The sequence below is a fragment of the Phaethon aethereus genome (genome assembly GCF_964289735.1).
Source record: "Phaethon aethereus genome assembly, chromosome: 1".
Lineage (NCBI taxonomy): Eukaryota > Metazoa > Chordata > Aves > Phaethontiformes > Phaethontidae > Phaethon > Phaethon aethereus.
In genome coordinates this window covers 6,254,554-6,794,951 of record NC_138575.1, presented here as the reverse complement: position 1 = coordinate 6,794,951, position 540,398 = coordinate 6,254,554, and the positions used below count along the sequence as shown (strand labels likewise).

General features: G+C 41.2%; 1 protein-coding gene across 14 annotated transcripts; it reads right to left on the bottom strand.

Moving 5' to 3' along the window:
* Positions 1 to 66,475: 66,475 nt before the first annotated feature.
* Positions 66,476 to 438,537, bottom strand: CELF2 (CUGBP Elav-like family member 2; the record flags this gene model as incomplete). Of its 14 annotated transcripts, none has more annotated exons than XM_082009660.1 (14): positions 66,476 to 66,603; positions 72,518 to 72,661; positions 75,486 to 75,665; positions 81,442 to 81,573; positions 104,063 to 104,197; positions 114,300 to 114,363; positions 115,757 to 115,915; positions 120,795 to 120,874; positions 131,404 to 131,538; positions 140,248 to 140,296; positions 163,525 to 163,607; positions 195,452 to 195,648; positions 372,875 to 372,910; positions 438,121 to 438,537. In XM_082009660.1, 14 exons carry the CDS (start codon positions 438,171 to 438,173, stop codon positions 66,476 to 66,478), a joined length of 1,575 nt encoding a protein of 524 aa, XP_081865786.1. The 14 variants fall into 14 exon arrangements, with proteins under 14 accessions (XP_081865786.1, XP_081865784.1, XP_081865775.1 ...); XM_082009658.1 differs by having other exon boundaries at positions 75,486 to 75,683; positions 81,454 to 81,573; XM_082009649.1 differs by having other exon boundaries at positions 81,454 to 81,573.
* Between the last annotated feature and the right edge of the window lie 101,861 nt (positions 438,538 to 540,398).

Genomic DNA, 540,398 nt, shown 5'->3' with positions numbered 1-540,398 from the left:
ATTAATGCACTGTATAGACGCGTGTGTGTGCGCGTGTGTGAGCGTGCACTTATAATACACAAACGCATATGGAAGAGCTAAAGAGTTTAAATGTAAATGCATTTAACTTTGGGCAAAGCTTGTGAAGTACTTTTATTTCATATTAATTTTTCGTTGTAATTTATTTGAGAAGCCATTCATTTTGAATGGGAATTTCTGTCATTTTTATACAGCTGCCTCAGCATCCCAGTATCTATTCTGGGCAGGAGAGATGCTTTGGGATTATTAATTTAATCTTATGTGAGAGTTATTTTCCTCTCCTTTGACTACTGTTTGTCATTTTCCTCAGCAAGAAGGAGCCAGGCAGGCAAAAGCAGAAAGCCAAAAATGTCTCTCTAATCCGGCTAAGAAATGGTGCTTAAAATTCAGGGCAGTGTTTAGTTTTTGAAATGCATCGAAAGTGGAGAATTTTTACCTTCTCACCCAAATCTACCTTCAGAATGTTGTCCTATATGCAAAATATTGGAGCACAGTGAGAATAATGCCAGATACAGAAATGGTGCTGCACCCTTCCCTTTTTGCCGTGCTGTGCTGTCAAGCTAAACAAACTGGTTGCAGGGCCAAATCTCACCAGTGTCAGGGAGTGACCAGCTCCTTGACACTCTTGTGAACTACACGCAGGAGTCTGAGATTTGGTCAAGGCTTGATATTCCCTGAGCTGTGCGAGTATGCAGTATCCCTTCTCTTAAGCTTTATCATGTCACTTCCATTTTGTTTTGCCCTTTTTTACCCCGAAGAGCCGGTAGGTTTGTGTCTGTGATTGGGCACGTGCTGCTGGGCTATCAGGCTGCTGAGAGGCTGTGTGGTGTTAATAGGAAACTTAGACTCCTGGTAATCTAAGTATTTTTAATTAGTGTTTGCAGCCTTTTCTACTTTGTGTTTTCCTTTCCTTGACTGTGAATTGGGGGTGGGGAAAAAAAAAAAAAAAGCAGGTTAAGCGGCACATGTAGGATACAGTCCTGCGAGCTGCTGGGTGCCGCGTAGTAAGTGCTGAACGCACTGACCTCTCGCTGAAACCGATGGGAGTTGAGGCGGATGAGGGTCTCGCTAGAGGAGGTCCTTGGAGTGCTTAACAGAGAGATTTTTCTAATACATAAATACCAAACGTTGGCGTCAACACCAGTTTTGGGTGGTTTGGAAGGTTGTCCTGTTATCTTTTGCTTTGTAAGATTTGTTAACTGAAAACATAGAAATGGATTATTTTTTTCCTTTGAAGAATGAGCTTTAGTGCCTATAATTGCTGCAGGTTGGCTCTGTAAGTTTTAAGGTACAGAAGTAAAGCAATTTTTACAAATGGAAGTAACATTTACTTAGTATATTTCAAAAACTTTTTTTGTGTATATAACGTGTCTGATGTAATTTTTAATGAACTGGGCAATTTTATATTTTAAAAATTGCAAACTGCAGCAAAGTAACAGTAGCAAAGCACTACACTGAAACTCTAAACTAAAATTGTGAAGATAAATATGACTTGGGCTTACCTTAGTTCTGATTGCTTACAGCAGCTTAGAAATGTATGTATATAATATTGTGGCTAAGTGTAATAATCTGTGTTTAACGATGGTTCTGTAATTCATAACAAAGCTGTACAATTTATTTGTGCAAGCAACACAAGGCTCCAAAATATGTATCAGCATTAGTAAATACTGTAGATTTTTATATATAAAATATATACACACTATTTTCTTATGTCATCTGCAACAGTTTTATAACTGTGTATCATATTTTGATGTGACTGTATTTTTAACATGTTAAAATAATAATAATTAAGCTTATGTTGCTTTGTCGTTATTTTTAATTATCTGATTAGCTCAGAACTGGACTTTTGCTCTTCTCAGCACAAATAATTGCTTTTCGTAAGTGAATCATGCATGTATATATATGATGTATGTCCTATTTAATTTGTACTTGTTTATTTTTAGACTAAGCAATATGGATACAATCTGTATAGTGCTTTTGCATTATTCTAGAAGCGGCAAGATTATTGATTGTAGCTTACTACACTGCTAAACCTTAACCTATCATTTGCAAAAGCTAGGAGTATAAACTGTGATCATAATTTCCTGGTTTTGTTCTAATAATCTCATCTGATACCAATTAAGAGAGGAGAATTATTGGCATGAGAGACTTGCAAAGTTGCATTGATCAAAGTGCGAAATAATAGTCTGCCTGTGGCTGCTGTGTGTCTTTCACAAGTTTAGAGGATGGTGTAGAGCTTTTTTTTTTTTAAAAAAAAAAAAGCCTTGTGCCATCTGTAGTGCGAAATACACTTTTATCTTCATTTAACTGGCCAAACCAAACTAAAGGTACTGCCAAATTCAAGCCTGTCATTCATACCAGTAACAAAAAACGCAGAATAAAGTGAGAGACAGCTGTGCCAGTATCTTGCTGGTAGAGGGAATCATCTCAGCGTAATGGGTTAGATATCCTTGTAAGAGCTTTTCTGTCACTGTTTTCTTTGATCTGAAAACAGTCAAGCTGTAAGCATCAACATAAAGTACTTGAGACCTTTTCTTCCCATGGTTTCATAGTTTTCCAAAATTTGCCTGCCTGGAGCTGTACCAACGGTAGGTTTCTTGTTCAAGTTAGCTGTCGTGGCTCTCCTTGTGGTTACTGAGACAAGTTCAAGGTAGGGTTTTGGAGAGTGATTAATGCCATACTCTCTCCACTAACACAGAACAACACCAAAGACTAAGGAAGATGTCTAGCTTCTGTACGGCAAAAATCAGTGAAATTAAACTAATTAGAATTTAAGAGGAAAAGCAAATTGCTCTAGTTGCATGCTGTAGTCTTCTGTGGTTGCTTTTCCTTTCACCCTGATGCCATGCTGGATTAAATCTAAAGACTTCAGTGCTGGACTGAAGCATTTCAGTCTCTGCAGTACAAATCGTTGTGGCCATGGAAAAAAGACAGGAAGGATCCGCGGTATCACTGGCACTCCTAACCTTTTTGATGAGTGGGCTGTGATTACACAATCAAATTGCTTATCTCTGTAATCAAGCCATGTTACACACTACAAGTGAAGACAGAAGCCATCCCTGCTCCTTCCGCATCTCACCCGGGAGAAGATTCTTTTCCGACATCAGATTTGGTCATGAATTTGAATCTAAGCATCTACGCACTCGGGCATCTAAGGAAGAGGACCCGACCTCAGGAAATCGTCTTGCCCTTTTCCTCTCCCCAGCTCCAGTTGCGCCCTGTCTAATGCTTCAGGGAAGGTGACACAAGAAAGAGAAAACCCATTTAAACCAGAAGTCTGTTAGGGAGAGTATTCCCTCCTAATCCCTGCTGATGAGTACCAAAAGCCTTAAAGCACGATATTGTTTGCAGTTGTTTGAGAATGATCAGACCAATGTGGGAAATCCTGTTTTTCCCAGGGCCGCAAAGGAAGGTCCTTCACACATGTAAATGTCGGTTACCTTCATAATACCCGACAGCAGGATTAATCCCTTGTTGTAAAAGTAACTGCTAACTCACTACCAATAAAAGTTTCAAGACGAATCATAAGGGATTTTTAGAAATCTTGGAGGTTGCAAAAGAGAAATACCTTGTTAGTCAAAGATACACCTTTGTAATAAACCACTCAATAATTCCAAAATTAGATGCAAAGAGTAAACAGCATTGAAATGTCAGAAGACAGAACAGCCTTCCAGTGTGGGGAAGCAAATCCAAAGCTTCCCTGAGGTACATACACATTTTCCAGGGAGATTTCTCTCAAGAATCCTATCCTGAATTTCACATCATCCTCAATATGACTTTGAAATGGACTTGCAAATTACAGACTTTTTTTTTTTTAAATCTCCCCCTTGGGTGGCATTACACTGCATGCACAAAGAGGAATACTATTTAAAATATGCCATCAAACGCCCACCGTTTCATTTCCAGCAGAGTACATTCTGCTTTCAATATTTCAGTGAGAGGAAAATATAATCTTTTTTTTGTAGTCCTTTAAATACTGCACTTCTGTAAAGCTCTGTAAACGTGGCACAGTTACAGTTTAACAGTTACTTAACCAAGTACAGTTTAGGCTCTTTAAATGGCATAAAGCTACTGCATAGTTTGCTGCAGTTGTTTTTTTTTTTTTTCTCTTTTCTTTTGGGAAGTATTAAGATAATCCAAATGCTTTTAACAGTGGAGTTGCAGTGAGGAGATGACTGGCCAGCAATTGGAAATATAATTGCAGTTGTTTCAGGATAGCCTTTAAGTGGTTGCCAAATCTGGTCAACTGGGGAAAGATGCCATTTTCTGGCTGCTTTGTGCCAAGGGGACTTCTTACTGCAACGGGAGCACGTAGGTCCCTCTCCCGAGTGATTTGATTCTCTCTGCCAACACCAACTGCCTTTTGCTTATGGAGCTAATATGTTGGTAGAAAATCAGTGGTGTTTTTAGAAGATCCAAACCCACGTGTTCTGAATAATCTGAAAGTGAACGTGATCTTGTTCTGGCTTTTCTTTCTTCCTTTTTTTTTATTTTTTAGCATGTTTATTTCACTGATGATTTTATTGTCAGCCTTGTCAAGATCAGCTGTGCTTGATTCTTCTGTCTCCTAACTCTGATAATGTGCCAGTTCGTGTTTTTCAGAGGTTTTGTGATGCCTTTTTGCTGCTGTTTCTGCTGTTTGTTGGGAACATGATAAAGCAGTTAATATCAGAGGTTACTGTTTGCCTCTCTTTTCCTCTCTCCAGACAATGTGCAAATTAAAAACCATTTATGTTTTCAATATTACAGTTGGTCAGAAATTCTCCGGAAAGGTTTTTTTCCCTGACAGAAAGCAATTTAATTTAGCGGTTGGTGAAGGACGCTGTAGTGTGGAGGCACTTGTACAGTCTCTGCAGTCCAAAGTCATAGGTTGCTTCTGCTCGGTATCGAGCAACAAAAGCTGTATTACACGCAGGACCAGTCAAGCATTTTTTGCAAAGTGCTGTATCGTGCCACAGAAACGTGCCAGCTCAGACTGGCAGTAGGTCAGATGTAGCTACAACATGCTTGATTTGGTTAGGTAAATACCCCCTTCGTTTCCTGATAATACGTCGCTTTTGTCAGATTTTCTGCTCGAAATGAGATGAGGCAGAGAACTGAAGCCTGTGCTTTGAACTAGGACGCCTGTGCTCCTCTCCTTGCTTAGGAGGCCTAGAGCTGTTTTCTGGTTCAACCCATCTGCTTTGAGTGTTGCGTTTGCAAGTCCAACAGCATCTTCTAGAATCATTTGCAGTATTGCCCCTTAGTAAAATACAGGTCTCGCTTGTTTTTTATAGCAAGGAGCTCTGTTAGGTGATTTGTCCAATCTGTGCCTTCTTTTTAAGCTTACCTGTTCCCAGACTTTTACCCCAAAAATATCTTGGTTGACAGGGTGGGCTTGGTGTCACTCTCAGTGACACCAAAGGATAGTAAGTGATCTCCAGGACTACCATCAGGTAGGTTGGATGGTGTTTTCAGACAAGTTGTCACCCAGCTATCGAAATTGGGTTTTTGCAATATGGGTAAGTGGAGAAGCTTTACTGGCTGAAGACTCTACTTGAACCCAGCAGTAATGTGTGGTTTTTATAGTAAAACTCACAAAGCTTAAAAGCAAAGGGCTGGATTTTCAAAGGTGGTGGTGCTTAGCTGCCTTAATGGTTGGGGATGGAGTTGGAGTTCAGTATAAAGCCTGTTTCTAGTAACCCCCAGGGATTTCTTCCTCTGAAAGTTGAGCAGTACCCTGGCTGAAGCATCACAAAGATCCCATACCCTCAGAAAACAAGGAGTTGGGTCCATTCTGCAAGTCAACAGGTTTCAAATTACTGGACACATGCTCTGTAAAGGTGAGCTAGAACGAACCGGCTATCATTGTATTTTTTTTTTAAGTGGTTTTAAAACAGTCCTCTGGCCTCAGTCTTCCTTAGAGGCAACTCACCAATCAACCTTTCACTCTTCAAAGAAAGTGTTAGAAGATCTTTATTTGATGTCAACTAATGCTCTGGGCAATGGGCATTGGACATCCTTCATTTTTTCAAACTTTGTGTCTGAAACTCCCGATACCCTTCACAGCTCTGTCCTCTTCTGTTCCCCAGGTTTTACTGTGTCAGATTGTTTCCCTCGGAGTTATTTCAGTTCCAGTAGAGATGTCCACCTGTTTGCTACTCCACTGAATGAGTTTCCTTTCCAATTCTTATGTCACCTTGACATGGGCTGCCGGCTCCATATCAATTCATTGTCTGTCCTCAAGTTGCAGCACTGTCACTTTGTTTTGGAGAAATCACTGAAAAAGGATAAAAGTATATGATTTTGAGACTATAAACCAGAAAACGGTACATACGAGTATAAAAGCCAATCACAAACACTTTAGAAAGGCCTGTCTGGTGGCTGTGCTGTGCTTTGCAGTATACGGCACCTATATCATGAAAAGTGATATAGGTGCTTGTATATTTAGTTAATTGGAAGGACTGGGACGATAAGTGGCTTGCTGAGTTGTTTTCCCTTGGCCATACCTTGCTTGAGTTGGAGGTCGTGCCCGTTGTTTGAGATCTTAATGTTGGCCAGCATGAAGGAGCAAGCCAGCCTTCACCAGGTGGCTGGGCGCAGTGCTCTTTGTAAATATGTAATCACGTATACTGCTAAAGAAAGAATAGTTTTTCCTAGCCATAGCTAGCTCTCAGCTCTAGAAAGTCATTTGTAGCTGCTGGAGTTCATCCATTGTGCAGAGCTATACCTCAACATTTTTGATGCTGTAAATTGTAATTTTGCTACGTAAAGTGTAAAAATGTAGCATTAACCTCAGGTGTTCTCTTTGCTGTGCAGTTGTGCCGGTAAGTTGGCAGCATACGTCCTCCCTGCGGCAGTTGTTTTACTGAGCACACCTAGTCTCACAGTGAAAGAAATAAGCTCCTTGTCTCCTCTTAAGTATACATGAGTCCTCCTGGGTGTTGGTTGTGGGATTTTTTTGTTTGTTTATCTGTTCTATGACAAAACTCAAGGACTTACTCAATTTTCACAACATCTTCCTCTCCTGGTCCTCTGTGCTCTGTCCAAATCATGCCAAGCACTAATGGAGAGGGAAAGATCATAAATTCTTCTTGGCTTGAACATCTGCGGAGTCGACCTCCTGGAAGTTGTGCAGCTCTGCTCCCCACAGAGAAAAGTTCTGATGGCAAAACTTCGGGCAAGGAAGAAAATAGTTTTGCTCTTTAAATTCCATTATAAAAACCAGATTATTTTAGTGAATGGGTGGAGTGTCACACTGTGCGTGCATTTTTCATTGTAAATGTTATGTCTGAAAGGCTTTGAAATGCTTTCAGAACTTGCAATTTTGGGTACTGAAGCAGATCACTTTTATTATAACCCTCTTGTTATACTCAGTAGGGTTGGTCAAATGGTGGTTTTCCCTGTTGATTTAAGTGATTTCTTACAGAGGCCTTCAAGTTCCAGAATAACATTTTGTGCAACCTTGATAATTACTTTATTATTAACTCTAAGGATAGACTCCCTTGTCTACCTCCTCTTTCAGAAGTGAATCATGTTCTGATATTTAGAATGACCCTAAGCTGAGATCTCAGATTTCCTTTCCAGCTGGACTTGTAGGCGGGAAGCCAAAACTTCCATGATTTCTAAGTATCATCAGATTAGATTAATAAAGGAAAACTACTTAACTACCAATGTAAAAACGGAGAGTTAGCTATACCTTTGAAAAGACTTGTCAGCTACTAACAAGGTAGTTGAACTGGACTTGCTTATTTTTTAGGTTACCTTTGGTATATCGTCCTCTGAGTACCGTATGCAGAACGATTCGTCCTTGTGCACACCGTTTGCTGGAGGGGGTTCAGCAAAATCTTAGCTGACAAGTTGGCCACCTCAGTAGATGTCTCCGGAGGTAAACCAAAGACTCTGTTTCCATCTGTGAGCCTAAGCCACAAGCTGTGGAGGTCACTGAGTGTCTCTAAGTAATTTTTAAGGGTTTTATAGTCAGAATAAGGAAGGTGAACTGCCTGAACTCCTGTCTTGCAATTCTTTTCTCTTTCTCTTTAGGCAATACAGTAGCAGTCAGTGGCCATGGGGTTGGAATTGTTTCCAGCCACAAAGCAAACACTCAACGTTTCTGCAGCACTGCGAGCACTCTCCATGACAGTACTCCTGTGAGGGAGTTGAGTCTAATTATTTTAAATGACTGAAGCGGGTCAAAGAGCTTGTGTCCAACTTTTCAAGTGACTTAGCAGCCACTATTCTTCATAGAATTTGAGGAGCCAATGTCCAAACTGCTTACAAAGGCGAGGAAGATATCCTGTCTCTATATCCTTGGCATTTAACAGATGCTCAGTTCTACCGCTCGCCCATAGCTTTATAAAAGCTCCCAGCCTGCATATTCTGTCTGATGCTTCTTTTCTTGTGTTGTTTATAACAAAAACCTGCAGTCTTTTTATTTATAACTCCATGTGTTAATGATGGGAACTCTCGGGGAGAAATTCCCTCTTTGCTTTTCTGCCTTTGCTGGGGAAAAGTAATAAATGCTTGTCAGCCTAACAAGATGTAAGGTGTCTCCCATGTTTTGCAACATTTAATTCCTATGGTATCTTTATAACTGCACTTTGTTCTGCTAACCAGAATTTCTCAAGTATCTTTATCTGATCATTTTGTGATATGTCTTGTCTAACCTTTCAGACTCGTTTTTTGGCTTGAGGCATTGTTTTTTGGTCATTAGCTGCTTTGTTTCTCTACCAGCTAGGCACTGAATTAGATCTAGAGGATGCTGTTGGTGCTTTGAGGTGGGTGTACCTGAACCTCTCGCTGCAGCAAGCTTACAAAAGAAAATGAGGATGGCTTTTTGAATTCAAAAAGCTTTATTAGAATGTCAGCTAGAATACTTAATTATCTTAATTAGAATTCAAAGCAATGAAGAGAATTCTTAAATATTTAAGCGCTCTCTGCCCTTGCCCATTAAGTTTTCCCGTGCGGGTCTTTTCCTCCAGGACTTAAGTCAACCCAGCTGTGTTTTGATGGACTGTTGCAAGCTCTGAGCAGTCCCCTCTCATCCACGGAGAGCTGTCGCCATGGGAAGTCTGCTCACTGCCCTTCTCCGCAGTTTTTTTTGCCTCTCTGCAACCCCGCCTAGTCTTTCCTTGCCAAGTTTTCGCTCTCGGCCCCTTCTGCTGCCAGCCCACCCTCCACTTGTGAAGCTCTCTTCTCTGTAAGCTCGGTCACAGGCAGCCCAGGAACCGTCATCCTTTGCTGCGCTGCGCCCTGCCCACCCTGATCACTCTCCTCTTAACCGTGCCAGCCGAGGAACCGCCAGTCGCAGAGGCCCAGCAAAGGTTGGTGCAGGTTTGTACGGCTCTTCTCGCCTGACACCCGCCCAAGCTTTCCTGCTTAGCTTGTGCTTGCTTGGGGCTGGAGAAGCCTTTCTGTCCCAGAGAGGAAAGCCTGCCACAGCAGAAGTTCAGTCCTCCAGGACTAAATATAGAGTGCACGAGCCCTCTGAGCTCAACAGAGCAGGAATATTTCTGTAGGAGAGAATTTTTCATAAGCAAGGTGAAAAATCCATCAGTCTTTGCAGGTTTGGTGCCCGAGATTAAAAATATTACTAACACCTCTTAGTAATGAGTTTCATGCAGGGTTGGCACTGTACAAACAACTCTTTCCGTGTCTGGTTTCCTTTTTTCTTTTAAATTACATTTCTTTAAGTTCATTCAGGTTTTAGGGTGGTTTTTTTTTTTTTGCATATGCAGATATGGAATGATGCTTTTATGTCTGTTCAGAAGTACTGAACTCAGTGTTGGTTCTCTCTGAGTTTCTGTGCATGATACCAAATATTTTTGTCTCCAAGTTAGACGAACCTGTCGCTCTACAACAAGTGTATTAATTCACCTTGAAAAACAGGCTTTATTTTTTATGGGATTTTTTTAATTCTGTAAAGATGTTGTTTAAAAGCATGTATTGGAAATGAGATTTTTATTGTAACTGCTCCAGGAGGCTCAAAAACCTCATAGCCTTGACATCTGGAGTCTTCCAGAAGAAGCCAAGTGGGCTCTGTGTTTGAAGTGGCAGTACAATGCAAAGATGTAGCAAAAGGGAAATGAATTGTATTAATTCTAACAAACTTCAAGAAACTTATTATATCTCTGAAAGTCTTTACAGCTTTGGTTCAGAGGTGTCAGATATAAAGGAGCATTGAAATCAAGGACAAAGATGCCAACAAAGGCTTGTGGAAGATGTAGGACCCAGACCTCCTATGAAAGTGAGACTTCTTCACTCAGGCTTCTTTCAGAGAAATAACAATAATAATAATAAAAAAGCACTTGGCAACATCTCTGAACACAAAGGCTGAACAAGTCTCTGGCCTCTGAGACTGAAAGGATTTTTTTTTTTTTTCGTTGAGAATTAAATGTAGTCATGGACAGTTGTCATACGAGGTGTTTCTGACTTTGGTCGCCTCGTAGGGTCACCGCTTGCCACTAGCCAGGCAGGACCTGGCTGCGTGTACCCATTATATATGCATACATAGAAATTATTGACCTGCCTTTCCTACGAGTTTTTGCAGAAGTATTTGATGGGATTCTTATGGACAATGAAAACATTCAAGAACATATCTATTATTTGGCTGTAAAATGGGAACAAATCAAGGGAACTTAGACATCTTCCAGTTCTCTGCTTCTAGTTGACTCATCTTAAAACTTAACAGCTGTAGTGCTCAAATGTTGTCTCGAATAAATTTCCAGAGTAGAGAGTGGATTTACCACTAACTTCCAAAGAGCCGTTCCCCACATGCAGGTAAGTATACAGTGGCTTATTCTTTCTTTAAAGCAGAGGAACAGAAAAGTGGTATCTTTTCACTGTGGAGTTAATGAGTTTACTCCTTTTAGTTATGTGGTTTGCAAAATTGAGGGTATGCATGTACTTCTTATACTGGTGTGTAAATGTTTTGGAAGAGAGTAAACTGTTAATCTGCCTTGGGAGTGCCATGCAGAGCTCCTCGGGAGCAGCTCTGGGCAGACCGCCAGGCTGCTTTTGACGTAGATGAGCCCTTACTTGTCCTTGACCTTGGACATTTGCTGTCCTATATCTGCAAACTACTTTGGAAATGTAATTAATGGCTGTTAGACTGGTGAGTTTGTGCTACATATTACAGGTCTTCAGTATTTTTTTTTTTTTTTAATCCCAAACTCAAATCCTTTGGCTCAGTAAGAGTGTTAATATGAAGGACTCATGAAACTAAACTCTTGTTCCTCAAGCAAAGATCAGTTGAACTGAGACCCCTATGACAGAAGAGAATTGATAATTCTTTGGCTTCTAATTCTTTGTTGATAGAATCCCAAAGTCACCCTTCCTGGCTCCCAGAAGGATTTCCTTGTGTTTGGTTATGCTTGTATTGTGATCCTTCAAAAAACCCCAACCTATAAACCAACCCCAAACCAGTTTATTTTGTAAAACTAGGTTCTGATCATTTGCTACCATCCCATTGATTTGTGAGCTACAGAGATTTTTACATGAACATCTAGAACATTAATAAAATATTAAATAATATTGAGCCAAGACTTTGTCCCTGGGGCAATCTGCTGGAAAAAGCCTCACTAACGTGATTACTTAAAGTTGCCTTTTTATATCAGTGTTTACAATTTTAACATTAACATCTAACAATAAAGCTGTACCTGACACTTGGGATTTCTTTGTTTCAAGTTGCCTTCTTTATTATGCTTAATTCTTGAAGTTTATAAAGTTTTCATTGAATTCTGCAGTCTCTGTTATTACTTGTCTGTATTTTCAACCCGGCTGAAACTCTTTGCCATTTCCTGCTCTTCTTTTTATCATTTTTCTTTATTGAATTATTTGTTCCTTTTAACTAGATGGATGTTTTGCAGAGCATAACTTTTTACGTGTCTGCTGGGGTTTTCTTTTTGCTGTCAGGTGGAAGACCTTGAACAATTTACTGTTTATGTATCTCCCACTCAAAATGTAATGTTCCCAGTTAGGTATGCCAACAATTCCCTTATGCTCTGAAAAATTTCCCCTTTAAAAGTTCCCAATAAGCTTGTGTCGACCGCATGTCTGGCTACGCACAGTGAATCGCACCACGTCCCAATTCCCGGCACTGAGGCCAATGCTAATTTCTTGATAAATTATTTACTCCTGGGAATTTAAGCTAACCAAGCTGTCCCTTGATTTTGCAGCTGTGAAACTTTTTTTTTCCCTCTCCAGAAACTCTAAATTTTGTTAAGTAGCCACAGGCTATGTCCAGCAATGCTTGGTTGTGATAGATTAGCTTTCCTTTCTCTACATTATAGACCAATTTTTAAAAAAAAATTCACTCTGTTGTCTCATGACGTTTGGTTGTGTGTCACAGATGCCAGTCTTGCACGGCTTGTAACCGCTGACTATTCAAATGCCCAGGCGTCTGAATGTCAGCGGGCCTAGCCATAGGGTGGACACTTGCCCATGAGGACCTGAATTAAAACTTGATGATTTTGAGAGGCCAACAGTATTAAAAAAATTTCCTACCTACCCAGGATTGTGAACGTGGGTAGAAGGTGACTTCTGGCTGGTAGAGTAGTGCTTGAAAGCCTTATATATGATATTAGGAAAAAAAGAAAAAATCTGTAAATATTTTTAAAACAGTAGGTGCATATATGGCTCAACTAGCATTTATCTGAATCATTTTGCATGATAATTGCTGGGCTTATTTACATCCTCTTCCAGAGCTGTGAAAGCACTTGTAGACAATGGTGTTTGAAGCAACCACGCATGAAAGCACGCTGTGTTTCTGTACTAGGGGTGATGGCATGTGTGAGGACCTATAACCCTAATCAGTGTTTCAATGCAAACTACAGCCGTCGGTGCGTTGTCCGGCTGCGTCTCTAGACCCTCTACAGTGTTCATTCCTCTAGGTGGGCACGGCTGAAAGCACTTATTCACCACTTTTCGCTGCTGCGGTTGCCCTTCTGTGCTTGGATGTAGGCACTCGTTCTTCCTTCTTCGGCTGGTTCTGGGAACAATCCCCTCAGCGTTTCCACCGAGTGGGTTGTGAGTGCTTGACCTTTCCACATTGTCACAGAAACGCCCTGCGTTACATTTTGGGATTTTCCCTTTCTCTAAAACCCTTTCTATAAAAGGTTTCATTGTATTTGCTAACCAGAGCTGTCTCAGCTTGCCATTGTAATGCACAGGCAGAGTTAACGGTATTTGTACCGGGAAGCTTTTCTTATCCTCCTCGTATTGCCAAAGGATTTATTATCTCTTACAGTCAATAGTTCGTAGACTTCTATTATGAATGTTTGTTGTTTAGAATTTGTCACCGAGGAAAGGCTAATTCCAGGCGTGGCACTGTAGATTTGCTATGTTGTGCAAAGCATAAATTATTTTTCATAATTATTAATATTGCTTTGGCGACAGCCCAAAGGCGAGTTGTATCTGCTCATCTCCAAATGACCCTGTGAAGATGAGCAAGATTTGTAATGGCTTTGGTCAGTAGCTGCTTAACTGCTTTAAGCCATTTCAGAGCCCAGCCAAGGGATTTACATTTCCATAAACAGCTCCCACCTTCAGAAAGCATCTGAGCATGAGGGGTCAGGAAGAACTGGGTGTCCCCACTGGCGTGTCCAGAGTTTCCAGCCCTGTTGCCAGCACAGGAATCAGTACAGCCTGGCTGGGAGCAGGGAAAGCACCCCAGGTGGTCACGTATGAAAAGGACACAAAGCATTCTCACTCCTTCTAGAAGACGTATTTCTCCTGGTAGTGTTGGGTCATACATTATAAATAATTCGTGGTTTTAAAAACAGCAACAGTTTTTGGTCAGAAGTTTTTCTGAAGTAATTTTGTTGGATATATTTGGCTGGAGAATTGAAAAAAAAAAAAATTGTAAAGCCACAAAAGCAAGCTCCTTTTTTTTTTTTTTAAATGGACTTTTTTTTTTCTTTCTTTCTTTTGGTCAGAGTTAGTGGAGGGTTGTTTTTTGTTTTAATTTTTAACTTTAACCTTAAATACTACCAAACTCAAGAAAGCCTTCTGTCATGGTTTAGCCTAAGCACCACGCAGCCGCTCACTCACTCCCCCTCCTGCAGTGGGATGGAGGAGAGAATTGGAAAAAAACCTGTGGGTTGAGATAAAAACAGTTTAATAGGACAGCAAGACAGAAAGAAACAACAACGATAACAACACTAATAATACCGACAAAGGAATGTACAAGAACGAGTGGTGCCCAATACAGCAATTGCTCACCACCCGGCCATCGACAGCCCGTCCCCGAGCAGCGATTCCCGCCCCCCGGCCAACTCCAGTTTATGTACTGGGCATGATGTTATATGGTATGGAATATCCCTCTGGCCAGTCTGGGTCAGCTGTCCCGGCTGTGTCCCCTCCCAGCTCCCCGTGCACCCCCAGCCTTCTTGCTGGCAGCCCAGCACGAGAAGCTGGACTGTCCTTGACTACTTAGCAACAACTCAAAACATCAGCACCTTACCAACAGTTCCTCATCCCAAATCCAAAACACAGCCTCACACTGGCTTCTGTGAAGAAAACCAGCTCTATCCTGGCTGAAACCAGGACACCTTCTAAATGAGGATTGCAGAACTGGAATACGGTTCGTAGACCTGCAGCTGAGCAGCCTTCACCTTTGCTGATGGGAACAACTGCGGCTTGTTCCTGCTCCTGAATGAACTCTGAAAGGTAACTATTTCCATGGGACAGTCCAAATAAAGAGATTTTTTTTGAGAGAGAGAGATCATGTCTAGATGCTCTTTTAGGAAGACTGGGTGATAATTTGGCTACTGGGAAATGAAACCATTAGGAATGATAGCAACCACCTTTGGAGAGCAGACTGCATTGCGTTGACTTGACGTACACACTTCACCTTTTCGCCATTGCATGTCTTTGGAAGTACCTGGTAGACAGCCCAGGTCCCAGAGATCCTGAAGAGGGGAGCAGATGGAGAATGTGTGGCATTTATGGCATAGGAGGAAAAGCAGGTGTTGCTGCAGGTCTTATGGTGGGAAATGTACCTGGAAGAACATTTTCCAAGTGTCCCAGGGATGCCAGATGTCCTGTATAAATTAGTTGGAGGTTGGAGAATACCATATGGTTGAGGAAGAATGGCTTGTTTTGGAGATTACAAAACATTTAAAGCTTCACACTACCCCAGGAGAAAGTCCTGGGAAGAATATGCTTTAATACTGCCAAAGCAGGGGAAGATACCTCGGCAGTTGCTTTCAGGATCCGTCCCCAGAGACAAGCCACGTGGTTAGGGTAGTTAGCAATGCAAGTCCTCTCCTGTGCCAGCAGGATGACAGAGATCCCCAGGAGTCTAAGACTGGTTCTGGCTTTCCGGTGGGGAGGAATAGGAATATTTGCAGTCCGTCCGCTTACACATGCAGCAAAACCGAAGTGACTCAGTGGAGCTGTGTTACATACCACAAGCTGCTCGTAAGGCGCGCTGCTCGGAGAAAGCACCTTCCCAGCAAGTATAGCAGCACCATCACTCCTTCAGGAGCTAGAGGAAAGCAAAAGCTGGTAGGACTAAAACCACCTGCCCAATAAATAGAAGGAGGAATCTTGCACTGGGTCTGATGGACAGCCCAGGAAAGGGGGAGGCTGTAATTGCTCTGGCCCACCTGGTTTGGTTTTTCAGACCTTTGAAAGGAGTTTCCTTTGGAGACATTGACCCTAACGTTTATATATGTTATCATCTGGTGTTCTGGCTTATAATCGTTCCCAGTAACTCAAGGATGACTCCAGCATGGCCCCCGGGTGCGTGGTCGCACCCCTCTGGAGAAGCCCTGCGGCTGAAGGCAGGTTTGCAGCTCTCGGGGAGCTCAGTGTGCTCCTTCATAGCAACCCACCCGAGGCCCAGGTGCTTTCTGTTCTTCCCCGCGTCACCGCGGATTTGAGGACATGGTTTATTTTCCCTGGTGAAATAGATTGACCATGTTTGACATTTAAATTGTCATCCAGAATTAACCTGCCACTGAGATAACGGGAGAAGGACGGAGCAGCTTTCTCTTCCAGCTGTTTTCCCCACTCTGGGTTTTCCTCCAGAGACCTCGGTTTCCTCTCTGTACCCTTCTCCCTCTCCAACTTTGCATCAAGCTGCACCGCAAGAGCAGCAGTTCCTATATGAACATTCAATTAGTCCCATGTTTAAATCTTGCCGCTGTGACCTGGTGAATTATGCAAGGGGCTGGATACCAGAAATCAATTGAGCTCTAATTCCCAGCCCTGGCATCGGCGCTCTCTGCACATTGCTGTGGGCAAGTGACTTCAGCACGTTCTTTCTCTCTCCATTTCTTGCCTATAAATTGCACTTGCTAACATTAGGTGACGCAGCAACATCACAGATGTAGTGAGATATTTGGGTAAAAATGTGAAGAATTACAGCAGCATAGCCTGCTTTAACACTGTGTGCTGGGATCTTCGAATAAGATGTTTATTTTAAAATGCATCCGTAGCAAAACATTTACCAAACTTACGGGATGATTCAGGCTTTGTCTAACTTGTATCAAAGATAGAAGGTCTAGGGAAAATATTTCAAATTACCATACGAAAGACAGTTTAAGATGAAGAAAAGGTTACAAGACAGTCAAATACACAGTGATTTTCTATCCCAAAATGCTAGCGCTAAATTATCGCTCACATGCAGTCCAGCACAGTGGCAATTCAGAACCACAGGGGTCCTTATCTCCCATGGCTCATGCAGAAATTATTGCATATGTTGTCGTCAAGAACAGACCGAATCCAGTCCGAGAGACTGCGCTCGTCTGCATCAATGAGAAGGGTGCCATCGCATGCAGGGCCTTACGATTTTTGTTAGGTTTCTTTTTGACCTTGTACGAAATGTTTTTGAGAATGGCTTTGTAAAAACCCGGCACCCGGTCTACCATGCTCTTTAGCAATGAATTTGTAATGCGAAGCAATTTTAAGTATGATGGAGGAAAAAATAAGTATTGTAACAGTTTACAAGCCTTTCAGGTTGGTTTATTAGAAACATTGGCTGAATGCTTTGTCTCCTATTGCTACCTCTTGCTACCAACCTGGTGCTTCCCATCACACCGTGCTTCAAGTTAATCATTACGCTTTGGAGTTATTATCCACTAATGGATGAACACAAGCAATTTGTGGTGGGAATATTTATTTTATTTTATTTAGAAGGCTACTGGAAAAATCTAATTGGAATCAGTGTTTCCTGAATGGTTTACAGTATCATCCGAGGCAAATTTCTCTTCAGCTGTTCTCCAGCATGGTGTTTTCATGGTGCAACATTTGTACCGTGTGGGAGAGTTAAAATGTGAGCTCATGAAAGGCAAAGTCTTCAAGCTGTTTAGGTGGCTGCATAAAACATCCTGAAAAAAGTACAGGGCAAGGAGGGAAGAATTAATTAGGTGGCTTAGATACCCTTAATTTTAATTAAAGAGGGTAGCACTGAAATTGGAAATGTATTTCACCTGATAGCTTCCCTCTAACGAAGCATCCTTGGCGTGGCTTCTGGGGATCTGAGTTTGCTGCCTACTTGGCTGAAATCAACAGTTTATTATTGACTTCAACAACATTTGGCCTCTTAATGCTACCTTGGTTAAGTCAAGCTGTTTGCACATCCTTTCCCTTCAGCCCTTAGTGGAAACTTTGCTTTATGCGAACGTAAAATCGTTCGCCATGAGGTGATTCATTGGGTAGGATATATAACGCTCTCTTTGGTCTCTGAATGTTTCAGCCAACGGATAAATAATCAAGAACCTTGAATGTTCCTTTCTGTCTGTCTTTCTCCTCGGAGCGCTTTGTTTGACTAGCAGTAATTTATTGGTGAGTGCATTAAAAGCCAATCACTGTAATGTCATGAACATGAATTACCGCAGTACGGTCTGTCACTTGGTGGCTTTTTCAATGCCAGGCATCAGACTAATCCCAGGGTGGAGTGTGTTTGTGTTTTTTTGTTGTTGTCGTTTCGCTCCTCGGGATTTTTAAGTGTCTTAATTAAATAATGAGACTGAAAAATGAAAGTTTTAAACCTTTTTCCAAAATTTAAGTGCCATTCATGATGAGGGCATTTTGGGTTGTTGTTGGGCGGGGGCAATAGCCCCTTTTTTCTTTCCTCGACCTTATAAGCTTAAGTCCAAACTTTTCAACCTTGATACCTTTATTATAATTATTTTCTGTTTGCTTAGGTGAAGGTGAATGCAATGAATGTCTGTGGAGTCAGGTCCTTGAAGGATAGCTCTGCAAACTGGGATTTTCTCTTGGAAGGTCAGAGTCGCAGAATCTCTGCCTAGGTTGGCCTCCCCTCCTTTTCCCTCCTGGCAACGACTGCATGTCAAATGATTGCACTCTTGAACCGTGAACTCCAAGGCCTGTGTTCCCACTGCTGCCTGGCAGGAAGAAGTGATTTTTTGTATGGAATTAAATAGCCTCCTCTCTTCCTCTGATTTTAAAAGTATTTTTTAAAAGACTTTTCCACCCCACATCTTCTGAAGCTAGCACTACTCCCTGCAAGGCTGGCAGCCTCTGAAAACAATTAGAAAGGGACCCTCGAAGGCAGGATCTTGAACAGTCTTGCAAGAGACATAATTTTAATCTCGTAGAAAGACTTGGCACAGTGGATAAAAACAGGCTTTGTCCCTGGGATGAAAAATGATGGGTTTAAAGCCAAATTCTATCTTACAGCGATTATGGAACAGGCTAAAGTGCAACGGAAGGCACGCCTAAATTGGCTGTCTTAATCCATGGCCTAATAGGCTCTAAAATGCTGGGGACAGGAGAAATCCTCCATTTGAGCGTCATCTGCATGCATGTCCTGACCACCTTGACCTGGCTTACATTTTTGCAGGATCAAAGCTGGGAACTGGAGGTCTCCATGGCTCAGCTCCCCAGTAGCCTCTCCTTCCTCCCGCTTTCCCTTGGCCCGTGGCCCTTCCTGGTACCCGTGGATGTCCAGCACATGCAAACACGCATCTTCACCACCCACTTGCTTCTAAGCCTCTCCCTTTTGGAGGCAGATGTCTTTAGGTAGGACATCTCATCCTCCCGTCTCCCCACGGTCTGCATGTTTGTGCGGGGTTTGCGTGGCCAGGTTTTGGTAACAGGGGCTGCAGGGGTGGCTGCTGTGAGAAGCTGCCAGAAGCTTCCCCCGTGTCCGACAGAGCCAACGCCAGCCGGCTCCAAGATGGACCCGCCGCTGGCCAAGGCCGCCCCATCGGCGATGGTGGCAGCGCCGCTGGGGGACAGAGTTGAGAAGGGGAAAACACCCGGGCAACTGCAGCCGGAGAGAGGAGCGAGACCGTGTGCGAGGGGCAGCCCTGCAGCCCCCGGCCCGGGGCGGGAGGGGCAGGAGGTCTCCAGGCACCGGAGCAGAGGGTCCCCGGCAGCCCCCGGGGAAGCCCCCAGGGAGGCCGGCTGTGCCCCTGCGGCCATGGAGCTCCACGGGGGAGCAGATCTGCACCCGCACCCGGGGAGGGCCCCACACCGGAGCAGGGGGATGCCCGAAGGAGGCCGTGACCCCGTGGGCAGCCCGCGCTGGGGCCGGCTCCTGGCAGGGCCTGTGGCCCCGTGGGGAGAGAGAGGAGCCCCGGCTGGAGCAGGTTTGCTGGCAGGACCTGGGACCCCGCGGGGCCCTAAACAGTAATGCCACTCCCTCCATTCCACCCAATCCTCCTTACACACTGGACTATATGTATACCATTGTACAGTAATTTTAACCTCTGCTTAATTTCTGCCATGCTTTGTTCGAGCTGGCCAACCCCCAGAGAGGAGATGCTGGGACCCTACCAGCCCTGTGAAAAGCATGAGGTTTCACACGGGGATCACGCTTTGTTTCTAAGGTGTGCAGTAAAGTGTGTTGCTGTCGGTTTTCATCAGACGGTTGGCCAAAAATGTAGAGTTTTGCAAAGCTGAGTCAGGAGAGAAACCCCAGGAGATCATTGGCTTCGATGGTACTGCATTTATTTACATAATAAGTGTAGAGTCGATTCCTAGATGCCCAGGAAGAACCAAACACAAGAAATTTCCCTGATGAAAGCTCCAGACCTCTTCCATCAGCACCCCAACTTCATCTTGCTTCGTTTGCTGTCTTCAGCACCCTGACACCGGGGATGCTTTCGCTCAGGTTTTGTCCACCCTGTCCTGCAAAAGTACTCCCAAGCCCCCCGAAACCCCCTCTGTCTGCTGTCCTTCAGCCCCAGGAAGACTCAAACGTGCCTCCATTTCAGGTGGAGATGTGTGCCTTTGTGTTGGCTGCAGGTTTCTGTTTGGACTTCAGTAATGAGCGCACACAAATCTGGGCAGTGTGGAGTGTTTGATGTGCTCTATAAAACCATAAAACAATTAAAAAAAGGGGATGAGGGAACTGTTTTCCTAGGGGAGGGCTCTGCTGGCACTCCTGGGTGGTAGTCTCTGCCTGCGGTCTATCATTCAGCCCAAAGCCATCTCTGCTGCACCGTTGACTCTGTAGACGAGGGGGTGAAGTGGGGAGCATGAGCCAGGCAGGGGTACCACTGGGCGTTCAATACAAGCCAATGACTTGGATTTAGTGCAAATTTTGCATGTGTGGGGTTTTTTTTCAGCTGTTGTTTTGCTTTTGGTTGGGGTTTTTTTAAGATCGCTCACACTAGTTCTTTGTCATTGAGATCTGTAACAGTAACTACATGGGGATAAACACAGTTCAGAGCTTTGCTGTTGTGGCTAGACCAATTTAATCTTGTCTAGTACCTTCATTTAGGAGCTGTTTTTGCTTTGAAGTGACTTCGCAAGCAGCGAGTTAGTTTTCCTCGTTGTTGCATACATCCAGCGGTGCCAAAGACGAGGGTGCGGGTGAGGGAGAGATGTTGCACTGAGATAAGGAGAAGCTTTTAATTCATTTCATATGTATGTGACCTAAATTCAGGCCCTGCGGCCATCGTGTCAATCCCATGGTCTTGTCTGCTAGATTACTGACGTAAGTAATGGTGACATGTGTCGGTATCGAATGTCCTCTGTGGCTTCAGGAAGGACATCTCGGGGGGGGAAAAAAGTTACTTGGAGATTTAATGATGCTCGTCATCGGTTCTGTTTTCCAAAGCCATGAACTCTGGTTTATCCCAGTGTTGAGAGAGCGTATGACAGTGCACATCACAAAAATATAATGTATTTATCCTACGAGGGCATCTTATGTTGTAGGAAATCAGACATGTCTTCTACTGCTGAGGCAGCAAATGTGCAGAACTGGTGTATGACTTACTGAAAATAATGCAAAATGCAGACGTGGTTCCTGTAGAAGAAAGTGGAAAGCTCAAGTCCATTGTGCAGGATCGGAGCTTTTATCAGTGGGCTGCACAATTTTGTTCTCTCTCTCTCTCTCGCTTTGGATTTTCTCCCGTGCTGAGCTAGTTTTGGGAGGGGAAGTGGTGCTCTTCCACTCTGAAAGAGGTATCCAAGCGTCTGGGTCGTGAGAGAAAATCTGTGCAACACATCCTCCCCTGTGCTTCATACCTAAGAAAATTCCGAGACTGCCTGGGGAACTTAAGTACAGAAAAGACGTAATTTGCAGATCCCAACAGGCATGTGCATGACATAGATGCTAAACCACACAGTCCTGCTGAGATGACAGCATTTCTGAGTGCAGTAGCAAAACTCCAGACAGCTGGGTAATTACAGTGGCAAAAATTAGGTGTTTATGGCCCTTCGGGAGCCTCAGGTGATAAATGTTTTGTGGATTGCACTTCTACATTTGAATGCCCAAACTCTGTCCAGGTCTCCTGCAGTTCCTCATCCCTCAGTGGCACCTTGGGCATGGTATGTGCAGGCTGCTTTAGTTTTGAATTAACTTCTCTGAAGTAATCCCAGTTTTCCTGTATCCTTTTCACAGGTCGGCCCAAGCTCAGTGTGATGGGAGTGCTGTAAGCAGTGACTCAGCAGCACACCTGCCCTCGAGTACGTGGCTGAACATCTCATGCTGTGTGTTTCATCTCCAGCGTTGCTGCTTCCTAAAGTTAGCAGCAAATAAAAGTCATGCTTCATGGAAAATAAACCTTTATAATTTAGGTCTCCAGCACCACCTGGTCTTCCATCTTTTTCCTAACCTCTTACTGGATAACATTTCCCATGCTGATTGTATTAGTGTAGCACGGAGTGAAGTACAGTCAAAGGCTAATCTTTTTGTGATTGAATATTAGATTCTTCATTTTAAGAGGCTCTTACAAACAGCTTTTTGTCAGACTGATGGAAGATGGCAGGGGTGGAAGAGAACTTGAGGGAAAAGTATGTGTCTCTTCTTCCCAAAGGTTTTATTCTCTTTTTCTTCATAGCTTTTACGTTATGGCAAACGGTATAATTTAGGGTTGTAATTTCAAGAAAGATGTTCATGACTGAGAAGGCAGCTTGACTAAATCTTCCTCAGAAGGCGATTAATTGACTATGTTTAGGACTGACAAGACACCTGAGATGGATCACCAGCAACTCAGCCTTTGAGCAGACAGAAAGGAAAGAATTGGAGCTGCAGGATCTAAAAGGGAGTAAACATGCAACTGGATAATACTGATCCTGTGCCTCTTGTGCCATCTTTAAAAGTATGTAACATTACATGTTGGAAGCCATTTATTGCTATTTTTTGCAGGATGAAGACCTAGGGCAAATACTGTTGCTCCTCAGGCAAAGCCAAAACCTTTACTCCTTATGCAGAAGGTGGTAACTTTCCAAGGGACTGGTCCTACACTACTATATGAGCTATTGCAGGACCTGAAAACCCAGTCAGGCCCCAGTACTTCTCATTCCTTTCTCAAGACAACCTTCTGCCGTTTCTTCTCTTGACCACTTTTAAAAGTCTCTACGAATTGCTCTCCTCTACCTGCCCCCAAAAGAAAACGGATGGAACCAGACGTTAGCTATGTTTGCATGCAAGGCAGTAACGGTGGTGTCCAGAAGGGACCTTGCAGTTAAAGTGAAATGTGATGCTGAAGCAAGTAAAGTATATTACAACAACACATAATACCTATCGCCAACCACCACCCAATTCTGGAGGCTCTTACTTTGATTATGTGTCTCCTTGCCTTACTTCAGTCCTCTATACCTACAGGTTTGCTGCTGTTCAGTCTCACCAATGATGCTTTCTTATGTTGAGTAAAAGCATGAAAAGCTACAATATCTGAAGCCCTGGTTACTCTTGTTTGTCATGGGATGGAGGATTAAAGACAAAGGTAAATCCTTTGGGTTATCCAGTCCGGTAGCGGTTCTCAGAGCAAACCTAATAGGCGGTGAAAAGATTTGGCTGCTCAAAGAAAGTAGTGGGGTCACCCTTTCTGAAAACATGGAAGTGTATACCAGTGTGGTTCACATCCCTCATCTTTAAGGGGTTCAGGTCTTCCTCTGCCATCTCCTGGAAGAGGAGCGTGGTTTTGTTTGAGCTGCTGTCTAGAAAATAATGTGGGATTTGGGATGTTCATGGGAATATTGAGCCAAACAGTCAGCTTAGCAAAGGGTCTTTGTTTTGTCACCTCTCAGTTAAAGCTCTTGCTGGGAATTTGGGAGGTGAAGGAGTGAGTGACCAAAAAGGCTTCCTCTGTTGTTTGTGTGCAGGTTGTGTTTGTGTTTAACATAGGTTTTAATATTGACATTCAGGAGAGAAGGAAGATTCAGTCGAAAGACCCTGAGGAGATGGAGCTGCTTCCCTGCAAGCCTGGGTGAGAAGCCTCCAAGGGGGATGAGATTGCAGATGTGTCCCTGTGTGCTGCATCTTCTATGAGACCTTCTGCTCTGTGGGGGTGAGGGGGAGCCTGGGAGGGGTCAGGTCTATTTCCCATTCCCTCTCTGGAGTGCCCTGATCTCTCCCTGTCTGTTGGAGGCAAGACAGCTTCTGGATTCACTCCCTGTGGTACAGAAGTCTCAAAACAAAACACCAATGTCACCCAATTGTGAGAGCTGAAATTATTTATGGACCTGGCCTTTGGAGTCAGAGCCTCAAACTTCTTTAATTACCTTTGGGGATCTGTGCACAGGATACCATGGTGATGAGAATAATATTTGGAATTCAAGTCTAGTCTACTATGCTTTAGCAGCTGGAATGGGCAAGCAGCTGATTATGACCATAACAGAAATCATGCCAAAAACCTACATACGCACAGTTTGGAGTGTTGGCTTTTTAATCAGACGTATAAAACTCTTGTTATCTTTCTTAAGCCCTGCTGCAAACAAAATCTGGAAGGAGAGCTCCTGTTCAATATTCAATGTCCCTGTGCAATCTGAATCTTTACCTATAAAGCTGCCTTTCAGAAAAAGTCCTCACCAAATGACGAAAGACTCAAATGTAAATTATTTTCTTGATACTGCTACCCAGAAACAAAAACTGAAAATGCAAATTATTCCCACTACAGACCCATACCAACATTGCTGGCATTAAGCTGAATCTGCCATTGTTTGATTCAGACTTCATAAAATAAGAGCTCTGGGGACAACTTAAAAGTTTAATGTGATTTTTTTTCTCAAAGGAAACCATCCAGGTTCATTAGCAGACCATGGCAATTGTCAGCACACTACTGTTACAGCAGCACTGATGATATGTGGGGACAGTCTCTGCTTTTCAAACTTGCCTCTAAGGACCCACCAAGGCACAGCTACACTGGCTCGCTGCAGACCACTGACTGGTGTTGCCATTGTTCCAAGAGGAACAAGAGGTCTGGAGGCTCCTGAAAACATCTCATAGCTGGTCTGCTCTTAAAATGCAAAGGGCCAGATTTCCCAAAGGGAGGGTGGAAGATTTCCAAAGAGAATCAAAGTGTTTAGAAGAAGTGATCAAACTTCCAGCTGATGAATACTGAACTGGGCAGGAAGGGGGCTGGAAGAAGTGGCTTCTAGTCCTACATTCATCATGTTTCCAGGATGACTTTGGGCAAGTTGCTTTTGCGTTTGCTGTTTCTTTTGCTTCCCGTGGCCCTTCCTGTTAATACAGCAACACTGAAGCAGTGATGGTTTCTTTACTGCATTGAAGGTATGTGAATGAATAGGTATATATAGAGCTGATTTCCTCCACCTACTTTTTTAGCTGGCCAGATGCAAGATAGCTGTGGTACTGGTGGTATATCATTGAATTAGTGCATAACTACCCAAGCTAATATATCCACTCACAGGACTTTCTGTAGGATGATGTAAGACTTGGGACCAGATATAGTTCACGTTCAGCCAGATTGTAGCACAAGTCTACCAGCCCCGGCCACGTGGGATTCATCTGAGCAAATAAACTGGTTGTCTGGTCTTGCTTTGGCACCGCAGGGAAATTGGCACATTCAAGGCATGATTCATCTTGCCCTAAAGCCGATATCTAAAATAGGTCAGCTGAGCGTGCTGTAAAAGTGCCTGTTTCTCTTCGCAGTTACAAAGGATGGGAGGCTCAGTAAGACACAGATGTCTCCAGCGTGGATGTTTTGAGTTAGGCAAGACGAATCCTGTCTATGCTGTATTTTTAAAAAATGCCTTGTGTGATGGATACTCAGGTCTCATATTGGAAGTACAAGTCCAATTAAAAAGTACAGTGTCCTCAAGGGCCCTCAAAGAAATGTGTTCGTGCTGAGCTCAAGTCTGACCCAAAGCCCTGACGTAATTTTTCCTAATATTTAGTGGCTATAAGTTGCCAGACAGTTCAGTGTTTGGTCCTCTCTATCACTTTTGTTTACTGACCGAATTCAAAGATTTAATGGATATTTTTAGAGATTTCTCCCATAACTTTAAAATTATTTGTATCGGGTAGCATACACGTTTCCCCCTTCCTCTGTGAAGAGCTATAGGGTTTGTAACAATGAAAATGTGACTTTGCCCCAAATTGCTATTTTCTTCCTTTTATTTTTTCCTTTGTCTTCTATCAATCCATAACGCTGTGATCGTGCCACAGCTGAGAGGAGAAGATTTTTTGAGCAGCTATGGAAACCAATATAACAAGCCAGACTTTTTCTGTCTCCTTCTCTTTCTTGCATTTGAGAAAATAAATCTGAACAGCCACATAAGTAAGTCTTGTATAATTACTCTTCCATTTGTATTTCTAGACTTGTCAATCTGGCAAGCATCACAGAGTGGGATTAAAAGGTTTCTCCTTTTCTCTCAATCAGAGATTTCCTTTGCTTCCGAGTTTTACAGTAAATATGATCAGTTCAGCAGGAGATGGTTTTGTTCTCTGCAGTGCTGTCGTCCTCGTCAAGGGAGTTCTTATTAGCAGCCCGGACAGGAGGTCAGTTGACACGAGCCCCCCACGCGGAGTGCCTTTACTGCCGCGGGCAGAGCGCTTCGGGCTGGAGTCCCTGTGGGGCGCCTGGAAATGTGTCTGCCCAGCAGGAAACCCAAGAACCTCTACTCCTCCTTTACTGGTTGGGGTTTAAGGGACTCCAAACACGAGTCAAACTCTACCACCCTCCAGCTGGGAGCAGGACAATGCCGTAAGTGAGCTGGGTGGTGGCTGGGCCAAGGGCAGACCATGCAGATCAGCCTTAACTCCCTTTTTGTTCTAAACATGAGGTCTCTGGGAAGTTCCTCCAACCAGACATGGTCCACAGCCAGGGACACAGAGAGTCCTTCATCTTTTGCCCTGGGTTTGGCCCCAGTTTGGTGGGAAGGGGGGGTGCTGGAGCATGGCAAGGCTTGGCAGCGGGGTGGCAGGGGCCATACTTGGTGGGGGCTTGGACTGAGGGCCCACCAGTGAAGATGCGAATGGTTTGGCACACTGTAGAGGAGAGGAATAAAGGAATTTTTGATTAATGAAGAATTATACTTCAGGCACTTAGATATCTCTAAGTTTAGACAGCAGCAGAACAGGGAGTTTTAAGTATTGCTTTCTGTGCATTTAAGCACCTGAATTCCACTTGCACCTCGTTTCATTTGTCTTTGTCCTTTTTTTCACCCTGGCTTGCAGGCTCTGTGCCTCAATTTCCAACACATAAACACAATACAGAATACAATAAAAAGAAATTGGAAACACTTTGGTTAAGCGTTGATGACAGCTGGTATGTAAATGCAAAGACTTATACTGTCTTTCAGTACAGAGCAACCCTCAGCGCTTCACTGTTTATAAGTTTTGCATGGTCAGACCCACAGACATGCCAATGCTTCTGTGCTTTCACTGATTGCCCTGTTTCCCAATTCTGTATAGGAATTCAAGAGAGATGTCACGTTTCGTGCAGTGTCAGTCAGTCCTTTGCCAACCCTTCATTAAACAAAAAGCAAACTTGCCCCTAAGCCCCAAGGATGTTTTTTCCCCATATCTTTCCCAACATGTTTAATCACTTTATGAGGACAAATTGTAAATTTTTTACCTACTGACTTTGCAAAAGTCAACCAAAGAGTTGATATTTCTATTCTTTCATGTTGTCGCCAAGAATAAATATTCTGTGGTGGGGCCTGAGCTGACAGTTGCGACAATGAGACGGGGTGGAACAGAAATACCCGATCTTACGTGGCTGTGCTGACAGCTGGTGTGAACTGGCACGGCTCCAGTGGAGATCTGGCCCCCGATCCTGAATTTGTGCAGGGAATCTGTCTGTGAAGGCAGAAGCCATTTTACAGCCTGCATTTATCCGTAGCCTGATGGGTTTTAATAGCTGATATCAGGGTGCTGTTGCATCCTGCAAGGTACTGCAGAAACTCATAATTAAAAGCAGCCCTGCTGCATAAAGCTCTTGATTTAAGCGGAAAACAGAGAAAACGGACAGGAGAGGATGCAATGCACGGAAAAGCAAACTGGTTTTCGAAGCAGGTGAGTTTTTTAGCATTACGCTGCTGGTATTCGAAGGAGAAAAGCTAGCAGTTAAAGCGGAGACCTCGGGAGCACTCGTCTCGTCTCCTGAAAAGCACGGAGAGGCTGCCGAGCCAGCCCGGCAGCGAGCATCCCGCCCGGCAGCGAGCATCCCGCCCGGTAGCCAGCATCCCGCCCGGCGAGGCGCGCAGGCTGTTGCGCAGCCCCGCACCGGCCGAGGGCGGAGCGCGCCGAGGCGCCGGCCCGGCAGCCGAGCGGCGGTGCGGCCGCCGCTTTCGGGCTCGGCGAGCTTGGCGACCGCGGCGAGCTTGGCGACCGCGGCCGGCGCCCGGCCAGCCGTGCCCCTCGGGCGCGCGTGGCGGCAGCAGCGCTTCTGAAGCAGAGAGATAAAGAGGTTGTACGGGGACCGCGTCCCACGCAGCAATTAACAGGAAGAGACGGCACCGAGCGGGTATTTCAGTTGCGTGTACAGGAGGTGCCAATATGTTTCGCCGTTCTGTGACCGTGTTCTGCAGGCGCCAGCAGGCCTGTTACAGCGAAGGGTCTGTTCACTTGGCATTTCCCCCGTAAACCTAATTTTTGAAAGTGTTATAATTCGCCCATTTTTAATTAACAAGGGGATTGAACTTGGCACACGGGTACTCAAGGGCTGTTTGTTGCTGGTTTAATTTATTTTTTTAATCCAACCTGTTAGGCCCACCTCAAAGAATATTCTTTGTTTCCTCTTGCTGGGGTTGTCTCTATTTCTCTATGCGTATATGTGTTTTTATACCTACGTATAAGAGAAATGAGATTTATCGAGGTGAAGAACTGTATCGGAGTAGGTGAGCAGGTTGCTGAAAGATCCCACATTCCCAAGGCCACCGTAACTCATACCAACTATGTGCTGAAACAGGGTATGTAGAAGCAGTTGCAAATTTTTTGCTGAATCCCAGAGCAAAATTTTGTCCACTTGGGACATGCAGAAAGTTTTTTGCAGACTTAGGCGTCATTCTTGTATACAATATTTTGATAAATAAATATTAGTAGCTCACGGCTTCAAAAAGAACCAGGTAGCTTGCTAGTAAGTCACTATTAGACTATGTAAAACCTTGGAAATAATATGACACTGTAAATACTTATGTATCGTAGACTGCATTTTTCTAAAACCCAGAAGTTATAGAGCCATAAACCTCTCTATTTCTTACGCAGCCTTTCCTTATACAAGTTTCCAATTTTTGTCTCTGCACCATGTTTAAAAGCAAGCTTTCAAAAGAGCATGTACAATTTGTAACAGGTATTTACACTGACTTACAGAATTGTAGTGCCGGAAGGGATGAAAGAGTACCAGCTATGCCAGTAGCACTCCTGAGAGCTGCTTTTTTCTTGACTTGTTTTAAAAATTTGTTTAAAACCTGCTTTTAACAATGTAGAGTCCACCTTGTCAGAAAAATTTATTCTCTATTATCCCAGCCACTGGAAAGTTTTTCTTCATATCTAAACTGAATCTCCCTTTTCTTAACTTAGTCCCATTAATTATTGTCCTATATGCCTCAGACATGGAAAGCAGATTGTCCCTTGCCTTTTCGCAGCATGTGCCAGAAGGCTGTTGCCTTGTCTCTTGGTAGTTTTTGCTTCTTCGGGTTTTCCAGCTTTCCCAACACACTCTATTTTCAAGGCCATGTCTTATCTCTTTCTAACTGGTCCAGCCTTCCTGGGAGTGCTGAAGGTTTTGGGTGGTGTTTCAGCAGTGTCCTTGCTGCTGCCCCTTCGAGCTCAGCAATATTGCACCTCCCAGGCCCTCTGCTCTTTCATGGATGGTTTCTTAAGCATCATCTACACATGAACACAATACATAGAGTACGCAACTTGGACTCATCAGGAAGAATGACAGCATCTCTGGTTTTGTACAAGTGCTTCGTAACTCTACTGGCAAACACCCAACCGGAAGCATTTCCAAAACAACTGTATTTGAACCCTTGAGCTGGTGACCCATGGGTCAGTTGCTGGTGAGACCAGAGCTCTGTGGCGAGCAGAGGTATGAGAGTGAAGTGCAAATCCCTCAAGCTCTATATTGCTCTAGCAAAAAGCCTGCGTGCCACGCAAACCACTTGCACACTTCACAGGGCCCATTCTTCACAACAGAGGCATTCTTTTATCCACCAAAAATCATGTCCTGGACTGGCAAGCCTACAGCTTTTTCTCAGCTTTGGCCGTAGTCTCTGGGCAGCTTCAGGAGTCGCTGAGCTGGTGTGGTAATCACCATGAACAATTTCCACCTGTCTGTGATTCCTGTCAGTTTGCTGGACTGTGGCCATCTCAGCTGATGTCTGTCTTCATCCTATGGCTGCTCTCCCATCTTTGGGGATGGGCAAAATGGAAATCTGCAATAAAGCAGATAGGTGACAAAGGATGTGTTGTCCTTTATGTCAGGATGGGATTCAGCCTAAAGTGACACCTACATTAGGTCTCTATGTGTATGATTAAGTCTTTAAGTTCCTGCTATTTTCAATGGAGGTGAAGTCAATCTAGAAAGCAGCACAGCAGACCAGGCAGTCAGAGCTTGATTTGTTAGATCAAACACAGATGTCAATACAGAAGAGCAGAGGTCTTCCTTAGGTCCTGTGTCATATCTGCCAGCATCGTGCCCCAAGCCCAACTTTCAGTGGAGGTGCCTTGCTTTGTGGGCTCTGCTGGCTCTGACGGGAGCCCAGGCACCAAAATCACACAGTGTAACTTAAATCTGGTATCTCAGACCTGAGCTCTTCATAGACCCACCACCCTCTTTGTTTTTCAAATAAAAGGCTCCAAGTGTGTGGGGCTTGGAGGATGCTTTGATTAAATCCACAGTGAAAACATTTTAGGTACAATGTAGATGCTATTTCACATTGATTTGACAAAATCACATAGATTTCCAGTGATTTTTATAGCCCTGCTCTCCCTGCAGCCCCTCTGCCTTGACATTCAACCAGGCGTGTTTCCAGACTCAGCTTTTGGCTAGCTGTTGGGCCAGTACAAGGGAAAATCTACAGAGGTGGGTGAAGAAATCTGTGTATTTTGCTTGAGTCCCTGCACTGTCCCTGGCTGTGCTGTGAGCAATGAAGTCACCACAGCAACTACGATTACTTTTGGCAATACAGACTCCCTCTTGACTCGATTCACTCAGTTCAGAGGTGACACAACATCCACAAGTCCAGAGGACTGATATTGGCTGCCTTCTGCTCTCTGGATGGAAAAAATCCTCAGGGTGGGGTTTGGTTCCTCTCTCCTGGTGGCAATTGTGTGGAGGCAAAGGGCAAGAGCATGATGTTCCCCTTCCTGGGAAGGCTGAGATCTTATTCCTGGTTTTGGGATTTGAGGAAGGGTATTGTTGCAGGAAGCGTAGCAGTTTGCATGGGCTGGGGGCTGTTTTGAACTGCTTTGCCCTGTAGCGGTGAGGATGGTTCGAAGGGTGCAGCAATCACTGTTCCCCGGTGTGATGGCTTTTTCATCTGTGGTAGTGCTGCTCCTGGGGTATCTGTGTTTGTCAGTTGAAAATTTTCTGCAATTCTTGACAGGAGCAGTGAGTGACACACATTTCCTCGGGAGATATTTCCATGTTTTTACTATTCTTCAGGCTTCTGTGACATTTCCCAAGTCCAGTTTTTGGAGCCTCAGGTTCAAGCATCTACACTGCCCTGGATCGCATCCCGGCAGGGATAATCTGGCCCTTCAGCAGTGAATACATTGACTTCTGCAACTCATGGTATGCACAGTTTGGGGGTGGGTTTCTCATGTAAAACCTTAAAACCCCCAGTGGAAACCTCTGTCATTGAGTGCTCAGTGGCACCAGGTCCAGCATAATTTTTCATTCCTGTAAATCCCAATACCTTAAAAATGAAGATTAAAAAGAAAAGTGCTTTTGCTTTCTTTTTAGGTAAAGAAACATACGGGACTGAAAATTTCAAGCTTTCAGGAATACATAAAATACATGCATACAACTCCAGGAGTGTCGGCTATTAGGGAAAGCACCACTTACTATGAATTTCTTGGTAAAATCATGGCAGCTGACAGCACTGAGCAGCAAACGCAAGCTACATAAAGCCAGCTGCTTTTCTGAGTGTGTTAACACTTGCTGGCACTTCTCTGGGCTGAATATTGATGTCTCTTTCCAAAATCTCTGGTCAGCTCTGAAAATTTAGACAATGAAACTCTTGCTGTCCCTGGTCACTGATGACCCTTGCTGAGAGTGAGTGCTGTTGATGGGCAAACCATGGAGTCACCTCCATCTTCATCACAGTGAAAAGAGACTAGATATTAGGAAAAATTTCTTTATGGAGAGAGTGGTCAAACATTGGAACAGGCTGCCCAGGGAGGCGAGGGAGTCACCATCACTGGAAGTGTTCAAAAAACGTGTGGATGTGGTGCTTCAGGACCCAGGGAACTGGGGTTGTTCAGTCTGGAGAAGAGGAGGCTGAGGGGAGACCTTATTGCTCTCTACCAACTACCTGAAAGGGGGTTGTGGTGAGGTGGGTGTTGGTCTCTTCTCCCAAGTAACCAGTGATAGGACGAGAGGAAATGGCCTCAAGTTGCGCCAGGGGAGGTTTAGATTGGATATCAGGAAAAATTTCTTCACCGAGAGGGTGGTCAGGCATTGGAACAGGCTGCCCAGGGAGGTGGTGGAGTCGCCATCTCCGGAAGTGTTCAAAAACCGTGTGGATGTGGCACTTCAGGACATGGTTTAGGGGACGTGGTGGCACTGGATTAATGGTTGGACTTGATGATCTTGAAGGTCCTTTCCAACCTTAGTGATTCTGTGATTCTGCTTCTAGCCAAAGGAAGAGGGACTCATATCAGGTACTTGAGATCTGTCATCAACCGCTGTGGAAAAAGGGAAACCTATCATATCTATTATTGTTGTTGTTGTGGGTGGTTGTGGTGGTGGTGGTTGTTGTTGTTATTATTATTATTATATTTATAACCCACCTATGCCCTCTCATTACGTTGTTGAAGTCAACGTTTTCCCCATGCACAGCATTCTTCGACCTGGGAAAGAGAAATAATTTTTGATAAAGATATGCTGATAATGTTGCTAATTAGTTTCTCATCTTTAAAAATATGGCTTCAGGCAAGTGGAGCAATCTCTTTGTTGCAGGACGTTGTAGGCTGAAATTTATAGACGCTTGATTTCCTCTGCAGGGATCTCACAATATGCTAATTTGTCCTTGCAGCAGGGTTCATTTTTTTAGGTCTTTACCACTCTATTTTGCAAATCCATTATGTCAAAATACAATCAGTTATACGTGCACAAGATGCAGGCCTACACCAACATATATAGATATGTGTATGCGTGTTCACACACATATACATAATTTAAAAAATAAAACCACAGGTATGTGTGTATTCATATATTTATGTACACGTGTGGATATATTTATATTATTTTTTATTATTTAATGAAATCTAATGTTTAATGAAGTCAAATGTTAATTTTTTATAATTATGTATAATATGTGCATACACGTGCATACACTTACATATGAAATTTGACATCTATTTAGGAACTCAGCATATGAATGGCTAATTGAACTCATAGGCCTTAGCTCTCCTAGGGAACATTTCACTCTCATTTCACTAAAATATGTAGTTTATAGTCTCTATTCAACACATACAGTTTGCAAGCGTAAGTTGTATGCTTGTCTATGCTTTTTCCTAACACTTCCATCTGAACTCTCATTATAATTTACTTTCAACAGCTATCATCTGTCATTTTTAAAAGTTGCATAATAATGTGGTTAGTTCATATGAAAAATGATGTTTCCTCTAAATTTGCCTATGATTGTGACATTGCTGTTAATACTTTTGCAAGCTTGGTACCCACAAGCTTAAAAGACAGGTGGTAAGTTTATTTTTTAAACTTCCTTTTCAACCACCTTCCCCCTAATTAAAAACCAAAAAGTCACACAGAAAATTTTCAACAATTCACTGGGCTTTCTATGTTCAGTTCCAGCAAAATTTCACAGAGGCAAAGGAGGAAGACTGACATTTCTACTCCTTCTGATTAAAAGAATTGCAGGTTTCAGGTGCTGAGAATGAAAAATATTCCTTACCCAATGAAAACCATCAGCTGAGATACTATGCTCATGCCCTCTCCTCCACCAGCACTATCTTCTGCATGGAGCATAAAAAGGCACCGAAGAACATACTTCTCCATTTTCAAGCTTTCTTAAAGAGGAAAAAAAATAGGGAGGAAAGGCCAATTCTTGGAGTTTGGGAGAGAACGGTAGCAACTGGCCCGTTGCCGGAAGACGTGGGATCAGCTTAAGTTGGTTCATGGCAATGCTGTGGTAGAGCCAGCTCCATCCTCCCAGCTCCTGGCGATGTCCCAGCTCCTTCTCTGTGCTGGGCCTGTAAATTATTGTCCAATATAATTTTTTTCCCTTTCTCCTTCTCTGGGTGCTGTTACTGTCGGAGCAAAGCACCAAAAGGGGCTCGTGGAGTTGCAGCTTTGCGTGGCTGAGAAATGGGAACGACTTGTCCCAAGCAGCGCCCTGCGGCTCACAGAGCTGCCAGGAGCGAGAAGCTAAATGTCCCAAACATGGACTTTTGTGGCAAAAATCCCAAACACGGAGCTTTTTGGAAAATTGCATACCTCTTGAAATGGCTGAACTGGGTGGTTTCCTTCTCCACCTTTTTGAATTTTGAAAACAATACTTGGGAATAAAAGTAGTTTCTAGTGATTGAAGTGGAATTTTTGTTTTTAGAGCATTTTCAAGAACACAATTTGGAAAAGCAGCCATGACATCTTTCATTAAAAAAACCAGAACAACTATTTTGGCAACTTCAAAATTCAGTTCAAGTGTCCTTTCCCTGTGCTACTTTTGCCTTGGTTACTCTCCTGACGAACCAGCTGTGGCAGAAGGAGAAGTTTTGCATATCTTTTCCTTCTTGTTATCCAAAAAACTTCTAAAGTGGTTGTGAATCACACTGAAAAAGATTCTCAGTTTTCAGTAACTGAGTTGGGCCAAACCAAACAATAATTCTAAATTACATTCTTTCTAGGTCTCTCCTGAGCAAGAACAAACAAGCTTTCCTAACTAGACCAGTTCAGTCGCTGCTCAAAACTAGTTTGAGATCACACGGAAGCTTTTTTATCGTCCCAAAGGTCTTGCTTCTATTTAGAGTCTTAACATTTCATATGACAGCAGAAAATTAGGAAATCTCAGAAAAGGAGATATTAAACATTTTGTGAGCTTTGGGGGAGATTCTTTTTCTGCCCTTTTTTTTTTTTCTTTTCTTTTCCGATTCCAAACTATTTACTGGATCCTACTCAAAACTGCAAAGTGTTGTTTCACCTGTTGCTGCTCTTTTCAGGGAGCAAACAACTGTCCCTTGCCAAGCTCGTGGGCTGGTGGTGGGAAAGGCAGGAGGGTTGTGTGGGCAGGGTTTAGGGCTGGCGGGGGGGTCGTTTCTGTGGGGCCAGCGTGAGTTCAGCAAAGGTTGGCTGTGACCTAGAGCAGTTGCCAGCTCATCTGTCACAGCTGTACAAAGAGTTGGTGGTGACATTTTTCATTTGTCAGGAAACACGGTAACCCAAATGTCACAGGTCTTTTTTTTTTATTATTTTCATTTTTTCACTAGCTCTTCCCCGTTTGCTGTTGTAAGGGATAGGGATAACGAAGCTCTTGTGCTGTGCACGCCTGCCCTCTGACCCAAGAGGAGCCGTGCAGGCCATGCAGGTCCCGTGCACATATCGCTCGCACCGAACTGGCTTGGGTTGGTGGTGCCCAGGGAGGGAGCCCAAGGACCCCCCAGGCAACCTTCTGGAGACCACCGCAGGCCTGTCCCAGGCTACATGGGCAAGAGTTGCCTTTAGCTTTTTCTTCTGTTTCTTCCGTTTCTTCCCTCGGCAGGAAGAGAAAATCAAGTCTTCCCGCTGTGCTTCAGCTCTCGGTCTTTCTGCACCCAATGGAAATGGTGTGGTTACTCCAAATAAATGCACATTCAGCTAAAATAACCTCCTCTTCACAAGCAGTTGCTTTTTCTCAGAGCCTGAACCTCCCTGAACGCGTGGTAGCTGCAGGAACATATCCCTTAGTCAGTGGTACATTTACATCGGCAGCTTCTTAGTGATGTGATGGGTGGTGCTCTGGACTTGCCTCTGCATCACCGAGTAGCATGGTGGGGAAAAACACAGGAGCGTGTGGGTTGTCTTGGGATGGGGATGGGACACAGCTATTTGGATGCGGGATGGACCGGGGAGGCTGTGAGTGACTGGTGATGGAAGGATGACTTGAGAGAGGGAGGGGTTAGATAACAAATGATGAGGCTGCCAGTGGCAAAGGCAAAAGTGGATTCTGGATGAAAAGGCAATTATTTGATCAAAGGGGAAAGGCAATAAATACCAGGGGAAATGACAGACACTAGTCTCTGGAGTTGCCTCCCTCTGGCCACTGGGACCATGGCCACCTGCCCTGCCTGTCAGCCGCTGTCTCATACCACCTTCCCTGCTGCCTCCGCTGCCTGATTGCTCCTGCTTTTATTTTACCCAGCAGTTCTTTTGGTTGACTGCTTGGTTGTCTGTTCTTCAAACCACCTTCTTCATCAGTTCCTACCCACCGGTTTTCTTGTGGGCACATTTGTTATTTCAATCCCCACCACCTCTCCCGCCATTCTCCTGAGACGTTTCACCAGCCCTGGTTGGCCCTGGATTGCCAAATCATGACTCTGCTTTCCCCAGAGAACCACATTTAATGTCTTTACTTAATCATGCCCCATCCTGACATCCCCTATGGTTGAGGATGGGCGGGGAAGCACCGAAGGCCACCCTGGGTCCCAAAGGCATGGGGAGGCTGGCTGGGCCAGGGGCAGGGACATATTGGTTTGCTTTCACCATGTGTGCATGTAGAGGTGAAATCCATCCCAACTGTTCATCCTGCCTCTTCATTTTGACTCTAATACAGCTACAAGAAGAAACCAACATCTCTTGGCCTCCATGAGCCAGGATGGCCTCTCCTCTGCGACTCCTGAGGGCCAGTCTTTGCACCTGAAAGCCAATTCAATATAAAAGCCTTAGATGTCTAAAACCATAATTAAACTTTAACTAAGCACTTCTCTTCCCTCCCCTCCCAGTCTCCCTGACCTGGTTGCTGAGCCTACCTTCCCTCCAGGACAGAGGACACGGGCATCTTCATAACGGTGGGAAGTCTACCGCAAATCACAGCAAAGCTCTTTTAACAGTCACTTGCATTTTTGTCAGATGTGAACACACCGCCATGTGCTCTCAGGGAGCCCACCAGCCCCGTGCCTCAAGGAGAAGGCAACTGTCTCCCTCACCATGGCCACTGCACCGCTGTGGGGGTGTTTCCTGTGCTGGGCTGGGTGCCCCAGCATGGCTGCACACCCGCTTGGGCTCAGCTGAAGAAGGTGATGGGAATGTTATTTTTGCCTCTTGTTGAGGAGGCTCTTTTAGCTCTAACTAGTTCCCTTTTGCAGGAGGTTTTGTACGTGAGGCTTCATCAGAGGATAAAAATCAAGATGTGCCTTCTAGCACGTCTCCTGCGCACGCACTCGACAGCTGACAGCTTCATTGCTGGGTGATGTGGCAGAGAGCCTGGACAGCACAGAAGAGACCTTCCCAGGGACGGGGGCCACCCTGGGCACCCTGCAGCCACCGCCAGCAGCTCAGGATCTCGTGTGCACAGAGGAGGACGTGTCCCAGGAAAGGACTATTGCTTATTGATTGTGCAGAGCAGGTTTTTTTTTGCATATCTGCTCAACAGCTAGAGGAAGGGCAGGATAAGATGGTTTTATCACTTCAGTGATGTGCTGTTTCTCCAGAGGGTTCGCTTGTGCTACATGCAGAAGTTCAGGGTTGGCAGGTGGGTATGTATTGCCTCCTCAGGAGCCCAGGGTGGGACGTTCAGAGATCCTAGAAATCCTGACTGAAGGGCTTAAGCTGTGATGTTCAGTTAGGAGGGATCTTAGCATATTTAAAACTGATCCTGCCACGCACACTTTTCACAGACAAGAGGTCTTTTCCCTTGGCAATGAGTCCAGGGGGTGGTTGGGTATTGCCCGGGTCACTAAAGGTGTTTTTGTACAACTGCTTTCAGGCAGCGTGAGCTCTGCCATGTTGGCTAAAAGCTAAAAGCCTAGCGAAGGATGTCTTTAATCTGTGCCACACTATCCATGGCCACGGGGCTTTCTTTTTTCCAGGGCATGGGCGCATGCTATCAGGGCAGCCCACAGAGCCATGCACTTGGTGGAGCCGGCTGTATCTGCGAGGCTGAAGGAGAAACGAGCGTGCGGAGTCCTTCACAAGTGAAAGCATGGAAATACCGTGAGAAGGTGGGTTTCAATGACAGAGGCACCAGAGTGGGATTTGGGAGGCCTGGGTTAGCTGCTGGCCTCCTGCAGCCTGTGGGAAAAATCGGGCCAACCTGGTCTTTGCCATCTCTTTCCACTTTTTGCCTGATTCATCATTTTGGACTCCAAGTTCTTTGGGATGTGGGATACCTCTTCCCATCCATCTGCAGAGTGTCTGGGGGATAATCTCTGTGCTGCTAGCGTCATAAGCAGCATTTTCACTGCACTGAAAACACTGCAAGTCCAATAGTATTTTCTGAAATGGATCAAATCTAAAACCAAATGGCATCATTTCCCAGTAAATACCCTCCTTAAATGTTTAATTTCAGCTTGGTGAAAACATTTTGTTTTGAACTGTTCCTAACTCAAAGAGGTCAATCCTTTTAAAATTTCTTTTAATATTTTTATTTAAAATTTTACATAAAAATAATTTTCAGGTTAGGGAAATTTCTTTTGTTGAATGTCAACAGCATTTTGCTGCCGTTTCTGTTGCATTGCAACCCTGAAACAGCCATCTCTGAACTGCTTTTCCCTGTGGCTGGGTGACACTTGCATTCTCATCCTACAAGTGGCTGAATTTTAGTAGCGGAGTGAGAGATTCCCAGTAGCCATTAAAGTCAATGTTCATCAGCAGTTACTTTATTCTAGTGGCTTAGAGAGTGCAATTTTCATTTCTTGAAGAAGAAACCGCTCTAATCCTATGTCTCCTCTATCATATGAGAGTATGCTGGAGCTTCCGTTAATCACTATAAGATGCTGAGAGATCATAGGCAGAAAAGCACTTGAAAGAGCAAAATACCCTAAATGTTACAAACTTAAAGAAGAAAAACTCAAAATCACTGTAAAAATCAACTTCAGAATTGCAAGTCGTAATTATTTTATGCTGCTTGTGACTGGGATCTCACAGATGAAAAAGAAGAGCAGATTCAGGCTCTGTTGGCTCACTGTATGTGCTTGATTGCCCTCTCTTAGCTCAAGTCAATGTCATCCAAGACATACCATCAAGAAGACATCAAAGGTTGCATTCTGGTCAAAAGTGACCAATTCCAAATCAAAAAATCACATCTGAATTCACATTTTCAGCTCTGGGCAGCAGTACTGCAAAATGCCATGGTTAGGGGACTTTGAAAATCCCTGCTGATGCTCTGTTTTCTGGCTGGAAAAGAATTTTTAGAAGTTTCATTTGCATATTGAAAAGAAGGGACGGGGGGAAAAAATCTGAGTTTGCCTAAATTGCCTAAGAATCCTTACTTGGGATTATTTCTCCTTCGGCATGTGCTTTCTAGTTCCAGAACAGCAACAGGTGGTAGGGAAAGCAATAGGATAATGGGAAACAGTACTATAGAAACTTTATAAACCCTTTATAACTCGCATAAAGAAATCCTTTACGCTGCGATGTCCCTGGGAGGGGGACATGTCATGCCTGTTATTTATCTACCTCACCAGGACACTAACCTTTTTATTACAAGAGGCATTTTCAAATTGTCCCAAAGAAGACAGGAGACTGTAGGCAGCATGGGAACCGCTGATCTGAGTGGTCTTTTTCCCAGAATAAAACTGAGGATAATAGCGGGAGGCTTAGTGCCTGCTTTCAAGACCACGTAGCCAAAATTCATGACCGTTTGTGAAATTCATGCAAAATCCCAATGGGAGCAGGTGGGTAAATTTTTTTTTTTTAATTGCTTACCCCTTGCTTATGAGCTGATCCTCATTTAAGCACATTTGTTATTCTGAAGAATCTGCTAAACGGGTCTGTGAAAAAAACCCCTTGGATTCAGCTCTTGTGGTGTTGCTGAATGCCAGGCACCAAGCTCAACGTACAGCATTTGTGCTGTGTCATCAGCTTCCTCTCTTGCTGGGTATTATTGCTTCTCCATGGCTGGTTGCTTCTATCTTTTAAAGCTGAACAATCAGGAATAAAGAATGTCAAATGAGAAATGAAGTATGAAGGACAAATATTTCCATTTCTGCACCAACAACCTGTCCTTGTTAGCCTTGGATGATGGTCTGTGTGCAAAAAAAGGAAAAAAAAAAGCCATTATCCAAGTACCTGGATGAGCAAAACACCGATTGCATGTCTGTTTATGGAAAATAAAGGCAATTCTTGGCTTGCAAGCCCAGAAAGGATCATTGTCTTTTCTAATTTGCACTCCTCTGTAGGAAGCCCATTGTTTCCACCCTGTTTCCTGTTTGAGGCTTTGTCAGGTTTCAACTTCCCGTCATGGCTGGTTCAACCATGCAAACGAATTCCTACAACCCTGCATGACATACCAGTTAATACAGATTACGCTGGCAGGTCAGAAGAACTTGAAAGGTTGTGTTTGTGCCAGGGTATGAGCCCGAGCACAGGTCCTGTGTGGTCAGCTTGGTGGAAGTGGCCTGTCCTGTAAGGATCGAAGCCTTTTCAAAGGTTGCAGGTTAGTCATCCCTGATCACTGAGAACATTAAAAGTCTTTGCCTCCATGCTTCGGAGAGACTGATGACAGTTCAGTACAGGAGTTAAACAGATCTGTCTTGGAGCTCTGACTAATTAAAATTTTACCGCTGCATCTTACGCACCACCAAGTGCCGATGACGATGAACAACGTGGTTAGTTTGTGACATTGTTTTTCCTTGTCATATATGAATAGCCAGAAATAAGCTTTAAAAAAAAGCAGCAATGATGCTGGCAATAATTAAGTAACACTGATCTAGAAGCTGGTAGCTACATGACACTGTTTCTGCTGGACTGGGCTTGGTGGTTTATGATTTGTAAATGCAAGTACTGCTGACTCTCGTAATCATTTGTAAAGAGACCTATTGCTTTTACTTTTGTCACTGAAAGAATGATACAGATACATTCGGAACAACTGGACTAAAACAGTTTTACCTGGCTCCAAGGCACAGGATGATGCTTCTGAATGCTGTGCTACAGACTCACATTTGAATGAAGCTATTGTCTGGAAACAGAACAAACTAATTTCTGGTTTCTACATTTATTAGCCAACAGTATGAAACCGTTTTTCATGTTTTAATTCACTCGGCATTAACAGGGTGTTCATATTTCTAACCCTCAGGCCACATTCTTCCTTACTGCTTTCAGCTCTTCAAAGAAATAAGTATGAGTAAAACCTACTGCTACTCTGAAAATGGTGGTCACAGAAAAGGCATGTTCTCACCCATGTAAGCCTGGATGCTTTTTGTGTGTTGAGAGTTATGTTTTCTGGCTGGAAAAGAGCATGGCAGTTTTTACTACCACCAGCCCTGGTGGACTAGCAGAACTCAGGAACTGGAACCTTTTCTTTCTGCATCATCTGAAAGAATTGATCATTAATTTCTAATTGTAGGACACATGGTGTAATCCCACCACCATCAGACTGTGCTCTTGCTTACCCATGTGTAACCTCCAGGAGACACTTTATTACTCTTGATGGATGAGCCTGGAAGAGTTCATCTTGACTTTCAGATCCTAGGCTGCATTTACAGCCCTGGAATATAAGAATCTGGAGGAGAAACATTTTGCTAGTAAACAGAGTAAATGAACATACAATAAACCTCTGAGACACAGTAATCCCAGAAACCCATGACACCATTAATAATGGGTCCTTTTCAAAATGAAAACACACTTCATGCCCTAAAGCCTCCTGAATTATGTTTGGGTAAACTGCAGACATCACACTCCTTGAAGGGCAATAGCTTGTATCTTCCATTTCTCTGATGCCGCCTATTTTTTTTCCCTTTATCGGAGATGGATACAGTTCCCTTAAGAATCCTCATTTAAGTAGCTTCAATCTTTTTCCACTTTACACTTATTGATCTTCTGGGCAGAATAGGTATTCTGGTTAGTGGAAAATTTTAGGGTTTTGCAGTTAGTTTTTATTCTCAGGAAGGATGAAAGGAGGAATTCCCTGCTCACTGCAGGGGATTTGGACTAGATGACCTTTAAAGGTCCCTTCCAACCCAAACTATTCCATGATTCTATTCTATGAATTTTGACCTGTTGATAGAGAGGGTGTGAGTGTCTTTACATGTAAATGCACATATTCCACTTCCTACCTATACTAGTTTTGTATATGGTGGATAACAGAGACAGTTATCTGTGTGGAAGAAAAAAACTCAACAACCGTGCTGGTTCCAGATTTGAGCCCGAGAGAAGATCTGAGCTGCCACAATATCACTTGTCTGGGCTTATTGTCTCTGTTATTTCTCCCAGTCCTCATCTTCCCAACTTGAGAATATTTCCTGAAACAGAAGTTTTTATCAGCCATCTCTGTGTGTTGCTGAGTGTGGCTGTAGGCAACGACTCCACGCTCTTGGACAGCTCATGTTTGCGTGGAGCCCTGTGTAGGTTTCCTCCACAATTTGTTAAATCAAAGTACGAAACTGCCACAGAACCTCAAAAGTAATTAGACGCCTTATGCCTCCTTAAACACCTCATTTGCGTGTCAGTTGACAAAATGACCGCTGAATACGTAAATGTTTACCAGTGGCTGTGATTAAAGCTCCTGGTACCCAAAATTCATTAGGAGAAGGCTTGCAGGTCCACCCTGGCAAGTGCAGCCTCTTCCCCTGCCCCCTGCAGATCCTGAGACCAGTCAGGAGATTTGCGGCCAGTGTAAAACACTTTTCTTCCATCACAGATGGAGCTCTGCCCAAGTCCTTGTGGATGGGGACCCAAGGTAGCACACGTGTGTTCAAGCTCCTGGCTTTAATGACCAATGCAGAGTTTTGAGCTGGGTCTATGACGTCCGTGGAAGTGCTCTTTTACCACGTTGGGGAGCTGCCTATCTGCAATGAGTTTTCCCCCAGTCTGAGCTTAGGAACCAAATCCTAGCTCAACAGTCACAGCTCAGGTTCAGAAAGCACAAGAGGTGCCTCCTCCCCATCCAGACAAGGCTGCACCCAGGGGCTGCATTGTCCTTCCTTGGCAGGAGGCACATCAGCACCGAGGAATTAATCACAGAAATTAATCCCCACATTTGGTATTGCAATGCCCACGTCCCTTCTGAGGGAGTGGAGAAGATCTACTGCTGCTGCTGAGCCGCCTGCCCGGAGTTTACAGCTGGGACACAGGGCTACTGCTGCAGCTATCAGTCTGGCAGTTTTCAGCGCTTTGATAGACTGTATTTCTGAAAATTGGCCTTCCTGCTTTACAAGTGTTAGTGATTATAATGTGAGTTGTATTGCAGCTGGAACTGTAATAGACTCATAAAGGATTTATTTTTTATTTTTATTTTTTTAACCAGACTTGGGGGTTAAGTGGATGCTACATTATGCCATTATTATAGCTCCAATATTATTATTTTTCTTTAACTGGGATTGTTTATTATGCATGTGTTGAAGCACAAATGTGGAACAAATGAACCTGATATCAAATTAATGCTGTGATCAGGTTTCCCCCCCTTCCCTCTTTAGTTGCCATAACAATCTGTGATCTTGAAGCAACAATAAAATTAGAATTGCATTAAAGGTGTTTACATCATGTACACTCTGTCTCCCATTATTATTTTTCACTGTAATGAAAGCATTGAGTGTTTGCTTTGGAAGAGAACACCGTTAGAGCTCTTGCCTTGCCCACATCTCACGTTGCTGTTCGCAGCAAAAAGTTGTTTGTTTTGAGAAGAGGGAAGAGTATTCTGGGCTGGAACTTGGAGAAGGGGTGATTTTGCTTATGTTTTTTAAGATAATGTTTGTCTTTTACTTGTAGGATGCAATTTTGGGTGTGCTACCTTTGAATTTCAGAGCTTCAAAGAAATGCTTCTCTGCTTTTAAGTGTGTTGCAAATCTCCCCCCTACTGTTGAGGAAAGTACATCTTCTAGCTCTTCCCCTTACTGACAAAAAGCAAAATAAAGCAATGTGTGCCAGGAGAAGGTTTCATCGGCATGTACGTGTGCATGTGCGTGGGTGCATACAAATGTGTGCGTACAAATGTATGTATATGATGTAATTAACTCTCCCTCCCCATGACTGCGCAAGCTTCTGCCCCTGGGGACAGGATGAAAGGAAAAAACACGATAGATGTTAGTCATATTGCCTAGTGCATGACTTGAAAATGCTCTGGTAGTTCAGCAATAAATGTTATGGAAAAACATTTATGGAACAAAGAGGCCGTTATCTCAGTATCTCGACTGTGCCGGGCATCACGGAGCCCCTGTACTGCTGCTCCTATCCAGTCTGGCACATTATTCCTTGCTGTGACATCTTTCTGTGTAGCCTTTGTAGATAATCCTTGTGATAAAGCTCCCTTCAGGAAAATGGGAGTTTTTCATTTTTAAATACATAACGTGATCACCTTATGCTGAGGCTGGACTTGAATAGAAATACCATGAGAAGATTTTCCTTCTCCATCCGCTAAGCCTGCTGCTCTTAGGCGCAAACCACCCTTTGATTTTTTTTTTTTGCAAGTTTAGCCTCTGTTAGGAGCACAGGATCCATCTATTTATGAACTTTGTGTGCGATTATTTCCCTGATTTATCTGAACATAAGATGTACAGCAACAAGCTAATTCTAAAGCCTTTCCCGGTGGTGCTAGCACATCTTTGAATTCATTATTTCAGATTCTGTACAACACAGAGGAGAATTGCTACACCGGGCACAGGGATTTTGGGGGGGTGGGCAGGATAAAAGAAAATAAAATGCCATGTAGGCTGAGTGAGGAATGTAGTTAGCTCTCATAAATCTCTGGAGACAAGATCTCTCCAGAGCTGGGTTCATCTAGTGATCCCCTCACCGACTCCGGTCCTGAAGGTCAAAGAGCGCTGGATTAAGCAGCACGTATTCTGCAGTGACGTGCTGCTGGGGATTAGCTAGGTAGGAATCACCTAACGAAAAGATCACAGCATCATGGTACAATTTTGACTGGAAGGGATCTCGGGACGTCCTAGTCCAACCCGCTGTTCAGGGCTGGGCCAACTTCAATGTTAGATCAGGTTGTTCAGGGCCATGCCTAGTCGAATTTTGAATGTCTCCAAGGATGTGAATCCCACCTCTCAGGACCTCTGTTCCAGTGCTTAACTGCATTCATGGTGAACTTTTCCTTCCTTATATCTAATTGAAGTTGCCCTTGCTGCAAATTCTTATGCCCATGCCCGTCCATGTAGCTTTTTGTTCTTCTTTGTTGTATGCTCCTGAGAAACATCTGACTCCATCTTCTTTATAGCCACCCGTTAGGTTGTTGAAGACAGTTATAAGATCCCACCCCTCTCCTCTTCCCCTGAAGCTATCCCCCAGGATGAACAAACTGGCTGCCTCAATCTCACCTCATACACCATGTGCTCTGGCTCCCTCATCATCTTGGACTGTCCCAAACTGGACTCACTCCAGTTGGCTGATCACTCTCTTGGTGGCCCCAAACTGGCCACAGTACTCTGTATGTGGTCTCACAAGAACCGAATAAAAGTGAATAATCAGTTCCCTTGTCTCGCTTATGGAGCAAAGGAGATGCGCCGGGATACCACTGATACTGATACTGCAGAGCATGTTGAAGCTGCCACGAGCTGTCAGTGCCAGTGACCTGTATAAATGCTGGCCTTAGGCCTGTTCTCGCTGTATAAAATTCACATTGATCCAGGAAAAAAATCACCAGTTGTCTCAAAAGTGGTCCAAAGACTAAGTGATGTTGGGTGGTGGCTTTTACTCTTGATTGTGACCTGTCAGGATGAGAGCGAAGTAATTTCGGGGCAGCTGGGAGTCTCCTGCTGCCAGTGACACTTCTTGCCCTGTTATGGTTACGCTCATTCCCCCATGCTACGAGCATGCTAGCAGGCTGCAGGGGCTGCTTCGGGAGTAAGTCAGCTAAGTCACTTGGAGCAGGCTCTTGGGCATAGCTGCCACGATAAATCAGTGTAGGCTCCGGAAGCAAGACCAGGCCAGCTCTCTAACATGTTCCTACCAGACTTTGCACCCTCAGACATCTCCTCATGCCCTGGTGTGGGGCACTGAACTCACCCTCAGCATCACGCTGAAAGATACAACAGGAACAGCTTGTGAAATATGAACTGGGGCGGCCCTCCTGGGGAAGGTGTCCCCCCCAAATGTTGGAGAGCCATAAAGCATGGGAAACCTAAGTCAAGCTGCTGACTAATGTGCACACTGGCCCACCTGCTCTCCCCAGTCAGTTTGGATATAAGGCAGTCTGCCTCAGCTGCTCTTGGTGAGGGAAGTGAAATGAGGTGGCTTCTCTATGCCCAACAATGTAGTAGTATGGCCAAGAGAATTACTTTTGAGTCTTACTTGGTGCTAATGTGTCTGCTTAAATTTCTTAGCAGATGTTGTCTTCAAGCATTTCTTGTGATTGGTACTGGTGACTAGAAAGAGCCTACAGGGGCTAGAAAAAGGAGGGAAGAAAGCAGAGGATATCTTATGCTGGGTCTTGGTTTGTAACCATAGAAAAGATGCACTCATGCTGTGTAGTACAATGGAGATACCCTCATGTTAGCTCCAAGATTACACAGTGTAGCCATGTCAGTATAGCTCTGTGCCCAAGAAAAATCTTATCAATCAATCAGCTTTGTTTTGGAGAATGGAGATCCTTGCAGATGCACCTATACTGTCTCCAAGACCTGAAATTTTCATCCTTGCATGGTGGATCCAACTCCTTGGAGGTAATATGGTGGGTCACCAGGCCACCTCCCAGTGTATGGCAGAGACATGCATGACTACCAGACTTCTAAGCTTCTACCTTTTAGAGTAATTGCTTTACACCATGAGCATTTGCTGTTCTGAGAAACCAAACAAAATCCTGAGAACTTGATTACCTTGTTCTTCTGATGACCCAAATCACAAGGTTTGCTGCAACACTTTCACACACTCGCTGCTGTACTTGTGCTTTCTTTTGGGTGACTTAATGCTACGCAGAGCGGCTCTGAGGGTACTCCAGTGATCTATAACATGCTTTCTAGTTGAGGGCATGTATTTACCATGTTACAACAAACGAATGATTAATAGTTGCCATAGTGATAATGAGAACTTGAAGTCTTGAAGCACTATAGAGTCAAATGGAAGCCTTGGCACATCTTCGCTGCAAAGCAATTGTGGTGGGGGCTTAAAAATAGAGGCTCAGGAACCAGCGTCACTTAGTAACACTTTAACACTCTATGGGGAAACATTTCTAAATAATCATACGCTTACTTAGAAATGTGAAAAAAACAAATGGGAAAGACTCAATTCATGTTTTTCACTGTAAGAAGACTTAAATATTTTCCCAGAATCTACTTCTTTTTTAATGCAATTGAAAAGTGCTGCTTTTTACTGCTAACCTTCCCCCTCTTCTTTCCCCTGGCACAACTTTGCTCACTGAAATGTTATATGGACAAAATCTCAGCTTTCCAAGGTCCTGCCAATGCTTCTCTTTAATCCAAGGCACATAATAATTTCTGCTCAGGTTTGCTTACCAACCATCAATAAGAAGTCTTTGCAGGGATGCATGGATTTTCCCATCATTATTCCTTGATACTCTGTGAAGGAAAATGTCATTCAGACATCTGTGGGGACAGTAGGGTGTATGGGTAGTTTGCTGAAGCTTATAGCTGTTTGTTCAAGACCAGTTTGGTCACAAGTCCCTCTATATTCAACAGCCTGTGCTGCACATTGCAGTGGTCAAAGAGGAGCTAATTAGAGATGGGGAAACCTGGACCCAGTATCTGGCAAAATTAATTTGGGTGACGTGTCCTAACAATCGCAAACTGTTCCTCAAAAAATGACAGTGTGCAGGAAAAACTGACTCGGTTATCGTCCATTGGTGTCAGCTGGCTGCAACATTTAGCCTGGAAATGAAGATTCAGCAAAAATATAAATGAAGTGTTGAGAGCCAGAGTGGCAAAGCCCTCTTCTTCTACCTGATGCCTCCTGAGTTCATTTGTAAATGAGATTCTCATAACCCACAGGGAGAAATAGAGAGCAGACTTAGTAGCCATTAACTACTACAAGAACTAATTAAATGAGAGGGAAGGAATCTGAAACCGCTGGGACATGCACAAGCTTTGTCTTGCTTACCGGTACACTGAGAAATGTCAGCGGAGGATCTGGAAGATGGGTTGACTGGTTTATCCAGGAGATCAGATAAAGAGCACGGCAGCAGGTATTGTGCCAAAGTAAAGAACATGCACAATATTGCTTGGCATCAGTGTGCAGCTAATATCCTCCGGGAGGAATGAAAAGTGATGAGAAACCTCCCCTTTGTGTTACTTCTGTATTTCCCCCCTCCCTTGAGGCTTTTCTTGTGAACAGCTCTGAAGCATCAGGATCCTGTACTGCAAAATTGATGTAAAATGATTTTTCTTTCTTCCTCAGCCTATGTTTGTGGGAATCTCAAATCTTTGGAGAGCTGGAGGTTTGAGGACACAGCCTCTGCCTGAGGATACCAGGCAGTCCTCACCTCAACAGCAATGTGATAGTTGAGGAAAAATTAAGATAAGTTGTTTTGGTGTTACCAGCAAGTTATAAAGCATTAATTGTTAGCCAGTACTGCTCTGCAAGCAAACATTGATTGGAGGTTCAGTGCTAGCAGTTACCTCCCATCGGCTCACACAGCCATCAGGCACCCAAAAAGCTTCAAGGCCTGTGAGTCCCCATTGCCAGGTGTTGCCACACACGTGCTTCTACTTGGCCAAACGGCTTAAGGTTGCACCAACGTCAGCACGCGGCTCAGTCGCTATGAACTCATCAGACCCGCGTGTGTAGGAGCCACCGTCCGCAGGCTACGTGTGCTACACACAATGCATACGGGCGGATCTGGAGTGTTGGCTTTGCCGCGTGAGATGATCTTGCGCTCTGCCTCTCTAATTAGGTCAAGAGGAACACGATGCTGCAGCAGCTTTAAGGGCTTGGGGTAACGAATTCAGCACTAGGGTGGGAATTGCTCCAGAGGCAATCTGTGTCCCACAGATATATTTCAAGCGTTGAGCACAGCTAATGAAGCTGTTAAGAGGCAGAAAAATTTTAGCCATTTCAGTGAACCAGCTAAGTTGCAATGCACTCAGACAGGCTGGAATGGATGTCTGTGGCACTAAAATGTCACACTGGTGTATGTGACAAAATTGTCCACTAACGATGGGCTTCAGCCAAGCCAACATTTGTGCACTCACAGTTTCCTTGGGCTGCCCACACCCACAGCCTCGCCTGGCTGAAGGTACCACTTTGTCGCTAGCCAGAATGGGATTTGTGAGTTGCCAAAATAATCCTGAGACCTCACATAAGCAACAAGTTTGTGTGCCACTTCTGAGCTGTAAAATTTTCCAAAAAAGGCAAAACGATCACTTCAATGAGAAGGTTTTTGAACAAGTTTTTTTTCAGTTAGCGCAACTTGATTTATTGCTAGGTGAGACCTCAAACAGCCTGTAATTACAGACCCACAGCCTCAGAGCAGGAAGATTATGAAGGTTAAAGATATCAAGTCTTTGCATGAGAAGGAAGTGATCAATAAAACAAAAGAAGTAGAGTTAATGAGAGATAAAAGGATTCAAGAGCGTGACAGGTAGGTTCGTGCTAGGACACGCTGTAATGAAAGTAGACAGCACAGCAAATGAAAGCAGAAAACCCTAATATTGCTCAGAGTACTATTAGAAATCTTAGATGTAGTCTTCACAAATAACTCTCATTTTAAGGGCTAGTGCACTTTCTTTTCAGTCTCAAATCTACCTGCTGTGCTAATGCAGTGTCCTCTCAAATTCATTGTTGAAAATTAATTACTTAATAAGGATATATATAAAAAATCTTCAAACAGGTTATAAAAAGAGTTGTTTGCACTGAAGGGAAGTTGCCCACCGCATTTTAAGTTTGTGGCATGAATTTGTGTTCTAGTTTCAGTGCTTTCTCACACACTGTGTCCCACCATTGTGCTAGAAGGGAGAGACAAACGCAGTCTTTGGGCTAGCTAACGTTGTCCCGGCAGGATCACTCTTAAAGACCATTTTCTGCTCTTTGCAATCTTAAATCCCATGGGAGGAGAAACTTCCTGTGCTGCCCCAGAGGTAGGCTTGCCCTCTATTATATTTCACTTTAAGGAAATATTTTCCTGATCTTCAGCCTTTATGCCTCACTTGCTTAATTCCTTCCCACTGCACCTAGTTAGATTCCCGTGTACAATCCTAAATAATTAATCACATCCTTCATTCATTTCGAACACTTGTTGAATACAGAGCAGAGAAGAAGAATTACTCATAGGAAGAAAAGGAATGGGAACTGGATGAGAGAGGACCAGTTGAGAGGTGAGGAATGGGGAAAGGGTGATGCTCCAAGCATAAAATCCAAGCTGCTGGTAAAAGGGATACGGGAGCTCTGCAGTGCCTCGTGGCTGATTCATGCTGCTTACTTTTGCATATTAATTTGGGAAGGCAAAACATCGTTCCTCATGGGGCCTTGAAGTGCTCTGCTCAGAAGAAGAAGGTAACCTTTGATGCCTGTCAGTCCAAAAGAGCAGCAGCATACAGGCAGTTCCCCAGGCATGGCTGGGCAACCAAATGTAAAACGGGAGTGGTGGTGAGCGCACCATGAACACAACCCCTGCAGCCATTTAGATGCCCTGCAAGCCTTCAGCACGTGAAAGCTGCTCAGGGGAAGACAGTTCTGTGTATATGCAGAAGCAGGACTCAAGAGTTTCCAGCACTGATAGTAATGCTCCTCACAAGCTTGCTCTCGCAAGGGCATGGGTGGACTTTGCTGCAGAAAATCTATTTTGAAAGGCTTTTGTTTTGTTTGTTTTGTTTTGGTTTGGTTTTTTTTCTGTGTAATTTGTTTCCTTAGACCTTGAAGGCTGAAGTTCTTAAATTTCTTTCCTGGCAGAAGGCACACCCCAGTGCACTGTGTCCAGCTACCATGAGCTGAGCACCCAATCAGGACGCTAAAGGCAGGTCTCTGCACCAGGATCCCTTCCTCACTTTCCTTCAGCGGAGGATAAGCAGTTTCTTCAGACACATAATAGGTCAAGCTAAGGTCTGACCTACATCTGGCAATACGTCTCTAGCACTCCCAATAGGTGTTACAGGTTTCCCAGAGAGGTGGTCGATGCTCCATCCCTGGAAACATCCCAGGTCAGGCTGGACGGGGCTCTGAGCAACCTGGTCTAGTTGCAGGTGTCCCTGCTCATGGCAGGGGATTGGACTAGATGGCCTTTGAAGGTCCCTTCCAACCCAAACGATTCTCTGATTCTGCAGGGATGTTTAAACAACTGAACACCTTGGTCAACTGAGCCCAAGCGCTGGCCACACAAAAGCTCTTACATCTAAGTAGGCAACCTGGCACCAGTTACCGGATTGAGCTCCAGGGCCCTGGGGACAGTAGGTAAGAAACACTTCAGTACTTTGCCAAGGAAGAGAGGGTAGTCAGCAAGCAGGGAGATGGCTAACTGTTAATCAAAACCAGTAAGGCTAAAAGAGCTGAAGAAAATGAGGCTGGAGGAGAAGGGGAGACTGTGAACGCCTCCTGTTAAACCTGTTTGCCCTCCATGCAAAGTTACAATCCAGCTGCTTGGTGTTGTTGCCGAGTCGTGCACTTTTTATTTATTCACACCCGGGAACATGACCTCCCATCCAGGAGCATTGTTCCACAGCGAGTAAATTTATGGCTGTCATCTGCTCCTGCACCAGGCACACGGAGGTGATTTATGGTAAAGCAATTGCATTCTGACCCAGTGACAAGCCGTTTTGCCGAGATGTTGAAAATATAAACAGCCGGGCTGTGGCATAAGCATGGGTACGATTTAGTAGTTGTGAAAATGCTTACACCTCCCAGTCCACCCCACAGCCCCACTGCTGTTGTTCAGAAGTTCGATGCAGCCATAACTCTTTTGTGAGGTAGCAGGAACACTAAAAGGGAGGCACATGGGCAGGGATGGGATGGTTTTCTTTCTCTTGGGAAATAATTTTGGCACAAATGAGAGCCGTCTGGTAAGGAAGCATCCCCAGTCATGAAGTAGGTGATTGGAAGGGGACACAGAAGTGGGGCATCTCACGTGGAAATTTGTGGTAGCGCTTGACCGCGTAAGGCCTATGAAGATGACCATGGGATCTGCTGGCTTGGCCGATGGTGTTTGCAAAAAAAAAAAAAAATTAACTGAAAGCAGACCTGCCTATGCAACCTCATTTGCTGGGCTTTTTTGTCCTCGATGTGTGTACGGCCATGGTTTGAGACAGCAACCTGGCATATGGGAAGGGGAGGAGAAACAACCCTTCATGACCTCTTCCTCTCCCTGCCCATATGCTGGTCAAGGTCTTCATGTCTTTCTATCAGCATGTTCTCAATCCTTAACTGAGTGGTGGTAGTATAATTTTCCCTTACCCTACCCACGAGATTGCTGGAAAACTGAGGTTTGCTGAAAGTGTGGGGACAAAGGTGAGCTGCAAAAAAAGCTGGGATGATAACAGGAGAGCAGGAGGCCCTAAACTTTGTGCCACAAGTTGTGCTCATGTCTGTGGAAAGAAAGAACGGAGGCAGCAGGCTGACGCCTGGTTAACAAGGAAATGGGTGGGTGGAAGGATTCCTGTCAACTGCACGCAGAAGGATCTTGGCCATCCTGGAAGTGCTGCAGCCATAGCTTTGAGTTTGTCACTACTGATGGCACACATACACAGTAGTAGCTGTTTGGACCAGTGAAAGCGTTGCCCAGGAGTGTGCTTCACAGCATGGTGGTGAGCAGAAATCTTTGTCCTCCCTCCCAGGGTGCACTCCAGAAGTGCTGTGTGCCTAGTTACAATGACTCTGCTAGACAAGCTCGGTTTCCTTTACTAGCACCTTCTGGAGTTTCCTCTTCTTTTAATTTATTCTCATTTTGGCATGAAGAGGAGAGAGGAGTGGGTGAGATACCATAATGTGCTATCATCTCCTCAGCCTGGACTTGCATTGGATTCAGCCACCTGCAGAAGGACAAGTGTGACCCAAGGCAAGTACAAGTGCAACATCCAATTTCACAGCGCTTCGTATCCCGTCCCGTCAAGTTTGTAGATGACACCAAATTGATGGGGGGACCTCCAGTGTGTGGCATGATTACACCAGGATCGGAGATCAAGGTTGTTGTGGCACAGATCATGTGATACTTTGGCCACATCCACAAGAAAGATTGTTTCCTAGGGATCCTCAGCACCAAAATTTGAATAGGGTGGAACTAATGCCCGAGGTGCTCTATAAATCATGTACGTACAACTCCTTGGGGGTCCGGCTGTTCCGTCATGGGGATACTCTGCATACACCCATTCTCTAGAAAGCAGTCACGTTGCAGTTGGTGTTTTTTCAGCACAATTCCCACTTAGGGCCTGTGGGATGTCACCTGGGGCTCACTTGTTAACAATAGGATTCACGGAATTTCACCTTCAGCTGTCTACAAATTAGACCCCTAGAGCTCAATATTTTTTTTTTTATAAATGCAGGCATCAATGCCACTTGAGTTGCCCTGGGGTATCTAATGTGGCCCAGGTTTCAGAAAGCGAATAAAGCCCTTGAATTGGGATTCAGCTCACAGACTTATACTTCAAAGCTTAGGAATTCTTATCCGGGTATCTGGATGCACCAGACTTGTACGCTTATGTTATTTAGAGCCCTTGAAACGGCCTAGGATATCCCATGTTGGAGGTCACAGATGTGCTATTCATCCTGCATCACATCTATAGAGCCTTCATGGATGGTTTGGAGACTCCAGGACATCTCAAGCAGCACTAGATGCCTATAGCTGGCAAACAAATTGAGCCATACTTGCTTACCTCAGGGCAAGCAGAACAACTCTTCTGACCGATTTACTGTTGCCCAGCATGGGAGCTAAGACTCTTGGGGCACCTGGAAACACCTCAACCTGAGTTGGCTAAGCTAGTCAGTCATCCAGATTGAATTGCCTAAACAGAGGTGCCCAGTGCCATCTGAGATACCTAGTCTGAGACACCCACATGGGGCTGGCAGATATGACAAAGGACCTGGAGGAGACTCGTGCCCTTCTGTTGCAGTGGTTGCAGCTACTGGTTAAGCAGGGTATATACTGGGAACAATACTTGATGTCTCTACTAAGAAAACCGAATTCTGCTCCTGTTCTCCTCTCACAGTCAATGGAAGGTCAGCAACACCTCCAGACAGCTCCTCCCCTCCTGCCTGGTTTTAGGCATACTGCTTCAGGTGGGAATAATTGTCTCCAAGATGTGTTTATGTTACCCTGACTAGCAGAGGTGTCTACAGGGTTAAGCAGTGGCATGTGTCTGCTTGAGGTTGAGCTGAGATTGAGCTGAGGTTGAGCTGACCAACCAGCTGTGGTTGATACATGGGTATCTCAGCACCTATATGGTCTGTGCCCAAGAGACCTGATCATGGACCTATATGGTATCACTGTAGTTTCAAAGAGCACTTATGCCTATGCTGTTACATAACACAACACATTGCCTTCCTCCATTATTGCTGCTGCTTATCCATTTTTATCTGTAATGACACTGGTGTTGGGTCACTTTGACTGACTTAGGTTTCTTCTGATTTCCAAATGACGTCTCTTCTCTAATAGGTCCTGTGTGTCCAGATATCCCCCGTTCCCCAGGTGATACTGACTCTTCTCCACTGTCAGAGCCACAGGGCTTTAACTCACATGTGCATCACTGTGAAGCAACTGTATCTATTCAGAGAAGGATGACTAAATGAAAAAGTATTTTACCTTCACCCATGCTTCCTATTGACCTACTTACAAATAAATATGCATTATCCCATGGTTCCCCACTACATTGTCAACTCTATCTGCGTGAGAAGGGCAGGACAACAATTTCTTTAAGTATGTTCATTTTAGCATTGAACTTAGGCTTATGGAGATGAAAAAAACTATTAGTCACGAGGCAGAAAAAGAGGAAATGTCAAACATTCTCTTCTTTCACATACCTAAATGTCAGGAAAAGGATAAAATGGTTTCTGGTCCAACTCCATAACAGTCTACTTAGCTACCATTGCTATTAAATAGACAATATTTCCAAGCAGGTAGCCCCAGGTAGCTTGGACTGAGAATGGGACAGAGAGCTCTGATTCATTGATAAGAACCTTTAAGACTCTTCAAGCACACCAGCAGCATCCCAGACAATGGGGAACGTGCCGTTGTCACGCTTACATTCATAAAAGACTAGCAGAATGACCCAGCTCATGGTAGGCTTGTTTGATATTACTTTGGCAAAATAATGGAAATACTGATATGGGTATAAAGGAGTAGAAGACGTTAAAGAAGAGGTAAACAATGCCAATCACCATGCTTTTTAGGGAGGAAAGGTTGTCAAACTTGATTTCATTCTTTAATGTGGTCGTCGGTTTTGGCTGATAAAAGTAATTGCAAAGATGGAATATACTCTGCATTTTGTATGTTTGACAGTGCAGCAGATCCTGATTAAAAAATTAGCATTCTACCCTATCAATAGAAGGCACAAAAAATGGATTAAGAACTGGCTGACATGTCAACAAAGAAGTTGTCAATGGGGAATCACTGTAGGAGAGTACTTTTTTAGAGGGGTTCTGCAGGGATCAGTAATAAGTCTGAATGCTATTGAATATTTTCACTAATGACTTGGAAATAAATATTAAAGCTGCTGATACCATTGAAAAATAATGAAGAGGACTAGGAGTTATACAAAAGTGCTCTTGGTACAGTTGTAAGCAAGCTTTTGAGTCTAAGAACAGGCAAGCAGACCACACACGCAGGAATCTAGAGCACAACACATCTGAGAGGGATTTAGACATACTGAAGAAGCACCCCGAAATAATTCTGCCAATATGGTGTTTTGTGGCTTTTGCATGTTGTTCTTTGCAATGACTGATGCAATCCCTGCCTGTGTAATTCAGAGGAGTAGAATAGGGATGAAATTTTTAACTTCTGCATGTTGCATCTAGACTTGATGTTGAAATAATGCATCTGGCTCTGGAACCCAAAGTTTAGAAAGGATGTCAGGGAAAAAAAAAGAAGGTTGCAGAAATAAACCACAAAAATTATTCAGAGACCAAACCCCCACTTTTATATGTAGATACTTCAAGAGCATGATATATTTATTTTATGAAAAAAAGGATGATATGCAACTTGAGACCTGCCTTTGCAGGAAAATGGTAGATATAAAAGGGCTCTTTAATGTCGCAGAACTGAGCAGAGCCAGAACAAACAGTGAAAACATCTGCAGAAGCACGGGCAAGGATTCAGCGGATCGTGCACCTCTGGGAAGTGGTGGACTTTCACCCCAGTGGCTTCGGATTACGACCGAAACCTTTTGTTGCACATTTATTAACTCGATCAAGCACGGGGTAAGGGGGAAAATATGTTGTCCTACATGGTGAAGGGTGAGACTTGGTGATTTATTGGTCCCCTCTAACTTGCTACTTAAAAGCACAGAGCTGTGTAACCTACAGTCCAGGGAGCTGTCAAACCAACTGCTTGCTTTCCCACAGGACTTCATCTCTAGTCTTCTGCCCCTTTCCAAAATCCCTCCCTCCAACACCTCTGTGGTCTCCACCCAGTGGCATCACGCAACATGGATGAGCCAAGAGCAAAATTTTTCACGCCGTTGGTCGGTGGGACGCGAGATAATGCTGAAAATGTTGCCTGGTGTATTCTCAGGCATGTTTTTCAGAAAGGAAAACATCAGTAAAACTTTGTACCAGAAGTTAGCCCACTTTCCAAACCGATGCTGTCTTCTTTCTCTGGGAACTCAACAATTTATGCATCTCCTGTGACCGAGACATCCCCAGAGCAGCCCAGGGAGGCTGAGACATCGCTCCCTGAAGTACTGTCTTCAGGGAACAACTCTCTCAGAAAGATTCAAATGCTTCTTTGTTTATGAAATAAAGTCCACCCGACCTATCGCCAATTGTTTATGCTAAAGAGCACACTCCCATTAATGCTAATGGTGCTTTGGAGCATAAATCCTTGCTAATTGATATAGGAATGTATCCCAGAAGAGTTTACTTTACTGCTGATTTAGCTGATAGATATAAATGTGTGAGGGAAATATTAGCATTCATGTAAAACAATTAGGTTATCAACAGGGGCGAATTATTCAGAAAATGACTGCAACTTTCCAGCTCCCTTTAATGGCAAAAAAGAAAGCCTGCCACTTCTGAGGAAAATCAGAGGGAATACAAATATGAACTCGTCGTTGCTTTTACTTAATATTCGTGTTACATCAGCAGCCCCTGAAAACCAGGGCTGGGTCCTCACCTGAGCTCTGTGAAGATGCGGGATGGACAGGACCATCCTGCTGCCCACCAAGGTCAGTCCTCTCCATGGTCTCCCTGGGGGAGAGTATTTTGGGCTTATAAGTCTAACAAACCTGGCCACTGGGTGTCGAGATCAGTAACGTTTGCTAAATATGTATGAATAGAGGAGAATGATACAAGCAGCGGATTGATTTTCACAATTTAATTTTTTTTTTGTTTGTTTTCAGATAATATAATGGCATATGAAAAGTGAGGCAGTAATGCAGTTCAAAAGAAAAAAAGAAAGCAACCCCCACCACTCTCCTGGATCTTTCTGCCAGAGGCTGACATTACCGAAAGTTTGCTAAATACAAGAAGTACGGGTATTTCCATAAAAATCTGTTCAAAACCTACAATTTTGTGCCAGATGTACAGCCATCGAAGGAATAAAGCTTTCAGTGCACTCAACAGTTTTAGCTATTTGACTCCCATTTAATTCATGGGTTTTGGTGTGAAAATGTTTTCCTAAGAGAAGGCTCAGACACAGGAAACGTACAGTAAGCCACACGTCTTCCGCAAAAAGATGCTTTGACCTCAAGTGTTGAATCTGTGACTTTGAGCATACGGGGTTCCGTTTTTTATTCTAAACCTATCTAGAATCAGGAGGAAAAAAAGTCACATATCAAAAAGAAGTATAGTATAGTTTGTGGAAGGAGTACGGTATTGTTCCATTTTCTGACTCACATATTTTAGCTATTTCTTCATTTTAGTGCAAAAGCAGGCATGTTTGCTTTTCCAATACAGAAAGAGATAGGAATTTCTTCGTTTTAGTCTCTTTTGCTGCGAGTCACTGAATGGTAAGACTTTTTCTCCCCACACACTTCAGTAAGCCCAATTGTCAAGGTCTCTGTTCTTAATGAAATAGCAAGCGAATTACATAACATTTGCCTGGGCACGGTTAAAGACCGTGTACCCAGTAAGATTTCATATAACAAAAAGCGCCCAACCCTAGAAACATGATTTTTTTTCCATTTAATGCTCATAAAATTTTACAGACAACAGAATCCTTTCTTAAGCTTTATTTAAGAAATCGAATACTATTATAGTTCAATATATATAAGACACATCCAGTATTGTGTTCCTGATAGCAAGTGCATAGATTTTGTTAAGATATCATTTTTATATTTTAATTTTTTTTTTTATTTGTTACTCAGTAGCATGTTTCATGATCACACGAAGGGATATTCCCAGTGATTTTGCTAAGAGCATGAGAGAAAAAACAGAACACAGCAAAGTAGTGAAACTACAACAGAGATGAGGAACAAAAACAATCAGGCAAACTATCAGTACAGTCGATTCCTGATAAGTGAATAATCTGATTGCTTGGTCACAATGCTTTATTCACTTATCAGGAATGATTCACACTACATTTTGTTAAACTGTTTTCCTTAGCCTAATACCTAAGAGTCACACTGGGCAAAGGCACACACACTCTGGCAGGCTATTCTTTAATCAGCAAGTCTTGTGACAGTTTGGTAATTTCCCATGGCGATACACATATAGCTCACAAAGAGACATTTTGCTAACACTGCAAGGTGCCTTACATAATTGAAATTAAAAGCGTGCATTTAAGCAGGACAAACTGTTCAGCTGCATTGCTTTAAGGAACTCATTTTTCCCCATTGTTGAAATAAAATAAAAAAAAAAAAGAAAAAGAAAACCCTGTATCTTTCAGCCCTGAGTATTTAAAAGAAATGCAACTGCAGTATAAGTCTTTTTTTTTTTTTTTTCCCAGTTGTATTTTTGGAAGAAAAGACCCTTCACAAAGCTCTAGTTTCTTTCCTAAGACCAAGTTTTGGGGAAAAAAAAAAAAAAAAGAAAACATCCACAGCACCTTAAAAAACCCAGAGACCAATTCTGATTTATCATTCATGCAAGTCAAGACTTACTCAACTGAATCCACTGGTGTCAAAATTATCCGAATCGGGATCATAAAGTCTAGAGGTGTAAAAGACCCAGGATATAGTCTGACCATCAGTTTCTGCTCTCCTGTCTGGGCTGCCCACTACAGACTTTCGTGGTTTTAGATTAAACTTAGAGTTACATGGAAGGCGTTTGCTTGGACCCCTGACCCCTGACAACAGACCCTGCAAGACGATACTTGAGCTCGTTTGGGACTCCAGACTCGTCACTTATTTGCCTTTCATGGAAACAGAAAAGTGAAAAAAGCAAAAAAAAAAAAAAAAAAAAAAAAGTTAAAAAATATAGATATTGAGCAATAACAACCAGGCCAACTCATGAGCCATCAGAAAATTTCAAAACTCTTCCACATGCAGGAGCCAACGTCGCTGCTGCCACCACACGGAAACACCCAGTGCGCCGTGACCTCATAAGACACTACTTGACGGGGGGGGTGTGTGTGTGTGTGTGTGTGTGTGTGAGCCAAAGCCAGAGTGCCAGAAAGACCAGGGGAGAGGAGACAGGAGGGAGGAGTGTCGTTTGGGTCTCATAAGAGCACTTTTAAGTGGTCTTCGATTCCTGAGCATCACAGAAAGTGGGACAAAGGAAGGGGACGGGGGCCTATGGCTTGAATTCCAGAGAGCACTTGCCAGTGCTTCTCTCTCCTCCTTGGGTTGGGTTTGGTTTGGCTGGTTTTGCTTATTTTTTCCCCCTCTCCAAATTGTAAGGTTTGTATCTGTGATCAGATGAGAGAAGAGAGACTTTTTGTAAACCAGGACAACACAGATTTTTCTTTTGCAGCTTTTATTTCATCATGGTAGACACCGGTTGGGGGAGAGCAGAGATTCTTGTGAAGAGGAAAAAATTATAGGAAAATGAAAGAATAAAAAAAGCTAAAAGCCAACTGTAAAAAATAATGAGAAAAAAAAATGCTATGGTATTTCTTTCGACCCTTTGAGATTTGTGTAACACTATTATTAGCCGATGCTGAGAACGATCTGCTTTGTAAGCCCACAGCAAAATATCACCCGTTTGGACAACAGGGGATCTTCTTCATCTCTTTCTTTTTTTTTTTTTAACTTCCACTGGCTTTAATAGAAAGTCTTCCTGTGCTCACTTGGATTTTATTTTATTAATTATTATAGGTATAACTGCACATCACAAGCTCGATCACCTGGTAGGCTTTTGCAGGCTCTCGCAGCCCTAGTTAAGATGTGATTAGTTTCTAAGGAGAGTTTGACTAACACCATATGCCATCAGATTACTGTGCAGTTTGGAAGAAATCCCAAGGCTACATCCTCCTTTTCTTGAATGTTTCATATGCTTCTGCAAAGTAGTGGCAGAGTAATTTTTTTTTTTTAACGACTAGGAAGAATTGATCTCCATAATCCACGTTTTCCAGCCTGACTGAAATGTTACAGCAAAAAAAAAAAAAAAAATCTTTTCATGTGGCTTCTGTGTGTTTGTGTGCAGCAGCTTTTGCAGTTGGAAGGCTAACAAAAGCTACCTTCAATATGACTTTGCAGGAAACTCATTTAAAATGCTTCCTGCTCAGATAGATTCTCCAAGTGATAAGGCAAGACTAGGGGAGGGAAGAGAGGAAGAAAAAAAATCAAAGAAACCATAACATGTCTAAAATGTACAAATCCTCTTTTGCCCCCCAATCAGATATTCACTTAGGTGGAATCGACTGTATCTTTTGTACACAACCAACAAATAGAGAAAAAAAAAAACAGGCACGTGAAACAGTGAGGTGTGTAGATGTATTACCAACACAGAATGACCACCAACAATACAACACACAAAGTAGAGAGACAAGTATTAGGAAAATGGTTTAATATTGGAGACAGAAGCAAAAAACTGCATCACACAATAACATACGTTACAAAAATAAGTCTGACTGTTTCAACTACACGGTTATGTTCACAATGAGGACAGAAGAATCAGAAAAAACTCTGATCTAAACAGCAAAAAAGCAAACCCCTAACGTTTTAACTAATACATTTATCCACGCAAAGTGACCGAGTACTCCTAATTCTAATTACCTTATTGTGTAACTGCACGATACAGAATAAAAAGTGAAACTTACCGCTTTTGTTAAGACAAAATTCTAAACACTAGATATAAGCAAAGGGAAAAAAAGAAATCAAGCCAAAGTTTTGAATTCTCTAAACAAAACCAACTCTCTTTCTACCGTCCAGAAATCAAACTTGAAAATCACTCATGATCGAGGGGGCCCACGAGAGTAAGCCACAAAAATTTCCATTTGTTTTTTAATCTCCAGTATAAAAAGTTCCACTGGTACAAAATGCATAAGTACAATCAAGTTGTAGAAATAGGAAAGCCTGCTTTTTTTTTTTTCCTTTTTTGTTCTTTTTTTTTTTTTGGCTCAAATTCCATCAAACAACAAAATCCAAATGCATCAATAAAACAGAAACAATACTCAAATGGTCTTACAGTTTCCACTAGGTTGCATTAACTTTGGCTTTTCTCAGACAATACTTAAAAACTAGTTTGTAATTCTAAACAAAATGATAGTATTATTAATCTACAAACAACAATTCTCACAGCACAAAAAAAACACAAATACATAGGTTTGTTTTTTTTTTTTTTGTATGACATTATCCAAAAAGGTAATGAAACTACAGGATATTTTTTTCCTTTTGTTAATTAGCACTTAAGATAATAAAAACAGAAACAGTAAAATGATTCCAGAGTAGCACAAGCCAAGGAACTGTAACCCCTATGGTGAAAGAAAGATGAACTTGTTACTCCTTTGAGGACTGCCATTTCATCGCAATTAGCTAATTTGTTTGAAAAAACAACTAGTCTAGTCTTTTGATTAGAATTTTGTAAAGCAATTTCCCTTGTTTTTCTTCCTCTCTTATTAGGCCCTTGCACCCTTGCAGCTTTTTCCTTTCAATATTTTAAAAGAGAACTGGTAGATAATTCGTCTCCAAGGAGGCGTATGTTTGGGTTTCTGTGTTCGATTTTTATTTTTTTAAATTTTAGTTCAAGACGGACACTTTTCTCAGCAATGACCCATCTCAGTTGCCTGGGAGTACAGCAAAATTCCTCCTCTCCCACTGCTAAGCCAACGTCCCGTGTAGCACAATTCGGGGCAGCCCGATGCCCAGTTACACCGCCTGAGGACCAAAGGCATCACCGCTCTAACTGCACTGGCAAACCCACGGGACGCGCTCGGGCGTCTAAAAAAGCTTTGGAATTTCATACGGTGGGTACAATGAGAAAAATTAGTGAAACAGTCTAAACAATCCAAATGATGATCTCATATTATATATACATGTACATATATATAATATCACGTACGTGAGATGATACTTTGAATATGCAAAATTGCTGCAAGTAGTACAAAATAGCCCTCAAAGGGTGTAGGAAGGCCCCAGCAGTAGTAAAAACATGTGAGAAAAGTATAGATCATTTATTTATAAGTGCATGTGCTATAAGAAGGAAACTTTTTTGCATCACTAGAGGCTAGTCCTTTCCATCCCAGGGCTCTACATAAAGAAGCATTTAAGTTGGGGATGAGAGACAAAGAGTGCACCAGCTGATGTTGTTCGTATAGGGCTTCGTTTTTAATTTTAGGTGGCTTCGAATATAATCGGATAGAAATAGGACGTGGAAGGAGGTATGGCACTTTACCATCAGAAGCAGGTACTGCTGCTCACACGCATTGGATTGGCAATGAATTCTCTATACCGGTAACAAAAACCCAAATTTGTTTGTTGTTCGCTACTTGTGCGGCAGAAACGCGATCTAATCAGACTTACAAGGCAGTGAAAAGGGCTACCAGCATCTCTTTTCTGGTTCCTTACACAGAGCTTCCTCCAGCAAACACCCACACCAGTCACATATATATTCCCATGGACTACTTGCACGAGTAAAGTTACTCCTCTCTATACGAGTGTCTGCAGGAGTAAGCCAATATATTGCCGTTAAAAATAATGGCAGATAACACCAAACATTACAGTGTATGTAAACTTTATCCATAAAAAGTAGTTTAACTGCAGTGCACACTGAATTTTCACCCAGGAAGATCTAGTGCATCTGATTTAAGCAAAAGTTCATTTATTTAAATTACAAAAATATTTTTTTTTTTTTTCTCTCCTCAAGGTTTTCAAATGGTGGATTTACCACTCCTCTCTGGGAGCGGCTCACACAATAGATAATTAAAGAATTGTTTTCTTTTTCTTTCATTTTATTAATACTGAATAGCATATTCCAGCAGCATATTAAAAGCTATTTAAGAAAAGACAAAATCCCCAAAATCTAAAAAGGAAAACCACAAGTTAATTACGGTTTTAAATAATTTTAGTTATAGATACAGAAGAAATTTAGACAGCAGTAAAATATTTTTGTCCTTCAGATCTGCCCTGTGCATTGTTCTGATTTCAACCATGTATTAAATAAACCACAAAAAACTAAGTATATATATATTTATAGATATAGATATATATATAAAAATAAACAGCAAAATGGTGAATGTATAAAAGGTATTAACACTCAAGACAGCTCTGGGTGGAAAGGGTTAAAAGTTCAAAACTTTCTCACCTTAGAGGTTTCCATACAATATGAAGAAAATACATAGTGAGGTTTGCTTTCACAGCATTGATGTGTGCAGAGTGGTTAAAAAAGTGAAACATGGGCACTTATACAATGTTTTACAAAAAACATCAAAGAGAAATAACAAACAATAACAATTTCAGGCAACAAGACCACAGGATAGCAAGTTAACAAACTTTTTAACCTCTTTTTTCTTTAAATATTAGGGATTTATACAAAACACATAATAAAATACCCATGTTATCAAATTACTTCACACAAGAAACACACTGAAGCTCTAGGAAGAAAGTACCTTTGGAATTTGGCACTATAGTTTCACTGATTTTTTTTTCTTTAAAAGAAAAACCGATCACATTTTGCTGAACACAAACACATCTAAATTGTTCACAATAAAAAAATGACATCAATGCGTCACAAGCCAACACAAACTTATTCTGGAATATTTTTTCATTTTTCACATGAAATTTTTTTTTTAAGCAAACAACTTTTTTTTTGTGGTTTTTTTTTGAACCTTGTTTTTGTTCTTGTTGTTCAAGTAAACCAATTTTAAACTCGCCTTTTATAAACATAGAACACTTAAGACCATAAGACTCATGATGAAACCACAACTTAATTCACAGAAGCACCAACGTAACACATTTTACAGTAACCTTTCTTCTGTACATTGAAACAGTATAAAATATAGGTAATTTCATGTGCATTAAACCATGGATTGTCTAACTGTGAGTCAGTTCAGCAAAAGGTGACACAAGTAGGTAGCATTTGCCCTAAAACAGGGTAAATATTTTCTTATACTAATCTACAAAAAGTGGTTCTATATATATACTTTAATGAGAAAGTGAGCCACCTAAAATGGCCTTATCAAAAAACTTTACACTGCCTGAAAAATGTAAAAACTATTACAGACCTCTAGAGACTTAAAATCAGACAGTTTTATTTCTCAAACTGTTTTGGAAGTAGTCTGTTAGAAACCAACATTCTGTGCCTCTGGACACATATTGCTATTGTCACCAGTGACCAGGCAGAATGCCAATCCCTGTATAATACTTTCAAGTCTGGTTTTTTTTTTTTATTTTTTTTTTTACGAAATGAAAAGAAAAACCAAACAAAACAAAACCAAAAAACCCAAAGAAAAAAACCCAAAGGAAAAAAGAAAAACAAACCCAAAAAAAAAAAAAAAAAGGAAAGAAAGAAAAAACATTTTGCCACAGGTTGTTTTTAAATCCTATCATTAATTTATCTAATAATAAATTTCAGTCTTGCATGAATGCAGCAATGTTTTTTCACATTGACTTCCCAGAATTCATAGCTAGATGAGGTCACATGCAAATTTCAAAGGTCAAACTAGATCAAAGGTCAGTAGGAGAACCAAATATGATGTGAGGTCAGAAAGACATCAGAAACAATGACGGGACGATGAAACTTTTTTTTTTTTGAGACGCCACAGGGACATGCTAGGCAAACGATGGGCTAACGGGCATGGAGATGTCTAGGGAAAAAACAAGGAAGAGGAAAAAAGTTACATAGAATCTATGCAGCACAAACAAAATCACTTTTATGGGTGCAGGAGAAAACTAATGCAAATCTTTTATCAGAAGAGTCTACGAGCCGTTCACATAATTTGCATTAACTTACAATACTTGTCAACAAGAGCACAATGGAACCCCGAAAGAATCCATCTGAAAGGAGTCAGAGGGATGGATTCCTCTTTGGGGAGAAAGGAGAGGAAAGAACCAGTTTCTACAAATGTAACAGAAAGGTACGGGGAGGGGGGAAAAAACGGTCAGACAACTGAACTTTAAACTAGGTAATGGAAACTACGAACAAAATAACCAGACAAATACAAACAAGAGGATAAAAGCATGAACTGTGTAAAGGGTGTAGGGTTCAACAGTGAAAAAGCGCCCATTCTTGGCACAATTACTCTAGAGACTACTTCAAAGGATCTAGCTAGCATAGAGAGCTGCTCTTTAGGTATCCAATAAGTTAACAATAGGCAATAAATAACTTCCATTATTTCTGAGGCAGTAAAAATTTTGTATAAAAATAGAAATGCTTTTTACAAATAAAATTTACAGGCCTGTGGCTTTCTTTTTTTATTATTATTAAATTTATCTCTCAAGAAACATCAAGTATTGTCACTCATTTTATTTTATTTTTTTTTATTTTAAACCCTGTAGCTTTAGAAACAGATCTCTAAATCTTTTTTACATTAATCCTTTCCAAAAAAAACCGAGAACTTAAAAAAAAAGTGAAATATAAAGACGACCAGTGTAAAATCAGACTAATATATAACAATACGTTGATCTGAACCGAAAAAAAAATCAAATCTTCTCAAAAAACAAGTTGATGTAGTGGAAAGACTTGTTTCAATTTTTGTTGCAAAATAAGTGCTTCAACTGGCATGAGGCCATTTTGTTTAACCTATAAACTGCTGGTGCCACCCTGGTAAAATATGATCCATCCATAGAAAACAACTTTTATTGTGTGCTAATGGCACCAGGGTTCACAGAGTTAAATTGCACATTTTTGTGTGTGTGTGTGTTGCTTTGAATTTCAAGACGTTTATTTTTGTTTTAAAAAGGAGATAAATTATGCTGCAAAACAAAATACAGTAACACAACTCAGTAATTACTTGGCAAGGAAATGGGAGCCAAGTGTAATAAGGACAAGTGGGGAAATGGAAGTGGTAACTGTAAAAATAACTGTCTCTTGGTGAAGGTTGGCTCTATGTTCTTTCTTAACCCCCCTGCAGAGGACAGGTTTGCTCATGGGACTTACCCTAAGAAAGCTAAAATAAGAGCAGTAAGCATCTGGGGTTAAGATCAGTAAGGTTTGCTGTCATTTTTGGAGCGTTTCAGCTGAACCTTCAAGCGTTTCATGCCAATCTGAAAGCCGTTCATTGCCTGGATAGCAGCTTGTGCAGAGACTGGATTGTCATAGCTAACAAAACCTACGAGACACAGAACGGAGGCGGGAGAGAAAGCGAACTATAGGTTAGAACAAATGTCAGAAGGCGTTTTGTTAGGATTTTATTATTACTATTTATTCGACACATTCACCTCACTTTCAGTTAGTTCTTTGGTCACACTCCGTATCCCATTTCCTCTCCCGTTGCCTTTGCCTTCCCCTTTACCTTCATAATATTCCTTTACTAGCCGGGATGCTTCGGCCGGTTTTGGTGCAATGCAGTGTCCAATCTGTTATTTACCTACCTACCTTAGAGACTGAAGATACCTATTACTGTGACACTTTTCAGAGTAATATCTACATACCTCCCAGGCTATTAGGAAGTACTATTAGGCCAGTCTGAAGATGCGAAGCTGAAACAGAAAGCCTGGTTACAGAAACAAACCCCAAACTTCGATCCCTACGCGCATTTGCACACCCGAATGTGCGTTCGTGTGCGCTGGTCCCGAGCACTATGAAACACTCGTCTCCTTGGGCTTCGCCTAGGACAGTTGCAATATTAATATTCTGTATTTTTACAGCTCCTTCCAGTTCAAGGTCTCAAGGTACATTAAATGTTAATTAATTCAGCCTCTTGGTCCCCAAAGGGGTAGGCAAGCATCAAAATTAGGCAGCGTCGTGAAGTTGACGGCAGGGCTTGACGAGAGCTCCAGAACTGCTCCTCGGCTGCAAGCACTAACTAAGGGGATAAAGCTTGCGCGGGTACTTCCGAACGGCTGGCCTGGCCCAGCCTTCTTTTCCCTGGGAGACTAGAAATGCTCTGTTCATAATGGACTCAAAGCTCCCCGATTCTGGGAGCTCAAAATTCATTTTCATATCTGGGCCTCCCACTTGCAATTGCAGCTCGCCTAACTGCTGCTCTGCCTCAGCCTGGCTAATTACTACTGTACTCAGCTGCTATTATGCATCTGCTTTGAAATGCTCCCTCTTCTTTCCACTTGAATTTGCCTTAACACATATCCCTTCAGTCTGCTGAAGCATGGCTCCCACACACTCTGCTTTCAGTCCTAACACACAGGCTTCTCAGCGTGCCTCTCTTCTACAGCGTTCTTCAACTGTGCTTAGTGCCTGCGTATTTTCTGATTCGTAACCTCTTTTTGCCATCGTTTTAACCTGCTCTTTTATGGCTCTTGCTTACCTTGCACTGCTGCCCCCTTCCATCTTCAGTGTCAGAATATTACACTTTCCCCATTGTAAAGAAAAAAACCCTCTTATCAAGTCATCTGGTCCTTGCCCAGCTGCCCTCCTTCATAGACCATCCCTATGGTTTCACCATAAATCAACTTCAGCAAACTATTTAATTTAAGACTCTTCTCACAATTCAGGCTAACTTCTGTTCCTTCCACTCAAAACCACCTCTCACTTAAACCTCTGCAGACCTTCTCCTGGCCAAAGCCAATATGCCCTGTTCATATTGTTCCGTGGTTGATTATTTGTTATGTCCTTAAGGGATAATAAATGTTCCTCCATACTTTAGTTGGTTTTCTAACTCGTGTCACTTCCTCATTTTCTCCACCAGAACATTTCCTCTTAATATTATTGCCATATCCTGAGGATCCTCCTCATTTTCTTCCTTTCTTCCTTCCCCCTGTTTTCTTCCAGCAGATCTGTTCATGATGTTCACATGACTCCAATCATTGTCTTAGCACTGCACTCCTGTGTCTACTTTCATCAGCTCAGAGCTCAACCTTGACCTAGTCGTCTAGTGATTATGGGAGAAGAAAATACAAATGTCTTCTGCAAATGACTGGAACATACTGACTTAACAGAATGATACATCTGTCTAAAACAGAGGGTGCTAAATGCCTGTGAACCAGGATTTTGCCTGGTTAATGCAACATGCCGTTCAAATGGGAATGTTTAATTGTGGTTAAAATAAACAGGTGCCTTGGGCTGGTCCATTAGGTTGTTGGCCTTCCTTTTTATTTGTTAACAGTATTTTAAGCCCTTCTAGAATGGACTGTAAGTTGAAGCTAGGATATGTGTTTTCATGAGTGGGACCTAGGACTCTACTCCTCCTTGCCATCTTGGAGTTTATACAAAGAAAGTTGTCTTGCTGTCAGACAGAAACATGAGAACTGAGTCCTCTCCTCAACACTGTAGATAACATTACATAACGTAAGTACGGGCTGAACATGCCTCAGGGACATGCTGTCCCTGCCTCAGGGACAGAAAAGACATCTACCCTGAGTTGGAAGGCAACCGTAGCATCTTCCAGGGAGGTGCTCCGCAACTGAGATGTAGCTACTCTTACCTACCTTGACAATTCAGCTTTCCCTTTACAGCTTTCCGGACCTTTGCTTTGTTCTAAGTGCATTCAGAGCAGAAGTCTGATGCACTTCTCATCACCTTAGTTCCTTTTCTTCTCAGCTAGTTTTAGCCACCCGAAAGTTAAGCAGCTGATCTCAACTAGTCTCTTCAATGGCATCTATGAATGGTGAATGAAGAGAACCAGAGGTGGTTCTTCCACCCGCCATTCATGTCACCAATTTAGACACCACCACTCATGACAGATGAACAGTTAGGCTATGTTTAGGCTATGCTTACCTCCCAGCGGGATGAGACAATTTACCTCATTCTATGTCTCTTTATTAGCTTCCTTGACTCAGCCACAAATTCAAGCATACAAACTCCGTGCTTCATTGGAACGAACAATTTATCGTTCGGTTGTTATTCTGATTCACAATTTGTCTCTTTACACAGAATGCTATATCTACATTAGCCTGTTACCCTTTCATTTTCTCCCTTATTGAGAACCTTAATTTATACAGTTTACAGGGGAATCTGGCATTCTCTTCCTTTATTTGTCTTTTTCTGATTGCACCCATTCGACATTTTTTGTCTGAATTTTAAAACATGGGTTACATCAGGATGGGATGATGTTTCTTACCAACTTTCAAAGGCCCTGTCATGACGATTCTGATTTTTATTTTAAATCTTTAGGTATCTCTATAATCAGGATAAATATTTTTAACCATTCAAGTAGCAATTTTACTATGAAGCAGACTGCATTTACGCACTGATGTCATTGGGTCCCCCCTCCCCGTCTTACTTTTACATCTCTCATTTCTGTTATTTATATAAGGTTCATGAAAGGTGAGAGATAAGCTTGAAGAGTGAAAACCTTTGCCTGCTGAATCAACTAGGGCTCGTGTGAACTCATGGAAGAGCACTTCCAGGTGCAAATGGACTGTCCTGTCATCCTTATCACCATTTAATCTTTTGATCATTCATTTGAGGTGGACAAGAAAGCAACTAATGCCAAAGTCCATTTTCCGCAAAGAAAAGTAATTTTTTATTTTGAGAAGTAGTGTTACATAAAAGTTCATCACTGTATATTGCTACCCTGCAACTCACTTGGAATGCACATTCCTTTCCAAATTCTGCCAGTGGACAGCCTTGGACAATCTCTTCACCTTTCTGGTGTTCAGCCTATCCTCATTTGTAATTTGGTTTCCTCCTCCTTTGGACAGGAGATTGGAAACTCCAGAGTAGAAAGCACCAAGCATGTGCAAAACATTATTACTATTACTCCTCCTCCTCCTCCTCCTCCTCCTATTATTATTAACAAGGTAAAAAAAGACCAAACCAAACCAACAAAAAAACCAAACCAAAACTGTACCAAGAGCAATGACCGTTAATGATACAGGAGAGAAATGGGTTTTTCAGATGCACTATTTTCCTAGGTTTTTTGGGGGAGGACAGAGAAAAAATATAGCTTTTAAAAACACAAATATGGGACCAAAACAACAAATAGACAATTCTTACTAAAAAAGCTGAGGAGGTACATACAGTGTATGCTAGTATGTTAAACTAGCAGGATTAATTCGGGTTTTGCCTGTGATTAGCAGCATCACCAAGTAGTCACCTACTAAATCAGAAAATCTCAACTTCCTCTGCCACTGCAGTACTTTTTGTTTTTAAAGCAGAACTCTCTCACTGGTGGCAGAATATCTGGGGAGGAAGAATGAGAAATTGAAATGTTAGTGAAAGCTGACTAATGCCAAAAAGACAGAGGAATCCTCCATCTGTTGGGTGTTGACCCCTCCATTTTCCCTCAAATAAGACAACATCGGTGCATCACTCTAAGTTAGGTAATCGTGTCCCATAAATCCAGACAAATGTGTAAGTAGGTAATCAAAGAGTGAAAGGAAACCCAGAAAAAGCAAGTGTGGGAAGCGAGCTGATGAATTGAGCCGCCTGCACAAACTAATCTACATTCTTTCAGCAGTCACCACAATTGCTGCATTTCAATTAATGTAGCTTGATCTGACATTTCATCACGATTCCTGGAGACCTCAACAATGATTTTGTCACCCCAACATACTAACTGAACTGGCTCCAGATCAATAGGGAGTCCATTTCTAGTCTACTTTTCAAATTTGCTACAGCCTCAGGGACTGTTTTAACCCATTGCAGAAACATGCTGGACTATATTAGTCTAGATATGAACAATTTTTTGTCAAGCTTAAAGAGGTGAATGCTTCAAAAACAAACTGAAAGACTATGGAAAAATGTAGCAAGAATGTCACACCCTTTCTTTGAACCGAATTAACTTTCCAACTGAAAGTTGGAAAGTGAAAAACTGAACCTGTTTTTCACTCAGGTGAAAAACACTCAGATTGTGGCAAGGTTTGAATTTCAGTGCAGTAGGTATTTCTGAGTAACTTGATGAATTCTCTTCACGTTTGGGTACTGCCTGTTTAGACAAATTCAAACCCTTTCAAGATGGGTTTAAGCCCAGTAGCTGTGGGGCCCTTGAATGGCCCTGGTGGAGACAAATTCTTAGACAGACACTTTAACAAAACCTAAATTTTAAAAAAGTAATGACATGCAAGCTAAGAAACGTGTATTATGGTTAATGGGGACACTTCAGAATTAAGAGATGGTGGTGGGCAAAGAACAACATTGTTGGTACAGATGAGTTTTGGAAACTAGTGGGTTGTCTGGACTGGTTACTCTTTTGTTATACATACAGCTGTGTTCCTTTACTCTGGGAAAGAATGGTCACTTTTATGGAAGCTCCAGAATTTTAGATCAAACCTTATTTTTAAGAGATTCTTTCCTCCTCCTAGAACCTCGTCATGTCTTGCATAAGACCACAATTATTAGACTAAAGCTCTAACAGATTGCCACTCGCTTATGTTCTGTACTCCACACCATCAAAGCACTGAACTGGTGCACCTATGCTGTTCAAAAGACACCAGCCCACTTAATCAAACCTAGAACTTGCCTTATATACCAACATATCGTCTTCTCCTCTGTTGTGATCTAATCCTCTGGCAGCTCAAAGTGTTCTCTGGGAAACTTAACACTGATCTTGTGAGGCTCCCTTCATCCCTGCCCTAAGGTAAGGGGAGATGCTACCTTCCATAATACACTGGAGCCCGCCCACAACAGCTGGAGCTGCATCTCTAGACATCAACTGAGTGCAAAGCATTCTGAACTACACGTACACAACATTCAATCACTAATTGCAAAATCTTGTCCTTAATTCAGAAGAAAGAAATTCCTGTAATGTAGAAGTAATGGGTTAAGCATAGAGCATTTTTAAGTGGCTCAGCTATACAATAGAAAATAATTAGGTATCCAGAATAAGGCACTTTAATAGTATACTAAATGACATTCCCCCACATAGGGTGTAATTAGTTTCATGTACTTGACACATTCATGCGAGATGTCAGACTGGAAGATTATTATTGTTTTTTCATATCCAATTTTTGGTTAGAACTAGTTTGTCTGTGCACCTTCCTGCTCATTTGAGGATTAACAGTCCATTATTTTTGGAATGAGATTCCAGTATGACATTTCTCACATTGCTGTTAATTTTATTTCCTGGCCCTTTTTCAGTACAGTGCATGTGGTTTTTACTATTCGATTTATTAAATTTGACATACCAAAGCACTTGCTCAGATTGGTCTGTTTGTCAATGAAGACTTTAGCAGAGATAACATTTCCAAAAGGCATGAACATCTGTAGAATGTCCTGGTCTCCAAACTCCTGGGGGAGGTGGTAAATAAAGAGGTTTGCCCCTTCTGGACCTTTAGGAAAACAAACAAAAAAAGAGTATGAAAACAGCTATTACAAGTGCTATATTTAATCAATTTTTCCATAATACTTACTGAAGGTGACGGTCAGAAAGCATTTCACTTGCCAACTTTGAAGGAACAAAAGCAAGTGGATCATCAAAGGAACGGAGCTGAAATGCAGCTCTTTAGAGCATCCTATCTTGAAAAGTGTTTACTTGATAACTCTACTACAGAAGTTAAACTGCAGCCTCTTTATTCAATTTATATGAGTGTCTTTTAGTATGATTAAGGTTAGGAGAACAGGTACACAACATATTACTCTCTCACAGTACCCCAAGAACTGCACAAGGAGTCCTCTGCTGCCTCAACCACCTGCATGGGTTCGTCAGTTTAATTGTAGTTGTGGGAATTTATGGAAATGCAGTGAGCTGAGCTCAGATTTGAGTATCACAGCTGTAAACTCAAAGGGCAGGAAACTGGTGGGGCTGGGAATAAAAAGGATAAGACAAAGCAAATCTTGTGACTTGGAAATCAGGGAAGTCAGGGAGAGAAAGTTATCCAGAATTAAATTTGTACCGGCTCATTTCAAAATGACAGCTTTTTAAAAAATACAAATTCCCCATGCAAAGCTCTGTCTCCTGGAATAAAGTTCATAAAGTCAGTCTTTTAAAAAAGCTTAAGGTAAAGTAATTGGGTTGAAATTAAAATGGCTTTAGACAAAGTTGAGTTTGCAAAGAAAGATGCAAACTCAAAGGTGCTTTGAATATTTTTCTTACAGCCAAAATTTGAGACACACATTATTAGTGCTGTTGGTTTAAACACTCATCCTATTTTTTTTCCCTAGCTCAGCTTCTCCTTTGCAACAACATACTGGAAATGAGCAATGGATGCCTGGAAGAACATGATATATGACGGAGCCAGACGTGGCCTTCCCATGCAGAAACCAGAAGCATAAGTGGTAGACAAAGGGAACAAACATTTCTGGTAAAAACACATCTACAGTAACCTGTTTAAGTATTCCCTTGCTTAATGGAACCTAAGTGTGCCTCAGATGTGATGTCCTTGGTTTTCTGGAGAGGAAGAGGAAAGTGTGCATCAGGTTTATGGAGTACCTTCCGCAACAGAGTCACAAAGACCCACCTCTCCCGCACAGCAGAGCCAGGCTGGCTGCCCTCTCTCAGCCTGAAGGAAGAGGTAATGTTCGCCCAAAAGAAGGGGATAAATGGATTAGAAAAAAAATGTTTTTATAAAGAAAAACATTTTTGGGAGATGAAAAAATAAGCTATGAAAAATATTGGCCACCTGGGACTTACTTCTTCTTACTGCAAGTAAACCATCCTATCCAGAAAATAATATTTTTTAAAAAAATACTAAGAAAAGACCTATAAACAATAGTTTAGAGCATATGCATGAGGCAATTCACTGTACTTCAGCATTTAATATTTATATAGCATTTTCCTCTGGTACTTGTTTATCCTCAGCCACTGCAGACTCTTCGCCATTCCATCAGAAATCATGTTAAGAGACAAAACACAGTTGTCAGTATTCAATGATGGAATTTACTCACTTGAGCTTAACGCCTTACTAAGAGAAACAAGACATATAACAAAAAGACTGTATTTTAAAAGGGACAATTTGTAATAATAAAAAGTAAGCCTACACTTGAGAGGAATGCTCATAAACAGAAAAAAACTAAAATAGTTAGGAAAAAATCAAACTGTCCTCCAATATGTATCTTACAATGACACTGAATTCACAATTTCTTTCTGCTGTCAAATAGTCTGTTATCAGTGACCAAAGTGAGCAAGATGAAAGATAAATGCAGAGAACAGGAATAAAAGAGGAAAAAAAAAATTAAAAAAAATTTCATCTTAAATAATCCAAGCTGTTTGCAGTAAATGAAGTAAAGAATTCAGAGAAAATATACATTTTAACTCCAGTGTCCCTATACAATAGTCAGCTAGGGAAATGCCAAATTTGTCTTCCTAGGAAAGACTTCCCATAGCAGTACAAGATACTATTTTAAAAGAGGATAAAAAAATTTCTCTTGAGGATATTATACTAGGTTTGTTGCCAAAGCTTAGTCCTGGCGAGAACAGTAGTGACAATGTACGTACAGTCTTGGAAAGCATGCTATATTTTCCTGTCCTTCTAGAAATTAGGAAATTAGGATGAGAGAAAGCAATGAAAACAGAAACAAACCCCCAAAATGCCTGGGAAGTGTGCAGGGGAACAGGAGAGGGGAAAAGGGTAACCTCATTTTCCCAAACATCTTGTAATTAGTATTCATTTATTCTTAGCAGCAACTTCCTGAGGTTTATTTGCTGTTGGCGCGCGGAGCGGGGGCAATCATTCACTTAGTCGCTTCCCCGCAAGACCCGCAATTAAGCAAAGAACCACTCAAAGCGAAAACGGATCTTGTCATTAACTCAAAACCTTAAACCTAATCAGATTAACTCCATTATCGCAGAAAATGGAAAACAGGAGAATGGCACCCATAAAGGGATGATTTTTGTTACCGGTGCCTTTTTATGCGGTAGTTGGTAAATAAGAGGAGATGGTCAGTGAAGTATAACTTGAAGGCCAGATGAAATGAATTACAGTAGAGGTTAAAGAAAGTTACAATACTAATAATACTAGCAATAATACTAATAATACTAACAATACTAACAATACTAACAATACTAAACAGGAGAAAACTGGGGGGGAAAAAAAAAATCAAAGATTAGGCACTCAAGGTCCTTTGTTAAGCCTTTGTGAAGAAACGAGCCCAGGACACGGGGTTGTGTGCGGTTCGCTCGGCGCGGGCTTTGCTCCGCCGGCAGCGGGCGCTTACCTTCCTTCTGGCTGCCCGCAGCGCTTTGCTGCTGCAGCAAGCTCTGGCTGTACAACGTCGGCAGCGCGGCGGCAGCGTACTGCTGGATTCCTGAGTAGGCCTGGGTGAGCGCGTCCATCGTGCCGGCCGTACCGTTCGTCAAGCCTGTTGCGCCGAGTCCTCCGTTCAGGGCCGCCATACCTGAGAGCATTTGAGCAACTTTACAAAAAACCCAACAATAGAGAAAAGAAATTGCACTTGTTCATTAGTGCTTTCCGAAAGTCATTGGTATTATACGACACTGACAACGACAGCAGTGCATGCAGCTCGGCACTTCACCAAATGGGACTGAAAACAAAGAAACACGACTTTGGCGTCAGGCTCACTTTAGCACAAGGGTTGCACAGTCAAACGGACGCGCATGCAGCCTGCTACTGGCAAGTACTACCGCTCGCTGCTCCTGAAAGCCTCCCTGCCCAGCCTCCTCCACACCCCTCCTTCTGCTGAGGGGATCTGAAGCTGGGGGAGCGGGACCCGTTTGACCTGCGTCCTTGCAAGCTGGCCACTGGGAACAAGCAGTCTGCGAGGAAACCCACTCTTTCTGAGCAGGGTCTTTAGCATCAAGCCATGACCACACCGTATCAGAAGTGTTTTGCTTATACACAGTTAGCAGAGAACAGTGACTGACAGCATTTCGAAACAACCCTCCGTACAATTACGGGCTTCGTCCCTCAGGTTTGTGGTAGGAAGATGGACTGCGATGCTCTGCGCTTCCACCCTCCTCCTCCAGTTGCTCCAGTTACTCCAGAAGAGGTGAACAGCAGCATGTCTAGAGTGACTAAAAGTGCTTCATCCAGACTAGACATCTTTCACCAAGAAACAACGGCATTTGGTTCTAGCAACGTCTGTCTTCTCACTGGAAGCAGAGTTGCTTAGTATTTTTCTTTAAAGCAATTCTGCATCCCAATAAATAACAGATTAACTGAACTGGGAAGACTGCCGAAGAGGAGATTTCAGACTGGATTGCTAGCTGTGCAGAAAATGGCATCCCTCACCCGTGCAAACAGTGCAGTCTGCAAAAGAAGTTTTACTACTGACTTGATGGTGGGTACAGTACAAACTCCTGCGCTACAGCCTCTCTCTCTCCATTTTTTCTATTCCTCATCATAGTTCCTAAATGAGCCATGTTGAAGTCAACAGTGTTAACACTTACTTTTTTCAGAAATTCCAGAAAAAGTGAGTTTTCTGTTAGAGCTATGGTCTCTTCGGCAGTTGAAGGCTTGGCAGAGTTCGGAGCCCTGCTCTTCACCTAGGCCTCTGACTTGAGTCAACTGAAGCAGTAAGTGCTCATCAGGACTGAGAGTTAGGGCAAGTTTTCCACACAACTAGCTATCCTGTGCTCCCCAGTTCTTAGGTGAACAGCTCACAAACAACTTAAAAGGGCTTAATCAGGCCACTCAAGGTACAGTAGATCAGTAAGAAGTGGGACACCCAGAACCACCAGCGACCATTTCTTAGACGTTGACTGTGTAGTGTTTCGGTTGGCAAAATGATGGGTGAAGAGGTGACTGGTGGAGGCATAACAAGACCGGAAAGCTAAGGGTATTGAAGAGAAGGAGAGGGCTTAATTTCAGAGCAATAATAAGGGGTGATATGTAAATCGGAGAAAAGTGAGGAAATTAAGCAGAGGACACTTTGTAGTGAATTAACAATGAAATCTATTAGACTGGGAAACAATCTTCAAGGAAAGTAGCATAAACCTTATCATATGAGTAATTTAGAGATAGAAAGAACATTGCAAGGAATTATGCTGCATTGACAGAGGAGGATAAAGATGCTGACCTACTAGTTCTCTTCCATCTCTTATGTAAATTTGAAAAGTATATTCCTATGAGTCTCTGATAATCAGGACAATTGCTCAAGTGGCACCTTTCTGGCTCCACCAGAGTCCGTGCCAATTAAGAGAACTGTACTGCATAAATTATACCTTTTGATATTACTGTAATTTGTGTGACTAAACACTTGACAGAGATGTGATATTCTTAGCCTTTCCTTAATAAAATGTCTCGCACTTTGAAGATTTCTCTTTCCCCTCCACCCCACCTCGGAGCATCGCTGTATCCTGATAGGAGGTACTGGCTGCCACTACTTTGAACAAAAACCTCTGTCAGAGCACAAGAGCGCCAGGTATTTGTTGTATAATGGCTCCATTTATAAAACAAAAACTTGCAAACCAAGATAGCTTGTGAAGCATCTTATATGTAAAAGACAGGATATTTGGAAAATTAAGAGGAGGAGGAGGAGGAATAGTAGTAGTAGTAGTAGTAGTAGTAGTAGTAGTAGTAGTAGTAGTAATAATAATAATAATAATAATAATAATAATAATAATAATATCAACAACAATAACAACAACAATAATAATCATCATTATTTTTTGATCCAGAGCTTGATCTGAACCTGTTCTGGTGTTTTTGTACTTAGGTTTGTGTCACTGCTTGCACAGGTGTATACACACCACTGGTCAAAGTAAAAGCTCCTGATAAAGCAGCTTGTAGCTTTCCTTTTATTATAGTGTTGAAATAACTTGATAATAGAGGAAGCATTAGGATAACATGTTATCTTTCTTGAGTCATCAGCCTATTAGATAAACATGCTTTGTGTTGCAGTGGGCAGCATCCTCCCCCTTTCTTTCACCTAGAATCAACAGCCCCTTCCCACCAAATGATTTCAGATTAGCAAACAGCCAGCAGATTAGCAAACCGCACTGCTCCTGGGAAGGGCACGGCTGCTGCTGCCGCAGCGCACGTGTCTAAATACACTTCCCTCCTGAGCAAAACAGATCTGCAGCAAGCTCTCGACATTTTTTCTGTTCTCCTTTTTTACATTTTTATGAAATCTACAAGGTCCAGCTGAAGTTACACATCTCTGCCATCTCTTTATTATCTCTACCAATGCACCTCGGTCTGATATTGAACTCTGGTCCCCTCCTCGCTTCTGTGAAATAACCTTCTGGAGTCTCTCATCTATGGCCTTCTACTTTTTTGAGTTACTCTACATAATACAGAAGTGACAATGCTTGGCAAGTCCAAAGGTGGCTCAAAGTGCTTTCCAAGCACCTTCAAATCTGTCACGAATAGTTTTATCTCCATTTTACAGATGTAAATATGGGGGCAAGAAGGCTAAGTGACTGCCCTGGGTTCACACACAAACATTGTGTTATAGGTGTCCAGTATCCTAAATCCATGGTGTTCTTTCTTAATTGCAAAGAATCTCATCCTCTCTCTTTATTAATTTTTTCTCAGTATTCATAGTTCTTTTTGTTAGTTACATTATTTAAATTTATGTGCCCAAAGGAGACAACCTCATGTTTTGTCATTTAAGTTTTTAGATGCTTCAAGCACAGCTGAGGGAAGACTGGGTGAATTCCCAAATGTACGTACAACTGTTGCCAAACCCTTGGAGACAACCCATACTCCACCTTCTTTAATTTTTAAGGCCTCCAGATATCTTTTTACAAGGCTTCTCTCTACAATGAGAGCGCTATGAGTCCCCACAGCCCAGCTTCTTTTTCATGGACCCAGCCAGGATCCAGAAAACAGATAAAAGTCTTCTAGTGAGCTCAGTCTGGACGACATCCTCTTTGTGATTCTCACATACAGAGCAGGACATGGCTTTAACAGAAGCGTATCTTTTCCAGCGCCGCTGTGTAAATCAATGCCCAAGCCCAGTGCCACTTTCTGATTCATTTTTTGGTTAAGCTCTGCTTGACTTGTGCTTTGGACCACGCTTGTCTCTAATTCCCCAATTAGAAGCATGTCACTCAACTCCAACTTCTCTGCACAATTACTTCAAGAACCTCCATGACCAAATGATGTTTGAATGTTTTTACTGGAGTGCTTATGACCATGACATAGAGTGAAAAATCAGACTCACTGAACTTGAGGTTTCCCAAAGGCAAAGTCCTAGTTTCAGTGTGAATGATTGGATCACACATGGTCACTATGAAAAGTACTGGCTCGTCAGTAAAATAGACAGAGGAGGTTGTAATTTGAACAACGCTTTGCTATCATTAGCATCACAATTACCAGAAACTGATAATCAGCATCACCTTTTTGAGAGAAATGGTGCCACAACACTGTGTTGTGTTGTGGGAAGCATCTTCCCCACTTTAGATCTTTCTCATATATGTATATACATAGACAGACACATCCACACACATTTTGTAAGTGCTACACACATACAGATATTCTAAGCACATACACTCTCTGTCCATAAAAACATCCATGAAGAAGATTTGGGACTGAAGCCACTGTTGTACAAGTCCATGGAAGTAACGGTGGCTTAAAACAAGCTGAAATTTGGTACTAGGTTGTGAATATGTCATTAACACTTCAAATGACACACGCAGATAAGTTTGCACACACATCATCTCAAAATACTTGCTGAGAAAACGTAACCTCTTTGCTTGTAGCCTAGCAAGAAGTGTTAAAAGGAGTGTAACAGAAGGGGTCCCACAAAGTCAAGAGCTCACAGGTGATTCATTTTTGCTTGGTCTTGATGAAGGGGACGTTATCTTGGAGTGCTCCAACGTGCCTGGGTTCTTAGTACTTGTGGGAGGGAAGGAGCAGGAACCCATACTCCACTGTTGATCTTGTGACTTTTGTAGACCAAGTAAAGCACAATGACTGTTCATCCGGAAAGATATTTAATCTTACTTATGACAGGGTAGCTCTCTTACTAAGAGAGCTCACAAGAAGAGACTAAGTTAGCTTTTCATGCATGCCATTTGTAGTGGCTTCCTTTAATACTATTGTAATAATAAGAAAGGAAACTAACAGCTGCCATTTTGGGATCTAATACTTACTTTTCTTAAGTTGTTCTTGAGTCATACTTACTATGAGGTTGTTTGTGTGAAATACGCATGTCCTTGCCAGAAGCAAGACCTGTTTTACACAAGACCCCATGCAACCACTCAACATTGCTACATGGACATCCATTAGCCCCCTTCCTTCCCAACTCCCAACAATGACAACCAGAGATCACGGAACAAAAAGATTGGGTGAGCAGCCAAGTAACAGTGACGAAAAGGGCATCATGCAGAGCATCAGAGTGAGCAAGAGATACTGAGGAGGACATCCATTCCTGGGGGTACATTATGATGGGTCATGGACTGGCAATGACCAAATAGATTCCTTGCATTGCAAAAGCAAATGCAAGGAGCAACAGCAGCTAAAAAAAAAGGGGAGGGGGAAAATGCAGCTGGACAAATCTCTTCCATTGCAGGCAAAGGTGAAGTCATCATAGCAGAAACAATAAAAAAAAAAAATCCTTCTTCTTCAGGAAAATCTTGACCAAGGCTAAGAACAAGAAAGAATATTCTAACAATTACTGGCATCTACATAGCTGGAGATGCCAGGGTTTGTTCAAGATGTCATAGGATAGATGTGCATGCTCTGGTATTACAGGTGACTGACTGCATCATTCTCTTATACTTGCCAATTAAAAGCCAAAGACTTGCCTTCATTTTTAAAGTATGTTGCTCTCAAGTCCGTTTGATAAATCCTACAGACATTTTAAAAGGACTGCCTCCGTTGCAGACATCTTTCTAATCACTATGTTTCTGAGTGAGGTTTTGTACATCGGGGTGATATACCTGTTGTCAGACTCTCTAAATGAAAAAGGAGCCTCTCCTATAACCTAGATAACCCAAAGCCCTGGTGACGTTTCTTTGACCTTCCATACACCCTGCAAGAAAAGGAGTCTTTGTGCAGGGACCCAAGGGACTCCACTTTGCAGAGCAAACTATGTGAAACTAAAAGACTTCAGAACTGCATATGTACCACAAATGGAACTAGATCAGCTCAACCCCCTTATTTTGTATATAGATCAAAAATAATCATATCATCACTTTACAACTGATAGTTTTTTGTGGCATGATTATTGGGGAAGGCTGTCCACCACAGCAATAAATACTCACTGCTTACGGTACCTGCTAGTGCATTAATATTATTCAGTCCAACAGTGGCTCCAGCCAGTCCTTGGAGAGTACCCAGAGAAGTCAAAGAATTCATGGCCGCACCAGCTGTGGAATTAGCAGTTGATGCAGCCACTGAAAGGAAAAAAAGGCAAGGCAAAATTAAGGCCATATTTTGCTTATTTCACAGAATCACAGAATCACAGAATCACTAAGGTTGGAAAGGACCTTCAAGATCATCAAGTCCAACCAATAATCCAGCACCACCATGTCCCCTAAACCATGTCCTGAAGCGCCACATCCACACGTTTTTTGAACACTTCCAGAGATGGCGACTCCACCACCTCCCTGGGCAGCCTGTTCCAATGCCTGACCACCCTCTCAGTGAAGAAATTTTTTGTAATATCCAATCTAAACCTCCCCTGGCGCAACTTGAGGCCATTTCCTCTCATCCTATCGCTGGTTACTTGGGAGAAGAGACCAGCGCCCTTGTTGCCACAACCCTCTTTCAGGTAGTTGTAGAGAGCGATAAGGTCTCCCCTCAGCCTCCTCTTCTCCAGACTGAACAACCCCAGTTCTCTCAGTCACTCCTCATAAGACTTGTGCTCCAGACCCCTCACCAGCTTTGTTGCCCTTCTCTGGACATGCTCCAGCACCTCAATGTCCTTCTTGTAGTGAGGGGCTGTCCTGGTTTCAGCCAGGGTAGAGTTAATTTTCTTCATAGAAGCTAGCGTGAGGCTATGTTTTGGATTTGCGATGAGAAAATGTTGATAAGGTGCTGATGTTTTGAGTTGTTGCTAAGTAGTCAAGGACAGTCCAGCTTCTCGTGCTGGCCTGCAGCGAGCAGGCTGGGGGTGCACGGGGAGCTGGGAGGGGACACAGCCGGGACAGCTGACCCAGGCTGGCCAAAGAGATATTCCATACCATATAACGTCATGCTCAGTATATAAAGCTGGGACAAAGAAGAAGGAAGGGGTGGAGGGACGTTCGGAGTTATGGCGTCTGTCTTCCCAAGAAACCATTACGCGTGACGGAGCCCTGCTTCCCTGGAGATGGCTGAACCTCTGCCTGCCCATGGGGAGTGGTGAACAAATTCCTTGTTTTGCTTTGCTTGCGTGCGCGGCTTTTGCTTTACTTATTAAACTGTTTTTATCTCAAACCATGAGTTTCCTCACTTTTACTCTTCCAATTCTCTCCCCCGTGCCACCATGGGGGAGTGAGCGAGCGGCTGCGTGGTGCTTAGTTGCTGGCTGGGGCTAAACCACGACAGGGGCCCAAAACTGAACACAGGATTCAAGATGCAGCTTCACCAGTGCCGAGTACAGGGGCACGATCACTTCCCTACTCCTGCTGGCCACACTATTGCTGATACAGGCCAGGACGCTGTTGGCCTTCTTGGCCACCTGGGCACACTGCTGGCTCATGTTCAGCCGGCTGTCAACCAGCACCCCCAGGTCCTTTTCTGCCGGGCAGCTCTCCAGCCACTCCTCCCCAAGCCTGGAGCGTTGCATGGGGTTGTTGTGGCCGAAGTGCAGGACCCGGTACTTGGCCTTATTAAATCTCACACAGCTGACCTCTGCCCATTGATCCAGCCTGTCCAGATCCCTCTGCAGAGCCCTCCTACCCTCCAGCAGATCAACACTTGCACCCAACTTAGTTGATCACAAAACAGCTTACAGTAATGTTGAGCTCAACAACAGGGCCACTTGCAAGAAAAAAAAAAAAAAAAGAAAATGAGATCAATAGATCAACCTTGTTCAAGATATTACTAGTATGTTGTTCATGGAAAGTGTTGATAAGCCTTGAACTGCAAAGTCTGGATCACAAAATTTAGCCTTGTGCTATTATTTGCAAACATAATACAGAAACCGTGAGTATGGGATCTGTCATTTTCTCAAAAGTTTGTCAATCGACCTAGCATCCCAGGCTGATCAGCTAATCAGGCTACTGAGATTTTGCCACATTTTAAACTCTATCGTTGACAAAAAATAGAATTGCACATTGTAATTTTGTCATATAACAGCTTTCTTTTCTGGGCCCCAAGTGTTCTAAGAGAAATTTTAATTATTCTAATGAGACATTATGTCATTATGGCTCTACTCTAGGACACTGTATGAACATAATTTAAAGCCTTGAAGTTTACAAAGAGAAGAATGGCCATCCAAATACAAAATATAACTACTATCCATTTTATTGTAGGCTTTTAGCCTGGCCTTTGTATATAACCAGTCATGTATATGTACCCCATAAATGATACTATATGCATCCCCAAAAGTTCTGCCAGAGGGGAAGATGAGGCTCAGGTGGAGAAAAGGTCCTTGCTCCTACAATGCCAAGGGAATGATGAAGGTTGATGAAGATGAACCCATCTAAACTGTTAGGAAGAGAGACTCACTCTCTTGTCATATGAAAGTAATAAAGCACCTTAGAAAGAGCTATCATTTAGGATAGGTTGAATGAATTAGAAATACATGTCTCTCATAGAAGGGCCTTGAACAACCAGTGTAGATTAAACACTTAACTTACAGGTAGGTAAAGTTATACTGGATGAATCACACTCATAAAAGCTGCGAAAGCAATTAGGTTTTTAGCTTGTCCCCTGAGCCCTACTTTAGTGCATCAATCATAAAGACTTTCTTTTCCTTTAAAATGTTGTATTATCTTCTGAAAAGTGAACATTTAAAGTGAGAGTTTTGTTGATGGTTTACCAGGGGCACATCATGTCTACACCATGCTTTTTTGTTCGTGTTCGTTACCTAGCTGTGAAATGGTTAAGATCACTTTTATCTTAATGCTCTTCTGAGCTGTCAAACACATCAGATTACTAAGTGAACCCTCAAGAAAGTGAAGTCTCTACAGTTGGCAGGATCCAGTAAGGAAAGTAGGAGGCAACTTTTTCATTCTGTGGGTAAACCTCAAAGCTCTACAATACCTACAAATAACCCAGCTTTACAACCTTAAGACCCACCAAACCCAAGCTTTTACACTCATGGGGCCCCAAAGTATAAAAGACTCTTCTGGTGTGGGTGAGAAGAGATTTCCAGACTCCGTGAGGCATTCCTTGTCCTCACTTCCCTACCATCTGCAATGTTAACTTGCATAATTTTATACGTTGCAGATAGAAGCAGCTTTGATTATTCAATCTCTCTCCACAAAGCAATAAGAAGCCAATAAAGTCTTTGATTAAAAAAAAGTAATCAAAAAACTAAGTAAAACCCCACTTTTGTCAGATAATATAGGCACCAACAGAGAAGAGAAAAAAATCAGCGTGAATGAATGTCAGTGAATTCCCTGTGACCAACACTACTCCGTGTTTCTGCTCATGTTCATTAGCAGATCATTTAAATGAAGTACAAAAACCTCAAATCTGAAGGATCCGATTGGTTTTGACTGGGCTGAATTCCATCCATTTCAGAGGATTATTACCCTTTTCTCTTGAGGAAACACAAATATTTAGGAAATGAGAGAAATGGGGGCTAGGAAACTGCCTGAAAATTACATTAAAGCTCTTGGGGGCAAATAACTCCTGTGAATGAGAGCCATACACTTATGGATTGTCAACACATCTATTGATGAAATAGGCAGAAAAACCTGATTAAAATCCTTCCCTCTTGTGCAGCCCACAGAGTGTGTTGATAGCTTTTACCATCATCTCACTGCTCAAACACTTTATTCGGGGATGGTCAGTATGTGGGGCCAACATCTCTTTTCCTCTTTTATTCATATCAAGCTTCTCTATTCCATCAGACAAACACAGAGCAGGTGACACAGTGATTCTTCCATTTCTAGTTTGCCTAAATAATGACTTGGCATATAATGTAAAATACTAGTCGGAGCACTGAAGCACCTCAGAAATCAATGTTTTGTTGTTGTGGCTATTTCTTCTTAGCAGTGATCTCACAGATCCACTGGGACAATGGCTTTTCCTCTTTGGCTTATTGTTTCTTTGAGGAGAAAGAAACTGAAAAAATTGTGTGGTTTCCATTATCTTATTGGACATGGGGTGAACAGAAATGAAGGGAGCGCCTTTTGTTAGGGCACTTGTAAAGGACAGATCCAGCACCTTGCTGGGTGAGGTTTCCTGAGAGACTCCACACTGGTTATGTCCTTCTCTTTGACTGAGACTTGCATGTATGAAATGAAGATGAAGATAGTGATGAGGTAAAATTCTATCATAAAGGGGCCGTAAAAGTTCCAAGATATTAAGAGGTGAAAAATTCCCACAAAATGCTGCTTAAAACCAACAGATGAAGCAATGGTTTTCCTTATCCCCCGCAAACTCACAGGGAGATGGAACAGAAGTTAAAAGATCCTACAAGACACATGTGGAGGCTTAGGCAGATCAAAGTTTTTACCTCATATACTCCCAGAAAATGTTGAAATCCATCTAAAGACAAGGACTATGCTTCACCTGTCCTTTGCCCTTTTCTAGTTTCTTTCAACCAAAAAATTATAACATATATTGAACCAAAGGGAAAAAAGAAAAATCACATGCCTTGTGGTAACGGTAGATGACTGCACTACTTTGGGGGAACCTGTATAACTCTCTCGTGTCAGCAAAGCTCTTGGGCTCCACAACTGCTCAGAGTAATGGCAAAGGAAGTATAATTCACTGCTGGAATAGCGTTATTCTATATTTATGGCTTTTAGTTGTCCAGATGACAAAAATAGATTGGATACCTACTGAATTTATAAATTGGTTTTTCCCAGGTTCCCCTGCCACCAAATAAATGAAAAGAAAACATTTCACAACTCACTTCATCCTCCAGACCAGAACATTGCTGCTCTGAATCGAATCACTTCATGGTGCTGCTTAATAAACAGTAGGCATCTGTCTCCAGGTACTTAGCTTGACGTACGGCGCTGTAGTGCCACTAAGATTTGCCTTCTTTGCGCTACTGGTGCACCAGAATTTGGTGCAACAGTCAGGAAAATCAACACACACAAAAAAATGTGCAAATTACTTGGTTTTCTGGTGTCACTCTGTATGGCACACCCTCTATCCACAACTTTTGGTGTATTATTTTTCTCTTTATGCTGGAAATTTTATCCTTGCCTCCTTAAAACCTACATATGTCAGGACTCAAGATGTTTCTGGGGCAGCATTGAGTGAGCTAATACTGAAGCTAGGGGATAGATTCCGCAGCCAGCCTGGAGCTGGCTGAGTATAGAACAGTTGGTGAGGAACTAAGCTGCTTTTTACCAGCTGCACTGATCATTCCCTCACAGTGTTAAGCCCTGGATAAACATCAGAACATGACAGATAAGAGTTTGTCTACGCAAAGGAACTTTTTCCTCTCTAACATCAGTCATTGGAATAAGCCAACAACTTTCTCAGAGGCTGTCGCTCAATCAGACTATTGGCAGGAGTTATGAGGTTGAATCCTTTGGCTGTTGTTGCAAGAGTCCAGACAAGTTGTTCATCATATTCCCCACTGACCTTAAAAATCTATTAACACGTGAAAATAACATCACAGTGTTGGATAAAGAGGTCAGTTTAGACTTGTAAGAACAGAGTTGTCCAGTAGCCTGTAGAAAAATCTGCTCTTTTTCCTGCAGATATGCTGCATGCTGGTCACCTGTTGCCTTCTCCACCCAGGCCACATGCAGAGACTTTACAGAACATTTTAGCATCTTCAACCATAAAAGGTGAGAAGGTTAAAAATATTTATTTTACTACTAGAGACCTTACTGCTTCTTCTTCATTGACCCTTCTATTCCCACATTTCTGTGTCACTCTCACAGCCTTCCTCTTTTCTTCCAAACTCAACTCCACTTTAATAAACATCCAGAAAACTTCAATTAATACAAATAATATTATTAAGAAGCTGTGAAATGGAGAAGGGCATGGCTGCAGCTTTCCCCCAACACCCCCCCAAGTTGCTCCCAACCCCAGCCATTTGACCTTACTGTGCTTTCTCTATTTAATTGATGAAAATTTTGCTATCAGCTTCATTACGAATAGAAAGACTTGGCCTTTGGTTAATATATTCTTTAACAGAGCTCTCTTTGATACAGAGAACACATTTTCATTTGGAGAGGATGCTCTACACAGTATAGATATTTGTATTTAACTGGCACTGTTGCATTCATAGAGATTTTTAAGGCTGAAAGGAGCTGGCATTTTCCACTATTCGCCCCAACTTTCATTTCTGCCTGTAAAAGGTTATAGCAACTTTTAGGTCAGCGACTTTTTAAATAGAAGTCTAAACTAGCAACGAGCCATTTCCCTTTTAATTTAAATAGCGTTTCAACACAATTCCCCAGAACTATGCCAACCTAGAAGAACAACTGGTATTAGCATAGAAACCTTTGGCCATTCTTTTGGCTAGCTTATGTCCATAGAGTCATGATGATTTACATCATCTGGATTTACATCAGCTGGAAAACTAGATTCAGGATAACAGCATCTAGGAAAGGCAATGATGTGTAAATATTTCTTTGGCTTTGCTGTGAACACTGTGGATAGGACTGATTTCCCCACCTTTGGCAGCCTCATCGTTAGTTTAAGCTAGTCTAGTCAAAAATATTCTTTTGGGATGTCTCTGAGGTTAAGAGACCTCCAACTCAAACACCCTACCTTTACATTTCTATCTTAGGATGGGCTGAAGTGCTCTCTGGAAGTACCCCCCTGTTTCACTGATTGAGATGGTGAATTCAAAGGAAACGCAGACCATTCGGAGAGGAAATGCGTTGTGGGACGGATCCTGCCCTTCCTGTCGGCCACATGTTGCGTTACAAGCCAGTGATTTGAAAGCGAGGGATCTGCAGGGACTCGGTGGTGTTACAGAACAGGTCATATGCAGAGGATGGCCTCACGCCAGCGCATGCAGGATGAGCTAAACTACCAGATGCTGTTGATGCCTCTCCCAGTTCTGCCTCAAACTTCTTGTGCTGCCCTGTATAAAGCACTTGCTATGTATTTTTGCTGCAAGACAGGGCTAATTCTGCTTCTTCTCAGCTGCTGGCTTGTCTCTTACAAAGCCATATCTTAGAGGCACAGGCACATTTTTGTCGTGGCTATTTCCTTCCTACACTGAAGATCAAGGAGTGCCCCTGATAGGGCTTCCAGGCATACTGAAATAAGAAAGCCACAGGCCTATGTTCGTCTGCGGTACAACCTTGGGCAAATCCCACCCTTCTCATCTCTCAGGGCCAGTTTGTAAAATGGATCCTCTTCCCCAACAGAGGAGGTCACATGGAGGGTCCGGAAGCTGCCTGAGCACTTGGTGATGAAACAAAGTACTAGATAAACACTCCCTCTCACTGTTGCTCTGAATAAAATGACCTATTCAAGTCACACAGGTACCATTATGATTTAGCAGAGAGATGGTTTGTAGTGTGCAGTCAACCCCATTCTTTCCTTGTATTTTTTTGGTAAATGTCTAAGTAATAAAGAACTCTAACAACTTCTCAGCAAAGTCATATACCACAGAAAAAAGCGGTCTCTTGGAAACTCCGTACTATATATGCTAACTTGGCATCGTTTTATGGGTGGTGATACAAAGGCTGTGCACTCTCTCCATTCCTCTTTGCCTTGTCCTGGCCCCTTCCTCCTCTTCCAACACTGGCATGCTGTCTGGAAATGGTACACAGTCACACTGCAGATCTGGGACTAAGGTACTAAGAATATCAAAGAGGCATTTCAAAGCTTTTCATGTGAAGTTTCTTTTTGGAAATATTATTTTGGTTTTAGGACAAAAATAGGAGAGATGGGGCAAAGAAAAGCAAGGAGAGCTTCCTCTCCTTGCCTGCATGGAGGGCTGCTGCAGACCTTCACCCACTCCATCCATGTGAAGAGAGCAGCTAATGTTTCTGGAGCAGAACCAGCTTTCTGGTGCTACAGGGCTTCAGGGCAGCTCCAAGACTGGCTTAACTATGCTGGGACTGTCCACACAGAGATCCAGAAGGGCAGCTGCGTTGGCCGGGCTGGCAGCTTTCCTTCAGGCAGCTTTCAGTTACACTCTGCAGTTGCCTGTCACCGCCTGACGCACGGCGCAACAGGAAGCTCAGCGCTTGCTTTGATAGCAGCTACCTGCTTATCTGTGTTCCGGTCACATCCTGCTTCGTCAGTCGTAGAGGATGTGCATATGTTAAAAAGCAAACGGCACCGCTCTGCTGCGAACCACAACTTTGTTCTTGTTGTTTTACTTAATGGGGAGTTTAAATAACTCACTGTTCAAAGTACTTATTTTGCTCCAGTTAAGACAATACAGTAGTGCACCAGGGATCAATATTACCCACAAATTTCAGATTCAGTATCTCTATGACTTTAAGCATGAGAAGTTGCAGAGAAAACATGTTCTCTTTTGGGAGAGACTCCTGTCAAATCTGTATTGGCAGTTGTCTGAATACAGAATCCTCTTTCTTGTACTGAATTTGGGTGTATTTCTGATTTTCTGCTGCCTTGCGGAGCTCACTGACTCCAAGGACTAGATAAAATACATCTGACTTAAGCTGCTCCTGACTAAATGGCTGCTATTCAGAGGGACGCAGACAGGCTGAGTTGGCCAGCAGGAACCCTATGAAATTTAACAAGGACAGATGCAAAGTCCTGCACCTGGGAAGGAAGAATCCCTTTCAGTAACACAAGCTGGGGATGGATGGGTTGGGGAGCAGCTCTGCTGAAAAGGATCTGGGGTGGTCCTGGTGGGACGCAACCATGAGCCAGCATCACACCCTGGCAGCAAAGCAAGCCAACAGCGTCCTGGGCTGTTGGAACAGGTGAAGAGCCAGGAGATTCAGGTGATTTTTCTTCTTTACTCAGCACTTGTTAGATCACATATAAATACTACATCCAGATTTGGGCTCTACATCCAGATTTGGGCTCCTCAATGCAAGGAAAACATTGATCAGCTGGAGGGAGTTCGATGGAAGACCAGTGAGATGGTCAGGAGCTGGAGCACCCATCCTGTAACAAGCTGGGCTTGTTCAGGCTGGAGAAGATATGGCTTCAGGTCGACCTAAAGCAGCCTCCCAGTACTTATGAGGAGGTTATCAGCTAGACAAGAGCAGTAGTGCACGTGGGTGGGAGGATGAGAGGTAAATTGAAACAAGAGAGGTTCAGTCCAGATGTATGTAAAAACATTTGTACCGTGAGGATTGTCAAGCATTGAAACAGATTACCCAGACTGCCCAGTCCATGGCCTTGGAGGTTTTCAAGACTTGACTGGATCAGGCCCTGAGGAACTTGATCTCACCTCACGCCTGACCCTGCTTTGAGAGGAGGTTGGACTACAGACCTCCTGAGGGACCTTCCAACCTCAATTATTCTACGAACCTATGAAAAGTAGAACAGCGTATCGGAAAAGTAGAAAAAGTCAAGTAACACTGAAGCAGAAAGAAAGCAAGCTGAAGAGTGAAAATCTGTTGGCAGAAAACTGAACAGGAGCTCTGGCTTCTGTTCTTGTGTCTGTTTACAGGAATAGAGGTTCATACTGAATATGGCACTTAACTCCTGGTTGTGCTTCTGATTCTAGTCTGCCACAACTACTTCGTGTGTAAAATTTCCAGAGCTAGATCTACATCTAACAAAAGGAGGTCCTGCCCTTGGACGACTCCTTGAGATTTTAGATTCCTCTTAGTTTCCTTTAGATTTAGTAATGTTCAACAGCAAATAAAATCATAGTAGAAGAACAGAAAGAAAGGATATAAAGAAATTATGCAAAGACAGTGAATGCAGTAAGAAAAGAAAATCAAAATTATTTTAATACTTCTAACATCTCCCCAGTCAGTGACATAGAAAAAAAATTGTAAGGGTTAGGGACAAAATGAAAAGAAATATTAAACCCAAAGTAGAAATCTCTAATTTTAGCAAGTTGAATTTAAAATCTTTGTTTACTACTCAAAATCTCTTGGGTAAACAGAATATTCCATTGTCCCTTTGTTAGTATAAGAGGGATAGTAAAGCTAAGGGACAACACTGGATTTGATGATAATCAGATTAAAACTGCGTCCTCTGTTTTCTTTCTAATCTCTAGTTGCAAAACCTAACAATGTTTGGAACAATGTCTTGCAAACTGTATCTAAACAAGATGAACAACTGCTGGCTGCGAAAGTTTAGCTGCATTGGACGAAGTCTATGCAAAGCTTCCAACTTTGGTCTGATTTACAACATCTTATTTTGGTTGTGGTACTCTCATAAACAGAGAAGAAAGGCACCCAACTGTAGGATGTTCTTATGTAATGGGGAATCTGGACCACCAGTCTGGTGTTAGGTGGGATTCTGGCCAGAACTGATCTTACATGTTTAAGATCAGTTGATTAAGGTGTATCTTCCTTATGTAGCACTAACAACAACTGGTTGCTTTAAAGAGATGGAGGCCAAAAACTTTTCTCTTAAACACATGAATTAAATGTCTCCTAGGGAAAAGAGGAGCGATTCATATATAGTAATGATGGAGTTTATGAAATGGGGATTATAAACATGGGCGTGGGGGAGAAGTGGGCAAGTCAATCACACCGCCCATGTGACACTGCTCTCAGGAATTTGCAGTTGTGTTTCTGTCTGAAATGAGCACACTCTACGGGCTCTGACTGCATAAGGAACATTTTAAAGGAGAAGAATAATTAAGCGATGACAGAGGCATCATCATTATTAGATAATCACAACCCAGGGGCATTAACAAATGTTGAGTGTCTCTAATCCCACGGGGTCTAATTATTCTGTGATAATAACCACACCTCCAAGTTTTAATTTATTCTTGTGGAGAACCTGGGGGGAGTAGGTGGGAGAAAAGGGGGCATTTTAATGTTTTTGCTGAAAGAAGATGCAGCTGGCCTTTCAAAAGGGCTCATCAGTATTCTAACCTAGCTAGCATGTGTGATTGGCATTAAATTGTCTGCCCTTTACGGTGATCTCCAGCCAAACCGAGTATTCACCCTTGCACAAACCGGTGGTCTCCCAGTCACTAACATAGCACCAGCATGCACCAGTTCTATTTCTTGGGGCAATTTTTGGCAAAGGAGAGGTGGATTTTCCTAGTCTGGGGAGATTAATTCTCTGTATGGTCCTCTGACAAACACATTACCGTTTGTGGGGAGAGAGCAGTAAAATCTTGCTCATTTTCTGGTATCTTGAAGTGCTGTCTGACATGTCAAAAAGGAAGATTCCAGTAAGTTTAAGTGCTCTGCCTGTGCTTGGATAGAATAAAATAAAAGTGACAGACGCACTCCAGGGAAAGAGCACCAGAAAAGCAAGAGAGCAAGAAAGAGTCAGGGGGAAACAAGAATGACAATATAGAGAGACGTATACTAATATCACAGCTTTTCTCAAATAATTCAGTGTCTTTCTACTTCTTCATTACACACAGGTGAACAATTCCTATGAAAGATTGTCCATATCTTCTCAGGGTTCAGAAAAGAGAAGCACCAGTGAGGAAAGGAGGAAGGCGGAGCAGCATACGCTCAACATCTGGTCGCTTCTGTGTGCATGCACGTGCAAATGAGAGTAAGCAAGCCATGGGAGAGGGAGAGGAGGAGAGGAGTCTTTCCCCATGGCGATCCTTTTGGCTGAAGCTGGCTTTCTGAAAACGGCTTTATATCTTACAAAGTCCTTTGAGTACAATCACTTATACAAGAAAAAAAAGAAAATGGGAAGGTGAACCAATTCATTCAAATTCTTTGCAAATTCAGAAGAAGCCAAGGTCTTCAAGAACCGGAGATGAACTTTAGACTCACACACTTCCATACTCTTTTTTAGTGCATGGGTCTTTGAGACTAAGGAGGCTCTGTGAACTTGGGACAAGTGAAAATCAGGGTCACTTATCTTAATCACTTATGTCATTTACGTTAAAGCCTAACTTGACGTTTCTTGAAATTACAGTGTCTACACTGAGGACCTTCCACAGCAGTGCAAAGAAGGGAGGAGAAAACAGAGCATACAAAGGTATCACATGTATGGCAGACAAACCTATTAGCTGGCTATTTTTGTACTTTTCTAGTCTTACATTCCGTAAGTTTCCTCCAAACCTATCCCAACAGAATGTATTTTAGGAAACAAAGATTTATTGATTGGGCATATCTTTGTGAATCTAGGTTATTGTGTTTAAGGGTACATTTTCCTGTGAGATTATAAAGATGGAGAGAGAGTAAAAAGCAAGTTAATATTCTGGGCCAATTCTATACCAATGCTTCTGTTTTGTTGATATGTATTGCTCAGTGAAGACCATCCACCTCTAGTGCAAACTACAAGTCACACATCCTTTTTCATCACTGTGCCTGCAACAAGCATTCTTCCCAGCAAACGACAATGATAAACCGCTTTTGGTTTTGGGTGAGACGTTCTTTAAAGAGAGGCTGGGGAAGAGAATAATAGGGCAGAGTAGACAGGCTTGGTTTAAACTTCATAGCTGCCCATTAGATATTTCCAACCGTAACTCAAACTGAAATCAAACCAAATTGAAATGCCACAATATGAAGAAAACAAAGAACGGTTACTGAGCATTTATGACTCTGTTTTCCTCAGTGGGGCCAAGGGCTGTAGCCTGTGTTCATCAAAGCACCACTGAGTTCACATCAAAACCAGAGCATTACCATTTTTACAAGGAACTTCCAGCTGTGCTCTCATGTTTATTACTGCTACCTTACACAATTTGGAGTTCAGGGACTCATGCCCCGATGCTGAAATGACCTCCATGTGGAGCCACTTCAGCACACAACCACTTCTAAATCACTTTCCAAAGCATTTCTGATCTAGAATCAATAAGGCTCTACTTGAGGCCAGGATCTCCTGCCTGGAGTACAGGTTCCTTCACACTGCCCCCCATGTGCCTGCAACATCTTCGACATACTTTCACCACAAAGCAGTAACAAACAACAAGCACTAGCATCTCTCCCTAAAAAAAGTGTCAGTAGAGTCCAAGCCTATAGCTCTAAACTGTAGTGCTGATCACATGCATATATGGCAATTCAAATTCTAGTACATGGCAGAGGATGGCCTGATTCATCTTCATTTTCACTGCTCTAATAAATCTGTCTTAAGATCAGGTAAATAGTCCTTAGAAGGTGGTTGTCTTTCTATTGCTGCAAGGTGTGCCAAAAAGATTTGTTTACTTCAGACACTTATCCATGGTATTTCAGAATAGAGATGGGATAAACTATATATTGAAAATTTAAGTCTGTAGGTAAAGAAGTTACCTCCTTTAGTCCAGAAAGTGCATGAATAATAATTTCCATGGAAGAAGGGATTTTTAATGGGGTGTGCAAGCACAACCTCATTGTAATAGCACACCGCAAGGTATAGTCATTCACCTCTGTAAGCTACAGAACTCGAGGATTATCTTGTCTCATGTAAAATTACTCCTTTGCAGACCATTTGTAAAGTCATATGTAGTTCAGTGTGGCACCGGTTCTTTTCATTCATGTTGCACATTTTTGTTCTGCGAACAGCAAAGGCAGTCAAGGGCTCATTTTATTTGGTTTTAAGCTCATGCAGTTGTTTGAGATATTTTTATAAAATAAATCAGCAGCCCCATATTCAAACAATCAGCTCAGACCGATTTTCAGACAACACCGAAACAATTGATTAAAGACATTCATAAACTCTAATCCCATTATGTTCCACAACTTCTCCTGCCTTAGGAAAACAGCCTATGAGTACCCATGGTCGAAGGAGAAGTGCTGGAAGTAGTAAACATTAAACAGTCGAAAGCTCCTTCAGGTGCATGAGTTTTGCTAAGATTTACATTATTTCTTGAATATTATGAACTCTGGCATTTTTTGGGCTTGGAACTTCTTGTAAGATATATAGCATATAAGCTCCTCCATATAAGATATATATACACCTACCTGTGTAGCCAAGCTGATAGTATCATGTTTCTTTAGTAGAAAACAACCCTGAATGAACTTGAAATAGTACTTCCAACAGAAGGAAAAATAGCTTTTTTTACAAACCGGGATTCTTGTGGCTTGAAATAGAGATTAAAAGTGGGGTAAAGAGACACTTACAAAATATGATGTATTATAAAGTGTTATTTGTATATTGCAAGCAAAGTAAATCCTGAAATGTGCCAAGGCAGTGGGTTTAATACCTTAGGAAGATGATAATGTACTAATGTTTAAAAAACAAACATGTCTCCTGTTGAATTAGATGCTACTAATCCATGGTTTAGTGCTGTACACTGTTTCCTAAAAAAACCCCGAAGAATTAACTAGCATAATACTTCACTGAAAAATATGCACGTATTTCTGTCCTTCAGCATACAACTTCTGTATTTATCCAATTCCGAGGAAACAGTGGGAGATTTCTGTGCCAAAAATTCATAAATTGATAACGTTGATTCTAAGAAAGAGGCAAGGAGCTTTTGCAAAAAGACTCTTCCTACAGTTGTTGGGCAGCTTCACAGAACCTATCTTCACTGCCAGGCTCTGCGCACCCTAAGCCCAGTCATTCGGTAGCTGAACTTCCCCAAGTCCCTTTAGGCTGAATTGATAAACCTGTTCAGAAACCAATTTGCTAGGAGAATATACAAAGACCTGTTACATTTTAAGGGACAAACATGCAAACAGGTCATTCCAGGTAATTGATGGCCTGTCTGCTGCCACCAGCATCCTTCAGGTTCCTGCTGGCTTGGTTTTCCAAATGAGGAGACCGGGGAGAGACAGCGCTGTTCCAGGGAGGCTCCACGGGAATTCACCACCCTTCACCTCTCCTTCTACTGTACTGGGACTCTGGGAGATTTTTATCCACAATTCCTACTCTTTTCTTCTTTAGTCATTTAAGACATTTTGAAGCTTTATTAAAAATACAAATATAGGTCAAAAATGCATGCCCAGTTTCCTATTTTTGGCTCCAACCTGTGTTTGGATGCCAAGGGTGACCTAATTATCAGATGGGCTTAGTACCAACGTATCTCTCCAAGAAGCAGCATAATCTCTGGGCACTAAAAGCAGTCAAAATCAATTCACTTATTTAGGAGCCTAACCATAGACTCAGAAACTTAACACTACGTGGGTAAGCCCAGTTGAGACACAGCACTTCTGAAATATACTTCTCCCATCACAAATCTCCTGGAACGATGCAGTCAAGTGACAGGCACTGGGCAGTGAGCGTGCTAAAGCGAGATTTTCTTCCATGGCTGCCTTGCAAACACATACTTTTAAAAAATTGGTGCCGAGATCAGGGTTAAGGCATTGGACTGCTCTGTGCTCTGAGCACTAAGATAATGGTGCTAATAATATAAAATTGAAAATCATACACTTGGGTTGTTTAAGCATCCATCTCGGGTATGTGTACTGTATGTATACTGTACAAATAAACCTTTATTTAAGATATGTATTATATTTATCAACTGTATCTTTATCCTAAACATAATGAACATTACACTAGGGAAGTTTTCTATGTACGGCAAAATTAATAAAGCTTATTTTAAATGATTTTATAATAACGGTACCTTATTTTAAATGGTTTTATAATAATGGAACCTGCAGTAATCCCACATGAAATGGTACAAAAATAATCAATTTATACTACCTATGAAGAGTGCCATTCTGCATTTTAAACCAATCTTTTCCAACGTGAAACATCTACTTCAATTCATTCTTTAGCAAACTGTCAGACCTTCCTACACACCTACTGGTAGGGTTATTTTTGGATCATCCTGGAAGCAAATCACAGCTATCTCAGTGGGTGTACTGGCCTCTAGCAAAATGTCACGGTGGCAGACTTGCACCGCTGATTGGAGAAAAACGTATTGTACTGAAGTGAACAAAGAGAGAATCTTCTAGGAATGATTATTTGAACATTCTTCACTGTTTCTCAGCTGAAGCATCTTGTATATTCTATAAAATCTCTACCATTTCAACAGTTGTGTTCACAACACGACTACCTTCAACTAACAAAGACAATCATCTTCATGCTATAAAAGGGGGTAGAGAAAATAATGATCCACAGATGCTAACTGTAACTTATAATTCTCTGCTTTTGAGAGGGGAAAGGATGAATTAATTCTTACAGGACAGACACTGTAACCAGTTTTTTTTTCTCTTTTTTCTGTTTATTCTACACTTCACAAACTTCAGGTTTTGGGGCTGTTATTCTTCAATGTCAGCATCTGTCTGAAAATGAGTATTTTTAGACTTTTGTGCTTAGAATCATAGAATACTTTGGGTTGGAAGGGACCTTTCAAGGTCATCTAGTCCAATCCCCCAGCAACAAGCAGGGACATCTGCAACTAGATCAGATAGCTCAGAGCCCCGTCCAACCTGACCTGGAATGTTTCCAGGGATGGGGCATCTACCACCTCTCTGGGAAACCTTCACCACCCTCACTGTCAAAAATTTCTTCCTTATATCCCATTTAAATCTCCCCTCTTTTAGTTTAAAGCCGTTACCCCTTGTCCTATGGCAACAGGCCCTGCTAAAAAGTCTGTCCCCATCTTTCTCACAAGCCCCTTTCAGCCCTGGCAGCTGCAGTAAGGTCTCCCCGGAGCCTTCTCTGCTCCAGGCTGAACCCCCCAGCTCTCCCAGCCTGTCCTCCCAGCAGAGCTGTTCCAGCCCTCGGAGCATTGCTGGGGCCTCCTCTGGCCCCGCTCCAGCAGGTCCATGTCTCTCCTGTGCCGAGGGCTCCAGAGCTGGACGCAGCACTGCAGGGGGGTCTCCCCAGAGCGGGGCAGAGGGGCAGAATCCCCTCCCTCGCCCTGCTGGCCACGCGGCTTTGGGTGCAGCCCAGGACAGGGTTGGCTTCTGGGCTGTGAGCGCACATTGCCGGCTCATGTCCAGCTTTTCCTCCACCAGTACCTCCAAGTCCTTCTCGGCAGGGCTGCTCTCCATCCCTTCATCCCCAGCCTGTGCTGATACCAGGGGTTGCCCCGACCCACGTGCAGGACCCTGCACTTGACCTTGTTGGACCTCATGAGGTTCACATGGGCCCATTCCTCGAGCTGTCCAGGTCCCTCTGGGTGGCATCTCGTCCCTCAGGTGTGTCAACCACACCACTCAGATTGGTGTCATCTGTGAACTTGCTGAGGGTGCACTTGATCCCACTTTTTTTTCAACATGAGTTAATGCTTGAATTCTGATATAACATGGCAAAAGCTGGCCTGGATTTTAAGAAGTTGTTAAGGAAAAAAGATTTACTTTCTACACTGACAGTGTTTTTTTGCAGAAAGATTTCCTCTTAGGTTTACACAGCAGATAAACCTGAAGAGCTTTATTACAGAAGCATGAATAGCTAGTCCAGCTCTGTGAATAAATAATAGAGAATCAAATAATCATGAAAATGTCATGAAAAATCAAGACTCTTGGGTCTGAAACTGAATTAGCTTCTGGTTTAGGAATTCTATCCCTCCACAGCTCAGAAGTTATATTGTGTATGTTTATGCAGATAATTTTGGATGTATAATTAGATGTTTCATCTCTTCATTTGCACATAGAAGGGCTTTCCTACTGGCTACTAAAAAAAACATTTATGCATGAGTTTTAAGAAAGAAAATTGAAATGAGCTCACAGAGGCTGTGGAATCTCCATCCTTGGAGATATTGAAACCTTGACTGGACATGGCTTTCACCAACCAGCTCTGAGTGGTCCTGCTGCGAGCAGGAGCCTGGAGTAGAGACCTTGGGCAGTGTCTATTTGATCCTGTGAGTCTAATGTTATGGCATTAAACAATAAAAAGACATGCAGTGATGGAGAAGGTGATAACAAAGTAAGGTGGTGTCTGAAACCCAACTTACATATTCTTCCTGTGAGTACAAACATTTTTCTGCTGTTGCTTAACATCAGTTGGCAAAAAGATCAGAAGCTTCATAGCTCCTGGTATCAGGAAATGTTTTACACTGCTGTATCAACCTTGTACCACCCAGGACAGTCAGAATGAACATTATTGTCCTTGGGAAAATTAGGGTAGCAGGTCAACTGAGGCAAATTGAGCGTCAGACAGTGTTAGAGGCAGATAGATACTCTAATCCTGAGCTTGCAGCTCCCTCCTTCACATTCATCTCCAGGCCTTTCCACCACAGTGAATTAAACAGAAATCCCTGCAAAGTCTGGCATAGCAGCCTCCCTGTGAGCTCTTTCTGAGTAGATCCGTTTGCCGGACATGTCAAGGACAGTCTCTGGACGAGAGGACAAGGTTCCTGACACTCAGCTGAGATTCATCCTGCCTAAACTGAGAAATTTACAGTGTTGAACCCTACACCTGAGGTAGTCCCTCCAAAATCCCTTCCCAGTTAATGGGGAATGCAAACTTCCAGGACCCAACCAAAAGGGAGTTGAGACAACCTGGCTCAGACAACCTGCAGTCAGGTAAAAGCTACCCCAGCCCAAATCCTTACCTTATGAAATACTACAGGTACCTGTCTCTGAAACAGGAAAGTATTCTAAGCGAGTGAAACGAAAAGTAACTGAAGAATTAATTAACTAAATAGAGGTGATTAAAGTAAATAAAAGAAACAATTATCATATCAAAATAAAAGACAAGAAAGATGATTAAATGAGTCTTCAAAAGACCCATGAGAAACTCATAAAAGACATAATATGCATTTACCTGGTTTTTATTCTTTCATGATTTCATTTTCATTTTTATTCACTGCCATCTGATAATTGCAAGAAACAGTTACTTTAACCATGGGCAATTTAAACCATTTTAATTTTTTTTTCCAGGGCCAAGATACAAAGGAACCTATTTATTGCCTGAGGGGATTTTTACTAAAATGAAAGCTTAATCTTTCATGTTTTTTTAAGCAAAGGCTTTTAAAAAATCATTTCTAACAATGCTGTAGGGAGACACTTCCATGGGTATGCAAAATTGAAATTATAAATTTACAATTATAAAAAAATTAATAGTTTGGGGGATTGCATTGTCTCTGTTCTTTCTGACTGACTACTGTTTCAAGCTTAAGAGAAAGTATTTAGCACATGGAGGACAAAGAATGTCCTTAGACTCTCTTGCGGTCAAAGCTATTTAGTAAGAATGCATGAAAGATCATCGGAGTTTAATTTGGAAATATGTGATTGTATGAACCTTGAAGAAGTTTTATACAGCTTGAACAGTCATTATTAGATGCTGAATATTTTTCTCTTCTTTTTGAATATATTACAATTAGAAGCCAGCAGAAAAACTTGACATCCTCAAATATCAGATGCCCTGTTGGCTCCTCACTTCCTGGCCTGTTTTTCTGTGTTGCCAATGCATCAAAGTTGGCCTCACCACCATCCCCTCCGTAATAGTTTGATGCACTGAAGGTTGCTAAATCTTATTTATGTAAAATTAAGCTGCAAGATGAATTTTAACTGAAGTAACCACCTTTTGGTGTTCTTATGACACATATCTACCAAGAACAGAACAAGAGCTCTCGGTCAAAGATTGATTCAGGAGAGATATAGTTACATATATTTATAGTTATATATGTATATATAGTTATATATGGGTAGAAACATGGATATGATTTATGTGGCTGCCGTGGTTTAAGGCATATTAGAAGTACATACTCATGCCCATCCCTGTTCCGTGCAGTATTTTGGCTTTAACAGCATCAAAAAAAGGATTAAATTTAAGCATGTACATTTGCACTCTCCTAAATTTGGGCAGTTTTCTGAACTGAGAAATAGTAATTTAATGCATTATCTGGAGAGACACAAACATTCCTTCCTGGGCTGAGTGCAGGCTTTGAAATCAGACAAAATAATTTACACTTATGAAACACAACAAACTCAAGTGTTCTATTAAAAGAAAACTACACCAAAAAAATACCCTCAAGGGCTCCAAATACCCACACATTGAAAGGCATATTTAAATGTTTTCTGCCAACATATTTCAAGTTTTAATGGAAATACTTTGAGCTACTATGAAAAGCTTTATCAAACTAAATTAATTTTCCATAGAGCAGAGAAGAATCATTGAAGATATTATTCAGGTTTACAAAATATTTAATAGGGCAGAGAATGTGGAACCGTATAAGAAAGGTTAACTGAAGGATATTTTAACAAGGCTTGATTTTAGGTTGGTTGTGCAATGGACCTACTAGATATAGACTTTCTCTGACACACCAAGGTGTTTAATACTAGAAACACTTGTGTACAGCTACTATCTATAAAACTTTCAAAAGCCATTGTCATTCTGAATACACTATTTCAAAGGCTAAATGTCCAGAATTTTTTGAAAATAACACATCTTCAATGTGCTAGTCAAAATCATTCATGTCTTTGGAAAAACCTTGGTATCTTCTCTACAATACCACCCTGAGCAATAATAAGCTCTAGTTGTCCCAAAGAAGTATCTGCCCAACCCAGCTGAAGCACTTTTCTAACCACATGCCTCTGCAGACTCAGACAGGAGATGAAACCACCTTCCAGGTACTCAAGGAGCCTCCAGACCAGGTTAAAAGAGGGAACAGCAAGTCAGCCAGGATGGATAAGAAGTTGGAAAGAGAGATCGGAAAATGTGGACCTTAAGGATGAATCTGAGTCCCGTGCTAACATGGCAAGACAAAGAGCATGACAGGAACATGCTGCTGCCTGAGGTTCTGGTGCCACTTTACTGCAGAGCAGCAACGATAAGGCAAGCTCACTTCCAGCCCCTCTGCACCTCAGTGCAGTACGTTGAGTTGCCCTGAGAAGTTTGGTCTGTATGGCTCAAGAAATGCTGAACATGCTTTGGGAGAACAGGCTACTCGGACATTTAACAGCTAAACTGCAGAGATATTACAGAGCATGCATGAAATGCAACATTTCCGCTTCTATAAATGGGTGACATTTAGACAGGAGTACTGCAGAAATGTTGACACTGAGATTAGCCTTTTGCAAAGCCTTAAGCCCCAGCTCCAGGACAGAGGGAAGAGATTGCTCAGGTTTAAAAAAAAATATATCAGCAAACCAAAAGTATTTTCACCCAACCTGCTTCTCAGAGATGTTGCAAACAGGAAAATGCTGCACAAACTTAGTATTAGCCAAGCTGCCTTCCATGTAACCTCTCCCCAAACCAAACAAAACTGTAAGATAACGGGAAGCGCTGGCCAGCTTTAACACCCGGCACCACACTCGGTCCCAGTTCTGTTGTGCAGTGAAAACTGTTTTCCTTACTCATGAGCTCAAATTGTCTGCCATGAATTACTTTTTCATGGGGAATAAATACACACTTAAACAAGATTAAACACAAATGTTCTTTAGTGGTGTCTAAAATAATATGAATGTTTTTTAGAACAGCAATAAACACACTTCATGATGCAAATAATTACACCCTGCAGCCTTTATGTAAAGATAAGTGGCCGGATTCTTGGCTCACCTACATCACTGTAAATCCAGAGTAACTACACTGAACCAACATCTCTGTAGATTCCGGAGATGCTGAAGCGTTGCTGAACTCTGGCTTTTCCCTGATTTCTCTCTAGGATTTTGCAGACATGGGATATGCATAGCTGAAAATCTACATGGCGGCCATCGAGGCACCACCACCTCTTATCCTGTCCCTTATTCTCCCATAAATCTGTCTTTTGCTTAGTGTAATGAAGTCAGAATCTGGCTGTGTATTCCTTGTGCATCTGATATCACTTCTGTAAGTGTATTCTCAGGTAGGACCAGAAGAAAGCTCAACAGATACTATAGCAAGAAAAGGAGAAGGAAAAAGAGAGAGAAGGACTCTACAAAAATTCATAGAATCACAGAATCATCAAGATTGGAAAAGACCTTTAAGATCATCAAGTCTAACCATCAACACAACACCACCATGTCCACTAAACCATGTCCCAAAGTGCCACATCCACATGTTTTTTGAACACTTCCAGTGATGGTGACTCCACCACCTCCCTGGGCACCCTGACCACTCTCTCGGTAAAGAAATTTTTCCTAATATTCAAGCTAAACTTCCCCTGGCACAACTTGAGGCCAATTCGTCTCGTTCTATTGCTACTTACTTGGGAGAAGAGATGAACACCCACCTCACCACAACCCCCTTTCAGGTAGTTGTAGAGAGCGATAAGGTCTCCCCTCAGCCTCCTCTTCTCCAGACCGAACCAGCTCAGTTCCCTCTGCCGCTCCTCAGAAGACTTGTGCTCCAGACCCCTCACCAGCTTCGTTGCCCTTCTCTGGACACGCTCCAGCACCTCAACATCCTTCTTGTAGTGAGGGGCACAAAACTGAACACAGGATTCGAGGTGCGGCCTCACCAGTGCCCAGCACAGGTGCACGATCACTTCCCTACTCCTGCTGGCCACACTAGTGCTGATGCAGGACAGTATGGCTGTCACTTCATGATGGGTGAAGGCAATATGGCATGAGGTTCTGGGAATCAAAGATCTGTCTCTCGGGGATTAAAAAGAACCACCTCGGTTGATCTTTCTGTAGGATGGGAAGGATTGGCTCATGTTCTGAATTCTTTATGAAAAGTATAATTTAGCTTAAGTTTCCCGTGTGATTGTATAACTTTCAGGTAGAGTTTGTAAGACGGATCCATTAGGCTTTAATGGCCCCTAAAATGAGTCTGGAAAGGGGAACATGTCCACACTGGACCACTTGAAAAATTAGTTATTTGCTTAAAAATAACAGCAACAAAAATGTATTCGGCTATTCAAGGAGTCTTCAGAATTTATATGAGCACAGAACTTAGACACAAAATGGAATCAATGTTTTAACTATCACCTAGCCATTTATTCTCATGTTTGTATTTTGAAAGCAAGCACTCTGCTCTTACCGGGACTTGTGAGGGCTCCCAGAGCACCAGTCGTTGTGGAGAGAGGATTTGCATTGGTGGTGGTAGCTGAGGTTTGGGCGGCGGCTGCTGCGGCTGCTAAAGTTGCCAAATTCTGTAATTGTAAAGCGTTCATGCCTGCGTGGAGAAGCAATAGGGTTAATTAAAACATGTAATTAAAAAAAAAAAAAAGCTATTTTCAATGGACACGGAGCATGGGATGTACCTTGCCAAGAGATTAAATTCTTCTTTTCACTCCCAAGACATCTGTAATCTGGGAATCACCTCTTACAGTCCCCAAATAGCATCTCTCACCTCTCTACCTTGGAGTTGAGAGAATATAGCAAAGGCACTAGCCTATAGTTCAGGAAAATTAAACCTGGTTTGTGCTTCTTCTGTAATGGAAGTGTAGAATTAAAAGTCATTTAAACTCTGTGTGAAGCCCAGGCACAATACTATTTCCTGACACAACAGGGGGTGTAAAGAGGATAACTAATGTTTAAAACACATTCAGGGCAGGGTCATATAATCGGGATGAATACAGTTCGTTTCCTGTGTCTCCCCTGAATGCATCTACTAAGGCTACGCCATGCAGTAGCCAATAATTGTGCTGATTTTCCTTTTGATGGCTCATTTCTAAAAACACATATGAACTAATAATCAGTCTGATCACAGAGCCATCACTGAGGCAGGGACTTTCAGGCCATAAGCTCTGGACTGTGATATCAAGTCACTTTGTTATTTTAGAAGCTATGGGGAAAATATACCTGCATTTCAATGACGACCTTCAAGAAATGGATGCATTTAAATAACAAAGGCTTTTATTTAGATGACAAGTAAAAAGGGACAAACAATAAATAGAATTGATGTGAAATGGAAAAGAAGATGATTAAGGAACAGCAAATGGCATTCATTTGACTTAAATCAGAGGGACAGGAGTCTGTCTCTCCAGAGGCCTTCAGAAGTACCTACCTTTTAATTAGGACTAGACAAAGTACTTGGGCACTTAATCTAAAGGCGAACTGCTTCAGTAAGAGACTGTAGTGCAGATACAAGTTACGTGCTAGCATTAACCAGACTGGATCCTCCTCAGGATCCTCTGAATAAGATACAACTGTCCACAGGCACAATGTTCAGACTGAGTGTCTACATATGGACGTGAGCGACATTCTTTGGATGGCAGTGAGAGATCATCCTTTTTGGTTTGGACACATGAAGGAGATCTGTGCATGCTGCTTGAGCCCTCAGTAGAATTGGCAAAGTTGGCATAAAACCAAAATACTGAAAGATTTTTATTATGTTCCTGTAGTCCTGGTTAAGTACACCTGAAAGGTTAGGTGGTGGGAAGAGCAATACCTTATTTAGACCAAGTGATAGATATGGGACGACTGCATGAATTTTTGGGCAATACCCAAAGAAGAGCTTGAGTGCCTGGACACTTGTCCAATTTTCTCTGAATGTTAGTTTGTCTAACAAGGATATTACTTCTCCCTGCACACTTTGTTTCTCAAACTAGGGGTACTTAATAACAACCTGGAGAAGATGAAAAAATATGAGGGTAAACATAATACTTGGCAAATATGTTGGAGAAGAAAAAAAAATGCAATGAAGGAGAGGTATTTTCTAGGAACTGAGAACTCCTGCAGTAGTGGAGGGTGATATTACTTTCAAAAGCATCTGTTGCAGACTCAGGTTGGTACAATCAATGAGCCCTGTAAAGAGGTATTCTTGCTGTCCCAGCATTAGGAACTGTGAGGTGAACCTTGATATAAACATCTATTTGTGAATAAACCCCAAATTTAAATACAGCATATTCCAACAGGCAGGTCAGGGGTCAGCTGAGTACCTAGCCTGGTGGCGGCTCTAACTTCTGTGCCTCAGTCGAATGCCCAAAGTCAGCTCAGATATTGGTGCTTTTGAAAATGTGACACAATGACATGTTAGGACTAAGGTTTTAGTTGATCCAAGATCCACCACTTTGTAGTCTGGGATCTGCACAACACACTTGGAGGAATTACGTGACCAAAAAAGCTCTTTCAGGTTTCTTTTGGAGGGTAATGACTATCTTAAAAAATAAAGAATAAAGAATGTCCAGCAAACATTGGTGGTCTTCACCGAGGTCACATTTCATGCCATTCTGTAACAGAGATTTGGGAAAGCAGTGCGTTGCTGTCCACCATGGCAGCATGGTTTTCTATCACCCACTGGTTAGTTATTCATCAGAAGGATCAGTCATAATCAGCTTATATTTTTTCTGTGGGGAGGTTTCCACCTCGGACCTTTAAACAGCACGCACGGCAGGATTAAATAACAGCGAACAAATGCAGAACGGTACTAGAGGAGAGACTGCAAAATAGCTTCCCCTAGATGGAATCTCACGTTTCTGGAAAATGCATGGACTTTTCCCCAAACCTCAATTTAGACACAAACGGATTTTGAAGCAATTTAGTACTGCTTTTTCTATTGCATGTTATGTGCACGGCTTTGCCCATGCATGCAAGGCTGCAGAAGGCTGTGAGCACAGAGGGCTGTGAAGCTGGAAGGCAGCGTTCGCGCACTGTACGGTGCTCGAGGAAGAGCACAGCAGGCAAGACAAGGTCAACAGGCAGTGGAACAAACAACTGCTCTCTCTGGGCTCATGAACCACTGTCACGTCTGTGTGGATGCAAAATAAACACCAGCATTGCCTCATCCCACAAAAACTTTTTTTTTATAGGGGGTTATTTCCTGTGGAAGCACAAGAGGAACCCATCAACTCGACGAAAGAGTTTCAATGCCAAAAGAAGATTAACAAACAAGAGCGAGGCGGTGACGAAGTTGTCTCCCCACCCAGTCTGTTTTACTGTAGAGGTGACTAAAAGACACTGGCCACAAACCAGCGCTGCAGATGTTATAGGGTGTCAGCTTCAGTGCCTTCAGGAAAAAACTGCTTGCCACAAAAGACTGTTGTCACACATGCGTAAGAGAAAGACAGCAAAGAGTCCCACTGAATTGAGCACCCAAATGTGACTGTCAGCAAGGGCTCATGGCGCATGCCATCATCCAGCATACTCTAGAGATGATTGTGTCAACAGGTTTATCACTTAATATGCATCCTCTGTCTGCTCAAACATACAAAAAAGAAGTCCTGTCATCACTGTTTCCTGTTCCCCAGGCATTTTACCATCTCTGCTCCCTCTTTATTGGTTTCTCCCATCAACTTGTCAAGTGCGTCAACATCGCACTTGCTAGGACAAACTTGGAGGAGGGAAACCAACTGCGCTCAAGCCCCAGACCCAAAAAGTACTTTGCTTTCAAATGGGGATTTCTGGTTCAATTGAACTTCAGCCAAGGTATAGTTCTGGGACTAATCTGCTCTCTCATTCCCTCCCCTTCACTGTCTTCACACACTTCACATCCTACAGCTTTTTCAAAATGGTCCCAAATCCCGCAACAGAGCTGGACTGCAAATGGGTAGATGGTTTTTATTTGAAAGTGCTGCTCACTCAGCAAATGCACCTCTCTCTGAAGAAACGCAAATTGCTTAACATTGAAGAACAGCCTCATAGGCAGAGCTGCACATGAAAAATGAAAATCCCCCTGCAGAGGGAAAAAAAAAAAACTTCTGGGTAAGGAATAACTCTGATCTTCATGATGGAGACGATGTTGGGAATTAAAGGGAAATGATTAAAAAAAACAGAATCACAATACAGTTTGATTCCATTTTTAATAACATGTATTTACCGATGCACTATCAGCTTGGCAAATACTCAAGATTGCAAGGAAACTCAACTTTCATTTTGTTATTTGGCAGATTAAAAAAACAATTAAATTATGTACAAAACAGATGCACAGTATGCCTTGCTTGAAACTTAAGATTTTAAAAAAATTATTTATAAGGATAGGGGCATGAAAATTTAATTTAATGTTCACCTTAGGTAATTTTGTGTCTTATTGTTCACAGCAATTACCATAAATCTACATATCAATAAGCGAGAACAGATGTCAGTTGTTACAAGTGCTTGCCAATCAGGCCTGTTAAAAAGTGACAGATGGATGGTGATAGAACATTCTCATAAGGCCTATTAGCACATTCACAGGAAATTTTTGTAGTGCTGCACAGTCACAGATGCAGTTCTGTGAAAACACGGGGAAATTTGAGAGCATGAGATTTACATTTTACAACTTCTTGTGCTGCCTCCGACACAAACTTTCGTACAGTGAAGCAATTTGCCTCATTTCAGTCACCACAGCTTTTCTCCTCTGATAACTGTAAATTCAGAATTACTGGGCATTTGTAGAGGAGGCAACAGAGACACGAGCCGTTCCTGAAGACTTCTTAGGCCTCATCAGCTCCTGGGTTTCCAAAACCATAATGAAAAATCGTATTAGGAAATGGCTGAGATTCGCCTGCTGAACAAATTCCTAATAAAGGAAGGTACCGGCTACATTTTAGTAATGACATATGCACGGAGAGTTTCAAAGTCAGTGGTGATGATCAGAGACAAATCTGGACAGCTCATAAGCAGCTCCCACTAACTTGACTTCCTTTTCTTCAAAAATTTTATCCTTCCCAATTATTAGGATTTTTTCCATCTGAATTAAATCCTGGCTGCAGCTTAAAAATTGTGGATTAAGGTAAAATTTATCATCTCCAGGCCAAAAAGCAACTATTTGCTAACACCGACATCAGTCATTTTGGATGCTAAATGATGTTAAAAATGGGGGTAGAAGGCTTCACAGTCTGTGTCTGAAATAGTGTGATGTTATTCCAGCAATATTCTAAGAACTAAAATAGACAGGAGCCCATAGCACTACCTCCATCAAACCATATATACTCTGTGCCTACCTTCAGAAAAGCTGCTTATCTGAGCAGTGCTTAAGGTGCCCTGACCATTTAGTGTTTGATTTAGCAATGCCCTTAAAACAACTTTTAAGTCGACATTTGATTCTGCCCTGTTTTTTAAGAGTATATGCTTAAATCCAACGGAAAGCTAGAGTTACTAGTTGACTCACATAGGATTTCATCACATTTTCAAGTTAGGCATGCTCTACACACATGCCTGGCAAGAAATGTGCTTTACTCAGATTCATCTGATCCTAAAATAGATAGATCAACCCCAGCCCTTGGTAGGATGAATTGCAGTCTGTGAGCGATGCCTCTTCACTGCATCGCAGGGAGACCGGACGCCTAATTTCCACACTGCTGAGGTTCAGTGGGACGAATTCCACCGGCAGAGGAGCCAAGGCAATAAAAAGTCCCTCTCCCTCCTTTCGCCATCCATCCAGAGCTGCGGATCTTGTGCCCAGACTCAGCCCAACCTCCGCGTCATGCCTTTTACTGCCTGAATAAGCACGTCTCGTAAACTGCCGAGCGTTGGTTTTCCTCTCAAGGTGCCTCTCCTTCTCCCGTGAGCAGGAGCAACACACGGATTGAGAACAGCCTCGGTTGCTTCAAACTCTGTCTCTCCAAAAAATACTAAGAGTTGTTTAATTTATTAGCTAACAAAAAAAAAAAAAAAAAAAAGGCTAATTCTATGGGTTAAATTAAGTAGGACTTTCAATGGAATTAGTGTTACAAAAGCTCAATGTTTTTGGTCCCGGTGGTCAACATTTTCAAAACTGGTAGTTATCTTTAAGAAACAGCCATCTCCCTTGAGCTGGAAACAGTTTCTCAGTGACCTTTACTTTTAATATGATATCCCTAAAGAGGTCATAGCAGGAGAAACCCTCCTTCAGTATGGCTTTGCTGGAATGAAGCCACCAAAGAGTCAGAGGATATAAAGGATCCTTGGGCCAATGCAAAAGTATAGAGCTTTTGCGCAGATGGTCCTGGCTTCCAACCGGTCCCTCCAGATCCACTGAGCCAATCCAACAATTAGAGGGAAATATTCAGAAAGCAGAATCTCGCAGAGTTTCTCTTGTCCATCTGCTCCTACAGACTCTGCACCAGGAGGAAATCTGGCTTGGGTAACAGAAGAAGGGTGAAATGGATTGAACAGGGCTCATAAAAGGCCAGAAGTTCAACCCAAAATGCAACCAAACCGTGAGAGAGTTTGGAAAGGACTGGGAAAAAAACATACATCGGAAAAATATAAAAAGTCCCAGCTGTAGACTGAAAAGCCGAAGCAAGAAAAGCCAAAAGCTCGGTTTCTTCTGCATGACTTCAGAAAGCAAAATGCACGGCCTGTTCAATGAAATGAAGAGAGTCCCTTTGTGTCTTTTATGAGTAATGTACATGTTTATGTGTCCTGAATGGTCACACATATAGAAATATTTCTGTATGAGCAAGTATTTACTCCTGCCAAAACATTTTACATTAATGAACAATAGAAAATTTTCATAGAACTTACATTTTTTGAACATTTCCATTTTCTACAATCACCCTATGTAATATAAAACCTCCCTGTTTACACTGTCTGTATAGTACTTTCCAGGTTCTTCTTAAACAGGCAGCTTAGCTTAAATACCTGCAGCTTTTAGGATGTGATCCAGTGCCAGCCAAATTCAACGCAAACTTTCAAGCGACGTCCACCTCCTTTAAACTAAGCCTTCCATGTAATTTGTATACATCTGAAGGAGGAATCTTGTTTTGCTTGAAAGTTCGCTAGTGCTTAATGTAGCTTGCATTCTCTTTTTAAAGAAAGACAATCAAATCACATAATGTAATTCATCTACATTATCAGCCTTCCCCAAAGACAAAGCACAGGCTAGACTCTGGGGCTTGAGAGGCATGTGCGAGAAAATGTTGCCTTTAAATTAGCATTAGCAGATATGAGAGGAGGGGAGGAAAAGTGAGGAAATGTTCACTATAAAATATATACTTGATGGTGGTATGTGCTTGTATGTTTTACAAAGGAGAGTGAAGCAAAGTTTGGCAAGGTAGGGTTAGCTCCTGTAATCAAGACCAAGGGATTACTGTAATACCAAAGGCAGCATTGCCAACTCTCCCAACTTTATTACCAGTCTCGACATATTATGCTGTTTTCTTTGGCTTGGCTCTGGAAATAAAACAATTTCATTAAAATCTCATTTTTTAATAAAAATGAGAAAGCCTAAACTGGAGAACCAAGCGTGCAACCTTAGAGCTTGGAAAGCTAGATGGCAAACCGCTACTTTTCATCTCTCAAATGTTACTATTTCACAAATTTTAGGTGAGCCAGTTTCATGATTTGCTTGGACTTTGGTTATGGTTTATGAACATACGGCAACGGCGATACTGAACATACACTAGTGCCAGTGGGCTGCTACAGCAAGAACAGTATTCACTTTTGGACCTGGTGCTCTGTGTGTTTCGTGTCTGTATGTTAATAAGTTCTTAAGAAAAATCTCCGTTTTCCTTTGGATTGGATCCCCAGCTCCCAAACAAACAAACTCCAATTCTCTTCAATCAGAAATGCCTAGAAACCCCACTCCTTTCAGCAAAACCAAAGAATCCGTTTTCCTTTTGCCACATAGAAACTACTTTAACGAGACTGATACATGATACTAGGGGAAGGGAGTTTAAAACTTCACACTGAAGATCAGGGTCTTTGCTCTGCTAGCAAAGAAAACGCTGAGGTCTGCATGGCAAATCTTTCTCCACATGTGCAGCAAGGAGTGTGCTGTGTCCTTTCTGCTCAGTACAGAGACAACACAAGCTTTAGCAGTATAAATAAAATAACTGCAGATCCAAATGTCCCTAATTTTGGACAAGAGGGTGGCTGTATTAGAAGTCCTAATTTAGCAAACCGTGACTTCATCACGACTTAAGCACAAAAGAGGTGCTAGAGAGCCCTGATACGTAAGTAAGGGTGGCATTTCAATGGCTCATGTGGCTTTTCATCAAATTTTTAGTGTCTGAATTCAGTGGTAAGCACACCCATTGACTTAAAAAATAAAAGTTGGACCCCTGAAACACAAAGTTCAAAGAACTTGTAAGCTACAATGATGGATTTTCTTTAGCACCTTACTCAATTGTGTCTAGCTTTTATTCCTCACCTTGAAATATGATATTAATAGGCAAGATGTATGCAACACGGGAATACATACAAGACTCATTTTTGTAAAAGGAACACATACAGGTTAAGTTAAAAAACTCTAGGCCTTTACAAACATTCAAGGATGGCTTCAGCAGGTAATGCAAGATCTTGCTGCAGTCACAGGAGTGTTTTCTATTCCTTTCACAAAACATAATATACAATATACAATATACATAGTATACATCTATACTAGATGCACTGCATGACACAGTACTGCATGATTTCTGAGGAGAGGACATGAACTCTCAGTCCTAAGACTGAAATCGCACTTTAGTCTTTGGCACTTTTATGTAGAGTTGCACCTCGGAGAGAAATTTAGTATCACCAATTTTACCTTGAACATAAAGGTTTGAGAGTTACATGTTTTGTGAAAGAAAGGAGTAAACTTCAAGCTGTTTTGATAACATGAGTATAAGATATTTTCCATGAGAGGCGGTCAGTCATTAAATTATCCCATAGGTGAATGCATTAGCAAGCTAATCTGTAGTCAAGAGGGTATATCCCTCAAGTAACAGCGGTGTACCACTGCGATTTCTTAAGATGACTTTCTGCTAGTCTCAAGACCATATGATTTTCAGAGAATAAATCACATCCTGGATTGCGAGTCCATCCTGAAATTACTGGACTAAAATTCTTAGTTTCAACACGGTTCTTGAAGACAAAGCTGAATCCACTCTAACAGTGAGAAACAGGCAACAGGAAACTTCTAAGGTGCACATAATGCAATGGATATCGCATTATCTTTCCTCGGTGTCTCAATTCTTTCATTTTGTAGACCTAACCAAATACGAAAACATTAAAACACAATCTCTGAGCTCAAAGCCACTTCCAAAATTGCCAAGTATAAAACTGTTACTGAACCGCTCTGTTCTGTTTATCATATTAAGATACATTTTTTTGATGAAAAAATGCTAGATTGCAAGTGTAACATAATAGAACCAGCAGCACTGCCAGCAGGTCTGAGGAAGAGAGAATAATTCAGAGATATTGTCATCTGTAGTCCAATTTATATTGTCAGAGAGCAGGTTCACATTAGTCTCTGATGTCACTGCAATAATGGCATAATATAACGATTGAGCAAAGAATACCTGTGGGGTATAGCTATACGGTACGGTATATCTATACTTGTTAAAGTATTTCAGGATTCATTCAAAGCAGAACCAGAAGAAGCAAAAGACCAGGATTAAAAGAAGAGTGAGAAAACGGTGTTCATAAAGACTTCTGAATATTTTAGTCCTTGTTTTGTAATGATGGAGCAAGCAGAATGTAGTATTTCATTGATTCAGTGGGTTCATGATTAAAATAAACTAATGTAGCAATTTAGGGGGGTTGTGTTTCCTTTTTTTTTTTGTTTTTTGTCTAACAAGGAAAAAAGCTTTTAACAATTTCTCGCGGCAGGCATAATGTGCATCTGTGCTCTGATTTACTGCACATGCTGCCTTCTCTAGCATCATGTTAAGTTAGGGTATCAGCATGGTAGGTCACACAGTGGGAGTGACCTTTTGCTAATCACTACACATCAGTTACTACTGGCACACAGCTCATTACTAAGAAACCCTCCAACTAGCTGGCTTTCAGATCTGTTCACACTTTGATTTTTTTTTCCCCTTTTTCTTTCTTTCTTTTTTCCTCCAGACTAAAGATTATACTTTTACATAAAAGGTTCTGTTGTGTAATTTTGTCAACTAGGGTTCCAAAGTCAAAAAGGCACCCGGTTAATTTTCCATGATTATAAAAGGAGCCTGAAAATTCATACTGAAGGTAGGCCTGTAATCTTGGGTTTCATTAAAAAGGTCAGAACGTTTTTACTCACCACCTATTATTAAAATGTTCGAGGGCTGCCATTAATTTGATTTTTCAGGACACAGAAATCTCACTGGAAATTAGAATGTAATCCTGCTGTTGCTTTACTGACACTTTTCATAGGGTAGGAAATGGCTGCGGGGACTCAGAGCTCTCCTGCAATTTACAATTGGTTACTTTGGACAAATGGCAGGTGACTAATGCAAGACAAACTGTTTGCACAACCTGGGAGCATTGGGTTTAATTTCGGTTTCTGAAAGAGGAGAGAAAGTGTTTCTATTGACGTTGAACCGCGAGCTGTCCCCTGCCAATACATCTGCCACATTTAATACACAACACGCCCCCACCCCCGACAACGCGATTATTAGAGGTACAGAATTCAATAGCTTAAGAATACAAAACACAGCTAGAGCAAAACGAAATGGTTTTTAACTTACCGGCCATTTGCTGAATGCCGCTGAAGGCACCCAAGTTACTGGAGGAAGTTGCTTGCTGCAGGAGCTGCAAATTAACAACACAACGCAGCAATCTATCTGACATTAATGTAACAAATGAAGATAAAACTAAAATGAGCTATCATTTCACATTTTGAGTATTTATGCTTTCCTTTACATTTATATAGTCTCTTGCTTCTGTCTGTTGTTGGAATGAACATCCCTAGAGTCAATGCTGTAAATCCATATTAATGTCTAATCTCTATTAAGAAACAGAGAGACACAAGGGAAACTCAATAACATTGCTGCTTTAAAACAATTAATCAATTTATGCTTTTTAACAACCAGGTGTTAAATCTATTTAAACCAACATAGCGTGACTAATTACAACCCTCTGTTGTCTAGTAGTTACCATAACTCATCTCTGTCAATCACGGTCCATTCTCCCCCATCTCCTTGAATCCAGTTTTTTCTTTATTAACTTTATGAATCAAGCACACAGATACTCATTAGACTGGTATTTGTATATAGCAATTTACACTACCTCAGTACTAATATATATTTTTAATTGCCAGGTAAATTGCTGTTTATAATTATATCACTATACCAAAGCATTTTATGCATACAAATTATGTCTTTATGTGTACACGGCACGTATATATGGACACATTTATTTGTCTAGCTCGGAACCACCAGGAACTCTCTGAGTTATCCAAAAGCTACTCATCCAGACCTCTCAACTCCAGAGCCACAGGAGGCAGAGGCTCCCTGTCAGCTGTGCTGCAGAGGAGTCTCTCTTGCCCACCCAGGACATGTGCGCCTGTGGATTTCAGATTTCTCCAACGGGGCAGCAGCTAACGTCTCTTTCTCATCTTACAAATGGACCAAGGAAAATACCATTTTAAATTTATGAGAAACAAATTGCTTTCCCCTGCCATCTTCACTTTCTGTGCAAGGTAGTATGAACCACGCATGTTTAGCATTGACACAGGATCACACATTAAAATGAAAGCCATTTCCAAATGAAGAGGTGGAAAATTAGAGGATTGACCCACATCATTCTAGTTTAGAGGCTGCACCATATAGATATGGCCCCTACAGTGTTGAGCTGCCTATCTGTCCTCCCCTAAGGAAGAGCTCAAATTTTATTCCAGCTATAAAAAACAAACTCTAATATTTGAAAGAACAATAAAACTAATGGAATAAAATTTTATTTTGCAGAATAAGTAAACTTTAAATGCTTGCCTTGGACACTACTGACACATCTTGAAAAGCTTATTCAAATTCTCTTCCTTGTTATTTATTTTTAGACCACATGATAAGCACACAGAATTTTTTATATAGAAGGCATGCTATGTATTCTGGAGGACTTAGCAATTTATTGCAGGGAGTTTACTATAGCTGATTTACCATGGTTCTAAAATAAATACATATAGCCCCCACCTCTGAAATGAACTTACAGCTAGGTATTGTGGCGTGAGTCCTCCAAGACCTGTGAGGTTTCCCCAAGTGGCAGTATTGAGCTGTTGCATCTGCTGTGCCAACTGCTGCTGCAAACGCCGCTGCTCCTTGTCCTTTTGGGTATCGGCAAACTTCACCACGATTGGCGAAGAGCAGCCCTGTGGTTAGACAGATTGGGAAAGACAGAAGCGTTAAATCACACCGAGTCACCCTCGCACTGTGAGCTCAGCCGTGTCCCATAGGGCCACGGGCAATGGCATGACCTGATCGCTCACCCTCTCTCTGTGATTGGCATATGTGGGACCTCAAGGACTAAGATTTCAGTTTCTTAGGAAAAGAGGTTATTAAGAAATTATTGATTCCCCAGTTCTTTTCATAAAGCACCTTTCCTCAGGCTCTCTTTTCCTTCTAGCTATCAAAATTGCTGCCAGAGACAGCGAAGTGTACCAGTCCTCTTTAATTAAGCTTCACAGCTGATGAGATGGACGTGATGCTTCATCTGCAGTCTGTTTTCAAGGCATCGCCAAAAGGAGAGGTGTCCAACCTCCCTGCTGCCAGGGACCACACAGCCAACACCGCCCTGCCACCACGGTCCGGCTGTGCGGTCACGCTCGGTGCAGCTGGCTTGTGTACCCTACGTAAACAGACTGTCAGCAACCGATTTACTGCAGTGCCCATCATCAGTGGGTCACTGGTCCTTTGCATATCAAGGACCCCCAGTCCCAAGTGAGCACAAAGGGCGATGCTGCTAGGACAATTCACCCACCTGCGGTCTGCTCCCAAGCACGCTTTGTATCAAGCACCCTTGAGATGGGAACACAGGGCAGGATGCAGACCAAAAGTGACTAGTTCTGGTGATAGCAGCCCATTCTGGATTGCCACCACTTCTACTGCTTCTATGAGTCTCTTGGTACATGATATGGGAGGGTTGTAAGACACCTTAAGAAACAAGGAGGCTCTAAGAAAGAACTAGAGATCTGGTCTGCAGCCTACTCCTCACCCATGTCTGAGGGACCCTTGAGAAGAAGCAGGAGGTCATTGACCAGATGGACTTTTGAGGTAAGCTAGATATTTCCCTTGGATTTCCAGTTGTGTACTCCTGGGCAAAGTCACTGAGAGAATGAGATGTGAATATGAAGGATGTCTCTGTTGCTCTTGCTCTATTGTTTTTTTTCTCCGTTAACAAATGTTTTCATATTTTACCCTTTCAAGTCTTCATTTTTTCAGATCAAGGGAGCAAACTATATACTGCAGTGATTCAGTTCTTCAAATTAATTCAAGCATTTTGTGAGTCATAGAAACTGTCAATCCATTTTGTACTGTTTTCCAACTTCATTGGATCCAATGAATAACTTCCCTCCACCCGCCATGCTTTGTTCTACTAATTTCTTGTCTAACTTCAATCTGAACACAATGACAGGAGTGAAAGGTGACTCAAGTCCAAAAAACAAAGCAGCACTTTAGCCGAAGTGTATAGCATGGGATGCAGAGTGGGGTTATACTTAACCTAACTCTTGCCATGGCTGCTCTCACAACACTGTGAACATCTTCAGAAAAGTTCCTGTCCTCTATTATTTACCAAAAGCAGCCGGGTACCTTTTCTCTGAAGAACCTCACACCAGGACAAATGATAAGAATTTTCACAATCAACAGCCAAAATGATGAAATAAACCACAATAACAGTATCTCTTGTATGAAGATCTCCCATCAATACTGTTCCTTTAGAATGATCTTAGAAAATCACTTGTGATTTATTATTCCACCTTCAACTCCTTTCCTGTGCATTTCATTGTAAAAATGTCTTTCAGTGTTTCAGTGAGGAAAAAAGGAGATACATACCATTCCAGCAATCAAATAAAGATTATGAAGGAATCAGCTTGTTACACAATTACCTCTCTCTAGTGATTTTTATACTAATATTAAAAACAAGACCCCTTAAAAAAAAGAAATAAAAAAGAGCTGGGGGGTGGAGGGTGTGAGAGTTTTTTCTGGTTTTGCTAATAAAAAAAGCAAGCTGTTTTTATTTAACATGAGGTTTGGTAGCACTGGGCTAAGAACAACCAGGACTTACTGCCTTCGACCTAGATGTACGGGAGAATCAAGTCTATTTCCAAATAAATAGAAATGAATTTCAAAGGATGAAATATTATATGGCTATTTCAGTTCTCAGTTCAGCAGCTCAGCACTCAACACTACAGCTGACATCATATTTATGAATGCTTAAATGTCAGTAAATTGTATAAAAACAATATCTCTGCAATTTACGAATCTATAATTCATTTTTTCACTGTTTGCTCTATATTTCATCACTTCATCATTTTCAAGAGAGCAAACATTCTGAAGACTGAAATTATATGTAGCAAGTGCCTCTATATGAGAAAAGGGTTGTTATTGTTGCATCAAATTCACTCCATGATAACAAATTAGTGTCTTCTACTGGTGCTGCATTTGAATGCCTTAAACAAACAAACAAAAAACCCCACAGAAATGAGATAGAAGAGCAAAAACTCTAGAGCAGCAATTATGTTTTTAAAATCAGTTGATTAAACCAGGTCAGAAAGTCAGGTGGAAAGAGTAGTAAGAGAATTCATTATTCTAGGAGACAGGTTCATCTAGACATTAACATCCCCATTGTTCGTTCTTAGCCCACTTTGAAAATTCATCTTGGTCAATGATATGTGCCAAAGAACTGAAAATAATGAAATCAGAAAAAAAATTCTGCAGTAATTGCGTTAAAATGTAATTGTGTACTACATATTGTCCCCCAAGCCCACCTTTGTTTGCAAAAAACCATGAAAGAAACGTGTCCCAAGGATCACTGTTTCAGGCTGAGAGTTGAGATTTAACACTATCTAACCCAAGTTAACTTTTTACTAGATGATTATTGTCAAAAGCAAGGAAATTTTTTTTTGCTTAAAGGGTGATTTCTGTTTTATGCTCTTCCATTTTCTATCTTGAGAGGAAGCTCCCAGCACATACAAAAGGTGCATCTCCCTTCCTCACTCAATGACCTCCACGCCATTTAGTGCCATTTTCTTCCCAACAGCTGGTTCTGCCTTCATATTTTTCTTTGTGTTGTCAAGACAGTAGGTACAGACTCCTCACCCACGGAGCTGGAGGGTGTGCTGCTTCTCTCCAAGAAGAGACTCTCAGCCTGAGCTCAACTGGCACGAAGACCCAGATGTTCAAAGTGCAAAATATTTGGAATTGCCTTGCCGATTTGGGGATCTTATTGATGACGTCTCTAAAGGAGTTGAGAAGTATTTTGATCCAAGAATAACTATTCTATAAAACTAATGTCAACAGGAGTACCACATTAAAATGCAGCCTCTTGTGGAGTACTGCATAAAACAGAAGAATGGGAGAATTTGTCTGAGAGGTATTATCTCTTTAATTTTACCATCTTCTGAAGTAGAGCTGTGTAAGATTCATTTTGCTAGACAGAAAAATACATTAAAACACATGGAAAAATATAGGTAAAACACAGTATTACCAATAAACATTTCCTTTTTACTTGGAATCTAACCCAGCAAAACATATAGGTCTGAATTAATGGAGCAGTGCATGGCAGACAAATTACTATGAGTATTATTTCAGAGACTCAAAGTGGCAGTTTTTTCACAATATACTGTCAGACTGCATATATTGTATAACAGCAGTTTCTTGTAAAGATCATTTCAATTACTCTCATCTCATTGGCAGTTTCTCATCTAAAACTGTATACTCAGGGTCTAAAAATGCATTGCACTGAAAAGAAAACACATCAATTATAAAAGAAGCTCAACCAAATTCACACGTGATGTTTGGAAAGACAATAGCTTTGCAATGCCGATATCATTACTTGTAGTATACAGGAAACAGTTAGTGACATTTTCATGCACTGGCTTGGTTTTTATCTTCTCCTTCTGCTCCTCTCTCCACCCTCCCACCCCTGGTCTCCCCCCTTGGCTCATTACACAAAGCAGCTCAACGACATGACGCAATAATGATTGTTCAGCACCCAGCATGCTTTGGGAGACTAGAGCATTGCAAAGAAAAATCATTGAGAAAAAAAAATAAATTGAAAGGTCCTGGTGGAAAAATAAATAAAAAAGAAACAAGTGCACATAACATTAATGCCACCTCTGAGAAAAATCATCACTACACAAAGATACAGTATACATAATACAGTATAACATGCACTCTCCAATGATAAGCTAGAAGATCCAGAGTAAGTAAAGACTTCATACTTGTGCGGTTTTTTGTGCAAAATTCTGAAAGACCATGACAAAAATCACAGACTGAAAAAAAGTTTTAGGATTGCCAGACAAGCAGTGGCATTCAATAACCACTCCAATGAACATACCGTTAGCCTGCAGCTATATTCACGTGAAGTGAACGGGCTTAAAGTTTTGTGTTGCTCATCGTGATAAAATACGAGGCCGTAGAGGCAGTTTGGGAGGAAATAAAGAGTGTTGCTTGTGAGGGGCCAGCCATGACACTGCTCTGCGGGAGGTGTCACGCTTCGATATGTTCTGTCATCATTAGCATTTTTATTGGCTAGATGACGAAGGAGAAATTATATTAACTTAAAAAGAGATTCTATTTGCAGAAAAACACATGAACTAGGAACTCAGCGTGGCCTGGTTAAACCTCTTGAGCTTTTTCTCAGAGCAGCACAAACCACAACACTTAAAAATCTACGTAAAAGAAACTAAGATTTTTCTTGGGGGGGTATGTGTTAGAATTAAAGGTAATTTACTCATCAGATTTACTCTGAGTATGACTGAGGAGCGGTATTCACAGCATTTTTATTTTCTGCTGAATGCCACTGAAAACAGGATCAAGAGCCGTGTTTGGATACCACACGGCAACCTCATTGTGCGCTTTCAGGTCAGTAAGAAAAATAAGCTTCACAAAGAGAGGTAGAGTGAGCCAGTAAAAAGTTTAAATCTGTGATTGTCATGTGTCTGATCTGGTCCGGGAGAGCATGGCTTTACCATTCGCAATCATTTGCACAAAGAAAACAAAGAAAGGGCAAATGATACAGTACTGTACCTCCATGGTCTGAGACTGGTGCATGGCTTTGATTGCATTCTGTGCCATTGCCCTTGTAGAAAATGTGACAAACGCACAGCCTGTGGGAACAAGGGGACAGGGAGCAGGAAAGACAAAAAACAACAAGACAAAAGGGTTGGACGCTTGTTAAACCAACACAGTCTACGAGAACGGCCACAAGACGACACTGTTCTCAGTAGTACATAAAAATAAACAACTTCTCTAGTTTATTTATCGACAGTGCTGACTTGCTAATCTGACCATAGATGAAAGAAAAAAATTAGGTGGGGATGGGTGAGGAGAAAGGGGGGTTTCCTTTAATTTTTTTTCTTTTTCCTTTTTTTGTTTTGTTTTGTTTTTGTTCTTTAGCCACAGGGTTTGAAATTAGTAAGGCTCTTATGTAGACTTTGGATTGCATAATTTAATCTATTCAGGCCATGTATTAACAATTGCTTGCTATGGCTTTTGTGCAGGTAAATTGTGGATAGTGAATAAATGAGTGGCATCACTGGCAGCTGAACTGGGAATTTGAAGGAGTCCATAAAGTCACATATTTCCGTGATGCACCAAGAACAACCATGCAAATAAGAATGAGAAAAACTGCACTGTGTAGCCTGTGACTAAGTGTGAAAAGACTCAGACAAAATTCAGTAATGTAGGTGGTATCTCAACATTTAAGAAAATAACATATTAAAAGTAAAATCTTTACAGTTTTTGTTTCTCCAAGTCCTAGATACAAGTATAATTCCTTGATCTACGAAAGCTACCACCAACTTGAACAATCCTGAAGCTGTGTGCATGAATAACTGAAAAATCACTTTTTTCCCTCCACAGCCTTTTAAATCATAGTGAAAAGCCAGCAGGCTAATGCCTGGGCTGTTTTTCCACCCTTTAACTATTGTCAGTCATACCTACACCAGGCATGGTACAGGTCAACCTTTTTAGTACATGACTCACTGCCCTTTTGACTAATAAAAACATTGCCTTCTGAGATTTACATTTTATTCTTCATGCACCCTTGGGCATCTTAAAGAAAAAGACTGTGAAATTAATGCAGATTCAGGCTGATTTTGTAATAATACCATGGCACACTAAAAGCTTAGCTAAAGCAACACAGACTTATTTCACTTGTGATCTCTAATGACTTTAAAAGTGCATTGATTTTCAGCTCCCTTAGCCTTGCACAGTTTGAACTTAGGTTTCAGAGAATAATTTAGTGTTCCACTCAATTTCCTCAAAACATTATTATTATTACTACTTAAAAGATTTCCAAATGAAGCAAATCTAAGCACTGAGAGGGTAAAGCATATTGTCATTTTAGAGCTAACGCATGAAAGCTACATTCTGGCATCAAAAATACAATATTGTTGCCCCTGTGGCCAATGGGCAAAATAAACCATTTTGCAATCCAACAAGCAACAGATTGTTTGGTTTATGCAAATCAATTTGAGGCATAAAATACCTTTTCTTTTTTTGCTCCGTATGTACCTGGTAAGATTATCAAGTCAAGACTGTATTCACATTTTAATCAAACAACAGTAAGAGAAAGCAATGCCTGATCATTACCCAAAAGCACTACATCTAGTCATGAAAATAAAGTCAATGCATTTTTGCATCATGCGGTATTTTTTTCTTTCTTTACTGTAAAGGCCCTTGATACAAGAGAACCTAAGCTGGCTTATGTACCTCTGACTGAGAAGTGAGCATAATAAAATCAGAAGTCAGAATTCTTTTACGCGAACTTCACGGCAGCGTTGTGACTTTACGTATTTCTCAGGTAACATAACAGCTGATGATGTCTTACTGCTGTTTAGCCACACTACGCGTTGCTAGACTATTCTTATTCAGCAACAAATTTCTGTCAAAGAAAATGATGTAACAAAACAACTTTCTGTATGGCAATCTAGACAGTAGAAGGGTAAATAAACTACAGCACCGCCGCTAGATTCCATAGTGCTGCTGTGCACTAAAATTAGAGAGGCCCAAATTTACTATCAGTCTCAAAGTAATCTCTCTTAAAAACAGTTCTGTTATTAGCATTAACAGAGGAAATAACACCAAGGGTTTTCGTTTATCGTCTGGCAAATTCAATGGGGGATGAGTACAAATAGAGATATACTGGAGGGCAGGCAAGAAACCCCATACAGAGCCTTGAATAATATTGTTTATAATGGTCAAGAAACTGCTTCATTCACTTCTTCTGCTCTCATTATCCAGGAGTGTGTACCATAGTGACAATTACTGAATGGAGGTTTAGAATGCATAAGAAGCATGTAAAATGTCAACAAAAATCAATAAGACACAGTTTATGCATTTATCACAATTTCTACCCAGCAGTACTGCTGTAAGTAACTTACTGAGAGATGTTGCAATTAGCAGGTCTCAAAAGAAATGTGAATCGGCAGAGAAATAAAGCTGCACTCCTCTCAAGATAAAGCAGACTCTCTCTTCCCTCCCTTAAGCTTTTTCTCTTTTTTAACCACAAAGCTCAGCTGCTGGGGACTTTCAGCGCCCAACGCTACTGCAAAATGTCCCTCCTCATTCCTCAGCCCAAGCCCTTGTGGCCTTTGTCGCCGAGTGAAAAGACCTTCGTAGCAGATCTCTGTAACGGGCCATATAGCAAGCTACCAATTTAAAAGAAACTTGTTCTCCGGGCAAGGGGAATGCCTGATGAATGAGGTTATGCAGCTTGAATACGAGCGTTTGGAAACAGCATTCCACAGAGAAGACAGGACTGCATTTTAATTACGGTTTGCCAGCCAGAGGCTACAAGGTTAGGTCCCCTTGTTATCTCCAGCCGGCAGGCCATTTCCCACCGATGGACAGTGGCCATTTGCACAGTAAATACCCAATTTGCCTCAATAACCATGGTAAAAATTCAGTAGACAACCTTATTTCTAAACTATTTGAAAACCTAGACCTTCAGTTGTTACCATCAAGCACCCCAATTAAATGCTAGCTAATTTAACAATCTTTCCAGATGTTGCTACGTGTATTCACATTCAAGGGTTATTTTTTCAGCTACCAAACCTGGACACTCACGCACAAAATTTGTATATTTATTATGTGTGCACATATATTTTATTATGTGCGAAACACGGGATCCTATATATTTTATTATGTGTGAACCATGGGATCCTTTTCTTCACGACCAGACCGCCACACTGGAGGGGAGCTAAGGCTGTACCACAGGCTTCAGCCCACTGAACCACTGAACTTGCATATGTAATTTAGGTATTCAGGAAAGCTGTTCTTCTGAGATGCTCGTATTCTCTGCCACAGTCAATGGCGGTACCTTTATTTTCCTATATGGGGTACACACACGCTTTAGGAGGATGGTTTTGTTGGGCACCTAGAATTGAATCAGAAGCTGGTGTCTAAGGACACTGGATTTCACTTTTTAAGCCAGAGGAGCTCTGAGGGGCTGGGAGAAGCCTTTTCAGCGTGCTCTCACTCGCTCTCTCTCACGGATACAGGGGTCTGTTGGGAACATACTGCCGGCTTTAGGACGCGAGTCACAGCTGTAAGAGGACAAGGCTAATCAGATTTCATGCCTCGTGGTGCAAGGAAACAAGAAAGATTTCCGTGGCCTCTTACCTCATCCTGTGAAACACTGCGTTGACTGTAGTGCTGTGGGCCGAGGTCTTCCGGACCAACAGCTACAAGCCAACTATTTCTGTCCTACCATACTGTGTCCCGATACTTCAATTACTCCCTTCTTATTGGAGCTATGGAGCTCTCTGGGAGAGAAAACATGGAGAGAGGGATATTTCTGTAGCTAACGCTTTGAAATTCCTTCGCTTTGTACCACCAGCTCCCTAGCCACAAAAAAAAAAAAAAAAAAAAAGTCCTTTTGTAAATACAGCCAACCTGCAAATTACTTCTCACCTCTGGTTTCAAAATGTTGGGGGTCACTAACAGAAACAAAAGGGGAGGGAGAAAGGAGGTCTGAGAGTTTTAGTCGCTTCTCCAAAGCTGCCGTCTCACCGCCTGCGCCAGGGAAATGGCTGACGGGGGAAGCGCTGCTTGCAGTGATTTCCTCCTGCAGGCAGAATCGGAGGGACGCACCCAGCCCTGTCCCAGAAGATATTTTGGAGCACATTGTCACATTTGCCACCTCGGCTGAGAGAACATCTATACTCACAGGGTTGGTCCTTACCCCGCTCCCAGCCCAAACTGAAAGAGAATTTTGAAGAGACTGTGAAATTTGATCAGCTTCCTCCTCGACCCGTGCCATCCCTCCAAACCTAGGGCTTGCTGCTCGAGCGATTGAATTATTTGAAATATTCTAAAAAGCTCAGCACTGCCCCATTCCAGCTCCTGCTTCCCTCGATTCTTCTCATCTCAGGCTTTCATAGACTGTTTTAAAACATTCAGTCAGCAGTTCATGCACAGTCTAACATAACATCAATACTTGCGAGCTGTAAGTGGAGTAGAGCACTTTTAAGTACGGAAGCCTCAAGGTAAGGAGTCTGATTTCACACCTACGCAAGAAACCTCCCACATAAAACTACTGTGGTCTACCAGAGGTTTTAAAGCCCCCAAACCCTCAGTGAAGCCAAAGGGAGATGCAAAGCCCCTAGACCTTTCGGAATCAGGCCTAGAGTTAAAAATGGAAGTTTAAAAACCATGGCTTTAAAGTTCTGGAGATGAAAGAAAGGCAGCTGTAATCAATTTTTACAAAAAATACAGTGACCCCTCTGACACAGAAGTAGTTCAAGAGATTTTCAAAGTCATCTGAGCAATTGCAGAGCTACGTATGGTGGCCACGCAGCTGGTAGTGTAATGGTTGCACTACAGCTTCCGAGTTCAGCATAAACAAGATTTTTCTTCAATTCCTCTGAAGAAACAATAGTGAAAAGCAGCCAAAATACTCCTGGAAGAAGGATTTGGGATCCTCTGAGATGAAAGCCTCTATTTAAAGAAAAAGATAAGGCTCAAATAAAAAGCTATGGAAATTGAAGCGTGATAAAAATAAGCTCTAGTTGTGTTAAAATATTTCTAGCTGAGATTGTAAAGTAGAATTTCCCTTTTTTACACTGTGCTAATATAGCACAGTCTAAAGAAACGAACAGCCTGGGAAACAGGCTTCTAATGAAGACATCACGCAAAAATCTCAGTGGTTAATATAAATTTCAGCTACAAATTTAGACATCGAATTGTATGGACATTTGGTCATTAGGTATTTTTTGCTTAAGACACACAACGACATGTCTGAGACCAAGTGCAACAACTCAGCCCAAAGTAAAGCGGTTTGAAAAAGTCGCAGTGAAGCTATTTAGTTTATGCATATCAGGCACACAAAGGTAATAACAGGCACATCCTATAAACATGCCTTATCTCTTTGGCTTCACTGACTTCTCTTGACTATCGACCAGATGACAAATTCTAGATTTTGAATTTCCTGAAGTTCATGGTTCACTTGAAGCGTTTCTAATTGGACAAAAAATTAACCACCTTGCAAAGTACAGACTTCAGTAACTGGAATTTACACAAAACCAGAATCGAACGGGCACTAAAGACCCACTCTAACAGTGCCTCGATGACCCTCTTGTTGGAAAGAAACTCTTGTAAACGATTTTCGTTTCAGACTTCCCTCTGGGGAGGGATTGCTGCGAAGATGCAGTAATGGAGATCTGAGATGTAGCGTTACTGGCTAAAGGCCAGCAGAGACACTGGTCACTTGGATGTGTTCATCCCTTCCCAGCTTTGAAAGAGTTTCACCCGGGGAAAAAAGACTATTAAATGTGCCATAATGATTGGAAAAAAATAAAGTGTTACCATATTACAGCAGAAGAAACAGGGCACGGAGGCGCTTCTGAAGAGCAACTAAAAATACAGCATTTCCACCATGGTCATCTCCCATCACCAATACACAAGTCAGAAGGTGGCCCCTAATCCAGGCTGCTCCCATGGCTCGCACTTTTATGTTACCTTGGCTCATGAAGGAGCAGTAAATATCCATAAGGAAAAACAAACAGGCAGAAAATCTCCTCACCTACCCTTCACTGCAATTAACTATGATGCAAATACTAATTTTCTTTTACCAATTCATCAAGAAAACCCCATAATCTCAAAGTTATGAATGGCTTTTCATGAAATTAAATTGCCCGACCACGGTATAACTCTCCATGTCACTTCTAACCTGCTCTTAAAGTAAAGAAAGAACGAAAAAAAATCCTTGTAAGCAATGTCTGGAGAAATGTTCACTTGTCCCATGTGCCTGGCAAGATTTTGCTAAAGAATCATACAATGAAGAGTGTAGAAGATGTAGGATATGCATTTGGAGCTTTTCCACAATTTTCATGGTATATCCAACTGCCTGTATATGTTATTAGCAGCTCTTTTCAGTGCATACTATTAACCCAGTTGACTTCTTTCTGGTATCTGCTATATAAATCGGCATATAGTAATACAGCAGAATAATTTGCTGTGTGGTGCTCCTGTGATAAGCATAAGAGGATTTTTTTAACCATCATTACAGATGGTAATAATTCCTAAAGCGATACAGGGATATTGATCCACTGATCTAAAAAAAGCATTTTACTTTAAAAGGTAGAGGAGCATCGCTATCCTTATTTTAAGAAATGGGATAACGGAGAGATGATGAGAGACCGACTCACGTAGGGTCAACACAGCACATCAGTGGTACAGCTACAAATCAAACCTGGGTGTTTCTGGCTATTTTGGCACACTCCAGCTATCATTGCATGGCTGCCTGTGTTGGCATCTGTGGTCATGTAGACACTACATAGTGCTAGGAGTCAGGAGGTCTGAAAGTTTCCTTAAGCCGTTTACAATAAGTGATTTAAAATCTTAATCATCTGAGGCAGTTCACTTCTGCTTTTTCATGATAATGAAGCTTAGCACATGATATCACAATCATGAATTTTTGTAAAGCATACTTAGCTCTTCAGAAAAAGTGCTGGATTAAACAACCCTGCAGGCTGAATCCTTCTCTTTGAATAATGAATATAGTACAGGCAGTGGCAAGCTTCTTTAGATAGTCCCATGAACACTGCTAAAGCGAAGGCCAGCCTCCATGTCTGTTGAGTCTCTGGTTCCTTTATCTCTACAGCCAACAGGCTATTTTTATTTTTTAATACTTTTCACAGCTAGGAATTACTCTCTGACAGCCAACTAATTTCACAGGGACTATCCCAGAGTCTTTGGAAGGCAATGCCTTTTGGTTGCTGCCTATTTCTTGCAGCTTGACGGAATATAACAAGTTATAGATATAAACAATTATTTCTGAGATGGAGGAGCAAACAACAGTGGGAGAAAAAAATGACTCAAGGAAAAAAAATCTCAGTTTCTTTAAAATATACAGGAGCTTTGTATCATTATTTTAGTCTCTTTTTACAGATGAATTTCAAACAGCTGACAATAGGAATTTGGAGTGGAAATGTTGATGGTCCGTTATCAGTAGTGACAGCAATGGGTGCGACTTTATTAAAGTTCTGTCAACTCCTGGCTAGAAACTACGATAGAAACAACCAGTTCCATCTCTCTCCCTCTCTCTCTTTATCTTAGCACTTATATCACACTCATCACAAAGTGTTACATTTTCCCTTGATGCCACAGGATAGGTTTTCGTCTTGCTACCGGAGCCATGTGGCACACTACAACCCTACATCCCGCCTAGGGGTTGACAACAGACTCTTACCGTGCTGGTCATACGGTTGCTGTTGTAGTGTAGACATGGCCTAAGCCGACGGAAAGCTTTTTACTCTGTATTAAGAAAGAAAAAAGCAGCACAAACCAAAACTGTTCTCCTGAGCAGTGTAACCTGGAGCTACCCCTTGCAGCTATCTGCTGGTAATAAAGATTATTTGCCTGAACCCTTTAACAAAGCTCGAAAGTTGGCATAAATACCAACGAATATACTTCTCTAGCTCTTTTTGTCTGAGATACTATGATGTACACTTGTTATGCAGTTGACAAGAGATGCCAAACAGAGTTTATTGGACCATATTTCCATCCCACTGCTGTGAGCACTGTGAGTTCCTGGAGGCTCTGGCATGGTGAGGACAGTGTTTTCCTAAGACAGTGACTATTTTTCATTCACCCCTCTGTGTCTGGGAGGGAAGCACATCCGGATGGGTGCTGGGAAACAAATACTGTTTGTGCAAACAGAATTAGCATCTTGGAAACGGTAACATGAATTAAAACTCATTAAGTATTGGAACTCGTTACAAAGATTTAACTGTATAAATTCTCCCTCTTTCCTCAGTGGTGCAGCTTTTCACCCTGTGCTTTTTCAGCCAAGCTCCCCCTACTGCAAATCTCCCTTAGCACTTTTCATTTCAACTGCAATACCAACCATTTTCCCAACACTTTGCCTTCTCCCATGGAGTGGTGGTTTTGCGAAGCTGATAAAAATCTGCCTGAGAACCTGGCTGGCACAGCTGAGCTCATTTTCAAGTGTGAACATCGGTGTGTAGAAAGCAATTCAAGTTTAACAAGGCATGATGCATGAGGGCATGATAGAATACCAGTCATGATTGTGACTGAAATAAACCTGGCAGAGAGGATACAGTTCTGCTACGACTACTGGTGTGTGACCTACCTGGACTGAGATCTTCAGCCTCCAGCAGAAGAGAGCAGCACATTAACTCCATGGCTCTGCTGGCTGGCAGATGACAATGCCCTGCCTGATATGTTGGTGACATGGCTTAAAAATCTCAGCTTCTGATTATCGTGAGATTGCTATTTATGACAAAACAAAACTACCCCCCATCATTACTTCCTCTGTGGATTTCATAATTAACTTTTTTATGCTTGTACTATGCCCAATGTCTGTTGAATAAAAGCAAGTATGCAGTGGGATTTTTATGGACCCCAGAAAAGATCCATTTCTTTGTTGGGTGATGCTGAGGAGTCAATTAAATCGTTTTGGGGCTCAAAACATCTTCTTATTTCAGCAGTTACTTCGCTCCTTTCCACTTGTGTCTTCCATCACCCCTTCCCTGTGCTACTTAAAAAGTGAAATCAGTGAAAATCAGAAATATTTGTTTTGCTTCAATGTTGGGTCTAGACAGATAATGACAGCACTCTACTCCATCATTTAACATTCATTACTGAGTGGGAACCAGCCTCAGGCCTTTCCCCTGGTCTTCTCCAAGGCACGATCCTGAGGCTCTCCTTGCCTGAAGGGACTGCTGCATCCCAGCCCCCAAAATTTTGGGATCACAGACTAAGCATGCGGACTAAGACACATAAATGTAAGTGTGTAATTTCTTGGGGCTCCCTATTTATTGACAGAGTATCTTTTCAACACGTCCTTATTATTCAGAAGCAGTATAGCAAGTGCTTTCAAGCAGCACCATGAAATATAGGAATATCTGCAACTTCCTCTGCTGAAATTTATAGGCATTTTGAAGAAGCTGGACTGCACACAAAACAAAACACCCCATGCACAAATTGCTGCACAGAATACTGCAGATCATAGAGTCTACTGGAAACAAGGAGATCCAGAAGTAAAGAAAAATATCTATACTTATACCTATATCTATATGCAAAATGGGTACTATTATTTTTTCTGTGCCTTTTGAAAATGTAATAAAATGCATAAACTGTGCTTTCTATGCTTGGTTGTTTTTTTTTTTTAATTTCTATACAAACAGAAGTGATGTTCTTCACAGCTCCACACTTAAAATTACTTTACTCCCCATGCTGTTAAATGGCCATGGCTAGTACCACAGCATCCTTCCCCACTGACCGATGGGACTATCACTATTTTCTTTTCCACTCAGCACCACCTGGCACTGACTTTTTGAGAAGGTTCACGCTCCAAGAATGATTGCGGGTCCATATACCAAGGAGTTAATATGCAGGCTGGGTCATCAATATACATTTATTTTTCTCTCCAATATGTTTTCAGAGGGCCTTTGCCCAAAAGGCAGTTTTGCATTCAAAAGGGATCACCAGCAATAGCTTCAATAGAAGCCTGTGCTGCACTTCATTTCCAAAGTTCAGGTCGGACGCTTGACCACTCTCGGTGGTGCTGCTTAACACCTCTGCCCTGTTTTTTGGGTTGTGATACAGGCACAAGATTTAAAAGCGCTTTTTACAAAGTTTTGTCCAGGCAAAGCTCTCAGGTTCAGGCTAACCTCTTTGTTTCTGAGTTAACGGCAGACCTATGTTTTGCATATAGTTATAGAAAACACAGGAACGGAGGAGATGATGGTGCTACGGTGAGGGCCAGTTCCCATGACTCTGTATGACTTCAAGCAGTCACCTACACCCCTTCTTTTTTGTTTGTTTTGTTTTTGGCCTTACACTACAAAGCAGAAAGGGGTCAGGGAAGGATCTTTGATTTTGTAAGAGCAGAAAACTGAGGGTGTTTTCTCAGGGTGCAGAGGAACCTTTCCAGCTGACAAACAGGGCGATAACGCAAGTTAATCTGTTGGCACCGAGACCTTTCTGACACTGGAAATAAAAGGCGATAATTTCAGTCACTGTGAAAAGTTCACGTGGATACCTTCATCACGTGGGATGTATTGCAGAGTAACCTCTAGCTAGAGACAGCGGCTATGCCTACCCTGGCTGTGACACAGAGCTCCCAATTAGCACTTCAGGAAAGAGACTTTACAGACTGCAGACTCACCTCTGCTCAGCCCATCCGGTCCCCGAAGGATTCGGCATTCTTCTATCTGGCCAAACGGAGAAAACATCACCCTGATATCATTCTCATTACACTTCTTCGAAACCATTCCTATGAACAATTTTCTGTCTTCCACAGCTAGAAGATAAAAATAATGAATGAGCAAAGGCCATTTCATCTTTTTCCTGTGATCAATGCTTCATTACCACATCAAACCAAGCTCCAGTCATGTGAGTCTGGCTCTGTAACTGAAGACAAGTCCTAAGGCAAACACTTTATACTTACAACCTCCCTTCCCCCTTCTTCCCCCACCCCAAATCTCTCATTTTTCTTTCTTTCTCTCCTTTTTCCAGTGGTGCTTGCTGTTTATAGAACACATTAATTGGCTGCCTTAGTCATCCTGCATATGCCTCCCCATCACGGCTTCTAAGAGAAAAGCATCCTCTGTTAGAGAGACTTTTAAAGATATCCTTGCATAGATTTTAATTCAGATAAATTCCCTCACCTCCCTCATGTGTGAAAGAAATCATGAGGGGGTGAGGGTGAATATGGGATTGTACGCGTAATGATATGAGCTAATGAAAAATATTCCTGAGACATGTTTTGAGAGAGCGGCTCCTATCTGAGCTTTCAATTTCAGCCAACTTAATGCATGGCACTCGAAAGGCAGATGTGTAATGACTGCTCGGGAAAAAGAATGCATTAAATGTTCCTGCTTTTTTTTTCAGACAGTCACAGCCCTCTCCCCTTCAGGGGGACACGAGGCACGTTCCAGGGCATCACTTGAACAGGGGGGCTGCAGAATGCTCTCCCAGAGCCAAACCCTTTGATATGTAATCGTGCTGAGTTTGCAAAAAAAAAAAAAGAAAAAGGTGCTTTACTTGAATTATTGGTAGAATATTCCCTGCCTGCATTGTCACCCAAATCGGCAACAGCTAAACTGCTGTAGCAGGACACACACAGTCCTGTTAGTCAAACTCAAATTTACAGGTCTAAAGCTGTGGACTCTTGTCAAAAATGAAACAGGTCATCAAAACTTAATTCACCCTGGATGACTTAAAAATGTTAATGCGCCCTCCCATCTATCTTAAACATCTAAGTGCTTATTATCCAGTGTATACAGCAGTGCTTTCTTCTTCTCTTAAAATGGCATGTAAATCCAATTCGCTGTTAATGAGCAGACTGTCAGAGTTTGCGGGGAAGCAAAGAGAGAAGGAAAGCTTTACTCCAGAGAGTCTGCAGTGCACTTACTTATTTCTATTATTGTGCAAATTATTTTTGTAATGAAGTATTTTCATTTCTGAGCTTACAAAAAAAATAATGAATCTTCCCTTGCTCGCTCTCTCCTGTATTAGTACAAGTTTGTCAAATGGAATAAATTGCAGCTGAGGAAGACGAAACTGCATCTATTTTCATAGGATTCTATCTGTGTTATACTTCAACGCTTTAAGTGCATTTAATAATTTCAACAATAGAAAGAAGAGGTTCATGTTTATTGAGCATGAGAGGTGTTTGAAGTAATTTTTTCCTTAGAATCGCTGAGTTTAAAAAGTATTTGTAGCTTTTATACAAGCAAGCACCAAGACTCTTCATTTTTCAGAATCCAAAACAGAGACCAGTCCTTACAGACCCAGCTTCTCACTCCACAAACTTGCAAGAAAATTGGTGTAAATTTAACATGCAGGAGAAATTTTTCTCAGCAGAGATTCCTTAAGACTCAATATTTTCATTCACACCTTATATTGCAGGTTAACCCTCCAGAAAGGGTTAAAAAATGATGAATGCATGGGATGAGCCAGTTATGTACAGATCAGGAGCGGAATACGTGTGATTGCAAATAAGACCTGCAAGTTGGGATTTTATATATATGTGTATATATATACATTTGTAAGTATATTTATGTCTTACAGTGAAACTTTACGTCTGATTCGTAATATGTAACTGGCCTTGATGCTGCTAATAATTATTTTAAGGGTAGTAAAACTGAATTGCTTTGCTCACAGCCACAAGGGGAGTCTAGATATTCACTTTTGCTGGTGAAAGGATGCCTGTAACTTGGCTGTTTACAATTCCTATATTGCCTTGAGTAGTCTCTTTGAGGAAGGTGCCCGGCCAGCCTGTCCCCTCGACAACAGCCACACACTATGGCCAGGGTGCAGGAAAGGGTAAGAGGCGAGGCGGGGAGCTGAGATGCTTTTTGAGCACAAACCGAGGTCAGGCTGGGGGAAGCCTTGGTGCCACGTACGAGTTCCAAGCATTGCCTTCTGCTCTGTGTTATAAACCTCTATCTTCTACCTGTGTGTCAGCTAGTACCAGTCAGTTAAAATTTGGGTTGCTTTTAGGCTTGAAATACAGTGTGTAGGTCTACCCTAAGGGTGACTAGATCCCAGCTCTCAAAAATAGCTGCTGGTTGAGCTGGACAAATGCCTGCCACTCTGCCCCAAAGCAGGTCCCTTGGGACCTGCTTAGGTGCAAGGACAAAGACTCAAACCAAAGAGTTTCACACAGAGATTCAAAAGAAATGAGATGCAAATAGGAAGGCTTTGTTTTAATTTTGCAAAGAGTAGCAAACTCCCCACCGGCTCCTTCAGCTTCGCTAGTAAACCTATAAATATGCCATTTAACTAACATGATTTGCAGGTTTTCAGCTTGAGGGTGATTTTATAGTAAATTAAACATCCAGCTCCCATGTACTGTACATCTTAAAAATGCAGATTTCTTGAAGAATGCTCAGAGTACAGAAAACATATTGATAAGATGACGTGCTCTGCATTCAGTGCTATTAGTCAGTGCTGATCAGTGTTGAAGCTTAAGAAAATGGCTATTTTTTTTTGGCTAGGGGCCCAGCATAAAATACATTTAAAGGGACAATTGTCAGGATCAAAATGACATGTTTTGACTCCATCTTATAGAAAATCTGATATTATTAGGCTGAAAGAATTTCTAACAATATATTCTCATGTAGAGAAAGGAATGCTTTTTCACCTCTGTAAGACTGTCTAGATTTGTTTTTGCATTTTTGGTCAGCCACTTCTTTCTTTCTTTCTAAGATGAATTCTTACATGCCATGCAGGTATGGTTTGAGAATCAAATAGAAAACGGACTGCAAGAAGTATGGGTCAAACATATTTAGAGCTTAGCAAACTTCCCTTTTGATCAGCCAAGTCTGCTGATTTGCCTGTGCATGTTGGGTTGCTCCCGTAGACTGTAAAATGAGGAACCCAACGTTAAACACACGTGACTGAACAAAGCGTTGAGTTTAGTGAAGATGTTACCTGCTGCTGGTTGGAGAAAGGATCGCAGTCTAAAGCCATCTAGCTTAATTTCAGCCATCTACAGTTTAGATGTCCAGTCTTAGTCTCAGATAAAATGTTGGCTGTTGTCAATGCCAAGAGATCAGCTCCTCCAAAGAGTGGCTGATCTCACCTCTCCCAGCAAGATGGGTTGGCTTGTTTTATGGGAGTCTCTCCCTCACCTTTGACAATAGATAGGGCTGTTACCTTCCAGCCAACTCCCAAAACTTGGTCATCATGATAACACATAGATGTCCTGAGATCTAGCTGCAGGGACGGGAGGAGTAAGTGAGCTCTGAGGGACTGGACAAAGCCTGGGAGTTGGGAGTGCTTTGGGCAACGAAAGCAGGCAGGAGAAGGCTGGGGGGAAAGGATAAAAGTGCCCAAGGGTCGCCACTTGTGTGCACATAGCTCATAAGCATTTCGCTGCTGCTTGATAATTGTCTCCCACACTAGGGGTAGGTTTCAATAATTCAAAATCCAGAAAATTAATGAAAATTTTTTGGCAAGTGTTTGATATCATTATTTCTGGACTTTGCTCATAGCCTAGTTGTACTTCCTGGCTGTTTTCACAGAATCACAGAATCACTAGGTTGGAAAGGACTTTCAAGATCATCAGGTCCAACCATTAATCCAGCGCCACCATGTCCCCTAAACCATGTCCTGAAGCGCCACATCCACACGTTTTTTGAACACTTCCAGAGATGGCGACTCCACCACCTCCCTGGGCAGCCTGTGCCAATGCCTGACCACTCTCTCAGTGAAGAAATTTTTCCTAATATCCAATCTAAACCTCCCCTGGCGCAACTTGAGGCCATTTCCTCTTGTGCTATCACTAGTTACTTGGGAGAAGAGACCAACACCCTCGTCGCCACAAGCCCCTCTGGGGACATGAAGTGGATACAACCATCCATAAGCAGCTAGTAGGATGGGGTGGCTGGGTGCTCCACATGGACGAAGTAGAAGCAGCCAGAAGGTCACAGTGAATAAGGCCTGAAGTTCTAGTTACATGAAGGAAGGTGTGAAACTGTATCTCAATTAAATAATTATGGGATTCACCTCTAATCTAACCAAACATATTACAAACACAAGTCAGCTATGTTGCCTGGGAAGCTAATGTGACGCACCCAGTGCTAAGCCTGCTGGATTTGGGGTCGGAATCTTTTGCCCGAATGCAGGCATGACGAAGTGCAGATATCTGTTTTAAGATGAGGTGAGTTGTTCTCGTAACTCCATCAAGACTAGCTCTGCAATCACTAGCACGGGTGGCTCGCTATCGTGTTTGAAGCCGGAGAGCTATGTTAGCCATCAAAAGCTATCTGAGATGTTATCTGCCTCTGCTGAGGGGGGCTTCTTTCAAACCGGACCCTCCTGCCTTCTGACAGCACTACATCCAGGTTGCAGAATAACATCCTGAAGGCTCTAATTTTTTAGCTTTACTCAATTTGTTTCAGCAATGAGCATTTCTTGCAGGCTGTATTAGATTGCTTGTGTTAACCCAGGAGAATAAAGGAGTAGAGATTATTTCCTGTACGCTACAAAAGAATTAAACCCTGTAATAATAATGGGAAATCTCCCTGAAGATTCAACAAACTTTCCTTTTCTCTCTTCTAAATCCCCAAAATTCTTTCTTGAAAAATGACGGTTATATCCTTTTATTATACTTTTTAAGGAGTCTGGTCATTTAAAGCATGTATTTTCCACCCAGAAGCTGCCTTTTCTTTCGAGCAAATCAAGAAATAGTTAATTATGTATAATTATTTTTTTTTCATCCAGAGGGGAAGGGGGGAAAACAGACTTTTTATCCCTATTTGTGAGCCTGTGAAAAACCCTTGCATACAATCTGTCAAAGTCACACCTGGAGCTGGAGCTGCCTGCATTAATTATCAACTTTTCTATGTGTTAGTGCTAACATATGGCATTTAATTACTCCCTCCAAAACGGCAAAGTTGTGCCAGTTAGAATTTCAAAATTATTTCTTCAAGTTTTCACTAATAAAATAAATAAAAATAAATTATAAGATCACTCGTCTACCCTCCTCCCCTTTGTTTTTTTTTATATATAATATGGAATTTTGTCATTTTCCCTGAAGTAGTGATGCTTTGTTCCATTTAAGAGCATACTCTCCTCAGGATACGTGCCTAAAAGTATTGATTGTATTCAAATCCTGCTCCAAGAAATACTTACTTATTTGCTAGATTGTAGCATGTTAATGGCCATAGACAAGTAAGAGTCAAGCATGTGTTTATGTGCTTTTTGGCACTAGAGTGCAGGAACCCCCTTTGTTTGAAAACAGGAAAATATCCTTAAATACTCTGAGTGATTAACAGTTGAGATGAATCTAGCAATGGTGGAGCCTTCAAAGTCTTGAAACCATGCTTTTCTGGCAGGTAATCCTTAACCAAAACTTTGTAGACAGGTTAAAATAACCACTTAGCAATATAAAGGTGGTCAGACTAGACCTAACGGGTGATCGGAAATGGACGCACTACAAAATTCATCAGCTGAACATCTTTCAGGGATGTTACATTTCTCAGCAATAAAAATCTTTTCAGAACCCTCCCAGGTAAACAAATTAATTAGATCTAAAGGCAAGTCTTTCCCCATCAGCTCTAGCTTCTAAAAGTTTGGTGGAAGAAATTAAGCTTTGTTCCATCTGCACGAGCAGAGAGATGACTCAGACACATGAACTATTGTACGCAGGGAAGGAATGGAGATGATTACACAGATCCATCAGCCACCCACTTCCTATCCAGAAGAAAACAGATCGTCAGGTTGCTAATAAAGTCGTAATCCTGCCGAAGTGCCTAGGCACTTAGTCAAACGTGTGCAGGAGGTGCCTCTTCCATACCCGTCTCCCAGTTTCTACGAGGCAAGCTTGGCCTTTTGTGCCAAGAGATAGGCTTCTGAAGTGACGCCTACATCTAAAGACAGGGACAGTGATGGGGAAGGAGGAGCATTTCACCCTGGTACTCCTGGGCTTGGATGCTCATTCAAACCTTTTTGCAAGGGACTCAAGATGGGGAGGAGACATCTCACAGCAAATACTGTTCTTTGAACACCTCGGTAAGATGAATGAGGGGACGTCTTCTTCCTCCCTGTGGAACTTGAACAGGTCTCTCAAGCCTTCACAGACATGTGCAAGCTCAGAAGAACTGTAATGCGTGTTCAGCCTCTCCTGCGTATCTTTCTACAAGCTATGTGGAAAGCTGGACCAAGAGAATTTCTTTAACCTCTTTGAAATTTGAGAAACACTACTTTGCCTATAAAATGTAGTGGGATCCTCCCACTACTCAGAAATCAAAGGGTTTTAAGCATTCCTCAAAAGCTCAAACACCACAAAATATGAAAACCAAGATGCCTTGGCACGTTTGCTTTCTTGAACTTTGAACTTACCAATCTGGCTGAAGAGGTACAGTTTACAATTTGCTGTTGGCACAGATGGATAGCCTGCAGCAATGGGAAACATGTGCCAAACAGGCCTCTGCATCCCCCGTGCTGCTGTTCTTTCTCTTTTTGGCTTTCCAAGCTGCTTGCAAACTCTCACCTCCTCCATGGATCCCATGCCTACACTGTGTCTTTCCAAGGAGCTGTACCATTGTTACCGTCATCACGGTTATTAGCTCACCTTCTGTTTCCGCAGTCATTAGAAAAGAAGAGTTCACCACCCCCAGAACATGCCTACCAGAAGTACCTACACCCTTCAGGAGCCTAAATTTAAAAAGGCATTTAATTTGACAATTAAATTATCTTTAACCTCTGATCTGTCAATGTTTTCTCCCCAAAATACACAGGCAGGCAAGAAAACAAAGCAAACAAAAGCCAATCCCTCAAAATTTTCATGATGGAGAGAGGTGCAAGAGAGTACTCTGAAGATTAGGAGTATTCCCACAGTGCACACAGATGTACCATGCAGATAATCCTGGTCTAATAGGAGGAACTCACCTACTCTGCTTTCCAAGCAGGTGCTATTTGCAGAGCAAGACAGAATTTGCACAATTCCCCATAGTGCTTTGCCAATATGATCAACCTCAAGAAAAACTTCAGGCAATGAACAAGTAACTCATTGGGAGTCTATTTTGGCCCATTGCCGCTTATTTTTCTAATTTGCCAAGGAACTTGAGGTGAAATTTATCTTTGAAAGAAGAACCCATAGAGGCTCTACTTGGTTCAGAGGGCCCAGGCCAATGTTCCTGTAGGTAAGGGAAAATTTTGCCCGCTGCAAGCACAATAAAAACTAGGGAACGGAGTTTGGATTCCAACAGCAAAATTCTCCTTGACTACAGTGGTGCTTGAAAAGTCTGGTCCTCCTGCCCGTGCAGGTGCCTTGGCCTATCTTCTGAGCATTCAAAGCAAGCAACAAATCACAGCTAACACACAAGCCAAGAGAGAGAACGCCACTGCCTTACAAATGGGTGATGTCTCAAATTTCCTGTGCTGTGGCCAGTTTTGTTTTGAAAGTTGTCATAATAGGACAGCTAGCATAATGTGAAGTTTTAATTTCCTTCCAAACTTTATAATCCTTGGAGAAGCCTGAAAATGGGATGCACTACAATTAGCAAAAAAGAAGCCTTAAAAAAGCCTTGTGGAGAGATTTAGAGCCCAATCATAATTTACATTTGCAGGTATGTAGATCTCTAAGTGCACGGCTTCTGCCCTGATTACTAATTAATGAGGTGCAAAGATGCCTGTTGGAGGAACCAGCTCTGATTATGTGGGCCTTATGGGAAAATGAAGCTCTTGCAATCTAAGAAGGCAGATGATATCTTTAACATATATTTTAGAAAATTACAGGAACAAATCAAGGGGCAAAACATACACATGTATATATTTTTAAAGAATCACAAACAGCCAGGCTGCGTTACCATCCGATTATCTTATTTCCTTGAATATACAAACCTGGCATGTTTAATAGATCTAGCATGCCGTCTATTTTGCATGTCATATACATCCACTTAGGCAGTAACCTAGTATTCTGAATGGATATTACTGTCATTATGGCATTCATTTTACAATCGTTGAGAGGAATAAGTATACAGAGAGCTGCAAGGTGGATTTCCCAGTTCAGAACCAAGCATATGATTAAAACCTAAATTTGTGTCAGATTCAGAACAGCATCATTCTATAAAAAGCAAGTTTAGGCAAATGTTTAAGGCCCATCAGCTGCTTACATAGTTTGTTAACACAGGGATGTATTTTGTTTCTTTTCTTTTGCATTTTCAACATGAACATTTCAGCTCCATTTTATCGATACCAGGTGCTCCTGCATCCCCTCGCTGGTAGAACACAAGGGAAAGATGGACGTAGTGAGGTAGGCTGTGACACACAGCAGGTACAAGGAAGACCATTTTTCAGAACATTTCCTTCCTTCTTTAAAGCAGAGGATAAATGGGAGTTCACAGCGTGGTCAACATCTTCCCCAGCATGTCAGGTGTAGGGAAACTACCTCATATCATTTTCACCACACAAGGAGTAAGGCAAAAACTCTGAGAGTGTTGTGTTTGCTTTAGTTTAGAGAGAGTCACAATTAAGTAAAAATAAATTAAACACATACCATTTGACTTTTCACTGTCTGCAGGTTTCATCTGAATAGGATGATGCATCTAAAAACAAAAATTAAAAAGAGTAAGGCAGGTTGGATAGTCATAAAAAAACAAGAATCATGTTTTTAATGAAGGGCTAAAAAGATACATGATTAATATTAAACATGTTGAAATGATATAAATTCAAAATAATGCTATATTACAGGCTTTTAAGAAAAAATAAAATGGTAAAGGAGCATTTTATAACCAGGAAGATTAAAAAAAAATAGATCATTGGGCCCACAGGACTCATATAAAACTTTAATTTGCTGTCTCTAGTTTCTGAAGACCTCTAAAATTACAGTCCTCATTAGTTTATGGCATGGTTGGTTTCTGTTTTACCAACTTTTTTTCCTTGAGCTCAACCACTGCCAAAACTGAGATGCAATTTTCAAGTAATTTAAGAGCTAGCAAGCATCTCAAACATACTCAGAGGACTGAGTTTGACAAATGAACTTTGCTTGTAATTAAAAAAACATGTGCTGATTCTTTCAGGACTGAAGAGGAAGAGACTTGTGCTTCCTATAACTGTTTAGTATCTCATCTTTTTTTTCTTCAGCATACATTATGCATTCATTCATAAAGCTTCCATCACAACACAGCACAACTCTGTCTTCCAGAAAAACTCCTCATACTTTTTCCTTTTCAATGTCTTCCTCCATTCATGTCCCTCTTGCTGCAAAAGCAGCCAACCTCTGTGTGCACCATGCTATGCTGAACGTTGCGCGGCATCTGACCTTGGCACGCGTGTCCTCAGCTTTCATTAATGCTGATGCTCCCCCCGCATTGAAGGGTGGAGAACTCCAACAAAACTTTTACAAACGGTGTTTTCTGTTGTTTCAGGAGTAGCAACTCCACAACAGCTGAGCTCCCTCTGATCAGAGCCTGTGGCTTTTCCACTGGACGCTGGTTATAGACAGCTTTTGTGTCATTTTTCAGTGCAGCAGAGACAAGTATTGCCTGAAAATGTCAGAGGCAATTTTTTTTTTTTTTTAATAAAAAACTATTATGGCAAACTTTGGGAAACAAAAACAGCTGAGCAGGAGCATCCATGCGCTCATATCAAATGTGCTTTCAGAACAGCACAGAAAACCAAATCTGCATTGCTTTTGGTGGAGTCACTCAACCTCCAGGGACACAGTTGCTAGATGCTTTAGAAAATATAAAGTATCGCTGTGAATGTTTCTGTAAGATTTACTCAAAGTCCAGAACGCTCCCTGGCCCTGCAAATCAATGCAGTCCTTGTACTGCTTGCGAAACTCCCCACACTGCCCGAAGGAAAAGGCAAAGCCACAAGGTGGATGTAGTCACCAGGATGCATAAATTTGCTTCACTTTTAACAATTCTGTTCTCTTTGAATCATTTTTTTCCCAAATGGACTTTAATAGCCCAGCACTTGTCTGCCACCACTCTTATTCGATCTAATTTATAGAAAAAAGGGAACTTCTATTGTACTCTATCTTCTTTAACTAGCGCTTAACATTTATCCTGGCATCAACAATACATTGGGCACTGCAGGAGACTTTAAATTCATGGGAATGTGATGCAGCATGTCCACTCAGCAAGCGAAAAGTGAAAGAGGAAAAAAGGTGTAACTTGCTCCATGAGCCTGTTGCAGGTATTGATGTCTCTGAGGAGCAATGGAGCGGTGAGAAAATAGAGGAAAGAAAAGTGAGTATTGTAAATTTGGCAATATGTAGGTTCTAAGAAGAAAAACCCAACCCAAATCCAGACCTTTCATAGGCAGAGAATCTATCACTCTTTCTAGCTGCATTTCTAGCCCCTAAGTGGAGATATTTTCAATAAAGGCAATTCTAACAATGTTGAAAACTTTTCACTCCTCAAACTGCCTGAACCAGAGAAGCCAACTTTAGACCAAATTCATGTGAAGAAGTTATTTTTGCAGCCCCACAGTCACAACATAAAGATCAGTGTCACCTGACAAACACAGTCACCACATCGGAAATCACCCTCTTCTGTTATACGCAATTACCCCAAGTTCATTAAGTCAGTAATCCGTTACGTTCACAAAGCAAGACGCAAGATTTAACAAGATGCTTCAACCGCGTTTTGACTTGATTTCAAAGGTTCCTGCTAAAAACCTGTGGTCCAAGTTCTCTTCGCACCGGCAAGCCGAAGTCAGCAGTGATGCCGTTGTGCTTAGCAAAATTGTATCGGTGCAAAACTAATAAAAGATTCAGATCAGGCCTGGAGAGTTTGAACCGCACAATACCCATGGTAAAATGGATGCGATACACAAACATGGCTTCAGCGAAGAGGAGGGTGGAAAAATACGTTACTGACAGTTTCCTAACATGAGAGGGCTCGTGTTGAAGCTTGTTTAACCCTGACCATCACCAATTGATACGTTAACAACCTTTAACACTAGATTCAATAAAACATGCCATTTATAACCTGAAATGGGTTTTACAGAGTCACTGGTTCGCATCTCATTATTAAACTCATTGCTGACCTCTAGAGACAACTGCCGTGACAATACATATTATAAGCTCTCTACCCATAAAATATTTAAAAGTAAGCGTAGAAACGAAAAGAAAAGAATGACTCTCAAAGAAGTGTGCAGTGAATAAGAAAAGTAAAGGGGCCGAGACAAAGGCTAAATAGGTCCTAGCCTTTCACTCTACAATAAGCAAAAGAGAAAATAATCTGCGAGTTTTATATCTTGCTTGTATAACTGCAGGCTATAAAATAATAAAATAGCTGTGCTTTCCGAGGCCCTCCAAAAGATTATAGATGATATAAACCTGTTTCAAATTAGATGCCACCCACTAGAATCATGTCATCTACTGAAATGAAGGATTTCATGTCTTATCAGAGAGCTGTTATTGTAGCTATACATCACAAAGCCATACACTTATGGATCTCAAGGTAAGTGATTTCTCAGTATGTCATATTGTCACAGAGAAAAACAGGAAACATTTTCTTCTGTGCTTGAAGAAAGCTTTGCTTATAAAAATACAGTATTTATGAATGCACAGTTGCAATTAATAAATAGGCAGGAGTGAGAAAAGTAACTGCAGTAAATAATTTATAGGCATTAACATCATCCTGTGTTCAGACCCTGCAGTAAAAGAGACCACCACAGCTCTCAGGCAAGTTCTTTCTGAGTGTGGGCAACTGCACTCTGCAAGCAAGTGCCTGGGGATATCAGAATCAAACAGGGATGGGCTGTGAGGAACAGCCTCTCTTCGGCAGCATTTCAGAGAGCTCTACCAAGCGCAGTTGTGCAGCCAGTAACGGCACGACCTACCCTTCCCGTAAGCCCCCTCTATCCATAGGTCTCCAAACACACCATCACCGCTGTTTTACAACCGACAGCAGGCAAATGCCTGGTGCCCAAGGTTGCGTGGTGCCTTGCGGCAGCGCTGGCAACGGAGCGCGGGCTCCATCCGCTGCCTGCGCGGTCACGGAGGCTACCCAGAGCCTGAGCCCCAGGACGTCACCGCTTCTCCTTGGGCGCATCCCAAGCAGGGGTGCTGATGTGGTGCACGGCAACCACAAAGGAAAAGACACAGTTATCAAACACGCAATACTGAAAATCCCCCTGAAATCAATGGGACTGGCTGTTGGCTATGTCAAGGGCAGCGGGACGGAGCCGTGGCCTAGAATTACAATTGACTAGTTACATCTTTTTTCCCCCCTCTTTTTCCTGAGTACATCCCACAGTATGTAAATATAACTTCATTAGAGAAAAAACCACAGCAGAGCAAACCAAAAACCTCTCAAAGGCACGCATCCGCTCCAGCTTTACAGCCTCAAAGTCATCTTTTCGACAATAATAACACTACCTATTTACATTCTTGTCGAAGCCATGTGACATCTGCATGGGAGAAAACAAGCCGGCTAAGAGTCTATTTCTGGCAAAAATATTGCAAGGAAATTAGATTAACCTGGGTGGAATTCTATCTGGGAATTTGGAGTCTGTCGTGGTGATTAAGTCATCATTTCTGTCAGATTACTCTAATCGGCTGTCAAATACGATTCCACAACCCCATCTGTAACTTGGCATCCTCGTTATTCAGTCGATGTTACCTTCTGTATACAAAACAAACACCAAACAAGGAGGTGTGTGCAGCCTAGCATTCAGCGGAGTCATTAGCTGTGATTACTATTGTGTGCTTGCACATTGCACGACGCGGGGATCAGCTTATGGCTTGTTCTATTTAGTCAGGGGATGCTTCAAATCAGGTGTAATCTCAAGCCTGGAGCGCTAGAGGTGAATGGTGAAGAACTGTCTCCAGGCACGGCCAAGCATGGGATTGCCACGCTCCGAGTCACCTCCTCGATTGCTTAGATCTCATTTCAGAGTTGTCAGCGTATTTGGTGGAAAGGCTTTTTGGGCACCTGTTGTCCAATCATTTTCTGAAGGGAAATGGGCACTTAGATGTTCTAGGTAGGCTAAAGACTTCCTGCAAGGAGCAATTTCTGCAAATGAAGGAAGGTTTGTAGGTCGAGGCAGTCGACACTCTAAATGATCTGTATCAGTTGGTTTAGTAAGAGGTATTTTGTTATATATGTGAGCATGTTTGTCTTACAGAGAACTTTGGTGATTAAAAAGCAGGCAATGTCTTTCAGTGAAGATGAAGGAGCTGATGGGCTCAATTTGCTACAGCAGTGTTGAGTCTGTGCAATTCGGGTGCCCTCAGCACCTCCAAAACTCTGGCCATGTAATTATACTATGAAAAATCATTATTTTATGGTCCATTGCAAAAACACCTTCATATACGATTACTACATCTATTAGCAGCTTTTATTCTCCATTTCTGTCACTGTAGACTGCACTGTCATTCCTCATGCCTTGAGAAAGAAAACCACTCGTCAAGAAAAGACCCTGGATGCATGTAGACTTGCCCATGTGTTCACCCAGCTCAGTATGTCAGCCGAAGATCACCTCCTAGAAGTCTTCTAAAGTTAAGCACAGTGTGACTTTATGCCATGGGAGTTTAGGTGTGTGTGGAGGACGTTATCCATGACTCCTCACTCCTTACCATTCCCCTCATCTTTCTACAACCATTTAAAGCCATTAGCAGATTTCTAGGGCTCTTAGCCCTCTTTAGACCTGTCCCCTTCCTCTCTTCCCTGTCATCTGCCACAGTTATAAGTTTCTAGCTGTGCCCCAGCTCAGTTTGTCCCTTACCTGTCACCCTCGCAGACTGCATCGTGAGGAAACACAACACAAAATTGAGCTAAACCTTCCCCCAAGCAAAGGGTAAATTTGAACAACTTGGGTTACTCGGGTAACATCCAAACTAAACAAACTGCAGTAGGATTAAATGATGACAGCTTGCATGTATCTTGTCATTTCTAGCACTTTGGGACTTCCTTCTTGCTAGCATCAATCATTGTTGAAGCCAAAGGGGACTTCCTTCACATTTTGTACATCTCAGAATTGTAAAGGACAGAACGTGGGAGAGAGAAGAAGAGATGTCAGACCTTAATGAAACTTTAATATTCTTCTTGTGGGAAGAATTATAAATCCATAGACTTTTTCGAACCAATAGGAAAACCAAAGAGGAAGAAAATATTAAAGAGCAGCAGGGACGGGCTAAGGGCATGGGAGAAAGAAAGTACCTAAAGAGGCATCAGCATGAAAAACGGTGGGAAAAATTTACATTCTTTGCCTAACCCTGGTCTGGGAATGAATTTAAAGTTTCCTCCAAGCTCCTGATCCAATTAGTGAGTGCAGCTTAATTAGACCAGCAGTCCAAGGAAAAGAAGAAACCAAATCTCTACTTCCCAGGTTCCTGAACACCCTCACTGAGTCTGGAAGTCAAGAAGGAAAGTATTGACCTATCAAAAGACTGAGGGAAAAACGGAAAATGGTCCACAAGCACCAGAGAATTAAATGATTTTCACTGTCTTCAGAGATCATTGTTTTTCTGGATTATTTTGTGCAGAGACCTCTACACACACCCTCCAGCCCCTCATTTCAGCTCTTAGCTCCCAAGTTTTTCAGTAGGATCCTTTTGGAGGAGCTCTTGAACATATTTCTCAACTCACTTCAAAGCCAACCAATTTTGCTTTTTTAAACCCTTGTGACTCACAAGTAATACAAGTTTCCCAGAAGTGAAAGAAGTGTATTTTCCTATCGAAGAGAACTGTTTAGAACAACTTCTCTAGGGTCAAACTAACTTGAATTACACAGTCAATATCTAGCTACAGCTTCAGGGAACTTCTCCGGGAACTGGGGACAGTCCCTGAGGCCAAATAAATACTAGTGAATAAAAGAGGCAAGGGACCTCTCTCTGGCTCTTAAGAGAAGTGGCATGGCACAGCTTGCATTTACACTGCTATACTTCTCTTTCCTCCCAGAACATGATGCCCTTGTCCATATTGCCTAGTGGGAACAGTGTTTAGGTCATGTTATTCCCCCAAATACACCCACAGACCGGGCAAGAAAATGCTAACCGGCATTGAGACCAATGCCATCGTCCTTCTTGCTTTACCAGCACAGGCAAAGCTTTGGATTCCCAGTATTGGTTTAAGTCATTTACCTTAGTTTATTCATGGGTAAAAGGGGGACAAATATGCATCCATCACATAGACTCTCACAAATAAATGCAAAGTAGTAGCTGCAACTGCCTGAGTGATGGCATAGCCAGAAGATTGTTTGCTGTCATCCTTGCATAAATCCCAATTTAAGGGATTTAAACTGTGTTAGGTGTTCATATAATTTTAGTAGTAGGAGAATGTGGTCTGTTACTTGGGCTCCTAGATTACCGTCAGCAATATATATATGCTTATTTTGGAGAGAGAGCAAGAGGGAGAGCCGGAGCGAGGGAAAGAGGAAGGGAGAGAAGCAGGAGAAAATGAATATTGCTGGTGTGTGCCAAATATAGTTCATGTGGTAATGCATAACATCATTATTTTCTATTTAGAGCACAGAAACAAGCATATAGCTTGCTTAAAACAAGTTGTTTCTTTTACCGGAGAACACTAAAACTGCTGAAACTCAATGACTTTTGGAAGCTTTCCAACTCAGTCATTTGCAATCCACTACACTCTGTGTTTTAAATTCAAGTGAAATTGAACATTAGCTCAAGTGACTAAAAACAATGATGTGCTTTAAAATAATAATAATAATAATCATCATCATCATCAACATCATCTAGCAGTTCGCAGCCACCCTCACATCCTGCTGTTCCTCCTGTATATTTACTAATTAGGCTATAAGACTCAGTCTCCTTTAAAAGTTGTGCCCTCATATAGAAACAAAAAAGTTGGTGGTCTTAGAAGTGACAGCTTCACTTCCTAATGTACAAATAACTACTGTTGCTCTGTTAGCAGTTCTACTCCATTTATTTAATTCCTTCATTTCTTGCCACCCACACAAATGGCAACAACTCCCGGACACATGCAAGCCAAACGGAGTGGAGATAACGAAGGGGAGGTATGACCAAAATTTGTCTCTTCAAAATCACATGGAAACCAAAGTGATTAACTATCTTTTCTTCAAACAAATGAGCCTTTACAGAACCTATTCAATCCTAAAAATAGACATTAAGTGGGATTCTATATCTTGTTGGGAATAATGCCTTGGGGATATTTTGTATCATCCATGCTTAAAAAGCAAACCCATTAGACATCTGAGCAAAACACCAGATATTATTTTAACAGCAAGAGTTATCCATCTCATCTGCAGTGGCAATAACTTTTGTTGACATTTTGCCAATTGAAGTTTGCATGCCAGTGCAAGGATTTTTTTTCCCTCTGCATTAAAATGATAAGGCACAGAAAGACAACAAAAATCTCTCTGGGACATTAATTGACTGAGTTTTAACACCCATTCAAGGTAACTGCGAGGAGCAAAAATTACTGCCCACGTTTCTGAGAGGAAAACGAAGTGCAGTGAAGCGGCGAGCTGCCCAGCGTCACGCGGGGAGGCACTGCATGGCCCCGGATGACTATATGAAGGGAGGCAGCCGCGCTGTCCGCACCGCAGCATAGCCTGAGCTCCTCACGCTCTAATTGATTTCTCCTCCTAACACCATTGCGAGGTGCTTACGGCTGCTATCTCTTTTTAGCAGAAAGGAAGACGATGGGGGAAAAAAGGCACAGAGGCTATAGGTGATTCATCTGGAGCTATTCCACAACTGAAGCCAAGTCTCTTAAGCCAAAATCTCGTAGTTTTATCACCACGCATTGGTAAGGCAGTAATGACTGGTTGTATTCCACAGAAGCATTTTTTTTTACAGTCCTACTCTCTAGATACCCTACTCAAGATGTAATGTAAGAACCTGAAGCGGTGAGGCAGGATAGCTGGAGGAACCAAATGCCAGCCAAACTGTCATGGGCTTGGGATCTCAGCTAATAACTAATGCAGCCTTGCGCTGCATTGGGTGGATTTGCCCAGCATGACCTAAGATGCCAGCACTCAATTCCCAGCATGACACAAGCCTTACAGTCAATGTCTCACTGGACATGACTCAAGTGTTCTGAAGCCGTACTTTCTTCCATCTCCCCAGTCGGGCGTTGGCTTCCAGAAGTCAACAGGAGGTTGAGACATAAAAAGGAGTGCTTTTCCTTCAAGTCTAAGAGCACCACTTCTCTCCACCCCACCGTATTAACATTTGGAAAACAGAACCAAAGCAAGGCCAAAACACACTACCTATTATCTCATCTTCTATTAAAAGTCTTCCCACCTCCCATGGGAATGAAACAGAGGCCCCTTAACCATCCCAGAAGGGGAAGGCAGCACAGCAGACGCTTCTGCTTACTTGAGTGGTCTGCAGAGGTGTATTTCACACTTCTTCTCCTAGCAAAAGTCAAATCGCCTGCTTAGGAAGCACTGACTCCTGATGGCACGCTCAGGGAAGTTGGCCTTTCTCATTTATGACTTCAGGATCTTTGAATCTTTAACCCATGTTAAAAAAAACCCTCTCCTGCTGCCAAATGGAAACTTTCAAGTAGCTCAGGCTGTGGGCACCATTTAAGAGTGCTAATGTTTGAGCCTGGTCCACATGAAACCCCTCCCTTTCAACATAAATCCCTCTGATTCCACATCAACATCTAGGAAGATTTTTAGAAACTTGTGAAGAAAACAAAGCAATCCTCTACCCCCTTCCCCTCCTCCCCCAAAAACACAGTCCCAAACAAAAATAACATAAATTCTCTTTTAGGCTGCCAATGACTGTGAAGAACTTTAGTTTAAATGAACGGTTTTTAAAAACATGCAGTTGGCTTTTGGAATGCAAAACACAAACTCGGCTGTGACTGCGGGCACGGCTACCAGGATATTAAATGCTTGTTTTGCAGAAGTTTTATTTTAAGATTTATACTGTTCTGTGCTTGCATGTACCGTCTCTTCTGTGAACTATGCTCTTGGAAAACACCATGTGATTATGCTCAGCAATATCATCTACCTTTGCCAAGCTGAAATTCAGGAAATAACCCTTTAAAGGGAATGACCAGCGACAACAACATTTCAGAAAGGCAAGAAAGCATAGTCAGGGGCTCCTCTGTGTCTTTCACAATGCTGTCTCATCTACACTTATCTTCTCCATGTTTGTCTTTCATTCAGTAAGAGAGAAACCAGCCTCAACCACTCCCTCAGTTTCTCATCACAGATTTTCTGTTAATTTACTAAGTGGATCTTCTGCCTGACTCTTTCTGCAGCATGGAAGGTCACCTTGATCCAACGACGTACTTGGTCTGCTCTTCTGATGGAAACTAGAGTCTATTATTTGGTACAAGACTCAAATTCTAGGCTATAGGATTTTAAATTTTTTTTTATGTAAAGCTTTTTAAAAGTTCTTGTTCGAAAACTTTCATATTTGCATTACAATGTGCCAGCAAGAACATCTTATAGCTAAAAAGTGTGATTGAGGTAAGTCTAAAATAAGCCCAAAAAGCATCCAAATTATAACTTCCATTGAAATTCTACCTTTTAAATTAGAGCAAACGGTACAATTTATAGAAAGAGTTGGCACCGATGATGTGGGGCTGCTGCTGTTTTCACTTAGCAAAGGTGCAGAGCAGTTCCGAGTCCAGAATACATGTCTTGATTCACAATTCCCACCTCTCCCGAAGTCAGTCAGGCAGTTAAATTCCTCCCTGTTACCAAACACAGACTACTCCAGATTTCTTCAAAGGTCAGATATGAGGCCCAAACTACTTGTCAACATGCATGCCTTTTTAAATATTGCAGGGAATAGACAAAGCATTCAGGTAGAAAAGGGGTTTTGAATGAAGATGTCAAAAATCCTTCTCTCTCGACTGAGATCAGCTGGGGTAAGTAGTACAGTTTTATTGTTTAACCAGCAGAGCCATAATATTTTACGCCAAATGAGGATATGGCTCATAAATTCTATTTAAGCTCTCCATTGAGCTGAAGTTACAGGAATTTTCCACAACTATCCAGTATCAGCATCCAAATAAAAGCTCTCAGTGTTATGCCAATACTCTGCAGTGGCGAAATAATCTGGCTGTGGAGAGAAAATGAAAAAAGATAGCTCGGTATTTGATCCATCTACGAAAACAGAATGTTACTGCAGTCTCCATCCACAAGCAGACATAAACACACACATGAAAACATGAACATCTAGTTGTGTACACAGTTACAAACAGCAGTAAGAATCACATTAAGTAGCCATGTAATTTTTAACCACCCTTTGTACGAACTCATTCTCTCTAATTTTTTAGCCTCTCTCTAGCTAATGCACTTTGCCAGTGCTGTCTTTGGGATAAGGAAAGTATTTTTTACTCATCCTAAACATGCAGTATACATTTATACTGCTAATACTAAGGAATTCTAATGTATTTAAATATTTCCCTCGATAGGTGCTTGGGAAGTTAAACAAACAAAAAAACAAATGGGCAACATTAGCATTAACATATATTTTTGAAGAATGAGTCAGTTCCAGCTGGCTCTGGTATTTGGACTGAGCTGTGATTAAGCTTTCAGTAGTCCAAGGGACAGTATCAGGAACAGTAAGGCCAAAATCAGCCTGCCTCCACCCATCTGCACAGCTCTGAACTAGCACCTGACCCTGAATATGAACCTTAACGCATTTTCCCAGAGACTGGGCCCCTCGATTCCCTTGAAAAAAGCGCCAACATGCTTCCTTTAGTGACTATAAATGCCAGAATATGAACAGCCATCTTCTCTTACTTATTCTTTATATCACTATTCTACTCAATTAGAAGTTTTCTCTGTGTTGTGCCCCGTGAGTAACACCTTTATGAGCGACTTGCCTAAAGGTCAGAGAAATCTCTTTGCAGAGATGGCTTCAGGTGGAACAGCTGGAGGCCACAGAGAGCTAGCAGGAAGGTCCTCTGATAAAACCACCTGAGCTCAAAGCTCTTGCATCATTCACCCTACCTGCTCCAAAGGTAGCATTTGGAGCTTCTGGGAAGTCTTGAACTCCCGGTTTCTTGGCGTATGCTATCTTTTCCGAGCAGAGCTAACGCAGCCTGAGGGCTGTTGCAGCTTCAGTGAAGCTAGCGGAGGGCGATGGAAGCACAGGGGAAGGCGGCCTGGGTGCAGAAAAGACATTTTCACCAAGTCACACCCTCTATATTTGGCTCTCAGGTCGACAGGGAGGAAGACAATTGCCAGACATGAGAGCTGTTAGCTCTCAGGCTACTTTTAAACTGGGATAAATCCATGTCATTCTTTGCAGAATGAATAGGGTCACAAGAAGCAAGGGACATGCCTGTCTGAGCAACTCTTGGAGCCCTCCAGACACAAGCATATAAGCACAGCATTTAAACTGACTGTAGCTCTTACTGACCAACATCTTTCTTTTTGGTTAATCCTATATTTTTGTACAAATAGGAGGATTCTATATTCACAGAAGCATAGCCAGTTCTTTCATTTCTTAGCAATTGCAGAAATGAGAAATGAAAAAATCCAGTAGCTCATCTCAAATGACTTAATGCCAATACAGGATTACTGCCTATGATATATTTTCTAATTCTTTCCTACCCCAAATGTCCCTAAGGATTGGGATTTGTTTCTTTTAGAAGATTATTCTAATTGGACGGATACTGTTTTTTCCCCGATACTTGATCTAGGTTTTATTTCACCTCTTACAATGGTAAATCCTCAGTTCTGTGTACAATCAAAAATAATTCCCATTTATCACTGGCATTTGGCAAGTATTCGGCCCTGGAGGAAATAAATGCACCATCTACATCCATGCTTTTGTGGATGCTTGGCGAGGTACTTCCACAACAGCGTTTATCCTCTCTGCATTCCTCACAATATTTGAAACGAACTTACTGTATAATAATGGAGCACATTTTCTTCCAAGGTATTGTCATAAATTGGTCACAAAATAATATCAGTCACTGTCTAGTGGATGCTTGCTCAAGTGTTGGTCTAGAACACAAACTCTGTTCAGTCATTTGAGCCATTCACAGTTGGATGGAAATACAAAGGTATCGCGTACCTCATATCTCTGCGTGAGGCTGTAATCCCATTGAGGGATCCTGGCAGCCGTAAGGAACACCAGGGTGTTTTGTTTATTTTCATGGTGGAATTATAGGCTTCACTTATGGAGGTACCTGATTTTCAGTTCTCAGTTTATAACTAATCTTACCCTCTAATCAGCTTCTCATTTTCCACAATATTATTTTCTCCAACCCAGAATCCTATGTTCTCTATCCTGAAATCAATGATAACACTCTAGTCATACTTTCTTAAAGATTGTTACAGACTTCCAATTATTCCTTTTAGAAATTAGCTTCTTTTTTTCTTTCTTTCTCTGTTTTTTTCCCTATATTTCTCCTTCAGAAGAGAAAATTTCCACTTGCTGCAACTTGTAATGGTTGCACATGGGATCGGTGAGCGTTCCTAGCATGAATGACAGAAGCAATGTATTCATGAGATTCCCTGATACATTGAAAATTCAATTTGCAAAGAAGCAAAGTTGCTTATTCTAACCTCTGCTTGCGTACCCCCCCTTCCTGCGACAGGAGATAGCCCATCTCTAAGTTACAATAGGGCGAGAGCTGGGATTGACTGCAGACTGCTTTAATGCCACTCTTAATGACAACTTGTGAAGATTAGGAAGTTGTCAGAATCAGATATCAGCAAAAGCTCCAGCTTGCTTTGTGAAGTCAGTCTGAATTAATTAATGGGTAGCTTTCCTTTGATATTGCTTTGATATTTGGCTGCAGCTGGATAAAAATCAACCACAAAGGAAGCTACATTTTGTTTACCACCGCTTAAGACTCTCTTTAGTTCAATGTTTTTTTTCTTTTGCAGTTTTTGCTTTTTTAACTTCCTTGGCACAAGACAATAGAGACAGGCTTTCGTTAATAAATGGAGTTATGGTGGCCTGTTTTGCAATGACTGCTTCTCTCCACTCCTGGAGATACTCAGGCTACGTTCTGGGAGCAAAGCCATCACTGATTTCAGCAAAGCTGCAAGTGAAAAGATGGATGGTTCCAAAAGAAAGACAAATATTAGCCTTGCCCACTCTGATACTGCTTTTCCGGTTAAAAGGTATTTAACGCTTTAATGATATTTGCTCTCTGTTTTAGAGGGTGCTGACCACTTACTCCATGCACTCGCAGCCTGAAATATAAGCTCTGCAAGCAGGGGTCTTCCTTAACTTTTCAGAGTGGGAATTCATAGCCCATTTCAGTGTCTCTAAAGGTTTTGGATGTCTACCATAACAATCAGATGAACACGTCTATACCCCAAAGAGGTGCCTGCACCCGGATGAATCCCTGGGTATTTCTAGCAGCCCCAGTGACCTTGCTGGCAAGAGGAGAAAAAGGTTTGCTCTGCACACCACACGGCAGAGCAAAGAAGTGGCTCTTCCAACCAAGTGGATGAAGATGCTAATTTCTTCAGGAGAACGAGCAAAAAATCAATCATCTCTCTAGGTCTGCAAAGAGTATTTTTAATTAGGCAAAATATAATTGCCCAAAGTGTGTTACTAGAGCAGGAGGCTCAATCAAGCCACCCAGCTTCAGCTGGTTTTCCAGGACATATGATGGGGTTTCTAATGACCACAGAGAAGACAGAACTTACGTGTTCTCTCTCATCACCTACAGCATGGTGCGTGTTGTCACACACAACAGCATGGTGCATCTAAACAGCGTGGTTCGTTACCCGACTGAGATAGGAGAAAGCTAGCTAGCGATGCCTCAGCTTCCCGCACCACCATGGGAGTACAACCACCAAATGAGACAACTTTGCATCCCTTCGACAGCAATGCACAGAGCCACAGACCACACAGCAGAGCTCTTTGAAAGAAGCAGGACAGCTCTCAGGGTTGGACACAATGGCAGAAGGATGCTGAACAAACAATCTCTCTTTAGTCATAACATAACTCTGATCCATGGGTGCCAAACATTGCTATCGAGGCGGGTGAAGGGCATGCAAGGGCACCTCTAATGATGTTACTTCCTGATGCCTGCAACACTGTTTATGATTTGCCTTTCTAATTTCACTATTGTAGGAGCAGTCAGACAGCTAGGAAGGCTCCCTGAACTAGTTTTTCATTATGAAGACAATTTTAATAGCTTGTGTCATGGTGCTAATGAGGCCGACTGAAGCACCTGCACTTTCTGTTCTGGATAACAGAAAACAGCTAACAGCAGCAGGGGGATAAATAGCTGTTTAGGAGAGTGCCTGGGCTATTATCCTTGCCTAAGCATCCCACCTAAATCTTGGTGAGCTTTGCGATACCCTAAGTACTCCAGTGATGGCTTCTCAATTTTGTTCAGAGTTTTCCATTCTGAAGTGCCAGCAAAAGGTTCTCCTGTCAGTGATTTTTGGGTACCCAGCTTGAAAAGCGTATCCTGTAAACAGATCCTCCAGCCTCACTGAAGAAGATGTTCTAAGTTGGACATTAAATTCTGGAGCCATTTTCCAAAGTGATGACCTCAGCTGTCCAGAGTGATGGAAGTCAGAGGCAAAGCCCAGTGTCACATGCCAGAACAGTTTGGTCTTTTGGGGATGGGCTTCAAATTAGGGAATTTTTCTGAGATTAAGCCAGTATTATGCGTTGCCTAGTTTCCATCCCAATATTATTACACTGCAAAGCTGCACAAAAATCCTCCTGAACTACTCCAAAAGAGCTATCTAAAACAGCTAGCATGCATCTAACTGCATTCGCAGCTGGGCTAATGTGCTCTTGCTTCTAAGCAGATCTGCTACACCGGGGAAAAGCAACAGTCTGATATGAATGTTTAGGATCTGAAAGAGCTCACTGATGCCCATACCCTGTGCAGCTCTGGGGTACCCCAGGGGTTAGGCTGGGGCATCACCTCCCTGAGTAAGGCAGATTAAGGTTTAGCCTCCTTCTCCCAGTGCTTCAGGTCAGTGGATCTTCCTGCACTTCCCTATTCTTAGAGAGTATCTTCCAAATGTTTGAAGCTTTTCCAAATAATAAAAATACTTATTAGAGCATGGAATCATATCCAGATTATCACAATTCTTGAGTCACTGCCCTCAGTACTAGGCAACAAAGTGCTTTTACTTGCTTTCTCTCAACCCCATGAGAGTTTAATATTTTCATATGCAGTGGAACAGCCTCAAGAGAAGATACGGTGACCTCCAATCTCAGCTAAGTCCAGTGGTGAAGGCTCTGTTAGGTCAATTCAAGTTAAATCCTGACAACAAACAAGCCTGAGAGGATATGAACTACATTCTCCTGCGTGCCAGAAAGCTATCCTAATGATCAGCCTGTACTGGAAGGTGAATCTGGCCCCCATCCTTCACTGAGAAAAAGGGGTTATATAATTATGAATTAAATGTTTTGCTCAATTTAGATAAGTTATTTTCACTTAGTCAATATTCCCCTCTCCCCACTCCTGCACAACACCCATCATTCTGCTATTAAGCTGCAAGTTCACCTACTTACCGGGATTTCGTTGGGCTTCTAGGTAATTTTTTACCAGTTTATGAATTCAGGGCTGAATTGTAGGTTTCACAGTAATGGTAAGTGCAAACCCAACTTTTCTACTAAGGTACCTGAATTTAGTGCAAATACTCATTTTTTATTCAAGTGGCAAAGTCAGTGCAACTTTTTTGAGGGGCAGAGGTATAAGTGGTGTATTTGCATAATAAAAAATCACTTCTTCTGAGCAGGACAAAATGTATCATTAAGAGGTCCCATTTGCGTAGTATTTTAAAGGAAGAAATGGGCCAGATTCACTTTCTCGTCATCATTCAATGTCTTATAGCTCAGTTCCTAGGAATAGGTGCTCCCTGGGAATTCTCTGCTTTCCCATCTGGTTATTTTTATCATTTAAACAGTTGTAGACTTTTTGGATCCTTCATTAAACAGCATTTGGCCATGCTATATGGGTACTGAATTCGTTTAATTTGTCACCATAAATCAATCACTCCAATCCCTTAACTAACTTAATTGCTCCTTGAATTCCCTTTCTGTTTGTCAAAATCTCTCAAAGTCACTGATATCTCATATTCAGGCTATTATTCAAGTCATATTGGATGATTACCTTTTTATTACAGGTAATTTTTACATAATGTTCATATAGTACTGACAACTCAGAAGGCCTAAAGCAGAGAAGGGAAATAGCTATTAAAACACCACTCCAGGAAGGAGCGTGCCAGGATATTCATTAGAAACGAACTCATGATGTAAAGTGAAAATTAGAAATATATTTGGGTTTTTTGCTTTTTGTTGGACAAACGGTATTTTACCAGAAAGTGAATGTGGATTCATAGTAAGTCATCACAGACACTTGCATTTTGAAACAGATTATTCTGAAGCTTAAATAACCCGCTAAACCACGCCAGCACAGTGCCGAGATCTCCCTCCCACGTTACAACCCCGTGCCCCCATGGCGCGGCCACGCCGATACCTGTGACACCGACACCATGGCGGGCAGCAAGACCAAGTGTGTTTTACTCAACGTGAAACCTCAGCCGGTCTGCAGGGTAACAGGGGCTGCAGGGGTGGCTGCTGTGAGAAGCTGCCAGAAGCTTCCCCCGTGTCCGACAGAGCCAACGCCAGCCGGCTCCAAGATGGACCCGCCGCTGGCCAAGGCCGAGCCCATCGGCGATGGTGGCAGCGCCGCTGGGGGACAGAGTTGAGAAGGGGAAAACACCCGGGCAACTGCAGCCGGAGAGAGGAGCGAGACCGTGTGCGAGGGGCAGCCCTGCAGCCCCCGGCCCGGGGCAGGAGGGGCAGGAGGGCTCCAGGCGCCGGAGCAGAGGGTCCCCGGCAGCCCCTGGGGAAGCCCCCGGGGAGGCCGGCTGTGCCCCTGTGGCCATGGAGCTCCACGGGGGAGCAGATCTGCACCCGCACCCGGGGAGGGCCCCACGCCGGAGCAGGGGGATGCCCGAAGGAGGCCGTGACCCCGTGGGCAGCCCGCGCTGGGCCGGCTCCTGGCAGGGCCTGTGGCCCCGTGGGGAGAGAGAGGAGCCCCGGCTGGAGCAGGTTTGCTGGCAGGACCTGGGACCCCGCGGGGGCCAGGCTGGAGCAGCCTGTTCCTGAAGGACAGCACCCATGGGGGACCCAGGCTGGAGCAGCCTGTTCCTGAAGGACGGCACCCGTGGGGGACCCAGGCTGGAGCAGCCTGTTCCTGAAGGACGGCACCAGTGGGGGACCCAGGCTGGAGCAGCTCGTGAAGAACTGCAGCCCATGGGAAGGACCCACGCTGGAGAAGTCCGTGGAGGACGGTCTCCCGTGGGAGGGACCCCAGGCTGGAGCAGGGCAGAGGGTGAGGAGCCTCCCCCTGAGGAGGAAGGAGCAGCAGAGACCAGGTGTGATGAACTGACCACAACCCCCATTCCCCGTCCCCCTGCGCCGCTTGGGGGGAGCAGGGAGAGAAATCGGGAGGGAAGTTGATCCTGGGAAGAAAGGAGGGGTGGGAGGCAGGTGTTTTTTAAGTTTTGGTTTTATTTCTCATTATGCTACTCTGATTTGATTGGCAATAAATTAAACTAATTTTCCCCAAGTCAAGTCTGTTTTGGCTGTGACGGTAATTGCCGAGTGACCTCCCTGCCCTTATCCCGACCCAGGAGCCTTTCGTTATATTCTCCCTCCCCTGTCCGGCTGGGCGGGGGGTGACAGAGCAGCTTTGGTGGGCACCTGGGGTCCAGCCAGGGTCAACCCACCACAATTCTACACCCCTAGATGAACCCTGAGGTTTCCTTACAGCCAGCACAGAACACTTACGGAAAAGTTCCCTCTAAGGCAGTCCTGTTTCCCTATCATGTAAAAGGCATTTAATAAAACCAGTGGTGATTCTTATAATGGATAAACTGAAAAATCTTTCCCTCAACAACATCTGGCAGAAAGAGAAGCCATTAATATTTTACAAGACAGTTAGATCCTACAAACTCCACCTTGCTGTTAAAATTTTAAGAGCTTTCTCAAAACTGTATTTCTCTGTTGTTAAACCCTTAATTAAATTGATTCATACAGCTAATGTCCTAATTTCATGCCAGAACTTCAATACAAAGGGTTTGCTGCTACTTGGAATATGTACATCCCACTTGAAATAAGCACCACGTAAACCATTAGTCTGTCGAATGCAAAGGAGTGCTGAGACCTAAATCAGTGCGGGCTGTTAATTATTTCTGTGACAGCCTTAGCTACGAGGATATATGCAAAAATATACATATAGGCAACAAATAATCATTGCCATGTCAGATCAATCTAACTCGAAATACAGAACAATGACTCCAAAGAGTTTTAGGTGTAGATTTTACAAATGGATTCCCATCGATTCCTGACTTAAATAGCTTCTGCATGAGATTAACGGTGTATTTATTCAGTTACGGGGCTCCAAGAATGCAACCAACATATAGTGCTCTTGTGTTACCAATCTGCACTTAACTCTTGCCAGGAAATCCTACCAGATTCACGTGTTAGTGAAACAGAGCACAAGATGTTTTAAAACTAATGCATGTTAAAACTAAAACAAATAAGAAAACTCATTGCCACAAAGGTGGCTAAAGCAGTCCCTGCGTACGGCTCTTCGAGGTTTGCCCTCTGTACAGAAGCCAATTTTGACTAAGTGACAAATTAGAGCACGGGGGACTAAGATTATTACGTCTAACTGAAGGTGCAGAATAAATTTAGATGAGTGGAATTTATTGGATTATTTTGTTTAGGGAATAGAAGTTAAACAAGTCTAACAAAGCCATGAGATTCTTAATGAAGACGAGACTAGTTAAGGCCTCAGTTCTACATCTCATCTCAGAGAAGCACGTTTCTAAGATCATTATTACATTCAAATTAAGATTTTCCCTCTTCCTCCCTTCTGCCTTAAAAGGGAGAAAAATCCAAACCAACTTTCCAAGAAAACCTGACTGTAACTTGAACACAAACCGCATCCCCATGAGCTAGGATATGAGCAATGCGCTTGCATGTTATATTTGAAAAGACACATCTGGAAATTCATGTTACTCATTTACAAGATATAAAAGCTACTTGTGATGCCAGCACCAACTAAACAGAAGAGAACTGTCCCTATTTCATTGATATGTATCGTATATATCAATATGCCTGTATTTCTCAAACACTGTGTATCTTCTTCTCTGTCTAGTAGCAATGCTACCATAACAAGTGATATCTAAATACTTTTTTGGGGGAAAGATAAAAGCTCCATTACATGACAAGGAATATTATGACTAACAGAGACATTATACTAATCATGAGTAAAAAGATGATGTTTGATCCTACTTATGGTAAAAGTTTTAAAAAAATTTAAAAAGCTTTTAAATACATTTTATCCTCAGGAAAATGATTAAAACCAGAAAAGCCTTGAGATGTCAGCTGGTAACATCTTTTTCTTCTTTACCTTTCTTTTTTGTTGTTGCTGTGAAAAAAAATCCGAGAGAATACAGCAAAGTGCATCATTAACTTCTTATTAATTTTATAATACAAAGGCAATTCAGTTAAAATAGAGGTGCTGCAACTTTAAATTACAGAACTAGCTTGGTATTTAATGAGAGATTTAGCACAGTGGGGTTTCTGTTAAATTAAGTTGTGCCTTCACATCACAGTGGGAAAACAGGTGTATATTGGTTTAGAATTATGGAAATGTTGACTAATTCCAAGGCTTGTAATCAAACAGCAAAGCACCCTGCAATATTTTCTTCCAAGATTCTGCATTAATCATTTATGTCTGGTCTTACCTTCTTCATGTCCACTAAAAGGGTGCAACTCAAAGGAGCAGATAAAGGGCTCGTGTTTTCATGTTTCTGTTAAGGATGAAGCCAAGGCAAAAAGTAGATGTAGAAGCAGAGCACTGCAGGCTTTGCTCAAATATCTACCGAAATTAAACTGAACATGCAGTCTTGGAAGAGGGATAAATTTCAAACTAAACCCCCTTTCTTGGCTTCACCAGTGCTGATCCAAAACCTGTTCACCAAGCCACATGGAGCAGGTCTGCATTTAAGAAATGAAGAGGCTAAGCCCAGAAATAATCTGGCCTCTATCATTTAATGAACACAGAGGCATTTCCCTCCACGTTTCTGCAGCAGTACAGGCTATACTTGCGCGCAGGTAAAACGCAGGCGGGTTCCCTGCAGCCCCCTGCTCCCGCGTCTGCCGTCGTTCCTTACCTTACACTAGTAAATCACCTGCCTTTCCCTCGGGTTTTCTTCCTGGGCTCTTGAAGGCTGCCTCTTACCTGACACATGGTGGTGTTACAGGAAAAGTGGAAGGCACGGGTTCTTTTGTTTCTAGGAGACACCTTATTCTCGAACCTCCTACATACCATCTCTCGTTTACTGGAAGCAAGCTGAGACTTGATACCCAAATGAACCTGATCCAGATTCATCCCTTATTGTAACTCTGCCAGAAGATTGCTTCCATTTGCTCAGAGACTGTTTCGCACAGGGACCTATCCACTGCCGATTCCTGCTCGTTCAGCGAAAGCCGCTTAGCGGGCAAGAGCTAACAACATGGAAATTGCTGAAATTCATGTAAGGAGAATCTTGCTAACCTGAAGTGCTTTCAGCACGTGTGTCACAACTTTAAAGCACGCTTAAATTAAATTATTTTGGGAATACACAGATGCAGTGTAACAGCATCCCCAAATACGCTGAATGTCATCATACAGCACGTGCAAAATATAGAATCTGTTATATAATATATGCTGAATGATTCTCAAAGAGAAGCAACAGATCTGTATTCGAGTAGTTTCTCTTTATTAGAGGTGTCTCTTTAAGAAATATGTATAACAACTTATCTCAAAGTAAAATCTTAACATCTCGGGCAGTATCAGGCGTATTTTTAAAGCCCAAGCCCCAGAGTCATGGGAATGCAATTTTCACGTTTCCTTAAAAGAAAAGTTTGTAACCTCACAGTCATGACACAAAAACACAGCTTGAAAAGATAAGTTTTAAATGACAAAGAGCTAGAGGTAGCACTGGAAAAAAATATAGTATTTTTGAGCTTTATTTAAAAAAAAAATCAAAAGGTACAGTAGTCTCTTTAACTGCTGCATGCTCATTAGCTGTGCAAAAGCAGAGGAGAAAATGATGCCCTGCTATGTAAGATGCGATGTAGAGCACAGCCAGCTTTGCCACCTGTACGCGGAAGGTCAGGGAAGGAGTCTGCCCCTCCGAGTCACCCGCTGGGATAACGAAGATCTCTCAAAACACATCAGCCAGCTCGTGGGGCTCGGGGAAGAAGAGAGGAACAAATGAAAGAACCCTCTCTGCTTCTAAGGGGAGTGATGTATAGATCTCATGGTAGAGCTTCGGGGTAGGGTCCCACACCCTACCTGGACCCAGGGAGGGGGGCCGGGCAGAGTGCTGCTCCAGCAGCTCGGGACCACCTCTGCTGACCTGTCCATCCCACCCAGCCAGCCAGCACAGCTGCCTGACTCAAAGCGTGTTGGAGAGCAATTATACAAGTTGGGTTAACTGCAACATTAGGAGAGTTGGGTTAGACAGCATTCGTCCAAGGGCTTGGCATTTTCTGGCAGTGGGGATGAGAACCAACAACTGGGGTTGCAGAGCCAGAACATGCTGTGAATTGTCCCTCAGAGCCTTCCTTTCTCTCTGAGGAGGGCACATCCCTCCTCTACATCCTCGAAAGCTAAGCTTGCCATTGGGAGGCTTGTAAGGTCCAGTTGCAAGGTCCAGCTGATGGAATAAATCCCTTGACTCTGAAGTGGCACAATTTTTATCTTCCTGTAGCTGGCCTAACTCTGAGGATTTCCTACCACCCCTTCCAGCATTTTCAGTTGCAAATGACAGAGGACTCCGATTTTACCTCGATGAATTAGCAGGACTCATGTGTAACTATCTGACATACTTCTCTATGTTGGTCACGTCCCTGACAGATGAGGTGGCTTTCCTAACAGGAGTTGCATAAAGTGAGCTGGCCAGATATGAATTTTTCAAATGCCTCATGTCCAGTTTCACATGCAGCATGCAGGAACTGAAGGAGATATTGTCCATGCAACTGTCAGTCCAATCAATGTTCTATTTATTTATACAGTGTTGTATACAATTATTTATTTTTGTGTCTTATCCATACACTCCAACCATATACTTGAACACTTCTGCTACATCATCCCCACCCTTTATATTTTTCCTTTCCAATCCCCAAAGTATTTGGCCACACCCAGTAGAAGAAATTAATACATTCAAACAAGATTTGGAGTTAAGTCAGTCATCCAATTACCATCTCTAGCCCTGTAACTTAATTCTGAACTACTGTAGGATAATGCAAGCTACAATTCATACAACAACCACAACCACAACTGTTTCAACCACCGGTGTGAGGTATCAGTGAGAACAGATTGCTGAGGAGAGATGGTGGCAGGGAACAGGGTGACACTGCAAGCAGCTATGTGGTACCCCGCTGTGTGGTACCCCGATGTGCAGCCACCACACCAATGCAGTCAGGTTGTTTAGAAACCACGTGGATAAAGGTGGCATTTAACAAGGTTGGCTGTATTTTGTCTTTTACTCTTCTCTCCCTTTTCAAACTAGAAGCCCCAGTGGTGCAGTGTTCTTCTGCCGTATGTCTTTCTCCCCTTCCTCCCCCTTCAATAATAAAAAAAAAAATTAAATCTACTTCTTGCACTTCAGTAACTGCCTCTAGTCAGCAGGAATCAGCACTGTTTCCAGCCGAGGGCCTTTCTACAGAAGAGCAACTGCCTTTTGAGATGATGCCATTGCTATACGACTGGCACCATTACAGGACAGACCATCAGGTTAGCCACCCTCCCTTGAAGAGATCAAGGTCGTTTGGGGCCCCAACAGCATGTTAAGCAAAAGGACTATTTTTCTGGCGACAAAATAATTAGGATCAAAAAGTAAATGTACTCACCCCAGGTAAAGTTTTAATATTGTGCAGTGCATTCTGTGCCTCAAGAGCAGCTTTTCTTGTATAAAATGTTACGAAACAACAACCTATAGAGAGAAATGAAAAGCTTTCAGAAATTAGTGAGTATGATTTGTGAGAGTACAATAGGGAGGGAGAAAAAACAGTGGTTGAACAACACATTATGAAAGCTGGAAATGTGAATTATCATGAGGCTGCCTGAATGACATGAATAAAACAAAGCTTGTATGGTTTAAAAGAAAAAGTCACCCCCTGTGCATTGCATCTATAGCACACCTACATTGTTAGTGAACAGTAATCACGTAGAAATTAAGTTAACCAAAATTCAATTGGCTTTGTACAGTATAAATAAGGTTATATGTTTCTGAAGGCTCCCCATTATACTTTGAATATAAGTAACATGGCAAGCTCAAGCAGCAGGAATTCATTGTTACATCCCAGGTGGAAAATCAGGTGGAAGAAGGACCTTATTTAAAGGGCCTTATATGTAAGCGCTAAAGGTTTGCTCCCCACCATTTGAAACTAGGCAGACGGAAGGTAGGACTCTCATCTCAGTTGCAAGAAGGAAGATAAGCTACAGGAGCATTCGCCACTGGTGGGACAGTGGAGGCTGCTGATGGCTGGCAGCACCAAGTGAGGTTGCATCTGTCTAACCTTCAGTAAATCAGACAGTTTGCCTTAATCCCTTGTTTATCTCTCTGGCTGGTCCCACTGAGTGGTCTGTGGGACCAAACACAGGTTGTTGCCACTTTCTCCATTGCAAACATGGAAAGTAACTTCTGGCAGCTCAATACCCGCCCCAGGGTGAGGTCAGGGCTCACAGGTGCACCCTCAGGGGACAGCTAGGACATGACAGGCATGGGACAATGAAACAAGGACCAAGATTTGACTTGCTGCAATCTGTAATGTCCCGCAGCAATGAAGTCCGCTCCCAGGGACGCATGGGGCATGTGCAAAGAGCTTACTGCGGGAGAGCTTGCACCCACGTGGGATGCTCAACACCATACCCCAGCTTGTGGCTTCAACTTTACTTCCAGCGGGAAGAGCATCACTCGTGCACTTATGAGCGTAACACAGGTACAGACACAAGGAAAATTCACACTTAAGTAGCTCCCCCTCCAGCACAGTAAATCAGTGATGTAGGCAGATCCTTAGAGCCTAATCTGTTGCTACTCTGTCCTTGGGGACATAGGGTGGGGCTGAATGCAGCCCTCGTCCTGTGGACATGGGCAGCCCCTGATTCGGAGCCATGTCACATTAAGAAGACAGCCCCAAACTCCTGTGGACCTCTGTGGCTGCAGACTGGGCCCTCGGTGACCCAGCCGCTACGAGGAGAGGGAAAACACGCTGGGTGATGCTGGCAGAAGTGGCTACTTCTAGGCAAAAACCTACTTTGTACCAAACAAGATGATGCAGATTTTACTCATGACTCAGAAAACAATCCTATTCTCTTAATTACAGGCAGAGAGTTGTTGCAGCTCCACAGAAATGTCAAAACCAAACAGTAAATAGAAGAAACACCGGCTCTCAAGCCTTGGTGTTCCCTCAGAGCGTGACACGGCTATAATAACCTGTCCTTCGGGCAGGGAGCAGAGATGTTGCTTGCACCAGCTCCCTAACGTTGACCAAGGCGAAACACCACGTCCCACCTGATCTGCCCGCGTTTGTTCTACCTCGCAACATCCTCGTACCAGCAAAGGAGAGCTAGGAGAAAGCACGCGCAGGACAACGCAGCTAGCAAAAATGCGAAGGCACTGTGTGGAGGTGGCCCGCAGCACACCTCGGAAGGAAGGGCTGAATCCAGAACTGCTCCCTGCTGCCTCTCGCTTGGCTCGAGCTGTGCGTTGCACTGCAAACGCGCCCTCCGGCTTTGCAGCTGGGCCAGCAACGACCGTTACCTTTATAACAAGCAAAGGTAATCGTGTATTCCCAGCTGGAATACGGCGAGTTTATCCATAACGCAGAAAAGCACTTGCAGGAAATACAATACACAGGCAGGCAGGTAATGCAGACAATGCAGTTAGGAGAAACACTTTTCATATTGCCAAGAAGTTCCTTAAAATTTCAGAGTTTACAATGGAGACGGTTTAATAATTATTTCAGAGAGCCGAACATTGTTTGGCAGGGATGAGTATTAGAGACAGCCACAGACTGCTAAGATTTGTGCTTCCTGTGCGCATTTCTAAATCTTCTATTTCACTGGAAAATTCTGAAAGTTTAAATTATTTTATCCTGGAATTAAAATGGGAAACAAATCCATGTTAGTGAAATTTAATAGCATGACTTTGAGAAACCATTGCAATGTTTTTCTATCCTGACAGCCAGCTCCTAAGTCTATCTTCCATTGTTTCTTCATTTGGTTTATTAGCTTTTTAATACAAAGCTTTTTCACTGAGAGAGAGGATTCAGAGGGGAAAATATCAAGCAGTAGTCATGAATTTGCAATTGCGATGTCCTTTACCATGTGTCTAAAGAGTTTCATTTTAGATTTCAGCTCTGTGGGTTTACTCCGATAAGAAGTTTGAAATCTATTGGTTCATCAGTCTTGGCAGTACTTGAAAGAACTTCACTTGAAAGATGAATATGCTATGAAATACCTTTTAACTAGTCATTTTTGGGAAGTAATAGCGCAGGAGAGAAAAATGTCACCGTGATGAGGACTGGGAGAAAGCAGTAGCTTAATAGGAAATGTGCAGATGTTTCAGGCAGGTCATCGGACCCTGACAAAAACGGAGCCTTCCAAGCTCACAGACCAACACATCTGAAAATGCACACGAATAAAACCTTTCTCTGGACTAATGTTGTGCACATCTTCTTAAAAAAGTGCAACAAAACAAGAGATGGTTTGCTGTGGTTTGAAGAGAGCATGGGCACCGGTTGTGGACACAAGATTTTGATATTATCTGCTACAGAGGTCAGGGCTGGACTAAAGAAAAACAGAAAAGGCAAAAGTGCACACAGTCCCGAAGGAAATGCTATAGCTCAGCCTATGGATTTTATGGATGTGATTGCTGCCAAGTTATGCAAACCGCTGCAGCTCTAAGGTCGGCTTTGAAGATGCCTCCAGTGTAAAATCCTTTGGCTCAATATTACATCCTGTAGGAGAAAATACCAAATTCAGCCTTTCCTGCAGAAATATTGGAAACGAAGACGCCACTGGGCTAATTTGTGCTTTAGGACTGGTAGCTGGCCCCTGCTGAAAGACAGCTAGGAGACAACTTTCCTTCCTCCATTTTCCCTAAGAAAATGTAATACCGCCAAAGACAAATCAGTGACACCACTGGGAAAGAAAAAGTATGTTTCCTACTAAGAAAAAAGAAAAAAAAAACCCCAAGCCTCCTCTCTCCAGCCCCCTGCACACATAATCTTGGCTTATCACCAACAAACTTGACAGCAGCCTGAACCACAACTAAACTTCTCTGACATCCAAATAACTCAAAGCCTGACAGTGAGAAGCCTCTCCCCTCCTAGTCAGGACAACTTAAAAGGTAAATTGGGTTGTGGACATGGTTCTGCCAATCCTCAACAGCCTGAAATACAGCCCAGTTTAACTCCGTCTGGGCTAGTATCTTCTTGACCAAAGGGAAAGGAGCTTGTGCTGCCAGTTGGTGCAAATCTCCTGTCTTTTGGTACGCTGGCTGTGCTCTACTAGGAACCGTGTTTACTACAGCACAAGACATCTCTTCTTTGTACCTAGAAAAAATACTGAATGAATCATGTGGATCCCTCTGGTCCCTTAAGGACATCAGCAACAACTTCATGGCTATCCTGCCAGATGCTTGAACAGACTGAATAAAACCTGCCACCCCGTGCTGCACAGCGTCTAACAGCAACAAATGGGAAGCCTGAGAAACAAAGGCAGAAACCAGCCCTACTTCTCGCAGCATCTGACGAGAAAACGCTGCAGTGTGTACACTACAATGCTCAACTTCAACACCTCATTAAAAAAAGGGAAAAGATCTCTTATTTCAGCTTGTTTTCTCTCTCTTTTTTTTTTTTCCTTTTTTTCCAAAGGAAATTTAGTGCCAGAAAAAGACCTCAAGGTCCCAGCCATTGGGAGAGTTGACACATTCAATTCTCCATGACACATTCAATTCACAAGCCCCTGCTCAGGCTGCCAAAGGCACCAATTAGCACCAGTGGTGGAGATTTTATTTATTTAATTTCCACAGAAACCTGTTTAGCAAGACACCGACAGGAGCAAACAGCCTTGTGTATGGCTAGAAACAGCTTTACTTGAGTCGCTGTCAAAGATGGCAGCAAGATTACATGGGGATCATGCAGCCATGGCTTCACTAAAGCAACCATTTAGAAGCTAGGGATGGGCAATAAAAGAGCAAGCGGTGAGGACTGTCACACCATGAATTTCTGCCGACAGCAAGCCTGGGTTTCTGGAGTACATTTGTGTGCACTGTGGAATTACAACAAATTGTAGTTTTCACCATGAAACTTCAAAAAATGCCACTTCTATGAGCAGGAGGATTTTTTGTTAGTGACCTGCAATGGGACTTCTCCTCCCGTGCGACTTCTGCTTTACAACCCAATGTGAAACCCTTGCCCCCATCCTCTCAGCAGAGCAGACACAGCTTTGTTAGGCTGTAAGATACAGCCGTATGACATCACTAGGAGCTCCATCATGTCATTATTTTTATCACTTTCTCCCAGTTCAAGCACAGACCAATTACTCCGTGAGAGCTGTTTATATTCCTAATTTTGAACAACTAACAAAAGGAAGCTTTCCTCCACTCGGAGATGTGTCTTACACGGTCCTGGCATTTAACGGCACTGGGATCTGTGTAAGAGGCTTAATCTCTCAGCCAGGATTTCATGCTTGAATGAATACAGCAACCTCCATCTTGCTCCGGGTGCGAAAAAGTCTCTTACAGCTCCCTAAGCTGAATATACGATTCCTAGGTTAAAGTTACCAAGAATTACACACTTGCATCAATATGAGAAAATAATCCTTAGATGTGGACGGGAATTAAAACACGTTGTTCTACAAGATGCTGTAAGGTTTTGATTTGCTTGAAGAAAAACGTGCTGAAATTTCCCAGGCCTGAAAATTTACCTTTTGGGAATTAAAAAAGAAAAGATACAGGAAAAAAACCCCTCATGTTCGTTGGTCTGATTTATGAGTTTCTATAGTTTTCAACTGTCAAAATTTGTCAGTTTGCATCTCGCCTGCGTTGTGCATATTATCACCCGCTGCCAGTATCTGAACCCTAACCATAGGGTATAGAAACACAAGAGCTTATCAGTGCGCCTGCAAAGCCTGCAACAACTTAAAAGTATGAAATTTGCTTTACCTTCTAGACTAATAAAATAAACACTTCAAAACAGCTATAATGATTATCTGATGATTGAACTCTGTATTCTTTTAGCAAGTAATGGAATCCTGGCAGACAAATTCAATTCAAAATACATTCACATTCAGGACATCAACAAAGTCATCATGTTGTGAATTGAAAATTCCTTTAAAGGCTGTGTTTGAATTCTAAGGGGCTGACAGATCAAGGGACTGGAGGCCCTGGAAGGCTAAATGAGTGAAGTCCCGCTATGTTTCTTTTTTTCTGTGAATGAAGCTCACTTTTGTGTGTGCATTTGCAAGCAGAACAGGTGCTGGCTTCATACAAGTTTGGAATCTCAATGGGGACAGTAGCTTCTTGTCAATCCAGCACAGTTCAAGCTAGTTTATGGTAAGGAGGATTTATTTTTCTTTTTTTTTTTCCCCTCCAAATGTTCCTCTCCTTATTTCCACATTCACTCTTCCACTACCACAATTTAAACATTACATGGCGATTCAACGGGGCTGCCTTTTAAAAGGGTCTATTCCAGCTGTTCACCCGAATGCTAAAATATGTGCTCCATAAATCATAAACAGCTGCCTGAAGAGTGTGATTTGCAACCAAACGCACCCTAATCTATGCTGTCATTTTCCAAAAGGCAATGAAGATGTCAAAAATTCTCTTCCAGTAAAGCCATGGAAAGACCTATTGCCACAGGAGTTGAAAAGTGTGGTTGCGCTACAAGCTTTTTCACGTTCCTTGAATTTGGGGCAGTGCAATTGGACCTTTGCCTGGCATTTCTTCTGTATTACAGATTTTAGTGCAATTAGCCAACCTGCATGCAAGACACCAGCCTAGTATTAGGAGATGCACTTCAAGCCTTAGAGACTTTGGTCGGGTGACCCTGTACAAAAACAGAGAAAAACATGAACTGCAGAATAGCAAATACTGAATAGCAAATTCCAGACAAAGGGAAGAAAAAACGTTTCCAAAAGTAAAAATCCAACTATTTCTGTAACTGTGCTGAACAGAAAAAGAAGGCGGCTAAGGCAGGGATGCATTTTGATTCCTACCTGCACCATCCTCTTGCTCTGTTGTATATGGAGTCACTCGAGAGTATGATGGCAATGATTCACTCCCGAAGCAATCCCTGATAGAACTGCCATATACTGCAGAAATCAACCTTTAACGATGCCGCCTCCCAATTAGCTCAGGTTTGCTAATAGTTTGATATAATTGGCACCCTGATGGAAACCGTATTACCAATCCTGTCACCAGCCAGGAAACCGCATCGCCACTCTAATGACAGCACACATTATAGCGATGCCACTTCTAATATTAATACATTAGCTGAAGGTAGGCAGGGGCTCGTATGCAAGAAGATTCATAACCGGGACGTGCCAAATTCCACCCTGTGCTCTATTTTTCCTCCTGGTTATAACATGCAGGGCGGCAATGCACCAGCCCCGGCGTGCCCCGAACCGCCCCTCCCGCATTAACGCACCAACGCTCCGGGCCGGTAACAGCCCTGTAAATGGCCGGTGAAAAATGATCCCATGGAGCTCAATTTTTTCTCTCCATGCCTCGCAAGTTATGACGGCCTTTCTGTTAATTGGCCACAAGTCCTAGTTTGCTGTCAGCCTTCAGCTGCACCGGGGAGCTCTTTTGGAGGAGTCGCACTCTGTCATTCCCATACCCTTGTGAATACAAATGCTCTCTATAAATGTCCTCTGCCTACAAAATGGAAGTGTTTTTTTTTTTCTTTTTCCTTTTTTTTTTTGACCTAGATTAAATCTGCTGCATATTCAAGCCTTTTGGGAAAGCAACTAAGAACTAATATGCACCGGTTTGTGTGCCACAACACTTCCCTACCCATTATTATGTAAATTTTGACTAAAGTGCGACACAGATAGAAAAGATATCAAGGGCAAAATTGCCAGACTCTGCTTTTCTTGCTCTCTGAAATAAGCCACTTATATTAAACAGTTTTAAATGGCTAATAGCTGTAAAAGTATCCCAAGAATTCAAATGTATATTTTTTCATACAGGACAACGACAGCTTTTAGCAAATTCCTGAACTCTCCCGCTGCCTGTGCAACGACTGGGAAGTGAACGGCCAGCACGCTGGTACGGTGTGTCGGGGCTTTCTGGTTTACTTTTGAAGAAAGGGGCCAACTTCCACAGCTGCAGCTTGGTCATACTCATTCAATATTTGCACCAGATGGTGACAAAGGCAAAAAAAAAAAAAAGCAGATGCAGAATTGGGTTATATACGTGGTGGCCGGGTAAGTAAATACATACAAATCAGGTTTATAGCAACACGGCAGTTTCATGTCGTTACTGACTAATCTGTCCCTAAAGAAACCGTCGCCGTATGAGCTGAGCTGCAGTAGACTGGGCTGGCTAGCGGGTGAGAGATGTCCAAACGTAAACTCAGAAAGTGCTGTGGAGATAGCGAGGAGCATCGGACCCGCAGGTCAACACCACGTCAACACCCCAAGTCTGTGAGGGGTCTCCCATGGGAAGTCACTGTACTTCCCACCTGTAAAGTATAGAAAAGAATATACACAAAATACAGGAGAAACAAGAAATTATTTTTTTTAATTGGAAATCATTCTAAACAAGGCCTGTCACTATGTATATACACTGTATCATGAAGAAATCTTTAATCTTAGGGGGACATACAAAGCTACAACACAAATAATCGCTTATTTCTTATGCTGCCTTCTCCTCATTTCCCCTTTACCTTTTCTTTTCTTGTTTTCCTTCTTATTCTCACATTAGTTTTGCTTAATCTATAATTCACTTTCTCCTCCCCTCATACAAATCCTTACTCTTTTCTTCCGAGCAGCTGCTCATTGTTTCCTTTTTGCCTTGGCCAGATGAAGATTACTGGTTGAGTTTACTGGCTTTGAAATGCATTAACATGCCCTCTGTGAAAGTTAACTCCTCGCTTTGTCCATCTACTAAACCCGTCTTTGGATACAGTAGAGAAAGAGGGTTTAGAGCACAGATGCTAAAAAAATGGAAACGAAAAATTAAGATGTCCTCTGTTATTAATCCATTCTTACAGCAGAAAACTAGTGTGACACTGTATTTCAATTCAAGAAGATTCTACAAAAATCATGTTTACATAAATTAATGTAGTCAGGGACACATCTTTCCCTAACGACATTTCAAAAACCCTACAGTCCCCAACCCTGACACTCACTAGTAGCAAATCAGACACAAGCACACACTTCTTACAGTCCTGGATTTCCTTCGATGTTTTCTTTCACTTGAGTGCTCAAGAAAGATCACTGAAGACTGGTTCTCCCTGATAAGACTTCCAGACCACTGCTCTGAGGAAACCTCTAATTGCACTGTAACTCCTGAGAAGCCACTCAAGTCCTAGTTCAACTAGGAGGCAACTCCATAGTGAAAAATACTAAGAATAGCATAGCTTTACCATAAAATTATCCTTTTAAAATCTTAAAACCTTTGACTTTGAGAGTTAATTGCAATTTATAATCCTACACTGTCACTATGAAAAACCTGTGTTCTGTATTGGAAATTATTTTCCCTGGTTAAATGCCAATGACATTCTGGGCTGCATCAGGTAGAGCACTGCCAGCAGGTCCATGGAGGTGATCCTTGCCCTCTGCTCAGCCCTGCTAAGACACATGTGTGGTGCTGGGTCCTGTTCTGGGCTCCCCAGTACAAGAGAGTTGTGGACACACTGGAGGGAGTCCAGGGAACAGCCATGAAGGTGATGAAGGGACTGGAGCATCTCTAGTATGAGGAGAGGCCAAGAGACCTGGGACTGTTCAGTGGATAAATACCTGATGAGGAGGATGTAGACGATGGAGCCTTCTCAGTGGTGTCCTGTGACAGGACAAAAGGCCAACAACACAAATTAAAATAGAGAGAATTCTATTTAAACAGAAGGAAAAACATTTTTACTGTAAGGGTGCTGGCATGGTTTGCCCAGAGAGGTTGTGGACTCTCCATCCCTGAAGATACTCAAATGCTACCCCGACACAGCAACCTGTTGTAGGTGACTTTGCTCTGAGCTGGGGTTGGGTGAGACAAATCCTAGAGGTCCCTTCCAACCTCAGCCAACCTGTGATTCTGTGAAATGGCAATGAAGGAACTGAAGTGGCTTTCCTGCAAAATGCCTGCTAACACAGTTTAACTTCTTCCAGAAATATACTGCAAGCTTATTTAACTTTAGCAGACAACATCAGTTAAATTACTGTTCTATTGTTGTACCCACCAGTTGGGAACCCGCTCTCATTCACTAGCAAATTTCACACACAAGACGAGTTCTTTCATAGCAAGAACACCGGAATCAATCTTTTTTTTATTTAGAAACAGAACCAGAGACATTAAAATCTCAGCATGGCCCACATTGCCACAGACATGCAAGACAATAAGAATGTCTTGTGTCACACCTTGTTTTCAGAAATCTAGCAAGAATTTTATGAATTCAAAAGCTGGTATTACGATGCATATTTTTTAAGTTACAGCTTATCCAGTCCTGTGGTATGTGATATGATGAAGCTTTGTTTAAATGCCACACATTCCTTTAGTATTACAAGACCACCTATCCACCCACAGCCCTGACAGCTCTAAAACTGAGCTTGTGTCTTCTAAAGACAGTATGGAAAAAGCCCGATCTAGCAGTACAAAGAGACAAAAGAGGAAGAGGTCTAGGGAGAATGAGTTATAAAAGAAGGCAAAGGGTGGAAAGATTGCCGTTGCTGACACTTAATGAAAACGCATTCAAAAAAAGAACAAAACCCCAATCCTGTGCCTTACCCAGGAACTTGGTAAGAAGATGGTGTATGGGTTGGTTTCAACACTTGACTGGACCTGGAAGACTTGGATATCATTTTTGCAAGAGAATCTAAATCTGACCTTGGATAATTCATTTCTAGGAATAGACTGTTGAAGTTCTTCTGAAAATAACGTTCAATGCCCATCTGAATCTTTAGATGCCTCAATGCTTTTGAACAATCTGGCCTTTAATCTCCCTGTGCCTCAGCTTCTCCTTGTAAAAGGGAAAGAATAAAATGTCCTGAGCAAAAAAGGAATACTGTGAAGAAACCATAAAAATAAAAGTGAGGTAAAAAGATACTGCAATAATAGTGACGTGAGTAACAGCAGAGCACTACTTTCAAGTGCTGCTTCCATCTAACCAACTACAGCCTGGCACGCGTCCTCCAAAAGTTTGCTTATAGGAAACAGAAAAAATCAATACAAGCTGGCTCAAGGGGCACTTAAGCAGCATGGGAAGAAATTCTAGGTGAAATATTGCCTCAAAGTGCCCTGAGCTTCAGTCTATGAAGACCTATTTTCCCCCAATGCCCAACCCCATATTTTACTGCTTTTGGGCAAGCCACCTAACAGGGGCTCCATTCTCTGCTGGTTGAAGACCTGAAGAAGCCTCCACTCGGAGTCATGTTTTGTTACAATATACACACTATTTTCAGGGAGCAAATTTTCATCTAATTGGAAACTTTTTTTTCTTAGAAACATGTTACCTTTCTCCATCTTTAAAACTCGGGTATAAATCCATTGACTGAATACGTCGTACTCCTAGGTCTCTTTGCCCAAGATGCAGTCGAACACTTTCAATTCTTTCTTGACTTCAACTTTATAAACCCTTACATATCTTGTATTGATTTCTAGGCATTCAGAGTTTCACTCTCACAGGGTCACAGCACATGTCAAATCTTTCCTGCACTGTGTACACCTTCAAGCAGTGTTTCATCTATGGAGCTTCACTTTCCCTGAACTTGTTAGCAGTGACGCATTTATTCACCAATTAAACTTTTTTAATAATAATAAGAAGAAAGAAATAGAATAAATTCCTGGCAATTCTTCTGTCTTTCTAGTTGGTTGAAAAAATTTTATGCAGATGAAAATGCAGCTCCACAGAGCCTTTGAACTTTAAGCATCGTCTTTACTTGGCTTTGAACTCTCAACAGGGCCCATGATCTTTCAAAGCAATACACTATGCCTGTGGAAGCTTCAAACAAGGGGAAAAAGGCATGGTTAGAAAAAAATGCAAAAGATTTTTTTTAAAATGCTTGGTGCTCCTGGAAATAAAAAAACCCAACTGAGTGGTATCTGAAGAAGTGTATTCAGCACTCAAGTGTTTCCCTAATTAATTGTTTAGATGAGTGCTAAAATAAATGCAGCAGCAGCAAAGATAAACAAACCACTTTAGTAATAAAGCCATATATTTGTGCAGACAGACAAAAATAAATGGCAGCGCTTAATGAGCACAAGCAATGAGAATGAGGAACACACGTTGTGTGTGGGATCCATGCTCAGAACGCTCAAGCTCGAAGATATTTGAGAGGTATCTCACAACAGCCTCCCAGCCTGACTCACATTTGCCCCTTGTACAGCACCTCGATTTGCGCAGGATAGCAGTGTAAAAGCCAAAAGCGTCCTGATGAAGAATTTCAGCTCATGTTTCACCCAGCCTGGGCAGCTTCATAGGAGCAAGGAAAATACTTGTGGTAAGAGACTGTTATCTCACTTTATTCTCTTCTTCTTTATTTTTGTCTGATGATTAACTAATGTAAAATCAATGAAGGGGGATCCAGAACACATGTGTAACACATGTACTTCCAGAATGAGAGAGAGAGAAGCTGAGATGATTCATACAGTCTTCTCTTTGTGACTGGAAAATGAACTAATGAAGTATAAATACTGGGGAAAAGCGTTATCTTACAAATCTAGGAAAATAGTTTTAATGGAATTATAAAACTGCTAGAGACAGGAAAATTCAGCTCAGCTCCCCTCCCGTTCCACATGTAATTCTTCCAAAGTTTTATCTGGTCCTATCTGTACATTTCCCAGAATCAGGCTTCCCATAATTTCCCCAGAAAACTATTTTGCAATCTCACAAACATTAACTTTAAAGATACTTTTCATGGTAAACACTTTCATCTTTGCTTAGTTTTTGATTATTATTTATTTCTTGAAAACCTTCCTAAATAACACTACTGCTTTGCAATCTTTGTATAAATGATTCGCTAACCAGAGTAAAAGAGTAAAAACCCATATGTCATACAAGTAAATATGTCATTCACCCCAGAAGTCTTCATACAATTGATGGTTTCTTTCTTGATACTATCAGCCATGTATGACTTGGAAAACTGGTTAAAAAATCTATTCACCAATATTTAAAATCTATTAAGGGAAGGGAATATCATAGAATCAAGTAGAATAGTTTGGGTAGAAAAGGAAGAGACCTTTAAAGGCCATCCAGTCCAACCCCCTGCCATGAGCAGGGACATCTGCAACTAGAGCAGGTTGCTCAGAGCCCCGTCCAGCCTGACCTGGGATGTTTCCAGGGATGGGGCATCTCCCACCTCTCTGGGCAACCTGGGCCGGGGTTTCACCACCCTCATTGTGACATATTTCTTCCTTATATCCGATCTAAATCTGTCCTCTTTTAGTTTAAAACCATCACCCCTTGTCCTATGGCAACAGGCCCTGCTAAAAAGTCTGGCCCCATCTTTCTCACAAGCCCCTTTCAGCCCTGGCAGCTGCAGTAAGGTCTCCCCGGAGCCTTCTCTGCTCCAGGCTGAACCCCCCCAGCTCTCCCAGCCTGTCCTCCCAGCAGAGCTGTTCCAGCCCTCGGAGCATTGCTGGGGCCTCCTCTGGCCCCGCTCCAGCAGGTCCATGTCTCTCCTGTGCCGAGGGCTCCAGAGCTGCAGGGGGGGTCTCCCCAGAGCGGGGCAGAGGGGCAGAATCCCCTCCCTTGCCCTGCTGGCCACGCGGCTTTGGGGGCAGCCCAGGAGACGGCTGGTCTTCTGGGCTCATGGGCTCATGAGCCTGGCACATTGCCGGCTCCTGTCTAGCTTTTCCTCCAGCAGTACCCCCAAGTCCTTCTCCATGGGGCTGCTCTCCATCCCTTCACCCCCAGCCTGTACTGACACCGGGGGTTGCCCTGACCCAGGTGCAGGACCCTGCCCTTGGCCTTGTTGAACCTCATGAGGTTCACATGGGCCCATTCCTCGAGCTTGTCCAGGTCCCTCTGGGTGGCATCTCGTGCCTCAGGCGTGTCAACCGCATCACTCAGATTGGTGTCATCTGTGAACGTGCTGAGGGTGCACTCGATCCCACTGTCTATGTCACTGATGAAGATATTAGACAGCACTGATATTGAGAGCGTGTTGGATGACCCATGGGGCATGTCTCAAGTCCTTTAATTAACACCAGTTCAGAGTAGTCCAAACAAGATAGTACCATGCTATATAGGCCCTATGGCTCTCTAAAGATCAAGATGTGGCATTTAATCAGATCAAGATTTAACATAAATTGCCAGCAGCCTGTTTCCAAGTTATGACAAGAGCAATACTTGGCTAGAAAGACATAGCCTGTATGAAATGATTGGCAACTTATCAAGACAAGAAGAGAAAGAAACTGGATGATTGGCAACTTAATCAGGGGGAGAAGGAAAAATAGAGGAAAGGAACAAAACGAGTGCCTAAACAGTTTTGTGTTGGCTCCTGCGGCTGTCAAAGGTGGCCTTGAGCAGGCAGTGGCAGGAGGGCTTACACTGAAGCTTGTCTGCAAAGCAGATGAAACTGTTCAGTGTTCCTTGGCATCAATAGTGTGTGGATCCTGAATGTGTCTAATCACGTCTGGAGTAGCATGATTCTGTACAGCGTTCTCCACAGGTCACCATGGCAGCCACAGGAACATGTCCAACAAAATATCACAGATTTGCAGCTTAACAGTGCTTCACTACCGAAAAATTCATAGAGCTTTAGAACAAAGTCCCCAGTCTTATCTGAAAACTAAGAAAAACCCAAAAAACAACCAAACCCCAGACCAAAATGAAATAAATAAAGAAAACCAAAGGGTCCTTGTACAGTATTTCATCTTCAGCCTCTGCTCCTCTGGCAAAAGGTTCTTTCTTTTAATCAGTGTTCATTTCGCATGAAGACCAACCTGAACAATCATAATATTTTGGTAGCAGGATCCTTTAGATAGTGTTCCCTCATCTTCTATTCAACATGTTATTATCACTTAAAATATCTATTTTAAGGAAAAACTACGCAAACTTTTTCTGAAGGAGAACTGAGGAATCGTGGGTTAGAGGTTAGACTGTCAAATGAGCTTTGCAACCACCAGTTCTTACCGGGAACAAGCATTGCTTGGTCTTTTCACAAAAAAAACCCTATTCATAGATGACTTGTATTTCTCCATAAAGTGCAGTGGGTCAACAGAGAACCTGCAAAATTATGTCCTAAAAATGTGAAATTTCTTTTCTGACTTGAGATGGGGGACAGGGGAATAAGGATGTGCTTGGAGGGAAGTTCTGGTAAGACTGGGACCCACATCTTGCACAGTATTTTGGCTGCTGTTAAGCCTTATTAGGGCAAATATAAAGATATTTCCAAGCAATTAGAAATCCTCTATCAGACTGCAGCATTACTCACTCTTGCATTTTGTATGCAAGAAAGATAAACCTTAAAGTATAGCAAAATTATTTCTGGAACTACATATTGCACGTTTTCACTTTAATGCATATCATAAGCTTTGACACAGAGATAACTAAGCGATTACTTGTCAACCTCCTCTCATTCCATCAGTCTTAAAAGATAGGATAAAAAAAGCTTTTCATGTGCAACAGCAGGCTTCAGATTAGTCCTGCAGAGTTATCAAAAATGTGGAACTAAATATCAGACAAGCCCAATTTAAAATGATGAAATACTTCTGAATTCTAAAACAATTAGGCTGATTTACAACACATGGCCTGATACGATATAGGTTTGAATCCTCTTTTTGCTTTTTAAAAGGGGACACATTTTTTCATGCTAGTCATAAATTAGTACAATCAAGGTTTATTTCTTTTTTTTCCCTGCTACTAATACTCAAGAACAACTCGTACACCTTTCAAAGAGATTTGCGGAAGCTTCATATTTCACCGGGGGAGACAGACACAGAAGTGAAAGACCTAGGGAAGGCAGTCCATGATTACAGCTGAAGAACAGCATCATTTCCTTCTTCTGTGGCTTTTCAGTGATGCTGTGCTGCACATTTACTCAGTTTCCACTGCTAGTCCCTCATTTCTGCTTGTAAAGCAAGGATTCTGGGGTGCTATGAAGATTAATCAGGTGAGGCTTGCAGTTTTCTCCTCTACTCTTCATGATGGTTGCTCCCAGAAAACACATGCATCTCGAGCATTTCTGATCCCCCTGGGGCTGAGATTTAAACAAACACTGACATTGGCAATGCAACTCTGCTTGATCATGGTACTAAAAAGTCATTATCTGTGTTTCAATATCCGTTTAATTAGTACCTGTGTTTAAAAAGAAACAGAAGACTAGAGAAACTCTCAGTTACCACAAGATGATGCTAGTGATGGCAGCAACATTGCTCAAAACCTACTCTGAAGAACATTTTGGCTCCTTTACTACAGAATACTGGAATTTACAAGACAAAACATCAGATGAAAGGTACGGGGCACTCACAACACTTTTTTAAGGCTTTCACTTTTGCAACACACATGGACAATGGATTTTGAATGAAAGTTCTGTTTCTCCATACTTAGGGGTATTAATATTTTAGTATGACTGCATCTGTGAATGAAGACATTCAAAAAGCCATTATGTTTTCAACTTAGGTTAATAATAAGGCTATTTTTCCACCCACTCTCTGGCACAGCTGTAATGTTCTTGGCCTCAAGTGGGAGGCAATGTGGAACGAGGATTAGCAAGATGGATGATATACAACATACAGTGCCAGTTCATATAAAATATTACTAGATTGGAAATGACTGTTTACTGTCTCAGTGATTAGATGACCACTTTTTTTCCTTCCAAAGAGCATACAGTATGTGGTGCTCCTCTATGCCAAGAAAGCTTAGTGCATAGCACCTGGGTAATGACAAATTAATATTTGAGCTAAGCCTGATGAGGGGGTCAGCCAAAATCTTAGGCAGAGTTTATCCCCAGTACTATTTTACATGTCAGAAAATGCATCCCTCCCATTCATCAGTATTAACACAGAACAGGGATTATACAACCGAAAATAAATAAAGTGGGAGGACCAAAATGCCATAAAAGTATTAGGACCGTGTGTGTTTACAGTATAATAATAAAACATTTAATCTTGGAAGAGGGGGGGAGTTGGAAACAGCATCCCGTGGTCCACTTCCAGATAAAACTGGACAAAGCATTTAGGAATGCACTGAACAGAACAAGCGTGGATTTGGCAGACAACAGGTTGGATCAACTTGCAGGTCTTTTTTCAGTTAAGTAAGACTTCCAAAGCTGAGATCTTTGCATCCTGGAACATGAGATCTCTTGCCTGATGTAGTGACTCACCTCTCTTGACCAAGGCCACAGAGGCTCTGCCATGAGTAGCCAGGGATGCTGAGCCCTGGCTCCCAGCACGTTCAGGTACCATCGTACCTCAAACCCAGAAAACCACGTGTGTCCAAGTTCCATGTCCTGTCCAGGCGTGAAATTTCTTTTACCACAAAGTCAACACAAGTTGTTTAAATTCTGAGTGCTCAGCAGTTCCCATCACTCAGGCTACTGGCCACAGCCGCTGCCAAAATATCAGCAACACTTCAGAGCTGAAAAATGTTTTCTTTAACAACTTTGGTGAGAGAGCACTTTCACGTGGAAGAGAAACAGAAGTGTTTTGAAATGGCAAAATAATTTCTCGTCCCTAAACAAAGTTCCTCTGAATGAGCTATTTGCACGATCCAGACACCTCCATTTTCATGTAAATAGTTTATTGATTTAAGAAAACATATAAACAGGCTTATATCATTATTCTACCCGCTGCAGATGATCTATATTCACTGAGCAATCTATTCCCACAAAAATATTTTCATTGAAATTAATCTTAATGTTCACTCCTCCTTCTCCCACAAGCTAACATCTAGGCACTTTGAAACGCACATTAGCTACTTCAATAAGATGAGCAATTCTTGGTTTTCTTAGCCACACAGGGCGTAAGTGGATGATCTCTTTACACGCCCTGGACGATGAAAAAGATATGAAGTATTAGAGTTTTTCCTGTTTGAGTAGCCCAGTGAGAGCAAGTTTGCAGGCTTGCTCCCGTTGTCATTCCCAGAGTGTCAGAGTTTCCATGAGCAGTGCCTCCCGGAGTCAGGTCATCAAAGCCTCAGCCCTGCACGCCCAGCCTTTTTTTTTGGAGCGTTGTTCCAATACTGTGAGAAGCTACCCAAAGTTTGAAAGTCTGCTCCTTTGACACGCCAGATTTGGCTAGTGTAGGAGAAATGCTGTTAGATGAGAAGAAAAAAAGAAGAAAAAAAAGGAGAAGTAGGCACATTCCCTCTCCTACACACTCTCTAATGCTCTTTGTGCTATTTTCCTTTAAATCTTATTTAAAATTTCAGCCCTTTACAGTAAGATCAGCAAGAACAGATCTTTGCTTTAACAAAGATGCACAAAGCCCTGTTTGTTGAGGACATGCGTCCAAAACTGCGGTGTCTGGGCCGTGCAGCTTTCGGTGCAGGCACGCTTTCGATCCTTCTCGCTCATCTACGCCACCAGTGTTTCAGGACAAAGATCATTTTACCAATCTGTTTGTACAGCATATTGTACAATCTGTTATGTGCATCTGCGATACAAATGGCAAATGATACTAAGAGCACGTGGACAAGACCGGAGCCCCAGATTTTGGGTCCCTTTGTTATCTGTGGTGCACAGACCCTGATCCACAGCGTGGGCGGCTGCGCTTCTGACTTGGTGCGTGCAGACAACGTACCACGGGCACTCTCCATCAAACCTAAATACTGTATATCCCCTATTAAAAAACCCCAAATGGTGGTTTTTTTCCCCTTCCTCTTGTTTCAAGGGAGTCATACAAAAGTTAAATCCATGACCATACCAACGGGAATGAGACATCAAATTACCTTTTGTAGTATCCTCCTGAAACACAAAACAAAGCCATGAAACCTGGGGAGAAGGAGGAACAGTTTGTGCCAGATGCTACCTAATGAATGTTCCATCATAAATGCTACATTCAAATATATGAAAAAAATTCCCTACTTTTAAACAGATTGCTACCCAAAATCACATCTGACTGCAAGAGTAATAATGTTTCTCATCCTTACTAAATATTTGGGCTTTTAATTTTTTTAAGATAGCAAGCACTTCTGACGTTTGCTGCACAGAGCATCGCACTCTCCTTGCAGCACAGATTGCTGGTCTGCTGCTTTACACGCCGATTTCTCCTTTGTGCACGGAGACCTTGAATATTTTCACAGGGGAAAAGCAGATCAATGATTTTTTAAGAGAGCTAAACCATTCCCTGTAATGAACCTCAGTTGACATGGGCAATTACTCTTTCTTTTTCCCCCAAAAAACAGAAACACGAAAACAAAGAGGAGATTGTAACTCCTCCGAATGGCATGTGCCTTACTGACTGTACCAGAATATCAGCTGGCTGCATAAACACGGGTGGGTGAAGTGCAGGAGTGACATGTGGATCATTAACATGTAAGATGCGTAGGTGAATAAAAAGTTCTGCCATTTGATTCGGCCAACAATAAAGTTGCTGTAGAAACTATTCCGCTGTTTCCCAGTTTCCATAAAAGAGAGGTTCAAAACCTTTTTTTGTTGTTGCTGAATGGAGAATGAAAGAATTTTTTGCTAGATTTCATGTATTCGCTTTTTAAAGAATGCATATGAAAGGAAAAGAAAATAATATCAAACATAAAGGAGACGTATACTTCAATGGCATTTTTGACATTCAAAAATATTCTGCAAAAACATCCGACATATCACATTTTCTCCTTAATGGCTAAAACATAAGAGCAGAGTAGGGAAACTGTGGATATCTTTATCACTGGCTTGAAGCATGTCCCTGGCTGTGTTACTGTGTTTCCATGCGTCTGAATTTTCCATTTATATAATGTGAATATGTTAATGTAGCTGATTTGCATTTCAGCTTTTACGTAGCAAGTCACACAAAATACCTTCCTGGATCTCATTGTGGCGTCTCCGTATAATGCGAGAATCCTGCATTAATAACAGCATTAAAAATACCACCAGGATTATTCAATGAAATGCCTCTGCCGCCACGATCGGTTCCTGCTCTTATTAGGGGAGGGCTCCGAAGCCCCAGCGCGGATCACCCCGACACCCCTCCCGTTGTGCACCCAGACTCGTGCCGGCTGCTCGTCTCCATGGCTGGTGCAGCAATTATCCACGACAGCTACCCTCCAACGGGGAAGGACACTTATGCCAAAATCGCACCTGCGTTAGACACTGGGAAAACCATCTGAAAGAGGAATCGCCATAAACTTCCTTCCTAAAGGGCTCGGTGGCGACACATCGTGTGCGATGCCGGTTCTTAGCTTGAAGCCTGCTCCTATTCCGCCAAGCAGTGAAGAACATGCTTTAACTTTAGTCGCTTGCTGAAGTCATCAGGACCGTGTGCTTAGTTGAACGGAGGTCTTTATGAGCCAAATATTTTTCTTAGTAATAAGGAGACCTGGCAATACGCTAGATGGAGCATTTGATAGTAAGTAACATTAATTCAATTAAATCCTCTTACAGCATACACTCTCTGGCTAATGTAGTTTACAGTGAAATTTTCTCTGGCACTCATTTAAATATAATTGCTGCACTTATCTTGTCATGAGGAAATTTCTGAAGGTTACTTATACTGTGCATGTGTAAGCCTACAAGCTACGCTGACCTTTAGTTGTATGATTTTCTTGAACTACTTAAACTGCAGCATCTAAATAGTAGTAGTAGTAGTAGTAGTAGTAGTAGTAGTAGTAGCAATAATAATAATAATAATAATAATAATAATAATAATAATAATAATAATAATAATAATAATAATAATAATAATAACCTACTTTCACACAGCACCTTTTAACTCAATATATACCCAAGCAAGAACTAGCAAGCAACAAAGAACGGAAGGGCACTGCATGCTTATAGCTCAGGACTGGAAAGGAAATCTAATACTACTGGGAACCTAAAGGCTGGGAGATGACACACTGTGAAAACAAAATTTTGATAGAGTGTTTTGCTCAATTCTTCTGAAAAATGTAAAAGGGTATTCTATGCAGACAATTTCCTATTTACCTTTCGTACACAAGCTGCCATTATTAATAGCTACAGGGCACTCCAGCATCATGCTGCGGTATCGTCTTCTGTCTGAATCAGAAAAGAAGTTCACACCTATTAACCCAACTGACTGGTTTTGGTGACATTCCCAGGTGTGTGCCTACAGGTAGCCCAGTGATACACTGGAAAGCAGCATAAGTCATTTGCAAAACTGGAAACTGGGAGGTGTCAGTCAAAAAAACCCCAACCCCAAAGTAAAACTTCAGTGTCCACAACTATAGATAAATCTAATGTCTTCAGAGTTCAATGAAATATTGGAAGGACAAGTATGGAGATAGGAAGAGCAACCTGCTGAGCATGATGGCAACAAGCGTTTTGGAAAGCATCACCTAAACACAGTGGACATTTCAGGCCTTTGTCTATGGTAAACCTTCCTCTACAACTCTATCATAGCTCTTTTTCTTCTCTTTCTCACAACAACGAGGAGCACCCTCAAATTAAAGTTTTTTCCCTTTAGACACAGGGAAGAAACAGTGCATTTTGGGTTACTCGGGCAGCAGGCACCAAGCAGAGCTAACCAAGCAATCCACACCTAAGTGCCGACGGCCACCGGAGGTGAGAAATGCCAAGTTTAAAGGGGAAAAAACAACGTCTCAGGCAACTCAACCTCTGCCCTGGACTCAGCACTGCGAAAGGAAACCCTGCTTAGTTTTTACTTCTCTGTACGCGTGGCCATGTGGATGTTTGTAAGGGTGAGAAACATGTGACAACATTATGTCTATTTGGCCGTCAAGGCTCCCCAAGGCTTTATTTTTTTTTTCAGTATTAAGTAAAAAGAGGAAACCAAGGATCTCGCTCTCCCCGTTTCCATCCTCCTGCTCAAACTCAGATACCTGTTGCATTAAGGAACATCAAGCGATTTTATTCAGCTCTTACGGCACAACAATAGCAAGGGAGAACATGGGACCGCGAAGCATTATAAAACTCTTAAACAAAATGTGGGCTACAGGAGGCTCTCATTCAGAAGTAACATTTTCCCTTCCGCAGAGAGTTCCCCCCCCGCTCCCGCGAAGTGAATTAAAACTGACACTGAGAAAAATCTAATTGAGCCAGAGACAACACAACACTTTGCACTATAGAAACTGAGCCCCGGCGGAATTACTTGGGTTAATACAGTCCATTTTAAATCTACAATGATTTTTATATCCTATGATCTGCAAATAATATAGGAAGCCTGTTGTTTAATACTCATTGTTTTAATTAGGGGGGCCATAGGAAGAGTGGGAGCCGGTGCCTATGGGTCTGCTCCACACTCGTTTTCTAAGTGAAGTCCTCATCAGATCCAATTAATATGTGAACAAACTAACGCAGATCTCACCTGGGCAGTGTTAACATAACAAAATCTTTGTGTCAACCAGCTCAGGGATTCAAGCACTGAGAATGAAGGGAGCGGATTTGATATAGGTGACACAACAACGGCACAAGCAGAATGTTATTCTCTACCTGCTCAAAGTGACTTGAAAATTTTGGGAAAAGTCTCCCCAGGCATCCGTATCTCACTTTTTTGGGCTGGTAAAAATTGAGTGATGGTATTTGTCTCCCTTTGCAAAACACTTGGAGGTCTACAGCTGAGGCAGCAGTGCTGCTCCTATGGTGCCACGCTCACCCTTGCAGCTAAAAAGTTTCATGCGTTACATTATATTAATCTACTCCATATTGAGGTACGGCTCCCTCAAATTGCGATTGAACGCGTGACATCTTGAGCTACTAGGACAGTTAAATTATTGTTTGAAACATAAATTTTCCGAATTCAGTTAGGCAAAGAAGAGACGTGGCTTGTTAGAAAACATCTTCCACCCCTTTACAGTTCACCCTATTCTTCTAAAAGAATGCATGACTCCGATGTAGTAGTTATTTTAAATTAAAACCACAAGGTAGTAGACACTGAAGTTTTTTCCTCCACAAATAATAATGAATTTATGCACCACAGAGTTTAATCTGCAGAGTGAAAGTCTAACATCCCACTTAAAACTGCATACTCACGGGCATAGATTAGACAGTAATTAGGCTCAATGAAAACCTGAAAAGATCCACCAATTTAATTTATTCACTGTCTTGTCTCAGAGTGTTTTTATAAGCAATTAGAAAGACACATATTCCTGAAAATGCTTTCTTCCCTGAGATAGATGGACCAGGAGATTTATACAGCATACGCAGCCTTCCACCCATAGCTCACTGGCTTGAGTTAAGCTCAAACCAGGCTTAGAAGCCACTACCAGACCTCATCCTTAGGGAGTTATTTGCTATTCTTTTGAAATATGCTGATGGTTACAGCGCCCTATGGGACTGATGTCTAAAAAAAAAAGTAATACTGCAACTGGCACAGCACATCCTTTCCTGGCATCTGTGTCACCAAGTCTGAGCAGGTTCTGGGTCCTACCAGACCCAAAGCATGCCCAGTACCGGCCTCTTGCTACCCTGCTCCAGCAGAAAATACAGGATGACAAGGTCTGGTGCAGGGAAGATGGAAGTAATAAATGAGTAATTAATTTACTCTGCAAATCCTACAGAGATATCCATTTTGTAACATATTTCAAAATGATAAAGAATGACCGACAGCCTTTCAAGGCTTTCCTGGGGTTTAAATTTCACATTAAGAACTAGCAAAATTGATGACATATTTACATGAAAACATTTTATGTGGTCTTTAGCTTTTTATTGTGACCCATCATTGTAATATTTACGTGTCTCTCACATCATCTCAGCAGTGACAGGTAAATTCTTACGGCCTTAGAGTCCCTCCTTCTACTTTTAATAAGCAAAACTTCTCGCGCTGTGGGGTTTAATTTTAGGCTTTTATTTATTTGTGCATATGCGTGCACATGCACTTGTGTGTGATTTTAGTGGGGTGACAGGAGCAGAAGATGAAAGCAATAAAACACCATTCTTGCGGTGGAAATGACAGACTTGGAAGCTGCAGCGCAGCTGAAATACATGCTCATAAGGCTACTCCCCAATTACACTTGCTCAGTTGTCAAATGTTTCCTTCCTTTGAGCTCCATGCCAAAGTGTGTGAAGATTTCAGACCAGTTCTCAAATCCTTTGCAAAATCTCCTCCTATGTTACGAACAAATAGTTCAAACATTAGAACTGAACAGAATTGGGAACACTATTTAGTAAGAGAAGGGTTGTTTTCTTTTTTTTTAAGCCACTGTTCTTTTACAAACACACGCATCATTTTTTATGTGGCAAGCAGATAAATATTGTATGTTTATTCATTTAATACAAAATTGGATGAGGAAAGAATTTCAGTGCCACAACGTCATAAAAAGATCGACACTCATTGATGTGAGCTTTAATATGCAGCTGAAGAAACTGGATACCATAAATCTCAAACTGACAGTATCTGGCACTATTACACTATATAGAGGTATATATTTTAAATGTAGGCACCAATCTTGAGAATACTTAAACATGCATGTGATTTTATGTCTGAGTATTATATCCATTGATTAATTCCCGTGTGCAAGTGCATGCATGACTTGACTTAGATTTTTCCATGCATTAAAAATTTTGCCTTTGAGATTATATATTTGAGAGACCAAGGTTTGGCATATTATTCAGATTCAACAATGAAATTTGATTAGCTGTTTTTTTCAATTTTATTGGAAGTTCAGGCTGGTTTAACTGCCTGCCTATGTGTGTTTTCTGATGTAATGATGGCATTATGAAAAACAGATTACCCATTTATATTTTAAGAACATTTGGGTTTTTTGTGTAAAGTTGTTCTCAAATATTCTATAGGCAAATGCTGGATGGTGTGCTGAAGAAGTCCACATTATGGCAAAGAATTGCCTGCCTTTTTTAACTATTGTGCAAAATATTCTTTTCCAGCATTGTCTTGACAAAATCCCACTATTGTTTAAGCCCCCTAATTCTCAATCATTAGCCTTCAATTGTTTTTTCAATATAGCTAGAAAAAAAAAAGACAGACATATCAGTTCCTTTTTTGTTTTCTTGTTGTTCCTGAACTGTCAGGAAAAGTGAACCCATATTTTCATCTCCATTCCTGGAGTCGTTGAATGTACCTGGAAAGTGCTTGGATTTATTTCATGCCTGAACTGAAGCTCAAACATCCTTTTACGTAACTTGTCTTTTCCTCAAATGTTTATCAGACATGAACATTAGAGATCGATTAAGAAAACCACAAGTGGAATATGAAGTCTTACTTTTCTAATGGCTGGTCTGCACATGAGCTTTCTATCAATTTAACTAATCAAGTCATGTAGTTAAAGTTTATGCACTTTTTCAGCATAGATGTAATTTGTAACGTGCTTATACAGTTTTAGCTTAATTTTGAAAATTTATATACAGTTGTAAATCACAGTTAAGCTGCTATAAAACTGTCCAACCAAGAAGCCCCAAAGCGATCTACTTTAATCCCTTAGAAATGTGTTATTTTTATTAATTTCTTACAGCAACACCTAGAGTCCTCACTTCTGGACCAAGGCTCCACTGTGATAAATACTATAAAAACATGGAGCAAAAAGATGCCTAAAAAAAAGCTTAATTCTGCTACAGCTCCAGTCATTCACATGTCGCATATAGGAACTTCAGAAACAAGACTAAGGAAGGTTTTATGTGCTATCTCCCTTTGTAAATACCACAACCAAAAACCACGCTGTACCCAACCCTCGCAACGTCTTCTTCTCTTCCTCTTCACAACCAAAACCCCCACCCCTGTTCAGGATCTTCCCAAAGATCTTCCACTACTTCACTGGAGGTGTTCAAAAAACATGTAGACGTGGCACTTCAGGACATGGTTTAGTGGGCATCTTGGTGTTGGGTTGATGGTTGGACTTGATGATCTGAAAGGTCTTTTCCAACCTTAATGATTCTGTGATTCTGCACAGTCTGATGGGGTGGGGTGTGCTATGATACTTTTTCGGAACTAAAGGGGCTGACCTTCTTGCCGTGGTTAATGAGGGGAATATACAGTGAGAGTGATTTATGTGGGCAACAGGTTTGCAGTCAAGTACACAATGGGACGTTATCCTCATCTGCTCCCTCTTTTCAAAGCAATGCAAAAGTATCAGGGGTCATCAGAAACCTCAGACCCTCTTCATGCTGGACACAGAGAAGCCCCTGTCAGCTGTGTCCACCGCAGCCCTGCACCCCATCCTGCTGACGGGGTGAAACGGTACTGGGACGTGGGGAGCAGTCGTGTCACACACTGCTCCAGACGCAGTATTTCAGAATACTAAGTGGAAGCAAGCAAGAGAAAAGTTTCTTCAGGAACTTTTCTTACTGCTACTTCTGGAAGACCATTCTCTGCTCTGCAAGCGGAGGAAGAAAGTTTGAGTTAAGAAGTTGGGGGTTTCTTCTGTTGGCCTGCTGCTTCTCAGTCTTAAGTCTATGCTGTGCAGTCCCTGAGTTTAATATTAATTGAAAGAGCTTATCTACTCCTGCTTCCAGCACGCACTTCAACATAGTGCAGAAACTTCAATTGTATCCCCTTGTAACTTTTTCTTTCCAAACCCAGGTACAGTCCTGTATTCTTCCTCAGCTTTTCCCCTTTCAGCTTTCTTGCAAGTCAATGCTTGAAGCCCTTTACAAGTTAACCTTCTTAGACCTTTTACCATGGCTTAACCCTTCCTGACTTCATACAAAATCATGCTGCTCTGCTCTGGACCTCTGCCCTTTTCTATAGAATAGTACTAAATATTGGCAACTGTAGTTTAAACATGATCAAAAAAATCCTTCTTTAAGTGGTACAGTATTTCCTTGAAAGCTATATTCAATGCTTCCATTTATACAGCTTTGCGTTTTCTGTGCCTTTTTGACCACACGGATACAAAACATCATGTCAGTCCTTTTATGATATGTGCGCTCTTCAAATCCTTTTCTGCTCTCGAATCTTTGAAAAATATACTCATTCAACACACGCGTTCACTCAAAACTCAAATTTACTCTTCTTGCTCACGGTTCATTTTACCCAGCCGAATCTCTTTGTATTGGATTGTTTTCTCCAGGTTGTCAGGTGGCTTCGCCCCATGCAGTCCCTTCTGCACGATCCAAAAAGTTGGATAACAAGTTGGTGGTTCATTCTGTCAAAGCCATTTACATAGAGAGTGAAAAAGTATCGATCTCCAATAACAGTCCCCGGTGCTCTCCAGTCACCATCCCCTCCCTTCCCTTGGCCCGTAACCTCTCCCCATTCTAATCTGCCCTCGATCATCTAACCAGCTCCCTTCTCCATTTGAAAACGGGCCCTTCTCTGCTTCACCAGCAGCCGTATGTATTCGTCTCCTGTGTGACGCTGTGTGAAATACCCCTGGGAAATCCAGCTTGATTAGATACACAATTTCACACCTGTCCACTTTCAGAGAAACCTCTTGAAAAACTCCAGCAGATTTGTCGAATAAGGATTACCTTTTATAAAAATCAGCTCACATCTAATATATAATTTACAATGATACTTATAACCCATACAGAATTATAGAATTATATTTGCCCCTGTACTCGGCACTGGTGAGGCCGCACCTTGACTCCTGTGTTCAGTTTTGGGCCCCTCACTACAAGAAGGATGTTGAGGTGCTGGAGCGTGTCCAGAGAAGGGCAACGAAGCTGGTGAGGGGTCTGGAGCACAAGTCTTATGAGGAGCGGCTGAGGGAACTGGGGTTGTTCAGTCTGGAGAAGAGGAGGCTGAGGGGAGACCTTATCGCTCTCTACAACTACCTGAAAGGTGGGGGTTGGTCTCTTCTCCCAAGTAACTAGTGATAGGACAAGAGGAAATGGCCTCAAGTTGCGCCAGGGGAGGTTTAGATTGGATATTAGGAAAAATTTCTTCACCGAGAGGGTGGTCAGGCATTGGAACAGGCTGCCCAGGGAGGTGGTGGAGTCGCCATCCCTGGAAGTGTTCAAAAAACGTTTGGATGTGGCGCTTCAGGACATGGTTTAGGGGACATGGTGGTTCTGGATTAATGGTTGGACTTGATGATCTTAAAGGTCCTTTCCAACCTAGTGATTCTGTGATTCTGTGATTCTGTGAATTAAGGTTCTTTAAGGTTTAAATTTAAACACCCTGAAGTCAGGAACTGAAAGTTGAAAACTCAGCTTTACCATTTATCGCTCTCCCTCCCCGTTGTAGTCAAATCTAATGGCAACATCTGGCTTTGACCAGTCTTTGTCGTGTGAAACTTCACACAGTACGCATGCACCTGCTAAAAAAAATGTGCAAAGCACGTTTTAAGTCAGTGCACGAAAGATTTCACGTCTGCGATTGTAAGAGAAGATCACTAAAACGTAGTTTAAAACACACGTGTGTAATGGCAGCGGTCCCGAGTCCTGCAGTTTTGAGGGCATACGTGTTCGTGACGCAACTCATGGGATCTCAAAAGCTAAACAATGTTTGTGTGGACCCGTGAGAGCATTCGAAACACAAAGTAAGTCAAAACGCATGGAGAAACCCTGACTCGCCTCACGTCTGCCTGCCGCGTGCTGTAGGTGAAGGTCTCGTTACCAGATTCCTCTGCCTGCTTCCCCGCAGACTTAAACTACCATGGCAAATAGGACGATCCTAAACGCCGGCCTTCAGCTACTGCACATCCTTGTTCGCTCAGCAGCCTCCCTCTCATCTGATAAAGGGTCTGCAGGAGGCTACAAGGAGCCGGTTGTTGCGCGGGAGCCGCTCCCCTGCTCTCTGCAGCGCGATTCCCGCGGCAGCGCTCACAAAGCTGGGTTAGGGGACCCCGACCCCCGCAAAGAATTAACAGGTATCGAGACAGGGGCAAGGTGCCCAAAGGACATGGTGGATCCGGCCTGAGACTCTCCTGCTGCATTTCAGAAGGCAAAAGCAGCCCCGTGCCATCTGCTTGCTTCAGCACTCGGGCTCCGAAACAAAAGCAGCTAAGGAAATCTTTCCGGCTTAGGAGGATGGGGGCGGGAAGAGCGATCTCGGTGCCGGCGTATGCTGCCTTCACATAGAGCTCGCTGTATCTGAGGTATTACAGAAGCTCTCTTTAGCAACTGCTCCGAAAAAAAGACATCTATCCACCCAGAATAAATTAAATAAAGGCAGCAAGCTGGACTGGGAACAGAGAGGGCTGATCTGCCTAGACTTTTAATCCCTTAGCCCCCAGAAGCTGAAAGTGCCATTTATTTCCATTTATTTTGGTGTTACAGGATTTCCTGCCTTTTTTTCCCCCCCTTTTTTTTGTGTGTGTTTAGTTTACCTAATCCCCCGGATTTCTCTTGTTGCAGAAAGAGGAAAAAGCCTTACAAAACAACAGGGGATAAACACAAAGTCAAATTATCTTGCTGAACTCTTTCACACATCCAAAAAGAACCGGAGAACTGCAAATTCTGGAAGGCACGAGGAGTCTCCTACCGACCCAGGACGTTCCAACCATCGCCCGCCGAAACGCAGCCACCCCTGCGGTTCCCAGTTAACAAAGCCAGGCTTCAACAGCTGCGCTAGCAGCAATGTTAGATGTTTCCCGCTAGTTTTCCAAAGTGAGTAAAACTTGGCTTTCTACCTGTCTTCCTCCTCTTCCTCCAGCTTCAGCTTTGCAGAGCTGGTAGGCAATACCAAAAAGGAGGAAAGACAAGAACTAGGCCGTCTGTCGTTGGAGGGGATGCAAGATGGTCTTAATGACAGCGGGAGAGGGAGAAGCAGCCTATGGTTATTTTTGACAGAATTGGGAGAGACTCAGATTGCCGCTTCATAAACAGTTCATCAGAGAAAAATTCTGTCCAAATTGGAGAAGCCCCTTTGGCCAAGCTAACAGAAACACACAGCCCTTGTCTAGTAAGAGAGAAATCTTTTGAAAATCAAAACGCCTTTCTTCAAAGAACAAAACCAAACCACCACCCCACCCTCCCCGCATGGGCAGCAACAGTAACTTGCATTTTTGTCGTTGCAATTCTGCAGTGGCTTGCAGAATATTCAGAGGGAAATTTCTGGGTGATACCAGTCTGTGAATGTTCTGCACGACATACAGCCACGAGCATGCAATGAAATGAAAAATGGACTTTCTCCAGCATTACCCGACCACCAGGTCCCCTTGATGCGGGTGATGCTGAGAGGCAGTGGGCAGGAAAATGCCTGGCATTACCCCAATCCACCCAGCTCAAATAAAATAAAAATGTTTGCTTCATGTGGGTGTTTACACAGAAGGAGAGCACGGAATTCAACAACACCCCCAGACAACAAGTCAAAACTCAGCTTCGTTATTAAATGCCAGTTAGATAGCCCAGGTGAAGTGTTTCTCATGCATCACGATGCCACAAGACTATCAGACATTTTTCAGGGTGATTTTTTTTGTTTATTTGTTTCTAACATTCTTAGCAACCTCTCACACAGCAGCCTTTGTGCTACTGGATGAAGAAAATCAAGATAATTCCTAGTCAAGAGATATTCACAAGAAACTCAAGAGGCTTCTATATCTTGCGACCTTGCTAGCAGACTCAGCCAGGAGGAAGCACAGAGCTGGCACGGAGACACGCTCCTCCAAAGCTTCCAAGGGAAGACTGACCACCAGAGGAGCTTGCTGCTGTGTCAGGAAAATATAAGCCTGAAGGTCTTTCTTGAGGATTAATTTAATTTACTCATTAAAACATATAATGCCTGAAGTGACATAAAAGCATCATCTCTGCACGGCTGAAAAGAGTCCAAGCAAAAATAAACCCCAAAACCAACCACCTTTCAAAAAGAATATTGAGTATGGGGACTACAAGCCTTCATAATTAGTCTACAATGATTTGCATGACCTGTGCTTAATCCTTATGCCTTCCAGCTGCCTGACAGACAGGTACAGTATAATGGAAAACACTACAGAAACGGGAATCAATGGCTTTCTTCTGTCTCACCACAAGATCATTCTCACTTCATTTACTGCTTAGTGGGAAGGCATTTCTGTGGCCTGGGAATCAGCTCTTTCTAAATGGACGAGTCTCAAAGTTCAGCATTTTAGTGGTTTAAACTAAGTAGGGGTTTGCTCATCCATAGCAGCCTGGACTGCAGAAAATCCAGTTGCTTGACCTCTTACTGCTGTCTTCTATCCAGCATGACAAGAAAACAGACCCTTGGTGAGGGCTGTGTGCTAACACAGCCGGGGCTGCATGCGATCGTGCTGCAGCCCCGAGGAACGGAGCTGGAAGCAGAACCACACCGAAGCACTCCAACCAAAAATACCTTCTGCTTCTGAAGGGAACGAACAATCCAGCACGGGGACCTGATTAGCAGCAAGGGATGGTGAGACGAACCCCCTCCCTGACATTGGTGTCACACCAAGGCACCGAGGCTTTTAACCAGAAGTGATCCACGCAAGCAATCTGCAATGAACTAGTAGCTCTCAAAGCACAAGACTGCTTAAATCGGGGCAGCAAAGAAGAGGCCACTGAGATGACCCTCTGCCCCGTACCAGGGCAAGGAGGAAACGCTGAGCCTTGGCAGTGCTTTGCCCAAAAGCACAGGAGCACCCAAATTTGTGCTGTGTGCCGCGCGCAATAGCAGTCACCTCTCGCTGAACTGGGAGTCCCAAGTGAGTGCTGTTTTGCACTGTTAGTTAGCTGCTAGCCCACAAAATCACTTTATGATATTCTCTATCACATGTGCACTTTAAGGGTTTTTAGAAGCAGCGGCTTGAGTGCAGTAAGAATGAATAACTATCCAGTAACCGTACAGCCAGGCACACGTGCATATCTAGTTATGCCTCTGAGCTGCACTAATTATTTGTAATGCTAGCAACACTTTCATGTATGAAACCTGAAGTGTAAATGAAAGTATACAGCTATTTGGGGACAAAAATGCATTCTGTGAAACAAAATATTCACTTTCAGTCTACATGTAAGTATACGTTATACTTACAGAGCTATAATACACAGAATTCTCATGTGCCTAAATATGCATAGATATACAGCGAAAGAAAGCAGTAGAGTTAAGGACAAATACTTTACATGTGTATAGAAAAAGATGCAGGAAAGAAAACCAACCCTTTCCTTTAGAAATTACCAGTGCCAAAAATCAATCCTTTAACATGACTGCAGAAAAGAAATTGGATTTTGGAAAAAGGGCAGGGCGACACGATTTTGTAATTTTTATTGCCTCTGGAGCAATGACGTAGCACGAGCCCCTGCTGTCATTTCTCCCCTTTTGTATCCTTAAAATTATTCCCACCTGGGGTGCAAAGAGAGGAAACGAAAGGAAGTAGAAAATTATATTTTTCATGAGCTAATCCTGGGAAAGTGACCGCTCAGGTTTCCATGTTTCTTGGCAATAATAATTTAAACAAGGACGGCAATCTTTTGTTATTTTTTGCACAGTTGGAATGCACGCTTCCAGATAACAGACATTTAAACTGCAGTATAAGAAGAGGAAGAAAACCGTAATCAATAGGTATTCAGGAGTCCTCTCTTAGGACTGCTGCATAGCTCAACACCGAATGCTTCCAAACAGGCAGCCCAGATGCAAACCTCTTTGGAAATCCTGAAGGCAAGCAAGATCATCGGAGAAAAACCTAATTGAAAGCAAAGAAAGCACAACTACTGTACCTTTACTTTGGGGAGGGTTCTGACTTCTGTCTCGGAGAACATTAATCTGGTAGACAGCTCCGTAAGGCTCAAAAAGTTCTTTTAACTCTTTTTCCGACCATGAACGGGGAATCTGTCCAACAAACATCTTAATGGCATCTGGGTCTGGTTGGTCTGAATGATCCAAAGCTCCATTCATCTTGTTAGTTGTGCCGTTACTAGAAAGTAGAAAAGGAGATTAAAAAGAGAAGGCAAGTTAGGAGACTACGCAGTTTTAATGTGCGCTAGATGCAGAAGATGATGTCAATTGGCACAAAGGAGGAAAAAAAATCAGCATTTAATTAATAGCATAAGTATTAGGAACAAAAAACAATGCGATTACATTTTTCATTGAGTCTGGTTTTCTCTGCAGACTGCTGCTTAATGTCATTACATAAGAAGAGACTGGGACTTTTGCATTTTAAAGCCGAGGATAGTTGCAAATAAGTGCAGATTTCTCTCCATGGCTGTTGTAAACAGAACTGCAGTGAATTCTCACTTAACTGGCTACTGGCAGAAATCAGGCAGTGTGTGTGTGCGTTTTGTAATAAAGTCACATGAAAGGAATATGAAACACTTGGCAATCTGTCAGATGACTAATGCAAGATGCCAGCGATGAATTTGCAGATTGTGTGAAGCATCCATGTGTGCATCAAATTAGTATGATATTGCCTAGAATGGAAAACACTCCAGCTATGTGGCTGGTCGCTGCCGATTAGTTGCCTACGCTCTTTAAAAAGGAAAAGCAGTCTGGAAAGCTCCAGTTTAAAGCACATTTTTTATTGCACCCTGGCATTAAAAAAAGCACAATTCAAAAAGAGAAGGCAGTGGCAAAATTGTCTACTTTGTCGCGAAAATTAAAATGCTGCTTCCAAAAGTTTTTCTCCCTGCAAAAGGACATCAAATTTTTGAAATTTTTCACACCCTGTAAATTGTTACTCTATCTGATCTCCAGATGTACGTCTAAGTTCAAAACAACCACACACTTTTGCAGGGGAAAAGAACTTAGTAACAAAGCATAACCTACTCTGTGAGACAAAAGAATATTATGGTTTAGGAAGAGTTGTGCTCTTATAAAGAAAACAAATAATTTTAAACACTGAACAGAAGTAAAAATGCAAAAAAAACCCCTCATGTCGTTATTGATAATTAAGGACAGCAATTTCAACTAATTACTTGGCTAGAGATTCCATAAGTGATGGATGCTCCGACTTCAAGAAAGAACACTAATGAGACGCGACTTTTAGAGCATTCCCCCCTCATTCCACCCGGGAAAGGGGGAAATGACCTGTGTTCAGCAATGGCGAAAGTTGATCATCGCAGAATTCAGGCATTGCACAGCCACCTGCCACTTCCAAAAACTTGGCTTTAATTACAGTTTCTCTGATTGAAGATTGTTCAGGAGAACATAGGAGAACATTGTTCAGCCCATAGGAGGACTTGGAAGAGCTCAAAATCCACACAACCAGACAAAAATCGTATTTTACATGTGGGAAAAAAAAAATCTAAGAATGGCAAGAAAAAAACAACCCTGTGTAATTCCCCATCTCACAGCTATACCCTGTGCAAAGACAAATTATTTAGTTTCATGTGTTTCATCGCCTTGAAAGCATACTTCACCTGAACACATTGATATGCCCATATTAACTTTAGCACTTCCCTGCTTATGGCAGGAAGGAGAAAGTTGTATTAAAGGCCCATTTTAAATGAAGAACAAGAAGTTTGATCATCATGTGTGAAGTGTCTTTAGCACCGATCAGCAGACAACAGGATTTATCGCACTCATTAGACAAAATTCCTACTGACTCTACTGGGAGTCTTGCCTAAGAGACTGAAAGATTTGGTCCAACCTTTTATATCACGTTTCATGCACAAATACCCTCTCTTGTCTTACATATGTTCTTCATTTTGAAGATGTTCCACAGGTCACAAGCACACCTGGAGAAATCATGATTTCTCCAGCCCCTAGAAACTGCATTTTCCATACATACGTAACACTTAAGCCAAACTAAACCAACAAACCAAAGAACCACTCCCCCAAAATCTCAAAGAAACAGAAAAACCCTGACTGACTCACTTGAATGATACTCCATGGGAACAACTTTCACGACTTCCATGGAGCAGTAGGCACCTACATGACACATACACCTCTACAAAATCACTCCATTATGTCTTTCCAGTTCCTATTCCTGTACGTAAAACCCCATCTGTTAAACAACCTCCCCAGTAGGGAGGTTGAAAAAACCCTGGCCCATAGCTTACAATAACTAAGGAAAATGCTTACGTGTCATTTTGGACCTGCAAAGACAAGAAAAGGTAGAAGCTTAGCTGTGCAGCCCCCAGCTTTGCCGTGGATTCAGTCAACTATTTTCTTTCAGAAATCGGCTTCACTTTTCGCTTCATTTATTCTCTATGTTGTTTACATTAAAAAATGAATTGAGTTCATTTTTAAATTATGCCCTCCATCTAGTCTCTCTGTTGGATCCTTTCCTTAAGAAATCCATACACAATTGCTACTTTAGCCCAAAATTACAGCAAAGGTCATATTTAATAAAGAATAACAAGTTTATTCCTTTGCTTTTTTCTTTACCCAACCACCTTTACCACCAAGACACCACAATTTCCATTGCTAACAAGCCAATTTTTAGGAAACCACAAAACCGAATACTTCTAACTGTTTTCTCAGGTTAATGACTCCATTAGCATCAAGTTAGTGCTTTGGGCTAAAGGTTTATGCACAGGCCAAGGTCTCTTCTAATTCCACAAAATGCTTAAGCCTTTTCTTTACTTTGGTGGAACTGAAGGCCAATTACATTGATCATATTCCTTAAATGCTTTATTAGATAAAGAGGGTTAAAGGCGTAGGCTACCGTACGCTGTGATGCAAAGCTCCAGGGGACAGGTTTTGTAACTTGCTGCCTGAATTAACGTGGGTAAGTTAAACTTCTGTGGACTAAATTCCACTGTCCACTGACAGCTCTACCAATCCACTGACTCCTGCAGATTTAGAAAAAACCAAGCGTAACTTAGACTTTTCTGTATAATTCTTTTCTGCCACAAAGGTAGCGGTTTCACTGAGATGCCAACATTTTGGGGGGTTGATAGGCAAGTTCAGTCCACAGAGAGGGCACTCATTTCTACAAGCACAGTTGGGCTCCTTTCTAAATTGCATCTCCTTTGCTTTCCAGTGCAAACTAAGGCTCTCGAGGCTGTCGGAGGAGGGATCCCACTCTCACCGTCGGGGTTTTGAGGAGCACACGAGCACTGTTGCAGCAATGGCACTTGCAGTAGCATCCACACCCAGCTTCGGCAAGTAGCCGCAGGACTATGGCCAATGGAGACAAACCGAACAAGCGAATAAAACAACAGAAAGTTCCCAATGGAAAAAAAAAAAAAAATTTTATAGATTCTATGGATCTGATCCCTGCAGTGTACTGGAAGGTTCCACTGAGGAACACAACTATACAGCACACCTATCTGGCAGTTCAGTTGTCACAGAGCTTGTTGGGTCAATACAAAATACAGTGAAATATTCTTGATCCCTCACAAATAATCTCTGCTAAAAATGAATTCCCTCATCCGCTCCCAGCCTTTATCTTCACCCAATGGACATTACTGCTCTGCGCTAAGACCTCTTAGTCGCCAACAGCTGCAGGGTTTTTTGTCACTTCTCTTTGCCAACACAATGGCTCTCAGAGGATGTGGCTCCTTCCTTCCCCATCTTCCCCTCCTGCTGTACCCAAGAAATAACAAGTCAAAAGAGAAACCACGCACGAAACCTTCCAAAAGGAGGCATAGCAATCCTTGTGAGAGCTCAGGACTATTTCCTGAAAGCATCTGCGTACAGAGATAGCTGTGTCTAGGGGACACTAATGAGAACGGGATCCCTTGACAATTACTGTCAGTACCCAAATGATGACATACATTAAAATAAAATAAAAAAAAAATTAGATTATGTGGCTTGCTGTCTCTACACCACAGCAATCCTTCCCTCCATGGTCAATTTAGCCCACTGGACTCAAGGGTGACCCAGCACATCATCTTCACTGACAAGGTGTCATCTATATTGTAGAGAGCAGCCCGAGGGCAGAGATTAAGCCACTGAGTCGCTGGCTGCTTGTGGATGCTGCCAGAACATCCTCTCTCTCAATTTGTGCCAATTTTCCTTCTAATAACCTAACTACCATTCCATCATTTCAGCAAGTTGACAGGGCCACTCTTTGAGGAGCTAGAGATTGTTTTAATATCACCACTGCTTAAGCAGGAGCACTGGAAAACCCTAGTAGACGCCTTCTCTGTCTCTCCCATTCAGATCTGTAATTACAGCAAGACTGCTAAAAGTCAACTGACCACTAAGGAGAGAGAGGTGGACTTCAGCAACAAAGTCTGGATCAAAAAGGACTCTCTCTTACATTCAGCACTGTTCAGAGCTTTGGCGTTAATCCACGTTCATTTCCACTAATGAACCAGGCGTCAAGCCAGGTGCTGAAAAACAGCTGTTAATGGGGACCAAACGGGTTTACATGAGACCTGCTTTTCAAATCCGTTTTTAACCCTGCCCAGAACCCTTCTCACTGTTCTGTTCTGGTTAATTCACGTCTCAACCCTCACCCTATTTTAGTGGTTTTACCATTTTGCGGGGGATTTGCCTTTGTCATGTTCTATGGTACAAGTCTTCTGTAGGAGAACATGGAACTCCCTCGAAGAACCAACATAACAACAAGAACATAATAACGAACGGGTTCCAAGAGTAAAGACTACTAAATCCACCCCAGCACAGAGGCATTTACAGGCATCAGGGTTTTACAGTAATAAATATTTATATCCAAGCTGTGGAGTCACTGCCAGGATATCACACAAGCTGACAAAAGACACAACACCCATTTGAAGGACTCCAACTGCTGTCAAGAGAGACAAAAAAGCATCACCTTACCATACTCGAAAGATCATAATTGCTGGTTTACGAGTAAATTTTATCTGGAAGGACCCAAAAGGGCTTTATAAACTCGTTGTTTAGAGAGGAATGACTTCATCGTAAGGTGACAGACAGCAGCTGTTTAATGACATGGAGCATTATCGCACAACAATTTCAGCCAGGAAGGGTAGAACAATACCATACCCAATTGAAAACTGCAGGGGGTTGCGATTTATAGACACAGAATGTAATTACCTAAATTGGATTTTGGCCAGCAAAATAAGGGCCAGAACCTCTGACAAACAGAATAAGAAGCCGTTCCATATTTTTAAGCCGTAAATGACCAGGTCTCTGTGTTTTTGGGGAAAAAAAAAGGCATCTCCAGAAGCTTTCTGGCCCATCAGCATTTTCACAGTGCAGTTGCTCAAAAGTAGCCGAAAGATGATGTTTCAAAAATCATTAACCACTCCTGCTGTAGTGCCTTGTACAGTTTTTGGCAGAACTATTAAATGCTAATAATACTAATAATTATTATTAAGTAACACATAGCCCTAACAGCAGTTGCTAAATGAACCTGACATCATGCCCGAGGAACCAAGCAGCATACAGCGGGATGTTTGGTCCCATTCGTGCCACAATGTCTACAAAATAATTGTCTCCAGGCTTCCCTGCACCCAGCCGACAACTGAGTAGCTACAAGACCTGCAAAGCTGCCATTCTGCTACACTCGAAGGCCAACTGCAACTGCAGGAGGGATACCGAAACCCTGAGCTCGCGAACACTCTCCCTTACTCCATTTTACAGACCCATAAAGCCTTTAACAAAGAGCTGAGCAATTCTGCGTCCATCCAGCAGAGAGCAACCACACTTGCGCTCACACTAAGTGCCTGAGCAGTTCTGATGGCTTTTAATACCTGACATCCAATGCTCAGATTTTATTCTTCTCAGCAGCTAAGAATACTGAAGTGCTCATGTAAGAACTGAATGGTAAATGCAAAGATTGTTTTTTTTTTGTGTTGCCTCCACGTTGGCAGAAATTATCTGTAAAAGCTTAATGTTTCTTAAGACAATGGAGTTCTGATAATTTAAAATGCACAGTCATTTTTCTGGTGAAACCAGTGATTTAGCTGTAGCTCAGCTTTGCTAACTCTCTCCATATATTAGATCATACAAACGTGGCAAACCATCGTTACTAGAGGGGATACTTGTTTTCTGATTAATTCCAAATTTAGTACATGTGATCACTTTAATGACTTAAATGCAAATTTTAGCTAAGGTAAGGAGGTAGCATCCTGTCACAGGGGAAAAAACATCTGAAAATCCGGGGAAAACAGCTTTTCTTACCTTGAAAAATGCTTTGGTGGGGAATAAATTTGGGCTGGGAGAAGAAAGGGACCTACGGTTTCAAGCAGGTAGGTCAGATTGCATGATACGACGGGCAATATGAATTGGAAAAATTACTGAACAAAATACATACTAGAGAAACATCAGAAGAGAGCTGAGCATGCCTGAGAGAAAACACATTATTTTTTAGAGGTATAGATGCAGATTCCTCATTAGTATCACAGGAAGAAATCAAGGATACAAAGGGAAATCGGAATAAGAGCTTTGTTAAAACAAATTACCTTTCCCGCTCGCGGTGCCCATTGGAGTACGTACGCTCCTTTGTGCTAAGGCTTCTTGACTTCCTAAAATTAGCCCTCAGAGTTCCGCTCACCAGAGCACATGAGAGAGGGTCTGTCCCTGCTTGGCTGCAACCTCCCCCGTGCTCATTGCTACACATTCACCCCTAGAGGCTGGTGGCTCTTCGGGTGCTCAGTCTCTGTGATGCTGCACCACCTCCATTACAAAGTTTGATTTAAGGCTGGGGTTTCAACATAAACCCTGGATATCCCTTGTATACATGTTTAAAACTACCAAATTATGTTATTTTAATGACCTGCTTTTGGTAATGCTTCCTAGAACTACAGAGTCAAGCAACAGTAACTCTGCAAAAGCTTTGTACATCTTGTACATCACATCTTAAAAACACTCTTACACTCAAATACGTATTTAAAAAAAAAAAAAAGATGTCCAATGTCAGACTGTCCCAACTCAACTCTGGTGTATGGACCTATTTTTTATCAAGCAAATTATTTTTTAGAACACACAGTAGTGCTTAATGATGTGTACGTGCTGTATACAGACACGAATGGAGTAACTCATACAAATTAAAATACATGTAAAGAAGAGAATGAATGAGTGCATAAGTGAAGGCAAACAGGGAGAGGAAGAGGTTTGTTTTTTCCAAGTCCTCTATTTTGGAAACCAATGAAGTATCATTGCTAGTTCATCCAATAGTGGAAGCAAACAATTTAACACACCATCTGTACAGGTCTGAACTGGGTGGCATCTTTTGGTTTATGCTGATAAAACTTATAATGGTCTATTTTCAGTATCTTTAACGATTTGCCTAAACTGGCCTGTAGGTTTTACTACACTGAAACTAGTAGGAGCTCAACAGACACCTGCCCTTTAAAAGCTAAAGAAAGCCAAACCCACCCAACTCCAACCCTTACTGTCTTGACTTTGTTTCCCTCCTTGTTCAAGTATAGATGAGGATCACAGAATTCTAGGGATACATGATAGGAATGACTAAAATAAGTGCTTGGAGGTCTAAACTAAGAGGCTACGTATTAACCATCAGCCTTGTTCTTCCAGGCTCTCCGTAGGCTTTGGGAACTAATTAGTTCAAGGCTAGATGAGGTCTGCCAAGCAATAATGTTCTGCAATATAAAGCTCAGCTTAGGCAACCACCCAATAAGTCATTTTTGCTTTCTGGGCAGAATTTGTTCTGTACATTAAAGCCTCAAACAAGATTGGGTCTGTCTTCATCAGATGTAAGGTAGGTGCATTTCTAACTCTACACAGCAGGAGAAAAGCACCACAGGAGTTAAGTTTTTTCCGATAAATACCTAGGTCATAAATTTTAAATATCTGTTTTCTGTTGGCCCACACCCAGATGAGCATCTGCACATCTGGTTTTGACCTGAAGAGTTTAGCATTAACAAAGGTTTCTAATTTATAATTTTTCTGTCGCTAACCTAATTGCCGTTATGGCAGGAAGAGAACCCTGGCAGATGACCACAACCATGATGCTCCCAAGCAACGACTGCAACTTACCGCTCCACTCTTCTGATGCTCCTCACCAACGTTTTCCTTTGTAGTCTCTTTGGGGCAGAGGCTGTCCTTTTGCGTAAATATCTGTGCTATGTCTAAATGGGACTCAAATTGCAAAGGGTTCTCTCTGCATTACTGTAACCTGGACTGTAACGCAAGTAATGTGCTTGCACAATTATATTATAGTTTTGGAGCACTGATTGATAGAATTTTTTGCATGAAGTTGAGTCTGAAGTAGCTAACTGCTCAGTATTAATAGTGTGGATTATTAATGCCTTGCTTTACTGATTACACACATTTGCAATGAAGCATACGTCTTTCTGTGTGGCAGGAAACATTTATCGGTATTACTTAAAAAAAAAAAAAAGGATTTGATTACACTTATATATTTGTGACATGTCAACAACCGAATTAGAATAGTATCAGGCTTTTAAAATTCAGGACATGTAGGACTATCTGTTTTCTTGTCAACCGCTTCAGTCTCTCTCCACATTCCAAACACTGCTCCAAATTTACAAAGTTGTTACTCAATTCACTTCTTCCTTTGCCCCCCAAAAAACTTCAAAGGCAATAACGAAGGCTTCAAAGAATATTTTTTTTACTTGATAACTAATGTCGTGACTATTTCAGCAAGTTTTATTTTCAGGCTGGCAGTTTTCTGTGAGTTCTTATGAGGTTTGCAAGGACTTATCTAGTTTATGGCAAACTGCATCCTGGAGTTGAGGTTGGGGGGATGGAGGGCATGGGAGAAGTGTCCTCCAAACATTTGTTTTGAAACCCAGCCGCTTCTGTGTGCTAAAGTCGACCAATTATTGCAAGAATTAATTCACAGTCCAACGTATTTTAAGACTGGCACCCACGTGTGTACACACGCGCTCCGACCCGCTCCCGCAAGCACAGGGAGCTGCTTTCCCAGGGCCCAGAAGCGTATGTCCAGAGAGAGGGAGGGCAACGGTTCCCGCCTGACATGGCTGCTTTACCTAAATAGCTTCCTTAAAGAGGGAACGGAAGATCACAGCGCTGCTCGAATTAAGGGCACAACCAATTTCGTTTAGCTGCGCTTATTTATGTGAGATCTCAAATAGACAATTAAAGCAAGCTGTGACATTCAATTTTCTTACTTAAAACAAAATATCCTATCAAGATCACTCATGCTCCCCTCTTTTACAAATCTGAATATAGGAAAAGATTATTGTCCAAAGTGTGATGAAATCTTGATTTTAACAAGTTGAGCATCATTATAGCAAAATCCCCCTCAGCTTATTTTTTTTTTAAACCATTTCTTCATTTTTTTGACACCACATCTGGCATATAGAATACAGATGATCATTTGTTTATATATCTGTCTAAATTCCTTTTCCAAACACAGCCAGATGGAGCCTTTCAAAATCAAATTAATTTCAGATTAATTCACTCTGGACCCACTCCAGTTTCATGACTCTATGCTTTGAGGCACCATCTAAATTGATTTAGAGTCACGAACTTAGAGAGCTCAAGTCCTTAGGTGTAGAAAAAAAAAGACCCTTCTTGCATACTGAAAGAGTCAGCAAATCAGAAGAGTCCGTGATCGTAAGTTTTGGCTGCTTCAAAAAAACCCCAAACCAACCTAAGAATACATCAGCCTATATAGTGCCAAAATTGTATATGAAAACCTTCATATTTCAACCTGGAAAAATCACTCTAGAATTTACATCTGCAATGCCTCCCTTGCCGAGTCCAATAAAATTTATTGCTCTAATTAAAAAGCAAAATAAAAAAGTGTTGTTCTAAACCTTGCAATAAGCAGCAGTCATAGACAGATAGGAAACAGGTAATAAAAATCTCCACTGCAGTGGATTTATCTAAGGAACTATAAACAAATGTAGCCTGCAAACATTGTGGGCTTGCATACTGTCAATCCTCTCTGGATGCCTTTATTATCTCACTTGTTTCAATTGCAATTTGCGTTTCCATGGAGATGTAACAGTCAACTCTGGAAAATTATAAGATAAATGTCAGGCAGTGATAACGGTGTTAATGAAGCTTCATTGACAAGCAGAACTATGCTTCAAATAATAGGCATATTTCTATTAGCATATGTATAACCTGTCCAGAAAAAGAAAGAAAAAAAATCCCAACAACAGGGAGAGACAATATTAAAAAATTAAAATGAAATTGTGTATATGGAAGACACAAGACACACAACGAAATGTTGCATCTACGTGAAACGATGAATTCCTAGCAAACAGAAGAGATGTGGGTTTGAAATTTAATTGTCTTGATTCCTTTTGAAATTTTTGCACTCAGCTATCACGCTGAAAAGGCACTTTGCTGACACGCGCAGACACGCTTGCGCGTGGCGTGACTCTTGTTCCCTTGCAACGCGAGGCTGGAAGGATCTGCTTCACAAGGCGCTTTAAAGCATGCTGGTTTATAACGCACAAACGCAGCTGCAGCGAGCTGTTCGAAAGATGCAGACCTCAGTGGAAACACCAACAGCGTTCACACAAACACAGCACACGCTATGAGAGCTCTCAGATTTGGGTGGCCGCTTCAGCACATCTTGGTACACGATGGGTTTAACGTGATACTGCTGAGGCGACAACTGTGAGCGCTTCAGACCACAGCACGGTGTGGTCTTGACCGCCTCTGCGCTAACCCACCCTGTAGACAGCATGGAGAAGCTGCCAGTCATCTGGGAAGGGCTCCAGCCAAATTTTACTTTCTACACATGGAAGGGTTTTGGTGAACTGGAGGTCAAAGAGGCGACAAAGGTGATTTCTGCAGCACAGAGGAAAACACAGACCATCACGCTTTATTTCAACGAATGGAGCATTTTAGTTTGGGCAGGGAGGACTTCCACCAGCAGCCAGGGGAAGGGGAAGGACTTCGGCTATGCCAGTATTTGAGGGTTCATTTTGGCAATCTATCAGAAGACAGAAGGAGTAGGGCAGGAGTGGGACAACCCCACCTCAGAGGACGACAGGGCAATTTTTGCGGGTGGATAAAATGTGCTAAGATATTCAGTGCCTCTTCATTAGGTGGTATTGCCTCTGGCTGGAGAACCAAGAGGTGCTAGAGGTTGTTCCCATCTCTTCTCACCCCACTATGTGGCCTTGGGAAATTTAGTCCCTTGCCTGCCTTTGTAAGTCTTTCGGGTAGAGTCAATGCTCCTGTACAGTGCCTTGGAAAACAGGGTTCTGGTATTAGCCGAGTGTCAGAGAGGCTGCAGATAAAATAATAAAACTGAAAATCAGCATCAGGCTTCGTTTTAGTGGCAGAGGAGGGAGAAATCTTAAACATACAAGCAAATGAAGAAGAAAATCTTTATCCTTCCCAAGGCTTGAGGGTAAAGCATGTGTGCAGGCAAAACTTTGGGAATTGTGGCAAAGCTCTCAAATGTTACTGGGGTGAATAATCTTATCAAACTGTAGCTCAACTGAACATCTGCATGAGGGGCAGGAGACTAGCTGACTTTTCAAATTAAATGGAAAATACAGCAGGGGTGTGGGGCTGGGGACAGCGTTTTTTTGCTTTGTTTCCCCTCGGTTTTGCAGAACACGCCTGTTCCTCCTACCTGTTCTAAATTCTGCCTGTTTAGTAATGGGAAACATGAATGTTGTCTAGGAAATACTTCCCAGTTCTTCAGAGAGGAGTTATCTTTGTCCAGCCAGGTTTTTGGGGGCAGAAAAGGGAGTTGGAAAGGTGCCCAGTCTTTCTGTAGAGCAGACCTCAGCTCTGATCAGATTGCTGGACAACAACAAAATCAATAGAGGGGTTTTTTTCCAAGTTGTATTACAGGGAAGCTTAAAAAAGAATCCAAAAGTTTCCCTTTTCTGAATCTTTTCTAACGAATCCTCAATATAACATACTAGAAAAATCTAAGTGCCTCATTAGAATGCTACTAAAATGTCGATAGTTAGAAAGTGATTTTCCCCAGTGACTTTCAACATACTTATAACTCCCTCTAGTGCTTTTGGGGGGTGGGGGAAGACCCCCAAGACCTAATATTAATGATAGTTGATTCTATGTTACAGCGTGAGTACTTCTACCGGCGTCATGGAAGACAGAATAACGGGTTAAGATGGAGCCTGCCTTCAACTTCAGCAAGTCTTACATGCTACTGCTAGCGTCAAATGGTGGCAGAACCAGGTCTCCCCAGATGTACCACTATCAACACATGCAACCGCATATATTACAGAAGAGAAACTGGCTGCGAAGCCAGAATACTAAGCAATTTTTAATGAAAAAAACACTACGCATGCTAGATGGAAAGCATTGCTCTGTACGCACGGCGAAACGGGCCACACGGTCTCCATTTCGCACTTGTTGAAACCTCTAAATCCCAGTGCGATGTGTGTTCTAAGCTCTTCAAAGAAGGCTTCATTTTCCTTTGTACTTTTGAGTTATGCACAGTTATACTTTTACATCTGAAGAGAGAGCAGTTATATAAAAGGGTAAGCAGCACTAGCACACAAGTAGTCAACAACAAATCTGAGTCTTTAAAGTAAACTCTCATCATCGTACAAGATTTTATTGAGTTTCTTATTTTTACCCTATTATTGCAAATAAGTTATTTTGCTCTGCTAGTTACACTCTTCTTTTAAGGCTCACAAGAAAATAAACAACTACATATAATTACGAAAGAAGCAACTCCCCCTTTAAAGGGATCATTCAAAGAAGCAAAAAAACCCTCAGAAAAACTGGTTTAAATTTTCCTAATAAACATACCATGAAAAATCCTGACAAAACCACACCCTAACACACACACTTCCCAAGTCATATGGCAGTCATTTATGGGGACACTTCTGACTTCAAAGATAGACCTCCGTCTTCTACTTGCGAGTTTCCAGGGCTCTCTGCGCAAATGAAGCATTGGGAAAACAGCAGAACGCTGCCATTTGGAACTGGTTTGCCAAATCAACAGGAAAATACATCTTGAAAAGTTGTCAAAAACTGTGTTTTTAAGGTCACAGTAAATACTTGCAGCAGGAGAAATTTAAAAGGATGAGATAACTTCCTAATTATACATTTTGGACAAGAATTTATCTTAGTGGGTTATTATTTGCTCTGGAGGTTTTACTCACAAGCAAAAATGAACCCAGGTCTTGGGGACTTGCTGGCACTTTTCCAGAATAAATGGGAATGAAGAAGACGGGAAAAAATGGGAAAACCATCCACATCTCTTTGACCATCCTATGATGTACAAAGCCTCTTAACTTCAAAAGCCTCGCACAACAGAAAAGGTAGTTAAACACTTGTGGATGTATTTTTAAGCTCCCTGTAACGTACTTGACCTGTGGAAACTTGGCCAGCTCAGGTTTGGCTGGCTGTCAGCAGCAGTGTGAAACGCAGTGTGATTTATTGAAATCTCTGTCATCACACCACAGGGTTAATTTCTTTCCTTCTTTTTTCTCTTTCCCTCCTCCCTCTGAAAGTGGAAAACTCTTATTTGTGATGACAAGTCTTTGGAAAGCTGGAGGATTAGTAACACCATGTGGTTCCCTAAGATCTCTAGCCCTCTTCCAACTGTTTTTCCATACAACCCCTCTTTGTATGGTCATCAGCACCTTCACTCAGCAGATGGCAAAAGGGAAGAAACCTGTCCCAGGGCAGGTGGAGGAACCTGGATACTGCTGATGGGAGAATATAGACTTGAAGCTCACAGGTCTCAAGTGCTTGATACAGGAAACAGAGAGGAATCCATCAAATATGGGATTTTAATAATGTGAACATTTATTTTAATGGTTTGAAGGCTGAACCTGCTGAGCTTGTCACTGTAAGTGAAAGATATGGAGAAAAAACACAAAACCCGGGATCGCATTCTGACTTGCCGACACTGGAGAACTGTGGACTCGTGCTCGTTTTGGTTTAATGAAGGGAAGGTTATCTGGACTTTGTGCCCACACAATCACGCACGATAGACTTCATCTAGCTGGGCAGCAGGTCACCTATGAACACCAAACGTGGAGCTTTACTCGAGCAATTTCAAATTCATTGAGAGGGGTATTACTTACAGATTATTTTAAGGCACATCAGTTTTCTTGCTATAACCATCCATCAGAGAAGACAAAATCCGACAGAAGAACAAAACTGGGAAGTGTTTCTAACGGTAAAGAGCAGAAGGCTGTGCAACAAAGAAACCTGTTTCTCAGCCACGCTCTTTCATAAGTCTCTTCCCTTTGCTGTGCTTATCTCCCTCACCTTTGAGTCGGTGTTTATGATGTTCCCATCCCAATGAAGTACTGTGAAACACTCAGAGGAAAGCACTATACATATGTTCAACCATTATGTTATTAAACACAAAAAAAACCTTTCATGATGCACTTTTTCTTTGAACTTCATGCAATTCTACTCTTTTAAAAGCAGTATTTGAAAATTATGCAACACAGCAGAAGTAAAGCGGCTTTCCAAAGCCACTATTATTATTTGCATCACAGGAACATCTCTGAGGCCCCAAACAATGCTGCCTGCTATTTAAGTAGCAGACTTAATTTTATTAGTAAGCCCAGATGTTTTCCTACTATTTTCATATGTTAGGAAACACGACATACTCCCAGAGTATTTGAATAGGTGGTTAAGAAAAAAAGGGGAGAAGGGGACACGGCATGTCTAAGTTCACTTCTCCTACAAAGTCAGACATTTTTAATCTACTGTTTTCTACCAAGTATCTTCATCACGTGAAGCTTGAATGCTTCTTTACTTTTCTGTGCTTCCACTTTTCATTGGATTGAATGTCAACAGAGTTGACTGAAATAGTTAATGCTTTTCAAAGCAGGTCAGAGAATCTGGGGCTTAACATCAAGAGTTTCCTGGACAGAACGGGAACATATTCCCTGAAGTTTCAAGGTAGAAGGGAAAGCAAATCTGATGCACCAGCTCACATCTCACATTATTCCATATTTTCCAGTCACTTACCCAGTACACCCTCTGCTATCCTTTCTTATTTTATTTGATGATGCATGCTGGGACAGAGTTGCATTAGGCTGAGATGCTAATTAAAACTACCTTGAAACGTTAGCAGCTATATAACATTTGATTGGTAGAAGAAAAATAGTTGTGATATAAAAATTAGTATTAGCTTTTACATAAAATAAATCATTATTTAATTAATTCTAATTGCCATAGGCATTTTTTGTGAACAACAGGGATTAACAAATATAATGTATACAATTCATTTGTACATGTAACAAAGAGAAAAATCAAGCCCGACAGCATGCTTTTGCTTTCAGAGCTCACATGGAAAAGGAAACAGATTAGAAGAAGCTTTCCCTTAGCCTTACGGAGCTGTAAGAAGCTCAGAGTCAGTGAAGGCAGCGCGCTTACGACTGCAGTGTACGCACCCCTGACAATTAAATCAAAACTATACATCCTCGAGGAGCCATTTAGTCGAAATCAGAGCTCGCGATTTCTCGTCTTCACATGGTCAATGGGTCTGCATTTCTTAAAAATGGGAATATCGGTAGAGTTAGGATTGCGACTTCAGGAGGACTGGTTTGCTAGCTCTGTTCTACAAGTGCTGCAGAAATGTACACAAAGCTTTACAAATGACCTCATTTTTACCAGGAAAGGACAGCTCAGCGATGTTCTATATTTTCCTGAACTGAAAGGAAGGCCCCACAGCCAAACTGTCATCTCTAATCATTGTGTGGCTGGAGAGTGTTTAAAACAAACAACTTTTTTCTTTTTTTGTTTAATAAAAAGCCATGGAGCAATTGTAGTGTTTTGAGGGAGTGGGAGCTGCGTTTGCTATCACGTAAGCGAGCACTGGAATAGTGGTTTTGCCCAGTTTGATGAATAAGCCTTATAAGGTTAAATTTTCACCTCATTAATGATCTCAGCTGATTATTCCCTCCCCCCACTTTTCCTTTTAGGTCATGGATCAACTGTGACCCACTTTCCTTGAATGCTTTCCCACCATCTATTTTTCCCATTAGAGCAAGAGAGCCAGTTGCTAAGGACCCATTACAAAGCAACCATGCAGCCACTGAATACCTGCCCCCCAAACACACACACGCACTTTTCTTCTCCCTCGCCTTTACGATATTTCCCCCTCTCTCAGCATCTATTCCGAACAAGATGCTGCTTTACATTCACGAAAGCCAACAACAGAACTGCTTCTAAGGACAAGCTTAGCACGAGAACAGGATTTTCTAATGATTACAGAGACTCCTGGGGCCCTTCATATTTAAAAAAATATAAAGGCAGCAGCCTTGATTTTTAATTACTCCTAATTCTAAATCTCATGGCCTTAAACACAATAGCTCTTTCAACTCGGAAAAAAAATGACACTAATCAGTAACAGAGTCCCCTGCGCAACCTGCTAGTCCTCTGATGGCATTGCAGTGTTTGCACTGTTATGATTTTTCAAGGTTGACCAATGAGTCAGCAAAGCCAAGATGACTTAAAAGCATTAAATCATGCAACTGAAGTGGCTTTTTCACACGCAGCACTGGATGGATTGCAATTAGCAAGGGGAATCCGCACAAGGCAAATATTGTAAGAGCAGAGAGAGACAAATGGGGAATTAAAGGAGATGGTGTTCATTTTGGAACAAATGAGCCCCAGATGTTAAGGTATTTGTGGTTTAATACAGCCCCTCTCACCAGCCAGGTAAAGAACGGAATTAAAAAGCATTAAAGTTCAGTTGGTGAGGCTCAACAGAAACAAAATGAAGTTTTAATTCATCCGCTCTACCTCCCCCTGAGCAGCTTACTAATATTCCTACTTGGTGCAAAGTCCTGTGAAATGGAAGACTTGTGTCATTCTGCAAAGCTTTCTACAAACCCCCTTCTCCTTGGCATTTGTAAAAAAGATGTCATTCCAAGTGTCTCATTGAAAGATTAAACATGAGTATGTAACACTGCAGCTACTCGCACCTCCCTGACCATTTCAGCTTTCCATGCCATTTATTACACTTCGTGGTAGTATTGCACAACACCTTGGTGTTGCTTTCTATAACCAATACCTCAGTTCCTCTAGCAATTACAGGTACACCATATGGTTAAACGTTTCATGTATACAGATTCACATTTAAATCACCGTTACAGAGTGGACAAGAGTGAGGGTTTGATCACAACCAGCATTCTACCTCATACCACCCACTCTTTTTCCACACTACATCCACAACATACGTTCTCCTAACTCTTGTACAGATGACAGAAATCGTATCTGCAATAAGATTTTCCAGCTAGCAGGACGGTGAACCCGTACATCAGACCTGAACTGCACCGCCGACACTATGGAAAGATTAGAGTCACCAGCACCCAAACAAAATGAACTGTAAATAAAATTACTGTTGAACTATCAATGAGCAAAGCGTGGGTTTCTAGCAGTGGTGGCCTAAATAACAGCCTCCTGAAAAAAAGAATAAAATCCTGTTGATTGTAGAAGTCACTGAATTCAGACACAAAATATCCAGTTTTGGATTACAGGAATAATGCCATTAGCTTTCACTGAAAAAAAAGACTTTTACTCTCAATATCAACTGAGCTGCCCACAAGAAAGAGGATCCTGACATATGGCCAAGGCTTCCAGGCACCCTGAAGAGAAAGTCCATCGAGCTCCTTAGATGTGTACTGAAAGCATGGATGGGGTCCCTGGAAGGAATTCAAGTGAAAAGGCATTTGTCCATCTGGAGCAGGCAACCAAACCTGTTTTCTGGACATTCAAAAAACTTTCTATAAGCTTGACCACATTTTCTTCTTTACACTACCCCCTATTCCTCTGCTTCCCTTTGTATTCATAGTTTTTTTCCTACCGCTCCTCTTTTCAGTTTTCCTTAATACAACTTTTGCTTATGTTTAGTGTATTTGCTCTTCATTAAACTGATGATTCCATCAAAAATACACCAAATATATAAAAATAAGGAGGCAACCATGGTAGCTGGCCCTCATTACTGCTTCATTCCTGGACACTATTCCAAAAGCAGAGTAAGTGACAGCAACTTCAAAGCGTTTGAACACAGAGGTCCTCACACCATGTTCTATTGTTTTTGAACATTGTTTGGATTCCCAACAGCTCTCTTCCAGTCTGAATAACTATTCCATTAAAATAAATGTGCTGTACACTGTTGATCTCTTTTTCTCTTTACTTTTTTTGTCAAATTGCTTTCAAGCACCTGCGATATTCTCCAGCTACCACTGTTTGTTGCTCCTTTGCTTAACTTCCTAAGAAGAAACACACAAGTCAGTTGCAGGAAAGTCATCTTATCCTTCAGTTCTTCCAGTAGCCAAGGCAGGACTGTCCTCTGGAGTGGACTGGTTACCTGCTCACCGGATGAATTCTGAAGGACACTCCACTTCCACTTCCCCCAGCCCCCAACAGTGGCTGAGCTCCCTCCCGAGATCCTGTGCAAATTGAAATAAGGACAGCTAGGCATGAATTTTCCCACTCCGTTCTATTCTAGGAAAGAGATGTCAAGCAGCAGCATTCAGCTGCTCCGTTTTGCTGTTTAATGCCTTGCATCATCATTCCAGTGGTATATACCAGCAGGGAGCGTTTTCCAAAGGCAGACATGGAGAGCCAGGTTACAATGCGATGAAGAATACCCATTACTGTAAATTAAAATCCTTAAACAAATCACCAACAGTGAGACAATCCCTGCTTCAATTACGTGGTTAGCTAGCACATCGAGTCTTTTCTTGCTTTGGCCAGAAATACTGAAGCCGTGATTGATCTAATCTGCAATCATGTTGTTTATTTCAAATTAGAGAAAATATAAAAAGCATAACAGTGTGTATGTATATATTCATAGTACCACTGCAGACATCCAAAAGGAACCCTATTTTATCTTCGTTGCTTTGCATTTTAGCCTCGTTTCTTCCCTCTTACAGTCTACAGTAAATACAATATTTGCTTTTAGAGTTCTGACTCTCCAGGGATTATAAAGGAAAAGTACTTAACACAGAGATTATCTTTCTGATGTTGCACTGTACGAATGAAAACTGTTACATTAATAGCCCTATACAGTCATATTCAAACACCATTAAGTACCTCTCCAGAAAACCGAAGGAAAGGGAGTGATGAACTCCAGCATAGTTCTGTTTGGACTTGCAAGCACATTTGTGTCTCTCCCTCCCTCACCATGCAAAGGATTCTCTGGAAAGGCATTTCCAGCCTTTCTTGTCTTTCATTAGCACTTTATAGCCTGTGTTAAGAGTAGCAAGGAATGTAAATACTAAACAAGTGAGGAACAGACACAACAGTCAATTCTCTGAGTTTGCAAGGTCTACACAATTGGTACAAAATCTTCCACTGAAATTCTATCCAAATACGGATTTACATCATCAGCTCAAATCAGAACCCAATTTCACACGTACAAACCCTAATCCTGGATGGGTCTGCTTTGGGTCTAAAAGCATGCAACAAAATGCCTTCCAACAGACCGAGACTCATGACTTTGTTCTGTTATACATTCCTCTTCCTTCATGGGTTTAGGACTTTTTAGCTGCTTTAAATCAGTATAGGTCAGATGTACATCTGCTAATGAGTATTGGTAATTAAGGTTTCAAACCACACACCAACAGTCCAACACTTTCATGTTGCTGATCTCTCTCTAAATTTGTGTATGTTTTCAGAGCAATTTCTGAGAGTCCTATTTATTTAATTCCATTAAGTTCTTCAAGGCTGAAGTTACTGGTGAGAGCTCAAAATATCACTAAGCATAGATTTTTCATGTCAGATCTTTGTCTATTTTATTCTTTTAAAACCTTTGCAACTGTTCTTTATATTAGACTGTCACTTATCACAAAAATTTAGAAATGTATGTCCTGAATTTATAACTTCCAGGATTTTATATTTTGCCATGCATTAAAAAATAGAGAACATAAAAGCTGAACAACAACAACAGTAGTAATAGTTATTATTTATTAATTGATTGCTTAAAAATACTGCAGCAAGAACATTTACCTGTGCTGAGTAAGGTTGATTAGAAAGCTTGGCAAAACTTCTTACTGTAAAAGCAGTAATCATAGCTCAGTTATTTTTGGGAAACATTTTAGGCAAACTCAGCATATTTCATTTTTCCCTCCTATAAATTGGAGGTACCCATCTACCTTTGTCAAGTGCTTTATAAGAGCATGAGAGAAAACTAGTTTTACATGTACAGAAAATGTGAAGGAATGTAGCAAGAAATTCATTCCTTTCCCATAGATTTCAATTTAAGTCGTTCATGGGAATCAGACAGGCCTCCACGAGTAGGTCTGTTCAAACATAATTTCATTTGTATGTGTCTGTTCTCTCCTGCACAGCGTAAAAAATAAAGAAGAAAGGAAAGAAAGCCTCAGCATGATCTCGAAATTAATTTTCATGATAGGAGCAATTGAGTCCATCTACTAAGGTACTTATAATTACATTACACTATTACTTGGAAGAAATACGGCCAGCTATATTCTAAGAAAATATTAACCCCATCAGTCCAATCACAAATCACTACGTTTAATGTATTCTTCCTTTTATTAAGGCCCACAAGGTGCCCATTAGAGGCACCTTCACTTCTATCCTAAATCACTTCTAATTATCAGACTAGCAAAAACACGACGGAAATGTTAGTTCACGTCTTCAAATGAAAGGCTCTTTGCTGTCCAAAAGACGTGTCAGCACTGGATGATTTAGTCCATGATTTTGTTTACTGCCTTCAACTTTCATTAGTGTTAAAAGCGCGAAGATTGTTTCCCTGACTGCTGAGATTTCCTAGGAGAGAAAAACCACACAGATACTGAACTCTCCTCTGCCTGCAACGGGGCAGAGAAGCAAAAAGGTCCTGGGGTGAGCGGCAGGGTGCAATCAGCCGTGCCTTTGCTGTTTGGGGCTGTGTTATCACAGCACTGGCTCTCTGGAAGGGAGGAGGAGAGGGACAGGAGCTGCGCCTGGTTGCCCACGCACCACACGCAGAGCTTGCCACGTCTTACTCCTGCCTTGCCACCTCACCCGTCTCCCGAGTCAGGCTTGGTTCAGACTCAAGGCTTTTCATCTGTCCCACATTCCTGCCATCCCACAGCAAATAAGTGGCAAATTTAAACACATTAAGTGCCTGAACCAGTTATCGCGCTCCTCGTGCTGCCTCATTGAGGTTTTTGTGTTCTAAAAAACGCCTGAAATCAACACTTGATACATTTTTAGTAAAACATAAATTGTTCCCTGATCGTAGGTCTAAGCTTTTGACTAAGCTTTCAAAAATATTAGAAGCATTTCACAGGAGTAAAACCTCTAGCTGAAGAAAACAACGATTTCCTAGAACACCAGTCACCACAAGGCTTATATATGTTTAATCCCATTCAGACACATATTAATATCCTCTCAAACTAAAATGAAGAAGCAAAGTATGACAACAACATATTACTAAGAAGAGGGAATTAAAATAATTAATAGGGTGTTTTGAATTTTTGTGTGCAAGGGCATGACAAGCCCCTGAGCATCCCGACCTCATCGTATCTGCTTCAGGTTAGGGGTTGGAACAGATGACCCCAGAAGTCCAAACTTATATTACTCTATGGTCTAGACATCAGCACCCAGAAGTAAATTTGCTGGAACTGGAGGAAACACTTTAGGAAATAAAGTATATTTCCTTGGAGGAAATGGATTTTTTTTTTCAATAGAACTTGATATAAATTTTTATTTGTACTATCATTTATTCCCTGGAGATGACATTACACATAAGTGAAGCCTGACCCTACAACCCAGAAAAGGTGGTACAGAGAATGTTCCCTCCATCCTCCCAAAATGCTTCAAACCTCCAGCACTTTGCATTTCGACTCTGTGACCGCTGCTTACTCAGTACATGCATACTGCAATTTGCCCAGTGATCAGGGAGCCCATGATACCCATTCAATCATGGGAAGCAAGAGCTGGAGTTTCTGGGGATGGTAACAATTTTCTTAGACTTTGGATGAATCATAACCATTCTGTTTCTCAAACTATCTATCCGTATCACAGATGTGACATACACCTTCTGTTTAGAAGCTCTGTACTTGAATCATTACCATGATACAGATAAAGAAGAGATTTTATGGATTTATTTTACAGGAATTGTACTATGGTACTATCTTTTACTAGAGAAAATGCAAACATTGTTCTGCTAAAAATTTCTCTGTGCCATTCCGCAATGTTGTTATTAACATGCACACACAACAATAAAAACTTATGGGCATTCACAAGCAGTTGTTATATCATTTATGAGACAATGATAAAGCTGTACATTATAATCGTAATTTGTCAAAATAGGAAAAAGGGTACGAATTAAACCAATATCAATTATTTAAACTATGATGAGGTACAAAAAAGAAGTAGTTTTCTATTAAAATGATGCGACCGATGCACATGGAAATCCTGAAATCAAAAAGCCAAACACCGAAGTCCAGACCATCAATCTGCACCTCCTCAGCCTACGTTGGAATGAATGAGTAAAAGCTTATATTTGAGCTGAAGTATTACAAAACCAAGTATATGAAAAATATTGTAGTGCTTCCCAGTCTTGCTGCCCTGAAATTGGTAGGTCAGAAAAAGAAGGAATCCAGATTCCCAAAGCCTCTCATTTTGATTGCAAACCAAAAACTTGACTTTCACAACCTCCTTTTAGCTTTTGGTCACTTGTCAATACTTCACAAGAAATGATAAATGTTTTCTAGACTGAAACCGTTCCTTGAAGCCAGCAAGTAACAACCTATGCAGTTTAGAAACTCTCTTTCACCTCCATTTCTCCAGGGCTGGCCTTGAGCAGGGAAAAACCAAGCTGCCAGAGAATCGCCTCCTCTGGAGCCTGTGCAGTACATGCAATTCGTGGGCCAGCCGATGCTCCAGTCCAGAAACAGCACCGTAAGGGAATACATTCCCTGGCCTGATCTTCTGTTTGAGCAGCTTGGGAGCCAGGAAAACCATCACACTGGCTGTATTCCTTCTGCACACAAAATGGACACCTCTTATGTATATATAAACAAAAGAAGGGGTTATAAAAAGGGTTTTCCAAATATGATTTTGGAGTCTGGTTCCACTTAGAATATACAGTACACTCCAAAAGTGACAGGATGTACCTAATTTTTCAAAAATGAAAGGCGGTGATAACTATTTGCATTTAATCTGTTTGCATATATTTTAGAAACCTAGTTTTAGCATGATATCCAAATAAATATTCATCATTGTAGTAAACCTTCCCCATGTTGTTGGTTAGACCGTAAACAATACCTTAGAAAGATCTAAACGATAAACGAGCATCTCAGCAGTTTACTATGCACGGAAGCAAGTCAAGCAAAAACCAACACGAGCATCTCGCATATGAACAAAAAGCTGGTGCAATTCACTTTCAACACGCTTCTCTCTTGGCTTCTGAAACACCACTTTGCTGTTCTCCTCTTGGTCCCTAGTTGCCTCTTTGCCAACTGTAACACATATTTATAAGAGGTTAAAAAAAGAAACAAAACACTACCGACAACCAACCAAACAACCCAACGCTGAGTAAGGGGGAGGACAAATGATGGAGTTAGATGTAGCAGCTTGCTTTTATGGTCTTCTTTGCTCTTGGGAAAATGCAATAGTGGCTTCTGAATATTAATTGAATAAGGAGCCGTGCAAATTCCAGCTGTTGCCCATGCCATTGGGTCTGGAAGAAGGGTGTTTTCTCAGCCCTCGGTTTCATTTCTGGACTTCCAGAAACTCTGCACATATGTAGCCCTGCAAGTTGCACAATTTAATTCTGTAATCCATCTGTGAAACTCCAGCTTCTCTGACTCCAGTGGCACATCAACATTATGGAAACTGTAACTAGAATAAGAAACATATTTAAGGAGGCTCTCCTCCAGATATTGTGGTTACATACGGCACTGAAGGGACCAGGTTGCCAACGGAACATATGGTGCAAACCCCATTTTTTTGGGATATGTTTAGCCAGGTTGAAAGGCCATCAGGCAAGTTTACTGGACAAGCGTGCTGCCCCTGATTTTCATGGTGTTTGCTACCGGGTTACTTAAACACGTGCTACACACTTCAATGCAAATCATCACCGTAGACGACAGTCCTGTACTACCAGCACCCTGGAGCAGTGGTGTCCAGCATAAAGGTTCACCTGGAAGGACAGGGAAGGTCATCACAACCGGGGACCACTTATACCCAAGCTCAGCTTGCAGGTGTCAAACCTGAAGGAGCACGAACATGGAAGTGCTCACCGCCTGTTTAACGGAAAGAGTTAAAAAAAAAAGTCAAACGGGTCCTTTTAGGTGCCCACACTGAGTCCTTGCATCATTGACCAGTTTTGACCTTAAAGGGCATGTGGAAGTATCAATAAGTGCAATCAGAGAGATCTTTAAAAAGATTTTTTGAATGACTAGGGTCTTTATCCTGTCACATTTTCTGGGGACTAGTACAATTTAATTTGATTTTAAACTGTACTGTTTGATGAAATGTCCTGTTCTTTAGTTCAGTGAAGTCAAGACACAATAAATGGATTTTTAATGGACAAAAGTTCAATTTCTCTGGCAGCAGAGGCACATGAGGAAAAGAGACACAATGTACAAATGATGCACTCCGTGATGACTTTCGACCCCGACCATTTCATGACAGGTATAAAAATGAAATACTGCAGGGGGAGGAGAGAGAAGAAAAAGGAGAGAGCTTTGACTGGCAGCAATGCTAATAGCCAAACAGCACACAAACCATTTAGAAACAGAGGTTGGTTTTGGGGTATGCCAACAGTACAGCCAAAACCCAGCTAAAAACATTCTTTTTGTTTTCTTAATCTTCTTTTTACATATTAGCTACTATTTCTGTTCAACGTTTGGCTTTCTACTGTAGGGTGTGTGGCTTAGTAAAGTCAAGTCAAGTGTTTGGAGGGGGTGATACAAAATCACTAAATATAGTGATATCACTAAATATAGCAATATTAATCTCTGTATTACGTGGTGGAATCCTTAGTAGAATACATGCAAATAATGCTATTCTTCAGTGTATTTATTCAGCAGGAAATGAGTTCACCATTAGAGACACAGTTCAAGGTGGTGTTTCCTCAGTCCAGTTGGAGAAATGAATCAGGAAACAAAAATAGCTCTGATGGTGCCCATATTTATCAGGACTTGACTGAGCCACATTAATTAAATAACGATCCGTTAATTGAAAATATTGTCCTATATCTAAAGCTCTGAAAGATCATTACGAATTATTTGGAAGTTCCAAAAATACTTCAAAAATCAATTAAACGATATTAAAATTGAATACAAATTAAAGACCAAAGCACCACTGCTGTATATTTACCTCGGCTAGTTCAATGATCTCCAACTTCAAAATCTCTACTTGTCTGCCAGCTACAGATTGCAGTTTTTAACATAAAATGTCAATAGATTGCAACTGCTTACTTCTGTTCAGTGGCTCTGGGCAAAAAAATGCTATTTTCAGTGTCTTCCCAGAGAGGAGGAAAGCATCAACATTTAAAGATATCTCCACAAATGTTTATATTTGAAGCACTGTTGCTAGATCTGCCAGCAGAGGACTTCACATGGTCTCACCTACTTATTACAAGGCAATATTTATCTCCCAGCTTCACCTGGGAGGAGATACTCTGCCATTTCTGGCTTTGGACAGCACTTGTCAGGTTGATGAACGAATTTCCTTACCACCCGTTGCTCCAGCCTGCCACTCTGCCAGATGCCCCTGACCCCAGCTGCTCCTTTTGATTTCAATGGTTGTGGGGTTTTGGGTGTGGGTTTTTCCAGCTCAGCAGCATTACACATAGTCAGTGCTGCTTCTGTCCCTCAAACACGGCTAATTTGTTCTCATCAGACAAGACACAGGGCATACCCACCCTTGGAAAAGCCAACTGGGGGGCTGGTTTTGGCCTCTCGTTGGCCATGTGGGAGGTGGTGGTGTCTCTTGCCCTCTCCCATGGGTGCTGATGGCTTTTAAGGCACCTTTTCATCAAAACTTCTTGATGGGGGAGCAAATTTTCTGCTGTTTGATGGTGTTGTGGATATCAGATCTGGAACAAACCGAGACTTTCTACAATATCAACAGCACAAAAACAATTTTGGATGCTCTTCTCATTGCCTTATAATCCCTTGAATATGCAAGATCTTGAGGCTGTACATGCCCCCCAAAGAGTACCCAATGTTCCTGTAATTCCTATTTGTTTAGGGGCCTGTTTTCACTACTTGATTAAAATATTTTCAGCTTTTTCAGCAAAAGAGTCATATTTAGCCTTAAACTTTCATTTCCCGAGTAACAACTCCTTCCAATACATATTGCATTTGACTACAGTAAGCCCATAAATATAACGTCCTGTTTTCAGATGCATTCATTTCATCTGGCATTAAATGGTTTATAATGGAGCCATATCATTCAAATGTTAACTGAAAATTATAATTCTTAATTATCTCACACCTTTATAAATTTTTCAGGTCACTTCTCTTCTACTATGAAATGTAATCTGAATGCCTTGATTTTATTTGTAACCAACAAGGAGCAGAAAAGTTATGCATAAGCTCAGTCAATATTTTCATGAGGCTTGGCATCTCCCCTTAGAGAAATTACCGAAGCTCTTTTAATGTTTACAACTAACTTCTTCACAGAAACGGTAATGTCTTTTCCCCAGCAGTCACAGCCAACAGCAACCTTTAAATTGCTGAGGGAAAGACATTTTGAGGTCTGAGAAACATTGTGCAGAAGGCACAAATTGCTGCCATCCTTAGAATAGCTTAGTGTACCCCAACCACAGGGAGTTTAATCCTGAATTACTGCAAAAATATTATTCCAGGGGCCCCCTCTGAAACTCTAGCCTAAAAATAAGTATTGATCTTGTAACGTGTACCTAAGAGCTCACAAAACAGGGGTGCTGTAAGTGTCTGCAGCAATGGTGATTCAGAAAGATGTTCTAGCAGTGTTACAGTATCTCTGCTTCCAGGCAGAAATAGAGAGCTACATGAAATGAAATAGAATCATTAGCCTAAATTATGCAGCAGGTCCTAAGGCTGTTGTAGCCAGTATCGTGCAAACCAGCAGTATTTCATAACAGTAACAAGTCTGAAGAGATCCAATGAATCCCCACTTCTCAGCGAGCACAAAGATAAGCGTGAGACAACAGAGCACTCAGGTGAGCCGCCGTATTAACGAGAGTGGAAACCCTCCATTTCTGCTTCAGTGCAGCAGTAGTAAGAGCTCTGAACTTGCACAAGCTTATTATCGGGGGCTAAGGGCAGACAGATGAAACCCATGGACATCAGAGGAGACCAGTTTCTTAGAGGACTACCAGTCTTTGCTGTCATCCCTGATAAGGTATCCCTGAGGATCAGCTGGGAGAAACACTGAGTAGCTCCCCAAAATATGGACTTTCTCATATGTTTAGTTCAGACAAAGACTGTAGTAGAGTCTTGCTTCACTATTACTTTGCTGCGCCGTTTCAGTTGAAAGATGATGGGCATCCATAGCACTTAATTTTAGAAAGGGGAAAAGTGTAACATCGTGTACTAAATATTTCATCACCTTTAAAAATAAATAGATGAAAGAAAACCTGCACATCATTACTTTGGACTTAAATGACAAACAATTCCTGAAGAGCTTTAAACATCTTCTGTAATGGCATTATGTTTTCCTTAAACTTTCCCACTCTGAGAGGAGCGCGGGAATTGCATATCCAGGAAAAAGTAAAAGGAATAATGTACATAAATTCCACAATTGGATTCAGTCCTTCCCTTTTCTTTTAAGTGGAGATGTGTTACCCTTAACATTAGCAAAACCAGCAAATTCTACAGAAATTCTGCCAATGAGTACATTCCCTGCTCCAAGAAAAAAGGAAATATTGATGAACTTAAAGTGTATTTTTCTCCTAGTTAAAGGCTGCATGTGTTCAGATCTTTAACATCTGCATTTCCCAAAGGGACTAATTTTCTCAGGACCATCAGATTTTGGTTGCATGTTGTTCCATCTAAAACATTCAAAGCACGGTAGTGTGTATATATATATATTCCACCACTGGGTTCTCCATGAAATCAGATATAGTTCAGACTTATATTCTCCCAATTTTAAATGGAGACAGTATTGATGTGGCTAACTACTGGAAACATAACCTCAGATCCCAATCCCAGTAGTCTTCAGAGCAAATAAAGAACAAGTTAAACTGGCATCCTTGTCATGGACCAGACAGTGATAAAAATTAATCTTACGATTTCTGTCCAGATTCATTCTAAACCTTGCTAGACATAGCTGTCTATTGAAATATGCATCCAAGAAAAGAAATTAAATACTAAGGTCTGCTCCAAGCTGAAACTCAATGCCTATCCTAAATCAAATCTAGATCTGAATTTTGCCCAGTTGTCTTACTCTTGGCTCTAACATTTAATCTCCAAAGGTAGCTGAGTTAGTCCCCCCATTGCCCAGATATTGCATCTCAGAACGCAAGTTGACAGCCTTCCATGCATGAAAAATATTAAATGTTTTAGCTCAGGAGGTGAAGTATGGAGCTTCTTAGAAGCCCTGAAAACTGGATTCGCAGCTGCTACCAGGAAGATGATGGAAAAGCAGGTATGAGTAGGAACCTTGATAAAGTCATAGAATCCAAACCCATCTGTGGTGGGTTGACCCTGGTTGGACACCAGGTGCCCACAAAAGCTGCTCTGTCACCCCCCACCCAGAGGAGAGACAATATAACAAGAAGCTCGTGGGTTGAGACAAGGGCAGGGAGGTCACTCAGCAATTACCATCACGGCCAAAACAGGCTTGACTTGGGGGAAAAAAACTTCAATTTATTACCAATCAAATCAGAGTAGCGTAATGAGAAATAAAACCAAATCTTAAAAAACACCTGCCCCCCACCCCTCCCTTCTTCCTGGGCTCAACTTCCCTCCCGATTTCTCTCCCTGCTCCCCCCGAGCGGCGCAGGGGGACGGGGAATGGGGGTTGTGGTCAGTTCATCACACCTGGTCTCTGCTGCTCCTTCCTTCTCAGGGGGAGGCTCCTCACCCTCTGCCCTGCTCCAGCATGGGGTCCCTCCCACAGGAGACCGTCCTCCACGGACTTCTCCAGCGTGGGTCCTTCCCACGGGCTGCAGTTCTTCACGAGCTGGTCCAGCCTGGGACCCCCCACGGGTGCCGTCCTTCAGGAACAGGCTGCTCCAGCCTGGGTCCCCCATGGGTGCCGTCCTTCAGGAACAGGCTGCTCCAGGCTGGCCCCCGTGGGGTCCCAGGTCCTGCCAGCAAACCTGCTCCAGCCGGGGCTCCTCTCTCTCCCCACGGGGCTCCTCTCTCTCCCCACGGGGTCACGGCCTCCTTCGGGCATCCCCCTGCTCCGGCATGGGGCCCTCCCCGGGTGCGGGTGCAGATCTGCTCCCCCGTGGAGCTCCATGGCCGCAGGGGCACAGCCGGCCTCCCCGGGGGCTTCCCTGGGGCTGCCGGGGACCCTCTGCTCCGGCGCCTGGAGACCTCCTGCCCCTCCTGCCCCGGGCCGGGGGCTGCAGGGCTGCCCCTCGCACACGGTCTCGCTCCTCTCTCCGGCTGCAGTTGCCCGGGTGTTTTCCCCTTCTCAACTCTGTCCCCCAGCGGCGCTGCCACCATCGCCGATGGGCTCGGCCTTGGCCAGCGGCGGGTTCATCTTGGAGCCGGCTGGCGTTGGCTCTGTCGGACACGGGGGAAGCTTCTGGCAGCTTCTCACAGCAGCCACCCCTGCAGCCCCTGTTACCAAAACCTGGCCACGCAAACCCCGCACACCATCAAATTCGGGATGCCGTGAATCCCAGACTCCCTCTCTTTCTGCTGCGGTGCAGGGTAGGACCGAGCGGAGCGGAGGCAACACCTAACCCATGGTAAACCCACATGCACAGCCATCCGCTTCAAAAAGCCAAGTGAGCACAGGCAAGTGCCCTTCGGGATTACCATAGTGGAGACTGTGACTGAGGACATATTGTCCCAGCACAACTTCTGCCAACAACTTACTGAGATTCGAAACTCGTTGGAAAGAAATTTATGGAGGAATTACTTTCTGGAGTCATCTTGAATTAATAAATAATAGGTAGCTTTCTGAGATAGCTGTTGTAGAGCCGCGTACAGCTGGATTAAAACTAGCACTATGGTCCAATTTATTTACCATTAGTTTCTTTCTCTCTCTCTCTTTCTTTTTAAAATCTAACAATTTCAGACTACTGTGAAAACCTCCTTAATTTGCTTCTGTATTGTGTAAAGCAGATGTCCTGCCTTTGCAAACTGATTAGTAAATGGTTTATATTATTCCAGTGGTTGTCATTATTACCGCAGAAATGTTGAGTGAGGCCGCTGTAGGCTGCTTTTGAAAATGTCTGGAATGACAGACTGTCTGTTTCAGAAGTGATACAGGTGTGCAAAACACACTTTTCTGAAAAAAACAGACCAAATAATATTCCACAAAATAGCACGTTGTGTTTCAGGTAGAAGGGTATCTTCAGGATCACAGTAAATAAGAGTATAAAAATAACACAGGCACTGGACCGTCACTTAGCAGGCCTGGGTCTTGTTCCAGGGCCCAGGACAGGACTAGAAATTTGGTCTTTGACAAGTCGGGATAAATCTGAGATATGTTATCCTAGTAGCATCAAAAACATTTGAGGCAGTCTTCTGCAGCACCCACTCTTTTTCCAGTGGCTGTAAAAGGCTCATAGCGTATGAACGCTTAAGACAGCTACAGTTAAGTGGGGTGGATCTTGTCAAGAGCTGCACAGGCAGCTTAACATTTAAATTAATTGTTTTTGTTAGAGAGGGTGAAGCAAAGTCTGCCTCTCTTGCATGTTTGTTCATCTAGCGACTGACCTTGATTGAGCTCTCTGAATACTACTGCAATAGAAATTAATGCTAATTATAGCTTTAAAAGATTAGATATGTTAAATCTGCTCCTAGATGTCCTGACAGTCTTAAAACCAGAAAGAAAAGTGGGCATTTAGTTGATTCTGAAGTCATACTTCACCACTGGCTCATCTCATTCCTTATAGGATCCAAGCAATTCTTCCTTTTCCATATCCAACTCTCCAAAGAAATTAGAGTGCAATGGAGGTGACTACAAAAATATATTTGCTGCAAGAACCATGAATTACTGCTGCAATCATTGCAAAAACATAGCCATGTGGTTTCCGCTTCTGCAGAATGTAACACAAAAAGTTCTAACTTGCCCACTCTTGGTCACAAACTGTGCAAAACTCACAACTGATAAACAAGGGCTTTTTTGTTTGTTTGTTTAACTTCACACAAATACTTCTTTAAGCAGGAGGAACTGACCTCTTCCCTTTTGTCAGCATTAAAATTTCATGACTACATTGTTAAACAGAGAGAGCCTGTGTCAGCATAGACTCACAGAGTAATTTTGGTTGGAAGAGACATCTTGAGGTCACCTGGTCAAGCCACCCTCAGCGCAAGGCCAACTAGATCAGGTTGCTCAGGGCTGTGCTGATATTTCAGTACCTCCAAGGGCAGTTCGTCCAAGGGCAGTCCCTCTGGGTGCCTGTTACAGTGTTTGCCCACCACCATGATAAAAATCTTTTTCTTTCTGTCTAATCAACATTTGTATTTCTATTCTAACAACTCGTGCCTCCTGTCCTATGTACTCTGTGCACCTCTGGAAAAAAAGACTTGCTCTGTTGTCTTTGAAACTTCACAGAATCACAGAATCACAGCATGTTAGGGGTTGGAAGGGACCTCTGAAGATCATCTGGTCCAACCCCCCTGCCAAGGCAGGGTCACCTAGGGCAGGTTGCACAGGAATGCATCCAGTCAGGTTTGGAAGGTCTGCAGAGAAGGAGACTCCACAACCTCTCTGGGCAGCCTGTTCCAGTGCTCCATCACCCTCACAATAAAGAAGTTTCTCCTCATCTTGAGGTGCTGCAGTTTGTGCCCATTGCCCCTCGTCCTACCACTGGGCACTACTGAAAAGAGACGGGCTCCATCCTCCTGTCAGCCACCCTTCAGATATTTATAGGCATTGATGAGGTCCCCTCTCAGCCTTCTCTTCTCCAGACTAAGCAGCCCCAGGTCTCTCAGCCTTTCCTCATACGAGAGATGTTCCAGTCCCTTAAACATGCTCGTAGCCCTCCGTTGGACTCTCTCCAAAGGTTCCCTGTCTCTCTTGAGCTGGGGAGCCCTACTCCTCAATGAGTAGTTGAGAACAGTTATAAGATTTCCCCTTCATCTTCTCTTGGAAGATAATAAAGCAGCTCTTTGAGCCCCTCCTTGCACATCACATGTTCCAGACCCCTGATCATCTTGGTGGCCCTCCACAAAATTCCTCCCAGTATGCCAGTGTCTTGTACTGGGGAGCCCAAAACTGGCCGCAGTGTCTAGATTTGGATTCAGAGTTACCAAATGGAGAAATAACCACCTCTCATGGCCTGTTGCCTACCCTTTTCTTAGAACACCCCAGTATGGGGTTGCCTTTACGTGCTGCAAGGGTGCAATGCTGACTCGTACAGACTTGCTGTCCAGCTAGACCCTCCCCCAGGGCCTGTTCTGCAAAGCAAATGGTACTTAAGTCCCACAGAAAGACATACGTGCGCAAAAGGTTAGACTGCTTGCAATCACTGCTAGAATCAAAATAAACCTAGAAGCACTGTAGCTAGATGGCTGTATGATGAGACCAAGGGCAGAGGATGCCAAGCCATAGCAAAGTGTGGCAATCTGTACCAAGGCTCTAGATCATTAAAAGAATGTCTAAAAAAAAAAAAATCTGGACAATTTTTGCACTAAATACTCCACCATTACACACAAAAGACACAGCTAATTTGACTCAGAAATATATAAACTCTACTTTTTCAGAACTATATAAACTCTATTTTTTCCAATTCAGTTGAGGAGAATAGTGTCAGGACAAATTATTCTTTCTTTAAGACAAAGCAAAAGACACTCTCCATCTTACACAGAAGTGAATCAAAGGCTCAGATTCTGACATACTCTCCGTCTTTGCAGACTTTCAAAGCCAAGCCCAGCTTTTACAATCAGTCACTCATACTCAGCAAACAGTTTGTAGAATTTTTAGCTTGAAGACTTTCAGAAGTATCTTAAAAAAAGACAAAGTATTTTCTAAAATACTTCAACAGAATTTTTAGCTCAGGACTCCAAGAAAGATTCATGATGTAAAATCTCAATTTTTCTACTGCTACAGCTGAATTTCTTCCCCATTTTAAAGACAAACAAGCTTTCCAGTTACAGACAAAGGCAAGAGTAATTCTAGTTGCTAAATCAAATTTCTGATCAATAGGAAAATAATCTTCAAGACGTCTCAAAGTGAACCAAATGAATGGACTCCTGCCTGCGGACCACTAGAAATCTTCAAGAGCACTGTTGTTTACTTCAGCTTACTAACTTTCTTTAGAAAATTATTTTTTCAGTGAGAATATGAAACTTTCCATCTACTAATGAATCCAATAAGCGTAAATACATATTTTGAAACATTCCTTTCTCAATTGAAATTTTAGTGGGTTGGGGTTTTTTTGGTACTTTGGCACGTATTACAAAATTAAATTCATGAAGCATTTCTGCTTTTCACTTCTGTTGTTAGCAGCTAACCTGAGCTAAGTCTCAGGACTGACAACAGAAAGCCGCTCCTAATACTTTTCTTAATATAATTTGTTTCAAGATCAGTCTGCCTGCAGATGAACATATGCACGTGTGTATACATTTTATAAAATATACACGAAGAGCCATTTCCACAAAGAGCATATGCCTTCTTGGCAGCCAAAATTCTGACCCTTTTCATTTAGGACTAGCAGAAAGCAGCTTTTCTCTAGACATCCTTCCACTTTCAAACATCATACCTTTAATATAAAAACCCCCTGAAATTTAAAGACTACTATAAAAAATTTCAACATTTTCATTACCCTTTTGTTCCAAAAAGCACAAGTACTCAGACCAGGCATTTCAGTGCAGCCATTAAAGCAGAATGCCTTTTGAGGCAGAATTCTATGAATGCACTCTGGCTTATAAAAAATGTATTAGATGATAGCTCTGAAAAAGGCTCTGAGGCGTAACATGGTCTATCATGTTGTGCATGCATGAGTTAGCTTTTACAAGATCAGAACCAGAAGCAAAGATGAATGCTATTCATTGTAAGCCCAAAGCTTTGGAAGTTCAGTATCGCAGTGCTTGGGGGTCAGTACGAGAGCTATAAAAAAAAAAGTACATTCTTTAAAGAATCGTCCATTTTTTAAATGTTTGGCACACCTGCCCACCCTGGGTTCTCCGTTGTGTGGAACCAGGGCTGCAGCAGAACAGGCAGAAGACAACTGCCCGCAGCCCGGTTCTACCGCTCACCCAGCCCCACTCAGCGCCGACTGAATTCGTTAGGAGAAGGTCAGCGGTGTTCTCGTTACTGGGTTTTAAAAAGTCAAATATCACTTGATGGAAAAAAAGCACTGACTTCACACCGGACGTAAAGAGGAACAATTCTGGCAAGGACTCATCCACTTACTGTCAAAGAAAATTACATACAATTTACTATTTTGACATCCTGGAGTGTTTGACCCATTATTAGGATTTGGAGGTCTTTAAGAGAAGCAATTCAAATGAGCATTAAACTAAATGGATTTTCTTTGATGAAATAATGATAAATAATAACACAGATGACTTTGGTTGTTTGCAAAATAGCTTATTCATAGTCAGTTGCCCACATTATTTTGAAAATATCTTGAAGCTCGGGACAAACCTTTTTTCAACTGCTAGATGCTTTATGGAGCTAACAAAGAGTTGTTATTCTTATTATTCAAACTATTACATACGTTATGTGAAAACATGCCTGAGCAATATTGCACTGAATCCTGAGTAAACATACATTTCAGGAATTATCTTTGCATTTTGCTGCTGACTCCAAGTAACACAACACCGCTGCTGACGAAGAGTCCCAACGTGGCAGTGTCCCCACAAATGTACCCTCCTCGGACGTCTCCTCTGTGTTTTCCCTTCTAAACCAATTGCTCTTCCTTGCCACCAACCTGAAGTGTCAGCTGTGACGTTCTGAGTGGCTCTGAGTAATGGGATCAGCTAATGTTCGGCACATGGAGAAATTCCGTATCATTCTCTAAAAATACCGCTGGCTGCCGCTAGAGCCGCTCCGCGGTGATGAATAGCTAAAGGGACAAGCAGTTCTCTAAATTTACTTCATATCTGACAGTCCTTCAAGCAGATACGGGTAATGGATCCTACTTACTCCAAACTACTGTACACTGCAAGGCACTTTCCCACCGTGTGAATATATATGCTCAGTATGGGCTTCTTAATGATCACGATTTTTTTCTTCCCCATTAAGTCAAGCTGATTACACATTAAAAAGCTGTTAGTAAATTTTGAAACATGTTACTAATTCAAGCAAAAAAGGCATGTTTGGTCTTCAAATGCACCTCCAAGCCTCTATCAGAGAAGGTCTCAATTGACTTCTAGGGATTTGCCTCGAGTGTTGAAAGTATGCGCAGCTTATAAATGCACACAGCTAATTTTCTTCAACGACTTCAGCTGATTCGCTCATTTAATACACGGGTATGTCTTTTCTGGGTATACAGCATTATAGGATTTTATCTCCTGAAGGTCATTTGATGACTTTATGCAATTTTTTTGTGTGTGTGCATTTTTAATAAGGTCCCATTTCTGATTCAAGGAAAAGAGACAAAGGATATTTACTGCATATCTAGGGATCTCCAGATTGGCAATTATATAATAATTGTTTTTAAATTCTAAAAAAGGGGGTGGAACGGGGAGGTAAGAGATAATTAAGTCACATGAACAGGACCCAAATTGCATTTGCTCTCAGTTTTGTTGTGCACAATATCAGTTTAATTGAATCATCTGTAATTCTTCTCACTTTTTTTTCCCCCCAGCCTGCAGGAACGCACACAAGACATTATGAATGAGAGCCCGGCTGGGAAATTTCTTGAGAACTGAGATTCCAAGTGTCCATAGGATTTGCCAGAAAACAGCAGATGAGATTATATATGTCCGTGCGTGTGTGTGAGCACACAAATGTGCTGGGGAGGGTGGAGAAGAGGGATGGCCTCTGGCAAACTGATGTCTGTCAGCTAGCGAATCTTGATTTCACTATTAATATGTCACGGTTCACCGCACAGAAGCTTTCAGTGAGCATCAGCTGTGCTACACACACGCATGGGTGCGTGCGCGCACACACACACACGTATTTTTATATATATGCACCGGCTGACTTCAGCCAAACCGGTCTGTCATATTCAATGAATCACCAAAACAAGGGAGTGGGCAGACTCTCTCCTAACTCAATTAGCAAAGCATTTTTTGGTAATAATTGCTTGGACTAACATTTGTTTCTGTGTTTTTAAAAGAGAAAATCTTCGTGATTTAAGTGGCTTTGGCTAATGGAAAAGACCCTCGCTGATGTGAAATCGAATCACGTTGCTCGCTGTTAACACTGGAATTACAGAAGCAAGCTAGGGAAATAATAGCAGCACCTAATCCATAACCTTTCTAGTGCATAATGAAGGATTCCAGCATATTTGGGGGTTTCACACCACCCCTAAAAAATGCAGTGCTCACTCTTAAATATATTTGCCCTATGTTTTCTTTTATGTTACTATTATTCCTTTGGTGCTTACATCCCTGAAACATTTGCACACATCCATACTAAATGGCCTTCATTAGAGCAGTATTTGGGTGACTCATAAACTTGATTCATTTATCTTGACATTACCCTTAGAGACAGGAAAGCATAATTCTCCCTTTACAGACTGAGTGACCTGACCAAGGTAATAATGTAGGTCTGTGGCAGAGCAGGGAAATTAATCTGGGTCTGCTGAGTCTCTTAATAGCCCCGTAACCACCGAACACTCTGTCCCTGTATCTCTTTATTACAACTCATCTGAAGCGCACGTGTTTGGCTTTGGACTGTGGTATTCTCTGTTCCCCGGACAGTAAGCAGGAATCCAATGAAATCTTTAAAATAAAAAGCGCATTTCCTTCCTTTCCCTTGAAGAGCAGTAAAGATTCGGGGAATATTTTCAATTACCCATCTAAAACACTTTTATGAAAATTTTGCCAGTTATCATATCATTTTGTTTTCTCTTCTATTTGGTGATAAAGACATGAGGCCAAATTTTGCTCTCTCTTACACCCAGATGAATTTACAATAACCCCACAGGTTTCAAGATTTGACCAGATCAAGCGATATGCAAAGGAGCAGAGGGAATCGCTGCCAGCTCTGCCAGCCTCATTGCCACAGAAAGATCAACATTGCTTCTGGCAATCCTGGAAAACTGTGCGGAGCCAAAGTCCACACCGTAAATAGCTTCTGGGACAAAGGCTTATTGTAAGTGACACCTTTAATGATCTGGCTATTTATAGGTTTCAAACCCCGGACAAACGATAGATTCCTTGCCAGCCGTTTATACTTAGCACGGCTTAACACATGGGGAGGGAGGAGGAGAAGGTCTAAGCATATTTTCACCTTTAGCCTTTGCTATCAGCTACTGAGCAAGAACTACCTGCTAGGCGGACTGATGGCCGAAAGGATGATGTGCGAAGCCTAGAAGCCGGCCAGGCCCACTGACATGCATACCAGCAAGCTGCATTTGGAAAACCCGAGATCCTGGAATGGCTTTTCAGTGGTGATAAGCACACCCAAGCTAATTCAACTGCTCAGCTCCCAGTTAGCCGTCTGAAAGGTGCAGTCAGGGTATAAGAAACGTTCACCGCCAACAATCCCAACAAGCTCAGTTGAGTCTGCTGGACGCCGAATGATCTGCCAATACTAGATTGCTTATTTAGGTGCCTAAATGCAAACCAGCAAAGGTGCCTAAATGCAAACCAGCAAATGACAGGCTCTTTTGAAGTTGAGCCCTTTGAGTCTCATTCCCTAAACTTCAAGAAATGATTTGACATATCTTTAGTTGTAACAAGGGAGCTCGAGATGCAAAGAGTAAACTCATGAATGCGTCTGCGCTCTAAACACCTTGAGGGCTGATTTGTACAGATACTCCAATCTATGAAACCCCAAAGTAAAACTACTGCTGTCCTCTTAAGTTGATGCGCAGAAAACATTCCTCAGCTTTCTACATTAGCAAATAGCCAGTTGTTTCATGTCACAGTATAGCAAAACCTCAAAAGACGTTAGTGCAAACACTCTTGAATGAACCCATGGGATGGACAAAACCGGTCTTTGCAAGGAAAAACTACTGGAGTGAGTGGTAGTTAGAGAACAGCTGCAAAACAGGGCATTAAGTCAGCTCCGTTGCAGCCAAAATGAACAAAGGCTTTTTGCTACACTCTAATACACACACATAATATGAGTAGCTTTATTAGAGTCTTTTGAAATCACGACCCTTCTAATACGAGGCAACGTTGCTCGGTAAGCAACATAGACAAGAGCCCCAAAATCAAACAAGCACGCTTCTACATCCTTCAACAGCAGCAAATAATTTGCCATTTTACTTAGCTTAATGAATTTTACAGTGCCTAGGAGAATAGAAATGATGGGTTCTGAATTCAAGGATATATACACAGATCCCACTTAGAAGGGGAGACATGGAGTGCTTTATGTATTTCTATGTTTATGTATATGCATAAGTGTGTGTATATATATCTACAAACACATATATATTACGTACTTGTGTACACATATGTATTTACAACAGGCACCAGGTTCTAAATTATGACAATACAATCACCCTCTAAAATGACAGTAATCAAAATATATCAGAGGGATATAAAAAAAGAATAACAGAAAGGAAATAAAAAGTCATTAGACCTGGTTACAGTGCTAGCTTGATCTAACTTGGATACTGCAAACAACCCTTAATCCCTCCAAACGCTGAACACCGTTGTTCTTTTTAGTGAAATATTTAATGAAGAAGTGAAGTTTGAGTGGAGCTGGTAAGATGATGGTATGGGGAACGGTCATAGTGGGCAGGATACATAGAATGTCAAAATAAAGTGAAATGGGAAAAGAAGTCAGCCTGTAAGAAGCTATGTTAATATTTGCTTTTGCCTTTTTTCTGCAGGCTGATGAAAATGCTGATACAGATCATTAATGCTCTTAAATTGTCATCACGTTAATGTCAGTAGTAGTGTATGAGCTTGTTTGATCATATCATCATAAAATGCTACTGAAGTGTGCTGTATCTTTCTTCTCTTTGGATGCTTGGTTTCATTAAACCTTGACCACCTTTGTTCTTTTCGTAAATCAGGACAAAGATGGATTGAGTGAGAATGAAACAAAGTCCAAAGACACACCTGCGGCATCACATCCCTGAAGAGTGTCCAAGGGAACATTCGCAAAAACACACCGAAGCCCCATAAATACTCCCTTGTTCCCTTTTCTGTCCCTGAAAACAGAAAGTGCTTCCTGAAAAACCTTTTTCATTTGTGGTAATGGGGTTCCCAATGATTTATAGGCTTTGCAGACTGCTGCAAACCCTCCAAATCTCATCCAAGGAGAAAGAAAAGGGAGTCAAGTCAAAGGCTGATCACTGGCTACAAAGTACCTGGGAGTGGCACTGTGGCTGGAGCAGGAGCCCCTGACATGTTCAGGGAGCCAAGGAGGCCAATTCCTGGCACATGAGAGTGGTTAATGTCTGCAACGGGCTACACCTCTGCTCTCAGGCTGCTCCTGTGCTCCTGTAAACAAGGAGACAGAGCTCCCTGCGTGAAAAAGAGCATGTTTGGGACAGGTGCTTCTAGCCATGGTGGCAAGAGCACAACAGTCACAGCAAGGGACAAGAGGGACAGCAGAGGACCACTGAGAAGAGCAGGATGCAGACATGATGGAAGGACATACACACTGAGAACCAAAGGTATTCTGACAATTTTCCAGCAACGCAGACAGCTACTCTGTTGACTGAAAGGACTTGCCCGCAAGACTCATGGTGAAAGTGCAGCTTGGTTTATATCCCCTTTTGGTTTCAAGTCCATCTTGTTTGCTTATGTCATTTTAAAAAAAAAGAAGACATTTTGCATATATTCTAATAAAACATGTTTTTTGAATATAAAACCAAAGTTTTGGGAACCAGCAGATCCTGATTGACTTGGGCTCACATCAGAGAGGCATTAGCTCAGTACTGAACTCACTATGTGTCTGCTGGCTGCCATCAGCAGATGTATTTCACAGGTGTTTGGTTTTGCTCACCCACATCTAAGCAATTTCAAGATTTAAAATCAAAGCCAACTAACTGAAACAAAAGTTTGAAAAGGTCTCATTTTTCGAGCTTATTGCAGAAAAATACTTTGTTTTTTAGGAAGCAACTGGTAATATGCATAAATGATTTCCCCATTTCAGGAAAAGGTGAAATCTCAAAGTGCTAAGAATTGCTTTTGATGGTCCAGAAGATATCCCTTTTAACCCCATACTCATTACTGTAACTGTAAAATCCTTAATGAGTAAAGCATCGTAATTTCCAATTTTAACCTTCTTATCCTGAGGTGAGAATGCAAAAATAACATCAGCTGGCTTCATCCAATGTCTAGGAATGCTTCTCCTCTACAATATGCTGTATTACGTTTTGTGACCATATTCATTCACCATGTTTGAGCTAAAAGGCAGTCACACTGCCCTCAGTAACCCTTAGGAAAATCCATATTAAGACAAGCACCACTGCAATCCATATCTGAGAAGCCCAGTAATACTGCACATCTGTATCTCAACTGTGGTTCCTCACTCTGCTTAAATAAAATGTTCATTACTTAAAAAAAAGAAAAAAGATTGCTATGCTTTTAGCACTTTCAGCATCTCTAGAATTGCCATGTACAGTATAACCCTAGAGTTTTAGAGAAGGTGAAGTACTGTCATAACTTCAAATGTCACATGAACTACACTTTTATTACATTAACCATCAGAGAAACATCCAGTCATAACCCAAATCCCAGGTGGTCTTTGCATGCAGCTTAGTGGGTAGACACCCTCGTCATAAAATTCACCACCGGTGATGGTACTATCTGGTATTTGGCGCAAAATTTTATGTGGTATAGAAAAGAAAATCTGAAGCAAAGACAAACAGAAACAATATTGAATCTCTATTTTCGAATTATAGGTTCTTCCTAACTGGCTGGCTGGCAGTTCACAGTGGTTTAACCACTGCTTCGTTACTAGTATAGGATGCAGCAGAGTTGGATTAAGCGATTTTCCGGCATTATTTACTTCTGCTATAGAATTTTGCATGCAAATACTTTGTCTTAACAGTCAGGTTCCTAAATTACTGTTATGATAACCACTCATTCTTCTCAAAACCTGATGAAATTTCAGTTTGCTCCTGACATCGCTCCCATGTGTCCAGCCTCTAAGTTCATTACTTATTCTTGTGATGTTTCTTCTGCTAGCTAGGATTATCCCGGAGAGTTGTTTGGCTATAAGAAAGCAAATGAACTCGAATGAGAGGTCAAAGGCTAAGATTGACATAAGCTGTCTTGCGTAAATGACAAAACTCAACTTTATCTAACTATTTCTCCAGAAATAAGTAGTCACCGCATAGATAGAGCCACCTCATCCACTGCAGTCCACCTTAGAGCAGGGCACACTAAACGCTCACAGCAGTCAGGGAATCCCTTCCTTGGGCTCTACTTTCTTCCCTTGTCTCTTCTTCCCTTGAAGTTCAAGGTTTACCATGCTGCAATAAAAAACACGTTGGGTCTGATAGCTAGGGGATCCTGTAACCACAGAGGATCCTGTAGGTATGACCAAACATGAGAAAAATGAACCAGAAATTGCATCTCTGTGGACGATGCTCTGAGAAAAGTAGAAAAACGGTTTGATTTGGATTGAGCTATTCTTTGCTAGATAAATCCTTCTGTCTCTTTGAAGCAGCCAATGGCTAACATAACATGCCAAAGCTCCTGACTGCAGTGGAGCAAGAGCTTGACCCTTGGTCTGGCCAAGGCGGCTGAAGTAAAGCTGAAAGCCACCACACTTGGCCAGCAAGCCCACAATTCTCTCGGCCTTTCCGACCCAAGTTCAAACTGTTAATTTTACAAGAGCAGAACCAAAGATCTTGTTCACACATGATTTTCAGCTGAAGCCAGCAGAAAAAGGTAAAGGAAAATAAAACATCAAAACTTTTTGGTTCATGTCTCTCAGTAAAAATGTTTTGTTCCAATATCACTATTATTTCCAAAAGCTCTGAATTTAACTCTTCCAGCTCCACCAAACTGACTCAAGAAATAGTGGCCTTTCTCCTAAAGAGTTATTCTTTACCCAGTTTAGTTGCTACCTTCTGTACACTCAGGAACAGTGCTCCCACCACTGACAGTCAAAGAATGACTATGCTACACAATTGTTGTTTACAGTACACTGTTTCTCTGCAGAGGAATGGGAAATCTTTGGATTTAAAGAATCTGTGCGGATTATAGCATGTTATCTGCTTTCTGACCGTTTGGCAGAAGATTATAATGGTTTGTAGCAATATAAAAGATCAAATCAAATAAATGAGGGTGGATGCTAGAATTAACTCCTTATACACCTTGAGCTTTTAGGAAGCATTCATAAAACACTGAACACAACATTAACTGAATATAAATATAGCCTCAGTATACTTTGTTGACAGTGACAGGCAAGATCAATATTGGAGACCAAATGCCAACAGTAAAAGGGTATGTCAGTCAGTATTTCACTGACTAACTGCCCTTATCTGAAGCTCTCATGCTTCACTGGGTGAAAATATAGACATTGATCTTAGTGTCACAACTCAAATTCTTCATATATCAACTAGTTTTTCTTCCCCCCTTTTCAGTTGCATTTCTAGGCCACTACTTATTTTTATGATCAATATTTCTATCACTCTCACATGAACTACACTTTTATTACATTAACCTTTAAGTACAATTTTTAACATATCTGTTTGGGGTAATGTCACATGTTTTAACTCAACATCTCTTTTACAAGTGTCAGAGCTACAGCTGAAGTTCAGGCTTCTTAAAGCATTCACGGCAAAACTACTCTGTTACATAGATAAATCTACCCGACGCAGCGCGCTCGAGGAGTTCTCGGGGCTGTGGAGCTGGGCTCGCAAGGATTCAGTTTCCCTTTTCAGGAATTCAAAGCTCAGCTGTAAGAAATTTTCTCAGAAGAAGAAGAGTTTCGGCTAGCTATTGATCTGACTGCTTTACCTTAAAACATGTAAGTGTTGGAAATCAGCATAACAAAAATCCATCCATGCAAATAGTTCTATGTTTGTAATGGAAAGAGGTTGACTGTTCTGCTAAACAAACCCGAGTGCTCAGAGAGGGTTTAATGTATAGAGCATATATGGATCAGGTTCTTGGCTTGCTTTATGGTCTTGGTTGAGGCACTTGAGCTTTCTGAATTTCACTTTTCCTGTTTGCAAATTTGAGATATGAAGGACGACCTACTTTCATTAAGTCGTTTGGATCTGCAAATGAATGAAATCATATTCCAGAAGTAGTAAATGTAATTCTCTGATCTACATTAAGTGCTCTGTGAGACTATTCATTAATAAAGTAACGGAAGTTAAATGTTCTGTGATCTTTAAATAAAAAAGCATTAGATGGACAATAAAAAATATATAAACATTGTAAAACATATCACTGGCTTAGGGAATAAGTTTTAAACTAAGAATTTGAGGGAAATTATTAAAAAACACAATAAAACTCTGCTCTGTTAGCATAACGTAAAGCTGTCTCATTGAGCTCATTTACTTGGCTTCATGAAAATTACAGAAAACTATTACTCATGTTATTAATGTCCATCTGGGAACTAATACAAATAAGGTAATTCCTTGATTATTTGATTAGCAGAGACAGAATTATTTAGCTATGTGGGTTTTACTGATCCAGAACCCTTTTCAATCTTGCTTTAAGAATTATCAGAAACTAAAATCAGTGAGAGACACTAAGTAATGCAGTCAAAGACTATTTTATTTTATTTTTTTAATTATTATTATTTAAAGTTTCGGTGTATTACGTTAGGACTACAATTTTAATTCAAAAGTTGATGTCTCCCAAAGGAAATTGTTCTACCCCAAAATGTTTCATCAATTATTGCACTGCTCCGTCATTATCCAAATTGTCAAAGCAATTTCATTATAAATCCCACATAAAGTAGCACTAAGGGGTAATGGCAAAATGGCTTTGGTCCCTGTAGGACTATCTCAAGAAAAATAATTTCAGGCAAAGAGGAAACAATGCTTTGTTCTTATGCTGTGGGAGGGAAGTTTGTCTTTCTTGGCTATGGCTCCACGACAGAAAAAAACCACACAAATGGGGACTGCTTAACGCTGGGAAAACAGCACGCTATACACAAGTTAGTGCATTTAGGCATCCCACAACAAGAGTTTAATGATAACGGGATTGACTGGAGCGGGATATGTAATGAGGCTTAATTTCTCAGATATAGAGAGCTCTTCAAGGGAAGAATGCAGTGGGAGGATGAGAGAGTAAAAAAGCGCGTGCCCACGCGCCTACATGCAGAGACGGGTAGGATGGAGGTGCCTGTTTGTACATAAATAACCTCTCAGTTACAGTCGAAATTTTCCTCTAGCTGTCAAAAATTGTGTATTTAGCATTAGTATATAGACCAGATAGTAAGATGTCAGGGAAACTTTCTCCAAGGGAAGATAAAAAGGTATAGGGTATGGGGATTGCCTTCACAGGAGGGAGAAGTCATGGAAATACTAATTTTTTAATTAAATCTGCAAAATTAAAATACAGCATCCTTGTATGTAGGTCAAGAGGACCCTATTTAAGCTTAGAAATTTCTTTTGGGGGAAGGAGGGGCAGAAAATCAGGCAAACTAAAAAGGAAATATAAATAAATAAAAAGGGAAGAAGCACTCTACAGACCATGAAATACCCACTCGTATGCACCAGCTCATATAATCCCTACACAGCAAAGAGTTCAGAAGAAACTTAAAGCATTTAGAATATAAAAAGGCAATATGCAATTGTGTTTTAACTGATGAACACAAAGAAAATCAGTAAAGGGATCAGTGGTTAGGGGAATCTTGGTTCTATTTCTGGCTTTTGTAGAAGGAAAATTACTTCACTTCCCTGTGCCACAACAGAAGAATGTGAAAAATGACTACAGAACTGCATAAGGGAATTTTTGAGGCTTACCTAGCATTTAATGAAGGGTTTGAGATTCTTGTGTGAACACCACTACAAAGCAACTAGTAATATTAAAACTAATTAAAGAACAATTTTTATATAGGTGAATTATGAACTTCATGCAATGACAGTTACTATAGGTTATTCCAAAGATACCTACTGCCAAGTTTACAAGTTACTCTAGTTCACTCTTTTAAACTGCAAGATTTTATTAAAATGCAGTAATTCAATTTGCCAGATTTTAGGCTATTATTACCAGTTATATATAAAAATTCATTTTATGGCAATGTTCCATGCTGCAGAAAGCCTCAAAGTAAAATGAAATTTTAAGTGACTGGATCAGTGAACACTAGATTCTTAAATGTGTTCTGCATTTCTGAAATCTCTGTGCCTTACCAGTCAGTCTCTCTGTCCTTTTGCTGAATTCGCATCCCACAATGGAGTCATAGGATTTAAATCTAAGATTAGGGATAGCACTGTATTCTAGATGTAAAATATTTCATCCAGTGGCCACATCAGTATACCAGGCCATCTTTTCTGTCAGTATTACATAAATAGTAAAACTTAAATGTGTAAATGGAGAAGCTACAAAAATCAGTCTGATTTTTGTTTTCCCTTCTATATAAAAAAGACCAAATATGGAGAATAGGGAAAAAGTCTCACTTGAGAAAGAAACTCTTTTCTTCTGTTGCCCATCATTGGATGCCAGTAGAGGAAACATCAATGCCTTGACCATACTGTCCCTCAGCCCCTTGTTTTTGCCAAAGACAGAGTCAACAGAAGCATACAGAAGCTTCCATGGTGTTAAGGGCAGTATGGCTGCATCTTCAAGATGACTGATAGAAACTTTTCTGTTTTACACCCAAGGAAGACAGAAATGTTTTTTTGGCAAAGGGATAGATTTGATTTAAAAACAAAAAAATAAAAAAAACCCAAGAGACAGAAAAAAAAAAAGCCCAAACTCCCTCTTCTCCCTAGTTTTGGTGTCTAGTACAAGTTCCACGTGCCCCTGCACACAGATAAAGACTAACCTTCATGCAGCCTCCCTTCGCTTCAAGTTACTCTTCCTGTTTACAGAGAGAGAACAAGTATGAAACTAAAACCCAGATACAAATATTTTTCTGGACTGGGATGCCAGAACCACGTTGAACATTTCGCGTATCAACTTCAGTTCAGCTTTTTTGAGTCATTAGGACTTTCCCTGACCGTGCTTGAGACCTTGGTACTTGTTACGGCTAGCTCTGCCATAGAGAGGAATAAAAACTAGATGCATATTTTAGCTATAGGCTCCATAAACAGGGGAGCAGAGTCCTTGTCGGTGATAGAGGGTTACCATGGACCTGGTACTACACTATCAGCTGGTCCACTCCAAACCACCATGACTTCTATGCGGCTATGGGTGCATTTCCGAATATCTCCCAAAGGTCCTCTGTCCATTGCTCTGGAGCGGCTGAAACCACCAGCCACTGGCGATGTCCATCATTTACAGCACCCTGATGAATACGCTCTAAATACGGGATCCATTGATCCATCTAACCAGCCGACAGCGTTCATCAAGATGCTTCACCTGATCCCTAAAAGCACAACTTTAAATGAAAAAAGTAACACATGCAGTAGTTAAGATATCAAGTAGCACGTGGCCGGTCACTAACCAAGAGCGGATTGCAGTGAACCAGGGAGAGAAAGGAAAGACAGATTACAAAATATCAATAAAACTAACGACTGTCATTATTGATTGGATTAACTCTCTCAGCTCAACAAGAGCAGCAAAAAGGAAAGCTGATATTCTATTTACTGTCAACTTCCCATCTCTACTTGTCATAAGAAACGGTCATTTTGCCAATCTTTTTGCTGCTGGAAAAAATATTCTGAAGAACTAAGAAACAATACTTCAAAGGGAAAAAATCAATTCTGACACTGGCGAGGACAGGCCTCTGTCACAAGTGATAAGAAAAAGGACATTAAAAACATCTAGATATTTATATCACATGACACAAAGCACTTTTATACAGACATGACCAATCTGAGTTACTTTATTGCACAGCTAAGGTGATGGAATATGTTATCATTTTTCCTGAAGAGCAGAAAAGATACTTCAATCTCGGCCTGTGAAATCCGCTATCGCCGCGCAGGTCGGAAGGAAAGGTATTCAATTTCTACGACCACATTTTCATGAGGTTGCATTTCATGCACCCTAAGCAAAGGGTGAGCACGTTGCATTTGAAGGATTTCACTTCTCCGGTTACGGGTTTTCAAGTTCGTTGAAAACAAGCGCATAAAGCTGGTGCTAACTTTTGGTCAAGGCGGGGCATCGGATTTATTAAAATTCCTCTTTAAAATAAATAAGTTTAAAACCTACTCTCATGCTTATATCTAAGAATCCTGGAATACTGGACTGTGGAGAATATACTCTGTAGATCTGTTTCTAAATGTGAGCATGGAGAGGTAAGCAGAAATCCCTTTAATTAGTTCTTGCTTTTTGAGTAACACATATGCAGGGGTTTCAATTGTATTTTCTCTTATTGTTAGTACTTGTGAACACTTGTGGTTCATTGACTGAGCCTCATTACCCCTGGAGATTGTTTGTTCATCTGTTTGTCAGAATTTAATTACTGCAGCACAACCACTGATATAAGGACGTTCATGCAAGAGCCTAATATTTTTCTCTTCTCCATCTACTGTAGGTAGCTTTATTTCCTCTCCAGAAAATTGCTCTTAATCAGCTTGTCACTGTGCAGAACAACAAATCTCATAAGCAAAGGAGACGTCTACCAAAGACGCGAGTACTGTTCTGCAGCCACCTCTGAAAACCTACTTTCTTAACCAAGCGGATGAAGAACTCGGCAGCTCCTGACCTTCTTATTCAGAAGCAGAAAGGCGATGGCTCTGTTGCAGTCACTGATTACAAACTGTTTTCCAGCTGCATCACTGAAGCAGAAAACCCCTGAAAAACGTAAACCGGCGCTACGGGTGTCAGAAAGGAATGGCAAGCCAGCTATCTGGAGGCAGAACGGTGTGCTAGATTGCCACTTGCTCTTCATCAGTCACCTCTGCCCCAGTCCCCAAAAGCGGCTCCTAACAAATGTGGGCCACAGGACACATTCTGCGCAATTCTTGCGTGTCTCTACGACGGCGAAGATGATGCCTGAATGATACACGTGTATAGGTATATTCAAATCACCAAGAAATCAAAGGCTCACGGCTTCACCCTTTTCCACCTGGGGAGAAAACCACAGGCTCACATTTCACCTAGCTGTCTCGCAGCTTGAGTTTTTACCTATAAATATATATCACAAAGATTAGGACAAGATATGTTAGAGCTTGCATAACATGTTTCAACTAATGGAATGTGTTTAAGGCCTGAATTTCCAGATATTAGACAAAGTATAAATGTTTATTCAAATATATCAAAAAACTATTTTCAAATCAGCCTTCCTTCATAAGCATGCAATAAAAAAAAAAAAATTGCATTGACTTTTTCCCTCTAAACATCTCCAGCTAACAAAACCCACTAATCTTGAAAGAAATCAACCTACAGAAAATTAATGGTATTTCAGTAAGACAAAACCATTCTTTAGCCACAATTCTGACTGTCATCTAGGTAGGATGATCCATTTTCACCATTTTCTAACACACGTTCAAGCTTAACATAGGAAATCCAGCAACAGTATTAACACATGCCAGTCGGGCAAAGTGAACCTTTTCGTATCCAGGGACGCTATAGTTTATTTATATTTTCTTTAGCATTTATTGTGGAAACATATATCTCTCAAATTGAATCCAAACCAGTGTCTTGTCCCTATTTTACAACTGCCATAAATGAGAATGGTCTGCTAGTATTGCTGTTTTAATGGCACTACTTAGCAGCATTCAAGGGTGTAGAGTAGGACTCAAGAGGCTAAGAATCCTATTTGAATGCATAATAAAGAAGCATCTGAAGTTTTACTAGGTTTATTAAATTGTTTATGGCTATTGCAATAGCAGCTGTTAAATTAACCATACCAAAAAAAAAAAGAGAGAGAAAAGAATAGGTAACACTGGCTATTATCACAATTTTAATATGATTCTAGCACTAATGCTATGCTTTAGTTTAAAAACTCTGAATCTTGAAGTCCTATTTTTATGGTTATCTCGGCTTTCATTTTCATACAAAACGTCCACTGAATAAAGCTTGGAGTGACATGAATTGTTAAGGTTCAGATATTAAAAGGTAACTTAAAAGGATGCAACTATTTTAAAAAATTCTCAGTTTTTAAGCCTCTGAAAATCTTGCGAAGGCCGACTCATGAATTTCAGAGCGGCTACACTGCCATCACCACTTCAAAGCTTTCTTTTTTCACCCCGTATCTAGACTACAGAAATTAATTTCCTGAATCTTCTGAGTCATTTCATTTAACAATTTAAGAGGACAAACTATCCAGAGGGCCCTTCCACTGCCCGCTCGGTGAGTAAAACTGTGCAGACAAACGAAACAATTATCAGGACATGCAGGAGAGAGAGACTCATGAGCTGCCTTTACTAGTTTGTTAAAAACAGAATCAAATTAATGACGGAGTAGCTGTCTGCTCGAGCTGGTCCCACCGGCCACGTGCAGACACAAGGATGCAGCGTCATCCTCTGCCACCGGCCGGGCCGATCGATCCCTCCTTCTCCCGGTGCGGAGCGAAGGACGCATGGCAGACGCCCTGCGTGGGCATGGGGATGAGTCAGTGGGACGGGGATGTCTCAGGTTTATCTCGGATTAATCTTCCATCACAGCGTCGGTACAGCCACGGACCCGCAAAGGCTCGTTGCAATAGTACAGATACGTCCATCCAGTCTTTAGGAGGGTTTTTTTTTTCCAAGGCTCATTTGTTTTCTTAATAATTCAACACACAAATTTTTGTTTCTTCCAAAACAAAATGATATAAACTGGAAACATTTTTAAAAATTCTCATCCGCAGCTAATTACTGATGCTGAGGAGTAACATTCCGTGGCACTTCAGCTTTAGTTACTTTCCTTAATTAATGTCATATTTGCAAAGATCTATAAAAATACTATTTAGGTAAATGATGTGCATTCATTAACTATTTAAAGCCCGAATCTATATTTTTAAGTATTTGGAATGCCTCTTGCAATACCTACAAATAACCTTTAAAACCTCAAGGGATCTGCTTAACAAAAACGCCCAAAGTTCATTAACTGTCAGAACAAAAGGTGCTTGTCTTAGGCATGTTGAGAGCCCTTAAAAAATGCAGATGTGCATATATTTCTAAATATTTAGACGTGCAGGCCAGGATCAATTTTTTCAAAGAAAATACTACTGTTGCACTACACAGAAACGAGGTCTAAGTTGCACCATGCAGTACCAACATCTACGCTGTTATTAACAGGGCTGCGGGGCTAACGGTGGTTTCCTTGCTCTGGGTAGGCAGACAAACCATCCCTGATATTCTCCTCCGGCACCGCAGAGCACAGCCCGTAAACTGAAGACATCTTTTCCAGGCATCGTTTTGTAAATTATGCAACACAGAGCAGCACATTTAGTGACAGAGGATTTTCTAAAATCTGAGGCATAAAGACATTGCTATTGCAATGGAACAAGATGTATTTTTGAAGACTACCTGCCTATTTACAGTTCTAGGGTGTGCTTGGCTGATACAGTTTTAGCACATGTCAGTAAGTCAGATAAACCACCGGAAACTCTCGGTATTTGTCCTGGCCTGTTCAACTTAAAATAAGTTTTAACATTTCAATAAATGTTTTGCTTGAGAGGCTTAACTGGTATCACTATGGTCCTGCTGTGGCTAAGATGTCATTAAGTCTCTACTTCCATACCCTTTTTACCCTTCCATACCCATCTTTTTTGTCCCCATTTGTCCTAGAAATGCCATTTTACCACCGCCACGGCAGACAGTGCTGCTTAAATAGTGGGGGACATGCAAAGGGAGAGGCTGTGCTGGGCATGAGGAAGGAGGTGGCCAACACCAGCAGGGAAACACGCCATCAAGCAGGTTGCTTTTGAAGGCTGCGATGATACCGGCTGCATTTGGGTCGCGGAGCTGGAGACCATCCACAGGCCCATGATGCGCTCGTGTGCATTCCAAACCTGAGTGATGGGTCGTGCGGGGCACGCACCAAACGGTGCGCAATTCACGGGCCAAACTGTACAACAGGTTTATTTTACTTTTGAGGTTTTCAAGAGGAAAAGCTGTGTACACTCCCCACCTCTGCCTGGGACAGGGGACATACATGGACAGAGGAAGGACGTCACGCTAGACAGGTCCCTCTGTCTCCTCAAGGTTCTGCCTCATTGCGGCGGTAAACAAAAGTGTGTTACTGGTTGGCAAAGAAGCATCTATTTTAAAGACAAAATTTAGGGCCAAATTCTCAGTCTGGATAGACTGTAACTCCAAGAGTAAACCTACTTAGCCTCCTATGCTACCACCAAAGACCAGGAGACCACCATGAGATTAAAGAACATCACAGTCCATCTTCTACAGATCAGAAATATCTTTTATGATAGCTTGTAAGATAAGCATCGCCACAGGATGGCAATGAAGCACTTAAGAAGCAGGAGTCATGTGCCCTTGCTGTCTTCCCCTCCGACTAACTGCAACTCACGTTGTCCACCTGCGGCCCCACCGCAACGGTGGCTGGTTCCCGCTGGGGTCCCCAGGTACTGCTAGCAATGTGGCTGTGGTAACTCTGATCAGGAAAGAAGCATCTCGGCTTCCTGAGAGAGCTTTGCCCTCCGTGCCGGCCCTCGTGTCACTACGTACCCGCCTGCTCTTCCCAACCGGCCAGTTACAAACCAGTTACAAACCAGTCAATGTCAAGGGGCTGCAATCAGGTTCCCCTTCCATCCTTCAATGCCCTGTTCTGACTGTACAGCAAGCGTCGTCCCACAGCAAGTGCACGTGATTTTATGTAGTGTATGTTGCAAAGTTGGTCCTATGGAGATTGCAAAAAGCAATAGCAACAAAACCAATTCTGGTGAGAAAAATTAATCATCACACGCATATTTGTAGGACTGGGTCCACAATGCATAAGCTGTAGCTAAAAATCAAAGAAAATTAGTGAAAATATGAATTAATATAAGCATGCATAATTAAGAACAAGCACACTGTCATAATTTTCAACCTTTGGAATATGTGGAAAATATTCTGTAGAGAATGGGACAATTTAGCACATCATTTGCAATCTTAAATGCTTTCCTAAATAGAAATAAAGAAACAGCAATCACACTGAAAGCTATTTTAAAAGAAGGCAGAGCTTGTGCCTGACCCAAAAAAGCAGGTAGACCTCCACTGCCTGTTAATCAAAGAGAACTGAATGAGGAAAAAGATAACTATAGGAATAAGGAATAGATACAATGAATAGCTTGAAAGATTAAAAGCAGATCAAATTCAGTTATTAATTTTGCAGAAATATCAAAGCATAATTATGCCATTTTCACACATCGTTATTCGACTTTCTATGGAAATAGAATGAATACAATTAATAAATAAAAAGTATCCAGTTAAAATAGAAGCATGGGAATTTTTCTAAAACTGCAGTTGAATTGTTGCAGTGCTTTCCATGCCCTCACATATAATTTGTATCCTGAATATATTAACTTAAGAGTTAGGCAGAAAGAATTGCATTATTATCAGTCACATTATAAAAGCAGACTCTTTATAAACTTGTTGGATCACTCTGGCAGATACACATAGATACGCTGCAAAAATTCACGTGCGGGATACAAATAGAACGACTCACTCTCCATAAAACATTCTCCTCTTGAACGCCGTTTAATTATAGTGTCTACTTGGTTTCCATTTCAATTTCTTTCCTTCTTCCATCTCTTCTACTAAAACCTTCAGTGCAACACATGGCTGTAACGATTTTAGCGGTACATTAATTGGCTCGGGCCCCTTTCTAATGCAAGTGCTCAGGACACCAAGGGACAGCCTTGTCACACCCGCGACGCGATGTTCACCGGCTTCAGCAAACTGACAACACCATCACAGTATTACAAATAATGAACTGCATAGAAACCATCCCTCTGATCTTCTGCTTATACCCTTTCCTTCCACTGGAAAAAGCAAACAGTACGTCTGACCGCTAAGTAAGAGATTTGCAAACAAAAAAAAAAAAAAAAAGGAAGCCTTTAAAAGAAATTAAAATCTTCCCATTTACTACAGTCACTTTAAAACATATATGGTCCAAAGGCATCTTCCAGTACTATAATCGCTGGTTTTTTTAAATCATTGGGAGGTCAGTTGGATAACTGCAAATATACTTTTGTTTCTTAAAATGACTCTCGGAGAGGGAAAAAAAAAGGACAAAAAGAAAAAAAGTTAAACCAACTCTATCTAAACTCCTTGCAAATCTCTAAATACATTTTCTTCTGCTTATTGGTTCTACTTTCAAAAATCCCATTCTACTTTCTACGTTACAATAATACTCTCTTCTTGCCATTAATATTGTGTTCAGTGAAATGCTAATATTTTTCAGTTCACTGTCAGAGAGAACTAAATCTACAGCAAGCTAATCTGCCATAAAGTCATGTTTTATACACATGACTACAAATTGAGTTTTACACTCTATGGAAAGCAATCTTCCATCTTTAAGGGTATCATGAGACACAGAATTAGATCTATTCTTCTGGCATTACTAAATCATAAGATGAAATATAATTTGACGTGAAAATGATATTGTAAACCCAAGGCAATGAAGCACTGAGAATGTTTTTAGTACTAAACTTACTTGTTTGCTTAGTATTAAGAGTCTTTTCGAGAAAATTAGTCTCTATTTATAATGGAAACAGCATTACATACACTTTTTTTCCATAACACAGGTCCTAGTATAGAGATCGAGAGCCTGTATGAATTTATTTCTAAATTGGGCATCTGAGTTTAAACATGTGTTTCTCATCTTTTAAGCTCCAGAGATGTGAGCATTGGGAGTCTCTCACAACTACTATTTCATACACTCAGAGCAACGTTTTTTGAATCTGGATGTCATTTAGAGCTGCTTTCACTTGTCCAGTTTCCAAACAACTTAAAAAACCCCAAAAACCAGCTAATACATTTTTCTGTTTACACTGGGAACAGGATTTTGGTCACTTGATCTCACCCAAGCAAGCACCGGGGGAGTGTTGGCAAAGTGCTTATGGAGATGTTTTCTCAAGTAAAAGGAGATATCAGTGGAAGGGCTGTTAAATGCTGCCTCCTCACAATACTGGATGTTATCTTAGAAAATGGAAATTATCCCTCCAGCAATGCCCTGGCCACTTACTTGTATTTACAGTCAGGTCTCAGCAAGGCCTGGAGAGGGACCAGTATCTCCTTGTAACCCTTTATGTACTTAACTGAAATGTCTTAATACAGTGATGTCCTGTCTCTTTCCGTCATCAGCTAAAGAGATGCAAAGATGTCCTGATATTCATATTCTGGCCTTGATTATTCTTTGCCAGTTTAAGCCCAGTTTAAACTAGAAGGGTCAGTATCCCCTTCTGTACCACTATGTCAGCATAACAAAAAAAAAAGAAAAGAAAAGGCTTTCTAATGCCTTTTCAAGACACAAAAAGACAAGAGTATCAGTCAGACGTGTTGCTGATCAAGCAACATGAACATCATCCTCCGGGACTTACATTGTGCAGAGTTACTACAAACCCTGTCGGTGTTTTCAACCCAGTGAAAACTGGCAGTGTTTTCTTAGGTCACCTACTTAGGTGACCAGGGTCACCTACTCTACTGTGTTGTCCTTCTTCCACGTTGCTTTCCTCTTCCATACTTGCAGAAGAAGTATCCTCACTAGGAGCGTGTCTACAGCTTCTGGCGTGGAAAGCTGCCCGGCGGAAAAGGACCTGGAGGTGCTGGTTGACAGCCGGCTGAACATGAGCCAGCAGTGTGCCCAGGTGGCCAAGAAGGCCAACAGCGTCCTGGCCTGTATCAGCACTAGTGTGGCCAGCAGGAGTAGGGAAGTGATCGTGCCCCTGTACTCGGCACTGGTGAGGCAGCACCTTGAATCCTGTGTTCAGTTTTGGGCCCCTCACTACAAGAAGGACGTTGAGGTGCTGGAGCGTGTCCAGAGAAGGGCAACGAAGCTGGTGAGGAGTCTGAAGCACAAGTCTTATGAGGAGCGGCTGAGGGAACTGGGGTTGTTCAGTCTGGAGAAAAGGAAACTCAGGGTGAGTCCTTATCGCTCTCTACAACTACCTGAAAGGGGGTTGTAGTGAGGTGGGTGTCGGTCTCTTCTCCCAAGTAAGAATTGATAAGATGAGAGGAAACAGCCTCAAGTTGCACCAGAGGAGGTTTAGGTTGAACATTAGGAAAAATTTCTTCACCAAAAGGGTTGTCAAGCATTGGAACAGGCTGCCTGTGGAAGTGGTGGTGTCACCATCCCTGGAGGTACTTAAAAGACATATAGATGTGGTGCTTAGGGACATGCTTTAGTGGTGGACTTGGCAGTGCTGGGATAACGGTTGGACTTGATGATCTTGAAGGTCTTTTCCAACCTACATGATTCTATGATTCTACAGGGAAAGTGGCACAGTCCACTTTCACAGCGGAGCAGACTCCTCACCCAGAGGCAATCATGGCACCCTGGGGATGTCTACAGGTAAAGAAGGTGCTGTGCTGCCAGTGTCTTGTAGGCTCACCTCTGTTAACCGCTCATTAAATTCCCAATGCAGAGAAGTTCTTCATCACCCATCTTCCTCCTCTTCTTCCGAGTGCCTCCTAAAAAGCACTTCTTCAGGACGAGACATTGCCACATAACTTGCTGCACTGGGTAAAGGCAGGCAGCAGAGGGACTGTTGCCACTCTGCATTTCATCAACTAGAAAAGAGCCAGAGAAGTAGCCAAGCTGAGCTAAGACTAGCCAGAGGTAGAAAAATTCAACAAACAGGAAAAATATTAAAATGTGTGTTAATCCATCTAGGAAGACAGAACGTTCTCCACTTTCTTCTTTCTGCTGGTGGTCAGCTAGTACCAATCATTACCTGAATAGGTGGCTTTTTGCATTAACTTCTAAAGAAATAATCTCTACATTTTTATAATTTCCCCCAACAAAAGATGAGGATACTCCCACTTTTGGAGGTGACTGGAGGCAATGTTATCTAAAGATGTGTCTAAGCATGAAAACCGGCCAGTAACCAGGATCACAACCTGAACTGCAAAACTCAAGCTGCTCCCAGCACTGGCTCCTGGCTCTTTTGGGGAATCAGCCCGGCCGGGCAGCGGAAGGAGAATGATTACAAGGGACTGCACATCACTTTGCATCCATTGGCATGCTAATTTTTGGACTGAGTAGGAAATTATAGCCAATGCCAATCACTGTGCTTAGTTCTACTGTACACACTGACGTTGACTGAATTGTAGCACATGGCATCCAGATCACCCAGTGCATTCCCTTCACGGAGAAGTGAACGAGAGAACAGGAGCGCCTCACGGCAGACGAACACTTGGTACAAACAGCTCTTTGATGTTTATATAATGTATTTCTTCAAGAATAAGCATGTTCATTCTTTCATTAAGAGTAACACTTTGAACTTAAAATAATTCCTTTCATCAGAAGGCTGTGGAACATTTTACAAAGACGGTGAAGTATTATTAGTATAGTTTTATACAGGGAGAAACTGAGGCCAAGAGAGATGAAGGGAGTGGAATTTTTCTCAGCCATCTAGGAATACAACTCATTTATCCTGATTCCAAAACTGTGCTTCAAACTACCAGACTGTGCTGGTATCAAAGAAAAATTTCAAACTGAAGTGCACTACTGTTTGACACTGTCTTAGAAAGTTTTTTGCAGAGGTCTGAAGAAAAAAGGGTCTAAACACAAAAGCCAAATCTACAGGATCTTGAATCCATCTAATCAAATTTATAAGATTGTGATCATTTTATATTTTTTCCTCCATTCTTCACCTCTGTGCCAGAAGGTATTTTGCCTGTGGATATGATTAATGTGTATGTATTTAGGAACAGAGACACCATGTGCAATGTAGGCTACTAAAGGGACCGTGATACTTTATAGATACGTATTGCACTCACATGCACACAAATTAAAGAAGCAGAATTGCTCACATAAGTGATGTGCACAGCAGATCTTGGAAAAAGAAATGGACCCAAATCTCAGGTTGTTCTTTCAGCTCTGAAAGGTGATAAACATGTTTTCTTTTCTATTAAATTTTAAGTATAATGAATCCTGAGTACCTGTTACAAAGCGTGGCGGAGGGACAGTGAACAAGAAGAGGAAACCCTCCCTAAAGCAGGTCAGTTGTTACTCTTTTAAATCCTTTCCACTCACACAAAACTGCTATTTTGGTGCCCCAGGTCACAGAACAAAATCCTGAGGTTTTGAGAGCATTTGGACACATGGAGGGAGGGAGAAGAAAGGTGGCAAAGAAGGGATGCAGGCAAAGATGAGAGCAATCAAATCTCATGATTTATACTGTAAAAGAGGAAGGATCAGCTGTGAGTACAGCTTTACGCTTCTGAAACTTCAATCAGCGGAACTTACCGTTAAGCATCAGGTTAAGGTCACTACAATTATGAAGATATAAAAGGTATCGGTCCACTTCTATGAAAAAAAAAGTTCTTCTATTTTCCTTCTCACTCCACTCGCCTACCCTTTATTAATACCGATCGCAGTAAAACCAGAATATTTTATATATTCTTGAAGGTTAACGTCTCCTATATTTTCTTTTCTTCGCACAATTTGCTTTAAGATAACCACGGTATTTCTGAGGCAGAGCTCAGCCCGCACCTCTGTCACTCTTACTGAAGGGATCACGTACAGCCTGACTCCGAATGCGGTGTCTTCCACAGGTCTCTCCTGCTGCGCTGGCATATTTAAGTTGCCATCGAGAAAACCTGATAAGCAGGTAAAGTCCACATCAGATCAGAACTGTGGTTTTCTCTGACAACTTCGGTGCTTTTCAAAGGAAGGCTTTGGGAAGAGCACCAGAAAAAGAAGGAATCAGCAGTATAAATTATAAATATTAAATTGTTTGGAATTCAGGGTATTTCTCAGTGGCTCCTGTTTTCCCCTGCCTACATTCTTTAAAGAGTATGCATGAAGGCTGCAGCTGCAGACTCCTTCTTCTCCCTAGCCAAAACTCTCAGGAAGAAAATCCCATCTACTTCAGGCTATAAATAAATTAATTCCTTGATTCAAATAGAGACATCATAAAATGGAGGGGAAAAACCGAACTCAAAATCCAGAAAAGGTGTCACCTTCTTTTCACAACAGTCTCTGCCGTGCTTGTTTCAGTCCAGTTCATTGTTATTCATACCCATCCTTTTTCTATAAATATTTGTCTTGCATTTGTCAAGACTTATATTTAAAAAATGAAATTCTATTTGGGGTTTTACAGTACGGGAGGCTATTATATATACATTATCCTTATGTACATGATTGGGGAGAATAGATGATTTGTGAAGTTATCTATTATGGGGAATAATCAAGATTAATGAGCCCTATGGCACTTGCTGAATGCCTCCAGAGATTTATTACTCAGGTTGTTCGTTTTTCTTGTTATGTTGGTGCTGTCAAGAGTCCTATAACAAATGCAAACACAGACGTGTATTAATTGCGAATGTGGAACTAGGCTACTGTGATGTTGCTAAATACTTACAACTCTGCTGTTTGTACAGCGTCTCCACTGGCTCTAAGACTTCTTATCTGCCAGGTTTCTGATGAATTTTCTATTTTGGTATATAATGCAAAATTTTTTTAAATGCCTAAAAAGATAAGGGGAGGAGGATTAAAGACGAATGGGAATTCTCTGACCATCTTACACTTAATAATGCAAACTCTGGGCAGAACTGAGCGACAGAGCCCTGGGCTTTTGCGGAAAGGCTGTGCAAGCCAACTCTGGAAGACCTGACTTTATCATAGGTACCTTTCAGAAGAAGATTTTAAAAACTCTGGTAATTTTGGCATAAAATAAGTTTCTTAAGAAACATGTGAGCTCTGTTTTACTTCCAAACCTGTCTCAAGATGCCATTATAACACACATCTGTCAAGATGCTGATGCTGCTTTCATCGGCTGACATTCCTGCTTTCCCGCGGAGGTGTCAGCCGCCAGCAAACCCCGTGGTATCGCCAGGAGGATCACTGTCACCCTATTAAGGTATTTACTAAAAGCTCGGTGTGTTCTGGGAAGTTTAGGTAGCTACACTTCTCTGAATGTAAAAGTGTTCAAGACCAGCTCCTCATTTATTTTAAGCAATCTTTTTCCTGTATTGTATCTCTTCAACAATGCCGTCGAGCTGAATACCGATCAGGAGTTGCCATGCTCAGCATATACCAATCATCCTGAATGGACAAAAATAAAGTATTTCAAAAATCAAAAAAAGGCCATCAAAAAAAAAAAAAAGAAAACGGGAAGGATCGGTGTTACCTTAAATATTCCCTGTGCTGAATCTTAAATTCAAGCCATGCAACACTGACCTAAATTAATGACAAAGCAGCTCATGAATGCTAATGAAATACAGTGCGTGTGTATCTCGGTGTCACGCCGGCTGTAGCTTTACTCTGCGAGGAAGCCGCCGCTCTGCCCGTTTTCTTCTTCATTAACGCTGATGTGGACGGACACTTTATCCCTTCCAACCTCCTGACACGGGGTTTGCACAAGGGCCAGTCCCCAGCCGCAGATTTTCACAGGTCTCTCCTGTGCTCCCTGCTGTGAGTTCAGATCAGAAGGTGTAGAGTTTTCATGTTTATGCATTCAAACATAAAACACTTTTCTACCTCCCAGACAGATGTTTTTCTGATTCACCATCTTGGCATAAATACGGAATGTGTGGGATGATGCTATTAGCTCAGCACTATTAATATACAGGAGGATATAATAATGTAGCAGCAAACAGTGTTATCATGAAAATATATCAAGCTCTTCCCTCTTAAAATAGCACAGTATATGAGGACCTGGAATGACCCACCGAATTCTTCCCTGGTGGAAAAGAAATCCAACAAAAGCTATTGAAGACAAACATGTAGGTGCAATTTCAGGTTTGGAAGTCACCATGTTACAGTTTGAAAACATCTGGGAGAGCCTACAGGGGAAAAAATAATCCCTGAGCACATTCACCATTATTTTGTTTGGTTTTACTTATACATTTTCTATGGGTTTCTGTGGAAGGCAGGCTACTAGGTTAGGTGAACACTTAGTTTGGTCCTGTAAAGCTGTTCATATGCTTTTACATAGCTAGTGCTGAAGTTTAAGTATCTTTAAAAAAAGATTTAATCCTCTTTTTTTTAGTCATATCTTAAGTTAAAAACCATTGTAGTCTAGCTACTAAGCATTGCTCCTGGAACAGAAGTCCTCTGTCTCTCACCTGGAAAATAATTTCCCTTAAAACCTCAAAAAATTCCCTTTCTCTATTCCCCACTCCTTACTTTCATAACTCTCAAGATTCAGAAGATAAATGTTTCTGGAGGAGAAGTTGTTCTGGTTTTGTGAAATCCGCAGGTATGCTGTGGAGACACTGCAAGTAGTATTAGCAATAGTAATAAGCACCCAAAAATGAGAAACGTAGCAAGCCCTTTGACAGGACTGGAAAGGATATTCTTCCCATTAAATAACGACATGCACTTGTTTTTCTTCTGGTCAGAAATAAAACGCAGCAGAAGTTTGTTTCATTTAGGTCTGCAGTTCTACCTAAGTAATTTGCCATGCTGCGGCAACAACAGGGTCATGTAAGATTTAGAATCACAAATTAGTGAGTCAGCCCTGACTAGTAATCCGCTTTTATTTCTCTCTTAACATTATGGAACAAATGCGAAAACCTGGAGATATACAACAAGGAAATAATAGCATAGTCCCAAATGTTTTTTAAAAAAATAAACTCAAACAGATGTGTATTTATTGGCAGACTTTTAAAAAAAAAAAGGAAAATTTATTATTAAATAGCTACAAAACACTGATGCAAATCTTTGCCTTTGGGTGCTACTCTGCTTTACGAAGAAACAAGTTTTTGTATACTTGCTACCCAGACTGATAGGTACTGTCTGAACAACAAACAGTTTCCCCATTTCCTTAAGTGTTAACCATTTGTAGCGGCAATTTGTATAACTTCAGGCAGTAAGTTAACATGAGACAGCTATTGGAGAGAAAATTCAGACATATGCAAAAATTGAGACAACCATTCTTATTTTCGCATATGTAAGCGTTAGCAACTGAGGTGGAAAACCTGTTTTATCTGTTCAGAAATCCTGGAGCAGAACAAGTCTCACCGCATCTAATCACAGATTGCCAATGGATTACGGATGCTCAAAAGACTAAGGCAATGGCACGCAGCTTCAGTCATGAGACAGGCAAGATGTCATGCAATGCAGAATGATCCCCCAACTCAAAGACCAGAAGGAGGGCCAGAATCCCTTAAATTCACACACATGGCCAAATGGGCAGACAGTGTATCACTTTTCTTTAAAACATCTTCTTCCAAAGACTTCTCAAAGAGTGAAGAACCAACCTTCACTGAGAAAATGGTACGGGAAAAACCACCAATTTAAGAGCTTGGCCCTGTCTTCTCAATAGCCTCTCGTAAGTATGCGAAGGTTCCTCTGAAGCCTTCTCCTCTCCAGGCTGAATGGGACCAGGTCCCTTGCACGGCACAACGGTGGGAAGACAACAAGCAACATAGGTAAGTTGTAAGAAGAGTATCTTACTGGATAGAAGGGAAAATATTTTCCCCATGAGGACAGTCAACCACTGGAACACATTGCCCAGAAACACTATGCAATCTCCATCATTGGGGGTTGGCAAGACCAAACTGTACAAGCCCTGAGCAACCTGGACTGACCTCACAGCTGACCCAGCTCTGAGCAGGAGGTTGGACTAGAGATCTCCTGAGGGATCTTCCAACCTGAGTTATCACATGATCCGATTACTACTAGCAGGAGGAGCACTTAGTAATACTTTACAAAAATGAGAAGTGACAACAGAAAGCCATCACATCATGAAGAAATGAAAGTGAAATATCAGAGTATGAAAAAAGTGAATTCTTTTTCCAGGAGCAGCACAACCTTATGTCATGCACTACAGCAGCAGCTCAGTCTTATGTGACAGGGTAGAGAGTATCAAGGTCTTTTGGATTTTATAAATTATAAGCCACTTACTAGTGAAGAAAAACTTTCTTGCAGAGGCTAACCATCACCAGATAATCTGAGATTTCATTCAGAAAACCTGTTCTACTTTGCTACAAATGGTGATTTGCAGCAATCAGGGATTAAGAGTTTTGCTCTCTGCATATAACAAGATACTAGATGCAGGAATGAGTGATGGATATTTTATAGTGCCTGATAACCTTGGCATCCTAAAAAAGTAGGCACTTGATTTCTCTGTACCTGAAAACAGAAGAGAAAGCGTTATGTAGGATATATCAAAACTCAGCTCATACCTTAAAAACAGGAAAGTTATTCTAGAAAAGCTGGTATTATATACGCATGACAACCATAAAAGACAAAACTAAAACATACATTTGAAGGGTAAAGTTCCTACACGGTAGCACCTTCCACTCCCTAAGATATGCAATTAAACATGCAGGTATAAAAGTAAGAGCCATCTGGAACGTCACATCGCAGTGGTTGAAGTTAAAGAAAACTTCTAGTAGCCCCTAAGGGAGTGCTGTTAGAGCAATTTGTTATTCAGTGTAGGATCTGTGAGCACCAATGAGTCAACCTTTCACAGACTCCTTACTTCTGCTTCCATAGGAGAAGTTACTGCAGAAAAAGAAAGAAAAACCCCACGAGTGAATGCTAAATTTGTAGTTTGGAACCACTTCCTGCTCAAACAACTTGCAAGACAGACACTAAATCATAAATAACCTGAGACAAAAGCTACTAACTCGTAGCTGTTGGGCCAGTTTGATTCCAAAGGTTCAACTCCACATTTTAAGCACCTTAAAAACCAGGTAAGATGGTCAGACACCACCAGACTACCTATATAATGATGTGCTTCAAAGTCATAGAATTATAGAATAGTTTGGGCTGGAAGGGACCTTTAAAGGCCATCTAGTCCAACCCCCTTGCCATGAGCAGGGACATCTGCAACTAGAGCAGGTTGCTCAGAGCCCTGTCCAGCCTGACCTGGGATGTTTCCAGGGATGGGGCATCTACCACCTCTCTGGGCAACCTGGGCCAGCGTTTCATCACCCTCATTGTCAAAAATTTCTTCCTTAGATCTAGTTGAAATCTCCCCTCTTTTAGTTTAAAACCATCACCCCTTGTCCTGTGGCAACAGGCCCTGCTAAAAAGTCTGTCCCCATCTTTCCTATAGGCCCTCTTTAAGTCCTGGAATGCTGGAATAAGGTCTTCCCGGAGCCTTCTCTGCTCCAAGCTGAACCCCCCCCAGCTCTCCCAGCCTGTCCTCCCAGCAGAGCTGTTCCAGCCCTCGGGGCATTGCTGGGGCCTCCTCTGGACCCTCTCCAACAAGTTCAAGAACCATCAGTGAGTAGCTCAAACTTACAAATCACCTCCAAGCTACGTGAGCCAGTAGAGTAAAAAATAATTATTTTTTTATATCCTCAGTGAGATTTTCCCAAAATCTAATCACCGTGATACTCTCAATCTTCTTCTACAATTTTCACTACAATTCAAACCCTATGATGCGGATGCACAGCTGGCAAGATGGACACCGGAAAATGTAAGACACACGGCACTGGAAGCGTATAAGGCTCACACAGGTTAGAAGTGATTCCAGAGAAAGACAAATGGAAGACACAAAGATGGGACTTACTCTGACAGGCTTCATTTCATACAAAGCTCTGACATTCCGAAACTTGTCCTTTTTCATAATATTTGTAAGAACAACTAGTGGTTGATTCTGCAGGCTGGCTGACTGCTATCTGCTGACTGTTTAACGATGTCTGATAAAGTCACATACATATTATTTTACAAGTTGATGCAGTTAACAAAAGTGAGCAGCTGAAGACAGAGAATAGCAAGCCAGCAGATGCAGAGGGACTACGCACAGAGCCCCAACCGCTTGCAGATACTCAAATCATAAATAAAGGTACCCCACCTCCCTGTGTAGGTTAAAATGGGTATTTCCAACATTGACTGGAAATATTTAACTGCTTTCTAGAGATGCCTAAGAATAACACCTAAAAGTATTGCTGCACAAAGAAATATGGCTCATAAGACATCTAGTGCAAATTTATTTTTCTGTGCTACACTTTCATGCTGTATATGTCCACATATGTATCTGTGCTATACTGTCAGGCTGTACATTGCAGTTTTTAGAGTAAACACCACACTGGTCAGAATACCACCTCGTCTCTTAACTTTGCCTTCTTTCTCCAGGCATTTTAAACACAGAATTAGTAAGGATCATGATTCCACTGTGAGACATAACCTATGTTTCACAGATGGGAAAATTAAGGCACTAACACTCAGACTGATTTCACTGAGCTACCGAAGCCTCGGTAAGTACCACGTTAGTAACCCAGCCATCCTCCATCTTTCAGCAGTCTATAACGAGAAACAAGGGGACCAGGCTGCCCTGCCAAGGATGCCTACCTCTCCCTTGACATTTGCAAAATTTTAAGGTAACTGGACTTCGTTCAGGTTCTGTGAGGTGTGGAGAGCATTAACCCTATTTTACGTACTTGCTGCACATAGTTGACTCTAGGGAGAGTGGTAGCATCACCCAGACATTTCTGCTACCTACCTAAAATCTGAGTCAGCACCTGAAGGACTTTCTCCACTGCTATACACTAGGACAAAAAGACTATTAAATCTATAAACACACCCCATAAGAGATGAAGTGCTAGGTCACCAGCAGATAAAGGCATAAAAGGAGAACTCAACTCCTAACTCGCAGTTTCAAATGCCAGATCATGTATTTTTTAAATCCTTTTTAGCTTCTATATTCATCTTCATGCCAAATGGTACGCTCTGATTGACATTGACCTTTCATGTATAGGAAGATATACAGAGAGAAATAATGGGGACAGTCATTAAATTCCTACTTTTTAAAATTTTGTCTGGAATTGAGGTCCAATATTAAGTAAGTCAGCTAAGTAAGACTGTCAAAAAGAATGAAAACCTGACTAACATCTATTCAAAATCAGGCCTTTTTTTCCACTTGCTGGGAACACAAATTTTCCTATCTATTCTTGGCCATTAGTGAAAGGCAGTAAACAGTATTCTCAATTTTCTCAGCAAAATCTATGATCTCTGTAGCAATGTGGACAAAAGACGTTTCTTCTTTCTTTCAGGTGGTTCGATGGGCTAAATAAGAAAAATTCCTAGAAAATGTCTGCCTGCTATTGAAGGAGAAAAAAACATTGTGGGCAATGCAAAGAGAGAGTACCATGAAAGTGCTGCGGAGTCTTTAAAGGGCAGTCAAGACTCAGAGCAAGAGCTTTGAGCCTGGTGCACACAGGTCAGTCAGTACTTTCATAACTCGACAAAAGTATTTTGGGGGAAATGAAATAACCGTACGACAATACTGTGCCAGGCACTATCTGTTTCGTTAGAGAAAGAGCTGAAAAATGTTTTGACCAAAGTTGTTTCCTCTTTCTACGCTTGCTATAGTTACTGAAACACAGAACGGAAGGGGAAACAGCCCAGGCTTGCTCAAACCTGCAGCTCTACAAAGCTGGCTGGAAGCATTAGTAAATTTTGATGTTTTGGGGTGCCTTTCTGTTATTCTGGTTTTCTGTCTTTAAGTATCAAATACTACCTACACCCACAGGCTACGCTCAGCTTGAAGGCAATTCAGCTAAATTCTGTAGGGTAATAACATTTGGCTCTTACATGTCTTAAAAATACCACAAACCACACAAAAAAATGCAGAAACATCAACTGAATAATTCGCAGAGGACCCTCGGGGTTTTTACCACTGTCTGTCAGTCAGTTGAGGCACGTGCATACAAAAAAAGCCCTCCCTCTAAAGCCCCGTGAGATCTGCAGCTGGAGCTGCCGCTAGGACACGGCCGGCAGTTCTCTCCCACTCATTATCTTGAAGGCTTCCCATTACAGACCGCTGCCCAAAAAGTCATCCTTGAAAGCATGAACTTGCATAGCTTTTATTCATTTTTAGGCCTGGATTCTTTGTATACAATGACCAAAGGATAGATTGGTAGCCCACCACACTGAGCACTCGCTGAAGCAACGACAGAAGTATTCAGAAGTGGGACAACCGGGAGATGCAGACCTGGGATGCAGCATCCATCCCAAAGCAGAGTGGGACAGACCCAAAAAGCTGGCGATGCTGGGCCTGGTTTTCAGTGCTGCAAAAAGTTATCATGGTCTTCCCCCTCATCCCAGCCCTTTAATACCTGCAGTTCAATTTATTCAGTACTCCAAACTCCGTGACTTAATTCCTTTTGTCTACGGTGCCCAACACAATAGGACCTCGATCCCTTGTTGGAGCCCCTTAGCGCTATCGTAAAACAACAGCTTTAATCTGTTTTATCCAGTCCTAGTGAATGAAGCTTTAGAGGGTATTTTTTGCCTGCTCTGCCAACTAGATACTTCATAAAGTGAAACAGAATCTCTGCTTCCTTCAGGGCACCTGCTTTCAATTACAGGAAACATACGGCACCTTCAGATTTTTCAGCTTTCAACATCTGTGCTTCGCAGGTACAATTTGTTGCATTCAAATTACTGCTAAACCTGCAGGATGGTGGCGAGCTTTCGAGGGCATGCTTGAGAAATGCTAGAGGTGGACAAAAGCTGTGGCATCTGCAATTGTTTTTTAATGACTGATTAACGACTGTTCTCAACCAAACCCTTTAAGTTGTTTAGGAACCTCACCCCACTCCTCTTGGAAAGTCCATTCAGCCCCAGCTTGATGGGAAACCTCACGTCTACCCCGTAGCAGACGAACGTACCAGCACTGCTGTCCAGCCCAATGCACCGCTCTCGCGCCTTCCTCTAGAAGATAATGCTACAAACAATACCGTTAAAAGGAAAACAGCCTGTTATAACCAGCTGGTCACAGCTGGTCACCGCGCTGGGCTGAGATAGTGGCAGCTACAGGTTTAATTCTGTATTTTGCATTCGTAGCCCATTAGGTTAAGCGTGTCAGCTGGGGACACACGCACACGGACTTTTACCCTCCCACCTTCTCCAAACAGCACTGTTCCATATAGAACACCCCAGATCATCTGAGTAACCGCCCAGGACTTCTCCAGGCTGGTAGAGTATGACACAAACCTGAGTGACCGTTCCTAGACACACGTCCAGGCGCGCTGATGGCAGGAACCTCAGTGTAACCATCACCGCGATGGTCTCTGCTACTTAAGTTCCTGCTGCTGGCCTACTGGTTCCGTATTTCAGCTGTCACCGCGGCGTAGCTGGTGCTTGCCAAATCACATAAGCTAAAATAGAGCTTGCTTACTGCTTTTACTGGGTCAGGCTCAGGAAGAAGCTGCTCGACCTAGGGAACATGAACCAGCAGCCCTGAGGTCTAATCACGAGACAGCGATAAGGAGAAGCTGCAGGGTGAAAGGTGCACACCACTGTTAATTCTAATTCTAGACCTACAAGAATAGATTTTCAGGGACAGATGGGCGAGAGATCTGTGGCAGAACAGAACTCATAGGAATGCAGTCTGGAAGATACGCTCCAGGACCAAACCCAGTTGGATGTCTATGTAGTGATGGCTACTGGAGCATTTAGGTATTTACACTATTTATTATGAAGTTTGTATTCTTTTATTAATTATAACTCATTATATTATTTCATATTTGTTTACAAGGATCATCCTCCTGCTTAACGTAAGAATGTGAATTCAGCCCCAGTGGAATGTCACTGAGCTGGCTTAAAATCGCGGGAGATCTGCTATGGAGGGACCTGACTGCGTGCTCCTCCCTCGCCTGTTCACGTGCTCCTAGCAGCTTATTATACTGCATGTGAGAGAAATTAAGAATATAGAAGAAATCAATTATTATGCTTAGAGAAATCATGTCTTATCCTAAGAGATTTTTGGACTAGAACAAACTTAGAAAAAGAAACAAGAAATCAATTCATATTGTTTACTTAACGTAAGGAAAATCCCTCAAATTTGTACCATACCAACCTCCACGATCCCTACAAGCTAGAAATCTTTTCTCTTAGATCACATCATTTTGTGCAAGCTTGTATCACGATAAGAAGCAGGACATTGTGGCAACTACTAGGCTGCTTCACTACACCTTTTGACCCGGACTCAGCTCTGGACTTCTGTCGCCTGCGGTTTTACTTCAGGAGATTGCAGCCGTCGGATGGCATCCAGGTTCGTCTTTGCATTCCAAGCAGGTTGCACCTCCTATGTTTGGCTCAGGACTTTTTCTAATTTAATTATGTTTGCACTTGGATGTAAGTTAAGTCACAGCTCAACCATTAGGTGTGCTCTGCTATGGCATCCACCCCCCTATATTTGACTTTGCCAAAGGCCCTCATGTTTTGCAGTGAGTTTTTGATAAGTGTGTGTTTGCAGATTTTCATGACAGACTAATAACACCAAAGGAGGCTCCAGGAACGTTTTAAGTAAATATTATGGGTATATTTTCTCAAAAATGTCTGCCTACCAGCACCTTCAGAGCTGCATAATCTTATCTAGAATACGTTTGCATTCTGTTTGCACAAACAAACATCGTCCATACTACTAAGCAAATTGTTATTTGATTAAAACATTATGCAGAACATAATTCCAGGACACACAGTCATGTGGCTCTGAAGAGGTAGCAGTTTCTATTTCTGCCTTGCAAAATTCTATTTGCCGTCATTAGGTATTTCTTCATCAATCATAATGAAGAATGAGTAGATGCAGGCCTTTACCTGGGCCAGGAAATTCTTAAGGTATTTTAAGAAACTGTTCTCCTGCCCTTGCCTTCTCCCTTCTCAGCTGCTATTCCCTATTTAGGCCTAAAATTCACAAGAGGATGGCTGCCTGGGATGTAGGTCCAGCTGCAAATGATTTGAACGTGCAAGAACTTCAGAGCAGGCATCTTCTCCTACTGTGTCAAGAGATGACAGAACATCAGTACAAGGAAGATGCTTGAGCTTGGTGAAGAACAGATGTTAGGCATCCTAACTTTTTCTAGTAATTTATTATATTGTCGTCTTTTCGGCTGTCACCAGCAGATGGTTTAACAGTCTGGAGTGATAGCCAAACGGAAGAGAATTGAGTAGTGCCACTGACATCGCATCACATGGATGAGAACTGATTAGGGCATTATCTTCCCATCTGAAATATGACAGTTCCACACGCAGCCATAGACTTCCTGTAGACATGTCTCATTTCGGGTATAACCACAGTACGACCTAAACTACGGCAGCAACCTAATACAGACCATATACGAAATGAATTTAAGCTAAGCTAGTTACTCGTAACAGCTGTGAAAGCACAGGCTCTGAAACTCATCTGCTGCAGACAAATCTCTAATCTCTTTGGCTCGGATTTATTAAATCTATGCGTGCAGGATTTCCTATTTAGTCCGTAAAGAGAAATAGTCATTTTAGAGGGCAATTCAGACTTCAGGTAGACTAAAATGGAGGTAGAAATGTCTTTCCATTGACTATAGAGGCATCCTAGGGCAACTGTAAATAAATACTATCTATCTGTAAAGGAGGATAACAGCTTTTTCACAGCAATGTCATGAAGATGAATAGAATACATATGGCTTAGAATAATGACAGCAATTATCTACCTCAGTTAGATCAACTTTCTTGTTTTCTGTTCAACTTGTCTAATAGTATGCCAAGATACATCTGCTCTGTAAAGGCAAAGTGTTCCCTTTCTATTTCAACAGTTTAAGGTGTTGCTAGGAACCTAAGACCAGAAAGGACATCCCGTGTCACCAAGCTTGGTCCCCAGCCAATATGGGTAAACCCAAAATAATGATCTCATTCATCACATTCAAGTCCTGTAGCCCAGTAAACGCAGTGTTGCTGGCGCCAGTAAGAGGCCACAGACTTCGTGCCGAGTCCGTACGGCCTCAGGACCCAGCATGTCAGGCTTGCCTACACTTGTATTGCCCAGCCCTGGGCAGCTGTAGCAGCAATTTTCCTAGTGACCAGGTGGCTATTGCCTCATTTATTTTACTTTTGCTTATCTTTGCATAGTGATGTGGTTTAAGTGTAGTTTTTATAGACAGTAGTAACAAGTAGTTGCTCTGCGTAGGATGAAGTATTTATGATCCCAGGATGAGGACGGAGCGCAGAGGAACACAGGTAGGGCAGCAGGGCGGGGGCCGCAGGAGAGGTGCAGAGTGGAGCATCAGCCGGTATCGGACAGGGCACAGGGGGACACTCAGGACCCCGGGGCTATAACAATTCATCTATAACTGGCTAAACAAATGCAAACCCGTGGTTTTAGGGATAAGAAAGAAAAAGTATCCAAGATACGTAAGACACCGCATACGTACTGAATTCAGGGGTAATGTGGTGTTGCAATCCAATGAAGGGGAAGGTGTAAAAGCATGTTTGAAAACATAAAAAAACCCATAAAAATAGCCAGAAGCAGAGCCCAGAGTGAGGATGAAGAAATCATCAACATCAGTATCATGCTCCTTGTGGCAAAGAGGAAGAAGAAACCCCTACTATCGACGTATCCCTCCAGTGAAGCCCTTCGTATCCGACAACTTGCCATAACCAGTCCCCAGCTCCGAAAATTAAAGCCACCAGCCTCACAACCCATGGAGTAAGGGTGAGCAAAACACCACAGATGGGATAGGTACTCAGAAATGTGTGTATATCCATTTAAAAAGCATTATTATTGAAGCTTCTCCCCCCTGTAACAGTATTCTGTCTTTTCTCTTAATAAGTAGATCTGGACTAATAATAATTCTTTGATTAGACCATTAAGATTTCAATTACGCTAACAATACATTTTTGCTTTTTACACAGAGGGCACATTTCAACTTGCCTGTAAAAAGATTTTGAGTGTAACAATGTTCAATATTAAAGCTAGCCTCTTGCCTTCATTCCTCCTCCAAGACAGCCAGGCCAAAAACTCACAGCTCTGATCAAGGTAAAAAAAAAACAAAAACAAAAACGAACTACTTACTTTTTAGCATGAATATGGCCAATTTATATCCATTACTGTCTTGCGCTCCTCTGTAGCATTTACTCTTTCCATATGTTCCTGCACAGTGGTCACCCTCCTGTTAAGCACTGCCGAGGCTAATCAAGACAAACTCATCTTGTGGGACAGTCACGGCCCCTCACGTCTTTTCTCACTGTAGAAATCCCAGCACAGAAACAGACATTATTCAGGAAGTTCACAGTGAGACCTGATCCATCGGTTAAGAGGAAAAGCACAGCCATGGCACTTTTAAGCTGTTTTCAAACATTCGGGTTTGCTAGAGGAGTTTTTGAGTGGTAACAAAGCCACTTGTAATAATATAACAATCATGATAATATGTTAATAGTTTTAATTGAAGTAATTTCTGTAGACAATAAGAATTATACCCTAATGTGTTAATTAATATGATTAGGAAATGTTGTGAAAATGAGTATGTAAAATGATATAACACTACATCCAGACAGGCGTGTTTCACAGGGGATGGTTCCTCTGAGCTCTCCTCGGGGTGAGATTTATGGACATTAACACACAAGGTTTCGGCAAGGTAAACAGCTGTTTCGATTTTAGTTATAATGAACATTAACTCTACATCCCCATTTCTGCTTAATTAAACCTCTGACTCTGCAACCGATCAAGAGCAAACAGAGAAGGTAACAGGCACTAATTGGGCCCTGTGCAATTTCAGCCTCAGCTTGCAGCTGGAGTGGTCTATCCAAAGCAAAAAGCTCCTGCAAAAAATAAAACTTTCCGTCCTGCTCCCCTCTGCCAGCCTACCCAACCATTTCTTCGCTCAAATCCAAGCCGGGGGTACGCAGCACCAAAAAAAAGGAATCATACGAAAGCCCCGCAAACCGTACAAAGTGAAAGATTACATTAAATGCCTTTTCACTCCTGCCCAGCCACTCGCTTCCTTATACAACGTAAAGCAAAAAAGCTCCAAAACAAACTAAGACACTCACAAAAAACTCTCGTGAACCCTCCTGCTGGAAAGACTGACGGCAAGCTCCTGTGTTTTTTGATTAATCTTTACCTTCCCCCAGAGAGGATCCCAACCATGCCAGCACCGACTTAAACACCAAGCGAGCACGCGGAGAGCGCGAGCGAGGGAACCCGCACGCAACCCGCTTCTTAAACGCACCTGTGAAAAACACGGCACACCTACTAAGAAAGAAAACCTTCAGAAGAGTAGTGCTGTGCCCCAAGTGTGTTTTGGGGAGCACGCAGCCTCCCGGTACAAGATGTCCCCCATCCCTCCTCGCGACACGCGTCAGTCAGCACTGCAGCGGCTTCACCCGAGGGGAACCGAGGGCTCGGTGTGACAGAGCACAGACTTCTCCTACCACACTTGCAGAGGAGGGAGAAAATAAAAAAAGAGGAACTTAAGCCCTAGAGAACACAAGATAATTTCACATTATTCTGGTAATGAATCTTTAAGATAAGGTAGGATAAGAAAACCGTTGAAATACCTCACAGCCCCTTAGACCTGGAAGTGGCAGCTGCGGCCTCTCCTGAAGCACCTCACTTCACGAGCATGCTCCTGAAGGCTTCCTTCCGACCTACAACCTTGATCTGAGCTTCCTTTGTGGCGTAGTAACACAAAAAGTGTCGCTTCATCGTTACGCTTAAACCATTCGCTCACTGGTTAACTTTTTTTTTTTCCCCCTCAGCCGAACCGCCGTGAGTTCACAAATCTCGCCAGCAGAAGCCAGGGAAAATATCCTGCGGTTCCCTACAAACACACCGTAACCCTTACTGTAAATATACGTATCAACTTACAGCGCAGTAAGAGTCAGTCGGGATTTACACGCACAACTGGGTTCATCTTCAAAAAGCACCATTTTGTAGCTCTCCGAAGGAAGTGGTAAATACCGTGCACACCCTCGCCGCTTCATGGGAGGCTGGCTACCTAAGCCCTGAACTGAGAGCAGACCTTAAATATAAATCACTTAATTGCTCATTTTATTTAATACCTAAGTACTTCATGCTAATAAAGTTAAGCATTAAAGGATTACAATGTGACAAATTATACGCCCATCTCATAAAAGAAATATTACCGAAACAGAGCCGGATCTGAACGGCTCTCAGTACTGTACAGCGTATGTCTAATTTTAGATGATTCCTCAATCACTGGAGAGTTTGCAGCGTACACAGCCAACCCAGCTCAATCAACTGACTTCTATCTCCGTGACTCCGGGTCACATTATCTCATGAATGAGCTGTTATGTAGGTCAGTCAAGAGTCATCTTCTAATTGAACGCACGTTTCAGCCTTGGCATTTATGCTCCAGCGTATTGGGTCTGGCTGAGATGGAGCGAGTTTTCCCCACCGCAGCCCTCACGGCGCTGTGCTTCGCGTGGGCAGCCGGGACGGTGTTGGGAACACACCAGTGTTTGGCCACTGCTGGGCAGTGCTGGCACAGCGTCCAGGCTGGCTCTCCACCATCCCCCCTCACCAGTAGGCTGCGGGTGGGCAAGACCCTGGGGAGGACACAGCCAGGACAGCCGACCCAAACTGCCCAAAGGGGTATTCCATGCCATATGGCCGCTGCTCAGCAATGAAAGCTAAGAGAAAGGAGGAGGAAGGAGCAGCAGAGACCAGGTGTGATGAACTGACCACAACCCCCATTCCCCGTCCCCCTGCGCCGCTCGGGGGGAGCAGGGAGAGAAATCGGGAGGGAAGTTGAGCCTGGGAAGAAGGGAGGGGTGGGGGGCAGGTGTTTTAAGATTTGGTTTTATTTCTCATTACCCTACCCTGATTTAATTGGTAATAAATTAAATACATTTTCCCTGAGTTGAGTCTATGACGGTAATTGCCGAGTGACCTCCCTGCCCTTATCCCGACCCAGGAGCCTTTCGTTATATTCTCCCTCCCCTGTCTGGCTGGGTGGGGGGTGACAGAGCGGCTTTGGTGGGCACCTGGGGTCCAGCCAGGGTCAACCCACCACAACTAGACACCAAGGCTGTAGACGATTGGGTGAGTCAAAAGAAAACATCAAGGAAGGGGTTGTGTTAATTAGGCTTTGTTTCAGACAAGAAGCACGGAAACAGATGCTAGCAGAAGCTTGCATATAGCTGTTCTCGCTTTAACTGAATTCGATGGAGATGGGAAGCACAGAGGCAACAGGCTCAGTGGCGAGAGGCTTTGCTGGGTCGCGGATCAGATTTTAGCCACAGGTCAGACGCTGTGCTGCTAACGTTCCTGTGGCTGGCAGGAACTGCTCTCTGCTGATACGCGCACCAGACACGTGCCTGCTTGCTTGCAGTAACCGATACCACCGACTCCTTTCACAGAGGCCCCCAAACAGTCATCCGGAAGGAATATTTTTGGTTGCTCCCAAATCAAGGTGGATTCAAGACAACAACAGAACTGAAAGTTTCCATTCTTCATCGCCAACCTCCTGCGTACATACTTGGATTTACACGTTTTGAAGAGCGAGGTCTTTGGGGAGACTTCCCCATATGGTTCGTGAACAGTTTATTTAAGTTTGCAATCGGGAAGCTGATGTAAAATACGTTAGAGGCATAGCCTGGGTAAAATGAAGAATATCAGACTGGAGATGCTCAGTGAAACTAAAGCGAGAGAGTTATTGCTTTATAGAAACAATTTTGATCAGACATTTCTTTTCGCGTCCTGCTCAATCCAAGCTATTCTAATTTAGACGTAAAAGCAAAATTGCAACAGATTAAAACTGGGTCGGTGGTATTTCTGTATGAGGAAACACATGGCTCACGATCAGATCAAAGCCAAGCTGGTGAAATTCAGCACTGCCTGTACTTTATAACTGTGACCCAGCAGCTGTTTACAAGTTACTTGCGTATTTTCAACTTTCAGAAACAACTCACAAACTATTTTCTCCTCCTTTGCGCTCCCCCAACTTTAAAAATAATTTCTGGTGTGCAAAGGGTTAAAACTGCTAAAGCGAAAGCAAAATGCCCAAGGCCAAGTTTTCCTGTTGCCTCTGTACTTGGTTGCATTTTCATCTCCCGTGCCCTGACAGCTGTTATCTTCAAGTGTGCTTCGACATGCCCATCGCTGTTCTAGCAGTCACCTTGTTCAACTCCGAGCTTGCTTTTTAGAGCTTTAAAACCTTGATGCGTGCAGGATGTAGAAGGGGATGCAGGAAGTAGCACCTACTATATGGGCGATACCTTTTGCCACCTTGTGTCCCACCGACTTCAAAACAGGGAGTTTTTAAAAGGTACCAAAGTATCTTAAAAAAAAAAACCAACAATCGATCAAAACCTCCTACGTAACCCTCTCCCCACCTCCAAAAAAGCCTTTGCTCTGCTGGTGTTCTCATCTCTCGGCAACAACTGCTTTGCACCCGCGTAGTGTGATGCTTAGGAGGATGTGAAAGCAGCTGCCAGCATCTGTTAATTAAGCTGCAGTTTGCACACGAGATGGGTAATTCGTTAAGTTTGCGAGTGGGCGTGTTGAACCGCACACCACCGGGTAAAGCTAGCCCACACAAGTACCTGGGTACGAGCTAGAAGGAGGGCAACTGAGTTTCCTTGTTCCGGCTACTATTCTGCTAAATAAAATAAAGGCCATATAGGTCGCCCGAGATGTTGATGGCTTTTAGTTTGCAAAAGACAAAGTCAGAATAATTTTCCAGAAAACAGACAGAGATATCCATACAAAAAACACCAACCAATTATTGATAAATAAATTGCGTCAGGTCCAATTTGCAAGAAAGAGTATTAATGTATATTTAATGGCTGAACCAAGGGAAGGTCATTATACGATGTTTTAATTCTAGTGCATTAGTGTTGCATTTATACATTAGCAGTTAATGTGATAATGTCAAACTCTCCACTAGTTATGACATGATAAAAAATAAAGGCTATTTTAATATTCTTTTGGAAAATAAAATAAGCAGAGCTATTCTTAAGTTCCCCTACTCCAGCCACTGGGAGAATATTTATCTTGCTGTATTTATTTTACATGCAAGACAAAAACTATAATGGGAAGTCAACAGATGTGAAAAATGTAAATCTCTGGTAAAGTGCACAATCAACAAAGGCAGAGAGGTTTTTGTTGGTTTTGTTTTGCTGGGTTTTTTTCCAAATGAAATCGCTTTAATGCTCCTTGACCTGTAAATGCCATTTTTAATGGAATGCAGGAAATAAATTAATAAAAGAAGTGAAAAATTAAAAAACAAACCTGCAAGTCAGCTTGAGGAAACAGCCTCTTCAGCAGAGGTTATTTTTTGATTCTTGAAAAGTCACAAGCAGTGATCTGACACTCGGCACTGTGACAGTAGGCTGCTGCTGCTCAAAGCTAATTTTGGGCAGTTCAGGAACAGAATTCAATGTGTTGGGTCCCGTATGTGGACATTGTGTATATCCACCAAAGGCAAAGTATCCTCCTAGGATTAGTACTTACAGAAATGGAGTATTTCCCTGAAGGTCACACCTAGAGCTTCCTTTACAAGGCTTCTAAATTGAGAGGGTTGTTTATCATGCTATTAAATTTGTGGCTTTTCTTCCTCCTCTTCCTCACTCACTCTATAGATTAACATTTAGCAAAATGAAAATGTCCTGCAGGTAACTACCTGGCTGCAATTCCAGGCATCCATAAAAATTACAGTTTTGGCAAGAGGATGTGCTGGGGCGGGGAGGAGGCACCATCATAGGGCAGCAGATCCGAAATCCAGACCTTCATGAGGACGAACCCATCACAGGGCTCTGTCGCCGCTCTTGCTCCGGTTTCGACTCGCCTCTTGTTTCCTACAAGTGTATTTGCATTCGACCCACTCGAGGGTTTGGCGGAGACCCTGCGTTGCTCAGTAGTTACCTGCTGCCTCTTGGATTGATTTTTTTTTTTGCCCCCAGAGCTAGGGCACATCACCCGCTGCGCAGATGATCCGACGCCCTGCGCAGCTTGGCTGTTCGCAAGTCCTGTGGTGCCGATTGGGGTTCATCACCTCTGCAGGCACACGGTGGCAATTTTGCTAAACCACATCCAAGCGAAAAAGGGGAAACCAAGTTGCAGGCTTTGCTTTCACTAGTCATCAGGCGGGGGTTTTGTTCCACCCGGGCATTCTGCTGTCCCTACAACTCTGTCACCTCTTCTCAGCTGTTGGCCTAATTCACCATTCCAACCACCCCAACCGAAGGCAGGTTTAGCTTTGCTGTGCTGCGACTAAGCAGTTTGGAGCATTTTACCCCTGTGCTCAGGGTGGTACAGAGCTGATTAGAGCCAAGACCCTCAAATATTGCTGTAGTACAGGCATCGGTGACAAAGATCTCACAAAAAATTGGATCACACCTGGTTTTCTTCAGATGGCTGCATCCGTGGACGTGGACCTCACTACCACTGATCACAGAGTCTTTCTTTCTTTTTTTTTTTTTTTTTTTTTTTGGCTTCATTTTATGGCTTTTTCCCCAAAACCTTAAAGCTGTTCATGGAAAACACATCAGTTTTCATTAAAGTTTACGTTAGCTTTCACGTGATTTGCCTGCCCCATCGCCTTTCTCCATACTGTTAAAAAACTACCTTACTTTAAGTACAGTAACTCCTTCTAGTTGCTTCATCTTTTCAAATACCTCCAAATCTCTTCTCATACTTATTAACTTTCTCTTTTCTGCCAGTTTGTTGTTTGTTTGGTTTTTTTTGAGGCAGGTGCTCAGAGACTTATAGATGATACAGTAAAGTTGCATCAGTGTTTTGAGGACTGTTTGAATCTCTAGTCAATTTATCTGCATAGGTAAAGGGAATATTTCAAGGATTTCTTCCTTTGTAAGAGATATACAGTGCTACCATCCCTTCTTTCAGGCATTGGACCCAGGTCCCTATCACACAGAAAGAGATTACACTAATATTCTTTTCTGAAAAAGAATGTAGGTTTATGCAAAATAAAATAAAATACATCAGTAGAGAAGCAGCTGATATCTTCATGGTGCCCACTAAACTATTAACTAAGCATGCAAATGGACAATGTATAATAAAAGACCTTCTTTCAGAACAATTTATGGAATTATGAATACGTACGTTATGTTCTCATGTTCCGGTTTGACCTCTGCTTACTGAAATGCGGACAAGGACATTCATATTCTGACTGCAAGTCATGTTTTTGATGCATCCAAAACCGCCAGTACAAATCAAAATCAAAAGTGAAAGAACACAACCCATTATATTATAGCGGACCTCAGGTTTAAACTTTTAAAAAAATGGAAAAAAGTAAGGTTTTTTTCCCATGTGGCTACAAACAAAAAAATTTAAAACATGAAAAAAAGAGTATCCTAGAGGTTTATCATTCTCAAGATTGGGCTCCCAAGGCATGTGGCTCAAGAAAACACACAGACAGCGGGATACGCTACCCAGCGGCGCGTCTCGCTGCTGACTTTCTCCGCTACTGAGAGAACCAAGATAGTTAATATCACATAAAAGAAATCAGAAAACAAGAGGCTGAAAGGAAGGAGGATAAAAAAAAAAAACAAACACATCCTTCCCTCGGAGTCCCATCCAAATCCAAGTTGCCCAAATTTAGTCCTGGCTCCTTTTACGCTAAAAGTTTTGCATTGGAGTATTTGTCGAACTGGGGAAAAGGCAGCTGGAAAAGCCTAAGAAAGGCATGAAAATGGAAGGTCTTACGACAACCAGGTTTGGCTTTGTGTAAGGATCACGTTACATCGGATAAATCAAGCGTAACGGCAGGTGATAAGGGCAGGAAAAGACGGGAGCACTGAGCAGTACAGCGTGGTCCAACGCCGTCCTTGGCGAGCTGGCTGCAGGGCGTCGTTACCAGCCTCGACGCGCTATCACACACCCAAGCCAACCGAGGAGAATTTCCATCAACGAATATTTAGAGGGCAAGAGGTTAACTAATACAGAAAAGTGGGACGGAACTCACTGCAGAACACAGCTGGGAAAAGAAATTTGGAAAAATTTGCAAAGGCTGAATTGCGGTCCAGACCAAACACTGGAAAGGAGTAAAAAAATTGCTTGGACTTCAGATTCAAACTGAAAGCAGGAGGTTGCATGAGGACTGCAAGACACAAAAAAATTTCTAGTAAAAAATGAGATCATTGAATATCCTATTGCAGCCAGCAGTGGAACCGTGTAGCAGAACCAGGTATTTAAAAAGGGTCCGAGGCAAGGCTGAGCGCTGGTTACCTGCTGTATGAAGACTGAAAAAATTAGGTAGCCTTTAAAGACGATATGCAATATTTTTAAGCTCTCTGCATTATTTTGTGAAGGCCAAAGATATTACTGGAGTTTGTAGAGATTAGTATAGGTAATTCTTCCCCATAACTGACAAATTACATACAGAACACAAAGATCAACTATAATAAAAGGAAAAGATTCACAAAACCTTGCAAAATGGGATCTTTAGGATTGAGAACCTATTGGAAACTAGTGAGTTGATTAAAAAAAAATTCATATCTGAAGCTTTTAAAGCAGAACTTGAATACAAACGCTGAAGTCTATACAATTTTCCAATTTTCAGCCCAAGATATTTGACAGTTAATGAAAAAAGGGGAAACGTTACATTTCTTTTCTTCATTAAGGTGCTTATGCAGATGAAATAAATACAAAGCACATCTCAAACTAATTTTTTTCTTGAGTCTCCCAATTGTTACTTTTTTTTTTTTTTTTTTTTGGGTAAGCCTATGATCTTGCAGTGAAATGAAAAAGCGGAAACAAACTATCATGCCTGCAAAAAGAAAAGTTTTAAATGATGATACCTAGACAGGAAGTTTTATATTCATACTGTAGTTTAAATCTAAAAGCTAAAAACAGAAAGCAACTGAAAATACAGTTTGGTTGCATTTTTAATACCTTCTTGCTAAGCCTGATAGTTCTGCATTGTACAACAGGAGTTGCTGGGCACTGACTGCTACACCATTGCCTCAATACTGACGGACGAACCTAAGCTTCAACACCAACTTCTAAATTTCTGAATTTTCAAGTACTTCACATATTTGCCATATTGCCTAAAGGCTACTATATTAAACTGAGATTTAGGTTCATGTGGGAGTGAAAAATCATGGAATTGTAAGTGGAGATAGCTCTACTAACAGGAAAAAGGTGGAATTTATGTAAAAATAAAATATTTTCAGGAAGGTGGGAGAAAGATGAGCGATTTACAAGTTTTTAGATTCCCAAGGTTTTGATGCAAAATTTGTCATTTTCAGAGGTTCTGCAAGATCTTCCCCCCCCCAATATAAACTGATCTTGTCATTTTTGCCCAGCTCTGCCGACCTTAAAGCTCAACATGAGAACACATACGAGGAGGGCACCCGCACACAGCTGCAAACACCGGTGCTGCGGTGCGCTCTGTCTCCATGCTGTAACGGAGCTTCCTTGAAAGTCACGGCACGCAGCAGCACGAGACATGTGATCCGCCACCGTGATAGCACTCTCGTTTTTGCCCCTGAAGCCTCTGGATTATGGGAAAGAGCAGTTCCCAATGTATTGTACCCAACAAGCCTACTCCATACGCTGATCTGACGTATTCTGAACAAGCTTTTACCCATGAGTTGAAACCTAAAACTTTCTGGAGGGATGCACCAGATCTTTCCTCCATCTGCCAACAAGTTGGAAAGGTCTTGTAAGAGGGGATAGTGCAGGGGTTTGCAAGTTCTTGGTACTTTCCTGTTCTTTCAGTGGGATTTCGAAAAAGAGAGTGCCTTTTGCTAGCTGCAAGAGCTAGACAATCTCTGGCCAACTCTTTAGGAAAGAGAAGGTTTGCCATTCACTGAAGCCAAGGCGAGAGCAAGGCTGCCTCTCCCAGCCCTGCTGCTGCCTCTCCGTGTGCTTTCTTCACCCTGCATAACGCTCAGGTGTAAAAGTGTGGGAAACACGTCCTAGAAGGAAACGCTGCAAAGGTCTGAAGAGAAAACTGTCACCTCTCCCGCCGCACGGCATCGGCAACTTTGAAAGAGACTCAAAAAAAAGGGAACATAAAAACTCATAAATATAGACGGAAATGGAAGAAACATGAAAATATTTATTTTAAAACTCAAGGGTGAGGTCTTTAATATTTAAAACGTCACTCACCTTACCAACTTTTGCCTCTCCAGTTAATGAAGGGACAGGCAGATGGAAGCCCGGCAAGTCCCCCGGACTGTCCCCTCAGCTCAAGGGCCAGAGGCAGCAGAGAGGCTCCTGGCCCCAGGGCCTCATCCTGCTGCTTATTACCACCGTTTTGCCGTAGCCTGGGGTCTGACTGAGAGCACGGTGAGCGGGAGAAGAAGGGGTGGCGAATTTGCTGAAAATGTTTCACTAGGCTTGACACATCAGAACTTTTGGAAAGGGTAGAAAAATTAACCTTAAAATCCAAACAGCACATGTGGTAAGTTGGACGGGGCTCTGAGCAACCTGCTCTAGTTGCAGATGTCCCTGCTCATTGCAGGGGGGTTGGACCAGATGACCTTTAATAGTCCCTTCCAACCCAAACTATTCTATAAGAAGTTCAACATCATGTCCTGTCCCTCTTCACACAGTCTTCTTGGACTGCTCTTCATTCAAGAAGTGGGCCTGAATCGTAAGGTGCCTTTGAATAAGAAACCTAGCTCACATCAGCAGCTAACATTGCCTCATCTTAACAAAAAAAATCCCACAACATATGGATGTGAACATTTTTGTGACATGCAAACCTTCCGCATCTCACACCTACTGTGGCTCCAGTTACCTGCTCTGAGCAGCGAGTTTTTGTATGAGGCCAGTCTAACGCATCGTGGAGCAACACAATTTTTAGAACAAGAGCAAAGCTCTTTGCCCAATCTGGTACTTCCAAAGAGCCCTTCCTGCCAAAACCCAACCAACTCGCGCCCCTTCACGTAGACACAGCCTCCTGACACAACTTGAACGCTGCTGCAGAAAGTTTGGCTGCCATCACACGGCACCTACTGCACTTGCAGTGGTTGAGAAGTTACAATGTGCTGCACGTGGTCCAACAGCAAATCCAGGGACCCTGAGCAGGATCAGCAGGTGCAATGAGAAAAGCAGCAAAATTGAAAAGCAGAAAAAATACAGTCGCAAGTTTTATACTGAGGATAAAATTTAAAATGTGTTGTTTCCGTGAAGCTGCATGAGGTTTATGCAGCACAACAAACACATGGGGTCAGGAAAGGGGTATTTCAAGAACTATATGTAAAAATAAATGACGTGATTTGGTTTAATTGAAAAACACCGGCACAAAACCACAAAGGGACACAACCGACAAGCAAATAAAACATTTCTTGGTGAAGTAACACAGAATCTAAACCAAACCCACCACCCCAGACCGGCCCGCTGAACACTTATCTCAACAGCCCCAGACAACAGCATCCGTCCTCGCCGGGAGCGGCCACGCAGTCCAGCTCACTGCCGTCCCTGCGCGCGGCGGTCAGCTCCTCGGGACTCGCACTCAACACTACTCGCTTCCAGCCTTCCCAAACCTCCCATCCCTTCACCACAAGAAAGCAGAAGTACGACGCTCATGCCTTGATTTTTTTTTTTTTCCCCAGTAACAAAGTTCAGCACTTCTGAGGAACAGCCAGAATAATGTCGCTTCAGAAAGTGCAAGTAACAAGCAGTATCTTGCAGCCAGCAGGGTAATAAGTTACACCCAGAATCCTATTTAGCAGTTTACATAATTCACAGTTTCACTGGTTACATACTTTGTAAAATATGACATCCAACTGGGAAAGTCGGTCCGCGTTATTGTCATATGGCAGTTGCTTGCTTTGTATCATCCAAATATCAATTAAAAAGCAAAAACAAAACTGTAAGGCAGGTATCTTCGTAGTTTCATGTCACACATGCACACAAACACTTGCTGTCATTCAAAGAGGAAAAATAACCTTGCCTGAAATGTAAACTGACTCTGCCGTGTTAGGCATCAAGAGTAATTTGCAAAAACCCTGAAAAAGAGAACAATGAACAGACGCGCTTAAATTCTGCGTCAGCTGTTTTAATCGTGCAGATTTCAGATAACTGAAATTAAATCATAATATACTGTCAAGTAACAGCTCTAGATCCCAGAAGTCAACATGACGGCATTTTAAAAATACGGCATATGGGTACAGAGCCTTTGCTGATACATGTGCACTTAGCAAATATTAGAAAAATCAATCAGAATCAAAATGCAAACTCTCCAAAATCACTAGATGCCATTTCTAATCCTAATTGCTTGATTTCATTCATCAGGATTTATATATGCATCAGTACACTACTGAGGCAGTTAAAATTAAATACATCCCATCTTTTTCCCCAGAAAAGTAATGGATTCTAACAGTCGTTTTATTGCAATGAGAGATATTAACATACAATTCTGCTCCTAACTCCAGGTTATAATCTAAGTGGATCCATTGATCACTTGAAAAAGGCAACAAAAAGAAAGTTTTGCTTGACGCTGAGGGCAAATAAAATCCTGACCAGATTGCCCATTATTCTCAATGGAAATCCATCCAACGTCCAAGTACGACACAAATATTTTTGCCAACAATTACGTCAGATTTGTAGCACACAAAAAGTAAAAATATACCATTTTACCAAGCGCTAGGAACGGCCACGTAACGAATATACACCCGTGCTGCACCACCCCACATTGCTCTGTTTGAACACAGCAACGAGGGGGTTTAGTGCCCACAAAGTAAGACAAGCATAGAGAAAGAAACCGGAGGAAAAGACACGTATCAGAAGAGTTACCTGGGGTTTATATACTATTTTTCATGCCCAGCTCTCACAGCAGGTTACAAGTGTAAGAGGAATGATCTGTGACCTACAGATGGAGGGAATAAGGTTAACTAAGGCAGCAGAGAAAGTCAGCAGCTGTAAGAAGCTGCCTCTAACATGCACTGTATTAACAAACAGCAGCATTGCCTTTGGAAAAGGTAAATTTGATACCCATGGGGTGGGGGGAGTATAATTAATTAGCGGGGTCTACCACCATTCATTTAGCGCCTGCAAATCCCCACGGTTTAAATTTGAAGTTACATACGTGTATCATACACACACAGAGGGCATCAGTTTAGGGGGTAAAAATGGAAATTAGATTGGGGAAAAAAAGTGTGCTCCATAACTCAAGCACTAAAATCACTACAAAAGAGTAACAGCTATGAAATATTTAAAAGTCAACATTAGTATTGTTAGACTTCAAAGGATATCACCTTCCCAGCGCCAGCTTCTGACACTGAGCATCTGTGGAGCCAGCGGCCTCACATCAGTTTGTTCGTAGAAGCTTCTTCCCAATCGCATCAGCTAGAAATGAAACACTCAAATTCCCTAAAAGCCGTAAAATGCCCTTGAAGAGATCTGCTCTGCACCTTCTCGAGTCCACTCCTGGATTTCTTGGGAACTTTATAATTTAATATTTCCATGGGGAAAATAGGAACGCTCTTTAAGAACAAGATATTAAACGCTAACAAGGAGGTAAGAGGCTTCTGAACGTGAAAGTTATATATTTGCAAACCCTTCTTCCAGTTTCCACATACTCTCTTCTCCACATGTAAGCATGACGGGTGGAACTGCAGTAAACATTTAAACTGCATGGCATTATTGTCTATAATGAGAGCTTGACATTTTTATTTTCTCCAAGGAGAAGCACTGCCTATATGCTCTCTAGTGGATGAACAGGGTTTTTACAAGGTCTCTCCTACCCCTCCTTTAAATGTGATCAAATATGAATTGAAAGGCTTTTATTCTGCCAGAATCCCAGCCCAAGGTTTTGTGTTTCTCCAGCAACAAGGACACACTAACAGCTGAAGCAGGGCAGAGAGCAGCTTCTCCTCCATCTCTCTGCTGCTTCAGGTGCCACTGGTGTCAGGGCAGCGGGAGCACCCATGCCACTTGTGACCCGGACCTTGGCCAGGACTAAGGCTAAATGGATTAGCTTTAAGTTCTTTGAAGTCACATCTTGAAGCGTACGTTTGTCACGGGTAGCCATCCATACATGAAGCCTTTCAGAGGCAATTCCACGAGTAACCGCACCCTTCCAGAAATCAAATACCAAGTTACTACAGTGTGAATTCGCCGAGGAGGACTTCTTCACAGGCTCCTTGCCTCGCAACCCTCCTGCACCACACGCTTCTCCACTGCCCGTAAGTCCCAGCTGGAAGGAAAGAGGCTGTTCAGAGACTGTTTCCTAGAAAGACTTTGTTTTCTACACTGACAGCTTGTTGGGGTGGGCTGCAGGAAGAGACCCACAAGTTTGACCTAACTAAAGGCCACTATGGTTTCAAAGCAAACTGCACCCTCACATAGACAGCAAAGCAGCCACTATTTGGGCAACTCCTACTCACAAGCCAAGAATAAGCACTGTTGAGAAATCCTTATCTTTGCTTTGACTGTTTTGGGATAAACCAAGGGCTACAGCCTCTAGGGGCAATGACCTTTCATTAGCACTAAGTTAAAACAAGCCACCCTAAAGATTTTCCTATTTTGGCAGAGGAATCCTGCCAGCAAGCCTCTCCCCTCCCAGCCTGCAGGCGCACAGGCTGCAAGAGCCCATTTTCCTTTAGATTAGGTGTATGCATCACTTCTTAAAAATTTATAAATCACTTAGCTTTCCAAGACCCAAATTCCCAGTAGAGTAACTGGAATTACAGCCATGCTGGCAGTAAGGGAGAAGAGAGTTTGCTAGAGTTGGCATAATACAGAGAACCACACTATAAATTACTTTAGGAAACGGCTGCTAACGCCCTCTCTGTCCAGACTTGGGGGATAACCTCTCCCCACAGTCCACTTCTGTGGAAATTAAAGAATTTTAGTCATCTGAACAGAGGATATATGTTTCTGCTCATCTGAAAGCATTTTTTCCCACCTAGAGGGCACAATCACCAATTACATCTAGATAATATTAATTTAATTACTTTTATTGGCTAATATGGTCTCTATCAGCAAAGAAAGTAAATACACTTGTAAGTGTATTTACTTCTTCTGAAGAACTATCATCCGAGATTATCACGTTCGCAACAAGCAGCTAATCCCCGTGAGGTGAGACACTTCTTAGGACAGTTTCTCAGAGCCAACTGCTTGAGAGTTCCTGCAGGAGGCTTTGATGAGCAGTAAAAAAAAACCCAAAACTGAAACAACAAAGAGAACCCCGAAACGTCTCTTTGTACCTTCTTAACTCACCTTTTCCTTTCTTCTTCCCTTTCCTTCTTGACTCTGACTTCTGAATTTTTAAGAGTCTTCCAAAAATATATTTTTATACATTGTGCACTCGGTACACTGAAATCCACGTACCTCCTCCTTTTTGGCTTTTGAAGTCTGGCGTCTTTGTAGACTGCCTTATTCTGGGACTTCAATTTTAATTTGTTTTGAAAATGTTCATTAAAACAGCACATTTTTAAAAAGCCTCCCTTTCCTCATTTCTAGTCATGTCCCCAGATATAGCTGTAAATGCCTTTGTCCCTCCTCAGGTGCATGAAGCCCTGTCGTCTGAGGCTGCGTAGGTCACACTGTTGGCTCCCTCTCTCATCAATGGACAGGAACTGGCCCTCCGAGGCCGTTTGCTCGGTCCATCACACCCCCGTGGCTCCGGAGGAGGTGGACGTCCCCAGGGTGCCTCTTCTCCTCTGCTGAGGGGCACAGAAGAACATGAGATTACAGCCTCAGATTTCAGAGCCGGCTGCTTAAGCCAGGGCAGGTAATTCCTACTTCAATCCTCTTTCAAGAAAACCTGACCTGTAGGCTATGTCCCACTGTGATTCAGGGATCCATGGGTATAAAACCGCCTCCGTAGCACAGCCAAGCAGTGCGTGGGTGAATGCCGAAACCACTACGGGGAGATGACACTTCAGCTGGGCAAGGCGCGCCAATGGCACGCTGCGTTCTTCTAATTACCACCACAGCATCAACCGTGACAGCGAAGAGGTGCCAACACCAGTATCCAGCACCACGCACCAGTCTGCTGGGGCCCGGCGCATGGGTGGTTCACCCTGCGCTCTCTGCCGTCGCGTCTTTTTTGTAGCGTGACCCGTGGCAGCCAGGATTAAAGCCTGCTGGAGGTGTACCTGCGAAAGCAGCACGGACCCAAGCCCGGGTCTAGTAAGTGCCAGTACCACCTGCTTTGCATTCCATCTTCTTGCAAATCCAACCATCCATCAGGTTTGCCTTTTCTTTTCCCTGAAGGATCTCGAAGGAAGAGGCAGAAACGTGGATGCTGCAGCGTGACCTCCCTCAAGCTCGACGTTTTCCCCTCTCGTCACCTCTCCCCAGCTCTGCTGAGGAGTTTGGTGCTGCCCGACCCGAGAGCTGCAACCAAAGCTGCGCTGCAGCACCTGCGTGCAGGGCGAATCAGCAGCTTTTCCCCAAAAAAAGGCTGCTGGGAGAGCTGGGGCAGTTACATAAGGCTGCAGCAGCCCAGGAAAGTTGACGTCAGAGAGAGACGAGGCAAGAGCAGCACGGGGAAAGCTCGTCAGGATACATGGATGCCTCTCACAGAGCACCTACTGGGCAACCCTTTACGGTGAAATGCACGGCGGTAACTCACGTTTCTCGGTTCTCTACAGCGGAAGCCAAGCGACTGCCGGCCCTCCGCAAGGTGGTGGAGATCAGCTCCCTTTCGAGCCGTGGCCACGCGGGGGAAGTTGCTAATTGCCTACCTGCTCTGGGCAGTTCAAGGAGGACAGGTGACGAGGTGGGCTGACAAGCCCTCTGAGGCACGTCCTCCACTCCTCTGCACGCTGGCCAAACGGAGAAGATGAAGGGAATCAGGCTACACCTTGCTATAGGAGCTGTGTTAGTCCTTAAGCATCCCTGAAGGCATCGTTATAGCCACTTCCATTAGGGCTCTCGCTACTCTGTGGGAAGGGACAAGGTGACTAACGACTACCACAGCAGGACATCCAACTTAGTGCTGCCCCTTACCCACTGCACTCCAAGCTATTGCTGCATCACTTGAAAACACGCAGACTGTCAAACCCCTATCACATATAATTTTAATTGACTGCCATTTCAGAAACGTCTTCCAACCTGGGAGTTCGCATCCTCCTTCCAGTCTGCAAAGCCATCACAAATCCTCTTGAGCGTTCTCCATTTTTCATATTCCTTCTCGGTTTTTGGATTTTGCATTTATATTTCCAAAACCTTGCTCAAAGCTCCCCTCAAGGGGGACTGGAATTTGCTAGTCAGAAGCATGGCATGCATATTTGTACAGTAATACTGACCGCTTTCACAAGGGACTGCTTGTGATCAGTAATACAAAAGAAGAGCCAGGAGGATTTTCCACGTGACTTTTTTTTTGTCACAGTTTTGAGTGGGTTTGTGTTGTTTGGTCTTTTTTTTTTTTTTTAATCACAACATAGTAATCACAAACCCTGAGAGGAGATTTACTTACTCACCTCCATTACTGTCTGACACTGCCCTTTTTTGTACCCTCAAACACATCCAGAACGCCCGTTCTTCATCCCCTGCCAGGATCTTTCTGCTTCACCACTTCCAACATGCTCCTTTTTTTATCACTCCCTCCCCCTTCCCACTCATTTGTTTTAGTATTTCTTTCCCAAGACTCTGCAATTTTTCAAACTGTTCTGTTTGGAGGGCAGCACCTCCTTGACTACACTAAAATCCTTCCTGAAAACACATCTGCTGAATCGCTTGCAAGAAATTAGACCTGCAAATAGTGTCTCTCTTTAAATGTATCTGTATGCCTGTTCTCCGAGCCCAGATTCACCTACCCAGGAGCACAGTCACCCTCGACTTCAGCTGGGAACAACGGTGGGAGAGAGAGAGGGAGGAAAACCTCGGGAGGATCATTCTGAGCACCTAAGATTTAATGTAATAGAACTATTAATAATACATAGGAAAAGAATTATCCAGAGCTTTTTAGTTGAAAAATCTACAGCCCAAGTCCTGCCTGAATTGAAGAGAGAATTTTTTTTCTGTTCACTGGGACATGAATTAGTACCAAGCACATAACCTACATTTCCCGTTGAACCTGCAGTGTTGCATCCAGCCCTTGCTTTGTATTTTAGTTCCTTTTCCAAGTGTAATCGTCTTAAGCTTGCACTGAAATGCGCTTGTCGTTTACTGCCCATCGTGTCAACTGTCAAGGCTTTCATTTTTTTTAATCCTGTTCCCTGTTCCGTTGTTCCCAGTCATTAACTCCATCTCCAGCTTTCGTATTTACAGCCCTAAATGGGGTGGATAGCTTGTTTTCGGCACAGGCACTCAAACTGCAATTGTTGGTGTCTCTCTCTCCTCTTTTTTAGCACTGTATGCACAGGGTTGAATCCTCCAAGTGGTGGGAGACAAAGTACTTAATGTACAAACTGGACCATGTCCTCAGCCGTGGACGCAGTGGGGCTCTGCATCATTAAAATTCGGCACTTAGTTAAACACTTCGTTGAATCAGCACCAACACACCCAGAGCCTTAAAGCCCTGAGCACCTCCTTTAAAAACGGATCTTAGTCCCACTCCTATTCACTTCAGTGCAATCTAAAAGTTTCCATCGCACAGGAACTTATCTTTACTCTCTCAAATGGTGTCTAATTCAAGCTTCTAATCTGTGGCTTTTTATCTTATTCATTCCTCCCTGAATGTGGAATTCACTATCTATTTTCAAAAGCGAAGTAAGTACAACCACTGTTTCCTAGACAACAGAAGAGCAAAATTAACTCTTCCCCCACCCCTCCCAAAATAGAAGCAAAAATATTGAATTTTGCTACCTGAACCATATTCAAGAAGAGCTACCGCTAAAATAACCGATGTTATAAAGCAATGCATGGAAAAAAGGAAGTGTCATGCTGCTATGTCACGAAAACATACCTTGCCTTTTACTCCACATCCTTTTCCAAACAAAAACCAATTAGCCTCAGCTACAGAATCTACAGACTCATCTTTACTTATGATAATTAAAGCAGAGAAAAGAAATTTTTAAAATTTCACTCATCTAGTGTGGGTAAAAATCCCTGCTTTTTCAGCAGGGCACACAAACCGAATTTTGCAGTTGATCATCTTTGCATGACGTTTCAGCGGGCACCGGTATGACATAAATCTTAGGAGTTTGCAAAAAAACAAAGTACAAGTTAATCTGAATCTACTGCGTTGGTTTTTAGCATGCTGCAGTCCGCTGAGGGGTATTCATCCAACAGGATTACCAGGCTGGCTGAACCTCCTCATCTTTATAACCTGGAATCCAGGGATGCCTCACGCTGGGGAACCTGTACCTGCTTTTATATGGTTTCCTTGTAAAACTGCTGGACTGCACCACTCTGAGGTGACACTAAAGAGGAAAAAACATTCTTAGACACCAATAAAGCAAAACTATTTCAACTTGTTTTATATTTCAGTGCTTTACGATTAGTTTTATGGAGTCTTGAGGATCCTGGGGTCTTTCTGTAGCTGTGTTTTGTAGCCATTTGCCTGGATTGTGCCCATGCAATTCCAGTGCACGGTCTTACAGCCCAGAACCAGAGAGACACACCACAATACAAACAGAAGTGATTTGGGGGCATTGTATATGGTTATAACAGATCTGAAGACGACATTTGTTTTCGGGAACAGGGAGAACTCCAAAGGCACCATGCTGGTCCTCTGCAGGTGTGTCTCTGGCAACAGCACGGTCCGCAAGCCCGCTATGTGATCGTAGCGTGGTTTGTGCAGCTCTCGGATGTTTTTCATGTAAAACGTCTATAGGATAAAGAGCATTTGCAGAGTGACTGGAACCAGCAACATGAGAACACTCTAAGTAGCCACCAAGTTCTCAAATATACAACTATAAAGTACATACAGGCACCTCCTGGGCTTCCCAGGAGTCAGTACCACCACACAGTGTCCAGTGTGAAGAAGGGAGATGACAAACCTCTTAATACAGACACGTTTGGGTTTTTTTGCTCCCTTCCCCCAGCCCCGGTGTACCGCACAGCAATCCCTCATGCCTCCAAGCCTTTTTCCCTTCATCAAAAACGTCCTTGCTTATGCTGAGTTGCACTGGTAACGGAGAGAAAAACAAAGGAAAAAACAAGCGTATATTGTAAAGAAGGGGAGAAACAAGATTGATGGTTACCTACTCACACAGTGCTTAAAGACATGCTTGGACGCAGCGTGTCTTGTATAAACTGTGTCATACTACTTGTATGTATGTATGTTCACGCACATTTTCCTCCTTTCCAGGCCATGCAGATCTCCAAGCTGCCCTGAATGTCAGAGATATCCAGTAAGAACCACAGATAAAAATTTTAGACTTAAGAGTACAAGTCACAAAATACATTATTTGGCTGTCAAACCAGGACTTGCTAAATTAATGAAGCATTTTAATTCCCAGATCAACAGAAGCAAAGTTAATTTTGTGAAAGTGTGCTAGATTCCAAACCTATTACTATTAAGACTAACTTAAACCTCATCTACATTCTTCAGGGAGCAGGAAAGGAGAATAAACAGAGGTGAAATTAAGCACAAATGTGAAGTGTGGTTGGTTTTTTTTTTGACTGCAGTAATTTTGATGAAAGAAACTTTGAGGCCTGTTAGCACTAATTCCTAATTGACTGGTCCATTTTCCAGCAGCCACCCAGATGCCATTTTCTTTATGCACACTTCTTTTTTTCTTCCGCCCTTCAACAACCAGCAAATACATTTGTTTTTGCAGGGGTTAAGCTTATATTTCCCAAATGATTATTTGCACTGTAGGAGCTGCTCAGATCTTTCATGGATCAGAGTCCTCAGAAATAGGTTTTGTATAAACACAGTAGAAGGAAATGGTCTTTTCTCTAAAGACCTTGCATAGTCTAAGGTCTCAAATGAGTCTGAAATGAGAAGCAAATTTATTCAGTAAAAGGAGTTCAGGACAGAGTTGAGCTCTTGGCTGTAAGTGGCCAGTCTGTAGACCATCTTCTATGGCTTTTGCGCTGCAAAGCAGCCTTTGAGCTGTGTAGCATGTTAATAAATAGTAAGATTACTCTACTAATCACCAGAGAAGTGCAGAACTGCATCTATCACCTTCCTTTAAAAGTACAATATTTAAGGTTAGGAAAGGTATATATAGATCGATTGGATGCTCTAAGACAGTCAGCCTTGCCAAGGGGGGCAGTAATGATATGGGATGAGACATATACACAAATAAGAATTACTATGATCTCCACAGGCCAGGAAACATTTAATTTTGAAGACCAGATTTGTCTTGCACTGTCCTTGTGAGACCTGAGCTCAGCAGTTTTGAAGGCGAGGGATGGAAAGGCCCTATTTTTTCCACCGTTCCACAGAAAATCACCGATCAATTTGGCAGGCAGGGAACCCGACAGAGATAAAAATACCAAGGATCAAGTTCCTCGCTTGAATCGGGTCTGTCTGGACAGTGGCCCACTCAGTAGCTTGCGAGTTCATCCAGATCAATCTCTTTTTTACCCACTTCCACTCCTAGAGTGAAGGACTATTCCTTGACAGAAAGCTGGCATACTTCTACAAAACCAACTGTGATAACAAAGATTTGACATTTTGCAAAGAGGATATTTTCACTGGAAATTTCCCAAACCACATAAACCTAAATCTCCATCCTTGCTTTCAGCATTTGATAAAGAGCTGCTGAGACAGGCCCACATTTGGGATGCTGCTTTTGTTTTTCTCAGCCTACTGCTTTCTAGTTGGCTTAGATGGCGTTGCTGAAAGCAGCTCTAGGGCCCAACCTGGACAAATGGGTCATATCGGACCAGCCATTTAACAAGACATTCTTCACCCAACTTTACTCAAATCAAGATGGAATAAAGATGAACCTGGTGGAAAAAAATCTGGTCTCTTTTTTGTGCAACAGAAAGGTCTCCTGCCAGGCCCTCCAAAGGGAAAGGCTTAATCCTGAGTAAATACTTCATGAGACCAAGATTAATCAGCCCCACTTAGGGATTTAATAGGGTTTGATCCATGAATCTCCCAAGGAAATGAAAAAGGAGGACCTGAAAGGGAAGAAGTCCTCCAGGTGGCAACCATGGAAGAATCATTATCCTTGTATACTGCATTACCCCACAAAAGAAGGTACTCACAAAGCTAGCTTTAGGCATAGGAATCCAGTGCCCTGGGTTCCCTCTACAAACACCTGAGAAAAAGCTCCTCAGACAGGCAATACAGAGCACCGGCACGTGGCTCCAGCAGGACATCTCATTCTCCACTGATTGTAGAGGAAGTCAAGAAAGACAATCCTCTTTGCAAATACCTCCAAAGGCTCCAGCCTGGGTTGAAAGGACAGTTGTATGTTAAGATGAGAATACAGATTCAACTTCCCTGTGTTTCAATATCACATTTTCTTTACCAAGACATTGACATACTTCATAAAAACGTTCAGAGCTCCTCAGAGAAAAAGCACTAAGTTAAAACTAAGCCATCATTACTTCCACAGAAAATGAATACGAAGCTTTACAATGTATTCCTGTGCTTGCAAAATGGGTAGGAAGACTAAAATAATTGGCCTGATTTTCAGTGTCTATCTTTAGATACCCAACTTTGAAAATTTAGGTCATGTGACAACCTATACTATTTAAATCTCATATCCTGGATTACTGCAACACAAATCCACCTTGTTCCTCTAGTTGTGATTTTAAAACGAAAACTCTTCAAGGTAAGAAGTAGATCTTCTCTGTATTAAAGTGTTCTCAAAACTACATCATCGTATTAATCAGCAGGAGGAACTACAGCGTCTTTAAACTCGGTGTATTTTATTTTAAAGAATTAATCATTAAGAAAGGTCTCTGCATGCCTGGAAATGCAGAACCTTTGCCAAGTTTATCAATACACAGAGGCAAAATCGCAGTCAACCTGACCTGGACAATTGCAAAGGGTTCATTATTCATGCTCATTCGATTTCTGGCCGTTTTGCTGAGACAAGGATGTTACTCGGTGCCAATTGAGATGGTGGTTTTGAGATGGACACTTTCCCACTATAAACTGGACCACATCCACTAGCTTATTTCATGCACTGAACAGCTGTTGCAAGAAAAAAAAATAAAAATCCTGATCCAAGCCAGTGTCCCAGAGGTAAAAGATCCTGTAAAGAGAAATGGTATTCAGATGTAATGTTTATAAAATTATGTTTCAATTTAAATGTTGGTTTGGGAATAGAGAAATACAAAGTCTCCTTTTAACCCCTTGCTTTCCAGCTTTGAAAATAGCCAAGTTAATATAGCTTTGACCAGAAAAAACCCAAAGAAACCTCAAACTGATACAGTTTGATATACAAAGTTTTAGGCAAAGGAGATGCTTTTCTGAATGTGTAACTAATACACAAGGATAAGGAGGAAAAGGTTGTTAAGAACATCCCTTATATGTAGCGAGTTTGAGTGGCACTCTTAAAATTGCATTTATGGTGAACCGTAATATTTTAATAGGGTGTGCCATTGCTACGTGAACGTATTTCCAACTACTTTGTATTGATTACGTAATAAAGAGACGTGACAGATTCTTGCAAACATTTGCATTCATTACTTCCCACCATCATTCAGGTCAAGCACCTTTATCACTAAAGCTGCAGCATAAACCTTACTTATCTTGGTTCATCTCTTTGCTCCCTAGGGACAAAACGGCACACACAATTAGAAATTTGAAAATACCCATCTTGCTTGCACTTTCTATGCACATTTAGAGAACTTCCCAAGAGTACAGCAGCCTGAAAATGGGAGAAATTTCCTTTGAATTATTTATATCGCTCTACTCCTTGAACAGAAACATTTTCTTCCTTAGCCATTCTTATTTATATAATAGACCACCTGTTATATTACGGCAGCATCACAATACTTTCCACAAGTTCGGTAACGCCAGCGACAACAATCCACAGCTTGCCTATTTACCTTGATTTCAGAAAGCTAACTACACACGATGGCAGCGGAAAACACCTTTAGTGAGTATTGTCATGCTTGAAAATGCCTACCCCGTTGCGTACAGCCTTCTTACCGCTTTGGTTTTTATACGCTCAGCTGGTCACTCATCTACAACTGCCATGGTAACACCTGTTGTAAAGCTATAGCTAAGGTTTTGTCCCTTTTTTGTGGACTTTCAGGGTTAAAGAACACTTGAGCAGCTGAGCTGCAGAAGGACTTTCTTTGAAAACTTCGTAGGAAACCAGGACTTGGTGAAAGCAGCTAGGACTTCGAAGCTATCAGATGCCTCCTGAAGATGGGATTGGGTCTCCTGCATGGTTTCTGAGAGCCGAAGCAAAACCTTTATCTAACTGCAGTCACATATGGTTGTTACTTTCCGTACTACTTTGCAAGGTAAAGCTATGCAAGAATGCTTTAATTACCCATGTAGCATATTGCATGCGTATATTAATGACGCCTTTACATCTGCAACACAAAAACAGGAGGTGCAGAGAGGTTTAGAAATGCTGTAGGATTTCATATCACCGTACCAGCCTAGCACCTCTGTGATTTCTGAACAGACCAGTCACCAGCTCCTCAAAAAAACACTGTGTTTCCTTCTTGGTGGCATCCAAAACTTACCTGAAGGGCTGCTACCCCTTCTGGATTCAAAGGCCCATATATGACATACTTTTGAAATGGGGGGGACGGACACACACACACCCCCAAAGCCCAAAAGACATTGCCTCCCCCAGCATCTCCCAGTTTGTTTATCTGCCTCTGCTTAAGCTCCTTGGTAGAAAGTATCTGCAAAATATGTGGCATATAGCTAATGCTATCACAAACCAAACCAAAATCCAAGTCCATTGAGAGGGCAAAGACCAGGGGAAAGGGAACCAGGCACCTCCTGGCCTCTGCCCATGCCATCCAATGAGTCTGGAGGCACCTTTTGTATCAGGTGTGCTACCGTTTCATTTTTCACCTTCCAACCATTTTTCTTCCTGTTGCTTAGACTGTATGCTTGTTAAGACAGGGACTTGTGGATTTCTGTAGTACATTTAGACAGGGTGAAGAGAAAAAGGAGTCCATAGGCATCATGTGGCTATCAACATTGAAAAAAATTAACAGTCCACTCTCTTGAAGTAAGGATAAGCATCAGCAAATGAAAAGAAAAAGAAAACTTCTGCTCTTGGTTGCTCTGAAACAACCACTGAAGCCAAAACCAAGCATACAAGGACAATTCTGTCAGTTGTCCCTTCTTAGATTCTCAAAGTGACAGCTATTTGTAAGCTGGGAGAGAGAGAAGAGAAGCTAGCACACCCCAGCAGCAATGGATGCACAGGAACAGCTGAAATTCAGATGCTGTTGGCAGGATTATCTTTAGGTCTCATATACAGTCAGCTCAAAAGGAATACATCTTCCACAAATGTAAATCTTCTCTCGCAATGCTGTACTTGTTTAACAGCCACTGCTGTATGTTAGTCATCCCCACCTGTTATAATGGCACAGTGCAGTTAAGTAAACGCCACTGCTGCATGAGAGGTTCCGTTTTAATACACACAAATGAATTAAACTAGACATAAGCAGGTTATGAAACAATGAGAGTTGCCAAGAATCGAAGAAGAGATTGACTTTAACCATTATTAAAATGACAAAACTTGGGATCACCAACTGTAAACAATTTTCATCACCCAATTAAACAGCCCATTAGTGTTTTCAAAAGAGATGGCTGGCGGTGGCCACTCAGAAAAACTGTTGACTTTGCAATGGTTTGTGCTCTGAGTTAATGGGGTTGATTTCAAACAAGCACTTCCCCTGCGCGATTCATTACAATCGCACCAAATCCTCTGTGCAAAGCTGTTCGCTCTGGAATCAAAGCACGAGCCCACCAGCGCGTGGGGCAGAAGCTGCAGCTCTGCAGCACCGACCACCCCGGGCAGGCACAGAGCGGAGGGAGGAGCTGAAAGCAAGGCACTGCTCGTAACCTAACAGCCTTGCGGGATTAGGATTAGTCAGTGTGCAGAGTAATTAAAAAAAAAAAAAAAAGAAAAGAAAAAAAAACCCTCAAAACCAACAAAACAGGCTGGGGGCAGGGGCTGAGCAAGGGAAGAAACAAGGAGCCACCTCTGTACATCTAATTTTGTTTTCATTCTTACATTGAGTTAAACCATACCCCTGGAAATGACAAAGCAGAACCTAAAGCTTTATAAAGATGCAATGCCAACAAAAAAGGAAAATCCCTAGAGAAAAATTAATTTCCATAAAGATTTTGATGCATGCCGAGTCCCCACTGACAGGGCATTCTGCAATTGTGAAGATGTCTCCTGTCCAAAGTTTCTCAGAGGTGTCTAACCACACGTTGGCATCAACTTCTAGTGAAGGGCTTGACCAAGATTCTCCAAGTATGTGTGCGACCCCAGTCACCTGCTGAAGTGATTTGCCAAATGCTTCGGAGCGATCTGTGGCAGAGAACTCAAACGCTGTGATTCCCTTCTGCGTCACCACCCAAGCCAGGAGAGCTGAGCAGAGCAAGATCTGCCCGCAGCTTGAACAAGGTACTGTAAAGGTTCCCCAGCTATCCACAGAAACTGAAAAATTAAAGAGAGTGAAGATTTGTTGAACTGTTCTAAATTATTGGGAGTCATTGTTTAGAACAGGCTCCTTTCTGTCTTTATCTCTCTTAAATAGAGCTGTATCTGAAAATATATTTGTTTATGCAAATTGAACATCATTCTCCTATTTGAATTAGCACCATAAGTACATTCTGTATCAGTGCAGACATACTTGATGTATTTAATGTCAACACTGCTAGCAACGATGGAGATTGGAAATATTGCTCTGCTTGTTGGCCATGGAATAAATTTGCCAAACAGAATCAGTGTAGCTCTAGAGTTTAAATTAATGCAAGCAACACCGTTATCAGTAGTCTTTAGCCTGCCACTCTTAGCTTCTAACAGAAACGTTTAGGAATAGGAAGCATTACATCTGGCTACAGCTGCATATTACATGGTCCATTGAGACTTAGATGCTGATGGCTGAACTGAATAACAAACAGCTGGGTATAAATGCAAAGATCAGGGAATCATAAGAAAATGCTTGTATAGTATCTCTGAAGCCTCAAACACAATGATACTGTGTTAGCACTATTAGCATTACAGAATAAAATAGCCCGAGGACCGGCGTTCAACTCCTCAGCATGGGAAACCAGTGACTTTAAGGCAGGTAGCAGCAGACTCTTTTCTGAATATAAATATTACTGTCGTCAAACAGTGCATTTTATTAAAAAGTTGGTTGTGAAATTAACATGAATCCTGTCTGCAGTGCCAGGTAAAAGTCAGCCTGCCTCAGGAGTTATGGGACATACTTCCTCTCCATCCTCGGGAACGTCTTGAAATCTTCTAAAACAAACAAACATGATATTTTCAGTGCCATTGGAAATTTAAGACACAAAGATCTGAAATGAGACGAGCTTCATTCAATACAGGAACAAGCCAATTTACTGAAAACCATGTTTCCCTTTAGCCCTAAAGGTTGCCAGGAAGGAAAACCAAATACCAGAGTACTTGTGTGGTCACCATGATGGGTCTTCTCAACCATCCTTCAGGTATTCACAGAAACACGAGCTGCTGTGCAGTCCTTGCAATTCAGCAGCTTCCACTCAATATAGAAATTATTTTTAAGAAAAAGAACTAATGAGCGTTCTATTCTATTAAATTTACTATACAGATTGCACGTTGCCAGGAGTGACACTAGACATGACTATCTGGCCTACAAAGCAAGAGTACAGAAAGCATCAAAAGACCTCTCTGAGGCAACTGAGGAACAAAGACAAAGAAATCTGAGTGTGGCAGAGGAGAAGACCTAAAAATTGTCACTAATTGGCATAAGGGAAGAAAAAATAGCTTGTAGTTCCTTTTATAAAAAAATTGTTTGTTCCGTAATTGAATGTGAGTAGTCTGGTCCTGTAAAACCTAGAAACCCATTTTCCTGCCTGGTTTGAACTCTCCATACTTACCTATCCAGACATCCTACAGTTCAAAGGACATGTTGTTAACTCTTGTCCATCTGTATCAGAATTAGCAGGGAGGAACACGCCTGGGGGAAAGGGGTAAGCATGCAAGCTGAATTAATATAGGTATATAGTAAGAAAAATGAAGAGCATCTCTCCTTGTGGCCTACTCAATAGAGCATGTCTCTCCCTGTACTGAAGGCCTTCAAATCTATTTAATGTTCCCGTCTCAAGAAGACAGCCCCTCACATTTCTGAAGTGGCTTAAAGGCCAAAGAGATCTCCTCACAGACATCCTGAAGGCCTGAGGAGACATAGTTTTGATTCACAGGGCAAGACTGAACAGGCTTGAGACTGCTTTTTGGATTCCAATGGAGAAACAAATATTCAGGAGGATGGTAGAGATGATTTGTTGAGCAAATGTAATGCTGGGTGGTGTTGCAAGCAGAGAAAGAAAATACGTTTCTAGCCTGCCAAAGTTAACGGAAGGAAGGAAGGAAGGAAGGAAGGAAGGAAGGAAGGAAGGAAGGAAGGAAGGAAGGAAGGAAGGAAGGAAGGAAGGAAGGAAGGAAGGAAGGAAGGAAGGAAGGAAGGAAGGAAGGAAGGAAGGAAGGAAGGAAGGAAGGAAGGAAGGAAGGAAGGAAGGAAGGAAGGAAGGAAGGAAGGGAGAGAGAGGAAGGAAGGGAGAGAGAGGAAGGAAGGGAGAGAGAGGAAGGAAGGGAGAGAGAGAGAAAGGAAGGGAGAGAGAGAGAGAAAGAGAGAGAGAGAAAGAGAGAAAGAGAGAGAGAGAAAGAGAGAGAGAAGAAAGAGAGAAAGAAAGAGAGAAAGAAAAAGAGAAAAAGAAAGAAAGAAAGAGAGAAAGAAAGAGAGAAAGAAAGAAAGAGAGAAAGAAAGAGAGAAAGAAAGAAGAAAGAAAGAAAGAAGAGGAAAAGAAAGAAAGAAAGAAAGAAAGAAAGAGAGAAAGAAAGAAGAAGAAAGAAGAAGAAAGAAAGAGAGAAAGAAGAGAGAAAGGAAAGAAAGAGAAAGAAAGAAAGAAAGAAAGAAGAAGAAAGAAAGAAAGAAAGAAAGAAAGAAAGAAAGAAAGAAAGAAAGAAAGAAAGAAGAAAGAAAGAAAGAAGAGAAAGAAAAAGAAAAGAAAGAAAGAAAGAAAGAAAGAAAGAAAGAAAGAAAGAAAAGAAAGAAAGAAAAGAAAGAAAAAGAAAGAAAGAAAGAAAGAAAGAAAGAAAGAAAGAAAAGAAGAAAGAAAGAAAGAAAGAAAGAAAGAGAGAGAAGTATTCTTGAAAGGGAAAGAGTTAGCTGTATAGCCACATTACAGTTCTTGAGCCTCGGGAGCTGACGGAAAGGTATAAGGTAACATGGCATAGAAGAACACATGAGAAGCGGACAGAAACGAGGAACTTTGCATCTCAACAGAAATTCGTCATAAAAATAAAATCAAAGGTGGGTTATTTCCACTAGTTGGCACACCACTGCCCTTTTATCTGTCTGGGTCTTGATACTGTCACATAAGACGGAACTCCCATCACGATGCTAAGACCAAAGTGGGTTTAACTTCAGCAAAGAAAGTTGCTTCCATTTTACTACTCGAAACACAGCCTCTGTCAATGTTGAGGATAGCTCTGAGAATTCAGGAGCATTAAAGAGGCTAATGTACTTGAGGCTTTGTTCTAATTACCTTTCTTAATAAGTTTTGCTGGACCACTAAGAATAGATGCTGTCCTGGGAACTCCAGCACTCAATCACCACGGTGTTCCTGTGCATAACTTGCAGCAATCAGGCAGCAGAACTTGGAGGCAGAATTACCAACTTGGGCAGCAACTGCATAAAGCGGGTGAATCTAATTTCCCTTATTGTCACCTGGCTGCAATATGAAGATGCCCAGAGCCCCTTCCACAGAAAGCTAGGTGGTCATAAACAGATATGTAATAAGACTCATTCTGTTTCATCCAAATTATTTTTAAAATTGCTTTTAAAAATGACTGTGAACCTATGAAGAGCTATGAAGAGCATCCGAATTATCATGTTCTTTAGAATAAGAAAAAACAACCAGACTGAAAGGAAAGCAGTGGACACACACTAATTTTAGTCCAGACTATTTGTTCTTCCAGCAGTAAATTCACTGACCTACATGCATGCACTTATTAATTGCTCATGGATGTATGGGCATACAGGATCATCCCTTATTTATTTAATAGCATTCATGTGATTATTCAACACCTCTACCCACACTCCTCAATGCAGTAAATCACAGAACTAGTAACTGCATGTGTCTTTCTCACCATATGTATTTATCTCCCTGGGATCATCCCTACAGGGTCAAATTCCACTTTCAGAGAGGATTCAAATTGGGGGAAAAAAGCAGACTCAAAACTAAAGCTCATGAGAGGGGAAAGAATGCATGGGGATTACGAACAGGTGATTGATATACGAATTTCTACTCTAAAAAGCATACTACAGAAGTTCAGGATTAGCTGTCTCCACCTAGAAGTTTTTGTCTAAGTTTCCAGTGCTTGTTTTACATAATTAGGAACTCACGGATACCTATCTCCTTTCCACTTCTGGTTCTTCAGCTACTAGAAGGGAAGATGGTAACATTTTGCTGTAGGGAAGAGATGCTTTAGTTAGATGTGTGGCATTTGAGCTGCAACACTAAAACTCCTTGGTGTCCAGGAGAAGATCATAAAACCAGCATTTTCAGTACTATTGTTTTCCTCCTGAAAAACATGGCTGTTCCACAGCATGGTGTGGTAGAAAGCTTCAACAACCATGTTATGACCTGTCTAGTAAATCTTTGATGTTACCACCAAGCATGAATAAAATCTCAAATCCATGAAAATAATATTATAAATAAGCAGAGTAATTACTCCGACTTTATTTATACTGATCTCAATTACAAATTTTAGCTTGACTAGTTTCAATGGCAAACTATTGGAAATAACAGCACTAGCTTGATCGTCAAAAGGCCATAATTTTCAGTGAAAAATACTCTAACAGTGCTGGTTTCCTGTACCTGAAAGCTACAGTACTGGGCCTTATAGTTCGATCATTATAAGCCTTATAATGAGGGTGGAGAGGATATACATTCCATTCTTCAGTTGCATTTTTGTTCCACAAAGACTGCAATTTTCAGTCTCTTGAAAATGTAATTATAGATAATGTTTGCATCAGTGGCAAGAACACAATGAGCACATGGGGCATGAAAACTCCACTCAAATCACATCCTCTTAGGTTATGAAGCTCGTCTTCTGCCAAGAGTGGAGGCATTTCAACAAGCTAATGTTCAGTATGAAAAGGATTGTGGTTTATACTAACCCATACATACATTCTGCTTTTACTTTTCCCATTTTTCTACTCTTTGTGTAGGGAACCTACATAAACCAGAACAAAGATTAATTGGAGTTACTTTGAAAATCTGATGTCTATAAAAAATTTAAAATCACTAAAATATAGAGGTATATCAGCACACCTTGTTCAAATGACTATGCATTTTGCAGTTGCAAAAGTAAATCAAGATCAAACAAAAAAGACAGCAAGTGAAAAGGTATCAGTGTTGCAAGACAGAAAGTCACTACCCAGGTTCAGGCAAGAAGTGAGACTGAAGAGTGCTTTAAAGCTCACGTGATCAGGAATTTCAGGAAGAGAAATCAAGCATTTGCTTTGGTCAGAAGATCCACCCAGAGTAAATTATTTTAGGGTAAAATGAAAAGTATGTATCTGATATTAAAAAAGAAATCCGTATCAAAGGAGTTCAGCTTCATATAAGTTAATCATATCCTAAGTAGAAGTGATTTGTGCTTCTATATTCAGTGTAACTACTCGTCCGCCTCAGTCATAAACCACATCACTTGCGGCACAAGTGATCTTGATGCTGCTTTGGTGCTAGTTTCAACATATCCATCCCTTAGAGTGCATCGAGCTCCTTGACTAAGAAAATTAACCTGCTTTCTAAAGAAAACAGAGTTTTACACACAGAAAGAAGAGGATGCATATTTGCACATCAGAGCAAAGAACCTGCACAGTATCCCAAAATCTCAGGTGTGAGGGGTGGCAGACCCAGAGCTTGATGCCACAAAGTATTAGAATCATGGAATCATAGAATCTTTGGGTTGGAAGGGACCTTTAAAGGCCATCCAGTCCAACCCCCCTGCAGTGAGCAGGGACATCTGCAACTAGAGCAGGTTGCTCAGAGCCCCGTCCAGCCTGACCTGGGATGTTTCCAGGGATGGGGCATCTACCACCTCTCTGGGCAACCTGGGCCGGGGTTTCACCACCCTCACTGTGAAACATTTCTTCCTTAGATCTGCTGTAAATCTGCCCTCTTTTAGTTTAAAACCATTACTCCTTGTCCTATTGCAACAACCCAGCCAGGACAATGGATGAGAACAGAGGGTGGTCAGCAAGCAGAGAACCTCATCTCACTAAAGCCCACAGTTTAACTGCAAGTATAAATGAATGCCTTAAAACCCTGAAGGCAAATCAGGATAACTCCAAAATATACTGTTATCAGCCATAACTTTCTCTCCATTTCATAGAGCGCTGTGATTCTTGCACTAACTGGGAGTCCTAGGATGCAGCTACCAAAATACTTGTCTTCCAGCAACCCCAGGGAGAAGCACACAGTTGTGTTTCGTAAGCAAAGAGGAGAATCAGACTTAAGCTCTTGTCACATTGAATATGTCCAATCAACATAAATTCTTTGTCTTCATTTGTTCGTGGTGCATTTGGATCACAGATACAGAGCACTGTGAAATCAAAGGGAGTCTGTCCATCGACTCAACAAGCCTTGGATTCAGTCCTTAATTTATTCATAAAAAACAGCCTTTCTGGAGTCTGAATGTCTGAGCTGATTCTAAACCACTTGTGTTAGTTGAGTTTTACCACCAGTTTAAGTGTATACAGAGTCCAGCACTTAAAGAGAGGGCCATGATCTACCGAAGCCTGTGCATGTCTTCCTGCTGCACCATCTAACTTGCAGCTGCATATAGTTACTGTGTAAGGGAATACTATTCCCTTAATGAAAAAAGTTTCACCTAAACACCTCAACATTGAAGCGACTGCTCACACAGAAAGTCTATCAAAGGTATAATTTGGGAGAATTGCTTAAAATTTGATTAAATTTAAGTCCTATTGAATTTAACCAGGTCTTCTTTCAATGCTCAATGTTCCTGGCTGAAACTCCCAGCTTATCGCGTGGAATTAACAGATGCCCTTGAGAAAGGCATATTACGTGATTTGCTTCGGGTAAGTAGGGCAACTTGTGGTTGTGGGAAAAAAAAAAACAAACCATGATAGTATCATATTTGGTTGACAATCGTTGTACCAGACTGTCTAAAAAAACGGAGATGAGAGAACCTAGTAAAACATCCACTACAAAAATGCAGGAAAACCTGCTGTATTTTGTCAAGCACCATTTTTATTAGACAACATATATATCCAGATCCCCAGAAGACCTAGAAAATCATAGGCAGGGCTGAAAACTCCAATATGCTGGGTCAGTGAGTACAGACCAAAAAGGATGGTCATACTTCCAGGGACTTTCAAGACACGACCCACTAGCTGGATACTAAGAATGTAAAATCATTATAGGTGGCTCTCCAATTTAAATAGGTTTCTCTTACCTATCTTGTCAAAGAAGGAGGAAAATAAAGTACGTGTTTTGCAGATACTTATAGGAACTTCTTCCACCAGAGCGGCTGGGGAGGAATCGCAGAGGCGTTTGAATACGGAATGGATGGTGGTAAGGGATAGCAGAGCAGGGTCATTCTTACCTTGCGAGGGAGGAGAGGCTTCTTGGAGGCACGCACCGCGGAGCAGAGCATGCTGAAGACTCCCAGCATTTTAAAGAGATATGGGCAGGGCAAATCGCATATGTCAAGGACGGAGAAAAATATGACATGAAATAGTAAGAGACTGAAAAAGGAGTTTTAGCTAAGTTAATGGATTTTTAAAGTGATAGATCCTAAGCTTCTTCACTGATTTAAAAAAAAAAAGTGTTTTCTGCTAGATCTATGAGGGTTTTCATTATTTACAGCATATTATAGGATTCGATAAAAGGGCTTTGTTTGCTGGTTCTTGGCAATGTGATTATTTGCTGTTAAATATTTACAGATTTTTTTGCCCAAAGAGTTTTGGGGAAGGAGAGGGAAGTTGATTTATTTCCTTCTAAGTTTCCATGAAGCCTTCCAGGTTCACATTCAAAAATTATCAGCAGCAATTTTGCATTTTCTGGCATTTGAGGCTTTGCTGGGTTTAAAAATAAAATCTTTGTTCCTGTTAACACAAGTGATGCTCCACTTTTTAACTATAACATTAATTTTAAATTATTGCTAAGTAAACCTGAACTCGCATCTTTTACGGAAGTCTGCCTAAATACATATTTTTCTCACCCCATTTTCTTCTGCACATCTCCCTTCCACAATATTCATCTTACCCAAGGGCCTGGCATCTCTCAACTCCAAATTCACTCGATATCTGGGTCTTCAAACCAAACAGGAAGATCGGGAACCCGACTGGCTGAAGTCAGCAGCAGTCGTCTTCATTTCCCTTCCCACTTGAGTAGAAACCGAGAGCCTGGGGAAGCTCAGGGACCTTCAAATCCTCTGAAGGCCAGCGAAGTAAAGAAGTCTAAGTATCCCCTGATGTGGAGGTGAGGACAGAAGGATCAAAGAGGCACAGAAACAGCCAAAAAGTCTCTAGCTCCTGCAGAGCTTCCAGGTAGCAATACGGACATCTTAGCAAGCTGAAAATTGTTCCTCTCTGAATCCCGGCGTGTATCTCTCGCTACAAGTAGCCTGCTGTTCCTCAGCAAAGGCATGCAGGCAACAACGATGCTGCTGGAGGACCTTTTCCCAAATCCGATAAACTGTACATGCAGGGGGAAGAAGAAATGATCTAAAGGAGCCTGGAACAATACTTTGAAAACAGAAGGATCAGCCAGTGCTGTGGAAGACTTGCTTGGGCCAAACTAAGCCTTGTAAGCAATATTTTTGGCTGGAAAACAGATCTGACTCCTGTGTGAATTGCTGCGTGGTTGTTCCAGTGAAGGCTTTGCATAGGACGCTGAAGAGATGCTTCTGTCTTACTTTACAATGACAGCTAGGAACCCTACCTCAACTTCTATAGGGCCCCATTGTAATGGCCACTGCAGGGGAAAAAAGCTCAAAAATACACAGAATCTGCCCCAAAGTCATTATGTGCTACAATACATAATAAAGCATGCAAAGCTTCATTCCATTCCAGTGAAATACCCCAGGAACAGCACAGATGTTGGGCATGGTAAGAAGAAGATACTAGAACTCTGAGGTTTTCCTATTCTACACAGCCTTGTCTGGAAGATAAATAAATGTAGTCCAACGTGAAATCCTAGGCTACACTTAAGCAGTGATGAAATCAGCAAACACAATTGTTTTAAAAATCTGTAATATATTGTTGGACTTTCTTTGACTGTATCTGAGCACTGTTATGAAGCTGCTGCATTAACTCTTTTCTCCACAGACAGCAAACCAACTTAAAAGAAAAAGCTGTGCTCTGTCTTCCACAGCCAAATGATAGAGATGCATGTCGGTGAAAGCTGTGAGCCCCCAGGCGCCGAGATGAACCCTCCTCTCTGGTAAAGGGGAAAAGGTTCATCAAGAAACGAACCCCCCTGCCCCAACCTGAGATGTGTGAACATCCCTTAAAAAGAATACATGCCAAATTAAAATCAACTTCTCTCCCACTCCATCAGCGAGATAGCAACTTGCTGTGCTAGCAAGACACAATAATACCTGAAAAGTTAGTTGCCTCTTACATTTCTGTGTTGAAGTTCACTCTGAAGTGAGCGACTGAAAAAAAAACTGCAAAAAAAAGAAATTTATATAATTGTAATTCATGGTTCAGAGCTGGGCAGCCTGGCACGGGATGCAAAGCCCAGCATTATGCATTCCTCATTCAAGCCAAGCTCCTGTAAACCCGTCAGAAGTTTGGCTTGAACATGGATTGCAGGCTATAGTTGGTAATAAAATATCAGATAATAGTGCTTTACTTGTCCAGAGACATTCTCGCTTTCTAAGAATTGCCTCACTTGCCATCTATTTTTCCACGTCCTGCAAAATTAAATGCTAATTTTATTTCTTCCTCTTCCCCCTGGTTCCCTCCCACTCAATACTGATCTCCAGAAGGAGCTGGCAACTCTGAACCTGCCGGAGAAAGTCAGTGCTCGCCTTGCAATCCCAAAATTTCAGTGCTTCAAGAAAGAAGTTGCATTACACGGGTCAGACTAGGACAAGGGGAATGATGTTTGAATTTTTTTCCCTGAAGGGATCACCTCAACCTGTGGCTACCCCTTAATTAGGCATTTATGGCTGTGCAGTAAAATCTCTGAAGCAGCCCCCAGTGGGAATTTTCAACAATCACTTTTAAAGACTAAACAATCCAAAAGAACTAGGAATTTTCACAATAAAATTCATATTTAGAGTAATAGTCACTGTAATGTCCTGAAATTTTTTTCTCTCTCTCATAGGTTTTTGGTGTTTCTTTTTTTTTTTTTTTTTTTTAACAGCAGGGGATAATTTGGATAAGGGAGTTAAAGTATGAAAAAAAAAGATTTCTAAGTAATAAGATCTTGGATTAAGAAATTTAAACTGAATTTTAAAAATTTGAAAGTTCATTTACTGACTAATGAGATGATCAACTTTTCTACATGTTTGTACAGAAACATGAAACATTGCAGATAAAATGAATGATTTTTTTTTCCCTTCAAAGACATGACAAGGTGATAAAGGTTACCAAACTGCACAGTGAAATCAAGTAAAACTGCAGCCATCTAACTTGCAATTTCTACAGCGTTTCGTATGGAAACCAGGTACAGAATAGGGCTTTCTTTAAGTGATAGCCACTGGGCATGGAGTGTGTTTGACAACATTTCAGACTCCTAATGCTTGTTCTACGATCCATATGTGGTAAAATATTAAAAAAAAAGAAGTGTTTATTGATAAAGGGCATAGCCAGATGTCTCTCCCACTAGCAATGAATGGCAGGTGAAGGCTGACAGATCTAAGCAATTGAATGAGCCAGGGGGGAAAAAAAAAAAAGAGAAGAAGGGAATACATCACTTGATTCTGTAGATTTTCAAATACAGTTATCCTCTTCCAGCAGTTAATAACTTTCAGTTCCCTGGGTCTGTTTCAGGCAAATGAATTGCACTTATCTGTCTCGCACCACCAGTGCCACCAGACCAAGTGCCACTGAGGTCTGGAGTCAATGACACAACCAGCGGTGGGCAAGCAAGCTGTGGATTATTTTTTTTTTACCTCTCTGAGGAATTTAGCAGTGCAAAGCTGTCAAGAAACGAGAAACGCAAAGAGCTCGTGTATATTAAACAAGAAGACAGCATCATGCCTTTGGATGAGGAGGATGAAGGATCTTCATTCTTTCTCAGGGTTATGAAACAAAAGTGAGCTCTTGTCAGCTGTGACTGGCCATCAGACTGGAACTGCTTCAAAGGACACATGATGTAGGAACAGAGCACAAGAAAAAGCACAGTATAGTCTGGGACAAAAAGGGTTGTAGCTGGTTCAGAAGGAACTGCCTGTCCTCCCATCGCGGAGATATCCAGCCACACACACCGGCTAAAGGGGGTGTGTACCTGGACATCTCTCTCTTACCCACACGGCAACTCCACTGTTGTCCAGGGGCCAGTCCATTTGAATGGAAAGAAACTGAAAAAGTTGTAAGTTAGTGTTGCAGTGAATTGCCACCACTGCCGGGAGACAGTCAGTGTTAGGCTTTCTGCCAGGACTATATTTGCTTTATGATGCTAACCTGCACAGAAAAAGGTGGTGGGGGGGGGGAAATCACTAGATCCTAATGCTATTTTCATGAAAGATCAATGGCTTCATCTCCAAAATAACAGTGGTCATAAACTTTAAAACCCCAGAGTAAGATCCACAGAATAATTTAAGAAGTTAACAGGGACGTGAAAGTCATAAAACAAAATATTCAGGTTGCTGTTGTTTTTTTCCTGGAAAACTTGAAGTGGCTCAACTCACACAAGCTGACGGGGAAAAAAAGGCCATGAATGTCCTACATGTTCCTTCGCAAAGGATGAGGGCATCCCATGTGGCCGCGGGGAGCGGGGTGAGCTGGGCACAGCTGGACGCAGCTGCATCCCTTCCGGCGTGACCGAAGGCAGCAGGGCTGCTGCCTTTCCAGGCTCACCGTACGTCTCTCTCTGGTCCTAAACCATAAGCTCTTTCCCCAAGGTGTGACAAAATGCTGCCCCTGACAGTAAGCGATGGGTAAAGTCACAAAACACCACTCGGGAGGCCGAGAGGGAGTCCTTCCCGCTGCTCTTGCACCAGTGTGTCTTTTGGAGCATCGCCTCTGAACTCGGCTTCGAGCGTTGCCACCACCTGATAGGCAAGGGCAGCCAGGCAAGGGAGAAGCTGTCCCGGGGCAGGGACAAGGTGCCCAGTCTTCTTCAGCTGAGCTGTAAGAGGCAAGACGGCAGAGATGTTCTCTTCAATGTAAACTGTTTTTAATATTTGTGTAAATCCACAGGAAAGAATAAATAAATCGCCAAACAGGCAGTATTGGTACAGTAGGCAACTCCTTTGTGAATTGGCTCATTTAGGCATTCATTTAAATACAGTAATTAAGATTTAACACAAAACAGAAGCTGCTTTCAGATGTCATTTTGAAGGCCAGATGATCTCCTCTTTATTAATATTATAATTTTAAACTATTGTCAGCTGATTTTTCAAGGATCAAGCTGTGAGCAAAGAGAATACACTGCTGAAGTGTGTCCTATTTACGTAACAACAGCCTCAACGAAAATGAGAGATTGATTATGAATCTGTGATACAGAGGATGGATAAACTGCACAGCTAAATCTCAAGGTGCTTTATCTGGACGAGAGGAGAGAATTTATAGCTTCAACATCTGCCATTCACCTTTTGTATTTAACACCATATGGAAGAACACAACAGCGTTTAAGGCAACATATTTCTGAAAACCTTTACGAGAAAGCCAGCAGCTTACTGCAAATGAAAAATGAAATCCTGGAGGGAACACAAGCGCTTCTCTTCCTTTCCATAGGCATGCCGAACGCGGGAACGCAGAGGAAAGCAATTAAAGTATGATGATTCTAAAGGGGAATAATTATTTCACAATTACTTGAGAACATTACATTTATTGCTCTAATTAGTTTTTATTTTCCAAATAGGCATTCTTGTTCCTGCATCTTCTTGCACCTATGAAGATTTTTTCTGTTTTCCCACGTCTTCGCTACGGAAAGCTCAGCCTCGCCTTCCCTGTGTATTCTCTATTTTGTGACTTTAGCCTCTGCTTAACCCTGCCCTGCCACCAGATTGTTTTAAGCAAAGGAAACCATGTCAGGAGATGCAATATACTTTGCAATTATATGAACACACAAGAAATAATCTGCTATAAGAAACACAATTTGTAGAAATGAATAAATAAATAAGTGAAATTTAAAAGTCACCTCTCTGCTTTAGCAGGAAAGAGGTTTTTATATGCTTAAACTACAAGACAATAGCTCTTCTCTACATGGTTATGTCTTGTCAAAGTTAATTCCTTGCATTCCAGGAGCTTTTAAAAACTAAAAGATGTTGTACACCTTTCCCCTATATCGGTTGGGTCAAATATTTTTATATTAATCTATGAATTAATTATGACATTTGAATAGTCCGAATGCTCATAAGATATCAAACATCTTAAAATGCCAGTGAAGTTTTTAAAGCAATCATAACTGATGATTAATTTGGATGATGAATACATGTGGGGGAGGCTTAAAAACATGTGAGATCGTATCATAGGAAGTAGAAGATATATTTAAATATTAATGTGCTGACAGTTCGTGTAGGTTAAATACTGAATGGGGTTCTAGGCAGCTACTAGAAAAGATGATGGGGAGAAGGACACCATGAAATCACGATCACTTAATTGACATCCAAAGATTTATTTTCCTTTCTGAAGCTCTTTGGCAACAGTCAAGAATTTTCTTCTTTTGCTTTGCTTTCCCACAGTAGCAGCCCAAGGAATCTGTCATGCAAGTAACTTAAGTAACAAGTCATAATACTTAAAATAAAGCTATTACTAAATTAAAGTTAGGTTAAAATGCCAGTACAAGGATGTGGCTATGGATTTAAAAAAAAAAAAAGCTGATACCCAGCTATCCATTTGCAGTTAGCAATTCATGGTTCGCTATTCTACATACTAAAAACCCCCGATAGTTGAAAAATTATTTTTGACAGTATGTTGAGTTTTCCCTGTGGTGAAGTGTAAAAAAAAAAAAGTTAATTTTGTTACCTCCAGTTTATGCTGGAAAAAGTCCTATTTTGCAGGTTTAGTGCAGAAAGGGAAGTTTTGGGTTTTTGAAGTGCAAGAACGCCTGTGAATGATGACATCCCTTATTTATTAAACAATAAATACAAACAAACAAAAAGTACTGAAAATTGATCTTCACTGCCTTTTAATCAGCATATTGCACATATATCTGTTTTGAACTAATCTTGGATAAAAAGAGGCAGTAACTCACAGACTAAATACTTTTACACACAACTGCCGTGGAATCCATGCAGTTGCACATGCACTGCTTTAAGCATCATGTATTTTAATTGACATTATACCCAGCTATCAAAAATTAAAATCAAATTTGAGTTGCTCTCGGTAGTAACAAACACCATTACTCGTTTACATCAAAGGTAACCCCAGGCAGTGGAATGGGTATCACGGAACAGAAAATCTTCGGTGGTATTGCAGAAATCAATGTGGGGGGTTACTATGATGAGTCTTAATCCTCAGAGCAACCCCTTTACAACCATCCACTTGGCATGTACGTGTAGGCAAGTCAGTGAAATTACTAAGCAAATTATATTGAATTGACATTTCATAACTGCACTTAGTAACCATTAACCCTCTCCTACCCTGCCCAAACATACACACACATTTCCACCTCTATCTTTTCTTGGCCGTTGCTTCTTCCACGCAGTTAACTCACACAGGCCATGCATTACACCAGTCAAACATTTTCTGACCCTTTAACTAGAGCACCAACCAAGAGGTCTCTTTGTGAGCATTTATGATGGCTGGAGCATCCAACTTGTCATCTGCCCTCAAGAACAAAAGTTCATGCATCTTCATGCTTTGTATCCTAGAGGGTCTATTTTCCAATGCCATTTCACCGATGAATTTTTATTAGTAAAATTGCCATTCAATTCCTAACCAGGTACACTGATGCCATGCATACAGTTTAATTGTACTAAATAGTCATGCACAAACTATCTGATGTTCTATTTCACTAATATTTAGCTAGATAACAGCAGCAGCAAAATTTGGAAGGAAGCAACATTTCAGAGCAATTAACAGTCTCACAGACCTAAAAGCACTTTAACTTTGACAATTATCAAGCTGGCAGTTAACTTTCACAATAGTTATGCACTGAAGGTTGTTCCTTGAAAAGTCTCCTTGGTTGCTTGTTGAAAGAATGGATGATACTGAAAAGAATTGTTTTTACAAAGAACTTTTAAATGTGGAAATAACGGGAAGCGTAAGTGATACTGTATGGTGCCGATTTCCCAAAACATCTGATATGCCACCCGCATTTAAAAAAAAAAAAAAAAGTCTAGTTCTGCAAATTTTCACTGTGAAAGGGACGAGTTTTACATACATCTTGCTAATTGCCTCTAAAATAGGAAATTCCTTTCTGCTAAAGACTGAACTAAGCTATACTCAACAGCTAGACCAGATGGTGAGGTTAAAAGTTTTGTGCAGCATTGTAACTTGGAGCATGCTCTGCGACGCACTGGGCAACCCCGTTGAAGGCTGCTGGCATCTCGCTGCACGTCTGGGGTGGGCCAGCTAAAGGGCAAGGTGCATACGTGCCTGTGACCCCTTACGCGTAATCAAACTACATTCTCCTCAGCACTGATTAGTCCAGAGAGCTGGGGACTTGCAAATAATTGTATGTCACTGCTTGGCTAGAAGGACAAGGTAAAGATGTTTTTCAATAGTGAATTACAGAGTTTTAGAAAAGCAGTGTAGTACAGCTCCCACAGACAGCATTTAGTTTCAAGATTTTTTTTATGAATACTTAATAGCAGTTCAGCCTTGATATTAATTTGTATGCATGACACATAATCCTTTGAAATTATACATCTTCACAATTACTTAGATCAGCAGCAAAGCAAAGCTTGGTTAATACAAGGAAGCAGCATATCACAACACAGCCACTGATGATGCAGGAGGTAAAGGTTTTTTTTCTTCAGGACGTTACAAAGTGTTCCCTCTTCCCCAAATATATCAGGAACCAGCATCAAATCCTACAAGGATGTGTGTATTTAACAGTGCCATTATTAAACTTCTGTATTTAGAGATCCACTTAGAAGTGGACATACCTCTAGAGTAATTTTTGTTTCTTTGGACAGACGTTAAGGTCTGCATCTGATGAACACTGACTGTGTTTCGAGCTGTGTTAAAATATATCATGGATGCATCCCAGAGAAGAGGAGTATAAAGACAGCAGTGCAGAAGGAAGAGGTGGCATGGTACTCCCCCCTCCAGGGGCAAGTTAGAGATAAAGTTATATAAGCCTCAGTGACAACAGGGCATCATCAGCCACAGTTAATAGTGCCTTTGAGCTTGGAAATGTTTGTTAGCAGTATCTTTTCTGACTGCCTGGGAGGACAGCAGGTAGAAAGTCTAATCAAAGCTGAGACGATGAAGACAAGGGACAGCTTGGTTGTGGCAAGTCCCCACAGAGGGCTGCAAAGCAAGCGATACGAATGTTCAGCTGCAACTTTGTACCCTGACAGTCAAACCTATGCCATTTTTATGCAAAAGGAGAGAAGTACAGCACCTTTTCCAAAACCGACTGGTGCCAGTAAAACCAGGGAATTTACAATGGCAAAACCAAAACACAGCAGAGAACCCGTTTGAATTTACGATCACGAAACAGAGACAACAGGCAACATTTACGCAAACACTTTGCTGTCCTTCAAGGACTGTAAAAATTGTGTAAGCCACCCGCACCAAATAGCTTCCCCCCCTGCCCCTTTCCCCTCTCCCACACGCTTACTAAATCTCAGCTGCCTGAACAACTGGCCGCTACCGAGCGTCTCCACGCAGAGCACTGCCGGCGCAAGGGAAAGCACTCCACCTTAGGAAAAAGTTTGGTTGCCAGTAAAGAAGGTAATAAAAGTCTGAATAGTCTTAGATGGGGGCACAGTATACAACCTGACTCGTGCAAATCGCAGGTGACAGTCTCTGCTGCGCACACGGGTTTATTTACACTTGTAACTTAAGCGCTGCCTCAACCGCAATAGCTCCGGTACAGAGTCAATGCCAAAGCCTCTCGCTTCGTTCTAATGTAACTCAAACCACATTTGTCATCCTGATGAAAGAAGAAAAAGCAACAAAATAAAAGACATTTTGGATACTGTAAAAACGCAGCACAGTCCTCAGCCTTCCTATCTTTCAGCAAGCAACTATTTCCTCCTTTCCAGCTTTTACTTTTTTTGATACAAGGCTTAGGTTACCTGAAAATACCTGTCAATTGGCAATGCCCAAGAGGATGGGAATAGAAACTTTCAGACCGAGATTAATGGAGCAGAGGCGGGCTGGGGGAATACTTCTCTTTCTGAAATTCCAGCATTCAGCACCTTCCGATAAAACTTATCCCCAGTTCAACTGCATGTGAAACAACCATCCTTACCCTGATTAACACTCCCCGCACCAGGTAGCTGTGGGGAACAGGCAAAAAAAAAAAACCACCAAACCCCCAAAACCCCAGACAACCCCCTGCTTTCTGCCTCGTCTTGCTCCCGGTGGATGCTCAGTATTCCGTTTGAATTTCGGAACTGGGGAAGCTTTGGCGAAGGGATTTTTCTTCCGCCGGGGAGGGGCTGAGGTAGCGCGGGGGGGTGCGGGCTGGGTGCAGGGGACAAGTGTCGGTGGCGGAATTCCCGCCGGGCGCGGAGGGGAGCGCACCCGGTCACGCCCGACCGCGGTGCGTTTCTCCACGTTGCATCAGCAGCATAAGCCGCCCCCCCCCCGCCCCGCACTCACCCCGCCGCCCCTCGCCCGCCTTCACCGACCTGCCGGAATTCTAAACACCTTTCGGGAGAGGGGCGGGGGGCAGCCCGGAGACCACCAAGTGACTTGAGAAAGGGGTGGGGAAACAAAAAAAACGGGGGTGGGGGGGAGGACGGACCCCTTCGCCTCCCGCCGAGGGGCGGACTGCGCGGGAGGGACCCCGCGCCCGGCGGCGGGGGGTACCCGGGGTCGGGGCGGGGGGGACGCGCCCGGCGGCAGCCCCGCCACCACTTACATTCTGTCAGAGACCAGCAAGCGGCCGTCGACCATCATCTCCGGAAGGAAATCCAGCTTGAACGAAGAAGTCATGCTGGGCTCCGGGCGCGCCGCGGCGGGCTGGAGGGCGGATGCGGCGGGGCTCGGCGGATCCCACAACTGCGGCGGAGGGGCAGGCACAGGTGCGGAGGCCTTCCCGCGGCAGCCGCCAGCCCCGGCAGTTGTCACATTTCTCTCCCCCTCTCGGTTTTTTTTTCCGCCAATCCCCTCCGAAATCGACTGCTGAGGCAACCGTCGGTGGAGCGCCAGGTGCTGAGCGGGGGGGCGGAGCCATCTTCCCGCTGCGGCTCCCCGTTAACCCCTGCGGCCCCGGCGGGGCCCGCCGCCCCGGGGAGAGGCCTAGCGGCGGCGGCGGCAGCGGGGGCCGCGCCGCCCGGGGCTGCCGGGGGCGGGGGTGGGGGGGCTGCGCCTCGCCCGCGGGCAGCGCCCGGCCAAACTTCGAGGGCGGCGGCGTGGGAGGAGGGGAGGTAGGATCCACCCGAGCCCCAGCGCCCGCCCGCCCGCCCGCCCGCCTCGGCAGCGCTCCCCGCTGCCCCACGCCCGCGTTGCGGGTGTTGTGAGGGGAGAGCCTCGCCCCCGCGGAGCGAGCAGCCGGGCACCGGCGCAAAACCCGCTGCTTGAATGCGGGTGGCTCGCACGGACCCAGTTCTTCCCAGTGCGGCAGGAAGGCGCAGTCGCCGCTGCCAGGCTGGGACCGCTGGGACCATGTGGGCAGGTGTCTCGGTACAGGCGCTCTCTGCCCAAATTCCTGCCCTTCACACCCCGGCACCCACCGAACGCTCCAAGTGCCGTCACCGCCTTGCGAGAGACTAGTAGGAACTCTGTCCCCCCGACCAAAAATAGGGGTTTAAGTCAGCAACGAAGGTGAACCCTCACCCAGGTCTGTGACCTGCCAAAAGCTCGCTCCCAAGCCCGCTGCGCTGGGGCTCGGCCACAGCCGGCACGGAGGAGCGGAGCCACAAAACTCCAGGCGTGCAAACGGCTGGAGCCCCCGCCGCGCCGCCGCCCCCTGAAAATCTGTATAAATGTTCCTCTGCATCTCCAAAACCTACTTGCATCCATGCAAAGCAGCTCCGGGCAAAAGAATATTAACATATTTACGAAGATTACTGGATGATCTGAGCAGTCTAGACACACAAAACGTTTCCCTGCATTGTGTGTGCTTCTGACTCTCTCCAGGTTTTATAATTTCATTTGCTCAGGATAATCGATGCTTGAGAAAAGTAACGAACGCAAATGAAAAACTACTACACTTAAACTTTTCAAAGAGCATTCTAAAATAAAATTAAATTGACCAATAAATAAATATGCCGTCAGTCAGGCCAGGCTTTATTTAAATTTTGACCAGCATCCGTTTGATAATTAAAATACAGACCAGGCTAATTTCCAGAATCTGGTTTATTGCACTAAGAGACTTTTCCATTTTAAACAGTTAAAAGGAAGAAAAACCCCTCAGGCTGCTAAAATTTTTGCCTACTTTGCAAGTCTAAAGAAAGAAAAGGTTCACTTGGCCCTCAGGGTAATCCCCGTAGGACAGCTGCAATCCCGAACAGATATCCATAGCGTTATTAATCTGCTCTGTTCTGTATGTCCGCTTACTGTCCTCACCACCATGGCAGCTAAACACCTACGTAGACACGCACCAAGCAGAGCTATGGCTCCTCTTTCCCAGATCGATGGCGATTCCTCTATGCCACCCACCCATCGCAGCGTAGGACTACACAGCAGATAAAAAATAAGTGCAAAGTTGCAATGAAAGGAGAAACCAGCACAACTTTCTCCAGCCGGATGCAGCCACCTGGGTTTTGATCTGAGGCCTCCATGATGGTTAATCCAGCCCAGAGCAGAGTTGGATTAACTTTCAATTTCGAAATCTTGCCACTGCAGAAGGGGCAGGTTTTAGCTCAGAAGAAATGCAGGCAGCTCAGTGAGGATGAAGATACTCTTTTAAGTGAGAAGTCTCCACCCCCACTTCACCCCGTGCGGCTGGGTCTGTACCTCTTCATCATCTTTTTTCTTTTTTTTTTTTTTTGCTACATGCTTAATCTAAGGGACTTCAGTCTCACCAGCCTGTCGCTTTTAAGGACCACATTCCCATCGCTGCTGACTGAAAAGTAAATCCACGCTTTGCACAGGATGCAAAAGGGGGAGGAGGGGAGGATCACAAATAATTTGACTTAAAACCTGCATATGGAATAGTGAGATCTTCATAAATTTGCCCCATTTCACAAGGTGTAAGTGCTTAAAAATGCTTCATTAAAACGTATGTTCTTTTGAAATATTTATTTTCCTTTTAATTACATGTGAATTAGCTGGAAGAAGCTGTAGGGAAGCCCTCTTACTGACTTAAGCCTTCTCAGCAGTTTGTTAAATTCTAGCCTCAAATCCCTTGAGGGAATAGTGGATTCAAAGCAGCTTTTAATCATACTATAAGGAGGGTGAAGTAGTATGTAAGTAGGTCATAGAGAAAGCATTACAAGTGCATAGGTTATTGCTTTATTTAACAACTGCAGTGTAACACAGTTTTCAAAGCACATTTGCTTTTGCCGTTTAAAAGTTAGAGGCAGGAACAAGGTCAAATGCAAAAAGAAACCCACTCTATAAAAGATACCGAGATATGACTCAAGGAAAGCTTACAAGGAGAAGCTGCATTTGAATAATTTGATTCTCAAACATAAATTATATAGTGTCTACGTATGAATTAACTCTCGAACGCAGAGTGTAAGTGGTGAAAAACAAAACAACAACAAAAACCCCTGAATGTTTCACACTGTTACAGGGTCAGCTCTGTTATTTGTAATGTTAATGCCAGTTTCTTGACCGGCACATGCGTGCAAAATAGCAACTTTTATTAAAAATGAAGGGAAAAATGGAAGCTTTGGTCTGATACTATAGTACAGAGGGAAATGGGGAGGGGGGATGGCAAATGAAGCTGCGTTAATTTTCACAGCGTAAGTCAGACAATAGATGTAAACACTGGCTTAGAGGAGCTGTATTATTGCTGCGCTATCGCTGCCCACCGATATTAAGCTTTTTCAGCTGGTGGAGCATATGGCAGTTTTGAGGCAGGAACCTGGAATTTGGAATCAGCAGTTCTCGGGCTTTAATCCCGTTCCAGCTACAAATGTCACCTCCTGTCCATCCTCCCCTCGTTTCAGAGGCCCAGACCCCGCTTGCCCCCGCGTCGCACCGTTTACTCTTTGAGCCCCCGTTTCTCCGTACGCCTAAGCGGGGCAGATGAAGCGTCTCCCCCTCACGTTTGCAGATTAGTCACCGTTCAAACGGCTTTTCAAACACAGAGCTATATGCAATTTTTCCAAACAACCCAACCTTTGAAAACCGAACATCTCTTCAGAGAAAAAAAAAAAAAAAACAACAAACGCAAAAAGTTCAGCTGGAGAAAGACAGGGGTTGAGCAGTGGGTTGCTGTCGAGCGTATGAGCTCACTCTGACATCACTGCCCCTGGCTTTCATTCAGCGAGTGACAAAGAGAGCAAGCACCCCCTTCCCTTCCAGGTCCCACAGCCAAATCCAGCGCGGAGCTCACATCGCGTCCCCTCCTCAGACCCTTTCCTTAATTGCCGTTCTTTTAATCAACTTGCCCCCCAGTATTGGGCCAAGGAAATGCTACTGTTGGAAGCACTTCAAGGGAAAGTTTCCGAATGACTTCACTCTCTCCCAAGCCTGCAAGGCAGTATGAAGAGAGTTCAAATCCTCTGCTTTAGTCCCCCCTAAGCCAATGAACATGCTCGGGATTCAGCTTATCTCTGGCATCAAAGCGAGTTCCTAGCAGAGGCGGCAGAAGCAGAGCTCGGCGACAGCGGTGTAAATTTGGAGCGGGCTCCAATGACTTCAGCGGAGTCACTCAGGATCCTCCACTAATGCGAGGGGAAAAAGAAAGCGGGCCCAGCGAGCGTGAGTGAATGCAAATGAGGTGTTCGCTGTCCTTCACAAAGGAATAAACTCCCAGGCACGCCACGAGCCTGAAAGTAGTAGCGTGGCTACAGCAGAAAATACAGCGTTTGGTTTGTGCGGCGGGACGTCAGCCTACCTGCCTATAAGGGAGCGAGGAATCCTATCAGCTTAACTTTTATTAGCAGACTTTTGGAGGGACAAGACAGGGAAGAGCAAAAAGAAGGGCGGGGGAGAAAAAAGCAAAGCAAAGCACATAGCACAAGTTACACAAAGCATTTGGGCAGAGCTGAAGAATGGTTTAAGTGCTGTAAACAAGTAAAGCAAAAAGTAGTGCATTTCTTTGACAAAAAGCAATGGACCCAATTCGGCACCGTTTTACCGTTTGTGAAGATTTCGATTATTTGTAACAAATCCATCCTTGCCAGTTAGATCTAACATTGGATTAAAGCTTTGCATTACGGAGCCTTAACCTTTCAGTAAGCGTTCTTTTATTTATGAAACCAAACACACAACAGTCTTCCCTTCACCATATTTTGAGAAATAAAACAATTTCCATATAACCAAAACCCTTTTAAAAAGAAAATTAAATTATTGATTAAAGCTGATCAACGAATTTTATGTCTTCAAATCTTAGCTGCTTGTGAGGCTCCCCCCCACTTCTGTAGGCTATTGAGGCTAATCAGTAATTTTCAGAAATAAACGTCATTTAAAATTAGCCCTGTGAAAAGATACCTCAAATTAAGCATTTCTAGAGCTTTCACTTGAAGCACATTGATATTATGTAAACTTGGTTGCTATAGTAAAACTTCCCACTCACTTTATTTTTTTTCTCTTCCTATTTTATACCACTGAAGAGGTGATTTCATCCCACTGGGGGCATAAGTTCTTTGTTCCATTTTGCGGGTAATAACTCAATCTTTCCAAAAACAATTAGGCAAGATTTTATGGCACAAGGCAGATGCTACATGTGGCGGAGGGCTTTTAGGCAAGGCCTTTAATTTGGAGGATCACCCGGCTTTGTTAACAGCATGCAGATACTGGGGATAGTCAATCCTGACGCTCGGGTCCGATGCTGCACCCTGAGCTGGAGCTGCCCCGTACCATTCGCTCCAGCTGGGCTGCCCACGCTGCTCAGCGCCCTATTTAGCGGATACTAAAGTAAAGTAGCAACAAGTAAATATTTGCTATACCAAGTTTTACTGTCCTGTTATTTATTTACAGGCCTATTGAAGAGCAACACTATTGATCTGTAGGTGTTGCCTTTGCGCCTTGCGCATACAGACACAAGACCAAGGCTTTTGTCAGCCCGGTCCTATCTCAACTTGACAACAGGCATTGACTGTTTTTTTTCTTTTTTCCTCTTTTCTCTTTTTCCTTCCTGCCTCCCCCCCCCCTTTTTTTTTTTTGTGAACTACCTTATTTTCTCACCTGCTGACTGATTCCATCAACAACCACTATCCAACGAGGAGAGAAACTGGGGCACTGCGTGCACTGGGCAGACCTGATTTCCCACAAGACAGCAGGCGCGTTATTTATGGTTAAAAAAGGCACCTTTCCAAACAACCCTGGAAGAAGGAACCTAATATTGTTGGATTTGGCTATTGTATTATCTTCGCATGAAAAAAATATAATCTTGTATTCCTTAGGATAGGAGGAATCACACATCTGGTGCCCGTGTCTGCGTTGCTCCATCCTCACCACGTGCAAGAGCCCCACTTACGCCTTCATAGGGCAGGGGAAAAAGCCCACTGTAACAAAAAACCCTCTTCCCCCCCTCCAAACGCACAGGAACAACTGCCAGGGGACACAAAAACCTCCCTCATTTTATGTAAATACAGGATTTCTGAAGATTTTTGCCCCAGCTAGGGAGGCTGGTTATTGGGACAGAAGCAGGATCCGGGACGCGGGTGGTGAGGATGGGCAGAGCACAGCACGAGGCTGGATGGGGAGGCGATGCTGGAGGGCAGCTCCAACTCCAAAAGCAATGGGCAAAGGCAAGTGCGAAGTTCTAACGTGGCACCAGCAAGGGAAGAGGTTGGGTAAGGGACATCAAAAGAGACAGGAAGCCAAAAGTAGACTTATTTTTAAAGGCAAAATGTAAAGAAATCTGTGGGGTTTATTACAATATCTGAATTAACCTAGCGCACTCCACTTCTAACAGCAGGATCTTCGTAAGCTTAACCTCCGTCTTCCCTTCTCATTCATTTCTACCGCACGTTTTTCTTTCTTTTTCACTGCAAACGATTGGAGCACACCTTACCCTCAAACTGCAACTTCTTTCAGGTAGGAAATTTAACAGTTCTTTTTTTTCATTTGTTCATGAAGTGCCTAGCATACATCTCGGTCCTCAAAAATAACAATCACCCTGATAATATGTAAAGTAACTATCTTTGTTTGACATCATTATTTCCCGCAGACAGAATCCATTAAACCTCCGACGTGAAGGATGGAAAGAAAAGGCTCTGGCAGTAACCGTGAGGCATTCAGACGTGCAGAAAACTGCACCGTGCCTGGTTTTGTTGTCCCTCCCCCCCAAAACGAACAGAGTAAGAACTGCTATGTAGGTCAGATCAAAAGGCCCACCTAGCCCATCACCCTGCCTCTGATGATGGCTTGTAATGGAGGCAAAGAGAAAGCATGAGTGCGGCGAGCGCGTTGTGATCCTTCCCACCTTCCAGCAACCAGTGGCTGAGAGACTTCCTAAAGTCGAGGACTGCACCCGAACCAAGATGCTTAACAGGCTCAAAATTGCTGATTCAATTTCCCCCCCCCCAAATTCTCTCCCTGAAAAGAAGGCTGATGAAGCAATACGTTTATTACGCCCAGAGCTGCCTGCTCAATGGCCTTTCTTCACAATTTCGGAGATTTGGGGCTCGGTACAACAAATAGGAATATTGGCTTTCTTTTCTGAAGCAAAACATTAAAAGCAACTTAGTGTTCAATAAAAAATGTTTCACTTCAGTAGAGTCACAATAACTCATCTGCAACTTGAAAAAAAACCCAAACAACCCATTGGTAACACCATTTTGTAAGGGGAAAATGCTGAAACCGCAGGGTTCCTAGGACAGGCATCCTAGTGTGGCATCTTTTTCTGAAGATGACTCCAGGAAAAATTTTGGTGACTTTGGGTTGCTGTATTCGGGGTGGGGGTTAACTGAGTTAAATGTATGTTCATCAGCCGTGCGCAGACAAAGCTCCATGTGATTCATTGGAGCAGCACTGCAGAACACCTGATGTAGCCGATGCAGTTCTGTTAGTGTTTTGTTATTTTTAAAGGGGGTTATGTAACTCTCTCATTAAAATTAAATGTGGGCTGAAATGATGCAGGCAAATTCTCAAGCTTTAAAGTGAGCTTCTTCCTCGCAGTTTAGCTGAAAATAGATCGGTTTTAGGCAGAAGAGAAGAAAAATGAAACCAAGAGGTTGTTACAGTTGAAAATCAAGTCTCTAAGAATCTCGGTTTTCTGATAATCCACCATTTCCTTTCTAGAGGCCTCCGTTCTTCAGACGCTGACCTGCAGCTTCCAGGAGAGCAGGTGTGGCATCGGAATCTGAGATTCAGTCCATAGCCCAGCTCTCTTATCATCCACGGCTACCTACACTTGCGAGGTTCAATTTCTAGCTGATCTACGTTCGGGTGCCCTTGCTTTTCTCCTCACTCCTCTGCCTGTCTAAAAGGGATAGGAAATTCCTCTATCCTCTCTCTGATTTTCTCTCAGGCTTCCCCCCCCCTCCAACCCTCTGCTCGATCTTGCCGCCCGTGACAGACTGCTGTCTGGCATCCTCAGAGGCTGCTCTGGAAGATGACCTGCTGATTTGCTGCCATGGGAACTCCGGAGCGAGGACAGCATTTACCCCTCGCACACCCCTTCCCGATGCCACCCTTCTCGCCGGTCAAAGTTTGCCCTCCTCTGTTTCGGAAGCCTTGCAAGGGACGTCGGAAGGCTGTGCCTTAAATAACAAGAGTGCTGCAGCCTCTCCAGCGTCCAGCAGCAGCCACTGCTGAATTATTTGGAGGAAGGTGAAAAAGTGTAATAGCATATGTGAGCATGCAAATTGCTTTTCAAAGCTACTGGAGAAAAAGCTTAGGCAGCAAAGCGTAGACTCGAGAAAAACCCTCTCTAATGTAATGGCAGAAAGCATTATCTTCGTAAAAGTGCCATATTTAAAACTTCCTAAGCAATTTTATTGGTAACCCTACTCCTTTGAATCAGAGAGAATTAACTTAAAATTAGGTTATTCTACCCGAACAAGGGATCCAGGCTAACACATCAGCTACTGAGTGTGCTACCTGGAGAGACAAGCAAGTCCTTCTCTCCCTTCCCCACCCCTAACACAGTTCGGGGTGTTTTAATTGAGATAGAAGGATCCTTTTTACTCGGCTGCATTTTGCAGGGCAGCTTGTGATCCACACCGTGTCAGTCCTGTCGGCGCACTGGCAGGTTTACGGACCCACGGTACTTTCCTACAAGCACTGGCTCATACGAGCCTAATCCAGTAATGCAGGTTTAATGCATAATATAATTCCACGAACCACCTAGAAACTGAGTGCAAAGTTGGGGGTCGATGCTTTCCAGAAATGTCAATTTATCCATTAGTTCAGAAAGCCTGAAGATGGATCTGTCTGATATTAGCCCAGGAGATGGTCACTGATCCTCAGACTATCAGAGAAAATAAAGTTGCACGTGAGAAAAACTAAAATCCTTTTTACATCCTACTTGAGCTGGTCTCTAGTTACGCTATCTCAGTCTCAAGACCAGAGTGAGAGATGAGAAAATTAGGGTCCAGATCAAGATTTACTGAAAATTTGGGAAAATTCCTGCCCTCTTCCATCCAATAAGGATGGTTAACCTTCAGCGCGTCACGAACTCGCCAAGAACGGTATTAAGGCGACTTCAATTGACACATCTGCCTCCGCGGCGGGGCGAAATAACACGAAAGCAAAACAAAACAAAAAGAAAAAAAAAAAAAAAGCTTTTTGCCACGGCAAGCGTGTTAGAGGGAAAAAAAAAAAATTTAAATCCTGGTTTTATTTCTTCTGTGAGGATGCCAGCGGTCCTGTTTCATAATCTCCAGTGATTCATCACCGGCCCGGGCGGGCAGTCATTCGGCAGGTCAAGTAGGAACGGGCTGTGGAGCCCGCAAGTCCCGCTGCCCCGGTAATGCGTGTCATCCCGGGCACGGCGACGTGCTTTCTCAACCGCTGCCATTTGCAGTTACCTTTTCTATGGCTGACATACAAGTAAATGTGTTGGAAGCAGTAAAACAGTCATGGGAAAGCAGTTGCAAAGATAAATAGCACCTGCACGTGATAATCTCTAATGTCATTAGAGAGGAAAGAAGGATGTGTTTTGGAACAGAATTTCTTTCTTCTGAAAGCATCACTTGACTTCGGTGGGTTTATGTGAGTGTGTGTGTGACTGAGAGGGTGGGGTTTTTTCTTCCCTCGAATAAACATCCAGACATTCCTCTTGGTTATAACCTTAACAGATATAACTAGGGGAAACGGGAAACAAAAAAACCCCAAAACACCCAGCGTTAAAGAAAAAACCTTCTCTCGATTCACTTGTGAGAAAGATGTTGCGTAGCTAGATTTTTCTTGAATTGGGTAATGCTCGCTTTAAGAAACACAACTGCTCTAATTAAGGGAAAATAAAAGGATTTTCTTCAGTCATTTCTTTTCAGTCTTTTTTCCTTATTGTCTAACTTAAATTTCATGAACTGCTCATTCAATATCTATCCTCTGAATTATATGTAGTTGAACACTTTTTTGCAGATGGAAACTGAGTGGCAGTTTTGAGGGCACGGGACTACAGAAATAAACACCCCCAATGAAAAAACGTTAAAACTTATATGCACGTATGTGCGTACGTGTGCACACAGATGCATACCTGTGTATTAGAACAGAGCATGGGTAATTTATGTACATATACCATGTAAAGACCCCGTGCCAGCACACAAATGGTAAAAAATAAAATAAAATAAAATAATAACTGTTCCCAATAACAGTGGTGGAACAAGATTTCAAATGCATAAGATTATCCATATTAATTTATGGTAATCTACAAATGAACGCTGCAGAGACAGTACAGGTTATCCAAAATGGGACTTGCATTTAATGAGAAACTGCCACAAAAGATCTTCAAGACATATTTAGTTGCATCTTCCAACACCCCTGAATAAATATCATGCAAAACACAAAGTACAAGCTACGTCTTCCCCTTGGAACCACTGGCTTTCAAAAAGCCGAAGGAAAGCCAAGCTTTTCTCTCCATGCAAAGTCCTTTTATTAGACATCTTGCTTTCAGATTTCATCAACTTAGGTGTTTTCAGGGCTGTAAGCAGTGAACTTTCCATCAGCAGCATCTTCAGCTAATTAACCCTCCTGATTACAATAATTAGTATTGATTCACTCCTGAATGACTTCTTAAGTATTCAAGCACAATCTACACTTGCAGTAAAACTTCTAGATATGAATATTAATTGAATGCTCTCCTTTGTTTTTCAGCCCCAAAGGTATAGTTTGCAATCTTATATACTTAAATTTGATAACAGAAACACTTCAGTTTTATTCTCATTTAACAAAGAGAATATTAACGTGTTGATGTTGGAGACTGTGGTTTGTGAATCTGAAAAAAAAATTATAGGCAATAACTCCAGGCTAATAAATAAATATAATTCACTTCCGTTTCCTATGGCAGCATGGAAAGCCAATTCCCAGGCTAAGACCTATCCTGCTCTTGCTCCGACAGGTAGGACGGAGGACGGTCTTTCTTTTTGACATTACACCTGGTCATTGCGAGAACAACTAACAATTCATGCAGAGTCTGAATTAGCTCTCTTAGCGCTGTTGTGGAAACAGATGTTGCCAAGTTTGACAACTGCAAGGCACCACGTTGCTTTGTGAATGGGTGAGATTCACAACAGGTAACGCTAAGGACACCTGCGATGTTCAGGCATGAGATCTCTGAACCTATAAATTCCCTCAAAAGCCGACACTTTTGATAAAGCATGCTAAGAAATGGCTCGTGTTACAGATTTGCTTCACCTTCTTTGACGCTAATAATAGTTCGTATAGCTCAAAAAGCAATATTTCAGTAAATATGCATAGAAAGAACTTTTTTTAGTAGGATTCCCACAGAATATTTCAAAAATTAGTCTTTGATGTGTATGCAAGGTCAGAAAATACCCTTGGAAAAGGACAAAGTAACTGGTAATCCAAGACAAAAATCTGTAGTATATGTATTTTATGCAGCATTTTATCTGAAAGCATAGGAACTACTGTAAGTTTAATATGAACTCACCTGTAAGAAGAGGGCTTAGGAAAGAGTTTTAGTACTGAATAGTCCTTAAAAGTGGCGGTTGGGTATGCTGCCCAGGTGGCTGGTGGTGTCTGCTACAAAAGTGGCATTCACCCTGCTCTGGGCGACCACTAACGGGGCATTTCCATGTAACGGGGAGTGAGGGGTTCACTTTATTGCCACTGACAAAAGGCAGGAGCTGCTAGAAAGCCCAGGCTGGAGGAAGGTAACTTGTTTTAAAAAAAATACCACCACTCCCTCCGGTTCTAGCAGAGCAGAGCAGAGCAGTTGTGAACGAGTTAATGTTTGTCTCGAAAGAAGTTCTTCCAAGAAAGTGAATTATAGCATGGTCCCATTGTATTAATCAGCATCCTTGCTTTCTTCATGTTTATGCACAACACATGGCACGCAAGTACGACCTGATAATCCATAACCTCTAGGCTCCCAGCGTATTTTATGCAATATTACCTTGTTGTTCACATAAACTCTTTCCTATTCATTTATACCATCTCAACACACAAGGGAAGGAGGTGCAACAACAATAAAAAAATGCAAAGAAGCATAGCAAATACTCAGAGTCTCCCCATAAAATATTTTTGTTGAAAATACATGCTTCACAGAGCTCTGACTGCTACCAATAAATCTTTAATGCCTTTTTTTATTAATTAATGGGTCCAAAAGACCCCTCAACCCGTATAAATCCTTCACTAGAACCCAGTTTTTAAAAAAAGCACAAATCCCTTACAATTAATTGATCTAAGCAAAACATAGAAACCACTGATAAATATCTCTCTCTTCTCTCAGAAAACTATTACAATTATTACTAAAAGTAATATATTTACTTAACACGTAAAGTATTTAAAGACTTTAAACAGTTTCAGAAACTCCACAGACTGATGGCAATTCATTTTATTTAAGACACAAGCTGCTGTCCAAGTAGCAACTAAAAATTTTTCAAAAGCTTTATAACAATTTCTTTTCTAATGCATAAACGACATGAGCATTTTGCCAAATTCAAACCCAAAATTGTTAACTGTTCTAATGCTAAACTATGGCTGTCTAAACAGAAAGGTAATTCATGAAATGTCATATGAATAATTTGTTAGATTTTGGGATGGGAATCATCCAGGTAAATTATTCTGCCTGACCTTAAAAATTCTAACACATGCTAATAGCTGGATTATAAAAATGGAAAGTAGCATGGGCTCCCACTTTGAGATCTGATTTATCATTTTTATTGCATTTTCATTACCTAAACAAAATTAGAAAGAGTATCTTCAAAACAGCAGTTAAAGTTGATATGATGAGGCATAAAATCAGGCAAGGGCACATTTGGCAAGGATGTGTTTGCCAGATTGACAGCAGCGTTGTAAGCTTTCAGGATCAGTAAGTTTTCTCTCCACAGTTAAAGGAGAGGTTAGCAATAAATCTCCAACTTAATGCAATAGGCATAATTGTAAGATGCAAACCTCCCCCTCCCTGCACTCTTAGCAGCAGATTTCAAATGCAACAACCGTCACAAAATAGGCAATACACTTCATATTCTACCGTAGATACAAAAAGATTAAGGGAGATGAGAAAGGGGCTGAGAAAAGGAAAGCCAAAAAAAAAAAAACCCCAAACCACCCCATCGCCAGACATACATTAAGCTAGTTTGACAGCACCATTGTTCAGCTGTCCCATTGTCAGACCAAAAGATGTATTCAATGCTGCAATGTCTGCTAGCAAATAAACAAAAGACTACATTTTTCAAAGCGGGGTGCCAATTCTAGCATAATTCTGTCTGTATGTGCGTGTGTGCATGTGTCTGTGTGTGTGTGTGTCTCTGAAAAGAGTAGTCGATGCTGGCCCCCCGCTAAACCTTGGAATATTAAGAATATATGTGTAATCCCACGTATGGGAGTATTTAGGTATTTTTAAAACATCTTCAAGTGGTAAAGACTAGGTAGAGCATTAGTAACTATTTACATAGGCTAAGTGAAAATTAAAGTGGTATTTAGGGCACTAGCTCTAATATGGAGTCTCCCTGAGCTTTTTCCACGCTTATTCCATGCCCAGTGCATAATAATGAAGCAGGCAGAAATATTGCAAAGGAGGCAATAAAAGAAATACCAGCTCTCATCTAAGGGGGGGGGGGGGGGAATATATATTTTTTTTTTCCCCTTCTTGCCCTCTCCGTACATTTGTCGTCATACATGAAATGTGCGATTCTAACTAGTGGAAAATGCTACTTGCACACAGCGATGCCTGTCTTTTCCTTTAAATAGGGAAACTACTTAATACACAGCACGGTTACAGTTGCAGCGGGCCCAGGCAACTCGAAAGCACGCGTTAAAACAAAGGAGACAACATACCTTAAAAGCAGCTCCTCATTTCTCATAGTAACAGCGGATTTGGGACAGCGCATGCTTTCTGCACCGATATTCTCAACAAAAGCCAGTTCAGAAGTGCGCTCAAACATCAATGCCACAGTAGCTACTCACTAATGGCTACTCTTTCTCTCTTTCTCTCTCTAGGCAGACGCTGAGTGGTGGAGCAAAGGGGCCCCTGCAGATTCACTAAGCAGAAATAATCCTCTCTGACAAGTTATGTTGTCTGGGCATATTTTACATTAATGCACTGTGCTGCCTATAGGGGTCTTGTTTGCGTTCACTCTAGCCTAGCCGGTGTTAGCTCCCTTAATTACCAGCCAAAAAAAAAAATAGCACATCCCCCCCACCCTCCCTTCTAAAAAAAAAAAAAAAAAAAAAAATATATATATATATAAAAAACTGAAAGAAAAGGAGGGAAAACCTATGGGTGAATGAGGGCAGGCTTTCCCCGTCTGGAAGGATGCATGCTTGATACGGATCTTTTGTTTGCCCTGCAAACTGGGTGAATACAGTGGCAAAGAGATGCCGTGGCTCGCGAGGCTTGTGCACTTTAAGGGAATTGGGTTAGAGGCTCTTTCTGGGGCTCTGGAGCGGCAGCTGGAGCTCTTCTCGCTCTCTCCCTCCTTCCCTTCCCTGTTCAAGGCTGAGTGGCTTTATGGGACCTGCCAGCTCGCATCAGAGAGACCGGGGAGTATTAGCGCAAGCACCTGGGGATCTTCTTCAAGTTTGCAGTTTTTCTTGGCAATTTTAACCCCTGCAAAACACAAGTCCAAAATCCCTCTAATTTTAACCCCTCCAAACCACAACTCAGTTACCAAGTAACTGCGTTTGCGTTAACGCAGACCCTTACGCTTGGCTTTGGCAGAGCTCTCGCGGAGGGGAAGGGGTGTTGCATTATTCGGCGATGTACTCACTGCCTATGTGTGAAGGGGACTGTAGCGTGACACTGATTTCAGGGAAACAGCCTCTTTGGCCCTTCTTGGGGGATCCACCATGTAATGTGTAGAAACAGGCTGTGGTCTGCCCAGCTGCCAAGGCAGTCAGAGAGAGGTTTATTTTCACATCTTGGTTTCGACTTCTGCTGGGTAAATCTTTAAACCATGCAGCTACTTGTGAGGCAGCAGGTTTTTTGGCTTTGTTTTTTTTTTTTTTTTAAATCTACATCAGATACTTGAGTAGGTGCTTATTTAGTAGACTGAAAAAGTCAACAAGACCGTCATGATTTTTTTCAGCGAAGGCTTCTCTGCACTGCTGGGGCAGTAAAATGCATCTTAAAAATGATTGCCTTTTCCTCTGAGGTCCTGTTAACATAAGAACATGCAAAACTCAATAAACACGAGTTCTCCGAAATGGACAAATTGTCAAAAAGCCCAGGAGGAGTCAAATACACTGAGCTAGAAATAGATGTAGACCTCAAAACTTGAATTCAAACTTTCATAGACTTCTGGCTATGTCTGTGGTTGGTCTGAGCCTCTTTTCCTATGCTATATATTACTGTCTTAAAATATACTGCTACAATATCTTGATGCAGTGCTACTGCTTCTAATTCCTTGACAGAGGTTGGCATTTAGGGGCTTGATCTTTTTGGTAAACTTGATCCTGGGAATGAAGGCAAAGAGGGAGCAGTCACCAGTATAAATATACTGATAGCAAGATCTTGCCGTTCTGATAGTAGCTGTAATCTTCTATTAAGGTCATAAATTGTTTGCAACAGAAACCATCCTTTTGTTCTACACTTTTTGTTGAGCACTGTGAGACCTTTGGATTAGTTGCAGCCATTCTGATATAATATTTGTCAAATGACCAAAAGGCAGATTAAAAAACAAACCTAGGTATAACCTGCTTTTAAGGATGTAGAGAGAAAGAGCTGCAGACAGTAGTTTAAGTAACATGGATATCATCACACACATCATGAAGGACCGCAAGTCAAGAGAAGACAGGTTTCAATTTACTTTCCTTTTCATCTGCAAAACATGACTGGGATTCTAGTTGCTCTTGTAATAAAAAATAATAAATCATTTTAATGATTAGCAATTCAAACCGATTCCATGTTAAAATGTCATGCTCCAAGGTCAACTGAGACAACATAGCTTGTACTTCGTGCTAAAAATATCTAACAGTCATGGAAGGCATCCAGGAAAATACTCAGCCAACATGACAAATCCCATACCTCCTGCCCCAAATACTAAATCCATTACTACCATTTCAGGCATGGCCACCAGCACTCCTGATTCCTCTTCCTTCACCGTTCGTCTCCACATGACTTTTGCCCAGCATAATTCACCGTGACGCCTGGGCTGCTCCAGACCCGTTTCGCGCTCGTGAGTGATGTATGAGAAGAGGCAAATACCAGGGTATGCTACAGAATATACAGCTGAACGAGAAGTGTCAAACAGTCTGATAAACCGCTACAGTTTTCCAAAAATATGGCAGGGATCAACATCGTAAGACACTACCAGCTGAGGGAACAAAGCTTTCTTTTCAGGCTGGAGTAGAATGGCTCACACAGAGCCCTTTGGTGGGGAATCAATGGGCTTCTGTTGGGCAGCTCCGTGCAGTTGCAAGTTCTTGATCATTTCTGTACTTAGAAGGAAGGCAAAGCAGCAGCAATAGGAAATAAAGTGAAGCATTATGGAAGGACTCATCTCGGCCAAAGGAATAGATAAAGAAAAAGAAAATAAAGCCCACAAAGCGGTAACACAGACAGACAAAAAGAACCTATGTTTTCTATCACACATAATGAAACGTCTGACAGAACAACATCTGCAGAGGGATCACAGCTGCTCAGGATAAGAGGGAATATGAGTATTATTTTTCAATTTTAAGATGCACTAAGCAGGAGTGCCTTTAAAATAATATGGCTAAAGGGAAGATTAAACCAGATGCACAGGGCTATCTGGCTTCTTTCAAGATGAAAGTCCAGCTGTGGAGTTTAAATTCAACATTTAACATGAAAATTGATTGTAGATTCATAACTGATACGTATATATTGCAGAATTTTTTGCACAAATTATATACTGTGGAAATTGAATAGATTTGTTCCCCAGTATTTAACGTAAACCCAAGACTTCTAAGTATGGCCTATGAGATTGCTAAACTAATTATGTGATGTTGCAAATCCTTGAAAGGCCACAGGAATACCAATCATTTACAGAGCAAAATAATCAAAACTTCTGTGGCAAACCAGTAACAATGAGCAATTTATGTCAATTAAAAATATGCCTTCGGCTCTCTACTTATACTTCAGGTTATTCTACGACCATTTCATTTGCTTACAGTATTTTTAAAATAGTCAGAGGCCCAAAACACAATGGCATTTTGCTACACTAAAGCAATACTACCAGCCAAGCAACGAACTACATTTCATGACAGAGAAACGGTGGACGAGTGTCTAGGACAACAGCCCAAAAATCATGAGTGCAGTCATGAGAGGAATAGAAAGCCTTGATTCATTTTCCCATTTCACCAGTCGTCCCTGTGTCAGATCTTATGCAAGCCAATTAACCTCTTGCTCACATCTCCATCTTTAAAATGGAAAAAGCCAATAAACTCCAGAGCAGTGTGACGATAACACAGAATACTAAAAGCTATATAAACCAGTGTATTATTGTGAGTCGCACAAACATTTAAAATACATCTTCTCCTCACAAAAGCGACTTGCAGTCTAAGTCTCGGTTATCTGCTGTTCTGTGCAGTTATTTAGGCTCAAATCACATTTGTTTTGTATAGGTGTGAAAAGTTACTCCTTAATCTGATAGCATTTTACTGTTTTAGGTGGCTAAATCCCACCTTTGAAGCTGAGCAATTAGTCTAAGCTAGTCATCTAGGGTTTCTCTATTGCCAGTGAGGAGAGATTAGTTAAGCTGAAGAGCATTACCATCTCTCTCCATTGACTACAAAGGGATTAGGTCCCTAACTTTTAGATACATACATTAGGTCAGATGAATCCCACCTGCATGCCTGAAGCGAAGGTGAGAAGTCCCACGTTTCTGTTCCAGCATCCCCAGCGTGTGTCCCTGTGCTCCACAGCCCTGCCAGTGCGCCCGGCGTGCGGCGACCGCTGTGCAAGTGCAGCTCAGCTACCGCAAGCGTGTCTGGCGCTTCCAGGTGTAGCTGTAACCTGCCTGCAGGACCTCTACAGCAATGAAGTTGTAGCTAGGCAAGACTACCAGGTCTGAAGGAGACCTATACGTTACGCCTATGCAAAGTTTGAAGTAGAAAGGAAATTGGCCTCAGCTTCAGAAGTGGAGTAAGTGGAGTCTTTCCGGTGAAAGAGGAAGTGGATGGTTCATTTAGTTATCTCCTCCTAAAATCTCCTAGAAAAATGGTCAACTCATCGCTGGCAGCCCTTAAGTTACTAGAAAACGTGGAGCACGAGACCAGGTGTTGCTAGAGCCGGGGTACTCTGGACCACTTCGCTGGTGAATGTGAATTCCAAGAAATGCACTATAGCTCGGCAGGCTGTGTCTCATTAGGCTTCACCTCTGCTCTTACTGTGGTTTTTGTTTGTTTTTATCTAGAACAAATTATTGCATATTTGTCTATTTCCTCTTTTGATTCGTTTTTTCTTTATACAGCCTTTAAGATAGCCATACATGGCAGATCAAATTTGGTCCCAAACTCCAGCAATCTGGCATCTAAGATATTACTTTCATCAGGAGAGCAGTAACCATGTGATATTAGACAGTCCTGCATTTGCTGTTTGCATTATGCATGTACACACGGGTGGAGCAGTTTCCTTACTGTTAGAGGCTGTGAAAACACAAGACGCAGAGACACAGTTCCTCACCAATAAGTATCTTAATACAATTTCGGGGTAAAACCATACTGATCAGTTGTAGAGGCAGTTGCACGTGTGCAGACCACTCTGTCTTCAGGACAGATGCTAACTCTCTACGCGTTGCGTGCGTTCATCATACCCACAGTATCTGCGGGTGCCATCTCTCTGCGCAGGAAAAGGCAAATTATTTTCAAGTTCCTGCAGTAGAGATGCAGCAAATAATTGTTTTTTTGGTTTACGCAGGCAACAAAAACAGTGTAACATTTGCTCACAACTCTTTTTGCCTCTTCTGTTAGATCTTTTAGATTATATGCCTGGCTTTCCTATCTGAGTTATGGGGTAGTAATTACTTATAGACCTACAGGTCTATCTGGGTGATGCAAGAGGTCCTTTCTAGCTTTACTTTTTCACCTGGGAGCATCCCCGGAGCATCACGAAAATGAGCGAGCACAGGCAGAAAACATAGAAGTACAAAATGTTGAATAAATACTGAAGATTAATATTTGGGCAGTGGGGGAGTAAAAAGTTTCGTATTCAAAGCATACAGCAAGACTGGTACCCACTGCTTCTCTCTGTTAGAAAAGGCGTGTGCTGCCTCCCTCTAGCACTCAGCAGCCCTGACTCAGTGCGTCTCAGCATCTGGAAGACAGAGGCACCAGAAGGACCCCTTCCACCCTCATTTATTTAAACCACGTGCTCTGGTGCTTCCCCCACCCTCGATAGGGAAGGGGCAAAAATTGCAGCTTGTGCAAATCACAAATTCTAACACATAAACACACATCAGTGTGCTTTTTAAAGACAATACATCACTTACAACTGGCCAGGTTGTGATTGCAGACTCTACAAAGCAAATAATTTGTTTGGAAAGATCTACACGTCATGAGAACATCTGGCCTCCAACTAAAGGGAAGGAGGAGAAAGCTGATCAAAAGAGCAAAGAGAAACAGAGGAGGCAACAGAGCACCAGATCTGAGAGAAAGAGAGAGAAAAGAAAGGAGAGAGAGAACAAACACAGCTGGTTATAGAATAATTTATTTTCTGCTTTAATTTAAAGTCTATTTAAGGTATAAGTAGAACCTGCTCTGTCTAAACAGGAATATCTTTATTTTACAACTGTAGTAATGCCAAGATCGTCACTTTTAGATGTACCATATGGAATATCAAAGACCTTGTGTTCTTGTAAGCACAATCTAAAGGAGTGAACTTGCACAATATATACAAATCTATAAACTGTATATTAACAGATATGAACAAATGTGAAAAGTGTTAATAATTACAGAAGAGAATTTAATGGCTAATCCTCTTTAGTTAAAATTAGAAATAGAGCCACATTTAACAGTTCTATCAAGCCTATTTGAAAATGATCTTATGGCGCTCTATGCAGAAGGTTCATTTCACACATCCATGAAGTGCATCCAACGCTAGGGAATAATGTGGATATTTAAAAACAAGATATCACTAGAGAGAGTGACATTCAACAGAACCTCATGTACAAGTGAAAATGAGGGAGGAGTTTAATTTCTTGCATCTGGGGGCTAGATGAGTGGATGCATCTACCAAGAGAACCTTTAGCAATGAACATGAGGTGGTAAGTGGACCTTACTCTGTGATAAGCGGACCTTACTCGTGCACTGTCCAGCATGAAATGTAGGCTTATTAGAACAACTCATGACCCATCGAGTCACCTAGGTAGATAATGTGGCACTGTCCTATATGGAAAGGAAACAAACTGAAAGTTGTATAATTCAAATCACATTAAGTGATCTTTGGTTGCAAATACTGATTGAGAACTCTTGATTCGTCATCTGATAATATTGAGTCAGACTTTGAAAAAAGGACTATTTTCAGAATATATGTTTCCTTTTACATATGCTTTGGAGGGAAGGAAATGGATCAATTTCTATTGCCATAAAAATAAAACTAATAACTACAAATTAATCTTTATTATTTTATAAATTAATTAGCACAAACACTGTTTCAGCAGCTTTTACCCTCCCTAATTAATTTTATTGCACGATAGGAAAAAAAAAAAATCACATCACCTTTTTAATACTTCAAACTCTCTACCGAACATTTTTTTCCAAAGGATACTCTTCCTTTCTCTCTTCCTTTTTGTGTCTTTAAAAATCTATTAGCATTGATTAAAAAGAAAGACCTGGTATATAAAACTTCAGTTAGATTTACTACACAATACATTTTTCTTTGACCTCTCTCATGTCATCTAACACTTGACAATTTTGTGCAAGATGTTAAAAACTGGGTAGTGATTTTTGGTGATTCTTGATTTGTAGGGAGGAGGAAATAAATCAGACCCTGTGAAAACACTCAGAAGATGGATGCATTTGAAAACCCATGATGAAAAACCTGGGCAAGCTGGAGTTCTAGGTTAAAGGATTCCTTAAAATGTCACAGTACAAGTTTCTGAAAAGAAAAGTATCAAGTTTGAATTTGCTTTTATTAGTCTGTCATGTAACTTAAAAATTAAACATACCTTTTTTTTTAACAGTGAGCTAACTAGGGAAAACATTGCTTAAGGATATCTTGACACTCTGCAGTGTCAAGATGTCTTCCTAAAGCTATGGAAGCAGCATGAGAAGTAGGGTAAGTCCACTTGCAGATAGTTATTTGCCATGTCAGGTAGACTTTTCCCACTAGCTTGAATGTTTTAGTGGATGATGTGAGTGTGTCTTAAGCCACAAAGGGATGAAGGCTCAAACAAAACCAAGGTATCTGATAAAGATATGATCCCAGTTTGTGAACAAATTGGATCCTAATTCTGAGTCCCAAAGTGACCGCACTTTGCATGACCAAACTCTTTGTATAGCCAGTTCTTTCAGACTTGCTTTAGCCTGATTAATGCCACTTAACTTTGGGCAGTTAACAAAGAAGCCCAAAGGCGTAGTCACCTTCCACTTCCTCTAACAGTCAATAGAGAAAACCAGTTTTTCCCCCTAGTATTCCAATTCAACCCATCACGGATCTTCCTTTGACTAGGCAAGAAGCACAGGTGAACTAGGGTCAACCTCAGCATCTCATTTAAGCATAAATAACTGGATGAGAGGTCTCCATGTCTACTTTGTCCACAGATTCTGTTTCCAGAAGACTATTTAGGCAATGGGTGCAAACCCAGCAATGACATGCTCTCTTGACATGGGCTGTGCAATGCTGCCCACGTTTCTTTCTAATCCTGGTATGACAAAGGTATACATGGACTACAGATGTACTTGTGGCATCTCCAACGTGCCTTAAGATTATCTTCTGGAAAAAAACAGGTAACAAATGAGACTCACTTTCAGACACCTTCCATGCCCCACAGCTGGTAAATGCTTTTTATTCAAAGAAAATTCTTCTCCCAAGTAACTAGTGATAGGACAAGAGGAAATGGCCTCAAGTTGCGCCAGGGGAGGTTTAGATTGGATATTAGGAAAAATTTCTTCACTGAGAGGGTGGTCAGGCATTGGAACAGGCTGCCCAGGGAGGTGGTGGAGTCGCCATCCCTGGAAGTGTTCAAAAAACGTGTGGATGTGGCGCTTCAGGACATGGTTTAGGGGACATGGTGATTCTGGATTAATGGTTGGACTTGATGATCTTAAAGGTCCTTTCCAACCTAGTGATTCTGTGATTCTGTGAAAATGGTGTAAGAACAGCTGTATGCATCTTATCTACCCCCTTACCATAGCCAAACACCAGCAGACTCCTCAGCATCTCATTTCCCATAACCAGATGCTCAGATACTACTCGTCAAAAACCGTTTATGTCTCTCCAGTGGGGGATTTGTCGCAACACTTACCATGTCGCTAGCACCAAACGCTCATGGAGCCCCAGAAGACTCTATGAGATGAAATGGTAGTAGAGGGAAAGGCCGGAGGGCCAAAGGGGTGCACGAGGACATCAGTTGTTTACCTGAATCTCTCCCACTTCAGAGCTCAGTAAGGTAATACAGGGAAGCTGCACAGAAATCTGTGCTTTTTGGATATCTGTTCTTGAACCATTTGGCCAATGCGTGCTCAGCGCACACAACCTTGTGGGGCCTCATCCATGTTCAGCCAGACACAGCACGTCACGGTACAGCCCTTCAGTACTAGCAGTGTGTTCAATGCTTCACCAAAACCTGTGCTCTGATCTTTACAAGTGCCGAGAAGTCTGTTAAAACATTTACATATTGCAACATTAAATGCTTGGTAAATCGCCACATCTTTTTGTGTCTTCCCAAATTCACGTCATTCATCTTTCTTCTGCAAGGCCAAACCCTGCAAAACTTGCTGAATGCACTTAACTCCAAATTAACACCGTATAAATACAGTTCCTCCTTTCTTCTCATATGCTGTTATATGTAAAATCTACACCCAAAGTTAATTTACTGCTGACCTTGTGCTGATTAATGCAAATTAAATTACTTGCTAATTGCCCCAAATGGTTTGCGTGCAGCCCAGAAATCAGTTCTTTTTGCTGGTGGTAAAAGACATTTGTGATTTTTTACACAATGGTTGCATTAAGACATTGTTAGTCTTGCAGCATCTTCAAAAATCAGATTTTTTTTAAGCACCTTTTAGAAAGCAAGAAAAAATAACCTAAAAAAGCATTAGTAAGTTCTGATCCAGTCTTGCAGAAACCTCACTTCTACCTCGTGGGAGGAATTTTATGGTTCGTTCAGAGCTCAAGCTCCAAGATGCATTTTACAAAACCTTGAGCCAGTTTTGTTAAACCCATCACTCCCTAATCCCCTTGTGCTTGTCAGCAGAGTACACAGGCACTTGATTTTGGATGTCTGATTTGATAAGGAGCGGGGTTAGAAGGGAGGGAAGCAGGGACTGCTATTTTAGATAGAACGTACAATATTCTTGCAATTCAAGACAGAACAAGAAATTATTTCAAACAGTGACACTGGGCAGAGAAGCTCTTATAAAGGGCTGTGTATTGGGTTTCAGGATGTCATCATTGTTTCAACACTGAGTCTGAATCCCAGCCATCAGACCTGATACATGACGGTTTGCTGGAGCTCTAGTTGGCAATTGGCATGAGGATCAAATGCAACAGCAGGTAGAGCTTTGCTCCTCAGCAGTCCCTGGAGTGCCTGACATTGACAGTACAAATGCATTTTGCATTTATGTCCAGCAGCGGGGATAAAACTTGATTTATGTCATGAGGAGGTTAGAGAAAAAAAGAACCCCGAATGTGGTGTTCTCCAAGAGAACAAGTGATTCCTTCCTCACACGCTCTGCTGCAGAGAGTAGTCACACTCCAGCCCATACTTTATCCCTAAGTAGGTAAACAAGATTATGCCCATTTTATAGAAGAAGCAGTGACAGAAGTTAAATGAATGGCCCAAATTTACACATGCAGTGTAAGGTAGAGCTGAACACAGATTTTGCTGAGAGAAGAACCATGCACTCAGATATTACGCCCACCTGAGCACTCAAGTCTAGAGAGGATCTGAGTCCTTTCTGCCCCATTCACGGGCTATAGATGCCCAGACAAAAAGGCACACCCCAGCTGCTCCCAATGCTCCCAGCCACACAAAACACCCTTACCCTGACAACAAAACATGAGACCTGGCATAAACCAGCCCAACTTCCACAATACCAAAGCCTATAAACATTAGACCATAGAAAGGACAAGGGAGGTTGAACTCACACACCGCTGTCATTCCTATTCTAGTCATCCAAAGACTGATCAAGTAGATGAACTGATAAAAAGATGACATATCTATATTTGGTGACCCTTAACTGACCTGTTGTCTGAGAAATATTCAGTTGTTTGGTTTTTATTAGTCTTTTCCATTATTGTTCCACTCCTAACTGATGCTATTTCTCCCTTTCTCCTCTAATACCCATGTCCCTGTCTGGCCTGATTTTGTTAGCAGACCTTCTTTCTTAGATATTCTTGACTTTGACTTCTACTACAAGCTGAGGCTGCCAAAATCCCAGCCCCCCTGCCGTAGAGACAGTACAATGCACTCAGTTTTAACCGAGTTTTTTAACTCAGTTTTAACATGAGTTCAAAGTCAGTGTTTAGGAAGCTTAATAACCGATACCTGAGCATGTAAATCTCCTCAGTTCAGAGACGAGAGTGTGACCACCACCAACATGAGTTCTGCTCCACAATACCAACCCTAAGGGGCCTGTGCTGTTGAGTAATAAAAGTATTCCTTCTCCGAAGTCTCTTATGAGCAGAGATTGTCATGTCACACTGTTAAATTATGTGTGATGGATCTGTCGTTAGGATTACTCTGTAGAAGAGACAGCTTGGAGGCTGCCAGATTCATTAAACATCTTCAGTGGGACTTCGTGGGGGCCTTTCACTTACCCTGAACAAACAACAAACACACCCTTTGTGCTCAAGAACAAAGGGAGTTTTTGCACTTTTGTTTGATGTCAGTCACAACTGGAGATTAAAGCTTCTGCTCTGTGGATTTCAAAGTTGTCTCCCCCCTCCAGAGCTGCTCCTCTCACTGTTTGCTAGGCACTTCAAAAAGGTTTACAGCTAAAAAACCCCAAACAGAACAATATTAATAACAATCAGCTTCAGAAGCGCTACGTATTTTTGGCATTTGAATGCATTTCACTCGTAGATATGACTGAGGAAACGAAGTGCAGGAGTAACATATGCGGGAACTGTGTTTTTCTTAACCACTTTGCATCGGGGACTGGAAAACTGGATTTGTAAACAGGAGTTTCTGTGTTAAGACTGAAGCACAGCACACTCTCAGCCACTGAAAAAGATGTAGCTCAGCCCAGCTGAATCTGGAGTTGGGGAAGAAGAATAGTTTGTTTTCCTAACAAAGGATGCAAATGGAGGAGCTTGTATTAAGCCTGCACAAACACCAAGTCATGGCTTCTCTTGCAGTCTCCATGCCCTGATGCGAGTGAGAGATGGACGTTCCTTGGTATGTACTCCAGATTGCTTGGGTTTGGATGCCTTTTCTGAAATCTGTAGTATATATCTGTGAACACCCATCTTTCAGATGAGGAATCCAAAATGAATCAGGATCATTTCTAGAAGAAGGTTTGACCTCTTGTCATCTCAGGGACAACCCAACACACATTCCCACGTAACAGGGCACCCTAGCAAGAGTCCACCTCCTGTACATGTCACTTCAGTATCTCTAAAGAGAAACAAGGCGAGCTGCTATAAAAGCTGCAAAAATAAGAACAGGTATGGTCTGATTCAGGAAAGAAACGAGTGACCATGAGGAAATCAAAAGATCTCTCTGGAATATGGCAAGGAGCACCCAAACATAATGCTTTGATTGTATGAGATCCTCTTTCTTCCCTCTGATCTGCAGAGTCTAATACTTTAAAGTCTCATCTGGGAGGCAGAGGTTAGCAACCATCTCTCCTCCCCTAACAGTCTGTAGCAGTTTAATCCAGCCTGACTCATCCCAACCTGTGAAGACAGGTTTTTGCTTTGCTTGATTGTCCTTCTCTGCACCTGTAGCTACAGAAGTCAATTAGTCAGAAAACAGAATATAAACTAAACAAAAGGTCACATTCTCGTATATAAATCCTTCGGTGCTGTCAAAGGATGGATGGGACCACTCTGAATATAAGAGTCTTCCCCTTCAGCCAAGATGTCAAACATCAGACGGCAGAACAAGAAGGTGAGAAAGAGCCACAAGAATGAAGACTGATGGAAAATACTTTTCAAAGTAAAGGACTATGTGTTTCTACAGCTTACCTGTGCAAGACAGTGAAGATTTTAGTGCTGCTGGATGGAAACTCTCTTTGGATGGCTGCACGAGTCTGAATTTATGTTTCTTATAATTCTATCACAATCCATCAGTAAGAAAAAAATACCTCTGTTTTCCACTTAAAATAATAGATTTCATGAAACTTTTTTTTTCTCAAAATCAACTTTCTGTACTGCATTTGCACTAGGTGCCTATTCAATCTTCTAGACCTTCCTCATGTTGACACCCCACACCCCTATATTTATTTCTTGCACAGCTGAGCCATATGATTTGGTACACCAGATGCCAGAGCATGGCTGAAGGGACAGCGTACAAAAAAGTGTGCAGCAATTTAAAATGTGCCAAACCAGAGGTTAACAGAAGCACGCATGTGGATTTGATTTCTCATTTAAAGCCCTTTCTGTTCCAGTCATGTTTAGAAGTGTTGAAAATGTCAACAAATTGTGATATTTGGAATTTGTTCTGGGGTCTAATACAGCTCTTACACAACTCTTTCAAGAAATATCATAGGAAGTTTTATAGACTCAAACTGTTTAGGGATGATTGGGCAAACCTTATGATTTGGACATGATTTTTGCTTGCCAGTTCTTGCAGTGATCCATCTGATGGCACCCAAGTATCTTATTTAAAGCATCTGGGTTTTCTGATGACGCTATGTACAGAACGTATTTCAAGTTCTTCATGTTTGACCAGTTAAGAGAAGACTGTAAATTTAACAGTTACTCACAGGCCCACCTTGTTACCCTTGCTTAGTAGTTCCAGTATGAAATGATCTAATTATTGCAAGCAGCAGTAAACATGGCTAAATCCTCAATTTTGTGTCAGCATACTCTCCTTTGGACATAAATTATGCAGAAAACCTCACCTAAAGTTATGCACTGATGGGGATTGGTAGCGCGGTGCTTCAATGCACAGAAGCCTCATCATTAGTATTAGGTTTGCTTTAAATAATGAAACGAAAATAAAAATATTTCCCAGAGGACAGAAACCGTAAAGATGTAAAGTTGTAGTGTGGGCAAGAAAACAAGCTGTGTAGTTCAGAGCATCTTCATAAGCATTAAGCAAGCAGCCAGGGGATGTACTCAAAGAGTTGCTATTCCACAAGAGCTTTCCTATTCACCCTTTCTGTGTAGTTTAATATTAGAGTATGTCGAAGCTCAATGCTACAATCTAAGGCAGTGTTACAATATGCAGATCACTCACGCACTGCAGACTTCTTACTGTACCAAAACCTCTTCATCTCCTTATTTCAAGTTCATAAAGCTACATCAAGAGGGAGAGGGAGGAATTTAGGAATGGTACCACTTCCCCAGAGCAGCTGTTACAGGTATTGCGCTAGGGAATGTGCCTAAACCCAAGTTGCCCACTGATGGCAATCCAGGGAAGACGGATGGCACGTGGAAGAAAGGAACGACAGCACGTGCCGCGAGTGTCGCGTCCTGACAAAGTGAAGATGCAGCCAAGGGGGAGCTTACAGAGCTGGTAGGAAGGAAACGCTCTGAGACCCCACCATCTGAATGCTTACTGGGGTGGAAGTACAGTAGTGCTAGTAGAGACATTTTGCAAGAAAATGTTTTCCAGGACCATGTATGATTTCTCTCATTAGCTTTGTCAGCTCTCATTGCTTCAACCCCACTGCACCGCTAACCCGTGAGCACATGATACTCACACAGAATAGATGAAGGCTGGCACCCCAAAACCAAGTTCTGCATATCACAAATGCTTGAGTAGCCTTCAAAGATTGCCAGGTGACTCCCTCTGGGCTGAAATGCCTACAGCTAGAGGGCATCCAGCTGCTCTCTGCTTTATCAACTCTCAGGGCTGAAAAATAAATACTTGCCAAGTTTAAGCGCCTGGATGGAGGAGGCACAGTGCAAGGAAATAAGTAGACAACAGCACAGCATGGGAAGTCCAGTTCGTGGTCTCCATGCCAGGCAGAATAAAATACATCCCATGCTTTTCCAGAGCATGACGTTCATACACCACGAATCAGTTGAAGAAGTCAAAGGGTTCTGGCCTTAAGCAAAGGGTTGTCCAACATTTTATAATAGTAAAGAATCTATTCCATATTCTACCCAGCACAGTTCAACTTCACTTCACTGAAAAGTTCTTTGAAGCCCTTGACCTCTACTTTCTGAAACAGAAGAAGAGTAGGAAAACATATGTTCAAAGCAGATTATGATATTCAGCTGCTCCTAGGAAATTCTCTATGCAGCACCAGCAGATCAAATTATTTTCATTATATCATTTGGTCACAAAGAACAGTGACATAATTAGGGAGCTAAATAGAAACAGTTTCCTTCTGGTAAATTTGCTGTAGCTAATTTTGTTAATAAGACTGATAATTGTTTTACGCTCATTCAATATGTTAAGTTTACCTAATACTAAACCCAATCAGAACCTTTAAATTAATTTTTGTTTCATTTCTAAAAGAATCAATGTCATTATTAATCATAAAAGGAGTGCCGAGTCAGAGGATGATAAATCTCCTTTGGGCTTATTTGACTTTCATATTTATGGTTTGGATAAGGTTATTATGAAAGAATTTTCAAGAAATGATTGAGGAGGAAAGGGAGAACAGTGAGCTAGGAAATAATACGCTTGAATGCTGTGCTACTATCCACTTCAGCAGAACGTATACAAACAGTTTGATTTCTTTAAATTCTGCAGACTTAAGCATGGCAAAAGTGTTCAAAATAAAACAAACTTCCCAGACTGCCAGGTTACAGAGCCCTAAAACATACAATTTTCAAACCAATATGTTTGCGAGTGGATTTACAAGAAAACAGGAGAGGAGATCTGGGGCATAGAACTGAGAGGGTTTTGCATGCCTGGCACTGGTGTTTTTGTTTTTAAAGCATCAGAAAATGCATTCGCTCAGACTACGGTTGCCTTTGTTGCATTTCTAACTTCACTGCAAAGCTTACAACACAGCGGCTATTTTAGCTCCACCTCTACAACTCAATACATGGTAATGCGGTGAAACGTCCTAGATAAATGTGTCCAATTTTCACAAAGCCAGTGTTACCCACATCGCTTTCTACATGCTTTGACAGGATAAGGTCAATGCCCATTGGCTGTGCAAGGAACGGAGAATGTCATCGGTGTTGCTATTGTCATAGTAACGTTCCTACTCAGCTTTGGGAGGTGGCAGTCCTTGGTCACCGTGTGGAGGAGCAGCACGCTCACATGCTCCCCGTTACCTCTGTGTATTAGAAGGCAGGACGAGCAGTATTTTCAGTTTAAGTGCAGTGCTATATTTTACTGTTGTCTTGAAAGGGAGAGCACATGGTATGTTATGCTGAGATGTTGGTAATTGGAGTTTTTTTACCTAGAACTTATCATGCCTTCTACCTAAAAGGATTTTAATAAAACCTGAAAGCCAAACAAGCTTGAACGTGGATCTGAATTCTGCCTGTATCTTCCTTCAGTTACTAATCTCCCAAACTTTGAGATCCACTGAAGTGTGCACAAATTTTCTTCTGTATCCATCTGCCTGACCACTGTACCCACAGAAACAAATCAACAAAACCTAGAAACCCCCTCAACACAGTCTGTTACAACTGCCCACCATCAAACACCAAATAAATGCTTTTTTTAACATATATGATGGAACACATTTCACTGATAAAATACACAAAACTTGAACAATTAAAACAGAAATAACTTCAATGAGTCTTACAAAGGCATCTTTTGTCTTTCCTCATATGTTTTAAGAGACAAACCTATCAAAAGAAAATGTTATGATAATGTATTATCATGCTGAGTTAATTGTCAATTGCAAGTTACTTAAGTGTACTTTAATGGTACATTTAAAGCCTTATTTTCAACTCTAATAGCTATTAATGGTAGGAAGAGAAAATGAAACCAATTTTCCCTAACTTAAAGTGGAGCTCCGTTAAGCATAAGTGAACAAAGTTCTAAATATAACAAATTCTTTAGGTATTTCAGCTACTGAGAACCCACACTGTCCATATTTCAGTCGAGCTACATACAGCGCTTATATAAGATCATGCAGTATCGAGTATGTCCGCGTTAGAGAAGTTGGATTCAGTTCTTCAAAAACATCATTCTCAAAGACTGAGATTGCTGAAGTGAAGGGAGAATGACATTCCCAAAGAACTAATTCAGTATGAAAAACCAAGGAGACATGAAACCTGGTTTTCAAGGATTCCTGTCTCCACAGACGGAGAACAGTGTTTCATAGATCATTGACCTTATGGACACAAAACCACATATAGCTTAAAAATTCCTAACAACATTCAAAACATCTACAGTTAAACTCAAGAAAATATTTTTGGGTGACAGAATTTCCATCCCCAAATAATTTCAATTTACTTCTATTGCTCTACTACACTTTTCAACACATATCTGCTCCCTCTCCATCCAAATGAGTGGATTTTGCCAGTCTTCTGCGATTTAAAAAATATTATGGTCTTGGTTCATCTGTTGTCCCGTGAGTCAAGCAATATGACCAATTTAAAACAGAAAAATCATTAACCTAGTTGGTACCTTCTGTCCTGGAGATGCCATGAGTGTGAACAACTTATTGCAAGGTGTTTGCTGGTTATTCTAGAATATACCTTCTTTCCTAACTCATAAATCAAAATATATAAGATTAAAACTTTTATGAGAAACAGCATAGATGACAGCATGACATCTTCCACACTTTCCCATGCTAGTCTTTTAAACCTGATAATTTTATTCAGGTATTTAAGTGTGAAATAATTTCATAATAAAACACACAGAGAAAACCGCTAGTAATGTGAAAATTGTCTATTGTCAGTCATTACAGGTTCAGTAACTTTCCTTTAAACGACAAAAAAAAAATTGTACTTTCATTACTGGTTTGCTTCTTGCATTAACACTTCTGAAACAGGCCTATGAAACCTAATTCCTTCCTATTCCATTTTCATTAAGAAAAAAAATCGCAAGTCATCTTCTCTACCTTGGGAGCAAGGTACGCATTAGGAAAAGCTGTTTCACTCAGTCATCAGGTTTCAATATACTTAAATTAAGTGACTCCTAAATCTTACAACTATATACTTTTCTTCAGAAAAGTCACTCGAAAGAGAGAGATTTTTAATGCTAGAGATGCTGCAACGTTAAATCTCCTTTGTGACTATTTTGTTGTGCCTGATTCCAGAAATGGGGTATGAACCTACCAAATGTCAACACGTGTTCTTGTTTATGGATTTTTAAGGCTAAATATTTTTTTTTGCTTTTATGGCATTTAAAAGCAACCTTCATATAGCGTCAGATAAGCTTTACGACCAAATGTCTCTACATCTACACATCTGAAAGAACATATGTTTAGTTGTTTGTTGCTGCCCTCTAAACGAAAAACATAAATAGAAACCTGTGGTAGAGTCCCTCGCTTATTTTTAAAAAAACTTCTAAAAAGAAGGTAAACTCTTCTGAACTTGAACAATCCTACCACATGCACGTGTAATGGCACATGCTGGAGGCAACAGCGCTTGGATGAAACAGCAAATAATGAATGTGATTCCTAGAAGTAGGGACATCTCCATGTGTTTTTTTCTCAGGAATAGGACTCTGGTGCTGACTACTCTTCTCATGTAAAAGATGACAATATTCTTGGTGTATGTCCTCCCAGTGTTCATTCACATGAATGGAGTAGATAGTAGTCAAGCACAAGACTTCCAGCATTAGCTCCTAATTTGCCCTGATGTTGTAAGGAAGGTCCCACCTGAGCAAGAATTTGAAATTTGGATGTTCATGTTAAAAAACTGATGGTTTTGTTAACCGAGTTTTCCAGGTCCGTTTGGACTCTCACTGAGGTGAGGCTGCAAAAAAATGGCGCAAAACTGAAATGCCCTTTCCCATGGGCATCTTTAGTAAAAGGAGAATGATTTATACAATCTCAAGACAAAGCAGAGTTCCCACTCACGTTCAAGCCCTTGCCAAAGAGCTGCAGTTTTTCACTAGTGGAGTGAAAGAACAGAAGAGAGGAAGGAGGAAATTATATGCTGTGTAAACAAATACTCTACCTGAAGGGGAATAAAAAAAGCACCAAAACTGTAGTCAAATATTTACACTTGTGAAGATTCAGGCAAAACATCAAATCACGTCGTACTGTTAAGAGCCCCGCTCTTTTCCTCTCTATTCTTTCTTCTTTGCGTCCTCCTGTATGTGCTCTTCTGCTGCTTCTCTCTGCATCAAGAGCTGAAGCTACAAAGAAAGGTCATCTACAAAGCCACAGAGATGGAGCTGGTGGCGGGCTGGCTGGGGACCCAAGGATGGCCAAGGATCATCCTTGTGGAAGGATGTGCTAGCTGTGCTGAACCATCTGTGAAATCCATCATGTTCCTAAAAACAGATCAAAAATTTTGGGGTTCCTAGGTCTTTCTTTCCTGCTCGTATGTCTTATAAAATGATTTAAGTTTTTGGGAAACCTCATCATTCTTTTAAAGTAAATATTTTGTAAGATCAGACTGATTTTTTCATTGGATTTTGTTTTGCCTGGAAAATTAATTCCCAAATCTTTGGCATTATGTCAGGTTGCATATTGACTAGACACTTACTGCAGAAAAGGTCTGGAAAGAAGGCGCCCAAAATACTACAGAGTTTTCTTAAGCTCGTTCTATATAGTGTCTGTGTGTCTGATAATCACAATAGCACACTTTCCTGCCTGTGTCTGTGTCTACCACCTAGCTTCATAGCAATTGCCCCTCAGCTGGGGGAAAAAAAGAAGCAAACAACATGGCATTATTATTATTTTAACTCAAAGGCACTAAAATCAATATTTTATGGTAACAGTGTCAAACCATCCTTGACAGAGCGTTATATCCTCCTGACAAAACTAGCAGCATTATTTTAAAATTGCCAAAAGAATTTGTTCTGGATATGTTTTGGGGAAATAGAAGAGTAAACAAGTATTTTCAGTTGTTTTCCATCACAATCTATTTATTTTCCTTATCACTGCTACTTTTAAAAACATGACCAAACAATTAAAACTCTCAAAAGAATATATTTAGAAGACTGTCACATAAGAAGATGACATCTTACAGAAAGGGACTTCTCTGTATATTCAGCTAATTGATAGTTTCCATACCACCAAGTCTGTCTGTGTGTTTTATTCTGAAACAAAAACTAATTTCGTAATAAGCAGCTAAGGCTAGAAATGAGTTTCTATGGGTCACACTTAATCCCTTTTCATCTCTCACCAAATCAATCACTTGCTTCAAAAAATACTTAATTGCCAAAACAAAACAATTAGCAATATCAAACAAAGCATTTTCTTTCCGCACTCTCTCTCTGGTTCATCAACATTCATCCGCCTGCCTCACGGATTTTCAGATGCTCCGACCGTCCACTCCTGTTAAAGATCAATGAAAGCAACAACCACTGAGAAGATCTGAAAATCAGGCCCAACTGGGCAGCCCTGATTAGTGGATACTTCTGAAATAGTGCGTGTTCCAAAAGAGTTTCACGGGAACCATGTGCTGCACAGTTGCCACACTTTAAAAAAAAGAGTTGGGGTTTTTTTACCTTTTTTTTTTTTTTTTTAAGTAAAGGAGAAACAACAAACAGCTTTATCCGCTCTAGAGAGGTTAGGGGTGAAATGGCTATCAGAGTGCTGCTCTGGGTATGAGAGACGCAGACCTATACTGATCTATTTTTTGTTATGTAATAGATGGGATTTCCCGTAAAGCCCCAACAGACGTAAAAGCCAAAAGGGACCAGTGACACCAGCTGCCCTACACAGCGCACACAAGGGTTCACAGCAGATATTTTGCCTGATGCACGTTGCCTGGCCCCAGTCTGAGTCCTTCCCCTGCAGCATCCTCAGATGCCCCTGCGGCAGGAGCAGCTGGTAGCTCAACACCCCAGATTTCTCTTTGCAGAGCTGAATAGCTTGCAAGAGGAAAGGGAGGCCACCTCCCCTCCTCCGTCTGCAGTAGGGACAAGGTTACTGGGTTATATTTCATATTGCCTTGAATAAACTCACTCACTGGAAGGGCACCAGTACAGTTTGGGGGTTGCATGGGCAAAGTCCTGTGCTCAAGCTTTCCTATGAGCGTTGCAAAGCAGAAAACCCTTTTCAGCATTGAGATATATCATTATATATGGCCCTTGACCCCACTCATATACATATCCCCTCTGTGTTGCAGATATCGTACGCGGGGAACTGAACATAGGTGTAAATTCTTTGCTACAGCTGCTTTATATTCCAGAGGGACATAAAAAGACTTTAATGTGGAAGATAATCAGCCCTCTCATTCCCACACTCGCGTGTGTGTTATGTGAACAACCTCCTGAGATGGAGGCTGTGGATGCTTTATGTGTTGATCGGCTTTAGTCCTACCACAAAGCAGCTTTACACCAGTGTCAGTGATTTTCTTGGATATATTAGTTTTATTATCGTAGCCCCCATTGGCCCTACTCATGCACAAGGATCACCTCAAAGACCAAAGGGTCTACAATCTTCCTTAATTATATCAGTATAAATGAGATCAGAATTTGATTCTGTTGCTTCATTTCCCAGCACACAGTTAGTGTCAGTTTAAGTAACTTTTCAAGCAAGTGATTCTTCTGCAATGAAATTCAATGGATTTATTTAAGTTCAATAGATTTTAATATTATACTTTCAAGAAAAGAGCAAGTCTTTTTCTTCTGATGCATTTTATTTTATTTTGTAGTAAATGGGCTGCCACACATCAGTTACAGCAACGTAATCAATGCAATCTTTCCACCTTCTCTGGAAAAAAAATCTCCAACCAACCAACCAACCAACCAACCAACCAACCAACCAACCAACCATCTCCCTCCCTCAAAACTCAGTTCCTCAACCCAACCCCTTCAATTTATGTTCCCCTAGTTATTCAAAGTTTATCCAGGTATCCAGAGACTTCACTATCCATGAAACCTAAGGGAAATTATACAGTGATTGACTTCATAGTTATTGCAATTTGACATTGGGCTTCTCAACCTCCAGGGTCTCAGTTCTTACTTGAGTTACACAGATTAAGTATAATGGCACTAATGAAATCACTGTCAGTTTATAGAGGTGCAAAACTGAGAACAAACTCTTCCCCTAAATTTAACCAGAACGAAGACATGACCCTACAAGCAGAAGCTGAGCCTCTATCTGTACAGTGTTGTCATTTGGTAGACTAAATTGCTTTCAAATTGCACAAACTCTGTTTTTAATTTTAGTGATTTAGATGGATATAAACATTTAAGCTGTAAAGGGAGATTTGTATCATTAAATATTCTCCAGTTGCTTAAAATCAGATTGAGAAGATGCATTAGATTTTTGGAAGCTATTCTTAAACCAAATGAGAATAATATATGTAATACATCATCACACCTGATGGTTTATGTAATGCAGCTACTCATTACTTCAGATTTTCATGAAGTTAAACAAAAAAATCCAGTCACTCTCCCCTTTTTACTACCCACCTTAATTGCTTAATACTTTCAACAGTCAGTCCTTAGATCTTCTCATTCCTAACTGTAGCAATGAGGAGCAAGGCAGCCTATATTAATCTCATTCAGGCATCACTTACTGCCACTTATATAATTGCATTCTAGACAAGCAAAAGGGTTTTGGAGTCTAAAAGTCATCAATATCTCACTTTTTATCTCTGCTGCAGACATGAGGAGCATCACTATGCAGGGTTAAGAATAAAGCCAGCATTAGAAACAATAATTTGGCCTTTGGTCTGTTACAAACCCTTCTCCACTGCAAGGTCTAATTTTCACTATAACTCTAAAAAATAAGTCCCTGAAGTATGAACCCCAACTAGACAGCTGCAAAAAACCCCAGCTCACTACAGAATAGCTACTGCAGATTATTGCAGGTAGTTTAGGAGTAAGTCCAGCACAACTCCAGCACAATCACAGCTGGATTGGCTTACTACATCTCTCTCTGCATTCTGATGAAAACAACCCAATAAAGTTCCTAAAACTTGGAAAATCAAAAAACTTGATACGTTAGAAACCAGCAAGCAAGGGAGCAGCCCCATGTATTGTGACTGACTTAGTAAAGTCTTACTTTCCCCTGAAGCGTGTTGACTTCACTCACTGTGTTGCACCCCCCAGGCTTTGATCCTGACAGCATCTCTCAGAGCCAGGCTCCCTAATTTTACCAGATGTGTGCGTATATTCATCTTCAAACTGTTGACAAAGTACGTGACTCTTGTCTGAATCCGATCTTAGATCTGCGACTTCTTTGTAAGGCAGGTTCATAGTATAATCATGCAAAGCGCCTTAGAAACAGTGTTTTGAAGAAAGAGATTTTAATAATTAATTCTGTCTATATAAATCCCTTACTTCACTTGTAAAATCAGTGTATTAATTAGCACTGTTTATGGCAGTTTTACAGGAACAACAGCTTTTCCTCCCCAGTCCCCTCTCTTACGACATACTCCAATAGGAAAGCCTCGTGCCTCTGCACAACCCTCTCCTGTGACCGCAGCCCCAGGACAGCTAACGATTCTGTTTTGGCAAACCACAGCGTTGGAAAAGCAGTGCAATGAAATGTCAATGCTCAGTTAATAATTGAGAAAGATTCGCCAGGCTTTAGTCATATTCTTCCTGTGCCTACACTGGCATCTCTCCCCTAGACAGTAAGAGTCACCTGAAAGACACTGTTCCAATATAAACTGGTTAGTATCTAAATCAAAAATAGCTTTTATTAACTGTCATTTTAGAAGGATACCATTTCAGCTGCAAGGACTCTTATGTTTATGAATGTACTACAAAACCCTGAAACAATTTATGTTTATTTATGTCCAAAGTTGCTATAAATAAAAAAATTTCTTCCAAGACATAACACTGCACCCATTTTTCTCCAGCAACCTTCAAAAATCCCCAGCATTTTAATTGAAGATGCTTTTTTTTTTTTTAAGCTGTATATACAATTATCTGTGTAGAGTGGCACGAATGCAAGAGAAAGAAGTTGAAGGCAAAATGTTTGCTCAGTTCAAACAGCTTCACATGATGCTACATTCAGGATGGCATGCCTTTGAAAAGGCACTGTCAAAAATCTGAAGGCTTCAGTATATTCTTCATCTGATATCTGTTTTGGATAGGACTTACAAAAGACACTGTGCGCTTTGATCAGAGAATTATATTTAGAAAGGACTACACGAGCCAAATGATTTTTCCAACAGTTTCATGCCTTGTTTTCTGTCCACTGATTATCCAAATACATCCCTGGATGGTGATAAATGAAGGCGCTTGCTTTAAAAAGCAAAAAAAAGGCATAGCCCATCACTAATCAGATAAAACAAGAGATATTATTTATACTGAGGATGTACTGTTTTCGCATAACTTCAGAGGCCTCGGTTCCTCAAAACACTGCGCTCATCTCTGAAGTCAGCGAGACTTAAACAAATGCTGACATGCTCTGCTGAAACATGGCCTTGAACCAACAGTCAAATTAAAAAAGAAAAAAAAAAGTACTGAAGGCACCAGGCACCCTTTGGGTTTTATTCCTGCTTCATGGACAGACAGGCGCAGGAATAGAAAAGATACGAGATCAGAACATGCAGGGCGTCGGGAGCATGAACCAGAGGATCTGGTTCCAAAATCTTTTGCAATACTACTGGCCTACACTAATTAGTTTTTTTTTTTTAAGAAAATATATAAATATATTATGGTGAGTAATGAATTTTGTCACACTGCAATGACTGGAAGATGATCCTCATAGAAATCGAAGGACTATGTCTTACATTTTTAATCCAATGATATATGGTCGAGCTATCATGTTATCCTGGTCTCTGTTGCCTGAAATTCTGCAGAATATCGTGACTGCTGGAGTTTTTGCCGTCTGCACTTACAGTGATGACTGTTGCAGCATAGGAAGAGGAATTTGCACATGGCAGCAGTGATGAGAAGGTAGTCATCTAAGATGGGGTCTTCAGAGAAGTCAGTGTTGGTTTCTACTGAACAGAATGTTAAAATCTCCTATCTACTTCAATGTCTACAGAAGTAAACTGGTCTTAAGAGTATTGCAGAGACCTGGTTCAGCCCATGAATCCTTGGATATGTTTTATTTTACTGTCTCTCCTTAGTCTTCAAATCCCATGAAATCCTACAAAGACAGCTTTAAAAGCTTTGAGGTTTGATTTTGTTTGGGTCTTTTTAAACTTGAATTTTTTATAACTGTACTTAGTAAAATGAACAAGTGCCTAGAAACTTGTCTAAGCACCACATTAAAACACAGGTCAGAAATGTAAAAGGTGGTTACAAGTAATACCAAAAAGAAACATTAAAATTTTCAAAGTCTGTGTTTGTAAGAAGAATTGAGAGCAATTCCACATCATATCTGGCACTGAAATATGGCAGTGATTAATATATCCAAAAAATCTTCAGTTACTCTAAAATCAAAGTATTTTTAAAATTATTTCTAATATTTACAGCAATTTCTTGGCACATGGAAATCACCTGAACTGTTTATTTTAGTGGAGCAACAACACTTTACAGCAGCCTGTGGATGTGACAGGTACAAGGTCTATTATTTCACTTGGATTTAATCAGATAAAACAGCTTTCAAAGTACATTACCGATAAGGGATGGTTTGATATGAACAGCCTAACTTTATTAGAGGCTCAGCTGATTCAGAGGCCCAGAAATAAGGTAGCTGAACATCCCCCCAGTTCTTTGATAGCTTTAATGCTGTGTAAGAACGGGAGACTGAGATACCGATAAATAACAAACAGCGTTAGAGGAAGGGAATCAGTTATGTACATCGTCGTGAACATATTTTCCAGTTTTTGAGTATGAGGATATTAAGATTCTAAACGTAGGCAGATTTGGAAGCTCAAAGCAAGGAAACCTTAAATATTTACAAGCGCTGTAATCTCAATATGGTATTAAAAAAGAACAGATGACTCCCTGTTCGTCTCAAGCATTTCCCAGCTTTTATGACAGAGCAGCTGAGAAGTTCCTTACCTTGCCGTCTTCACGTACTTCGAAGCTCAATTAGCTATGGTTATTAAATAGTTTCCACCTTAAACAATCAAAACTCCGAAGACCCCATTAAACCGATGAAGTTAAAGACGACAACCTTAAGTGCGAAACATGAAAAAAAGAAGTTGCACTCTTGACTAAAGCAGACAGAGTTACTTACAAGGAAGGCTAATCCATTCGACCTGCTAAAGCTGTATTTCTCATCTGATTAAAAACATGCCACTCCGAGCACACAGAAAAGGCTGGAGCACGATGGAGTCGGGCCACTCCTGCTCGAGCCAATATTTTCTGTGAACTTGCAAGGAACTGGCAGAAACATTAATCTTCTTTCCACCCCCTCTCCCCCCCTTAAATCCGCTGCTAGGAAAACATTCTCTCGTGAAGCCCAGGAGGAAGATGTCCCTGCTGAGACAGGATAAAAGACTCTTACATGACTCTTACTAGCCTGTATGGGTCCATCAGTGGCTCATATCCACGAAAGCAATCTTATAGTCTGTTGATCTGTGAAAGAGCCCTATACAGATTGTGAGCGACCAGCGAGCCCCGTCTAGTTCCCCGTATAAAACACACTCTTGCAAAATAAATGTGCTACTGGCTTTTTTGCGGCTGTAGTTTGCTGGATTCTGTTATCACTGCTATCACAGAGAGGTAAAAAGATAAAAAGGACTGTGGAGAAAAATATATCATCTTTTTTTTATGCCGTGTACACTCTTAATTCTCTTTTCAGTCCCCTGGTGTTGTAGGACGCTAAATGCACTGGAAATTTAAATTGGCATCCAGCATCCGAGTCACTGAAAGAAGAAGTGCAGCAGACTAGAAAATGAAAGAAGAAGCCAAAAGGCAAAAAAGCCCAAGCACAGCTGCTGGCGTATTTGCCCTCGCGCTCCTCTGGTTTTGCAAGTCACACTATTTTCTAATTTGCAAGGAAAGAAATTAACCTGTAATAGAACGTCACAGCCTCTGCCACACAACAGGGGTTTATAGCATTTAAGCCTCAGTAAAAATTAATCCTAACTTGTAAATAAGAAGTGGATTCCCTTAATGATATAATGGGGCCAGCTCCTTTTCTTGTACTAAGTCTCTTGAGCAATGGAACCTATTTTACGATTAAAGAAACTTTTTCCAACACTTGAAATAGTGGGTTTTTTTCTTTTATTAATGGAGTGCATCTGGGTCACTTCGTAATTTAACCCCTTGTTGCATTTCCAAGGCTTCACATCCTTTAATCTGGCATAGTAGCAGATGCATTTATTACTGGATAGTGCTGCCTTGAATGGAAAATGACAGCCATCAGTGTATCTTCAGGATAGAGGTGCAAAAATCTGGACTAAAAATCTGGACAAGTTTTACATCTATTGGGCCTAAATTGTCAATGTCAAAAGAAGCAGCCAAGATCTCAGCGGGGTGTGAAGATTGCCTCATCCTGAGTGACAATGCACCTGGTTTGACATGGAGCTTGTACGACAGTTTAAAACATTAATTGCCTATATACACCTAATTGCCTCCAATGCCTTCAGTCAGACGCTTCCCTGAATGGGTAAGGTTCTACCATTATATACATGTTTATTTCTTAACAATGATATCGTGAATTTGTATGACTAGGTACAACCCGCCCCACCAAAAACCCCAAACCGATTAAAAAAGCAACAAAAAACCACAAAACCCTGGCACAAGAGGGCAAAATTCAAATGAAAGGATCTCATGGTCATCCTGTGCTTACTTCAGAACACTAAATTTTTTCAGGTTCTCAGAGTTGGAATAGTCTAGCCTAGGGCAGAATCATCCTCAGCTTCACCCTGTTATTTAATTAGGCAAACGTTAACAATGGGACCACAGAAAGCAGTGTTTGGGGGATCTCAAATATGTAAACCACATCAGAACTGCAAAAATCTCTGTTGTAGGGCTCCACAACACAACTAGAAGAATAAAGCCTTCCGGTGAAACCACCCTGAAAAAAAGCCAACCTGTGAGAGCTTCTTTTGTGTATGCCTCTAACATTTAATAATTGTTTAAGTATCTCTTTGACATAAAGTTGTCATCTGTCGATGGGATCAATGATCTAGAAATAGGGCAAATGTCATGAAACTAATTATGAGAGCTAGCCCTTTCGGATAGATTTTTGTCTCCAGTGATACACTGTCTACTGTAAAGGTCTTGATTTCAGGATGAAGCCCAAAAAAGAGTTAAGACCTCCCCTTTCTTCCATAAAATAATTAAATAGTTGTGTTTCATCTATGAAATTCAGTGAGCAAAAGAGAGATTTTTCAGAAGTACTTAGGTTGCTAAATCTTCTGGGAGCCAGAAATTTATTGGTGGTGACTGGGATACGAGCCTCTAAATGCTTAAATGCTTTTCTGCTATAAAACTAAGTTGTTTTGAAAACTGCACTAAATCCAGTGCTTCCCCTTCCTTCTGTGAAATGTAATTGTTGCAGGCTCACTGAAGAGAAGGTATTTACTGGACCACGGTTTAGTAAAGCTTATCTGCAGAAACACACAGGTAAAGTAAGGCGGTTTGACTTGGAGAAGAACCACCACCTCTCAGTGTAAGCATCTTGTAAAAGCTCTTTTGTCATCACGCTTACAAATAGAAGATGCAGTGAAACACTCTGGGATGAAGTCAGTCGAAGCCGTGTTTTGTTTCGAAGGTATGGCAAACTAAGAAACTAAGGGGCAAAATGGTGAAGGGGGAAATTACTCATTTTAATTCGCAGCAGTTCTTCTGATGGGATAAAGTCAGCACACCACATCCTATTCTTATCTTTTTAAAATTTACAAGGATGAGTAAAGAGTGAAATTTTGCATCCCCCCTCTGAATGATTCTACACCACTTGCATTCATGGCACCAATATGTAAAGTTCCATCAATACATCAATACATTACACAAGACAAAAGATAACCCTGTGTATCCCCCAATCTACTTAGACCGTATTTATAAAATTCTAGCATCATCACTCACACACACACACACTATATTGCAATACCTGAGATATTATTGGGTCCTTTTATGTAGCTTTTGTTGCTCGACGATCATTTTCTTCTAGCTTGTAAAGATTATCTATGCATTCATATCCCATAATTCTATCTTTCAGAGCTGTAAGGAGTTTAATTTTGATTTCTTTGAAACCAACTTCATGAAAATTGTTTGACCATAAAAGCTAATTAGTAAAGACTCTCAGTGTTAATCATGTGCAATAGATTATAGCTGGAGGATGCAAAAAGACCATTTCTTCCATAATAACTGCTGCATTTCATCATCTTAAGCTACACAGCAATGCAAAGGTAATGACATTTTTATCTTTTTATGATGGGATTCATCAATACCACTATCCATTTTCAGGTTTTTTTCTAACATCTGCTTGCAATATCCAAGTTAAGTCTCTGGAGAATCATACAATCATTTTCAGACACTAGTACACTGAAAATGAGGATTTTGAGATCCCAAGAAGCATTAATGCCATGCAGGGTAATAAAACAAACCTTAGCTCTACCTGTGACTTACTCACATTACAGGCAGTTGGAAAGACCTGCTAAGAATGGTGCAAGACAAAGCATTGGCTCCATTCTTTGAGGTAAGGGGACTTCTGTATTCCACTATAAGGGTGGCCTCTGAGCAGAAAAGCTGGTTTGCTCCAGCTGTGCCAAGATGATGAACCAACTTTCTAGGAACATGCAACTTGAGTAGAAAACCTGATACAACTTATATCCTCAGGGACAAACAATTTTAAGCAGGTAATGGCAATACGACTCCTGGATGACTTATACTGAAAGAAAAACCAGTGAATAATGCCATATTAATCACTATCTTTCTGGGGCTTGTATGGCCCTTGGTGACCTAAAGAACTAAAATCATACAGTGGTAGTTGACCTGAAACTGCCCTTGTCCATAAAGACGAGCGCAGTCCAAATCTGCGAAGTTTGCTGGCTACCTTAGTACTGGGTAGGGAAAATTCTGAGAAGCTTCACCACCCATCATACAATTCATATGTTGCTTGCAATCGATTCTTTTTATTGTTTGATACTTGCAAAGCACCGACAGTGTTATGCACCAGCAGGCAAAAGCATGAAGAGAAGTTTCTCTTCACAAAGAGACTGCCATTTCGATACACTGTGTACTGACAAAGGAGAGTGTAATGGGAAGCAAAGAGTGAGCAGAGTAATTGAATGATGCATTTAAGCATACATTTTGTTATCTCTGTGGGGTTTTATGTTTGTTTTCTTCTTGACTTATTGAATTCGGTGTTCATACTTTTCAATCATTCATTAGCTAAACAGTTCTCTTGTGGTTTGCCTAGATTAGGAAATGAGGACTGGGACAAGCTAAAACTAGGAAAAAGGTGGGTATTCTGTTAAGCGGAGGCAGCTCACATCACTTCTGGAACACCTCTTGCTACTTACTCATTAGCGCTTACCAGAGAGCTGCCTGATGGAAGCTACACTCCGCAGAATTACTTTATTCTTAACACCAGTCAGTGAAGCCGTTACAGACAAGATGGTTTGCTGCAGACATTGCAAGTTGGCCAGCCAAAATGCAGGCAACCAAATCACTGGGATTTGGAACACGAAAAGAATTTAGGCAGAATCTGTCTAATTAACTTGACAGTCATGGAAAATGGGTGATCTTTTTAGCATCTGTCAGTCCATTAGAAGTTATTGTGTAAGACAGCATAATGGAAAGAATATATGGAAAGATTTTTTTTTTCCCCTCCCCATAACGAATCAAGGGGCAAGCTGGTACAAACCGTTTCATACGACTTTAGACCTCTTCAGAGAAGTGTACACACCTAAACCACCAACTCCCTGTGTAGTAATGCCTGGTTTTCTCCATTGAGTCAGAAGCAATCCATACAACTTATTTGAAATAGTTACCTTGGGAAAAGTTATTTGGAAAAATGCCTGTTTTTCTCTACTGCGTAAAGGAAGCACTGAACGGCCAGCCCAGATGAGGACATCTGCAGAGTTGGTACCAATATGCAATTACAACATGTTGTTTAGGATTCATCTGATTGTTTCAGTCAATACTCCATGGAAAACATGGATCAGGAAATGTTACAAGCCTAACGAATGCCAAATCTGCACAGATCCTTTCCGGTGGAGGTATCTGCTACTTATTTAGTAAGTATCCACTAGGAACCTAGTGATATTTGGAACATGCAATGTTAAGAAAACAGGTAAAATTAAACACACATAAAACATTTAGAAAATTCCAAGTATTTAAAGTGGGTAAATCTACAGGCAGAATTTACATGATGCTACCCTCATTTAAAGGAAACTAACAGTAAAATGAAGGGCTTCAGGATGCAGAGCTAAGATGATGCGACCGTCTTCCAGCTAGGGCAAGAAAATATTTACAAGAGTGATTTTATCCCATTTTGGCACAACAATGTAAGTAAAACTTCTCCCTAGCAAGGCAAGAAAAGATTGCTTGCAGTATGGCATTTTCCTGCAATATGAAATGCAGAAAAAAAATCTATTAGGAAATCTTACAGGGATATCCTTAATTAGCCAATAAAGTTGTGCTTGCGACTATGGATGTTATAATCTCTTGGGGCAATAAACACATCTCCCTAAGTACCTGTCCCTTACTGGGAATAAAAATATCCCAACCCACCAACCTGACTCTAGTTGGTTTTCACCACCCCATTACTGGAATATTATCACTAATGAAAATAAAATCTAAATTCTAAAAATATAACCACTCTATATTCAGGGTCTCCAAAAGCAGACTGAGATCTTGTTAGTCAATACTATTCCTTCCTGTTGGAGCGAAATTCTGTATAATTCTTACGTCCTCAGAAATGTCAGCTCAGGTTCAGTTCTGACTTTCAAACACCAGCAGCACCCAAACTACCTTTTCACATTGCATTCAAGAAGCGAGAAATTTTCAGGACAATACAGGTGATTTAGATACAGCTTGAAATGGAAGACAATGAAGTCACCTACATTTATATTCAGTGCTGATGTGAACCACAGGATGTAACATTTCCCGTTGCTACACACAAATCTGTCTGGACATTTGGTGGACTCTCTTGGCCATACTTTCTTTCAGGGGCCAGTTATAACCGGCAAGGTGATTGTCGTCTTACACAAAGAGGTCCTTAACGAGTGCATTAGTATGTGTAAGATAATAGACTGTATAAGTGGAACAATAAATTAAAAAAAAATAAATCGAAGAATGTGTAAGAATAGCAGTGTCCTTTCAGCTACCCTTGCAACACTTTATTTCGGCTACACCCAGATGTAAATCAGAAACTGCAGCTATTAGAACATGTTTATCCAACAGGTTTGGGACCTCTTCTTGGAGAATCACTTTAAGTGTGGGGGATTTTTTAAATCTCATTTCATAACACTTTGTTTTTTTATGAAGAGGAAAAAAATAACTTGCAAAACCAGTATCCCACATTCTGAAAGCTCTTTTTGGAACATATGGTCTTATCCTTCAGAAATTATGAGTTCTCTTGACACAGGCTGTGACAATCAAGTTGCATATGAAGTACTGCTATTATAATTACTCAGTTACGCCAGGCTTTTCAACAAAACTTTCCCAGAAGTTGCTGTCATTCAATTTTGAATGTGCATTCAGAGATACGAAGCTTTAATGAGCCTTGATCGAGTTAAGTAAAGGCCCCACCCAGGCTGGGAAGGCAATCTTTGCTAGCTACGCTGAGTGCCTTGGCAATAGTTAGCCCCAGGCAATGAATACCAAGTCCCAGGCAACTTCCAGAGAATTCAGAAAGCTTCAACCTGGAAACAAAGTCTCCCCTGAAAATGGCATCAACACACTCCCATCTCCTGGGAACAGATGGATCCATCACGTAAAGCTTTGTGAAAACGAGAAACAAGCCAGGCTGGAAGCGTGGTACCATGCTACAAACTCTGCTAGCATTTTCTCAGCACCTTCTTATAAAAATCCTCATTAGTGACATTATGTTAATACATTTCATGGGGGTCACCTGATAGTCTCTTAACTTAATGATGGAGTGAATCTGGCTGGTGTATTAGCTGGTGCCCATGCGAGTTGCATTTTAAATCTCAATCTGAATTTAGTCTGGATGGAATTTGCATCTCTTCTAGATCAATTCTGTACAACTGCAAACCCTGTATTTTGAAGAGATGTGCCCAGTCACTTTTCAGTGAAGTGCATAGTTTCTTATTTTGTCAGCTCTCTCTTTGCCGTTGCCTTTCTAAAATCCAAAGTTTCCTTTCCCAAGGATGCATAGAAAAAAAAAAAGTTACATTGATAAGCTCTGACAGCTCACTTCAGCACAGCAAACAGAGCTACATAAAGTCTATACATCACCCTAGTGAAATGTAAATACAGTTTAGGGCTGGGCATACTTGGAATATGCCTCTGTTCATAGACTATACCCTGGCCCATGGACTGTAGCTGCAGAAAACAGCAAAGTCTTCAGCCACCCGCCAGACGTCATTGCAGCAAGCTGGATCTACAGATGGGAGCTCTTCATGGGTCAGCAGTCTCAAAGCTCCAGCTCCACAAGGTGCCAGTAGATCCTCTGAACACACCAAGCAGATTAGCACAGAAATAATTCCAGCCTGTGGCCAGATATTCATTCTGGGGACCTGCCAGACTTTCCACTCAGCCAATACGTTTTTAAAGACAGTGTCTTATTAGCACCTTATAGTTCCTGAATTACTTTGCCAAATCTTTCTAATGAGACATTAACCTGTCCAACGTTATTAAGAGAAGTAAATGACAGACCTTTACGTTCTGATGTGACTACACAGGTGTATTCAAAGGTTAGGGGGATGACAGCAAATGGGAGCACAGGAGAACGCACACGGAGCAGTTGTAAACTACAATCCATGCAGGAGCAGTCTTGTGAATATGGGCTTTTCAGCTTTGCAGAGAATGATGATCTTTTCTTCTACATCCCCTAACAGGTAATAGTCACAGTACACTCACCTTCCCCTTTGAGTGAACCCAAGTGTAACCTTCAGCCCTACATTACAGAACTTTCTGTATCCATACCCAATCTAAAAAAACCTCAAAGCTGCATCAGCTCTTTTCCTCCCATTTACATTTTACTGACCTCTCATTAAACCAGTTCAGCAAGATGCAATTTTTAAATGCATTTTTTGAGTTCTGCTTCTCAACATGCAAACAATATCAAGAAATGACAATCACTTACTCCCAGAAAGAAAATTAAATATATTTCACTAGCTAAAATGTATTCATCAACATTTAATGCTCAAAACCACACAACATATTCTCACTTTACCATAGTCTTCAATCCATCAGCCTAACTTGTGTAGTTTGCCAAATGGTACCACGCAGTGAGACCTGTACATCATTACAGTTCCCACCCTGCCATGTGTTTCATGTGTTTCAACAAAATGAGAATTGTAATCCCAGTGTCACTAAACTGATGGCAAAGGCAACGGTGAAACTTTTCCCCGTTAACTTCACCTGTCTCCAACATGGACTTTTCCATGGGAACCCTGTTGCGTAGGTGCCCTTCAAGCCACCAGTGAAAACAGACAGGAATGATTCATCTCACTCCAATATGGATCTGCAAAGGACTGTGGAACGAATCCCCTCACCTCAGGAGATGGGGAACCGTTTCAAAGCCAAGTGGGAATAACACAAACAGCACCAATGAGTCACGGAAGAGGGGAACCACATGGAAACTCAACATGTTTCCGATGGAAATGAGGCAGTTTGGATTTTCACTTCCCTACTAAGAAGTTTGGATTTGATATTTAAATTTTTTATTACATGCATTTCCCCTCTTCTTTTTTCTGTGAACACTTCCCACAGAAAAATACAGTCAGAAACCTCCATTCATAGATGAGATGCAAAGCAAAAAACCCCATCTTCAATGGCAACAATTTTATGTAAAGCACAATAGAAAGGATACACTGAAACTGAGAAACTTCTACTAGAAGGCTATGGGCAGGATCTTAACTTTCACCCCTCATGTATGGTTTGGGTTGATACATGGGTTGTGCACGTTGGTCATACCCATGAGGCATCGTGGTTAAAGCAGCACAGCCTTCCTGAATCGCTGCTGCTTGGAGAGATGGTCGGGAGCCAAACAAGAGCATCCCAGTCCTCCAATGGCCTCCCTGAGGCACGGCACGTGGCTGGTTCCTTCCGTTTGTGGTTGTAGTGATTTGTGAAAAAAGACCATAAAAATCGTTCCTAGCTGGCGATTTTCCTCTACCATCAAAACTGCGTTCAATGTGCAAAAATTAAATGCACTTAATTTCTACTTATTTTTTGCTTTTCAGTATATAGATCTATGTCTTTTCTGAACTCAAACACTTCCCCAGCCTTACCCAGTAAACTCCTGTCAGCTGAACAGTCATGTGGCCGCCTTTTCCCCCGGTCATGGGAGCACAAGTCACAGGTTATAGTGTTAATCCATGCAACCTCTGCCCAAACCGACGAGATTCACATAAGCTCTGGAAGAAAGAAACCACTCCAAAGCAGAGAAATGTCTCTGTGCTGCTTCCCTTTGATGCCTTCCATCAATCCAGCAGCCCTTAGATGACAACATATTGCATGCAGTCGCAAAAGAACATACTTTAGATAGTAGTCTTGTTACAAATTTGTAAACATAGCTAAGCAGCGATAATACCTCCCTTCACGCTCGCTTTTGGAACAGCTGCTGTCACTGTTGCACACCATCTGCAGATGGGAAGGTAACTTAGCAAATACCTCCAAAACCCCTCTGCTTCATGAGCAGGTAAGGAGTAACAATCAAAACCATGAGATGCTTGTGCTTCTGTGTTCCCACACTTCCAGCTCTTAGGACTAATTTCAAGTTTTTGTTGATGAATTGGACCTGGGTTGGTTGAAGTTGAACCACTGAAGTCAACGTTGCTGAGGACTGCCCCGCTCCACTTGTGAAAGCATTTCCATAAGCACCAGAGCGATGCAGCCTAGCTCAACCACTCTCTCTTTATTCTTTGAAATAGATTTGGTTTTATTTTTAAATATAAAGATCAGTCATCTGCTCCATCTGATGATTGCTCTCAGAAGATCAAAATTCACTGCTTGCCTTATTACCGAGCTTTCCTGAGTTTGGAAACAAAGTTCACTCTCTGGATTTTGATGCAGGGCAAGACATCCTGAATGCTTCGTGGGGAATTCGACACAGATGAGCTCAAGGAAAGGAAAGGGCTGGGATGTGTAGAGAAGTGCTTGTTGTATGGGCAGCAGGAGGCAGCTCCACGCGTAGGAGGTGAGAGAAGGCAGCATGCTGGGAGTGGGAGAAGGCTACAAAGAAAGTCAGCTCTGAGAGAGGAGAGTGAGGAACATAAGGAATCTCACAGTGTGTGGGATGAGATGAGAACAGAGATGTAGGGTTTTAGAGAACTTTAAAACAATTATAGGATTTTACCATGGGAGGTTCTGTTTGACTAGATCAGAGCGCTTGCTTCCTTGTTACGTGCCTGGAATTGAAGCTTTCTTTGAAAGTGCTTGATAACACTATTCCATACTTTCAATTAACATTTTATTTAAATGCTTTAAGATAGTTTCTAGATATATTAAAGTCTTACTGAGGAAATTTTGAATACGATTTCCATATCTAAGTCACATTTGCATTCAATAACAAGACAGCCTTCCACTATGGAGCATGCCATCAATAGCCCCCTTTACTAGCATCTGCTGAATTTCCCTAGCTGCAGCACTCACGTAAAATTCAAAAGGCTACAGATTTAGCTGAAAGAAAGGAGACAGTGGTATCATCAATGATCAGATATCTTTTCAAATTTTAGCCTGATACCTTGCAGAGCACCATTTCAACATATGTACATTGTTCAGCCACCATTGGGACATATCTTCAGGAGTTTTGCAAGAGACACAAGTCCATTTATTAACTTAATTTTTTTTCTGTTAAAAAGAAGGTGAGAAAGTGTTCATACCCTTCCTACAAATAAAGCACAAAGTGTCAGTACCTTTCCAAGTACATCTGCATGCTTCCCTGTGGGATTTTTCATTATAAAATCGTATCAGTTATCAAGTCTCAGCACCGTAATGCAGATATGGGATATGGGATAAAACCCCTTTTTTTTTCAATCAGGAAATACCAGTAAGAGAGACTGGTGGTTGGAGAAGATTTATTCTGGAAAGCACGTTTTGAGAATTTCTGAATGTAAGGAAGACTAAAAAACATAGTGAGAGAAGGAAAAGATGGCTGATGCATCTCATGCCTGAGAGCTGCCGACCACTGGTGAGCGTTGCACGGGCAGTGCCAGATGCAAGAAAATCACATGCAACTGGCTCTAGTTACTCTGAGAGGTTCTTACACGAATAGAATAATACCAAAGATGGGCTTGGTGAGGTTTTGGGCTTTTGTTTTGTGTGTCTTGCTTTAGACAGTTTGATTTTTCTTCTATGAGACTTGATGTTTCACCATAAGTTTATAGAGACCATAAATCTTATAAGCCTCTAGAAGGTCAGAAGAGACCAGCTTTGATGCATGCAGAACACAGGGAAATGGGAGGGGAATGGAATTTTAGGCTTTTTCTTACTTATTGGTAATCCTTATTTCCTTATTTATTGTTTTTGTAACTCTAGCCATAATTCTTTAAAGCTGTGCCTTGTCTCACAGAATTAAATTAATCCAAAAGCGAGTTTACAAAAGGAAACGCGTTTTTGGTTTTGGGTCATCCAAAGAAAGCATCACAGCTGAAAGTCAGAAGAAAACTGGACTTCTGTGTCTCTTGAAAAGGTAGAATATCAGAAGTTATGAGAGTCCTAAAAACCATAGAAAACAAGGTATAAAACATCTTATCGCTGGGAAGGCTTGTCTACGTTCTGAGAAGATTTTCCTGCAGATATTTCTTTCCATGGCTGCCTCTTCCCAGCTTTGCCAGCCTTTTTCCAAGCAGCTGCTGGGTAATACCAGATGAACCACTGGCTTCCTCCTGAACAACTCCTCTTACGCTGCTCTAAAGATAAACAGCTCCTGCCACAGGTTTTCTATTACCCAGCACCCACTACCAAGGCCCTGCAGTGTTAATAAGTTAAGTTTTATTAACAAGTTAATTAAATAGCACCTACTTAAGATGAAAATTTGAAAACCTGCATTAGAATAGTGAGCCAAGCTTGACTGCCAGATTTTCAACACCTGCCCGGGCTCTGAATTCTTTCAAATGGGTGAATATCTAAAAATGTCTGTTACGTTCCTGGCACTGTAAGACCAGCTCATAATGGAAATTTATCTCCCATTTATGTCACATTACCTGATGGAGCCGCTGAAGACAGTGGATCACTCGGAAGGCAAAATGGAAGGCAGGAGAAATGAGGTAGAGTCTCACACTGCCTTGCTCTGACTATACAGCACTACAAGAAAGTAAAACTGACAAAGTTTTTCTCAGTCCTTAAAGGAAATATTTATTTATTTATTCATTTATTTAATCACCTCAATTACTTGCCACTCATCAGACTCACTGTTTTTACAGAAAAACATCAAACAATCTATCTAAAACACCCGCATTAATTCTAAGAGGTTCAGAAACCCGAATAAAACTGGGGTTGTGGCACGAGTTCATGCATAGCTCAGCCAAATCAATATCCCCTTTAAACCACAACACTCTTCTTCACCTTGCAATTTTGAAACAGAAGATAGAAGTTGCTGCTTTAACTGAATGCTTTTCTTATATGATTTCTTTTCCCATTTCTGCACAAGCAGTATTATCCTGAGGGATACTGGTTTTTTTTTTTCCTGCTCCAGCTACTGAACTGTTATTTCCACAGGCATTCTCCATAACACAGAGGAAAAACACCACCACTGCATCATTCCTGTAAGAGAAAGCTAACATGAAATGCCAGTTAAAAGGTTCTGTTACTGTACACTCATAGTGGATTGAATACTTCCTTTGGAAGCAGGAGATACACAGGAAGATGTCCAAACACTCAGCTCTGGACATAGTTGTGCAGCTCCTCTGAAGAACAGGTCATGGAGGTGGAGGGGAATCAATAAACTAAAGTACCGTCATCATTAATCATTTTCTGAAGTTCTAAATCAGCCAGAACTTATACAAGCTGCACCTCAACTTTCTTCCGTTGCTACTTTCTCCTCGCCTTCCCACCGCCCAGCGTGCGGCTGTGCTTTGGCTGCTCGACGTTCTGCTGATGCCAGGGCCAGCGGCTGCGCCGAGCCCCGAGCTCCTCTGGGGTCAGAGGTGCATTATCTATTCTGTTATTAGAGAAATTACTCAGTGCAATTTCACAGTTCAGCAAAACAGACTTATTGCTTGTATGCCCTGTGTGTGCATGCCTTAACGAGCACTTAAAGTTTTGCTACTTCTGTTTCTGTGCGGAAACATCCATCTTTAACAGCCTTAGAAACGTTAACGAGCGTGGTTTCTTTTTCTACTAAAGTTTAATAAGGGATTACTACCTTGCATATAATAAGTTTTCTAAAGAGCTGGACTTCCCTCTCTGCTATAAGTTCAGGAGCAAAAAAGTGAACTTTATGCTTTAGATAAAACTGAAGAAAGTAACAGGTGGCTTCTTAGTAACGTGATTACTTTTATTATTACCTTCTGAATATTCAGTTAGCAGCAACCATCTCTTCTTGCGAACGCTTTTCCAAATTCAATTGCTTTATCCAAGTTATCTCTGTTTATTTCTGCAGGGGCAGGACGGGGAAAAAGCAATGCTATTTCTGCAATATTTTATTTTATTCACTCTCAATGAAAATGAGGAGGTCTTTTTTACAGCTGCACAGCCTGTAATGTCAGCTCCAAGCAATCAGCTAAAAAAAACCCTACAGTCACTTTGCAGGTTTAAAATTAAAAAAAAAAAAAAACAAAAAAAGAGAAAGAAGAAATCAATTCATGTTGTCATAGTCTATCTAGAGTCATATTGTCCCCAGCCATTGATACAGAATGAGAACATCTGGGGATTCAATTACTCATGACATGAATAATAATATTTCATTTTTGTTAAATAAAACTTTTTAGTTGCAGGAACTTCTGCTTACTTCATCATGTGATCCTGGAATGAAAGCTACCAGCGACTGAGCCATGGCAAGCCACAGGCATCCATGAGCACACTGGTGCAGGTGCATCTGTACCCCCGACAGAAAATCTTAACAAAGGAAATAATTGTTGAACATCTAGTTAAAAGATGGGTTCCTGAACTCCAAGCCCTAGAATATTACCTAAATGTCACAGCCACCATTTAAGAACTTGAATGAATAGCCTTGTTAAGAAAAGTGCACTTGCCCTTTGAGCCAAAGTCAGTGGCACTCGCAGTTGGCAAATACTTTTGATTAACTCAAACCATGTATTTAAATAGTATTAGAAGTCATTTAGACCCTTATTTTAGGCTTCCACTTTATGATTCTCAGTTCACGTTTCAAGAGGGTGCTACCAAACCCAAGTTTCTATGTGTATATTCTTCTTAATGACGTAGAGCTGTCTATAGTCTTAGCGACAAAGTCGGGATCAAATCAGATGATACTCATTTTACAGCAATGAGTAAGCAGCAACAGTCATGTTAAAATTGCACTGACCTGTGCAATCACTTTGATATCAGCAGGACTATTCTCCAAAATCAAGCACGTGGACCACTGAGACACGAATATCTAGAAGTTCAGAAGCAAAAAAAATCAGAAAGGGCTGAAAGTCAGTTCTCTCTTTTCTGTGCGTTAGGTGAAGTCTGGTGTCTTGTTTTCCCTCCTTTCTCCACGAACATTCATTAAGGTTAGATTACGGCAAACAGACACAATTTGCATCCACTCTACAACATCATGGCTTTGCTGAGGCTTAAATATTCCCTGCAGAAAATGATGTGAAAGCTCTAAAAACTCTGAGGGTCTGAGTGAAAAATATTTTCCATTATAGCCCATCTAAGAGAAAAGCCGCACGGGCACTTTGCTGTTGTGGAAGTGCTGCGTAGGACACAACTTGGGAGAATGTACACAGAAAGTGGGGTAGGTCCTCGGTGGCTCCAAACTGGCAAAGCATCATTGCTAGTGAGAGAGTTACAGCACCGCTGTGAGACGCTGCTCTGAACACGTGAGTTTGGGGCTCACAGTCTTCTTCTGCTGACCACAGGAAAACTTTAGGGGCTGCCTGCTTCTAATGGCAAGGCACAGATGGGAAAATTTTGCACCGTCTCACAGGAGGAATCTCAAGTCAGCACCCTCAAAAAATAAAAAAACAGTGACCAATTACTGCTTGCAGGTCTTGTGTTTGGCTTTATGTAACGTATCTAGTCCCACTGTGATCATTGCCTTTTAAAAATGTTCAACATTTATGGACTCCAGTAAAAATGTTTTTAATATAATGTAGATGACGTATAAACTGTTAACCTTGAACATTGGGGAATGTGTTAGGTTCTTGAGGTTTTTTTAAATCTCTTTAAATAATTTACTAAGAATTCTCTAAGATTTGCTCGTAATTCATAGCAAATCTTTTGGAATATTCAAACAATTGTAATGCTTGTAAATGTTACAATAGCTATTATTTCATAAATAAAAGAGATGCTCAGAAGGCAGCGTAAGTTGAAGACAGCACCGAACCAGTCTCTGCTGTCCTAAGAGTATCAGTGTGGGTTTCCTGACGCTGTCCCATCCATGTATCTTACTACTGCTCTTCTGGGACCAATCGTAAGGATGACACACAAAAACCCCTGTTTATCAGTAGTTCATTTCTAAGTATTTATGAAACATATGATACACGTATATCTCATAGTACATGATACATCCCTTGCCTATGCTGTAGCAAAGGTACTAAGAGAAAGCTTCTCATCTCTGCCATGTTAACAACGCTCTCCTTGGCTTCAGTTGCTGGGCTGCTCCTCCAGAAGCAGAGGTGTATACACCTTGCCCCCCTGCACAAATGCTTACTTACAACTGAAGTTATTCCCACAAGTTTCATCCTTTGCACTGACGTTAAATAACATTGTTCTGATGATCTTAAGTGCTAAAACAACACTTAAGCAAAGGACACACACAAAGGACCAACTCGGACCACAAGTATTTCAACTGAGCTGGGAAATAAAGCAAGGAGGGGGAGAAAAAGCTTTGTATTTTAAGTAGGTTTCCTTTGCTGTTTCTTACACTAGAATGGCCTTTCGAAAGCCGTCTGTAATGGTCCTTTTCTCTATCTTCATTCAAACTGCTGCTCAGAGGCTCATTTTTTGAGCACACCCAAGAAATACCATTCTTGCGACAGCTAGATGATCTCCCCAGACCAATGTAAATTTAACTTAAACCAGTAAGATATTACAGCGCTATTAAGTGGAACAGGTAATGAACCTAAAAAACTGCTCGATCTTATTAGTGTAGCCCTCATATACCTTCCGTTTTTCTTCAAGCCCTGCTGCTTAGCATTCATACTGCCTGATTTGAGACTAAAATTAGATTATAGGAATGCGTGCTTTTTACAAGAGGTCTTTTATTTGTTCCATAAAGTATTTAGCACTCTTTAGGCACTGTATAAATAAAAATAATCATGATCTTGGAATTCACCTTCAGGAATGGAAATTAAAGAGATCTGAGTCCTTTCATTTCTGCTGCACGTTTTCCTCATCGGGCACGTTTAGAAGGCAATGTTTTGTAAGATGAGTTAAAAAGATGCTTGGAAGTCTGGTAAAGGCGAATAAAAGGAAAAAAAAAGGAATATGTCGCTAGTTTTGACGTTTTACAATAGGGAATAAAAATATAAGCCCTAGCAGACTTTTAAGATAAAGTTCTGTTGTCAAATTCATTAATGTTTGTGAGAGATGCTCACAATCGCTGGTGAAAAATGGCCGTGGGTTCAAAACCCAGGTCACTGAGTAAAATCACTTACACTCATTTTAAGATTCAAAGGCTACGTATAATTAGGAACCATTTCAAGACTGTGATCCGTGATTTCTGAGGACTCTGCACTGTGAGAAGAGTTACCGCTTTCAGGGTCAGAGCCATACCAAGTCTAACAATCGTTTTTGTCTGACCTTCCCCCCTCCTTCCCAGAGTCTATATTTAGGACTTAAGTACCAAATATCGAACGTTTTTTTGAGGTTAAGCATGCCAATGTCCTCAAAACTCCAGCAGGCATTGGCTTACGTCAGATGGTACTTCAACACTTACAGAACTCAGGCTGCTAGGACTCACCTTAAATTAAAGCTATCATCAGGTGAAACATCTAGTCTGTGCTATTCCCCCAGGCTCCACTTTCAGGCAATGGAGAAAGGAAAACAATTCCCCAAGGTTATTCACCCTGAGATAAGGCACCTATTTCTCTTCCTTTCTCCCCTGGTTCTTTAGACGGAGGACTTTTGTGGTAGCTGAGTTCAGGCAATGTGAATCCTGCCACTGGTATCTTAGTAATTTTTGAATGCAAGTCATCAGTAAGCACATATGGATAATCATCTCTATGCTCCTTAGGCTCCTCTTAAGATTTTAAAAATATCTCTTCAGAAAGGGATCAGATGGCACGTAAGTGTGTTTTCAGATTAACATTAGCTGTAAAAAACATATTTCAAAATGGATGTAAAACAACAAAAAAATGCTGACAGCTACTAGAAGGAATAACTCCATCTCACATTTTAATGATATTGAAGCTTTACTTAGAAAAAATTAAAAATCAGAATAGTGAAGACACAGCTTATGTATTATTTCCTCAAAAAAACCAGATTCACTTACAATAAAGTCAAACCTGTTACTATCCCAGATAATTACTGTAATTTATGGTACAGCACCTCAGAAAGACCAAACAACATCAGGGCATTCCTATACAGCACATACAATGGGTAAGACACAGTCCTACTTGCAGCACAGAAAAACAACTCCAAGGTTAGATGAAAGAAAACAGTATTTAGTAATAAGCATCTGAGGCATAGAGAAAGGTCAAACATAAGAATTCAATTTTTTTTTTTAAGGGAGTGATTAGTTAAATTCAAGTCTGAATTTAAAATAATAATTTTCTTCAGAAAATGGCAGGCATCCAAATTATGGAAAACCTGCTCTTTAAGACAGTTGACTTGAGAACATTTAAATATCGAGGGCTGGAGTAGTTTTCTTTACTTTTTAATGATGTGTTTTCAGAAAAGATACAAGATGATATCATTTCCAAAGACACAGTCTGGTTAGCTGCATACAGTTTGACATTGAAGAGGTTTTAATGCTATCAGCCACTACTGCCTGCCACCCGGGATGAACAACGTTTTCTTGGCCTATTATTTCTATGCCTCTAAAAGAAATTGAGTTTTGGGAGGGGATTTGGAGGTGGAAAGAAGAACTTCTCCATTAGAAGTGAGAGTCACAAATGGACTGTGCCAAATCGCTGCTTTATTTAAGGGGAAATAAAACATCAGTAAATGTTTTATCAAGGTAAGCAAAATTCTGTCATAGATTGGCAGAGACACAAATGGTGTAGGTGGAAGGGTGTTGAAGCTTGGTATGACTGGCAAAGCAGCACCAGTGACATGAGAGGACATCCACAGTAAGTGAAGCATGAGGGAGGAAAGGTATAACCATGTGTTCTCAGAGGGAGAGAAATTGCTCGGCAGAAGACCTGATGGGAACCAGAAGAGCAAACACCGAAGCTAACCCCGGCCCCCATGGTCCATGAAAAACAAGTGAAGACCGCAATTGAGATGTCATATAGGTCTTTAGTCCGTGCCCCTATTACTGTCAGGAGAAAATCCTTTTCACTTTAGAGTAATTAAAATGCTCATAGATGTTTTATTAACTCTCTCTACAGAGCCACATAGATTTTATAATTCATCCAAGCACTTACAAGTAGTTACTTGGGTTAGGCTGTCAAGACAGAAATGATCCAAATCCTTGTGTACTTAGCTTCTTGGAAGACATATCATTCCCTAACACAATGGCACTAGAAAGACTGCTGACAGTTAGTGATCAAGAGATTTCATTTTGCTTGTCATATGGTGGGTTGTCAATTCTTCTTTTCCTTTTAGATAAAAGCTTAGTTGCATTAGATTTAAATAATGGTGAAGTTGCAGGTTCACATTTTTCAAAAGTACCAAGGTGACTTCAGTACTTAAATTCTATTTTCAAAATGCTGTAGACACGTAAGAGCATAAGTTTCTACAGCAAATGTAATTTAGACTCTATTAAAGAAATTTATGGAAAGGTGGAGAACAAAACCCCGACTCAAGAGGGCTTAAAATTTGTACCCTACTTCAGACCACTGGTTTTAAATACATACAGTTTGCAAATTATTACAATTCTAAGACAAGCTAAAGATTTAAATTTCCATTTTGAACATACTTGACTGTTTTCACATCAATGTATCCATGCCGTTATATTTCATTGCAGAATTCCTCCCACCCTTTGAAAAAAAAATTCTAAATGACAGTTTTAAGATGGCCTTTACCTCAAAGTACAAGTTTTCCTGAGTTATGCTCATGACTTAAGCAGGGGCTGCAGAGATCTTTCTGCAATTTTTTCTATCAAAAATACCTACGCAAATTATTCTCTTGAATTTTTTTAGCAGTAAATAAGAACAGCTTAGAGGAGGAAGTGACCATTTAATCTTTACTTCTCCCCTGAGTGAAATGTAAAATTGACTCACTACATAAAAGTGGAAAAGTAGCCCAAATTTTACTTCTGTTATCATTGCTAACCTAGTATTAAGCAAATAAATAACCCATGTGGTTAGTCTATATTTAAAATATTTGTTCTTCTTTAAATATAAAGTAACTTTCACAGAAACAAATAGAAGTGGCTAGAGACTGAAATAATTCCTTTGATATTGAAGCTGAGTATTTTCTCATTTAAGCTCCCAACATCATCCCCCTTGTGCCCACAGGGCTTTGCACCGTGCTCGCGCACTCCACCTCGCTAATTTACTGCTCCCTTCCATCGCTTGGCTCAGATGCCGGTCTATGAAAAAGGGTGGTTACAAGCTTAGGTTCCACAAGATTTTAGGAGCTTATCTTCATTAATTAATTGTTCTGTATCATGTTTAGATGGATTTCTCAAGTTAAGCTATATTTCTTCTAATACTTTTAGTTTGGTCTGTTATTGCAGGCATCATCTATCTAATGCTGAGAGCAAATACAGTTTGAAATACGACTGCCATAGCAGCTATAGAACAACTAAAAGGAAAAAAAAATAGGCCAGACCTTTATTAAATTTTAAAGTATGCCTTCGCTACACTCTTGTAAAAATCCAAATAGGGTATTAAAATCTCTAGAGATCACCAGTATAATTTCTTTATCATGTTCCATTTAAAATTTAATTAAGTAGTCTACAACAAGAAGTATCTGAGTAGTCTAAATAGGTCATGCAATGAACAACTTAATATTATTATAAAGTTTTCCTTGTGAAGATCTGTTCTTTGATGTGCTGTTTCACACAGAAAGCCTTTCTTCGAAAAAACAATATACATTCATAGATATAATAATGTCATTTAATATAAAAATTGTAAAGCTTCTTTATCATATTTTAAGTTTAAATTTTCAATTCCTTCTCTAGCCTGATCTTCCCAAAATCATCAGAAATAAGTCGTAAATTAGAACTGACACAATATAATTGTGATGAATATTTTTATATCTTTCTACAGGCAAAGTTAATCTATTAGCTTTCCTTCTAAGTGATGTCCACCAACTCAGATTTTTCTACTTTTGCTTATCAATGATACATATTCTTTAGTGGCAAGATCTAAGGTAATTTCTTCTTCCTTTTAAAAAGAATCATTAGAGATCAATCAGCGGTGTTTAATGGAAAAGGGCTACATTAAAAAGTCACCATTTACCAAGACACTTTGTTATATTTTCGCTTTTAAAAATGCGCACAAGCAACTTCTCTCGGTCATGACAGAAGAAAGTTACAGAAAAGAATATTTTGATTCTTTTCTGTAACTTCGAACAAGTTACCAGCCTTTTAGGTGCAAATCCCTAACTTCTCTTCTTTAATTCAACTATGTAAAGTTCAGAGGGGGTTTTTGAGAATTTTTTTTATCCCTTTTCTTTTTATTTTTAATGACAACAAAAAATTAGTGCCACCAGCACCTAAACCTTTCTGACAGCCAGAGAAAATATTCCAAGTATAGGCACATCTGCTCACACCTACAGAGCTTGCAGTGAACCGTCACTGGAAGTGTTCAAAAAACGTGTGGACGTGGCATTTCGGGACATGGTTTAGTGGGCATGGTGGTGTTGGGTTGATGGTTGGACTTGATGATCTTAAAGGTCTTTTCCAACCTTAATGATTCTGTGATTCTGTGAAAACCCTTTCACCAGGTTTATGAATCCTTGAAAAGGATTTGATCAACCATGGTCACAAATACGTCCACGAGTCATTACTGCCCTGAGAAAAGGAATCATGTTTGCCTGCACAAATGAGAGTTAGATTTCTAGGATTACAGGTGGCTTTTTCTGCCCCATCGGACAAAATGCAACAAGCACAGTGACTATGGGAAAGCAGTTATTAGTCTCATCATTTCAAGGTGCAACGCCTAAAATTTTATATGCTATAAAGTAGTTGCAGGGTGAGGGTGGAAGAAGATGTGGTGTTGGTGGGGAAATTAGACTGTTTCACTGCTATGAATTAATAATAGCAAAATGGTTCACTTGATGTTTGAAAGAACAAAAAATATTAGGTTAATACATCACAACATAAGATTAAAAACCCCAAGGAACTCCTTGTTTAGAGAAATGCAGGAACAGGTGAATCCCGAGAAGGCTGGAGGACTAGCCAACCTGCGCACAGCTGTAAACATTTGTTTTAAATCAAGACAAGATCATTGGTTTTAATATTTATAACACAATTACAACACCTTGTGCACATTGCTTATATAATCTGAGTTTCACTTGTGACGTCTTGCCACAGCTGAAATTAAAGCCTGGTGGTAATAATTCAAAAAACACATTTAGGTAATCATTAATGACAAGTATGAAACTGGATGTTTATTCAAGCACCTATATCTCTCATTGTAACGTTAATTTAAAATGGAATTAATTTCTGCAGTACAAGGACTTTGTTTCCAGTATATTAGTCATATAATACCTAACCAATTAGGGACATGCAGTCAAACTGGAAATATTCTAGCACTAAAACCAGTAAAAGATACAGCTAAGCAGTGTTACTGACATTCCTCATCAAGGAGACAGCTACTCTACTGAATCTCTATTTTAATTTTTTTTTGTATCTATGAAGAATTGTAATTCTTCTGCAATGAATAAAGTCTTTTATGTGTCAGGTAGGCCTGATCATTGGTCACCACTTCAAACGTTTCGCAAAATTTCAGCAGCAAATTTGATTGCACAACTGCGGATATCAAGCGACGGTATGTCATAAGAAGAAAGGTGTCTAATAAATGAACAACTGATATAAATTACACATTTGTACCTACAAAACAAGGTGGTACACAACAAAGGGAGAAAAAAATCATGTACAGTGAAAATCTACATTTTTACAGCTTCACAACACAGTCAAGCCAACTAATATACACCACTCGCACCGTGAAGAAAGACAGACATTTTTCTTTGCCTTAAAAGCAGAAATAACTTGTATTTATTACCATGCTTAAAGAAAACTGATTTTCTTGTTGAAATATCCTTTTAACATTATGTATTGTATGAAGTACAATATTGGCATTAATCAGAGGAAAGCAAAAAACCCCCAAACCACGATCGCGTTAAAAACCTCGGCACCTCAAAAAGCAAATCTGGTGGCAGAAGATGCAAGAAGACTGAGCACACCATTTTTTTTGCTCACCAGGCATCTCTGCTAAGTGACAGATTACCATATCAGAATTTTTTGTTTCCCTTCTCTCCGCCCTTTTCTCTGTCTATCTGCATGATTACAGCATTTTATTGCATCCTCTGACAATACGTAGGCAGGCGTCTCTTGAACAACCTCTATCACAGCCTGGGAGTCTTGTCTATATTATTTTATGAGAAGCTTTCTCGGCGTAGAAGAATTTGGTCTAAGCTGCTTTCCCAATGAAAACGCCTTAAGATCACAGTGTTTTTTCCTCCTACCTCCAAGTTCCTCTCCCCTCATCCCTCAGGTGCAGTTTGAAGCAAAAGCCAAACCACCTGCAATGGGTATAATTGCACAGCTGGAGGAAAGCACATCTGGGATTGTGCCCGTCAGGTGCACAACTGCGCTGAGCCTCAAAGCAGCTTCAGCGTGTCGCTTTGAGCTGTGTGCTTTTGGTTGCACCAGTATTTCACAGTCGTTTGTCTGTCTATGGCACGTAGTGTGTGTTCCTCTCTCTGCACCTCCAGTTCTCACTGTCCCAGCAGCTTTCCTTAGGGAAAGGATCGTATTTTGGCTGAAAAGGTCGTGCTTCTTTCAGCACCTTCCAGACATTGATACGCACATGCAGTAGAGAGCAACTTTCTTACCTCGGTAATGTTCCAGATAACTCTGTGGCAGTCTCTCTGAAAGACACAAAATGAGGATAAATTACCTCCTGTTTAAAGAAGCTATAACATTTTAAAGATGCCTTTATAGTGCTTGTATTTTTTAGGCGCGCAGACACACATACACAGCTTTATACGCAAATGTGTCATTTGTGGATGTGACGTCTGCGTGATCATATACACAAGAATGTGAAAAACAGATGATGGAGTGTGATCTAAAGATTGAAGTTCTCAATGGTGCAATTACTCATTTTTTAGGCATAAAATTATCACTATTTTAAATGCCAGCACTGGATGATCCTACATAGCCAAAACGTAGCAATGGGCCAATTTTCCAGTGGAAAAAGTTCCATTTTTTCAGTGCTGCAGCAAAAGCAAGACATTAGGCAGATTTATAACCATGTCATGCACTGAAAAAAAGTGCAATTAGGCAACAGTTATTTTCCAAATATGTGATTTTTAATCCAATTTACTTGTTTGAATCTGTTTTGTGGGCTTGCAATTTGTTTGAGGGAAAGTGTGAGATAGTGAAAGTGGGCTAATGTAACCGGTATGTCACATTAAAGCACAATTAAATCCATTATGATCACCTATGTACACAGTCCTTAAAATACATCCCAGATCTACCACCACCACATGTCCTTGCTCCTCTCCCCAGCACATTTGCTTAGACCTTATCCAAACATCAGGAAAACAGCCGCGGATAACTCCATTTCTCCTTTCTCTCCCACTTAAAAGACCTTAAAAGCAACAGCAAGGAGGCATAAAGGGGTTCGTTCTCCTACACTTGACCAGAGGTCCATCTCATTTCATACTTTGCTTGTCCAGTTATGAAATTTCTGTCCTAAGTTTGCTGCACGGAAGATAGCTGCTTAGTTTGTACCCTGTTTGCTTCAGCTGAGATCTGAATTGCAAAATTTCATGTCTATAGCTTCCAACTTGGGTATGGGACATAATACTTTCTTCCTCTTGTTTACAGCTGCGAACAGAAAATCCTTCCATCCACTTTTGCATACAGAGAGAAAAAAAGAAAATCTCCCTTGCCTTACCAGTTCCCAAAACCACAGATCTAGTGATCTCTAAGTATGGAACCAAGCCTACGCATCTTTGTTGCAAGGGTATAAACCTTATAAATACAGATTGAGCCCCCAAGACTAATTTCTTTATGAATCCAAAGGAAGGAAAAAAAAAAAAAAAAGATTGTTAAAGGCTCTTGTAGAGCTTTACCATGTTCTGAAGTGGCTTTTTTTTTTTTTTTTTTTTTGATGGGGCAGCTACAGAGTTGTTATGCTAAAAACAAAATAATTCAGAGCTCCTCTTTAGTCCTAGGTCCCCCATGCTTCTTGGCGCTATATGAACTATGAGCAGCTACAAGGGTCTTGGTTTTTTTTAATTATTCATTTTTAAAATTAAGCACCCCACAGTGAAACCCAAGCTTTTTCCTTAATGGTTACACTGGCAATTGCAGACTCTATTACAGTGTCAGAGAAGATAAAATGATCCCTCTAAACATGCACGGCTTTGCATTTTCCTTGAGTCTCTATCCTCAAGCTGTGCAGTTTGCTGGTCACAGAAGGTTGCCTTAAACCTCCCAGTGTTTTGCTTCAGAAGGCACAGAGCAGAACCGTGCTCAGTGGTTGCAAAGAGGAATAAACCAAAAATGAAAAGGCGGCTCACACCCTTTTCTTGCACACATTCAGCAACAGACCAACGGATATATAAGCCCTCTCAGAAGAGCCAGTTGCCACCCCAGCAAAGGCAGACGGGTGGGTATTTAGCAGGCGCCTGTGGTGAACAAAGTCCATGATATAAATTACATCAAAGGTGAGAGCCAGGGGCAAGAGGAAGAGAATGGGAAGTGATAAGAAAAGGAAATTAGAGTGGAGCAATACGGACTTGGTTTCTATGCGGCAATTTGATACAGCTGTACATTCTAGATATTTTATTTTCATTAGACTCCTGCACATTGGTGTCATACCACCTTATTTTCAAGCCCTACTCATAACTTATACAGTTCAAAGAATTAATATGATATTTTCTGTAACCTGTCAAAGAACTAGATCACTAAATGGTTCCAACAGTTAGGAAATTTTTCCCTTCCACCACTAATCACAGGCACCATCTCCTTTCATTGAAATGCTCTTTTGGGGAAAGAACCTGGACTAAAAATTCAGGCTGGGCATTTCTTTGTTTCTTCCTTTAGCTACCTATTATTGCTCTAATAACAGAATAGCACAAACCTTATTGCTTTAGGGTACGGGAGCACATTTTATAAAACAGCAGTTGCTCATGTAGCTTAAAGAGACAGCCAGGCAAACCGCAGGTGGGTATTGCAGGAAGCCTCAAGAAGGAAGCAGCTATGTTTAAAAGAGGATGTTCAACTGGAAAGGAGTCAGCTCCTGAGCAGAGCAGTGAATGATTGGTGCATCTAAATTTCTAAAGATTTTCATTTTTCTTAAATAACCCTCTCTACAAGAGATGTTGGCCTTATGAAAATAATTATTAAATAGTCGATACAGTGGTAAAAATCTGAATCTGATCAGAATCTTTAACAGAGATGCTGCAGGCCTTTAACATATACATTTTTAATGTAATTAATTGTGTTGCCAGTTTCACATTTCATCGGATCAAATTCCAATTTAAAAAAAAATGTGTTAGGTAATGATTTTTGAAATAGAGATCAAACTCAAATAAACTCTAAAACTTACAGGCCAAAGAGAAGTCTCATTACTTCCCAACTATCCAAAGATTTCACTGTTTCTCATCAACTCAGTAAACATTTAAATCATTAAAAAAAAATGAAAACCCCCTTTAGATTATTAAACTAAAAATAATATTTTCCTAGAAAACAAACACAGTTATCCCTACAATGTCACTGGGGATAAATGGTACATGGGCTGTTGAAGATGGTTAATGTCCGCTGTAAGTGTCCTATAAATATCAGGAATTGAAACACTGCTCTATAAATATATTTCATGGGGGTTTAAAAAAGAAAATCTTATGGAGCAAATTACTCATCAAGAAAACCCTTAAAGTTTATTTAAAGATAATGGATACTCATTCTGCAGTATTTCAAGAAACTTAAGCTAGACTTATACAACCAATTTTCAGGTCTCCAGTACTCCCAAATGACATATACAATAAACATAACTCATAATTTACTGTATCTACAAAAAAATATTTTTTTCTTGGATAAAAACAAGAGAAGGAAAATACTCAAAGGGAAAATGAATATAAGACCACGTATTTTCACATCCTGCTTATGACATGAAAGGATGACCTTGAAAAAGAAAGGATGCAACCCCAAATTCATTGTCAGGGCTGCCCTGAATCCCACTGAAGTGCAAGTGGCATAAGCTAATGCATAACAGCTCTAAGGACAGAAGAGAACAAGGCTAAAGACCCTGCAAAAGTTGTTACGTGGAGGGTGGCATTATGAACTGCAACCACAGCATTTCCAGGAAGGTCATTTACAATGTCCCAGCACTTTGTGCTCAGCGGTGCAGGACGGATCTGGGGCAGCATGGTCTGTACGTATGGAAGATGAAGGTTCTGTTGAAGCCAGGAGGGTGCTGGGTGGCCAGTCTGCACCCCAAAATGCTACCTCATCACATGTGGTCTTGCAAAAAAAAAATCAAATTGTGGGTTTACAAATTGTTCGTTAGACCTGTAAGGAGCTTGGACCTACTGAAGAGGCTCTGCACCCTCCAGAAAGGGCTACATAGCTGTTATCAAAACTCAAAAAGCCGGTGTGGGTGAACCAAGCACCACACACATTTTGTCATTTCTCTCTACAGACTGAGAAATCCTTCCCGTAGGATCGGAGTAGGATGTGTACCAAAGCAGGAAAGTATAAATATTTTAGTCAGAACCCTATAGTGAAGTGGAAGTGGGAAGGTCTGCATGAAGATCAGCAAACAGACTACTGCTTATTAGTTTTGTTTAAAGAAAGTTTTTCAGGAAAACTCTTCAGAATATTTGGAAAGTGTTGTGTTTGTATTAAATGTTTTGTTCACTGAGAAATCATATGGTGCTCTTCCCTCAGAGGCTGACTGGCAGCTGTTGTTACCCACCTACGTGCAGGGCTTGGCACAACACAGCTCTGAGGTTTAACTGTGCAGCATTTTTGTCTGCTTTAATACTTTACACCGTGCTTCTGCAGAGATGCAAACTGAGGCACAAGAGACAGTGCAGGGGTTCAAAGGGCGACTGAGGTAATCTTGTGTGCATTCTGCTGGATGCATGACAGGAAACTTAGCAAGTACGGACTTCAAATCATGCAAGTCAAGACTATGCTTAGAAACACTTTTTTCTTCTGCAGGATCATGTCCCCTGGTGATTTGGAACACCTTAGGTCTCCATCAAGAACTATTTTTGTTGTGAAAAGGGAAAGATATGGAATCAAGCTAAGCAATCTATCGGGGTGCTGGGGAAGATGCAAAAAGAAAGGCAGCAACACATTCCTGCAATCATGTCACTGTTCTTCCTTTGTCCAGCTCACACTTTGGGGAGGGGATAAAGCCCGCCTACGGCTCCCAAGGCATATGAGGATAAGGACACAGGGATAAGGGCAAAGCTAAGAAGTGATCTGTATGGTGTGCTACTGAGCAAGCAGCACAAATGCAAGCAGAAAACTCCCAAGATGCAGAGTATGGGAGTCTTCCAACTTCTGAAGTGTCCAAACCCTAAGGTCATGATTGTAGGCATCAGAGCCAGCAGTATTGTTTCAACCAGGAGGATTAGAAGGTCCTGTCTTCTCCAGGACAGGTGACCGTGACCCATTTGATTCCCTGGGATGTGCAGCAGCAGTTAGTTCTATTACTTATGCTCATTTTCCATGAAGCACCAAAAAAACCCCAAAGTTTAAACTGATATTTCTTCACTGAGAGAGCGGTCAAACATTGGAACAGGCTGCCCAGGGAGGTGGTGGAGTCACCATCACTGGAAGTGTTCAAAAAACCTGTAGACGGGGCACTTCAGGACATGGTTTAGGGGACATGGTGGTGTTGGGTTGGTGGTTGGACTTGATGATCTTAAAGATCTTTTGCAACCTTAATGATTCTGTGATTCTGTCTGGGTGAAACTTCCAACCCTATACTAAAGAGAGTCTTGCACCTGGCACAAGCATCAATTATACCAGGAGGTATATTCTGTGAACAGAAATAAGTACAAGTTGAAGAGAAATGAGATATTTGAGAGGATCACCTGAAAAGTTACGTGTTTTTCCAGGAATATCCACTGTGGGCATAACAATATGCCAAGTGTGCTGATACGATGTGTGTAACAAATTGCAATGGTGTTGGTAACTAGGAAGTTCTGCCTTGAAATAATTCCAATTACTGCGTAGCTGTGAAGTTGTTCTTTGTTTTGCCCCACAGGCAAATCTGGCTTGCCAGGACAAACAGCGCACCTGATGCTTTCGACCACTCTTTCCTGTCTCAGCCTAACAGGCAGACAGGGATCAGACACCATACCACCAAGTCTCTACACTACAGTCAGCAACACGAGAAAATCAAGGTAGAGAGGAGTCCAAAACATACCATTGAGCAAGATGTTTCAGCTGCAGTATTGCTGACTCCTGTAACCACCAACTCATAAAAATCATAGAAATAATTTTGGTTGGAAAAGACCTTTAAGATCATTAGGGCCAACCGTTAACCTAGCACTGCCAAGTCCACCACTAAACTGTGTCCCTAAGCACCACATCTACACGTAAAGGGGTATGTCCCATTAATTTCAACGGCTTTTAACCAAACCATCAATAAACAGCTTTTTAAATTGTAGGGGTCCGTGCCTGCACACACGCTCGCTGCTACTGCATAGACATGCATCAGTGATGTAGCAAGAGAAAAGATGGCTACTAACTGTCAGCATAAAGCAGAACTAAAGAAAAGTTTACAAAGGGAAATGAAGGATTTTCCACTTAAAGAAGGGGAGAACAGCTGAAGAGGAACATTGAATTAGCTTTAAAAGGAAGGTTGCATCAGGAGGAATAATTACTTAGTTGGAATTTCACCAAGACTTGGGAGTCAATGCCTCTACTCTTGCAGAAAAGTGCCATGGGATTTTTAATGACCACGAATGGGCAGGACATTGATTTCACATATCAGCTGAAAAATGGCACCTCCAAAGACACATTGTTGTCTCTGCTCTTCCTAAAAATCACATGGAGGGACTACATACGAGTTGACTTGGAAGAGTTAATAGCATGTATTGAAATACCATTGTGAGACAAAGGATATTTCATTGGACTTAAATCTGATAGTTTCTCAGCTTTGTTAGAATGCAGCAAAATAAACAAGCTACATTTGGATGCAATATGGAGTTTAAATTTTGAATTCAGCTTTACTATGACTAATTTGATGGATTTCACAGAAGATTTTGTTTTCTCTGTATCACATGCTTTTAGCAAATCTTTTTTTAAAAATTGTTCCCTATGACCAGTAAAGATCAAAATGGTAGAAAACGATTTCATAATTTAAAAAAATTAAGTTTTTTTTAAAAATCAAGATTTCAATCTGATACTCTTGTATTTTATCTTTCACACAGTAAGCAGCAAATAAATACATTGCAGTTTTAAAACTTCACACAGAGCTTAGCTACCTAACAAGGATCATACATTTGCAGCAGAAATACTGCATAAACAGGGTCTGAATGTGCTATTTAAGTACAAGCTAAATACTCTTTTTTTAGGAAGTGATGTAACAAGTTCATATGTAAAAATCTATTTCTATACAAGCTGACATTCTGCAAGATTAGCTGACTGAGATAAAGGACATGAGCAAACATGCTTGTTGTTGTCTCCCATGATTATTTTTAAAAGCTGCATTTTTCACTATTCTAGATTTGCTACTTCTGAATTTTTCATTCCTCCTTAGGTAAGGAGGAAAGAAATCTCTGTGTATCCAGTGACAAGTGCCTGCCACCAAAACAGACTAAGTCCAGTGTACATCCAGTATACAGAAAATACCCCAAATAAAACATGTCCTCATCATTGTGACTATTTTATATATTTCATAAAAATTTAAGGTTTTTTTTAATCACCCCAACATCTTTGAAGACAGCAATATTATAACTTACAAGTTAAAGCATAATTCAGGCCAAATCCTCACTCCTTGAAATTTGCCTACAAATCCCAGCTAAGATCTTGATCTCTTGTCTAAGTACCTGTCAAGGGCGTCAGATGAAAGCTCCTCTCTCTTACATCTTCTGCTCTGGTATTAAAGAGCAAGATAAAAATGAATAGGTGGAAGAAACACAACAGTGTGTCCATTTTATAGATTGGTAATGGGGGCATGAATAGGATGCAGTTTAGCTAGGGCCTTCAGGGAGAAATGCCAGGCCACAGAGAAGAAATAAAGAAAGATCCCATTTTGGTCCTTTGCTGTCATCCTGGATGTGCAGATACGGCTGTCGCAGCACAGGGACTGCTCTTGCCATGTGTTTTCTCAAGGAAGTGCTGCATTTTGAAAGTTAATGACTCAGAAATGAATGAAAGAAGCACCACGGGTACAGAATTTGGCTCTCTGGTGCACAGCAAGCAGCAGGAAGAACATGTAGGAGAACCCACCATGGTACTAACTCCTACATCCTCACCCTGTTAGTACAGGGAAAGAAAAAAGTGATGCACAGGCTCTTTCCTCAGGGAGCTGTATGAGCTCAGCATGAGGAAAATACCCTCTGTCTCTCTCCAAAATGAGAAGAAAGATCATCCAAAACAGAGTAGACGTTCCTCCCTATACGCTCGTTAAATCTACTGTAACCTCCCTGGATAGAAAATTATGCACACTTGGTATCTGACTCCTGTAGCTCGTGCTGCCATTTCCAGTGGTTTCAGTGTTCTATTTTGCCACCATCTCTTCTCCACTGTACAAAGGAGGGGAATCATGCCTGAAGTCTCAGCAATAATTTTAGGTCAAACTCAGTTGTACAAATGTAGAACTGAAGGAGAGCTCTGGGCCATGTGTTAATTCCACAGAATAAGTCATATTATCACAAGGATGCATAAGATGTATGAGGAAAGACATAAAAATTATTCAGCTACTATAGACGGTGGAGGTCTAGATTGTTTCCTTAGTTTCTAAGATGTTGTACAGGTCTGCAGTAAATATCTTCTGATATTTAAGACTTTCTCATATTTGTGTAGGGTGCAGGGAGCAGTTACATGTACCAGCTACACAAACATTTTTTATGATGTAGCAGCTGTTGGTTGGGTCAACTGTTGATATCTTTGGTTTAATGACGAATGCTAAAAAGAAAAACACACACCCTAAAAACTGTTTTCCGTTGAATGCCTGCACCTCGCTATTCCCCCCTCCTGCCTCTGAATTTCACATGCTAAAAGTTCAAAACTTTGGTATTCTCTGGTGTTGGATGTTTTTGCTAACAGAGACAGGCTTGAAGCCACTCAAAGAATTTGTAGGCTTTATTTAAACTTATTTCAGAGAACTCTTGATTCTCCACCAAGAAATGCCAAGCTTGGAAATGGCATCTCATCCTGGTCTCAAAATACTTTACTGATCAGAACAACTTGGATACTTCAGCTATGATGTATTCAAATACTTACTCATTTTCTTACCCAATGCAGACTGGGCAGAGACATGCATTTGGGAATCTCTGAAGTTTTGTGAAGTGAAGGGACTTCTGGAACAAAAAGAGGTGCTACAATATAGGCAACTTAGAAGAACTAATGTTAGTTAGGAAGGGGATGGCCTTGCTTGCTCAATTCAATATGCAAACAACTTGTTTTCTGCAGGAACTGCATTGGCAGCTACCAGGGGTAAAAAACCTCCAAAACCAGAATACAGCAACCCCCCCCAAAGCCCCACAGATTTCCAGTCTTTGGGGTCTTCCTACCTCCAGTTTTGAGAGCAGTGAACTCTCCCTGTATTTTCCCACTCAGAAGGCGGAAAATACCAGCAATCTCGTGAGGTCAGCTCTTGCTGGGGCGTTGGGCAGTAGCAGGGATGCTGGGCATGGCCGCATGCTGTACCGCAGGCACATGCAAACTCCTCTGTCTACACTCCCAGATACGGAAAGAGAAACCAGCTTTGATAAATGCTGCAGCTCCCTTAACCCAGCTCTGAGGAAACATTTCATGATTATGGAAAAACCTGACTACATTTTGGACGCTTTTCTTTATCAGAGGTTTCATCAGATAGATACAGGAACTACTGAAGACAGCTCATCTCTACCTGGAACGTCGGTGTTGCCAACATCTCCTTCAGACATCTGCCCATGTTATCTTTTAATCCACCTGCAGAAACAGTTACTGCTTTCCTTTCTACTGGTTAGTCAAGGATAAATTCACTGCTTAGCTCCTTTCTGTCCTGACGTCTCCTCCTCGCGGTCCAGAAAGCATTGATGTCAGGTTGAAGCGTGGGGTGGAATAGGAAAAATGCAGAAAGGACTCTGTGAAGAAGCCTGCCAGCCAGCAGTCTGTGTCCCATTAGCTGCACTTCAAAACAGTCCTTACACTATTTCCATAAATACTGCAGTATCTTCTGGAGTATCTCAGCACAAACAGCAACAGATGTTGGATGCTATTATTTCTTCATTCTTGTTCATTTGTTGTTCATCTGTTATTTTTTGCCTTTTTTTTTCCTCCTGCCACCTGCCCATCCACAAATCAGAAGTGTTTAAAAAATACAGTTCTTACTGGTCCCTCTACCACTGCCAGAAATTAACAGGACAGGAGAAGAAAGAAGATAAAGATCTAATTCACTGTCTTATTTCTGACCAAAAAAGGTTGGGTTGAATTTATTTTTGACAGCCTTAAGCAGAAAGAATAAATCTGCTGAGCTGGCTACCTCGGGAAGCTCAAGTACACAAGTACCACTGTTCTCCGACGAGTTCATTAATGTTGCTGAACGGTATATTGATGGTGTTGTGAAATTATTATACAAAGTGTTTTAAGGTGTAAGTTACCAGTGATATAAATCTACAAGCAAGTCTTTTCTCCCCAGCCACATCCAAACCAGAAGATGTTAAGATAGGGCTTTAATGGCAAAAACTATTAGGCTGCAGTATATAGCAGGTACATCTATTAATCATCAGACCATTTATGTTCTGTAATTCTACCACAGTTAAATAACATGGACTACTAAGTACCTGAATCAGCTATTAGCAAGCATTCCCGCTCATTAAAACTCACTTATTTAGACTTTAGCAATGGTAAATGTAACCAGCCCTGGAGGAGTGTCACAGTGCTTGGAAATGGCACATTAAGCTTCATTTACCCAGCTACACTCACAGGCAGAGGGGGAAGGGAAAAACACAGGGACGGTCCATAACGAAGCTCAGAAGCTTTTTGAAGCTGCATTAAGAAAATGACAAATCTTACAAAGAGAGCCATAAAGCTTCCTCAAGTACAACAGTTCTGCAAGGAGCTATTTATCATAGTTTGTTGAAAAGACTCCTACGTTTAATACTATTGGACTGTGAGAGCTGATTATTAAATGTAATTACAGAAGTAGCACAGAAATAATAGTTTATTGCCGAGCATAAGCAACACTGTATTAACAAAGAGGAGAGGGGAACATGTTCAGCATTTGGAATCGTATCATTAGCTTTTCTGGGAACACATACACAAATGTACACACATTTAATTCCACATTAGCTTCGACTAACCAGAATTATCATTCAAGAATTTCTTATCAGAGTCAATGCATCCATCTATACATGGAGTGAGAAAACAGTAGCCAAAGTGGATTGCTATTTGGGTTTCAGATTTTATTCCTTTTCTACTTAACACAGATTTATTAAAAAACACCCACAGCCTGCTGTCAAGAAATATTGCTCACATTTGCTTATTAGCAGCCCTGGAACAGATACATTTTTGCTACGGTGCTGCCATTTAAGCGAACGCTTTATTTAGAACATGCTGGTTATCAGGAGCTTCTCCATGCAGCAAATATTTTGAAACAACAAGTTTTGATTTCTTGTTGCTACCTGCAAGAATGAGTTTAATTTCTATTATAGCTACATCTTTGCAGGCTTGCTTTTGTATCTAGCTGCCCTTTTCACCTCTTCTTTTTGCTCTGAGTGATTTCACCCAATTTTTTGATGCTGCTTCTTGCTCTCAGAAATCTGCCACTCACACCCCGTGCATCTCTGTCCTTCTTCGTGAACCCCCTTTTTTAAAAGCACACTATTCTTTCCTAAAGCCTTCTCTACTGCTTTGGGGTAGGCATACACACCACACACTTTTCCCAACCCACAAAGCTAAACTAGCTTAGAAGTACAGCTCCTTACAGCTGGGGCTACAGTTTGTGCCAGCAAGCAGGGCAAAAACCCAACCCTACCCCGCAGTCTGAAAGATCCCTTCTGGTCCACAAAGTTTAGGCTGAATCAACTCAGCTGCTGGTCCAAGACTGAAACATTTTGCAAAACTATGTTTTGGAAGGAAGGCATTCAGTGACAGATGGATTTTATTTGGGTTTGGGTAAAAGGAATAGCTTAAAACCGGTTGGGAACATCAGGAAGGATGCCGGCACATCAAGACAAAGGCTGAATGCATCTGAAGTACTCGAGAGCTGCAGAAGTTCCCATCACAAGAACACGCTCACGTTCATCAGCAATGTGGTGCCCACCGACCCTCACGCTTTCAGCAATGGTCTGTTTTGCAGGAGGAAGTATAACCAGTCGTTTTGAAGCTCAACAGCCTCCTTTAAGAGTCTGCATTCCCTTTTTTGTTCACTACGTAACACCAGGTAAATGGCAAAACTGGACTCAAAAACAGGAGCTGCGTGCACGCGGCTGAGACAGTTGGGCTGTAAATCAGGTGCAAAGAGAAGAAATCAGAGTCTATCCTTAGGCATTCGCATCCCTGGCTTTTGTCCAAAGCAGCATTCTCACATGGGCTAAAGACTCTTGGGTTATATTTTTGGGGGGGTTGAATCTAAAAAACTTGTGGATGGATTGCTAACAAAGGTTTTCAGCCATGCTGAAAAATCCTTGGGAGCTCAGTGCTGATGATATTGAGATGCTTTAAAAAAAAAATCCTGCTAGCCATCTATCTGCATCAGTAGATACACAAGGGCATTTGAGAAAATCTCTCCTGGTCACATCACATCATTGGTGTAAAAGAAAACAAGTTTTCCTTTTGAAGGTTTTAGACTTGTTTAGAACAAATAAATCACTGCAGCAGCACTTTCCAAGTGACAATTATCTTGCCACAATAGCCATAAATATAAAATAAAATCAACACGGATGGAATCCAAAGTAGTAGACCTAAATTATACATGTTCATAAAACTACACCTCTGCTCAAAGTTGCTCTGTACACCACACATATGCCAGGATCTCTTAATCTGCTGCTGATGTGCTGCATATTATGGTCGCGTGCAATTACAGTTAGCTATAATTAAGAACAATTACAGCTTTTATTTCTCCACTTGTTCTTTAAAAAGCACAGTTGTAATAAAACATTTTTCCCCTCTCTCTTTTTTTTTTTTTTTAAAGGTGAATATAATTACACATCCTTATAACATCTCCAAAAATTAGTTTGACTCAAGTTTCTTCTGGAACAATTTTCATTTTAACTGTCAGATCTGCCATCTATAGTCAATAGAACATATTGTAAAAAAATTCTGTCATTAACCTTTTTTCACCATAGAAATCTGCAAAAGAACTTGAAGAAATTGAAGAATTCATTCCTTAAACATTTAAAGACCAAATTCAACTAACAACCCTTCCCCAGCAATACCTTCTTAATCACACTGAAACACAATTTTTTTATTATTATTAATAATAATAATATACTAACTATAACAATAATAAATCAAAGCTGGGTCTAAAAGGTATTTGGCATCTCTCTACATTTTATAGGCTACTTTCCAGCCCTATTCTCATAAAAGAATCTCTCCACTGTATCTTTGTTTAGAATCCACCTGCGATTACTAACCATGCAGACTGCAGGGAAAAGTAATTAAGTTTAATAGAAGCCACCCTCATTTTTGAAGCTGCCCTCAATTTAAGCCATAGAAGGAGACTAATTAAATTTAATGCATGCCACAGATTTTAAATGAAGATACGGCAAGTAAAATTTTCTCACTCTGTAAGGCATCTTTTCCAAACGCTGCAAAATAAGTGTTGTGATGCAGAGAGACAGCAAGCTACAACCACCAAGTCTTGTTTTCTTTTTCTACTGGCCATGTCTTCCAAGAGGTGAGGCCTTTGTGTAGATTAAGAACAGTGTAATCTAAATCACGGGAACTGGGAAGCCTGGAATAGGATCACTTATCCATCCTTTGCCCACACTATTTGCTTTGATTAAGTTTAGAGGGTCCATCCATCCATGGCAGGGTCCATCTTTTACATGTTTTTAACAGGTGTAACAGGTTTCTGACCGCAGCCACCAACCTCCAAAGCACAGACATTGTTCACCAAGAGCCTCCCCCAAAGCAGCTGAACTAGCAACAGGGACTAGAGAAACACATTTTGAGACACCGTCACAAACCTCCCACGTATGTCTTCAGCCTTCTTCAAGTCATCAGAAGAGAAAATAGTGAAATTACCCAAGGCTCAACTATTCTGCCAAGCAATAGTTTTACTACTTTTTCACCGAAATTACAAACTAGGTCTAATGAAGATATTTCACTCTTGCAAAGATGAACATAATGAATGCGGAGCTCTGAGGCAGAGAGAGAGGCATTTCCCTTTTCCAGCCGTGTAGAGGAGTGGTGGGCTTGCTCTGTATGTATAAATAAACTCTTTTGCAGAGAAACAAAGAAGTTTCATCATAAATGCAGAATTTAGAGGCTTGAATTACTTTGGAAAAAGGGAGATAACTTCCGCTGTATGTTCAGAAGAAGGTTAGGCCGAGTACTAAACTCACAGTTGGTTCACAGAAGCGTCCTGAAAAATGTGAGGCCCAGAGCTGACTTCCAGGGAGCCTCTTTTCCTGAACAGAGGCTTGTACCTACCACTGGTGCTGAGCAAAACTTTTTTGCTATAAGCAAGACCAGACTTGAAAAAGCAGAACCTGAGACAGAATTTCAAAGATATTTTGGTCCAAAAGCTCCCCTCAAAAAACAAGACAGTGAAAAAAGGAGAGAAAGGAAAAAAAGAAAAAAAAAAGAAAGAAAAAAAAAGACAGAAAAAAAAAGACAGAAAAGGAAAAATAAAAGTAGAAGATAAAAAATAGATCCTTTATTTCAAGTTTATACCCCACCACAAACCTGCCACGTACTTCCCCAAGAGAGGGGTTGAATACTTCATTTTAGGAGCATAGAGAAAGGATGCGTGTATCCCTGGTGCACATCCTACAGTGTAGGAACCTGCATGTACAGCAACGAGATTCACACACGTTTTATCTGGCTTTACATTTTTAATGAAATTACCGAAAGTGAACATTCATAATAGTAAACAAGAGTCAACCAGGGTTTCATGTCTGGCTGTCTCCATGACAAAGCCCACAATCTTCTACCCATCAGTTCAGGGGTTGTTCAATAGGCAGATTCACACTTTGAATCTTGAAGCCACTGTTAATATAAATTGCAGGCAATTTGGGAGAGAGACTGCATTTGTAGTTATTTTTAGTTTCATGAAAGAAATAAGAGATTTGTTTATATATATCATGACAAAAAAGTTGGATTTTTTGTTTTAAAGCAGCAAAATAGGGACAAAATTACTGTTTAAATTCTAATTTTTACTCAATTATATTTTAAAGTGATCCTACCAGATGCTGGAACTAAAGTGACATGATTTTGCTATATTTATAACTAAGCTGCAAAACATTTCAACATTTACAAAGAGAAGAAATCTCTCTGCTAATGCCAGAAGAAGAATAAACTCAAATGCTATCGCACATGATGGCTCTTAGTAGTTGGCACAAGGAGGGGAGAAACGTCTCTATAACAACAGTATCAAGGAAACTTGCATTGCAAATTCCACATAATCACAAGGAGAAAAAAAGATTTGCTGCCAGTGTTAACACGAGGACATGGCATCCACGCGCTCCCAAATAGTCAGGACGGGTGTAAACCGAGGCAAGCCGTGGTCTCTTTCCTCCTTGCCCCTAATCCAAAATCCCTCTTCCCACCCAAACCGCCTGCTGTTCATGCCTTCTGCTTCCTCTTAGGAAGCAGTATCCTTCCCTCACACGTTTCCCAATCAATATTTTGGCCCTTCTGCTGTTGGCTACCAACAAGACGACTCCCACTGTTCCCTAATGCCTTCCTCCAGGGGCTTCTGCCGAAACGTGGGTTCTGGACTGGCTGGCCAGAACCTTTGGGGAAAAAATTAAACCAAATACAAAAGAAAATCTTCAGAAGCCTCTCCCCTCAATTCCCACCTGCAGCGATTGCTAGGCTTACAACACAACCTTGAGCCCTCAATCCTATCCTCTCTTTGGAGGCTGTGGGTCCTGCAGGGTCCTGTCACCACCGCCAAGTGCTCCACGTGTTGGTGGGCTGCAGTTCAGCCTGTGGTGCTGGAGCAGCAAGGCTCCCTCAGGGCACCGGCATACGCCACTCAACTGGTTAAAAATTGAAACAGAGCAAATGGGAAATTTTTGAACAAATGCTTCAAGATTATGGAGCACACGTTACAGCTGTAACCACCCACAGTTCCCTCCCACAGAACAGAAACACTGAAAGCGAAAACCATTCACTGCAGAAGTTGAAAAATAACAAAAAATGCGGCGGTAGGTATGAAATTAAAGCCTTACGGGTATTACCTGCAAGAACTTCTGCAAAGAAAGGGGGGATGTTTGCAGGACACAACGGAAGAGGAGAACACAGCCTTGGTTCACAAGTCCCTGAGAGGTGTCAGGTCTGGGGCACCCGCCTGCAGTAGCTGTTATGTTCATCACTCATTTCTCACTCATGAAGGAAATTATATTTTGCAGTAGGTGGGATGGGAAGGACAACCACTTCCTTCCATTATTAAAAATAACTAAAGTATAGAAAACCCTGGATCACCTCAGTTAAAAAATTTTTCCAAGTCTCTGAGAACACCAGAGAGAAGAACAAGAATTCTACGTGCTGTTCAGCAGGGAAAAGGGCTGAGTGTTCTGAAATGCTCTTGGGAAAGAAAAAAGAAAGATAAAATACATGCTTTCCACCATGGAACAGATTTTTGGTGTTCACTACTTGCAGTGATCATTCAGCTCTATGGATCAAAAAATCCTACTGATACGAACGTGCGTGGTCAATCAGCAGGATATTCTGTTTCAAATACGAGATCTGAAGCTGTTTCTTTGATTTTTTTCAAAAGTGTGACAGAATTTTCCACTTCTCCCAGTGCCAATCATGTTGAGGTAAATGTTACAGCTTCTGCAAGTGCAAATTAAAGACAATTATAACCTTGCTAACCTACCTCATCATTAAAATGCCTGGCACAACTCATTTGCCCATGGAGCGGAGATTTGCTGCTCTCACATTCACTCAAGTAGGGAAATACTCGTCTCTAGATGCTGTGGGCATGCTGATTGCTCTGGTGAAAGGAGGCAAAAATGGAGGTGTCTATTTGCCCCTCTAGGAAGGAGTACTGCAGTATGGGTGGAAGAACATATTTTCACATTAGTCAATAAAACCATGTGGGCAAACAGCTTCCCATAGCATCATGATGCAGGTGTGTTTCAGGAAAATTGAAGATTTATCTTTGTGGTACCAGCTGCTCAGAGCGACCACACCAATTGCACAAGGGAAAAAGTAGGACCAGTGAATAAAAGTATTAAGGGTCTTAATACACACACCTTAGGGGGGGGCTGTATTTCAAACTGGCGTTAGGGACTCCTTATTTTATGAGATCCAACTTAAGTCATCACACCTCCATGACAGGTGGCAATTGGGTGCAACTACAAGAGCTGTAAACAAATCAATGCCAAAGAGAAAAATACTAAGAAGAATAAAAATAGCTATCAGCAGAAGTCCTTTAAAAACAGAAAACAGAAACCTCCAGCCTTCCTGTCCACACTAGAGTTATCTACAACAGTTTGTTTCCAGCTGGGGAGCCAATATTAGTGAGAAGCCCCTCTAGTTGCTTTATATTATATATATTATATTCTCTTTGAGCCAGAAGCAACTTTTTAATTGCATTTACAGACAGCACAGAGCACAGTTAGGGCTTTGAGGTGATGCCATAAGTGTTCCAATAGAAAAAAACAGGAACGTTTCAATACAAGAAAAAATTTCCCTATTGAAGTTTTACCTTAGTAAAAAAAATAGCCTTGTTTGTTTAGGTTTAAAACTTCATAGCAGGAAAAAAGGAGGCTTTTCTCAGCCAGGCAGAGCTCTCAACATTTCCTCCCAGCTGAATCCATCGAGAAGGAGGGGAATCGGAGCAGCTCTGTCATCCAGCTGAGAGGTGCAAAGCTTTCCTGGATATTATTAGTTTATGAATCCATGGGCAAGGCTCCTGAAATATGGAGGGTGTGAGAGGTGTGGAGTGAACTGGCATATCCAAACAACTGAGACATACCAGAGGAATGAGTTGTAACCACCTGAAATCCTTACAAAAACCCTGATATTCAAGGGTTGGCCACATTCACTTATGTTTGTGGACCAAGTTGCCATCAGTGAAATTCAAGCCAAAAGACAAATCCAACAAACAAAAAACCCACTACTTTTTCATTGAAACATGACCTTTTCTTTTCACGAAACATGTGTCAACTTAAATCTTGTCAGCCTGACCCCAATCCGTCCTATTCCTCGAATCTATGGAGCTCTTTGCAGAAGCCATTCTGACCCCGGGCTACGATCTCGTCAGATCTCATAAGCGAAAGAGGTCCAGGTCTGGCCGGGACTGTGGGAGACACCTCCAAGGGAACCCCTGATGCTTCAGGAAGTTCTTGCTGGTGACTCTCACAAGTAACACTCCTTGAGTTAACACCAAATCCACACCCTGCAGCAACACTAAGGCTATTAGTCTCCTAAAAGCTTTGTATTTTAAATAGGAAGGACTAGAAATTAGAAACACTTTTAAAAACTCTGGGGACATTTCCTCACGTGCACAATAGTGACAGTTACATTATCATCTGTCAGCTACTGAAGTTGTCCCCTCATACTCCAATACTATCAACATGCACAAGATTTTACCTATCTCTCTTAAAAATAAAAGACAAAACCCAACCAGCTGACTGATGTTCTTGCTTTTTCCCTTCCACTGCTGAGGTTTATCTCCATACTTCCACATCTTTTCCCAGCAGAAGTCTCAGTAGCCTTCCTTATTTCACAGCCAGTAATGTCTCTTTTTAACTTCTATTTTTACATCTCTTCTAGTCTGCTTTACTCCCAGTATTCAGTTCACAGTCATTTCCTCTTGCTTTTCACTCCCTTCTTGCACCATCTTCCTCTGCCCCAGCTTGCTTTATTCTGGCCATTCTGATCTGCCTGTATCCCCTTGCCTCCAGAAGTAGTCTCATATTTTACCTCCTCTGTCATGACTCAAGGAAATTCACACACAAGTATTTTATCCGTTACATAAAACTTTTTTAGTACTTCAGGCCTGTTTTGTAAAGCCAAATTTTCCCCCAAACCATGTAGAATAATGAACCTGGAATATACATAACAACCTAGTGCACAAGTTACCAATATATTGCAATATTCAGCTAGAGCCAATTGCCACTTCAATTACTTCTTACCACGCTCAAATTTGTGTCTACATGCCACAGACTGCTTAGATACAAGTTATTTTCACCTAGTCAGCACCTTCCCTCCTATTCAGCAAGTGACAAATACACCATGTCCTAGAAAATAAGACTAAGCATGAAGCTGGTACATAAGGAATGGTCAGTAATTTTATGTAAGACGCTGCGTTATTGACTCAACACAGGTATTAGCAATGCTTTTGGTGCTACTAATTTTTCAGTGCTGTTTACCTGGAAGGTCCTCACTTTACTGAATTACACAGGGTGGGGAAAAAAGATTAAGCTGGCTAGTGTAACAGGTCTTGGACCTTCAAAAAGAGCTTTCAGTGGAAAAAAGAAAAGGCGTTGGAAAAAGATCTATTTTCCAAAGTGAGCCATAGAAATCATAAATTCCTGTACTCTGTTTTAAAGTGTTTTTCTACCCCAGCAAAAGGAGAGCTATGTCTTGTTGAGCTGTATAAAGCAAGCCAACAGATGCGAGTGGTAGCTTTTTCAGCTATCACTATATAAGCTCTACTTGTTAGGTTTCTGATCACAGGCTGCTATTTTCTTTGGTTATTATGTGAAATGCATTCACAGGCATCTCAAAGAACAGTTGGAGCTCTACAGATATAAGACGTGAGTTCTCCAAAATTTCATTATGTATAGATTAACACCTCCAAACAGGCGCCATCTCACAGAACGGCAGCCAGAAGTAGAGAACAACAAAAAAGCAAATCCACAGATTTCAGACTGAAAAACTTCCTTGGTTTAGATTTATTTTTAGAGTTGAATTCACACTCGTGAAGAACTTATACCTTTAGGTTGTTTGGTTTTTTTTTTTTAAATAAACCGTAGATCATTCTTTTTCCTACTATTTCCTGAAAATAAATGTAGATTTTTATCCAGTGATTAGGAACTGAAAGGACACACAAAAGTAGATTGTGCCTTCACCAACCTGCTGTGTTTTCACTGGGCAAATCACAGAAGTTCACGAAACTTCCACTTGTGCTCTGCAAGAGCTGAGAAATAACTTCGTGAATAACGATATTGGCATTCACAGGCAGGTCCAGAAATTACATATACACACAGAGCGTTATTTAACTGCCCGTCCTTTCATTTCCCTTGGATGAAATCACTACCAAGCTACAAAGGAATGTAATTAATTGGCACTGCAAACACACACAGACACACACAGGCAGCACCAGCCTGCCTGACCAGCTCCTCTGCTCAACCACTTTCAGCACACAAACCATTTAAGTGGGGCTGTTTCCTTGCCCTCCCCAGCTCTGAAGTCCATCCAGAAATAATCAGTGAACCTGAATTTCGTTTCCCCAACTGTCTTTGGCATTCAGTGTAACGCTAGCGCACAGCTCCCATTCATCTCATGTCACCCCACAGTCTGCTCAGACACAGAATTATGCCATCTCTGCGCCTAATGATTCAGCTAAATGGAGAGGTGGGAGGAAGACGAGGGGTTTGGTGAGCAGCAGAACTGAAGGAGCCTTGTTGCCTATTGATTTATGTCTCAAAATTGCCCTCCCACACTAATTTTTGAATACCTAATAAAGGTTGATCTTCTGACTTTTCCTTGTAGATACTACTTTCTCTTCTCTGTAATGCCCTCTATTTTCCCGAAACTGGCAGAAATTAAATATACCCGAGACCCCTGTGCCTGTCAAATTTGTTTAAAATGTATTCACTGGCATAAAAAGCCACAGAGACAAGAAGAGAAAAAATAGGGGCTGACAGATAATTCAACTATATAATCCTTGCTTCTTCAGTGAAATGGAGGGGAAGAGAAGGGAAGAGAAGAGAGGAGAAGATGAAAAAAAGAGAAGATAAAAAAAGAGAAGAAGAGAAGATGAAAATAAGAGAAGGGGAAAAGGGGGAAAGGGGGAAAGGGGGAAAGGGGGAAACTGCAAGCCAAAACCTGGCTCCCATAACATGACAAGAATAACCACACACCACATTTTTTGAGTGGTCAGTCATTTGCATGCAAACACTTCATTGCAACAAAGGATGCAGAGCATCTTATAGCAAACAAGGGCAGCAAAACCAACCCAAATACAAGGAGGGCCAAAATAAACCAAACCCAGATTTCAAATGCTACCGAAAAACCCCAAAGTCTTCTGTGGCTGACAGCCGACATGCTTTGGATCAAGGTGGCAACTAGTCAGCCTATGATCAATGCTTCAGGCAGACTATGGAGAGTACATCATCAAATAAAAAATTTTTTAAGCAGCTACTGCAGGTTAACTGTGAACTCTGCACACCCAATATGGTCCAGCAATTTTACCTGGGGACTCCAGAGCCCCAAACAATTGCTGCTACCAAACCCCACTGACAGTCCTTAATTTCTGTTCACTTGTGTTAGAAATGATAGTCAGACTTGCTGGATTTCACCTCTGATCCAGCAAAGCTCTTAAGCACGTGGTTAACTTTTGGCACGTGGCAAACTCAAACGAAGGAAAAAAAAATGCTCGTACGCTTAAAAGCTCCTGATGTGTTAATCTTGCTGCTGCCTCTGGGCTTTTGTGCAGGGGGGAAAAAAATCTGAAAGGAAAAAAAAAAACCCCACCAGTTTTAATTCTGAGCTTCCCTATGAATATCAAGTTGGTTACTTTGAATTCTGTCATACTCAGTTATGTTTAAATATATAAAAATGTACACCAGGCAAACACACCGCTTTATTCCCTCCGCCTGCTGCAGATTTAAGCAGAGGATCCACTCTGCGTGTGGAGGTACTGTATGAAACCTCCCACCAGCAGCAAGACTCAGGCACCATTTTTGATCACAGTGGATCGGCAGGATGCTACAGAATAAAAGGAAAAAAAGTCCCGCTATTTGAAATCCAGGCTAGATCACAGAAAGCTGCAAGAATTTACCCCGATTGCAAAAGGATGTGCCGAACAGGCTGCTCGTGCTTCGGTTCGGCTTCACACGCCTCGGCTGGGCCAAGACACGCCAGCTGGTTCCCAGCAGTGCTCGCTGAAGTCCGTGGGAGTTCTGCCTCCAAAGTGACAGCGTGATGTGGCCCATCGTCCTCTACAAAGCTAGCGCCTACGCTTTTAATGGATGTCGTTTCAGGCAGGCATTCGAGGTAAAACAAAAAAAGAAAAAAACCCCATAACTAAGTGAAGGCAGTGCGGAGGGTTTGATCTGCGTTCGTTAGTCATCGGAGTTCCCGGAGACAAAAAGATTATCCCCATTACCCCGCAGCAATTTTGACCTATCCCCCATGAGCTTTGGTCACCATCTCCTATGTCTGCTCCATCTTAGTGGGTGCAACCGTCTCTTCCATTCACGGCTAGAGGGGAAAAGTCGATTCAGATACATTAGTAAACAGAAAGATTTAAGATGTGCAGCTGTCATCATGCTGCAAACTTCATAAACAATCTACAAGTACTTAAGCTGGCTAGAAAATTTCCAGGCAATGTATTTTATCCTTCTTTATTTCCAGGTAATTCTCTCAGAAGGAGAAGGTTAGCCCATACAAACATATATCTACCCAATATAAATACATACGCTATTCTCCTATTAGATCGATTTCTAAGTCTATTTAAACAGTGTAAATTTTTTCAGCAAAGTATACGTCGTTGCAAAACACATTATGGAATTTCCTGGCCAGCCTCGGGACAGAATGGCCTGTATGTTCCTGCTTAGACAGTCTGAAGTTAAGCTCTTTTTTTTCTTTACTTTTTTTTAACTTATGCTTTGCCATATTCATTACTGCTTCCCATCAGCGCAGCTGACATCGGTTGTTGCATTACATATGCCAGCAGACAGACTCCTACTTCATGTAGACCGCTGCCCACGTACTACAACTGTTTATTATTCTCAATGCACAAAGTGCCAGCTAAATCAATAGTTCAAAAGCCTTGTTCAATTCAAATGGACTTTACAAAGTACTGCACTGTAATAAACACATGCAGGCAGAATGTTTCCCCAATTGCTTACATGACACAACTCTTATCGCATAAAGCAATACAATCACCACATTTTTCTTACTATGCGGAGTCCCAGTTAAGTCAAGAATGAAATTATCCTATTAATCACAGATGAACGGGGTGTACTGGCGATGACACATAGTAAATAAAGTGATAAAAGAGAAATACAGTGACAAAAATCCTCACAGAGATCACTCCTAATGCGTTAGGCACTGTAGCAATTTGGACCGGTCTCCATTTCTTACTTGGCAAAATTTCCCCACATAAGTGGTTTTATAGGTTCCAGATAGTTTAAAGAGCCATCAATACAAAAATTGTCTACTAAATTGCAATGAAAGCAATAAATATGCTTCTCCTATGCCTAGGAGGACCATTAGGTCTCCTCCGTATCCGCACTAATGGTCCTACTTCACACAAACTGTGCTGTCGACTCGTACGACGTTTCACTGAACTAAGAGCAGGACCAGAGATATTCAGCACTAGGATAAGCACTCACATGAACAGAGTGAGCCAGACATAAGGGTGGCACTTCCAACATGACCACCAATTTGGCCAGTAGGGCTTATTTATACAGAGATGATGGAAGGTCTTAAACTTTTGCCCTAAATCTTTTCACATCATTGTCTGAGATCAATCCAGGTCACAGCCCAGCTAAATGTCTGAAGTAAAATGCATCACGTGGATCCTTAAAGCTCAAGGATTTGCTCAAATTTATTCAGGCTTTACAAAAATTCCATGCAAAATAAGAATAATAATTACCACCGGCCAATTTATCCTACTTTCTTTTTCCTGCTCTATTAGCAGAAATCAGTCAAAACAGAGCAATGACTCCAGCTCTCTTAAAAAAGGTGGCAAAAGAGTTATCAGCCAAGGATGGTATTGTAAGTGCCAGCCTGCCCACTTTCTTTCAGTCAGGTACTATTGGCAGAGCAATAAAGAAAGGATGAGATAAGAAGGAAACATCTGTAAAGCAACATCCCAGACAGATGAGAAGGAAGGAAAGTAGTCTGGGAAAAGACCAGGATAACAACACAAAATTTTGCCAGTGTTGTATATTCCTTTTCTCCCACCCTATGAATAGAAATTGGTCAGATAGCCCACGTAGCGAGTTTGGTATTTGAAGCAACTTCTGGCTCAAAGGATTTTTTAGTGACACGCTGTGTGTGAGGAGCAACGCTTTGGCTGGTTTGACAGCTTTCAAGGCAGTTTCCCAGCACTCCAGCCACTTGAAGGAGTCATGACACTTCACATTTACAACTTACACATTAGATAACAGCAGCCAAGCTGATGTGCACAAACCACAGCGGTCTTCCCACTAAAGCGAAAAACGGACTTCCAGGCTTTGGTCACTCCTATGGGCACTTGAAACACGAGAACAGTTATGCCCTTTGCACAAAGCTAAATACAAAAAAGGTGATGTTTGGAGGCCTTTCTAACAGTTGCATGGAAAAAAAAAGCTTATTTTATTGAGGTTGTTGCAGATAGCCATAGGACAAACAGGCTGTCGAATGCAGGCTTTAGTTATCATGCAACATCTTGGGCGGCAGTAGGAGCAGAGATTGAGTTGTCCAACTACAGAGATTAAATGTTGAAAGATTAAGAAGGAGAGGTAAACTTCATTCTGATGTCTGTGAAGAAGATAAATGCGGCAGAGAACTACACAAGCTTCCAAGTGATTAGCACTGATATTCTTTGCATTATCAAGCTCATGTTACTCAAGTTTATTTATTTGCATAAGAAGCCGTATAGGACTGGACTTGCCACAGCACAGAAAAGGTGGATCTGATAAATTAAGAGAACTGTGCTTGCTGTCCTTTGTCCTTTTTGTAATTGTTCTTGATGTTGGGTTTTTAAAAAATCTAATAACTCCTAAATAAAGTAAAAAGAAAAAAGAAAAAAATGCATTAAGTCATTTTTGTCTGCTAAACTGGGGATAACATTACATTCATGTCCCTTGCACTGTCTTCCTTCCATCACTGGTCCAACCAGCATAAACTAATTGAGGGGAAAAAAAAAATCATCCACAACTAAAACAAAACCCTACCCTGTCCATTGCTGAGTTTTCTCCAAATTTGTTTCCAAGATCTCCATTGCACCTTACGTTGGAATCTCTTATGAGTATTACTCTGATGACTTACGCCTATAAATAGACTAAATGAGAATGAACTACAGGTGTTTTTTTCTCATTTTCAGTTTATAAGGAAGCACTTTGTAAATAATAAAATACAAGACATTTTAATTTCAAAACGGTAAAAACAAAACTAAATTTGAAGGGTTGAACTCACCCATCCTGCAATTCAAAAAGAAAAAGCACCTGAGTTTCAAGCTAGGGTTGAGTAACATTTCAAGATTACCGAGCTCAAAGTCATAAAATTCTCAAATGTATGTTTTGAAAAGACGGGATACAGGATTATCAGCTCCTTCACTTTTATTGCAAGTCCCATGGTAGCACTTTTCTTAGCAGGATGCTTTTCTTCTGCTTGTTTTACAAGTAAGTTTCCAGGCCTCGCATTAATGGAGAAAAAAAAAAACCAAACCCCACAAACCAAGCTAACAACTTAACAGCTTCAAGCATTTGAAAGACCATCTTCTCAGTTTCTTCCGAGGGACCATGCCATAATGTTTTGATGAGAATCTCTTAAATACCTGGTTGCCTGTGCTGAGATGAGTGGATCCCTGTCCTCACTCAGGTAACGCCTGCTTTACTCATCTCCATTTTTTCTGTGCCACCACTTGGATCAAAAGAGGTGTTTTTCTTGGACGTTGAAGGAAAGTCAGGAGCTGGGTTTTGGTGCAACAGTATCGCGGGGCGTACCCATGGCTGTGGAACCGCCGACCCGGGATCCGAGCGACGCGGTACCCGGACCCCAGCTCGCTGCGGAATGGGCGCTGCTTGCAGGAATTCAACCACTTCCAGCATGAACTTGCTGCTTGCTTAAGAGTTCGGGAGTGCAGTAAACCACCAGCCGCCCCTTAAAACACTCGTTCCTCAGAGTTTACTGGCTACGGATTGCTCCAGTGTTTTCCGTATCAGGGATTTGCATGGTTTGATCTGCTTCCCCCAAAGGGCAGCGGCTGGGAAATAAAACATCCATTTAGAGATCCTCCCTGCCCCACTCTGACCCCTCACCTCTCCCCTCTCAGGGGGCAAAAAGAAAGCAAAATGGCAGCCGAGAAAGGCCTGCGTCCGTGGGTCCTTCCCCCGGTGCTCGGCTGCGCTATGAGAAGTGACAGTGTTTATTTTCCATTAGGAGCAAGTGCATTGCTGTGCATGGAAGGAATTAATTGCTTTCATTTGATTACCGAAAGGCTGACCACCTGTGGGTACAATCAGCATTGTTTTCCTCTCTTGATGTAAACAAGAAAGTAATTGAAAGCCTAATGTGCACCCAGCAGTAAAAAACCAAGAAAGAAGGACCCGGCCCGTAGCAGCACACTTCAACCTGTCTTATTCTAGAGTTACTAGAGATAAAGGATTTAACATTTTAAAACAAAGGAGAAATTATCTTACAAATTGAGGTGATCTCAGTTACCAATTTGGTATAATGTTCTTGACTCTGTCTGAATAAGTCCCTCATTCGCAGACCCACAGAGTCGTGTTTAACTGTAGGCAAGTTGCAAAAAAATCCTTCAAAGCTCAACCCAGACTCTTGCTCACTTGCAGCTCAGGCAGGCTAAGTGGAGACTCATGCCTGCGCCTGATAAAAGGTAAGGCCACAAGCTTTTCAAATCTTTTATCAGGTTTTTACAAAGGAAATTAAACTTGAGCCTGACGAATTGTAAATTATATAGGTGCTGCTGTGGGGCATTAGCAGCAACAGCGACAGGTACTGCAATAAAAAGAGCAAGACAGGTGAGAAAACCAGTTCCATTTCCTTCCTGGCTCCAGTCAAATAACCTATTGCCAGTCAAATTCAATGGCAAATTTAAACGGCTGTTTCATGTCATAATCTAAGAGAAGGAAACTCACTTATGAAGAAAATACAGATTTTGCACAAAACCCCCAGTATTTACTGACAAGCGCTATTTATTGCTTCAAGGAACTTATCGTGTATAGATACAGTATCTCAGTACTGCCATCCTATCTACTGGACAATAAATTTTCAGTGCAATAGGAGAACTATGAAAAAATTCTCACATGGAGTTTTCTTGGGAAAAAGGCAACGTGTCTGGATATGCAGATAAAGTCTGAGCCCAGATTGGGTAACGGCAAAGAAACAAAACAACTCTTCTTTTATTTTCTCGTCAGTCAGCCAGATGGATAGGATCTCTCAACATCTTCTGTTCTGGATGCTCTTCTTGAGTCTTTCCTGCATCAAGAGGGTCAGCTTCCAAAATAATAGGCTACAGGCACATGACTCAAAATTTTGCGATACAGCAAATTCAACGAGAAAACATTGAAGATAAATTATCATCCAACTAGACAATATTTATTTGTTTTCATTACAGCTTAGACTAGCCAATCTGAAGGAGTTCTTTGTGCAGGCACTTAAATCCTAATATACCACTGGATTGTGGACATGGTGGGAAGAGGGTGTTTTGCCTTGAAACAAACAGGCAGAGATGCGAAGGGAGTGGTGGGATAGACCACCCTGATCACAGGAAAGAGAAACACAAAGTCAGTGTCACCACATTTACACAGTCCAGTGGGAAATGAGAATTTTTGTACTGCAAAAGTAACTTTTAGCACAACACACTACCCAGTGTTGCTGAGGTTTTAAGCACTGCACTGCAACAGTTATGAGCCAGCTAGAGAGAGCCCAGAGGAGAGCAACAAGAATGGCACAAGTTCCAGCTGCTGTGACCTACAAGTAGCAAAAGGGGAAAGAACTGGGGTTGGTGGGATGATCTTGGAGAGTAGATGGCTGAGGGAAGCTTCAATATCTTCAAATACAGAAAAGGCTGCTGCAAAGAGGAGACTAATAGGTTCTCCATGCCCAGAGTGAGAGGAATGCAGAATTCACATCACTAGACATATTTAATGGCAGATGTCTGACTTGCATGTTACAAGTGTCATAGGTAAGCACAGAGGTCAGATCCCAGTAAACTGCAGCTCAGAGATTTTCATATTTTATAGGACACGATTCAGAAGGAGGCGAAAAGTTGCAGTAGGTACTAACACCTTTTGGTTCATGATGGCACGGGCATTTTTCCTGTTAGAAAACTAACAAACCTGTGAGCTGGATCTCTACGAAGCTGCAAACAAACTCTCCACAAACTTCATAGACCAAAATATAGATTAAGAGGACGAGGAAGAGAAATGCATAGTACCTAAATGACGACTGAATTTTAACATGCTTGACACATACACAAGAACCACAGGTCAACAGTAAATAAGTTTTCCTTCTTCCATAAGTATTAAAGTGGTCTAATCATCAATTTGTAACATAGATGACTGCAGAGTCTGATCTGAAAAGCTTTTCATGGCTGCTGGAGGAGTAACCACGGACAGGACAGCTGTGTTATTGCACAGGCTATGGCAAGTACATACATCATGTTTCACCTAGCGTGATTGTTCACGGTTCCATCCAATACTGTTCTCCTGCCAGCATGAATCTTTTGCCAGTTATTTTTCCTCAGCTGATTTATTCACCCCCAAGCCAGATCCTTTAGCTAAAACAGAATCAAAGTGAAACAATCGGGTTCTCCCGTTTCAATAGTTTTGCTGGGGAAGGAGGAGAGGAAAAAAACCCACTGCTGTTATCTGCTAAAGGCGAGACACCTTCCAGATAAGAAGCGCCTTCCACAAGCATGGGTAAGTCCCTTATACTTTCAGGAAAACAATCTAGTGACAGGTCAGTGAATCAATTTTTTCCTTCACGGAGGTCAATACCGAGCAGTGTAGGATTCGTATAGGCAATCAGGTAGTTGATTAGACGCAGTGGTGATCACTAATGCTTAAGCTATTTACCTTTGAGTGACTGCTTAGGGAGAGTTGCAAATGTTCTCTTGTTGGAAGGAATCATAGTTCTTTTAAAATACACTTCTAACACCCTACACTTGGAACTTTGAGTAAAAATATTTTATATATTTTATGTTTCAAATGCCAAGATGAAATAGATTTTCATTCCCCTCTGGACCAGGAATTGACAGAGACAGAGAGCGGTAATATTGTAATAGACTGATGTGATTAGAAGAAAAAGAAATGGGCAAACTCTGAGGTGTAAGTTTCATGAGTATATTCAAGCTTTACCTCACATCCCTATAGAGTAGCGAAGTTGTAGGCATCCCAGTTGAAGGAACCAACCTATTGCTTAGGTGCTATTAGTACCCTCTGAAACAGGTCTGTGTTGCAGCTGAATTCAAAAACAGACAAATTGAGGCATGGGAAATTGAATTATTCTATACAGATCACAAATACTGTTGTGACATCTGACATGGAAACCTGACCTCGAGTGCTGACCTAGGAACACGAGCCAAGAACTTAGGAAGGGTTTGATAAGGCTCTCAGCATGCGGGCGCTTACACGAAAGGACCTCTTCACCTGTGGAGAAGAATTACTGTTTTTGTTAATGCGTGTGTCCGATTTCTACTGAAGTCAGTTACGCACAAATAAATGACCCCTTTAGTTCCACACACAGACTGGAAAGAATTTAGAGTAAAAAAAGCGTGTTGATGGAAGGAAGAAGAGGAGACAAAGGCCATCCCGTAGCACGAGGAAGCAGAACAATTAAGTTTTACAAGCTCCTTTTTCCCCTGCACTGCCCCCCATGATTAATGACCGTGCTTTACTTTCCTTACGGAGTGGGCCCAAGGCCTGTGTATCAGTTTTTACAATCTGTTTTTAATGTGGAAAGATAATAACTGTGCAAAATGGAGCAGACTGTATAAAAATTCTCTCTGCAAATGTGATTACACATAAAACCCATAAAAATTGTACAAAGCGATAGATGAACCAAAACTGAACAGCTGTAGTTTTTCATTATTTTGGAACTAAGCAGAAAGAGTGTGTATATTGAGAATGACTTCAGTTTTTTTAATCTTCTGGACTTAATTGAATTATACATCTGTTGGGAATTTAAAATTTCAGAAGGAATATCACATTTCTGCTAAATTGAATTCTATATTGCAGAAATGAAGAACTGTCTGTGAAATATTAGAAATAAGGTTGATATATTTCAATAAACCCCTAGCAGTATAGTTCAAAATAATGTGGCACAGATAGATATATATATCTATATATCTATCTATATATAAAAAACTATAAAAGTTATTACAACTAAGATCATTCATAATCTCAAGACATTTTTAGCCCCGAGGACAAATTAAATAAAGTATCATGGCTTTTATGTTTACTTTAGGAATGATTTTAGACAAATAAATTAATGACTTAACCACTTCATGGCTCCTGCAGAACCACTTCTTGCACTGCTTTAGTCTGCCTTATAAACTTATATACTTGCAAAGAAGCCATAAAACCCAAACGATGAAATGCTTCAGTTCAAATGCAGTTGGAGTGTTCAATATGGTCTAGGGCAAAAAGAGAAAAAAAATGTACTTGAGCAGTTCTCAACCAGTATAGCACAGAGATGAAAATGAAAGGATGGGCTTTACAGACCACACTCAGTTTTGGATATGATGTTAAGCGCTATCATAAAAACCTTTTTTCATAGATGTATTGAGTTATTTTATAGTGTAAAGAAGTAATTTAAAAACTGCTTCATTTTATTTAAAGAAGATATATAACACATAAAAAATGGAGAAGACAGATTAAAACCACAGTAAGAGATTAAGTACCTGCTTCAATGAGGGTGGTGAAACCCTGGCCCAGGTTGCCCAGAGAGGTGGTAGATGCCCCATCCCTGGAAACATCCCAGGTCAGGCTGGACGGGGCTCTGAGCAACCTGCTCTAGTTGCAGATGTCCCTGCTCATGGCAGGGGGTTGGACTAGATGGCCTTGAAAAGTCCCTTCTAACCCAAACTATTCTGTGATTCTATGATGATTCAGGTGACAGAAATAGTCTCCTGAAACCACTTGAATCAAATTCTGCATCTGCTGCGGAAGCAGGCCCTGCCCCTTGGTGCCTCTCCATCACAACCGGCCTGTTTGGTACTATGAAGACCTCAAAGCTAACGGTTTTCATGCAATCTTGGTAAACCAGACCGATCTGAGATGTGGCAGGGTTACTTAAAATACGGCTGCTGACCCTGCAAGAACATTTGGGTCCGAGAATGACCTCCCTCCTGTGATTTCAGAGGAAGAACCCCATGGTGTTGTGGGCTCGGTGTTGAGCATCCCCAACATGGACACGTCTGTGCCTGAGGCTAAAGTGCTGCCACTTTGGGGCAATTCAGTACATGGCCTGATTCAACAGGCACAGCAAGACATACACCAAGTTAACTAAAGATCTTAGGATCTTACTGGTATCAGCTGAATAAATTCAGCTCCTACCCTGCCTACTGCTGTCTGCAACCCCCATGAACATGCAGGAAACCAGGTTAAAACAAAAAAACCACCCCCCCAAATGCTAGATTATCTGCAGTGCGTCAGTATGGCTGCTACAAACAGTCTGAATTGCGACACATTTTATTAAACACCCTGGCCAAAACCCAGTTCTCTTATCATGTAGCGTGTTTAAATAGAAGATGTCACTAAAAGAGTTGTGTTTACTTCCTGAAGAAAAAGCAAACAAGTAATCTAAGATCTTGCCAACGTTATTGTTAAACGCGCCAATTTTTTTTTTAAAGGGTCAAAAAATCTTGCTAAATTCTCCCCGAAGACACATATACACCAAAAAGAAGAAATTGCTATTGCAACACAACTTAATTAATAAACATTGATTGTGCTCATTGACTGCTGCAAATTGTATTAAATATTAACAACAACATTTTGTATATTTTATATTACTCATGAAAGTTTTATACCTTTGCCCTACAGCAACCATAGATTTTATGTAAGCTTGCTACAAAAGTGACAAACTATTAAGCAGTACGGAGCACTTCTATAAACATTAGCTGCACGTTATTATATGCAGGAATAATGCTTTTACTTATAGCTATCCATACAAGAAGGTTATTTTCAAAACTAACAGACTTCAAGTCAGGAGTTGTTGCCTTGCAACAGCAGCAATAGCAACTCCTGAAACTCTCAGGTTGAGCAGCAGTGGACTCACTGGGTATTGATATTGCCACTGGGTACATCACCTCTGAGGTACCAGATCTGGATTCACTTTGTCTTTCTGCTACTATTACGTCTTTATTGGTCAGGGTTATGGCAAACCACTTGTGTGAAGGTTACACACCTTGTTACACACCGGGGACGGTCGCCTTTCGGTCACTCTGCAGGAAGGCAAAGTGTCCTTAGACGGGGGACAACCACAAACGGGACACATGGACTGTTGAAGGACCATGGACCCGTTCAAAACAATAGAGTATCTTCAGTGACCTTTAAAGACAGGCAATTTCCAAGAAAATATCATCGTTTTGGATGGTGGGTCCCCACCCCAGTACTTTTCATTAAAAAGCACCTAAAATATTTCTGCAAACAGCATGGCTTAATGCGTCCTCCCCTAGAGAGGAGGGTGACAGCTGTTTAACAGTGCACGGCCACGCGATATAAAAAGCGTTTACAACAGCAAGAGCAGAAAAATACTGTATCTAATCCAAACTATACGGGGACTGAGATAGGAAAATCATTATCCATTCTGGAACGTTGCCAGGACATTGCAAGCGGGTGTGCGTGAGTGTGCGTGTGTGCGTGTGTTAGACGCCCACCATCTTACCAAAACGAAGAGGAATTTTACTGATTACGTGTGATCAGGCCTTAAAACATTCACATCTGGGAGACTGACCGCTGAACGGAGTGTTCTCGCTTCTGTTCTCTTAGCCTTTTTAATGGTAGCACTTGGAAAAGTTGTGCTGTCAACATGATTTTTAGCGTCTACGGTCTCAAAGGGGTAGTGTTAACGGAGAAATAGGGGCATCCAGGTTTTGGTAGTTTTTCTGGAACAGTGATTTAGAGGATGGGACAGCTGCGGATAACAATACCTCATTTAAGACTTTCTTCATAAAAGGAAGGTTTCTCTGTTCTCTCCCTTTCCTCCAACATCCCTCACCCCTAAAAAATAATTTTTCTCTCCATCTCTCTTTTTTTTATTATTTTAAAAAATATAATAGATACTAAAGGATTCAACACATACTAACCCAAGGAGGAAATTTTATCAATTAAAGGTTTATCTAATGGGTGCAGATGAGAGTCAAAAGCATCTTCTTTTTCTTTAAACAGAAAGCAATATAAAAAACTCAGAAAATCAGACATGAAAGATTGTGAAAGGTTCAGGTAACTAGTGAAAAGATATTACTAACTTTCGATCTTGTCTATAAGTAAAATATAAGCTACTCTGTTGTTTTAATCACACTCCTTGTCATGGTACTAATTCTCCAAAAAGCAGTTTTAACGAGACAGCCTCAGCAGAGATGGTGGCAAACCTACACCCTGGTGATGGGGAGCAGCCCCTCGAGCGCTTCTGGAAGCCTGCCTGATACGAAGCAGCCGCCTGGTCCCCAGCGCCGCGGCTCAACGCGCCGCTGCCGCAGCAAGCTGCAGTGCACCTGACCGCATGTTTATGGGGACTGTTTTGAGTTTTGGACCCGAAAAAAACCCAAACAAAAGCTAAAAACCTAAAAAAAAACCCTCAAAAAACTCCTGCACTTCGTTTCACAACCTGAACATTATATTAGGGAGCATTTCAGCCGTATTGTCTCTTACCATCAAAATTTCGGCAGAGACAATTACCTATCACCTTTCCTATTAGGTTATAGCCTTTCACAAGAGCACAGAGACAAAAAAAACCTGCTACCACGCTTCCCCCTGCAGAAAACCATCACCAAAAAAACCCCACAAACCAAACCCTGTGTCCATTTCTGCTACTATAGGTCTGATTCATTACGTTTTTTACCTACTTCCACAGAAGTATTGGAAAATATATTACTGCCTACTGCTTGAGAACTGAAGGGGAACTGTTTCATATCAGCACAGGTAGCAGACCAGAGGGCATGCTCGTTGCTGGCAGAGGATTTGACAGGTTCAGTAAACTATTTATGTACCCGTACGCAACACCTCCAGACACAGACAGTGAACCGAACGGATTCAACCATCTTTACTCCTGGCCTGTGAGTAAATTAAATCTGCATCTTGACCATGTTGCCTGGAAGAGGTTATTCAATTATTTACAGGGCAATAACAGGTAACTGCACTTTACAGCAGTTTGTAGACAGCTACTATACAGTTTCAAACAAAGAAAATATGGACTGTGGCAGTCAGGATATATTAAAAAGGAGAAAAAAAAAAGTCCTACAAACCCAGAAGTATTTCTAACTGTGTTTTTCCCCAAGGCTCCTCAAGTCCCTGTGTCATAGCTATCCTTGTCATATATTCAGCAAAACATGTAGCATCTGAAAAGAGGTTATTGCTGCAATACCAACCAATCTCAGAAGTTGAAGTTTACCCATTTTTCTCCTTAAAGTTCATTTTCAAGGGCTCAGGTTACCTCCCTGTCTCCCCTTCGCCTAACACTGATCTCCTTTAAGCTTTTGACTATGGTCTTGGTTTTAAGTGTCGAGAAACACTGGTGTATATAGTAGAAAGAAACTGAAATCCTGACCAGGTCAAGCATTGAAGAGTCTGAAAGAATTTGGAAGGAAAATCACTTTAAATGGTCCTTTAGCCACCTGGACAAGTCTCCTTGGATATTCTTGTTTCCTCAGTTCTCATCTTCCTTAGACCACAGTCAAAAAATCAGTTATTTCCTTGTATCTTCCATACTCTCCCACAACGTGCTTTGCTCTCAAACAGTATTTACCATTGGAAGGTACTTTGGGACACAGTTTGCATGAAAAATTTCAAGCATTGCTTAGGCAGATAGGTATCCCTAGGTGTACATCCAAGTCATCGTGCCTCTACAGTGGCCAGCTGGACCTGGCCATGCAGGGATTTGCAAAGTGCTTTGGAGAATTAACATGCTAGTACAGGATGCAAGAGTTACTCACGTAGTAGGGCAGTGGAAACTGAGAATTCCCAAAGCCAGTGGGGGAGCGGAAGGTCCCCACTGGCTTTCAGCCCAGGATTCAGGGCAGGGAACCAAATCACATTCAACATCATTAGCACAGCCCTCACTGACAAGAGTGGGCTCCTTTTACTTACTGGGGTTTACTGCTGAATAGCAGGTTGCAAACAAATTAGGGGTTCAGACATGGCTTTGGACTTTGCTAATTAGATGTATCCTTTGCTATATGTGACCACTAGCTAGTCAGCCTGATGGTATATACACACCAGCTTGTGTATACAGCTGAGGGATAGTCCATGCTCGGCTTTCGCCAGCTAGCTCTGTAGTGAGCCATTATGAGCTTTGGCTTTCTTACCTTCAATTTTGCAGCTTTATATTCCTAAAAGTGCCGCTGGCTGGCGTGAACTGTGTCTCCAATTCTGATCACAGCAGAGTCTCAGCCCTGCATGTTAAGTCACCTGCCATCTCTGTATAGTGCGTTTAATTAAGGGGCATTGTGTGAAACTAAGAGCTAGAAAAAAAATAAGTTGAATTTGCCCTAATTGCACTTCAAAATAAAAAATTATGCTCATTGAATGAAATCAATGTAAAAGCCCTTTCTCTGAAGAGTGAACATGGGGCTAAACCTTTGGGCTCATTTATTTAAATCAGGAAGAGAAATGATTGTTAAACAAAGTTCCCAAAGTTCAATTTTTTCACTTCCAGATAATAACATTTTCTTATTGCTAGATGAAGCCGTGTGGAGGGCTTGTGCTTTTCCGTATTACACTTGGAAGGTTTATTTGCCATTCAGAGAAAACTATCACTGGCAAGAAACTATTAGTTTATTGTTTGAGAAAAGGTTTCAGGAGTTTCCAGGGTGGGATAGGTTCTCCGCTCCTGCTGACCACACAGGAAGTATCACCTCTTTTGCAGCACCACACATTTACATACTTAAATTCTCACATGCTTGGCTTTTCTAGATATATAAGTGATATCCAAGGTGTTTTTCAGCATTTGAAGCAGTATTTCAAGGACTTTAAAGAGTACACATTTTCCTTTCCTTTGGAAAATGTGCACCATCCCCTTAGATCATATAAGCCTCCCTCTCCCATCAGTGGAAAAAGCTTTCTGATCAGTATTTGCTTTGACAGTGGAACACCAATTTTAATGACCGTCCTGGTGCAGTACCTCAAAACTAACTGCAATTAAGACTCCCTTAGCAGCTCCCATCATGACCAATTTATTGCAACTCAACGTTACCCATCTCCAGCTGTCTGAGTTTGTAATAACACTCCTTGGTTAAACCAACTCTTTTTGGAGCAAACCACAGAGTTATAAATTCAAGTTTTGCAGCTCTAGAAAAGGAAAACAGAAAAAGTTTTACGTGATATTCTATGCACCCTAATCACAAAGGCAGGCAAAGCTGAAAGAGGTGGTGAAGGCTTGAACGTAAAATGCACACTTCTCCCCTTTTGCCTCCCCAAAAGTCAAAACATCTAAAGCCCTTGAAGGGTTTTATTTGGAAAAAATATAAAATCATGCAACAGCTAGTGAAATTGTTAATTAATGACTAACAGGTATCATCATACCTTTTCCTTTGGTATATGATAAGCAAAAGTATTTAAGAAACTCTCTACACTGATAAAAATAATGTTTTTTATTTAAGAAGATATTCCTGCTACTCTGGTAAGGTCATCTATAGAGAAACATATCTAATTTCTCAATTTAGACTCTTGGGTATGATATATGCTCAATGCGTGCTGAAAACACAATAATGGATTGGGCATGGAAGAGAAAAGTTTATGCGCAGCCACTAGATTTGAACTTACTATCTTTGAAATAAGATTGCTTTATCTGCCTGGATTCACAGGACTTGGTTAAGAGCCGGGTGGGCTTATAGGTGTTAAACTAGCCACTGGCAGGCTATCATGGCTTCTCCAAACGCAAAGGAAATATTTTTCTACTTCACAGCAGGAGCTGCATGCATGAAAAATCTCATGCAAATTGGATTTATCTGACTTTATTTTTCTTCTTCAGAGAAGATGTGGAAAGATGATGATTAAGCAAGCAGTTTCCTCCTACATTTTCATTCCAAATCGTTTCCACAGGCTCAAGTCTCAAATGACATGTGCCTTTTTTGGCTGGCCTAATGTTGGAGTAAGTAGATCTGTGCATCCCTCTCCACTCCCTGAAAGACTAAAATTAGGTTTCAGGGCTTGAGATTGTCTGGATGACTTAGATTCCACTTCAGCTTCTCTTTTGCATAGATAACTGCGATAAAATTCTTTTCTAGGACAGGCTTGCTGCTTTGAGTTTCTAAGACTCATCACAGAACTGCAAGTGAACCTTTACACTGAGTCCAAGACAGACGAGTTCAGAGAAAAAAGAATAAAACAACACTTGTCTTCAGATTGTTTGGGACCTACCACTACAATTCCGTTTTGGAGAGAAGACAAAAAAGAAGCAGCCTCTCAAATTGCAACACATTTTCAACTATTTGCCCTGTGGCCAGTTCATAGATGCTCGATGTTATAAATGCAGCCACACAAGACAGGCCTGATAAACAGAGGCTGCAAGCCTGCTGATGCCTAATCTCTGCAAGCAACTTAAATACTTCTAACTATGGTTTTCCAATATATCAACACCCCATAATCTAATACGGAATTTCATTTTTCTCCCTTAAAGATACATAACTATGAATACCTGTCTAAACAGAGAACCATCTGCAGGTAAAAAGCAAAAGAGGATTTGCTATTAACAAATGCTACATGAAAGTACTCTCTTTTTTAACACCTCCCCCTGCCAAGAGCAAGATTTTGTACTAAAAAAGACTTTTCCTGAAGAACATAAACAACAATGTTATGAATTAGCGGATTTCTACAACTGAGCTGTGAACAATTCTGTTCAGGAAATGAGAGCAAATATTATTTAATATTAAAACTCCTATGCTGCATAATGACTTAAGCCCAACTCTAGTCCTCACTTGCATTTTAAAGCACCATTTAAAGTCTCCATTCTGTCAGACATGGTTTTCATCGCTCGCTCATGTACTTCACATACAGGTACTGCAGGGTCTTGCTTCTTCAAAATTGAGTATCTGCCTCAAATTAGTCCTCCAGAAAGGGACATAACTACCTGTAGCAGGTTAATGGACTCCTTTTATACCCAACTACAAAAAATCCCTCCTGAAACATCACTTCTGATGTAGGAACTATCACTTCTTAATTGGGAGATGTTGGCAGCCTCCTAACCTACATATATTTACTTTTTTTAAAGACATGAAACCCCCTACTTGTGCTGCAAGTGTTTCTAAATGACAAATATGATTAATCTCCAGACTCTTGCCTTTTGCTTTTCAACGTTTTCCTTATACTCATAGCAGTTTATTTTAATTAAATTGTAATATGGACTGAATTTATCTGCTTTTGTACAGAGCCTAACATGGTAGCACACAGGGTCTGTCTGGGTTTTCTATGTCTAGCTGTTTACACAAGAATTTATAGAAGTAGGCACCCCATTTATATTTCTCACTATTATTTTTCTGAAGTACCCTTAAGCAAAAAAAAACCCCAAAAAACGGAATAAATATCTAATTCTAAAATAGGTTTGGTGGAACACACAACTGCCAAATCAGCCTCTCTGTATTAAGGTGTCTTCAGGGAATGGATCTTTCTGACTGTGAATTACTGTTTTTAATATAAAAACATAATCATCTTAGTTATTTGTACAAAGTAATTCAGCTTGCATGATACACCGTTTCATTCAATCCAAGTACAACGTCCCTCATTTCCAAAAGCCTTTTCCTCCTACCTTGTCAATGGAACTGTCATAACCATGGAAAAAACCAAAACCGCACACATAGCCTGTTCTTATCTTTAAAGCACACAGAGAGCTGGACTCAGTAATATTTTGGAGGACAGACTGGATTTTGGCTGAGTCTGCTCTAGCCATGAAGTTGAAGCCACAGCAGGAACACACCTTCGTCCTTGCGATGCCCAAGCCCCATGCGAGCACTAATGGGTTATATCTTCATAACACTTAACCATACTTATCATCCTGTTCTTCTAATACCGAACAGAGGCCCCCGAGACATTAAATAACTTCTCTAGGGCCACACAAGATGCCTACTGCCAAGCTGGGATGGGATCCCTGATTCCTATGGCCTCCAAATCCTATGCTTTAACCTCAGGTGATCTATTCATTAACCATGTGCCTTTGCCTCTTTATTAGGCAGATACACAATCAAGCTTTGGCCTGTATGATGCAAGGAGATCAATACAATTTAAAAACAATCAAACCAGCCAACCTTATTCAGTTATTGCTTTTGTTGCTTGTTCTGGAGGACTCATGAAAGCTGGAAACTGTAAAAGGAAGGTTTACGACATCCCTTCTCTCCTGTTAACCACTGTGTCAGGCCACACACTAACATACAGAAGGACCCCTCAGCAGTCATACAAAAAGCAATTACATGTTATTGCCTGATTTTCACTCAACAGAAACATGGAAATCAATTCTTAAAAAATAAATCACAATTAAAATATGCTGCATCTCAAGAATTTGGGCAAACAGGTTTGATTTTCCTTAACTAAGGCATTTGGGAGAGTTTTCTTTGTCATGAACAGGTTTCTTTTATTTGTCTGTGCTTGTTCTGCAACAAGTGAAATGCTAAAACCAAACAACAGCATTAGCATTGATTAATACTAAGTTTAGTTTTATTCTGATACCCTTGTGAGTTCGTTTCTCCTATACTGCTTCACAAAGATCTTTCTACAGCATGGACTTTAGACATGAGAGTGTTTTCAGTTTCGTAGGAGGGTTTTTTATTTGTTTTTTAAACATAACAGTTAAGAGCAATTGCTGCCGGCAATCCAAAGAAAGAGGAAAACCCTCAGATTTTGGAAGCCCCAGGTCAGACCTGGGGAAGGACTAAGAAGAATAGCTTCTACAGAAGAAGCAGCAGCCAAGTTCAAAGACAATATCTGAACCAGATGCTTTCTTTAGATTAAAGAAGTTTGATTTAGTTCTTGTTCAGGCTTCAGATAGGTACTGCAAAAGGAGTCTTTCTTTCAGTTTTCTTTCAGTTTCATCCAAAGTCACAAATAAAAGAACTGTATTCATGTTGGGGGAAAATCTCCAAAGCAAGCAAACACAGACTCATGTCAAGAGATGTCTCCTTGTACCTTATTTTTGTCATGCTTGAATCTGCTTTACTTAGCTTTCACTGTGCAAAAATTAGTTACATCCTTTCTAATTAATTTTCCCTGGTTTTCCGCATAGACTATGGACAGACCAAGGCACTTGCAGAGAACAGGTCTAGTTCACCTGACACTTCCATGTCTAGCTTTGGGCAATAAGAGGCATCCAAGAAAGAGCTATTCATTTACTCAGATTTTTAAATTCTTTCCCGAGTAGGAGCAACTATTCACTGCTTTTGGTCACCATCTAACAATAGCCAAAATGCCATGTTAGCCACAAGGCTAAGCAAATGTGAAGTGATGTGAATAGCTTTTCAACTGTTCATTGTCTGAATAACTGCTTGATACAGCAGAACTGCAGTTAGACTTGGAATTTTGCTCTGCGTCCTTTGCCTACATTTTTGTCACCATGCCCCGTTTGATCCAAACGCTTTGAGCTCTCACGCTCTGGGAATTTCTGGATTCCTATCCTTAATCACTTATAGCTTCACGGAAGTCAGAAAGAATTGTGTTTGGCAGAGGGAGGGTAACTTCTGAAAGGGGACAGGCAAGCCCAGTGAAATGTGACCCTGTTGTGAACCTTCTTCATTTCCTTCTTCCATATCACTCACAAAGCTTTGTCCCAACCACTGAAAAACAGCACAGACACCTGCCTGCTTCTCAGCCATGGCAGACGCCATCAAAAATAGCCTGCATAGCTATGGAGAAGCCCTGGCTTTATTTTTAAGTTGAATTTGAACTAGTGAAACACTGACAGCTCTTCAGCTGAAAGTTCCTGATGGAGTCCATTGCCAGTACATCATAGGCATGCAGCAGAGAAATGCTCAACTTTTGGAGTAACCCATCCTTCGTCTTTCTTCTGAGGTAGAGAAACTTTTTTGCGATTATCAATCCCCAGGACAGGACTAAGACATTACATATTACGCAAAGGCATTACATCCAGCCTGGGTTCTCACCACCTGACTTAGATCCCGTCAGCTTGTGAAACCTCTGATGGCTAAAGCTCTCCAGCTGGTTTGGCTTGTGCTAGACGTAAAGGAAGATGATTGAATTAAAACACCTTTTGCTATCGGTCTCCCCAGACTCCAAAATACAACTGTATGCTATTTTTCAAAATTTTTTTGTTGGACCATTAATGGTTTGAAACCAAAAGTTTCATAACTCCTACTGACCAAATCATGTTTTCATATTTCTCCGATAATTTCTTCCACCAGTATTTAGCACTTGTACTGCTTCATCATCTGCTGGGAAGGCCAACACAACGTACGGTACTTGCTGCAGTTAACTTGGCACAGGGTTTTATGAAGTTTCTCTTTAACCAAGACTCGCCTTCAGTGGAGGCCTCTAAGCAATCTGAAGTGTAGCAGTCCCGTTAAATTACTTTCGGGGTCTGTTCTACCAGGATGATTTCCTGGCAGCAACCAATAAAGCAGCGATGTCTTGTCTGCAGATTTTGACGCTGACAACCGGAATCAAGTCACCTTCGGCTGGCTGGCTTCCAAATTGCTCGAAAATAAGAGCAGGATGAACGACAGCACATTCCCACACTGAGAAGAGGGAAAAGCAAGGAAGGCACTGAGTGGCACTGCAACGCTGGGGTCAAGACACAAACATGTACAAAAAGGCGTAAACGCTCCCTCCTCGCTGGTGAACCGGTTCTCACGGGGGCACGGGTGCCAACGGGCTGTGTGCGGGCAGCCTGTGCAATACCGCGGGAGGTGCCATCTCGACCGCGGGAAGTCCATCCTATGTGACAGCTACGTCACTTCTGTGCCGCATGCCTCTTTACACCTGACCACACTTGTTGACACACGTGCCAAAACAGAGTATTTGAACGGGTGAGAAGAGGAAGAGGCCAAGTGCCTGTATAAACGAGGCTGCCAAATTGACATACTGCATTACAGCAGGGGCTCGAGAAGTCTTTTACCGTGCTTGTCCCAAGGATAAATAAAAAAATGTGTACGCAGTGCCACTGTTGACATGTGTTGCACTCACACGCCTGTCTGAGAACAGCACCGAGTGTCAAGGGTAGAGGTCACCCGGCACCAAAAAACAAATGCGGAGCCAAAAGCCCCCAGATCTTATGAAGCCTATTTGCTCGCATACCAATGTCAGAAGAAAAACCAAAAATGGTTAACATCATTTCCCTCAAGATATCCTTCTCCATGTATTACCTGCACTGAGTGACAGACAGCTCTGCTAAATCTGGTAATTTGATCTGATAGAATGTCCTGTGCATTTTCCGTGCCATTTACTAACATTCATTATTTGTAGGACAGTAGCTTCCCAAATACCCAGTTCTTATGCTTTTGTTAACAGTGAACAACACAGGAGTCGTGCCTTTCAGACAGAGAAGCTCATTGCTATGGATTCCCCAGTGCTACCCATTTGGGTAAACTTGCGGAACCATGACTGTCTGCAAAGCTTCCCTCCAAATATATCATCCTAGTCTTTTCTTCTGAGTCATTCTCCAAGCGCATGCAGTATGTGTCTCTTTAAAAATGGACAAACCAGCTGTGGGGTTGGTATTAACTAATATATTCAGCTTGCTTTTTTTCTGGGTGGCAAATTCCTCAATTTCTCCACATATCAAATTTCTCCATAAGAACTGAAACAAAAGGAAAAATTCCAAAAATTAACTACAAGTCTGGGGGACTAGCATACTCAAGTTGTAACTGCCAAAAATTTAAAACAACAATAAGTCATTTACTATCTTTCCCCCGCCAAGCTTGGCAAAAGACCTTTTTACTGTGCCACCCAAATAACTGGAAATATAAAACTAAATTAAAGCAACTTTTCTTCCTTCCTCCCAACTGGATAAACAGATTTTCAGAAAAATAGCTTCTAGAGATTACTAGTCCTCACCTAGTAGTAGTCCTACGGACAGGATTTAACCTGTAGACAGATTTTGCTAACATTAAAAAAAAACAACAACAAAACCCAAATTCAGTCTTTCAGGCAGAAATCATACCTCTGTACCGCAGATTTTGTTATATACAGAATCGTATTATGTATGATTCTCTCCATATAGTCATATAATACCTTATTATACAGAATCATCACTCAATGATTAAAACAGATGTTTTGGAACTAGGAAGCCCACCTGATGGAAAAAGTGCATTTTGCACAGTAGCTCCATGTCATTCACCCTTGTGGGTGAAGGGAGTCTGGGACTGAGCATGTTAAAGAAATAATAATAGCAAGTAGGAATATGTTTGGGATGCCAACGTCTACAGGCCTAAAATGAGAACCAGATCTGATTGTGTTGAACGCCACATAAAACGCATTGCAGGAGAGTCTCCATCCTTTGCAATTTCAATGGAAAAGAAACTAAAACCTGTAAGGGAAACAGCCAAAAGAAAAGGCGAAGACAGTTACTACGTGACACATACCGGGCAGCGGCTAAACCATGACTAGATGGAGTAAAGGCAGCTGGGATTTTAAATCATCTATATTTATTAGATCATATATTGCTAAGATTACTGTCTCATGGGAAGGAGAGGTGAGAGACGTAATAACACCAGTGATGATTAAAAAAAAATCCAGCTTGACATTCAGAGCCCAGGCTGAACATGCAGAGCTGGCAGTTAAAATAGCAGCTTGGTGTTCCCTTACATACTCAAATTCTTGCAATAGCACACTAAGAAGTTTGAGTCACACTACTTCATCGCTTCAAAAGCCTCAAGTAACTGTATTTTCCAGATACCAATACTGTAGCATCACAAAAATTTTACTGCATGTACAAACTACAAGGTGTTCCTGCAGAGCAACTCATCATAAAACGTTGAAGCCAGATATTTAATCTGACCATTCTTTAAGAGGCGATTCCTTCACATCTTTAAGCACAAATAGCCTAACTAGGTAGTTTTGGTGGCCCCCCTATTAAACAGAAATGAATCCCCTCTATGAATCCAAAATGCAAATTTGAAAGGAAAACTATGTTTCCTACGGGATCCCTTCCCAGCACAATGCAAAATTGTACACAGAAAGAAAATCCACAACTTTGCTAATTTTCTGGTACTGTTTTCCTTCCTGTCCTGCATATATTAACTAAAGCCAACTGCAGGAATTTGACTTAAAACCAGATTGAACTTAAGCCTAGTCCTCGTGAAAGAAAACATACCTTCTCAGCCTGTTTTCAGAACATTAACAAAACAGATGAAGAAATCAAATAAAAAGGGCTCTTCACCTGAAATGTGCTTAACAGTGTGATTTTATATAGAAAGAAAATTAGTTTTACTTGCAAGGATGTAATCCAAGCATACATTCACAGTATATATGCAGGGAACTGCAGCCTTCAGATATCTGATACACTTAAAGATATTCCCCCAAACCCAAAGGTCTGGTTGGGATGGCATGAGCGTGTGCTGCAATGTACCAACACATCCAAAAATCTCAGAATATTTACTTTAAAATACACATAATTGGCTATAAAGTTAATCTTTAAAAGATGCCACCAAAAAGCCACAAAAATAACAACACAGCTTGGTATTACTTTAATTTTGATTTAACAATGTGCAGCTTGGCACAAAACCTCATTCTGATTTCACTTCAGTAGCGCAGAACTTGTCATCAGATCCCTTTCTAATCTTACTTCAATAAAATATGCTTGACATCAAGATTCATATACATCGTTTTCAATACTGCCTATAAACACATCTCTCTGCTTTGCTTTAAATGGAACCTCAGGGTACAAAGCAATACAACACAAAAATAATTGTGCCATTTTATGGTTGTGAAAGCCGTGCAACTTTAAAAGCACAGCTCAACAAATTGGAATGATAAAAACATCTTTATTACATACAATTTTAAGATTTTTTTTTAAATTCATGTCCTCATGATGAAAGAGCTAATGAAGAGATGAAAGGAAAAACAGAGGTTATTTTCAGAGAATTAAAATGCTCAGCACGGCCCAGAGACAGCAATAATATAAAAATGTACGTCTAGGGACTTAGTAAATTCACCTAAACAGGCTGGCATCTGCATGAATGGAAACACAATTGCTTTTAATATCAAGCCATCAGCCTGTTGTGTTTCATAACGACAAAGCAAATTCAAACAAAACAAAAGAGTTGCTTTGTAATTGCAGGGGAAGCACAGGCAAACGCTCCCTCCATTTTATTCAGTGCAAAATTGCTGGAGTTTGCACTGCACAGGAGTGTTTTCCATTCTAAAGAAATGAAAATATTAATTAAAAAATTAATTAACAGCAAAAACACCAAAAAACCCCCACAACCCAAGATGGACCTTTGAACTAATCGCCAGTAAGAGGCATTTGTTCTACGCGCTGCCCACGGTTGGAAGCTTAGGGTTGCTCATCTTTTTTGCCCAAGCACCCTTTTTTCAACCATTATGTTACTAGAGGTATAAACCAAAGCCCACAGCCCTGGAGGAGAGGGCTTAGCTGGAAAGCAGCAGCTAAAGAGGAAGGATAACTTTGTGTTTACTGCAGCAGGCTTCTCACCACAAGGCCTAGGTTACCATTTTCATTTTTGACAGAGGATTTCCCTGTCACCTTGGGCAAGGCACCTAATTATACCCATTCATATCATGGTAACAACTATTCCTTTTCTCTTTTGCCTCCTCCAGCCACATGCGCTCACAGAAGAGCATGTGTTAGAACACACATGTACGTTGCCAAGCACAACAAATCCCGCTGTCCAACTCCAACTCCCAACGTCATCTTATCGGTCAGCAGCTTGTATCTGTATGTGCACTCAGGGCTAGTCAGGACAACTGCTGAAATATGTGCTAGATAAACTTCTTCCTGTGTTTTTGTTGTGTTTGGGTTTTTTCTTTCTTCTTTTTTTTTTTACTAGTTTGGTGGAATGAAGAAAGACACCTCGTCCCCGCCTCAAAAAAAAAAAAAAAGCCGACAAAACCAAAAAGAACAAACCATTCTTGTGAAAATTCCAGCCACGGTGTCCAGTCACTAGTCTCAGCTCTGGACTCCACCTATTAGCCAGATAACGGCAGTCCTCCCCATGCTCCTACATGGAGTGCTGTAGGATGCTGGACTCGTCTCAATGCCCTGCTGCTACCCACCTCGCTCCAAACAGGTGGGATGTTTTCCTTCATTCACTCACCCCAGTGTATGACCATCTTACATATCTAGTCGGTTCCACTATAAAAGATAACTAAGAAAGTTCTTTGAAAAAAAATCAGAAACTCACAAAATCAGAAGTTTGATGCAAGGCGACGTTCTGACCCTCCCTGCCTTGAGCTAGGCTTTTCTTAGACGTAGCCAAACTCCAGACTCTATCATTTGTCCTTTTCACAGCCCACCCAAGTTCAACAGATATAATTATGTGCAAATTGTCTGTGATTTTTAAGACAGGCAAGTTTCTGACTATGCAGTCATCCTCTGAAGCACAGCTGAGCTGCTTTTGCATCCAGCATCCCCGAGAGCTCTCATGAGTCGGTGAAACAGCTCACCCTGCACCCTCACAGATCCTGCCCCATTTATCAACAAATTGTAGCCAGTTACATAGAAGATCCCAGTTTTCTGTCCCTCACTTGGGACAAAACCATTCAAGAAACATTGAACAAATGTAGACACAATAAAAGAAGTGACTCTGCCTTTTTTACCACAATCTATTTAAATTGAAATAACTCAGATTTTCCCTCTTACATTTTTTTTCCAAGAGAAAGCAGCAAGAGAATCATTGTTTTGGCCTCAAGGCATTCATCAAGCCCTCTCATTTCTTTCTTGAGTTCAGCAGAGTAGCCACTTTATCTGGTGTGTGATTGGATAGACTTTTTTTTCCCCAGGAAGATACTTCATTTTAGTGTATATGGAAGGTATATTGCACATAGAAACCGGGGGAATAGAGTAGCAAGGCACTAAATCTATCTGCTAAAGAACGTTTATTCAAAGACAACCACAAGGCTCAATCTAATTGACAATTTCTGCTCGGGGCCCATGATTAAAATACGAAGGCTGCTGCAGGTAAGAACAGGAAAGAACTAGCACCGCCATTGGCAAGAGCTTGCACAATAGCTGTCATGACCAGCAGTTATCACCAATTTGCTTTTAGCAGCTAGTATTAATCAAGATGTGATGAAAAAAGTCTTCAACGCAACAGCGAGGTGCAGCCCCGGGGAAGAAAGGGTTAGGGAGAGAAAGAACAGGGTTTTTGTTACAAGTATCCTCTGGAATGTATGTTGGATATCCCAACTATGCACGTATAAATTGCTGGGTTTTACAACACATTTTAGGCACATTAACCCATACATTGTCTCTGTTATTGTTTGGTATAACCTCATCTATTCAACATATTCAACATATTCTTCATAAAGATTTTCTTCCCTTTGTGTCATCTCTACACAAAGGAGGAACAGTACGCAGAAGAGTTAAGAGTCTATTTCTGTTTCTAAGGAGTTCTCTATCAATTAACCCCGACAGATGAGAACTATACTATGCATTTGGTGTGACTCACGGAGTGAAGCATTTTGTGAACCCAGCAGTTGAGACAGCGAATATTTATTTATTTTTTTTATTCCAGCTGGCAATCGGTGGAGAGGACATGTGGTACAACCACCACATTAATACAAGAAACATCAAACACTTTTGACCTGCACCAATTTCATACAGTAGTGGAAAAAATCCTTGTGTGCAGCATGCTATTTCCCACATGTGCATCTCTGAGTGGGGTACCTGGTGCAAATGCTGATGCCCATCCAGATTAATAATGCATCTACCTGGATATCGTCCCTGTCAAACTCCTTTACAAATAACTATCCACAGCACAGATACTAAAGACACATCCAGTCCTTTAGCCCTTTGTGAGTCGCGTCTAGCTCATTTAGATCTGAATGTACCCAACCTACCTGAAAATGGATAACAGTATATATATTTACATATTTTTTTAAGCAATGAAAAACTGAGCCTTGACAAACTGCTCAAGTATTTTCCAGGATTTCTGGCAGATTTTGAAAGTCATGCTGAACTTAATGGGGCCACTGCCTGCTTGGGCACCTGTCTAAAAATCACTGTAAATGACACAAAAAAAAAAGCCATGTAAACTAAAACGTTTCTGTATTTATGTGTTCATTTGACAGAAAGAAATTTCAGTCACGCATTTGGCCCACAACTACAGGACTACAAATCTCGAAGACAGAGACATGCATAAAGAAAAAAAAAAAGAAAACCAACAACAACTAATATTGCACTAGACTCATCCTTGTGGTTACAGCGTAGCTTCATTTGACCTAATTCAAAAGGTCTTTGTTGATAGACGTGTCAGATATGAAACAGTGGACTGTCCGGTGGATGAGGAATTGGTTGGATGGTCACACCCAGAGGGTAGTGGTCAAGGCTCAATGTCCAGATGGAGATCGGTGACAAGTGGTGTCCCTCAGGGGTCTGTACTGGGACCAGTACTCTTTAATGTCTTCATCAGTGACACAGACAGTGGGATTGAGTGCACCTTCAGCAAATTTGCAGATGACACCAAGCTGAGTGGTGAGATTGACATGCCTGAGGGACGGGATGCCATCCAGAGGGACCCAGACAAGCTCGAGGAATGGGCCCATGTGAACCTCATGAGGTTCAACAAGGCCAAGTGCATGGTCCTGCACCTGGATTGGGGCAACCGTTGGTATCAGTGTAGGCTGGGGGATGGAGGGATCACGAGCAGCCCTGCTGAGAAGAACTTGGGGGTACTGGTGGAGGAAAAGTTGGACATGAGCCGGCAATGTGCACTCACAGCCCAGAAGCCAACCGTCTGCTGGGCTGCACCCAAAGCCATGTGGCCAGCAGGGCAAGGGAGGGGATTCTGCCCCTCTGCTCTGCTCTGGGGAGACCCCACCTGGAGTCCTGCATCCAACTTTGGAGCCCTCAGCACAGGAGAGACATGGACCTGTTGGAGTGGGTCCAGAGGAGGCCACCAAAATGATCAGAGGGCTGGAACAGCTCTGCTGTGAGGACAGGCTGAGAGATTTGGGGTTGTTCAGCATGGAGAAGAGAAGGCTCCGGTGAGACCTTATTGCAGCCCGCCAGGACTTAAAGGGACTTATGAGAAAGATGAGGACAGACTTTTTAGCCGGGCCTGTAGCGATAGGACAAGGGGTAGTTTAGTTTTAAACTAAAAGAGGGTAGATTTCTCCTAGATTTAAAGAAGAAATTTTTCCCAACAAGAGTGGTGAAACCCTAGCCCAGGTTGCCCAGAGAGGTGGTGGATGCCCCATCCCTGAAACATTCTTGGTCAAGATTGGATGAGGCTCTGAATTGCCTGGTCTAGTTGAAGACAACCCTGCTCAGTGCAGTGGGATTGGACTAGATGGTCTTGAAAGGTCCCTTCCAACCCAAACTATTCTATGATTCTGTTAGATGCTTTGGATGGAGCCCAGGATATGGTATGCTACAGTCATGCTACATTCACAGTCCATCAACATCCCCAGTCTGTGAAGGTCGGGTGGGATATTGTGTTCATCCATGCCATGCCACTGCTTGTGCTTACCCATCTTGGGCATCACTGGCCAAGACCTCCAGGCATTCCCCAACATTTATCTCTATCTTTCTTCCTCATCTCCAGGACTTGCTTCACTTCTTGGATCTTTTCTCTAGTTATGATCTTCATCTTCTTCTTTCTAAAGCTTCTCCTCCTCCTCCTCTCTAAGACCACTTCTTCCTAGGAACACATTGTTTCAACCTTCTCTTCTTCCTGGGCCCCCAAACTTCCCATTTACCAATGCAAATAGTCTATTTGCAGAAGGACAACAAGTGATCAGTCTGCTAATCGATGCATCAGTGTTATCTCTATTAATTGGAAGACTTAGTACATGCCACTTTTGTTTAGTCCAGGTGTTCACAAAATTTACAACCAGCCTGTTACCAGTTGCAGAGAGGAAGCAGCACGTTTTTATGCTTGACAGTTCAAAAGTTCAAAGGTGGATATTTGCTGCCCACATCACAATTATCTGCCTTATGTTTTTCTTTTTCATGCTCTTCTCTTTTTTTTTGTTACTTTTTGGCTGCAACTGTCATCAATCATGTATTAACTCATCTCCTGCAAGTGCTTCACTGCACAGTCACATGGTTTGAAGCAGAAGAATGATAAAAATTCTGTTTTGTATATGAATAAGACACTTGTTTATTGATTTCATGTATGTTGATAAGATTGTTGTTCTCTGCTATTTTTATATAAGAAGTGCAAGGCAGGCACTAATCTACTGATTTATGAGTATCAGCACTATGCATTAACTCTCCCTCTCCTAGATAACCTGTTGAGTTGCTGCTACATTTCATAAGAATCCCCACAAGACAGTAAGCATAACTCATAAGCTAGATACATCTCTCCCCCCCAAAATACCAAACACATTTAATCATGCCCACAAATATTAGCTTTAGACTTATGTAAGCCTCAAATGAGCACACAAATCTTACTATCACTATTTGAAATCTAAAACACTGGCAGGATTCCCAAGTAAACTACTGTAATTTTGGAGAACGCCAGAAAATTCAAGCAAAACAGTAAAACTTAGCCTGCCCCAAACAAGCAAATACATTTCTTTGCCAAACAAAAGTTCACAATAAAGTTGAACACAGTATTAAAAACAATTGAGATTCACAGAGAAGAAACGGTAAGAGAGGTTCAAAAACCTAATGAAAGCATACATCCCCAGGCTGGAGGTCCATTTCAAACGTTTTATATGCCAGCATGGAATCCAATCATCGACATCCTTTGAAGTCAAGAACAGTTAAAGGTGGTTAGTACCTCAAATGAGTTGCCTTAACAAGAACTGGCTTAAAAACTTCCCAACCAATGTCTTAACTGTAGACTGTGCTGATCGGAAAAGAAACCCCAGTGCTCAGACTAGTCTCAGGATACAGGCAAAAGGCCAGGCTCTCTTAGGAACTGAAATTCCAAAAAATGAGAGCACAAAGGATTTTTGAAACACTAGCCATCACTTTTCCTGTCTCAGCAAGTGCCAGTGAGCAAGAAGATCATTTGAAAACTTGGCTATAGACCTCTCATTCTCATTTTGTTTCTTTTAAACAAATAGTTCAGCCTAACAATCTCCAGGACAAACACAGCTAAACAGAAAAGATCCCCACCCAGAACTCACTGATTATTAAGCCTTTGGTTTGGCATAGAGTCTTCTTCGACAAAAAAAAACATAAATACATTGTCTTCATACATAATCTGGGGAAATGCAACTAAGATTGATTAGTATTGGTATGAAGTCTTAAAAATAACAGGTCTTTAAAACAGCAAGCCGTAAGCATGAGAATATAAAAGAACTAGAGATAAACTATTTTAAATAACTTAAAATCTTTCCCTGAAGCACACTGTCAGAAACCTTCGCAAGCTGCTTTTTGGTAGATGGTGGGCAGGAGTTTTATTTATTTTCTATAGTACGCATTCAAAAGGACCACAGAAATTTGGCCCAGAAACAGGACTAATGCTTCCATTTGGAGTCAAGAAACATTTCTATCACAAGTAGTGCAGACTGAGGGGGAAATATCACAGCTGAAGCAGAAGTGAACATTTGGTCAGAAGTGAACATTCCGTTCATGCAGATTTTAGAAAAGTAATTTCCGTTACCTTGTGAGGTCAGAAATCTTTGTGCAGTTCCTGTTTCAAAAAGTCATGGACTGACAACCATAAAAGCAACGTAGGTCTCAAAGCAAGTCCTAAGATCATGCAATAATCTTAGCGTAGAAGTAAAGAAAACCCCACTATGTGATTTTATATATTAAAAATAAATACTAGCAAATTTGTGCATTTTTACCTTCTGCCTGAATAAAAGGTTATTGACCTTAAAATTCTTTGTGTACGTATGGGCATCTGTGCCTTTTCCTTGTGTGTTTATAAACCAGAAATCTCCATTCACATAATCATTTTTCCCAGAGCCAAGGAAATTTGTAACTATGAAAACTGGCAGCACTGGATTCATTATCTTTACTCCTAAAGATTCCCCAACACTAGGATGATGGGCAACACCATATTGCCCTATGATACAAATATCAAACTCATAATGAAGGACCTTAGATTATTACTGCTATTTCCCCCCCATTGACAATACTGCATAGAAAATTAAAGTTCATGGTTTGTGTTGTTGCTCTCTCAAACCAAAAAAATCAGCAATTGAAGAATTGAGAGAAAGAAAAAAAAAAAAAAGGAAATGTTCTTCAGCCTTAGCAACCATGTTTGTGTAAAGGTTTGATTCTGTTTGAAGGCAAGAATTGTACTTTTTCTGTTGTACTTTTTCTACAGGTAGGAAAGAAGCAATGTTCAAAATCAGCTATTTGGAAAGAACGAACACAAAGCTGAAAAGTCGCAGGAGTTTATTGGGGTAATTAAGTTAAGGATCATTCCTGTAATTTGATTCAGTTCACCACAAGCTTAAGAACCACTCAAAGGTTCAGTGCAGGTTTTGATGCTCATGTAACCAAACCCCTCAAATTTGACATTTACAGACCTAAGCTGACTATTTTTGATTTCAAAATGGAGTGAACATCATAATCCCTTCCCACGCTCTTTAGGAAGCAGGTGTGTAAGTATAGTCACATACAAATGTTAACTTAATCCCTCCCACCTTTCTTGAACTTCTTGCCCAGCTTCTCAGATGCTTGGCAAGGAGATGATAATCTCAAATATACTAAATTGTCTTAAGCTTCCTGGAAATAGGCAGTCAAGTAAAAACAGAGAGCCTCTCGGGTACACCGCTTCAGACAAGGACACTTCTAACCTTCATTAAAAAAAACAACAACAAAAAGCCCCCACCCCCCCAAACCCTACCCCAAACCAAAATAAAACCCACCAAATAAAAAGCCCCAAACAAATAAAATAATAATAAAGAGGGAAAAAAGGAAAAAAAAAACCCACCACAAAACCCACCTAACAACACTGAAACCACCAGAAATATATAAAAAAACAAACTAGGACCCCCCCCCCCCCCCCAAGTCTGAATCTGTGTCTGGTTCAGCACAAGAGGATCCAACCAAGACACACACACACACAAATCCCAGACAAAGAAAACAGATTTCAAGGGTTCCAGCTCTTCCGGAATAAATTTTTCATCCTTAATGTGGAGAGATAATATAAGGAAAAATAACTTGCAATCTCAAAAGAATAAAGCTTTAAAAAAAGAAAATCTTAGTTGAACATATAGGTCCTTCCACACAAAAGTAGAATTAAATGAAAATCAAAATTGGTCCAAGTTATATCAAGGCTTGCTATGCACGTAATGCAATTCTCCATTTATGTATTTTCAGGTGCGCTATCCCACTTCAGAAAGTTTGAATTACAACATACAAAAGATCTTGAGATCTTCTTATGATTTTGAAATCTTCAGGACCCTGTCTTTTCTGGTCAGTATTAATCTAATCCTTTACCTCAGGGATATGTCTGAATTTATCTTTGATCACCATTGCATCGAGCTCCCAGGAATTAAATGAGAATCTTGTTACATTAAAACAAAGTTGTTTATAATAACCATGCACAAGCTGTTGGTATGGCTAGCTGCCACACAAATCAAGGTTAAAACAGGCCAGGCTTACAGCTGAAATATAACTGATATGACATTATTCTCTCAGACATTTGGTTAGGCTGACAAATTTGTAACTCTGTAATTTACACAGTGTCCCCGTGACATGCGGCAGTACAGCTATTGTGTACGGAGATTTTTATCATGGCAAGGAGCGGGAGGAAGTCTACATTTTCCTAACGCAAATCTTTCCCATACCAATTGCAGAATGCCTGCTGGCTTGCTAAAGTATACAATTTACCTATCTGAGAGTACATGAAGTTCAAACGGTGACAGATAATTATTTTAATGCAATGCAAAATTACCCTGTGGAACTCATTGGTCCAGAAAGTGGTTAAGATAGTGTATATAATACTGTTAAATAAAAGTATATGCTTTAGTAAGACAGGGCCCGAAAGATTTATTCTGTCTTTTGACTCATGCCCTGCCTCAATAAAGTAATGCTGATAGAATTCAGTATTAGGGAAGAAAATTCAATTAGTAGGATTTTAACACTCTTGTATAACACAGGAATTGTCTCATGGGACCAGACGGGAGTTTGTTTTATATGACCTAAGAGGTACAAAAAGCCCACACGGATAGGGATACCTTGCCAAATAAGGAAAGATTCTTCTTGACCTCAGATAGTAGTTGGTCAAAGCATGAGGACTTATATCCTTCCCCATCCACTTTAATCCTACCTAATTGTAGATGTTCTTGTAATCCATAAAAATAATTTCTTTCCAGTTCTAAGCACTTGGCCTCTACGGTATCTTCTGGCACAGTATCCTGCAAGCTAATTATCATGTGGCTTATTGGTTTCAAATCTCTCACAATATTTTTTTTTGTCCTTTGTGTTACGACAAAATTCAAAAAACAAAAGCCTCAATCACCATTTCTGAGAAGTGCTTGTTACTCTGTACGACTCTTTGCCTCCGCAATTAAACAGTCCCCATAAGGAAGTCCTTCTAGGTCTGAAATTATTAGCTAACTATTGCTGGAACCCTCTGGTTAACACACTTTTTTTTATCATCTTCCTGAAGGAATTCAAAATTGGCTGCTACTACTGAGGAGATACACCAAGATACAATATACAGGTAACTGCTCTGTCCCAGACCATCACATCTTAAGAAACAGTCACACATACTGATGATACAGCCTCCTCCCTGCAAAGCTGACTTTATTCAGTAGTGCCACACGAAGTTTCCAGCTACCGAGGAAATAAAAAATGCCCAACCCTTTGCTGATGAACTAGTTCTGCTCTCCCGTCCCGCTTTCACCATGTAGATTTGTGCAGACTCCCTGTATGGTCTGAATGCTGTTGTGTGGTAAAAGAACAAATGGGGGAAAAGAAATAATGCAAATAATGCTCATTCTTTCCTCCAAATTGTCACGTTTTATGTTGTTGCAACCTGGAGCCCAATGTTGTTTCATGTCCAAATTGCAAGCTCACTCTACACACGGCTCATTTTCATCTACAGAGCTTGTTTCCCCTGTTGTTACAGACTGCGTTTTCATAATGTCTGCTTCAATTTAATCCATAACCTGAATTGCCAATACGAAGTACAGTCAACCCTGTAATAACTTGCAGAGTTTAATAGGAAAACAAGGCAACAATTAGTACAGTCAGATTAATACAGGCACCCGCTACATTCAAGCTACGTTTCTGTACATTACAGGACATTTTGTTTTTAAGGTATTTTATTTTTCTTAAGCAGTGACTATGATTATTTTTTTTTTGTGGAAATTAACTGAAGTCTTTTCCTAGGACTTTTCTGCTATGATGCCTGCCCAAAAAACATCTGTAACTGTAGCAAAAATAATTCTGGCAAAGGTAACTGCTTATCTGCATATGAATAGGATAAAGTTATGCCTCCTGGAACTGGACCTGCAGCTTCATCCGTGCTCGTCTCGTTGCCTTTACTCAACCACATCGATGTGAACAGCATCGGTTTTCTTTGCAGTGATCAAAGTCATTGTGCTATTTTGCCACTGTAAGAATAATTATGTGCACGGCTGTACGGTGTCTACAGGTAAGATAGAGAAGAAAGGATGTAAAACGCAGTAACTGCATCCCAGACTCATACCACTAGAAGAATTCAGATTGTAGTTTACTATGGAAAATATGGCTAGAGGGGACAGTTTTAAAGTAGGGGACCTCTTAATAAAAGAGTAACTTGCTTCCTCTGTGGGCTGTGGGTGTAGAGAACTGAGACTGCTTTTAAATTCCTCTTATGGGAAGAATGAGAGTAAAGATGTAAGAGAAGACCTTAAAGTCTGTATAAAATAGTGATCTAGCCAGCTTTGAGGCATCATGTAACACGACTCTGCAGTTGTAAGGTGTGTGTGCATGACATAGGCGCTTATTAACCACAGATTTTAATGTATCTCACGGCAAACGGAGCAACTTACTGCCCACAGGTGTAGCTGCAACTCTCAGTGAACAGCCGCGAGAGCTGAACTCAGCCTAAGAGCAGTCTCAGAGCTATATGTGGGAACCACGTTGTTCTGGGTCAAAGATACAAACTGCTTTTGCAGGAACAACAACAAAAAAACCTCTTTGCAAAAATCAGGAAACTTTCAGCTCAAACAGGTAGCAAAAAGACCCCAAACCAAAAAAACCCAAAAGTTACTGTACAATACAGTAACTTTGGTTTCTCCTGTCACCACTTTCCAATGGTTTACAGTTGGTATGCAGCTTATATAGTTAGTTTACACAGCTTGCCTGCAACCTAGGATGTCATAGGTTTAGGTTTGTTAATAGATTATGCTAAATTTATTAGTCTACTTGAATGCTGACTAAAGAGCAAGAGCTAGGTCATGTCTTTCTTTTAAATACAGGAAAAAATAACTAGAAAATTAAAACTTAATGTAACCTTATTCCCAAGAGCTTTTTAGAGTTCAGACTTCAGGCAGAGTGAAACTGGGCGTCAACAAGCTGGAAGTAATTAATACAGTAAGTGCTCTGACCAAGACATTTTTTCTCCTATTAGATCCAGAAACTTTATGTATAAAAAGAAAGATGTCAAGTCTTCTGCAAAACACATGGGGTCCAACTCTCTGTTACTCTAAGCCAGTAGATCTCGTTCAATGGATCTTTGTCAGTTTGTGTCAGCTGGAAATCTAGCCCCAAAAGTAGCATAAAAGACCCTGCCAATTAATTCTTGTTGGAGTCAATTAAAGTTTACATTGGTGTTTAAATACTTTTCTCCCCATCACCCCATTTGAGACCTTTAATACCTGTCTCCCCCTTCCAAGCCCATAATTCTTCCCAGGCTACATAAATATTTTATTTTGGTATGTCCAGCCAAAACGTGACCCCAGTCAACAACATTTTGCACCTCTTGGCAAGGTCAGTTTTTCCAAGGGAGGGAAGTCCCAGGGCTACAGGGACACCCACCAGCCTCAGCAGTGCCAGGTACTGGTGGGACTGACGTTCTTCCCTAAGACCACACCAGTGCAGAAAGGATGTCCAGCTGAAGCACCAAGTTAGCAAACATACCCAGAAGCTCTACTGACAGAGCACGTAAAAATCAAGGCTCAAATACACAACATGGGTTACAGACCCAGTACTTCTTGACAGAAGTTGTGTGGAAAGCCATGCAAACCTCCCAGGGACTAGGAATCACTTCTGATTAATATGCAGTTAACACTTTGCTTGCTTAAAACAAAGATTAATTACAGCCTAAGAGACTAAGAAGTGAGATTCATCCTACAAAAGACTCACTTGAAGTCCTTTCTATAATACATTACCGTTTTCTCTGGGACCTGGAAACCAAGACCCCTATTTAAAACTAAGAGTCTTAAAACTAAAGAAAAAAAATATCCTCTCCCTGTTTTTACTTTAAAGCTTTCCATAGTATCTTACAAACTCTTGGATGGAATATGCTTAATCAAACCGCTCAAAAGTCATATTGAGATTTCCAACCCCAACTAAGTTTTGACTCCACTGATCTACTGATTTAATACATAAATGTAGTCTGCAGTTCAGGTATGTCAAGCTGAGAATCAGTCTTCCACTACTGAAGACTCTTGCAAAGTTACCTGAACAAGTAAATTAATTTTTTATCAGATACAAAATTATCTGTATAAAGCATTTCTTGAAGATAACTGGCTACAGACAATTTAACTTGACATCTGAAAAAGAAAAGAAAAAATCCAGCACAGCTGACACCACAATTTTTCCAATAATCTGAAATCCACACATTCAACAAAAGAGAGTGATACAGTACAATTATTGTTATAAACACTGGAGCCTCCTAATATTTCTACCTTTAGAAAATCTTCAGTTTTAAATCTTGGTTGGAAAAAACAAACAAACCACAACAGAAAGCCAGTATCTGCAGATCAACGCAAGTCCAGTAAACAAAGATGTCCATTAATATCAGCTGGGGACCAGTTCAAGAACAAGTAGCCTATAATGAATTATCAGAATGAACTCTGTATGCAAAGGATGCATGAACTTTCCTAGATGAGGAATAAAAAGCTGAAGAACTTCTTCCACTTGTGATGAAACGTGGGGAAACACACACAATCAAAGAAAAAGCATCTGAGAACGGTATGAAGAAATGCAATTCATATGATTTTTTCTTCTCTTTTTTTTTTTTTTAAGGAAAATTAGAGTATAATCAGTAGAAACATGTTCAGCTGGTCATATAAAAGAGGTTGGATGGTAACATTTAGGTTATGCTAAGAATTTTTTTAGTGCCACAGAGCATTTTTCAGGAGTATTAGACCTCCTGAAGTCTGAACAGGTTCCTTGGGAGACAGTGATATCCACCAGACAACACCCATTGGGAACAACTAGGGTGTTTTCCTTACAGATAAGAAATTCAGCTCCTGCTGAGGTCAAGCGAAAGAAAATCCTCTGGATCTTGACATAAAGGCCCAGCAAAGAGAGACTGCAAATCTCCCTGGGTTTCACCTTCCTTTGCTCTATACTTGATGTGGCACCTTGAGCTTGGCAGGGATGCAGGAGATCCTTAATGAACCTCTCTTGAACAAAACAAAGCCTGTTATACAGGCAATACTGTGATAATCACTGCTGCAATAATAATTGCTGGAAGAGTTTCATTGCTCTAATGATATCCCACCATGGGCACAGCAGGGTATGCCACCAGTGGCTGGGAAAATGCCATGTGGCACAGGTATCTCTGAATGAAGGTGACAAAACACAGGTGAGTAAAGTCGCATGTCAACTGGGGAGGGGATTAGAAAAATTAAGGAGAGCAAGAAATAAGCCTATGAAAAGAATTATTCACATCTGCAGCTATGAGACATGGAAAAAGCAGCTAGGCAGAAAAGGAACCGCATACCAAAGGGGAGACTAAGCTCAGAGGCGGGTTTAATAAAGCCAAACAGCACATGAGCTTACAAATTTTTATAAAGAGTTACTGAACAGAAGCATCACACACACCAAAAAAAATCCCAAAGGGGAAAAACAAGAAATCCAAACTCCCAAGCTAAGTAATTTGCCATTAGGCAAAGCTCAGCCAGATCATTCAGCTCTGGGCTCTGGTCTTCAACCAGCTTCAGCCTAACAACTTCTTGGAAAAAAACTGGTGCATGCGAGGAATTTGAGCGACTCATCTGTGGAGCTGTCTCGCAAAGGCAGAGATACTGAAGAAAGGGTTTTAGTAAAGGAGCAAGGAATTATTGTTCTCAAAAGAGCAAAATTCTAGTTTCATTTAAGTAAATTATTTTTATGAGGGCAGGCGGTAAAAAGCTCAGCCCAAGGCTGAGCCCTCACTGCTGTGGGCTCTGTACAGACAGAGCCGTACATCTCTGTAGCCATGAAAAGTTTACAAAGTAGATAAGACAGGTATTAACAACTGCATTTTACTGGTGGGAACTGAGGCACACAGAGATTAAGAAACTCATCCAGACTGCCCCAGAAAGCCCAGGAAAAGCTTGAAATTATAACCTTATCTCTCAAGGCACAATGTAGCACTGCCACTGCCCTGGTACTTCTCCTTTCTACAGGCAATTTCCTTCTTATTTCAGTTCCAGGGAGCGCAGAATTAGAAAAAGCTTAAAATTTGCAGTGAGTTAGTTATGAAAGAGCTGCAGGGATCTGCAGAAGTACGTTAGGATTCTCATTGATTTAAGAGATAAAGATGATGAAATGGTAGATGAAAGTCAGTATGATTAAGTAATGCGTGTAGGAAAGGATGATCCTGTTTTTACCTGCGTCCTGCAACATGTGCATCCATGTAACTGCATGGCACTAATCACCAGTAAGGAAGGAAATTTTGGGGCATAATAGATGCAGAAACAACACAGCCTCCCTCCACCTCAAAAGAAAGGAACCTGAACTCAATGTCTCAAGGCCTTAGCAGGGAAACCACTCCACACATCTACCACAGGTCCCAAAACATGCATGCAAGACAAATTTACATGTGTAGAGCCCTTGCAGTGCATTGCTTTGTTGGCACAGATGCAACCAGTGTGTCAAACCACAGAATTTCTTTGCTCCAAGATGTTGTGGGCTCAAAGGTAAAACTGCAAAACCGGTCAGATAAATTCATGGAGGAAGCATTCATCAAGAAAAAGACATCACTGCTGGCATAGGAAGCCCCTGAACTGCAAATCACTGGTGGCTGGAAGAATATTACTACACACTTATCATCTTAGACTCTTGCCCAGCATCTGTGTTGCTGGCACAGTAACTTTGTATTACGTTTAAGGGGATAGGGCAATTTAAACAATTAGGCGAAGGAACATAGCAGTAATGGTACGTAAACCTCTTTGTGAGAGCATTCAGTTGAACTGGATGGTTAAATCCCCCATAAAGCACCTGGAAGGTTTAACAACTCATGTCCAAATGAACAAGATGTATTAAGCTTGTATACAGGCTCGATATGAAAAGTGGATTGTTTTTAGTAAAACAGTGGAGAATAACCTCTTATTGAAAAGAGTGATATTGAATTTTAATCAGGGGAAAATAAAGATGCAAGAATAAATCTGCACAGGCTTAGAGAAGGACTAGATGACTTTCTCAGCCATCAACAATAGATGCAGGAGTGTGTTATAGCCTAATCTATTTTCTGTTATCTTTACTTTTTCAATCACCCCATATATCCTGCCTTTTTAAGAAAAGAAAAAAAAAAAAACACACCAAGAAAAACTGCCAGTATTGTCCTCTACAAAGTGCAGAGGAAGCACAGATACAAAAGGTGAAAAAATTATTAAAACTCATACTTCAATATAGCTGGCCCTAATTTTTCATCCCAGTATTACTCACTTGAGTGGCTGTAGAGTTGCACATTCAAACTGAAAACAGAAGAATCCAGACTATGTTTTACTGCTCATATTTTACATCTCAGAGCTTAGTAACAACCACCACCCCCTGGTGCTACTCATCTGTGTCACAACTTGGGACTTATGTGACCCACTGCCAGCCCTTTCAGTGCCATCTCTGACTTGTTCTGCATTTTTGGAGAGGTTTGCTGGAAAACCATTTCTCAAATGTGTTTTTAGTTATTACAAGATACACACACCCTTTTTTGCTCAGATTTATGTTTTTTAAAGCGAGCATATTGTGTCAATTATGGGGGAATTTGTATTCTCTGCTGACATCTGAAACTCCATTATCTGTATTTCATGGTGGTGATGGAGTCCAGCATTATGTCCCTGGGCCAAGCTTTCAGGGCTTGTTTTGGTTTGTTTTTGAGGAGTGGGTGGAGACAACATTGTTCAGGTCCTCAGAGTAAAGCACATGTGAAATATTTCCCCCCCTCTGAACAGTAGTTCTGTGTTGGGTGTCCATGAACTTAACTGGTCTGTTCAGGTACTGAATACAACACAGGATGCCTTATCTTAAGCTTTGCTAGGACGGCAAAGGCAAAAGCCAAATCAGGAATAAGACTTGCATCACTTACAGTTGTTCCAGTTCATTGTCCTGTGCCAACAACTGAATTTCAGCCCTTCTGCATACTTTCCTCCCCCTTCCCCAATGTGAAGGCCTTGAAGCCATTTAACCCATCATAATTCGCAGGCAATCACAAGAGCCAGGTGTGGGGACGGGACTATTTGCCCAAAATAGCTCATAATACAAACACCAACAAGGCTGAAATTGCTCCTCCTGGACTGACTTGCCAAGCATGAAAGCCACTTTTTTTTTTCCTGAAAAGCCAAACCAGTTACAGGCTTTTTGGATGGTGTGCGTGGTGTGAAAAGGCATTTTAGAGAGAACATCTGAATCGGTAAACTCGCCTGACACGTGATGTGCTCCAAACAAGATGTTCCCAGCTCCGCTAACCAAGTCCTATGGGCCAGTTCAACAGGACTTGGGAAATTCAGGTCATCTGTATGCAGAGCAAGATTTGCTGCTTCACAGACTGTAAGTCGACTGCTCATCTGAGTGAAAACTCCTACTCTTTGCTTGGATTTCACCTTGAGGTTGCGAAGTCAAGTTAAAAACAACTTTTTTTTCCTAGCAATAAGCCACAGAAAGGTCACATACTTCAGACAGGAATGCAAAGGGATACAAGGTCTTCCCTGTATAGGTAACTCCTGTGATTTATAGTGCTGCATTTAGCCTTGTTGGAGCCAAACTAAGGGAGAGAAGCAACAGAGATGTGGCCTCAAGGGATTTTTTTTCTTTCCCCTCCTGTTTGTGCCTCTCCCTGCCAGGCTACTGCTCTGCTCTTGCTGTTGTAGGGTTCCAGAGCACAGACTCTGGCTTCGGGATCAGTGACCAAGGCTGTCCCTGTCATATATGAGGAATAAAACCACGTCCCAGAAGTACAGGGCGAGTTTTGAACAGGGATTAGAGATATCCCTGGAGTCACAGCTCTGTCTCTTTTACGTGCTGGGGGGTAGATCCCACTTCTCATATAGTTCTGGAGAGAGGTGAGTGGGGTTTGTGTGTCAGTGGAGGGCTGGGTGAGCACACACCATTTGCTGGTAAGGCTCTGAAGGATTTTAAAAAGGCCTGAAATTTTGTCAGTCTCTCCTGGCTCCAAAGACTACAGACATAGCGCTTTAGTCTCCCTGTGAAAAGTGAGAAGGCATCTGTAAGGGAAGATCAGGCAGCAGTGTGTTAATGTCAAAGCATAGATGTTTTGCTGGGAGCTTATCTGAAAAAGAGGCAACAGGAGGGGTGAAAAAATAAATCCAGGAGCTCTCATAGATTTACTTTCCAATAACTTTAATATTCAGATCACTATCAAGAAATCCAATGGAAGAAAATACTTTCTGAAGTCGGTTTTGTTCTGCCCATCAAACTGTGGTGAGAGCCCCCGAGTTCCTCCCCAATGCTGCGACGTGAAGGCAGTGGGTGCTGAGAATTGCAGTTCTCACTGTCCTACCCCAGACAGACACAATGAAGGAGGGAGGCCTGATGTAATTTTATATATACACACACTCTATTGCCATTTATTTTCATACCTCTGCTAACTCTCCCAGCCCTGCTGAGTGAAGTCCAGCAACATCTCCTCCAACACCACTTCTCCCACCCGTTACACTCCCCCACCAGCCACAGCCTTGTCTGTTGTTGTATTCTACGTTTTCCTTTATTATTACCTTTATTCAGAGGGCAGAGGATGTGCTTCCAGGGGATTTGGGGAGCAGGGCAGAGGAACCAGAGCTCAGCTGAGATGGGGGTAACCAGCACCAAGGCAGCCCATAGCTGCTCCGAGCCCCTGGGAATTATTAACCCCCGATGCAGTCGTGCCCCTGCCTCCATGAGATCTGCACCCTTCGGGCTTTTCCCAGCTAAGCAGGTCTCAAACTGTGAGCGAGTCACGGAATGAATTACCGGGGGTACACAAAGAAAACAAAATTGAGCATTTGCCACCGTAGGACACTACTCTGGAGCTGATCGTAGCATTTGCTATGGTGTTTCATTTGGGTCTTAAAGAATTGCTGTGTGCCACCTAAAAGAAACACACGGAAACACTCCTTTATTTCTTATAAATATTAGCTACAGGCTCCCTTGATACATGGAGCAGAGACACTAAAAATGGTAAGCTCAGAGGCATCAAACAGGCTGGAAACTGGCCTGCAGAAGAGGAACTAAAATTTATAAGGGGAGGCAGGACTGGCATGACAATTTAATAAATCGCGAGCCATATCAGCTGCATGTTGATGCCTAGCTCCTTTTTTTTGTTTTTAACTATTAGTGATCATTTCACTTATATTGCACACTGCCTTTTCCCACCTTTTAACCCTGCAGTTGATCTGCACAAAAGTCATGGCTGTACACAAAGAAATGTCCAGTAAAATTGACTTAATCACATCTTTGCCCTGCGCTGTGTTCATACAGCTGTAATCCCCAGATTCATACACAATGTTGGGAAACTTCAGTCATGCTGTAGGGAAAAAGTGCCGGGGAGGTATTTCTTCTACAGTCATGTAAACACATCATTTTTCTTAGAAAACAGGATTCTTCGAGAGGGCAAAAGTCTCTCCTCCTTAAATCTTTTCAACTTTCAAGTTGCCTGTGTCATCCCTCAACTCAGCAAAAATCAGGTATCATCTGATGTGACTAGCGGAGGAATCAGAAGTCGTCTTGCAGAGCTAGATAAACTTTTAAAATAATTCCTAGAATAGCTTTTCTGGAGCACACACGCCGTAAGACAACACATATGGAGCTCTGCAAAAGCACTTTACTGGCATTCGTTGGTGATGACTCACAGAAGTCACCCCATGCTCTGGTCCATAGTGTGACCACCCGCCCAGATGCCAATCACAGCTCTGCACTCCACCATCCCGCACAACACTATGTTTGAGCTAACATCCACACTGAAGTTTTGGAAGTCAAATAGAAACTCATAATTCTGTGCTGACAGTATAAAATAAAATAAAATAAAAAAATAAAATAAAATAAAACTTGCAGTAGGACTGCTATGCCAAGTCTCAGACCACAGACAAGGATAAAGGATCTTAGTCCACATTCTTACACACAGGCTCTGAAGATGCTCAGAGAATTTTAAACTTCTGAAAAAGAAAGTTCAATGCTCTGCAAATAGGAGGAAAAAAACCCTAGTCGTGTAAGCAGACTTTGAGGGATTGTTTTTCCTCTTTCAGCTCAGGACACATTAAGTTCTTTAAAACATTGTATCAAGAAGCTCAAGTATACTTTAAATTATTATTATAATAGTATAAAAAATAACATTACAATTCACACACCCCCTCAAAATCCCTGTAATTTACTCCCTTAAAAAAATACTGTATTGGGTATAGCTTCATGTTTTGCTTAAGAACTGAGGGAAATAAACTTTATATTTAACTAATTGTATATTTTTGCCATCTACATTCCCAGATGGTTCCAATGTTTTAGTGAAGTTTCTGCAAACCATCTGCAAACTTTTTACATGTCCGGATTCTCAACAGGCAAAACCAGGCACTTCTAACAACATTAAACATGGACATTTAACATTGTGGAGTTTTAATATCTGCAGCAGGCATTAACAGTGATTTTTTTTCCCCCGTTATCTTTCTTTTGAGCAGTTCGAGTAACAACTTTTCACTATTCAGAGAAAAAAATAATAGTGCTGAGGCAAAAATCAGTGGCAAGTTTTAAGTATCAAACACATGCCTTAGAGGGACAACAAACTGTGGAAGTTTCAACAACAAAACGAAACAAGCACATTTGTCCCCCTTCCTTCCCCCAAGACTATTTTCCACTTCTTGATCAACTTTCATGCTGGTTTTTTGCTCCTTTGAAGTTTCCCATCCATTCCCCCGCAAAGCACAGTGAGGGAAGCAGAGAGTTAATCCTGCGGTTTCAACTGGTGTGAGCCTTTACTATTAACTTGAATTTACAGAATAATCTCTCCTTTAAAAAAAAAAAAAAAAAGAAAAAAAGAAAAAAAAGAAAAAAAATTCCTCAGTGCACTGTAACACCGAGAAGTATATTTTAAAAATCTCCCTCGGGTCTCTCTAAACATCTGCTTAAAGGTTTGCTGTATCTTAAAAGGGCTCTAATTACCAGAAACTCCTCTCTTACTTAAGCCCAGGGCTCACATTTCGATTATAACTCAAGCTCCAGTTAATTTTAGGGCTAAACCAAAAATGCCTGTACCAAACAGAAGAAAACATAGGCCTACCTTAAAACTTTCCAGCTTTTCAGAGGATCCAAGTCAGAGATTATAGACACCATTGTAGCAATAATAACAATAAAATATATATATATATATATATAAAAACACTGCAGGGAAGCCTAGCCACAAAAGCAGCAAGTACTCTACTCAGTGTGGGAATGACAACAAACCCAGCACAGCTCTTCCTCCTTCTCAAGCTGATAAGCACTTGTCCCAGCTTCTCTCCACCCCCAAAATCAATCTTGTGCTATATTGCTTCACAGTCCCAGTTTCATTTCTTCACCACTACCTTTTAAAGCCCTTGTAATCTGCTCCAACTGATCAAATTTGACCTTTTTGTAGCCCACTTTATTCCAAGCACAGCCCTCAGTTAAATCTCTCTTTATTAACACCGTCCTTCTTGGCTTTCTTTTGGAACAAACACAGCTCAAGCTTGAAGCCTCCAGCCTTTGGCAGCAATCATTTACAGATTACTGCAAGCCGCAGTCTTCTCCTTTTGGGTATTTCCTTCTGCCCCTGAGGTTTGCTTTTATATAATTTTGTGAAGGTTGCTGGGGGTGTCCCTTGCCCTGCTCCGTGCAGGTTGGAGTCTGACACTTCTAAAGGAGGCACTTTCCACCGCAGCCCCTCTCCCACCCTTCCCTCCTCCCCTTGCCCCTCACCCTCCCGTGCACAGCCAGATACGCGCGTTAAAAACAGTTTACAGCCTTTTGAATACAGAATCATCTTTCTCGCCCCTTTATTTTTAAAAATCTATTAGACTTGGTAGACTTGTAAGCTGAAGCTGTGGCTGAAAGCAGAGTGATTTATAGCAGGACTGCTGTTAACGGTAGAGTAGTAAAATCCTAATGATGCAGAGACAGCTGTACCATTTTGGATGTTTGAAAAGGGAAAAGGTGTCTATACAATTCCATTAAATCCATTTCTTCTTTTTGTTGCTACTTAGAAAATAAATAGTAAAGCACACTCCAGATCACTATGGTGATCTGAAAAGTTGTATAACTGTTGTTAGTGTGTGTTTATTTAGGAAAATCTAGATGACTGGCTTCTTTTGTGTTTCTGTAACACTTTTTGACATTGATTTCCCTGCATTTAAATATTTCTCTTTGGTATTGGTTTTTTTTTTTTCCTCTCTAAATATTTTCCATTCATCCCGTGAATGATTGTACCCTCTCCTTGAGCTCCACCAATTCACTAGGAATTGTGGAAATTCCAAAATTAAAATTCTGGGAGAAGGAAAAGCAAAACTACCCCAAATGACAGGTACTTCCACTCTGCTATTTATACCACAGACATATGCTCCTAGTTTCTCTCTGCCACCAGTTCTCAAGAAAAAAAAAAAAATTAAGATCAGTCCTTGTATGTTAAAAGAATCAGTAATACGATGGTCACCTAGAGATCTGGGAGTGGGTGACATTGCACACTCATGGGAACATAATAAAGGGTATAAGAAGGCATAATAAACCTTTGCGTCTGGTTTAAGTCTTCCACCGCCTCCTCCTTTGCTGAGATAAAACTCGAGCTGTGTCTAAACTGTTTTCAGGGTTCCCTTGTAAACCGTAGGCTGATTTGGGGCAGCCTGAACTTCCCCGAGCTGGTGTCCCTAGGGTACAAAGGCAGCACAGTCTACCTTTGCACAGAAGGTGACGCTGAGGCTTCCCACTGCCCCAAAAAGATTTTGTGACTATTTTGTCTGCCAAATGGAAGCCAGGAGATAGTGGTCAGACAGAAACAACCAGTTTTAAGCTAACTAGATACACAATGTCTCCTTTGTTCAAAGCTTTGTTCAAAGTGCATCATTGGCCCCTCATTCAGGAGGAAGGTACATTGAGTCCTCTCCTGCCCCTTTTCCCACCCCTCAGCCTGGCTCAGCAGGTTTGGCCATGTCAGTTGAACCATTTAGCAAGTCAGGCACCAAGTTCTGACATCTCGATTTTACATCCTCCCAGGGGCAAGAGCTCCAACAGCTTTGTTTTATCCCTGGGGGGTGTAACAAGGATAAACCCAGCAGAGACTGCTGAGGGTGAGATTGCAGGTCTGGGGGAGGAGGGTGGAGGACAGCGGGGGGGTTACAGATGCTCCACCTTCCTCCCAAAGCCAGCGGTACAGGGTGCTTCTCACCTGATACACACATATCTTTCAGCACTTCTTCATAGATAAGGGTTGTGTCGACCTCTGGAGACTTTGGGGCCATATATTTATTTACCTAGAGGAGATGGGTTAGATGCTTGCCACAGAAAATGAAATTGCTTCTTGTCATATCTTTCTTTGTGGAGCTGAGGAAACCTTCACTTTTAGCGTGGTAAGCAATTAAAAAGAGATTGTCTGGTGCCTCTTCCTTTCTTCCCAAGTTTGTAAACCACCGTCAACACAGGTTAATCCCTCACTTGAGGCTGGGGAGGACATAAGTGGTTACAGCACACTGCCTTTTCTCTTTCTAATTCACTGTCACATTTACTTGTTTGGAGCTGTATACATATATTTTCCCATGTAAACTTCTCACTGAATGTTTCACATTGATGACCAGGCTCAAGTAAGAAAGATTTCAACTTTAGTCTGCAAACAAAAAAACTCAAAATACCCTGTCCTATCATGTCCACATGGAGATCGGTGACGAGTGCTGTCCCTCAGGGGTCCGTATTGGGACTAGTGCTTTTTAATATCTTCATCAATGACATAGACAGTGGGATCGAGTGCACCCTCAGCAAGTTTGCAGGTGGCACCAAGCTGAGTGGTGCAGCTGACACACCTGAGGGACGGGATGACATCCAGAGGGACCTGGACAAGCTTGAGGAATGGGCCTATGTGAACCTCATGAGGTTCAACAAGGCCAAGTGCAGGGTCCTACACCTGGGTCGGGGCAACCCCCGGTATCAACACAGGCTGGGGATGAAGGGATGGAGAGCAGCCCTGCTGAGAAGGGCTTGGGGGTACTGGGGGATGAAAAGCTGGACATGAGCTGGCAATGTGCACTCGCAGCCCAGAAGGCCAACCGTGTCCTGGGCTGCACCCAAAGCCGCGTGGCCAGCAGGGTGAGGGAGGGGATTCTGCCCCTCTGCCCCGCTCTGGGGAGACCCCCCCCTGCAGTGCTGCGTCCAGCTCTGGAGCCCTCGGCACAGGAGAGACATGGACCTGTTGGAGCGGGGCCAGAGGAGGCCCCAGCAATGCTCCGAGGGCTGGAACAGCTCTGCTGGGAGGACAGGCTGGGAGAGCTGGGGGGGTTCAGCCTGGAGCAGAGAAGGCTCCGGGGAGACCTTACTGCAGCTGCCAGGGCTGAAAGTGTGCCTCTAAGAGAGATGGAGACTGATATTTTAGCAGGACTTGTAGCAATAGGACAAGGGGTAGTTTAGTTTTAAACTAAAAGAGGGCAGATTTCTACTAGATGTAGGGAAGAAAAGTTTCTGGATGAGGGTGGTGAAACCTTGACACAGGTTTCCCAGAGAGATGGTAGATGCCCCATCCCTGTAAACATTCATGGTCAAGGTTGGATAGGCCTCTGAGCAACCTGATTTAATTGGAGATGTCTCTGCTCGTTGCAGGGGGGTTGGACTAGATGGCCTTGAAAGGTCCCTTCCAACCCAAAGATTCTGTGATTCTAAGTCCCCTTGGCAAGCTCAGTTTGAGTCCTTGTCATGTCCTATCCATCTGCTGTTGCCCATCAAGATGAGAAAGATGCTATGATGCTCTGCCTTTATACCCCACTTAGGAATCTAACTGGTTTCAGTTTCTGTATGGGTCAGGAGTAAGTAAGAACTACAAGGTGAGATACCTTTACATTAAGGTTGGATGCTCCTATATCCCTAGAATTCAAGGACTAAAAACATGATGGGGAGGACCGAGGTTTCCCTTGATGTAGATGGAGAAACCAAAGCCAAGAGAAATAACTTAACCTGTCCCCCACTTCAGGTCAGCGCCAAACCATCCCAGAGCTCCACTGCACCAAGATCTGAGCATTTCTTACTCCATTCACCCATAAATTCCAGAATCTATCTCCATTTCAAGAATTTTGTCTCTAACAAGTGTATTTTATACTTTCAATAGACACATTTTTCACCGCCTTCCCACAGAAATCACTCCATTATTTCCTTCAACATATTCACATGAAAACTATGCCACAGGAGTAAAGATTCTTATTGCCTTTCCATTTGCAATTATTTATAGTTTGTTTTTTTTTTATTTTCACCTTATACTTTTCATGTCTGGAATGAAAGCCAGGTCTCCGTTTTGCTGGACGTGGCTGGCATTTTGCCAGCTTTTCCTACAACACTGAAGAAAGTAACTATAAGCGTTCTAAAAATAAAACTAGAAGATTAAGTTTAGCACAGAGGAACTTGTGACAGGCAATGGATTTTCCAAAACAGCCTCATGTATTTCATACAGCATGTAGCTATAGTAGGAGAAAACAAATAAAATAGAAACAGAAACCCACTGTAAAATTATTTTAACTCTTGTGCTTGGATAGCGGCACTCCTGCCCATCTTTTAGCTAAACATTTTTTCTGTTATGGTTAAGAGCTTTGTCTTCAAAACTTTTATTTTTATGCTTTGAGTGAAGAAATTTCCTATGATCTTCAGCTTGTTTTCCAAGAAACAGCCAGCACATCTGTGAAATATTAGTTAAGCAAATTTATTACAGTTAGCCAGAAGGCAACAACCCTGAAAGTTTCCTCTACCTGCTGAAATCCAGCCTATTGTGTAATTTGGGTTTCTCATGCCATAACATGTCCTACCAGCAAGAGTTTAGCAGTTCTCGGTTGATATGGTAAAGAAGTACAAGCTTTCCAAGATTTTGAGTCATGTTACAGTAAATATATATGTATATACTTTTGAAAACAGTATTCGTCTGTTATACACACACATACACAAAAGGATCTCTAAGCAATGTCATCATCCTTAGTTTAGACAGCTGCGGAGTCAAAAACGTTCCAGATCAGCTAGCTACAAACATTTGAAGGTCAAGTATAGGACAAAGCATTTAAAAAACATAAGCAATGATGGCTACTGAGTATTAGAAAGATGATTTTATGTCATGAGACTGTTTTTTCCCAACTGTTTCTTTACCAGAAATCTATTGGACTGAGGAGTTCATAGCGTTGGGCAGGAAAATAAACCAAGTATAGCAAGCAGTTTGGGTTGATTATTTAATCTTCTTTCAAGGGTGTTATCTCATTCAAAATATTTTAGGAGCTAAGGAAGGTCTGCCAAAGCACAACTTTTTAGTCAAGATGCCCAACAGCCTGGTTATCAGTCAATAATAGAGAAATAAATAACCTTCTAGCATCTTCCCAACACATATTTTCCATCGCTCGCTCATACAAAGCAATATTAAGTTATTTGAAAGAAATCCTGGTCTTTTACCAGGAAAACCTCACTCTCCCTAGGCAGCTTGTCATTAAACAAAAGCTTATCCATTAAAGAGTGGCCTCCAACTTCAGGGCTGCTGTTGTGGGCTGATAAAGGTTCTTCTCCAGCCTGTCTCATGCTGTCCCTCCCCACCAGCCTTGCCAGCCCCCGCCTCTCCTCCCAGTGCCTGATGCCTCGCCTTTTAAGCAATGGAGTGACTAATTGAAAATGCATTCCAATGTTTTACAAGCAGCTTTTCCTTTCCTGCTGACCAGCCAAATGTTTTAAAGCTGGCAAGATGCTGTTTTGACTTGGGAAATCAGGCACTGGTTCATGGCCTGGATGTGTGAAAAAAATATGGCTGAATTCAATAATTCTGTTAAAAAAAAATTTAAAATCTCACTTCTAGAACTGGTATGAGTAAATCCAAATATTACGAATCTTTAAAGCAAGTCCATTCTCTCTTGGTGAAATACATGATCTGGAAGACAAGAAATTGTAAGTCCTAAGTTTAAGAAATGCACAAAGTAAATCGTACACCAGTGCTTGAACACAACCAGAGAAAAAGCAGTTTCAAGCAGTCGTAAATCCAAATTGCAGTTACCCTTTGGGAAAGAGTACTGTAACTGAAACAACCTGGAGACAGTCAGTAATGGCTGAATCATGACCGGTCGGTGGCCAACCAGTCTGGGATTCAGTGCATCTTATCACACACAGCAACTTAGAAGTTGGCTTCATCTGGCAGCTGCAGAGATTTAAGGGTTTTGTTGCTTTGCTAAACAGCAGGTCTGATTGTACAAAGCCTGCACTTTAACAGTTAATCGTTAATCTTAAATTACATAAATGTGTCTCATCGACTTCTCACTTTTACAAAAAGTCTGCAGAGACAAACTTTCAAGAGATGGCTTTTTTTTTTTTAACACAGATTGTGATTTTAATGGATTTTCAAGTACTTTCAGGTTTTGCTCATGACAACTGCTACAATAAAAAGCCTTATGAACAAAGATGTGTTTTGTGCCTATTCACCTAGCTGAAAATGACTGTTACGGTGTACTTTATTATGGGAGAAATGCTTTCCAGCCTCTCTGAAGAGACAGTCTTCCCCAAACTCCCATCATCCTAATTATTTTTAAGGTGTTTGTAGCTTACTTTTAAGCAGCATACGAGCCAAACAGTTCCGTCCTGTGCTAAATTTCTCTTTATTGGCTAGCAGGGGGGTTTCTTCATTCTGCAGCACTGCCAGAGCCAGAACACTTCTGTAGTCCGAGGCAGGGCTTGCCCTTCCTAACCCAAAGGAAAGAATGAAAGAAAAGAAAAGCTCCTTGTATTTGCCAGACATGTTCAAAAAGAGCTACTTGCACACCCCAATCTGCTGCTTTCATTCCATTCGGGGGAGTCATGGGTCAAATTTGGTAGAGAGGAAAATAGCAGCTGTTAACCGTTCTAGTGCCGCAGCAGACTGAAAAACCAAAGCTGACACTGTCTGTCATTTTAGTTCCATTCTTTTGGTGTCAGGTCATACAGTGAACACCAAGAGGTCCTTACAAATCCTTCTGAAAAGGTTATTGTTCAGGCTGCCTTCGTAACATAGTCCAGAAAATAAAAACTTTGGTAATGACCTTAATAAGTGCTTTGTTGTGAAGGCCGTGTTTTCACATGGATCACAGCTGCATTTATACGGTCTGCATACCATCTCATGCAGCACTGAAGTATAAATCTATAGTAATTAAATTGTGCTGAATGCATAGTGTAAAATGTTTAGGAAACTTTTTCCTAAGAGAGAAAGGAAAATTAGTGGCTCCATATTCATATGTCTTTAATAGGCTCTTCAAATATTTATCTCTGGCTTTCTATCCATCGCAGAAGTCCAGAGAATAGGATGATTATTGGTAAGGGACTAGATGGAGATATTCAGTTAATTCCTCTTAGTCTTTCTTCTTGACATTGAGAAAACTATTTTTTTATCTGTGCCCTACTTTCCCATCTGGGAGGGACAGATACCACCCTAGCAATCTACAGAGCAGAACACTAGGAAATTAGTAGAAGACACAAAAATTGGCAGCTTTACGAAATTCCCTCCTTTCCAAGATTGTTTTAAGTCTAAACCAACTGAAATACTGGTTCGTCATTCAGTGTAAAAGAACATGATCTGCTGAGACAGATGGCTTCTACCACTTCAAAAATTTAAGACTTGCTGTAGCAAAGCAAGGAACCCCTGAAGCTTTAAAAAATGGTCACCTATACCCTACCTTTTAAAATGAAAATAATTTAAAAGCTCCAAAGTCATAGAGGGAAATAAGGGGAAAATAACAAAAGGAAATCATTATGAAATTAAGAAAATGGTGAAATAAATTTTCCATTTCTGAGATTAATCTTTATTAAGATGAGTGCCTACATTCAAGTATTTGAAAGTGCCAACCACAAACACCTACATTGTACATGGAACTTATACCCTTTAAGCAGAAAGAGAGAGACAAGGTCCCCCGTGACAACGTGTTTTGCTATTGACCTAAAGATGATGACATGTGAGTAGGGAAAGAGAAAATGCTTTAGATGCCTGAGCAATCACATACATATTTCATATAAAGGCATGGAGGAGCATCCTTTTAGCCTGTGTATGAACTGCATCAGCACAGGCTGAGTTTATGTCTGACACTGGTCAGGATTCAAGATTTGCTGGGCTTGCTAGAGATAACACTGGTTCATCTTTCCTTCTTACCACAAAGGCAGCGAGAGCTGACAAAATGGGAAAACTACTTTTTGCCATAACAGCTGGCAGGAGATTTTTATAGGCACAAAAAACAATTAAGTGTCCTGATTCTGGGCATGTAACTCCCCTGGAGCCTTTGTTTAGAAGTGCTTATCTGCTTGCATAGGCACAAGCATCTACAAATCCATGTACTTGTGTGTGTACATCTAAACAAAAGCACCATGGAGCACACTGAAATAATCTATCACTCTCCAGAGGAAAAAAACCAACAAGTTATCCCTATGAAAACAGTACAGGAGAGTGTTTCGTAACAGTATTACTTCAACAATAGAAGGCTGGAAATAAATTCATTTCTAAAATGCAACTTATCCATGCAAAAAGTTCACTAAAAAAGTCTTTTTCCTAATTCAGGGGAAATCAGACAAGACTTTTTTTTTCTTAGTTACTGAGCGCAATTATTTGCCTTTATTATCTAATGAAATTTCTTTAATTTGTGAAAAACGTGTATCATGATCTTTCTATTTCTCAGGACTGCTCATTTCAAAAAAAACATCACGTAAATGTTCGTTCATTCCCATGTTGGCTATTCTATTACTTCCTACATCTCCTCATGAAAACATTAACAGCTGCTGGAGCCCAGATTACATTATTTATATACAAAGGTCATATTCACACATACAATTTGTTAACAAGAGATCCTTTCCTTCTATTCAAAAATATTCAAAATCTCATATCACACTTTTCTTGCTGACCTCATTTACAAAAGCGCAAGCACTGTAGTGATTTTTCTCCCAGACAAGGCCTAGGCTGTGATTCCAATAAAGACAAGCACAGGTCCCCATGATGAAAATAAAACATTTTTATTGCTTTCTAAACCTCGGGCATAAACATTCATTGCTTCATCTGACGAAATCCAACCAATAAAAACTGCAAAAAGAGTTAGATTAATAGAACCAGCTTTCTAGAACATTGCTTTGCCCTCTACAATCATAGAATCATAGAATCTTTGGGTTGGAAGGGACCTTTAAAGGCCATCTAGTCCAACCCCCCTGCAACGAGCAGGGACATCTGCAACTAGAGCAGGTTGCTCAGAACCCCGTCCAGCCTGACCTGGGATGTTTCCAGGGATGGGGCATCTACCACCTCTCTGGGCAACCTGGGCCAGGGTTTCACCACCCTCATACAGAAACTTTTCTTCCCTACATCTAGTAGAAATCTGCCCTCTTTTAGTCTCTTTTAGTTTAAAACTAAACTACCCCTTGTCCTATGGCAACAGGCCCTGCTAAAATGTCAGTCTCCATCTCTCTTACAGGCCCCCTTTCAGTCCTGGCAGCTGCAGTAAGGTCTCCCCGGAGCCTTCTCTGCTCCAGGCTGAACCCCCCCAGCTCTCCCAACCTGTCCTCCCAGCAGAGCTGTTCCATCCTTCTGATCATTTTTGTGGCCTCCTCTGGACCCGCCCATTGGTCAGCCCATTTCTCAGCCTGTTGAGGTCCCTCTGGATGGCAGCACAACCATTTGGTGTATCAGCCACTCCTCCCAGCTTGATGTCATCAGCAAACTTGCTAAGAGTACCCGCTGCCCCATCATCTAGATCGTTAATGAAGATATTAAACAGAACTGGACCCAATACAGAATCCTGGGGTACACTGTTAGTTACTGGCCTCCAACTAGACTTTGCACTGGTGAACACCACCAGATCAGGCCACTCAGCCAGTTTTCAATCCACCTCACTATCTGCTCATCCAGCCCACACATAACCAGCTTATCAATGAGAATCTTATGGGAGAGAGTGTCAAAGGCTCTACTGAAGTCCAGTACACAATATCCACTGCTCTCCCATCATCTACCAGGGCAGTCATTTCATCATAGAAGTTTATCTAGTTGGTCAAACATGATTTCCCCTTGGTGAATGCATGCTGACTACTGATGAATTTCTTGTCCTCGAAGGGCCTGGAAATGGTTCCCAGAATAAATTGTTCCATCGTGTTCCCAGGGATCAAGGTAAGGCTGACTGGTCTATAGTTCCCTGGGTTCTCATTCTTGGCATTCTTCAAGATAGGAGTGACATTTGCTTTCTGCCAGTCTTAGGCCACATCTCCCAGTCACCATCATCAAGCAAAGATTATAGAGAGCATCCTCGCAATGACATCTGCCAGCTCCCTCGGCATTCATGGGTACATCCCATCAGGGCCCATGGATTTACATCTGTCCAGTTTGCTTAAGTATTCCCTGTCCTGACTTGCTTCCACCAACGGTAGATATTCCCTGCTCCAGACTTTTCCCTTGGTCTCTGGGACCTGGGATTCCTTAAAGGTGGTCTTGCTAGTCAAGACTGAGGCAAAGAAGGCATTCAGTACCTCAGCCTTTTCTATGTCCTGTTAATGAGGTCCCCTGTCTCATTGAGCAATGGGCCCACATTAACCCTAGTCTTCCTTTTGTCAGCTATGTACTTATAGAATAGAAACCTTTCTTGTTGTCTTTGACATCCCTGGTGAGATTCATTCCATTTGGGCTTTAGCTTTCCTAACTTCATCCCTGGATGATTGGAGAATGTTTCTGTATTCCTCCCAGGTTGCCTGTTCTTGTTTCCACCCACTGTATGCTTCCTTTTTGTGTTTGAGTTTGGCTGGGAGCTGCTAGCTTGTCCATGCTGGCCTCCTGACATTTTTGCCTAACTTCTACTTTGCATCCCTACTTTGTTGGGATGAAACTCTCTTGAGCTTGAAGGAAGTGATCCTTGAACGTGAACCAGCTTTCTTGGACCATCCTTCCTTCCAGGGCCTTATCCCATCTTTGAAGATGCCAAAGTCTGTTTTCCTGAAGCCCAGGGTTTTGAGCTTGCTTTTTACCCTCCTCCCTGCTCTCAAGATCCTGAATTGCTCTCAAAGGTTGTTAACAGACAACCTTCTTTTCAAATTATGGATGCTGCATATAAAATTCATGTTCATTTCATGATGTCAATAGTGAATTCAGACTTCATGTTGACGTTATTGATGACAAAACTGGGTGTAATACATCTCCCAAGACATAATCATCCAGCTGAGACTTGCTTTGAGATGTGAACTGGCCTGTGTTCAATTCAGTTTACCTGTGCTCTGTAGTGAATAGCTGTAGTTTTCCCTAGACTGCCAAGGGATGCAAAGTAAAGAGCCTAGGAATACTAATACTTTTCCATTGTGATGTCATAAAGGAATGAAATGGATATTTTTGAAGGAATTCCTGGTTTTCATTAGTTACATTCCTATTAGTCAAATATTTTTCAGCCAAATATTTTATACCTGTTATGGTATTTTCTCTTTGTTGACAGATTGAGCAGCCTGTGAGTATGTGGGGCAGTCCACCTGCCCTGTTTGAATCCGCATAACTTTAACATGGCCATGGTGTGGCAAATAAAATTTCCCTTTCAGTGCTGATTAACCCAGTCTACACATGTGACTATTGGTCTAATGATCTAATGTGACTAAATGATCTATTCCCAAGAGATATTTCTAGCTATCTAAATTTTCTATAAATCTGAAACAAATTTCATTAACCTTAGAAGACGTGAGCAGATCATCCTGCTACATTTCAAATACAGAACCAAAATATTTATCACCCAGGATCTAGAAAAACTTATTCCCCACGTCTGTCTTTCCTACAGTGCTATTAACAACTTTATCTCTGGTTAGTAATGTCCTATACCAAGAGTTCATATACAGAAGGTATTATGAAGCTGTTTTAAAAGAACCTTTCAGAAGAGCATGCAGCCTGGCATAGGGGAGCAATGCCGCTTTTAATCTCCACCCGTACGTGCTGAAAGTTTGCCACCTCTTACTGTAGTAAATTCCTGCTTCCCAGCTCCTATCTGGCCACTCTCCCCAACTGTCAGAGGTGACAACCACTTCAGTGAAACCACCTGAACCAATATGTCTGTCATAGCTCAAACTCATGTCTGAGCAAAATAATCACTGTGGAAAGCTGTCTTGACATGGGCAGCAGGACAGCTTTTAGATACCTGGAATGGAAAAACAACACTTAAATATTAATACACTACAGATTCTTTAATTTCTGCTCCAACTGCTGTAAAACCTGGCACAAGACTGGAGAAATAGTAGCTGCAACTTCATCAGCCATTGAATTTGGCAGAAAGGAAAGCTTTACCAAGATCAATGAAGTGTTGCGGATCACGATTTATTCCGGAGCTCTGCTCAGGAGAGGAGAGAAGGGAAGGTGCTCTCCCCGCTGCAAGCACTGCTTGTGGATTTATTGAGAGCTATCATCTAAAGCTGAGAGACAAAATTCAGTGTGTATGGATACTCTTTGAAAGACTGCCAAAGGCTTTAGAAATAAGAACATAAATTGAAGGTGAATAAAACTGCAATTTAAACTGTATCTCCAGCAAATATAATTAAGAAAATAACCTAGTGAATGAAAAATACACTGGATTTTTAGAAATTATGTAATTTTCAATAATACAAGAAAAGGGTTCCTAAAGGCAGGAATTCCCAAATTAAAGAGTGATATAGGAACCACTTTCAAGTCGATAGTCTCTCCCAGAGCCAAAAACTGTTACTGCTTTACCAGCAACAATACCAGTATGTGGCAATAAATGTTTGCAGTCCCCTGAGCTATAGCATTGCTCTTTGCTCCTGGCACACCTTCAGCTTCTCCCACCTGGTCTTAGCCCTGGCAGCCACCCCACATCCCCTGCTATGCCTTTCCCTATCACAACCTTAAATATTTCATAACTTCTCATTTACCCCTGTTTCCCCTTTTTTTATCATTTTCCTTTGCTGTATCTCTATATATCTATCATGTTGTCCATACCACTGAGATGGCATAAGATTTTAGCCAAAAGTGTCCTCTTTCCTCAGTGTAGAATTTATTAGATTAAATAAACCATAAATAAAAAACTTTCTATTTTCCAATCAGTTTCATTCATAATTTTTCTGCTTTGGAAAATTATCTCTTTTAAAGCACTAGTATGTGTATGATTATTAGGGATGTACACAGTCCTCAGTCTGCTGTACTGAATGTAATCATGTCATGATCGTTCGTCTTTAGGCAAACACTGACTTCCAGTCTAGTGACAAATTCATCTTTATCCAATATAATGAAGTCCATAACAGGTATATGAGCACAATATCATTTATGTTTGAAATTACTTTCCTTAAAAAAACCAAACAAACCATCATTGGTATTTTGCTACCAACTGCATGGATACGGTAGCCATGCCTCAGGAACTGAAGTCTCCCATCATGCCTCTATTCTCCTCAATGCATTACTGACTGATGCTTAATGGAATAACACATCTTATTTTGAGGTTTGATTTGTGTCTCTTGTTTGAAATAGTTGAGTGGAGACACCTTTACAACACTATCAATTACATTATTGATTGATGGGTACTCTCAGTCCTGGTAACGCAGGTGCAGGTGGTGGTTTCAGTACAGAGCACTGCCTCTCCTACCATCCTATGATCCATGACCTTATGAACTTGCACAGAGCTCCAAAGCACCAAGATTCTGGGCATCTCCTACTTCATCCATCCATTAATTCCAGTAATGATCTCAATTTCAAGTATTTTCTCTCTAGCAAGCGTATTTTATGCTTTGCATAGATTGATTTTTGCAGACTCTTCTCTGAGAATCCTGGTGTGACCTCATGGCTGACCCGGCTTTGAACATGAGGTTTGACTAGAAGCCTCCTGAGGTCCCTTCTAACTCCAGTCATCTTATGATTCCCAAATCCTCTCCATTCACCTTTTTTTTTTTTTCCCCACTCCACCCTTTTTAGACTGGTTATGGGTAAAGATACTAAATCTGTTTCTTCAGATCAGCAGCCTTCAACAAGATAACTATATCAGGTTTTTCAATATAAATTCCCAGTTCCCTTGATTTTGAATTCATAGGACTAAGACTCACATATAAGCAATAAGAAAACATATTTATTTCATTTGCATTGCTGCACAGGTTCAATTTTGAGTTTGGGCTGCTTGGACCTTCACAGTACCCTACTACACAAGCTAGTTTAAAGCCCTCTTGGCTGCTCCAGCTATTATTTGACTTCAAGGTTAGTGTTGTGCTCTATGGTTCACCAGCTGAGGGTCAGGCTGTGCTAAGCACAGAGAGCTTTCAGCCAGCCTTGAGCATAGGTACGACCAGCTGTCTAGTGGGGAATGGAGTGAGACTGATCTCCAATACATCTCAGTCACGTTGTGGTTTCCACAAACCTGGAAAACTGGCCTTTTTCCAACATGGCAAAAGCACTGAAATTCCTACTGTACTGTTGCTGTAGCCAGCCAGAGCCATCCTGACATGCCCTGCCTTTCACTCTCCAGCTTGCCTTACAACATAGAGCTAATAGGGGTGCAACAACTGCTCCCCTGTATCCTTCCAGGGCTCAAGGAACAAGAGGTGGTGATGAGATTATAACAAAAAAAAAGAAAAAAAGCAATGGTGTAAGCCCCGTGCTGGGGCTCTTCTGAGGATTGTGTAGCAGCTGAAGCCCAGGAATCTGGGGATGAGTCTTTTAAGGCAGACACAAACTTTCCCCACCACCTCCCCACTTTCACATGAAAGGAAGGAGGGTCAGAGCCAAACCATCTGGACAACTCTGTGGGAGCAGAGGAAAGGATTGGGCTGCCCGCAATGCTTAGCAGAAAACAAAACAAAACATCTTGCTCTGCAGACCTTCCTCGAACATGCTCATCAACAACTATCTGCTGAGCGTTTGCAATGATTAACCCTTATTTCCACTCTCCAAATGGGAAAGAAGATTAAGCTGAAGAAGAAGAGAATATTATGAAGGAGACGGCACTATGGAGAAGATGATATTATGAAGAGAAAGACATTAAATTAAATCTGTGGTAGTGTTTCAGAGGCACTGCTATTGAAGCTACTAGAAATGTGCAACAGAATACGCAGCATGGTTAAAAAGTTGTATAAGGATTCTGAGTGTTCTACTGTTGTCACTCTACCTTACCATATTCACAAAGGATTTAGAAGTTAAATTTGAAATGGAAATTCATAGGAGAGACAACTGAACGAACAGGATAATATGTCACTAGAAAATGTAGATTTGCAGAGCTTGTGAATTTGTATGAAAATCCCAAGACAATTTCTTCATTGATCAGAATTCTAAAATTTTCTCTTGTGCAGATTACTGCAAAGCAGTCAAAATTAACATTTTTTCCTTTATTATTAGTTTAGAAAATCTCCAACTTTTATAGCTACCCCAATTATCACTTTCTGTTAACCCCATTACCCCATGTAACTATTTTTTTCCTAGGACTATTTCAGTATTTTTTTCAGTTTTGAATCAACCAGCAATAAAACATACAAATGAGAGAAATTGGCAATTGTTGTATAGAGTTATGGCATTTATTCAGGAAAGTATGAGCTTGTCTCATATTAAATATACCCTAAAATGGCAAAAATTGCCTTAAAATTTCAGTTAATATTACCACACCTGTTACCACAAGAAACAGCATATTGCCCCCTCAATATTGTATTACCTGTGAAGACTGTTAAGGAAAGGTTTATTCTACCTGACACAGTTAAAATAAAAACTGTTGGCTAAAACTACAAAGACGGTTCCACAAAGCTTAATAAATCACAGAATTTCTGATATATACTTCCCATATATATTTGCTCCAAGCAGAGGCATGTAAGTAGAGGACTGCTGGTTTCATCGAAATCATGATGCAAACTTAATGAGACCAGCTCTGTTAATTTGGCTTTCTGACATTCAGGCTTTATAAAATGTATATTTTTTGGAAATTGCAATGGAATGTGACAACCATCACTATTTCCTTCTCCTGGATTGCTACAGAATCACAGCATCACAGAATCGTTAAGGTGGGAAAGGACCTTCGAGATCATCAAGTCCAACTGTTAACCCAACACCACTGTGCCCCCTAAACCATGTCCCAAAGTGCCACATCCACACGTTTTTTGAACACTTCCAGTGATGGTGACTCCACCACCTCCCTGGGCAGCCTGTGCCAATGCCTGACCACTCTCTCGGTAAAGAAATTTTTCCTAATATCCAATCTAAACCTCCCCTGGCGCAACTTGAGGCCATTTCCTCTCGTCCTATCACTGGTTACTTGGGAGAAGAGACCAACCCCCACCTCGCCACAACCCCCTTTCAGGCAGTTGTAGAGAGCGATAAGGTCTCCCCTCAGCCTCCTCTTCTCCAGACTGAACAACCCCAGTTCCCTCAGCCGCTCCTCATAAGACTTGTGCTCCAGACCCCTCCCCAGCTTCGTTGCCCTTCTCTGGACACGCTCCAGCACCTCAACATCCTTCTTGTAGTGAGGGGCCCAAAACTGAACACAGGATTCGAGGTGCGGCCTCACCAGTGCCGAGTACAGGGGCACAATCACTTCCCTACTCCTGCTGGCCACACTAGTGCTGATACAGGCCAGGACGCTGTTGGCCAAGTGCTTGTGTCCACTTAAACTGCTGGAAAAAGAAATAACACATAAAAATAGCTTTGGAATCTCTTGAAGTTCAAATTTAATTGTAGAAAAATTGTTATAGGAATAAAATATATTTTAATTACCTCGGGAATGATTACTACTAAAAGGATTTTAAGGTATGAGGATATTTGGGAGTTTTAAAAGAAAGACAATACAGAGGTAAAGGAAAATCATCTTTAGGTTAAACAAATGTCATAGGAATGTATTTACCAGAGAAACATCAGGGGCTTCATATATAACTAGCTTTCTTTCAAACATACATGTTATGTTATGATGTAAAGTGGATTCCTGCTGTTCAACATGCAAGAAATAAAAACTTATAGAATCATAGAACAGTTTGGGTTGGAAGAGACCTTTCAAGGCCATCCAGTCCAACCCCCTGCCATGAGCAGGGACATCTGCAACTAGAGCAGGTTGCTCAGAGCCTCATCCAACCTGACCTGGGATGTTGCCAGGGATGGGGCATCTACCACCTCTCTGGGCAACCTGGGCCAGGATTTCACCACCCTCATTGTGACATATTTCTTCCTTATGGTCTAAATCTCCCCTCTTTTAGTTTAAAACCATTACCCCTTGTCCTATGGCAACAGGCCCTGCTAAAAGTCTGTCCCCATCTTTCTCATAAGCCCCTTTCAGCCCTGGCAGCTGCAATAAGATCTCCCTGGAACCTTCTCTGCTCCAGGCTGAACAACCTGTGTCACAGTAGAGGCAAATTTCTTCGTCTCTACTTTGGCAGAAATATAGGAAATGTGCAAGAGATGTAGATAGAACATAAAAGCTTCATAGTGAAGTTGGGCAATGGTACAACTCCAAATCTTAATTAGTTTATTGATTAGCTCTATAAAGATGATGCCTCTTAACAAAAAGGGCATGTTACCCATCCTCTGCTTATTGCAGCGCTGCAGCAATTCCAGCAAGCTTAGTATATCGATTTATATACTTGTCTTTACAGTCCATTTGTATAAAGAAGTAGCTCAGAGGATTTAGCTAACCCCCATCTGGTCACTTTAAAAGCAGAAGTACAAAAATATCAAAGTAACAGAAACAAAAATCATTTTAACTGGTCTCCATCTGGCAATTTTAATAATGGAAATGAGAAGTTACAAAGTGCACCAGCTATCCAGGGCTTGTACAAAATGAAAAATTCTCATTAAAAACATTTAAAGAATTCCTGTACAAGATAGGTTAGCTGAGAGTTTGGCTGGAGTTCGGCTAACTTCACTATGACAGGAATCTAGGTCACCGTTTAACATAGCACAGGAAAGGCCTTTTTCTCCTAAATTTTGGGGTGTACAGCAATACATAATTATTGTGTTGTAAACCAATACAACTGAGCCCTAATGAACATTAGGGTGCCTTTCTTCTGAGTTGGAGACAAAGCCTGAACAAGGAGATTTCTAAAATACCTCCTTCTGCAACTGATGATGTGACATTAATTTAAAATTTTAAAACTCCCTTACATTCTCAGAAATGTTTTCTTTTGGATAATATGTTTAGTAGCTGAAAGTGTTAAGAATTCTTAGGAAGGGTCTGATCAAATGCTCATTTGAAAGATGAAATGAGGAAAAACCTCACTGACTACTTTTTCTTGAATCCTACCGATCACACTTGCACAGATCACACTTGCATATTTTATTAAGAAATTTGCATGCTGAGACCATCAGTAATGCAACATTTACTGCAATATATTTTCTAACTTAGCCCAAAACCTTTCCATAGCGGGATTGGAGTGATCATGGTTTGCATTTTTCTTCTTCTTTTTTTTTTTTTTTTTTGTTCTTCCCACTTCTCACTTTTGTTTTGTTTCACTTTGAATACTTCACAGTGTTTGTATTTTGAAAGCTGGCCTATTTTCCCTCACAAAGCAGCAGATTCAGTTTGTGGTATAAATGCTAAATCAGCATGTGTCAAACTTGTTAAACCTTTTTTATGCCAAGCCTTGAAGGACCTGATAAAATAAAGCTGTAAAGATATACATTTTAATAAAACATTATTCATGCACTGTTAGTCCACAAAATATTCTCATATACTATATAGAAATGAAAAGCAACATTTCTCTGGCCTAGAGCTAACTTTTTATGACTCCCTTGGTAATTTTTCCATTCTTTAATACTACTTTATTTATTTATTTTACAATAAGCTTTCGGAAAAGGGATGGCATTTTTCTCTACACGTTTGCTTGTGCTTTTTTTTTTCCCCCTGACCTTTTACATCATCTATAGAAAATTTAATAGGCATATGGAAATCAGACAGGGTGACTGCTGGAAGCAATATGTGCTGATCAAAACCCAGAGACAGCAGCTCTGTCGAGAGCAGAACTGTGGTTGTGTGGTTCAGACACTGGCCTGGGAGTCGTGAGATCTGTGTTTTCTTCCTTAATCCACCTGACCCCCCTGAGTGATACCAGCTCTTTGTTTGCTCAACAGGAATGATAATATTTACATTTGCCCATTCTTTTGTCTATTTAAATGATAGGTGGCTTGAGAATCCTACTGTCTTTTATAGTGCTTGTACAGTGTACAGCATGGTGCAGTTATTTCAGCTGATGCTTTTAGATATTACCTTAAGGTAAAAATACATGATAGGGACCTAAGTATGCTGCCCCAGCATGTGATTCTGTCCTCCTGCAAGTCTGAGAAAGGAAGCCTTGAGACAAGAAGGACTCCAGTGCCGGCTTGTAGGCAAAGCCAAGCTTTTGTGTGCTTAAATACTGGAGCATGAGTTTTTGTATTGCCTAATCTGCAAGCCCTTTGATGCATTGGTGTGTCTCAGGTATTCCAATACTGGCTGCATCCTCTAGGCTTTCTGAAGATGTTCACTAGTAGGCACATTGTATTCAATGATAGATGTATAGCTATCTCTTGCCATTATTCAGGAAATATCTTTTATTTGTCCGGTTTTCACCTACTTGAACTCTGTTCACAGTTGTGGCGCACACCTCTCCGTGAGCCACCCATTCAGCTGTATCAGAAAACATGAAGAGCATCATGATATTCTCAAGGACATTGGCAGATTTCCAGGCTTCATGAATGTACAGACCTCCAGGACCTCCAGAATAGGTCCTCTGGATGTCCCCTTCAGGGACTGGTTTTCCTACTAGCCCTCTGCTAGAAGAGCAGCTACCATCAGGAAATAAAACCTCACTAGATCCAAACTTTTTTCCACCCCCAGAGCTATGTGGAAATCAGTAAAACTTCTGTGGATATTTGTTCCTTCTTGTGCCCTGAGGGGTCATGGTGGGGGTCACTACCATTTTCTCTAACAGGGACATAGGCCCCAGATCTGTCACAACGATGTGGACCTTCTTCAGAGGCTCTCAAGAATGTAAACTAATCAAAGGGCCGACCACAGCTCTCCTTGAATTTGGCCATGCTGTTGTTGACTGAGTGACCAGCAATCAATTCCAACATCTGGACTGATGAGGAGTTCTTCAAGAACAAACAAAGAATTTCTGTTTTGAGGCAGTAACAATCAGTTGCTGTGCAAATATCAAGGCCTGTAACTGGATTAACTATTGAACCATAGAAAACCACAAGGACTGCAGGAGATAATTATCTGTGATTCAGCATGACAAAGTATCATTTTCTCTTATTATGCAAAAAATGAGGTGCATGGAAAAGAGACAGAACTGCTGTTGGGAATGTAGTTTAGCTCCTCCACTGTAGGCATTGGTAGCACAAAGCAACTTATTCTTTCTTTTTCTCCCCATGCCTGAGAGTATTTTTTCCTGTCTTGAAGGAGTCCCACTGTTCTTCCCTGCCTTCCACACCTGCTCTCTTCTTTGTCTGCTGAGCTACAAAGTAAAACAATAAACATTCGAGGCACAAAAATTCGTGTGGTTTGGCTCCCAATACTCAGAAGCTGACGAACTGAGATAGAATGGAAGATTTTTTCCTAATTGAGCCTTGAGTTCCTCCTTCAGCAGATGAGCTGCTCAAATATGAAGGTTAAATCCATATTCTGCCATACTTAAATGTATTTTGGGCTGAGGATTTCAGCGGGATTCTTGCCAAAAGAGCTGGCATTCAGGGAGTGCTGGCTGCTTGTGCCAAAGTAAGTAGAAAACTGTCCTAGGGTTTGTGAGGTGGGTTTTACTGCGCTGGCATGCTGGGTGGTTAATGCAAGCCACTTAGCATCTCCTTCCTCCCCCTCACTGTTCCTTAGGTTCAGGAGGAACAATGATATTTTTCTCCTTTGTACTGATTTGAAAGCTACTGATGAAAACCGCTGCTTAAGGATTAGTTAGTAGTGTAGAGAGGAAATTCTTGGGGGGAAAAAAAAGAATAGTAAATATGCTTTTTAGTCCAAATGTATACTACATGTTTTTAAGGCAGAAAAAAAACCTTTCTCAGAAAAATGACATTTCCAGAAAAAATTTTCATTTTCACAATACTTTTTTTTTTTCTACTGAAAGAACATGGATGGAAAATTTCCAGCAAGTTCTGAAAACAAATTAATTCCTTGTTTTGCTAAACATACTTTTATACTATGGTTATATTATTCACAAGCAAAGAGAATCTTAAGAGGAAAGACTGGTGGGTTTCCCATACCCCTGTAAGTGAAGCTGTAACCTTTGTTGCTGCTCGGAAAAATCGCAATGGGTCATAATGTTCCACTGTGTGTCTTAGACCTGAAGGAGCAAGGGAATTCACATTCATTTAAAGATACTGCAGTACTGCCTCCATAAATCCCCTCAATGGGACAAGATGTAGGCCTAGCTTGATGAGATAAAGATAGTGTTTTATAGCAAGTTTTCAAGCTTCATTCTAAATAGTCATTGATTTTGTGGGCATACATCAGATTTTTATGTTCTTCTGGATATCATTGTCTACAATTTCAACCTTTACTTTAAAAAGAGCAGCAATTGACTGCCAACACCCAGAATACATCCTACAACATCCATCTACTGTGTTTTAGGATCTTGCTGTAATGCAATAAAGCACTTTTATTTCATATGAAGAGTGATTTATACTGAAGTTAATGTCTTAAGTGTAACACGTCGACACTGTGCAATGTTATCATAGCATCTATTTCTTCTCTAGGAGTTAACCTGCTACCCAACTTGCGTTTGCAATGAATGTTTGCATAATGTAAAACAGCCACTTTGATACTAATAGAAATAAATGGCTGAAAGAACATAAAAAAAGAGAGCTTTTGCTTACTATTTAAATTCTTTCAAATAGCAGTGCTGTGTGAAATTCTAATACACTCTCTCTGCAACAGTCAGATATTAAAATAGTCCAAAGATTAGAAAATCACTTAAAAATGTAATTAATACAGAAGCACAATTCTCTGTGGTCTGTAAAATACGATGCATTTAGTGTAGCAAATAAAACATAGCATAGGACAGTCATCCACGTCTATCATACATCTAATCCACTAAAATATGTACATAGATTTACTATATTTGCCTTACAAACTTTGTATTTTCTGGCCTAGATATTAATTTTACAGCTGCTTTGCTGTTGTTGTGGTTTTTTTAGTTATTTTCTTCAGAAAATTCCTAGTTTTAAACCAACAGTAACAAAGCTGGAAAATAAATATGTAAGAATATATCCTAATAAAAAAGTCTTACTTGTGATTTATAGGATCACAAGTTGGAAGTGACCAGAGGAGGTCATCTAGTTCAACTTCCTGCACAATCAAGGTCAGGTTTACTTTTCCATGGACAATGTCTTGTTATTGGTGCCTAAATCTTCACACTGATATTTGGTTAAGGGTTCAAAGCTAGGAAGATGCTCTTGCTCTAGGCAGCCAGCTGCATCCTGAGCAAATCTGTGCACTGTTGCTTTGAAATGATGCTATGTTTTCCTAGGGATCTCAGTTTCTGAAGCCATTATTATGTCCCTGACTACTTCATGAAAGTTTTGCCATGAGGCGGTGTTGTTTTGGCTATTTCAGAGGAACTTGTTTAAAGATTTCAAAATTGTGAGGTGTGAGGACTTCTAAAAGTTCGACAGTTTCCTGAAGTTACTTTGCATAAAGACTGAGATGTTACCACAGTTAATAGACCAAAACCTTAAGGTCAGGAAAACAAATCTTTTGTAAGTGAACTGTAGCCATCTGAAACATGCTATACAACCCTTGGATCTCCGCTTTTCCATCCTATGCATTGATCTTCACATGTTCTTAGCATTTACCATATCTTTATGCCCTATAATCCAGTTTCTGAGTCCAGTAAAGAAGACAAGAATCAAAATACTGAAGGGCTGGTTTTGCTAACTCTTAGGCAACAGTACTGTTATGAGTCTAAGGATGACACTGTGGCAGTAAGTTTAAAAAATACATTGCAGACTTTGATAAAGATGGAAGGCTTTGTAAACTTTTTTGAAACTGAGTCTTGAAACTTTGAAGGTATTTATTCAGACCTGAAGAGAGAGGCTGGACAGAGAGATGAACAATGTGAAGTAAATAATTGCAAGATTAAGTCTGAGAACACATTCAGAAACCTAATTCTTTTTCATTGAACACTATGAAGACTTAAAAGAATAATATTTAAGACAACTGACTATTAAGCAAAGAGGAAGAAAATTAATAATGGAAAAGAAACTATAAAATTGATGGTGATTGGGAAACCACAAATAATTATATATTTAGAACTACTTTCTGGAAATTACTACCTCAGTGTTACGAGTATGGTGACAAAGTGATAGGGTGTTAGTAAGGAGTACAATTAAACGGAAATAGGCACAGCTGTCAAATGCTCTACATGGTGGAGTTAGTACTACATAGGGAAGCAAAGATAGATATGGTACTCAGAGCAGCACAGTGGCCTCAGTGATCATCGGGAGCAATCTAGTTGAGTAGTGGAGCATCATTCTCACACCTCCGTGTTGCTTCTGCTACCCAAAATCGTTAAAGCCCTGAGGAGCCTGGTCTCACCTTATTGCTGACTCACTGTGAGCAGGAGCTTGGCCGGATGAGGTCCTTTCTAGTCTGCATTAATCTATGAGCCGATGATCTTAGGATCCCAAGACAAAACCAGCTTGGACATCACTGTTTGACACAAAGTTGCAACACACATAAATGAACTGAAAGTCCATTTGGAGTTGCACCTGAAGGAAGAGCAGGAGAGAGGGAGTAAGAAAGACCAAGAGTGGCCTCTTTTCCTCTTTCTAACTATGTATGTGCTTTCAGGCCTTAATTACAATACATTAAATGCGACACTAATTCTGTGTGAGCTGCTGTGCAATGGGTGAGCAATATTTTCCATTCGGTGTCAGGGTCAATGATATAGATAATTACGCAGCACTGTGGTTCAATACATTCATTCTCCCTGAAGTAGTAGTAAAACGTACGTTGACTCTTGGTAACCTCAGTGTAGATGTTGCAACCTTGTAATAGATGTGGATGCAATAAGCTGCTTGAGCTTGTCTGCTTGAGATAAGATGTTTTCTTAAGTGATGATGATGAATGCTGCTCTTCTAGGGAGCCAGAGAGTGTCATTAAACTAGCTAATATTTTGCTGCCCTCCCATGTAGAGCAAGCATTGCTAAAGGGCAACAGGGCTTTCAAATCCTTATAGGCTGGAGCAGGGAATAAAGCAGAGAGAAAACAGGATGAAAAAAGTAGATAAAGGGCCTAAGGTGAATTCAGGCCTAATACACAGTACATTGAGTTGTTTTGTTTGCTCGCTTTTTTCCCTTCCTCAGTAAAAGTAGTTCAACGGTAATATTTTTTTGAGAAGCAGGACACCCCCCCCAAACTCTCCCCACACTCCTCAGTCACAAACAGAGTTCATTGTCTATCAATAAAAACATTTCAGATCTCTCTAGACCTGGAGACACCAGGCAGAGTTATTAGTTCTTCTCCAGCTTATTTTGAGGTGCCAGAGTTCAAAATGAAAACGTAAAGATTGCTGGTAGCCATGCCAGAGTGAGAGAGCTACACAGATCTATCCCTGCATCAGTCTCTGCATCTATATAAACACAAACAAGCACATCCAAGGATATAAAATTGAGAACAAATGCCTCTGTGCAAAGCATTTTTCTCTGTGACAGGCCTTAAGAAACTAGAGGGCAAATTCTCTGCTGATGTAATTAGCACAGCATTGTTAAACTCCATGGACCTGTACCAGTTCAGAGACACATGAGATTTGACCCCATTACTTTATTTAGTGACATTTACAGTAATTTCAAATTGTCAAGTCTGCATTGCTATATTCCAACAAGTAACACCTTTAAACTCTGCTAATAACTTTACCTCCTCTGAATGTTGTGCAATTGTCTTTCCTTTATGATCAAACCTAAGCGATGAAAGTAGATGATTTTTTAGTTATCTGTGTAGCAGTTTATATCCCGAAGAACACCAACACAATTATCCACTTTGTGAAGACAACTGCAGCTGGGGAAAATACAACATTTTATATTGATATGAGACAAATATATTTAGATAGGAAATACAAACAGTGAGGTTTCTCCTTTTGACACTGTAGGCAGGTAGGAAGAATTTGTTTCTTTGTCTTAAAAAAATCAAGAAAACCTGACAGTGTTTTGTGAATTTAGGAGAACAGATTTGTTCTTTGATGACTTGGAAGACAACATTCCTTATGAAGAATCACTGGCATCTTGGTGCACACAGGTTTTCTTTGGTTTGTCATCAACATAAAGACTCCGGGTAACACCTTGGTTAATTCAAAAGATATGGTAGACTCATATCCGATGCTATGCATTTCCCTGAGAAGTGGAATGAGCTGCCCTTAGGGAAAACCTGCCTATATAAGCATGCTTCAAGAAAGAGTTGCTAGTTTTAAAGAAGCAAATTAAAATAGATTACATGCCTGCAAGGGAAGAATGGCCCAATGTAGACTCTGACGGCTAATAATGGTGTACAGTTACTAAGTGAGGAGAAGGAAACCCTTTACCAGAATATAAGCCTCTATTGTACAAAAGCTGAAGTGTTCTCATAGAGTTCAAAACATACCATCTATTTACGAGTGTTGCTCTATTGCTTTTCTGATAAATACACTCCTGTCTCCAAGCCAGACTACTCTAAATGACAGGTAACCTAAAACATTTACAGTTAGGGATATTCTAGGGTTTCACTTCACTCATCACTTTGAATTGCACAAATGATGTTGCTTGCTCATGTGATCTTGAATTATAAGATGGGAAATACTCTAGTATATCATTATTTTTGTTAGGTTTTTAATATTCCCTACTCATCTCCAACCAGTCATTCAGTTCCTCTGTAATAAAGAAACAATATAAATTTGGACTTCTGTATTTCTCCTAAAAAAACAACCAAATTCATATAATAATCCAAGTTAAAAACCAGTAAAATCCTTTGACTTTTCATAACAGCATTATCAGTGTTAGTGTGGACTCCTTCCTTCCATGTTCAGTTTCACCATCGTGAAGGGCTGCAGAAGCCCTTCATGTGTCTTATGCACAAAATCACCTAGATCTTCTGGCTTGCTAGCTAGCCTAGCCAGCGTTGTGAATAAGTATTTCAAGCTATCTTTGCTATCATTCTTCCCATTTAGTACTGCCAAAAGTTCCTCTGAATAAACTTTAACTAGAGAAAATGTTCCACCATCTGCCAATGTCCTGTTTACCCATTGTGCACATCATTAGCAAATGCATTTAGTTTGGCAATTCTGAATGGTGAACCTTTGTGTGCCATCTTGTTAATGTTTTGGAGAAATAAAGAAAGAATGGGTGGAAGGAACATTGAGGGATCATTCTTTTACCCTAGGCAGGATCAGCTGTCTCTGAACTATTCCTAACATGTTTGTCTAAACTGTTCTTAAGGTCTCCAGTGATGGAGGCTCACAGTCTTCTCAGGCAATGTATTTCTGTGCTTAATCATTCTTACTGTTCAAAAGTTCTTCATAAGTATCCCTTTCTGCAGTTTAGAGCACATTATTCCTTGTCACATACAAAATGGGTATGTATGTGGAACAATTCAATTTTTCCACTTTTCAGCAACCTTTTATGTATTTGAAAACTAGTAATCCTGTCTCGACTTGGTCTTTTCTCTTGAGGAAGCAATCTCAACACTTTGATTTCTAATAGGTCAAGTTTCTACACCCCTAATCTCTCTACTATGCCTTTAGATGACCCAAATATTTCTTGAAACGCAAACAGTAGAAGGTACACCATGCTTCAACTATGGCCTCATTCATACCAAATAGAGCAGAAAGATTATGTCATGCATCTGAGAGAGATTATTGCTGCTTTTACATCCCATGACAGTATTTGTTTTTTCTGCAAAAGTGTCACTTTGCTGATAATATTAATTTCAAGGATCCTCTCTCATCTTATTCTCCATCATTGTTCTTTTTCTGCAGAGACGCTGATTAGCCAGTTGTTCCCTGAAGTCACCTTAGATGTTTCAGACTGTTTCTGATCTTAAAGGCGCAGGAGCAGGCGGTCCCCATGTGCCGTAAGAAGAGCTGGCGGGGAAGGCAACCGGTCTGGCTGAACAGGGAGATTTTGCTGGGACTCAGGGAAAAGAGGAGAGTTTATCACCTCTGGAAGAAGGGGCAGGTAACTCAAGAAGAGTACAAGGATCTTGTTAGGTCAAGCAGGGACAAAATTAGAAAGGCAAAAGCCCAGCTAGAGCTCAGTCTGGCCACAGTTGTAAAGGATAATAAAAAATGCTTCTACAAATATATTAGCAACAAGAAGAGAGGCAAGGAGAATCTCCATCCCCTACTGGATATGGCAGGGAACATTGTCTCCAAGGATGAGGGCAAGGCTGAGATACTTAATGTCTTCTTTCCCTCAGTCTTTAATAGTCAGTCCAGGTATCCACAGGGTATTCAGCCCCCTGAGCTGGAAGATGGGGATGGAGAGCAGAATAAACTCCTCATAATCCAGCAGGAAGCAGTTAAGGACATGTTAAGCCACCTGGACACCCACAAGTCTATGGGGCTGGATGGGATCCACCCGAGAGTATTGAGGGAGCTGGCAGAGGATCTTGCCAAGCCACTCTCCATCATTTATCAGCAGTCCTGGTTAACAGAGGAGGTCCCAGAAGACTGGAGGCTTGACAACGTAACACCCATCTACAAGAAAGGCCGGAAGGAGGATCCTGGGAACTACAGACCTGTCAGCCTGACCTCTGTACCGGGGAAGATCATGGAACGGTTCATCTTGAGAGTGCTCACAGGGCATCTGCAGGACAACCAAGCGATCAGGCCCAGCCAGCATGGGTTCATGAAAGGCAGGTCCTGCTTGACCAATCTGATCTACTTCTATGACCAGGTGACCCGCTTAGTGGATGAGGGAAAGGCTGTGGATGTTGTCTACCTGGACTTTAGTAAAGCCTTTGACAGCGTCTCCCACAGCATTCTCCTGGAGAAACTGGCGGCTCGTGGCTTGGACTGGTTTACTATTCACTAGATAAAGAACTGGCTGGATGGCCGAGCCCAGAGAGTTGTGGTGAACGGCGTTAAATCCAGCTGGTGGCCGGTCACAAGCGGTGTTCCCCAGGGCTCGGTTCTGGGGCCGGTCTTGTTCAATATCTTTATTGATGATCTGGATGAGGGGATCGAGTGCTCCCTCAGTAAGTTTGCAGATGACACCAAGTTGGGTGGGAGTGTTGATCTGCTGGAGGGTAGGAGGGCTCTGCAGAGGGATCTGGACAGGCTGGATCGATGGGCAGAGGTCAACTGTATGAGGTTTAATAAGGCCAAGTCCCGGGTCCTGCACTTGGGTCACAGCAACCCCATGCAACGCTCCAGGCTTGGGGAGGAGTGGCTGGAGAGCAGCCCGGCGGAAAGGGACCTGGGGGTGCTGGTTGACAGCCAGCTTAACATGAGCCGGCAGTGTGCCCAGGTGGCCAAGAAGGCCAACAGCATCCTGGTCTGTATCAGAGATAGTGTGGCCAGCAGGAGTAGGGAAGTGATTGTGCCCCTGTACTCGGCACTGGTGAGGCCACACCTCGAATCCTGTGTTCAGTTTTGGGCCCCTCACTACAAGAAGGACATTGAGGTGCTGGAGCGTGTCCAGAGAAGGGCAACGGAGCTGGGGAGGGGTCTGGAGCACAAGTCTTTCGAGGAGTGGCTGAGGGAACTGGGGTTGTTCAGTCTGGAGAAGAGGAGGCGGAGGGGAGACCTTATCGCTCTCTACAACTACCTGAAAGAGGGTTGTGGCAACGAGGGCGCTGGTCTCTTCTCCCAAGTAACCAGCGACAGGATGAGAGGAAATGGCATCAAGTTGCGCCAGGGGAGGTTTAGATTGGATATTAGGAAAAATTTCTTCACTGAGAGGGTGGTCAGGCATTGGAACAGGCTGCCCAGGGGAGGTGATGGAGTCGCCATCTCTGGAAGTGTTCAAAAAACGTGTGGATGTGGCACTTCATGGTTTAGGGGACATGGTGGCGCTGGATTGATGATTGGACTTGATGATCTTGAAGGTCCTTTCCAACCTAGGGATTCTGTGATTCTGTGATTCTGTTTCCACCATTGTCAAGCTCATCCTGAATTCTCACCCTCCCACACGGTTGGACCTCTTTTCAGTTACTTGTCATCTTCTCTCCTAATAAATACACTTTATTTTCTTCCATATGTTGAGTACATGTTTCCAGCCATTTCTCTGCCCATCTTATATATATAAACCAGTAGTTTAATCTAGCCAGTGTTTCCCTTCCTTACTATGACAATGTTAGGTGAAACATTGTCAGAAACGTCACTGAAGTCAAGACACATAGCATCTACTGCTTCTGCCCTATCTACAAAGCCTGCTACCCTGTCATAGGAGGAAATGAAGTTGATTTGACAAGATTTGTTTCTGACAAATCCATGTTGGCTGTCACTCATCTCTTTGTTATCTTCTAGGGGCTTACAAATTGTTTGCTTGGTTATTTGCTCCAGGATTTTTCTAGGAGTTGAAGTTAAGCTGACAAATCTATCCTCCTTTTCCCTTTTTTTAAAGATAGGCTCAATAATTGCACTTTCCCAGTATTCCATCCCCCCCATAAGCTCCCCAAGATAACCAGTGACAGCTCTGAGATTGTCCTGACAGCTCTTTTTCTCTGATAGTGCTCACCTTGGGGTGGATTTCCTGAGGCTCAGTGACCATGAAAATAAATAACTAACACAAGCACTTATCTTGCTTAGTCTCAGTTTTTCTCGTTTGTTCATGACTTTAATTGCTTTAGCCATTTCATCACATCAATCTCTTTAGTGAAGGCAGAAGCAAAAGAGGCAGTAGGCATTGTGGCTTTTTTGGGTGTTTCTGTCCATAGAATTCCCACTCCATTTGGTAACAGAACAAGTCTTTTCTTACTGTTCTTGAATTGTCTGACTTTCCAACAGTATACTCTTGTACTCTTCTGTCTTTGACCTGGATATTTCTGATATAGCCATGATTACTTTGTGTTGTTTTTTTAATAGCCTCCCATGAGGACTGTGATAAAAGCTTTTGAAGAACCAAATGAGTTGTGTCAGTTGTGTTTACAGTAGTCTGGTGTGGTGATGTTAAAAACAATCATTTGCCACATTTAAAGAGTTAAGATGTACTTCCATCTAATATCAAAAAGCATTTCTGATCACACACATCTTCAAACATTTATTTATATTTACTTTTAATAAGCACCATAAAACCTGTTTCAACAAGCAGCAATTTAATTGCATCATTGCATTTGATCAGATGAACATCCTATTCATAATAAAACCTTTGCTATAAATAAACATTGAAAATATAAATTAAACTTCCACGTTAAAATGCATCCAACTTAATGTCTCAATTCTTTCTTTACAGGTTGTGAATTGAATTTTTCTCTGGAATAATAGGTACACTGAAATGTTGCTATGCATATTTATATACTCATATAAATTCCACTAATACATTGTCTAACTTGGGATTTGCCCCCATTTCAGCCATCAGCATAACTACACTGATGTAAATTGGGATTTGCCCCCATTTCAGCCATCAGCATAACTACACTGATGTAAACCACTTGTATTCTAATAAGGCTGATGAAAGAGATGAAAAACTGGAAGAAAACATAAATGAAACAGAGTTTAATTTTGTTTATAAAATGGACATTTTTATTCAGTCCAAGTTTTCCATGAACATGTCAGTCCAAATTTCCAAATTTTGAGTTACTGACATTTTTATCCCCAAAGCACCAAATCATTTTTAGCATTCTGATGCACTAAGTGCTTATCAATTGCAACAGCTGATATTAAAACATTTTGCATTTTCTGCTCTCTAAATTGCATGGATTGTGTAGGAAAGCCCAAACAACACAAATCTACAGTTTCTAATAGTTGTTAATGATGTGGAGTGAATACAGGAGTGGGACGCTAAACTAATCAGTGCTATTGGACATTGGTGAGTAGAAACCACTATATTAATGCCTAAACTGTGCAGTGATCCATGTCTCCTAATTCTGGGAGATAGTTATGCTAAATTGATTTGAAAATAAGTGGACAGAATCATTATGCCTACATTTATACCTAAGTTGATGGAAATCAGATGGATTTTAGTTTTGCAATGCAACTCAGATTGATGCTGAAGATCCCAATAGAGACTTCACTGCCTGCTTTCTGTCCACCCAATAAACTGTAATTATTGGATCCTGATGACATCTGCTCTGAGGCTATATTAAAATGAATTGAAATAAACCTACAGGAAAAGCATATTGAGGAAACTTGAATATGGAGGAAGCTGTTGAGCTTATCATCATTGACATATGTGGTCCAAGGAAGGACTGTCATGGAGCTATGGATATATGCTGAAAAGCAAGGTTTCTCAAAACGCAAACTCAAACCTTTGTCGCCATTGCCTAGGATTGCTCCTGGAAAATACATTCCTTTTTTAAAAAAATCATTTTTTGAACAGAATAAAGCACTGAGAGATTTCATAACAAAAGCAAGAAAATGGAATACAGTAAGTCATAAATGTGTGCCCTTGTGGTTAACGCTCTGAGGCTGGTGTATTTCTGAGACACTAAAATATCCTGGCCTCACTGAGGAGCAGTGAAAGTGCTCACTGGAAGCACTGGGAACACCTTACTACAAACTATTAGGCAATGGATTAATGGTTTTATTAGGTGATTCTACCCAAATTTCTTGCCTAAGAAAAAGCCCACATGGTAAAAATAATAAGGACAATAGGATAGGTGTAAATAATAAGAGATGTTTCATTGCAATATATAAGTATCCCTTAACAGTCAGTGCTTTTTACTGCTTGTATCAACTTCCAATTCAGGTCTATGCAATATGCAATATTCAGCTCTTACTATTGAAGAAACTGTGATTTGATAAATCACGAGGATCCAGATCCACAGAAACACTAAGGAGCTTTAAATCCCCGAAGAAATAAATATCCTACTAACATCAGTGTGACTGAGGAACTCAGTGCCCTTGGAAAAGGGAGTGTCTTTAATGGCATTTCTCTCTAGAAATTTATTTTCCAAATCATACTTTCAAGCCTTTCCTCAATATATATGGCCAGAAGGAAGAATTTCTTGAGTTTTAGAACTTCTAATTTAAGCTTAGTTTTCTTTTAATGTAAGCAATAATTAACAATAAAGGTCTTTTGTGCAAACAGTTTTTGTTTCCTTTAGGCAGTCAACAATCAAGTACTGTGATTGTCAAAGCAGGAGAGAAATCAGTCTATAGCTCAGATGATAGAGATTTGTTTTAATAGATAGAAGTGGCTATTAAAACTAATATATTTCCGTCCCTATATCCACCCCCTTCTCATGGGACCCATAGTGCCCAAACTGGATTGAGCAGATCTGCCTTTCTCCAAATTCCTGTGTCTGCTTGGGCTTGGACCTGGAAATTCTTGGGTCCATGCAAAGAGCATCTTCTTGGCCCGGACATCTTCCTCCTTCTCCATATCTTCAGGAACTGTTGATATTCCTTTGGTACCATTCATGTTGAAATTAATGGGATTCTGCAGTTTTGGTTCCTGTGATGTCTACAGTGCTAGTGCCACATCGTATGTGTCAAGTTGTTAGCCTAGCACGACAATTGATTTAAAGCTCTATAGCTGTTAAATGACAACAGGGCTTTCCAACTGTTTGCGTTGAGGAGCCACTGAAGTAAGGTGTGTATCAGAAACTGCACTGGAATGAATCCACTGTTTTCCAGATTATCTGAAATGCTGAGCTAATCTGTTCTTTAATAAAAAAAAAAATATTTTCAATAGGGGGACATGGAGAAAGTCATATTACTTTAACCACATGCATCAGGCAGCATCTACCTCATTAGCAGTTTGGTGTAGCAGACATAAAGTTGCTGGAACAGAACATGTTTACAGGATAAATATCTCCCACTTTGAAAATAAATATCTTGGCTTTGGCTCAGCATTTATTTAACAGTGGGAAACTGCTGTCCTGTGACAATGTTCCATTTCATTGACATTATCTCCTAATGATGTTAGAAGTGGGGACAAGTTGACCTCAGAAGGTTCAGAGGTTCAATTTTCATTAGGATAAGCATCTAAAAACTTTGAAAGCTTATGAGCTATTATCCTAACTTTGGTTGTTATACATATTTTCTAGTAAGAGCTTGTCTCTCTTGGTCCTAACCTCCTACAAAATCTCCCCCAGGCAATCTCTCTGTCCCTGTTTCCCACCAGAAGATGTGGCTGGTGTGGGTCTATGTGGTCCTGAGCAGGTTCTGGATGCTGAGGGCACTACATTTCCCTGAGTTTTTCAGTGCGATAAATAAGATCACAAAAGGTCTTTCTCTAAATAATCTTCAGTCTGAGGCCACAGTACAGTCATTTCCTGCAGCACACATGGCTGGTAACATTCACAGATGGAAGAGGGTTGATGCCTTGGTTTCAGGCATTTAGCATAAACGAATCATTTACGTTCCCTTTGTAACCACCAGGAAGTTTCAGCTGATGCTGAGACTCAAATTTACCTGACCTTGATGGAGTTTGTCTGGAATGGTTTTGTCCTGGTTTTCACATTTTCTTTTCAGTTAAGTTCATCTACCCCTTGTGTTCTCCAGGAGAGTCATCTCCTCTCCTGTGAATCCTGTGAACCTACCAAAACAGAACCACCTTTTTTTTTTTGTTACAGTCCAGGAAGATGACAGCCTTGAAACTATCTGCCAGTCTGACCCCTGTAGATAGTGGATTTATCTTCCTTTCTCTAGCTAATGCCTTAACCTTTGTTCTTTCCCCCATCACAACACCCTTGCAGGCTGTCTATCCTTTTGCATATGAGCAAATTTTAAGAAGTTTCTTTCCAGCTGCTTTTTTCCCTGTCCTATTTCAAATTGTATTCTTTTAAATTGTCTATTTCAAGTCTCTACATCCCTTTTGGTAAGATCACCACTCATAGTTTACTTACTAGTATTTTTGCCACAAATTAGAAGTAACAAAATTTAAGCAAGACTCGTGATTTAGAGTGCTTAAGTTCTTAGGGTCCCAAGTTGTGAAGTATAAAAATTGCTGAGTACTTCTCATCCTGAGCAGCAAATCTATCAAAAAATCTGAAATTGGATACCCCAGACAGGGGAAGCATTAATAATACACAGATCTCTTGGGAAAATTAGTCTATATAGCATCTTCTTACTGTTCACTTATTTCTTCTGAAAGTTTCTCTCTCACTCAGACATTTGACTCTTAGGAATGCATGCATTAATCAAAATAAACAGCTAGTGTATGGGGTGCACTGACATAATAGATCTACTTAACTCCAATTAAACCAAGCAGTGGGCAACGTAACCTCTCTTTGCCGTTGCGGCAGCATTGCATACAAATTATGGGAGGCAGGTTTGCCACTGACTGTTCGGTACAGTCTTTAGCGCTGGGCACTTAACACAAGTTCAGAGACCAGGATCCCTGGGCTTTGCAGTTGAATAGAAAAAAAAAAAAAAAGAAAAGAAATAAGAAAAGGGGTTAAAGCTTAATGTAGAGAGCCCTAAATAAAAGTGCAGATGTTGAAAGTCAAAGATATGTTCAAAGGCAACAAATTCAGGGTGCCTTCTTCTAATCTTTGTTATGCATGCCTGTAAATTTATAGCAATATTGCCAAGTCCTGTGATTTAATGTGAGTCATATGAAAAAGGAAAAAAACTCATCTTTTATTAAAACTATGAATTTTCAGTTCCATAAGAACTTGAGGAAAAGCATGAAAATGTGACTCAAGTGCCCTATAGACTGAAAAAACAATGAAAAAGTTAATCTTATGCTTTGTCTTTAAGTCTTATGATCAGTAAGATGCAGCCAAATGCATAATACTATGTCTGTATATAATACATGCCCATAAGAATGAGACATTATTGGTCTGGTGTATGATCTGAGCCTTGTCAAACACTGTGACCATGCCACAGACCGATAACATCCTATTATTTTTTATTTCAACGGTTATTTTCTCTATCATCCTACCTCCACCTCTTGTGTTTACTGTGAAATGTGGTCTCTTTCAGCAATAAAGATTCATATAGCTGTGGTTATTTTGTCATTTATATGCAGTTCTAACATGGCTTGTTTTAATCTCTGTTTTAGGGGGTGTTCTGTTTACTACACCGCAATGATTTTTGAATTAAGCTCAGCAAAAAGTGTTATTACATCAACTATATCTTTGAATATTTGAATATATTTGTTTGCTTAAACATTGGCTTAGTCAGACAACACCAAGGATTTGTTTTTAAGTACAGTGTTTGCAATTGACAGATGACTTTTCTCTTGGTGGATTCTAATTGCTTGTAACCCAGTGGGAAAATGTTTGCTATTATATATATTGATTTTTTAAAATTAAGAAAGCAGTATTTTAAAAAAGAAAACAAGAATTAGTACTTCACAAACCAGTACTCAACTGCAAACCCAGTTGGAAGTAATGGAACTATAAATTTAAAGTGTTGCCTGTAAGAAATAAAATTGTTTGATATGATATAACTTTTACCTGTAATATTTCAGATCCAGTGTTATATATGTACTGAAATTACTAGTTGTAATGCCCTACAGAACATGTTGGGATAGTAACAAAAGCGATAAGAACAGTAATAACATTGAAAATACTGTTTTTAATACGGAAAGAATACCAAATTTTTTCTTCTGTCTGCATGTTTATACTTGTCCCATTGGTTGCATCTCACTCTATGGCAAGTCAACTGAACTTTTGTAACTTGAGCACAGCAATTGTGAAGAGTACTGGAATATGATCATTGAACAAGATAAATTACAGTGTGAAAGTAAGGTGGTAAAGTGCTTGCAATGGCGTGCGGCTCTTTAGTCAGAAACCTTTGCTATTGCTTACGTTGATGTCACCTTTGCAGTAGTTAGCATAATAACATTTGCTTTGATTTTTTAATACACACACTACGTTTTGTATAAATACGTGTTGATTTTAATGATACTTGAAAATTCTGATCTTAGTCAAGAGCATGCAACAGAAACAGTACAAACTGTCCAATAGCAACAAAATAAATAAGGCTTCTTGCTCTTTACTTTCTAAAAATGTACATATGCTTTCCAACTCCAAATTTCAGAAACAAAGAAAATCGAGAAAGTTCCAAGCAAAAATTTGCATCAAATAACAAGACGGATTACATTTAGATGTTATGAGAAGCTGGAGAAAACACACACTGTTGTCTCTGCCTCAAAAACTAACCCCTTGATTTTCCCATAAACACTAATCGCATACATATTAGATTATTACATTGGAAGCAGAGCCTCTTGGAATAGTTTGTCTTGGTCCCACAGCTCCTTACTCAAGTGCTCGTCCTGAACCATTCTTTCTAGGCTAACCAGAGTCTGAAATCTCAAAGACTCCTTTTGATTTTTGAGAGCTTTTACAGGGGACAAGGAAGGTATGAAAAAATTACTGAAAGCTCACAATCACTAGCAAATCTTGTGGGATATATCACACAGACAAACTGTGTTCTTAATCCCTCTAACTTCTGCAAAAAGGAAGGAAAATATTTAGGTTTTCCTTTATTTTTTTTTTTCAGTACTGCAGAAAACATGTCTGAGATCCCTACAGGTATTCAGAGAAACAACCTCTGTCATTTCTGCAGGTTTCAGAGCCAGCGTGTAGTTTTTAACAAAGGGATGTGGCACCTATTAGAGACCCTGAGTCTGAACAGGAGTAAAAAGGGATTTAGTGACTCCAGGACCCACAGGAACTGAGTCAGCATCCCGCTACACCAGTCAGCCTAGATGACACCTTAACAAATTCTAGCCTAACTAATGATGGATGAAGACAGGCAGGTGACAACGCCATGATCTTTCACTTTATCGCAGGAGCTACAAAGCAACTGTCATTCATAGACAAACCTTCTGACTAATGCTACCAGTGCCCATCTGCATTTCAGTTCCACACGAGTCAAATTGGTTTTGCTGCAGGAAAGTTATTCTGATTGCATGTTCTGCTGAAGCGTATGTTCTCGAAACAGCATCTCTTTCATATCTGAAGTAATTAAAGGCACAAAGACTTAAAGTGGAAGTGTCCACTGAATAAATGAAAGCTGAACATAACAGCAAAAAACCACTTCTGTTTAAATTTATCATGACTGATGGTCACTTTATTATATTAATGTTGTTTTTATAGGGCTGTTTACATTTTATTCAAGTGTTTTACCTCATCTTTGAAGGCACTGAGCACCGTTAGACTCAATGAGACTGAAAGACATTAGAAGAGTTACTAACTTATGGCAGGATTAGCTCTTAGGTCTGAGAAATACTAAAGAAAAAATGTTTTCGCTTCATCATATCATTGGCACTGTACAGGAGATGCATACAGCCTTACGTTCTCCCTGAGATGTGGTTTCCTCCCTTCCAGTGGGATTTTTCATCTTTATCTGAATGCTATTTAGTGAGAGGCAAGACTCATCCTGGATCACTGTAGTACAAGTCATAATCAGCTGTGATTTCTTGAGCAGAACATTTTACATTTGAAGGTGAGTCATTACTGCATTATGTTCACATCCAAAAGTGATGTCCAAGATGGAAATTCCTCATGCTAGGCACACACATTAAAATAGAGCCCTTTCACTGATGTTTACAACTGATGTGGGAAAGACAGATCAGAGCTAGGAGAAAAATACGTGAATTCAACATTGGATGAATCCCACTTTGTGCTGATGGCAGATCTTTGGATGGAGATTGTCTTCTTCAGTCCAACAAGGCTGTCCCTTGTTCCTTATCTTAATGTGGCGTGAGACAAACTTGTATGCTATCCTAGATAACGAAACTGTACATAAGGAAGATGTGTTGCACTTGCAGGGACAGTTCGACTCTTACTGCATACATACTTGTCCCTGCAAATCCCCTGTGCGATGTTAAGGGAGTTGAGGCTTCCTGAACCCCACAGTCTATTTTTCATATTCTCTTCCTTACATTTTAATGACAATCTATCCAAAGTCTAAAGTATCAAACCACTTTCACTTAAGATATCATAAAAGAGATGTATGGCTTACATACATCTGGACATTTTTGTCCCAGAACCCACAGGCCCATTTTAATGTAAACTGCCTTCGTTAAATACCTTTATAAACTTATGGAAAATAGAGTTGCTAAATCACCCAGATTGTTTATAAAATCTCAGTTCCAGATGCATTACCTTAAAAAAACCAGCAACAGCAACCTTTTGATTTTTTTTTTCCATTTCCAATTCAACTTTCAGAAATTAAAAGCTTCTACCCTTTGATACAGTTCATGAAAAGGACTTTAAAGGCAGTCTCTATAGAAGACTTCCAGTTTGACCTGAACAAAGGTACTGGGATATAGAGAGCGCAATTGATAGGATTAGTACTTTTTTCTAGCTATGCATGTCAAGACAATTAAAACAGGAAATAGTAAAAATAGCGTACACTAGAAGATCCAGGGAACAACCTCTTAGGCTTAGCTATAAAATGTCTGGCAGCTTTTCTGCTATATGATTTTCTACCCACATCGTTTCTGAACAAAAGGCTAGACATAATCAACGGACAGTTAAGTCATTCGTATCCTAAGCTATAAGACATCACAGGGAAAGTGCAAATGGCATGCTTAGGGTGCAAGAAGTGTCTGCAGGTAGGAGGCAGGCAAATTAAGTACGAGAGTCTTGCTGACTGGTAGGTGAGATCTGTTAGAGTCTCAAGAGCTTCCTCAGGGAGCTGGTCAGAGCTCTGTAGCTTTGGTCATTTAAATCAGACCGAGCATTTTAACAGACAATATACTTCAGGGAGCCATCAGTGATATTTAAGACATCATTTGCAATACATCTAATACACCGGGATTTTTTTAAAGCCAACATAAAGTAGCGTGTGAGAGAAACTAAGAAAAAACCACCTGGAAACAAGCTTATACAGGTCCCAGTTCAGCAAAGCACTGGAAAATCATGCTGCCCTCCTCCTTCCAATAGATTATCAAGATTGTCTTATGGCTATAACACTACTTTAACCCTTGGGGACCTGCCTGCACATCCTTGTGCTGTCCCAGACCTCGTCTGTGAAGGGATGAGGGGCCCTGATGCGAAAGCGATGAAGCTTGCATGTACTCCAGTGGAAATATGAACAACTATTCACATATTTAACTAGGAAGGCTGGTCATGAGGCAATACGGGGAGTTGTAAAACTCATAATGTATTTTGCATTTTCCTCCTTACTGTAATAAAAGTGTTTGCTGAAATGTGTTTGTGCCTAATACCTCTGGAGAGACTGGTATTTCTTTGGGATGAAAGTGGACTCAAATTGTGAAGCTAACTGAAGCCTGCTGACCCCTGCAATCCCTAGAAAGATCACATTTGGAGTTTTGTTTTCACCAAAAGCCAAACTTCTGCTGTAAAGTTTTATTTTTCTCATATGAATAGTCTTCTTGAAAGAGTGCAAGAGATGTTCGAAACCTTGGGAAGCTTGTCATTGAGGTAAATTTGTGTACAATTTATTTTAAGAATAACCCAATTAGACATATTTCACATACTGATCTTCCCACGTTAGGAATCGTGCAACTGAAGTCGGTGGCACAACTTGCAGCGCCTTGTACCATTGATAACTTCTGTAGGAAGCAGACTGGTAATAAGATCTCTGTTTTCTTGGAGATCACGTACTTTGGAACCTCGCAAGCAGTATCACAGTCCTCTGCCTGTAATACTGCAATGATTTCCATGGAAGACAATATATTAAGATATCACAAGAACATGAAAGTCTTTAGGTAACCAATAAATTACAGGGAATTAATAACTCCTACCATTCTGGTTTCATGGAACTAAAGCTGAAGGAGGGAAAAATGGACCAAGAAAGTATTATCGGATTTTGCATTTTATATGTTTGAAAACCTTTTAATTTCAGATTTCAAAATAATGTAGCATTTAAAACATAATTAAAAGGATATGCAGAAGATACTTTATTCAAAAGAAGAAATAAAAATGCATGTAAAATAAGTTTCCTTTGAGAAAAATTTCATTATTACTCTGAGGACAAGTTAATTTTATTAATGTCAGATGAGAGGAAGAGTACAATTTCTTGGTTTTCTTTGGGCACAGTCATATTATTAAACAGCACAGAGAAACCTCCAGTGGACCCAGTGAAGTCCTCCGGTGAGGGAAGCTTATTTCAACTTTCCAGATTCTGACAGAAGTTAGGTGACTCAGAGAGTCTAATCAATCAGTCTAAGTTTTCTCACGGTTCCCATGGTTGTGGGATATGGGAATCATAGCGGAGTTTAAATACTTGCGATTCATGGGAATTCAGACTCAGATATGGCTACAAACTTAACAGCTGCTCAAGGACTGTCTGAAAAATGCAAACGCCCTCCCTCAAAAAGCAACAGATGTAATTGGAGCCCAATGTGAAAAGGGTGACTTATTCACCATTGCCTTTTGTCTTCAGAGTTTAGATTCAAAAGCATGAACAAGGAAGATGTCCCACTGAGGCCAGCTGTCTGGATTCATGCCAACAATTTACATTTGCTTATATTGCTTATGAGAGAAAGGGTTGATACAACCTTTTATGCAAAATGCATAGTATAAAGAGAGCTAGTCAGAAAATAATTTCTTTTGCTTTGAGGAAAAAAAATCACAGAAATGATTATTTAGTAAATATTTTTTTTGAAAGTTCATGGAATCATAGAATAGTTTGGCTTGGAAGGGACCTTTCAAGGTCATCTAGTCCAACCTCCCTGCAACAAGCAGGGACATCTGCAACTAGAGCAGTTGCTCAGACCCCCGTCCAACCTGACCTGGGATGGGGCATCTACCACCTCTCTGGGAAACCTGGGCCAGGGTTTCACCACCCTCAATGGGAAAAATTTCTTCCCTACATCTAGTAGAAATCTGCCCTCTTTTAGTTTAAAACCATTACTCCTTGTCCTGCTGCATCAGGCTCTGCTAAAATGTCAGTCCCCGTCTCTCTTATAGGCCCCTTTAAGTCCTGGCAGGCTGTAAGAAGGTCTCCCCAGAGCCTTCTCTGCTCCAGGCTGAACAACCCCAGGTCTCCCAGCCTGTCCTCCCAGCAGAGCTGATCCAGCCCTCGGAGCATTGCTGGGGCCTCCTCTGGCCCCGCTCCAGCAGGTCCATGTCTCTCCTGTGCCGAGGGCTCCAGAGCTGGACGCAGCACTGCAGGGGGGTCTCCCCAGAGCGGGGCAGAGGGGCAGAATCCCCTCCCTCACCCTGCTGGCCACGCGGCTTTGGGGGCAGCCCAGGACACGGTTGGCTTCTGGGTTGTGAGCGCACATTGCTGGCTCATGTCCAGCTTTTCATCCACCAGTACCCCCAAGTCCTTCTCAGCAGGGCTGGTCTCCATCCCTTCATCCCCCAGACTGTACCTGATACCGACGGTTACCCTGACAGAGGTGCAAGATGTTGCACTTGGCCTTGTTGAACCTCATGAAGTTCACACAGGCCCATTCCTTGAGCTTGTCCGGGTCCCTCTGGATGGCATCCTGTCCCTCAGGCATGTCAACCACACCACTCAGCTTTGTGTCATCTGCAAACGTGCTGAGGGTGCACTTGATCCCACTATGTCATTGATGAAGATATTGAAGAGTACTGGTTCCAGTCCCTGTCCCTGAGGGACACCACTCATCACCGATCTCCATGTGGACATTGAGCCATTGACCACTACCCTCTGGATGTGACCATCCAACAGATTCCTCACCCACGGAACGGTCCACCCATCACATCCATATGTCTCCAATTTGGAGTGAAGGATGTTGTGGGGAACCATGTCAAAGGCCTTACAGAAGTCCAGTTAGATGACATTGGTAGGTCTTCCCTTGTCCACTGATGTGGTCACTCCATCCTAGAAGGCCACTAGGTTGGTCAGGAAGGACTTGCCCTTTGTGAAGTTTTCTGTTTTTTCCAGATTATGACTGAAAAGCTAAAAAAAATTGTCTTATTTTCTTCTCCTCGACCCAAACCTGCAAATTTTATCACATAAGGACATTCCATTGCACTAAAAAGAGCTTCCTTCAAATGATAGCTTAAAAAAGTTTTAACTGCCCTAATTAAACTCCACCAGGAAGTATTGAGAAACACATGTCTTATAGCTGCAGAAAACTACATTAATGAAAACTTGGATGCTGTAATCTTTTGCAAACACCCTCATGTACCTTCAGTGAAATGAGATGAAGTTTATGTTCTGTCATTTGTGCCTATGTATGACTACAGAACTCATTCTCTGATGGTGAAAAAATGCCATGGAAATGAGTTTAGAAATTGGTGCTAATTGTTGGACTTTTTTGGCTCGATGTTGAAAAGCATTCTGGCTCCAACTGAAGGTCAACTTGGTCTTCAGCACCCAGTGGCCAGTGCCCAGTGATGAAAATGGGAGATGATACCGAGCCAGAACACCATCCAGACTCCAGTGTTTAGTGTTTCAGTGAGCCAGATGTGACGTCTTGATATTTTATATAGAAAAATATGAAAAAATATATTTTGTCTCTAACTGTATGGCTGTCAAGACACAATGGCAGATAGCATAGAATCACAGAATCATGGAACGGTTGAGGTTGGAAGAGACTTCTGGAGGTTACACGGTCCAACCCCCATACCCAAGCAGGACTGCCTAGAGCCAGTTGCTTCCACCCTCTATATGCCTCCTTTTTGTGTTTGAGTTTGGCCAGGAGCTCCTTGTTCATCCATGCAGCCCCCCTGGCATATTTGCCTAACTTTATGTTTGTTGGAAAAGAACTCTCTTGAGCTTGGAGGAGATGATCCTTGAATATGAACCAGCTTTCCTGGGCCCTCCTTCCCTCCAGGGCCTTATCTCACACAACTCTTCCAGGCAGATCTTTGAAGATGTCAAAGTCTGTTCACCTGAAGTCTGGGATTGTGAGCTTGCTTTTCACTCTCCTTTCTTCCCTCAGGATCCTGAACGCCACCATTTTATGGTCATTGCAGCCAAGACTGCCTTTGACTTTCACATCCCCAGCAAGCCCCTCTTTGTTGGTGTGTATGAGGTCCAGCAGAACACCTCTCCTCGTTGGCTTCTCTGTCACTTGGAGGAGGAAGTTATCATCGATGCACTTCAGGAACCACCTGGATTGTTTATGCCTGTTGTGTTGTCCCTCCAACAGATAATCCCTCTGCTTAGTTTTTCTCTAAACTAGGACTGTCATATTCTGTCAATTTTGAGCAATTGTCCCTGCTAGGCATAATCTTTCTGTAGGAGATTCACCAAAATGGGGGTCATAGCTCTTACAGAAGTATTTTATAATACTATTTTGCAGTGAAGTATTTTGAAGTATTTTGCAGTGCCCTGACAGTTTGGGAAAGGGCATAGTAGAACTAATCCTAATTAGCAGGTATAAAAAGTAGTCCAAGCTGGGTAATACAGGAGAGGTATTATTTTTGATCAATTCATCAGACAAGGTAATCTTGCCTTCATCCAAAAACTGTAGATAATTTCCAGTTTGTGCAGACAAATAGAACAATTGGAAAGTTCAGTATGAATACCCAGAAGCTTTCTCCTTTTAGAGCCATCTTAGAGACAAAGCAAACATCCTTCTAATCACGTCCAAAGAGCAAAAGCAATTAAATATAACTTCAGCATGATTCTGGGAATAAAGTTATGCCAAGCTCACAAATAGCCCCACTAGCAGCAAGCAGGGGATCTTAGTGGACTCCTAGGCAAGCCCAGGTCACATAGGTACATGATCAAGACTCGGTCAACTTGGCACCTCTAGTGCAACTCTCTAGTGGTATAAAAAAATTCATTAGAGAGGGGAAAAAAGACTAATAATTTTCAGAAAGCAGGTATTTCTCAGCAGTCCTGATTTCCAGCCTGTTGGACTTGCACGTGGAAAACAAGACATTCAATCAAGCACTGTTATGTAAGCGCAGCTCTTTGAGAGCACTCCATATACAGTATAAATTCTACAGGCACAGTGTTTTAAGCACTTGGAAACTGCAGAGGATGGATACGGACTCTTTCTAAATCCATATAGCTTTAAAAACAGGAATAAAAAGAAGTAGCAGTATAAGAAACATTAAGAGGTGAGAGGCAGGGTTTATAGGGAAAAGTAATATCTTTTATTAGAATAACTGATAGGGTTGGAAAAACCCAATCTTTCCAGGGCAAAAGCCCCTTAAAGATTGTTTCTTTTCATTTTTATCGGTTTGTCTTGGAAAAGACATTATTTCTTCCTGCAAGTCCCGTCTCTCTTCTATGCTCAGAAAATCACTTAAAAGAAGGTATTTCACTTTATTTAAGTGCTTTTGAATAACAAAAGCTGTGTTCCCTGCTTGCCCAGAGTAAGAGTTTACACTTAGAGTAGTCAGCACACCGAGGGTAGTCATTTGAACAGGACTGGGATCTGCCCTTTAAGGAGCAATGGGGAAAAAATAAGGGTCAAAATGAATTTACAAAACCTCATTTTTCAGGACTAGTTTATCTGCCTCCAGGCAAACAATAATTTTCACATACCTTCACTCACCTTTTCAAGGTACTGCTGCTCATGAGAGAAGGCCAGAGAACTAACCCTGAGTATCTTTCACGCAGTGAAACTCAAAGCATTTTGTAGAGATTAATTAATCAAGTTCTAGCAGGCTTACAAGTGTTTTGCAAGTGACACCATGGTAACAGAAGTGCTGAAACCCATATTTCAAAGAATGTTACACAAGAACAACAGAGTACACAAGAGCATATTCTTCTACTCATATGGCTGGATTCATTTTCCTACATTGTGGGGACTACCAAATCAAGCTTCTCATAAGAAATGGGAAACTTTTCATGCTAATAATTTTCATGCATTTATTTTCTTTAACTTTCTACTGGCTGTAACACTTCCTGAGGTGGGGTTATACTATCAAGGCAGGCTGAAAAGCTACCAGTTGATGGTCACTGTGGTTGGCACACATTTCATTTGCCTTTTCATAATTATCCAGCAGATGTCCACAGCTGAGCTAGTCACCATAAAGTCTCTCAAGAGTTAATGGTGAGGAACAGGCATTTTTAGGCTCTACCTAAAATGAATCTATTTTTTCAGAAGAGTTAAATTGTGCCTGAGAAGCATCTTTTTCTTTATTGTCTATAAGGGTGGTAAAGAGTGGGGGTGAATAGCTGAGATGCTTTCTATATGCTGTAGATGCCTACATTGATCAGATGAAACCCATCTTCCACTGCCAAACTACATCAGTCCATCAAGGAATAATTTCTTCTTTACAGCTCAATCCCTTTTCATCTGCTCTGTCTGTGGTATTCAAATGTTTTATGCACACTATGTCATCCCTCTGAAAACCTCATGAATGTTATCTTTTATTTATGCCCTCAGAATTGCTGCTGATTATATTATGGCAATGTCTTGAAGGCTTAAACAAGATCAGGGCCATCTCTGCTAGTTGCTGTCCAAGCAGAGTGGCTGCATCAAAGGCAGGGATACACTATTTCTGAGCTCAGGATACATCTCCGTTTCACACTCTGGTGAGATCCAAGGATGCGTGAATCCTCCTCCCCACATCTGCTGCCCTGGTTTCCATAGGAAGGAAAGTTTGGTGCGTGGATCAGACAGGAACTGTAGCGTGGCCCAGACAGGACCTCAAGATACGTGACTGCAGATCCCAATGTTGGTCTGCCACAACAGGGTTGTGCACAGCAGCTCCGATGTGGTTAGGAATGAGACTATGCCCCAGAGAGAAATGAGCTAAAAGATTAAATTATGTCACCCTGCTGTTTGTGAGTAGGAAAAGATGAGGCGCAAAGAGATTGATCACCCTGCAAAGTCAATAGAAGAGTCTGTGACAGAAGTCATCTCTTAACCTGCAAGACATTCTTGTTTGAATGTACAGACGTTTTATTCTTTAGTCTTAAACACCTTGCCCACAACCGTATAACAGCTGCGAGACGAAGCTATAACCCAGGAATTATGACACAGAGTTTTAGCTGAGACTTGAGAGCTATAAAATTGGCAAACCTGTGGGAAAAGGATCTAAAACATATCAAATGCATTCAACTCCTGCATTTGCTTTGAGAACTGAAAGTTGGAACAGAAAAAAATACTTCAGTAAGTTTCTTAAAAAATAATGCGAAAAGCCTATTCCTTTAAAACCTATGCTGGTATATTAAAATGTGGAGTTCAGAACTGTAGCATGTTCTATTGTGCACAGACATGAATGACTCTTGATATTTGATTGTTTTATTACTTCCATCTGAGCTAACCTTCGTTACTTGGATTTTACAAATTTAAGGACTTGCCAGCATGCTTGCCAGTTAAATAAAGGGCACAGCTAAGGTCTCCGAACATCTGGTCCAAATACTTAATCATCTTGTTGCATGAAGGCTGGTATTTTTATCTCGTACCCTGATTGGGTCTGCATAATTTTTTTTCACAAATTGGTATTTAAACCTCAAAACCTTTAGCTAACTACATCTGTCATTGATATTTTATTGTTTAATTTCTTTTTATAGAGCCAAATTACATCTCTCCCACATACAGCCTGCACTTTACATGTCTAATTTGTCGACATGTTCTGTAATGATAATTTCATTGATTTAGAAAGTGACATTATGAGCAACATATGTTCAGTTTAGCAGTAAACCTTGTTAAAGCAATAACGTCCCATTCTTCCCTCCATCCTCCCCAAATTCAAATATAACCCACATTAGGAGGCAGCTGAGTCATTTAACTGCTTTGATTCTTGTAAATATAGAAACCTGCTAGCTGTTTAGCTTTACACTTCGGCTGCATATATTTCCTACTTTGGGTTGCTAGGAAAGGACAGAGAAGAGATGAATTACGCTATGGCACTTTGTCTAAAAGCATGATATGTGTTAATTTGCTTTGGAAAAGACACTTGGAAGGCAAAATTACTCCCTGAAAAAAAAGAAAAAAAAATACAGGACACTCACATAAAAAGGATCTAATTGAGGAACATCAGTTCATAGACAGTAATGAGAAGATGCCCTATTACTTTCTCACAATTATCCTTAATATAATCATCAAGAAACAGACCTGTTTTCATATTACTTGTGAAACAGCTGAGTAATAAAAAGGAATTATTTTTATAGACTCCAGAGCTACTTGAATGCTTTGCCATCTGTACTCGTGCAGGGCCTTTCCCGAAAGTATGTAAAAACTGACTATATTTTGATCTGGTAAAACAGAGTTTAGTGATTTCAAGATTAGTCTGAAACTTTACACTGGCTGGTCGGCTCAGTTTTTGCAAAGACGTTTTACAAATACTTCACAAATCACTACAAAAGCCACTGAAGCTTATAATGCAATTTACTAAAAAAGGCACAGCTCTCTTCTGAGATGTAAAGAAATGTAAAGAAAGGGAATAATAATAAACAGGAAGCTAAATCTTGTTTCCATTTTGAAAAGGGAATCCACATTAAAAATAGCTAGAGAAAATGATTACTGCAGTATAGTGGTCTGAGAAGAGGTCTGAGTCAGGAGGCTTGTCAACAGAGATGTTATCTCAATTTTCTGAACATGCTTGACCTCTGCAGATCACTTTTATCCACAGGTCAAGTGTCAAGAACAGATGACTGAGAGTCCTATTTCTCTCTGGACCATCCCACTCACTCTGTCACAGGTACAAAAAAAATTAACAGCAAAAATTTTTCTCTGTTGATTTTCTACATAGAAATTCCCTTCAAGGGATTTTGTAAGGATCAATTTTGGAATATACTTTATAGGTGAAAATCTCTTTATATATTTGTGAAAGCTGTTGCTGTGTGGCTATATTTTTCACTTTAAGTGGGCGGTTATTAAGTGGAATAGACATGACTATGCTTCATTCACCATCTGGAGTAGCATCATAAGTTTTCTAAGATTTTCAGATCTTGTCACATTGCATTTGAATGGACTATTAGCATATATAGGGGGGTAATATTTTACCAGATACAGCTTTTGAAACTTTATTCTTGCTAATGAATTTTCAAATACATCAGATCATTGCAGTTTGAAGTTTTTTTTTTTCTTTCTCTATTCTTTTCATTCATTGTCTTTCTGTTTTTCTGTCTTTCTGCCCATTTGCCTGTTTTTTTAAGTAAATAGAAGGTTTCTAAAGAAATGTGGTTTATATTTTTTTTCCTCTAGATGGAAGAGTGCCAACTGTATATATGCTATATCTGTTTCTGTGAAGAGCAATCTACAAATTCTAGAAAAAACCACACATTTCTTTTCACACTGCTTCTGAAAAGAAGTGTTTTGTCAGTCCAGAATGAGGGTAATAAAATATTTCCCCACAATGAAAGGGAGTTACTTTCATTATGTTGATATTAGGGGAGAAAAAGTGTTTATGTTAGCTAAAACAAAGCAAAAACCTCAGAGACAAGGTAGCCAGTGATTTTCACACTGAACATGTCAGTCTGCTAACTTGCGTAGAGATGTATGAACAACCTTTCTCTTCATAAATTAATCTCAAATTAGTTGCCACATATTAGCAGATTTGGGTAAAAAATCTCTCTGTTTCCTTAATAAAAGTGAGGCCTTTGAGAGCAGAACATTTTTCTCTCAATCTACTTATTTCAGGAAAGAAGAATAAAGTAACTTATTTGAAAAAAAACCCTGTTTCCATCTGCATTCCTATATGTTTTAAATATTAGCCCCCAATAAGCAGGGTTAAGTCTTTCCTTGAGGCATGGTATGCTGAAGTTATTAGCAACTTGTTTATGTTGGTAACGCTTGTAACTTTTTGGTGGCATTGCTTTTATTTATCAGTGCTCTTGGCATTTTTCTGAAACCCTACCATAGAAGAGGTTGAATTCACGTTGACTTTTTTATATTAGCATACGTACTGTCCTGTTAACATAGACACAATTAATTTTTTATTAATAAGGTCTTAAAATATAACTTTCTACCTAATAAAAACTGATTATTTAATTATTTGGATGTATCTGAAGGGTCAAAGTTAAGCATAAGGAAGATGAATTTTTATTTTTATCAAATATGACGATGGATATAACAGACTGATGATACTGTGGTTTAATGGATAACACTCTATAGCAACGTAGAAAACCAATCCTCTGGAATCACAGTAGGCAAATTGCTTCAATTTCTTAATTCTGAATTATATAGGGTACCATCTAAGAATGCTTTGGGATTTGTAGGCCTTCTTCTGTAGGACTCTGTTCAACAGGAGCTCTAGCAAGTCTCCCACCTAATCTCAAAAGCTGGATCCTACTGCTTGTATAAGACAAATGAAAAGTCCTTTTTCCTTGTTTCAGCTAGAAGAGCAACAAAACTATGAAAGCGTGTTATTTTAAGAGCATGAAAACATATAATTTTTTGAAGGCATTGTGTCAAGCACTGCAATTCGTCTGTGGCGCACAAAACTCTCTTGGAAAATCCCTGATTTGTACAGCAGACCAAAGACTGCAGTGGGAGACAGATTAACATTTGCTGTAGCAAAGCCTTTTACCCTGAGACAACCAATTAAAAACTTGGCTTGATAATGAACAGAACACATTTCTACCTGAAACCTGTCTATGAGTTCCATGTAAAATAAATTGAATGCACTCAATACAAGTTTTAGCAGACGGTTTTCCCCATTTCAAAAACATCACAATTTGCAACCTAAAGAGGAAGGCAAATGTATCTAGAGACTGAGTTATTTTTCACACAAAGATGTGATCTGTTAGTTCAGGCTTGGAGAAAACAGCTTGGGAAAAAAGTCCAGTATCTAGCTCAAGAAGTGTGTGGGCACCTCCGTGAAGTATCAGTAGCTTTTTGCAGCCATGAGGATCTGGACACATAAGTGAGGCAAGGCATGCAGAGAGAGGCAATCTTTGTTTTTGTCAGCTGATATTTTTCTGCTCACCTTTGGCTTTAACAACTCTTCATAGCAATCTTACAATTGTAATCATACTGAATCTTCTCATAGATTTATATTTTGTCAAGCATAAGGCAAGCTATGTACGTAAATGTTCACATTTAAATAAAACAGCTGAAGGTCTCCTGTAGTACAATTCTTTTTTCATTGGGTATGTTACTGAACACTCGGAATCTTATGGTCATTGATCCTCTTATCTGCAGGAAACAATATCAGGGCCACTTCTTCAACTGCTAGATTTCAAAATCACAAACCCCATAGCCAGTCAGTGGAACTCCTTGTTCAAACTCTTTCACAGTACCTAGAAAAAAATATTTAATGGGCTTACTGTTTATTTGCTGAAGTTGTCTAAACAGGATATCTATTCATCACCTTTGAAGAATATGGCTCCAAGTCTCCATCACAGAGCTTCAAAGCATTCATATGATGGAGTGCTGGAGGGGGCTCTTGGGAGCCCCAGTTTAAGAAAACCTCCTCCACTTCAAGAGTAGGTGTGATTTTTTCTGTCTCTGGTGGAGTCCACCCCCTCTTTGTCTACAGCTAACTCTTTAAGTCTAAGATTTATCCTTGGGGTTCCAAAAAATACTTCTGAAGAGCAAATTTTTTTGCCTTTGGAAGAGCCACACTACAAAGAAGGATTTCACTTCCTACCTAGTTTTCACTTCCTACTTAGTGCATAAGTGAATTAAGCAACATGTTTTACTGACATGTAAAATAGTCATAGTTGAAGTGCATGGATTTCATCTGCTTGGCAAGTGGTGTATTTATATCATAGGTCTATCTCAGTTATGAGATATTCTGTGTATGTGTGTGCATGTGTTTGATTAGAAGCCCTTTATAAACATTGGCAAGACACTAGCAATAAATCCACACCACCTTTCACTGTTCAAAATTTTTCTGTGATAGAACTGTAATTCTAGTTCAAAGATTCTTCCAGTTCCAAGAACTTTGCCAATTTTTCGTGCGATGTGTCGTAGGGATACTAAGGGATAATATATGTACAGATAACTTTCATCTAAAGGTCTTGTGGCATATAAGTTGCACTATCAGCAAAATGTGTATTGGGATTTTTTAAAGAGACTCAGCCTCCATGAAACTTTTGAGACAAAACATGTTTTCATTAAAAGAGGTACCTAAACAAATAGAACTTTTTCCTTGAGATTTTAGCCAGAATCTTGTGGAATGGTTAGTTCCAATCATCTAATCTGAATGCTTTTAACTGGAAATCTGCAGTCAGTTTGACTTGAACTTTGATTTACCAAGTCTTTCCAGCTGAATCAATTTAAGACCAGATCATATTTAAGTAAGAGACTGGTAAGAAAAAAAGAAGTAATTGAAAAAAAAAGTAGATATTTGAGTATTTGATATTACTACTTTTATCCCTTACCCACTCCTGGCCAGTGTGAAGAAGTATAATACGAGATGAGGATGTCTGGCTGAGTCCTTATGTTGCTGGACTGAGTCTTACATTTGCATGTGGAATTTTCCCACAGGTGGCTTGAAGCTACAAGTGGAGTTCCAACATCCAGCTGACATTTCAGCATCGGGACTAGATTCATGGTGCCTTGTCCTGCCTGTGGTTAGGGGCAGGTACAAAATTGCAAGCTCTTACAAAGAAGCTTTTATTTAAACATCCATAAGAATTGTTTGATGCAAAGCATCTGCTGGCTTTCCAGGAGTGCCTAGCTCCAAAGAAGGACATAAAAAGAACTTTTCACTTGTCAGGTCCTTTGGCCTCTTCATCCTCTGGTGTTAACTGGAGCAGTTTCTCTGCTGCTCTAACCTGTGTCTGGCTGCAGTGGGACTCTCATGGTGGCAACAGAATCCCGCTAATTTACCTTTACATCCCATTTCCATGTAATCTTTCATCCTCTGAAGGCGGGAGAAGTACTTTCTCAGCCATCAAAAAGCCCTGAAAGTCATCAAGAAGTTATGCAGTATGTGTGCTTAAAAAGAGAAGAAAAATCGTTGTGGGATACTGGTTTAATTTCAAAACTTTGGCACAAAAAACATTAATTAAGTCTGAAAATAGCGGCTCTGAGATATATTTATATCTATATATATAAAAATACATGTGTATTTTTTATATATATTTCTTTCCCTAAACAATTACTGAGTATTTGATGCTTGTGTATAAACTACTTCTAACTTCCACGTTACCTTGGAGTAAATTAACACAAATAAATTATATTAACTACAAGCGAACACATAATTAATATTTTAATTAATTGTGAACAATTTGAGACTGGCCTAGGACTTCCACAATCCTTCTGAAGGGAAGCTTTATTTTACACCGTTTCCAAGTGACTTGTCAGTTTTCAATGGCAGTTTTCATAGTAAGTGATTTTTTTTCCTCTAATACTGCCCTTGTGCTCTTTGAGACACCACAAAACACTTAAAAATGAGAAGCAACAGGGGTGTCCTTAACAGACCAGAATAATTTTCTAGCTATTCAACTGTCCCATCTCCAACAATAACAGTAGCTTAGTTCAATAAAGACCAGATGAGACCTCATTTGTTCGTTTTGCATTAACTGGTGCATTATGTGCAACTAAATTAAGTTTCTAGAAAAACAGTCCTTTTAGATGAAATACCTCAACTCCTTACACAGCACCTTTGCATGTCTCTTCCTCATGCAGTGGAAGGTTGTTTCACCCTGGAGCTGTGGCTTTGTGCACTAAGGCGAAATGTTCTCTGCAGTTTCAGCTTCGGCCCCGCTCCGGGTGGAGCGTGTCTCTGCAGCAAGGACAGCTTTATTTTCCCAGCTAGAGAAGAAATAGTGATGAGTCTGCTGGTTCTTAGGGGAGGGAACCTTTGTCAGCAGATGAACCACAGTCAAAGGAACTGCAGAAGTCAACACTCAGATGAAAAGAAAGTTGGCCGCATCAGCATCTTGACATACCACTTTCAGTCTTTATGTACTTTGCTAATGGGCAGTTCGGAGCACGACGCACGCAGCAGAATGTGAGCCCAAACCACAACATATATCCACACCTATGGCGTGCAGAGAAAAAACTCCTGGTATTTCTCTCTTTCCAGCTGCAATATCCCTCAGGGAAGAGTGGGCTGTCAGGAGGCAGAAGGTCCCACTGTGAAGAGGAGAAACTGCATATGGGTTGCATACCTACCACATATGGGCTCCCTCCTATATGTCTGCAAAGTCCTCCCCCGGAAGGCAGTAATGTTATACACAGTCTTTCAATTCCCATGGGGATTGCTGTCAAATTTGCTGTGCAGAAAGCATCTCCTGGGCTGGGCATGGCTTTCCTGAGCCACCCAACTCCGTCCTAGGCTGAATCCATGTGGAAGAACCGTGAGGACATGGTGGATGCAAGATAGGTGCCCTGCTCCTATCAGTTTTTGCTTAAATGCTCCCCTACGCTTTCTCAACTTGTTTTCCTCCTGTTTAATATCCATTGAAACACACAACGAATTTGTTTTCTCCAAATTAAGGTGCTCATTTATTAAACTTAATTGACTTTCCTAATTTTCCAATAAACTGAAAAAATGTCTTGAACATCAAGATGGATTTATACTTGTAGGATGTGCTAAGGAAACCTAGTGTTATTCCTTGTAATACTGAAATCCCTGTAGATGTCAGGTTCTCCTGCTCAAAATATGGATATATTTAAATTTCTCATACATATTGTATATATCTGCAGTTATCTAAACCCTTGGATGTCTATTGAATTAAACAGTCATTTTGCATTATAATTCATGTACATTATACTTCATATTTGCTGCGCAAAGTAAACTCTTAAACCAATGTGAGAATATTGCATACCAGGACATTAGTGTTTTTAACCTATCCCAGTGGAACAGGGTGCAAAATAGTCCACTGTCTTCCAAATGAATAGGAAGATGCACATGGTAAATGATATATTTACCTACATATCCATGAGATAGAAATACACTATGGCATGAATTTTATTTGTGGGTGCCCTACAAACCATAATGAATATTTGTTATGTGCCTGCTGGTAAGAGACAAAGTCTTAAAAGTGATTTGCTAAACCAATTTATTTATGTCTAAGACACTATTGAGTCAAAGTAGTCAGATTCATTCTTACTCTCTTCCTTCTTCCTAAATCTATCAGTCAGTTCTCTAATAATTCCTGCTGCTTTTATGAAGAACTTCCCAATATCTTCCTGGTGTCTTGTAGCCCAGGAGGGGAAGCACTCTCCGCGTGCAGTGTTTGCACGGCACGCTCAGTGCAATCCAGTGTTGTTTACATAGTCAACGTGAAGGTTAGCAAGTAAACAACCTGAATTATGGTGGCAAGACTATATGCAGATCCCCCAGGATCCTGCAAATACTTAGACGTGAGGAAGCTTTGAAGATTCACTTTGATCAGCACTTTAATACTAATGCTTATAAAAGAAATACTTCTCGCATCTGGATTAAGTAACTTCATGCATCAGAGGAGGGAGTGGTTACAGCATTTACAGATTATGCTCTATGAAGGTAATGTAGATATTAGGAAGTGTTTATGGATTTTATTTTCATAGGTGGCAGATATTATTGAGTTATGACTTGGCAGGCACAGCCTGATTTTGGCATTTTTATTTTCTGTACCGCAATTTACATTTGCAGAGTGTCTAGGGTCTGAGACTGGGTCCTTAATAAATCAGAAAAAAATCAATGTAAAATGAATGGAAGCCATAAAAAATAATATAAGAACAAGATAGATTATTAATGATATAAAAACCTGTATAAATAGTGAAAGGTCACTTCAAAGCACTGTGCAAATGTGTTTTAAAAAGCAATGTTTTGAAAATTTGGCTACAATTTTCGGGAGTGATGTGTTTTTGAGAAATTTCTTGACCACAATTTGATTATGTGTCACTCTCCCTGTGTCTATCTAATATGTATAAATAAAGATTGGGTTTTTAATCCCTCAAATTTAGTGGAGTCGTAATGCTGAGAGGAGGACAGCAGTGTGTTATGCTATTCGCAAGAGTAAGTTACACATTCCAGACCAGATAGAATTTCTTTTCAGGGGTGTGAAGCTTGATGACTGTATACTTCTGAATATTTTAGTATAAGAATAAATAAATACAAAATATTTAATCACTCTTAAGATGTAAGGCAAAGAATGTTTATCTGAATCTTATATTTGTGCTTACATTTCTATATACAACTTACATACAGGTACAAAACTATGCATAAGGCTGCAAATGGGGACAGTCCATCTCTTCCCCTCATGGCCAGGCTAACTGGTGTGTTCTCACTGCTGACCTGGTGTTGGGTGATCAAGGTCAGTAAGCAGATTTTTGACAAAACTAACCTTGATAGTTTTGCATTGAATCATCTCTATGGTTGGTCTTCTGGGCTGTGAGTGCACATTGCCGGCTCATGTCCAGCTTTTCATCCACCAGTGCCCGCAAGTCCTTCTGGGCAGGGCTGCTCTCCATCCCTTCATCCCCCAGCCTATGCTGATACAGGGACTTGCCCCGACCCAGGTGCAGGACCCTGCACTTGGCCTTGTTGAACCTCATGAAGTTCACATGGGCCCATTCCTCGAGATTGCCCAGGTCCCTCTGGATGGCAACCCATCCCTCAGGTGTGTTAATTGCACCACTCAGTTTGGTGTCGTCTGCAAACTTGCTGAGGGTGCACTTGATCCCACTGTCATTGATTAAGATATTAAAGAGTACTGATCCCAATACGGACCCTGAAGGGACACCACACGTCACCATTCTCCATCTGGACACTCAGACATTGACCCCTACCCTCTGGGTGAACCATCCAACCAATTCCTCACCCACCCAAAGGCCTTAGAGAAGTCCAGATAGACAACATTGGTAGGTCGTCCCTTGTCCACTGACGTGGTCACTCCACCATAGAAGGCCACTAGGTTGGTCAGGCAGGGCTTGCCCTTGGTGAAGCCATGCTGGCTGTCCTGAATCACCTCCCTGTCCTCCATATGTCTTAGCATAGCTTCTAGGAGGATCTGCTCCATGACTTTCCCAGGCACAGAGGTGATGCTAATGGTTTGGTAGTTCCTAGGGTCCTCCTTGTTACCCTGTTTAAAAATGGGTGCAATGTTTCCTTTTTTCCTTTTTTTTGAAGTCTCCAGGGACTTCACCTGACTGCTATGACTTTTCATATATAACGGAGAGTGTCTTGACAACTACATTAGCCAGTTCCCTCGGGACTCTGGGATGCATCTCATCAGGTCACATTGACTTGTGTATGTTCAGGTTCCTCAGGTGGTCTTGAACTTGATCTTCTCTTCCAGTTGGAGACACTTTGCTCCTCCAGTCCCTGTCTTGCAGTCCATCCCCTTGAGAGGTGTGGAAAGAGACACTGCCAGTGAAGACTGAGGCAAAAAAGTTGTTGAGTACCTCAGCCTTCTCCTCATCTGTTCTTACCAGTTTGCCAGTCTTGCTCATCAGAGGGGGTTATGCTTTCTTTGACCTTCCTTTTCTGGCTAACATACCTATAGAAGCCCTTATTATTCTTTGCATCCCTTACCAAGTTCAGCTCTAGCTGTGCCTTGACCCTCTTGACCTCATCCCTGCACAGCCAGGCAACGAACCTGTACTCAACCCAGGATCCCTGTCCCTGCTTCCACTGCCTGTGCATTTCCTTCTTGCCCTTTAGTTTTACCAGCAGGTCCCAGATCAGCCATGTTGGTCTCACACCTTCCTTTCCTGATTTCTTACATCTGGGGATTGAGAGCTCTTGTGCTCTGTGGAAAGCAACCTTAAAGATTTACCAGCTCTGAGTGCAGTTTCCCAGGGGGTCCTATTGACCAACTCCCTGAAGAGCTGGAATTTTGCTTTCCTTAGATTCAAGGTCCTGACTTTAGTCTTTGCCTGCCCCATATCCCTCAGGGCTGCAAACTCCACCAGTGCACGCTCACTGCAGCACAGGCTGCCCCCGGTCTTGTCTTCACCAATTAGCTCACATGTTGGTGACCAACAGGTCCAGCATGGCATCCCCGCTGGTAGGGCTGTCTATTATCTGGCGTTATCCTCCTATGTCTATTATCTGGTTATCCTCCATGTATTCCATGGGACACTAGAACCACAGTGCATAATTGCGCTATAGATGCATAGTGCATGCATCCTCTCCCACAACTCAGCCACACAAACAAAGAGAAGGATAAGAAATTTGTCCTGACATTTTAGTGTTAAAATATTTGGTGTTTCTTTTGAGGTAATTGCCTAGGCTTCCCCAGTAGTCAGTGGAGAGAGATAAACAACTTCAGAAGAAAATAATTCTATCTATATCAGATGTGTATCCTAGCAAGGGATCAGCTGTCCCTGCAGAAAGCTTAGATTGCTCGTTTACTCCACATACTGACTTCTAGATGCTTGAAGTTACATTAAACGAATCCTAACTGAGTGACTATACAGGGGAGTTAATGAAGGTGTGTAAGCACAAAGTTCTGACAAATGCTCAAAGAAATACTGAAAGATTAAAGAGGCAGGTTTAAAAAATACATTAAACCTTCAGTTGTGGGAGTCTTAGGTGTATGTGTAGCAAAAGCTGTGAGAAATGTAAGAGAGAAATTGATGTTTTATAAAGTTGATGGTGCCTTTTAACAAGCTGATATCATCTGCAAATCATTAGTGTTTAACATAATGTTACTAAAACATAGTTTCAGCGCTGTATTTGTTTTTTGCACTAAGCAATTTTTTTTTAAACTATAAAAAATTAAGTGGGGAAATATCTTGTAAAGAATCAAAACCCCTGCTGTTTTGAGTAAGACAGTTCAATCAATTGGTAAATAAGTTAAAGGGAATTGTACTGCAAATAAGATACTTAAATTCGGTCAAGCTTCTTACGAAGTTCTTGTTTTCTACATCTTTACCTTCTGACAGGCAGAAACACCATTATCCTCTGAGGACTGATTCAGATCAGGAATTCTATTGTGCACAATGTTTAAGCAAAGAAATATAATTATTTGGAGTACTTACACTCACGAATCTATGAGGCTGGATGGGATCCACCTGAGAGTACTGAGGGAGCTGGCAGAGGATCTTGCCAAGCCACTCTCCATCATTTATCAGCAGTCCTGGTTAACAGGGGAGGTCCTAGATGACTGGAGGCTTGCCCATGTGAATACCATCTACAAGAAGGGCCAGAAGGAGGATTTGAGGAACTACAGGCCTGTCAGCCTGACCTTGGTACTGGGGAAGACTGTGGAGAGGTTCATCTTGAGGGCATGCACAGGGCATGTGCAGGACAACCAAGGGATCAGGCCCAGCCAGCATGGGTTCATGAAAGGCAGGTCCTGCTTGACCAACCTGATCTCCTTCTATGACCAGGTGACCCGCCTAGTGGATGAGGGAAAGGCTGTGGACGTTGTCTACCTGGACTTCAGTAAAGCCTTTGACAGCGTCTCCCACAGCATTCTCCTGGAGAAACTGGTGGCTCGTGGCTTAAACAGGTTTACTCTTCGCTGGGTGAGGAAGCGGTGTTCCCCAGGGCTCGGTTCTGTGGCCGGTCTTGTGCAGTATCTTTACTGATGACCTGGGATCGAGTGCTCCCTCAGTAATTTTGCAGATCACACCAAGTTGGGTGGGAGTGTTGATCTGCTGGAAGACAAGAAGGCTCTGCAGAGGGATCTGGACAGGCTGGATCCATGGGCTGAGGTCAGTTGTATGAGATTTAATAAGGCCAAATGCCGAGTCCTGCAGTTGGGTCACCACAATGCCAGGCAACGCTACAGGCTTGGGGAGGAGTGACTGGAGAGCTGCCCAGCGGAAAGGGGCCTGGGGGTGCTGGTTGACAGCCGGCTGAATATGAGCCAGCAGTGTGCCCAGGTGGCCAAGAAGGCCAACAGCGTCCTGGCCTGTATCAGGAATAGTGTGGCCAGCAGGAGTAGGGAAGTGATCGTGCCCCTCTACTCGGCACGGGTGAGGCCGCACCTTGAATCCTGTGTTCAGTTTTGGGCCCTTCACTACCAGAAGGACGTTGAGGTGCTGGAGCATGTCCAGAGAAGGGCAACGAAACTGGTGAGGGGTCTGGAGCACAAGTCTTATGAGGAGCCACTGAGGGAACTGGGATTGTTCAGTCTGGAGAAGAGGAGGTTGAGGGGAGACTTCATCACTCTCTACAACTACCTGAAAGTGGGTTGTGGTGAGGTGAGTATTGGTCTCCCAAGTAACGAGCAGTAGGACGAGAGGAAATGGCCTCAAGTTACACCAGGGGAGGTTTGGATATTAGGAAAAATTTCTTTACTGAGAGATTGGTCAGGCATTGGAACAGGCTGCCCAGGGGAGGTGATGGAGTCACCATCACTGGAAGTGTTCAAAAAATGTGTAGACATGGCACTTTGGGACATGGTTTAGTGGGCATGGTAGTGTCAGGTTGACAGTTGGACTTAATGATCTTAAAGGTTTTGTCCAACCTTAATTATTCTGTGATTCTGTGATTCTACTTTTAGACCGAGAACACCAATATGTTATCTTAACTAGGATTTAAACCAGTTTTTCATCTCTCCTAACAAGAACTACTTATTTTAAGAATCACTAGACAGTCCCATGAAAATAAGACCAGTTATCCTGTTGATATAGGTGACGTCAGAAAAAGGAAACATCATGATACCAAACATAGGTTTTGAGAAATTTTCATCGGTTTCAGTGAAATAAGAGGACTGTCGTGTGTAGCAAGACTGAGGCTGAGAAAATGCTCTTTCTTGCTTAGGAAGCAAATGTTCTGCCTCCAATTACAAAGAAGCAGAAGCATTTTTGGTATCCACTCTAACATGATCAGTTAGATGGAAAGTGATAAAAGGCATGCCAATAACTGGATCAACTGCAGTGACTAACTAATGAACTATGCTGGTATAAAAGCCAAAATATCCTTAGGGAAAAAAGTCAACATTTAATTATAAATTAATATATCATGTTGCTTGGATGTGGTGGTGGTTCACAGTTAAGATTCTGATGCTCAAATTTCTCTACTCATTTATACTCAACAGTATCCTACCACCCACAGCCACGCAACCTCAGGAATTATCTTCTCAGATCTTCCAGGCTTTGCAGGATATATAGGGTATATAGTCCGGTGAATATGTGCATGGCAGTCTTCTCTTTAAGACAATGCACCAGAATGACTGAATTCAGTAGACAGGCTATTTTTTTGTGTCGAGCCTAAGGTAATGCCTATGTTACTAGGAGACAAAAGGCTGCTGAAAATGACTTTAATAAGGAAGTGGAACAGAAAGTTGACCACATGTTGTTATTAAAAATTTGTGTCACTTAGTATGGAATACTATATCTGTATTAGATCCAGGATCTTCACTGATGTCCAAAAGGATAATTAGATTCCTACTACTGAGTTGGAAGTTGCCTTCACTTCCTGTCCTAAATGGTGTGGTTTGAGCAGATCCCAGAGTTTACTCTGGTCAGTGGATGAAAGAGAGTCCTTAAATAGATGACCCTTTCTGGCACATGGCACTGCGAGGATGCCTCACAGTTTCTTGATCCTATCTAGTTTTAAGGCATCGTTGGTTACCACAGTGTCATATAGGTATGAAAATCTTGCATGCTTATGTGCCTGGACCTACCTACACATAAACATACATGCAAATAATTATAGCTAATGCTTTGGCACTGTGGTTCTGCAACACAGTGTCCATTAATAATGGTGACAGATATTCCTGTGAGTGTCATACTTATTAGGGCAAATGATTCAGAAAGAAAAGCTTAGACCTATTAAGGTCTAAGTAACCAATGAATACATGGCAATTGTAGACCATCAAAGAAATGGCTTTCACTTACTATGGCAGTGATGGGCTCTTCTAGACATATGTGCATTAGTATAGGCATATAGCATATAGCCTGAGCAAAACCCTGTCGAAAATAGACAAGTGAACAATTTTTTAAGCTTACTTCCAATCAGATTAGACAAAAAGCAAAAGTAATAGAAGGAATATCTTGAGTGCTAGGGCCTTCTTATCAGATGTATCACTTAGAGGAAAAGTCACAGAGATAAGTGGACGTGCCCTATTCAGAAACTGAATGAATAAATTGAGGAACTGAATAAATTGAGGAATACTAACTTTATAACAGCACGTGGGCCAACTCACTTTATTCCTGTTTCAAAGCTGAGAAAAGTACTGTGGTGCTCACCCTATGAACAGGGGGCTAGACTTGCCCCATGAAGGGTGATTCCCTGTGTTGCAGCAGTCAATGAGATCCATAGAAGATATTGCTTCTTTGCTGTGTCTAGTGATTGCACCAAACATGGATCAGCAGAGATGGCTCCACATGGAGTCACCTGAAGAAACAGCAGAGAGGGAAGCTCCCATCAGGCTCCTTAGTGGTTTTGGCTTTTTTAGGCTCTTTTCTAGGCTTTTTCATAGATAGCTGCTACTCACTGCCTGTCACCTCCTCACTGTGCTTCAGGCAGGGCAGCCAGCAGAGGTGTGCTTATGTCAATGAGTTTTTTTGGTGTTTTTTGTGTCCAGAGCAAAGTACAGGAACCCTATGCCTCTCTCATCAGCATAGTCTCCTCCTGTAACCTGGGACAGACCACTCTAGGTTGGGGTGCAGGAAGACACTGGAGGAGGTCTACGAGTCATGGATGTGAAGCAGATTACCCAGCATGTTGGAAGTCAGTGGCTTGCTGAATCAGACCCTCATCTTTGCATTTCTCACTCTAAATTGAGGATAATTTAAGAACCCCTGCTCACCACTACTGGCTTTTCCTAGCTATGCCATAAATTCTCTAAGGAAAGAAGGAATTTTCATGTGTCAGTATAGTACCTGATATCTATACCTCCAGATTTGTTGTACTACCATGTCAGTGTTATATTTATTCACTTAATAAGCCAGTGTTGTCCGAGGCAATGAAATAAATGACTGTTGTGTCATTTTCTAGATAAATTAATTCCTAGCTATTATTTTAACATAACTAATTCTAAAATGACAAGTAGCAATAAGAAAAGTCTGTTCAAAGCTTTACCCTACATTTCCACTGGCCTTCAACAAAAGACAGATCCAGGGAAGAAAGGAAAGCATTCTTCCTAAGATATCTGTCCAAATACTTCGGCCGCCTGTGGCAGTCCCATTGTATCTGATGGGCTGCATTTTTCTGCACTGAAAGGTCACTGATAATTACAGAGCAGAGCCCTGTAATTTTTCATCCAGGAATTAAATAACAATAATTGCTAAATATCACTTGGGAGAAAAAAGGGGTAGATTGAGTTACATGAAGCCCATACTCAAGAGTCACAGCATATCTGTTAAAGGAAATAATTCTGCAAAGTTGTAAATGGATACAAAGACTTAAAGTGAAAAATTAAGTGTTAGGTCTGACATTAGTCTGTTTCCATCATAAGTGCAGAAGAAAACAAGCTAAACACTTATTTACCCATGAAATGTCCCACCTTCTGCTAAAGACAACTTTTAGACCTAGGTTTAACAGATAGCATTTTTAACAACCCCAGAGTCCCTTGAAGAGGCTGAGGTGTCACTGGCAGTCAAAGGGAGTTGAGCATCTGTAATCATCTGTGATGTCCATCTTCAGACAATTTATAGATCCCATCTGAATCCCCAAGTTGCCCATGTGTGCATTATCTTGATGCTAGAGTCTCAGTTTCAGCTCAAGTTTCACTTTAACTCAAGTTTTATAGGCTGATTTTCAACATTTGTAACATGTAGGTTTTATTTCCTGACAGCATAACTGGATCTCTCGTTCGTATCTCTGTTTCTGTAGTACCATTTTTTTGACGTATGCAACTTTAACCTGCTTGTGTCCACTTGGAATGCCACTGCAAACATCACCTTCTGATTTTTTCATTTTGATGCTAATGTAGTCACCTTGCTCGCTGCATACCCATGCATCAAATGGGAGCCATTCCCTTTATAGAATCATAGAATCATAGAATGGTTTGGGTTGGAAGGACCTTAAAGATCATCTAGTTCCAGCCCCCCTGCCATGGGCAGGGACACCTTCCACTAGACCAGTCGACTTACTTTCATGGCTCCTCACCACCTGCAGCCTTGCCTATCTAACACCTCTGTATCACAAGGGGGACTCTCTGGTTAAGTAATAAGTACAATTTCAACTTCACTGCTCACATGTATGCAACCTCTTCTGCCCTTCCATTTTCACTGCCATACAAGCTTTAAAGCAGATTCACCTAAATACAATTATCTCATTTTCCTCCTCAAAAGTTTCCTTTATCATATTTACAAAAAACTTGTCACGTGCTAACACAGCTATTCAGCTTCCCGACTGATACTGCTTCATTGTTTCCTCATATTCTACTATCTAACTGTTGACTATTTTCTTACTTTTAAATTACACATTTTCTTGGGGGCATCAAGTGTCCTTTTTGTTCTATTTGTGATTTGCTTTGTACAGCAAGCAGCCTGCTTTGAATGTCCTATTTGTTTTCATTTTCTGATGCCTTTTACCTTCAAGTTCACATAAAATACACCAGAAAAGTCAATTATTAATTCTGTTTTAGGGCAATCAGGGACTCTTACATTTGTATCACTATGCACTCAAACAGGACACCCATGAGTAAAGAGTTAGATATAATGCAATGGAATCAGTCTGACTGGAATATCTACTTATAAAATGGGAAACAGTCCACTGGGCCACTGAATCCAATCACTCATCACAGGCACACACACCATATAATCCCTTTCAAAAACTATTTAATACTCCTTTTTAAAAACAACTAGATTCCCATTTCCTTTATTATTCTTACTGGAAGACTGTTTTAGAACCTTACTCACCAGAGGATTAGAAAACTTTATCCAATTTCCACCCTAAATTTATTCATGGGCAATTTATAACTATTTGTTCTTGCACCAACATTGTTCTTTAGTTTAAGCAATTCTTCTCCCTGGTGTTTACCCACCTGATAAGTTTACAGAGAGCAATCACATCCTGTCTCCGCCTATGTTTTGCAAGGCTAAACAAGCCAAACTCTCCTTGTGCCCTTCTGCAAGGGAAACACTCTGTTCCTGTGCTCATCCTAGCAGCCTCTGCTTGTGGCTGCCCATGTTTGCAAGCACATTTCTCATATAGGACTGATCAGCACTGCACCCTATTTTCCCAGTGAAGTCTTAAGAGTACGACAAGAGTAGCAAGAATAACAGAAATACTTCTCCTCACATCCTTTTTCACAGTTGCATCCAACCACTCCAATAATCCTGTGATCCATTTATAACCTCTTTCCAATCCAATTGTTCTTTCCAATCAATTTTACCTACTTTGCCTCTTTTTAACTGACCTTCCTCACCCCTTTTTCCAACAAGAGTAATGATTTTCCACATATTACCAGAGGAAATACTTTAGTAAACTCTAAATTTGTCTTAAGTAAACTAGCCAGTTACCTTGCCACTAATAATATTGTATTTGTATAGTATTTTTTCTTCTCCTTTTCCTTCAGAAATTATTATTTTCTACAAAATATGTTTGAAAGTATTACGTATTTTCAAATTCATAGGTTTCCAAGGTCCATTTCTTAATTATTGGATTAATTATAGCTAGTTTCTATTTATATGGTACTTACCTGGTTTAGCAAGTTTCTCATGTGTGATTGTACATGTTGCTACTACTAGAGTTGTGTGTTAGTAATTATAACCAAATGCCCCTCAGCTGGGGATTTGTTTATCAGCTTTTTTAGCTGCGACTATTAATTTTCAGACCATTATTTCCATTAGTCAGACTTTCTTTGTCCCTGTATTCAGCCTCAAGACCTGGCTGGACAAAGGTCTGAGCAACCTGGTCTGATGGGTAATCCTACTTTGAGTGGGAGGTTAGACTAGAGACCCTTTGAGGTCCCTACCACCAGAATTATTCTAGGATACTGTCAAGGTAAGGTATACTTTTTTTTTTCTTTTTTGTCCTGTGTGTTATGACCATCATCCACAGATGGGAGCATAAAGTCAGGCTTCGCTTAAACTCTTGGAGAGTAGAGAATATGTGAAGACCATCATAAGCATTGATCTCAGTGCCCAGAGAGCTGGACTGCAAAGTTTTTGGCATAACATTTGGAGATGATGCCTAAAAACCCAAGCTCTACTCAACCTGTTTGAGCCATTCAACTCAAAGCCGCCAACCTTCAGGATGTCCAGTGAGTGGGATTTACTAGTCCCTAAATACTTTCTGAATTCCCAAAACTTTTATGCTTACATGAGATTGTTAAACTACTTCTGGAAAAAGTGATAAGCAAACATCGTTAGCATGAATACTTCCACCTAAACTTAGGTTAGCCCCTGGATACTGAAGAGAATGTAAAAAAGATGACCCCAATGGCTCAGTTGGTTGTAGAGATGAAGAAAGATGGTGACAGGGCCAGTGTTCACATACTTCCTTATGTCTGGGATCCAAACAGACCTGAAGGTCCTACTTAGTTTGTGCTAAGTAGAGCTTTTCTAAAGAGTTTTACCAAATCTGTTTGGCAATTGCTCAGGCTGGTCACTGTTCAAATATAGCACGTAATCTCAAATCTTCTTTTCCCTTTTTAACCTTTACAATAGATGGTGTCAAACTAATTTTGACAAATCTTTCAGCTTATTCAGTTATAGACAGTGTACCTGGCACAGGAAAGATCAAGGAAAAACCCACAGATGATAAAAAGCACAAAAATTTATCTGCTTTTTATTTATTTTATAACTCTGCATTACTAAAACAATACAAGAGAGACCTAATTTCTCTACTAACCTTGACTAATGAAGATTGAAATTTAATAAACATATAAGGAAGCTGCATCACCATGAACTAAGAGACTTCATAATATGACATTTAGTTCATTATTTATTAACCTATCGCCCAGGAACATGACAGAGGGAATGCAGACTATCCATATTAGAAGCTGTTTCATCTTTAAGAGATAATGGAGACCCTATTTCCTTTGCACAAGATTTATATTCTAAAGAGGAAATGAGATCTAAGATGCAAAATTTATACCACTCATGATTTCTTTTTTCCTGTGGAAGGCAGAAAGAATATTCCCTTACAGACTGAATGTGTTTAGCATCATGTGCTATAAAAGTACAACATGTTTATAAAAATCAGAATTTCCTATCCAGGAAAAAAAATTTACAAATGCACATACGGTGAAACAAAAGTAATAGAGCAATGTCCTTCTAGATATTAAAACATGTAAAATCCACAGTTAAAAGGATGGACACCGGACACCTGAACATGCTAAAACAACTAATTACCAAACCCAAGAGAATAACAGCTATATAAATCTTCTCCAGCCATAGAGAGATATTTCATTTCAGAAGCAGTATGGCTATTCCTATTTCCCTTCAATGTATTTAATTTTCATTTCGTGGTTTAAAAGAGGTGGAAGACCAACACTTATGAGAATCACAGCTTATGGACCACAACCACAAAGCACAACAATTTCTACTCATTCTGGGATGACTCCCAATTTAAGTAGTGTGACTGGGGTCAGAACCCGGCGCACCCAATTAACTTTCATATCTGTAATGCTCTTTTCCAAATTACTGACTCTATCCTGCAAAGTGAGCCCAACTGGCAACCTTTGTGCCCACTGGGAGTACCCCTGAAATCTGCAGATTTCCAGTGAAGAGGGAGAAAAGCGTTTGCTGACATGCATTAGCCTGCAGATAGCAGCCTAGACCTTTCGATGTTTTTGGAAGTGGTTCTGTGATGTTGGCTAAGTAAACCTAGAATCTCAAATAAAATAAGTTTTGATTCATTACAATACAACTTCTAAAACATGAAGCTGAGTCATTAGAAATAAGTTCGTATGTACATGTGTGTTAAACTTCCTCCTTCTTACAGGGAACGATCTATGAAATAAAGTCATTCCAATAAACTGCTTTAATGATATGGTCCATAAATGCACTTGAGTTACTTTTTCTCATTGACAATGAGAACGAGACAGCAAATTAAAGGTGCAATTGTAAGAAAAAGTTACAATGGCAGGACATGAATTATTTTAATACCTTGCCAACTGAGCTGCTGGTACTTCACAATTCATGAACAAATTTTCTATTACTACAGAGGCATGCTTTTATTGACTGGTATAAAAACACCATTTGTATCTTTTTTCATCCTGCTGTGTTTCTATTTTATTGGAAGTGTCCTGTAACAGGTATAACATCAGCTCAGATTACCAAGAAATCTATAAAATAGCTTCCTGCTACTACCTTTGGTGCAGATTGAAAGAATACATTATGATCCCACTGAGTAAATGATAAAAGCTGTTATTCACAGGCAAACATGATTTATCCTCACCTGTTCAAAATTCTGAATGTACCCACTTTATTATTAAATTATGAAAACATTTCACTCACATTGATTAGGAACACAGATACATTATCAAAGAGAGGCTATTAGGAAGCGTATGTTCCAAATCTAAGTCTGAGGTTTGTGACTCATGGTAGGACCATAAATATTTCATGCAAATGGGAGTGGACAGATACAGCTTCATAAATGTTCCATTGCGGCACCAGAAATACATGTTAATATTTTCTACATTGATTATAAATTGGAAAATTACGTTACCTGGTTCAGCATAAGTTTTCACTCAATGCTGATTGTATATTAAATACAGATAAAATTGTAAATAGAAAATTGGTTTTTAAAAAATTATGATTTCTGTTTCTTTAATTCAGAAGAGGTTTCTTTTTTTTTTTCCCCTTTTGTACACCCTAAGATTAGAAGACATCTCTTCTAAAAGGTACAGTTTTGCTATTTTCCAGTTCTATGCCAGGCTATATTAAGACTAGTTACCAGCAACCAGACCCAATTTCTCTGCCGTGTTGCTGTGTATTTGTTCAGCATCTAAGATAATTATTAAAAACCATAAAAGATATGAGCACAAATGGGGTCTATTGCTCTTAGTAGAATATATGATGGTTAAAATTGTGAAAAGTACTTAATTTTAGACAAATTTTGTTCTTAATGAAATCAACAGGTCAAAACCTGAGAGGTTTGAAAACCTCACCATGGGTATCTATTAGCCAGGCTTAGGATAATTTTCTGTCCCTGTACTCACCAAATACAAAAAGTAGTCTGTTTACAATAGTGCCATTGTGCAGAGAATTGGGCTAAGCATTTGGGTTATATCTGTATGATATTGCTTTCAAAGATTCTCAGACTTGAAGGGTTCATAGAAAGTGTCTGTAAGTGTGGGGGCGTGTACATGCGCGCACATTTATTTTTTATATTAAAAATGGAAGCATGTGGAAAAATGGTCTCCCTGTATGCTGAATAATTTATGTCTTCCCTGTCTTTCCCTGGTTCCCTTCACACTAATGACTGGTTTAACGCTGATGTACATCAATTTACAACGTAACAATGTAGCTTTGGATTGCTTTCAAGTCCAGATTGCTTTAAAAAGCAATAAGAATACATGGAGGCATAAGAGCTTTGCAACTAGCAGTGACAGGATTCATACCAGGGCTTGGACAAATTGTAAGTTATTAGTTGTGAATTCTCTCTGGTGTTACTGAACACATCTTTTTAATATTGCATTGGTTTTGAAGGATAAAAATGTGAAAAATATTTTTAGTATTTTCTTTTACGTAAGAACTGCTGAGAAGCTGGCTGTTGTATTCACCTTAACTCCTTGCCTCCTAGCTGATTTGTATCTACAGCATCAGCATTTTTGTGTCCCTTCTTCTAAATGCCAACTATTAAAATTCTTGCTGCATGCTTACTGTAGATAAAATTATGATATTTCTAATGCCCAATGATAAAACTTTACTAACACCCAAGCTACCTCTCTGTAATCCTTACAAAATTCACCTCATGAATTCTGTTGACCACCTGCCTCTTGGTTTTTTGATGTGAAAGCTTCTAAATTCATTTGATGAGATCCCTGGAAGTTATGTCTTAACTGTCTTTTCACAAATGCAAGAAAAATACTTTCTCTAGTTCAACTAATAATAGGCAGAAATATTACTCATCATTTAAAGATTCATCTTTGTTATATAAAATCCTGAGTTCATTTATATCAACTCAGTTGTATTACATTTACAACGATTTTATGGACTGTAGTAACTTAATTTATTGTGCCTTTGGTACCGTATGAAGAGAACACTAAAAGTCATACTTAATGCTTGGAGCTAACCTTAATCTCTGAAAATACCTGGAAATATAATCATGTTCATTTTGATGATTATAGGGTAAAGTATATAGTTTACTGCTTTTAGGCTCATTTAATTCACCTGGCTTTCAGTAAAGAGGTCTGGCAAGGTGTCACTACTTCTACAACAAAGGCATAAAATATGTGTTACTTTTAGCTTGGTACTGTGGATGCCACAGTCATCGTGCACAAGACTGCTATGAAACAGGTACTGTAACAGAGGCAAGTCTCTGTATCTGCAACATTTTGACCCCATTTAACCTATTTTTCTTTTCATTCATAAAGAAGGTCTGCAAACCTGCACCTGAAAGAAAAGAACTACACAGACCTAGACAAGTCTCTATATATGTTGGCTTAAAAAATGTTCAATTCATTAAGTACATTCTACAGCTAAAAAGATGATGAAATCCCTCCCTTCTTTCTGCCATTGCCATTGTGGTTGTGTGATGCTTGTTTCAGTTCATCACCCCGTCCCCACTCCCTGGGACCCAGGGTAACAGTCATTAACATCACTTGGGTTTTTGTGATACTGTGCATACTATGCTCAGGAGGACTGGTGGAAGGCATAGGGAATTGGAATAGTTTCATGTGAAGAGAAGTTAAGTGGAAGAGCAGTCGTGTAACTGCCTCCTCATAGTAGTGAACTGGCAATTCATACCTAAGGTCAACACTAAGGAGGGTGCTGAACTACAGTGTTGCCTTGTCATTCAGATATTTTATCTGACAGGAAAATTACATTTTCTAAGCTGGGGCAGTGAAGAAAAAAATCAAGCTATCATGATCAGTCTCAAGTTTTGGTATCATCTTTGGACTGTTGTAGGAGAGCAAGAATGATCTGTTAGCGGGCTGAAAATTATTTACTGTGTGACCATCTTTCAGTCATTATTTCCCCTCATGCTAGATCAGTGACTGTACTGTAACAACACTGTACAGCTTAAAAAGCAGTTAACATGTTCTGCCTCTTCTGTAATACTCTCTTGGTGGGGGAAATTCTCATTTCGGTTCTGCCTGAAAGATTATGGCATGGGTGCAATATTCCACATTCCACAGGGATGACAATAAGAAGTTCACCAACTTTAAAAGGAGCTTTTGGAGCCAAATATTCAGCCACTGCATGTCTGGCATGACACACTCCAACGAAACATGGCAGTTTATACTAGCTGAGGATCTTTTTTCTCAAAAAAGTCTTTTCAGGGTTATGTAACTTGGTTAATCCAGTTGTGTCTATTGCCAATGACAAAACGGAAGTATTTCTACACTACTGTATCTGAAGATCTGAACAGAAAACGGTCACTAACCGCAGGTTTGCATACTTGAAGGGAACAGAAATCTGCAGAAATGAAGCATAGGTGGAAAAGAAAAAGCAAACAGCCAAAACAAAACCACTGCTGGAATGAAAACTTAAGTACACCTTGCATATTGTTGTATTTAAGTAACAACAACGTTAATAATTTTTATTGTTTTTGCAGATTAGTTGTTCTCCAAAGACATAGGTAAATCTTGGCTATAATGTCAGTTATTGGAAAGCTTTTTTCTGTACATAGGTATATATAAAGCTGGGTAAACTGATAAGTTCAATGGATTCAAGAATAATATGGTTTGATTTTCAGTGCCAGATTCAAAACTGACAAAGGAACACAGATTTTTGGAAAACACTGAGTTTACTAAAAAGTATGTGTCAAAATGGATATGTAAGAAAATTAGTATAATTGAAGCTTAAGCTTTAAACATCGTTTAGCGAAAAAGGGTTAGACATTTTTTCTGATCTGATTAATAAAACATTTTTGGAATTGGAATCTCCTGGCTACCATGACTCCAAGTTCTAACCCAAGCAGCAAAGCCAGGCTACAGACGTGCTTTGGGACATCTCAGGAAAGCTGTCATGAGACCTCACATTGGTAGTCCTAGAAGTTCATCTAGGAACAGCAAAAGGAAGATTGTGCAGACAAAGGCCATGTGGAGAATGGGCCATGAAGATGCTTAAGGGATTGGAGCACCTGTTAAATGGCTGGAGGCCAAGAGCGCAAGGGTCATTTAGCTTGGAGAACAGAAAGTTCAAGGGGATGTCACGAGCGTATATAAATAACTGACGGGGAGGAGCGAGACTCTTCTCAGTGTTGCCCAGTGACAGAACAGGAGGTCATGGGCCCACACTGAAATACCAATTATACGCTTTTACTGCGAGGGTGTTCAAACACTGGAAAAGGTTGCCCAGAGAAGCTGTGGAGTTTCCATCCTTGGAGAAAGTCAAAACCTGTCTGGACATAATCTTGGGCAACCTGCACTAGATTACTAGTCGCTCTGAGCAAGATGATGTCAGGTCAGATGATGTCTAGTTCTCTCTTGCAACTCAAATTATCCAGTGATTCTGCGATACAAAATATATTAGTGTGAGGAAAATAAGATCTAATTTTATCATCTCCAGTTTATTTTCTTCTTCCTAATGTTTTAGTATCTCAAAGATTTTTGTATCGCAGAATGTCCAATGTAAAATCTGTGTGACTAATTGAAAGTTTCAAAACCCCAGACGCTGAAATACGGCAATATTTGTCATTAAAAGGATGGAAAACACACAGACCAGTAACAACCGACTTCTCCGATAGACGACATAAAAGAAGATTGTAAAGAAGTTAATGAAGTTGAGGATGACAATATCAGTTCATGCATAATTACAAACTGTAGAAAGCAAAAGACTTCATACAAGTTTAATTTGTTAGAACATGTTTTGCAGCCATAGCAAATTTACTAGATATATAGTCAAATTTGGTTGAAGTTAAATTAGGCATGCATCTTGATTCTTGGTTAAAATTCTTCAGCTGCATCCTCCTAAAATGGTATAAGTAATAATAATAAAAAAGTCAGTACAAGCTGAAGCCTGCAGCTTATATCCCATTATAAATTACACTTCAAATTTTCTAAACTAATTGTTAAATTTAGACTTAGCAATTAGCACTGCACAACATTTACCAACAGAATTAACTGTATCACTTGCTATCAAGATGACATTTCAAGCTCAATTACATTTTCATGTGTCCCAGACTGGTAGCTCTGATGCATTCTAAGAAAATAAAACCTAGAAATGGGCCAACTGCAAATTGTCCTGACAAGATTCACATTAGTAAACGGTCTTTTTTCTGTTTCTGGTTTGGCTAAAAAGGTAATCTTATTGGATACAAATGCAATCTTATCTGAATCTTATCTGAACAGTGTGAAATTTTATCCAGCTTGGTGGAAATAAAATGCAAATAGTTACTTTATAGAGTTCCATCATTTGAGAATTGTACCTAGGAACTTCACAGTTTCTAGGAGTCCTTATTAGCAAGTACATGAACATTGCCAGGAGATGCTACCTGGTGTTGCTTTTTAGTGTGATAGGGTATGAATCGAAGAACTTCAAAAGATATTTTCAACAAACAGTCAAACCTACAGAGAAATTCACAGCTAGATTTCATGTTGTATTTACTTAGTAGAGCCAACCCTTAGGAAGTTTTTGCTCTACAACTGTATAAAGACTAAAATTCAAAGCCACTTACTCCTGATAACCCATTCAGAATCACAGAGTTGAACTAAATTCGCTTGCTTTCAAGAAATACATAGTGAAAGATCTTAAAGTTTAAATAAGATGAGCCAGCCATACTTTGATGTAATTGTATCTACTTGCATAATAGGTTCACAATAGAAAAAGCGCTCTATGGCTGCTGTTGAGATATAGACTGCAATACTCATCATACGTGTGACACCCCTCTCACATGTACGCCTTTAAACTGACTTATGGAACAAAGTAGAACACAGAGGGAAGTGTTTGATGTCAGTCTGGAAAAAGAACAGAACTGTATTTTTAAACAAGGAATGGGTATAAAATTCCATTTTTTTTAATGAGAGACTACAGGCATTTGAGATTATCATTCACTCCAACTTTTTTCATGGTAAAGGACCATGAGTAATAATGTTTGTCTCAGGCCTTGTTTATGTTTCCTGTTCATCCTATAGCATCCTTCTCTTTCTCTTGGTTTTATGAGGATAGTCACAATTCCTGTGGCTCTAAAGAAACATTCTTCAATACCTCCACGTTCTTCAACTCCAGCTCCATATTGAACAAGAAATCTCTGCCTTGAAAGCTTTGACATTCTTTTCCAAATCCTTTGCTGACTTTAAAAACCTTTTATCTCACAATGAAAAGAAGCTGTATGACCTTACGGATAGCATCTTTTCCGTTTCTCCTCATCTATTTGTTGTTATACGTATGTTCCAGGACTTTTCCAGGATATGAACCCCAGGAGCACATTTTCAGCAAGAGGGATGGGATGTAGGTTCCTGACATTCAATCACTTAAAATGTCAACTAAATACCCAAATGCCATGTGTGCACTCTAAACCATAATCAGCATCTTCTAGTTCTGAGCACCAGAAATACTGATGGCACTTCACATATGATGTGTTATTTTCATATTAAAGGTTTATTAGGAGCAATGTTCTGTACAGTGTGCTCAAAATTTATTTCCTTTTTTTTTGCTATTGTGTAACACAAGTTTTTTCTCCTGTATTAAAATAGTAAATGACTGATGCAAGCAATACAATAAAAAACTAATTTACTGTTATTCTGAAATGTCTTCTGAAATGCTATCGAGTTACATCTGGTTCTGTTCAACCCTTGTTAATTTGGCCAGATGAAGAATCTTGGCATGATGACCTTTGAAAGGTTCATCTGACCTAACTTCAGACATCTACAGTGTCAGTATCTAAACCCTAACTAATTTCCTGAGGCTGACTTTGTGTTTATAGGGAAAAATAGGTATCATTAGAATGCAATTAATATGTAGCAGTACATTACAGGAGATGAATTATGCCTTTTTTTTTTTTTTTGGCTATAAAGAGGATTGAGGATGATTATCCCAAGAGGCCTACAATTAGTCTGAAAAATTCCTCCAAGATTTTTTGAAAGAACTACCTCACAAGGATGAGGTAGAGCTACCTCACAAGGATGAAAGAGCTCTCACAAGGATGCAAATGGGAGGAAAATGCAAATGGGAAGTTGTAATTTTTGAAGGTCATCAGAGGTCTAACATAAACGTTTTTCCTTTCCCAATATAAGTAGATACCTAAGTTAAGAGTTTAATCTCTTAGAATTGTTAGTCATTTGAAGAAGATAAAGAGGCTGTTACAGAAGTTGGCCCAGGACTTTGATATAAAACCTAAACTTAAATAGACAGGACCTCTCTCTGGAAGCTCTTCTCTGTGGACTGTGTGAAGAATATTTTGGCATAACTTGGGAACTGGTTCAAATTAGATATCTAATCTGCTGACCTGACTCCGACTCCTAAAGTGTATGGCGCAAACCACCCCACTGGTTTTGCCATGAGTATAGGTTGTTATTACTGAAGGTCTTTCAATCTAGGAATCAAACACATGTTCATAGTCTAATTTTAATCAATCTCTTGGCTTTTTCGAAGTCAGGCTGTCTAGGAGAAGGCATCTGTGTCTCTTTGTACTGTACGATACTACAGTTACCTGCACATTCTAGGCTATTAAATATTATTATTATGGGTCCTGTATCATTTGCATCCTATAGCGATGCAAACCAGAACTTCAAAGGAGGCCTTGCACATGAAGCAAAAGAATGCAGCCTTGCCATATGGGAAATGTGATGGAGACAACTGAGTGAATTTACAGCATTCTGCTATAAATGTAGAAGAAATCCAATAAGGCTTGTTATAAAACTACTTGCTTGCTCTTCTACACGACACGCATCAGGAATTTCAGCCGAGCATTGTAACCAGTCAATAAATTATATTTGAATATTGCAATTTTGTCAGAAGACGCTTAAGACTTCTAAACTGCAAGCAGCAAAGAATCTAACACATCTGTAGGGAAGCTGTGATGGTTAACTAGATTCTGAGTATCTTATATCTACCTCTGAATCTGTCAAGCTTCATCTTCCATTGCCTGGATTTTGTTATATATTTTTCTGCTAAATTAAGGAGTCAATGATTATCAGAAATTCTTCCCTCTGCAAGTATTAGACTCTGATCAAGTCAGTTAACTTCTCCTTATTAAGCGAAATAGCTTGAGATTCTCTCTCTAATTAATGTACAAGCTTGTTCTATGCACTAAGGACCTGTTACAACAATTCAGATCAAGAAACAAACCCACAAAAATATGAACTTGCATACTATCAAAATAAAGAAGGATAAGAATAAAGGGAATTGTTTCTGACAGCCCATCTTCTCTTTTCTGAATAGAAGTAAGAGAAAATATATGTCATGCAATAGAAATCACAATGGTGACAATAAATGACACAGGAAAGTTTATTGGGTACACAAGCTAAGGAAAGAAAAGTCAAAGTTAGAGGCAGACAAAACAAAATGTTTTTCTATTCATTAATATTCCCTTCCAACTTAGGACACAATTCTACACCAATGAGTAAAATATCCAGAGAACTGTATATTTCTTAGAATTAAAATCACAAGATATTGGTGTGCAAGAAGGAAAATTACAACATTGAGAGAAATTTTAATAAAAGTGATTTTTTTTCCAATCTGATATCTAATATAGACATTAAAAAAAGCTGAAAATAGAGGAATGATTCAATGAAACACAAGTTTGGCATGCCTTCAAGATCTCCTCATGGACAGATAGATGAAGCTTAGGTACACAAACCTAAAATTAGTGCCCCAACAGTAGTGTAATAGAACGTGTCCTTGAATTATTCAAGCTAGAACAGATTAAAAGTTAGGAATATGTAGCTACCATTGTAGTGGTACTTTTAGTCACATTTTTCAGAGCTTTGGTTTACAGGACATAATGTATTTTCTTAAAATCCTAAAATCTTTCCAGATAGTTTTTATTTATAACCAGTCAAACCTTGCTGTGACATGAAGATTTGAGTTACATGTTTTAATTTGAGTTTTATAAGTGAGTTTTATAAGTTTTTATAAGTTTATAAGTGTGGTGTTTTTTTTTTTTTTTTTAATTTGTGCCCATTGTCACTGGAATGAATCACAAACAAGGAGCGCCTGGGTTACAAGAACATCACCACAGGGTGAGAACATTGGCTGGGATCTCAGCAGGGCAATGGATGTCCAGTGCAGGTTTTCCAATGGCTGCATCCAGAACACACAGAAATCAGTGGGAGTCTTTGGTTAGTGCTGGTTTGGGTGTTTGGCTATTGGAAATGGCCATGCAAAAGCAAGGAAAAAAACCAAACCCCAGCATCTGGATTCATTTAATGTCTCATAACTTATAAACCAGAATTTACAACATAGTGAATTAGGGCATAGCAAATGGCTCAAAATCCATCACAGTTCTGAGCCAGCCAAATTTTGGCATTCATGAGTAGCACAGCACTCCTTGATAAAGTTTTCAGTGGCTTAGTGTATGTTTGGATCAGTAGCAAAAACACATTTTAACCTGGATAACATGTTGGCATTATGGTAATAACAAGCCTCTACAAGCGTCTGGGCAGCGATTTGGCTCATGGAAAGGGGCGGTTGATAGCGAGCAGCCTCAAATGGCTGACCTCATTTTGACATGCTCATTGCAAGTCATCATCAAATTTGATTGTAAGTAAGTGCCAGGCCTTCCAACAAGCTGTTCTGAGGTTGTTTGTTTGGAGTCCAAAATGAATAACTTTACTATGGCTAATTCCTACAGTTTCACATATTGTCAAGCAGCTAACATGATTTGTAGGAAATGTAAAACTGTACGCAGTTGATCATACATACTGGACTTCCTCCATTATGTCAAGCAGAGTGATTTGTCTAGAGACAAAATGTGGGACAAAGCTTGCAAGGAAGCTGCTGATGGTCAGAAGATAGACTTCCAGGGTTTCATGGGTTCATGCTGTTTCATTATTTGATTTAAGCCTTTTTCTGCATCAAGAACTGATGTACAATTATAATGTCTGGATTTAATAATTAAGAATATTTTCAAGATTGATCATCTTTTTTTCCATCCCTGAGACTCTTTGGTACTGTCCCTGGGTAGGGAGAGAAGCAACATTAACGCGTAACATGGCACTTGAAACTTCTGTTGGAAAATAATAGGAATCCAGATAATGCATCTAGAAGCTCTTTGTAGATATTTTGTGACTGGAGAGAAAACACACAGATACGTGATTTTTCTTCTACAGAAAAACAAGGGTGTGTGTTTACAGAAACTTTGAAAAAGATCGGGGGAAATCTGCGGCACAACAGGCTGGTTTAAAAAAACACATCAGTGTTCACCATACTGCACTGCATTTATTTAAACTGTGTTCGATTAACTACTTCCAGTTGCTGGTGTAAGGAGGTAGTGTTAATTCTTTCACCTCATGAGAACATGACACTTGAGACACAAGGGCCTAATTTGTTACCTAAATAAAGTGCCCAGGGCCATGGGAGTTGCAACAGGGCCTGGCATTTGACGGCCAATCCAGAAAGCCACAGGTCTCCTGTACATCTTATAGCATCTATGCTGATCCTGTGAGGGCTCCTCAGGTAGCTTACGGCTTCTCAAAAAGCACCAGACATGAACGTATGGGCAAATGAATCAAACTCAAAGGGTCACATTTGGCTCCGGATGGCAGTCTGTAGAGTCACTGCAACTTATGTGAGAGGAATAACTTTTTAGATACCTATAACTGGATGAAAAGTGTGTACCTAGAAGCAGAATCTTATTCTCACATTGAACCCTCGCCAAAAGTTACGAAAAAAACTTGCCACAAAATGGAATGCACCATGTGCTTTAGTTTTTTCACTGGAATAATAATAAATAAATTTAAAAAAGCACATTGTTAGATTTGAGGTCAGTGGATGTGTCTACAACATAAAATTGATTTTAGTCTAGCAAGTCACTGGATGGAAGAAGTTGTCACATAAGTTTAGCTTTGACACAGAGCTAAGATCAGCTTTTCCATTCAAAACACTGTCTGAACTGTCATGTTTCCACTGCAATTGTTATGCTAAACCCAAAGCACCCAGATGTTCGGCCTATCTTTGCTAATTTGATAGTGTTTTTCAGGTTTGGGTCTGTCCTACATCTTTGTCTTATGCCTAACACATGTCCATGACCCCGCGTTCACAAAGACCAGCAGTAATAAAAATTATTATTAGTAGCAGTAGGCAGAGGAGAGCTTAACATGAAGAGATATTTTGGTCAACATCTGTGCTGCATTGATGTCTATATTCTGGGCTTATGAAAAGAATAAAATTTCTATCTAATATGCTATATTAACAACAAAAATAAATATATCAAATAAACACCTCATTCATAGATCATGGCTGAACTATGATAATGTAGAGCTGAGAAAATACTGTCTAGTCTGCTTAAAAATCTAGCCATGCTGTTGTGCGCTCATAAGTATCTCAGGAAATGATGGAAAGCTTTACTGATCTCAAGTAACTCAATTGTTTTTCCTTTTCTAATCAAATCTATTCATAGTGAGGAACCAGAAAGGCATCATTCAGCAGGCAGTGTTATTGCGAAAGCATGAAATATGGCACTTCGCTGTTAATGTAACATTAAAGATTAAAAATGTTTATTACCTGTTATTCTTCTGTTAATTGTTTTTTTTGTAGAGAAAAATACAAGTTGCTGCTTTAATGTATAAAAAAATCACAATATGCATTCATAGTTGAGAGCAAAGGGTTGGGGCTATGAAAATTATGCAAATGATGAATTCCAGTGAAAGAACTTTCAAACCCTTAGGGTCTTCAAACAGCATTAATTCAAGAAATTAGATACAAAATTTAACTTTTTCATGCTAATAATGATTTCATAAGGAAAAACTCGTTAGTAAAGGTGACAAATATGAAGTTCCATTGAACATTTAAATTCAGGAATCTTAGTATGTGCCCCTGGGATATATTTACACAGCCAATGACTCTCTGATGTTATTAAGTAATTTATTTGAGAAAGTCTCCATTCATGAGTTTACATAAGAACAGTATCAGCTTTACAAAGGCTTGTGTTGTCAGTTTAGCAAATACCTAATTCACAATGACTTTTGTTTAAGATTTTCATTAGGTTGTTCAATATTGTTTGATCATTTAATGTCAGCTTCATAAGATCATAAATTCCCCTATATGAAAAGAGGAAATTAAAAGGAGAAATAAATTAAAAAGAGTGAACTAAACTTAAATTTAAATCAGCTTTATGACAAAAGGGAGGAGAGTAGTGTCACCACTTAAGATTAAGCTTTGCTTGGGTACAAATTATCTTCATTTGGCAACTTGAAGTTTTGCTGTAGCATATCTCTATTCCAGCAACACCAAAAATAATCTGGAATGTTGCATATAGTTCCCTTGTTCAGTGCTGATCTGTGATGTGACAGTATCAATTTCTGGCAGCATTAGTCAGAGGAGCCATCTATTAGGTAGGCAGGTAAATGAAAATACCTTAGGTCTCTTGATTTCTGTGCCTATTTGTGCTGTAGTCTACAGCCTCCAGCCGTTGTTGCAGGCAATGTGCAAATATAACTAAAGATGACAATTCCCGTATCAAGGACCAGTGTGGATATGACAGAAAGAAGTAGCACAAGATCCCTTGATGCTGAAAATAGAGCTGATCAAAACTGTCAACAGAATATTTGTCTTCTTACAGAAAATGCTGGTTCATCAATATGGAACTATTTCCCAGGAAATGTGCTGATTTTGCTCAACTTTCTAATGAAATACAAGCAAGCCTTGAAATCTTCATTGTCTCCTGGCTAGATCATTCACCATCATTCCTCAGAGACCTCCCTGGTCCCCGAGCTCCATTACAGGGCTATGCTGGAGGAAGTTTGATTCAATAAATGTTTGAAATCACAGCTGGCCCCTGTTACAGCCTGCCCCGGCACTTTTTCTCCACATCAGGATGGTTTTTACTCTCCCAGCACCATGTTTCCTGCACCCAGGTGTCCTTCCACCCTTGTCTCTACTACCCATTCAGGCTAAAACTGCAACACATCACCCTTTCTTTTTCCATGGAGGGATGTGATCTGTGCTCCCAGGCTTGTCTCTATCCCTTCCCATATACTTCATTGCATGTGTCCTAAGACGGCTGAAACTTAGAGGACAATCTGCCTATGTGTTAAATCTTTTGCTCTGTGGCAGCATGAAACCCTGTCCTACATGTAAACCTAAGCCTCCCCCTCCAAAAAAAAATCAAATCAAAGCCAATATTACAGCAGCTACTAAATTGGGTCACGTTTGACTGGAGTATTAGCTGCCTGGAGGAGGTGATTCAGACATGAGAAGGCAAAAGTCCTTGTCCTGGCAACATCTCCCATGAGAAATGAAAACACGACTTAGAAATAAAACAGAATCATGCAATTATTATCTTGACCAAAACCTATCCTTCGACAAACCTAGATGTCTGTTTAATCTTTCACTTTTGTTCTTTACTGAATACATGTATATAATGAGAGTGAACAGAAACTGGCAAGCAAGATGAGATTCAAACAGTCATATTTACTAACACATGCGGGACTCAATTGTAATTGTATTTGTGCAGTGGTTCTCTGACAGTGTATTTACCTGATGTTCTAAGGACTTCTGAAATGCAGAAGTACACTAATCTATATAAAAATAAGCTCCATTAGTAAGCAGGATAGTCACAGGACAGGAGTGGGTACTCTCAGAGAAATCACAAGGCCAGGAACGTAATGATCCTGGAAACAACTTTCTTGTAAATCAGGAGCTCTCGAGAGGAAATCTCAAGGTCCTTTCTGGAAAACTGGGAATAGAGGAGATGAGAAATGATACAAAATTAGGCAAGGGTTCACAAGCAAAAAATGGTGGAGCTATTCAGCAATACCCCAAAATCTTGACATCATGCATATTCTAAACTCAATCTCATGCCCTGTGCTGAGGTACTAGAGGTTTGTATTCTGGGCTTGGCTCTATCTCCCAGCACAATCTTGCATGTACCCTGGCAGTGTACATCCAGAAAGCCATGACAAAGGGGAACCTGATGTAGTAGAGGAAGGAATAAGTAGAAAAAAGAGAGTGGTCGCAACTCTAGACATGCAGTATAGGATCAGTAACAGACACCTGGAAGCACTGGATTTGGTGATTGGGAAAGGATACAAAAAGACAGAGAAAGAGATTTCAAATGTTGAAACTATGAAGTTGTTTGACTGGATCAGTATTAAGGTGCAGTTTGGCTGAGTAAGGGAGAAAAGGCAGTTCGGGATGATTTCCAGATACAGACATGAGAGATAAGAGGGATTTGGCAGTATGATTTTGGAACGGAAGGGAATAAGGGGAAGTGTCTGGAAGTAAATAAAAAAGTTTTAGTATAAGTAGTGCTTAGAAATATGTTACCATTCACCAGGAAAAATTACCACCCACATGATTAGTTACCTGGGTGCTGAAAAATAAAAACAGAAAGGAGGAAAAAGAAATGGAATGGGTTAATATTTTGGTAGTATGAGCCATCCACACACTTAGGGGATTATTTTTATTTCTCCAGAAAAAACATTGAAATTTTTCCAAAATCATATGAGGAAGTTCACCACCTGGGTCCTCATGTTCACAGAGAAAATTAAGCATTTCCTACACCTTTCATAGCTGTGGATGACTGAGGAAATGCATCTTGACTTCCTATAATCTTGTCCAGTTTCTTTTTAAACTACTGTGTATCATCTGCTTGCTCAGCAGCCTTCTAGTTGGAAGCAGCTGATGAAGAAATAGTATTATAACTGAATCTTTCACAGCAGTAACTTTTACTATCTGATATAAAACGCAATCATACAATATACTGTTAGAGAATTACATAAAACTCTGATTTCTGAATAGTTGCACAAATGTTTCTCTACTGTTTAAAAGCAGCCTTGAAAATTGCCCAGGAAGTATTACTGCTAAGGAAAGATAAAGAAAATGTATTTCTATTTCTTAAAGGTGAGACAAATGGGTCTTAGGAAAGATAGCGTGTAGTTGCGTATCCCTGTTCTGCATGTCTGATGGTTTTTGTTTTACCTGAAGCTAGAGAAATTTTACCTAACTAAACTGCCAATAGCTTAACTGCTGAAAAAAAGCTGAACAGACACAGTCAGGATCATATATCTGTACTAAAGAACTTGAAATTTCATTTTGATTATATTGTACACATTTTTAAAGTCCTATAACTGATATTGTTTACCCTTGACCTCTGGAGTTTGACAAAGTTTGGCCTTGCAAGATTGTTTCCATTGGAGGGAGCAAGTCATTGATATGTGCCAGGGATATTTTTAACACTAACTTGATTCTTTCTTTAGAAATATGTACACACATGCTAATTTCCAGAACATAAAAGGAAAAGAGTAATAGGCATTTTCTTTTACTCAAAAGTCTACCATTCCAGTTTTTTGCTTAAGAAAAAGTCTTCTTTATGCTTCTTAGAAACAGAGCTTCACTATATACATCAGACAGTGTAGGAAAAAATATCCCTCAGACCACCTGACTGATACAATTTTTCCAACAGCCCGATAAAAAGTCCTACTTTAGTGTAAGACTTGAAATAGAATCAAGCCCAGCAAGTCATGGCCCGCAGTCCGTAATTTAGTCATTTGGAAACGCAATGTAAAAGAAATCATGCTTATCCATTGGATGAAGTTACCAAACATTTTCCTGAATATCCATCCTGAATGTCGTTAGACCACTTTCCCTTATTGGATTGATTGACCGACTGATCCGTTGATCTATCTATATCTCTACACACACACACATGTACCTGTACACAAAAAGACCCTCCTACAAAGGGTGCTGGGGCTTCCACGCAAAGTAAGAGAGAACAAAGAGAGTTTCAGTGACATGTGTTTACAGAATTGTAGTATTTTATTAAGGAAGTTAACTCTGATTTATAGCAGCAAATAAATAAGACAAAGCTTGTTTAACATATCTCAGCATTAAGTATCTCCTGCGTTAATTGTCTCCAAAGTCTGTTCCATTTGTTATCTAACAAGGTATGTTGCATTATTATTTTTATCCAGTTCATTGCTTGATTCTATCTATCTTTTCAAAATTAGCTTGTCTAATCAGAAACCACTTTTGCTGGTAGTTCATTTCACATAAAAAGGAGGGATTCTTGTTTACTTTGAAAGTAATTGGATTATGATTTTGAAAAGCAAGAAATACGAATTGTAATAAATTATTTCTTTAAAAAATACATGGGACCATGAAAACCAATAAACCCCAACCAAATTAAAAACTCTAATGATGAAAAGGCTATAAATAGAATATGAAACTGGAAAGAATAATTTATCATTGTAATTTCCCTACTCGTTCCTATTTGATTGAAAAGAGCTAAATATCTAAGGAAAGAAGAAAAGATTTATATATGTACTAAATGATGGTCAAGTAAATATTTATATTAGCTGTCATTTTTCTGCTAGCTTTTCAGCCTTTGTAAACATTAATTAAACTTTCACTACAGAATGAAAAAGTATAATTTAACCACAGGTTGGGAATCCACAATTCCATTTCAGTTATTGATTAAATTTTATTGATAAAGTTTGCATGATTACAGGTAGAGTATACTAAAGTTGCACACATTATCTTGTTGCGTGTGTCCATGTATATTTAAGTGAAGGAGAGAGGATGCAGAAATTGTATTCAAAAGTCTGGGCAATATATTTTGGGTGTTTATAAAGCTGATCTGTCCCCAATGTTTCAGTTCACATCAAACTGTAGGATTTTTTTTTCTTTTTCACCAATTAACTAGTATTTTATTGAGAACCCTGTGGTTTTTTTTAGCTAAAACAAGGAAAACAAGTATTAAACATATGAGAAATAACTGAAAGGAACTATGAACATTGCCTAAAAGAAAATAAAACACATGGAAAAGAATGTATAAAATCAGTGTAAATAAGACTATAGAAATTGGAAGCAAAATCTGATAACTAAATTATAATCTGATATTGTAAATCTACTATGATCTTATATTATAGTAAGTTGAAAAATAGAATAATTAATACGAAATTCTGAAGTTCTAGGGAGACCTTGACTCTTACCTCTTCAGTTGATTGACACCTTGAGCTCTTCCTATTTGTAGACCTAACAAAGAAAAATGCAACATGAAATTAAACACAATAAATGATGTAAGAGAAATCAATATAGATTTACATTGATTTAGCTTGATTTTATTTATGTGAAAATCATCCAGATTTTCCTTGTTATTGAATTGCATTTATGATAGCAATTCAGGCTTTGATCCTTAGATTACACATTTGAGGTCTGAAGTAATAACAATTCGGGATTAAAAGGATCCAGTTCTTATCTATGTACCAAAGAGGTTGTTTATAGTGCAGTTTATTCAGTGAGTGTACTCAAATTTAGTGCAGGGATATTGATAAAGGTGATCACTGAACACCGTATTGGCTTAGAATAGAGATGAAAGCAAAATACACCTGACTCAGCAAAGATAGGAGTTAAATGCCAGATTATCCACATAAGTGTGTCAGTAAGAGGAATTTCATGCATGGCAGATGCTAGCATGGGCATTAAAATGGTCAGGATAAAAAATCATTAGCAGTTCCATAAAGCACATTGCTAAAGCATATGTATAGTGTCACATGCAAATTCTCTACAACTTCAAAAGGTCTATTTGCATGCTCAAAATCAGGCTTATACATGAACAAGATAAAAACATCAGGCAATTTCTTAATACTCACTCAATGTATCTACTCTAAATTTAGGAAGCAAAGTTTAACGTGTTACCAATACCATGAGTCTCAAAAAGGCGTTATAAAATGACTGGACCGAATTTTCTTTCTTTCGGTCACTAGTGTGTATCTAGCTACTGAGGTCCATCGCTATAACCCAGGCACTAAGCAGGTCTTGCCCATCCAAGCTGCATGGAAAGAAAATTATTGACGTACTGAGTGGTATGTACTGTTACTATCTCTATGGTGACTAGGTCGATGTCTCAGTGCAGAAAATGATATCATCCCATCTGAGAAATGAAGTTTGAATTAAACCTGTTCCAGTGACTACTTAGGAGGATTATTACCTCCATAATGTAGGGAATGAGTAAGAGCAACACAGAAAATCACCGTTGTCCAGTCAATACAAAATATTAAAATCGGATTATTTCCGTTTGCTAACCTAAACACAAAGTAACGTTACATCCGCTCTCCAGCCTCATATTATATGAGATAGAAGTTTGACAGTGATGTAGAGTCTCTCAGGTTGTCCCAGTCATAAACTCTAGGTTTCTGATTCAGGACACTTGGGAGAGCATAATTCTACTTGAATATGGAATCAGTGAAAATCTTCAGCTAAGTGGTGGTGATAGGAAACCCCAAGAAGCAGACAAGGCAAATTGTGAAAGTCTCACAAATGTTTGGAGTTTTGCTGTTTGTGTTAAAGTGCTCCAACCTGAAAATACTAAAAAAAAAAGGTGGAAGTACCAAGGATTTTATTACTGAATAGGTAATATTAACCTCAAAATTATTGGCATATAATATTTCTTAGACTGGGGGTTTGGGGTTTTTTGTGTCTGGGTACGCATTGTTGTGGTTTGAAAGGCTCACAAAATGGAATAAAATATGTCTGCATTAATGTTCTCAAGCAACTTTTATTTTAGTAATTTGATTTATATCTAGAATCATGACCTTATTACAACCTAATCTTGTCAAGCTGACTCTCTACCAGTGTTTCATTTTCTATCCCCACTGCTCAAGTTCCATTCAGGTTTGATCCAGAGACCACTTATGTGCAATACACCTGGCCATCGCAGCAGGTATTTAGATAAAAGATGTGTTATGAATGAAGACAATTCTTACTCATCCCACATAAGCTACTAAGAAGTGAGGTGGTAAGCTCCTTCTGGTGTGCTGCCTTTGAGTTGTTTCTTCCTTTATTAATTAAGCCAGCCATGAATGTCCATTTCTGACCTTTCCCATTTGCCTCCTCTCTGTCTGGTGTGTCCTGTCACCTAATGCAAGATCAATCCTCTTCATTGCCTGCCTGCACAGAACCAGACTGTCAAACGGGCTCTTCAATACCAACGTAATGGAGGTTAAACCAAGCCAAATAAAAACCCCACAAAACAACTCTGAACCGATTCCTTTGGTGCAGTCCAAGTCTTTGACAAACTCACATCAGAAATCGGATGAGAGCATCATTGACATTATTTAAAATTTTTAAATTAAATATTATTTTTTTAAAGCTGAACAATATGGGACTCAGAAGTTTGCTGATCAACAGCACTACTACATATTGACCTGCCTGCCTACTACATTAAAAAAATTGATTTTCTTTTCTTGAATGGAGACTTTTATTTGAAAATAATGAATTCAATTTGTGATTACACTGTGAACGTTCTGCATGTGATTCTGAAGTTTTCAAATCTTTTAAATCAATAATAAATCCATTTTAATTTGGCTTAACTTTTTAGAGCAAGTATGTTCCTAATTCTCAATGAACATGAGATAAGGTAGTGTTACAGGTCGGGAACTAAGTCATCTGAGTCATCTGGTTTTCCAGTCTGTCTGTGATGGGAAAGTTCCTGGTTTTGGATCAGCCTTCATAGTTCAGACAGATAGAGTCAGAATTGTATGAGGCCACCAGTCTATGAAGAAAAAGCACCATGTTATTATAAAATATATATTGCCCAATAAGAAATCAGGAACTTTAAACTTATAAAACTTGGGGCTATAAGCTACCTCTCTATAGCCTCTCCCTTACTAGTGAGTTCTGTAATATTCCCTTTCCCACATCTTGTTCCTCAATAATTTATTCTTGCTCCAGGTAAGCTTCAAGAGGTTCTTTGGCAGCCCTAAAAGCTGCATGCAGTTCAGGACATACCTGGTTAGCTAGTGTGCGCTACAGGTATTCTGATATAATCTTTTTGTGGAGGAACCTTATTCATTAGTGATTGAAATCCCTTTAATTTCACATAAACGTTCCTTCACATAAGATGTATCCTGGGCTGCCCCCAAAGTCGCGTGGCCAGCAGGGCGAGGGAGGGGATTCTGCCCCTCTGCCCCACTCTGGGGAGACCCCCCTGCAGTGCTGCGTCCAGCTCTGGAGCCCTCAGCACAGGAGAGACATGGACCTGCTGGAGCGGGGCCAGAGGAGGCCACAAAAATAACCAGTGGATGGAACAGCTCTCCTGTGAGGACAGGCTCAGAGTTGGGGTTGTTCAGCCTGGAGAAGAGGTGGCTCCGGGGAGACCTTCTTGCAGCTTGCCAGGACTTAAAGGGGCTTATGAGAAAGATGGGGACAGACTTTTTAGCAGGGCCTGATGCAGTAGGACAAGGGGTAGTTTAGTTTTAAACTGAAAGAGGGGAGATTTAGACTAGATAGAAGGAAGAAATTTTTCCTAGTGAGGATGGTGAAACCCCGGCCCATGTTGCCCAGAGAGGTGGTAGATGCCCCATCCCTGGAAACATCCCAGGTCAGGCTGGACGGGGCTCTGAGCAACCTGCTCTAGTTGCAGATGTCCCTGCTCATGGCAGGGGGTTGGACTAGATGGCCTTTGAAGGTCCCTTCCAACCCAAAGATTCTATGATTCTGTAACATCAGCATAGTGATGATTACTCCAACTGAGATTTTCTGGTTACTTTTCTTGGCTATCAGAGTTCACTGTTTGAAACCTTTGATGCAATTTATTCACTAAATTACATAATTCATCGAATCTCAGAGAAAAAGGTTAGAGTGGAAGGAATCTCTGGAATTCGTCTAGTCCAGTGCTCACTTGTTGCTCACTGTAAATGATGGTTCTTTGATAAACCTCTACTGAATTTGATTTGGTAAGTGCATTCATCACCTCTATACAAGCAAATTAAAATGTTTATGCTAACATGATGGTGATTTAAGACTATTTGCCTTTTTTTACAAATGGGATAAAAGTGGACCATGCAGAAGGTCAGATAACGTGTCAGCTGGCAAGGACTATGTTAGCTGTATGCAGTTGCTTAGGCACTGGCAGTCATGTAAGCATGTCCATAGCAAGCACCTAGGGAGTTTGAAGATGAGTTCTCAGGCTATACAAAAGCAACTTCATAGTGCTAATAATTCGTAGCTGTTAAAGGTTAAATGACCAGAATTATGGTGATATAGTCCTTTATGCTTGAACTTAGTGAATTAACAATTTCAACACCTTGAGAGAAATATAAAATCTATTGTGCTGTTTGGCATTGTGCTTGCACTAGAAATGGCTTATATATCCTCTACTCCATATTAAATGGTGTATATTTTGGACAAAATTGCTGTTAACAATTATGTAGGGGGTTTTTTAGAACTCTGTTTTCTAGACTGACATTTCAATACATTTTCTATGCTTGGACACAACTGAAAACAGGTTAAATCCAGCAAATTAAGTAACATTAACTTGTTTTTATTACTGATTTAAAACTGTGTTTATCTGTGCATAACACAAATTGTCACCCAAATAAAAAAGTGAGAAACAAAAACGTGCAAGTGTATTTCACATTCGAAGCATACACACCGGAGTCACAAAACCAGATTGTTTTTCCCATAACTAGAAGGCTGAAGAGCAAAATCTCATTAAAATTGGTATATGGAAGTAGGTTTACAAGCCATGCATATCCATGAATAGGTTAGTTTAAATGTCTGAGAAATATATGGCTTTTCAAATATCTGGCTGACAGTCTTGGGTTTGGAAATACAAACTAAGATGAACTCAAAACTTGATACTCAGAAATAAATCTGTCTGGAAAATGGTGTTATGAAGAAATGAATCTACATTCTAGAAAGACTGCTTTGTAAAACTGTTCTGATCTTCTCATGAATCGGCAGCATGCATTTATCCCTGGCATTCTGGTGGATTTGAATCTAATGCATGTGATCTCACACGACACCTCTGAAAATGTGATTTGCATGAAGTGATGCTTGCATAAGGTGTTTAAAAGATTTGTCAACAGGAGGAGTATTACTGAAGGAATATTCAAAAGGCTTAGCCTTTCATGCACTGTATTCCGTAAAATCAGACTTACATGCTCATAAAACATCTTTCCAGTGTTTATATGCAATAGCAACTAGTTGGTACTATTTTCTACTTTTGTTTGGTTACGTATATGTTATGTTATATGTTTGGTTATGTATATGTTATATGTTATCTATAATGGTATGCTATATACATTGTCTGCCCCATTGGCTTCTGAACCTTCTCAATGCTATGTAACTGCATACATGCAGAGTAAGGGAGGGAAATAGAAAATACCCTTGATTTTTGCTGCCAGCCCTTAGGTTTCTCCTTAAACCTAGGAGGAAAAAAACCCCAAGACTAGTTTCTAATGGCTTTGATTTTATATTTTGGACTGGTATCTCATAGGTGGTTATCTGATAATTCATCTGAAAGGTAAAGAATTGCTTTACTGAATGAAACTCTAAGCAGTTAATTGTTGACCTGGATCCTATTGTAAGACCACATAGGCCTTGACTGGATGCTGAAAACAGCATAGATGCAAGAATTCATTTATATGTTTATTAATTCAAGGTTTGAGCACTAATATAAAAGTCAACACAGGCTCTTGCTATGAAGGTATGAAGCAATCAAAATATGGTGTTTTTACACTGAATTAATTGCTAATGTGTAGTACACAGACAAAATACAGAAGAACAAAGAGGCAAAATAATTGCAAATTAAGCCTATTTTTCATTAACTTTGTCACATATGAACTCAGGTAGGTTTGAATTTGCAGTCATTGTAGTGCATTCAAATAATAATAATGCAAAAAATTTCCATGACTTCAATAGAGTTCCTGTTGTATTAGTAAGTGAGCTCTCCAGTGGCCAAAATAACATCTGTAAATTCCCATGAATTTTAACCCAAAACGTGGCAGCCTGGCATGACTAAAAGCTTTAAATTCTCAAAGAGCAACATGATTAAAGCAGGACTGTAGTCTTGAGTGGCACCTCACTGGTTTCATTTGCCAGTATTGTTATTTTCCAAGGTAATATTTGATTTACAAGAAAAATGCTTTTAAGTCACACAGTAAGTCCTATAATGTATCCACAAGTATAAAATCCTCAAATTGCCTTCATTTGTCAGATGCTAAAGCCCTACCTGAGACTATTCAGTGGCAGAGTAGGAATCTAATGATAGCAGTAGGAAGGTGGGAGGTTAGATTTATGGAGGTTTTAGAGGCTATACCTCTTGTCTCTCCTTTGCTCCCCTCCTGACTCCCTTTAATTCAGTACTTTGGCCACAGTACTGCAGTTAAGCTTCAGTTTATGGCACAGATAGCTTGTAAGTCCAGTCACCATGATTTTATTGAAACCTCTCCTGTGTTAGTAATTCGAATTGATTTTAAATTTCAAATTATTAATGAAGACGATGAAATACCAAGCCCTAATGTTAGCCCATCTTTCCCCTTGTGCTATACTTTCCCTCACAAACTGTCATGTTTTTCCCTTGCTTACACTATAGTTGCCTCCACTTCGTGGGTTTTTTTTTGCTGCACATAACTAAGGTTCAAACACAGAGCATGAAGGCATTTGTGGACAGAAATAATAATGAATGCAGCCTGGATTAGAAATAAAGGTGAACAACACTTTATGAGTAGGTGGTTACCCAAAGTAATGCTTTTGATTTTTGCTTACCTAATATGAATCCAAGTTTTTAAGTATTATCAGTGAAAAAATCTTAGGTGGTCATACATAGACTATGATCATGAAACTATCATAGTGCATGTCAGACTATCACTTAAGTCAGCGTTGTACAACAGCTATGGACTGCTAGGTGCAAAGATCTGATTGTCCTAGACAAGATAAGTATTGATTTACATACTTCATTTTGTAAAGAACTTAGCTCAAGTACAGTCAAGGTTTTGTCTACCATTTGTTTCAAGAATCTGGATCAGACCCTTAAATCAGAGCCAAATGTGAATAAAAGCAGTAAATTCTTGAGCAATAAATCCTCAGTGATCTGCATTACTCGAAGATGGGACCTGCTGGAACATCTTCGCAACATTCTTTTTCCTTCCTTCTCCTCATGTGCAACATACTGCAGTAATCAATTAACATGATGGAATATTCCTGCGCTGAGACCTTCTTGTAACTCCCATATGGTCAGAATTTGATCTTAATAGCTCAAATTTTTTTTTAGAAGCTGAACTCATCCTGTGCCTTTGTGATGATGGAAAAATAAACCTAAGCTTTCAGAAGGGATTAGTGGTATTCATACTCTTGGTATTGGTTTTAAATATGTTGGAGAAGTCTGGTACTCAGAGAGGACTGAGCACCATTTACCTAAATTTAAACTACCAAGCTGGACAAGCAGAAATGGAGATGCCCGGTTTCATCACTTGCATTTAAAACCGTGGGCCTTTATTGTGCCTTTTTAGAACAAACTTATGAACAAAGTTGATTATGTTTAAAAAATGTATCCCTGACCATCTCATCACACCCTTTATTTTGTTTTTATAACTCAGAAGACTTTGATTCTACTGTAACAAAGCAGGAAATTCTGGCCTATAACCTGAGTAAAACCAAGTAGACATTTGTTCATATAATGAAAGGACAGTAGCTGAACTTGTGTCTCTTTCTGCTTTTAGTTGTTCTCTAGTGGAGTTTATAAGTGGTGCAGAAAGTCTTAAATGGAAGCTTGTTTAAGACCTTTTGTAATGCTTGTAAAGCTTGAAGCAACCAAGGAATCCCTAGAGGTCCACATCTCTGCAACCAGTAACACCAAAGCTCCCTGACCAAACTCCATGCAAATTCTCCTTGCCATTACTTCCTTTGGAAGAGTTGTAGAAACTGAGTTTTATGTATTTAGTGCATATTAGTCTTGTAATAAAATTTATTACAAACACAATCAAAAACTTCCATTTTCATTTTTTTAAAGCATGATGTCAAATTAACCTTCCACATTCCTTAATTTTTTAATTCTGAGAAAAATGTATAATGCAATTCAAATTGTTTATTCTAAAGAGACCGGGGGAGGTGGAGAAATTGCTTGGTCCATGTATATTCCAGCAGAGGGTGGCAGTACGCTACCACACGCCCGCAGTAAAGGAAAAGTTGCACAACACTATTTGTGGCTTGTGTCTTCAAGGGAAGAATACACCATGCAGATGAATGAGTTTTGGGGAGCAGATGGGAACTGGACTGGTAAAATAATCCCCAAATCGCTTCAGTGACCTTGCTCAATGCATGCAACCTCCACCTCTCTTTGATCTGAAATATTTTTCTTCCATAATGACCATCACCTGATGACTACAAACCATTTTAATACTCCCGAGGATAATCATCTATAAGCATGAATAGTAAGATATCTGAAAATGGGAATCTCTACTGATTAATAATAATACCAGTGCCATTAACTTCATCAATAACAGCAGCATATACAACAGTGTTATGCAGGTTAAACTCCAGAGGAGGAAAGGAGCCACATTGGGCGGGATGCATTACATTTGCATTTTCATGGCACTATGAACATGCTAAATGTCTCCTCCCTTTCCTCAGTCTGGTTTTGTTACTTTGGCACCAGAGTATTCTTCAAAATTTAAAATTCCTTGTTTTCTCTGCAGTAGAATGCAGATTTCTCTGATACCTTCTAAGACTTCCATTATTCTTACTCTGTTGATTTTGGCTGTCGTTTTTTTTTTTAATTTTCCTTCTTTTTTTTAAAGTAGAAAGAAGTTAGGAAATTGTACATAGGCCAGCAAAAAAGGTAGGGTGTATTTTTTCCCCTTTGCAAATCTTTTGTAATCTTCTGGTTGACAGAAAAATTTTAAATTATTGTTGTGAAAGTATTTTAACACATTGTCAAACCTTAGATCTCTGTGATTTGAAGCTATATATTTTTTGGATGTGAAGAAATATTTCAGTGAAAGAAGAAAGCAATGCATAATAGGAATGTTACTTCTTCGTTATGCAAATAATGAAAAACTATTTGTATACAGAGCATGGTTTCTTAATGCGCTTTTATTTTCCCTCAAGAATTTAAACCAAAGGATTATGCAGGTCAAGAAGAACTTGAAGAACAAAAGCCATTCATGAACAAGCTCTCAATATGGACTTACATTAGTAAAAACATTTGAATAACATTTTTGTAATAGTAATCTAAGTAGCTTATGTTAACTTCTCTAGTAACCAAAGCCAAGCATAATTTTCATGTATTCTTTCAGAGGACATTCATTATTTAAAATATGTAAAATATGGAAACAGCATTCTGGAACATGTTTCTATTAAAAGGAAAGAAGTTGGAAATGATGCCAGGAATTATAGGTGAGGAATGACATGCCCCTTCTCAAAAATAAGAGATTTTTTCAAAGAATTAAGGGAATTAAATATTTTCACTCAAAACTATTGTCAATAATAATTCCTTACTACTACGTTAGTAGATTTCAAAGTGTTTGAGATTTGTAACAGAATCCCATCTGTCATAAGGAGATCAAGACTGGGGTCCTTGAACTTTTTCAGACACCTAACTCACTGTGGAATCAGTAGATGCTAAGAACCTAACTATATTTGAGGAAGTAGAACTTGTGCCCATTTACCTGTCAAGCAGCTGTCAGAGCCAAGAACTGGGTTCAATTCTTCCATGTCACTTTATATTAACTACTGTGTTTTCGCCAGTCTCTGGAAACCTTCTACAATACCGAACCACAAAATATCCAGAAGGTACTACTGCATGCAATGGGGAGATTGTGTGTAAGGGTGGACAGGACAGAAATAATAACAGCCTAGAAACATCAGTGCATCCAGACAATCAGTTATCAATGATCTAATTTTCATTGACAATCAGCTCTCCAGTTATCTGCTGAGCAAGCATTCCAAAATCTGAGAAAATTTCAGATGCATTTTTTCATCTGTAAGTAGCTTCCCCTATAAATTCTTGAAATACATTCTCTTCAGCTGTTCTTACAGGAGGTGACATGCTTCTCAACAGGATTTTTAACTAGTAATTAACATACATAAAGTGATGAAATATGAAAAAATAATAGCCAGGGTGATTAGAAGCTCCAAAGCATTGCTTGGTTATCACTAGGATTATTAGCTTAGTTATTAGTTATCATTAGTTATCATTAGCTACTAGAAGCTATGCTAGGGCATGCGGAAGACAGGGACGTGATTCGAGACAGCCAGCATGGCTTCACTAAGGGCAAGTCCTGCCTGACCAACCTAGTGGCCTTCTCGGATGGAGTGACCACATCAATGGACAAGAGAGGACCTACTGATGTCGTCTATCTGGACTTCTATAAGGCCTTTGACATGGTCCCCCACAACAACCTTCTCCCTAAACTGGAGACATATGGATTTGATGGGTGGGCTGTTGGGTGCATGAGGAATTGGTTGGATGGTCGCATCCAGAGGGTAGTGGTCAACAGCTCAACATCCAGATGGAGATGTGTGATGAGTGGTGTCCCTCCAGGGTCCGTACTGGAACCAGTACTCTTTAATATCTCCATCAATGACATAGTGGGATTGAGTGCACCCTCAGCAAGTTTGCAGATGACATCAAGCTGAGTGGTGCAATTAACACACCTGAGGGATGGGATGCCATCCAGAGGGACCTGGACAAGCTCGAGGAATGGGCCCGTGAACCTCATGAGGTTCAACAAGACCAAATGCAGGGTCCTGCACCTGGGTCGGAGCAAGTCCCTGTATCAGCACAGGCTGGGGGATGGGGGGATGGAGAGCATCCCTGACGAGAAGAACTTGGGGGTACTGGGGGATGAAAAGCTGGAAGTGAGCTGGCAATGTGCATTTGTAGCCCAGAAGGCCAACCGTGTCCTGGGCTGCACCCAAAGCCGCGTGGCCAGCAGGGCGAGGGAGGGGATTCTGCCCCTCTGCCCCGCTCTGGGGAGACCCCCCTGCAGTGCTGCGTCCAGCTCTGGAGCCCTCGGCACAGGAGAGACATGGACCTGTTGGAGTGGGGCCAGAGGAGGCCACAAAAATGCTCAGAAGGATGGAACAACTCTGCTGGGAGGACAGGCTGGGAGAGTTGTTCAGCCTGGAGCAGAGAAGGCTCTGGGGAGACCTTAGTGCAGCTGCCAGGACTTAAAGGGGCTTATGAGAAATATGGGGACAGACTTTTTAGCCCATGAAGGTGGTGAAACCCTGGCCCAGGTTGCCCAGAGGATGCCCCATCCCTGGAAACATTCCAGGTCAGGTAGGATGGGGCTCTGAGCAACCTGGTCTAGTTGCAGATGTCCCTGCTTATTGCAGGGGGGGTGGATTAGATGATCTTTAAAGGTCCCTTCCAACCCAAACTATTCTATTATTCTATGAATCTGTAATTTTATGTATCAGTGTAGAGGGAATACATTTCCCACAGTTAGAGATACAGTTGTCCTTAAAAGTCCGTCCCACTTTTTGTCTATTTTTGTAGGGACTATGGACTAAAATGTATTAGTCACTGAGCTTCCTGGTAGCAAAAAGTGCTGATTTCCCCTATGGAAGTAGAAAGCTGGTATAGAGAGACAGGCCAGACTCTGTGCTCCTTCATCTCTCAGCTCTTCGTAGGAGACTGCAGGAAGCCCTGGTAGGTGAGCAGCATTCATGGAATTTATTGGGAGAAATGTCTTCTGGCTGGTGTAGTATGCCCACTGACAGATAAGTACATCTTAGATACTTTCCTGGATCCTTGTTTTTGGGAATGATAGCAGAGAAGAGAGTCTACACAAGAGATTTTGCAGTGGACAAGTGAAACAGAGGGGACAACATTTGCAAGATGCAGTGGTAGAGGGAGGATATTTTCATGTCTATATGTGGTGTCAGAAAGGTTTAGGGGTCTCTGAGGGGGAAACAGGGTGTGCAGTGTTGATATGCTGGAGTCCTGAATGGCCCAACTATACTTTTGAATCCCTCCTGGTTAATAGAAAACCTTATAGTAAAATGTCATTCAAGAATAAAGAAGAAAAAGGAATTGTTTAGAACATTTGTTTTAATGAAATAAAATATCTGGGAAAGTCAAAGAGTTTCTTGAGAAGGACCAGCTTCTCTCAGAGTAGAAAAGATTTAAAATCTGTTTCAGTGATATAACTCTGAAAATCCATGATTGAAAACTCTAGCCTTGAGAAGTTACAATACATCATAAGAAAAAGGTGAGTCAACATGTAATGTTTCAATTATAGGGTTCTCAAGAGTACACAGGTGGTGTAATAAGTAAGGTCATGGTCTTTCCATCAGCGGTACCCCTGCTATTTCTGCAGTTGGTATGAATGGGAAACAATAATACTTATGATTGTGAAAAGACCAAAGTTCAGAGCAGATCGATCAAATGTTCTGAAAGGTAAATAGATAAAGATTTGTTATATAACGAGGGCCTATAGTGTTTATAGTGGCTGGTCTATCTCTGTGTGGTGGTTGCCCAGACTATGGGGATGATCAATATATGCAATAGCATATATAATCACCATATAATAATAATCACCATAATAATCACCAATAGCAGTGACATTTAAAACATATCCCCCGCCCCTCCGCCAAGCACATTATTATTTCAAACAAGTGGCTTTTAAACCCAGAAATTCTTTTTTGTAATTTTCATTCCAGACTGGCTTGTGAAAGATTAACAAATCGGATGGTTCCTAGCATGGCCACCCACCAAACCTGCTAGGTTATGCCCTGGACTGGGAGTCCGTGTAGCTGTTCCCAACTTTGTCATCATCTAGCTGCACTCTGTGCTCGTTAGGCTATTCCCCTCATCTTTCAACATCTGTATTCCATTTCCTTAGCTGTTTCCCCCCTCTTTGCTTTGTCTGTTTAGACTAAGCTCCTACGGGCTTGCACTAGCTCTTGTCTTTGTCTGCTCTTGTGGCTTTGCTCTGAGCACTAGTGTTCAGAGTCCTGACAGGCTATGTCCACTAGGAAGAAAAAATGTTTGTAAGTTCAGGTACTTTGATTTCTTCAACTGATATGCGTCCCTTACTAATGACATGCTGACCTACACAACGTAGTAACCAATGTGATATGTATTAGTGATGTGAAAGAGTTTTTTCTGGCACAAAACTTAATCAAGAGTGGAATGATTGTGCTCCAGTGGAAGAGGAATGTGACTTTCAAGGACTCTGAAATAAAAGGAACTCTTAGAGAAAGCATCTGCATGATTAGAAAGGTAGGAACAAACTGAGAAAGGAAGTGTTAGGGATTCTTCATTTTCCATTCCTGTCTCAGTCTTCTTTATTTCATAAGCACTGAGGAAATTGCAAAAAGAAAATCACTGATAGCAGAGAAGTAACAAAACTGGCACTAAAGGAGCACAAGTTCACTTCAGACATATGTAACTCAACAAAGAACTCTTCATTGGTGGTTTAATCAATGAGTCTGCCAGCTACCTTGCCTAAGGGTTGTTCATCCAAGAAGGATAGACTCAGAGTGGCGATGACCACTCATCCACCATGGGGATATATTTCATCTTCTTTCTCTGAACTCTTTCTGCATCTGTTAACTCTAACACTGAAGTTGCAAATTCTTTGAAGTGCAGGCTGTTCCTGCACTTTCTTGATGGCACTTCCATAATGAGCTTCTGGAACATGACTGTCCCATTTCTTTAGTAGACATGACACATGGAGGAACTACTCCCAGAAGGTTTGCAGTAGGGCATGTATCAACATGGAAGAGAAATCCCCACTGTCATTTCTATTCTTTCATATTCAAAATTGTAAATACAAGACAAATGGGAATTTCAAATTCCAGGTACCTAACCTATTCTTAGCAAATGTAGTTGCCCAGTTTTTTTTAGGATATTCACAATGTATTTAGATACAAAATTTATCACTCAGGTTACATGTTGAAAGCACACACCTGATAGGGATTGCTACTAAAAGAGCCTTAGCTTTTTCATTTCCTGGTCTTGTGCCTTAAAATTCCTAAGCTTAATGTTGTATTAATGCAATTTTTTTTGCATTTTAATATTTAATCTTCATTTAAAATGCAGTGAAATAAGTCACTGTGATTTATACACTAATCTAATAGTATTATCAGATCCATTCAGCGTCCTCTTACCTCTATAGTCCTTCTCTACTGACTTATCAAATGAGAGGGTACTTTTAATCACCTATTTAAAGCTAGCACTGCATTTTGAGAGTTAATTACTGTTATATCATAATTGAGGAGAGAAAAAAAAAATTTGTAATCATTGATCATCTATATCCCCCAAATCCAAAACATTCTTAATTATGCAGAAAGCTAGACATGGCTAATACAACCATTTGTCAATACCAGATTTTGCAGTTACTCTTTCCCTGCCTTGCCTGCTGCAGAAAGGACGCAAACTCTTTCGTTCTATGAAAAATACCCGTCAAAACTCAGAGAAAGCCAATAGAGATGGTGTTGTCCGACTTTATCTACCTGCCATTAAGATTTCTGAAAAGAGAGAAAAACGTTGAATTTCCTTTGACATATACTAAATCAGTACTGATTTGTTGACACTCACATGGTTGCTTTGGTGGCAACAGAGGAAAATTTTCAAAGTGGTTGCCAGACGGAGGAAGATGTATTTGTGAGTGGAAGAGACAAAGAAGAAAATAGATTTACAAAGTTTACAGAAAGTTGCTTTCCCCGCCCCGCCTTGGTGTGTGTTCTTTTATTAAAGAAAAGCCACATGCATTAAAGAAATGCATGAGGCAAATACAAGCAATGTGCTCATAAAGTTCCAATTATATATATTTCTGTTCCAGGAACACCTTCCTCATCACAGGAGTGTTAATTTCATCTGATTGACAGCTGTGGAAATAACCTACGTACTTAAGCAGTGAAAACAGAGGTAGAAACACATTCACACAATGCAGTCTTGTTTTCTATTTGAATCTAAAATCTAAGTGCTGTCCCTTTAAAGGAGATCTTGCCATCTTGATAAAGAAAACTAATGAGGTGGCCTTTCTGGGGCTAGTCACATAATAGCCAGGGTGACAAGGACCTCTATCAAGAAATAAAGCAGAAGATAAATGAGATTTTTCTAATATCCATTTCACCCATTGTTCACAAGTGTCATGCGATACAGCTTCTATTTATCATGAGATAGTGGGTACTGGGCACTGTTTTGTAAAGGAAGCCTAAATTGCAACATGGTGTTATTAACAGCCTGTAAACAGTCTTTACTCTTTCCTCTTCTTTTCGTTACTGTGCAAAAGCATGTTTGTTTGCTTGTTTGTATTTTTATGGACCTAAGGGACATTACTTATATTTGTACTGGATGTCCACGCAGCATTTAACAGTAAGATGACAATACATGTTTCAGACAGCTAGACTGAAAACTAGTCCCACCCACCCCAAGAAGAAAGGCATTGCGCCTAGACCTCCTTGTCTCAGCTCTCCGGCTTACTTTATGTTACACAATATTGTTAATATAAAGTCTCAAACTCCAACACGGCTTTCACCTTTCCCCGTGTTCCAGCCACACTGTACGTTCTGGGTCATCCTCTATTGGGGACATTTTGGAGTGTGGGGGACTGTGGCCGATGTCTGTAAGTGTCCCCACTGGGTTCCTTTTTCAGTTTGGAAATACCTGGTCTTCCCAGGTGTGCCTGGACCTAATTTATAATAAGTTTAGAATCATAGAATCATTTAGGTTGTAAAAGACCTGTAAGATCAAGTCCAACCGTAAGCCTAACACTACCAAGTCCACCACTAAACCATGTCCCTAAGTGCCATGTCTACACGTCTTTTAAATACCTCCGGGGATAGTGACTCAGCCACTTCCCTGGGCAGCCTGTTCCAATACTTGACAACCCTTTTGGTGAAGAAATTTTTCCTAATATCTAATTTAAACCTCCTCTGGCTCAGCTTGAGGACATTTCCTCTTGTCCTATCACTAGTTACTTGGGAGAAGAGACCAACACCCACCTGGCCACAACCCCCTTTCAGGTAGTTGTAGAGAGCATTAAGGTCTCCCCTCAGCCTCCTTTTCTCCAGGTTAAACAACCCCAGTTTCCTCAGCTGCTCCTTGTGAGACTTGTTCTCTAGAACAAGGATTATCTGTCATGATGACCTGCAAAAGCAAGGGACTGAACTTAGTTGCTCAGGATGTCCCCTTCAGACCACTGTTCCCACAGTATGTTTCCTGTGGTGTTCAGAACTTGCAAGTCTTTATTTCCCCTCTACTCCTGTATGATATGGTAATCTACTATGGTTCCCAGGGGAGATGATTAAATTAAGTTTAAATTTTCCCCACACTAAAATATTTTATTTCACAGAAACATAACCTTAAAGGATGGCCCAGGTTGGAAAGGACCTCTGGAGATTGTCTAGTCCAACCTTCCTATTTGAAGCAGGGTCGCCTACAGCAGGTTGGTTGCACAGGGCCATGTCCATTTGGGTTTTGAATCTCTCCAGGGGTGGAGACACCAAAACCTCTCTGGGCAGCCCATTCCAGTACTCAGTCACCCTCACAGTAAAAAAACCTTTTTGCCTATGTTTAAGCAGACTTTCCTGTTCATGCCCATTGCCTTTTGTCCTGTCACTGAGTACCACTAAGAAGAATCTGGCCCTCTTTTCTTTACTGCCCACCAGCAGGTATTTATAAACTGTTAAGATCTCCTTGAGCTTTCTTTTGTCCAGGCTGAACAGTCCCAACTCTCTCAACTTCTCCTCATATGAGAGGTGTTCTTGTTTCTTAATCATCTTCATGACCTGTTGTTGGATTCACTCCAGTATGTCCACCTCTGTCTTGTACTGGGGAGCCCAGAACTGGGCAGTGACTAATGCAGCCCAGGAAGCCACTGGTGGTGTTTCTTCACATTGATTCTTGGATAGTAGAAACAGGTTACACTGAGTACATAGACTTTGACTACTATGGGAGCTGGGAAAGAAAGCATTTGATGGATTAAGTGCACAGGAAATGTTCAAATTTATTTTTTCTTCTAAGAACAGTCCTAAAATATTTTGTGAGCACCTGCAATTCCACATGAAGTTCCTAGCCTAGATCCAGTGGCATATTATGTTTCTAAGGACTCCAAGGTCATATAATCATAGAATCATAGAATCCTAGAATCCTAGAATAGTTAGGTTGGAAAGGACTTTTAAAGGCCATCTAGTCCAACCCCCCACGATGAACAGGGACATCTGCAACTAGAGCAGGTTGCTCAGAGCCCCAAAGTCCAACCTGACCTGGAATGTTTCCCAGGATGGGGCATCTACCACCTCTCTGGGCAACCAGGGCCGGGGTTTCACCACCCTCATGGTGAAAAATATCTTCCTTAGACCTAGTCAAAATCTTCCCTCTTCTAGTTTAAAACCATCACCCCTTGTGCTATGGCAACAGGCCCTGCTAAAAGATCTGTCCCCATCTTCCCTATAAGCCCCCTTTAAGTCCTGGCAGCTGCAGTAAGGTCTCCCCGGAGCCTTCTCTGCTCCAGGCTGAACCCCTCCAGCTCTCCCAGCCTGTCCTCCCAGCAGAGCTGTTCCATCCCCCTGATCAGTTTTGTGGCCTCCTCTACCCCCGCTCCAACAGGTCCATGTCCTCTCTATGTTGGGGACCCCCAGAGCTGGACGCAGCACTGCAGGGGGGTCTCCCCAGAGCGGGGCAGAGGGGCAGAATCCCCTCCCTCGCCCTGCTGGCCACGTGACTTTGGGGGCAGCCCAGGACACGGTTGGCTTCTGGGCTGTGAACGCACAGTGCCGGCTCCTGTCCAGCTTTTCATCCACCAGCGCCCTCAAGTCCCTACTAAGTTGCAAAGGGAGAGTAACACCATGGAATGAAATACTGAGGAAAAGAAATTCAAAAACAAAGGAAGTAGAAAGAAAGGGATGATGAGAAGAAAGAGTAAACAAGAGGAAAGGATTCCCTGGTGTGTGATGTGCTAATTGCAGTTAAATGTTCATTTACTACATTATGCCAGGTTTGCCCCTTGGTCTCTGTGAAGAGACTGACAATGAATGGAAGCTGCTGTGCAGAACAGAGAGGATTTATGTCTCAGCCCATTGACCCAATTTCAATATTTGATTCATCCTTCTCCTCTGAATGGTCATGCTTTTTCCCTGGGACTTTTCCAAACACCTGGCACCTTGCAGCATGTACTGAGTTTCCTTCTGCTGCACCTTCCGTTCAAATAAATTGCTGGGAAAACTGAAGGAAAAAATGTGCAACATTTTGATGGTGGTTTCATAGGATGAAAGGATCTGTACCATTTACAATCTGTGCAGCTTTCCTGCTATATGGTCACCTCTGGGGTGTCAGGCAGGCCAGCAAACATTTTTCTGCACAACATGAGAGGAAGGGAAAAATTCTAGCCATGGATATTGGCACAAATCCACTCTCTCATGAAAACTCCCACTAAATCTTTAATTTCCGGGGAGAACACCTGGAAGAGACTGTGCTTAAGGCAAATTTTATCCCTGATTTATCTACAAATTTCCATTGTGACCAAAGGAAATGTGCTTGATTTGTGTGTGTCTGCTTCTCTGTAATGAGGATAAAGCTTTCTGTTTCCCACCTCTACTGTCTTACCTGTTTTAAGCTCCAAGCTCTTTGCTGTTAAGGGTGGAAAATATTTTGCCCAAGTAAAACACTGATAAAGATAATAGCAACAGCTGTCTCTCAGGCAATGCTTTTCATCTGCAGATATTAATGTAATCTGCAAAGTATCATTGTTTCCATTTATAAAAGCAGAAACTGAGGCACAAGAAGGGGAAATTACATGTCCAAGGTCATGACAGGAACATCAGTCTGATCTCCCAAGTCCCACATTTCTATGCTTTACTTACTAGGTTCCACGACGATGCCTTTCTGGGGACACATGGAGTAATAG